The sequence below is a fragment of the Pezoporus wallicus genome, unplaced genomic scaffold, assembly GCF_028554395.1.
Source record: "Pezoporus wallicus isolate ANWC-B61680 ecotype Strahan unplaced genomic scaffold, APGP_CSIRO_Pwel_v1 contig_6899, whole genome shotgun sequence".
NCBI classification, from domain to species: Eukaryota; Metazoa; Chordata; class Aves; order Psittaciformes; family Psittacidae; genus Pezoporus; species Pezoporus wallicus.
In genome coordinates, this window is record NW_026638613.1 from 1340307 (window position 1) to 1820108 (window position 479802).

The window sequence follows — 479802 nt, forward strand, 5'->3', positions numbered from 1 at the left end:
TTTGACAAGAGCTCTGAATGAAAAATAACAAAACCTCTGCAGGGAGTTTCTCATTAACCTAATTTATTTGGGAGCACATTTTCTCAATAATAATTAAATTATCTAATGTTTGCTTACATTAAAAAGTGATCATCTGTAACAGTTCATTACTAGAAAAAGGGAGGAAAAAGGCCAATATTTTAAACTAACATCACAGGAAAAGAAAAAAAACCCAACAACTTACAAACATCAAAGGAATTCCATGATGTTTGTCAGCTTCCTATAAGGTCAACTGTTTCATCTCTAACGAAGTTGGCAACAGAAATTCCAGCATTTTCAGTGCAGTGGTGTCTTTAAAGCTGTAATATTCATTTGTTAGATCTTTATTCATCTGTTTTTCAGGGTGCTTCAATAACCAAAATATCCAATTATTAAAGTCTTGTGACACAGGAATCCATGTTTAATACAGACAAGGAAAAATATAATTCAATTTTCTTATGGACCACTGTATTCCGGTAGTTCATGCATGCCTTTCAAGTCTTTGGTGGATGGAGAATACCAGCTATAGCCAACTGAAATACCATCGAGCAAAATGTGGTTTTATCTGCTTTATTTCTCCTAGAAATGTCAGCACAGCACATTATATTGCCTGTAATTTTAATAGCTAAATGAGACAATGATTCCATTGTTATTTTTTTTCTCAAAATGGTAGAATACATTTTCTTAAAAAGGTCCGCAAACATATTTACAAAAGTGTGAAAGCAATAAATGCAGGCTTTTTATATTTTTACTGAACTTACAAAGACTGACTGGTTTCCTAATTTTATTGGAAATCTGGTCCAAGGATGATACAAGAAATTAAATATCACACTCAGTTTTGCTTTCCTATAGGCTACTGTGGAAAATAAATCAAACAGTAAGTATTTTTAAAAGAACAAACTGATATTCAATGAAGCATAATGAAGATATTCCAAACCCACTTCCTATATTTTAATTTTGTTTCAGCTTTAAAACACCTCTTGCTCTTTCTTAATGCTATAGTAAAATGGGGGACACCATCTTACTTTTGGAAAGCCAGCTGCTGTAATGTTATTATAAAGTAGCCACTAAAATATCATTCACAGTATCTGTATCACAGGAATGGCCTTTTTTTTTTTTCCCCCCAAACAGGCATGATTAAATTTGCATTACTGCCTCCATCTTTCACATATTAAATACTGCTGGCTGACAGAAATAAAGTGTAGTGTCATGCTTGGTTTACCTAAATCATTTATTTTGTAACTAATAAAAGTAAACAATTACCAGATACTGTATATAGAGAGATATATAGGTATATGGCCACAATAAACTATAGTAAAGAGTTATTTTGGTTTTGATAAAGTTAAGAAAAGCACATAAAATCATATTTCATGAATATCATGTTTTATGGCCATCAGTATTTTTGTGTGTTTTTTTGTTTTGTTTCATCAACATAGCAAAATACAATCTTCCTATTAAACAATAATTATCAGATGGCAGACAATTTTTTTTATTGGTTTACATTGGCAGGTCACAGTCTAAAAGCACAACCACATCAGGCAGAAATTGCACATAGACCATCCTGGATTTTGAAGACTACTTTTTATGCTTCTACCAAAAGACCTTAATTTAAAACTGGGGACTGTAATAAGCACTAATGAAATACATCGATTGTTTGTTTTGGTCTTTTTTTAATAGCTAAATAAAATGACTGAAATTGTAGTACTTTATTTTGCTTTCAGCTTCAATTTTAACATCTGTGCTTGGAGTTAGCAAACATGCTTTGAACCTCCTAGCAATTGTTTATGAAGCTTCAGTCAACCAAATAAAACCCAGGTGATTTTTTTGTCCATCATGGAATACTGCAGATTTATTTCAATTAGGCCTGTTCCTTGGATTATTTTTGGTGTTGGTATTTGTGTTTTTAACTTATTCCTGAGGACTAGGGGAGACGTGTGTAATACTATTACATCATACAGTCACAATGTCAGTACTTTTGTAAGAAATGATCATAGCTGGGACTGGCCCATAAATATGCAGTTGTATTAGTTGTAGAAAGCATGTTTATGTCTTCAAAAACCAGACTGGTCTTAAGATATTACTCTTTATTTGAGACAGTTACCATTACTTCATTAAAAAATGACAAAACAGCAATAAACATTTTAGCTCTTTAATGAGCAAAGATCAGGTCTCTTAGCATTGGAATAATATTCGTTATCCAGATTATCTTTATTTCACTCAGTGACCAGTAATATGGCCAAGAAGTACAAAGTAATTTTCCATCAAGTAGTATACAATTTTCGTGTGTAATAAGCTTTCATTCTTGAAAAAGAGTAACTGAAAAGAAATGTTTCTGTTACTGCAGTTAGTTTGTCAGAGAAAGTTCTTCGCATTATCTTACAAACTATCAAAATTGCTAGTAATTTGAAAAAATGTAAAAAAAAATCACATAACTTTAGTCTAATAGAAATATAGTACAGATAAGAGAGAAAGTATTTATCAGGGATGTGCTCTTAAGTCCATCTCAATTATTTCTTTTATATAAATGTACATCTGATTACATATACAAACATTTTGAAAGGACCATGATATATAATAACTGGAAAGCAACAGGGGAATGAAAAATTTCTTGTTATTTTAGAACATTCATTTCAAATCACACAAACATATGTAGTATTCAGATTTTAAAATTTCAAGTTGTTGGCTCTCTCCCCATTCTTACATATACTCTTTTTCTACACTGTTGCCATCTGGTCTAGAGAATTCATTTGAATGGCAAAGCTAATGTATAGCAATTAACGTATTGCAAGTAAACTTTTTAACATGCAACATGAGTTTAAACAATAAGCTGAAAGGTGTAATCAAAGTGGTAACACTGGGGCATTTCTGTATTGCAAAATATCATTGCAATTAAATTTTTGGACACACTTCAACAATTTGAACTAAATATATTGTAATTAAATCATAGCAAATCATAAATCCTTCATCAAAAGATATTCCATGAAAATTATAGTTATGTTAAAGTTAGGAATTATTTAGATGGAAAGGAAAAAGAACATAAATAACAGAGACTTTTTTTGTCTGGGATTCCTATCAGTGAGGGTTCACCCCTGTATATCTAAAATGCTGTATATACCTTGAAGAACTGTTGCAATTCCTTCTGTTTCTGAAGCCATCATGAAACATTTTACTGTAATTACTTTTGCCCCTTTAAAAAACTTCTTTAGGTTATTCCAATTGATGAAGAAAGCTTCTATTAAAAACTCCAAATGGGATGAGAAGAATTTTAATTACGGTTTAATCAGCAGCACAGCCACCAAGCATATAAATTATCATGCACATCGTGCTAAAAATATCCAGTTTCCTTTATTCCCACAACTTTTATACTGACAGCACTTATGTGATAATGTTGTACCTGCCAGGCTATAAAACTTCTTAGACTGGCAGATTTCAGCATGAGCCCCTTTCTAAGGCCTTAACAGCATTGGTGCTTTGTGTACTTATTCAAATATGTAAATATGGTCTACACAAGAAAACACGTCCAAATAAAAATTGGTGAAAATTATCTGACATTCCATTAGTGTGTCCCTTGTGCATATTTATAGATTTTTAAAATTTTCAGTCATATTTCTTTCCTGTTTGTGTTGCACATGCCTAATTCCATTATGTAACTTAAATCTTCAAAAAATTAATACTTGAATGTGAATGAAAATATCATTCAGGACAACTGCTTCAAGCAATTGCAAACAGTTGTTTGGTTTGGTTTTTTTTTTGTTATTTTGTTTTCTTTCTTTCTTAAGTTCATTTGTTATATGTACAATTCACTTTTGCAAAACCCCAAAAGTTCTTGATATGTATATTCACATATTATTCCTCCATATTTAAATAGTAAGAGTCTTGTAGGTTGAAAGCCAAGTAATCTTCAGTTATATCACCTACTGTAATCCATCAAAAAATAAAGTTTGTTTCGTCTTGTCTGGCTATACCCTGGTTGTTGAGTGTGAATGGGGATGGGGATGAGGATGGGGCAGAGTATTGTTCTGTCCTCCAGTAAATGTATTGAATGTGTGTAGGGGTTGAATCCCTGGTATAGTGTTGGGGATCATTGTGATGGTGTTAGGTGTCATTAGGGGAATATCATCAGGAGACCTTCTCATAGCTAGCGTGTAGTCTGGGGGACAGGCGGTCCTAAGAACCACCTCATGTGGATGGATGGACTCACATTCATGATCCAAGTCAGTGTGCTTCATTTGGAGGGACATTATCTCCTCTTCTTGTGCATGGGTAAGATCATTGGTAGTAGAACGTTGTGGGCTACATCGCCTATGAACATCATGTCTCCGCTTGTCTTTTTTGTAGTACAATGCTGCAAAGGCCAAAATGTTCAGGAACAGCAAAGATGCACCAACTGCAATAGTAACACTCAATTCTGTTGAATAGTCCCTTTGATCCACTGAAAATGGGCTTGGTTGTTGTTTGGGATCATCTTGTTTGGCTGTAGGAAAGGCTGAAGTAACAGAAACAGAATTTTTCCTTGTTGGTCTGAACGTATTATCAGTTGACGGCACTTTAGTTGTGGTAGAGGTATACTGTGAAATGTCATTAAGATTGTGCAGATGAGGTACCAGTTCCAACCAAAGGTTCACTTTGTTGGCCCTATAATGTTCTTTAACTCTTGGCTTTAGTCCAATGTGAAGATACAGTTGGTCTTTCTGAGAATATCTGGTCCATGCTACTTCTTCAAAACGATTTGGTTTTGTATGGATGAATTTTGTATCCTGTGGTACTGGTTGATTTGGGTCACTAAAAAAAAAAATAAAAAAATCTCCAATGTTACAAAATATTTCAAAAGGAATTATAAAATTAACATAATTAAGATTTCATACTTAATATTTAAGTCTGCCTTTGGACAGAGCAGAATGCGATTTCCTAAAATTAGAGGCCTTAATAATCTTGATTAGAAACACATTATGCAAATGAACCCTTCTTTTACATAGCCTTCAGAGACTTCCCTAGTTCTCCAAAAGGCTGGTATCTCTCACCCTGAATGTTTCTTGCTGCTGAGGATAGATTGCCAGTAATGTGGTAATGGGGACAAATGTCTGAGAGACCAGCATGCGAGTACATTAAGCTTTGCTTTCCTATTTTAGCAACACGAAGCTCAGCATTTCAGTTCATACGAGGTTCTGTGGCCATGAGGTGAAAGACCATGGCAGGGCATAGCTCAGCATAATACAAAGTGACTTAGAAGTCCAACAGTTGAAGGTAGGAAAGTGTTTTGAAATACCAGTGAAAGAAGAATTAATGAAAATGACAAAACTTTGCAATTCTAAAGTCACATATTTTATGGTCAGAATTGTAAATTTAAACCACAAAACATTATTAAAATAAGCTGTAATATATTTGATGCTATATTTATGTAATTTTCTGTCTCATGGAATGAAAATATTATCAGTGCAGGGGTAAAAGTTACTAATGTAACCATTTTTAATTATACACGTTAAATGCTTAGTTTTGGACTGTTCTGGGGGTACCTTAACTATTTTTCGTGTTCAAAGTATTTTTTTTTTTAACACAGAGAAAGTTCTCAAAGTTATTTTTCCCTCATTTTGCTAGAATGTGTAAGTGAGCTGAGTGACATTACAATAAACATAATTATCCCACCCAATTCTTAGTCTCTTATTCATTCTGCAAGTACAGAGGCATTCCCAAGGGAGGTAACCAAGTGAAAGCACTGCATCTTTATATCCTGAGTATACAAGACTATTCGTTATTTGGTACTCACCCAGTTTTTGCAAAGTTTGTCCAATATGTCATCACCACTGCACTTAGCATGACATCATTTTTGGAGAAATTACAAGGAAATAATTCAGTAGGACCAATCATGGGGATTCCTAGTACGTAAGGAACCTCATCTCCATGGGCTGCATCTGCCCATGCAGGTACCTGATCTGTCTGGCAATGATGGTAGAAGGCATAGAAATACGTAGGCGATCCAAAATTTGAGTGAAGATCTGCTGTAGCCACTGCTGGTGCAACCCACTGGTGATCAGTAAACAAAGCCAGCAGCGTTTTCCTTCTGGTCTCTGGATTGTGTCGATCTGCCCAGTCTGTGTACATAAATTTAATAGTTTCCCTCAATATATCTTTGCCTTCAGGGTATCCATATAAGTTATCGACAAAATTAGAAACAGCAAAGTCAAAATCACTAGCCGATATGCCATCTTCACTATCCACAATATTTTCAACAAATTTTAACCCTTCTCCTTGGTTAACTCCCAACATGATGTCATAATTGAGGAACTCTCCTTGTTCCATCAATATCTGAGGATCATCTGGTATCACATCGCCATCAATTACTGGTCCAAAGGCTATATGGTATCTTGCTGGTTGAATGTCCTGGTCGACAAGTTCTCTGTAAGGCTTCTTCTGTAGACATTCTACCAATTCTACAGTGTCTGACATGTTGCAACCAACTTTTGTAGCCAACATCCTGGCATATTTTGCAGGCTGAAAACTAACTGCCCAGCTGGAGAGAGCTGTTCCACTTTGAGCTATTGCTCTCTGAAAGAGACCTGTGGGGAGAAATATTTGAAAACTACTGAAGTGACCTTGAAACAGCTACATACTTGAAAGATTCAAAGGAGTTCTTTGAAACAATAGAGAACTTTACCAGAAGATATAGTTAATAGACCTTAAATACACAAGATGGTGAGATCTGACTGTCATTGTACCTACAGGTAATATATACAAAATAAATGCAGTATGTGTAGAAATTGAAGCAAATTATTCTACCTCAATGTAGTCCAGCTGAGGAACAGATATTCAAAAGAAACTCAAGAAGAAAAAGAAGTGGCATTACCTTACGTAGGATAACACTATTAGCTTGAAAGAAATTGCAAAAGTTAAAGCAATTTATAGGTTGGAGGAAAAGCCAACATGTTTCTGAAATGGACTTAATTTCTGGGTATTGTCCAACCAGCAGCAATATGTGTGCATACAACTGGGTGCCAAATAAAGCCAATTACTGTTTTTTTTTTTTATGATTTTGTTGGGATTAAACTTGGTTTGAGAGGTACAGTGCTTTTGAATTGTATATCATAGCAAAAGTTTATATTCTGGAGTAACAGATAAGAAGGTACAAGGCAGCTATTAAATTTATAAGCGTCTAAGTCAAGATGCTTTCTCATAAAGTTTTTTTTCGTAAAGGTTTACAGTCATCACACTTACATAAAAAGGGATATTATATATTTTATACTACTTAGCCTTGTAATTCAGAGATTTAAACATATGTTCAGATATTCATTTAGGGGAGAGAGAGAAAGATCTGGCACTGCCTATAAACTCGCAGCAAATCCCAGACTTCAGTGCAATTAATTTGAATTTATGCTGATTTAACTAGCATTCTGGACCAAGAATTCTACTCACATAAATAACAAAATATGTTTAAATTGACATTTCCCTCTCCCTGCTGTAAGCATTTTTGAGCATATCATGGATGAAGGCCTCACTCCCTTTAGTCAGTGAATCAATCTGAGTTTTTTGCTTTAAACATTAATGCAGTCAAAACTCCACCCTTGTCCTGGCACTTCTTATGCTCCCTTTGTGTTGGGGCTTTGCCTTTTCCTGCTCCCTTTGGGGAGAGTAATTCCAGTTCTTAAAGAGATATTTAATCTGAACCTTGCACAAAAGAATGCTCTCTAATGTCAGAAAATCAGACCATATTCAGGTAACTGTCATCTTTCTCATTTTTTTTTGCTTTTGTATAGAACCTCATGCAGTTCATTTCAGTAGCACATCTTTTGCACTAATTACTGTAAAATATTTTATACTGAACCTTATCTCCTGTATCTCACTGTGGGTAATACAAAATGGTCTATCGCATAGGTAAGTTATGCTGATTTAAGATACACGGGTCAAAATTTGGTTTTACTTATGCTGATAGGCACCTGGAGTAATTCCACTGACTTTGGTGTAGTTGCTTAGGGACTGGAAATGACATCTGGCCTCACTAAATCTTGCTAAGAATGTATCTTCAGTCCAATGCTTAATGAATAAATAGCTGGATGCTCTCACTAAAGGAACTGGCATTAAGGCGCTCACCTTACCTCAGACTTTTATTCCAGTAATGCAAAAGATGATAGCATTTACTTTGATACGTAACTTATTAGTATTGATAAAAAACTTCTGTAGTCTCTAAATGAAGTCAGAGACATGCCTTTGCAGCACCACACCTCAGAAGTTAGTTAGAATCAGTTGCTGGCAAAAAACATTGTACAAGCTTCTGAGGATTTTTAAAATCATTATAGACTGTATTAGGTCCAAATCCAAAAGTCTTAAAATCAGATAGGTGTACTGAAATATATTGAAATATGTAATCTCAAGCCTCTCCTTAAATTTATGAGAAGTCATATCCAAGATATTATTTCATTGCAAGCTATGGGTAAAAAAAAATAAGAAAGAACTTGAGCTATAAAGCAGGTAAAAATATATTTGCATGTTTATAAGGTCAGATACTGAGCTAGTATAAATCAGCTCAAAGTCAGTGGAATTATGCAGAGGATCCAGGCTTTGTAATAAACGTAACTAAATGACAAAACCAAATTTTCACAAAGATGTATTTCACGATACTTCATAAGTTTCTTTTTTGCATATTGTGTAAATCTATTTTTATTGCTTTATTAAATATCTCTGAACAAGGACGGAAAGTGTAAGCTACATATTAAGAAAATGCTGATATAAACACTATGACTTACAAAGTGCTACATAAACGTTAAACGCTGGAATAAGTAAAAATGGTCAAGTCCTCTGGCCCTAAAGTTATCATAGGAAATGAAACTCAACATCCCTCCATCTGCTTAAGACTTCTTATGGAAATATTCCTCCTCTTAAACCATTTGGTGAAAAATGAGCAATAGTATGAAAAATTATTTTATTTCTGTCACATAATTCTTGGCAGAAATTGGAACCACACAGGATGGAGAACTACATTTTTATCTGAAAATGTGTATGATTATTATAGCTTATGGGCTTCAGACTGACGGGAAGATTTAAATGTTCAATGGCCCATATTGCTTTTGACTTCTATTCAAAGCCTCACCAAAGTAAGTAATAATAATTTGCATATATTCATCCACATTTTCAGAGCACTTTCTGAAGATGGGTGCTTTTCTGCCCACTTGCAGATGGGCACTATGAACAGCACTATCTTGAAATAGGCTGAATGCTTCCTCTCAACTACCAAGAGATTCTTTCAAAAGGAAGTAAGGAAGCAAAGAGAGCATCTGAATTTACAGCTTATAAAGAAATTGGTTAAAACATAAAACAAAAGGGTTTTTTTTGAAAATGCTAAGATATTTGAAAAGGTTTGAAAACTTGAAATAACGTTTCTTTCTTGAAGTTGACCAATTTTGATTTCAGTATCTTTTTTTCAATGGCAGGTCTAACCATCCTGAAATGCAACATAACATACATGGGGTGTGGCACATTGTTCTGTTTAATACAAATTTCAGTAAAGCATGGTTTTGCTTTCTTATAGAAGAAAACCTCAGAACTTTACTTTCACAATTGGATTTTAAGTATACATTCTTAAGTCCTCTCCAGTCTTCTCCTGAATCTTTTGATCTGCTATGTTGAAAGATTACTGCATTTTCCCAAACCAATTCTGCTCCTGGCAGAATTTGGCCATGTGTTAGAACATGACAGGGGAAAATTTGCTGATAAGAGGCAACATAAGACTATCCAGATCTTGTAAATTCACATTAATGTCCTGTTACATCAAGAAGATCGAGATTAAGATCAAGTGAGAATCAGGGGAGAATAAATCAGGCCTCCTCACTCAACCTTAAGCTAAATACTCTATGACAAAAGTTATTTTTGTGAGTTCTGATGAAAAAAGATGGTGCAGTGTGACCCTCAGATTACAGTATAATCAGGTAACGCTTACATCTTGTTCTTACAGGCCAGTTTATAAATATGTCCTATTTAAGGGCAGGTAGTTATGGGAAACAGATTACATTAAAAATCAAATTGTGGAAATAGTCTAAAATTTAAACCAGAATCTATTTTCCACTAGATTTTTCTTGTAAAAGCTGTATTTTTCTATAATTTAAGATAGTATAAAGGCCTGATCTAAAGAGTCTATCACTTCTATTGACCGCAGTGGGGTCTGCATCATGACTTTGGGTAAATGAAGCTCTTTTAACGTCAGTAGAATTATTTTTTTACGACTGGCCAATTAGTCCCCCATGGAGATACAGAAATATCAATTAGTGGAGGATTGCATGCACAGGGCACAGTGTGATGTCCTGGTAAAACTAAACAATACAGATAAAAATGTGTGAAAACATTGAGACAAATGTAATATGATCAATAAGCAATAGCCATGCAAATGAGAGAAACTCTGTGGAACTGTGGTGCAAAAATCATAGGGAAAAAATTGGATGCCTCAAACAGCATGGTTTTAATTCCCTGCTGTCTGCCTCAACTAGAGAGAAAAGCTGTTAGTTATGGAATAGGGAAAAAAACATATAGAAAAAAATCCATTTGCAACTTGGATGCTTTGACAATTTTGGATCATGCATGCAAAACATTCAACCATTCTTTTATTAGATGACAGCAAGTGAAGTTCATGCAGTTTCAGACAAAAGATTTCTGAACTAGGTATTTGTTTCCTTCACGCAAAATAATAGTTTTAAGCATTTTAGCTGTTAGCCTGAGAAAAGAAGCTGTGTCATTTTAATTTTCTTTAAATTCTGCTCCTCATGACAAACTAAACATGCCTTTCATGACTGTCAGAATATAGATTACCTCATCTACAGTGATAATGACTGACTGCTTTTCCTAAAAGGACACCCTTACATAGGAAAGAAACGAGACCAAAATGATGCACCAAGAAAATGCTGTTCAGGAGTCCGCTATAAAAGAGTTTCCACAAAGCTCCATAGGAAAAAGAAGAATGTGACCCAAAATTTAAACATGCATAGAAGAGCTGAGGGAGAAGACAGTTTGTACAGCCTTTAAAAAGTTTGCTTAATATTGAGCTGAACTCAGTAGTTCATAGGAACATAGAGAATATACAGAACATCACATAATACTAATGGTGACGGCATGCAGACACCAAAATTGTCAAAATTTGCAACCTGCATAATACCTTTGGTTGAATTGCTCCAACGGTTACCTTCAGAATAATGGGATAATGTCAACAGATTGACGCATGAACCGCCTGCACCAGATCCAAAAACAGTTATTCTTAATGGGTCACCACCAAAGAACCCAATATTTTCACTAGTCCATCGCAAAGCTTGTATTAGATCAAGGAGGCCATAATTTCCTTTTGCTGCTTGGTCCCCAGTGCTCAAAAATCCTGTGAACATAAATGAAAAAGGAAAAGGTTAGCAAGTGCACTTCTGAGTAATCCTGTTGCAATCTTCTAAGTAAGATTTCAAATACATATGCCATTAAATATTATACAACTATATAATTTTCCACATTCATTGGACAATAATTTGCAATTTTTCACTCTTCCTGAAACAAATTATTTGGTATTCACACTTCTGGCCATCACATATATATGAATGTAAGAAAGATGAAGATACACCCCAGGCAAAATACTCCTCTAAGTCTTAACAGGTCACAATGTATTACTCCCAAAGAATTCATTCTGATTGTACCAAGTTTAAGAGTAAAGGTTTAGCAAATAGACATGGTGCGTCATTTTGCAAGTGATTTGGTCATCTCTGTATTGCACTTTCATACTTAGAAGCAGCCATGAGCTTTGTGCTTGCCTGAGAGGGAAAGCTTCTCTGTAAACTGTGTTAGGGTATGTCCCAGCAACACACTCTTTTCCTTTTTTCTTCCCCCAAAATGCAGCTTATGTCACGAGATAAGCTGGGTTGAATGTGAGCAGCTCTCAGCTCCCTGAGCTCTGTCTCATAGTCATTAACCTGAGTTAACTGAATCTACATTAAATGGATAAAGACAATTTAAGCTGTTTATATGACTCTCAACTTCAAAAGATAAGAGCTCAGGGGTAATCCAGAGAGTGGAAGAATCAGTCTGTTTTATTCATACTGAAAAAAAAAAATGGCGGAACTTGTCATGCGCAGGAACGACTATTTTATACTTCCAGCAGTACCCTTGTAGTATTGCTGTTACTTTTGTCATTAGAGCCTACTGACTCTAAAGGTGGACAATAAAACCTTTGAAGAAAATCTCTGTTGATAAAAGACATTGCTTTGCTTTCTTGCTTTTGGATCACACTTGTTGACATTTCCAATTTTCTCAGCTTAATAAACAAATGTTTAAACGACACCAGCATTATGAAATAGCCCAGCACCTCCATACGTGTATCAAACCGATTTAATGCTCACTAAATCGACAGTGCAACTGTTTTTCAGAACATACTTTGTAGAGAAATGCAACCATTACAATAATTATTTCCACATTAATTAGATACTAGTGGGTCTTCTAGTCTCATCAAAGTTCTACTGATTTAACTCTCTTGAGTGCAGCCAGCCTCCTCAAAAGAAGTTTACAGGAGTTTTTCAGACAAATGGCTCTCAGAGGAGTCCTACTGTTTTGTTATGATAATAAAAGCAGCTTCTGAGACATTTCTAAAGACAGACACGTGCATATTCATATATAAAGTGAGGATTTAACAAGAATACAGATTTGGTGCATCTGTGTGCCTATATTCATGCATATAATGAACATGTAATTTGCTATTTTATTAATATGTTGATTTGACTTCTAATGGCAAGCTTACATTTGGTATTCTGTTGTATGTATAGACATTTACACTAGCAGACCTTCACTGTAAACTGCAGTGAAAGCTAACTGGCCTTGCTGCCTTCATAGTTGAGCTGGGCTCTGTTTAGGGCAAGCAGCTTTGTTTGTGTAGGTCAATCCTGAGTTTTGTTACCATGGAGAGGGAACAGAAAAGTGGCATAAGGTGCCAGGCCAGCAATTCTCCCACTTCCAGACCTAATGGATCAAGTCTAATGGGCATAGTTCATTCACTGTAGCCATAAAAAACGTTACTCTGATACCGGACTTTAAAATAACTGCTATTCTACAACTAAAACAAGCCACATTTACTACTTAACTGCATAAAAAAAGCAAAGTAGCATCACTACCACAGAAGAAAATACCACTTTTATATTCATGGAAAACCCAGAAAGGAAATAAAAAATATAATTAATTGAGTCTCATTTTATTATTAGAGCTCATCACTGAATTGGGCTTAATATAATGTTATTTTACTCTGCTTCACTCTACTTCATTTTCTTCTGTGTAGCCAGAGTGACTGGTGTGCATGCCTGTGTGAAAGGATGGTCCCAGTTTAATTCTTCCCACACAGAAGCATTGGTTTCTGTGTTCACACTCCAGCAAAATGCTGTTTCCCATAAATAGTTTTAAGGACACAGAGAGATACGTCTTTTAATCACAAATTAATGAAAGATTCCTAATCATTCTCACTGTCTTCATCAGTATGCTTGAAGTTAAGGTATGGTACCAGTGACTGTAACAAAATTAAAGTGTAGGAATTAATATGAAATACGTAGGAATATGTATGAAATATGTAGGAATTTATATGATCCTGTGGCTGCCCATGCTGGGAAAGTCTTTCCCTATGTTTGCATAAGTATATGACTGTGAAAAATCAGTGACAAATCAGTTCATCATAATAAGCACATAAGTGACTGCACTTATTTAAGGGATTAGAAGAATGATTGACATTGGTGGTCCTGGAAACACAGGCAGAAATGAGATGAAAGCAGTACAGCAGTTACCAAAACTTTGCCCTAGACTTGCTTTGTTTTTTCCCCTTTCCCTGGCTTGCAGACTCCTTGAGCTTGTGCAGGATCTGCTCTCTGCAGAGCTACAGTGTTGATTCAGAAAGATCCTGTAGATTTCTCAAAGTGACTCTAAGGGGTTTATTAGGAAAACAGATGTTAGGGTATAGTTGAGACATAGTGATCGCTATTGGGAGAACTGGCTACCCTGGATTTCGAGAAGGCTGAGGTTCTGAATGACTTCTTTGCCTTGGTCCTCACAGGCAAAGGATCTGACCGCACCACCCAAGACTTGGAAGGCAGATACAGGAACTGTGAGAATGAAGACCTTTGGCCCACTGTAGGAGAGGATCTGGTCTGAGACCATCTTAAAAACCTGAACGTACACAAGTCCATGGGACCTGATGAAATCCATCTGTGGGTCCTGAAAGAGCCGGCGAATGAAGTTGCTGAGCCACTGTCCATCGTATTTGAGAAATCATGGCAGTCAGGTGAAGTTTTCCCACTACTGGAAAAAGGGAAATATAACCCCCATTTTCAAGAAGGAGAAAATGGACGACCCGGGGAATTACAGACCAGTCAGTCTCACCTCTGTGCCTGCCAAAATCTTGGAGCAGATTCTCCTGGAAGGCATGCTAAGGCACATGAAAATCAACAAGGTGCTTGGTGACAGCCAGCATGGCTTCACTAAGGGGAAATCCTGCCTGATAAATTTGGTCACTTTCTGTGATGGGGCTACAGAACTGATGGACAGGGGTAGAACAGTTGATGTCATCTACCTGGACTTGTGCAAAGCATTTGACACTGTCCTGCATGACATCCTTGTCTCTAAATTGGAGAGACATCAATTTGATGGATGGACCACTCGGTGGATAAAGAACTGGCTGGATGGCTGCACGCAAAGAGTTGTGGTCAATGTCTGGCTGGAGACCAATAATGAGTGGTGTCCCTCAGGGATCGGTGTTGGGGCTGGTGTTGGGACTGGTCTTGTTCAACATCTTTGTCAGTGACATGGACAGTGGGATTGAGTGTGCCCTCAGCAAGTTTGCCAATGACACCAAGCTGTGTGGTTCGGTTGATACGCTGGAGGGAAGGAATGCCATCCAGAGGGACCTTAACACTCTTGTGAGGTGGGCTGATGCCAACCTCATGAGGTTTAACCATGCCAAGTGCAAGGTCCTACACCTGGGTCAGAGCAATCCCAGGCACAGCTACAGGCTGGGCAAAGAAGAGATTCAGAGCAGCCCTGCGGAGAAGGACTTGGGGGTGCTGGTCAATGAGAAAATGAACATGAGCCGGCTTCAGTGTGCGCTCAAAGCCCAGAAAGCCAACTGTATCCTGGGCTGCATCAAAATATGCTTCCAGTATAGGTTGGGGAACGACCTGTTAGAGAGCAGTGTAGGGGAGCGGGACCTGGGGGTCCTAGTGGACGACAGGATGACCATGAGCCAACACTGTGCCCTTGTGGCTAAGAAGGCCAATGGCATCCTGGGGTGTATTAGAAGGGCGGTGGTTAGTAGGTCGAGAGAGGTCCTCCTTCCCCTCTACTTTGCCCTGGTGAGACCGCATCTGGAGTATTGTGTCCAGTTCTGGGCCCCTCAGTTCAAGAAGGACAGGGAGCTGCTGGAGAGAGTCCAGCGCAGGGCAACGAAGATGATTAAGGGAGTGGAGCATCTCCCTTATGAGGAAAGACTGAGGGAGCTGGGTCTCTATAGTTTGGAGAAGAGGAGACTGAGGGGTGACCTTATCAGTGTCTATAAATATATAAAGGGGGAGTGTCACGAGGACGGAGCCAGGCTCTACTCAGTGGCAAACAATTATAAGACAAGGGGTAATGGGTACAAACTGGAACACAAGAGGTTCCACTTAAACTTGAGAAGAAACTTCTTCTCAATGAGGGTGACGGAACACTGGAACAGGCTGCCCAGGGAGGTTGTGGAGTCTCCTTCCCTGGAGACATTCAAAACCCGCCTGGACGCATTCCTGTGTAACATTATCTAGGTGTTCCTGCTCCGGCAGGGGGATTGGACTAGATGATCTTCCGAGGTCCCTTCCAATCTCTAACATACTGTGATACTGTGATACTGTGATACTGTGTAAAAGGAGAGTGACCAGCAGGTTGAAGGAGGTGATCCTGCACCTCCGCTCTCGTGAGACCTCACCTGGAGCATTGTGTGCAGTTCTGGTGTCCTCAACATAAAAAGGACATGGAACTGTTGGAACAAGTCCAGAGAAGGGCCACGAGGATGATCAGGGGACTGGAGCACCTCCTGTATGAAGACAGGCTGAGGAAGTTGGAGCTGCTCAGCCTGGAGAAGAGAAGGCTGCGTGGAGACCTCGTAGCAGCCTTCCAGTATCTGAAGGGGGCCTATAGGGATGCTGGGGAGGGACTCTTCATTAGGGACTGTAGTGATAGGACAAGGGGTAATGGGTTAAAACTTAAACAGGGGAAGTTTAGATTGGATTTAAGGAAGAAATTCTTTCCTGTTAGGGTGGTGAGGCACTGGACTGGGTTTGCCCAGGGAGGTTGTGAATGCTCCATCCCTGGTGGTGTTCAAGGCCAGCTTGGATGAAGCCTTGGATGACATGGTTTAGTATGAAGTGTCCCTGCCCATGGCAGGGGTGTTGGAACTAGATGATCTTAAGGTCCTTCCCAGCCCTAACTATTCTATGATACTATGATTCTATGAAGGAAAAAAAAAATGCTAACACAAACTTTCTGAGAAATTTGTTTTCCTTACTCTGTATAATACACAGCTAAGTGGGAAGCAAGTAAGCCTTTGACTGGAAAATTAACATTAGAATTACAGGTAAAGCCTTAGGACAAACCCCTTCTCAGGAATGAGCTCACATCAAGTCCCAGCACTTGATGGGGAAATCTGAAATCCTTGGTAAACTATAAATATATTCCTACAAGAATCTTAAAGAATCGTTGTGAAAAGGATCTTAAAAACAGAGCAAAAGAGGAAATGTCTCCTGTTGCTAAAAGCAGACATCAGGAACCTTGCATTCAATTCAGGGAATGTGCCAGAAGGGGGAGCTTTCAGTTTATTAAAAAAAAAAAAAAAAAAAAAAAAGGGATGTATTAGGAATATTCTTCTCATTCATCTATATTAGACAAATTATGACTTGTGTCCAGAGCAACAGCTCTGATGCTAAAGAAATATCTCACGCCTCCTCAGCAAGAACCACATTGGCTGACTTCCATATCTACACAAGATAGATGATGATTGATGTTGACTTTCATGACATGAAACATTTCTATCTCATTTTTCAGAACCATAAGAAGCCTGTTAATATCACCACCTGTTCATGCCTTTTTTCTTCCATGCAGTAATATCAGCATGGCTTAGTAGCACTCATAATGTCATGAAATCAGAGACAGGACTGATAAAATAGTTGAGGTTTTTCTTTTCAGTTTGTGGGTTTGTTGTTTTGGTTTTTTTTTTGAGGAGTGCCTCAATACAGATAAACTCATCTAACCAAACACCTGCAGAGAAATACTTTAACACACAGCAGCATACCTCTCTGTAGGTCTGTGGGTACAAGTACTTATTCCTATTTATCACTTGGTTAAAAGAGAGATTGCAACAATATGTTTTGTCTTTATCACAAGAGGAGTTTTCAGTATGTAATTAATATAGATTCCATACACTACTATGCATTTCTGTCACTCTATCTAGATATTAAGCTAGCAATTTTGAGCCACAGAGGGGAACCTGCTGTTGCTGAAAAGGGCCAGTGCGGCTGAAAGCCTGTCTGTTTTTAAACTGTATCAGGTAGTTTATTAAAATAAATTATCTTTTTCTGCAGTTGCTGTCTTCTTATTATCCTTGGATTGCCATCTGACCAAGAACGCTGCTGTCATATGTCACCACCTTTTCCTCATGAGAAAAATTGAAGCAAATTATTTATTTTAGGTATTCAAAAAAAAAATTTGAAAAAAAAAGGCTTATTTTTGCATTATTCTCAAAATAGGTAAGATTGAGTTAATTTTGTTCCATAATTAAGTCCTTCTACTGTAAATATTCCAATCATCAGCTGAATAATTGCTATTTTATAATTCTGAATGGAGAGGTTATCTCTTACTTTTATCTCCTCCAAAGGAGCAGACTCTAATAGAATTATGGAAGTGAGGATGTGGTCTTTTGTGAGTTTAAGAAAGAGATTTATTAAGCTCATTTGGACCATTTCTCTGTTACATGTCTGTTAGTAAAATAGGCAGCGTTTGCCACAACCAAGCCCTCTATTTTGAGTTAAGGTAAATTTTAATGCTTTATAGGTTTATCTGCCTGAGTAACGATTTCTGCTTGCCATTCAGACAAATATTTTTTTTCTACTATGATTCCAGCATTTTCACAGTATCACAGTATGTTAGAGATTGGAAGGGACCTCGAAAGATCATCTAGTCCAATCCCCCTGCCGGAGCAGGAACACCTAGATAATGTTACACAGGAATGTGTCCAGGCGGGTTTTGAATGTCTCCAGGGAAGGAGACTCCACAACCTAAATATTGGGCAGCCTGTTCCAGTGTTCCGTCACCCTCACTGAGAAGAAGTTTCTTCTCAAGTTTAAGTGGAACCTCTTGTGTTCCAGTTTGTACCCATTACCCCTTGTCCTATCATTGTTTGCCACTGAGTAGAGCCTGGCTCCGTCCTCGTGACACTCCCCCTTTATATATTTATAGACACTGATAAGGTCACCCCTCAGTCTCCTCTTCTCCAAACTATAGAGACCCAGCTCCCTCAGTCTTTCCTCATAAGGGAGATGCTCCACTCCCTTAATCATCTTAGTTGCCCTGCGCTGGACTCTCTCCAGCAGCTCCCTGTCCTTCTTGAACTGAGGGGCCCAGAACTGGACACAGTACTCCAGATGCGGTCTCACCAGGTCAGAGTAGAGCGGAAGGAGGACCTCTCTCGACCTACTAACCACCGCCCTTCTAATACACCCCAGGATGCCATTGGCCTTCTTAGCCACAAGGGCACAGTGTTGGCTCATGGTCATCCTGTCGTCCACTAGGACCCCCAGGTCCCTCTCCCCTACACTGCTCTCTAACAGGTCATTCCCCAACCTATACTGGAACCTGGGGTTGTTCCTGCCCAGATGCAGGACTCTACACTTTCCCTTGTTATATTTCATCAAGTTACTCCCTGCCCAACTCTCCAGCCTGTCCAGGTCTCGCTGGATGGCAGCACAGCCTTCTGGCGTATCAGCCACTCCTCCCAGCTTAGTGTCATCAGCAAACTTGCTGATAGTACACTCAATTCCCTCATCTAAATCATTGATGAATATATTAAATAATACCGGTCCCAGTACTGACCCTTGAGGCACTCCACTAGTTACAGGCCTCCAACTAGACTCAGCCCCATAGACTACAACTCTCTGGCTTCTCTCCTTCAGCCAGTTCGCAGTCCACCTCACTACCTGATCATCCAGTCCACACTTCCTCATTTTAGCCGTGAGGATGCTGTGGGAGACCGTGTCAAATGCTTTGCTGAAAGAGTAAATATTTCAAAAAATTTTGAAAGAGTAAATAAAAGATAGCGAGTTGTGAAACTTTAAATATTTAAATATTTAAAAAAAAAACCCACCTTCATAGATTGAATTATTTTAAGCTCTGGCCTAATTTGAGCATTCAAATTCATGCAGAGGGGAAGGCCAAGACAGAACTTTTCCTAACGTAATGGACTGGTACAACTTGGTGAGGCAGTAAAAGACCAGGTGCAGGCTAGTGGGTATGAAAGTGCCATTTCACATCACAGAGAACCAAACCTTCCTTCTGATGCGTTCTGTCCATGTAAGTGTTTCATAACGCGGCAGCCATTGTGGCTGGATGAAAGTAAGGGGCAGAATGTCTTGTTCAAAAAAATAAAAATATCTGCCTGCGAGAAAATACAAAGCAACAAATGCTACTCTAAAAATAAACCACAAGAACTTATAAAAACTGGTCTGATGTGCCTAAAAGGGTTTTTTCAAAGAGCTGTGCTACTGAAAGAGTAACACTTCAGGCTTTAATACTACCCACCTGTTCAGGCATGTGTTATAATAATTTAGCTATGTTTCCAGTTACAATTCCGTATGTAGTCAAATGTGATTTTTTATTTTGTTAAAGGCAAATGTTAAATTGTACAAGTATAAATGCATCAATGCATAGTGAAAGAATGCAAGACATGTTTTGAGGGAAGAATTTATATTCCTTCTGGATTGCTAGTTCCTTGGTTAGGACTTTAGTTTGACATCCTTCATTAATACTGAATGGTAATTGCCACATACAGAAAATTTCAGTTGCCCTTTAAACTATACCCACTCAGTTAGAAATGTGAGCAAGATAAGCAAATTTTAAGCAATATGGTTAAAATTAAAGAGCACATTTATTTTCATCTCAGACATTTCTCTTGAATTTGCATTGGCTAATAATCTGAATGAATTATGTGGGCAACAGCGCTGTGAACATGTGATATTCATGAAGCAGAGGATAGTGCTCCTCACTTTGCTGACCAGCACATCCTAATATTAATAGCATATTTTAGTAACGGATAAGGGGTAAGGTGACTAAAAGGACTAGGAACTCCCATAAGGAAGATACAGGATAATATAAACTATTCAGTGCAAGAAAAGTATTCCTTTCTAGACATCTGTAATATATCTCTGCTCAAGAATCAGACAAATCAAGTCTTCTGAAAGAGCTGCTCAATAAGGATTTTTGTACCAAACTCTCTTGATATACAAAAAGAGTAACTGCAACATTAGCAAAGTATTCATCTGCTCCTGTAGCTTTCTGCCACACACATATTAATGATTTCAGAAGCGCAAAATTTTAGCATAGGTCCATGAGATTTGAAAAGTATCATGCTACATAATTATGCACTCTTTCTTGTCTGTTTAAGATTACAGATCCATAGAATCATGGATTTGTTTAGGTTGGAAAACATCCGTAAGATCATAGAGTCCAACCATTAACACAGTACTGCCAAGTCCAGCACTAAACCCTGTTCCTAAGTGCCATATCTGTGTGTCTTTTAAATGCCTCCAGGGATGGTGACTCCACCACCTCCCTGGGCAGCCTGGTCCAATGTTTGGTAACCCTTTCAGGAAAGGAATTTTTCCTAATATTCAATCTAAACCTCCCCTGGCACAACTTGAGGCCATTTCCTCTTGTCTTATTGCTTGTTACCAATCAAACCAACACCCACCTCTCTCAATCCTCCCTTCAGGTAGCTGTAAAGAGTGATAAGGTCTCCCCTGAGCCTCCTTTTCTCCAGCCTAAACAACCGTGGTTCCCTCAGCTGCTCCTCATAAGACTTGTGCTCCAGACCCTTCACCAGCTTCGTTGCCCTTCTTTGGACACACTCCAGCACCTCAATTTCTTTCTTGTAGTGACCAAAACTGACCACAGTATTCTACATACAGCCCCATCAGTGCTGAGTACAGGGGGATGATTATAGATGATCATGTATAGAAGGCAAATTAATGTGTCAGAATCTTTGCAGGTGTACTTTTAAACAATTAGAAAACAAATGTTCTGTTGCAAAATATTTGTTAACAGATGTACATTGTCAGGTTGGACAGTGCTCTGAGCAACCTGATCTAGTTGAACATGCCCCTGCTCTCTGCAGGTGGTTTGGACTAGCTAACCTTTAAATGTTCTTTCCAACTCAAACCATTCTACAAGTCTGTGATTCTATATGTTATACGAACATATTTGCAAACAATTCAGTTTTCACGTCATAAAGTTAAGTGACTGGTCACATTAATTGTTCAAAAATGTATACTTTCTGATGCTGTTCCATAAACTTTATAAAATAAAATTCTAAAATAAGGACAAGTATCTTCCATGCAGATAGCCTAAACTGAATTTTTCAGCTCACAGCTCTGTCTTGGGATGTGTTAGGCTTGTGTTTCTGCAGTGATCAAGTTGTGACTATCAAAAGACCTGAATGTGACACGTAACAGTGCCCTGGTGAGTGCCAGAAAGAGTTCTGATATAAGGCCAGTTTAATTGCAAATGTTCTCTAGAGCTGTGGTTTGTTTTTTTTTCTAAGACCCTTATAGAATGAAAATCCATCCATTCAGTATAGCTAGACTATATGGCTCACTTAATAAGAACACCTCAGAAACAGAAAAGTTTCTTGTGCATAGTTGTTCCCACTATTCACATAACCTCAGTCACTTGGAAAAACTTAGGAAACAGCTCAACTACTTAACTGTCTTAATTAGGCTGTGTTACTGTAAGAACAGTACCTCAAGGTTAAGTGTATGAACAACAAATCGTGCTGCAAGTAATGCGAAACAGCTACAGTAATTCATTAACTGATAAAACTCTAAAGTGGTGCATCTGTGAAGTAGAATTGCTTAAAAATACCAACAGTACCAACTCTACTGACCAATGCTATTGCCCTAGAAGTTACTTTTGGCGATTCCCATCCATTTAACCAAAGTAAACAATTTACAGAATTGAATCAGTAAATATAAGAACTTGTAACTATATCCTTTGGAATTCTAAAAGTATATATGGAAAAAAGCTCTGATGTGCTTCTTCAGCATTGCTATTTGACTGTTGGAATTTTTAACATTCCTCCCAGAATACCAAATCCCTCTAATTAACATTATTGAAATTGCTGGAACCTACAAAAAGGCTGGCCTTTCTTTGTGGCTTTTTGAAACAATGGGAGTTTTCACTTCTTTGCATTTTCTTGGTTTCTTCTCCTGTGAGAGGACAAACTGACACTGCAAGTTACAGAAGTCCCTTGCAGCTGTTTCAGTCTGGCATCTGTCACTTGAGAGTGCTGATGAGTTACAGAAAACTTACACAGGAGGACTGCAAACAAATGTAGTGTCTCACACTAGAGCACTTAATTCCATTGTCAAAGATGTACTAGTACAACTTCACTGGGTGCAATGCAGCCCAGAGCAAGCTAACCCTCAGTCTTTTTCCAAAACACAGTTTCTCTTTCACAGGCTATATCAAAGTTCTTTAAATGACAAAAAAAAAAAAAAAGTGCAGATGAAGCCAGTTTTTTTCCTATCCTGGAAAGACTACCCTCAACCATTACAGAAGGAAGATGCTTAGATTTGCTATGACATTCTCGGCAAGTATCCCATAGGCTGAAACAGGCTGAGATTATAATTTCTAGCATTTTCTGAGTCTGCGAGAAGAGGATGACTGACTGCCTTTAAAGTTTCAGTAAAGAAATGATAAAAGTTTGAGTGTGTTTTCAAAATCTTTAGCTGCCTGTCCTTTACATGGCCAATGGCTATCTTCCATTCTGCCTTGTCTGTTATGTCAGGAAAGTTATGAGAAGTATCTAAAATTCTGGGTATTTTCTATATGTGAGACACTGAATCACTCCCCGTGACTACCCCATGCTTGCACAAGGGGTCAGGGTTTGGGGCAGACCCACACAATGAAGCAAGTCAATGTTTGTAAAGCACCTTGCTGGCCATTTTCTTTGCCTGCAGCACAGCACGTCACGGTGTTGTTTCTCTCCAGCTCTCCTGACCCATATGTTAAGTGTGACTGGTTAGTGGGTCACAGCTCCTGCAGTGTGTGGCGGGTTGTCAGACGTGGGACAATGACAAGAATACAAAAAGTCAGCTGTTTGTTACAGTACTGTCAGCTGCAGAGACAAGATTCACAGAAGCAATTCTCTAAGCTCAGGCAGCAGAATTGGTATCAAGGTGGGAAGCGTAAACTGATCCTTTGCTCGGCAGGCAGTTATTGCAGCCAATGTTTTGGCTTCAATACCAGAAAAAAGGGGCTTTAGCTCCCTTCTGCTTGTCAGACCCCTACTCAAAGTACAACACAGCCAGTCCCAAATGGTTACTCTCTACTAGTCCAGGTTGCTCAAAGCTCCATCCAACCTGGCCTTGAACACTTCGAGGGGTGAGGCAGCCACAACTTCTCTGGCCAACCTGTTCTGGTGCCTCATCATTCTCACAGTAAAGAATCTTTTCCTTATATCTAATCTAAACCTATCCTCTTTCAGAATAAAGCCATTCTCCCTTGTCTTATTTCCACACATCCTTATAAAAAGTTTCTCTCCAGATTTCTTGTAGGCCCTTTAGATACCAGTAGGCTGCTATAAGGTCTCCCCAGACATACTTTGAAAGAATTGCATAAGGAATAAGGCTACTTCACTAGCAGTGACCTTTAATACTGATTTCTGGATATGCTGCAAAAGGAGGAGGCTAGTCTAGTCTCAGAAATACAGATGCAGAAACTAATTGTACAGGATTTTATGTAATATGTGCTGACACATATCAGAAAGTAGAAGTATGCCTTAAGAATTCATGAATGACATTTGGCACAGGTGGACACAAAAGACAGCTGGAGTATGTTTGATTTGATTGTCTCTTTTTCTTCTTTAAAAACACAGGGAAAAAAAAAGATGGAGTTTGCTACAGAAAAGAGCAGGTACCTTTGATTATTTTAGTTTTTGAAAAAATCAGCAATTCTGCCATCAACTGAGCATATGTGCCTTCCACAAGGTAAAAACCACAGTTACCAGTACACTGCTCAGTCATGTTCTAGGGCAATAGAACTTCGAGTTTGAAGTATTTTTAATTTGCATACAAACTTTCCACAGGAACAATGCTTTTATGAACCACCATCTCTGAGTAACAAAAAATATAAATAAAATCAATAGTCCCTAAAAGACAGCATAGGTAAAATCAAATCTTATTATAAAACTCAGAATAATAAAAATCAAACCCACACTGATCCTTCCAAATATACTCAGCCAAAATCCAAATGATACGGACTACATGAAAGAACAGAGAAGTCCATAACCAAAGCCATAACTTGACTTTCCTACTTGGCAGAAGAAAGTGATGCCCTGAGGGAGAGATTCTTGTCTTCACCAGGACTGAGTGCACAGCTGTTTCAGAACGACATACTTCAAGTAGTGCAATATGCGAAAATTAAGCAGCCCATAGCACATTGTGTCAAGTATCTGTCCTTCACTGTGGTCTTTCAGCATCCTCATTTTCAGTAGGAAGATCAGAAACAAAGCATCAAGATACACTAGTGTTTTATGTGATAAGCCATAATTTTTAACTTGGATGATACAATTAAAGACAGCAGCTACAAACCTGGAAAAAAATATAGTGGAGAGTTAACAAATATCAACGTTTTAATGTGCAAGACTTTAAAAGTCAAAATTGACCCATTAAAAAAGTCTGCTTTCCATTTTCTTTCAAGATTTGGGTAAAATGAGCTCATTATCTCAAGACAGCCCAGAAAATCTCTCTACCCAATATATTTGAGAAATTTTTGCTATATTATGAGCAGTGTAATAATGCAGCTACTTAGAACTACATACAGTCCAGATTCAGCTTTCAAAAGCCTCTTTTAGGTAATACATTTCAATTGATTGTTATGTGTCAGAGAACACTTTTTCTAACTTAGACCTGGAAATCATCTTTGCTGCATAATGGTTGTATGTTAGTATATATTTTCAGTAATACCATTCAGTTTTTCAGAATTTTGAATATGTATGTGGATGAGAGAAAGGATGGGTTTAATTTCACTAGAAAGGAAAATATGCATTGGAAAATATGCATTGGAAAATACCCCCCCCCCCCCCCCCCCCCCCCCCCCCCCCCATGATTATGAGTTCCATTGACAGGGCAGAACCCTAATTTTTGATACTTCTTCACAGTATTAAGATTTCCAATGAGGGTCCAATCAATGCTAATATATATTCTATGAGCTGATGAAAGGAATGTCTGAAATCTTTATGTAAAACTATATATGCAAATAACTAGTTAGAAGCCTATCAGCTATTTGAAAGTGCAATCTTTCAATCAGAACACAGAAATTATGGTGCTAATTTACTGTGAACTCAAATATTCTTATTTGAAAATAAAAAGAAAAGATTAACCATTGGACCAATTTCCCAAGAACTGTATTCAGTATGTCATCACTTGCATTTTTAAATCAGAACTGGATACTTTCTAAAAATATGTCACTGTTAGGATAAAATTTATTTCAGGAAAGTTTTATGAACAGTATAATACAGGTAGAGGTGATACCAGATAATCACAAAAATGCCTCTTTGCTTTTGAATGTGTGAGCTAAACAACATATGAGACTTCAATCATCAAGATTTGACTTCTGTAGCCTGATCAGTGCAGAGAGACCCTTTAAACGTACTTGAAATTTAAATAAACTTTGAGAAAGCCTGAGAAATAAAACTTTTCTATCCTGCTCCTTTCTCTTTTCCTCTGCCTTTCCTTGTCCCTTCCCTTATCTAAAACCTTAAATCTTATTTAATCAGTATCAACATTACTCTTTGAGTTCTGTTATTCATGTGAATTTATATATGTTCACTATGCTCTTTGAAATATACCTGGGGGCACACAATCAATTTATTGTTTGACAAGTCCTCCTGAGTACTTGGTAATATTTTTACCCCTGTGATAACAATCTGCCATGCTCTCTACAGACGCTACGTGGTTGACCAGCTCCTTGATCTATCTGTGATATCACATCCCCATCTGTTTTCTTGCTGCGATAAAATATGCAATGGTAGCAAAGCAATCAGAAAGATGACATTCTGCTCTGTCTCTTTAAAAAACTAGAGGCATATTTGTCTTACTGAAGACACTTTATTTGTGGCTATCTTAGCCTACATGGAAAAATGACTTCTGGTAAGACAAAGTAAGTAGAAAAAACAGCAACACAGTTTCAGTTTGAATTGTAAAGTGAGGCATGTTGGAGGACACCATAACACCACCACAACTGTAGCACATCAGGTTTTATATATATATATATATATATATATATATATATATATATCCGCTTGAAATTGCAGCTGCCGTTTTGTGTTTATGAAGACAGAAATGCTGATTCTATTCTTACTCCGAAAAAAGGACTTGTCCAACAGCAAGAAAGCTAAGAAATATAGCAGGTTTTCAACTTATACTTGTGGACCTCTAAAACTCTGTGGATTACTTCTCAGGGGCCAAAGATCACTAAGAAAAGCAAACCAATTAACAGCACACACAAACATACTTTATGACCATCTGAGCCACTAAGGAAAACTCAGAGAGGTCTGTAACAAAAATATGCTGCAAACAACTATCTTCATATATAGGCTTGTGCTAGCAAGATTCTTATACAGTTTTTAATGCTATTGACTGAACGCCAGAAACATTTGTAAGAGCATATATGCCAGACAGAGACATTAAATCTGAGTTCCTGGTAAATATCTAAGAGTTCTGGTAAAATGTGAACGAAGAATTAAACTGCATCACCATATGCCTCTTACTTTCATACATGGCATCCTGCCTCTCCTAGCACAATTCTTGCTTTCTGCTGTACCTGAAATTTCCTGTTCCATAGGAGATGCTTTATCTCTTCACAATGATTTTACTGCATTGCAACGCACATTTTTTTTCTCTTAAATGCAGAGAGCTGAAGAAAAGTCACAAACAGGATGAGGGTTGCTGTTACAAAGATGGCAACTGCCATTTACCAAAAAAAAAAAAAAGATGGCTATTAAGCTATTCCTCCCCAGCACAGTCCTGAGGGATTTGGCCACTGCTGACTGTACAGCTGTTAAACAAAACAGTAGGACATAAAAGATACGTATTAGTATCTAGATCACACACACAACTCCTGTGTATTTCTTCAGGGCAGTCTTAAAAAAAACCTGGTCATATGCATATCCCCTATCTTTTCTAGCAACAATTTAAATAAATACAAGATGTCAAAGAAATGTCCTTAGTCCAAGGAAAAGGGAGGGAAAAAAGCCTCAAATCCACCCTAACTTCAGGCTAGAATCGCTGTAGCTCCATCTATTGCAGTTTCACATTGGTGCACTTCAATTAAGGCATAATAAGAGTGCAAAGCAATTTGTTTTTATAGATTAGATGTCATCTGTAAAAAACTGCCAATTAACTCAAAGTAGGCTTTTGGACTACCAGAAGAACAAACCTAGTACTCTGAGTTTCACTTTTCAGTTAGCACCTTGATACCACATAAGCAAAGCTGAAATATCTTTATTAAAAGGTATTAGTAAGAAATAGTTTATACATGTGAGCACATGCAGACACATGCTATCAGCTTAACTAAATGAAGTTTCATTCACTAATTAAGTCCCAACACAAAAATGCTTGGACTGTTTCCAGTAATGATCTCAAAAGTTTATTCAGTTGCTGAAAGACAACTTTTTAACTTTATTTTGTTGCAATTAAAAAAAATCTTTCAAGGATTGACTGATGCAGTCTCAACTAAATGCAGAGCTCTAGTTTTCTTTAAGATGTTGGATCCTTTCACTCCACTCTGTAATATCAAATACATTAACACTACACCATATCCATCTACGGATGGACCATGCTCATTGCTCTTCTAAAGCTAACTAATTCTAGTGAAGTCAAGAAAACTTACCAGTTCGAACCAATCAAGGGTGTGATTCCAGGCCCTTAATCTTTTGAGATATATGAAAGCATGACATTCATCAGTGCACTCATAGACACTGCATCAAATACATGGCATTAACAAAGTGGCTAAACTAAGTGATAGTTAATGGGTAGCAGAAAATAATTAATTATGTGAGATGACTGGAAGATGAAATAAGATTCTGGAAATCTTTGAGAGAAAAATGTGTCTACATATGCCACCCAGCTTCCAATAATTGATACTGCTCTAATTTAAAAATTCCTGCAACAGATACAGTGAAAGAAAACCAGAGTCCAGCTGAGGTAAATATACTGTTAAAGATGCTAACTTTGCATTGACTGTCCCTATATTCAGTCCACAGCAGGAAGCCAGGTATTCGACATTTCCTAGCTGGGCAGTATCACGTAACAGCCTCATCTAGCATGGCTAGTTTCACCTTTTTGCCATAAGAATACAGAAACCTGGGAAGTAGCAAAGTGAGGAGAATAAAACCAACAAAACCTACATTATTTCATGTTTCTGTCCAGTATTTTAAAATCTAACACTTTTTCTGAAAGCTAGTTTAAAATTATAAAGTAACACTTTGATACAATACAAGTACACGGTCTTGAGTGTGAGGATTCTTTTACGGGGAGGATACTCTTCAGTTACTCACATTTGGATGAAATTAGGTGTCTTGAAACTTACAAAACCCACTTATAGCAAAACTGAGAGAAGGAACGTGAGTCAGAGGTCACAGGGAACAAATTCTCAGCCCTGAGCAAGGATTGAATTTATACAAAATGGTCACGTCTAACAAAACAGTGCTCAGAAGAGGACAGGAATGTCAAGCACTTCTATAAGGCAGCTAAGAAACATTATGAGAGAGAAGCTCGCTCAGAGGCATCAGTTCTCTATTTTGGCTGTTACAATTCTTATAGCTTACTACAAAGTGAACTAATATGTGCAGTATTCACACAGTAAGTAAAATGCTCTGATTTGTTTTTAACACTTAACCAAATAGTACAGGTTTTAAAGGCACTTAGCCTCAGATGAGTTGGAAAATCTAATCTGTGCTAATTTTCCCCAAAACAGATGGTGCATGAATTAAACTGTGTAGACCCTTTTAAGCTTCCATTTTCACTAGATCCCTTTTGGGATAACTAATGTTCATTTCTAAGAGCTCTATTCTCCTGCACTTATTTCTCTTAAATAACTGAAAACAGCCTCCTTAATTGTATACGAAGATACACTCAATGGAAGGTATATCTCCTTCAAGAGATTATGCTACATATGCAAAGCTTGTCACTTAAACCTAGTATTTTTTGCACGGCCAGTAGAATGGTATCTGTGTTATTTACAAAGCGGAAATGTTTAATCCAGTCCAGGGAATATCATTAACTATGAAAAACAAATAAAGCCAGGACTATGCCACTAAACTTCTTTCATGTACTTCACTTGAAGGCAGGAGATATCAACTCACAGGACTAAAGACCAACTTATCTGAAAATGAAGATCACAGACAGCAGGCATTAACAGGTGATTATTGCTGTTGTTTAGTATTGTATATTGAAGATCTTTTTCAAGCACATGCTTGCCTTTAAAATACCAGTGTGGATACTCTTTTAACATACTGCATAATGTAGGCTGGGTGCTAACTGATTACAAAGATTAAGTTTTACTAGATTTTGCTCAACAGACCCCAAATCTCAAGCAACACAGAATCAGAATAGTTAGGGTTGGAGAGGACCTTAAGATCATCTAGTTCCAACCCCCATGCCATGGGCAGGGGCACCTCACCCTAGACCATGTGTCCCAAGGCCTTGTCCAGCCTGGCCTTGCATACTGCCAGGGATGGAGAGTCACCACTTCTTTGGGCAACCCATTCCAGTGCCTCACCACCCTCACAGTAAAGAACAACTTCTTATATCTAACCTGAACTTCCCCTGTTTAAGTTTAAACCCATTACATCTTGTCCTATCACTACAGTCCCTGATGAAGAGTCCCTCTCCAGTATCTGGTAACATCCTGACAAAGTTATTGAATGTAAAGCACATCTACTGATTGCAGCAGATTGCATTCTCGGTATGCTTGAGATTTGTAAGAAAATGTATTTATACTGAACATTAAGTCTGCTGACTCGGAGGATTGTTTCAGTTAACAAAGCATCTCTGATACTGCAACACAGAATCACATCCCATTTTGGGCAATGTACTTCTAGCAAAATACCAACTGTTTTCAGCAGAGGATCGGTGTGATGCAATGAGTTGATGTGATGGCTTGATTAATCTTTATATGATTTCTCAGCTTCTAATGTAACATGCATAACTTTATATCTGTAGTTGATGGTGTAGAACATCACTTGACAGTTAAAGTACTTGTGTTTTTATTCTTTACTCATGAGACAGTTACTGAAGAAAGTTCATCTCGTTTGTTAACTTTTGAAAACGTATATATATGGCTTACATTGTTTCCCTGTGTTGCTATGGTGTCTGATTCATTCTAAATCATTTTTAAATACTGCTGTGCACTGCCCCAAATACTGTTTCACTCCATGTATACATCATAGTCAACAACGTGCTGAATCTCACACTAAAAGTAGCTGAACAAAAATAATGCTGTGCAAGGTTTGAAAAATAGTTACTTAATACAGTAAATCACTTCCTGATAGCTGTTGGGAACCAGCCATGGAGGACAGTATAGGTTGGGGAACGACCTGTTAGAGAGCAGTGTAGGGGAGAGGGACCTGGGGGTCCTAGTGGACGACAGGATGACCATGAGCCAACACTGTGCCCTTGTGGCTAAGAAGGCCAATGGCATCCTGGGGTGTATTAGAAGGGCGGTGGTTAGTAGGTCGAGAGAGGTCCTCCTTCCCCTCTACTCTGCCCTGGTGAGACCCCATCTGGAATATTGTGTCCAGTTCTGGGCCCCTCAGTTCAAGAAGGACAGGGAGCGGCTGGAGAGAGTCCAGCGCAGGACAACTAAGATGATTAAGGGAGTGGAGCATCTCCCTTATGAGGAAAGACTGAGGGAACTGGGTCTCTATGGTTTAGAGAAGAGGAGACTGAGAGGTGACCTTATTAGTGTATATAAATATATAAAGGGGGAGTGTCACGAGGATGGAGCCAGGCTCTACTCAGTGGCAAACAATGATAGGACAAGGGGTAATGGGTACAAACTGGAACACAAGAGGTTCCACTTAAACTTGAGAAGAAACTTCTCCTCAGTGAGGGCGATGGAACACTGGAACAGGCTGCCCAGGGAGGTTGTGGAGTCTCCTTCCCTGGAGACATTCAAAACCCGCCTGGACACATTCCTGTGTAACATTATCTAGGTGTTCCTGCTCCGGCAGGGGGATTGGACTAGATGATCTTTTGAGGTCCCTTCCAATCTCTAGCATACTGTGATACTGTGACAGTTCATGCTTCTTTGTAGCTTTGTCCTTCTTCCCACATCTATGTCAAAATACATATAAAGCATGGAGAAAAGGTGCTATGTACTAAAATAATGTTGAATAAAAGGATATTATAGCTGGACAGTCAAAAATATAGAAAAAAAGGAAAGCAACCTTGTTTGGACTGTTGTGCAGTACCACACTAACTATATGGCCATTATTTTCATTGGCACTTTGCATTCACAAGGTGACTAGGCGCATACTCTAGGTGACTTAAAAGCTATTTCTGATAAGCTCACAGGTATTGTTGATTGTACCTCACTTCACAGGGTAACGTCCATAAAGATCACAGTACTTAATGCCTCCTTTGGCTTGCTATTGCTTGGGGGTTTCAGGCTTCTTACGCTTTAAATATGTATAATTTTAATCCCTTACCTTGTTCCAGGTATAGGAGGAGTTGTGGAACTAGCAAGCTGTTCTCTGCTTTCAAAATATGGTGGTGAATTTAATTATTTTTTTTTTAAATATACATATATATCTATCTCAGAATCAATGAATTTCATTGTTGACAAATACAGATTGGACAGCTTTCTGCATATCACAGTATCCACACCAAGACCTGTTTCCCGCATAAATAGATCAACTACGGGCCACTGTACGAAACAGAGTGAATAAGGAGGCACAGCTGTTATCAAATATATGGTAAGAGATCAGATAATAAAGTAACTGAGTAGGAATGTAATAACTAACTCACCCAAGACCTGTATGGAAAAGCCATCCAAAACTGAAACCTTTATCCATCACTTTCTATGAATCTGCTTATGGGGATTTTGCAATACTTTCAAGAACAGATGCTTATTTTCTGAGGCAGTGAAGCCAGTGAACTTAATGAAGATATTTCTATTAATGTCATAGACTCTGCATTCCTCATTTAAAACAGGAATTGAACATTGGTACATTTCCTGCTGTTTATTGCTGTTGCAGCAAAATCTTGCATATATGTTTTAAAATCAACCCCCTGAAGCAACTCCAAAGTGATTAATTGATTGGAGAAGCTGCTTGTCATAAAATAATGAAAGCATCACAGCTCACCTATTACATCTATTTATTATTTCCAATAATACAAAGGCCAGAAATGGAAGTAGCAGTTATTTCATCACTATATTGGTTTCTTTCTTCTCTTTTCAAATTAGTAATCAGATTACCTTTTGCCTACACTCTCACTATGGAGGGGCAAACAGAATTAACTTTTCACCCTTAGCATCTTTTATATTCAAAGCATTTGGTTTCCCACAAGATAAAAGAAAATAAAAAAAATATTCAATCTTTGTTCTCACTGCAGGTACCTAGGAGGTTTTAAATATAATAAATGCATTCTGGCTAAGTTAATGTGCCATAAAATCAAGCAGACTGTATCACTCTGTGATACATATACCTGGTAAGCCATCACTAAAAATAAGAGTAATTTATGCTAATGGGTTATTCATCCATAGCAGATCCACCCTTTCTGTCAGAAAATGTATTTTAAGATACAAAAATCTTAACATAATTTCCTCCTCCTATATGTTTTCTCTGACTCTATTATTTACCCAGGATGCAGTGTCTGCTTTAAGTCCTGCTTTTAGTCAATTTTATAGCACAACTGAAACACTGGAAGTCAAGTGACTCAATGCGAGGTCACACAATGAATCTGTACCTCCTGCAAACCAGAGCTCAAATGCAGTCAACACCTGCTCCTTTGCCCTAGATCATCCTGCCTCCTCTTTTAAAAGCATTAGCCTCAGAAAGAAGTTGGTCCTGCAGATTCTGTTTACAGACATTAAGGGTGGGTGAAGCATTGCTCAGGCGGATCAGCTAGTTCTTGTGTTTGGGATGCAGGGAAAACTGCACTTGTAAAACCATCTTAAAGGGTTGCCAGCTTCCTCTTTGCTGTCACAATTGTACTTATCTTTCATGTGACAAAACAGTCCAGATGCCAAGGTCATAAAAAGTTTTATATGGTTCTGCCTGCCGTCTCTTCAAGGTGGGTTGGCAAGGCGAAGGGCTACAGACAGAAAAATGGGGTAATAAAGTTTAAGTACTGGGCAATAATACCCATCTGCAGTGCTGCAATGCTGATTAAGAAACTGAAAAAACTGCCTGTGGCTCTAATAGGATTATCTTGTATTGTGTACAGCCCTTGGGGGCCCTACACTGATAAAGCCTGCTTGTGCTGCCTTTTTATCCTGCATGCATGACTCCATATAATGGACTTTGTTGTAAAACACACAAATTCTTATGGTGCTGTGGAATTGTTGCAAACCCCTTTAGAAACCACTGTATAATACTTAGAAAACCACAATCTAATCAATTAGTATGATACAGTATCACACTAATGGCCATCTAAAAATCTCTTATTTACACTATAATAACAACAAAAGAATCAGAATGCAGATGTCTACTTGTGGTTACTTAATGTCTAAAATCCTCTTAGACCTTACACACTGCTAACCATAAATGTAAATAAATTTGAGGAAAAAATATAAAACTCATGCAAAAAAACGAATTTTGAAAAATAACATTTGGGAAAACAAAAAGCTATAGCATTTGGATAACACTTCTGCTGAACTGAATCTAATTTACTAAGCCATGTACTCTAAATAAAATTAGAAAAGCAAAAATGAAGACCCTTCCCGAGCCTGCAAAAAGCCTTCACAAGTGTTTCCTTCTCACAGATTTCATAAACTACAGACCAAAGCAATGGACTATTCCTGTTCACTGCTAGCTTCCAACTCACTAAGCTGGAAGGAAAGCTGAAACCATTTCATTAAATGGAAAGAATACTGCAACTATTTAGTTGGAAGAAAACCTCCAACCAAATGAAATACTAGAAGACTGGGAATGTATTTATACTTTTGTTAGAAACAGAAGGAAGCTGGAAGGATGAAGTAACAAACCTCTCACTATCCCTATAATTAGAATGTTGAGAGTCAGGAAGGGGAAATCAAGAAGCTGGGAATAGGGAGGTACATCTGTGATTCATCAACATAGAGCTGACAGTTGCATTTATTTGAGATTATTGAAAGCTGTTTATCAAATTCTGTTCCTTGCTTATGATTGTCTGCTTCTTTCATTCAGACACTTCCTACATGACCTGAAGGTTTCATGAGTTCAGGTGGACTGAGCACTTGATTTTGGAAAGAATGTTGGTGTTACAGGGCATTGAAAAGAGCATCACAAAAAAAAAAACAAACCAAAACCAAACAAACAAAAAAACCCCTTAACATCTCATTTAAAACTCTGAAAAATAACAGGGAAGAAGGAAGCACATCAGTTAAATTAACCAATGACACTAAAAAGGAAAGTGGCTTGTGAACACAGCAGCAACAAATAGAGGCAGAGAGTGAAGACAGTGAAGAAAGTGAAGAAAGATTAGCTTCAGAAGAAATGCAGACTGCTAGACCCAGGGAGAAATGGGAGAAGATAGGATAACAATGTTAGTGATTTCTCCACTTCTACCCCAGTTAAGTCCATCATAGGTTTGCATTGACATAGTACAGCCAAAAGTGATGCGTCTGCAAATGCAGCTCAGCACTTGTTTAGCAGTTGAAAGGTACTAAACAACCTGGGTGTCACAATGCGTCTTCCTTATCTGGAACACAAATGAAAAACAAATGGGAGTAAGCTCCTGATAGAGAAACAAAAATGATAAGGTGCTGAAGGAAAGTTTGGAAAAGATTAAAAGTGGGTAAACAACACAAGGTAAAAAGTTTTAGTTAAAAAATACCCTAAGGATGACAGATAAATTACAATATGAATTATTCAGGTTACCACAGAAGGTCATCACTAGACATTACAGTTGATTTTGGAAAGAATGTTGGTGTTACAGGGCATTGAAAAGAGCATCACAAAAAAAAAAAAACAAACAAACCAAAACCAAACAAACAAAAAAAACCCTTAACATCTCATTTAAAACTCTGAAAAATAACAGGGAAGAAGGAAGCACATCAGTTAAATTAACCAATGACACTAAAAAGGAAAGTGGCTTGTGAACACAGCAGCAACAAATAGAGGCAGAGAAATAAGAAAATAAGAAAAATAAGAAATAAGAATAAGAAATAAGAATAAGAAATAAGAAATAGAAACAAATAATATCTTTCAACCCTAACTATCCCATGATTCTATGATTCATGGTTATGGCAACTGCTAAAAATGAGAGAAATGGTGGCATACCTCTTTGATCTGAGTTTTTAAAACTAAACGATATAAAGCACCAGAAAGTTTTGCATTGGTGGAAATGGGGAGATGAAGATGAAAAAATAGAGCTTTCCCTGTCCAATTTCTCCAGTTCTGTGTTTCTGCAGCTTTGCTGATAGCGTGATTGATAAATGATTCTTACAGTATTTTACCATCACTGTGCTCCTGCTTTCCAGTAATGAGAAGACTTTCCTTAAAAGGGAAAGCATATGGGAGGCTTTCTCTGCTTTATAAATTTATCCTTGAAGCAGGCTTGCTGCCAATTATTGCAGAAGGCTAGAGAACCTGGAATGTAAGTGCACAATATGTTTTGGATCCTTTGCACAGCTCCCTAGAAAAAGGCGTTTTTTACAAAAATGTGTTGATGTGTTTTCAATAATGCCTTAAGAAGTAGGGGTCAGGCTTTTCTGAAGAATTTTGCCTTTTCTGTCATGATCTGCCATCTAGGAAACCTCCGCTTCATGCCTCCCTGAAAATCCAGAGACAACAAAATTAACCCAATCCATCACATAACTGGGCCATGTTACCAGATTTTACTCTGATCAGTAGCTCTTGTCAATTCCTACTGACATTTCTATATCTGATTTTCTTCATTCACTGAAAGTAAAATAACAGAGATCTTGGGCTCTCCAGGGGTCACATAACCATTAGAGAAGGGCTTAATCATCCAAGTTTTTCCAAAACAGGAGAGCTTCCTGGCTCCCAACATTATCAGAAAGCAAGCAAACATCCAAGCACAACAACAAGCTTCAGGCTGAAACAGTATCTGAACTGACTGATTTTTCTCTTTCCAATACAAACTTTGATGAATTATGTACCTTGGCAGTGTCTTTTCAAAGTGGCTACAGAAGCATATGAAGCGTTCATGCTGTTTACCAGTTAGAAACTGGCAAATAACTCCTGTTTCCAGGCATTTAGGATTAGAAGTACATTATCAAAAAATGCCTCTAATAAAACTTTTCTTTTTTTTTTTGTTGGATGGTGAGATCAAATCTATGACAGATTAAAACTGCAATCATGATAGTTATGCTTATAATGCTATGGAAAATAGCTTCATTTGTAATAAAATTGAATAGTTCTGCAGTCAAAGCGCTCTAGAAAACCAAAAACCAAAAAAAAAAGGGTAGTTTTTTCAGCACCTGCCATTCAACCCCCACTTGCCATGTTCATCAATCCTGTGCAGCCATGAATGCCTGCAAGCATACTTCACACACACATCAGCAATGCTATTAGAGCCTGAAAAGAGCATTTATGAAAGCTCAAGGGGATAAACTGTAAAACCCACATGCACTTTACTATTGTGGCTGTTAACCTGCAAAAACATCTGTTCGCATGAGTGGAGGAGCACATTTTAGAAGGAAATATGGTTGAAAATTTTGTTTCCAGCACATAGTGACTGAATACAAAACTGCTGAAGCAGGTGTGAGGGTCAGCATTAGTCACAGGAACAAACTGCCATTATTCTTTAATGCACTAAGTTTTCATCACTGAAGACCAGGTTTCAATATTTGAAATGTATCTGCCAGACTATAGCCAAATCGTAGCCAACTTAGTTTACAGGCCAAAGGGGTGAACACTCCTCAGTGCTTGGCAGTTTTTCTGGCAAGTGCTTGGAACAGGTGTACACTGAAAGTGATTTCAGTACCCACCAAAGTCAAACTAAATTGGATCAGGGTCCTATGAAGAGTGTTTGGACTGTAAGCTTTGACACTGTCTCAATACTCTGAAGTTTCTCATTCGCAATAATGAATAAGGCATTTAGAGATCTGAAGTGGAAAGCATTTTCAAACAACTTCGGAGGCTAAATAACCTGTGTAAATGAAGAATAAAATCTAGAGGCAAGAGCATGCCATTTAGGTGGTACGCAGGCAGGGAGATAGCTGAGCTCAAGACAGACCCTGGCTTCCTCTGCTCAAATGGCACCACTCGCCCTGTCAAGGGCTCCAATTTACTGCGTTATCTGCTAAACAGCTTCAAGATGATGCTGGTTCACAGGGCTGCAATTCTACTTTGTTTAAAAACCTAGGCAACCAACAATTCAGCATTAAGTCCTCAGACCTGATTCAGCGAGGAGTTTGAGCACCCAAGTACTTAGATATAAGTGCTCTGCCCAATCAGGGGCGAAATGTTGAAAGTGATTAAAAACCCCTTGTAGTCTGAAGAAGTCATTACAGTGTTCTTGCATAAATTTAGATTAAATACATCTCCAGAAAAACTGAAGAGCGTTGATGCCAATTTCTAAAGAAACGAATGGCAGTCAATTAGTGAATAATGTAAGTCTAAACACTGGTTGTTTTTTTTTTTTCCTTTTTTTTTTTTTTTTCTAAAAGCATAATGAAATAAACCTCAGATCTAACCCCAGGCTAATTGTATTTCAAAATGAGTTAGGTGGCAGAAGCAAAGCAAAATGCTTCATGGCTATGTTTTGAATCTCAAGCCTCTCCTCAGAGGAAAATAGAGTTGCTGCAGCTGATAACTAAGAGGGTCATGCACTGTGGCTATTGTTTCCTTCTCATTGCATTCTCAGCACAGGCTACTTTCTTTGCCACAAATAACTCAAAGGTTATGAAATGCACTCTTAAACAAGGCCATGATACAAGAAGCATGTTTGCATGTCTTATTTGTCATTGCAAATGAGAATCTTAAAAGTTCCTAAGAGGCAAGCCTGTATCACTAGATCAAGCATATTAATATGAATAATTTTCAACATGCTCTTCCTGCTGGCCTTTTCCCAGATAACACATTCAAATCTGTCCTTAATGAACCCCTATACACTAGGAAATGATATCCTATGGCAGGTAATCCAAAAGGATTTTGCAGAAGCCATTTGCAATAAATCTGTTTGAAGTTCAGTTAATCTGCATTTTAATAGTTCACTGGCCAGGAAATTCAAGATTTGGAAAGTTGGAGGTTGGTAAAACCCTAAACTCTATCAGATTAAAGTCTGTAAAACATGAAGAGCACAAAACTCTTACTTACTATAAATAAGCTTTCTATGGACTTCAGCTGAGGAGATGTTGAAGAACTTGAAGAGCTGTGCATCCACAAAGCTTCATTAGGGTGACATTATTCCCATGCTAGAAATATAGTTCACCATTTTGGACCTCTTGCCTTCATCTGCATGACTGTCAGTTCCCATTTACAAGCCCTCTGTATTAACGTATAGCAGCAATTAGTTGAACTTTGCTGGCTTTAGAAGAGAATCATTTGTCCTTCAAAGGTGGAGAGGCCCTTTCTGTGTCTGCCTGGCAGCAAGTCAACCTGACTGCTCCTGCTTGGACTTGTCCTAGGTGAACATGGGCCCTGTTTTGCAACAGACACAAAAACATGGGCCATATTACTGTGCTGACCAAATTCAATCTTTGCGTGATTAAGCAATAATCCCTTGGGTTAAAAGCAGCTACAGCTTTAACAGCAACTCTGAACTGGTCATGTAACCGACCACAACTTCAACAACATAATGCAAAAAAAAAACCCAAACCATCTGGCATATATACTAATCCCCTTACTGGGATGCCAGAAAAAGCACCCCAAAGAGGAGGCCAATACGTATTTCTCAGTTCGAGTCATGTTTTTATGAATAGTTAAACTAGGGTTAAATTCCTACCTAGTGTAACAAGTGCAAGATATCTGCCTATCTATACACAGACGGAATCTGGACTTTCCTCCTGTATATTGTTTCAGCCATTATATGACTGAGAAATGGGTAGCTATTCAATAACACTGCTTGAACCTGTTAGGATACGAAGCGTATCTCCAGCAACGGGTGGCAAACCTCTCTTGATTTGTCAGCTGCATCCTTTCCTCTTAGCTTGAGACAGATCACAGCTCCAAGTTTCATTTTTCACACATAAAAGAAGAAGATTACAATTCTCTCTTCTAAGAATTATTTTGATGTCTACTAGTACAAAATGATATACATATAATTTATTAGTAATATGTGTTTGTAAGAACCTTTGAGATTGTTATAAGACACTGAGGTCCTCTGAAAGGAAAAAAGACAAAATAACAAACTTTAAAACCCCACAGGTTCTAAAATGTCAGTAACAAGGGATAATATAGACATTGCCTTGAAGAGCCATTTCAGGTGATATTAAATAAAACCCCTTGTTATTAGCATAGGTGTCCTAGGGCCTTCCGTAAATCCACACCTGACAGCCAGTCATTAGCAGGCTGCCATTGACTCATTACCTTTGAAACAGTTCTTTATGAGGCTAGATTTTAATTTTTCAGTATTGTATTAAACCAAAGATAAATACTGCTTCAGTCTCATCAATGCATGATCTCTGCCTGCTCATCAGCTACACTTGTAACATTTCTTGTTTGCTCACCAAAGCAGCACAGCAAGCATGACAGCAGACAGATGACATTTTGAAAAAGACTATCACTCTATAGCATCTGTTCTGAACTGTTTTTTAAACTACCTTGTAAATGGCAGGTTATTTTTCACATATCAAATATTTTCATGTCAAATTTTCACAATATCAGAAACCTCCTACTACATCAACTGTTGCATAATTAAAACAATGGGCTAAATCACACTAATTTTTTTCCTGGCTTTAGAGATTGCCAAGGCAGGTCTTTTTCATTATGAGAGTAGAGGCTGAAAAACAGAGCTTAAAGTTGGAACTGTAGGATTCCTTTTCTTCAAGCACAGACAGTAATATTCACTTGTAATGAAAAAGAATGACAGCTCCATTTAAATTCATTCTGTTGGTGTTCCACATCGGAAATGAAGTTACCATTGTTAAAGACAAAATCAAAGGCTACCATCAAAATTTTTTTAACATCCAAAATTTTGGCTACCATCTACCAGCCAGTGAAATAGGCTTGATTCAGATTTGGGGTCCACTTCCACAGCTGCGAAAACTTAAATAAATAAATAAAAAATCCCGTCTGACGTTGCACTGTGAAAATATAATAAAGAGATCTGATAAAACCTAAATGGATAGCTCCATCACCAGGCACTTCCCAAAATGCGAACTACCCAATGCCCTCCCATCCTGACAACTTGAGATGTGCAAGTGGCAGAGATGGCATCACTCCATGGGTCCTGCTATGCCAGTGGTCCGTGGAAAGGGGCTGGTTTGTACCACAGCTTCCTTATGGGAACAAACGTTGGATATCAGATTCCGGATGCACATGTATTTGTTACTTTTTAAAACAAGCCCAGTGTTTATAAATGTTTATCACAGCTCCAGTTTGAATTGGTGAACGTAATTTGCAGTAGTCAGAATAAGTATTTCCAATACCATTATGGAAGTTTTATCTTTTGAGTCTTTATATAAAGTAACCACTGTGACATGTCATTCAATTAACTGTCACCTACATTATGCTCTGAAAGAATAATAATTTTTTCAGGTTTTTGTTTTGTTCTTAAAAAAATATTCTTAATACAAAGCCAATGTAGTGTTCCATTAAAGAAATGTAAATAGGACCTGTAGATAATTTTTTTCATCTGAGCTGGTTCAGACCTTTCTGCAATCTAAATAACCAGATTTAGCTTTGAAAGATGGAAATGAGGGTCCTGAATATAAAAGAGAAAGCATTGTAAGAAGGTTTTTTTCTAATTCTGATTCAACAGCAACTGTGCAGCTCTTGGTACTTTTGGAAAAGCCATAGATGGCTAATCTTAGAGTTGACGAATGGAGGTTACAATGCTTTTAGGAGGAAAATAACAAGAGAACAGAGTATTGAATCAAATGAACAGGCACATCCTCATGAATAAGCCTGACAAGAGAGACATCTGGATCAAGCATATAGGAAAACTTCTCAGTATGTAGGTACCTATCTATCCAGTTCATTTATTTTCATGTCCAAAACCCAATTAAAAGTAAATTGTGCACAAATTGCATGTCAGAAACAATGGATTCTTTTAGACTATAACCACTTTTTTTTCTATACACAATGATGGCAGCCAGAACAATCAAAGCAAGAGAACTCCACCAGTGCTGTTCTCTCACCCGAGATGAACACTATGTAGAAATACATGCATATTCACAAAATCTGCTGGTGACATTTTCTGTGAGTCAGAGAAAAAAAAGTGTCTTTGCCTAGGAAGGTATTTAAAGGCCATACACAATGTCCTTCAAACTCTACACATAAAAGAGATTCAAATTCAAGCAACCCTTAGAGCAGTGATGAGAGACAAGGTACTTTCAGGTATTTTGTATTTTCAAATCTCCATTGTAAGCATCCCTTTTAAGTAAATTGGTAAAAATTTGATAACTCTACAATTCATTTTATGCATACCAGTGGAAGATGTACCCACGCATGTGGGAAGAAGCTGCTAGTTTGAGAAACAGCAAAACAACATGCAAGAAACTGAAAATTACACGTCTAATACTGTGCAGAACGGCTAATATGAAATTTTGAAGCTGGTACATTATCAAAATTAAATGGAAGTATCATACTTTAAGTCATATACACATGCGCCTACTTCTTTTCTTGTCCTAAAAGGTAAGAGATTTCACAAGTAAATTTCATAGTATTTAAACATGTTAAAAGTTAAGGTTTATGTCATTCAGTAATTTAATTGCAGAACTGAGTTATGATACCACAGTTGGTGGTGTTACACCTTTTCACCCTGAGTCTGTCCCAAGTGTTGTTATGTTCCCATTTATTGAACCCCCTGGATATTGATGTCATGGTTGCAAATTGGCTTCCATCCCAACCTAATAACTTGGAGACTCTCTCTAAAACAAATGTAATATTAAAATTCAGACAAGTGACCTAAAAATGGCCCTTGAGGGCAGGCCTGCAATTTCCTGAATCACACTCTCCTTATTTCCTCATTTGTTAAGTTTTGCAACATCAATTTTTATACTGTTGCTGTTTTATTCTGTCCAAATGATTGCTGAATACTAATGAACTGTCTCTCTTTGACAAATGAGTTATTGTTTGATATATTACATTAGGGACCTAGAGACTAAACTACTTACAAATACTAGACATTTAGAAAATACATTTACATAACAGTATACTATTAGTGTAATGAGGTCCCATATCTGGAAATAAATAGGGGTTTCAATAAACACAAATTTTGTCAGTTTTTCTGTAGTAATATTTTGTAAAATAAATGTAGGGAAACCACAGAAAATTACTTTCTTTCCAAATAGTTTTTCATTTTGATGTTTTATCCTACTAGTCAGTCGTGCAAATGCAGTGGACGCTACAAGTACTGCAGTATCAGTATGGTTTATCATAATTAACCACTTCAGTTATCATACATCTTTGCTTTGTAATGTAAAGATATACTTTTAGGGCCTGAGACGCAGTGTATTCAAATTATTCACTAGTGGCATATTTCATTTGTACACTTTTAACCACCTTCCATATGAGAACAGAAGGAACACATACAAAAAAATCTTGAGTTGGAACTCCTGGAATATTTAACATTCACACCGATTAAAGAATTGTAACTGCAAAGCATTTTTTTAAATAGAAGAGTCTTTTTCCTACAGTTTATTCTGACTATATGTATAAAACCCCAGTGCAGTCCATACTGGCTTCACCATTTCATAGCAGCATTTTCCAGTTCTAGTTGCTGTGCAAGAGCAAACAGATCTGATCTATCAGAAGCCTTTGTTTCAGAGCTTCCTCTTCAATCTGAGTAGAAGACTGAGATCCTAAAAATGCACTAGGCTGTCTTTTCTTTGATTTTTAGGGCTTTTTGCACCTACATTGAGGCATAAATATTTTCCTTTTGTTCAGTATTTCTTGCTGTAGGTAGTTTGGCTTTCCTTTCAAAAGCTACTTCTGAACAATATCTATCTTTGTTTATATTTACTTTACTAATACTGGCTGGCATTTCTATTTGACCCTCTCAGCTAAATAAATTTATTTCTATTTTGTGATCTATGGAGAACAGCACACCTCCTGAAAGCATGAATGGAGATGTGCATGTGCAGCAGTACGTACTTTTCCCTAGTTTGATCATAGACTATAAAACAACAAAGGGGAAGGTTCTTTGATTTTTTAAATCTTTCAGGTCAGAAAGAGGGGGAAGGAGATGGATGGCACAGTGCCCTGTTCAACTCGTGTATTTGTAGTTATCAGGATTTGTTTTCATAAATTTTTCAGAATTTGTTTGTACTCAGTGGCTAGCCATACAATGTGAAAAATTGCTTCTCCAGAAATTAATCTCTACATTTTATTACTCTTTAATTACATCTCCTCTTAGTTCTTTTTGTATGTCACATATAGTCATTAGGCTGGGTGAACACTTCAATAATGTAAATATTTTTCTTCTTTTGACACTTAGCTCTAATAAAATGCTGAAGTTGAGGGGGTATTTTATTTTATTTTATTGTGGTTTCCAAACTATTCAGTCAAGCGATACTACAGATATTGAATTAACCAATTAGCAGGGTTACAGTGCTCACTGTAAATATTTGGTCTACAAATTTTCTAAAGAAGTAAAGATCTGGATGGCTTCTGAAATACACTAAATATTAGCACAGTCAGCAATGCTTCTAAAAACATGATATTGCTGTCCTTCAAGTTCTGGAAGTGAATGCATGTATTTAAATAGGAATAAATTTATAAAGAAAACTCCCAAAGAACAAACTGAAACCAACATCTAGTAGAGATGATCCTTCACTTAAAAGCAGAACTTGCTTTGGATAATGTATTTACTTTGAAGTGACTGCTGTCTTTTATGTCAGTTTTATTTAATTTGTTAGAATTAAGTACTATTCTTCCCCTCCTCTGACTTCACTAATATCAATTTGCATACAGATTATCTACCATTTATTATATGCAAGAAGATTGATCTGATTGAATGGGCAAATCCACAGATGCAGAAATAAAGAGGGAAAAAAATGCATCCGTAAATATACATTCAAAATACTTCACCTTAGCTAAACAAGAACTCTGTAAAACTATATTTTGATTCCTTCCCAATTCTCTTGTCAAATATTGTGCTGATCTCAAGCTCTAATTTATCAAGGCCTTCACTTATCAGCATTTCTTTTCCTTTTGCTAAAGGAAATACTAAATACTGTTCTCCTTTATTCAATGTTTCCATTAAAACTCATTAAGAAATACTAACATAGAAAACCCATTTGTGACAGTAATATGTACTTTATGCCCAAACCAGTATGAAACATTAATGTTACCTGGCAAATAAACTACGCTTCTGCACCGGCTTCTCAAAGAAAGAAATCCGCAGATTGTGATCTCTCTACAGAAGTTTCCTGTTCATACAGAATGGCCAAAATATTGGGAAAGCAATTTATGGCTCACGGTTCCATCATAGACTCCACTAGTGAACTCAGTACTAACAATAAGACACTATGCATTGTATTTTCAACACAGTCACAATATCAATTTGTACGATATACTTTATATTGATACTTAAGGCAAAGCGCAAACATTGCTACCAAGCATGCAGTATGTCTGGGTAGTTTATAACAAGAGTTATTACAATTACTGTGAGCATTCAATACTACCAGCAAGAAACATTATCTGTCTCATTTGTTTTTATTCTATTCTTATTTTGATCTCACAATATTTCTAATTAAGTGTCCTGCAACAACTGTATTTCATGAACAACTTTTATTAAAGACATTGATGCTTTCTCATTTCTTCTGTAAAGGTTATTATGTTAATGCAACTGTCACTTTTTGTGAGTAAATAAGACCAGGAATATTATAACTAAAATCAAACAGAAATTAGAGGTTGAATTAAGGCTGGATGAATAAGTAATTTATTGAGTTCAATTAAGAGGCTTGTGGATTGTTGTTTTTTTGTTTGGTTTTTCTTTCAGTTCCTTCTAAAGCCTTAACTAGAATAAACTACTAAAACTCAAATTCCTTTTTAAGAGCAGAGCACATCATGAAGCCAACACACATAATTCTGGACTTGCAGAGACAATGTAATTTACTGCTGCTCCCCAAACAATATTGAATACAAACAAAAACTTGCTGCATCCCACAGAGACTGGACCACTCAGGTCATTGCATGCTCAGTATAGAGAAGATACCTTCATTTCCATCTGTCTTTAAATCTAAAACATTTTCTTCCGTTTATCTCCACTTTTAATACAGAACAACCATTAAAAAAATTAAGCAGGGAGAAAAATGCATATCTATCCCTTGCTTCAGCTTCTATTTTGGAAGTGTTTGAAAATAATTTTTCCACATTTCTCAGGCAAAATATGTTAAAGATAACAGGATAATAATAGTAATTATGAAAGCCTCCTAGGATTATAAAAGTTGGAATGCCAAATCCAAATGAAATCTATGTCCATATTTATTGCCAGAAAAGAAAAATACCATTCCACTGGAAGGATCAAAGCCACCCAAACTGATGTTGTACATGACAAAAACCGTTATCTTTAAACTGCTGATCTTTGTCAAAATATTGAAAGAAACCAGCATGTTAAGTGATGGCAACTACATGTGAACTTCTACATTAAATGCATTTTCAAAGAGTCACTTAGCAATTTATTGTAGTAGTTTAAAAAGAATATTCCATGAACTCAATGTATTAGTGTTTTGGTAATCAATAATGGAAATAGGTTTCAAAGCAAGTGCTTTGAATGAACATTTAGCAGGAAGCTAGAAGCTATAAAATTAATAGCTGGGGACAGTTCACTGAGGAAATGCCAAATAAGGAATTCTTATGCTTATATTTCAAAAGTATTTCCACAAGCTACAGTAATTATGAAACATGCTCTCCTACAGCTTTTACACACGAGTAATAGGGTTAAATTCACATGTTGGTTTTCACTTCAGTGAGGGCATTAAGCCATATCTTCCTTTTCTAAATGGCTTCTTACTTTCATGATGCATGTAGGTGCCTAACACATTTTTATACCTTGTCTTCAGTCATATTTGCTTGAAAGTAGACAAGAGATTAACAAACACGGGAAACTAGACAGGAGACAGTACAGTTAAAACCAGAAGACAACAGAATCACAGCTTGTTTCTTTACCAATCCAAACTAAAAGTTTCCTTTGATAAAATTTTCAACACAAGCTTGAAAAGAAAAACAATACTGCAGTCATAAATATAAATTTTTTTTCTATGCTGCTTGTAAGACTTAGCTGAAGAAAAAATACAAAAGTAGCTCTAAATAAATAATAACCAACAAAATTATGTGAGCTAAATAGTCTATCCTTCAATAAATTGGGCTGGAACCTGAATTATTGTTTCTTAGATTACAAGAAATGCCATCACCATCAGCATTAATAATGATTTCAATGATATACAGAGAACTCATCATGAATATTTCCATCATATCACTACCATCTCAAAAATCTCATTTTAATAAAATGTATGATAGAAGGCTGCTTAAAGTACATTGTTTCTTGTCTGATGCTGTTATGATGATGTATTACATCAACTAAGCAATGAGGCTGCAGTGATATATTCTTACAGTATGTTGTAAGAGTGTCCCTTTACAATAGATGATTATTTGATACATCACAAGAGCTCATAGTCTGGGACACAAATCTCTTTTATAAGTTTTTAACTTTGTGGAAGTATGCATTTTGCTAAGAAATAATTTGAAGTCTGGAAAACGGGCTACTGTAAGTCAACATTTCATGTTACTGGGGTTCAGTGAGTGCACGAGAAAGCTCTCCATTCAAAAAGATATCCCATTTAAAATAGCCTGTATTTCAGAGAAGCAGACCAGAGAATCATTACGGTATGCGTTTGAGCCCAAATGTCTTTGAATAGTGGAAAGGAAAATGTTTAAGAAGCAGCTACCATGAGGGACTTGAAAATAAAACGAGTCAGTTCAAACAGGGAACTGACATTGTGACAGGTGGATTAATGGCAACGAGACATAACAGGGAGACAGAGGAGGATAATATCAAGATCTTTCTGCAGTCTTCATTACTTTGATTACTGAATAATACACCTAGAAATAACATAAACAGGAACAATCATTCCAAAGGGCAAACAAATGAAGTAACACAAATTCTGCAGAGATATTAAAAACATGGACAAGCATTTACATATTCAGGAAGACATGAGAAAAATAATGGGGATGGGATTCCATGCAATGGGAAAGCAGCACAAGCAGATGAACTCTTAAAAAAGTGAAAGATCCCATTCTTGCACAAAATGCTGTCAGTAATTAGGCACAAGGCACTGATCTGGCACAAAACACAATGTGCATGGAGTATTTTCTAACTCATTTTTCCTAAATGTGAAGAAAGCTCACATTTGAGTCTAAACAAGCAAATTCCAGGTTTCCGAAAGTCTGCCATTAGAGCCCCAGTATTCTACCTGAAACAAATGGGAGCACAAAAGTTCAGTAGGGAAACATCAAATACAATTCAAGGCTTACTGAGAAGTTCTGATTTCAGTTTTATCAACAAATCTGGGGGAAGAGACATACAGCCACTTTTTTTTCCTTATAAACATACTGAAAGGATCTCAAAGAGCCTTCACTGTTTCTCACTTCTGCACCATAAGCAGACTGTCGGGCTCATTTTAAAATTCTACATCTGCATTTACAAATGATGCAGGTCTTTATAAACACTGCCCCTCATTTTACATGGATTAATAGGTTGTCTCCTTCTGGTGTCTTTTTTTATTAAAAACAAATACATATACACAGAGCTTCCATATGGTTTGATAGCCTTCAACTTGCCTTCTTCTCTGTTTAGTTACTTGGCTTCTGTCATGAAGCTGAGTTTCATACTGAGGCACAAATCCACTGCCCTCCCATAGTGCTGCTTGGCAGTAGGCAGAGTGAAGCTGAAGCTCTGATTTCATGTTAGTGCTGGCTCTGGCTCAGCATCCCAACAAGCTTCCCAGGGGCTGGTACTGTGGGGAATTCCTGCTGAGGATTCAATTAGTGCTAGGGAAAAGTAGACCAGTGCCAGGTGGCAACATGGGCACACAGGCAGGTCTAGACCTTTAATTTGTGACTACTGCTCACCATTCCCATTTTAAAGGGCAAGTGCTCAGGGGAATGCTCAGCTAGAAGCAGGGTTCATGGTAGTATGGTCAGCAGCATACCTGGGAGATTTTTAGGAATTCAGCAACAAAATAATAACAGAAAGCTGAAAACTTATTTCAGAACGATACTGGACAATCTATTTCATTTACTTTTATAAGCTTATTTTTTCGAAAGATGTACTTGCCTTGAATCTGTTGACTTCTCTTTGTCCATCACTGAAATAGTTCTGTTAGATTTTTGAAATTAACTACCATTTAATTAGTAACTTTGAGGGGAGACTGCTAAACACATCTGGAAAACCAGGTTCCTCAAGCTGAGTATTCAAAAATGGAAACATAATGAACATTTCTGAAATGTCTGGTTGTCTACTTTCGCAACATGCTTCATTCTCGGTCTTGAAATATAAAAATGACATTTCTAAGTGGAAACCAAGATGAGTTAGTATTTCCCGCACTTTTCATTAAGAACTTATACCTAACTAGATGTTGCTTATGCATCTTCTATGTGGAGCCCACAGTTGCTGATGGGCTCGGACTTGGCCAGCATCAAGTCCATCTCAGAGCTGGCTGTCATTCACTCTATCAGACATGGGGGAAGCTTCTAGCAGCTTCTCACAGAAGCCACCCCTGTAAGCCCCCGCTATAAAAACCTTGCCACACAAATCCAATACAATAATGAACATGTTCACTGCAACTGGTATAATTAAGAAAACATTGGAAAATAAACTGCAGTAGAAAATGAGGTTGCAAGAGGATGTATGTGTATTTTTAACATTTAAGGGAACTGAAAATATAGTGGAATTAAAATACCTCAAGACAGTCTAATCTCTGCCAGTGATGTATGTACAGCACTTACAGCACAATATTCTGACACACATGAAAATAAGTGGGCTTTCTGGACAACTTTAAGATGTAAAGACATGCCCATGCATTTCCTCCACTTTCAGTGTAAGCTGGAGCAATCCTACCACCTGTCTCACAATAGCTTAGTTCTTAAATACTTATCTGTAAGGAAAATAAATTTACTCTACTTCTACAATAATTTCTTTTTTCAGAACCTCACTTCAGCCTTAACAAGAAATTGTTTAGTCTATATCTTTAAACTGAGTACCTAGTAGTGAGAGAGTGTACTGGTGAAGGAGCTAGGGCAGATGGATGCTGAAAATTTCACTCCCTAGCACCAGGCGCTGTCATTATGTCATTTGGGTCTGCTCAAAGGCAGAAAGTAGGTAAAGACGTTGTGGATCCTTGTAGCTGAAATTTCCCTACTGCTGTGACACCAAGGAGGGGAACATTTGGCTTAGTGCAGTGATGAATGAGAAAGTCATTATTATGAGATACATTATGTTTTTTTCCCCTATTGGCACTGTAAGAGAAAACCACTGCTGCTAACTTAATTTTCCACCAGTTTATCTGCATTTTACACTAAAACTGCACTGGACCACAGTATAGAATCATAGAATCATAGAATAGTTAGGGTTGAAAAGGACCTTAAGATCATCTAGTTCCAACCCCCCTGACATGGGCAGGGACACCTCACACTAAAGCATATCACCCAAGGCTCTCTCCAACCTGGCCTTGAACACCACCAGGGATGGAGCATTCACAGCTTTCCTGGGCAACCCATTCTAGTGCCTCACCACCCTTATAGTAAAGAACTTCTTCCTTATATCCAATCTAAACTTCCTCTGTTTAAATTTTAACCCATTACCCCTTGTCCTATCACTACAGTCCCTAATGAAGTGTCCATCCCCAGCAACCCTATAGGCCCCCTTCAGATACTGGAAGGCTGCTATGAGGTCTCCACGCAGCCTACCCTCCTCCAGGCTGAACAGCCCCAACTTCCTCAGCCTGTCTTCATACAGGAGGTGCTCCAGTCCCCTGATCATCCTCGTGGCCCTTCTCTGGACTTGTTCCAACAGTTCCATGTCCTTTTTATGTTGAGGACACCAGAACTGCACACAATACTCCAGGTGAGGTCTCACGAGAGCAGAGTAGAGGGGCAGGATCACCTCCTTCAACCTGCTGGTCACGCTCCTTTTGATGCAGCCCAGGATACGGTTGGTTTTCTGGGCTGCAAGTGCACACTGAAGCCGGCTCATGTTCATTTTCTCACAGACCAGCACTCCCAAGTCCTTCTCCGCAGGGCTGCTCTGAATCTCTTCTCTGCCCAACCTGTAGCTGTGCCTGGGATTGCTCTGACCCAGGTGTAGGACCTTGCACTTGGCATGGTTAAACTTCATGAGGTTGGCATCAGCCCACCTCACAAGCATGTCAAGGTCCCTCTGGATGGCATTCCTTCCCTCCAGCATATCAACCGAACCACACAGCTTGGTGTCATTGGCAAACTTGCTGAGGGCACACTCAATCCCACTGTCCATGTCACTGACAAAGATGTTGAACAAGACCGGTCCCAACACCGATCCCTGAGGAACACCACTCGTTACTGGTCTCCAGCCAGACATTGAGCCATTGACCACAACTCTTTGCGTGCAGCCATCCAGCCAGTTCTTTATCCACCGAGTGGTCCATCCATCAAATTGATGTCTCTCCAATTTAGAGACAAGGATGTCATGCAGGACAGTGTCAAAGGCTTTGCACAAGTCCAGGTAGATGTCATCAACTGCTCTACCCCAGTCCATCAGTTCTGTAGCCCCATCATAGAAGGCCACCAGATTGGTCAGGCAGGATTTCCCCTTATCGAAGCCATGCTGGCTGTCACCAAGCACCTTGTTGTTTTTCATGTGCCTTAGCATGCCTTCCAGGAGAATCTGCTCCAAGATTTTGCCAGGCACAGAGGTGAGACTGACTGGTCTGTAATCCCCCAGGTCATCCATTTTCCCCTTCTTGAAAATGGGGGTTATATTTCCCTTTTTCCAGTCGTTGGGAACTTCACCTGACTAACATGATTTTTCAAAAATGATGGACAGTGGTTTAGCAACTTCATTTGCCAGCTCCTTCAGGACCCGCAGATGGATTTCATCAGGTCCCATGGAATTCTGCATGTTCAAGTTCTTAAGATGGTCCCAAACCAGATCCTCTCCTACAATGGGCCCAAGGTCTTCATTCTCACAGTCCCTGCATCTGCCTTCCATGACTTGGGTGGTGTGGTCAGAGCCTTTGCCAGTGAAGACTGAGGCAAAGAAGTCATTCAGAACCTCAGCCATCTCTAAATCCAGGGTAGCCAGTTCTCCTGATACCTTGTGGAAAGGGCCCACATTGTCCTAGTCTGTTTTTTATTTGCTACGTACCTGTAGAATCCCTTCCTGGTATGTTTCACATCCCTAGCCAAGTTTAATTCTAACAGGGCCTTAGCTTTCCTAACCCGGTCCCTAGCTTCCCAGACAACATCCATGTACTCTTCCCAGGCTGCCTGTCCTCGCTTCCACCTTTTATAAGCCTCCTTTTTCCTTCAGATTTTCCTCAGCAGCTCCTTATCCATCCAAGGAGGTCTCCTGGCCCTCCCGCTGCTCTTCCTTCTAGTTGGGACACAACACTCCTGAGCTTGTAAAACAGAGTAAGAACAAAAAGCAATTTAAACTTTCTTCCATGGATCCCAATATATATATATATATATTTGCAGATGTTTATAACAGAATAGAATGGAGTAGAATAGATCTGTATGTCATTTATACCACCAAAACACTCATTATAACTTAGATCTGGAAAATAATAGTGAACCAATGTATATCACTGGATTATAAATGAAGCATTGTGATTGCACTGAAGCATCTGCATAATAGGTAAAGAGGTACCAGCCAATATACTTGCAAAAGTTGTAAAACTTTACAGGAATTAGACTTTCTTACCCAAGCTTTCCTAACCTGGGTAAGTCTCATTTTACTGTATGTTTATACTACACTTATGCTCATCTATAAATCTCCATTTAGGAAAATATTTTGGTCAGTCCCACAGTGGAAAAATTCAGGCAGGTTTCACAGTAGTGCAGATGGTTTACAGTAACTTCAGCTTGGATTCTTTCTTCCCTTCTGTTCTGCTTGTTCATGTTTATATATACTTTACAAGGAAAATTTACTGAAAAAGTCCTCTTAATCTTAGCAACAGTAACAGAATCTGACCTTATGCAAAACTCTGAAAAGATACTAAATGCCAACATTCATATACCAGGTGGGGTAGAATGAATTCCTTTAGGCAGCCCAAATCTGAGCCTAGCTTTCACCTACACTTACAAGCTTACAAATTCAGATAAAAAAATGGTGAGTAGTTTTCCTGAATTGCTTTGTTTTCTTTGTCCAGCCTGACCCAAAATTGAGATTTATATTTTAAAAATTGTCTTTATACTCCCTTGGAGGCCACCTGAGCTATTTTAAGTACCATGTAAACCACTCAGACATAACAGTGCTTCTTCCAACGTTGCCATATGAAAAAAATTGAAGCTTATTCCCCCCATATATTGCTCACAAATGCCTCATTGTCCCTTTGACAAATGGTCTGTGGCAAATTGCTGAAATCATCTCTTGCAGCACTGCATCTTAAAAGATTCATGCCATTGAATACTCTCCCTCAAAGGCTAAAGTCTAGCCTCAAAATTCCAAATATTGCAGCTTAATAAAATTTTAAAGACTGAGAGACCCTCTCTTGGGATCAGCTGTCAAACATCTATTGAAAAGAAGAGACATAAACAGCCTCCACCCCAGAGTCTGAATGTCTTAGTCTTTGGCAAAAGAAACAAAAAAAAGAACAAAAAAAGAAGACACAGCAAGGGGTGCTTTTCACTGAAAAAAACCCACCAGAATATGCTTTTTGATGTTAAAATACTAGGGTTTTGATCTTCTGTTGAAGACTATGACAGGGATACTTATTTTAAATGTTAGGATCCTTCTTGTAACAAAAAAGAACAACTACAGTTATTTTTTGTCTGGCATTTTTAAATATCCACTGCTTTTGTAGAACTTCCTTGGGAATTGCATATATGCTTCCACCACACACAGAGCCTTCCCCTGGTATCTGCTCTCAGCCTCATCAGCCCAGCTTCATCTGGGGCTTTCCTCCCTGCCCTTAAGAAGGAGCAAGTTCACTGTAGTTCATGATACTTCTCATTTTGTTTATTTCCTCCTAATCAAGCCCTTTCACAGATACTTTAAGAAGTTCCAGTGACACTCTTCATTATTGTATGCTTAGAAAGCTACTCCCCCTGTATCTCTTCTAGGAGGGAAAACCAATTCACGTTTGATGATCAGAGGAAAGTCAATACAAGGCAGTGTGCATGGACTACAGCTGGGTGAGTTTACAATCCAGAATCTCTGCACAAACACGTTGCACTGGTGGTTTAAAATCACATGCGAGGTTGGGAACTGAAGCAACACATGGGGACACACATCTTGTTCCACCATGTCAATGGAGGATAGGAGCGGTGGACTTGCCTTTCAGGAGCAATGTCAATAATTGTCACCATTAGAGCTCATCAGTCAGAGTGCAAATAGGCATCAATTAGTCCTAAACAATGAATGGCATTCCTCTCCAGCCCCCAAACCCACATCTTTAATTATGGATGACTTTTATACTCACATCTAACATATGCTAAATAAAGGTATCACTTTTATTGTGCCTGTCAAAGTTATTTTTGAATGTGAAACCCATGAAATCTACTGCAACCACTTTAGATCCTGGAAGAGAAGAATGGGAGCTATTTAATAAGAATTAATGGGAGATGTACTGAAACCTGGGCTCTGAGCATTCCCCATGCTCTCAGACATGCATTATGTGGGCATTGAGTGAGAGTTGTAAAACTTTCAAATTCCAACCTATTAATCAATGCTATAACACTTAGTGGTAAAACTCCCGAGTAATTAATGCTTAGCTGATGTTATAAAATGATGGGTTGTTTATGCTGTTTCAAGCATACCAGCAAGTCTCTATGTTCCCAGCTACAAAGTGGTGCTTAGGGAATAATCAATCATTTCTACCAAGTTAGCAAAGATTATTTATTTTGAGTACTAACTGCAGAATACAGTTCAAACTACTTCAATTTCAGACACTTTTTCTATGCAATACAAGACAAACAGAATACTTCTACGCACACCATTCTAAGATTAGAAGACTCAAAACTCTACTGACACACCTATGGTCTTATGTATTTTGTTCCTTTGTACATGCTCCTTGTGGCACTTTTGCAATACATTGCATTCCAGTCTTATGGTTCAGTGCCCACAGAAATTACGGCAAATACTCTTAGAACTTCCAGAATTGAATGGGTCAGAATCTCGTTCTTGCCCTTCATTTCACAAAACTACAAATGTGTAACCTATAGAAAATTTAAGTGCAAACTGAGTAGCCTCCTCTATCTGAACAAAATTAAGCCTGCAGAATTAAATGAACTGTTAACCTCACAATATTTGCACTGCACTTGTAATTTGGGCTTTGAATAATGCCATTGCTCAGTGACATTTCAGTTGCACTGGCAGAAGGAAAAATTCTTTTATTTTTATTTTTAGCATAAGTCTTTAAGTTCAGCATGCTCAAATAAAGTAATCGAGCGATGGTAAAAACAATGGCACAAAGAAGTGGGGCTTCGTGTTCATCAGAAATTCTCTTTAGTTGAAGCAAAAGTGTGCTACAGGACTCTCAGAATAAAAAACTGAGCTAGATATAGTACTGCTATTGATCAGTAAGACAGAAGGGCAACTAATATATGCTAAGTCTAAATCTGATCTCTATTGCCTCTCCAAGAAAGGAATTTCTATTGTATCAGCTGGTGCATGCATATATTACACATGGAGAGTTTTAATGTTTCCACAGCATTTCAGATGCTGCCAGTGTTCTTGCCATCTTCTTCAAATCTGCTTTCTTCCCTGTATTTGAAATCCCCAAGTTTAAATATCCTGATTTGACCATACCTGATTTCACTGAGTTTACTCAGGGCTAAAGCAGGTATTTTTTCCTTGGCACAATTATACTAATATTATGTAAATAATATATATATAAAAAATATACTCTCAAATGTACTCTCTCTATATTCTCTCTCTGTATACACAGATATTTATACACATAGATATGAAAGCTAAGAGGAACAGCCAATATACAATTCCCACTCTAACAGCACATGAAATTCTGAAGTTAGGCTGGACTACTGTCCAAAGTGGTCCATGCATGCAAGTAGTTTCTACTTATGGTGTCCTGATGAACAAAAGACAATGGAAGTAAAATCATCAGAAAATCAAATAATATATAAAATGATTTTTTAATGTAAAATTATGGTATGTGTTTATATTACTGGAGATTATGTAATAATTCAATGCGTGTATAAGCAATGAAGAAAAATTATAAATCTGTAAGTTTTAAGCATTAAAACTGCTTTCTACACTACAAACTATTTTCCATAATTAGCATACCTGCCTCTTACATGCTTCCAAAAAATAGAACCAAGAAAGAAGAAATGGCCCCTCACTATTCATGTCTGAGACCATCAGAATAAATAAATTCCCAAATCTGTGATTGCAGCTGGAATGTGGTTTTTAAGAAGTTCATAGCTACGTTATATTAGGCCAATCACCATATATGAGATTATTTTTGAAGAGAGGTCTCTGAAACAGAGGACTTCAGCAATGCTACTGCTTGAAATATAACTTCAGATACAGCTAAAACTGTAACTGGAAAACTCAGCCATGCGTTCAAGATGTATGGGAATAACTGAACAATCAGGACAACTCCTGTGGTAACTTCCAGTGAAAAATGCAATGCAGCTATACCACACGGATGTAGAGCATACACAGCTGTTATGCAACACCTGCCTGGAGGTGGGCATGCCTGCCTGACCCCAAGAACGAACCTGTGTGGGCAGCGGCTTCCATCCCACATACCCGCAGTACGAAAACATCATAGCAAGATGCTGGTGAGGGGCTGCTGGGAAAGCAGTGAAATGCTCTCTTCTCTCATTCATTGCACTGAGGAGTCTGACCTAAGCATGTCACAATGATATCATGACTATGTTAGAGCACTGCAGCAGTTTAGTGTTTCTTCAACTCTTGCCTGAATTACAGGTAACACAAACTTTTCTTGTTTTAAATTATAGTACTCAAAGCAATCTTCAAGTTCTCATATTCTAGCACATACAAAGAACTCCACAATAATGGTTTAAATGTGAAGCACACTGAGAGGCAGAGGTAAATAGAGATGAATTTAAAAGACGGAGTAATTTTCTAATAAATTGGTTGAAGAGTTTAGGGGACAGTTGTTAAAGTTCTGAAACTGGCAGGTCTATGAATGGTATTAGCTTTTAAAAGAGCATTTAAAGCCTAAACGATCACTGCCAAAATACTCTCCATAAGTAATGGAGAAATGCCTACCACTTATGGATAATTACTCATTTCCACCCATTTCTAAAAGCAGTGGCAGGAGGTGAGACATGAATTGTGCAGCATTTCATTACATAAGGACACACTGAGTCTTTTTTTGGAATGTAACCTGCCAAAATCTAAAAAATATATCTTATTAATAAATCATGTTTCTCAAAGGCACTTTGCATTTCATAGAATACAAGACAACAGCTAGAAAGGGTAAGAAGACTTTTAAAGCCAGAATGATGAATATGATGATTTCCTTCCTGCCAGATCTGCATTACACTGCAGCCCCATGTGCAGAGACTTGAACTTTAGAGCTGCATACTATGTAATCTAAAACATGAAAGGGATAGAGATGGCACTGCTGACACCTGCTGATGACCAAGGAGAGTTTCCTATTTCCTGGAGTGTCGAGAAACTTGCTGAACCATAGACTCATGTCGCAAACGAACACTACCATTCCTTAGTTGGTAATAATGGCTAGACAGAAGAGAAGGGGAAAACGCTTACTCTCTTACAATTTTCTTTTTTTTTTTTTTTGTTAGACTGCCTTCATGCTTTGAAGTTATGGGTGAATAGAACATTATTCCTCATGCTTCATAATGAATGGACAAGATAACTGTGGCTACTGGGACTTGTGACAACTTATCTTGTTCTCACACTCACTGTAAGCCATATGTAAACCTTTCTAGTTTGTGTAAAACTAGAATTCCAGAGGTGGAGCTCTGCCCTTCCAGACTACCAGACCAAAGCTCCAGAGGAGAAACCTCTACACTTTGCCATGTGGCCATAATAAGCTGGAGGGACCAAGAATCTGAGCAGAAGTATGATCTAATCATTGCAGCAAGAATACAACAAAGCAGGATGCTTATGATATAGTTACTGTGCTGCTGAAAGTTCCAGGGATAAACAGGAGCTCTAAGCAGTATCCTAAGGACTCAAAACAATACAAATCAATTAATTAATAATTGAAGCAACCACCAGGAAAACTGCCTGTTGCTTGAACAGCTAAATGTGCAACAAGCTTTATGGGTTGGACACAAATGTAGAAGTCTGGAAAACAGAAAAGCCATGGATGTGACCATGCTGACACAATCTATACTCAGCATGTCCAGGGGACAGGCAATTCTCAGAGTACCACAGCCAGTGATGTCTGACAGACTGAGTAACAGTGCTCCGGGAAAAGGGAGAGGAAGGAAAAAAGCTCCAGATCACCTTGGTGGGTAAGGTCTAAGCTGGAATATTGACTGCTGTTTCCTCTGTCCTCAGAGCTGAGCATCTATCACGAGCAAGTTGAAGCCATGGAAGCAGCTATGATGAGAGACCTGGTGATACGGGACTTGTCATGAGATACAGAGCCTGACAGTGCAGGCATCATGGAAAACAGATCTGATAGGACACTCTGATGAGGGTCTGCTTACGTAATGCCAGAATGACTGCATCTCTCTTAAATAAAAATCTATCCTGTTAACCCTGGACTCCCTGGTTGCCAGCAGGCATCCCCTGAGCCCAGCTAGGGGTCAGGGAATGCCAATGGGGGGCTTGAGCCAGAATTATTTGGAGGTTGTTTATTTAAGAGGGAAGCTTTAGGAACTGAGCCTGGTCCTTTTCAGTTGAAGGATTATTAATTTGAAGGATTATGATTTTTGAAGTACCCCATGGCAGCTGTTGTCTGAATTCTTAAAGAGTCCACTGTGAATCATGAGTCAGCTGGATATTTCAGTTAATTCTGCAGCTCTGATAGGGAGGGAAAGGAAGGATTGGGGATAATTCCAGTAATATAATGTCTACCACTGTGGAAAGTGTACAGGACAACACATCTCTTGGTATTGGACTCCTGATAAATAAAATGAGGGTGGTTATTTTTAATTTAGTATTGCAGAATGTAGGTCGCAGGCAACACAGAGTCTTTGATGCCTAGAGAATATTCACAATGCAATTTACCTTTAGGTTTTATTTGTGTACTGCAAGGCCCTCTTTTAGAAAACTGCACAAAAATAATCCTTAATTTTAACCCTATATTAAAGTAGAACACTAGTCTAGGCCACAAATACTTAAGGATATTAACTAATTAGTGTTGTAACTGTTTTTGGAAAAGGAATGCTGCAATTTAAAATGGCAACAAAACAGGAATGTTATTTTTATCTGTGAAACCTCTCAACAGCAGCTGCCTCAAAGGGACACTACCATGAAAATATGCGTATCAGTCTCCTATCTTCTTGATATTTTATGCCCTTACTCATCTTCATATCATACGTTGCTGCAAGCCAGTCCTGCCTATTCTGAATTGAACTGCCATGTCTTTCCAGGTCAAAGAGCAAAGCTGCTAGCTATGGATTTCATTTAATTAGTGCCCTCCTTTTAATATACATATATTTTAGTTTTTTATTTTCTTAGGTCTTTGCACTTTTTTTTAATTTTATTTTTTTTTTCTCCCTCACCACCTCAGTAAACTCCATGTAGTCAAGGAGACCAGACACAAATCAGTTCTCAGGATCAACAAATTCTAACTCATCATTCTGGAGCCTTGATGAAAACATTGTTTTCTTCTGTCCTGTATAACTGGTTAGGAATACAACCCTACCTTCACTTGTGAATTTCATGGAGAAAGAAAATAGTAATAGCACTCCCTATTAACTTCCTGTAAAATAATTTCATGTCAAGGGATTTTTTACACTTGCTTTTTTCCTTTCTTATTGCAGGATATTACTGGATCATTACATCGACAGGGAAGAAAACCAAACCAATTCACCCAAACCCTGAAGTATTTTTAAGAGATCTGGAAAAAAATGTCACACACAAAAAAACAATCTTGCAGTAATATTTAATTGCCCATATTCTATCTTTCTGCTGTCATTAGTTGGGTAGTACCAGTATAATTCAGAGTAGAATTTGGCCCATTATATTTAACTCATCTACACTTTTGTTGCAAAATTCTCACATGTCCTTGCTAATTAATCCTCAGATCTAAACACTGGATAACAGCACATTTCAGAAATTAGGAGGAGAAAAAGAATCAGTTGTCACCATCATATGAGTAATTCAATAGTACTGGAATATCCCGAGGGTGGGCATGAATAAACAATTCATGAAGAGCTGGTAAATTACATTTCAGCTTCTGTTTATTGCAAAACTAGATACTAGTCAAATACTTAGCTCTATCAAATAAAGATAGTCCATTGGGCTTAGAATAAAGAGCATTTCTTAAGAGTTTTTCTCCTATATTTATTTTGTGCAGGATAGGTTTAGGTTTTTAAGTAGTCCTGAACAGAAACAGATGAGATTATATCAGACAAGGTCAAAGAGGAAATCTGCTGATCGGCAGCAAACTGTGCTAGCCCTTAATTCTTTCATAGTGTACGCAAAAAAATAATGAACTAAAAACCATATCTTTCAGGTTTTAAACCAATTTTTAAGATAACATAAAAATAAATACAATTTATAATATCTTCAGTGTACATTGAGGAGCATTTGTAACTCTCATGGTTACTGAGCCAAGGACAGCAACACTAGCTATCTAATGGATGAACCAGTAGCAGGTGATTGTTTTAAGACCACAGTTTATGTTCGTCCTATAGCCCAAAAAAAAAAAAAAAATTAATTTAACCCTTTGAAGTCAATATTTATAGAAAATCAATGCAGAAGAGATTACTGAATACTATTCAGTGTGAAATTGCTGGCAAATAATCAGAGAATAACTGTGTGTAAAAGGGACTTCTACAGGCCACCTGGGAACTTTTCAAAACAGAACCAACTTTGAAGTGGTATCTAACTCTTAAATTGGATCAGATTGCTCAGGGGTTTATCTGGCCACGTTTTTCATACCTCTAAGGATGGAGATTATGAAACATCTCTGGGTAACTTGTTCCAATGTCTGACCATCCTCTTTATGAATACTTTTCCTGAGAGCTGTTCAGAATTTTCCTCGTTGCAGCTTAAGCCCTATTTTTTTGTGTTGCTTGCCAACATAAAAGCCTCTACCACTCTGTTTCAGGTCACATTGTGGATTTACGTAATGCTAGGACAGCACCACTTAGAAAACCTAGAGCTGTGGGAATATTCTCTATCTGTATAGTGGTTGTGAAAATCCCTTAAATCGGAAAAAATACCAGTTCTCCTGCTAGATTCACCTATTTGTTGTTGGGGAATACTCTCCAGTGAAATCATCCTCCTTTCAGTGGGGAGTAGAGAACATTATTAGGGGACAGAAAGTGCAGCAGGAAGGTCACATGAAAAATAAATCCCCGATAGAATGCAGCCTTTACCAGTGTAAACAGAAGAATTATTTTTATTATTATAGTGCTTATTCACATACATTAAAAGCAGTGTGATCAAGACCTACTTGCTACTTAACATATACCAAAGAAGCTCATTGTAAACCTGGGATTTTTATTTATAGAATCATAGACTCATAGGATAGTTTGGGTTGGAACGGACCTTCAAAGTCCATCTAGTCCACCCTCCCTGCAATGAGTAGGGATATCCTCAACTAGATCAGGTTGCTTAGAACCACATCCAGCCTGGCCTTGAATGTCTCCAGAGACAGCGCATCTGCCACCTCTCTGGGCAACCTGTTCTAGTATCTTACCACTCTCATTGTAAAATATTTCTTCCTCGTGTCCAGCCTGAATCTCCCCTCTCTTAGTTTACACACATGTATTTATAAGCCTCATTTGTTCTGTAAAATTGCAGTTTGGTAAAGTCATCAGGACAAGCCTGAAATCCATTGTTAATTGTCTTAAACATTATTTATGTTCAAAAATACCAGATCCAATGAATCTGCTACTGTATTCCTCAGCAGTAATGCTGGTGAATCAGTCTCTATACTCTTAAGTTGGTTGGCCAGTTAATTCCACAGTGTCTAATAAAATTAATGAGTTTTTTACAACTTAGGCTTTTTGGATACATTTTGGCACTGAGCGTGAGATTTGTTTGTGGAAGAGGCCCTAGGCCTAATGAAATCTCAGGACCATAAAAGATGCTGTTAGTCTTTAGGGAAGTATTATAAAGGAAAGCTAGCAAACACCTCACTAGCCCTCTCATGCCAGCAGAAATCTGCTTTGGAGCAGTTTAGGAGAAGAAAAGTTTGAAAGTAAATGGGACAAAAAAACTGCCCTTTAAAATGACGAATAAGCTTCTGGGATGCTTAATCTAACCACTGCAGTATTCACTCTTTTAGACCTGGGGAGAAAGGTGAGGTGGGCCTGTGGGACTGTTTGTCAAGAAAATTATCAAGACAAAACTCATATTAACTGTCTCAATATACTCTATGAGGTACCAATAAATAGCACTGAAGTGACAATCTCTGTAATGAGATTCACAATCATTCTCATCACAAAACCACACGATTTATGAGTGTGAATTGATACCCCAGCCAGAAATGTCCTGATAGTCAGATATTAACTGAAAGCTACAGGTTATTTTAACAATATTTTCCTGTTCAGATGTTACATTTGATTTGTTTCTACCTGCTACTGTAGTTTATACTGACAGCGTTAAAAATGGGTTACTGCACTGTGGCATTTTACAAAGGTTCATGTCACCTCTTGTTACTTCATTTCATGTTGCAACATGACAGAGCACAGTCTGATACAATGTAGTGTGGCCTCCTATATTAGAAAGGGTCGAATATTTTCCCAGAAGTAATATTTACATTGCAATTGATATTAACACAGCAGTATTAAATGTTATATCAAACTGTGGCAGCACATTATTTTCTGTTTCTGTTAATTTACGTGGCTCATACACACTAGGTTACATCAGTCAAAACTGTGCATCAGAAAACTATTTCTCTAGTACAGGGCAGGACTAAGAAGAAAGCATGGATAAAGGCCAAACTAAAATAAACAAGTTTTTCCTCCCAAAATATATTAAAAAAAGTTACATTGTAAATTCCTAAGCTTGTAGAAGTGTTTGCCATTTTATGGTCTTAATAAAGCACTCAGATGAGACTATACTGCATAGTCAAGTCAAAACTCTTGCCTATTTGTGTATAGAGTAAGAATGCATGGCCCACTAGACTCTGCAGTTATTTGTACACCTCATTTTAGCTCTACTCATCACCTTAGGTTATAAGGAGAAGGAAAGGTCAGCTTTTTCTCTTATGGCAACAAACTCATCACAGGTGCAACCTGTATCTTGGAAAAAACCCAAGTTGTTCTTTTCATTTTATTTCCTGTAGTTCATGATGTGAATATAGAATTAGCTCAAATATTTACCTGTAGACTCTAAACTTAAGATGAAATTACCAAAACACTCCTAGTTCCAGAGTTTTACTTGTTTTTCTCCTAAATAATATTTTTAAAGGGCTACAAGGGGAAGGTTCAAATTAAATTGACAGTTTTAACTTGTGTTTGAGAGCTCTGGAATTACAATGAACATTTTAGCATATGGGTCTTGCCAGTACTGCTGGCCTCTTCTCACCACAGAGAATCCTGCTGTTACTCCTTCTTTGAGTTCAGCCTATTTTGCAAGAATCTGGTGTTTCCCATTAAAGCCATAGAAAAAAAGGAAAGCACTTCAGAATACTAAAGGAGAAGAGTGTAAGTTCTAGTAAGAGTCATAATCAAGGTTGGTGTTTAAAAAAACCTGAGAATATACAAAATCACATTTATTTGATTGAATAATATACACTGGGAAATCAAGACTGAAGGGATGGGAGATCAAATACCTGGTATTGGTAAATTTCTCAGAAGTGTATCCTAACTAAATGGAACATTACTCTACAAATGATACTATTGAGAGCTTAGTACACATAAGTAATCATTGACTATTTCTCTACTCGGTACTGTGTAACAGCCTAGAAATGTGATCTTTCCGTGTACTGACTACCACTGACAGTTGGCAAAAGTCTAACTGTTGGTACAAAATTTAAATGAATGTAACTTAAAACAGGTGCAAAAGACTGCTATTTGGGCTTAAGCCAAACTCATTTAAGGTAATTTCAATCAATATGAATTGACTTGCGTTAAATTTAATTAAACCAGTCCTAAAAAAAAACCAACAAAACAACTGAAAGTGCCTTGATGAGAAGTTGTACAGAATTAACTTAAATTAGGTTTAAAAATTGCATATGGCAAAATTACCTTGTGCAACCGTCTTTCCTGGATGAGTGTCAGAAGCTAGAGAGGTAAGTCAATGTGACAGAGTTTGTGCTCCCAAATGCTGCCTAAATCAGAATGACAGAGTTTGAGCTATGCCTCTTGCTGCAGACCAGGAAGGGAACCTTGAGCCACTCTGGCCAGTCTCTTCTTCCAGGATTAGTCTCATTACAGAGCACAGTAAACAGCGGCAAGAACTTTTTTTGAAGTTACCTATAATTTTTTCTTTTCAATGAAAAACTGTAATTTCTCAAAATCTCGGTATTTTCAACTATATCTTTAAAAAATATTCCATGTATAAACATGGTTTGACAAAACAATGCTTTCTGGAAAACTTCAGAATTTTTTTTTTTTAATCTGTATTTTGAAATTACTTTTTGTTTTCTTTGTATTATTTCTCTATACTCCAGCAGTTGTGCACTATGTTTGTGCACAATTAATGATAGTAATATATAGCATAAGAGTTGAAATATGTTGCTTTTAAATCATCAAAGGCACATCTGCCACCCAGCATCAATTAAAACATGTAATTTTTTATGGACTGAAATATATCCTCTTTAGTTTCTGATGGAACATTCTGATGCCTTGATAATCAATAATAAATAACAGGTGCCCTTAAAATGACTTTAAAAGTAAATCCAAGTATTTCAATTATACTGTTTGATACCAGTTAAAACTTTAACAGGGGAAGTTTAGATTGAATATAAGGAGGAAATTCTTTCCTGTTAGGGTGGTGAGGCACTGGAATAGGTTGCGAGGTTGTGAATGCTCCATCCCTGGCAGTGCTCAAGACCAGGTTGGACGAGGCCTTGGGTGATACGGTTTAGTGTGAGGTGTCCCTGCCCATGGCAGGGGGGTTGGAACTTGATGATCTTAAGGTCCTTTCCAACCCTAACTATCCTATGATTCTATGTCAAATCAAGAGCAGCATGGCAGACCGCCTTCTTTAACAGCACAGCATGTCTTTTTGTATAAGTTCATAACAAAAGCCCAAAGAATTTCCATGAAACATCTGAGTTTCCTTGAAACGCCATTTTCCAGGAAAAAGCATTCTCCTGGAAAATTCTGACCAGCTCTTCTCTCTCATTTCTTTCCATTATATGTACTTAACAACTCTAAGTGTCCTTACAACTTGCAAGTGCACTATAAACCAGGTATCTGACTTGGTCTCTATCACATCTGTATCTTCCATTAAAATACATGGGAGAAAAAAATAATAATAAAAAAAATCTAATTTTGCCCTCAGGAAATAGATGCAATTTCTTTATTATGTGATACATTACACTTCTGATTACTTACCATACCCTCAGAATACCCAGCATAGCACAAACGTTAATGTGCTGTTATGTAGAAGACTGTTAAAGGTGGAAGGTTTTCAGCTTTTTTGCAATTACTGATTTCAGAGTCCCCTTGGGCTCGCTGTTGGGACCATCCAACTGCATGGCACCCACCTGCGGGTATGTGCATCCCAGCTCCAAAGAGCCAAGGAGACCACAGACGGATCCGCCTTGCTATTCCACTGACTTTGAAAACTGCCTTTGAGAGTTGAAATTATAAACAGAAGGAATTTAAGAATATCCTGTGGCAGAGAAAGGTTCAAGCGAGAACCTAGGGAGCTAAAATCACGCATAGAGATGCCCACAGCGAGACACCAGAGAAGTGCAGAGGCAGAGGCACAGGCATGCAGTCAAATGACATTGGGCAGGAAAAACTGATCTCCGCCTTCATTAGAAGAAGAGGTGATAGGGAAAGGTGGGAGAAAAAGGCAGCAGATGGGAGAAGGCGTGGAAGAGCAGAAATACAATTAACAGTTTTCCAAGTGGTTTAAAGGATTGTGAATTAAGAACTGCTAAAATTCACAGATAACAACAAATGAGCATTTTCCACCTGTAGTTGGCAAGTGCTGGAAGAGGAACCATGCGGCATTAACTCCATCTGCAGATAACAAAACTGAGACACACAATGGGAAACTAAAAAGGCGTCCTGCAGGCCAGCTTCAGAGACAGCAACAGTGTCTGAAGGGCAGCTACAGCTTCATCCCAAGCCCAGCTACAGGCCTTGTGTATATTTTTTCTATGCTGGTATCTGCTTCTATAATTAGAAAAATACACTGTGAACAGAAATACAAGCATGGCAGAGAATCAGCCTATATGAGAAGGGAGTCTATGAAGCAGTGTGCATCAGAGGTGTGCAAAGCTAGAGAATGCCATTTTAAGAAACTGTATTTTCAGAAATGGTTATACTTAATTTCTCTTCTAGACAAACTCGGTGACCTTATCCATTTAGATTAGCTGAAATTTATGAACATGAAGGGGGAAGATATTTTCCAAAGATCCCAAACTCACATTTTGCACCATTTACAGAGAACAGAAAGTTGTCAAACCTTGAAGATGGCTGTTAGCATTTCACAATATTTTAGCATTTAGCATGTAGTCAGGTCATTTTTAATTACCAAAAGAACCAGCCTTCAGACATGTTTCCTAAAAATGTGTTCTAGAAACACTACAGAACCTTGTCATTATAGGTGGTAAAAATGGTAGCTGATGTAATGACATTTAGGAATAAAACGTGGACAATGCTCAAATTCCAGCAGAAAAGTAGACTGACCTTTCCTAATGAAAACGACTAACCACATATAAAAAAAGGAGAGAGATCAGACACATTAAAGGGTGTAAAAGGGAGGAAAGGGGCAGCAGCATGTCCAGCACTCCTCTAACAGTGAGTCAAAGGACTGTTGTGGATTGCAGCTCTCTCCCTTTATTCCTACTTTCCTCAGTTACTCATTTTCTTGCTCTATTAAAGAAGCCTATTGGCAAAAGCTTTAAGGTCAGACCTTGATGTGCAGTAGAGTCAGTGTTCTACTCTGTGTGGAAGAAAAATTCTTTCATTTTCAGTTTTTATTTCTAGTTTTAATTTGACTTGATAGCTTATTGCACTTTGACTTGCAGCGAGTATTTCCTATGTGAAGAAGTCGCATCCAAAAGTTAAAAGAATGTAAAAATCAAAGTTTCTATATACTGAACTTCAGAGCCTGCCTGATCATGCAGGGACCATCTTGCCCTGGATATAAAGAACAGATGCCTACAGAAAATCCTCTCTGGAAGGCCCTGTTCTAGGAATGCTTTCTTCTAAAATTAATCAGCCAAAGGCATCAGTGACTACAGAGGGAAGAAAGAAAGAGGTATGGACTGAACTATCAAACCTGTTGTGTGGAATGGCTAAAGGGAAAAATTTGTATGTTCAACTAAAACCAGAATGCTGCAAAGGTATGACGAAAGGATTTTTCTAAGTACTTCATAGTTTCACACTATTGCTCAAAAAGAACTGTGGTAGATGGTTTCTAAATCCCACAATGAAAATATTCCCTTCTTCCTAGTATGACCTACTCCACACAGACTAATTTTAGCAAAAAAAAGTAAAAATGTCATTACTCTGTGCCGCAATCTCTAAAATAATGACATCTCAAGAGTAACATGCTGCAACTTAGTGCTTTATATAGCACAATGAAAGCCAAGAATTTACAGGCAACACCGATGCCTGTAAAAGTTATTAAGTATAATAAGCTCTCTTTCATCTCTTCACAGGTTGAAGGTAATACTTAAACTATACAAATTAAACTCATGTCAAATACTACAATGTATAGTGGTGGCATCTTTTACCTCCTGTGTATGTGCAGCATTTTATTTCTGAGGGCTTTTCATAAAACATAAGTAATGTCAGCACTTTCCTGAAGAAGACTTTCAATCTTTTATTCTCTGTTGGGCCAGGCATCTCTGCTTGCATTTACACTGAAAACAAAGGTCTTGCAACTACAGAAGTTTTGAAAAATTACTCGGGAGAGGAATCAGTGACATTTTCAGGAAAGAATACTTTATTATTCTTTGCAACTAGAGAAATTTCCAAATGCAAGTACTGTTTCATTTAATCGCATAGTATCATGAAACAACAGAGTTATTACCACATATGCCCCAATGCATTTAGATTCCTTTTTATGCAAAAATTCTGCAGGTCATTTCTGTTTGAATGGCCAGTTCTTCATGTGGAAAGAAAGCTCAGACAATGTCTTATTGAATAAAACAGGCTTGTTTCATGATTCATTACGCTTCTTTTAGTCCTTATGTGTAAGCCAGCTCCTCTCAGTTCAATACCAAGGCTGCATGCACAATGGAGGTTGTGCAGAGCCAAAAAAATAATGCTGCAAATTCTTTTGCATACAGTAAAATGCTCAATAAAAATAAGAATATTTTGCAAAAGGTACTAATAGTCTCCATTTTAGAACTGATTTTATAATTCTGCATAAGCTCATCTTTCTTTGTACTTAAACAAAATGACAGATGTTCATAAAACTGATATTAAGGATTCTTTCCTGCCCTTCTGTTCAGTGTTATCATTTATTACTCTTCTGGTAATAGAGTATACAATGTTATTATTATGAAACCAGGATCATCAAAATTGCTATGTGTCTGATGTGTGATCATTCCCTCTATACGCAAAGCAAAGTGTTTCCAAATGTGTTAGTCTAGTGAATTCTATGCTTACAGCTCAGTTCTTCAGAGCATTGTGTACTTTGATTACACATACCTTAACTCTATGAGTTTAATGTCAATAACATTCAGCCTCCTGTAAGACTGAGCCCTTGAAGAAAAAGAAATTCTAATTGTGATTCTTATAGTGAGCAGGTGAGTGTTCTTAAGCAAATCTACACTCTCAGGTTCCAAACTATAAAATCCATTCAGACTTTTAAGGTCTAAGAAACAGTCTTTTTTAATAGAAATGCTGGGCTGCTGCTGAAGTTTGCAGTAAAGTCAATGGGAATAATAGCTGTCTAAATATAAAGCTAGGCACTTAAATTAAGATGCCTGGAACTGGTGTTGCTTGTGAAATCTTTTGCCTATGAATGATTTACACCATTTCTCTTCCCCCTACATCTACCCCTCCTCCTTCCAAAAATAACAAAGTGAGGGGGCGGGGGGAGAATAAAAAATATGCTCAGAACAATTCATTTTACAAAGTGGGCCTCTATATGGATAGATCAGGTTATCGTGTGAAAGCAGCAAGCAGGATAGAAACATTCAGACATGTGGTAAAGAAGGCTGTTGACAGCTAAAACCCGCTATATATACACACTGCATATGCACTGTCCGTATCCATGTAACACCTCCTTTATGAAACTAGCAAGGAAATTTTCATGGTTGGTAAAAGAATAAAATAATCTGACATGAGCTTTACAGACGTTCAGTGATAGCAAAAGAAAAAGGACTGTCAGGGGACTCCTTCCAGCCTCCAAAACACCATTTGCTCTGCTAGGAAAACTCTTTCTGCTTCCATTCATTTTCTGCCTTCTGTTGCATTCAATCTAGCTAGTGCCTTTCCTGTTTCCCTCCTTGTCACAGGAAGACTATGCCTACATAGCCCACCTTCTTAATTCCCTTCCCAAGTATCCTCATTTTGGTCACATTGCACAAGCAAACCCAATGCTTCAGCACAAACAGCCCCTGACCTCCAGTGTCTTGCCACCACTATTTCAATTCCCCTTCTCATTGTAACCTCAGAGTATCTCTGCTCCCAACTCTCTGTCCTCCAGATATTTCATATTCCCCATTTCTACTGGCTCAAACTCAAAGAAAATCAGTAGCAATAAAATACTATGTAAGCTAATGCCTGATAATCCTTTAACTGTTTATGTGCAAAAGAGAATGCTATTTTAGTCCAAGTCCTAATCTTTCTATATATTTCAAGTTCTATTGCATATTTACAGTATTTTTAGCTCAGCTACATCCTCCTTTCTTATAGAAGAAAATGCTTCAGTGTCACTATGAGGATCACATTTATTGGCATATTTCTAGTTTTGGAAAAACTGTAATTTCATTGCCTTAGCCACAGGGCAGTTAAATGATAATGGATTTACCAATTACTACTACAAGAGGGATAAATCTGTTTACCTCCCAAATAAGAGAGAGATCCTGCCTCTAGATAGTTCTGCTTCTTGGCTGAAAGATTTTACCCCTTCACTAAAAACTAAAAGAGAATTTGTTGAAACAAAGGAGTCTGGGATATGTATCAGCAATGAGGAGTAGTGAGAAGGCTGGGGGTGGAGAGGAAAACATCCTAAGGAGGGTCAGAGAGAAACTCCATCAATGGCAAAAGTTGTTAGAAAAACCTAACCTTCCAAAATTTGTTCCTGCCATCTCCATGACAGTTTTAATCCCTTCATTTATGCCACTTTAGAAATCAACTAATTACACAACCACAGCCTAAGTGAGAAAGCATTAAATGAAGTAGATGATAGAAAAAAGCAGTATAATAAAAAAATTACACTGAATTTTTAGAAGATTACTATTGTAATATGAGTTAAAATTAACAAAATTACTTAGGAATAGCATGGCTTCTCACTGCATTCTCCCCAGTGCAACATAATACAAAACTAGAACAAAATGGAAAAAAATTACAAAACTAGATTTCTAAGTATCTACTGGACTTGTATGAAAGGCAAAATAAGGGGACTCGTGCAAGGATTATGAAAGAGACATTGTTAAAGAAAAGCTACCTCCCCATAGAGCAGCATTTAAAATCCATGTGCCAAAAAATGTGGGTGATACTGTTTTTTCACAAGCAGAATTCTTGAGACTTCATGTAAGCAAACCAGCTTTTCTTTCTAGATTCATATTTTGGTAAAAAATCCCTTCAATTTTCCATTTAATTCAGCCTGAGACCAAGATCTGCTCTGGGTTTCATCACAAATACAGCACAAATACAACACAATAAAGCAACAAATACTGTTGCTTATAAAAGCAACACCAAAAAGCATTCTACCATAACAGGTACCAGAAAACCTGATTTTAGCTACTAAACAAATAAACAAAAAATCATCTAGACAAATGCCGCAAATCTTGAAACTGCAGTTGCTTAAGAAGAGAAATTAAATACCATCACTAGACTACTTTTAAAATTTCAGGTAAAAAGAAAGCAGAAGTAGAAATATTGTTCTGTATCAGGATGCCCTGTATTAATTGTAAAAAATTTACTTGGGAATTACATGAATAAGATTCTGCAATTATCCTCTAACACATTCAAGGTTATGGTTGGACATGCTCTGTATTATTTTTTCAATTCAAAACTTGCCAAGTCAGAGTCCCTGTAAATGAGCAGAACACTTTGTTACAGAAGACATGAGCAACATGTGCAAAGAGGTGCACAAGTCATCTTTGCACTGATCAGAAAACCTCTTGACACCTACAGACAGGAAATATTTTTTCTTCTGTTATTATTGTTATATCTCAGCTGCAAAATGGAGATCCTGATTTGCTTATAGCTAAGTAAACAATTTAAACTCAGGCAAAATCTCTGTTTTAGACCTCATTTACCTTTTGCCACCGCTGAAGTCATGGAAGAGATGGTTCTTCATTCAAAAGGGATAAAATTAAGCAATTAAAAATGACTCCAACATTTCTTGCATTTTAACTTTCACATCATCCATCACCTGTCTCGTTCCTTTAATGACAAAGTACGTTCTTCCTTCATTGTTTATACATACTCTTGTTACTGCATTTAAGGTAGCAAATACAGCTTTTGTTTCATTCCATGTCAGAAAACACTGCGTAATCAAAACCCTATTATGGCAAGAAATTAGAGTTTTCTTATAAGGTTGTAAGCTTATAAAGGGTAGCTGTTGCAGTGGTGCTCTTACCTCTGTTTTATGAGCATTAATTATCACTGGTATGAGGGAAGAGCAGTAGAGTTCCCTTGCTTTGTGAGGTCTATCTCCTTATGACTTAAAAAAAGTCACTTCAAGCCTGAAGGGCAAATTTAGTACATAACAGTCATGAGGAAATATTACAAATTGTCCCCCAATTCACAGCATGTCTCCCTGGGAGGTTACAACAATGTAAAATTGAAAAAGTAGAAGTTAAAATAAAAACCTTGCCCTCTGGGACAAAAATCAGCTTAAGACCAAAATAACCTATTCGATTTTTGTTATTCCATATGGAAGAGCTTCCTTTCTTTCCACAATTTTATACTCCTCTAGTCCTTTTACTAGTCACAAGGTAGATTTCAGTGTCAATACACGTTTTACAAGCTGACTGATGTCAAACACTGTGCCAACTGTTACCCAAGGAGTTACAGTTTATTCCTTAGTAGTGAAGTGTGAATTTAAGGGCTGTGGTACTGTGTCAGCAGTGGTGCAGAAGTCTTCCAAGCTTTGCAAAGCACACACAGTAGGAAGAATACAAGGTAACATCCAGGAAAAAGATATTCTTGAGGAACAAGAAAATATGTGGAAATCTCTCAGGTATATCCTGGATAGGATAGAGGTTAGGCTGAAAGGCTCTAAATGTTTTTGTGACTAGATTCATACCTCTCCACATCAAACCTGATTATTTTGTGATACATTTAGGATATGGTCATCTTGCTGCATTTTGATGATTTCTTAGACTTCCATTTCTACATTTTATTTCAATACACAAGCTTCACCTCCCTGCGAGTATCAATCTCCACACGCTTTTGGGAATGGTTTGGCTCTTCCTGTTTCTGAGGGAGGAAGAAGGAGGTAGCAATTAATTTACCTTGCAAACACACAATTGTCTCTGGTCATCTATCATCCCTGTAATATCTTTACTGTATTATGGTCAATGTAAGTTAGCATACACATGGGTCTGTCAGTCATCCATCTCTGTAACACATCTCTATAGCAAGATGCCTGTGGGTAGAGATGTACGTAAAGTGGACTTTTTGTCTGAGGGCATTCAAATCAGTCATAAAGTCTAGCTTTGCACCCATGAGATATGGCTGATTCCTATGCATTATGCCCTGCCCTCCCCCCCCCCCCCCCAGGAGAGTGAGAGTAGAATTCAGCAGTGGTTACACTCGGCAGAAAGTTCATAGCCCACAGCATCTGCACATAAATAACAGGCCATCATGGTTGAAGGCAAACTGTGTCCATTTGGGAATTTGAGAGTAAATTGCATCCTGGGACAGGGCTCTGACAAGCACTTGTTGCACTTAGGACTTGAGGACAAAATCTCAGGACCTTGGGCACAAGAGAAGGTCACTTAGCCTGCAGCTTGAACTCTGAATCATCTTCATTCTCCACATTATGAACAGCTCTTGCTATACCAGGGCTACATGCTGGTATGTTGACCTTCATTCTTTTATTTTCCAAGCTATGTAGCACATTAGTAGAGGAAAGCTAATGCAATTGGCATCAAAGAACTTACATGCCATCTGATGGGCTGGCGAGCTGCCAAGCCTCTAATCCACCATGTGACTGGCAGCACTTCAGTCCCCAGGAGAAAGTGATTTTTAACACAGTTTTCTATTTCTCTGAAGTTATCAGCAGTTTCATTCAGATCATACAGATCAAATGCCTTCAAGGTAAGTGATTATTTAAGGAATTATTTTCAATGAGAGCCTTTGGTCCTAGCGTTAGTTCTGATATTAGTTGGAAGGAAAAAATACACTAAAGTTCTGATGTTGAACTTCTTTTGTAATAACTAGTGCCAGATGAGGCTTATGCTACACACAGGGAGGAAGAAAAAAAAACAAAACATCCCAAGTTTACAGCTAAATGTGGTACTCATGCGAGGGGTCAGCCAAGCAGATGGGCCAAATCAGTATTAAAAATAATCTTATATTTTTACATTGCAGTTTAATACACATTGCAGTGTGTATTACAGCTGCATCCATGATGTTTGCTTACCAGGTGCTCAGATGGGAATGAAAGAGAAAGATGCCCAGATTCAGGAAAGCACTGCAGCATGTACTAACTTTCCTCATAAAAAGCCCATGAAGTAATAAAATTAAATCACCTGAATGGCTTGTAATAGAACTATAACTTGGCTAAAGCTCTGAGGTAAATCTGCCTAGATCTTGTCCTTACAGTGAGTTCAAAGAAAAAACAGGCAGCCTCTTAAAATTAAAAAGGAAAAAAAATAATTAGAATAAGAACCAGAATAAGTAACTCTTTAGGATAAAGAAAATTTGAAGGGATTAGATGAGACAAAAAAATATATGAAAAGTGGGTTTAGGAAAGTATTCCCCCTTCCCTTCTGCCCTTCCAAACTGTTCATCTCCCCCAAGATTGGTGCAGCTTTCTGGATTGTGGCAAGCACTGCTTGGCCCTGAGCTCCTGACAAAATTTTCTTTCTGTTGCTCAGAGGCCTCAGGGGGTGGTGGTGTGTGGGGGGGTGTTTCTACCCAGTCCTGCTCAGTATCTCTGTGGCTTTCCTGTGCTGCAGGCTCTCTCCTTGTTTACAGCCTTCACCCACTGTCCTCCTAGGCACCATCTGGATGTCCCCTGCCTTCCCCATGCCTCACCCTGTCTGTAGAGGAGCATATTGCACAAACTGAACACATAACCTAGACAAGCTGCCATGAGACTAGATCCAGGAATCCTCATGTGCTTTGGCGGCCAAAATTTCTCAGTGAAGTGCACACAGTGCATCCATAAATCTCAATCCCGTACCTATAAGAAGCAATGCTCTTGTTTAAATCTATGCCCCTCAGAAGTCTCATCAATTTCAAGAGGATGATTTAGGCATGTGAAGTAAAGCACATGCATTTTGTGGGCTGTAGGTTTAGCTTTCATAGGAAGTGATAAAAGAGATTTACAGCATTGCTTTTTTCACCTGGGTTTTTACCCCATTTGTCCAGCTGGGTAGAAAAATTACCAAAGCTAGTCACCTTACTATGGTGAGTGTTTAAACAGGCTTTCACTGCACAGGAGTGTGAACAAGAAAAACCTACCTGAAATTCTCATATTTACAGAGAGTTTATGCTCCTTTCCTCTCTTTTTAATGCCCAACTTAGGGGTTTGGTTTCCCAACCAAGACAAGGATCCTCTTAGACCAAGCACTGAAGAAATGCCCAATGAATAACAAACCCTGCCAAAGTACCTTGAAACTTAAATATGAGATGCAAATAAATGCAGACATGCACACTTTGCTTCCTGTTACACAGAAACAATCTTGAAAATCCTGGAGTTGGTTTTGCTCAGTTTTAGTAGAGAATAAAAAATTAGTCAAGAATCTGGTTAAAATTCTTTAAGTAATGTTCATTTATCTACACTGCAGTTATCTCATCTTCTAATTTACTAGTTAAGCTCCTCAATATAAACTTTATAAAGTCTGAAATCCAGTGCAAGAGAACCAATTCTAGTGTGAGAGATTCATCCAACATATTTGTTTAGTGTTGGGGGTTTTTTTTGAGTGATTAAATACTTAGTGTAATGTTCCATCAAATTATTTTTAGAGTTTAACACAATTTTTAATTCTGGTCTGCACTTTGAAGCATACAAAAGATGTTATACAAATCAATATATGATCATACTGATTTTAATCATGCTTTAAATATTAGGAGTAAAGGGGGAAAGAGAAAAAAGGTGGATGCTAGCTACTTTTTCATTCCAGAAAATAGCATGGCTTCAAAAATTGATTGGAGATAAATAAAAGCTAGCCTCAGGCGCACATTTTATATTCCCAGAGATGGTTTTGAAACATAATAAATTATTGGAAACAGAGGCTTCGCATCCAGCAAATTAAGTCAAAAAGCCCTCCAAGGCCAATACCACTTATGCTCTGCACATTACTGCCAAAAATAAAGCCTTCATTAAGGATACATACTAAAGATAAGACAAGCAAGTGCAATATCAAAAGAAGCCAGGTCTTTGGGAAAGAAGTGAAATGATCTATTGCCATTTCTCTATCATACATGGTAAACTGCTTTTAGAGATTGTTTTCACAACCTATACAAGTCAATATTCTCCATTTAAAATGTATAGACTGCATAAGTACACTCAAAAGACGGGAGAATGTGCTACCTGAGCTCAAATCCAAGGTCAGTTAATCTCAACTGAATGCAGCTGGGAAAAATTCCAGTCCCTATGAATGAAATGCTACTAGATTGCATTGCAGAATGTAAAGAGAATGTTAAATTCTTTCTTCCTGAAACACAAATTGGATTCATTTTACACAAATATATTCTCTGAAGATTAACACAATTTTTAATTCTGGTCTGCACTTTGAAGCATAAAAAAGATGCTCCATTACGCTGCATCATGTCTAATATTCCATAAAGTATATTCTGAAAAGAACAATTTGTTATCTAATATGCTTAATGGAATGTGATTTATGGTCCTAAACACAAATTGGTCAGCATGCACAAGATGACTCTCTGCAAACAGTGAAAACATGTTTTAAAAAGATTTTTTGTTTTAACTGAAGCAAGAATTAGCTGAGTAAGCCCTCCTTGAGAAGTGCATAAAAATCAGATGTATCCAGATGGCAGTGAACTTGATATTAAATGAATTTAAAATTTAATGGGAAAATAACACTTTTTATATGTCTAATAATTTATAAAGAAAAGGACACGGGTTTAAATTTTCCTTTTTGTGATGAACTGTAATTGTTCCTTTGACACAGTCTAGTTTAAATTTATAGTTGCAATGAATGTATCATCAGAAAAATAGGCCTGAAGAGCTCAGTTAAGTATTTATAGAGCTACTAGAATTATCTATATGCTGCTTTAAAATTTTGGAGTATATATGCATTAAATTGCAATTTTATAATATCTCCAGCCTAGCGAGTAAGGTTTTACATTGTCACTCATAGCCTGACCTTTTTTATTTATTACTTCAATTATTTCAAATACTGGAAATGGAAATGTTTGGCATTATTTACAAGCAAAACTGACTTGCACTCACTGTCAGTTCTGGGACCTAAGTCTAAACCCAGGACTTTTAAAATGTGAATTGAACTTAATGAGCAAGGACTGGGGGCAAAACCAACCAACCAACCAAACAAAACAAAACAAAAAACAACAAAAAAACCCAAGCACAAAAAGAAACAGATTCCTGGGTATCAGGAAGAACAGATAGGAAAATTTATAACTATGGACATTGTCTGACATGAAGCAAGTGGAAAGAGTTTTGCCTGCTTAAATAGCTTTTAGTTCAGACTGGATCATATTTGCACATAGTGCTAGCTATCCTTAGTAATGGCTTATCTAGGACTTAAGGGAGATTCACTATAAAGTCTAAAGTAAAAAACAATTCCAAAGTGACTAGTACATGACATGAGAAACCTTTTCTTTCATATCTGTTCTGATTTTTAAAATTACAGAATGATCACTTACAGCTGCATTGTATTTACACCACAATTTAAAACTTTAACAGAATTTAAACCCCATGTGCTTTCCTTTTAAAATTTGTTCACATTTATCACTGCTGGAATATTAGATTGTGAAATCGTTTTCTAAGAAGTTAGTTCCAAGTGAAAACACAATCAAATGTATCTTACTGAAGACTGTCAAAGGAATTCTGGTTGATAAAACCCCAAAATATTTTAAAACTATTTTAAAAGCAAAAGTTAGAAGTTCTGCAATATTATCTTAATTCTTCTTATATTGAATGTGTAACTTAAATAAAATCTGAGTATGAGCTACTTTCAGTTACCAGTGCAATGAAGTCTGCTTTCCTGCATTCCTGTTAAGCACTAGTACAGTTACTCTGCCACAGTAGTACTGAATTCTGAACAGCATACATTGAAAACTAGAATGTTAAGAAATATCACTGAAACACCAGTATGCCAAAAGAGTGATTTATAAAGCCACATTTGTACTAGCCTACAATGATGTATGGATTTCAGTGGGTCAGATTTCAGCCAGATTGTGAAAAATCATTATTTCATTTGAAATAGATGTATTTTGCCAACATCAACAACATCTCAGGGAGTCTTCTTTCCCCTCTGAAGTTCTTAAGTGCCAAACTAAGAAAAGCAAAGAAACCAAAGCTGCAGTGAGTCCTCTTTCTAGAAATAAGAGGTAGCTGCTGCCGGGCTATCAGTGCTGCTGCCACTGAGGGTCCTGGGCTTCTGTACTAACTCTCCATTATTTTGAAAAATGTCCTGAGACTTGCTACCTCTAGGGCAAGTTAACCTGTTCAGTCCTTAGAATGTGTGCTCATTTATATCACACAAATACATTGTAATAATTTCAGTATAAAAATTTCAGGGAACGACTGTACTTGGGTAAGGTCATTTATCTCTTTTGTATTCCAGTACATTTAGACTGAATACGCAATTGTGTGTTGTATGTTATCTATGGGGAGTCATTATTGTTATTGTACTGCTGAATATTTTTATTAAAAGTTGTTAAGTTCTTTGCACCTCTAGAGACCATAGGCTCCCTCAAGAAGCTGAGTTGATGCTACTATATGCATTTCTTTAGAGAAGGCATCACTCAGACCTATAATGAGCCTTGATTTTGTAACAAAAAAATCTAAACCTTTAATATGCCAAATTCTAATTTTATGATTCAAATGACATGGCAACAATGCATTGACCAGTTCCTGTCAAGAAAGAACATGTGAATATAGTTTCCAGACTATATTAGAAACCTCTGCAGGAAGACCTGAACTTTAAATCTGTGCTACTATAGGACCTGACTTCATGAAATGCTGACCACTGCCAACAAGAGTCTTAGAGCATTTGACTCCCAAGGGGTCCAGCCTCCTAAGCAAGACATTTATGACACACCAGAAAATGTCAAACACACTGAGACACTTGCTCTGCATCCTCCTACAAGCCTATTAGTTCATCATCATGACAACTTGCGAACTTCTAAGGCTCTACAAACATTCCCAAATATTAAATCAAGGTCATTGTACTCCTATCTGGTTTACTGTAAACCACAGCAGAACCCAGGACAGCTGTACAAGGCCCTCATTTTAAACCACTCGGTCACTTGTCATTTATTTAATTCACTAACCAAAACAAACCAATGCAATAGTACAAGAAACATCCTCAATATATATTTGAAATACTAGATAGCTTTCTTTATATATGATATGCACCTATGTAATAAATTTTAAAGCATAATCACCACAATCTGTAATAAAATCGTTATAACAAGGAAAGAGATCAAACTACAAGGTATTTTCTTGTGAAGGAAAGGTAAAGGTCTTTCAAGGATACCATACCCCATCTTTGAACCTATATTGAGTCCAGACTGAAGGGAGTTATGGTCTTAAAGTTAGTATTTTTGTTTTAAGCCTGATATAGCCACTGCAGTAATGGAAGTAAATGAAAAAAAAAGTGATCAACACAAAAGAGATTTTGAGATGAAAGGAAGACCAACCAGTGGATTTTTAAGTGGAGGTGAAGTCAAATAAGATATAGCAAACAGCAGAAATTAATTTAATAACTAATGATGAAGCTGAAACCATAATGAAGGGAAGCCAATCAAATAAATATTCAGATATAAAAAATACATATATACATGTGAAAGAAACATGTCAAAGAAACATACATGTGAAAGAAACATGGCTCATGCATAGCTCTAACACAAGACAACTCCTACACCTCTTGAGATACACAAAATTATGTAAATTTATATTCTAATATATATGGTACTACAGAAATAATAACAGAAACATAGAATAAGGTAGAATAAATTGCTTTTCATTTTAACAGAGTAATAAATATAATAGCCAAAACAGAGGCACCAGTGACCTTATATGTAGAAAGTTTCCCTTGTTCTACACATGCAATAGAAAATTCTACTCAGAAATGCAACAAAGTGCAATAAATAGTGTAGACTTGCCTTTGAGTTTACTTAGGAATTTAGCGTAGATTATCACCTAGAGGAGCCCTGACAAAGCAATCACTCAATATAAACCCACTCTCCTTGACTGAAGTAGCTTTGCAAATTCTCTCATGTGTTACTGCAAAAATCTAAAGCAAATTCATGGTCCTAGATACGTGTATGTAGAACCTTTCCTTAATTTGTCATTTGGAGCACTCAGCAACTAATAACACAAATGGCAGGCCAAAAGTATTAAGAACCGAAATTATTTATTTTAAATTTCAAATTGCAATTAACTGAATATAATACCTACTGACTTCTGCCTATAAGAAAGAGAGCATGCGATAGATAGGTTTCAATTTCCTACAATGAATAGCATATGGAGCAAAGGCGAGCTGCAGAGAAAAGAAATTTATTCCCCCCCTAAACCTGCCTGATGAAAAATGATGCAAAGCAATGCACAGCAGTCTCACTGTGAACACTCACAGGATCATCCCGTAGAGGTCGGTTTAAATGCTGGGAGAAGAATGGCACAGCTTTGCTGCCACTGCTTATTGCACAAGTAAAATGTTTTCCCAGAAGAAATATTCAGCCAGAACTCTTCACTTCCTCAACCTTACTGTTTAGGAAAGAGAAATAATAATATACATTTGTACGTGTGTGAGCCATCTGAAGACCTGGAGAATTTCAGGTTTAATCCAAATCAGCAATTTCTGTAGCACTGACCTCCGATGCATGTGGGCTCATCCTTAACATTTCCGATGTCAGAAGCATTACATTTACTGTCAGGTTTGGATGAGATATGTGCATGCTGATTGAATTAGACAGATTGGTTACCTCCTGATGCCAATAAGGAGAGGAGAAGAATGAGAGCTACCTTGTGCCACTGAACTGGCTGGCATGTATCCAGATACGCTGTGCTATCAGTCCCGCTCTCTGTGTCACAGTGGACATCAGTAGTTAATAGTCAAAGAGCACAGGTCTGATGCAGAGTAATTCTATGCAAGAAATACTCATAGGAGCAGAAACTTTCATTTAGAAAGCTCAGTATGGGCCAATACATCTACAATTTTTGCGAAAACTGCAAAACAACTTGAACAATAATGTGCACAACCACAAGATGCAGTAAGATTTATGATCATACTAGCCTCAGCCTTATTTGATAGCTGCCATATGAGATTTTATTTCTGGAAAGAAGCAGCATTGATAAAGAGGTTTAATTGTCTGTCAGCATGCCTTATGCTACAGTTACTTCATTTACTTTAAGCCCAAATATCATTACTACTTCAATTCTCCAGGTTCCCCTCCATCTTGAGGTGGGTGCTTAATTAGAGCAACCCTGGTAATGCAAGCAAATACAGCAGACTCGCTTTTTTCTCCTCCTGTCATCCTGACAAATCTAATAGACTATTGATTTTTCATCCTCAAAGAGATCAGGCTCCACTTTTACCATTCAATCATGGTATTAGCTGTCCATTAACTCCAATTCCCTGGCCTGACAGGTCGTGGACACCTCCAATGCTGTTCAATCAGCCAGTCAACACCCAGACAACAACGCAATTACAAACCTCTTCTAGACCATAGCTCAGGTTTTAACCTTCTGCTTTCTCTTACTTTCTGAGAAGTTTCACTTCCTTTTTTTATTTTTTTTTCTTATTTCTCATTTGTCTGCTTAATGATACTATTGCTTACTTAATTATTTTGCTTGAGAGGAAATACATTTCTGATCGACAGGATGATTGTGTTATTCCCTGGCAAAATCATCACTTTTAAGTGAAGTTATTCCTCCTTGTATGCAGCACCTGTAATGGCTTAAAACTAAAGCAAGCACTATAAACATTTGGTATTTGTCAGAGAAAATAAATTTGTCAAATCCCAGAGTTCATTAATTTCAGATGTGCAATTTATTCTGCCATTTCAAAATCACAGGAAGGAATAACCACTCCACTATAGAGATCACTCAGTTTTTGGTGATAAGTAAGGAAAGGTGATCATTTTATGGTTTCCACTTGCTTATTAGCCAATCCATTTTATGAAACTACAAAGAATGGTCAAATATTTCTCTCCAATATTCTGGCTTTAAAATGTACATTTAGCTAAATTATCTACATTATTGACATACCTGTTCTTTACATATAAAGCCTCCAGCTTTTCTTTTTTTCTTTTTCTTTTTTTTCCCCTGCTGAAATATCACCAGTGCTTATCAGACCACTGTATTTCTGCAATTGCAAAATGAGCACTCTAAGTATTTCACTCTGAGTTTTAACAGGTTTTAACAACTGTGGCATGAATGACCTCAGTTTAAGTGCAGCCCTGCAATTCGGCACAAGAAAGAAAACACTTGTAGCTTGTGGGAATATCCTTCTATAGATAAAGTGTATATGGAAAACCAACTGCTCATGATACTCTGATCTATGGGAATACAGTTTAAATGCTGGTGTTTTGTTTTGTTTTTTTTTTCTGTTTTTTTTTTTTTTTTTTTTTTTTTTAGACCAATAGATTGACAAAAAATAATCAGCTTTGCTTGGTTTTATCTCTAATGACACTGGAAGACTCACATGATATTCCTGAAAGCTTTTTGTTTCTGAGATTTTACAAGAAATGGAGAATTTTGGTGTTAAGACCTTAAGTTCTGTCTCCCACACTACATTTGACTCAAATATTTTACAGCTGAAATTCTAACAGGTACCTAATTCTGTATAACTCCACCTGCATAATGCCATCTTTAATAACCTGATGATTTCATTGCATGGCATTCTCACTGCATGTACTAGAGGACGCAGTTAAACAACAGTGATCACTTAGGATAATTTCTATAATATCTGTGGAAAGGTTCTGGTTCTTTAGTGAGGGGATGCACAGGTGTTGCAATGTGATTTATCATTTAGCTTTAATGAACATATGACTGGTTTTGATTTCGGATACAGATTTCTTTTAAATGAATGTTCAGTTTTAAACAAGAGAGATACTTCCATTTATTGCTGGTAGTATCATTAATGAGAAATCTGAAGTTTTTACAGTGCATATTCAATCAGCTAGTTCTGTAGATAGATTTTCTGTTCCATCACAGAGATCAGGGATGTTAAAGTAGACTGAATTTAAGACACACCTCATACAGTTGGCAAAATTCAAAGACTATATGCAAAATAATGGCAATTAAACCTATTTATTTTCAAATTTTGACATATATTTCACACCTCACAGCTAAGCTGATGGTAAACTGAGGCTATTTAATTTTTACATCTTCCTCTACTCACATTCCCACAGATCTCAAAGGATCAGTTTTAAGTAGGTCTGCAGGAAACATAAACTCAAAACCAGTGTTTGCAAATATTGCTCATTTGATGCCCAATCCAGCACTCTATACTCATTCATGGACATTACTGAAGGGCAGAACTTATGCTAAATAAGATTTCCTTCTCCGTAATGCAACCAGATAGGAAACGCGCGCAATGGTGTCACCTTTGATGACACTGTGCCTCTTTACTCCTGAGGAGAGCTTAGCCTCTAAAACACTTCTATAATGTTCTTGGTGAATTATACCTAGTTTGACTGTATAATATATTGAAAATATAAAATATACACTAGGTTAATCTCTCCAGAATACTAACCAGACAAGGTTCATATTTTATTATTTCCTATATAGATTCTTCTTCATTCAAGAGACAGTTACAATTTAAGAGGACTTAAACTTCCTAGGGAGTAAGTGATGTTAAGCATTTTTTCACCAAGCTATCTCTAACCTCCTTCCACAGATGTAGGCTCAGCTTCTGACCTGAATCTCTCATTTAATTTTTGGGGTGCATTCTGCAGAGTTCTAATGTTAGCCAACCCAGCAGGTTCCACGATGGCTGATTAATCCCTTTAGAGCAGAAAATTTGCCCAATTCACTGATTTTGACTCTTTGTTGCATGAAGGACATAATCTGTCTGTTTAGAAGCCTCGAAGAAGTGATACCCCGATTCTGGTGAAGAGTTGCAGAATTATGGTTGAGTTAACAAAGGGGTCACAGAAACAAATTAAAATATTATTCATCAGACACAGAAGAAGGACAGAAGAAATTTTGCATGCAGAAATTAACTTCAAACATAAAGCAAACCGAAGATTAATCTGTTTGGTCTGTTGTACCATTCCAAAGCAAGCTTTCATTTTAGCAGCCAATAGGCTCTCTGCCAGCACCCAACCCTCTCACAAGCATGTGATAATCTTCCTTGTCCCTCTCTCTCGTCTTCAGCATTTTCCTACCTACTGATTTCCATTTTGATCTTTAGATACTTCTTACCATTCCTTCTTCGGCATCATCTGAATCATTCTTGCAGGACTAACCAGGGAACCTGGAGTGGTTGCTGCAGCTTGATACAATCAAAGTAATCATCGCTGTTTGTTAAACGCTGTGGGGGTCGATTGTAGTTCAGGCACTTCTAATTGAATGCCTCAAACAGGAACCAATTTAGGACTTTAAATTCTCCCTGTTGGCAATGGTGCATCAGTTCAAAGTTTAAAGCAAGAAAGTCCAAGGACTGCATAGCAGCAAAGGAGCTTTGAGCAAGGTGGGGAAAGCCTTGGCTTGCTTTCTGACTGAAGACTAAGATATTTAAATATATAAACAGAAAACAAAGGAAAAGATTACATTAGTTCTGGTATAATTAATGCCCTTTCATTCTCATTAACTTCTGACTGGATCACTGAATATAAAGAGCCTAGAGATTTAAATCTTTTCCCTAGGAGGACCTATATCAGGACCAGAGAAAGGCTGTGTTGGCCAACCAAAGAAAAATCAGCTTATCAGATCTTTGACTAATCCTTCTTAATAACTTTGCAACCTTTAGATCCACTAACACTACCTTTGCTCTGTCTTCAATCAGGACAGAGGATGGAACCACCCTACGCTGTTTTAGCTGAGCCAAATTAAACAGGACTATACGACTATACTATATTAGGACTGGAAAAAATGTATACTATAAAAATAAATAAATATATACTATAAAATACATATGATATATACTATATTACAACTGGAAAAGGGGTAATAAAACCCCCATTTTCAAGAAGGGGAAAAAGGATGACCCAGGGAACTACAGACCAGAAGAGGGCCACAAGAATGATCAGGGGACTGGAGCACCTCCTGTATGAAGATAGGCTGAGAAAGTTGGGGCTGTTCAGCCTGGAGAAGGCTGCGTGGAGACCTCATAGCAGCCTTCCAGTGTCTGAAGGGAGCCTATAGGGATGCTGGGGAGGGACTCTTCATTAGGGACTGTAGTGATAGGACAAGGGGTAACGAGATCAAACAGAAAGTTTAGGTTGGATATAAGGAGGAAGTAACATGGTTTAGTGGTGTCCCTGCCCTAGGCAGTGGGTTGGAACTTGATGATCTTAAGGTCCTTTCCAACACTAACTATTCTGTGATTCTATATAAACACAATTTAATTGAAACTGCTATGACAACCTACATGTATGGGATTAGATTTTGTAACAGAGATGTAATTTCAAGCAGTAATGATATTAGCTTGCAAACAAATCTACTCAATAGGCAACTCATTAAATAATTTTAAAAGTCACTGTTCTTCGATTTATGTAAAAATAGTCTTTATGTCCAATTATACAGGTTTTAATAGACATTTATGATCAGCCTTCAGCCTCATTCAATAACCTTCATGCAGATGCAGTAGGGCTTATTTAAGTAGGCACAAAGTCAACAGGAGTGCAGAGGTGCTTAAAGACTAACAAACTAAACTAAGGTTTAAAAAATAAAATAAAATCAAAACTGAGCCCAGAGGGGTCTTCACTGAAAGAAGCAAATGTGTAATTAAAGTTACATTCTCATTCACAGACTGAAAAAATTGAAAGGAGGGACTGCTCTAAATAATACATTCTATTTCTAAATACTTTGCACATAGTGTTTTTTAATCGTCTGACCTTACCACAGGGAAAATTGCTGTATCTCTTTTAATAAAAGTTACATATCTCATTTGTAGCTTCCCAATCTGTTTAATCTGAAAGCTTTTTCATCTATTCCCTGTGGGTGGAACTCCTTCTTTAGACCTTTAATTAGGTGGTGTTGCCTTGACCACTGTAGCTTAGATTTAGTTAAGTATTCTAACTCTAAAATGGCCACTTGTGTATTTGCACTTCAATATTGACCCCACAAGTTTGTCTCAGAATTTGCTACAGTGTTTAAAGCATTGAGGATTTTTTCCCAACTTGCTTCAGTTCTCTGTTGTTTTCTTTTTATTCCTGAGAAGGCCAGTATCATTCTTTGATGATCCTTAATTTTACTGTCTCAAAATTCATCACTGCCTCTTCTGAATGACACTGACCAATTGGTTAATAGAAAGTACAGGGAGTTCACTTCCATCTTCTGCAAAGGGCTTTTCCACAGATCTCAGTACACATTTCCAAATTAGCATTACTACAGATTACAAACAGAACTTGTTGATGTGATTTTTCTACTGAATATTTCATGTTCTTTTTTATACTATCAATGATAAGAATTTAATGAATTGCTTACAGGCATTATCTCAAAGACCAGTGAATATCATCCTTCTCTGAATGTGCTTGAGTTAAAATAACAAATATATGCAAGATATCTCCCAACCGAAGATATCTAATTTACTTCAGCATGGAAACTTGAGGTCATATTTTCATGTTGATCCCTAACTTAGGGCACTGTCACGTCTTTGTGCACTTCGGTTTGAATTTTCATTTCTATGTAAATAAGTCTCTGATTTATGGCACTATTAAAGATATTACTCAATGACTCCTATTTTTCAAAATTGCTTTCACAGCATGTAAAATTTGGTAAGCAACAAAGCCTGATCCTGCATGCTGGCAAAGTCCAGTAGAGTATTAAGGAATCAACCAGATTTTGGCTAAAAGGAAATATATATATATATATATAATACAAAAAAAAAATTCAAATCACAAAGAAATAGATCTATACATTTAAATGCTCATTATCTTTGATTAGCTGGTTCTCTCATATAATAGAAGCGGCCCAGGCTCGTCACTCACATTTTTTTCCAGGGGACTAAGGGATTTGTAGTAATAGTTGAAGCTGACATCTAAGTTTCACTGAAGTTCAGACATTGGTAACAAAGCTACAAGTACAAAAGAAAGGAATTAAATGAAAAAAAAAAGGAATAATGGTGTATCATTCTTCAACAAAAATCAAATTTAAATTTATTTTTCAACATAACCAATCTAAAGTTGGTTTTATAGAGTTTTCTTTAGTTAAAACAACCATGACATCACCTAATAGAGGATATGTGTACTGGAGAAATTACAGTTAATTTTTATCCATGTAAATCACCATTTTGCTTAACACCTTCTGTACATTTATAAATTACTTGAAAAACATGCTAACAATCAATGTCTCAATGTTCTTTTACAATATTTAAGACTTTATGGCACCCATTAGCTATCTACCGCAATTAAGCTTCTGGCTGCTAATTCATTAAATCTAAAGGAAAGGGAAAGGAGTATGGAACAGTAGGGAGGGCAGCACAAGAGCATTTGCTAAGGAATTTTCTTATATTGTCCTTCCATACTGGGAGGGATCCCAGGTCTCCTGGTCTGACATACTCAATTATAAATTAAAAGAATCTTTCATGCACATACATGGTGAGATTCACATGACCCCATTTTATCTGTCACATTATCTCTAAATGAAGAAATGTTGTAATTAGTTAGATGACTGCGCTTCAGATGAAATGAGCGAGCAACCACTAATTGCAGCTCAAGGCTGAATTTTCTCACTGCCACCCTGCCGTATGAGAGGGGAAAGATGGAAACTATGTCACCATCAAAAATGTCACCACTGCTTCAGCTCTGGTGATTTCTATGACCATGGAAAAGCCACAGAGTGGAGAGGTGTAAAAGAGAATCAGGAAAACAGCATCTCTGTCCAGCAGAAAATGGGAAATGCAGGAGTGAGAAAGTCTGTCAATCAGAAGCTCTGTAGGTGGGCATTGGTTTCTTTCATTGTTCCTACTACCCATAGCTTTTACAACATCACTTAACAGACTGATTCACAGCCCAGATACTGAAACTGTGTGATCTAATTATGCTTAGGGTTATGGTTTGAAATGAGCAATTTATATTGGAAATTGCAGGCTGAAAATACTTTGATTTCAGAATTCTTCTAAATACAAGCCTGTCAATTATTGCGTATATAGTGTTTCTTTTTATGAAAAAGCAATTCTTGTACTTAATTTTTGTTGTTGTTTATATTTCTCCAGGGCAACAACCAATTTAGTATGTTCCTCATGGGAAAACGCATGTTGGAAATAACACTGTAGACAAACTAGGTAGATAAGCTGGAATCACAGTCAAAAGTAATCAGATCAGTGCTGAATTCTAGGACAGAAAATAGTAAGTTTTGCCTTCTGTAATAGTTCTAAATTATGTTTCCCTCTATGACCTAAAGAAAGTATTGGAGATAACTTTATGTAGTGCACTCCTACTAGTGAAAAGATATTTTCTTTGCTGAATAGAGAAAGAATAAACTTTCAGGTTTTACATAAAAATCTGCCATTTGAAGTGGGAGGTCTCAGGAGGGCAAGATTTTTACAAACCAGATCTAGCACTAGAATAGAATTAGGTATGCATAAATGGTGTATCTTCACCTCCATGTGTTTCTTTAAACTATAGTCAGAAACTTGTCTATCTATTAAATAATGAAGCTTTCACCTTGAGCCACAGATAGCTAATCTACAGAAGAGTAAACCACGCTGTTTCCAGTCAGCCTAAATTTCCTGTGCTAGCCTATTATGCTAGCTACAACCCCTGAGCCACTCCAAATAAATCTTCCTCTATTTTGTACTTAGAGTCTCCAGACATCTAAGACAGTTATGCTTTCCCTCCCTTATATATTTACAGCCTGATTCCTCTTTCTTTACCACAGTATAAATCAAGGGTCACTCCAATGAAATCAGCACATTTTTGCTGATGCAAAAGAGGCATTAGAGATATATATCCATCCCATTGTTCTGATTATGTTAAAAGAAAAATCTGTTACAGCCAGACATCAGATGAGTATAAAACATCTCCTTTGGTATTAGATATTGACAGAAGTTCATTCAAAGTTTGCTGATTTTCTCACATTTTTATGTTCTTATAAGCTACCTTTATGATATATACCTCCTTCCCTATCCTTCTGAATGGACTGAAATGGGTTTGCTCACATAAATGTATTTGCCAAGACAGATACAGAGCAACCACACAAAGCCTGAATTAGCTCAATGTCTTATTTTATAATGAAGTACCATTTAACATGATCCATTTACACAGAGATCATTTTGCAGTAGAGGGGGTGCTCCTACTATATATAAATCTACAAATACTATGAAGATACGAATATGTATATTTATACAGATAAGAGAATTTCTTCCATTCTTTCAAGTCCAGAAAAATATGATGGAAAAAAAAAGATAAGTCTCAAATTGAAAAGGGGGCAACTGCCAGACATGATGGAAAATTTTTTGGCCTCTACTGGCAGGTCTTCATGGACACCAAGAACACCTGAGAAACAGGGAGGCCTTAAGCTGCATCTTACAACTAAGACTGCTATTACACTATTTCTAAAGCAGAAGAAAAAATACCCCACAAACAATTATATTATGCATAAAGTTAAAAACCTGTGTTTTATAAAACACTTATAACAGGGATGTCTTTGTATATGACACCACCCGGAGCACACCTCTAAATAAGCATTTGGGAAAAGCAATCTGAGTAAATGGTTTTAAAGACAGGTCATTTATTTATTACACAAGACAACTTCTCACATTATTGCCTCAAGTAAAATGAATGCTGATAATGCTCCTGTCTCTGAAACTGAACACATTTATATTAAAAATGTAGAAAGTACAGTATACACTGAGGTGCAATCTATTGACTATGTCAGTAATAGCAGCTTTTTCATTTTTCCCCTTGTAATAGAAGTCATTGCTTGCATTCAGAATGCATTGTCAAGCTTTATTAATCTCAGCACAGAGGCCATCCTGGGCCTTGAAAGCTATTGCTTTTTTTAAAGAGATGGTATTCTTTTTCTACGGCCTACTCGAGATCTATTCCAGATCTGTCATAAAACCCTCAAATTACAGGACAACTTAAACAATGCTTAGTGATCAGTGATATGTTTAAAGTCTCTTCTCTGAAAAGCTTGAGAATGAGTTATAATATATTGAACGTTAAAAAAGAGTTTCTTTGCAGGTTGGCAATCACATTGTAAGATGCTTTTTTGTCTCATTTTTCTCAGAGGAAAACTGATTATTATAAACTGAAGGTGATATTCTGAGCAGAGCTGAATGCATGATCTAGAGAAAGGGTTCAGAAACATCCCTCCTTTTGATGTCTTAATACCAGAGCTGAAACTTTGACCCTACTGAGGTCATCGGACTTTTTTATTATCTACAGCATTGCTTAATTAACTTTTTTTTTAACCTGTGACTGCCCACAAAAGTTTATGCTAATAATCTGATTTGGACTGCTCCATTCTGAAACCGAAATGCTAGATAAGCCTATATGTATTGAAGAAGGGGGGATCTGCTATAAAGTATATCTGTATAGTATTTGCACTTGTTTTTTCTCTAAAGGGGCAGAGAATGCAGTGGCATAAAGTATAATCAGTAACTTCTCAACAGTCATCATTTAGATTCAGACTTGTTATAAACATAAACCCTCTCCCTATTAACACTGTAATATTATTAAAGTGAATGTCTGTATTACTCTCCTGTTAACTGCTGAGGGACTGGAGATTACTAACATACAGCATGTGATGCTTGAATTCAAAACTATTAATAGAAACACAGAGTAGTAAAGATACTGCAGTATGAAAACACCTATTTAATTGTTTTTGTGGCAAATGTTGATATTCTGAATTACTTTTCTTTGGCATGACTATATGCTTCTACTTCACGCAGTATTTAGAGTATTTTGTACCCTTTAGTAAGACAGCAAAAAAAAAAGAATTATAGAGCCTTGCAGTTTTGTGCCTTTACATTCAGTTGGCATAGACAGGGTTATCAACTTTTTCTTACTACTTGATATAAAATAAAATCACTCCACAGAACTAGGTACTGGCTGCTGAAACTGAGTTCCTGTAAAAGTTTAATAGTTTGTATGTAGCAAGTTAATAGTACCTCTGAACAAGATTTCACTTGGCATCCTTCAGTTATTAAGTCATGTTGGGAAAAGGAAAAAGCAACTCCAATAGCAAAATACTGAGACTTAAATCTTGCAAGTGATGTCCACAAAATGAAATATAAACCAGATAGAACTAATGAAATAAAAGCCAGCTCCAATTCTGTGATTTACTTTTGAAATTTGATAAGACAACAAGTGCTTACACAATAACTTTTGTGATTTTTTTTTTTTAGGCTTGATATTAAACTTTTATTTGAAAAAGATAAGGTAGTTTCAAAAGTTTAATTGAAGAAAACTCATTCAAAGCAATATAATGAAAAGCTACTATTATGTCTAGTGTAAAACTGACTAATTGGAAGAACTGTATGTAGGTAAAATAAAATCAAGTCATTATACTAAACAATGATAACTTCCTACTAAATTGGCATATAATAAATTTATTTGCAATTACTTGAGGGTTAATATTGCTGACAATCAACATACTTTCAGGGAACGAGCTTTAACTTTCTCACACCATTGCTTGCATATAGGTGGCACTAAAGGTATGTAATGACTTATTATAATCTACTTATTATATTTCAGTTTTTAACCATTTTTATGGGATGCAGTATATATAGCTCAAATACCGCCATAGTTTACTAAATTTCTTAATTTTTGCACATTCTGCAAACACAAGAGATTATCATCCATGATTCAAATTCCAGAAAGAAATTCTCCTTTAAATTGGAATTCCCAATGAGTACATAGGAGTTTGGTGGTCTTTTTCCCTGAAAATAAAAGGTATCCTTTACTAAACACCTTTGTCCTATGAAAATTCAAGTGGATTTCTTTTAGATGAATTGCAAAATCATACCTCAAACATATGTGTTGAGTATCCTTTGTTTTTTTTCAAAATGGGCACATAGAAAAAGAAACCATCTTGCAGTTACAAAGTATACTTTGTCTGTTTAATAATACAGGGATATACTGATTAAGTCAGAGAGAACTTTCTATGCCAAGGAACTGTAGAATTTGATAAATTCTGGATAATTTTACAATTTAAGTAGTCAAGACACTCTACCATATACTGAGTTCCTTCTGGTCTTAAGTACATGATGACAATATCCAGTTTTACTGCATTACAAAAAGTTGCAAAATATGAAGTTTGTGAGAAAAACTTGTAGCATTTAATGCCATCAACAGCCTTTAATACTCTACACTGATGGGATGACATTGGTATTTGAATTTTGGCCACAATATTTTTTTTTAATTTAAAATTTCTCTTTTTGATTTCTTTTACTTTTTAATTTTCAGACATAGCATTAGTAAATATGGCACATATTGATTAAATCTACTTTGAAAGTATCAAAATATGTCTTTTATTGAAACAATAAACTCATTCGCAAATGAAATACAGGAAGTTAAATCTAGGAGAACTGATTTTTGTTAATCTGTAAAGTCAGTCCCTAAAAAAATCAGATCCTGAAGCAAAATATCATAGTTGCTCAGTCTATGGATAATATAGTCATGCTTTGCACCACAAAAAATAAGCCTGAAATCTCCAAAGTTATATAGCATAATTAAGTTCTTCCTGTAATAAAGCCATCTTTTCTATGACTTATTTTATTCTGCAGGGCAAATTTCAGACTAGTAGATGTGTCTTTTCCTTGAGGTTTTACAGCTCTGCTAACTTCAATCTTAACATGCCTCTCTGAGATTGGTCCATTATCAAGTGCTGTGTAATAGCTAGAATACACATATATACACACATGTACACAAGCATTTATCTATACATTTACATGTATCCTTCATTTTATTTTGCCAGACAAACTAAGAGTTTAGTGAACACCATAATTTTAATGAGAGCAATAGAATTAAGGAAAAATAAGAATATTGTAATCCTCACATATTCCCATTTAAAAGAATTCATGTGATACCAGAGTTTAATTATAAATGCTGTCCTTCCCCCCCCCCCCCGTCAGTTAAACAATCTTCCATTGAGCAACTGCATACAGTAATCAAGGCAGACTTACACATAAGATACCTGATGGAAATTTGTTATGAAAATGTTGTGGACATCCCATCCCTTGCAGTGTTCAAGACCACGCAGGATGGGAATTTGAGCAAGCTGGTCTAGTGGAAGCTGTCCCTGCCCATGACAGGGGGTGGAACTAGATGGTCTCTAAGGTCCCTTCCAACACAAACCATTCTATTATTGTATGATTAGGGTTGGCAAAAGGGCATAGACCTAGCCATGAACATGAAGGAGGGGTAAAAGATTATACAGGTCTTCAAGAGTTAATGAAGGAAAAGGGAAGACAGTTTCTCCTTTAGTAAATTCAGAAGAATTTGGATTTTACTATTAATCATGTCAAGACAGTCTAGTGCTGCTTTGTGCAGATACACTATTGTTTTGCCATTAAAGGCATGTAGACAAGCTGCAGACTCCCAGATTTTATATGCCAATACTAAATATCATCGAATGCCACTTAATGAGTACACTATGGAGATTCTGGGTTGAAAAATATTGAAGTTTTTGCGATAGAAACCAGAGATGAAACTGAGAAAACAACCTTCTCTAGGAATAGGTAGATAAGGCAATTGAACAGATAAGAAGTGAACATAATTTGCCACTTGAGCTTTGCACAGGTATAATCAGTTCAAACAGGCCTCTTCAAAAGCACTGAACACTAAATGTCTATGTTATTTCATGGGATAAAGGTAGCACCAACGATAAAATCACTGCCTTCTACTGGATGCTGTACAGCTGAAATTGTACCTATTCACCAGTAAAAGTAGTAAACCTAGAACCCTCTTTGAACCTTGCTGAGAATAAAAACAATGCAAAGAGAATGGGATGATGTTCCTAGGAGAAACTACCAGCATGAAGTGCTGTGGAGGACAAGTGTGCTACAAAAAAACTAAAGAAGCTACAAAAACTACACATAAGTGTGCTACAAAAAACTACAAAAAGCAAAAGAGAAGGGAACCTTCAACTCCAGTTCACTCTCCAAATTACTGATAAAAATTGTGGGGAGTGGAGGGTGGGCAAAGATGATTACCTGATATCAGGTCTTAACTGATGGATAAGGACATAGGAAAGAGTATCTTCAGTTTATCACAGGGACATCCTTACAAACACACACACAAATTACTTGATCCAAAAGGAACAAAGCAAGGACTAATGATGTAGTTAGCCAAAATTTTAAAATGTTTTTCTATAGTTTGAGAAGCAAACTAGTCCACTGTGTTTGTCATACAATCAGGTATTCTGATCATAACTGCTTTCCTCCTTAGGTAGAACAAGTGCTATAAAAGAAGTTTCTGACAGTCAAGAAGTAGTCCCTGCCAAGGGTTGAGCATCTTGTGTCTTGAGCCCTGTCAATGTGAGATACGGTGTATTTTAGTTTTGGTGGAAGCTGCCTGGTACCTAGCAGCTCTCAAAACCCAGTCTTTTGCTGGCAACATCTGTCACAGCGTTGCACTGCAGTGGTCATGGGGTAGTGGGACAAATAAAAGGAAAATAAGAAAGAAGAAATAGTTGCTTTACTACTTGATACTTCTGGGATTTAAAGTCCAGCCTTTAAAACTTGTTAAATGCCCTTGCAAACTGCATCTTCTTGCTATATAGCTAGTTTTGGTAAGAGCAATGAGTTTAATATTTGGGGTTTTGTTAAAAACAGGACTTTGGGATTACAGTTCTCCATCCTTTTCTTCCAACAAGGTAGACTACGCTAATGTAAAAAAAACACAACAAATGAGCTCTTTATTTTTGCAGGACAAAGAGCATTTGAACTCCCTCAGTGACTCTTTGACTGCCTTCAAAGCTTGTCTCTGACTAAATTAAAGCATCTGCTAGCTTGATTCATACTACACTGTAGGCTTTCCATTGCACTAGCAGCTAAATGCATTTAACAGATTAATTGTTGCCTTACAATAATACAGCTAAAGAAAAAAAAAAATCATAATTAAGATTTACAAATGGCTAAGTAAGGGCTCACTGCACCATCCTCTAAGATCAATTTTTATTGTGCCACTTTACGATCTTAGAATCTGCCCCCTAATTCAGTGAGCTAGTTCTGAAAGAAAAGTCTTAACCTAATCCTGTGCAACCAGGGTAGAACATTCTGAGGTCACTGATAACATGGAATAGCTTAAGTGGAATTAAAGTGATTTTGTGAAGTTCAAAAAGCACGACTCAGCAGATGAACCAGCAAAACTGGCCCCAAAGAAGGAGACCACTGATACTGATCTCAATTTAAGAGGCACTCCTGTGAAATCTCTCATTATTTGGGTACAAAAAAAAAAAAAAAAAAAAGGGCAAAACCCAAACAATCACAACAATAAAGAGGAGAGTAGAAAAGGGCACACAATTTACATGGCTATACTCCTGATGTATTGGTATTTCTTCATCATAACATTAAAGCAAGTGGTTAACACCTAAGCATTTACATATGGGGCACTGAGGGGTTAACATGCACCATTAAAAGAAAAATGTATGTTTATTTCCCCTTCTCCACTGCTATGACTGCAAGGCAGCCTCTGCACTCCTTCTGCGTGAGGAAGAATAATAGCTGTTGGAAGATATTGCTGCATGAACAGAAAGAAGTGGCCTTTTAGGAAACCTCTTTTAGATTTGAGAAGGGGGTAAACAGAGCTGGTTTACTAAATATTCTTCCTCCACATGAGCGTAAGGTGACAGTGAATAGATTGGCATTGTTGAACAAAAGTGAATGAATTTGCATTTTGGTCCTTTACACCTGAATTACACTTTGTCTAGTTATACTGACATCAACCTAGTTTTCACTGAGGTTGTAGTGCAGCTAATAAGATTGGAAAATGCTTTAAAGTCTCTCATTGATTTTCATTAAAGAAATCCAAATATGAAATCACAGGAAGCTACCTGATGACAAATTAAACAATAAGCTTGAAATGCTATAGTGTTTTCTTTCAAGGCAGAGCAGTTTACCTTGTATCCAGTATTTCAAAAATGAGAAAATATTTCAAGGAGATGAGCCTCACTGGAGATAATATTTCCACAGCAAGACCAAGTGCCAATAGTGATGAGAATATCCATGAAAGAATTCACCCCCAAATGCAAGACTGCTCTCAACAATTTGAACTTTCAAGAGGGTGAAGACAGAAAGCAGAGATTAAAAGTTCTTCTGGTCTCACTGGAAATAAAGCTATATTTCTAGAATTTGAAAAATAAAAATCACAAAAGCTTTAATTCATATAGTAGTCATGCACAAGGTTATTCACCATAGGCACTTGCTAAAATCATAAACACAGGATCAGAGTAGCAAAGATTCACTAGACGGTGGAATCAGGAATGGAAAACCTCTACATACACCTCATATAGAGAAAGTACAGTATGTGGTCAGACCCAGTTAAAGCTATATTTTATAATCTTATTTATTTACTATTTTTATCACTTAAATTATGAGTTTTAAAGTAATTGACTGTTTCATTCCTATAATTTAGAACTGTGCCGTTTGAAAGAGACATTAGGCCAGTAGTAAGCTAGGAGACAGAAAAAGTGTATTGCTCATAAATACAAGGAAAAAACATACATGCATAGTGTATGTAAGAAGCCTGAAATAAGTTTGCTTTGGTACAGCTATAGACAAATTATTCCTGGAGCTAACAGAAGGGATTAGTAATTATGTCAAAATATTAATGTCCCAGTTGACTTCTTCATTCTCCAGAAGGCAGACCTGCTTTTCCAAAACAGTTCTGAGAATTCATGTGCTACCATATAAAATATATGAACTGAAAAATAAGTGGTAGAACAAAATGGCTTGCTACTTCTCTCCCTACTGTATTGTATTGCATAGAGTGGAGTAGCTGGATAGACTGCATAGCTCAATCAGTGCATGTTTACATTAGCAGAAAACCTTCAGGGCAAGATCCTTCTACATTGACCATAAAAATGGGTACTGGGCTAGTTATTTAGTAATAAAATAGATACCTTCAGCTGCCGAAATCCATGGTTTGGGTAGCAAATAAGGTTCATTATTTATTTATAATTTTCTTTCATAAATTAGGACATTTATTTATTAAAGCATAAATCATAACTTCTTAAATAGAAATCCTACTAATTCTATGGGACTGGGATTTCATCTGAAGGGCAAGATTTGGATATTTAGCCTTTTTTCAGTCTCTATAATTTACCCTGCCCCACCTCCAGCTACTGATCCAAAAAGCTGGGAGTCTCCCCTAACTCCTGCATTGTATTTGTTTCTCCAAGTGTACAGTGTCTTGGGTATCTTGAACAGTGACAGGCACCCGTGTTTCTGCAACCAGAACTGGGTCTACATATTAGGGTGTGAACACACTGTAGAGAAGGTACAAACTGGATAATGATCTACGGTTGCTGACCACATGTATAATCTTAAGACTTTCCTCTGCCTACTACTTCTGCTTGGTTTAAGCAGTTTTCCTTTGCCTCTGCTGTGTTGGACTAAGAGGAAGCATTTCTACAGGCTGTCTACCAATAGAGCTTGATAAATCAGGGACAAGTTACTACACTGCTTTTAACCACGTATCCCTACAGCAGACCAAATGAATTCTCCCAAACCCCTCTGCCCTGTTCCGCCATCTGCCTCATTTGCTAATAGTACTTTAAAAATGCCACAAATTTCATGTCTTACTGCTCATAAAGCACAATAAAAGAAATAGGCTCTATCACCCAACAATCACAGCTGAATCCTGTTTATTCCTGCAAAGTATGTTTTAATTTGCTTTTTAAAGTGAATGTTGTGCTCCTAATGATGCCAGCCCAATAATTCTGAAGGTTTATTTTTCAGGTAAAGCACTAGAAGTCTAATAAAAATGTCTTTATTAAGGCCTTTGTTTTGTGATCTGGAAAAAAAAAGAAAAAAGAAAAAAGTGAGTGCTTCTGTTAGGAAAAGAGCAATACACTCACAGCCTTCAGCAGTCTGCAGTCCTCTGAACTACTAATAAGAAAATAAATAGGTGTGATTTTTTCCCCAGTTACCTCAATATATGTAAATCCATGAAGAACCATCAAATAGAGATTTCTTTGGTTTCTATAAACTCTGCACTCAAAACATTTCAAATTAGAAGGCTCTATCTCAGCTCAAATCAGCCCACATCACCTATCAAAATGTGTATTTTGATCAAAACACCAGTATTTGCTCTGATTGGTTATATCTCCTGCTGTCTAAATTGATTAATGGTCTATTTTCTGGGTAATTTACTGCTTAAAAGTTGCAACTAACAGTTTAGAGTTTTCTGAAGGCTGATTTGTGCAAGCCCTAGAAGGACTTCTAACTGTTAGAGGTCATTTCACCAGCATGTTCGTACATTTCTCATGATACTTTGTCACATAGCACTGAATAACCAGCTGTATGGATGTGAATGTGTGTATAATTTGTTTGTAACTTTTAAAAAAAAAAGTCTTATCTTCTTGAGCAATGTCAGTCACAGAAGAAGAGACTGCAATTTATATCTGAGTGCCTTAAGCACTGCAAATTACTTTCTCCTTCCCTCTCCTTTTCTCAGCAGATTCTGTGATGTATTGAAGCCTGGCCATAAACATGACTCCTTTGTGTGATTACTGCAGGCTTCAGAGTGCTGTGTATTAAGGGGTGCACCTGAACAATACAAACTCACTTAACAATGCATCATATGTGAGGATGGAAACTTATCCCTGTAGACTGCCTGTTTCCCTTGAAAATCCCACAAGCGATTGGGTGAAATATTTTCTCTGAAGCTGAGGCCACAATTGCTGAGGAGTTTTAGTGAGAACTAGAAAAGAATGTCCTAAATACAAACTCTTCAAGGATGCAATCCCTTTTAGTTCAAGTTCAGCCCATACTGAAGAGCTTTACTAGGTTTGGGAGCAAGGTTCACACCAGCCTACAGAATTCAGCTGAAGGTTTTTCATGCAATGAGGAGGAATATGCGGCGCCTCTTTGTCTTACAGAGCATACACAGATAAGACACCTTTTACAAATTAATGGAACACATTTCACTTGACTTTCAGCTTTAGCTTGTCACTGAAATCCTATGATATATGACTTTCATTTCAATAATTCTCCAAAGACTAATCATTTCCTATAGGTCCATGCAGCCTGTTACGCAGTCATATTCTGACTGACTTTGACTACAACATTTAGAAGTCTCAGATCAGATTAACAGGAGGTGCTGTGCAGCCACATTTTCCACAAAGAAACTGAAATCTTGGTTAAAATTGGGACAAAAAGGGAATAAAACAAAGGAGAACCAAGCAAGACAAACTAAAAAATATTCTAGAAAACTTTCCATATAACTTAGTGCTGCTCTCCCATTGTAGGGTTATTATCTTCAAGTCATGTAAGTAATTTTAAATAAGCTTTTAGAGGCAGAATATAGTGCTACTCATCTTCACCACATAAAAAAGCAGCAACCAGCGAAGAAAAGAAATGGGCAGGGAAAAGGAGGAAACATTCTCTTTTAGTTATGATGAATTTATCTTAAAACTTGTCATGGTTTAAAACCAGTCAGTAACTAAATACCACACAACTGCTCATTCACACTGTGGTTGGGATGGGAAGAGTAATTGAAAGAATGTAAAACCTATAGGTTGAGATAAGAACAGTTTAATACTTGAAATTAACTGAAACATAATGATAATAGAAATAATACCAACAATAACAATACTAACAATAATAATAAGGAACAACAAAAAAAGGTAAATGAAAAATCAGAAAACACAAGTGATGCACAATACAACTGTTCACCACCTGTTGACTGATACCCAGGCTGACCTGACCGGTGCTCCATCCCTTCTGAGTAACTCCTCCCAGTTTATATACTGGTCATGACGTGCTGTGGTATGGAATGCCCGTTTGGTTAGTTTGGGTCAGGTCTCCTGTCTCTTTTCCCTCCTAGCTTCTTGTGCCCCTCCTCACTAGCAGATCATGAGAGACTGAAAAGTCCTTGACCAGGGTAAGCACTATGCAGCAACAACTTACACATCAGTGTGTTACCTGCATTATTCTCAAACTAAAGTCAAAACAGCGCTGTGCCAGCTAGGAAGAAAAAAATAATTCTGTCCCAGCTGAAACCAGGACAAAACTAAACAGTCCTATAGGATGTTTGGAGTTGCTGGGGTGTCAGTTTGGACACATGACAGGATGATAAACAGGGTTTTGATTCAGCATCATAAAATTGGTTATTTAAGTCAGTTGTAAATGTAACCAATCAAAGGTGAGGCACAGTGGGAAAAGAAAAGGCAATCAGGACCTAGCTGTAAGGACCCCCAAGAGAAAGCAGGATGGCATTTAAGAAAGACTTCCTGAAAAGCAGTCAAAATGAACAAGAGGATTAAAGAAAGAAGAAAGAGTCAGCTGTTTTGACAACTGTCAACCCGTCCAGGGTAAGAACCAAGAACTAATCCTAAGGTTTGCCTAGGAAATTATCAAAATGCTTTCATTAACATACAGGAAAATACAGAACTGGCATTTAGTCCAGAAGAGAAGTCCTAGATAACATTTGGAAACACACTGTCATGAGCTGAAGATGAAAAGGTGAAGAAGGTTGGGAAGTTGCCAGAAGTAACATAGCACACATCCATACATGCTTGGAGTCCTACCGATTCCACTTGGTCTCTGTCTTTGCTTGGCCTTCACATACCTTCTTTAATCAGCAAGATTGTGAGAAGAAAGTACACAGCTCTGAGAAAAGCGATCTCTTACTTAATTGTCTTTGTTGTAAATTCAGCAAGAAAATAAGTATAAAATGATTCCCCATAATAGCTTTTTAAAAAAAGCTTGCAATTTCTCAGATATTAATGTGGGGTTTTGCAAATATTGCTGTTTACAGCCTTGATGCACTTGAAACTATGTGACAAATCACAGTTTGAGTCTAGGATCCTTGAAATGATATTTAAAAACCTTCCCCCAACTTTCATAATGCTGTTCTTAGAGCGTCAGCAGTACACATAAGGTGGTACGCAACTACCTGGTCTGTCAGCAACAAAGTAAGCATGTGTATAATATTCCAGCCTGATCTGATAAATTAGAAAACAAAGTAAACTAGACAGGTAATTAAAAGTAATAAACCAGTTTTAATTGGTTAAGCAACCATGTAGAAATTCAGTGCCAGCAGCAAAGGTATAAAATACAGCAACTGGGGGTTTTGGTGTCATAAGTATCTCTGACTCTGTTGAGCCATAGTAATTTCAGATACCACAGGGAAGCTAGTACTTCATTACTACCAAAGTAGAAGTCATTATCACTCCTCATTCTATACACTTAAATAAAATATGTAACATAGATAACTGACACACTGAACACAGCAGGAAGGTGATTAAATAGCAGGTACTCAAGAAATATTGCCAATGGGGCCCAAAAAAGCATTTTTATTTTTCTTCTGGCCAAGTTAATAAGTGGCCTGACTACCCCATCTCACAGCAATACAGCATTAAATTTCAACAGGAACGATGACAAGCCCTCATAAATAAAAACATCCATTTGCAATACCTTCCCACAACCAAGGGCTATGTAAGGCACTTTGGTAGCATATTTGCAGTTAAGGGCCTTTTCCTTCCACATCATGACAAAGCTCCAACGGAGTTGCATGCGGAAAGACAGTCAGCACTGTCCAGAAGTAGATGTTCTCAAACCTCACTCATCTCCCAAGGTTCATCACAAGAAATAGTAAAGTTAGAACTGTCAAATTAAATTAAATGTAACACCATTCCTTTCTGAATCTCTCAGCAACAATACAGTAGGAACAGCAGTATGGGCTGGGCATGGAAGGCGGGTATCCTGAGGCATGAGTGTGATGGGAAATACAATGAGTAACTTCAAAAGTTATTGGCTCATTAACAATGCCCTACAGGAAAGAATTTTCTGTCTAATAATAGAAGTAGCACAAGCACAGATTCTTAATATGATCTGAAGCCTGTTTAATTCAACTGCTTTGGGAGTAAGGCTCTTGATTTCTCCCTTTCTCTGTCACTTACATAATTTGGGCACTGAAGTGCTAACTCAATTATATGGTTCAACATGAAAATGGAGACTTTTTTCAAGCTTCATTAACATACTGTTGCAAAAATTGGCCTCAACAGAAGCTCAGACATTTTCCAGGACTCACAATCTCCAGCACAGTTTACTGCTGAAAATAATAAGGTGCATTTTTGACAAGCAAAAACAGAATTACAAAATATTATGTATGATTCAAAATGGAGAGCTTGGCATACATCACAATTCTACAATGTTATTTGTCAGAACAGTATTCCATTTGGATCACTATGTTACATTTAACACTAGACATAGCCCTGCAAGTTCATTGCCATCAGCTCTTTGCAAAACATGGGTTGAGAAAACATATTTTATCTAGTCAGGTCAGCAACAGCTCCTAGACTTAAACTAGTATAACAGTATGTAGCTGCTTCTTTGTTTCTGAATGTCATGTTCATAGGTTTTTTCCAATCCATCCTAAACAGCGTCTATATAGGATATAGTCACATACAAAAATATTTCTTTGCAACGGTGAGATGATTCTACACTAAATGTATACCAATAGTATAATAAATTCTTCATGTTTTCTTTCCTGAAGTAACCAATAAATCTATATGACCTAAATTAGAATCTATGACTGCACCAAAAAGATAACCATTATAGTACTAGATCACATTTGATCATGTACCCTACCCAAATTTGCCTATCCCAAAATATTGAACCAAATTTAAAAGTAACAATTACTGTGAGACCAATGTTTCTGCATCCTACAAAATTCCGATGGCATCTGCTTTCATGGTAAACAAAGGGCGCATTAATAAACTATATTTTCCAAACCAAGGTTATTGCAAATCTCAGTCCAATACAAAAAACAGGAAAATAAATGAGCTGCAATTTGATGCCCAGAATCTTCTGATTACTGAGCTTCAGCAAATTTTTCTGCTTACAAACAAGCATTTATGCTTCAGGTTTGATGTAGCCCCAATATGCTTGAGTTCAAGTCACACTTTTAATAAGAGAAGAAAGAGGAATCAAAAAGCAGTTCTTATTTTCAGTGATTGTAGTTCATTGTGAGAAACCAATTGAAAAAGATTGTATGTACTCTAAGCAACTCAAGGCACAGGTATTTATTACTTGTTGTTATTCTGAAGATGCTATTTTTGGCAACATATCTTATTTTCCATGGGTGTTTGCATTCTCCAGCAGTAAAACAATTGCACTGTCAACACTAGAGATAACTCGGTGAAAGAATGATGCTGTAACAGGAATCATGAAATAAAATCTTATGTATTTTAATAAATGACAATTATCAAAACATAACATACTAGGAAAAAGAGAATCGATAAATATAAGTGAAAGTCTTGTCACCTGATGCAATGTACAGCTTGAGAAGTGAATATGAATAGCAAATATTATAATCACTGCGTGATTTAAACTTTTCAACACAAGTAAGTTTTCTAGGTACAACGTAACAACAGACATCATGCCTTAACCAGTTACAATTCTGATTTAGAAATAATTAGGGCAGAGGGTATTACTTACTCAACAGAATTTTGCCTTATGTGAATGAAGAAATCAACAACTGATTAATAACTCCATTTTTACTTCTCTACAGCTTTCTACTCCTTTCATCCTTATGTATCCTAAACAGCAAAGTCAAAGCATACGGGGTAAAGATAACAGAGGCTGTACCTGAATATACTGGTTATACTGGCATAGTCTACACTTAACCCCTGGAAATCCAGCTGGGAGGTAAAATGCAGTATTAGAGGAGTTTCAAAAAAAGCATTTGTAGCTAATTAAGATTGTTATTACCTCATTTGGATTAAGTAAAGGTAAATAAATGAATACATTTTAGATCTGAGATGGTGAGTTTAAGACTCAGACTTAGCTTTTGAACCAAATGATTTGCTATGGCAATGACAGGGAAACAAAAAACTTGAAGTTATACAATGGCATCAGTACCCTTACTGCCCAGAATGGATCTGCATTTTGGTCTTTATCCAAAATTCACATGTTAAGCAGAAGCCTTTTTAGAAAACAAGATGTACAAACAGACATATCACATTTGGGACAAGTGGAATGATCCCTTCTGCTCTAATAAGCATCATAAAGACTTCATCCAGAGAACTGCCTTCTGCTTTTGGACAACACCTTCACAAGCAAGAATAAATAGGAGAGAGGATTATTCAGGGTACAGAATTGATGACAAAAACCAATAAAAAATAAAATATTTAAGATGAGGAAGAGGATATAAAAGAGACTTGACAACAGTCTGACAGTATGTAAATGACTCCCAGTTAATCCCTCCTTCATGGAAGGCATTATCAGGGACAAGAGTGAAGCAAGGGAGATTCTGGCTAATGATTAGGAGAAAATACCTAATGATAAGGTTAGTTAAATACAGTCATCTCTCTGGAAGTTTTCAAAGATGGATGATAATAATCGTCAGGAATGACAGAAGTATGGTTGATCCTGTTTCGGGCAGAGGAATGAATTAGACAACCCCCGGAAGCCAACCGCACTTGAAATACCTACAAACTGGGTCTCTTTGAATTAGCATCCAAAAGGATTTATGTCTCAAAAGCACTGCAAAAGACCTCAGGCAGTTGATTCCCTAATGTACTTAAGGAAGAGGGTCCATACTGGGATATAAGATCAATCATTTTTTGAGACAAATACTACGTAAATCTGGGGGTCGACATTTTCAATTGTGGAGATATAAATGAATGATGGAGCTTGGGACCAACTGAAAAAAAACCCTCCAAAATGAATAGGTTTGGATTAGCAGGATTTTTTCAAGTTCATAGCACTTGTGTGAGTGTGTGTGTTTGTGTGTGTGTTTAAGAGAAATCTTCAAGTTGGTGTTAAGAAGTTTCTGTAATTCCCACTGTAATTTCTTCAGCAATATTTTGTCTATTAAAATACTGTCTGCTGATTAAACACCTTATCATAATCAATGCACAAAATAATACGCCTCTAATATTTGATTAAAACTTTCTTTGAAAACCTCCCTGAGCACTTTTATCAGTCTGTAAAAGGATGGTATTTTCTAGAACAAAACAGTAAGTGTGAAAGCATGACAGAATAAAGGTACAAATTAGGTAACTGTTTAGCTGAGGATGTTGAAACAAAGCATGTTCAGAAACAGAATAATGTGACAGGTAATTTACAGTGATCTGATGGAAGCTGACTGGATGCCAAATAATCTATTGTAGTTACAGTATTTTTTTTCTTCCTCCAGATTCTTTGAGTATTTTTCAAGGCTGGCTCTAATTCACACTTTACATTTAGTTACAAGATCACTTGCCAGGAATGAAAAAAGATGATTACTGACATTTGGGGTTTTAGGACCATTTAGGAGTAATGATCTTGATCCTTCCTATACCACTGAAGGATAGAAAATGTTGAGCTTCCATGTGGATAACAGTGAAGTTGGTAGCAGCTTTTACATTTTTCCTGGTATTTCCCAAATAATACAAATTAATTAATAAATATAGGGATGAAATACAAAGACCTTGGAAGACTATCTGGAATACAGCAGGCTTTGATCACTGAATACAATGGAAACAATTTTGCTAACATCTATATGCTTTAGACCAGAATTAGAGATATTTGGGTTTTTTAGTTCCTGTATTTTTCCACATATTTAAGTAATTAACAAAAAATGTCTTAAATGAGTCATGCCAGGTTGGTACCTCTTCAATTAATTCACATTCTAGGAAATCAAGTTGCTAACATGAAGAACAATTTCTGTTTTTTTTCCATATGTATCAAAAAAGCAATAATTTTGCACAGCAACCAAGGAAAGTCCTGTATGCAAGACTATAAAAGTATTACAAATGCACAGACTTTTATCTAACTTCTTGTCTAAATGCAGACTGTGACAGATTATGCCAGAAGATAATTTAGCTTATCTAGAGAACTGGAAAGTAAAATTGTTCTATATATGTAGTTCTGATTTTTGTAAGGGCATGGCAGTTGGAGTTTAGATTTATTCTTCCATTTTATTTTATAATGCCCAGCAGCTTAAAATTCATTTCAGGTCAATTCTAACACAAGGAAATTATGTGTTCTGTTAATTGTGGCTCTATCTGATAAACACCTGTACTTCTGCAGTTACAGGGGCTGTTTTTTTCCAGAGAAGTAGAGGGAAATGAGGAAGTCTATGGGACTGAAGGATACCTTCCCATGGAGATATGGTAGTAGCAAGCCATTACCGCTTCCCATGCAATGAGCCATAAAGGGAGCCCTGATAGCTATTATCCTAGTATTCTACATATATACAACATAACCTGCCAACCAAAACCTGCAGACCTACAATTATGTGGTGTAGCAACTCCAATTATTTACATAAACATTTTCATTTGGTACAATTGCTCTCTTTCTGTCACCAATGCCTTGCTTTTACAGATGAGCCACATACAGTTCTGTTTTTCTTCTGTCTCTCTGCCTACAATGCATAACTAGTTCCAGTGTTTTTTTTGAAAGTATAATGACTTTCCTGTACTCTAGTAAAAATATAACCCCACAAATCAAGAGGAAGCAAGCTCAGACTAAGTGGCTGAGAAGATTTACATTCTATTGCTAACTCAGTTATTACTCTGTTGAAAACCCCATAGCATCAATATAATGAATCCCTCAACCTCTGCTGCTAGCACAATTTTTCTTCCCAACCTCATTGGCTCCCAACTTTCTGCTTGACCTTTTACAATCTGTGTGTGGCAGAGCTTCATTACAACCTTTTAATGATGCACAAATGACACACAACACCAAGGTCACAGCACATCCCCAGTGAGAACAACTCCAACACCTCTGGAACAGACAGCAAGTTTACATTTAAAGAGACAGACAGTCCAGCTGGGAAACAATACCTTAGGTTTTTAGTACAGGTCTCAACAAATATTAACACACAAAAAAGTAGTCTTGTTCTAAAATGAGTGTCTGCTCCTAAAATATGCTTTGAGAAACAAGCTGATTCCTCAAGCTGTCAATGACCAAATGAATAAAATGGCTGGTTTAGAAACTTTAAAAAATGACAGTACTTTTCTGTATACAATGATTACTGAAATCTTAACATATATAAGTACACATAAAATAAGGGGTTAGCAAGATTCATTTATCTAGCACACTGGAAATCTTTCTACTGTCACAGCAGTCAAATGAATATCAGATAATATATTCTACTCCAAATAATCAATTTTTTGTTAAAAAAGTTCAATCTCTGATCTTAATTTTCCAGCTGGAACATGGAGATAACAATTTTTAAGCCTATTTTAAAAGCTTTTCAGTTTTTTTGCATTGAGTGCTATGTAAACACAAAGCATCTCGCTATCCAAGCATGTGACGGCAGAGCACATTATTCAGTATTGGTTAATATTAAGTCACTGTTTATACTGCACCTCCATTATTGGTGATGCAGAGTATAATGTTCCAAATGATTATTTAATATTATTGTATATACTTTTTGTATTTGAAGTAATTAACACTCAAACCCATAGAATCACACCTAAAGTTACCTACTAGGCAATGGTGTTCTCTAATTTTCAAATTTTGATCTTCAGTTTATAATACCCAGAGTGTTTCCATTCACTGTGTACATGGATACAAAGGTAAACTAAACACACTTTATACATTCAATTCTTTTCTCTCTTACAACAGGGAAATTAGGAATGACAAACTGAAGTCAGTGCAGACATACAACTGTGCAGCTAATCTGTGAGGAGGATTAGGACCCAAACTAACCCGTATGTCATGATATGCTATTACAGAGACAGTGATCATAGAATCATAGGACATTTCCAATGATGGGGATCCACAGCTTCTCTGGACAAGCTGTTAAAGTGACTCATCACTCTCATCGTAAAAAAAAATACTCCAAATGTCCAAATTTATGGTTCCTCTTTCAGTTTAAAGACATTTCACCTTGTCCTGTGTCGTGGGTTCAGCAGTAGCAGTTATGTTTCTCCTTTGTGGTAGCTGGTGCAGTGCTGTGTTTTGACTTCCAGCCTGGGAACAGTGCTGGTGATACCGATGTTTTCGGTTGCTGTTAAGTGATGTTTACCCTGACCAAGGACTTTGTGAGGCGGGGAAGCCGTGAGGAAGCAGAGACGGGGCGCCTGACCCAGGCTAGCCAAGGAGGTATTCCATACCACAGCACGTCATGCCTGGAGTGGGGGATAACTGGGAGCTACCCGGAAGGACATGGGCTTCCGGGTGGGACTCGTTTCTTGGCTGGTGGTATCGTATTCTCTTCCCTTGTTATTTTCTCTTATCATTGTTGTAGTTGGTAGTAGCGGTGGTGATTTGTGTTGTACATTGGTTGCTGGACTGTTCTTGTCTCAACCCGTGGGAGTTGCACCCTTTCGATCCTCCTCTCCATTCCTTCGGAAGCGGGGAAGGGGAGAGCCCCGGTGGGAGGGGGGCCCTCGATTGTTGTCAGCCTGGCACCACTCACTGGGAGTGAGTGAACAAGTTGCCTGACTGGGTTTAAACCATGACATCCTGTCACTACATGCCTTAGTAAAAAGTTTCTCTCAATTTTCAAATGGCCTTTCAATATATAACGGGAGCAATAAGCCTGGAGCCTTCTCTTCTCCAGGCTGAGCAAAGCCAGCTTTCTCAATCTTTCCTCATAAGGAGAGGTGCTCCAGCACTCCAGCCATTTTCACAGCTCCTCCTCTGGCTCCATGCTAACAAGCCCACATCTGTCTTCCATTGGGTACCCCAAAGCCGGATGCAGTACTACAGATAGTATCTCACAAGAGCGAAGTACTGGGGCAAAATCCCCTCCTCAAACTGCTGATTAATTACTTGGATTAAATACCTCACATTCTACTCCCCGAACTGTCACTGAAATAGTCACTCTTGGCCAAATTGTTTAATCTCATTTTACTTCATTTACCCATTTGTAAAAGTTGCATAAAAATTATTTCTCATACATGGAAGAGTATAGGGATTACTGTAGTCTTAAAGATCTCTGAAATCTTTGGACACATAGCAATCTAAAATGCAATACCATGCATATGATTTTAGGTACTTTGTTATTATTAAAAGTAGGTATCAAGAGTCTAACACAATCCCTGATAGCAGTGAAGTTTTTGTACTATATCGCCCTCAATCTTAGACAAGTTTGGAAAACAAAACCAAACCAACAAAAACCACTCATCATGGATGCTTGAATCCTGCTTCCTATAAACAAACACTACTAGGGTCAAACTCTGCTTTCATGATTTTCAGAGAAGTAACTAAGAAATTGTTCCGTATTTACAGCATCACAAAGAAAAGCAGATGTTGGCTATGTTCCTTAAAACATGTACAAATTCAGAGATTAGGTGCAAGTTTTATTACCCACATAACACTCTCGTAAAACCACACACCTTAAATGCTTCCTCTCATGCATTTAAGAAATTCCCACAGTGGTTCAAACCAATACTCTGGTCTCCAAGTCAAGTCAGGGACAAAACCTCAAAGCAGTTTTGTCATACTGCCCCAAAATACTCGCCCAGCCTCTAGAAACTTGTAGCTCTCAAACATCTTAATCTAGACTGGTGCGTAAAAGTCATTAATAGATTATTCTTCCTGAATTTGTCTCCTCTCTCTTTTTTCTCTCTTTGGTCCTATATTCAGGAGACTTGGTTCATTTGGTATTTACACTGCGGAATTAATTTGAAGTACAAGGACTGAAATATGGATGTGACAGAGATTTTTAAAAAAGAAGTAAATCTCAATATAACGCCTGACATAGCTCTTAATAAAAATACAAGTTCAAGGCTTGATTTTGATCTTGTAGTTCTATAGATCAGATACAACATCACTGCAGTCACTGGAGTTATATCAGCACAATATAGTAAATGACACAGAGACAGCAAGACAGAACCAGTGAAGGACATAATTCCTTCCACAACAGGAAGAAACTCCAACCAACAACAAAAAGAAAACCCAACAAACCCCAACAACAACAAAACCCCAAAAACCTAAACCAGAACAACAAACCAGAAGAAAACCAACAGATTAAGAAAGTTCTCTGTTAATTACCACTCTTTTGCAAAATGTCCTTTAAGTTTGTTGCTAGAATGACTACTATAAGCTAGAGCTTCTAAAGGAAGGAATCTAGGATTTTATTTTAGGGACTACAGCTAGACTTTCCATATGCCACTGAGACAGTAGGAGGTTTATAAGCACTGTATAAAGTAGTCATAGTCAGATGCCTCTATCCATTTTTAAAACTTTTTAATCTTTTTTTCCATATTTAGAAAAACACATTTATCCTTCCATACTTTTAAAATATATACTTAGTACCCCCCTAGCTGTGCATCCCTATCCAACAAGACTATTAGACACATGTTTTATAGAATACTACCTAGTCTGCATCTGCAGGACTCTAAAACATTAAGTAAGAAATCAAAGCGCTCAAAACTTCTGAATTTTGTTCTAATGGAAGTACCAGGACTTACTTATTTTTTAATCAATTAGATTTAAATTGCCCTTAAATTGTAAATTCTTGGAGGTTTTTTTTTCATTATTAACAGGCCCTAAATTACAAAAAGATAAGACTCCACGGAAATCAAACCTCAGTCCCAATACTTTCATTAGCATCATCATGAAATTAGAGAAGAATAACAAAATGACTGTATGTAATTAAGCAGGAGGAGAACAGGAACAACTTGAACTGTCAATCAACAAATAATGAAACTTAATGTATGAAAACAGAAAACAAAGTGTGATTTAATGCAGTTTTTATATACAAAAATAAAACGAACGCCATCAAAACATTCCCTAAAGGACCTGACATTTCTGAAATATATTGGAAGCTCATTTCTTATTAATTTGATCAGATTCACATATAACAAGACAAATAAGATTCTTATTTCACTAAAGCTGAGATTTCAGTATGTATAAAGCATACTGCTATTCACAGTGGCAAGATTCTAATGAATTAACTTACTGAGAGAGGCTTGATAGAAAAAATTTATCTGTAAGTGATACATATGAATGCATACACCCACAGAGAACAGAACACTAAATTGTGTTTGTAGCTTGATTACCGAAAAATCAACTGCAAATATTTTTATTTATTTTTTAAGAGTGGAGGAGGAAGATGTGTAGTAGCTCTGAGGGAATAGAGCAATTTGAGGACAGGGTTCTGGGCAGCCTGGAGAATGGAGATTTATGTACGCATGTAGACAAGTAAGGCCCAAACCTTCATAGAAAAGAAAGCTGCAGTTCAATCTATGAAGTATATGAACAAATTGGAAATGTGAATCTGCTGCATATGATACCAAGCAGTAAGATATATTTTATTTTTTCTTCTTTTGCATTAATTAGCAATGAAAATTGTTAACATTAAAACCTGTATAAAATTACATTATGAAAAATTCAGTTAATTGGCCTTCTGGTTCAGTTGATTGACAACATTGCATGCATCATGTAGCATAACTTCTCTAAACCTTTGTGCTATTAAAGGCTCCCCGAGGGATCCTGTAAAAACACAATTCTTGGACATTTTCACAATCATCCAGACAAGAGCCTGAGTATCCCCAAACTTTGATGGTAGCAATATTTTTCAGCATAACACTGGAAAAGAGACCTGCAAAGCTACCTTCTGACCTAAATTATTCTATGATTCTGAGACTGGTGGCTTACTCCTATCAATTAATTTACACCAAAGGAGTAAAAATATTTTATAATTTGTTAAACTGAGCCTGACTTAATTACTGTTAAGCTATTTTTAAATTTTAAGGTTTTGGGGTTTGGTTTAGGGTTTTCTTGGAGGGAGAGGGGGATTTGTGGCTTTTGGAGCCATGTCTTTTGGAGAAGTGAAAAATAACATGTTTAGCTTTTGGAAATACATGGTTGGTACTGAATACCAGTTAACATGAAGAAAGAGCCTTTTCTGCAATACTCCTTCTTGCAGATTCACTATAAAATCTCACAGTAGTAAACCTTAACAAAAAAATTACTTCAGAAGATCTTGTATAAGCAACAACTGTTTAATGGAACAGCCGTGTTCTCAAACTCAATGATATTCTGCTTCTTTACTTTTGTCTAGACAGAGTAACTGCATTACCAGGAAGCATCCCTATTTCCATACCTTCTGCACTAAGATTATTATTCACTTGCGCATGTAGCTACTACTAGATTAAAATATTTTGAAAATGTATAACTAATATGCACATAGATGAAGCCAAAACAACTTATTGAGTTAGGAACCTCTTTAGTCTGAATTTCACTATTAGTATATATAGCAATTGGGGGAAAAAAAAACAAACACACAAAACAATTAGTACATCGATTTTTACATTACCTTAATTGCCAGGATTTGCTAACTGCTTTTCAAATACAGAAATAAGAAGCTCTTTTCTAACTAAAAGACAAAGATTTTTCCAGAGCAGGGAGTCACCCGCATTCAGGAAAATGCACAGTCAGTGGAAGAGAGTTTTGTAACGTGTATACATATGCGCTTCACATATTTGTTGCGACAGTCAATATAAGGTCATCCCAACTATGTATATGCATACATGCATATATATATATATACACACACATAATTGGTATGATTTATATCCATATCTATAACATCCTAATAAATCAGCAGAGACTTTTTAATTAGTACAGAGACTATTGTAAGCACTCGGCTGTATCTTGCACCATGTTGAAATGCTATGTTGTCACATGGCCCTTCAATTTTGTTATTCAAACTTGCCCCTTGCTTTTTCATATTAAAAACTCATTAATGAGGTTCCCTTCTTGCTGAAGACCTGTCAGAAAGAATGCTGTTACTCTCCTAATGAAGTCCACAGACAGAACCAACAATTTTCTAAAAATAAAACAAAAACAACACACCCCCACAGAAAAAAGAAGAAAAAAACATGAAACAAAAAATGACAACTCCCCCTTCAAAAAAAAAGGAAAAAAAAAAAAAACAACCACAAAAACCCAAAATGAAAATGTTTCTTTAAGCTTCAGAACTCACCCTATTGACTGAAAGGTGTGTCTTTGCTGCAAATTAATGCTCTAGGCAAATTACCCCATGCTAAAAAGTTGAAAGAAAAGCTTAAACGGCATTCGTAACTCCATGTTACTCAGCTGGTATTGTCAGCAGTTGTTCTGTGGCAAAACCAGTAACATCTTAATAACAGTATACAGCTGGCAGTAGGAGAAGAAATTGCCATCTTATGGCAGATCTGCTTGAGATCACTTAAAACAAAACAAAAAACTACCTAGCACAGGTACTGCTCTCCAAAAATTGAAAGAAACCATTTTGTAAAGGTGGTGGGAAATGAAAACTGTAAATCTGGGCTTCCTTAAAATGTCTGTTACTTTCACATTGTCCCTGTTCCAGCCCCATATGCACAGGGTTGAATTTTCTTAACAACCTTAAAAAACTTGTCAAGAACAGAAAATCCTCTCATCAATTAATTTTCAGGAGTTATGTAGATACTGTAAGTGACAAGCTCTTCTGTTTTCATATTTTATTCTTCTAATTTAGATTATGTTTTTACTTTTCCTTTCCTTAGCATCAATAATAGTAGTGCTATTTCAGCTACCTTGTCTACCTACAGTCTCACCTCCCAGTTTTCAAATCTCAAGTCTCCTACTCCATTTAATACCTTTATTTTTGTTAGTTGTTGCTACTCTACCTCTTAAGCCATGTTCTGTTTCCACCCCTTCCTTCTTACTTGAATAACCTGCAAAAAAAAAACCCCTCAATGTTATGTTCATCTATATTTACATCATAATTGTTTCAAACTTTTAACATATAACTTTTAACTTGAACAACAAAAGCACAGAAAAAATGAGTTTGTTAGCCAAAAAGAGCTCTTTAATTAAACTGGTTGGCATGCATTAAACAAAAATGGTCTTGATTACAGAAGACATCCAAGTTAAACTTGACTAGTTGCTTCACTTTCTTGAGTTAAATTTGTTTAACTGTAATTCTCAGCTTTACCTTTTAACCATCCTCTGTGTCATAGTTACTTGGGTGTCTTTTTTCACACACAGACATTGTGCAAGCAGGATCACACACAATTTAGGAGCAAAAAATAATTTTGGTTAATAGCTACATAAGCAGCTTGGGTTTACATGCTACAAAGCTAAGCACCAGCACGATAACCTCACCCAGTGCTGGAACCCACTGAGTTCCTGTTGGCCAGACAGTCATCAGTCAAGGGTGGCTGTCTCAGCTACTGCAGATTTTAGAGTAGGCTAACCCTCCATCTTGCAGAGTTGCAATCTTCTGACCCTGCTTTTTCTGGAGTTTTGTATTATTACATGCCAGTACTTTTCCTTCTCTATAGTCATCTCAAGAGTTCACTTTTCCATATTTATTGTCTTATATTGCAAAGCTTTTGCTTGTAGACAACCTCACAGCTCAACAACACTGTGGGTTATTTTTTTCAGTAAAACTAAGCCAGTCACACAGCTGTGCTTCACAAACTTGGCTTTGAGTGAGACAGTCAAACACCTGGAACATGCACCACAACCTGAGCTCAGCATTACTTAGAATTACAGCCTACTTGTGCCATAAAAACTACTCAACATTTTTCTTGTATTTATTATCAGAAAGCTAGACAGTTTATATTTTCTTGAAGTATTGAATTCCTATTTTCAAGAGTCCACTCCAAATAGGCTTTCTCCTCGTTTCATTTGTTTTCTTAAAATCAATTTGAAATTAGGCTTTCATATTGCAAGACCAAGCCAATCTCATAATATTGCCACTATATAACAAACTGTTGAAAGTTTCTATTGCAATTCCTTCCTTGTAGTAATTAGTTACTAGTGTTTTGCATTATAGCATTATTTAAATTCAATTGGTTGACAGACTTGCTGCATTATTAAAACTTTTGCTCTTGGGGCCTTTATTTCCATTTCTGGTTGTGCTGGTAGAATGTCAAGTGGCAATTTTCTGAAGTTCATTCTTTCTGGTAAGGACCAGTACATGCTCATTGATAGTAAATGCATTTGCTTCCAGAAAAGAAGAAAATGATTAGGGTTAAATTCCCTCTGGTCTTCATTACAGGAACAGATAGGAGGTTTCAAGTTGGTAACTTTCACTATTTAAACATATTTAACTTTAGCAACAGAAGGCAAACAGCTTGAAAAGCATGATGATTATTTGTGTCCCTGTTGATAAATTGTCTAGAATCAGGCTTTCAAAGGGGACTGGAAGAGTACTTTAGAGAACTGCTTTTATTCATCTCTAGTGAAGCAGTTGAAAATAAAAGACTGAGTCAATTGGTGGTAAGTTCCCCAGTGCAATGTTATTAGAGGACTTCCAGGCCCACTCCAAGCAACAGGAGGCAAATCCTGCCTTTGTACAAAGTAAAAACACTGTCTACTTAACATAGCAAGATCATAAGGCTTCTGCTAAGCAAAAGAACATCTTATGTGCTGGTTTTTATAATGTGTAATATATTACTTATTTACACATCCATTATACTAATTTTATACAAAGCACATATGCATGCTTGTACCAACACACATTTAAAAGAAATGCTAATGATACGTAGGGTCTAGTCACAGCAATTGCATGGCCCAACATGTGTCAGAGCTCATGTGGTGGTTTGGAATGTCAGCGAGACCTCTGTTGTGATAATGAGACATCTTATTATTTCAGGGATAGAAGGGACAAAGAAAACATGCACTTTAATTTAATACAGTAAATCATTTAAAGATTGTTTCTTCTAGAGTAGTTTCCTTTAAAATATCTGTATGGCTGTGAATCAAACTACAAATCCTATCTCATTTTATAAGATGGTAGACAGCAAGATTGAAGACTGATTTTCAGAAGAAATTTATCATGCAAAGATTCATTATTCTCTACTCCTTTCATTAGGAAAAAAAAAAAAAAAGGCTCAAATTGCACTTAATCCTCGTATCTTTGTCAGTTACTGCAGGTATAAGAAGAGTACTGGCTCCAACACAGAACTAGAGACAAATTCCTAAAAAATATGTATTTTAAGTGCCCCTGGAGTTGACTGTATGTGGATAGGTAAACAGACAAACAAACCATGAGATATTATTGATAGAATAAAAACAGAGATTGCTTTGATCCTTCAATCACAAGCTTCTAAGATGAAGATTTTCATTAAAATGAACAGGTAATTTTCAGCTTTTATGGTAAATATCTAAGATCACCTTTGAGGTATCTCTAGGTATTGTCACTCAACACCCCCAGCTACATGGTGCTGCAGAAGATAAGATGGTCATGCAGCTTCCTCCAGTTCAGTTCTGCCTGCTACTATTTCTAGATATTTCTGCTCTTAAAAAATTTGTCTGCATGCTTTTCAAACTGTGGAATCTGCTTGCAGGTTTTTTCCAAAGTTCATATATTACAGCATATTTTCATAATGTCAAATCTTCCTTTTACTTATCCCTGACTACTCATGCTACTCTCTTCTCTCCCCCAGGTATCCACCTGGATATTTGAACCTTTACTACGTCAGCAGACAAGGAACACTGAAAAACAGGAGATTCTGTAGAGATAATGTGTAGCCCAGTCTCTTCAGAGGCTCTACAGAAAATAAGCATAAGCTCCAAAATGAAGATCTATATTGTTAGGCTATTAGAGGAGAAAAACACATTTGAATACGCAGCATAGAACATCACTGGATTTTACATTCAACAAAGAGTAATTTAGACAATTACTGGTAGCACAAGATCTGTTCCCCATTCAGGTGTAGCAGACATTGCCAAACTGCATTACCAACCATCTTAAGCAGGCCAATAAGGTGAAACCAATAGATGCAGGCCAACAAAATGAAACTAATACAGATACAGGGACCACTCACCATCAGGGGGGTGATGCTTCTTGCAGCACCTGTCCAGACAGTGAGAATATCACTGCTGTCTATTTTGTCCATCTTTTATAGACAGAGAAACAATTCCAGTTTCCAAATCTGCCAATGTAACATTTTTCCTAGGCAGTAAACCAATTTTTAAAAGATAGAAATAGTCATAATATATGAAGAACCACCAATAAATGTGATGGATTCAAACACGAACATAAGACAAAATGCAGAATACACTTATTGAAATTCTAGTTTCAGAAAATATACTTTTTCTTGAATATGGGGGTGACCAGATCTGAAATTCTAGGGTTTTGCTAGCATCTAATCTGTTTCTTACCATGTGCATTTTACACTGAAAGAAACCCATGATGGTATTTCCTATCACTCTCTTGCTCTCAAACTAATCGTGTCCTCCTACATGCCACTTTCAGGGGCATCATTTTGAATTACATTGAATGGACGTAGGCAAGATGAGAAAATACAGAAAGGTAGATCAAGCAATTTTAATGACTAACAAAAATAAACAAGAAAGTACATTTAGAGGTTTGCAACTTGTGAACTTACCATTACTATGGTTTGTACATTGCTGTTACAGCAAGAAGAATAATCAGAGGACTTACCTACCCCTAGGGAAAGTAATAACTTAAATGATGTGTAGGCATTTAAAAAAAATGCTACAATGTGACACAATTGCGAATTAAGCTATAGCAATGATAAAGTTACTAGCTATGTCTCTCAAGTTTAGAAGCTCCAAGAGTCTCCTTAGTCTGGGAAAAGGCGTAACTTTTATGCACCACAGGAAGACAAAAGTTTGGGAGGGGGGGAACACAGCAAGTACCTAGAGAACTTCAGAGTTCGCGGACACAAGACTGCTCTCTCTGTAGGAGTTCTCTGCTCTAAAGGCAACTTCTAATTCAAAAGTCATAAAAGAAAACATTTCCTTATCTGAAACCTTCTATAGAATTTAAAAGAGAACTGGTTTTCTTAAACAAATCAAAGAAAACAGAACAAAACAAAAGAGACGCAGGAAGCATTTCTGCAAGAAAACCAAACAAAACAACAAAAAACCTTCAGCATTGACAGTGTTCCCTATCAAGCTATAGATCTGAAGTAGAAGGGTTCTTGCTGGGATATGTGACACAGAGGAATTAGAGCATATCTAGACTTCGCCTGCACAGTGTCATGGTAAAGTTAAAAGAGTTAGAAGCTATGATTTTATAATATTAATTGAGTAAAATAACCAAATTTTCAGTTGCTGAAAATGAGGATCTCTGTTTGAAGATCCTGTGCTGCTATTGTAATTTGCAGTTTATCTATCTGCTCCATAATACATATAAGACATTTTCTTAAATATTGCCAGTGACCTATTTTTTAAATAAAACACACTGTGGGTGGAAAGAGGAAGAAAGGAATAAATACTAACGGGGGAAAATGAAAAACTAAAGCACAAGAATAAACAGTCATTAATAAACACCAGCTGGCAGTGAAAAGCAGGCATCTGAATGAAGCTCTAACATGGCTTTTCTGTAAGTGATGGAGGCAAGAAACTTAACTAGTTTCAAAACAGCTTGACACCTATATTAACGGTGTTGTGTGATTTGCTTGGCTGCACCACTGCAGACCAAACTTCATAACTCAGGGACTCACTTTCAATTCTATGATGAGGTATTTATCCTAAATCAAGTACTTCACAAGAAAATTAACCTTTCCATTTCATTTAAGCTTAGGCATGTTGGCATGTTTCTTCTTTCTTCTTGGTTTGAGCATTGTTAGAAATTTATACACACGCTGTTACCCTCTGAAAAAGAGGATAATTTGTCCTAGGCTTCAGTTCTGGGGAAAAAAAGAAAAAGAAACTCAACAAAACCTCCTCTACTCTTGCAGTGTTATCTTGCTGAAACCTTGCTGCAGAATTTAAAAGCATAGCAGCTGTCATTTACCAGATTCTCCAGTACTTTTCTAAAGCCACATAAGATGAATACAGAAATCTCAAAGGACAGTATATAAACGGCAGCATAAATAAGAAAATGTGAAACAGAATTCATTAAAATACATCAGTAGCTCTATTACTGGCTTAGAATGGATTGATTCAGGAGAAAATCCTGTGCAGAACTCACAGAACTGATGCTGGCAGGCAGCAAAGGCTCAACATGTGCAAAAATGATAACTGGTGAGACTGCAGAAGGCCTCGGCAATTTAAATGCATAGGCTGCAGACAACAGAGATCAGTTCTCCACAATGATTTTTAGTGTTTCATTACTTAAAAAGAAAAAAAAAAAAAAGCTATCTGTACCCTTGCTGCCTGTCCCAAAAGTTGAGTGAACCAACTTATCATGTCAGTTGTGTCCTTGAGAGAAAGGAAAAAAAAAAACCAACATTCCTGTGATTGTGACATGGTCTGCCAAAGTTGCTGGCAGCAAAAGAGACCCTCAGGTCAGGAATGCATAAAAAGAAATGCTGAAGATCTATTTAGCTTTGCATACAATGAAAATTCCAACCTTCACATTCTCAGGGACACTGAAGCAAAAATAAATTATGAGTTATTCAACCAAAAATTATTCAGTGAACCAATAACAAAATCAGGTTTAATACCCTGAAACCCTGAATCATTCTCCCATCCCATCCCTTTGCCTGCACTTCAATAATGAACTCTGGTATTTTTCCCTGACAGGTAAATACCAGCAAGAGTGCGAAATTAGATAACAGAGGTTCTTTCAAAAGACTTTTGAAAGTCTGTTTTATCCTAGACATCTAAACATGTTACGATACCATAGAAAAATTACTTGGGCGAGGGAGGGCCAGTTCTGGGTTGTGTAAATTTTATCCCACCTATACAGATTTGCTGATTTTAAAGGCTTGCCAATAAGCAAACAGATAAATCATATCCCACAGCTGATCCAAAAGGCCACATGATCAAAAGTCCTTGGGGAAGAGCAAAAGAACAAGAGATGCTTTACAAATAAAACTATATTAGTGTAGAAGTATCAACAGAATTTTCAGATGAAGATGCAGCTTAAATTGTACACCATCCTACAAAAGATGCTTTTTGAATAAAGCAAAAATTGATTCAAATATCATCCAAACTTATCTAAGGTAGTTTATCCAGGTATCCACCAATCAAGCCCAACCACCACTACCAAAAACAGAGTTGCAAGGACAGACATACTGCCATAGCCAGTTCAACACAATGCGCAATAGGAAATCCTAGAGACTCTGCTAAGATAAATTCCTATAATCCTCAAATAGAGTTGGCAAACTTATTGTTTTCTAGCTACAAGGTTTCTTTTAGCACTAGCAATGCAACTGAGCTACCTCCAACAGTTTTTCATTTGGCATGGCACTTCCTCAGTGTTTGTGCGCTTCCTTGCATACAGCTAATTCCTCACCAGACAAGAACAAACGCTTCATAATTTGCCACTGGCAGCAATGTTCCTGAAACTTTTTAACTGAAGAACATTAAAGTGTTCTGACAAAATCCAGACCATCTTCTGGATTTCTGTTTCCAACAAACTAAAAATCAATCTATATTTTGAATGATAATTCATTACTGTTGCTTTCCTTAGCAATGCTTGTTTCACTTGCCTGATTCTTTGCTTTTTATTCTTTATATTTTTTGCTCAGATTCTTCCACTAATTATCTTAAGATATTTCATCCACCATGGACTCATTTAGAGATGTGTCACAAGATCAGTTCTCCCATGTAAGAGTAGGTATTACTGTACATTAGACACACAAATGTACATGGTCTACTGAATAGTTTCAAATCCTGCATACACAAAAAGTAATAACCAGCTGCAGCCATTAGTACTGTTTGGATTTTTGGTATATTTTTTCTGTAAAACATGCACAGAATATGATACAGGGATGAAATAAAGGGAACAGAGCTATGATTCAGCTAATTACAGTTAGAAAAAAATACAAATTCATAACTGCAGTTTTTCACATCCTTAACTTTGAATTATGGGAGAGGTAGTAAAACACCAGCATGACTTCGGCATATACCAGCACACCATGTTGTCAGTCCCTTCTCGGAAATTCTTCTGGAGATAATACTTCTGGGAATGACACTAATTAGTCACCAATCAACATTACCAGCTCTGTAACACTGTTCCCAGAAAAAGCATCTTTCTGTAGTCATATTTCCAGGAACAATACATGGTATGTTTTGAGAGGCAGGCAAAAAAGGTAATATTAAATATACATGAGGCCAAAGAAATCCTCTTAAAAGGCAGAGACTTTCATGAGGCCTGCTCTTCCAAAAGAACATTGAGAGTATTTTTCATCCAGACAAAACATTATTATTGATTAAACTGATACAACTTCTATTGAACTGGCTCCTTTTCAGCATGAAGTGCATATGTTTTTTTGTGCTGTGTAGCATACAAAAACCAAAAAACCCTGTGACTGATCTGGCTGCTTTGGCATAATAGAACCTTTTGCAGCTGATCTGAAAAATACAATCTGTGTTGCATCCTTTACTAACATGAACAGATACTTTTCTTGGATTTGTTAACTGCATTACAGGATTTGGACCCAAACAGCATAGTTTCAAAGGTAAACAGGAAAGAAACAGGTATTTAAAGGGCAGCTAAACAGGTTACAGACTTTGATTTTATAGGGACTTTGGTCCATAACTTTGTTAGACTCATTTAGGGATGAGTCACAAGACCAGTTCCCCCGTGGAAGAGTAGATATTATTGTAATTTTGCGTTAGCTTTTCAATAATAAAGCTGTTGTATACATTCTCAGTCATTTTATCATTTCCACAGAACTCAAAATCCCTGCACAAATTTAGGTATTACTTCCAAGTCACCACATGTAAATGCATTTTCTTAACTAGACTTCTGCAGCTGGTTTTATTCTGCCTTATGTACTCCGGAGTGATCTGATAGGAGAACACTGTTTAAATAGCAATTAATTTAAATTTGACCACTAAAGATTAAAGTGAAAATCACTGTATTGTGGCACATTCATGGTCACTTAAAATCACGTCAAGCCTTCAAATTAGCACTTACATTGGAATATAGCACAGATGCCAATATAAAATTAATCTTTATAGAGATTTCCTCACACAGGTACTGCAATAAATATCTTTTTTAAAACAGATATAATTGCAACTTTGTGAAGAATCATAATCCATGAAATAGATACCTATATTGAAACAATTAATCAAAACTGCAGTATTAACTACTTAATCAGACAGACTGGGTGGGGGGAAAGGCATTATTTTACAGGCAGTTTGTAAAGGTAAAAACAAATTCATACAATTGTACAATTTGTCATTTTTTAGAAGATAAAAGTTTGCTCTACTTTTTTTTCAGCAGGTACTGGAAGTACTTTCAACAAAGTTGAACTAAATTTTGTTGTAATCTTGCAACTAAAAAAAAAAAAAATTATTATAAATATACACGAATTTTGCTTCAACCAGGATTTGTTACAGAGGGAATCAATAATAAAGGCAATTGTTAACTATAAAATTACTAACTGACTCAAATTATGCACTCTGGCTTTGTAATTTGGTGAAATGCTTCTGTCTTGTTTTTAGATTAAAGAATTGAAACTGTTTCACCCACCCAGCACGTGCCAGAAAATATAAGATGAAGTGCTAGTTTCATTTCACTTGGAAATCTTTTACAATGAGGGTGGTGAGGAACTGGCATAAGTTGCCCAAAGAAGCTGTGGCTGCCCCATCCCTGGCAGTATTCAAGGCCAGGTTGGATGGGTCTTTGAGAAACCTGGTCTAGTGGAAGGGGTCCCTGCTCATGGCAGGGAGGGTGGAACTAGATGAGCTTTAAGGTCCCTTCCAACAAAAAAAACATTCTGTGATCCTGTGAAAAAGCATACCTGTACTTGTGTACAGGTTTCTAAGGGAACCTACAAGTGCAGGTTGTACCAAGGATAACTTAAGTAACTCTGTGACAGAAGAGTAATGAAGCAATCACTTGGAAGGAAAGCTGCAGAATGGATGTGCTTATTTTCATGAAGGCAGTAAGAATTTACTCACTTGAATCTCGGCTTTAGTTTAAGGCTTATTGGAAGGCAAACATATATTGGGCTATCATAGAATCACAGAATATTTAGGGTTGGAAAGGACCTTTAGATCATGAAGTTCCAACCCCCTGCCATGGGCAGGGACACCTCACACTAAACCATGTCACCCAAGGCTTTGTCCAACCTGGCCTTGAAGACTGCCTTTGAAGGCCCCCTTCAGATACTGGAAGGCTGCTATGAGGTCTCCAAGCAGCCTTCTCTTCTCTTCTGCAGGCTGAACAGCCCCAACCTTCTCAGCCTGTCTTCATACAGGAGGTGCTCCAGTCCCCTGATCATCCTCGTGGCCCTTCTCTGGACTTGTTCCAACGGTTCCATGTCTTTTTTATGTTGAGGACACCAGAACTGCACACAATACTCCAGGTGAGTTCTCACGAGAGCAGAGTAGAGGGGCAGGGTCACCTCCTTCAACCTGCTGGTCACGCTCCTTTTGAGGCAGCCCAGGATATGGTTGGCTTTCTGGGCTGCAAGCGCACACTCCCTGCTCATTTAAGTTTCTCATCGACCAACACCCCCAAGTCCTTCTCCGCAGGGCTGCTCTGAATCTCTTCTCTGCACAACCTGTAGCTGTGCCTGGGACTGCTCCGACCCAGCTGTAGAACCCTGTACTTGTCATCGGTAAACTCCATAAGGCTGGCATCAGCCCACCTCGCAAGACTGTCAAGGCCCTCTGGATGGCATTCCTTCCCTCCAGCGTATCAACTGAACCACACAGTTTGGTGTCACCAGCAAACTTGCTGAGGGCGCACTCAATCCCACTGTCCATGTCACCGACAAAGATGCTGAACAAGACCGATCCCAACACCGATCCCTGAGGGACACCACTTGTTACTGGTCTGCAGCTGGACACTGAGTTGTTGACCACAAATTTTGGGTGCAGCCATCCAGCCAGTTCTTTATCCACTGAGTGCTCCATCCATCAAATTGATGTCTCTCCAATTTAGAGACAAGGATGTTGTGTGGGACAGTGTTGAACGCTTTGCGAAGTCCTGGTTGATGTCATCAACTGCTCTACCTCTGTCCATCAGTTCCATAGCCCCATCATAGAAGGCTATCAATGTCTCCAGCTCATGTTCACAAGGTATCCTTTCCCCATCAGCACTTTTCTTACTGACCGCAGTCCAAGAAAACTAACAGCAACAAAAAGAAACTGGAAGTAATCAAAGCTATCAGGATTTTATTCCTCAGCCCAATAAAAGAATGGGGAATATTATTAGACTGAATTTCTGTTGGCTTTAGTAGCAGTGACTATGAAGGTGACAAAATATTTTGGCATTACTTAGACAGTAAAATATTGCAAAAAAATATTTTATCTAGAAGACCTATCAAATGTTCAAGTTAACAGAATACATGCTCAATGACCCCGCCCCCCCCACCCCTGCCGCATTTGGAATTTTTGCTGTCTTTTCTCATTGTGCTTGTTTAAGAGAAAGGGGGCACCAACATGGTTTAAAGATAACTGGCTTTACAGACTTTAAAAAGTAGATTTCTTTCTTTGATAACAACTGACAAATAGCAATGATAGCTCACGTTCCAAAATATCCTTCCTGCCTCTTCATGGGGACCTTTATAGAGGAACATATACCTACGCTATCTCCCTTTGCTCATTTGCTGAGGGTAAACTTTGACAACACTTAGCAAAAAAGACTTCACAAGCAAACACTGCCCCCCAGACAATAAACCTTGTCAAAGACATCATGGCACTGGCAGAGCAAGAAGCTTCATAATATTTTTACCTTCACAAATGTTCTCAAGTGACTACCAATTAAATTAGCATAAACACTGTTTTAAGTCAAACTGTTAGGTATTTTGCAATAGAGGATGTGAAATACTGCAAATGATGAACAGATTGAAGATAGCGAGTCTCTGTTCTTCAGGTTATTTTATTTTTCTGTTTAGGGATGATCTTTCTGTTTTCCTGGTTTTGTTCTTTCCATGCTCTGCAAGGAAATATAAAGTGAGGAAAAACATGTATGCCATTTTTCTGATCCTTTAAAAGGGCTTTTTTATTGAAATTATCCTTTAAAATGTAATATATGTATAAAGCATTATTAGAATTTCCTAATAGTACTGATATGTAAAAGGAAATCTATTCATATCAAATTCTATTATCTATGTAAGATGGCTCAAGAACATATATATTCAGATGTGGTATAAACAGCATTAGAAAGTAGTAAAATACCAGATAAATACGGAGAAACAGGCTGCAGATCTGGTTATAGATATGAAGCCTCTCTCAAGATTTTTAAACTTATTTTAAGCAATGTTAGATTATGTGTCTCCATTCCTATTTCCAGAGCTGAAAGAGAATGATCACAGTATTTTCTTCAGTGCTGCTCTCTAGGAGAATGCTATTTCACATTTACAGCTTGAGTTCCACTAAAATGTTAATGACAAACTGTTATTAGATGACAGATGTATCCCCCTACTTGACAAGTGGAAGGATGATAAACTTAAGGACTGTTAGATCTGGATCTGCATAAGAATCCGGTGTAAAGCAAGGAACAGCAATTCAGGAAAAGCCCAGGAGAGGTTTTTGCCTCGAATGTCCCAGTATGCAATCAGCAAAATCAGAACAGGTAGTACATGCAGTAATTGGATGATCCTACCCACCATTTGAGCAAAGCTATACAGCATCCACCTGTACTTGTTTTTTGTGTTTCTGCTGGTGAATGAAAATTCTTAGGTACAGTACAATTGCAATCTCCAGAACATAAGCATTGCCTCCATAACTTATAACTAAGATTTTGCTTGATTTCTACTAGAAATTTGAGCATATTTTTATGTTAGCAAGACCATTTCAAAAATTGCATTTCTTCCAATATACTTCCATGTTTTTGTTCAAGGGAATTATAATACAGTAATTCATGTTAGGATTCTCAAATGACAATGACAACAAAGTAAGATTAATAACTGCTGTAAATAACTTGCCAAAGAAAGTAATTCAGCTAATGTTACAGAGAATACTTCTGCCAACCCACTGAAGAAAGAAGCACAGTTCAGAGATTGTGTCATTTTACTCTGTGTAAATATATTTAGCAAATATCCTGGGCCAGATACAGAGATGACAAATGGAGATGTAACTTATAGACTAGTAAATGGGAGAAAGGCAGAGTAAACTGGCATAAGTTGAAAAAAATTTAGAACCTTAGTTTCTGAAAATGGCTGTGACATGAATTTAAGACCAGCAATGACCCTCTGACATGGTGTAGAGAAAATTTTAAACTGGTACTAGAACTCTTATTTGTGTATCTCTCTAGTTGGAAAATGACATATTTCCATGATTTCTGCATCAATGTTTACAGATTCATGAAAGTATTTACCAAATACTTGCATGCCTCAACAACCACACGATATACAAGATCAAAATATAAGCATGCAAACTAGTCAGCAGAATACAAATATAAAGGGTATGTGCAAAGGAGGGAACTAAATGGCTAAAATTCAACTAATAGCATTATAAACTTTACACAATTTTTCCACTATAGTCTCAGCTTTTAAGGAAACAGGAATGTCACTTTGACAATATAACTATGCACATTTAAACCAAAATTTAGTAATAAAAAATTAAAAATCTATTCAGTGAATAATAATGGGAAAATACTACATTTATTTAATGCCTCACACAATGAAGCCAATTGGGCTATTCACAAATAAACTATACTTAACAGCTTCCTGTTAATATGTTCTAGTTACATAATGAAAACCCAGCAATCTGAAAGCTCAAGTATCCTTATTCTTCTACTGCCATCAAACTGTGCAGTAATTGAATCTCCCAGGAAAGTACATTTGACCCTGAAGCTTTAAATTTTGATTTTCCCACCAGATCATAAAAATAGATGCAAAGTTCTCTGTAATTTTCTTTTTTCTTAAAACATGGAATGCTGTAGTATTTTTGCATTTTAATAGTTTAGCACCAATATAATTTTCAAGAGAATCAAATATAAAACTGGTTCATTTCAAAAAAAAACTGGATCTGGTGATTTTGGCACAAACAGAATTTTCTGAAAACAAGAGACAGTAAATTCATAGATTTTCATTCAGAAAACTAGGAAACTCGATGCAGCAAAGCTCACACAGGTTCTTTTTTTTGGCTGTTTCACCAACCATAACCCACTTAACTAATAGGTGTTTCTGAAATCTGCCAGAGTAGAATTTATAATTATATTGTATTACTGTTAAAATACCAGTTAAGAAGAACATATAGGTGGGTTTACTGATACCCACCTACAGTATTTCAGGAAATGGCAAGCCAAAGAAACAACGATACTTCTGACAATTGTCAAAGCTTTCTTCTTTATATTGACCATAGTAGAATATGCACCATGTTGCACAATGAACTCTGGGTTTGACGGTATTAACTGGTATTTTAGATGCTACACAGAAACAATTAATTTTGCTGTCCAAAAGACTGTCATGCAAATCTAACAAAAAAAGCTTCCTCTAAGCCACAATGATTAGAAAAAAGAAAGCCCCCTGCCAACTCCTGTTCCATCTCCTGTCTCTGTCCTTGCAGAAAGAAAACAAATGCTCCCATGTCCTACAGCCAAAAGCTGCCTAATGTCACACCTCAGCCTGTGATAGCTCAAATGAAGAAAACTCCAACTCCACTGAACACATCACGCATCTTATAATTAGTATTGCTCTCCTTCCACTCAAGGAGAAAAGAAAGCTAGCTCAATATAGATGTGGCTGACTGCGAGGAAAGCATTAATTATCAAGGCAGAGACACTGAACTTCAGTAGATCCTAAATGATGTGTTTGATTCTTAAGTACCAAACCGACTTTCTAGTTCTTGAGTTCATGCTTGAGTATATCATAATTACATTTTCATACAATGTAAGATTCAATCAAGCAACAGCCTCTTACTACAGTGTTCTTCAACAGATTAGCTAATTTCCTTCATTTCAAAGCCATACTAGTATATGTGGCTAACAGTGATATGCACACAAAAAAGAAATGAATTTATTTTGGTATAACTCCATGCAGAATTTGATACAATTGTCAGTAGCGATGGTTTCTAATCTGAATTTCTGTTAGAAGAATGACTCTCCATAAAAGCTCAATAAATCCCTTGGTTTTATTTCAGTAAAGTTATATTTATCTACTTAAATATATGAAACATTCACATTCACTCTAAGTTTGCTTATGATGCTGTCTACATACTAACTTATGTCAAACGCCACTATTATGCATTATATATGAAATATAAGAATAACATCATACTTAGAACCCAATAGATTTGAGCTGGATTTACTAATATAAATGAAACATGCTTGAACTAGATTTTTACATTATTGATTCAAGTAATGGTCAAAACTACGTCACATGGCAAAATCAACAAGTTTGTAACTTTCTGCACTACTTACTGACCCAAAGATACACAGATCTCAGAAAAATACTACAGAAGTCAAAGAAAATATTTAAAAGCAAAATAAGTATATACATGATGGGCTGGTTTCTCTAAGCCATAGTGCTGACAACCCCAGTATTTTGGACTTCATTCCAGTGATCTTATAAACAGTACATGTATGTAAAGGCATATATGGCAACTGCATCTTCAAGGTATAGCTGTCACACAATTCAAGTTTTCCAGCAGAAACAAATTAAATGTCACCCTTCCACTGTATACAGGTCATACATTCTAACAATGTTGAGATTTTCCTGGTGACACCAAAAGCTATCAAAAATGGCTGCAGGATGTCGCCTAATTATTTACATATTTTAACAAGAGCCAAGGAAATAAGAAAAGGACTATTTATCCATTGGGTCTGGCAATCCTCTTGTTCTATTAAAATTTATAATTATTCATTATAATTGCCTTAATTTTTTTTTTTTTTTTAACAGATGTGTAAAAAGAAGACATCTCTCACTGGTAACGAAGATAAATACTTCAAGCCCAAGCTGCTTATAACAATATGCTGTAACTACATATGAATATTTTCTCTTTCCAAATGATTGCTGTAAAGATACAGTAGCACAGGACAAATTAGAAAGGTATTATTTCCTATTTATAGAACACCAGCATAATGACTATACTAAGAATGCATTTATTTCCATCTATGTGTATATGAGGAAGAGACTAGCAACTTGTAAGGCAAAATAAAACAAAATAATACTAATAAAAAAAGAGAGCAAGAACAGCAAAGGCAGAAGTTATGAAGATGGAGAGTATGAAGAGGACTTATGAAGAGGAAAAATATGAGAAATAACATACATAGCTTGGCTAATTAATTGCTAACTAGACTCATTTTTACCTCATACAAGTATTTCAAGGATGTAAACGAGTGAATTGCAAGAGGACTTTACTAACATTAATGGGTTGAAGTAAAGCAAAAAAAAAGTTTAACTGTAACACCTTATATGTTTCATTTGTATGCAACCTCAGAACCTTTAAATTCTATATATCTTGCTGGTGACTTTCCATAAAGAATATCAAATACCCTAATTAAGCATGCTTTGTTTTCTTTCAAAACACTACCTTGCAGTACTACAAGCAGAATGTTAAGATCTAGGTTTGTTATGTATTTTAATTAAAAAGTTTGAAAGTTAGGGTGGGAATTAACAATTTAATGTTTTCAATAGGAAAATGAAGATAGAAGAGGAGACAGTATAAATTATTGGGAGAAAAAAAAGAAAAAGTAGCATGAAGGATCTAGACTTTTAGCTTTCTGATCTAGTCTTAAATTCATAACATCCTTCAGTAAAATGAAACGGAAAAGCTTTTTAAGCAACTGACAGCCTTTCTAGAAATTACTGAAAATCTTGTCTATATGGCTACACGCAGCCATATACAAAATATATGTGTATATATATATATATATGCAGAAATGGTTAACCTAGCAAATAAAAACAAATAATGTATCAACAAAATCATAAGCTAATGCTTAAATAGTTTGGTTAACAGTTAAATGAGTACAGTTCATTAGTTTTACAACACACTACTAAGAACTGAACAGACGTCACCAAGCATTTTTCCTCTAAGAATGGTATGGCTAAAATCCTGTTCTTTAAGTTGGAACAAATGATAACAGACCAACACTTAAGTCATACAACACAAACAAACTGGGGAGCTTACAGGTAGGCTGCTCTGCACAGCAAAACTATTACATTATAAAAGTAACTGAAAAAATTCACAAAAGTGCCATCAGGAGCTGTCAAGCATAAAGTCAATAATAATAGAACTTTCTGGTTCAGATACGAATTTGTATCAGCTTGTAACAATAACATTACCTAGGTGTTCCTGCTCCGGCAGGGGGATTGGACTAGATGATCTTTCGAGGTCCCTTCCAATCTCTAGCATACTGTGATACTGTGATACTGTGAAAACTTAATCAATAAGCATAGGGAGTTAGGTAAGGATTTGCCTTTTGTTATTCACAAATATAGAAAAACCAACCTAACTTGAGAGCTCACAGTGCCCAAAGACTTCTGAAAAAGCTTAAATGATACTCCAAGTTATACATTATTACTTTTTCCCTTAACTCCCCCTCTTTTAGAGGCTCTCATGTAGCATAACTGTACTAGCTAAAGCTTTTTCTTCCAAGTCTATTGAAAAGCTTTATAGGATTTCTTAAATGTCAGCGAAGCCTAGCCTATATCCTCAGCATGAAAAGTGGAACTGTTCTACCAAATTATTGCAATAAAAACAAACAAAAACATAAAAAAAATCCCCCCCCCCCAAACAGATCTGATTTCTTTCAGGACAGAGTTCATAGTTTTGCCAGTTAAGTGAGCATTAAACAGAAAAAGCTTAAGGAACAGCTTTCTTCCTTTTAAAAGTTAATTAGAGTAGCACTAAATATAATTAGTACTAAGACAGAGAAGCCCTCACTGATCTGAGTAACTGCTTCTGTTTATTGACCACCCCACAAAATCTAGTTATATCTAAATTAAATGCATTAGTATAATGGTCCTGTTCCCCCTCAAGGGTGATACAGGACTGAAGAAATCTTAAAGGTGCTGGTGATCATGTCTAGCTTGCTTGGGAAATTCAAATGCATTCTCTCAGCTGTATAGTTTTATGCAAGAACAACAATTCATTTATGGCAAAGGCTGTAAACATTTTTCAGTTGCTATTTGAAAGAAAAGGTAATGTCTAGCAGGTCACTGGATTCACATGCTCTGGGAACTTACAAAAAGACAGATAAAAGTTTCTAAACACTAAGTATTCAGTAAGCCTAATCTTTGCTCTTAAGACAGAGGAGAACAGAAGAATCACCGAACTCTAGACTGCTTTACTTTACATATTTTCAAGTAATCAGGATTAGAAAACTACATATAAGCACTTGAAAGATGTTACAGATGAAGGTTATTTCAAATCATAAGTCAATCGTATCTTGTAGGTGAGAAGTAGTAATTGCATATTTTGACTTCAGAAATGCTTTTCATACAAACTTTACATTTTCATAATTGAGACAAAGAAATACAGTATAAGTACCATAGAAGGAAGCCACAGAACATAAATCTACAATATGTCATACATTTTTACACTTTCAGCAAGAACAAGCACCTCCACAAATGCAAGGTACTGAACAACTGGTTGTACACCCATTCTGTCAAAGAAGCAAAATCTCAGAATTACGATGGATTAAAACCTGACCATCTCTCAACTGTACCAGTTAAGACAGATACCATAATGGGTTATATAAATAATACTTTGTATGGAAAACAACATACGTTTTCCATTCTATTAATTAGTTGTAAGGCCTACACATCCCAACTTTGAGTATGCCATAAAAGGTGCAAAATCTTTAAGGCACAAGTCCAGAAAGCACCATCTAAACCAATAAATTCCAGGAAGTTATTTATAATCATAATGGTATCAGACCAAGAGGATCCAGAACAGCAACATTTCAATATTTAAAAGGTGGATAAAAAGATGAAGGAAATAAAATATTCCCCGTACCTCACACACGTAATGTATATAAAAGTGGGCTTAAACTGCAGAGGTAGAAATTTTGGTATGCAAAATTGTGGAATCATAGAATCATTTAGATTTGTGTGCTCTAGTGGAAATCATCTGGTTCAACTTCCTCAGAACAGGGCTGAGTTATACCTGTAAAGTTACACATTAAGAAAGAAAATCTGTTTCATGGTACAGCTGTAAGAACAGACTGCTTCCAACTATTGGTATCTCTGCTGTTTGAAACCAAAAACAGATCGCATGGGAAGAATCTAAGAATTTTTGATCTGTTTCAGAAAAGGAACAAACCCCTTGAGGTCCTATTGTACAGTTTGTGATGTTTGTTCCTTAGCCCCTCGTGTCCAGCACACGCATGAAAAAACTTCTGCCACGATATTCAGATTCTGCAAAGTAGCTTTTTGCAACATTTATTGAGAATGTAGGGAGATTCATACATCACTGACACCAGCCATGAAAACCAAACTGTATTATTTATCAAACATCAATTTATAAAATATCATTTAGTTGTTTCTCTGCAAAACCCAAACTAATAAGTGTTACTGTATGAAATGTATGTATTGTATTCCTGGTTTAAATCATAATGACATTATTTAGAGAAGGTGACTATTGCTGCAACTATGATTACAAGTGAGGATTAATCAAGTAGCCAGTGGAGTAAACAACTGCATTATCACTAACTACTGTTATCACAGGATATTGAAGCCATAAAAAAAAAAAATAAAAAAAAATAAATTTCTATGGAAGCAGAACTTTTCTTTATGTTTTCTGGGAAAGTAGAATGAGTGAAAACCAAAAAATGTCAAACACCTCAAGGAATATGTTTTCCAGATACATTTCAATGCAAGCTCTGAGAACATAAGAATGACATTTAAAACAGGAAAATAAGGTGAAAGCATGAAAACTGAAGGACTTGAGTTTTGAAAAGTAATGAAACTATATGCTTTGTGCAAGGCAATGCCCAGCTCTAGAGTGCATAAGTGTCAAGTAAGATCTATTATTACTTTAATTTTGCCAATCCCATACTAGACTCCCATGGTGAAGGTAAGGTTAGGATAACATGCATCTTCTTCTGAAAGATTCAGGAGTACAGATCCAGTCCCAGCTGCATTACAGTAATGGCATTAAAGCCTTTATTATTCACTTCAGTAACAGTAAGAGATCACTTCACACAGGGTAGAGCTACAGTACCTTCCTCAACATTCAAGACTATATAGGTGTGCAAATTATTGCTAAACATAAACAAGACCTCAATTCTACAACTTCTTATGGTGATGCTTGCAAAACCACAGAATATTATGTATTGGCACAAGGATGCATGAAACAAGTCTTTCAATTTTGTTTTACAATCACAGGACCTTCAAAAGAAAACAAAAAAATACAGTTTTTCTAAATAAATTTGGAGAATAACAGAAATTTTTCTGCTATTAAAATGGCAGCCATGTAGTCATCTTTATTTCCTCTTTTCTCCCTAGTTTTTCTCTAACACCAGTCAATAAGAAAGGTGGCTGATACACTCCTGTGTATTTTCCACTATACTTGTGAATGGGTTTTGGACCTCTGCTCTATGCCGGAGGAATTGGAATATTGGAGAGAAAAAGATAAACAGTTCCCAAAACATTAAATCTTCAGAACTACCTGCGCAAGACTTAATTCTTAAAATTTATATGGTAGGTATTTCCTGCTTCTATTTTGCCCCACATATTTTTTTTTCCTGCTCTTGCAAAATGCAGAGGTTTTTACAGCCATAAGGTTAATTTTTACTTCCATTATTAATACACCAGTAGTTTGACAGTCATTGTAGGAATATTCATTAATACCACATATATTAGGGAAACAGATTAATATAATGCAATAAAGGGCATGAAATTAATCTTTCATAGAATATAAATGAAAAGCATACACAAACTTTGATCTTCTGCCATGAAGCATTCTGCAGAAATTGATTTGATTTCATTTGTTATCATAAACCATGTGTTTACATGTCACGCTTATTTCAGACGGGAAACTTCCAATAAATCATTTAAAACATATCTGTAACTATTCATGGTAATCCTATAGATACAAGATTACTTTTATCAACTCTAATTGTTCATTGATAACACATCTGATTCATTTGCCCCAAGGCAACATTACAAATTCTAAGTTGGTTTTTGTTTTTTTTTTTTTTTTTTCAGTTGTAATTACCATATGTTTTCATTAATCTGATTCTGTTAGCTCAATCTTTGCTTAGTGATCTTATTGTCAATCAATTATTCTTCCAGCTCATGCATCAAACCAATTAGAATAGATTTGGGAAACTAGAAATGTAAATTTTTCGTTATAAGGAATTGTTCCAGCAATCTGAGTCACAAAGGCTGCTTTTTAGAAATAAGTGACAACACAATACCTGTGTTCTCAAGGGACTTTAATATATTAATCTATACAAGACCCAGTATTTCTCTGTCCATTGTCTAAAAAAAACCCCACCCTGCAAGTGCATAATTGACTGTTAAAAATATTGGTAAAAAATAGTATTTTCTTTTACATTTTGAACATGTCCAAAACGGTAAAGGAGAAGCTGCTCTAGAGGAGCAACACACTTGATGGTGTTTCTTAGCAACAACTTTTGGGGAGAAGTTTGTAAGGAACTGCAAACAGGATTCAGGCAGTTCTTTGTAGTTCAGTAATTCAGTTCCTTGCCCCTGATTAAAATGACCCTGAAACCCTTGTTCATGCATAGCATATTTAATCCAAAGAGTCTATGCACCAAAGATAAATTTATAGTTAATAAACACATACTAAATTACTACTGTAATTTCAGTTGTGTGAAACAATCTCAGCAAAAATATGAACAAGTTTTGCACTCTGTATTTGAAGCAATTTTCAACATGGACTGTCATAAAAAAAAAAGGCGGGGGGGAGTAAGCCTGTAATGGACACAAGAGTGGAAACTAATTGTCATAGGATAGTAAACGGACCATTTATTTTTAACTTCATACCTATACAAAATTTTTCTTAAAATATGTTCTAGCAGCGTTATATAAAAAAAAAAGATTATTAATCTCAATGCTGACAACATGAAGCCATAAGTTTTTACATGACCTTTGTTTACACTATTTAGTTGAGAAAAAAATAAAGCAATTTTAGTTATTGGCTTTTATTACAATAAATCACCTTCTGCGCCAACAGTATACAAAACACGAAGTACACCATCCAGCGATAAAGTAGATCCTCTATGTTACCAACTTAACCAATTTCATTACAGTTAACCTACACCATGAGCATGGCTGTAATCAAAGCAGGTCCATTAAAAAAAAAAACAACCCAAACAAACACTCTGCTGAGTGTATCTATTATAACTGCACAGATGACAAACTCACAGTACTTCCAAAGCACTGTTGATATAAAGCAGAATAATATGGACCACCAAAAAGGTTGGAAGGAACCTTAGAGATCATCTAGTTCCAACCCCCCTATCATAGGCAGGGACATCTTCTACTAGACCAGGCTTCTCAAAGCTTCATCTAGCCTGGCCTTGAACACTTCCAGGAATGTGATATCCATAGCTTCTTGGGGCAATCTGTTCCAGTATATTACCACTCGAGCAATACTAATGAATATTAAAAATAAAAATGAATATTCAAATACCTTCACTATTTTGTTCATTTCACTATATTTAACTCAAGAAATATATACATTAATTGTATATTAATTCCTCATCTTGATAGTATTAATTAGAAATTATATGGCATGATCTCTTTGTTCTTCAGTGGAAGGATATTAATGAGGTGTTTAAGGGAAGACATGTGACTTGGATTGCAAACATTCCTAGGAAATAATCTTAGTTCATAGTATCTTTCTGGATCATGACCCAAGCCATTAGGCACTCCTACTTCTCCAGTAACTGAGAAAGATGCACTTGTCAAATCTATACGGCCTCAGGGCATTTCAGAAGCCTCTGGGCTAGCTAAAGGGCTTCTCTAGTCTAGTAAATCCCTTGAATAACATCAGCAAAACAAGTGACTGATCTGATATACATCCAAATCTTATTTGGGAGAGGCTTGTGTTACAGCTGTTCATTTGGTCAGGTTGCAAATAAACCTCAGAGCATCTCACCATGTCCTACAGTCATCCAACTGTCTATGTATTTTGGTGGCTGCTAAAGATTTAACTATTTCCTATCCAAGTGAATATAAACAGAATGGAAATTGAGTTCCTTCTCACCAACTTAAGATACTGCTTGTTGCTTTTATTAATGCACATTAGTATACTTTCATACTTGGATCATCTCTAAGTGGAACATACCATAATTTACTTGAAAGCACACAAGTTCCATTTCCAAAGGCCAAGTATTCAGTGGGTTACAAGTCTCCAAACACATCAGAGACAGCTTTCCATTTGTGTGACAGGGTGAGAGCCTTCCACCTGGCTCCTCATCCCTGTCAGGACTTCTGCCTTAGCCATGGCTTTCACTTTGTCCAGTCCCATAGGTAGGGGAACCAAATGCTAAGAAGATCATAAAGCAATGGTCACTGGCCTTTTATAATCAATTTAATTTCAAAAATCATAGCATCATAGAATTCTTAGGGTTGGAAAGGACCTTAAAATCATCTAGCTCTAAGCCTCGTGCCATGGGCAGAGACACCTCACCATAGATAATGTCAGTCAAGGCCCTGTCCAATGTGGCCTTGAACACTGCCAGGGATGGAACGCTCACCACTTCTTTGGGCAACCTGTCCAGTGCCTCACCACCCTCACAGTAAAGAACTTCTTCCTTATTTCTAACTTGAACTTCCCCCGTATAAGTTTGAATCTGTTATCCCTTGTCCCGTCGCTACAGTCCCTGATGAAGAGTCCCTCTCCAGCATCCTTGTAGGCCCCCTTCAAATACTGGAAGGCTGCTATGGGGCCTCCACGCAGCCTTCTCTTCTCCAGCCTGAACAGCCCCAACTTTCTCAGCCTGTATTCGTATAGGAGGTGCTCCAGCCCCCTTATCCTCATGGCCCTCCTCTGGACTTGGTCCGGCGGCTCCATGTCCTTCTTATGTTGAGGACACCAGAACTGCATTATCTAAATTATCTAAATTGGGTGGGTAAAATTTAGAAAATTTCATTTCACAATGAAATGTGGAATTTTTTGAGTTTTTCTAATTTCCTGTGGAAAGCAAACTGCAACTTTTGATTAGGTCATAAGTTACTTCATGTTTTGGGGAAAACAGCATCTTTCCTAAGCTGTATGAGTTTATCCAAATATAATACTGAAAAAAGTGATTGATGATGCAGCCCTAAGGGGATTCAGGCTCCTCTCCAATGTTGCTGGTCTTCATTATTCTTTAATAATCTTGAATTTGTCAAGTCAATTCTCACACTTGTTTCTCATGTTTGATACAGGGATACACCACTCTCGCCAAACTTATTTATATGATCAAGAATTAAATTGCAACATAGTAAATATTAAAAATTCAGCCTTTTAATACTATTATTTAAAAATCAAAATGCATCTCAAATGGTCTGAAATATAATTTCCATGCTAAAGAGTGAGCATTTATTACTTATTTATATTTCTACATTAGCAAACATCCTTCTCTACATTTCTGACTTCAACAGACGCCGTAAGTACATTTATAATTACAGCTTCCATTCATGCAAATGACAGTTATGCCTCAGTATTTATCAATGGAAATGCTAGAGAATTCTAAGTGGAGCATGACATGTTCAAGATCATTAAAAAACCTCTCTATCAACAGATGACATACAGTAATGCATTGAACAGAGTTAAATCTTTGTCTTTGGAGATTTTGTGCATTAGCTTAAAAAGTTATCGATAATGCCAGAATTAGTGATGGATTTGTCTGTGGTTTGCTGTTGCCTGTTTATCTGAGATGTATTACTGGAAATAATCTCCATGTGAAATAGACATCCCAATACAGAAACAAGCTTAATTGGAAACTCAAGCAAGCAAGTCATTTACCAAATCAAAGAGGATCATACTTATCTTTTTTTTCTGAGAAAAAAAAAAAAACAGAAAAGAAAAAGAAAAAAAAAACAAACAATCCCACCAAGTTGCCTTTTCCAGAGATATAAATGTTTCTGTGTCAGACTACACAGGTTATGTCTGTTAACCTAACAGGCATTCATCCTCAAACATTAGCACAGAAAAGACATATATTGACAGTCACCACCCTAAAATCATTGGTTTAAGACAGGGTGAAGCATGTAAAAACTCTGAAATAAAAAAAAAACAGAAAACATCACATAGGGCTGTTGCATAGGTTTAGATAGCTTAAGCCTTCTTGCATTTGGCTGCTTCTGAAAGGAGCAATCCAATAAATTCTTTAAACTATACCTATAAAAAAATTCATACTAAATGTTCAAGTCTAAAGCTAGAGTACAACCCTTGGTGGGACAGCTCGCCAAATGCTGAAATTCTATTTAAGTGTCCTCTCTGAACTCACCAGTTCTTATGTAACTTTATCTACAAAACATGGATGAAAGTGTAAATGGCTCAGCAAGCAGCAACATACTACCAAAGTCCTCAGAGATTTATTTGCTAAACCCCCAGTGAGTAGTCTTATGGCTTACATATGTTTTTTTACAATAGCTGCGCTACAGTTACTAAACAACAATGAACTTTTAAAATATAACAGTGACTTCATAAAGTCCTTAGCTTTTAATCTCTTCTGCCATAGTTCTTCTGACAGCTTGATTGCTCCCTCAGTCACCCTTTGGAGGTTTCTCTGTGCACCTCCTCAGGGTTGTATCTCCAATGCTTGCATGTTTACCTTTGGATAATCTTATGCACAAACAAAATTTTGTTTGAACAAGATTTCAAATACCACTTGAAAGCTCTTCTTCCTGTAAATTTACAAGGGTGTGTGGGTTAAGGCTAACATAACTGTACCAACTTTAGAAGAACTCTTTCAAGTAGCAATTCAGTGATGATGATGTAGCAGAAGTTGGCGAAATATTTAATCTTAAATTTTAAAGTGTTTCATAATTTTGCATGAAACTTTAGTTGTTCCATCATTATTGCCATCATGAATAATTCAGAGGTACATCTAAATATGCTACAGTCACATCTACAAAGATATCATAGAATCATAGAATAGTTAGGGTTGGGAAGGACCTTTAGATCACCTAGTTCCAACCCCCCTGACATGGGCAGGGACACCTTACACTAAAGCATCTCACCCAAGGCTCTGTCCAACCTGGCCTTGAACACCGCCAGGGATGGAGCATTCACAATGCACATGGGCAACTAATTCCAGTGCCTCACCACCCTAACAGGAAATAACTTCTTCCTTATATCCAATCTAAACTCTCCCTGTTTAAGTTTTAACCCATTACCCCTTGTCCTATCACTACAGTTCCTAATGAAGAGTCCCTCTGCAGCATCCTTGTAGGCCCCCTTAGGATACTGGAAGGCTGCTATGAGGTCTCCACGCAGCCTTCTCTTCTCCAGCCCGAACAGACCCAACTTTCTCAGCCTGTCTTCATACAGGAGGTGCTCCAGCCCCTTTACTGTCCTAGTGGCTCTCCTCTGGACTCCAACAGCTCCACGTCCTTCTTATGTTGAGGACACCAGAATTGCACTCAATACTCCAAGTGGGTTCTCACAAGAGCAGAGTAGAGGGGCAGGATCACCTCCTTCGACCTGCTGGTCACGCTCCTTTTGATGCAGCCCAGGATACGGTTGGCTTTCTGGGCTGTGAGCACACACTGAAGCCGGCTCATGTTCATTTTCTCATCAACCAGCACCCCCAAGTCCTTCTCCGCAGGGCTGCTCTGAATCTCTTCTCTGCCCAACCTGTAGCTCTGCCTGGGATTGCTCCGACCCGGGTGTAGGACCTTGCACTTGGCATGGTTAAACTTCATGAGGTTGGCATTGGCCCACCTCACAGGTGCGTCCAGGTCCCTCTGGATGGCATTCCTTCCCTCCAGCATATCAACCGAACCACACAGCTTGGTGTCATCAACAAACTTGCTGAGGGCACACTCAATCCCACTGTCCATGTCAATGACAAAGATGTTGACCAAGACCAGCCCCAACACCGATCTCTGAGGGACACCACTCGTTACTGGTCTCCAGCTGGACATTGAGCTATTGACCACAACTCTTTGCGTGCAGCCATCCAGCCAGTTCTTTATCCACCGAGTGGTCCATCCATCAAATTGATGTCTCTCCAATTTAGAGACAAGGATGTCGTGTGGGACAGTGTCAACACTTTGCACAAGTCCAGGTAGATGACATCAACTGCTCTACCCCTGTCCATCAGTTCTGTAGCCCCATCATAGAAGGCCACCAAATTGGTCAGGCAGGATTTCCCCTTAGTGAAGCCATGCTGGCTGTCACCAAGCACCTTGTTGTTTTCCATGTGCCTTAGCATGCCTTCCAGGAGAATCTGCTCTAAGATTTTGCCAGGCACAGAGGTGAGACTGACTGGTCTGTAATTCCCTGGGTCATCTGTTTTCCCCTTCTTGAAAATGGGGGTTAATACAATGGACAAATATGATATTCAAGTATGTCATGGCACAGTTGCTGTCTTACGACCTTTTGCTCTTTATAATAGTGGATTCTTGATACATGTTTAGGTCTCCTGGTGTTATGCTTAGCGAAAACTTTGAGCATAAACCAAAATAACTAGAATCGGTTCTGTATTTGTCCCATTTCTACATTGAAATTATTTTTGAGCATCATAACTCATTACTGTCATTTCATAGTTTATAAATGCTGCACACTGTCACAGTGTGGCTCCAAAATTTTAAGATATACATAGAATGATAAATATTTCCCTTTCTTTAACAACAGTCTCAGCCATTTCAGTGATTATATGGTTTCCTAGGTGGGGTGGAAGAGAAAGCTTCTGTGGTTTTGTTGTTTCCCCCCCCCCCCCCCTCGATACTGTATAAGAGATGGCTGGGAAATGAAAAAAAAATAAAAAATCCTTTAACAAACATACACACACATAGCATTAAATGAAGGAAGAACAGCTTCTCTGTGGAGAAAACAAAGCTAACCTGGGGCTTTCACATGATACTGGGGAAAAAGCAGAAAATATCAATATCTCAAAACCAAAGATATGCATGGTATTTTTAATCATACAGAGAATAGCTCAACTGAGCAGATCACCTGTGATGAAATAGCAAAAAAACCCCAACACTTTAAATAATTGGTTTGGCATCTCTTATTCTGAAAGCCCCAATTTCAAAGTTAAAAGAAAAAAGATTTATAAAAATTCTATGTTCAGAACTGTGAAATTCTTGTACTATATGAATTACTATCTTTTACTTGTAAAGTAGTACAGCAAATATATATGATAAACTAAGCCTTGAAAGTTATATAGTAGACTTACTCTGCATATCTTTCAATAAAGAGGTATTTAGAATAACATGTCATTCAATGTTTATCATCATTATATAAAACCACATTCACAGGCTAGCAATAGCTTTTTTATGATGCTCTGCTTTTAGAGTTGTTTTCAATTGTTCCTCCCATTAAAATTTGAGTTAAAAATACTAATTTACGCAATCTGAGCCATGGAATGACTTCAGCTAAACTAATTTGCATAACTTCCTCAGATGTCACCCATATTAATTTTGCAGATAGTGGCAGTGCTTAATGGCAGAACTAGAACTGATGAAGCCCTAAGCTGTTTCAGAGCTACACTTCATAAACCTGTGAATTCAGCAAATCTTGCCATTGCCACCTACAGCAAGCTCTGTGTATAATGTTAAGTAACTGCTGTAGAATTCATTAAAGCCATCAAGGGATTTGTGCACTCAGTCACAGGAAGGATTAGAAATAACATAACTGATGTCCTGGCAGCACCCTTCCTCAGCTGCAGGCTTCTACAGGTTTGCAGAAGTAGAGGGGTTATCTCCTTGAGGTGGTGATGTACACAGGTTGAAAACATGCATGGCAGCATGCCCAGCCAGTGCAACTGTCCAGAGAACACAGCTTTGTGTCATTGGTCACAGCACATACCATGGAAATCCCCAAGTATAGGCAGAGTCAAAGGTCCAGAGCCCCATGACCCGTGGAAAATCTTGTGTAACATCAACTGAAAATGCTGCCTAGGTTTACACTCCTTATGACATGACTCGGTCATACCCAGCCAACACAGGATATGGGGAGGTAGGTTGTCAAAACATCAGTGGTTCCTTTCAGAAAATTAGTTACTACCAATCCCATCCAGTCTTGGCATCAGCAAATACAGGGCCATTCAGGCCTACTACAGACAAGTGGGTTTGCGTAAAAACTAGTCATGAAGAACTGTTACATTTCTGTTTTTAAGATAGAGGCATCTTCCTCAGTGGTGCTAGAAAACAATTTGAGTTGCCATATGAAGAGTTGTATGCCCATGAAATATAAAATATGAGTTAAAAATTTAATACCCCTTATTAATATAAATATTCTGATGTAAATCCTAAAAGACTGCTATCATATTGCTAATCCATGTGGCTTTGAGGACACTAGATTAGAAACAAATGCCTGATACTACTTCTTAAGACCAGAATTCTTCCTCTGACAAGCCGCTCATATACTTATTTTCAGCTGTCCACGGACACATATTTATTAATGGGATCTACTGGCTACAAACCTTATGCAATATTTACACCTCTTAAAAATTAGAGTCACATAGCTTCTCTGTTACGACACTTCACATGCAACTTCTTCAAATATTAACTTTGTAATGCTATCAAGAAAACATAGCCTGGCTTCTTTAATGTTCATAAGGTCATTCAAAGTGAGAATATCTTTTACAAGCAAGTCAAATACACATAAGCGATCACCGAGAAACATGGTGTATTGTTATTTCAATCCTTCCACATATGAAAGGACACAAATTCCTGCTAAATACATTAACCCACTCTTGTATATACACAGTCCAAAAAGCATTACAGAAATCAACGATTTATCCAGGAGCCCCCAAGCCCTAATCCTGCTTCTATACCTCTCTAGACATTAGAGCTGCAAAGCATGAATATAATTAACATGCAAAAAATCCCCTTTCCAATGGATGCAGGTGCCTGTGGCTTTCAGGACAAGCAGCATAAACAGCAGCCTTCCTCTTAATGATTTTTAGTTGCAAGTTTAATAAAGATTGCAACACACTGGAGCAAACTGCTGTTAGCAGAGCTATGATTCTTTCAATCAAATTCCTTGTTGATAGTTTTGGGAATTGATTGGGATACAGGAAGTTATTTTAGCAACATTTATATTTATATTTTTAATTATAAAAGTTTTACTCAAGTAAAAAAAAAAAAATTGTAACATCCTTGCATTACGTTGGGTGGCTCCAGCTATGGTACGAGATCAGGTTTTTGTAATATTTCCATTCCAGCAGCAGCCAGAAACACTAATAACTGGATTTCCAAGATGATACATGTTAAACAGGCTCACCATGCATCTATTCATCAACACACATTTTGCTCTTAACATGGAGCAGCAAATCCCTACAGAATTTCAGGGCATTAAAACATATTAAAAAAAATGTAAAAAATGTATCCCTTATTTCACAAGCCATTTTTCATAACAATAGATTACAATAAATTTAAATAACTAAACTTTACTCTTTTTTCAAAGCCATCTCATCTGTTTACAAAATTCAGTTAATTTCTAAAAGGACATGTAGCAGCCACTACATCAATGTTTTAAAGTGCACACTTTGCATTTCCTGTCTCAACCCGAGTCCAAGAGGCACAAAGAAAAAAGAAAAAATTTATTGGTCTGTAAATTTTAGAATATGTGTGTAGATTTCTAGCATCATGGAAATCAAACTTTAGACACGAAATTATTTCACTGAAGTTAACTTTTTTCTGTAATGATTCTTAAAAATTGCAGCTAGTTATAAATGTGTATTTGTCACTGGTTTGCATTCAAAACATGAGTATTCAAACATGTCTCAGTATCATCATTTAGATGTTATTGCAGAAAGGAAGGTTAAAAATAGTGCACAGTAAACTAAATTAAGCACAGGAAGACTTGATTTATAAAATCTGTGTTCAGATGTGATGAGAAAGAACTTCAGGACATTGTGACTTGGATGCTTACTTGAACTGTGTCAAACTAAAGAATAGTAAGTTCTCTAAAACTGTCTTCAGTTTGCCTCTATTTAATTTGTGCAAGACAAATGGCCATCTAAACCAGCATCTCTGGAAGGTTGTGTTGGGATCTCAGTATTACACTTCCAAGATATAGCCAGTTCAGGCTCGATAATTTGAGCATCTGTTGGTCCTACTCTTTTATCTGATTTCCAGTCACCTCTCAGAAGTCAACCTCTATCCTCTGTATGAAGTGGAAATATTACAAATAAGATGACAGTGAGTGACTTGTTCAGCATTTCTTTTGTAGATTCTGAAACACAAACGATTCGGTTCTTCACTACTACTCTGACAATGAATAAGCTTACCCAAGAACTAACTGGCATATTGAGAACAATATAAGAATGAGGACTAGAAACAAAATTTCCCCAAACCAACTCGTGATTAATTGCTTCTATTGCTGTTAATTGCCCACTTTGTTTGCAGGTTTGGTTTTTCTTTTTAAGCTGTATCTGCAGTCCTATACATGAAAATCCTCTAAGTGCAAATGTGCTCAAAATGGGGAACAAAGAAATGAAACAGTTTTCATGACCATTAAAGATGCACACATTAATATGGGAAACATTTCCGTTAAATGCTGCTAAATAACTGCATTTTTTTCCTTAGTTTTCTACAATGTATCACATCTTTCATATCTTATTTAACTGGCCCTCATAGATGGGGCTTTCTATTGACTTGTCTTCTAATGTGGTTGCTGTGACATGAACTCTGACACTACCATTCTCATCATCATCACTACAACCTTTCATGCTTTCCACCATATCCCTGCCTTTCACTTAACCAGCCTTGGTGGCAAAAGGTAACCATGATCGCAAATTTCAGAGAGGCTACAAGCTAAACCATGAGAATGTTTACAGTCTTTATGGCCTTTTCCAGTTTTCAGTTATGTAAGCAGAAGAGATCTCCTGCAGCCAGAAGCAGATCCTGCAGTACTTGCACCAACATCACACTTAACCTTGGGCTGTGCATTTAAATGTCCTTCCAGTTCAGCTGCATAACTACTATTAGAAAATAACAGTGAGAAACAGCTAGTTACATAGAGAGCCCACTTAACCTAAGGGACAGAAGGTAAAACATTCAAGTATGTTCAAAATACTCCATTGTAAATAACTAGAAAAGAACATTTACTTTCATATCTTTAATTACATTAAAAAATAAAATAAGGATACCTGCTATGTGCAACAAGAAAGTCCAAAATTAATGCTGTGGGACTAATGCCTCTAATCAACTCTCTGAACTAAGAATCAAGGCACATTTCTAATCACTGGCAACAATGGACCAATAGACTTAAAGATGCATTAACACAAATCATTAATGCCTCTGTTACACAGATGACTCACATCTTCAACACACTATCAAGCATAGTTTCAAATGGAACCACAATTCCCACTGCATTGGAACTCTAAGTAGTGACGGGAAAACAAAATAAAGTAAGCCCCAAGCTATTGTACCCCATTCTGTTTAAGCTGTATCTATAAAGCTGTAACAAAACATTTGGACAGTGTTCAGTATCATCTGGAATGAAATGAAGCTGTGCTTTTTGTTAAAGTCAGTATAGTCCATTATTTTCCACAGGTCAGCACATTCAACACTCTGGAAAAAGCTTGAGCAGAATATAATTTCTTTCCAGGTTTTTTGGACAAAATTGATAAGTATCCATCTCACAATACTCCCACCTCCATTTACTTTCCCACGCAGGATTCTGGATCAGCCTTTGAAGTCAGAAAGGGAGAAAATGCTTTTTGTGGAGAAAAGAACAGAAGGCAGGCAGGATGGAGATTGCAGAGCAAGTTCCTCTGCTGGCAAAAATGCTCTTTCTTCCATATGGGGAGAGAAGGGAGATGATTACATTCCTGTGGGAAGAACTACATAGCCAAATATTTGCCAGGTGCTTCAAGTCTCCGGCTCTGTGCAATTGTCCTGCCCTCTTCTACTCCCTGTTGTTTAGTACAGAAGATCCATTTTCAAGACAAATTGACTATTTAGCGATTGGAAGAAAATGTTCCCACTCTGGCCAATACTGGCAGACATTTCTATGAGTGTAACTTAAGAACACTTAGGTTAGCAGATGTAAGACTCAGAAATCAAAGTAAATAATCTGAGGGAAACTAATTTATCACATCTTCTGGTTAACGTTCAGGAGTTCTAAAAGGCATAAAGGGAACTCAAAGCAGCACTGGAGAGCATGGTTTTCATAACTGGTTATTAATCTTGTATCAAGTTCTCTACTTTCCCTTGAAAGGCTGAACTGCATATAGCACTAGGCCAAAGAAAAAGATACTCATTAAAGGTTTACTGTATTAGGAGTATAAAGAATCGCTCCATGACTCCTACACTAGCATCACTTGAAAATCACCAAGTACATTAACAAAGCTGCAGTGCGAAACTTCAAAATCATCCCTGCGATCACATGCCACTCAAGATCATATAAAATCATAATAAACATCAGACTGACCATTTCAGAGTGCCCATCACTATTCTGAAGCATGTCCTTTAAGGCAGAGACAGCAAAAACAAACCATTTTCACCAGAGCATTTCTAGACACTCAAGGAAACCTGCAAAATAATCAAATCCAATCTTTTCCTGCGAAAAAAAGAAACCTTCCCCACTGAGTTCAGATGAGTGAGCTTGTGTAACGAGGTATAAAGCTTCCATACTGCCCTTGAGAATGGAACAAATGTTTCATAATGGTATGTGTGAAAACTTCAACCTCTTTATTCTGTATGCCTGAGAGAAATAAAATGTTTGTACTATCATATCATCCTAGCAGTTTTTAAACATATAAAGGCAAATAAAACCCCTAAAAATGCAGGGCAGCACAGTTTCAAAATACAAGAACAAATGCAGAACCCATTCCTACACCGACACTGGAAATCAAAGGCCTGAGATGAGGAAGGAGTGACTCGGCTTTCAACACTGAGCGCATGGACTCAACTTGCACTTTCTACCAATTTGCCTAGTTTCACCTTATTAGCTGTATTTCTTGTAATTTAATTAAAAAAAAATTAAAAAGCAGTATGGTTATTACCAATGGAACATATTTGAAAGACTATATAATGAGTAAATACTTTTAGCAGCTATAAAATTTGAAATATAAGGTAAGTAAAAATACTTTAGCCCTGACACTAACATGTTTCTTAGACTTACCAAAGGTCTCTCAGCTATAGAATACAAAAAGTTTTGTATTGGTCTGCAATATTTCAGAAATTCTTTTTACAGCACAGAAATTCTTGAAATAGAGAAATGAAAACTAGCAGTGAAAACTGAGTTTGTAGTTAAGCTGAGGTTCTGGGGAGAACACAGCTACCAGCATAAGAAAATACTCTTCTGTTGCAGAACTGGTTGCGCTCCAGTTTACAACATTACACAGTATGCTAGAGATTGGAAGGGACCTCAAAAGATCATCTAGTCCAATCCCCCTGCCGGAGCAGGAACACCTAGATAATGTTACACAGGAATGTGTCCAGGTGAGTTTTGAATGTCTCCAGGGAAGGAGACTCCACAACCTCCCTGGGCAGCCTGTTCCAGTGTTCCGTCACCCTCACTGAGAAGAAGTTTCTTCTCAAGTTTAAGTGGAACCTCTTGTGTTCCAGTTTGTCCCCATTACCCCTTGTCCTATCATTGTTTGCCACTGAGTAGAGCCTGGCTCCATCCTCGTGACACTCCCCCTTTATATATTTATATACACCAATAAGGTCACCTCTCAGTCTCCTCTTCTCTAAACCATAGAGACCCAGCTCCCTCAGTCTTTCCTCATAAGGGAGATGCTCCACTCCCTTAATCATCTTAGTTGCCCTGCGCTGGACTCTCTCCAGCAGCTCCCTGTCCTTCTTGAACTGAGGGGCCCAGAACTGGACACAGTATTCCAGATGGGGTCTCACCAGGGCAAAGTAGAGGGGAAGGAGGACCTCTCTCGACCTACTAACCACCCCCCTTCTAATACACCCCAGGATGCCATTGGCCTTCTTGGCCACAAGGGCACAGTGTTGGCTCATTGTCATCCTGTTGTCCACTAGGACCCCCAGGTCCCTCTCCCCTACACTGCTCTCTAACAGGTCGTTCCCCAACCTATACTGGAACCTGGGGTTGTTCCTGCCCAGATGCAGGACTCTACACTTTCCCTTGTTATATTTCATCAAGTTATTCCCTGCCCAACTCTCCAGCCTGTCCAGGTCTCGCTGGATGGCCGCACAGCCTTCTGGTGTGTCAGCCACTCCTCCCAGCTTAGTGTCATCAGCAAACTTGCTGATAGTACACTCAATTCCCTCATCTAAATCATTGATGAATATATTAAATAATACCGGTCCCAGTACTGACCCTTGAGGCACTCCACTAGTTACAGGCCTCCAGCTAGACTCCGCCCCATAGACTACAACTCTCTGGCTTCTCTCCTTCAGCCAGTTCGCAGTCCACCTCACTACCTGATCATGCAGACCACACTTCCTCAATTTAGCTGTGAGGATGCTGTGGGAGACTGTGTCAAATGCTTTGATGAAGTCAAGGTAGACCACATCCATCGCTCTGCCATCATCCATCCACCGTGTTATTTCCTCATAAAAGGCTAAGAGATTGGTCAAGCATGATTTCCCCTTGGTGAAGCCATGCTGACTGCCCCTCATAACCTTCTTATCCTTGATATGCCTTAAGATGGCACCAAGGATAAGGTGTTCCATCACTTTCCCAGGGATGGAGGTGAGGCTGACCGGTCTATAGTTACCCGGGTCCTCCTTCTTGCCCTTTTTGAAGACTGGAGTGACATTTGCTTTCCTCCAGTCCTCAGGCACCTCTCCCGTTTCCCAAGACTTGGTAAAGATGATGGAGAGTGGTCTAGCAATGACTTCCGCCAGTTCCCTCAGCACCTGCGGGTGCATCCCATCTGGACCCATGGATTTATGGATGTCCAGATTACTCAACTGGTCTCTAACCCATTCCTCATCGACTAAGGCAAACTGCTCCGTTGACCTGACTTCATCTGAGGTCTCAGGGGTACAGGGCTCCTCAGGACTGCCTGCAGCAGAGTAGACAGAGCAAAGAAGGCATTCAGTAACTCTGCCATCTCTGTATCTTCTGTCACCAGGGCACCCATCCCGTTCATCAGTGGGCCTACATTGCTTCTGGTGTTAGTTTTATCTGCCACGTATTTGAAAAAGCTCTTTTTGCTGTCCTTGACCCTTCTCGCCAGGTTTAATTCTAAGGACAGAAAGAAACCTAGAATGGACAAAATCCTAGAATCCTGGAATGGACAAATCAGATAAAAAATGCCTACAAGGAAGATAAAAGATCAAACCTCAAATGCAGAGAAGTTGCTTACCTGAGGCAGTTATTATTACAGCAAGAAGGTAAAGACCTGGAATAACCAAAGTCCACACAGTCGCTGAGTACAGTATTAGAGTCACAGAACTGTTTAGAAAAAGCTCAGGACTATAGAGCAACTTATGAGATATATCCTCAACGTAATCATCAGCATGAAAAAGTTACCTATTTCTCCTTTCAAGTACTTGAGGGGAATTTTGTTCTTTCTCCCTCTCCTTGTGCATAAAAAAAAAAAAAAAAAAAAAAAAGGCCTAAACTTGTTCTCCTTCCTTGGCAAATTATCCCAGTAACTCTGGTGGGAAACCTGCCAGCTGGGATAAACAATATGAGGCATAGATGACTCCTACTAAAATCCTGAAAATATAGAAAAAGAATTGAACTGTCTTTATTGAAATATTCATAACGTATCAAAGACCAGAAGTTCAGTATCATTGTGATCATCTCAGCAATACCAGGCAAGAATCTCTACACTCATATGTAGTGTGATTGCCATATGGTTGGATTTGAACTAGACTTAGATCTACTAAAGATTTTACAGGTTTTGATTTCTTGTACCAGATGGGTTAATTTTTCAAGTGCTAAAGAAAATATATTATTTTCACATTCAAATCAGATGTATATTCCCAGACCAGACCACTGCAATATCGTATCAGTAGAGGCTCCACTCAGCAGCAAACCTTTGATTTCATAGGTTGTGCCAGTCTTTACTTCATCTGCAACAGTAATCCCATTTTCATGTGTTTAATTTGTTGTAAAGGTGCGAAATTTATGTTAGTTATCTTCCCTAACTAGAACTGTTAGATTTCAAACTGCAATTTATGGGGAGGCTGGGGGAGGACACCCAATGATCTAACCTGTAAGTCACAGACATTTTGAGATGCTTGATACTAATTAAACATATCAGCTCCAATACCAGACTTCTGTAAGACAAAGGGCTCCATCAAGTTGATAAGACTTTGCTAAGCAGGGTTTAAAATTAATTCATAATTTCTTTTATGTTTGTCATGTTTTGTGAAAATGAACTGCCATTCAATTTTTCATAAGCTCTGCACAAGCAGAAGAGGCTTAATTTCATGCAGCATGCTGACAGGCCTGGGTAGTTTTATGAACAAATTACGATTACACAGACTGATCAAGCTTCAGATAATTGAAGCAGCACATCAAACTATCCAGCATGCAAATATTAATGAATGTCTCCAAAGACTCTTTGAATCTGCATAATCTAAGTAGTTTTACCTTCTTCCTGCATCTGGAATATTTTCAGCATAAATAATTAAAAGGAATTATCTAAAGGATCTTCCAATGAAGATCATTCTGTCCTAGATTTCCTACTGTTTGGAGATGAAACAGAGTGCGCCTGCAAGTGTAGTGTGACATTCAGAGCACATGCCTGGGAAAGGCTATTTCTGCATCCCATTTCTGACTGCAAAAAATGAACATGAACCGGAGTCAAAACTTTACTCATCTATTTTTAAGAGTGCTGAAGTCACTGTTCTCTAATAAATCAACAGAGCTTTGAGAACACAGCATCGCTGAAAATACCAGAGCCAGCGTATCAGAAGCTTTAATGTCAGAAACAGCATGATAAGCTAGAAAAAATGTAGGCCAATGGCATTAACTCTGCCTAAACACCTAACATCTTACATATGTTTATTTTAAGGTATCCTGGAGTTCTAGAGTTAACAGGTATGTGTCAGTGCACAATATTAGTATTATTAAGAATAATCCAAAGGCTAATCTGAAGATTCACTTAACTTTTGGGCTTAGTCACTGGTGAATATCAAGCTTGTGAATTAGCTAATCACAATGAAGACCAGTTAAAAAACATGTCTTTACTATTAAACGTCTAAAGCCACAATTTGTTTCAAGCTGGCAAAGAAAATGGTGAGGCTCAATGCTTTAGGCTTTGGGTGGAGAGGAAAAAAATCTAAATAAAAAAGGCATTAATATTGTCAAGGCAACAATAGATGTATTATACTATTATTAGGTGGAAAATTGAAGGTGCAGAAATCCTTCACTTGCTTTGTAATAGCTTGTTTAATAAAGGGGGACCAGAATAATCGTTTTTCAACTTTAATATTGTTATAGAGAAAGAGAAAAATGGTGTCTGCGATCTAATGCTGAAAACCATTTTCCTGTTGGCTGTGAACAGCCATGTCTATTTTGACAAATCTGTTGCTGCAGTAAACAAAAGAAAAACCTTTCACTATCATCTCATTAAGAGAGTCATGAATGGTTTTCATTGATTAGCTCCTACTGCAGCATTAATTCTCAATATGCTGCATGCTACTTGTGGACACTGTTGTGTGCAAACAGCTACCAGTGATTAGTGATCAATGAATAATTTCAGTCAGAGATATAAATGTAATTGGAAGAGACATATTAGGGCTACTTTATTCATTCTCCTGATACTCAAGAGAAGTGTAGAGAGTTATCCCACCTTGCTAATTAGTATTTTCTTATGAACATAAACATTACATTTGAATTAGATTTTACACCCAAGATGTATCCCCTCAAATAAAATTCTGTATCATCAAAACCAAGTCCTGCAATGCTGGGGTTTTGGTTTGTTTTTTTTGTTGCTTTTTTTTTTTTTTCCCCAGACTTTCAAAATATCTCTAGCTATTAGCGTTATTTTCCTACCCTACAGATGCTCAGAGATATTTTACAGAGAATGGCTGTAAGAAGTACACATTTAATAGCTGCAATAGCTACAGGTTTTCACACTGATGAACTGCAACACCAGAAATGAAAGGGAGCTGCAAATGAAGGATATTCTGCTCAAGTTATTTTTTTCAGAGCACTGGAGCCCTCCAACATGACAGCAGCAGACTACTAGTCCTGGGTATGAACTGACTTCAGGGAAACCCCATTTTTGATTCAGGGTTTGATAGCTTTAGCAGGTGCTTTGCAGAAGACTGACATGAAGTATCCTTTCTAAAATTAGTGGGATGTGGCATGTAGCTTTGCCCCTCCTCCCCTGCAATTCCTGTTTCCAAACAGAAGTGCAGCAATATTAAGGAAAACAAAATGTTTGCACTTTTTTTGAGAAGCCACAGAGCTCTAAGTTCAGCCTTCTTTAGGAAAAGGAGTGTCCAGCCCCTTGTAATGGCTATCCCAATTTCAGAATTCTGTCCTTATTCTCTCATAGAGATAAAAGCATATTACTGTCAATAGGATATCACTCTCTAACTTACGTCTATTATTGCTGATATTTATCTAATTCTTTCTGTCATTCTCTCCTGGTTTTAAGGTGACTCACTCTTTCTTTGTCCAATTTTTCTTTCACTTGATTGCAAATTGCAATGCTATTGATGCCTACACAGCCACACATAAAACGTTCTCAAACTAAGTAACATTTACATTCCGTGCTGGTAAACATACCCACAATGTCACTGGCAGTCTAACTGCCCTTAAATTAGCTGTAGCTGTAAATAAGTCTGTCCTTTGATATTTCTGACTGCTTTTGACTGCTCAGTCTGTGTGATGAATCCATAGGTGTACTGTATTCTTAGTCCTCTTACTTCAGGCTCAAAGATGACATAAATCATTGGAAAAAAACCTCTCTGTGAGGTGAAAGACCTGACAAGTATTCTTTTAGAAAATCAGGTCCTCAAATTGTGTGACATACAGCTCTTGGGCTATGAAAGTTGATGTAAACTCACTAAAGCCTTTCACAAGTTCCAATTTAAATCAATTTAGACTCCAACAAGTTTGGAATGTGGATTTAATAGATGTGACTAGTCCAACACGGATCTCTAAGAGGCAGTGAGTGAGGTTCAAAAACCTACTTAGCTAGAGATATAACACCTCCTACAGCACACAGGAGAGTGCAGAAACAGTGAGGGGGCACTGATATTGCAAAGAAAATAATTGTACGCAACAATTCTGATAAACAGGGCTGTACAAGTGATGCAGGAAAACAAGAAGAGGCTAAGGGAATGGTTAGCCTATCCACATGTGGCTTTCAACTTGAAGATTAGGAGATGGGCACCCTGCAAGCATGGGGAGAGTAACTCTCCTTATTTTATGCGTTACAGAAGACATTTTTACCACACCTCTTCACACAGACCAGCAAGAGTCTGCGTCTTCAAAAGTGTTTTCCCGTCCTTTTGCGATGTCCTTAACACACAGAGGATGGGCTCTTATTACCTAAACCAATTGCCAGAATAGTCTAGAATAGCACATTTAAATTTGTTTCAGCTGGTCATTTATGAAGAACACTAATGCAATTTTTCTAGTATGTGTTCCAATCAGTCAAAGCCTGTAGTATTCTGGTACTTCCTTCCACCATTTTTACTGGGGAATTACTCCCAGTTTTAACAGTGCTTTTCCAGGTGAGGAAAGTAAAAACTTTTGGTAACATTCATTTCAGTATTTCTTGCCAACATCACACCTCTATTAAGGAACAACCTTCATTAACTTAAAAGATCAGTCTACACAAACTAACATTTTCATTTGTGAATGCTAAACCCTCTCACCTTGAAAAGAGAAGCCTAATCCAGACACTTTGAAGTTATCATTGTGAATCATTATTTTCTGTTAATGTATACTGCAGGTAACAGTCTTCTCTTTCACTTAAAACTGCTTACAGAAGTAATTTTTTATTAACTACAGCATGTGAAGTCTTACAAGTTCATTATTAAAAGCACCTAATTGTCATTTGAACTAGTAAGTACATATTTCTCTTTCCAACTAGGAGTCAAATTTTTAGAGTACTGAAATATCCTATGTACAGCAGTTCTGTATAATGTCTTAAATATTTATGCAAAGCCTCAGACTAAGTTCTCAAGCACTCAACTTCCTTGCCTGATCTAAACCAAAGATTATTTAATTATTACCTTGTGAACAAGAACTTCAGTTAAAGAAAAAGAAAAAAATTAAAGTAAAAATGAGTTCAATAAAAGTGTAGCTGGTTCAAATACACATTTCATTATTGTATCACCTACAGAACATGACGGTAATAACAATGCTGAAACAAGAATACCAATTTGAGTGATAGCTGCACTGAAGAGAGGTGTCCTTCTCAAAGCTGTAACTTTGTTACAGGAATGGCACTACAGGACTCGGCACATCCCTTAAGGCCTGCAGGAATAATAAATGCAACACACTAATTCCTGATGGCTAAAGGATGTTATTACACTTTTAAAGGTCATTTGACCGACCTTGTGATACCTCTTCAGCTGAGAGTGGCAATTTAGAAACTTTAGCTAGAATGTAACAAACAGCTAGTAAGCTACAGTGACAGCTCTGCAGGTGAACAAATCAGTGATCAAAAGTGAGCTTCAACAATCAGTAATGCTCGTTTAGAGAGACAGGAATGATATGATGCATGCTACTGCTAATTACTATATTCTAATAATTTCAATACCTGTAATTCTAGGTCTTTCTCAGTACATGTATTCTCATGTGTCTCTCCTTCCCCCCCCCCTTTTTTTTGTTTTGGTGGTTTTGTTTTTCGAGGGAGTCATATACAGATACAGATTTTGGCATATCATGCATAACATTTAAAGGTACAAGAGCTTGTTTTGCAAAGGTCTGCAGGGTGCATATTTCTCAATGTTAAGTTTTTACAGAATACCAAGAGATTGAAACAGAAGAATAAAGTTGGTGAAAGTTTACAGAAATTAATTTCTAATACGTAGATACTGTTCTGGAACTGGAACTCATCAACACATAAAGTGGCTGCACAAGAGTTCAGAGCCAGCTGCCATCAGATCAAGAAAGATATTCTGATAATCCCTACCAAGAGCTATTCCTTCACTACCTTGTGTCTTCCTCCTATTCCTTCCACGCTTTTTGTGAGAGCTACTATAAACATGAGGCCTCTGTCAGGGCAGTGGCAACAACAAAAATAGGAGAAGCTGCCATTAGGGATTTGTTGTCTCTGTCCCCAGTTTGCAGACTTCACACTATCCCCTCGCTAAGGCTCAGGCAGCAAAACTGAACTTGATTCATTTCTGTGTGTCTTTTGAGTTCGTTGGAGACACTCCCCCAAATTACATGGCATTTGAAAGAAGACTCACCCCCCATAATAGGAACTTCGTGATTGCACTTTCATCACCAATACCATGGTATTATTACCTGATATTGCCAAAATCAAGTTGCTAGGCTTTGGATTGTTTTTTGGTTTTGGTTGGTTTTGGGTTTTTTTGTGTTTTTTTTGTTACCTCCCTTTTTAAAAAGCAAACAAACAAAAAAAACCCTTTTGTATTCACAGAGTAAATTCAGTTAAAGATCTTTTACTGAAATATTGTCCACAATGAAACCTTTCTAAAAAGCCTTTATTTTAAATAAAAAATAAAATCACTTTGCCTTACAGCCTTTATTTAGATGTACTTACAGTTTTTACCCAAGCCAGCTTCTTAAATAATTAAGGAGCTACATCATATGCAAATATGTATTATTTACTTATGGTTTGTGTCAAAAAAAAGGCAGCAACAGTTTAATATATACTAAATCCTGTATGCTATTAATTTAACTATATGGAAGACAAGTATTCTCTTTACTATTTCCAGATATAGCTTGATCCAACATACACATTGTTTAGTCTGTTTTCAGATAAACAAGCCATGAAGGCATCAGAAAGGATTTAATGCAACACACTACAGCCATTCTAACTCTCAGGATGTTAAGGTAAACATTGATTCCACCTCTTCTTTCAACAACCAGCTTGTCATTTCAGTCAAACAGGGTCAAATTACTCAGTTTAACCAAAGAGACACCACACATTTTTCAAAAAATACTTTTATCGATATTCAGCTCCCTTATGCTATCCTTTCACAAGTGGGGTAAGAACATCCATAAGGTTGATTTGGCAGCAGAAGACCATCTCTATTCAAACTTAACCAGGCTTTTCCAACCCTCCATGCCTTGGTTTACTTGAGGAGCTGCTCTGACACCTATTCTGACTGCTTCTCAAGAAAAATTGGCTCCAATTTAGGAGAGGCAGCTGTGGAAAAGTTTATTGTCATAGTCTTTAAATGCTGGCCTTTTCATCTTTCTTTCAGGTTACTGCACTCACAGTGGAAGAGAGGATTTCTCAGCTTGGAGACCTTCTGGAGTTCAAAATGCAGCAGGAAAAGCACAAGAGGCACCAACAGCCCAAGGCACTGTGATTCCCAAGATAAGCAGGAAGCAGAACTGCTCTGTCAGCTGACAGAGAGAATGTTCACCTGGAAATAGGTTCTCCAATCCATTGGAGCCACTGAAAACTGCTGGATTTGGGAAAGCAAAAAGGGAAGGAAAGATCTCGTTCAAATAAAAGATTAATAAAGCAAACTTTTTTCCTGTGCCCTATGCCCTTGAATGACCTGTCTCATCCTGCAGATCAGTGTTCTTCCTATTTCAAAAGCTACAATGTTCTAATAAAACTAAACTCTAGAGATTAGAAGCCCAGTAGTATCTGCCAGCATTATGTTAAGGAAACAGCATTGGCAGTTACCTTTCAAAAGGTATGGCTAACTCAAGATCCTGACAAAACTGTCAGAAATGCCATCTGGTTAAATATACGGCATACCCCAAGATAAATTTTGGCCACCAAGTTCCTAATCTGGATACCTCAGTAAAGAGCCTCAAACTAGGTGGGATGACCACAGACTGTCACTGACTTTGAGGGAACCATGCAGGAGAAATTCAACTTATATGAGCATTTCACTCCCTGACTGGTCAGTCACAGGATTACTCATGGAATGAAGCATCCTCAGTATGCACCACCCTTGTGCTGGAAAGCAATGATGTGAAGAGACCCAATTACTGTCATATAAAGAAAAGAGTCATAATCACTTCCATCTGCAGTGAAGCCTATTCTGAACTGCTTTTTCTGGGGGCTTTAACAAAAACCAAAAAAGTAAAAGTAATAGCAACTTTGCTATTTTCTGAAGTTTCTGAATGATCAGCTGGACAATACTCAACATATTTTTCTTGACGCAAAAATCCTGATATAATAATGCCATGGAAGGATGTAACTGAACATGTGTCCAGGGAGGCAGAAATTCTGTTGGTTTTCCTCATCAAAAGCTAATTCAGCTTCCCTAGCTGTGAGACAAGGCATTTCAGTGCCATTAACCTTACAGTACTTTTATTCTACCTTTTAAGATCAAAAAGCAAGTCAAAAACTTTATCTTACTTACTGTACCTTTTTCCTACCCCGTTTTTGAACATGTCTGAAAGAGCTTCTCAACTACTTTTATTCCATTACCTTAAGTACTTACATTTCATTTTCAGTAATGCACTGTTTAATGAATATTTATGAGTAGATCCTGCAGTGTTCATTGAAACTGCAGACTTCCCTTCACAGCAGGCTACAGATTTACATTTTGTTTTTTAGTCATAAAATGTTAGCCACACAAATTGATGTCACTTGGAAAATAAGATGGCAGTTCTGCCTGCAACTCTTAGCACCTTAATCTAAGTAACTTTATGTATCATATTATTCCTTGGCTCTGAAGAAATAATTTATATTTTTCATATGTAGTATTTAATTAAAAAATACATGATTATAAAACTTCCAGCAGCCACAATTTACACATGGAAGCCTCAAGTCGGCAAACCACTGTGAGTAGTCTCCCTGAAGTCACAGGGATCACTGGCATGAATAAAATTACTCACTTGCATAAGTGATCACAAGATCTTCATACACAACCTCACAAACAACAGCGTTAACCCTGCAGTTTCTTCTTCTGTAGGCACTGATTAGAGGCTGTTGATCCCAACAACAGTTACGCAGAGGAGCGGCACTTCAAGGCTGTCTTGTCAATTTTTTGACAGGTCCAGAAATGTCAAACCTTTCTCCCACGTGGCAACGACCACTTAAAGAAGCTACTCCATTTCAACAAACACCGAAAACTAAAAACATTTGCATTCCCCTCTACTAACTTCAACTTGGTACCTGTAAAAGCAGGGATAAGCAGATCTAGTTTTATTTAGAAGTATACACATAACTGCCCATGCTTACAGAATATAGAGTTCATTTACTCTAAAATACATAAGTGATCCAAACACTTCACACAAAGCTCTGTAACTAACCAGTGAGTAAGTAACAAGCTCTTTTCTTTAACTAAGAATGTCCAAGATGAACTTAAACAAGATCAATCCATGTAAAGCAGCTGAGGAAATGGGTGCTTTAAAAAAAAAAAAAAGAAAAAAAAAAGAATCAGACTTCATTGTATTCCCCAATTTCCTTAATTTTACTGTTAAACTGAGTTTACTGGTCTTTTTCTTTGTGAGAAAAAGTAGTGAGAGATATGAACAACAAAGAAAAACTTCTATGGTGCCAAACAGAGCTTCAGACATACGTACTCTAGTCTTAGGAATGTTTGCTTCCTCTGAGCAAAATCATTCCTATAGACTATGAACAGGTTGCAGCTACCTGCAATAAAGGATTTCTAGAGAAGATGCTAAAAACATGCTTTTACTTATTTATTTAAACAAGCTTAGCCATCTCAAGCCATATATACATAACAACTTTTCTGAAAAGTGAGACACACTCTTGGGATTTCAGTATGAAGAAGCAGCACTTCCATTGTACAACCTGCTGAGCAGAAAGTTCACAGAAATGAGTAAAGAAATTTTGCATGGGTTAAAAAGCAACTGGGTATTATAATTAGTCAGTTCTAGAAATATTTCTAATGCAAATGACACAATATAATCTGACTTTCAAATGGCAATCAACATTCAATTTGCAAGCTTACAATTCAGAATAGCTTAACTCTTGCTACTTCAGTATTTTCTTTCACATGGGAAGGCTTTTTATTTGCTTAAAGCTAAGATGAAAGATAAATCTGTTATTCAAGTTCATCAATTGGAGCCTGCAGATCACATCATTCGCCTGTGTATTAGAATAGGGCTTCACAATACCTGTGCACCATAGTTATTTATGGGAGAATTATACATTTTAAGACTGTAATTGTACAGTTAAATGTACAATTTAATTACCTCAACCATTCTTGAAATTTCTATCAAGATGTATTCTTTCTTCCCAATGCAAGATTCATTTTCTATATACACGAGCCCTGCTTTGTCCCTTCCATGATGACTTAAACACCAGACTCAGAGAAGCGAGTTGCAGCATGCCGCTTGAGCTAGTGAGTAATTGGCTGTTTGCCTATTCTTAGCATATAGCTAAATCCAAACTAAAACAAACACGCAAGAGAATCAGTAGATGAAAGTCAAGAGCTATCAAAGCACTACCCAATATGTGACCTCTGATAAGCTCAACACTTCAGCAATGGACAAAGGAATTGCAGGTCACTGACATGGCTAAAACTAGGACTGCATCTTGACATTAAGCTCTACATTAAAAAAAATTAACAAAAAACCAAACCAAACAAGAATCCCAAACCAAAACAAAGAAAAAAAACAAAACAAACCCCCCACCCACCATATTGTTCCTTAACTCATCTTTATGGCTTCATGCCTGAACAAATACTGGTTTTGCATTACAAGTAATTTCCTGTTATTGGATTACCTCTCCTGAAATTATGTCTTGGTACTGTGAACAAATGCAATACCAATGCCCTTACTATATATCACTATACCCGTAAAGCCAAGTGTTGGTATTTAAAGTTTGAGCTCTCCAAGATACATTCTAGTTTCCAACTTACCAAGGCTGGATTTTCTTCAGAATAAAACATGTTTTCTGTAGATAAAAATAATAGCTAGGCAGCTAATGTCCCTTCCTCACATACGCTCTGATTTATAAAGGTGCTACGAGACATCTAGCTCCTGAACTCAAAGGTACTTCTCTAATACTTAAAATCAGGTACAGGTATAGTATCTTACTGATCAAGACTACATGACACTGCAGAAAGAATAAGAATGTAAAATTACTTACAGGCATAACTGTAAGTATCCAGGTATAACTGAATCTTATGACAGACTTCCTCTATATAATCAGAAAAATGGAAATAATAAAAGTGTCGATCAAAACACACCAGAGGTTTACATTAATATACAATTTTACAGCATTGATCTTCTGCCATCAACAGATGGAGAGATTAAAATGGATTTGTTACACCTCAGGTTTGAAAGAAGCACAGTATGAGATACTAAAGGATTTTCCGGGGAACAATGTAACAAAAGAGTCTCAATGGGAATTCTGCAGATAAACACACAGGGAAAAACTGAACATAAAGCATGGTACATGTACTGTTTATCCTTGTTGAAATTCAAACTGCCTACATAGAACAAACCCAGATTTTCAAACAAAATCAACCTCACCTGGAGATACACAGCTGTCATCTACACTTGCACTTTAACAGCCTGCCTGGGAGAGCCTGGCAAAACACTTGAACAATTACTACATTCACATTACAGTTTGTCCTTCTGCCAAATTTGCACTTTTTTTATGAGCCTTCTGCAAGAATAACTGATTTCTTGCCAAAATGCTGACTTCCATTCAAAAGTTCATGAAAATCAGGCACCCTGAGATTAAAAGCTCTCAAAAACCTAGGGAATTTATTTGCCTCAGATAAGAGCAAACAGTACAATCCTGAGATTATCACTCTATCTCACTAATAAAACTTCAGTGGAACCTCAGTTTCTTTGCATAATATTAGAATGAGATAGAAAGTCAATGAAAAATACATCCAGCAATAACTTTTATATATACTGCATAAAACCAGTATTTTGCTTGCTATGAAGTTTCACTTAAATCCATCTTTACAAATGTCTGTTTTGAGGTAACAGAAATATAAACCAGAACTGCCTACAGAGCAGAACAGCCTGGAAATGACCATGCTGTTGTACTTCCTAAGAAGCTTAAAGCTTCAGGTGAGTTGCTCCAGGTTACCTTTTACGTATCCTTCTCTTAGAAAAGTCAATATAACTTTTAGTGGGTTTTGTATATTCCATATAGAGAAGCAAAAACAGGGTGTATGAAAGAGTGTGATCATACAGAACTGTCCTACAACACAAACCAAAGTTCAGGTCAGAGACTTGGATGAGAGCAAACAGGATTTTGCTCTAATCCAAACATGCAGCTGTTGATTGCTATTGTAACTGGTAAATACAAGGGTTTTACATAGTACTATAGGTACTATTTAAAAATAGTACATGTTCAAAATCATGATAGATACATGTAAATAGGTACATGTCAAAATCATGATAGACTGGGAACATAATTTTCAAATGGCAATATATCTTTGTTTGCCAGGAATAACAATTACCTTTTTTAACTCTCTTGCAGATCAGTGATGTAAGGACCAGGTTTAGCCTCCTTATTCACATTCGGCTATGTGTTAACTCAAAGCAACCCCCATGGCAGTAAACAGATGCAAGTAATAAGGGTATCAGAATCCATCTGACCAAGATAAATTCAAGTTATTATGTCGGTTAACAGGATTGTTTTAGTCCTATAAATAAATAACTCCCCAAAACATGAAGAAAAAAAGTAGTCAAACATAACAATGGCATTCTTGTTCCTTAATCAGGACCACTTTAACATGTTAAAAATAACCACAGACAGGACAAAAAGGGGAAAAGCCAATTTTAAGCACTTAATGTCAGCCAGCCTGTATTAAGCATCTTGTTGCAATAATTTAAAAAAAAGATAATAATTTTTTGGAGCAGCACTCTCTAGACATTTGATTTTATGGATTACAGTACTAAGTCCTGTTACTAAAGAGCTATCTTCCACCTTGCTAGTTTCCCCTCACACTACAAATGTGCAATGTGTATTGCACAGAGGTGTATCTCCTCTTGTGACAACTCCCCGTGAAATACCATGAAGTCTTCTTGTGCATTTCACTGTACCTTTTACACCAAAACATGCCCAAAAAGCTTGAATACAGCTCTAACAACTCTGTTGGGGTTCCTGGTTCCTTGTTAAAACTGGAACAGAATCATGTTTCTCCCTCAGGCACTGCCTTAAAAAACTTCAGGCCATACGTTCTTGAATTATTTATCAGAAGTTATTATGCAAACAAGAATTAAATAATTCTCTTTGAGCTGCTTGTGGTAAGCACAGCAGCTAGAGGCATATTGCCTCCGTGATAGCTACATTTTATCCAGCCTTCCTGGCAAACAAATTGCATTTTACTAAGAGATGCAAGACCTGATTTTCCTCTTTACTCACACTGGTGTAAATGAGAGAAACCTCCACAGAATTTGATGGAATTACATCAGCATGATACTGGGTAAGTGAATCAAGGCCACAGTTTGTTTCCAAATGTGTTTGATTACCAAGTATTGGACAAAAATAGTACAGGCTTACACTTTATTCTGCCCTTTTGCTCAATTCATACAGCCTTCCTTTAAAAATTAGCTAAACTGTTAATGAATAAACAATTAGTACAGAATAATTTCAACTTTTTAAAAAACAGTGTTATCAACCATATGCAGTAGATTAAGTTTTCAGTATTTTCCAAAATAGGCATCACTTTCTAAATACATTTAAAAAAAAATTAATTATAATCCATATGTACTTCAGCAACTGCTGCTTCTGTATGATCTCAGTTCAAGGAAGTTACCAGCCCACTCAAAATGTGGATTTGCACAGATACACAGCAAACATAATTTAAAAAGAACAAAAATTATGAGCTCTATCTGAGCGTTATGTGGCAGAAAATATCTGGACAAAGAGATAAAACAACTATTGCTGCTGTTTAGGACACATACTACTTTATTTTTGCTGTTTTTTTTTTCTACATGCAAGCTAAAGATTATGTTAAATGCCCATTCCCTTTTGTAAATTCCAAAAGGGGAAAGACTTCTTTGTTCATTTGTCAAAATTAATTTATTTACACATGCACACAAGTATACACAAACGTGCACTAAATGTTTCCAGTTTCTTAGCACAGCAAGGCAAAAGTTTTATCTGCTATTATTAAAAGGAAAGAATACTGAAAAAATAACCACATATTTCCACGAAAAAGTTACGTGCCCACATCACTAGTCACTGCAGGCTGTACCTTTCTAAATATTTAGGCAGATTGCATCATCCAATACACAACATACTTTGATTTGGAATCAGATCCAAGACAGACTTTGCTGAACTTTTATCACAGAACACAAGAAACTAGACAAGAAAAAACACTGACTACTTTACTCTGGAGGCAGTTAAACCAGTTCTTCTGTGCAACACTGTTCAATCTCAACAACTAAGCCACAAGACCCAGTAATTGTTGCCAGTTTCAAAGCACAATGACAACAGTAAACTCAGACTGAAACTCAGTCTGGTCTTTCCCAGGTAAAGACCTGAAGTATTAAACCAGGTTCCCCCTCCTTACCTTCTGCTGGACTCACACAAAATATTTCCTATCTGTGCACAGCCCTTAAGCCTCTCACATGCCAGTCACAATAGGTCAGAAGAATGAGCTACGTTAGGTAGCAACTGAGAGATGAGAACAAGCAGGGGTACATTCAGAAACATATATGGCATAGCCCCCAAATCAAATCCCTCAAACTGTGAAGGTTGATTAACCATTATTCTGAACCTCCAAGGCACCCTCTCTGGCCACCAATAGCCCCTTAAAAGACACTTCTCAACAGATCTACTTTCAGGTGTTGCACAGGTGGAGTCCTCCTGGCACTTCTGAATCAAGCAGCTGTGTCTCCAAGGCAATTGGAAGTTCAGACTCACCTTGGCTTAAGATATTTCAGTGGCTAATTCTGTAACTCTCCTTGGTGAATGTAGCCCCAAGCAAATGCAGTGACTGATAGCTAAACTAATGGAACTTCTTAATTAATGTCAATGGGTACAGAATGAAGTCCTTAAAGAATTTCATTAAAATTGAGGGGTTTGGTGGTGCAATATAAAGATGAATAATATGCTTTGTGCATTAATGCAGAATTACAAAGAAACCCCAAAACAGTAACTCCAACATGATTTGGAAGTATTACAAAACCCCAGAGTGGAAACAATGAAAAACCATAAACACTTTTCACTGCATCTTAGTTTATATATATGAAGGAAAATAATTTCTTAAAAAAAAAAAGAGAAAAGAACAATTTTAGGCCTACAGGGTTTCACCTCTTGGGTAGAAACAGAGGAGAAATAGTCAAAGGCGTTTTATGGTTCAGACAAAAAAAAAAAAAGCTGCATGCTGATTTGGGTTTAATGTCTGTCGATAGTAGCAAAGCAAATTGAATTCAGCCAAGACACAAACCAGAGCACACGAACAGCTGCACTGCCAGGTATAAGATGTGCCACCACCGCTTGCATCTCCAGCTGCTGAACTTGTTTGTGGATGCCTGCCTACCCTGCTGCCTCTGCTTTCTGCTGGAACTTAAAAAGAAACATTACAGCAACATTTCTTTTTGATTTTGTCCTTGAAAATTAATACTCTTTGCGAGACTGGTCTGGTCTTGCCAGATACTAAGCGCTCTCTTTTTCTGTGCAATAAGTGCCTCTCAGAACCAAGACAGGAATCAAAATAAATCACAAAATCAGATGCTATTCAAGTAGATCATTTTCTTTTCCCATATTTAAGTTGTTGACAGACAGATGCAAAAGCCTGTGTCTCCTCACACCTCATTAATTTTTATATTTGGCAGTTTAAATTTAAAAAGTCCCCAGAAGATTAACACTGTTGTTACACTTCCTGACTTTGAAAGGAAGAGAAGTTCTGTGTGTTTGGGAGTTTTTCAGTCCTGGGTGATAATGATTTAAAAAAAAAAAAAAAAAAAAAAAGGTGTGGTGTAAGAACTAAATATTTACAGTTTGTGGCTCTGATCAGTGTAGCTGACACACTCACTTGCCAAGGCGAGGAACACATGACAGCAGCATGAATGAATAAAAGATCTGGAGACAGAAGAAGAACTGATTCCAAGCCAGAGAAGCCTTTCCTGGGTTTTACTGCCTCCCACAATCTGTTGTTCCTTAGTAGTGGGGGAAATAAATGCTTCCAGCTGTGCAATTAAGGGTGGCCAAAGCATTACGAGGGCTCTTTTCCACGTACACAGGTGTTTGTGTGGTCTGAGGTGATGCAAGCCCTTGTTAAGGGGACACACTGCAGGGGAGGTTAATGGGGATTTGGTTAGGTCTAGTCACTTCTATGTTGGCTGATAATTGAGATAGACTGCTAGATTTAAAGCTAGGTGGAGGGTAGGAAAGAGTACTGGCAGCTGTAATGGCCCAAATAATTAGTCCTTGTAGACTAATACCTTTCATGCCATGTTAAGATAACATTCATAAGTCACAGAATTTGCCCTTAATTTGGTTTTCTGTTGCTGTGAGTGAAGCATTTTTAATTTTCCTTTGTATCTGAAGCTTTTTTTAGGTAAATAACTGCATTAATCTGGAGATGGCATAAAATAACCTTGCTATTGCAGTTGCAAGCTTTCTAAAAGGCTATCGTTTCCAGTATAAAAGAAATTAACCCAATTATTCCACTCATATTGTTAATTGAATGGTACCTAATACTCATTTTATCTGATCCTGCAGTGCACCAAGCGATTTATACACCCACTAACTTGTTAGACCTTTGGAGCATTCCATATAGTCTACGTTTAAGACCTGAAGCGCATCTGGGAATTGTGCACCTCCTTTCATGGAGGCAGCGATAAAATTTGTCACACCAGCTATCCTCTTGCAGGCACACAATTCTCTGATAAAAACCAAGTTCTTCTTATCAGCTAAGTTATGCAAACTCTGAGGAAGATAGAAGGTTCTCTAAACCCACTGGTTTAATCCTCTCTAAAGTATATGATTTATCACTTCTACGTCCAAATCCAGCATACACTGGTGGGAGCAGTTTGCAAAGATAGGGAAGCTTCCCTATGCATGCCTTGCCCCTTAAATAGAAACAGTTACGTGGTCAGTCAGACTGGTGAGCTGAAGGCACGCAAATGCAGTAGAGCAAAACAATTCTATGTTGACTGAAAAGAATTGTATTTTTCCCCCATGTGGAGTTAAACTTACCACTACTGCTGTTGCATCTGGGAGCAAACACATTCTTTCTTCACACCAGACCATTTTAAAAAGATATCTTAATTAATACTTAAGAGATTTGTTTAGGAATCCTAAGGCTTATAGTATTTCCTCATGTGAGTCTCAGCCCCTCTTAGGAAGTACACATTTTAGACAAAAATTGTCATATCAGGTGACCTGTAGACCGCTAAGATTCTTAGTACCTACCATGAGATAGCAAAGAGGAAATTCTAAAAGTTAGAATTTAAATAGCTACACAGCTTTTAGGACACATATTCCAAATATCTACTGTGGTTATCACAAATAGAAAAGGTACAGGTTGTTGTTTTTTTTTTTAAAGTAGACTTGAAACTGTAAGTGATTCCACATTTTGTTCAATACGCAGTATATGGTAACCAGAATTAAAAACTGCTGGTTTACATGAGTCTACAGGGACTCATGACTTCTGTAGTCAGCCCATGTTTCTGTTATAAAACCTTACAAAATACTCAGGTCTGGATGGTGTTTGATGTTGTTGAATAATTCTACCTTTATTCAACCCTTGTCTTTAAAACTGCATTTACATAAAATCCATGCTCACTTTTCCATGAATTGGTTGCAACACTGTTTTAATACAAATCAAATTATTTGCCAGAACAGTTGTATTCACATTCTTTAGAAAACTTCCACAGATGTTAAAGAAGTTGTTTGAATCCTGGTTCCTCAAGATTTAGGAAAGCATATGACTGCATCTGATTTGAGCCACCCTGTTAATAACCTTTTCGTATCAGCTTTCCACTCCATCCCAGCTGATCTCAGTCTCTTTTTCCTGTCCCTGCAAAATCATCTCTCCTTGAAATCTCCCCTTTCCCATCCTGTTTACCATTCCTCATTTATCTTCTCTCTTGGTAGCAAAAATTTTTAAAGTATCAAACCCCATCAGTTTGATTGGAACAAACATGATATTAAATATTTTTCATCTTTCATGTTTTTTCTTCAGACAAAACAGCCTTTTTGACAAGACACTGCTTAGTACTGTGTCCATACAACAGAGGCCCCATAAGCTAATAAGCATACAAAGTCTTTATAGCAATTAATGTTTTTAATGAAGATTTTTCTAAGGTGATGTCACTTTTAATAACCTGAAGTAATCACAACTTTATGATAAAGTTGTCCAATACCACCTGGTTTTAATTTAATGGACTGCCTAGCACATAACTTTGCAGAAAAGTAAACCCAAAATATTATCCATGCTACATGTTGGCCATGCATGCGCTTGAAAAGACAGCACTGATGAACATTTCAAATGAAATTTAGTGGACAGGAGTTACTCATCTCTGAGCAAGTGTCATAAAATATGTCTTAGCTAATATGAGTAAAGCAGGCTAGTCAGAGGAAGAAAAGAGAAAGCTCAGACTAAAAAACATTGCTGGAATCTTGAGCATACTGGACACTGCTGTCCATTGTTATGTACATACACTGTGGGGACAAGAAATGTGCATCCTACTAAGCTATTGAATGGGTATCCATAGAGGAAACATCTGTGGGAGATACAACTATACATTACTTGTAAGTTGTATAGAAGCTGAAAGCTGGTATTCTGGCTGAGCTGCACCTGTCAATACTGACTTAAAGTTTTCAGAAGTGACCTAGCCTTTCAGAGCAGATGCAGAACATCTTCTTGGCTGCGAAGGCCAGCGACACAACTCAGAGCTTCTGCAGACAACAGATATAAAAAACATTTGGAATCCTGGAGAGAAAGACTTTTTTTTTTCACACCAATTACTTTTTGTGCTAGAACTCAGTTGCTTTCAACTCCATTCAGTGGATTATGCTGTTTAACTTCATATAATTGACAAACTGTCCTATAAATCTTTTAGCCAACATCTTAGTGCTTCATAGTCATCAATCTCACCCAACTCGGATGTGCCTATTCCACAAATGCAAGCCAGTACAGTACAACTTCTTTGAAGCACCTCTACCAGATGTCATGCTGATCTCTACATAAATTGGTAGCTTCCTATCAAGGATGAAAACTGAGTAACAAAACAATGTGCAGCCCTGGAAAAATCAGCTTTGCTTGTGCCAAATAAGAGTTGAGATGAACAGGACAAAGATTTTTGTGGGGCTGCAGTCATCCCTTTGCAAAAGCAGCTCCCCTTGGACTCTCCACAGCAGCAAGCTCACTTCCCAAGCACTCCCCACGCAGAACAAAGAAGACAATGGTAATGTGAGACTTCTCACCTTCAGACAGGCAAAAATAGTTCTACTTCTCTGCTGAAACGGTGAGTTAATTCACCCAGAGATTACAGCTCGACTAATACTCTGCTTTACAGTAAGCATATAAACCCCTTAGCTCACTTTTGTGTGCAACGGGATATTCCAAGGAGACTACAGTTATGGACTACTACGGACATATAATGGCATTATTGAGAATTATGCAACCAGTTCTCAAAGATTACTGGCTCTTTCAGCAATCTATTTAGTGAGAATAGGACCCCACACCTTTCTCTGTGTGACAGATTCTAGCCCTTGGCACCCTGGTAATGGAGATGGATATGCAAATCCACTAGTAGTTCTTATACTGCAACTGCCTTGAGGCTCTCAAGCTTCCAATTCATATACTTGGAATAAGAGCTCTTGATGAAAACATAGCATGTAGCTGGCTGAAACGTGAGGGATCACTCTATTTCAGAGGACTGTGCAGTCCTTTGTAATTTACATCAGCTTCAGACATTGTACCACAGAACTTTTATGATTTGATTGCCTGGAATGACTCAATCCAATACATGCAAGAATGACACACCACTCTGCTTATATTGATTACAGGTTTGAGTGGTGTGCGCATCACAAAACAAATCTATTACCACACTTGTAGAATGAAATCCCTGAAGCTTACATAGATCACTAAACACAACTTCCCTGCCATAAAATATTTACAGCATATCCTGCCTTTCTCTTCCATACTAGTGCTGAGATACACCTTTTACATTTACTAGTGTATTACAGTGTGATAACCATTTACTCTATTAAGCAATGTCTGATTCCTTTCCTAAGCAAAGTAAACATAAATCATGTAAACACCAGTGAGAGCAATGGAGATATATGGAGTAAAATCCTCAAGGCAACAGAGGAATATTTCTAGATAGCCCAAAGATATGCAAGTAGAAAACAAGGCTAAAGTTAAAAACTTACTGTAAAAAACAATTTTCTAATTGACAGCTAGCATGATTGTCCCAGAAAAAGTCTGTCTATATGTTATTTTGCTTCCCTCATTTTTTCTTACTCCAAAGTCAGCGCAAGAGTTTCATATCTATACGCTGCCATTGCAAACTGATACAGGTGTCAGCTAGCTGTGGTGTCCAGTCACCCCTTTTCCAGGATGCAGGATGCTCTTTGATCTAACACTGCAACTTGATTCTATGACGAACTATGCAGAATACATTTCTTTCCAATGTCCTCATAACTATAGTTTGTATACATACATTTTTAAACATTTAGCTTTGACCTGTGGTGCTTCACTGGAAGCATATGCAGATTATATTAACAATTTTCAAAGGGATGTTACAGTGCTTTGTTAATATTGAATTCAGTGATGTCTTTAGTTCTTTAGATGAACTGTGGTGAAAAAAAGAAGTAGTGTTCTACCATGTCACCAGCATTTGAGCTACTGAAATGAGTGTTATACTGTGAAAATAAAAACGTTGTCCCACACCAAGATGTTCTTTCAGTACCACCATGCCATTAGCATAAATTTATTTCTGCCTTTCCTATTTGTGTTGCTGGTTTGCCCTGGAACTCCTCGTCTTTCTCTAATGAAGGAAGTAGCTAACAAATCTCTCCCCAGATTGCCTACTGAAGTAGAAATGTATGTCATCGCATATATTATACTACATATACTGAGCATGAGGTCAGAGGGTGAAAAATGGCTTCTGAGACAGACTGAGACATCTTGCCATATTGCACTCAGCCACAGATCTCTTTGCTGATGTACTAGCCTGTAAATTATCCACTCTTATGATTGCCATGTTTTCTATCTCTCCAGTACCACCCATTAGCAAGCCACTATTTTATAGAGATCTTCAATGCTTTTCCTTGATCTATTGTTGCTATGCATCTGTTATTCAGCTGCACAAAGTAATTAAGGGACTCTCTCATGGAAAGAAGAGCAGAGCTATCTCTTAGGAATGTGTGTGCGCATATTAAGAATCACTGCCAAAAAGTACTTTAGTAAAAAAAAGTTATTCCTGCTACCACATTATGTCAATTCTGCAGTAAACGCAGATTGTAAGAGGGGGACTACTGTGCGCAGTAGATTTCTCTATGTAGAAGAATAAGTGGGACTTACTAGTTTTGACGATATAGCAAGAATTTTAATTTCACTATAAAATTGTGCTTGATTTGTCAAAAAGAGGTTTTACTTTCATGGCTTGTTTGGCACTGCCCTGTGCCATGCAATAAACCTCACTATATCTGAAAAGCTCTGTGATGCAGTCCAGGGCAATGAGGTATAAATAAAAATAGTAACTGTTTGTTTGTTTCAATTATGATTTTTTTTTTTTAAATTAGGCATGGCTATTAGATAAATCTGCTCACAACCAGTGCTGGTGCATGCATGCGTTATGTTGTGTGTGCATATGGTGTGCGTGCAACTCCATGGGGCCTCTCTGTAGAGTCTCTCCAATTACTAAAATCATCATCTATAAACTAACAATTCTCCAATTTAATTATCTATTATAAAGTAACTATACTTCTGGTTACCTTTTTCTACACTCCTGCTTTGCTTTACAGTTCTTAAAAGATTCTCTGAAGCACAGACATGCTTCTGCGAAGTTGTTATAAAACAAGCCAAATTTGCTGCTTTCATTGTGGCACTTAATTGGGATGTTGGATGTCAGGACCCATTAGAGCTCTTCTGCTGGCGCACTTGGTGATGCCATGTTATGCTATATGGAAGACTTGAGTTTGGAAGCAATTTTGGGGATGTTTGATCTTTGTGCCAGTGAAAGCTGAAATAGAAATAAAGGCAAGTCCCAGCTCTAGGGACTTGAAAGCACAGGCTGAATTACTCGTCCATGTCCCCTAGTGGCTGACAATATGCATGCTTTCTGTATCAGAAAGTAACAGAAAACTGGAAGAAGCTTGCAGAAGTTAGTGAAGATTTAAACGTAACACTTTCTAATGGCACAATGCAAGAACAATGGAAGTAGTTTTACAATTGGTATAGATATTATGAGGGTGTTAAAAAAATACATATGATTTATGTATTTTTTATCATTAATGCTACTAAAAATATTCAGTATACTCTCATAAACAAGTAACATAACCCTTCTTGCTGTCTGAAAAGGGTTTTAAACTTACGGGGTTTTGCAACTGGAAAATCACAATACTTTTTACCACTAATTAAAATGAATTCTGTTTCCAGACAACATATTGGGGTATAAGGATCATGACTGGAAGCTCATTCTATCTTTCAAATTAAGTCTCATTAATTGGAAAGTATTAGGGTACTCATAACTTATGTTGTTATTTAAATTTCCCATAGAAAGCATCTTCAGTTTTTCCCCAAGTTACTTCTTAATTAATGAACTGCTTCAAAAATAAACTAGTTTTGTTAGGTGTAATAGTCTGAACATCAGTACTGGGTTATGTCTGCCTCCCTGAGAATAATATCCGTAGTCTGGATTGCACTTTTACTACACCTCTTTGATAAATCCCTCCATCCCTGTCTCTGGTTCCAGCAACAGATTTTTACACCTGAAGCTACATTAGATTCATAAAGCATTATTGTGACCTTCTAGTTGATAGATTTCAGGCAAGAGCTTGCTAGGACTCAAGGCAGACCATGTAGTAATAATTTTACCTTCAACCTGTTGCAGTATTTGTTAATCCCCTTCTGCAGTGAGCAACAACAGCTACTGGTATGTTGACTTTTTTTTTTTTCTCTTTCTGCATGAAGGCTTACCAATTTTAAAAGTGATAGGTATTAAAACAGTGAACAGTAAGACAGCTTTTGATATATCTGGCATGTAACGAGGTGCAGAACCTTATTGCAAAATACACTTTCATATCAGTAAGGAGGCCAGGGGCTCATGAAACATTCATTTGGGGCTGCAGTAAAGGGCTCTACTATATTGAACCTACACAGAAAGTTGTTTTCAAAATTGAAACCAGCTCTGATTTTTGCAGACTATTCATATTTCTGTAAAACAGCTAGAAACAGCACCTAGGGCAAACACTAACTCTGTTCAAGGAAAATCTTTGAGATTCATCTCTGGTAAAAGCAATTCAAACTATATCCATAGTGTCACAAGTGTGTAGATTAGTAGGCACACAGTAAGAATGTATAGCAGAACAGGTACGCAGGAACAACAATGTTGAGGCTTTTTAGGCATCCCAGCAAAGCATAAAGCCAGGCTGGAACTGAAACTTCAGTGCTGGGAAGATCATTGTGTTTACAATCTAGAAACATAGAATGGTTGGGCTGGAAGGGACCTTAAGGATCATTGAGTTTCAACCCCCTGTTGCCATGGGCAGGGACACCTTCCACTACACCAGGTTACTCCAAGTCCTGCCCAACCTGGCCTTGAACACTGCCAGGGATGGGGCAGCCACAGCTTCTCTGAGCAACCTGTGCCAGTGACTCACAACCCTTGTGATGAAGAATGTCTTCCTATTATCTAATCTAAATCTATCCCTTTTCAGTTTAAAGCTACATGAGTAATTCATCTAGATATATAAAATAATATATATGTAAGATATATATATATGAGTAATTCATAGCATGAACCATTTAAGGTGACATATTACAAGGTGCATAGTTTGCAGTGGAGAATGTCCCTATAATTTATTTTTTTTCTGCTCCACCTTTTTAATTATGCTATTTTTTTGAACGCTAAAATCAAACAGTTCAGATTGATGTTATTTTTATTTGGCAATTATGTAAACCACCTCATAGGAAACAGGCGACACCATTTTAGAGTCTCTCAAACTTCTCAGATGCAGCATCAATGCACACATCATCAAAAGTCCATCAGGAAACAACAGTAGAAACCGATGTTGTGGGAGGTATTAAAAAACATAAAAACCTGAAAAACTAAAGGATGGCTCAAGGCTTTAGCCCCGAGCACCGGTAAACGAATGGAAAACAAAATAACATTTATTCTGCAAGGAAGGTACCTTGGCTGAGGGCATCTTGGATAAACTAAAGAGAAGGCTTTCCTCTCTAGGCTCCACTACATGAAGCTAAAATACAGAGCAGCAAGCAGAAAAGGCAGTCTTCTTAATCAAAGGAATTTGTTTATTTATTTAATGGACAATCTTTTGAAGTAATTAAGGGCTTCTGCAGTTGTCAAGTTGAACGGTACATCCTAGAATTTTTCTGATGACATTAGCTCCTTCAGTCAGGGGAAAAAGAAAGTGTATTTGTGCAAATTAACTGTCAGCTTCCTAGGTGAATCACTGGAGGGGGAGCAGGGGAAACAACTCTGTCTTCTTTTCTGGGACAGCCATTAAGTAAGCTGCTGCCATTTCTTTTAATAGTTTTGCTCTCTGAATCTTGTATTTGTAGCCAAGAGCTCAAAAAGCAAAGTACAAAGGGAGAGAGAATGGAGGGAAAAAAAAAAAACCAAAAAAGAAAAGCAGAGTTTACTAAAATAGTGGGAAGAAAGAATGAAAGAAGAGGAAAAGGGAAATAAAGAAATAAAGACCATGCTTCACAAAGTTATCATTCATCACTTTCCTCTAATACTCTCAAACTATTATCTTGTGCATTCATTATTAGATCTCCACGCCTGCAGAATTGTTTCAGTATAATTTTTCAGCATAATTTTCAAAGTTACAAATGTGCTGCTTAAGTTGGTGGAAACAAAAGCAGACAAGTTTTCCAGTTTGTGAAAGCTTGGTAATAGCATGCTGTATGGTATTTGGCGGTTAGAAGACTTGTTTTCCTGGTATTATCTCTATTGTAACACCCCCCTCCCAAACTAAGAAACCCACACCATAACAACAATAACAACAAAAAAACCCCAAACAAATAAACACACACACACCCCCAAAACCAACCAACCAACCAACCAAAACCCAAACAGAAAAGCCCCACAAACCCCAAAACACCATTAAACCCACAAGCTCTGGCATTGCAGGAAGAAGAGTGGCAGGACTGCAGCTCATACACATGCCACTGTCATCTGCTCCAATTAAACCAATATCAGTTATTTTAGTTAATTTGTTCTTAAAGGCCCTCCAAACTGAATTATGTTAAAGAAAGTGAGTTTCCTCTGTTTGATGCTCTCCACGTCAAATCAGAAGTTTTCTAAAAACGTACTAAGTTATTAAGAATTTGGAATATTCAGCTTTCCATAGCGAACTTCCTACTTAATTAAGCAATCAAGAAAAATAAATCCCTTTGCTTATGTGGGCTTCAGAAAGCAAAATTTTAAAGCATCTGATTTTCAGCTCTTGAAACATTAAACATGCATATGCAGAGAACCAACACTAATCCTTGCCATGATCATACACCTGCACTTGGGATTTGAACAGAAGTTATAATAAGAACCATGTCGCCCTTGAAATGAACACTTTTGTTCATTGGAAAATCTCTAATATTGAGGGTAAACCACATGGGCTTCAATGCTTTCCCAAATACACAAAAAAAAAAGGATTGTACAGGAGGCAATAAAGAAAAAAAATAAGAAACAACTTGAACAGCTCTCAACCGTACATTATCTAGATCTATGTAGATATCTGTGCCCTACAGCTGCATGAGTGCTTTTTCCTGGAATATGGAAGAGAAAATAGACCACGTAAAAATAAAAGCCAACATTCTGCTCCAAGATGTATGCATAAAACTATCAAAAAAATTTAACAAACTGCAAATGAGCAAAAGTGAAAGTATACTTAAAAGCACAGGATAAAGATATGTGCTTTTTGGATTCAAAAAAATTAAGTCAGGCTCCTATTCATATATTTCTGGGTTAAGAAAAATGTAGATTAGAAGTCTCTAAAAGCCTGTCATTGCATTATACTTACCTTCACACATATACATACATAATAATAGGCATCAGCTAAAAGTAGAGCCATTGGGTCTGGGTTCACCACTTTGCATTTTATTCTCTACAGTGCTATCTGGATGTTTTACTGGGAAAAAACAAACGGCTTCATCTGTGAATGGGTCACTGACCTTAGAATTGAAAGACTTATCAGGGCATGTTTGCATGACAAAATACAGCACAACACAGAAACATACTAGTGCTAAATGTGACATTTTCAAAATGGAAAAGGATTTAACTAAATTAGCACAGTTCTCTGATCAGCCTCCTATGCCCTGCTGTTCAGTAAAGCTACTTAACCCAGAGAAAGCTGTACTAACAGAGATATACTTGTCCTGGTTTCTCCGCTAGCCCAGCATGACTCTTCACTGAATTTAACTCAAAGGGAATTTACATGATGCACTCCAAAAAGGACCCTTAAATCTCCCAACACCTCCTAATTTCAACTTAAGTAAGACGCTTCCTAGTAAAATTAAAAAAAAAAAAAAAAAAAACGCAAAGAAACAAACTACCCCCCCCCCAAAAAAAAAAAACCCAAAACCAAACATAACCAAGAACAAAGAACCAGGAAAGTAAATGTATTTTACTTATTACTATGAGTTCTGAGAAAGACCTGGGTCCAATAAACCTTTTATGTCCTTACCACGGAAGAGGTGGAAGTATGCAGAGCACATGAACAGTACCAGCACATCCTAAAAACATCTGGACTCCCAGACAGCAGTGACACAGTGACCTGCAAGGACGGGTACCCAGTGGAAAGCTAATGGAGTCACCAGAAACCTCTCTTAAAAAAAAAAAAAAAAAATCCAAGAGGGAAAGGAACATTAATTTAAGCCTAAGTGAGACGTTGATGACAAAATATACTTAGGACGCTAAAAAGATGTAAAGAAGTCATCCCTGACAGGTGCCTGAGAAACATAGAAGCACCATTAGGATTGCCTGTTTATGAACACAAATAGAACCTGGCTGATACCACTGAAACATAGTTAGAAGAATATCATTGGAAAAGTAATGTTAAAATATCTGTTTAGAGAGGATGGAGGGGCAATGGGGAGGGATAGCATTCTATGTCAAGTAATTCTGTAATTGTAATGTAAATGTAAAATGCAATAACTAACAAAGCCTGGTCTCTTAGTGGTCTTCCTCTTGCAAATGACTGATGTCATCTAAGACAACATCAGCTGTAGCTGAAACTTTTTCACACCTCACCATTTATAAAAGCCTTCCCATGAGGATTCTTTGTCATCTAATAAAGCTTTCCCATAGACTAGGCACTCCTAGCCTCATGTTTCTACCTTGGAAGCTGTTTTCCTAGCTAATATGATCCCAAATTATAGAAAATCAATTGTGTTTGAGACTGCAACTTATATGACAAATCTATTTGGAAGGAGTCCAGACTCAGAAGCCCACATAACACTGTGTGATCATGCTGTCTATCTCCATGGGAGAGTTGTTCTATTTGCGAAATGGACCCTAAATGGGGGAAGCAAATGATCTGGGATGCTCATGGATACATACTGTAGTTGAACAGAAGATGAGGTCCCTGTTGACATCTGATAAGCAGCATCAAAAACCCCAGGGAACATGATGAAGGAATACATCTACATCTGTGATATGTATAGAAGCAATCTTATAATCATGGGAGATTTAAATCTGAGAGGCCAAATTCTGAAAATGACCCACTACTGGAAACAAAATGCAATTTAGGAAATTATAGGAGAAGTTCTTCTACCTCAAAAGTACTTATTAGGCTGTCGTTGAATGTTACTGTTCTGAGAAAATCACATCTGATAAAAAAGGTTACCACCTTCTGCCTTCATCTCTTTCTCAACCTGAGGTACATTCAGACATTTGTAAAACAGATTACTGCTCCTGAGTTAGGGCAAGTCATCTGTTCCTGTGACTTAGACACCTGAACTGGGTATGTGAAACAATCTAGGTTGCAAACAGAGGGGAAAACTTTAAAAAAATTAAGCCAGATCATTTTCACAGATGCCTAGAACTATGGTCTTCAAAAATAAGAAAGCAAAAGAATTCATGGTAACTTCACTGCCAGTAAATATAACCTAATAAACTTTTTTATAAGCAAACAAAATTCAGAGTTTATTCTGGTTTTCAGTTCTAGTTTGGTTTGTTTTTTTCTTTAAATAGCTAATTCCATAAAGATGAAAATAATTATGAACCAAATCACTTGTGTAAAAGAGCTAAGGAGGGGAAAAAAATTTAAAATTGAGAATAGCTTAGTAGATGCTCAATGTAAATGGGAAATCATGAATTATAATTGGGAACTGCTTAAAAGCATTTTCCTAGATGCTCAAAACCAGAAACCAATAATGGCAAAATACAACTCTCTACAAACAGACAACAAAGCAAAACAACATGTTTCAAAGCAAACCCGAATGCAGCTATTTAGGCAATGCAAAAAATATTATTACAGCAAATGAGGGGGGAAAAGGATAAATAGTAATAAATATAAACCTATAGGTAGGGTCTCAAGGAACGAGCAATAGAAACCAAGTAATATTAAATCAAGGGCTTACAGATTTGATTAGAATGGCAGAAAATTTGGAGTAAGAGATGAAAGGAATCCTAAATTGGTGTAAAGATTTAGAACAGTTACCATAATAATGAAGAAAATGCAGAATACCCCAGCAAGTATTTGTTTCTGAATTATGAACCAACTAGGCATTGCCATATAGTGGTATGATATAAAAAACCCTTTCTAGCATAAACTGGTAGAAAGTTAGTTGGACAGCTTTCATGCAGGAGGTCTAAAACCATTTCCCAAAAACCTAACTAGGCCATGTATGTTAAATATATTATCAAAATATCAAATCCAAAAAACATTTTGGATACTGAGGAAATGCAAGACAACTAATAAAAAGATGAAATTGTGTTAATGCTAATTTAGAAAGGGCAAGGAAATTACGTAAATTTAATTTCTCTTGACAACTTTTAGACAAATCGGGCTTGGTTTCTAAAGTACTTACATATTATACAGATAGAATATCACATGAGATTTTTATTAATGAAGTGGAATGATTCAAAACACAGCATTAAATACATTAATTTAGTTGCAAGCTGGTTGCCTTCTCGAAACTGTAATTAGAAAGGGAACCATCAAGCATTATTAACACTCGAATTGCGCTCCATTATGAAAAGCCATTGACATCAGGTATAAAGACTCTGACATGCCAATAGCCAGGTTGAGCACCTAATGCTGCTGTGACAGCATCATTTGCATACAGTCCTTATTCATGAAGTGGAAGGTCTTAAAAACCCAGTCAGACCTTCAGGTTCGCTTTGTTTTTCTATGCAAGCTATAACATGCTGACAGAAGAGTAGATTATTTTTATGAAACCACTATGTACTTTATTAGCAGTTTGAAAAGCTCTTTGTTATATTTCAATTTAATCAAGAAAGTACAAAAAATATCTCTGTGAAAAAGAAGGGTGAACTGCAACCAGATACCAGAGTTTATTTTAATGGTATGCTGTATAGTACCATAATGTAATAAGGGCTACAAAGGAAGCCCATGTGTCATAAAACAGTTCCACTGACTTGGGCAGAGTATTACAACTGCTGATTTTTCTATTTTTGCCATGCTTAGACTGTTATACTGGGGGGGGAGGGGGGGGTGGTAAATGATGAAATATTAAAAGAGTAAGCAGCTTGAAGGTTTTTGTTTGCTAAAATGTAACAAACGCTTCAGTAAAAGACCAAAGTCCCTGTGGCAAGCTGCAGGGCTTTCAAGGGGACAAGGGCATGTTTTGGTACATGCTCTGCAGCCACAACAGCTCACCCCAAGCATTTGGGAGAGCTGCACTGAGGGCCATTGCTGCCAGGCCTCAGGAAATTTAAAGGCTCTAAACACATTTTAGAGAAGGGCAAAACCAGGATATAATATTCTTTCTGTCTTTAGGAACAGAACTGAGCTGGAATAAAAAAGGAAGCTCTCAGAGCAACACTCCTGACTTATGCTGTAACATGATGTAAAGATAAATAGTGGTGGCTCCTCCCAAAAGAAGGGCTCTTAATTTAATGAGAACAGAACTAGGAATGGTCCACAGATATTTTATTTTTTTTTTTTAGGTTCAATCATATTGCCAAATCAGCCATACTGACAACTGCCTTACTTTTAAACTGGCATCCAGAACTATCTTTAGAAAAAACATAAGAGGTTAGAACTTCTAAAAAGTTTCAAAACTCTGTCTTTAGAAGGCCATCATAGAAGAAAATTTTTGTGACAAGAGCAATTTACATTAAACAGAAATGGACCATACTGCTCCAGTCTTCCATACTTATCCTGTGGCCTCAGACAGTCTCTGTCAACCTGTGGGTATGCAGACCGCAGAAGTGAACCTGCTTTGCAAAACATGAATGTCTCAGATACGAGAACCAGGGATTTGAAAATTGTGATACTGTTACCCTTTCAAGTGTTACTAGATGTTGTCCACTAAATATTCCAGGCTGCAAACTGAGAGAAATAATCAAAAATAAACATTCAATTAATCTGGATATGATATTACTCCAAATAAAATTCATTTACTACAAGTTATCTAATTGTTTCTAGGTGGGAACTTTAGGAAGGAACCTGTTCTTATTCAACAGAAAAAGCACATAAAGCATTTGAGGCTATATTCTCAATTTGCTCCTGGAATCCATTACTGCAAGACACTGCTTTGACGGGGAAGATACTAATTGACACTAAGAGGCACAAATTTGCGTATAAACACTGGAAGTTTCAAGTAGTGATTTACAGAGTTTCATAAAAATAAAAACCATCACAAGTTAAAGGGATAACAGCAATGGGAAACATTACTGTGGGGATCTGCTACAGATCGCCTGATCAAGAGGAATCTGTGGGTGAAGCACTCTACAGAGAGATAGGAACAGCCTCACGCTCACAGGCCCTTGTTCTCATGGGTGACTTCAACCACCCTGACATCTGTTGGAAGGACGGTACAGCCCAGCACAAGCAATCCAGGAGGTTCCTCGATTGTGTGGAAGACAACTTCCTTCTGCAAGTAACAGAGGAGCTGACAAGGAGAGGTGCTGTGCTTGACCTCGTGCTCACCAACAGGGAAGGGCTCATTGGAAATGTGATGCTCCAGGGCAGCCTGGGATGCAGCGATCATGAGATGGCTGAATTCGAGATCCTCAGGACAGTGAGAAGAGCGTGCAGCAAGCTCACTGCCCTGGACTTCAAAAGAGCAGACTTTGGCCTCTTCAGGAACCTGCTTAGTAAGGTTCCATGGGATATAGCTCTAGAGGGCAGGGGGGCCCAAGACTGTTGCTTGATATTCAAGAATCACCTACTACAAGCTCAGGAGTGTTGCATCCCAACTAGAAGGAAGTGCAGCAGGAGGGCCAGGAGACCTCCTTGGATGGATAAGGAGCTCCTGAGGAAAATCTGAAGGAAAAAGGAGGCTTATAAAAGGTGGAAGCAAGGACAGGTGGCCTGGGAAGAGTACAGGGATGTTGTCCAGGAAGCTAGGGACCAGGTTAGGAAAGCTAAGGCCCAGTTAGAATTAAACTTGGCTAGGGATGTTAAGGATAACAGGAAGGGATTCTGTAGGTACACTGAGAATAAAAGATAGACTAGGGACAATGTGGGCCCTCTCCAGAAGCTATCAGGAGAACTGGCTACACAGGATTTGGAGAAGGCTGAGGTTCTGAATGACTTCTTTGCCTCGGTCTTCACTGGCAAAGGCTCTGACCAAACCACCCAAGTCTTGGAAGGCAGACACAGGGACTGTGAGAATGAAGACCTTGGGCCCACTGTAGGAGAGGATCAGGTTCGAGACCACCTTAAGAACCTGAATGTACACAAGTCCATGGGACCTGATGAGATCCATCTGTGGGTCCTGAAGGAGCTGGCGAATCAAGTTGCTAAACCACTGTCCATCATATTTGAAAAATCATGGCAGTCAGGTGATGTTCCCGATGACTGAAAAAAGGGAAATATAACCCCCATTTTCAAGAAGGGGAAAATGGATGACCCAGGGAATTACAGACCAGTCAGTCTCACCTATGTGCCTGGCAAAATCTTGGAGCAGATTCTCCTGGAAGGCATGCTAAGGCACATGCAAATCAACAAGGTGCTTGGGGACAGCCAGCATGGCTTCACTAAGGGGAAATCCTGCCTGAGCAGTTTGGTGGCCTTCTATGATGGGGCTACAGAACTGATGGGCAGAGGTAGAACAGTTGATGTCATCTACCTGGACTCGTGCAAAGCGTTCGACACTGTCCCACATGACATCCTTGTCTCTAAATTGGAGAGACATCAATTTGATGGATGGACCACTCAGTGGATAAAGAACTGGCTGGATGGCTGCACGCAAAGAGTTGTGGTCAATGGCTCAATGTCTGGCTGGAGACCAGTAATGAGTGGTGTCCTTCAGGGCTTAGTGTTGGGACCAATCCTGTTCAACATTGTCGCTGACATGGACAGTGGGATAGAGTGTGCCCTCAGCAAGTTTGCCGATGACACCAAGCTGTGCGGTTCAGTTGATACGCTGGAGGGAAGGAATGCCATCCAGAGGGACCTTGACATGCTTGTGAGGTGGGATGATGCCAACCTCATGAAGTTTAACCATGCCAAGTGCAAGGTCCTACACCTGGGTCAGAGCAATCCCAGGCACAGCTACAGGTCGGGCAAAGAAGAGATTCAGAGCAGCCCTGAGGAGAAGGACTTGGGGGTGCTGGTTGATGAGAAAATGAACATGAGCCGGCTTCAGTGTGCGCTTGCAGCCCAGAAAGCCAACCGTATCCTGGGCTACATCAAAAGGAGCATGACCAGCAGGTTGAAGGAGGTGATCCTGCACCTCTGCTCTGCTCTCGTGAGAACCAACTTGGAGCGCTGTGTGCAGTTCTGGTGTCCTCAACATAAAAAGGACATGGAGCTGATGGAACAAGTCCAGAGAAGGGCCACAAGGATGATCAGGGGACTGGAGCACCTCCTGTATGAACACAGGCTGAGGAAGTTGGGGCTGTTCAGCCTGGAGAAGAGAAGGCTGCGTGGAGACCTCATAGCAGCCTTCCAGTATCCGAAGGGGGCCTACAAGGGTGCTGGGGATGGACCCTTCATTAGGGACTGTAGTGACAGGACAAGGGTTAACAGGTTAAAATTTAAGCAGGGGAAGTTTAGACTGGATATAAGGAAGAAATTCTTTCCTGTTAGGGTGGTGAGGCACTGGAATGGGCTGCCCAGGAAAGCTGTGAATGCTCCATACCTGGTGGTGTTCAAGGCCAGGTTGGACAAAGCCTTGGGTAACACAGTTTACTGTGAGGTGTCCCTGCCCATGTCAGGGGGGTTGGAACTACATGATCTTAAGGTCCTTTCCAACCGTAAGTATTCTACGGTTCTATGATTCCGTGATTCTATGAAAAGAGATTATAAAACTGAATTTAAAAGCTTAATCTGGACCTCTGTCTATTAAGTGACCCCAAGGAGAGTGGGCCTTCCACTGTAAATAAATTTGGGATTTACACAGTGTTAATAAAAGGAGTAAGATAGTGTTAGGATACTGGCAAAGTGAGACAAATCTCCTTGTTTGAGTAAGGTGAGCAAACTGGATATTATCCTTGTCCAGTGCTGCAAGACATGGGTAATTCATTAATTTAGTAAAAAGGTTAACTATTTAAAGAAAATACCACATATCCAAGCAAAGGGGGTTGTCCTGGGTTCAGCAGTAGCAGTCATTTTTCCCCTTCTTGGTAGCTGGTGCAGTGCAGTGTTTTGACTTTTGGCCTGGGAGCAGAACTGATAGCGATGTTTTGGTTTGGCTGAGGACTTTGTGATCCTCATGCTCTGCCAGGGAGGAGGGGAAGCCAGGAGGAAGCAGAGACAGGACACCTGACCCAAACTGACCAAAGAGGTATTCCATACCACAGCACGTCATGCCCAGGATGTAACTGGGAGTTAGCCGGAAGGGCTGGGAGACTGCAGGGGTGGAGGAGGTATGGGTCGGTGCTTGGTTGGGCTGGGGGGGGACGCGAATTTTCGGTTGGCTGGTGGTGAGGTGATGTATTCTCTTCCCTTGTTATTTCCTTTATCATTATTATCATTGGTGGTAGCAGTAGTGATTTGTGTTATACCTTAGTTACTAAACTGTTCTTATCTCAACCCGTGGGAGTTGCATTCTTTTCGATTCTCCTCTCTGTCCCTCTGGGAGCAGGGGGAGGGCAAGAAAGGGGGGGAAGTGAGCGAACGAATTACCTGACTGGGTTTAAACCACGACAGTACAAACCTATCAGTAAATATTAGAACAATAAATTACTTAATAAAAGATCTTTATAAAGAAGAACAAATCCCACTACTCATTTCTTTATTTACTCCTTTTGGCTCTTCTTTCACAAATCTTTGTTTATACTTTTAAAGACATACATATAGAGATAAGATAATGAATGGAAGAAATAATTAATTTGAAATAGAACTTTATGTTGGGAATATTAATAGAAAGAAATAATAGCATAGAAGGTTAAAAAATTGAAAATTAAAAGCAAAAACACTAAGCACAAATTCTCAATCTTAATTAAAATGCATATATTAGTTCAGAAAAACATGAAAAATCCCTCTGTTTTATTAAAAAATAAATCTGATAGAAAATGTGAAGTACGATTTTTTACTGTGATGTATCATTAGAGAAGATGGAGACAATTATGTAGGACAGAATGGAGCAGTGACATTTGTAAAAAGATAGCATTTGTTGTTTCAAATAGATACATGATCCACAGTTGTATTTGGGGGACCCAACAGGTTCCTAGTGATTTTTAACTTTGAAATGGATGGTGCCAAAAACACTAACAAGAATAAACATCTACAGTTCAAGTCTCATCAATGTAGAGCCTTTCTCTAGTGAATGTTCTTTACCCTGACAATGTCAGCTTGTTTAAATCACATCCCATCCCACCTGTGCCCTATGTTCAAACCTTGCTAGAGCAATCAGTGGCTTGATGCAGAAACAAAGTTGAATATTCCCTCGTACACAGTGACAACACCAAGCAGAAAAGGGGGAGTAAAATAATTAAAACATTAACTAGATTGAAAATTAAATGGCATGGATCATTAGGTAGCTCTTCATTGGCTTATTGACTGTTGATAGGTTACTCCAGTTATTTGCTGTTTCTATTGCAGTAACATTAAGGGCCTCGTTGTGTTAGGTACTGTGTATACGACTGCTTTTAATGACTACATCTAAAAGGACAACAAATGGGAAGTGACAGAGTCATGAAGAGGTTAATGCAGTTCACCAAGGTTACAAGACAAGATAATAGGAGGGATGAAAAAAAAATAAAACATGTAAAGACTACAAACCATACCTCTTATCCTTTTATCATACTTAAAGTAACCCCTTGGTTTAAATAAAGTAGCTGCACAAGAAACCAGAGGTAGCAGTCTTAATACCATGCGTCTCAAAGCACCTGATGACTTTCTGGTGCTAGTGGAAAGATAAGCCTGTTGAAAGACAGCAGATCTAGCACAGAGGTCAGGAGATGCAACTTTGATTGCATCCTCTGCCAAATTTTTGTGTAACCAGGGATAAGCTCCGAAAACTTTTATAGACATGGCAGACTGTCCTTCCTCTCAGGGTGTTATCATGATACTTGTTATTGTGACAGCAATAAGGCCCATGAAAGTTATTTAGACCCAAAGTGCTCTTTGATTCTGAGAATGTTCTATGTAAAAGCAGACATCAATTGCAGTAGACTAAAATTCAGAATTTAAACTGTCTTCCCCATTTTGGATTTTTTTGTTTCTTCTGTCTTAAATCCTAACTGTAGTAAGAGCTGATTTCTGACAGTGATTTGGTTACAATGGTTACATGCCTTCATAATGCTAGCAGAATTACATCAGACAAAATTCTGAAAATGTAATGCTACTTATCAAAATGAGGCTTGGGTATGTTTACACATGCTCAGCACGTTTTCTTAGATGAGGCCAATACATCAGTCTACATCCACATCTTATTATTATTTCCCCTTGGCTATTAATGAGTCTAGTTGCTCTAGATTTTGACAAGGTATGTTGCTATTAAAAAAAGTAACTTTTATGGTAAGCTTCATCAGGTGCATCAATATGTTGCATTAAATGATATCTAGTTGAAATTCACCATTATGTGCATTAAAAGCTGAAAAGCCTGTTGTTAAAAATATATAATGTGAAAAAATGAGATCAGAGCACATATCAAATCATGTCTTTCTTTACATCCCCTTATTCTGCAATATGCCCATAATTACTAGAGACAAATTCTCTGAGACAGCAGATGTAGCCATAGGGAGAAGGGTGGGTTTTTTTGTTTTGCAGAGGAGAGTTTTTGTATTTCCATACTTCCCACTTTCAGAATGATTTTTCTGAGCTGCATAATGTTGAATTAGGTATTATTTTACCAAACTATTTGCCATTTCCAGGACTTTGTGTCTAAAGAATAGGCAAATATTTAATATTAAAAAAAAACCCTTCCTGAGATGCTACTTTTACTAGCTGGTGCTCAAAGATGGTTCATCTAAAAGCAGAGGCAAATTAAGCCAGAGAAGGAGAATTTAAGAAAATGACTGCCCTTTTGAATAGGAAAACATTTTCGTTTGCTTTCCATGACCTTTAAGGATAACTCAACTCACAGTTTCACATCATAAAAAATAGTATCTGGGCAGCATTGTTTTCTGCACTGAAGCACGAGATGACATTCCTTCACAGGATTTTCACTTCTCTAATTTATTGTTTTCACTACAGCACGTCCCCTGGAGACTACATAAGCTAGAGTCCAAGTCAAACATAAAGAGAGAATCTTCCTTCTTTTCCATTTATTTTCTAAATGCTTTCTTTTTGAGGAAATGGAATATTTCTTTCTGTAACTTAAAGCATCCTCTAAACTGCTGAAAGTAAGACACACGCGGGCATATATCATTTTAAAGCTCGTGATAGTCATGAAGTAATCTGAGGAAAAGCTGACCATTCATCTTGCGAGAGGGAGTGGTTTATAGTAAAACACTGTGATGAAATGAATTTACCTCCCAATGGGCATCTGCTCTTCCAGCAGGTACAGATAAGGTGTTTTGCCTTTGTACCATGTTATGTATGTAAGCAGAAGATGCCGCGTTTTTTTTTCATATAAACCACTTACCTACTGCTTTTATTGCTGCATTTCAAGTGCTTCTTAGAAACCACATAGCTGTTTCTCAGTTTTGTGTTTTAGCCAGGACAACTATGGTTTTAATTTTAACTTATCTTTTTAGGTCAGCAAAGTTACCAGCCTACAGAATCCATGGGCTACTCATGTTGTTTAGATCAGCAAAGTTATCAGCCAGCAGAATCCATGTGCTACTCATGTTGTTAATGCCCTCTAGGTTTTTCTGTATATTTGAGGATACTTCGCTCAGTCCTTGTCTGCGTGCTGCACTGGGCTTTCTATTTCCTTAACTATGTTCTAATATATGCCTCAGAAAACAAAAATAGAGAAAGTAAGACGGAACCAATGTATTGCACTAAAGGAATATTCACTGAACAGAAGAGTATGGTTACCTTATACATTCAAGATTTATGATTCACTAGTACAACAGGACAAAGTTAACTGTGGCAACAAGAGTAACTTTTTGCATAACAGCACTTCCTACTTGTGCTGGCTTCAGCTGAAATTACAGCAAGGCAACATCTCCAAGAATCTCCCCTTCTTTTTTTCAAGTTGATATACTCTTGTGTGATGTGAACATCATAAACTTTGGTACTGCCAGAATCATTTCCTGAAGCTTAGAAGAAACAAGCTGCCCTGTATTTCCCTGTAGTATTATTCTATTCTTATCTATTCCTATGATATATACCTATCATGATAGCAGATATGGAGAGTCAAAACAGTTACAGAGTCCATTTTGTAACTGCTGCAAAATGCAATGAGACTTGAAAAAAGTATTGCTCTAAGAACAATGTTAAATAAAGAGCAAAATCCTGGGATGTTAAATGCTTAGGTTTTGGGTATTTTATTCATGTTACAATTTGGGTAACAATATTTTATGACAATAAGGGATTACCCTTAAGGAAAGAAATTTGTCATCCATTATGTAAATAGATTAAAGACAATGGAAGATCACATTCTAATTTACAAAGTGACAGTAAATGATAATCTGCTAAGCAAGTTACCAATATGTACAACTACTAGCTGTCACAGCAATGAACTGAAACAAATTTAGTAACCAATGTCTGTGTCTCATTTCCACAACTGAGAGACAAAAGTGATTTTTTTTCCAGCCAGATTCACAGCTAAAAGCAGGGGTATACTGGAATTCTTGACCAACACTTAAAAATTGAATTTGGCAGTCTATCTACCTTCTAACAGAACAAAAATCAAGATTACCTTCATCTTATGTTCTCATTTCTTTTGTTTCCAGTAAGATATATATCAGTAATTTAGTATAAACATAGTAGTGTTGAAGTTGATACTAGTTATTATGATACTTACGGTCCATCATTTTCTCCATCTGTTCTTCCTTTTGGCTCTGGTCCATCAGAGCTGCTGTTTTATTCAGGCTGAGAGATACAGTATCAACAGAAAATGGCAGCGCTAAGGTGATTGTTTTAGAACACCAAAACTGCCCCACTTATGTTGGTTTCAACACATAAAAATTCCAGAGGAAAAAAGCCCCACAGCTGACAACAGCAACAAAGAAAATTGGGATGGGGCAAGGCTTCCATAGTTCCCTGTCAACACCAGGTGCAGGGCCTCATGGGAAAGAATAGAGAAGAAATCGAAACATTTTTTGGCTAGACAATTTAGTGCATTAAAATGGTAGAAAAATAAAAATAAAAATAAAAAATCAAGTAAAACTCCTCTAACCCAGACACAGCAGCCAACTGGCTCCACAGTACTGCTCCTTTTATTTCCAAATTCAAATCCATTGCACAGCTAGTCACTGTGTTTGTGCTAGCATCTTCTAATGTTTGATATGTAGAGTACCTTATTACTAAATGCAACTAACTGGGGATTTATTTTGATATCATGCACTTCTTCGGGTAATGTATTACCAACAGGTCTCCAGTGTGGAGAGAGCATGTGGAATTTACAGGAATAACTTGATTAAAATAAAATCTGCAGTAAATTTTGGCTTGTAGAAAGCACAGAAAAAAGTTCAAAGGACACTGAGGAAACTTGTTTTCTCTAGAAATCAAGTTTTAAAGCCAATAAAGTATTCATGCAATATTTGTACCTTCCTAGCTGCAAACTTTCTTAATTTAATTGTGGAGTATTGCTTTTAATAGTAATCTGAATAAAATCTGCAAAACCTCTTCATTATCCCTGTCCAGTTTCTGACTAGGTATATGAATGCGTAATCCACTGTCTGTGATACTCACCTAGTTGTGTAAACTTCTTTGCTATTTCATATTGCCTAAGTGTCCATACTGAAAATACACCATCACAACCAGAACTGATTTGGGTTTTGATGTTCTGTCATCTTAATTACATTTTACCTTTAAACACAAAATTAGTTTGCTTCCCTCTGAGAGGATGCTTTAGGGAAGCTTTTACTGTGATTTCTTGATCAGTCTTGACCAGCCTTTCAATAAAAAGCCATTCTCCAGACTTAGTAACTCAAGACCTTTCATAAGCAGTGGATTTAAATCCACAAAGAGTGAAGTTAACATAATCTAACAATTAATATCTCCTACAGAGCATGCTTATCTGTTTGAGAGCACTAGCCAAAGTTTTGTCAGAGGGCTTTTCTTAATCTTACCTAAACTATTTATAACATACTGTTAGAGTAGGAATAAACCAAGGGGGGGGGGGCAGGGCGGAATTTTCTTCAGAGTTATTGTTCTAGTGAAACTGCCAGCAGTACGTGAATGACCTATTCCAGATAATTTATTCCATATGCTGAAAAAGAGTCCATATAAAAATTAATTTGGGCTCACTACTTAAAGGTTTAAAATTGACATTCAAAACTAAATGAAAACCAATAATGTGTTGGTTGAGGATTACCAAAGGACTCAGGAAGGAAGATGCCCTTGGAAATTAAAGTTGTGTGTTTGCAGTAGGTTAACCCGTGATAAAAATCATGGTCTAATTAAATAAATGGAAAAATAAAAGTGGAATACACTGAATACCTGTCTAAATGGCAATATTTGAACAAAACAAATCAAATCTCTTTATGACAGCACCTCAGTTTTTGTAACAACTGTAATAGTTAAATCCAAAGTTATTGCTATTTGGTGTAATAGAGATCCAAGAGAAGAAATAAATCTTTTGTTACTATTCAGATTTGTAGATATATTTGGAAAAAAGAAATTGCAGTATGTGCTGCTTTATACATCTTTCAGATACAAAGGTAAAAACTGTTTTGTTTTGTTTAAATTAAAAGAAAAATGGTGTATACTTTTCCAATTCAGTTGACAACATAAATTTTAAAATACTATTAATAATTATTAATACCTTTGGGATTTTTGAGTGAATGATTATTCACTTACCGGATATAGCTCTCTGAAGATCTCAAAATACTTTATAAATATTAATGAATGATGACAGCTTTATAAGGAATATCGTAAGTAGCAATTTTCTGTTCTACAGAAGAAACAACTATGTCACAATCTTTTTTAAACAAGAAATGGAGAGGAAAGGAAAAGAAACCAACCCTGATTCCCTTCTCCTGCATTACAGAAATTCTTCTTGCTTTCATGTTTGATATTAAGTAGTGCATTGCCTCCATACTGAGCAGCTTGTACTTGTATCATTCTTAGAAATCATTCTGAGGGAAGTTAAGAAAAGAACTTCAGATAAATACCAAAATGTTTTAACATGAAATACTATATCTTGTGTAGAAGAACACTGCATTCAAGACTTTTCATTGGAGATGATGTTTTATTACCTTTGGTGGTCATTACTTCAATAATGAGAAGATGGTATAAAATGGAAGATGGCCTTGGCTACTCATAGGATCATTAAACTTCAATACATTCCTGTAATACATATTTTTATATTAAAGGCATAGAACATAATGAAATTACATTGTTTACAACTCACCTTCACACAAATATATATTTAATCTTTAATGCGTTCAAAAAAGCTAGTTACCTCACATTCTTTAAGAGTGCAAACCAGGTATTTTCAATAAAATATGTGCAGAAATGCTACTATACAATATTCGGAGAAATGGCAACTCATTAGTAAATGCAAATCTCAATACACCAGGAAAATTCCCTTCCTAATTGCTGATGACAAACCATGATTGTCTTGAGAAACTGGGGTTTTACTTTAGAAGTTTGGGAGGGAGTAGCACTAATTTATAGGGGGAAAAGAGGCATGCATTATGTTAATATGCATTAAGGAAGTGAATCATACATTTCCAATTTTTAGCACAATTTCTGTGATCTATCTACATATATGAAAGTATGGAAGTCCATTTTTCCTTTAGACCTTTCATATTACACATAATAATATATAGAATTCTACATTTCATGTAAAATTTGAGACACTAAGTAAAACTTTGATCAGAAAAAGGATAAAGAGCTGTGCAACATCCTGAAAAAGCGCAGTCTGCAATAAGAAAATTTTTCTATTTCCTTCAGGTAAAACAGAGATATATCTTTCAAAATAATGAAAATTGGAAGTGGGAGCATTTATCAGGAGACAGGGATGAATGTACAATCAGATGGTCTTACAGGTCAAGAGAGTGAGGCATATATGATCAGCTCATAAAGCTTGACAGGTCTGTATACGACAGATCTGAATTTGTCAGAGGAAAAAGGGGAGATAAAGTATAAGCAGTTGGGGTATGAAGGATTTGTACCGGCTTACTTTTGGTAGAGCAAAGTTCCAAGTTAGGTGGTTGCAAATACTTATACTCACTTTTTCAAGGCCAGAAGGGACTATTAAAATAAGTGCCTCTTCCTCTTGGAATACTGCAAACCCGAAAATTAAACACAGCTATAATGATTTTTTTTTATTTTTTTTTTTAATGTAAGAAACAACAATGGACTAAAGCAATAAATTTCCACTTAATTGCAACAGAAAGTAGGACTCCCATTTGTTCATTCAATACCTATCTATGGATTGCCTAGTCTCCATAGGCAAGAACACTCTGACTAAAAGCCAGAAGAATACAATGAAGGACCAGACTAGGAAGCTACAATAAGTGGAATTAGCTGGAACACCTAATGCACTGCTCTGATTTTTTTAGGTCTTTGGTAGATACCTATATAATACAAACCTGCAAAAAGCAGGCTGTGATGGAGTTGTAATGAGAGGGTTGCCATGCTTCCTAAGCAACTGGCCTGGGGACTACAGCAGCGTGGAGATGTCCAAGGACAGCGCTGAGATGGTGCTGCAGGGAAGCACTGGACAGAGGGGCAGGCTGGCTTGGTCTCAGCCACACTGCCTCTGGGCAGTAGACTCTGAAATAAACCATCCAGACAACTGCATCAAGATTTCATCTAAGAAAAATGAACTTTCTCACTCAGAAAGCAAGTCTGTGAGTAAACTAAAATGCACATAATGTGGCTACTTCCATGTGAAATTGGAGATACACTTCTTAACCATTTAGATTCATGCAAAGGCTACTGGAATACAACAGGTTTCCCAAATACAACACTCTTTGTAGCTCAGCATTTTTCTTGAAGAAAGACTGCACTGTAGGAAAGAGGAACCCTTGTCTCATCAAACTTGTGATTCAAGGAGATTCCCATCTTTTTTGAACTCTCAGTAATGCCAAGACGTCCAAGCTCTGCCCTCATATAAGCTGTGAGACTTCTTCAGGTGACTCTGGTGACCAGCATTCCCAATACTACTATCATACAACTGGGCAGATGCCATTGCCAGAAAACTTTATTCTTCTCAGCTCAGTCATCAGTGGGAGGTAACTTACTGTCATGCACAATTACATTTCAGCGGTAATAACACTTCAGTCAAAGAGTCGCTGTTGGAGCCCCTTAACAATATACTTCAAGAGAGAGGGTAAGCAGCAAGGACAGAGTCAAAAACTGAAAAAGAAAGCTGGAGTCTGACTAGGGCATGTGCAGACTTCGTATTCCCAAAGGCGATCAGTTAGCAGTACACTGGCAAATTGCCCAAAGTGTTATAAATGACATACAAGAGGAAATACATTCCTAGTTTTTTTCCTAATTACAGCTAAGGACCCACATTAAAATTCTCTGAAACAAGTCACTAAAAACTAGTATCAAAAAGGAACAAATGAAGAAGGAAAGTGAAAAAAAAAAAAAAAGGAAAACAAAGTACATTAGTAATTTTCCCTGAAGGAAAACAAACAAAAATAACAGCCAAAATCCAAAAACAAAGATCAAGAGGAAAAAATAGCCATTCAGCGTATTCTGTGCCATTGTAAAAGCAAGAAAGTAATTTTTTCAAGCATTTTTATGAGTCAGAAGAAAAGTTATCCCTTTCCTGCATAGATGAGCACTGTTATGGGCCACAAGAAAAGCCAGAAGCAAAACTGACACAAAACCCAAACCAATGCTGCTTCCCTCCAAATCTTCCCAGTGTCTACAACTTGCAAGCACAAATTATGGGTTTTGCTTCACAGCAGTGTCAGCATAAAACTGGTTGTGTAAAATCTGTCTTTAATGGAATTCCTAATTTTTTTTTTTTTTTTGCCTCAAAAGGGAAATGATCATGATAGTAATAGAAGAGAGAGACAAAAAAGTATCTGCAGAAGTTGTTAGGACCAAGGATAATGCATCAATATGATCTTTCCAGCTGGTGTACAGTCCCTATGTACCCAATACCAAGACAGACCTATGTAATAATTACAGAAATGGCCAAATGTGTTCCACCTTTGCTTTCATAAAAATCACCTGCACAGATCTATTTTTAAGTCTTCACTCATCCTTGTTTGCATTTGATTTATCACCTGGACCACAGAGCATTCTTCTTTGCATCTGACTTCAGTCAGGATTTAATTCTATATTTTCATTTTCTTTCTTTAACCCCTCCCCCCCCCCAAAAAAAAAAAAACACAAAAAAAAACACAAACACAAACCCCAAACAAGCAAAAAAACAAAAAGACACCCCCCCCAAAAAAAAAACACCAAAACAACACAAACCAACCAAACAAACAAACAAAAAACAAAAACAAAACAAAACAAAAAAACAACACACACACACAACTAAATTTTGCCCAGAACTGGAAGTTTTACATTGAGGTAAGCCAGTAGCACCAGTAGAAAGCATTTTATAGCTGATACAGCAAGATTCTTTCACAGTTGCCCATAGGCACTTTGCTCACAGAATCATGAACGTTTTCAGCTGGAAAACACCTTAAAGATCATTTAGTTTGAAGCCCCCTACTGCTGGCAGGGATGTCTCACACTAGACCAGGTTGCTCAAAGCCCCATCCAGCCTGGTGTCATTAGATGCGGTATCACTAGGACACTTTTATGGGACATTCTAGCAATAACTGGAAGGCTGGTTTCCTTCTCAAGCTCCTAGGGTAAAGAGCCAGACCTGATGTTGCAAAATGGGAAAGTACCAGAAAATTAGCTGCCTAAACTAAAATCCCAGAGTAAGTGTTTAACCCATAAGATAGTACATAAAGACAAAAGCTGGAAAGAAAATTGTTAAGTATTTGAACTTTATTTAACTTGGATTCTCACAAGTTCACTAACTCTGGTGGCTCCTTCCCATAAAATATATCTACAGTATTCCATTTCCTTCCTCCTGGTCCCTTTGGTAACTTTAATAGTTCTCATTAGCAGTTGCCCTTGAGTCATCCAGATTTCCTGGTTCATACATTTTAAAGACAGAAGGAACCACTATGAGCATGTAGACATACTCTGAGTAAGGATACTCTTTATGAGCAAAGAAAACTCTCTATGTTAATCTCTGCAGAGACTAATGATTTGTATTTACAAGACTTGTGATTTAACAACAACAGTTAAAAAGTGTAAAACTTCACATTTCAGATTGATATATCCTAATTTTGACTTACAGGTGAAGAGAAGTCTGAGCTGGGTATAACTAACTTATCAGTTCCAGGCAAAAATCCAAGTATTCAGATTGTTGGGAGTTTTTTTCTATTTACACTTGGTCGTTGGCAATGATACATAAATACCTGGTATTTCTGAGACTCTGGTCACTACCTACTGTAGGACAGATTTTATTTGCTCAAGTTTATTTTTTGTATGTTTCGAGTAATCATTTATAAGCACAAAGTAAAACTTTATTTCCTGTATTAATCCACCTCATCCATTTTTACTAATAGCTTAAGACCTTTTCCACTTTCATGCATTCCTACTCCACATACATTTCTGAAATAGGACACTATTAAAAGAAATCCTATCTTGGTCAGAATCGATACTCTATGAAAAACTGTTCTAAAGCAGATGGTTATTTGTGAAGTGAGGAAGAAAAATAGGGAGGAAAAAAAAACAACATAGATGTCATACCAAACATTTGGATCCTCTAATTATAGATTATTTCACTTCAAGTACCATACTTATATTATGGATGGACATTTAATTCTTTAAAAAATCATAAGTTTAAACATTAAATACAATTTTAAAAGGCATCCCTCTCTGTCTGAAAAACTTAAAATATTTTTCTTAAAGGTTCCCCATTTCCTGAAAATTACATTTTATCTTGTCATAGGCTGAGAGATTTGCAAAAACAGCATGTGAGATATCTGAACTAATAGAGCACTGATCAGCCTGTCACATGGCAATTTAGTGCCAGTGTTTCCAGGTGTGTTTTCAGATGGTTAGATCATTAGGTGGGATTGCCATCTTTGCTTCTCATTGACCCAGGGATAAACATTTGGGAAGTCCATTTTCTTCTATCTCACCTGGGAAAGAACTCTCATATATATTTTATGAGGAAATTGTGAAAATTAAATGTGTTTCATTAAGTGATGTGATACCTCGAGTATATGTCAAGTGTTGCTGCGTAACAACTGTAGCATCTATATGTGCTTGAATATGGGCAAACGTAATACATAAACACATCTACGCAAGTAGACACATCTCTTCTGCACTCAGCGCAGCTCAGTCTCACTGTCTTTCTTACAAGACTTCCTGTCACTGATCTAATTAAGGATAATAACAATGTATATACAGGGATTATAGAAAGTAATTCTTAGTATCTAGAGGTTTCTAATATCTTCTTTTACATGCCATCTAAACAAAAAAAAAAAGTAATTAAATCAGTCACAATTTTTTTCCATTACAGAAACAGTACAGAAACAATACAATAGTATTCCTTGAAAAAGTCCACCTACGTAGGTTTAATGGAAGATATTTGCCAAAATCAGTGCAGCATGTTGCTATGCACTGCATATTTAGTTGAACACTGCTATTTAGAAGACTGTGACATTTGGGCTCACTTTTCTTGATGATTAATAAAGCAACGTAAAGCAACATTTTAATTTTTTTTTCTATTCCCTCACATTTTCCTTGTCTGCTGTTGATACCTTTAAACACTCAGGCCCTGATGTGGCAAACATATCCACATGAATGCAATTAACTGAGGTGAAACAAACTGGACCACTTACTGAGAAAAATATTAATTTACTCAAAAACTTGATGAATACTTCAGCTGTTGGATTGAGCTAAAGAAAACTGCATCAATTTTAGGCAACAGCACTACTTCAGTAATATCTTCAGTGCCCAAAATCTGCTTGAGGATATGCTTAATGACATATCTCATTTTTATCTACAGTTTTGCTGAGTCTGTTTATCATAGCATTGAAACACAGGCATTGCATTTTAGTTTCACAGTCTCATACATAAAGGAAATTACACAGCAGATCAGTTTGTAAACCAATACAAGCAATTGCGTTTTTCTCTTCAGAAGCCATGGCTTTCATTATTTTCCTACCTGACCTGAGAGAAAGCACAGCTTCTCTGAAAATACTAAAAAATCCTAACTATACTTTTATAAAATAATTGCCTTAGACAGTAGCATAAGGGATAGATATGGATTAATTTCAAACTCTGCTGCAAGACTGGTGGAATTAAAATATTTCAGTAGGAAGAAGACTGATAATGAGTAAGTCAGAAACCAATGCAAGGAGTAAAACAAAAGGAAAGATGAGAATAGAATGGATCAAAATACAGCTGAATTTTTATACAGGTGTAAAAGATGATTTTATAAGAAAATTGTATTATTATTACTATTTTTGCAAAGAGCATCATTCACTACCAGGAGAAATATGATATCTGTAACAGTTTAATTTCCGAGATAAAGCTAGGTCTTTTTTTGTGATGCATCAGCAAGATCAAGACAAAAAAAAAAAATAAAAAAAAATTACAAGAAGTCAGAATATCCCCAAAGGCCTGAAATACAAGAATCACAAGCTTAACAAACTTTTGTGTAAGATGAATTGAGTAAATTAATTTGGGACATCTGTAACTGCAAACATTTTATATGGGAATGGCATGCAGCCAGTCTGGTTGCAGTTACTCCCAAGACCTGCTTGTGCTGCAGACATAGGGTAAACCAGTAATGTATTAGGTCAAATTCTACCTTAAATACCCCAAATGTTCTCATAAAATTCCATTCCATCTCCATCAGAAGCCAAATCAGTGTGCTGCCCTTTGGCCAGGGATAGGTTTCCATTGTGGTTTTGCCCTTATAAAAACAACTTGCCCTCCAGGTTTGACTGGAAACTTAAATACCTGTTTTCTCTCAAAACACTCTGAGAAATCTCACTTTATAATGAGCGTAATGTCAAAAATTGTCATTTGCAAGTTGGCTGCTTCTATAAAAGACTTTTTGGAACAAGCAGTGGTTGCACTACAGCTCAGTAGTTCACTGCTATCTACAGTAGCACTTTGTGGCTCCGCTTTGAGGAGGCATGAGTCCCATAGGGAAAGATTCTTCTTTCCAGTATATTTGACATGCTCAGCTGATAGTGCTCATTATGGTCATTATGAGTTATTACTGTTCATTACACTGTTAGGCAGATGACACCTAGATTTACTGAACTAATGGTGATGGGGTGGAAGAACATTTCTTTTTAGATACATGAATGATCAAAAAGAAGAACTAAAAATCTTTGAGATAAGAGGAAGAAAAAGAGGTATTAAAAGAAACACACTTTCAAATTCAGAACAGTGATATCAAATGCTGTATGTCATTCAGCATTATGTGTACATTCACTCTGTTACATTCATCTTCCTGTTTTTATTTCTCTAAGTTCTACAAACAACAATGAATCAAAGCCAATTAGAAGACTAATTCCAATATTACTGTTCAGTTTTCTTGGTGCCATCCCTCATGCAATGGCACATTTCACTTTACTGACTTACTTTACTGATACAATTTCAGACAGCCTTAGGCATTACAAATTAATTATTCTCTAAACCAAAAATAGAAATATTGACATAGGCAATTTCTGAAAATGATATAAAGAGCTATAAAGCAACAGAACTGACTGGAAAATCTAGTCAATTACTTACTTGCTTTTTCTGTTACTTGTTAACATACGTCATATACAAATTTAGTCTGAAAACATTTACCAGAAAGAAGCAGAAAACAGTGCTCGCCCCATAAAAATTTACAAAGTGGTCAACAGGTTGAATTGGTCAAATAACAGTTATCAGCAGTCATTTTTCTCAATTATCATTATGGACTTTTTAAAGACTTAGATGAGTTAGAGGGAGGGAATTTACACAATTAGCTATGATATTTTATTTAGTTTCACTGAAAATTAAGCTTTATTTCACTTGAAACTGATTTTTTTATTTTTATGTAAAGAGCAAGAAAGAGCAAGCGATTAAACATAACTTCTTGAAAAATAAGTGGATTATAAAGCCAAATTTTCACTTTTGCTTCCATTCTTACTCTAAATGCAAGGATACAGCACACTCTGACTTTCAGATCTACACAAGCCCTTTATTAACTTCCCTGTGTGTCACACAATTCAACACAGTGCTCAAGCTCCTCGACAAGAAAGCCTAGAATAGTCTCTGAGGGTTGGTTGTACTGCAACAGCTTTAAGTATTATACGCTCACTGGTGTAAAGTGCCTAGTATTAGCTGGTGGATCAAGGGAAAGGAAGTGCCATTTCTACCTGCTATTCAGTGTAGAACAAGAAAGAAGCAAGTAATAATCTTTTCCCTCACGGTTTCCATTCAGCTATTTACAGGCAGGCAGCGAGGCCAATGTTCACTGGCTGAGAAACAAAACAAATGCGATCAAGATGTAAGTGTGTCATACTAAATCGCCTGTTGCATCCCAGAAACCAAATATTTGGACGGTATAGCTATAGCATTGCAAGTCGCAGAGTCTTAATCCCTATCTCACTGTAATGAATCAAAGAGAAATTTATTAATTCATCAGGCAAGTATAATTAACAAATTGATAAATAATGCAGCATTTATGTAATCTAGGGTAGTTTTAACAATCTGGCTACTTCCAGTAGTGTCTGTTTTGCTAAAGTTTTTATTTTTCCAGATAAAACAAGGCAAAATGGCATATCACAACACTGATACAAAATGCCAGCTCAAACTTATGAAGTATTTTCCTGCTTGCCAAATTTTCAGTGGTGGCAATCTCTGAAGAAAAAAAAAAAAAGTGGAATAAATATGCATATCCTTCAACCTCTAACAGATTGAAACGGAGGGTTTTTTTCAGTAACAACAGCTTGTATCAACTTTAGGTTGGTATCTTCATGACAGGAGCCATGTAACAAATAAATATAAATAAATATACATTCTGACTTAATTTCCTAATTATTGTTGAAGGAATACTCTGAACAGCTTTTTGTTACTCACTGAGAATTGTCAGATGGCTAATCCTGCACCAATAAATATAATCTAGTGCTTTTCTTATGATTAAGAATTATACTGCCAGATGTCATGAATGCAGTGGACAATTACATCACATTCTAAATATGGGGCTTGATCCAATATAATTAAAATTAATGAGGTTTTTATTGTCTGCAATTTGTTAGAACCAAGGTCATAATTAAAAGAGATGGTCACACTTTTAAAAGCCATGTACGCATTTGTGATATATCTTATACTATGTGATAATCTTGCAACTATCTTGTACATAAAAACATCAGCATGGCTATGGGTTTAACTGGAAAAATAAAATGTTTTCAATAATCACTTTCTGTTTCTTTAAAATCAAATCATTTTTTACTATTGTGATCCAGTAAAATACCACAAGGATTTATTAAGATAATCAAGAAAAGGAAATTAGTTTTCCAATAAATGTCTTTAGAATTAATAATATTTATTTTTCAATTGATATGTAAAAAAAGTATGTCACGTGGAAAACACACTTTTTCTGTACTGAGATTTAAAGGGGCAAAATATGTATTTTTTTCACTTTCTAGAAAAGCAAGCTTTTACTATTTTCTTTACTTTATTCTCCAAGACTCAGACATTATGAATATCTATTATATGTTGACTTTATACACATAAGCAGTCTAACTGCTATCAGTAGAACTACTTAGATTTATAGTTAATTAGGAATAACAGAAATAACAAGTGGTTATAAAATCACAAAAACTATTTTAGCAACAAAGACCAGGATTACCAAAGGAAAGGAAATATGAAACTCATGTTTTTTGAAAGGGTCTAGATTTTCTACTGTAGTCTTCCTGTTTACTATACTTTTTAGATGGTCTTCCTGCTATCTCAAACTGTCTTCTTACTTCAGACTGCTGTGAAAACAATGGTACTATCACTAACATTGCTTTGGAGTTGTACCACTGTAAATGAGAGAAATATTGGCATAAAGAAATCTTTAAAAGCTTTTACTTGGGTGTTCTTAGAGAATGATGTCGACATTACCCACATCATCTGGAATGTGATGATGCATTGTACCTTGAAGAGCGTTGGACAAGTGCTGTCCTCAGCAAGGAGCAACGTGCAAATGGCACAGCATCAGATCTTACAGCACACTAAACTAATTGTGTTTGGAAGTACAAGTGAAACTAAGAAACTTAAACAGAAGTAGACATATTTTCAAAGGGATGAATGAATAGGAGAAAATGGAAATTATAATGCAGGAGAACAGTGGGGTAAAGCAGGAAATGCAATTTTCTCTACCTGAGAAAGCAGCACTGAATTTTTTGAAGTTATCACCTAACCTACAACTTCATTCATTGTTTTAAGTAATTTCATATTTTATTAATATGCTCAAGATCATCAACATTTTTCAGTATTTGACATAAATCTGTTTCTATAGTACTGCACTTTTATGATCGTAGTACTTTAAAGAAAATATTTCAGAAACACGTTTCTGAATTGCTTTAAATTACATTAATTGCTAGAACACCTACATTGTTCCTTCCCATCCTTTGCTGTGCCACAAGAATGTTTGCTAATATGGCAAAAAAGACAGAATTCTGAATTTTATATGGCGGTGAACAACTGATTGGCCTGCTGAGCGTTAGTGGTGACCCAGCTAGAGCTGTTCTATAGTATGAAGATCAAAGTGCAGCTTACCCATCAAAATCACATTCCAGCCTTTGTTTATTACTCTCTTAACCTTGCTTGTGTGCTTTACACAGCACTGAAAAATACAAATACACAAAAATGTTTGAAAAGCCCTGTTGTGGTGAGGGATCTTTAGTTCTTGATTTATCGTAGTATTAACAAGTTCTTTGCTTTTCTTGAAATTCTTCCATCATTAAAACTATGGTATTCCTTTTGAAAAATGAGTGAATTAATACAGAAAATAAATATTCTGCTTTCAGAAAACAAAAGAATTTGTTTGATTCACCTTCTAGATATTAATGTTAAAGAGTTGGTATTAATAAAAACACTTGACAAAACAATGAGGTTTATCACTAACATTGTTTTCTCTTTTTCATATTCTTTAACATTGTTTTAGAAGGATTTTTTTTTTAGGGAAATGCAGCAAATACATCAGATATATATAAACACTCTCAAGGGAAAACAAAATCATTTCTCAGTTGTATTCTTATGGTGAAGCCCCCAACAACTTCTTTAAAGCAGTCTTCTAGATTCTGCAAGTTGTTAAGCACAGGACATTTAACCTGCTTTTTGCAATTGCTTCATTGCAAAACATTCAACTATATGCATTTACTGAGAAGCGGATTTTAAAAGGACCTTTAATCTGCTTTATACATATCAATTGCAGGAAGTTATGAGCTGTAATTGGCAATTACTTTTTCTTTTTGCTGCTTTTAGCGTATGATCAGCTTCCAAAAAGTAAAGTTTTAGAATTTCACTTATGTATCCTAAGTGATGCATTCACCCATGGCATAGGCAGTTTATAGTTAAGAAACTGGTCTTTATCAACGTGATTTTTCAGTATGACTCAAGAGATGTGAAAAAAACGTGATCAGCAATTGCCAAATTGTGTGGAAAAGGAACGGTGAGATGAGTGAAAGCACAGAGGAAACATCCTGACATGATGAATACAAAGGAAAAAAAATGGATGCCATATAGGTCAGTGGTTGGTAGGCTGAACCTAAATAATTGGCATCAAACTAAAACAAGCAAGTATTTCATGGGTATAGGAACAGCTTACACTAGATCCCTTCCTAAGAAGAAAAACAGGCAAAGAAGGGAGAGGAAAAAGTAGTCTTCCATTCCATTGTAACTTGCAGGCAGCCCTTTAGGACTTCAAAATTAGGAGCTACTTTCCAACTGAAAAAGCTGTAACATAAGACTTCATTTGGTCTAGCCTGTGACCATGTGATTCTTCACCCACCAATATTTAATTTCTGTGTAATGCTGTAAGTGCAGGTTTTATTAAAGAGCTTGAAAGCCCTAGCTTGAATGTGAAAAAGGTTCTGCATCTCTGCTTTGGATGTAAGCCACTGAAAAATTTTCAGGAGAGAGATCATTATCTCTCACTGCTAGACTGTCAAAGCAGAGCTAGTTAACTCCATTGGGATGGGAGCATAAGTAATCCTTTCCGTGCCTGTGAGCCACAGTCTGAAACCTTAGCAAGTGAGAGCAGATGATAAATCTACTCATCAAAAAAGGCTGGTAGTGTGGATACTGCTTTGCAGGAAAAAATACTTTTTGCCTAAGACAACTATAACAGGCTAATTAATTTTCATTAGAGTCCAGTCTATGCAGAAACAAAATTTACAGTGATAATCAGAAGTTAAAAGATCAGGCAGACAATTCATCTGTCCCCTCATATTAGTTGGTATTCCACTGCTATGCCTTAAGATCATACAACCATAGCCTTGAGGTAGCAGGAACCTATCAAGATTGTTTAGTCTATCACCTCCCCTGCTCACACTAGGGTCTACTACAGTGGGTTATTCAGGACCATGTCCAGGTGGGGTTTGAAGATCTCCATGCATTGGAGACTCCTCAACCACTCTGGGCAACCCGTTTCTGTGCCTGACCACCCTCAGAGTAAACAAGGATTTTTGTCACTGGAATTTCCTGTATAATTGGTGCCCATTGACACTTGTCCTTTTGCCAAATACCGTGGTTGTGGTTTAACCCCAGTTGGTAACTAAGTACCACACAGACCCTCACTCACCCTCCCCCACACTTCCTTTCTGCCCAGGCAGGACAGGGAGGAGAATCTAAAGATTGTAAACCCCACAGGTTGAGATAAGAACAGTTTAATAACTAAAATCAAGTACAATATACTACTACTACTAATAATAATAAGGAAAATAACAAAGGGAGAGATAAAATATCAAGAGGGGAACAGAAAAAAAAAACAAAACAAACACAAGTGATGCACAACACAATCGCTCACTACTCGCTGATAGAGAGCTTGACCTGAGCAGCGACTTGCCCTTCCAGATAACTCCCCCTAGTTTATACATCGAGCATGATGTGCTGTGGTATGACATATCCCTTTGGCTACTTTGGGTGAGGTGTCTTGTCTCTGTTCCCTCCCTGCTTTTGCGCCCCACCTCACTGGCAGAGCATGAGAGACTGGAAAGTTCTTGATGAGGGTAAGTGCTACTGAGCAACAACCAAAACAACATTACTTTGTTGAAGTGTTGTGAGCAAATCATATAAAAGCAGAAAAAGATTCATATACTACTAGTGCAATATTGAAAATGTGTCTGGAGTCATTCTGGAACACTGTGAAGACTTCAACAGTGGTAAGCCAGAAACATGCTTACACAAACGAGAATAACAGACTAAAACAGATGCATAGACCCAGGGTTTTCTGATGTCCTAGGCAGTAGAAAGAGAATCTCCACCTCTTTCAGGGGCACTGCACCAAGTGGTTCTTCTACAGATGCGTAATGTTGTCATTGCTAATTCTTTGGTAAAAACACATATTTCCTATTTGTTTCGCCCTAGTAAAAATAGATAAAAATAAAGTTCTAGCAAGGCTGATTATTCCCAATGACAGCTGTGTGCAATGGTTTTGCAAGGGGGACTTCTATGGTAGCCTGAACTGGAAGTGGTTACAAGAGAGTACTGTCCTTAAGATTATCCAGACTGTTTCTGACCCTCCACTGCATCTTCAATACACTATAGCCAAGCCATGCTATTTTTTCATATTTCATATGTTTTAAAAACAAAAGGTTAAAACAGAATATTTATTCTAGATGAGACTTTTTCAAAATAAGCAGTTCAAATACACATACTAAATATACTGCTGTTTGTAAACTTGTTTGCATGCAGTACTTTCAAAAGGAACTTACAAAGTAAAACATCTGCTGCCATGAATGAATTTGAACTAGAGATCAAAACACTACCTGTGAAATATTTATAAAAAGAAAAAAGCAAAAACCTGTATAGAAATTCCAAAGGATGAAAAATAACATTATGCTTATGGAGGAAAAAGAAAAGGCAATGTATGCCTCATTTTAAAGATATTTAAGAATGCAACCTTAAATTTCAAATTGTGATCATCACTTCCATAATGGTTAGCTTAGAGACAAATGTGAGGATGGAATTCAGGCACTACCACAGGTGTTTAAATTTGTGGTTCTTGGAAAATGTGGGTAGCATCTTGTTATATATCGGTAACATTTTTAAAGCACATCTTCAGCTGGAGGGAGTCCACATTAGATAAAATCTAACTGAGCAAGGTAGATGCCAAGTGAATTCTTTTCTATTAGAAGAAACATATAGGAAAGATGTGAGTACATTTCCATTTTAAGTCACCTTTTTAATGTACATTCAAGAACTTAAAGATAAACAAAAGCGAAGCAATGTGTGTCCAAACTATTTATTACAGCAGCAGAAGAAACTCGACAATGAAATGGTTTGTAAGCTCTGAACACTCAGGATGTGCAAGCCCATGAAATGTTAAAAGAGAAAAATTCAAATTATCAGAAAGAAATGGTGAAAATAAAGTTAATACACCTTTTATTGTGAACATTTCCCTTTCAGTCTACCATAAATTAGCCTTCCTAGTTAATGACTATATAAAAGCAAAAGGAAAATATTTAGATAATTTTTGTCAAGAGCCATGTAATAATAAAGCAAGTAATTATAATAGCATTAGGATGCTCAGGAGTGTATTTTATAGGGTCATTAATATGGTTCATGGGTAGCTGAAAGCACATGGCCTTTGGCCTCATGCCTCACAGCACACATGGGGCATGCATTAATGGCTCTGTAAAGCACACCATATTGTGTCTCACTGCTTTAATAAAGCCTTACAGATGAAATGCTAAGCCATTTTCAGTTGAGCTAGAGTATTTAGCTGAAGTTGAAAGGAAAATTTCAGTCATAGAAACAAATAATGTAATGTGTAATAAAGTATACTGATAATTAGAGATGAAAGCAAACTTTTTTTAAAAAGAAATTAATTTACCTGTATGTTTTCTGTTGAAATCAGTGAGATGATACAAATAAGTGGTTACCAAATTCATGTGATATTAGAACCTCAGTAAAGAAAATGTTAGGGATATGTTTACCTTTTCTTTTTTTATATTATTTGGAGCTATATGGCACTAGGCTTTTTCTCTCTTTGTATTTTTTACTTCTAGACTGAATGCTTAATTCTCAATTAATAAAAGAGAAAGTGAAGAATTTTTTCAGCATACCTATGGCAATGTAAGATACCTTAACTGAAATCCAGGTGGAAACTGTTGAGAAGATGAACGAATTATAATAAGTGTGAGAGAATTCATAAAATCAAACATTCAAGAGCTGGCAGAAAAATGGAGCAAAAATTTTTGTATTGCTGGGATTCTTAAATGTTTAGTGATTCTCCCAGAGAAAGACTGCTCACCTCTGTTTGATTCTACTTCATTAAAATCTTGATACAGAGAGTGAAAAATTGCTGCAGAAAAATGAAAAAACCCAGTAAGATTTTTTCCAGTTTGCTTCTTATTTTGAGCAACAATAGTGCTTACAACATATACAATACAAGAAATACTTCTGCAAATACATTGGTACCTATTATTTACATTTGTTTTAAGGCAATTTTCATACTTTGCTTAAGTGATGTTAGCCAATATACATACTTTCCTCTGGCCTTTCACAAGCCTTCATTTAGCATTTTGTCAAGTAATAATGTATTCAAATTCAGTGTTCACCAAATTAATATTTATTTACCAGTACATCAAGGGATGTAAGAAATCAGTGTATCAATGTAGCCTTCTATATATATTCTCTTCTCTATATATATTCTCTTCTATATATATTCTATATATATATTCTCCATTAGAAAATAAAGCAAATTTTTTGTATTTTACTGTACTATTTTATATGTTGGCTAAGGCAGGAATTTACACATGGATCACATATTCAATAGAAGAAAAAAAATTTAGGACCCTCTTTTGCCAGTACTGCAAGTCTTCTAGATCTATTGTTCACATTACTCTTTTGAACTATTAAAATTCCTGTTACAACCCTAAAATACAGATCTTGTTCAACTGATTCAAAAATATCTTGAGGTATTATATCAAAGTATCAGAACAGTATTCCAGCTAGTACCTATATATGTAAACTTATTTGCACACGAAAAAAAACCAAAACATAAAATGAGCAATTTTATGCATCGGAAATGTGTGAAAAATGAGAGCAACATTTGCAATGGAAATCCCTGACAAGTTATCTATTTTTTTGAAAACCCCACAGCATAGAGAATTTAAGCTTCAGAAAACTTGGGGCTATTTTCATATATGTAATTAAATGCAGTGAATTGGGAATCCAGATGTATGTTAGCTACTTGTCCAGCTACTTGTACCAGAAGTATCAAAAGAATCTTGATTTGCCTTTTTTCTAGGCATGAACCACAGCAGCTAACTCTGGAGGGAAGGGTACCTGGCCCACCAAAATTGGGCACAGATCTAACCTATCTGCTGAGCTGTAGTATGTTTCTTAGTGTCTTCCTGCCTTGCTTGAAAATCAGAATATTGGAAACTCAGAAGATTATTTCAGCATTGGAAAGCTCTGCAGGGAGATACAGATTGCATAAAAATCCTCATCTCTTGGCTTGTAGTTAGACAGATCCTTTCCTGGAAGTCTGGCATTCTGGCAAAGGCAGAGCAGCCTAAATTCTGTTTGCTTCTAAGTATAAAGCTGAATTCGGCTTTTCTGACAAGTCATCCACCACAAGACAACCAAAGCCTTAGGACAATGCATAATGTATAACACAGGCTATTTTGTATACCTGAAACATTTCTAACAATATGGATTACAGATTTTAGACAGGGATCAGTGATGGTGTAAAAGTAATTTGGTCCGATGTTACTTAAAGGAATGCAAAGTTAGCTACATCTAGCTAGATCGTAAAAATTACAAATAATTTAGGATAATAGAGCCAAAGACTCTGACAGTTTTTCCTGAGGCAGCAAGATGTCTGTACTTTGTCTTCAATGAGCACCTTCTCTCCTGTTTTTGCAAGTATTATCAAATTGAAGCTTATTCCGCTCTCAAAGACACATCTGCTATTTGGAAAAAATGGAATAATATTGTATGATAAAATATTGATCAAGGGAGTTTATCTTAACAAAAAGTAATTTCTCTTGACAGAAATGACACAAACTGCTCTTATGGCAAAATAAATAGTTTTGAAGTTTCTTATTTGTTATTTTTCTGTTTGCCAAAAAAAGAAATGACAAACATTAGAATAAACCTGTTATTTAAAATGTACCTGTACCAAGACAGAAACCTATTCAATGGCAAACAAAATGATGTTTTGCGCCCTAAAAACCAAGAGAAGCGGGTGTGTATCCACCTATTCAAGCAGGTGTATAATGTCAATTTGCTGTGCAAGAAAAAGCACAAACAGAAAATAAGTGGTTCATTTTAAAATGCTCTATATATTCAGGGTTCCCATTTCATAAAGATCTTGCCTGCTGTGCACTGCAGTTGACCCTTTAAACATATCTAGTCAATAACCTATTGTTTACTGCAAGTCCATTTTGTCATTTTGATGGTACAGATTCAAGTGTGGCAATCTTCCTTTCTCTGCTTCACTGCATACATGACTGCCTTTGGCTGGTACTAGCTCACAAAAACCCCACTAAAATGTCATTAATTACAGCAGGTTTGAGATCTGAATGCTAATTCTATTAATGGAGCTTTGAAATTAGGACACTGTAAATCTAGATGATCTGTGCTTAGGCATCCTGCACATTGGGCTGACCTGTGGTTACCTACTATATTAAATAAGAATTGTTGAATATATTTTTGGAATTCTAAGTATGTGTAAATCAGACCTTGTGAAGTATACCACCAGAGGGAATAGATAACTACAGCATGCTTTCTGTCTTAACTTCTATTTATCTATCATCAAATTCATTTGGAGTGCTTCATTGCAAGAAACTGATGACCAAGGCTATGGTGGGATCAGACAAGACCTTCCAGACACTTTCTCTACTATGTAATCTCAAATTGATGAAATTTCATTTATAATCAGCTTTATATTCAATATATGTGAGACTTGTTATGAAGATGCTGAGGGTCCCTAAAAGTATTTATGAATTAATAATCTCTAGAAGTCCTTCCAATTCAAAAAACTTCAATGAATGATTTTTGACTTCACATTTTGATGTTCTTTGCTACTAATTTCCCATCCTTAGTTTCAATGTAATGTGCTTTTACTTAGGGAATAATATATAATCTTCTGTTCATCTATCATTTTTACTCACATGCATTAAGTAATGGGTAATAGAAGAAAAGCTCATCAGAGACCCTTTGGTGGTACAGCAAAGCTGGAATAAAATGCCATCTCCTGACAGTACCTTTAAGGTTTCATAAAAAGATAACGAATGTGCTTGTCACTGACGCTAATGATCAAATATTTTCCTAATTTTACTGGACATTAAATTCTGAACTATGAAAGAAAACGCCACAGTCTGAGCAATGTAGGAAAAAGAATCTTGCTACATTTTTCACCTCCTTCAATACCTAACTTAAACCTTCTTGTTCCAGTATTACTTTTACTGAGTAGTCACTATGCCATGAGTGGGTGATGATTACTTTTACTCAAGTGAAGAGGTGTATTTTCAGCAGGAAATATAAAATTGCAGAATAGGAACATGACGGGTTATATATGCAAAAATACCTAAGTGACACAGGACACCAATTCACCACAATATCTTTATGAAATTGACTAAAAGGTTTTTTTTCAATCTGAAGTGAAGAAATTTTTGAAAGAGCTATGTCTAAATTTTATATATGATTTTGAAACATATCTGAAAGATATCCTCTGTTTAATACTTTCAGTAGTATTACCGTGATGTCAAAATAAAAAGACAAGCAAGGCAGAAAATAAAAAATATAAAAAAAAAAACAAAACCAAAAACCACCAAACCAACAAAACAAACAACACACACATAAAGCCAACAACAAAAATAAAACCCAGAATAAAACACCCCAAACTGTGTAATGGGAACAACACAATGTAAATAATTACCAAAATAAGGGTTGATCAGTTTAACAAATTAGATTAACACTGAAAAAACCCCAGACCTGATTTGAAAGCCCTGAAAAAAGCAAACCAAAAACAAAAACAAAAATAAAACAACAAAGGTATGCTCTTTTATTTAGAAAATATCAAAACAATACCTTCTAGTCAATCACAATGGAATTAGACTCCTAAAATAGGCAAGTACTTATAAATTCTTCTGAATTAGTTTTCATTCTAATATATTCTCATCTCTGTGTTCAATCCTGAAAATGGTCAACTAGATAATTTTCCATCCCACAAAACAGTTAACTAGGCTACAGTCTGGAATTACTACAGTAAAAGGAATAAGCCCACATGCATAAATTCACTCATAAAGAAAAGTTGTGCATTACTTTTTGCTTGCTGGGAATGTGCAACGTCTTTTTCAGAGAAAGATGGTCAACGGCAGAAATTACCCAGCACATACTGCAGGGCTGTACCTTATATTCCATGTACCTCTTTAGCCAGTACGATATTGCGGGTTAGCATGTGTCTGCAGTGAAGCAGCATGTATGTTCAAACCTAATGTATTTTCCTAACAGATTCTGGCACACTGCAACAAAAAATGTTAAGGCATAGTAAGATTAACCCCGCATACCCTGAGCCTCAGTTCTGAGCAGTGACAGCTACAAAGGGAGCCTCGAGCCCTTGCCAGGCCTTGCTCAGGACCTGCAGCTCCGCTGAGGGGAGCAGGGACTCACAGGGGCGGCACCAGGAGGGAAGGCACCGCCCCGAGCCGGTAAAACCCGACCCAGGGAGCTGGGAATAGGGTGGGCAAACAGGGTGTGGTACCTCAGGCAGGGTGTGGCATGTAATAGAGGAGCCGACAAGGAGAGGTGCCATGCTTGACCTCGTGCTCATCAACAGGGAAGGGTTCGTCGGAAATGTGACCCTCCTGGGCAGCCTTGGGTGCAGCGATCATGAGATGGCTGAATTCGAGATCCTCAGGACAGTGAGAAGAGCGTGCAGCAAGCTCACTGCCCTGGACTTCAAAAGAGCAGACTTTGGCCTCTTCAGGAACCTGCTTAGTAAGGTTCCATGGGATACAGCCCTAGAGGGCAGGGGGGCCCAAGACTGCTGGTTGATATTCTACTGCATAGTGCAGCAGGAGGGCCAGGAGACCTCCTTGGATGGATAAAGAGCTCCTGAGGAAAATTCAGATGAAAAAAGAGGCTTATAAAGAGTGGAAGCAAGGACAGGTGGCCTGGGAAGAATACAGGGATGTTGTCCAGGAAGCTAGGGACCAGGTTAGGAAAGCTAAGGCCCAGTTAGAATTAAACTTGGCTAGGGATGTTAAGGATAACAGGAAGGGATTCTACAGGTACACTGAGAATAAAAGACAGACTAGGGACAATGTGGGCCCTCTCCAGAAGCTATCAGGAGAACTGGCTACACAGGATTTAGAGATGGCTGAGGTTCTGAATGACTTCTTTGCCTCAGTCTTCACTGGCAAAGGCTCTGACCAAACCACCCAAGTCTTGGAAGGCAGATGCAGGGACCGTGAGAATGAAGATCTTGGGCCCACTGTAGGAGAGGATCAGGTTCGAGACCACCTTAAGAACCTGAATGTACACAAGTCCATGGGACCTGATGAAATCCATCTGCAGGTCCTGAAGGAGCTGGCAAATGAAGTTGCTGAGCCACTGTTCATCATATTTGAAAAATCATGGCAGTCAGGTTTGCCGATGACACCGTGTGGTTCAGTTGATATGCTGGAGGGAAGGAATGCCATCCAGAGGGACCTCAGTATGCTTGTGAGGTGGGCTGATGCCAAGTGCAAGGTCCTTCACCTGGGTTGGAGTAATCCCAGGCACAGCTACAGGTTGGGCAGAGAAGAGATTCAGAGCAGCCCTGCGGAGAAGGACTTGGGGGTGCTGGTCAATGAGAAACTTAAATGAGCCGGGAGTGTGCGCTTGCAGCCCAGAAAGCCAACCGTATCCTGGGCTGCCTCAAAAGGAGCGTGACCAGCAGGTCGAAGGAGGTGATCCTGCCCCTCTACTCTGCTCTTGTGAGACTTCACCTGGAGTATTGTGTGCAGTTCTTGTCCCTCAACATAAAAAGGACATGAAGCTGATGGAGCAAGTCCAGAGAAGGGCCATGAGGATGATCAGGGGACTGGAGCACCTCCTGTATGAAGACAGGCTGAGGAAGTTGGGGCTGTTCAGCCTGGAGAAGAGAAGGCTGTGTGGAGATCTCATAGCAGCCTTCCAGTATCTGAAGGGGGCCAAGGATGAGAAGAGGGACTCTTCATTAGGAACTGTAGTGATAGGACAAATGGTAATGGATAAAACTTAAACAGAGAAAGTTTAGATTCGATATAAGGAAGAAATTCTTTAAGTGTGGAGGCACTGGATGCGTTGCCCAGGGAAGTTGTGAATGCTCCATCCCTGGCGGTGTTCAAGGCCAGGTTGGATGGAGTCTTAGGTGACATGGTTTAGCATGCAGTGGGAGGGGGTGGGTGGTGGGTGTTGGAGCTAGATGATCTTCAGGTCTTTTCCAACCCTAAGAATTCTGTGATTTTTGTTGTGTTTTGTTTCCTTTCGCTATTCTGAGTTCAGACAATTTGCTGCAGTGACTTTACTTCAAGCATTAAAATTACAAACTGGCAAAAAATCAGGGTGGCAGAATACCTGTGCAGATGTTTTCTACTCAGTAATTCCTGTCAATATCCTCCAACTAAAGGGTGACAATATAAATAAAAGGCTAAATGACAGCAATGGTTCCCATACCCTCCTCAAAAAGGAAAGTGCACATATTTAAAGAAAGCATAACCAAGACAATCTCACTTCTGGGTTTGCTTCTATTTTGGCATAAATTACGGTTTTACAATTACAGAATGTCTGCCTTCCCAATGCAGACATTATTCAGAACGTTAAATGGAAAATCCAAAATAGACATAATTTTTCCTTTTTTCTTTATAACTTCGTTTTAACCCAGACACTTGGAATGACAATTTACTGTTTTTGTAGGGAAAAAAAAAAAAAGAGAAATGTAAAGGAGTGCTTCATATAGAGATTCCTATGAATCATTTTTCCATCCCCCTGTTCAGTTTGTGAGCTGCATTAAAAATGTTTCTTTCAGTTCTATTAAAGTCCTGTGGTTAAATGATAATCAAGAGGAAGAAGTATAAATTTATAAAATGAAGAAATGGGTAGCCAGTTAGTATAAACCAGCTCTCTCCTTTCTCGCCACTCCTGAGTGCTGACCCAAAGCATTCTCCTTTTCTAAATAAACCTTTCATATGAGAGAACACAGAAAACAGCACTGACAGTATTAAATCTATCATTATCTTTTCTGGATGTTAAATAGACTCCTTTTATAATCCTTTAACATTTCTTGTATGAAATAAAAAGCTCCTGCTTTTTACCAGATGGATATATGTTAAAAAAAATCTGAAGTCTCAAATCACTTGAGTTCAAAATCTAAACTTGTCTTCATATCTGTCCTTTCCTAAAAACAAGCCATAAAAATGTATTTGCACTTACTCCTATGCAGTTCTTCAAGGGTATTAGTTTACTTGCATAATATTCCTCACCAGATGAGATTGCTTGCGTAAGACTTGCATTTAAAAGGAATATAAATAAGATATACAGTCTGTTTCCAGTGGCTTCTCATTCAGTAGTCCCCAATTTTCAAGGGCAAACAGTTCTCTCTTCCATCTATCTATATGTAAGAAAAGTTTCTAACATATTTTCATTATCAGACTTTTTCCAAAGACTGAATTGGGGCATGGGTCTCACTGGGTTTTTGTTTGTTTTTTGAACACGCTTGCTTGTATTTCTTTAATTTTTATCATTGTTTTGTCTTTTCCAAAGCGATTTCACTTTTAAGTGACGTCCACGATTTTATTTTGAAGCAAATCTTGCAACTCTGTAAAATGCAGATCCTTGAGCAGGATCTGTCTATAAGACACAGGATGTTTCAACTCAGAATAAACAAAAAATAATCTGAATTGCACCAAAAGCTGTCTACTGTGGACTTAATAGTACTGTAACGAATCTAGTATCACAGCATATCCTCCCTTTCCATCTCTAGTGGTCTGGAAGAAAATGCTGCTCTAAACATTCATTTGGCTGGCTTCCTTCTTAAGAAACGTCACAGTGCAAATCTTGGTGAAACAACAGCAGAACACGTAGGACTCACAGAGATCATCTTTGTTAAGATGTATATCCACAAAGACTGGTACAAGACTGGTACAAGAAACTCAGATCAATAAAGGTCATATGAAAGTGAGAAGATAGATCTTATTTGCTCCCTGTGTCTTCTCATGTGAAAAGAAATCCCTGTATTACTTCTCCCTGTAGAGCCAGGGATTTTAGACAGCAGTTAAGTGAGATCTAGATCTGTCCCACAGGCAATGGACAGTGAAGCTTGAACCTCTCACCTTATGGGATATGATCAGATAAGGGAAGCTGAGAATTTGTCAACTATGTATTTGTAAACCATACCTTATTTCATGTGATTGCAAAGGACAACATTCTGCTGTACAATAACAAACAAGAGTTTCAGAATAGCAAAAGTTGGTATCTACTCTGATTATGCAAAAGTTCTACTCTGAGACCATGAAACAAAGAAAGGCAGAAAAAATGAAAACTATGCAGTGAATGCTCCATCCCTGGTGGTGTTCAAGGCCAGGTTGGATGGAGTCTTGGGTGACATGGCATGATTTAGTGGGGTTGGAACTAGATGATCTTAAGGTCCTTTCCAACCCTAACTATTCTGTGATTCAATGATTCTGTGATTACCAGTGTGTTTCTGCGCTACCTATTCCGTACATCATTTCTTATTTAATACATGGCAGATAAGCATTGTACCAGATATAAAATACATAAACAACTTCTACATATAGTTAACAGGTGCAGTTATTTTTCTAAGAAAACCCTGCAAGCCTGCTACGGGGTTATTTTAGTTAGCTTGAAACTAATTTCAAGTATTCATACCAATCACTGAATTCTACAATGAATTTTAGAGGTTTTACTGTAATAGGTCTCACTTGAAAGAAAATTATCTCTCTGCCCCTTGAGGCTCTGTAAAGTCCACAGAGTCCAAAGAACCACAAAAACACAAACACAAATGAAATCCTCCTAATCTCAGTAAGATGTTAGCAGTAGGTTGTCTCAAGAACCAGTACTAAATTACAAGTGCAAAAGCCATTATCATCAACAAAGGTGAATTATTTTTCATCTTTCAAGCAACTAGCCCTTTCAAACACTGAAAATACAAATGATTTAGGAATTAGAATAAATAATTTACAAAAATAAACAGTGCTTTCAGATAACAGATACTTTATTACTGGATGGAATACCCTACTGGCATATAATAGAGACAAATGTTTGAAATATCAGACATGAGAGCACAGTGTAAAACTAAAATGTTGATTAGAGGCACAGATTACAGATTATTAACTGCTGTAATAATACGTGCCTAGGACTTGAAGTCACTATACAAATTGGAACAGAGGAGGAGAGAGAAACACACACAAAATATCAGAATTTCCTTGCTTAAGGTAGTACATCACAGATGAAACCTCCAACTTGATACGAAGGAGATAAATCCAGCAAGAAACAGTTATGATGTGTCTGGAAATGATTCAGTCCCTTGTAAAACACAAGCACAGCAGATTAAGTTTCAAAATCTAAAATAAAAATCCACTTCCTTCCCCCCAAACTAAAGTGCATTCAGTCAAATTTTTAACAAAAATCTAGCAGTTGGAAGAATATTACTCAGATAAGCAGACCAGAACTGATGGTTTGGCAATTGTGCTAACTGAATTCAAACCACAAAGAGACAGAACAATGATGAAAATATTGATCACATGAAAGAAAACTAGAGTAAACAAGAGCAGCAGACACATCTAATGCCCATGAATAGAAAACAAAGTTAACTGGTCTTCAGAACCAACTCTGCTGTGAATAACACCTGGCCTATCACACCACTTCAGAAGTTACAGGGAATACCCCTATACCTATGTAAGTTTTCTGAAGTTACTCTACTGACCTCCATAATTTTCCAAAATTGAACTCCTGCTTTCAGAAGTCTTGTAACATTTCAGTAGACTATACAGAAGAAACAACAATCGTATTGTCTCAAGAGCTGGTGAACATGTAACACAAATGTGACCCCATTGAACAAACAGCAAAATATAAATTTTTGCAAATACAAGCTACAAGAGGGATACCACACAAGTTTACCAAGAGCATAAGCATGCCCCATTCACTGTATTTGAAACAACCAAAAGTAACTCTATTCGCTCCCTAATTTGGCCTAGAAAAGAAATACTGGAGGTATTTGAATTATACTCAAAACACTTTTCAAAAACACAATGAAGCACCAACAAAATAGGTGCAAAGCACAGCTCTTATTAAATAATTTATTAAGACCCTTAGCTTTTCAAAATATGAAAAAATCATGATAATCAAAACTTCCAACAGAAAACAATTTTATCTATCACTTTACATTTCTTAGAAAAACAACCTCAATTACCTGTCTACAAAAACAAACAAACAAAAACAACCCAAAGAACCCCACCAGGGTTTTACAGGAAAAAAACAAACCCAGGGAACTCTTCTGTCTGAACAGCTCAGCCATGGGAACACCTGTTTCATTCCCTTAAAAGCATGTCAGCGGATTCTTCCAGATGATACTTGCAGTGTCTTCGTATCATCCCCAGAACACAAGCCTTTTGTTTTACAAAGAATTTTTTTTTTTTAATACATTCTCACATATAACATGAATCAGACAGCAGGGATTAATTGAAAGCTGAAAGTTTCTTACCAAGTACCCCAAGGCGATAGTTGACTGTGATGACTATCACATTCCCATAACTTGCTAGAACACTGCCATCATATAAGTTTCCAGTGCCTTCCATGTAGGACCCTCCATGAATATACACCATCACAGGCTTAGGTCCCCCACTGTCCCGAATGTCTGGAAAAAATATTAGGACACATTTTATCTCAGGAAAGTACTAAAGAAGATACATGCAATATTTAAATTTTTTAGTGAGGTTATTTTTCTTGAAGTGTTTCTCAAGCAACATCTTTTACATAAGGAAATGGGCAGGTGGGCGTGTTTGGTTTTTTTTTGTGGCTTGCTTGTAACTGAAGTTCATATTTTTAAAACACTTGTTGGCCTCAGAAAAGCAGAAAGGAATTGAAAACGGTAATGTTTTCTCATACGCAATAGGACTGTGGTCTGATTCTGTTCCTGCTGAATTTGACGTAAAACATCTACTAACATTAGTGTGTGCTCATTTAGTCAAAGTCTTAACACTTCTGAAAGCTTAGTCCATCTTTCTGTTTACTTAGCTAAAGGCAATTCACCATATTAAGATAAACAATATTTCTGCTCATAACATTCTTCCAGTATAGAAGCAATCAAGTAATTCATAAAAGCGGTGTATAAACAGCTGTCTTTTGATAGATGTGAAGTCTAAGTTCTCAAAAGGTACCTGGAAGCTGTTTAATATTAGATCTCAAATGGATATTGTTTTTAACCTGGGTAGCCTGAAGTTTATAGAGTGCATTGGTCCTTCTTATTTTACTAAATTGTGGAAAGGACTGCATATTTGGAAAAATAGCTGCCTACATTCAAACAAATTGCAAAGTTCTCAGAAGTGGCTCTGAATAGAGGTAACAATTTTAAATCTCAGAAGCTCTGCCATTCTCTTAGACAAAATTAGATATTGACATACTGGTTTGAGTTTATTTTTAATTAGGACATTGACTTGGATATCCCGTCCCCCACATAGTCCTATTTGCAAACTGATGCATCTACTCAGAAAAATATGTGGAATACCTGAACACCACTGCTCCTTGTGAGGAAACCTGTTTTTAAGTACCAATTCAAAGTAACAGTTAGTGGTGGGATAATATATATATTTTTAAAAGATTTTTTTAAAAGTCTTTTAAAGAAAGTCTTTTAAAGAAATCAGCTAAGGTGTAAATTTAAACTTTTACATCTGGATTAAACTGTATTTTGATCTCATGTATAGATGCCTGAGTCTTTGCCACTGGCCAAGTCATAATATTCCTTAATAGTCCCTAAAAATCAAGAAAGACAATAACAAGAGAGCATATGAAAACTTCCCAATGAGGAAATGTACAAGAATATTCTGATTTCAAAATGTTTTTTTGTCATTATAACAGTATTCAAGTGACTTCCCTGACTACTCACTTCACCACCTGAAGAAACCTCAGGTGTACTGTTTACTCCTTTGATTTTGAGGAATCTTAGTTAAGAAGCTTTCAAGTAAGCTCTCTCTGAAGTTGTCTGAATTATTTCTGAAGCACTGTAAAGACTGGTAGGTGAGGAGAGTTGCATGAAAAACCCTGCTTTTTGAATTTGCTGAAAAAGATCAGTACAGATGTGTCTGTTTATAGAAAGCCAGTTGCTATTGTTAAATGCAACAATATAACATATGGTTACGGTATGTAACATATAACACATACATGTTATATATACTACGTTATATTCCTGATTCTAATTTGAAGAAATGCCAGAACAGTCAAGATTAGAAATTGGATCTTCCATACTGGAAGTACTAGAACAATTATTTATTCAAGACCAGAAGGACAATGGAAGCTTGTGCATGAAATTGCTTGTATTGCTTTCCTCACTCAAGCATATAGTAAGGGCTTTCCAACATGCAATTTTCAGAGTGTAAAGCTATGGAGATAATTTACCTTCACTGTACACAGAACAGAATTATGAGCTCCTGAGGTTTAAAATCTACACCAAGGAAGAAGTCTTTTCAAATTCATATACTGTTTTCAGTACACGGTTTGTTCATAGTCTATGATGCTCTTCTTTTTGGATACAAACATGGATGCAATAATAAATTATTAATCTGAAATCACTGTGTGACTGTTCCCAGCAGAAATTGTACACAGTTAATTGTATGCTTGGTGGTAGCACAGGGGGAGACTGTCTCGGAATTCCTCTTTAATTAAAATTACATAGAATTATAGAGCACCAACTGCGAACAGTAATGAAACATTGGTAGTACTGGCCTGTTTCTCTGGAAAATAATATTGGAATATTTAGAAAAGAATGGGCATCCTTCCTCTGAGAAAGGAAGCAAATATTCATGAGTGAGACCTATGGCATCATTCTCTGAGTAAATTCTGTCTGTATTATTGTTTTGGTATTTCCTACTACTAATATTCTTGTACAGGGTGCAGAAAGATAAGACTGATTTTCATCTCTGCCTGTGTGCCGCATCAGAGATCATTGCTGCAACCTATAGCTAGGCATATTTGAAAGGTGTGAACATTTAGCTGGGAGAAAACTGCTTAACTGCAGATGTAGTTAACTAGTGGATATTATTAAACAATAAGATCAAAGGAAGAAAGAAAAAAAAAATCAGACCACAATCAAGAATTTATTTCTACCTGAGAGTAAATGTTCTCCCATCAAAACTATCATCCTTTAAAATGGAGGAAGTATTAAGATAGTATTCTTGGAGAATATTAGGAGGAAAAATTTAGTGAGGAGAAATTCTGTGTTTGTACAAAAGTGCAAGAAAGATGCACTTAAAGTGTTTATTGGAGTTAAGTGTCCAACTCATCAAAGAAAATAATTGAGTTTTGGGACTTGGATACTTTTCAAGTGCTGACTGTAAATGATTCCATACATCTTTCTTTTTTTTTTTTCCCTGCAGGCTGGTATGAGTCCTTTGCATGCATGTGCTGGAATGGTCTCAGTAAACTGTAGCTACACATTCTCGTGCAGATTAATAGTTATTCCTGGATGCAGATTAATAGTTACTTGTGGAAGTAGCTCATTCTGAACCTGAAGAATTGAGGTGCAAATGTGGTATTTCTGCCAATGTAGATTTATATACTGATTTAATTTAGTTGTGTACTGTACTTTTTGTTGGATTTTATGAAGTGTTGCTTTAATTAAAAAGCAAATATTTTCAAAGACACATGCAGTAATAGTCCTGTTCAAAATCCTTCTCAAATACAACTCTTCCGTTTTCATTCACACACAACATCGGTTATGAGTGCTGTGATTTGTTCAGTTTTAAATTGTTAGCTCATAAAACATCTAAACACGTCTTACTGTATAGCATAGAATGGTCTTATTTATGACATGTACATGAACTTTCTCATTACAGTTTCAATCATCTCCTCTGTTCTGCACCTTTCTAATGTTTGTTGCATCTACTTTTTATGTCTAGTTTTAATTATGTTACAGGCAATTTAGGAATAGGGATGTCTTATTCTATGTTTGTAACATCACACAACAGGGAACTGGGTCTGACTGTGAATACCAGTCACAATTATCCTCAATAACAAAACATCATTACAGCTTCAGTCATTTGAAGTTGATGTGAATTGGTCACATGACCTAGCAAGTATAATTTGCAGGGAACAACCAAAACAGGAAAGGAAGAAAGCCTACCTGGAAACAACTAGTTAGTTAAGCACCTGTGTCACAAGCATCGTTTTGCTAATTGTTATAAAGAATCATAACACCTTGACATAGAGCATTAAGTAAACCTTGGGGTTTGAATATGAAACAGCACAAGAACGTGGAAAACTTTTAGACTGGTTAATGTAAAACCTATGTACTCGTTATGCAGAATATGGCTATGTGTGTAGCTTTTCCATAAGCTTGTGTCCTAAAATATTTAAGTACACCATGGTACCAATCAGTGCAACTCTTAATGATTTAAAAGCCTTTTAACAGTATTTGACCTTTCAGGTCAAATCTGTCAGATGCCTCATAGACACCCTGCTATTTTAATAAGCTAGTGCACCTAACAGTGCTAATATGCAGACATCCATTAATGCCATGTTTTTAACATGTGATATAAAACTAAATGTCCTGACACTATTAAAGTAACTATTGAACTTCTGATAGGAGTGTCAGCAAGGTTCTAGACACATTTAATTTTAAAATATAGTCTGCAGCCACCTCATTTCAGAAAACAGAATTATCTCATCTGTTTTTGTATCTGTCAAACCAATGGATGATTTTGTGCATTCTCAAACACTTAACTATCTCTACCTAAAAAATTATTTGGGATCCTGATGGAGGACGCTATGAATGTATATTATAACATAAAAAAAGGCCTATGCTTTTACAGAAAAGAATCTGGATCATACTCTCATTAGAGTAGGACCTCAACAGCCAGGTAGGTGTCATTTTAAATTATTAAAGATGATGGCTAGAAATGCAAAAGCTGACAGACTTTTCACCATACATGCAATGCTTGGCAGTGCTAAAATATAATGGAGCCCCAAAGCAGTGCTTAAATTAAAGGTCTTTCAGAATTTTTATTATGCACATTTCCAAGTATTAATAACATCACCACAAAAACTCAACATAATCTGACCTGAGGTTCTCAGTGTAAAGTGAAAATATAATTAGCAAAATTTAATATTCAAGTTATATTGGAATCTGTGTTTGGGAGTTGGCATCACAGAACTAAGATGAATGGGTGACAGAAATCACATATATGTCTATGTGTATCAGTCAGCAAGTTCACCTAAAGTGGTAAGATCTGTGGTATTCCAGCCTGGCTGGAACTCATTAAAGGCTGTAATTAAGGCTCGAGCATGTGGTTGCTTTGTGAAGTAGACAAATGTGTTCTGCTGTTTACTGATCTCTCAAGTCCGAAAACGAACTAATGCCAGATGGAGATTTTTTTTTTTCTCTCTTTCCTAATACCATGACAGTTGAAAGCAGACGAAATGCCAAACTTAGCAACCTAGTCTGTTTTAATACTAATGGAGCAATAGGGGTTTTTGGAGAAAATCCTCAATTCTGAAATGTGCTCTTTTGCGCCAATGATGCTACAGTCTATTAAGCATAAGAAGGGATTTGCAGATGCATTCTGCATCATTAGCAATTTAAAATTTGAGTGGATTTTTGTTTGTTTTGATTTAAAACATGCTCCAGACCAAAACCTTCCTTCCGTCAAAGTCCAATAGCCCATACAAGACAGAGCATCAGACTAAATGATTAGAATCATCACAGTTACAGCCTGTGAACAAACAGCAACATCTGTTCCTAATCCGTCTCCTTTTTCACAGAGATTGGAATGGGGAAGGAAAGGGTAGAAACATTTAGCAATTACAGTACAGACCCCACTTCTGAGGCATGTATTCTCAGTTCCCTGCTTTACTATGGACACAGTGTCTGCGTTCCTCAAACTCAGCATCTGTATTCCTCATTTCTAAAAATTGAATACAGCATTCCTCTATCGCAGACAGATACTGTGAAACTGAATACATTAAAAACAGAGATGCCTAAAGAACATTTGGGACTAAATAAGGATTTAATATTGACAGATTTATGTGCTAGGTAAGTTCTATATGACAGAAGGGTGGCTGAGAAGAATTCATCTGTGAGCAATCCTTCACAATATTTCATACATCACTAATTACCTAGAAGTCCAGTTCTGATCCCTGAGAACACAGGCTGATTAATGATTTCTGTTGCTGTATTTTAAGTCACACTAAGTACTTTAGCATATGGGAACTAAGAGTGCGTAAAGAGTCACTGGTTTTTTGTGGTTTTTTTTTTTGCTATAATTTGCTATAGCAAATTAAAACAAATTAAATTATTACCTTACAAAAATTAAGACTGAGATATTAGGATTAAAATAGTCTACTTTTTTCAACTAAGACTTGTTTCTAGACTGGGGAAGGTATCGTTTATTTAACTGCTCAGCAACTTAAAGTTAAAATTTGCATCTACACTACATACTGCTTACCTGCGTATCAGCAAATAGGCATATCCACCACTGTTATGAAGAGGGAAAGCCCCAGTGCTCACTGGTTGCAGATGCTTTTGGTACTCTTTTTTTTTTTTTTGTGCTTGCTTAATATTTAGTTCTATACTTATTGAAAAACAGGTAAGCAATTTCAAGTGTAGATGTGAAAGGGTTAAATTGAAATCAGCATTCATTTAGACTGGGGGAAAATACATTTATATAATTTCTGATTTATCACAAATTTCCCACTCACAAAATTTTAAAACACCTTCATTTTTTAAGCAGCAAATTTGCAGATCATTAGCTGGTAATGTGCACCACTGCCTTTGGGTCTTTTGAAAACAAAAATGAAAAATGATCTAATTAAGCCTGGTCTACTGGTTGCAGTACATACCAGAGATCCAAGTTTGATTACTGATACCAGTGCTTGTGCTGGCAAGGTTTGGACTACAATAGTGTGGTAGTGACATGTAGCAGCAGATGGGAGTAGGATTATTGAATGCTGTTTTAAAATTAAATCTTCTCATCAAACTCTGATGTTTGAGTGATGCAATACAGAATACTTTCCAGACATTTGCTCCAAGAAGCTGGTATTAAAGATCTTTCTTTAGGAAAGGTACAATACAAGAAATGGACATGGGAGCTTCAAATTTCTTAATACATAGAACGTCCTGAGCATTTTAAGAATCAATGGACACTGTTTATGTAGCATGGATTCTATGGTTGTCTGACACATTTGTTTTTCACCGTGTATCACCCAGTCTCCCTAATATTCCAACTTTATAATTCATTTGGTTTGGCATTTGTGTTTTTTTTTTTGTCCCAGTTATTCATTTGTAGATTTTTACATTGAATAAATACTACCATAGTGCAAAATGTATTTGAAGGATTTGATTGACATTTTAGCATAAATCTAGACAGCTAAGATGGCTTTTTGCTTTGCCTTTCTCTTTCCTGCTACTTATACCCAACTCCATGACTTAAATTTGTGAACTCTTCAGTTCTGCATATGCAACAAGCGCTAGAGTTTCAATGCAGAAAAGCAGGTTCACAAAATGGAGGTCACCTCATACTGCTCCTCCACCGAGGGACAGAGAAATGCAGGGCCTCAGTTGTTTTTCTACCAACTGAGCAGACATCCTAGCAGCATTCAGTGTCTATTGATCATAAAAATTTAAATTTGCCCCACCTCTCTATGACTCTCAAAGTGGTAAAATTCTAATAATTACTGCCTGCATTCTTCTGCTGGCATGGAAAGAACAAACCTGTCACTTGTATTCCAGAGAAAATTAATCCCAGTACTATCAATTACAGAGATTTATTAGTGTTGTAAATATTTCTTCCCCTCTAGTTTGACTGCTGTGTTCTTAGAGCTCTTTCTCTCCAACTGTCAATGTGGGAGACAGGTTTTCCCTGACATGGACACTTGTTCTCCAAAGACTGAGATCCCTACTCTCATCTGATTCTACTTACTAAACTGATTGCTGATAGCAAGCACTCACTGCTGAATTTTAGCAAAATTAGTAGTCTCTCTCAAGTGAGGGTCTAAACAGAGGACTCAACAAATATAAAGCCATTAGCATCTGTCTTGGCAATTATACAGCAGTTTAGAAGAGCCATTAAGGTCCACTGGATGAATAACCCAGGTTTCAAATGGTTTCTTATAACATATTGTTAAAACAAGGCAGAGTAACTTCCCCAGTGCCTAATTCACTGTCACAAGTCTTGGAGAATATGCAAGAATGTTCCTTGCAATATTTTGCCTTGAACTAATGTATATCTAGTTCCTTCATATATTCTAATATTTCTATATTCTAATTCCTTTATTGCTATTGTTATTTTCCCTTCAGTGTCTGTCCTATTAAACTGTCTTTATCTCAACTCGAGTTTCACTTCCCCTCTGCCCCTGCCCAATTCTCTCCCCATCTCACTGGGAGTGGGGAGGAATAGTGAGCGAGGGGCTCTGTGATGTTTAGCTGCCTGTTGAGTTAAACCACAACACATGAGAGCTTTCAAAGGAGATTTTCAGTCTCTGTTCAGTTATTGGGTAAGAAGTTAAATGCTCATATTTGCCTTCCTTCATCTTTTGTGATAAGATTGCATGTTTCTGTTTGAGTAAAACATTTAATGTTCCGTGATGAAAAATTTCTGAATTGAAAGCCTTGTAGTACAAGTTAGGCTTAATCTTAATATCTGGCAAAAAAAAAACCAAACAAACCAGATATTAACAGAGAACCAACCAACAACTCTACCAGTCTCATATGATAATTTGTTTTACTTGTTGACCATAAAATAGACAAAGTGTGTGTTTAAGATTCAGAACTTTGAAGCACATCTACTTGAAAGGATGATACTGCTCAGAAGAAAGAGCCTCTTGTTACCATCTTCATAGCCCTGAAAAAATATCAAATCTGCATAAATTATTTGATTAATAGACATAATTCATAACCAGAATAATATGCTTGACATTTCAAACTTCCAATTTTACTTGGTAATACAGTTTTCTAAGGGTCAGCACAAGCAGACAGGCATCTTTATATGCTTGTAAAAACAGAAGGCATCAAATTCCTTTAGATGACCTTCAGTTTACCTCTGCTGAATTTTCTGGCACTGCACAGAACCTCATCAATTGCAAATATTGTCTGCCATTCTAGGGCTACTGCTCTTTTACAGGGAGGTGGGGTAATTTTGCATTTGTTTGTTCATGGCAATGTAAGTGAAAAGGTTTTGTATTTGGGGAAATTCAGTTGCTTAAGAGACACTTTCTAAGAATTTTCTGTATTTTCCTTTAATAAACACAACATTTTCTATGTTTATCAAACTCATGTCAGTGAAAAAAGAAACATCTTCGTACTTGGTGAAATACATAGGGTTAGAAAACATGCAAAAAGGTGTACAGAGAAACTTTAAAAGAGTGTTAGTTTAAATACTATGGACAAAATTCAGTCAAAAGGTGGGATGCAACATATTAAGAGTCCATTTCAAGAAAACAAAAAACCTCCTCTTTAAATATTGTTACTGTTTTGTATCAAAATGTAGAACTTAACGACATTCTTTCTTTAAAAAATAAAAAATATATATATGTATAACAACAAGCAAGAAGACAAAACACATCAAAAATGGGAATAAAAAAAAAAAACTCTTCAAAAGAAGACAAGAAGTCAAAAAAAGAGGGGAGAAAAAAGATTTTCAGGGATCCTTGTCATGCAAATCATTTTGGCGGCAAAAAAATACCTTCATCTTCAGCACCGTCATTATCACCTAAATCATCTGTCTGTTTCTTTGTAAGGGGACCTAGGATTGAGAACGGAGAAAATGGAGGAAAAAAGACAATTCAAGAATATACAAGACTGAGGAAAAAAACAGTGAATATTAAATTCCCATGGATGTTTCAAGAAAAACATTTGCAGGGATGGAAATATTAGTTTCCAACAACCAAATTTTCATTATGTTTTTCAAACATTACAGCAAAACCTTCCCTAGGGGGTATGGCTATTAGAAACATCTAGCACAAGAACCAAAGAGTGCCCAGTGCTTTATTGTTTTTAAATGAAGAATCAAAGCTTGTTTACTAAAAGCATACCCACCATAAACTATATTTATCCACTTAATTTAATTGTTTTTTGTTCTTGTTATTAGGAATAGTGGAGACAAGAACTGCCAAATTACCTCTTGCGTTTGATGCAATAAGGTGGCTAATAAATGTCTTCACAGTTGGTTAAAACAGTATTTTCTGTGAAATGCTAATTCACATTTGTAAGTTGAACCATTTAAGCTTATAATTTACAAAGATAAGCAGGGTTTATCTTTTTTTTTGTTTGTTTTTTCCACACTCATTTCATTCTCTTTTAAATAGAATTTTAGATTCCCTTGTAACCTTTGACTACCTGCTGAGATATTTGTAAAAAATATGAAAATCCATAGGTGAAGTAGAAACAAGAATGAAATCCTAGACCAATTGAAGACCATGATTTTTGCCATCGATTTCAATAGGGCCAGGTTTAATGCACAGTATACAAAAGTTGCATTGAATATAGAACTGAAGTTTTAGCTTGGGCAAAATACATAATATCATAATTCTTTATTTCCATAAATGGATGCCAAGACAGAAGTCTTTCATGCCCAGCACCTGTATTATTAGCAAGTGGTAACGGATTCATCATATATTTCCAATGGGAAAAATACCCATTCCTTTCCTGAGTAATAAAAAAAATACACCAGAAGGAAAGTCAAAGGCCATTCTAAAGATATTTCCATGTCATATATTTTACACACTTATGCACAAACAAAAGACAACTGGAACTCAGCATTATCTTTCCTTTTTTTTTTTTTTTCCCAGAGCTTTCTCATTTACATGACATTCTGTAATTTGCATGCAAAAAAGCAATCAGTGCGAACACAGGACTAAGTAACAAAAAAAAGAAAAAGCCAGCCAAATACAGAGTAGAAAACAAGAACTTTCTCATGCATAAAACATCAATAGACAAAAACAACAACAAAAGAGAGATGGACAGTATGTGTCGATATTTGCAGTAGATATAGGCAAGAGACATGCATTAACTCTAAGCACCATGGACTATTAAAACATTTGTATTTCAAAAGCTCTCTAGCTCTGTTATTTTACAGGGTATTAGTCATTCAGCACTAAACATGTCACATAGGAAAACACCATGTATTTAAATGATATGTTTAATAAAAAAATAAATTCATAAAATGGTTGTACCAGGTGCATGGATTTGAGAAACAGAAACAACCCATGAAGTACCATGAGATGTTAACTGTTAAAGTAGGAACTGGGCCATTATTATTGAAAACCAAAGCTGAATACCTCAGGTACTGCATCAGCCAGGAGTACGGTTCTAAACTCACTCTAAATACAGAGCACTAGCATTATACATCATAAATTAAACACGAGCATTTGTATAGTCACATCTGTAACAATCACTCTGTTTAGTACAGAGCCTTGATGATACAATAGCTTTTCCTAATACAAGCCCTGAATATAATCTTTACAATATATGGTATCTAAGTAACTTAACCCTATCCAAATGCACACATTTGAATGTCTTGCTGCCCATCATTCTCATTCCACAGCAACTTTACTTCTAAAAGAATAAAACTAGAAAAATAATGGGTATATGCAAAGCATAACAACAATTTCATAGTGTTTTTTTCTGCACAGTGAACAGGAAGAATGAACTTAAGAATTTTAAAAGCTTTGCACTTAATAATGGGGAGCCAAACCCAACCAAAGATATATACACATTTTTAATGTCATCTTGTTATTTTTTAAGCTTTTAAAAGTTACCAGAAAGGAACAATGTAGCATCTGGAAAGGCAAGCAGCACACATTTCTCCAAATAACTTGCACAGAGGGGCAATTTCTTTTCTGGATGAAACCAAGACAATGAATGCTACATCTTTTTAATAGCTGGCCTTCATCAGGTATTTTGTGTAGATCATGGTTCCAGATCTCAACAGCACTTACATAGTGCATCAAACATCTCAGTACAAATGACTGATACCATACCACCTCTGATGTTACAATATGGTGAAGTATACCTGAAGCTAGCTATTAAAACCAACCTGGGTAATTTAATTAATTTAAAAAAATTAAAATAAAAAAATGTATTTACGCAATTAGGACTTTCTTTGAAAACCATAAAATAAAAAAAAAACAAACAAAAATCAGACCATATTCCTTCTAGAATCATAGAATTATTTAGGTTGGAAAAGACCTTTAAGTTCATCACGTCCAAACGTTCACTTAGCACTGCCAAGCCCACCACTAAACCACGTCCCTAAGTGCCACATCTACAGGACTTTTAAACTGCTCCGGGGATGGTGACTCAACCACGTTCCCGGGTGGCCTGTTCTAATGCTTCACGATCCCTTTTGCAAAGAGGTTGACCTATTTTTAAACTGTCAGACTAAAAATATGCTTTCCAACACAGCCATATATCTGTATTCACAATTGAGGGGCTCTGCTTGCCACATCCCCTAAGCAGGGGAACTCATCCCTGGTGGAGACATGACAGGCCCCATCATGCAATACTAACAGTATTCTGTTACGAAAGAGATAAGACAAGATTTCTGCCACAAGTTTGCTCCACTCTGCAAACACATCTCAACAACAGCTAGCTTAGGGAAACATAGACCAAAATGCTTCAGATTTTCTGCTTTCTGGAGTTACAATGCTATCTGAAGTCTAGAAATGAAAGCAGAGTTTGGTCTTCATGCACCAGGCAAAAAACTACTTACCTATTATCTGTACTTCACCTACACATACAGGGATGCTGTAGAATTTGTATTCGTAAATTGCTCTGCAATCTTCGAGAGAAACATCAGCTCAAGACACATTGTGCACACAGCTGTCTAAAGTGGCATAAAGCAAGATCAAGTGAATCACAGAATAATAGAATACCAGGTTGGAAGGGACCTCAAGGATGGTCTGGTCCAACCTTTCTACACAAAGCATGACCTAGACTAGATGTCCCAGCACCCTATTCATTCAAATCTTAAGAGGTGTCCAGTGTTGGAATAATCTGCCTAGGGAGGTGGTGGATTCCCTAATGGCTGATTGTTCTCATTGTGAAAAATTTTCATTTTGTTTCCAGTTGGAATCTCCCCAAGAGAAGCAAAGTGGTTTTAAATTCTAAATCTTCAAAGGGGAAGCAGAGCTCTGAGCTTGACTGTTCACGTTCTGTGTTGCCTATGTTACATGTATGGCTTCTGAAGAAAATTTTAAATCATGAAAGTAGTATTAAAAGCAGCTTGGGCTTAAGAATTCCACCTATTTCAGCAGTAATTCTCATTCTAAAATCAGTAAGAAATGGCTTTTGCTTCTGATTCTCTAGGTAACAGCATCACTATGTCTGTATGATCATGAAGACTGACATCTTGATTCCTTACACAGGAAGACATTACTATCAGGTTAACAAAATCAAATCTTCTAGAAAGAGCCTGCAAAATATAACAGCAATAGCCTTTTAAAGTAAAAATTAATCAGGACTGAAATCATAGAATCATAGACTATTTTAGGTTGGAAAAGACCTTTAAGATCATTGAGTCCAACCATTAACCCAGCATTGCCAAGTCCACCACTAAACCATGTTCCCAAGTGCCACACACAATCGTAGCATCATAGAATGATAGAATAGGTTGGGTTGGAAGGGACCTTAAAGGTGGTCCTGGACTCAGTTTCCTCTTCACAAAATACAAATCACAGGTCAGTTCCAGCAGCAGCCTTCTTTCCATGATCTCCTCTCACTGGGTTTAGGTATCTAGACAGTGACCATTTCTGATACGGCAGGACAAACTTTCCCAAGAAGCTGCAAAGTTCAGCAGGGAAGAGGCTCTGGGTTTCTGAGGCCTTAAAGACCACTTGTCCCACTTCCTTCTCTTCCACACAGCTTTTACAAACCAGCATCTTCCAAGCTCCCACCTGTACATCCTATTTTGGCATTATCCAAAACACAACATGACAGTGTCTGGAGCTGTTCCAAGGAAAAGCCTTTGTCATGAAACATCCTGCCCTCATCATCAATCTGCTTGGGTGCCACTAAGTCAGGGATTGTTGAGTGCATGTCCCTGAAGAGTCTGTAAGCAGCCACAGCACCAACAGGGAAGATGAGTTAGTGAACTGCAGCAGGATACTCTGCCTGGGGTGGAAGCATTCCTGAAGACCACAGACATTATCCCTGCAAAGGCAGTGAAGGAAAATCCTAGCAGCTGCTTGCAGTGCACTGGCTGGAGTGATGCACACACAAGAATGCAATTGCCAAAGCCACAGCGCAGTTATACTTTAAGTGTTGTGGGCTGGTTTATTTAAAGTTTCCTGGGACAAAAACAAAAGCAGCACTGCTTCACCACCCTACCTCCTGTGTGACAAAGGGCACAAGAAGCAGCTGTGACCTCTCCTCACCTCACAGGCTGCAGTCATGCTGCTGTATTCCAGATGCTTCACTCTGCTCCAGGAAAAAAGCACTTCTGATACAAGATAACCAGAAACCTCTTCTCCGGAGTCAGACTCAATACATGCAACATCTATTGAGTCAGTCCTGAGCAGCCAGAAGCACAAGGCTTCTAGAGCTCCTGAAAGTTGAGAGTCAACTACAGTCTCGCAGCAATCAGTTTAAACTGTCCCAAGCGACATTGTCATCAGACTCTTACCTGAACCGGTGCCTCTGTCTACAGGGAGAGAGTTGGAAGTCCTTTCCACCTCTCTTCACTATAGGAAACAATACAGTGGCTGATTCCCCCTGAACTGACACACTATCTTCATCTTGAAATCTTGTTCCACACACTTTCAGATGCACTTCTGTGACTCTCCAGACATGCAGCACTGCCAAGGACATACTGCCAACAGCCTGATGGCACAGCCTGGCCCTCGTGCAAGCTGCATTCTGCCTGCAAGGTCAGCTGCTCGAACTAATGCTGCAGCATCAGCTGTGACCATTGTAGCTTCTGTCAGCACTCACAGGCAAGGTGCAATGCTTGGTGTTTACTGCCCAGGTGCTAGTCAGGTCTGAGAAGTCTGGAAATAAATTGCTTAGTAGGTATATAATTTTCAGCTATTTTTGCAGGTTTGAATTAATATTCTAGAGAATCTTTACGATTTCGTAAATTAAATGTATCTCTCAACTAGATTTATTTCTTTATCCCTGACTCCTATGATTCTTTATGGTTCTTCCATCATTTTAACATTCTTTGCAGGTAACTAATTTTAAAAATACTGATACTAAGACATGATGGACTACGAGCCAATGAAACAAAAAAGTGTATACTTTTTACAGAATGTTTATTGCCAGAAGTCTTTTGTCCACAATTACTTTTTACTGTTGTTCTACTGCAGCTTGTGAAGGCCCACTTATTCCTCTTCTTTGAGCATTTCCCTTACCAAAATGGGCATCCATCACAAAAAGACTATTCTACTATGTTTAAGACATAAACCTTATTTTGCTGGCCTAATTTTTCACTAAAATTTATACAATAAATACTAAATATCAACAAAGTAAACAGGTACCATAAATAATGGAGAGAAAAGAGCATACTACAGACTCTAAAATGCTGATGCAAATATCATTTACTTACCAGAAGCTTTCTAAGGTTTAGTCTCATTTAGCCTCATGTTGCTGCATGCCCATAACTCTCATTAATGTTAATGGGAAAGTAGACCCCTAAGTCAGTTTAAAAAGGGGAAGAAGCGATTACTGCATTTTATGTTTCCTAAAGGCAACAAATACTCTTGCTACCAAAGCTAACTGAACGCTATGTGCAGGAGGAACTCTTAATAAACTCTCCACTCCTTTAATTTAGAAACAGTTCTTACATTATTTAAAGTATTATTCAAATATTTATTCTATTTGTATTGCAATCAGTGCTAAGGACATAACATGATGCATTTTAAAATCTTGCTATTTGACTACTATGTGCTTGTAGATGGCTTTCCTTTGCTCAAAATAAGAGAAATACATCCTGTCCAGCTAGCTAGAAAGTAATTATGCACTCAAATAATTAAATCCAGTCATATTAATTCTGATTTTTATCATTCCCTTTGATGAAAGACTAAGGTACTTTAGCTTCCAAATACATTAAAGCTGATTATAAAATCTCCCTTTATGGTCTCGGTTCAGCAGAAATTATCTGTGGCCTTTTGGACCACATGCATGTGGGAGGCAAGGAATCTGTGGATGTCATTAGCTTTTTGGCCTGGGAAAGCTATTAATCATAAAAAATAGAAAAAAGGCATGCTGCAAGTTGACACCATTTTGCAAAACAACAGTACAAATCCTCTAAACTTAATAAATCTGTGCTCATGTATACAGCTATTGTTCAGGCCAAAATGTTCTCCTTCAGTAATGAGAAAAATGGGAAAGAAAAAAAAAGCACCTTTTATATCAGGTTAAGTAGACTCCATGTATATAGCAATTTAGAAATCACCATAGTAATAAGCATTATTTTACTTAAGATGTCTGTTCAATAAAAAAAGAGAGAGATGAGATTAAGGCCAACAGCTGAAATAATACAGACCTTGGAAAAATTCACTAATGATTTGCAACACCATAGAATCTGGTAGTGCAAATATCAAATACAATTATATGTTCATCTTTAAACTTCAGTAAGTGCCCCTGTCCATCCTTTTCTGTTTCTTCTTTTTAGGCTTGCTTTTTTAATTGAGCAGGGAAGGTCTGTGAAGTGAAATCACCTCACTTTTTTTGACCTTACCCTCACATCCAAATATAAAATAACCAACCCTCTGTTATTCCAACTATCACTTTTATGCAACAGACTAACTAAAAAATATCTGTGCTGAATTACAGTCTAGCAGATGTTAGCTGAAGCACAAGAACATGTTATAACTATCTCCTGCTTATAATTTAAAATAATGAGTTATAAGTAACAACCTTCAGACCTCAACATTTTCAGTGAAGAAAATAAAAAATCAAATTCTTGTATATTGAAATTAAAACATTGATATTTTTTCTTACAAATGTAATGAAAAATTAGAAAGATACAGCATAATAGTATTCTGACGAATAATTTTCTAAAAACCACCTTATTTCATTGGAAAATTAGACAGTTCTCAGCAAAAATAAAAGAATTAAGATTATTTACAGAAAAGAGGTTTGGATGGTACAAATAGCATCTGGGTCTTAAGAATCAACTAACTGAAAAAATATCTATTATAATACTTCGTTGTAACAGGAAAAAATTTACTTTTTATTTTCCCTTATTATCGTCTTGCTTTCATGCTTTCACCACAATCTCACTCCTTTCTTGTTATTTCTCCCCCTTATATTCCTTTTCCTTCCATGTTGTACTTATTTGTAGTATTAGTACTTACCATCAGGGCAGAGCCCTGGTAGACTTTGCCTTTCAATGATAACATTTGCACTTGTGTTTTAACAACAAACGATGGCACAAACCTCAGTTGTTTCACATCTTACTACCTGATTTGTGATGACAATCAAGTACTGTAATTAGAGCTGCAAGTAACACAAATCTGCATCGGCAACTGAATGACAGGTGCAAATTGAACCCATAAAAGGGTTGCCAACCTTCTTTGAAAATTTACATGTACAAATGCTTTGTCACTAAAGAAGCTATTCTGACACTTCAAGACTAACTCCTGCTGTGTCTTTTATAACAGTGTATTGCTAAAGTGACACACAGAAAGAATGTCTTATCCCAAACCTTTTTATTCACAGAATTAATCACGCTGGCTGGATCTTGATTTCCCTTATATCTGAAGGAATTTCATTACTGAACATTAGATTCGTGTGAATTTAAATGAGATGAGAATCTAGGAATGCAGATAATTTCACTCCTCTGCTTCACATTTTAGGTGAAGCCTGAAATTCTATGTATTCTCAGAGGTGAAAGCACTTTAGGTTCACATGTCCTCTAGACAGCATCCCAACTGAAGCTTCATTTCAGCCTCTCTTTAAATCCCTCTCTGTTTGAAACAGATCACTCTATATACCCAACTCCTGCTTTTGGTTATGTGATATGCCTGTCAGCCCTGGTGATACATACATCATGCACACCTCATCTTTCTGGATGTCTGCCAGCACTGGCACCCTGACAATGGCCTGCCAGACAGAATTTTGGATGGGTAAAGCTCTGCTCCACTCAACCCCTGCACACTAGTGTGCACAGTAGTACTGCTCAGGAGAATGAGATTTCCCAGGGCAGGTTCAAAGACACCACTGGTACTTCTTTTTTTTCCTAACTTTCCATAAAATACACAGCTAATATCCTAGGTGAGCTGCCTGCTAATCCTTATATAGGGTTACAAATGAAACATAACTCATGTTTGGAGTATGCTTAGTACAAGGAGAAAGCAATTCAGTAGAAGAACCAACAACCTAACATTGTAGCTTTTGAACCACCCTGACTCCTATTCTAGCCAATGGGAAAAAAAAAGAAATACATTGGAGAGGGGAGAAAAAAGTGAAAGTAATTATTTTTTTTTCCTTCCAGTGAAACCAAAGGAAAGCACAGACACTTATGTTAAAGCAGTGGCTAAGCCACCCACTGGAAATACACATGAGGAAAAGGATGCTTCATGTGGACCAGGGCTCTGCTGGCCACAGTTGATACAGCAGAAAAAAGCTCATGCATTCAACCAGAACACTGCAGTTGGAGAACAAAGCTCCAGGAGTGAGGGACAGGCAGGTAACAGATATGAAAAACAAAATTCAAAAGCTGTTATACCACCATCATAAACATTTACCACTCCAGTGCCACCTCACTTGCTTATATCACAAGTTCACACAGCTTTTAAAATTTTACTTGCATTTATAATTCATGCTGGTTTAGATACTCATATTCCAAGGTGACAAACTCCTGTAATGAACTGAATGCAATATTACACAGTTGTGCCTCAACCTGAGCTTCAAGATCACGAATCAGCTCTCCCTCTGTACAGGTAATGACTACAGTCCAGATTCTAATGAAGACTTATGCCCATGCTTAACTTTAAGCCCCTGAGTAAGTTCTCTTAAGTCAACAGGCTAAATCTCCTTGTAATGTAAAGATCCAAATAATACATAGATCTACTAACATTAACAGAACTGCTCCTATTTGCATGTGGGCCAGGAGGTCAACTCAGGAGTAAAAGTTAAGCAGGAACAAGACTCCCAAATATCTAACTTTACCCAGATATTCTCTGGATAAATCTAATTAAAAAAAAAAAAAAAACCACCTTTTGAACATACTGCCAAAACTTTGCTTTTTCGTCTTTGTGCATTCAAATAAAATCCTGCATTTATTTTCTACAGCTGTCATAAACTGCTTCCTAATTGTAAGGAATATTGGAATTAATTTTAGACTGTGAGCTTAAAAAAAAGTTGTATTTAGCTTATTCAATAGAACTGAAGACTCACAATTTTAAGATCCAGATTTTCAGTTCCAAAAAGTTTACAGTTGCCATTAATGTATCAACATTAGTCTTTCGCTTTCTTTTAAAGATCTCTATAGCATTGCTCTAGTAACAGTGCAAGTTATATACAGGAAGTGCATCCTTCATATAACAGACACAGCTAAGAAAACCACCATTGATTTAGGTAAAACTGATAATGTTTGTTCTTTTTGCTGCCTTTGTGGCTTGTTTTTTTTTTGGTCTTATTTTGTTTCACACAGCTAGGGTGGGTCATCTACAGCAATAAGATATGTTACCAGAAAGCACTCTCTGCTACTTCTTGACTTAAATACCAAAATATGATTAAAAAACATACTAAGAAAAGCCACAAGAGAACAAACAGACAAACCCAAACATCTTATTTTACTTACTTAAGTATTCCATTCTGTTCTCAGCCCAAAACAACTGGAAAAACAACCTTTGTAATCTTGCGACCAAGTATCCCTCTCTGGAAAGAAACTATCCCAGAACAGCAGTCTCAGCAGGTGAAAGAGCTTTGGGATTCTTGCACAAGTAATTACTTTTACTAGGGACAAACACTGTCAATCTGCCTTCAGCTAGAAAAGCCTTCTCCCCAGCTGATTCCATTAACTGCAGAGGCTGGTGTCACAGCAGCTATATAGTTTTGTTTATGGCACAGCTGAGCATAGAGTCCAGCTCTCTTGAGACCCAGTTTCATAGCCTAAATAGCAGAGCAAAATGGTCTTCATGTAACCATGTAATTGAACATTGCAGAGAAAATCAAGTTAATTGTGCATAATATTTTCATATAGAGTTCGGAATGAAGTAAGTTCTCCCACCCCTCTCACCAATGTACTTCACGTCATCCTGCTAAGCCACGTACTTTGAGCTCTGTATAATTCACTGTACTGCTACAACCTGTGTAATATTTTACCATCTAGAAATCCACAACCTTGCATACCATAGAAATCATAAATAATGTGTAAGTCTAATTTTCGCAATTTTCTGAATGAGCTACTATCAGTAAAACTGATTTCTCCAGCTACTTCACAGAGCTAAATTTCTTTACAAAAGCGATCAAGGGAAAGGGAATGTTTTGCGTTCTACAGCTGACTGCAATCCAACCTTCTCCTCACACTCAGTGGACAGAGGGCAGGGAGTCTATAGGAAAAGCAACTCGTTGATCCACTATTCAATTCCCTGAAATTAACTCCAAATCCCTGCATTTCTTGCCATGTTTTCAGTAGCGCAAAGAAAATCTGATGCTATAGTGAGCAACCAAGCTAGACATCATCCATGCTGAGTCATTCTCAGCAGGCTAAATTAGACAGAACTGCACACTCTATCATTGATTGTATAGGCTTCTCTTCAGCACTGGCCAGAACTTCCCAGTCATCTGATGCTGGTACCTAAAGTCACAGAGTTTTCTTGTTCTTGCTATCATACACGTTTGTCCCTAGTGACCTCACAGGCAGAGATAGTACTGATATTTTATATCTGTATGCATGTACAGATATATTTAAATGTTTTAAAACGCTTGCACAACAAAGTTTCTTCTTGGAAAATAAAGGTGGACAATTTTCTTTTATTTATATATAGCTATATAAATATATGTGTACACACATATACAGACAGGTTCTCCTATATGCTTTTTTAACACAAAGAGGTATCTCCCACAGATTTGAAGCTCCAAGCATTACTGAACTATAAATAGAAATACATCAAAAAATAATACCGATACCAATAGCTTGTTGTTCAGAACTAGTCTTTCCATTAACCTGGATCTTAGAAAGAATAAAGATAGTTCAAGTCAAATGTTTCTCAGCTATTCAAAGCTTTCAAAGCATCCTTAAAGACCATTTAATTGGGACCGTGGTCACCAGCTTTTAGAAACATAATGATATCTGCTGTCATTACCACACCCTTTGGCAGACTCAAAGTGCATATCTCTGACAAACAGTGATGAGAGAACTGAGGGGGCAGCATTTATATAGAAGGCTGTCAGAAAAAAGTGCCTGGCCTCACTTATTTTCCTGTATTTACATACTGTATTTTTAGAAAAGCATAATTTTAGGCAGGAAAACTCAAAACATCTCAACAGTCACAAAGCAAGAACGGCACTGCCAGCACTTGAAGATCAGTGGGATCAAATACTCGTCATAGAAAAAATCATTTTCATTTTGACATGTTTTCAATATTAGCGTGGTACTTGTTTTGAAACTACAGTTGACTTGCTCGGCAAGTTGTAGTAAGGATCCCAAATGGATAGCTAAAATCCTTATACTGAATGGAGCATGAAAGTAAATCAGCACATCACTTCTAATCTAGCAGAATTTACAGACAGGCAGTACTACTTGGGACTACGTATTTATACAGCTAGTGTTGACTCCCAAATGGACAGAAGGCTCAAAACCCTTCTAGTAGAAACTTTACCTTCATGCTCACTATTAAATAATTGAATAGCTTAACACAGGAGCTAGTGAACAGGAAATGATCATCAAAATAAAATAGATTTACAGAATGTCAAGTCTAGGACTACAATATATTATTTACAAAAAGCATAGCAAATTTAAGAGCAAAATGTCAGAGTAGCCCTTGATTCCATTTTCACAACAGCCATTTAGGTGAGAGTTGACAGGTTTGGGACAATATGGCATTTCTAATTCTTTACCTGCTGACAATAACACCGTTTTCTGAAGGAAAGCAACAAAATGCACAGAAGATAAAGGCATAATGTTTCTTAGCACTGCACAGAAGGTATTCTCCCTTCTATTTTTATTTATTTTCCTTCTCAAAAATCTCCTTGCTTAGGATCACAGTTTGGGCACAGTTACCAGGGGTTTTATACTGAGCTATGTTTCTCTTTTTTAAAGCTTCTCCTAGTGGGGTAAAAGGTACTTTATTTTCCGTAACAAATATAGAGAATTTACATAAACAGTATAAACTGTTAAATTATAATGATGGTCTAGGTTTCATGCACAGATCCCTTTAGATAAGAAAATCAGTAGCCAAATTAAATATGGCATTTTGCAACTACCACACAAACACACATTAATTTATAATTTAACTATTTGGTGATAATTATTATGGTTTAAGATTAGTCCCTGATATGACTAGAATATCTTCTGTTTAGAAAGTAAACCAATTGATGTGGAATTTTTATGAGAATATCTGAGCAAATAGTCCTTATGACCCTTTCCTAAGTTAATCAAATTTAGTGAAAAAAATATCCCAGCAACCCAAGATCCATCCTGCTGAGCAGAATGAGTGCCTACAGCAAGTATAGCAAACTACTGGCACCAGAACAATATTTTAGACTATTAAACTACCAAACAAACTGGGGAAAGTGAAAGGTATTCCTGTAACAGACAGCTAAAAGCATGTTACTATGGGGCAGCAAAGATTATTTTTGCCTTTGGACCCAACAGTAAAGATAATCTCAGTTCTTGTTTTCACTTCAGCATTTGTAATGAGTAGGTTCCATAATAAGAAGCAAAATTTTAAATTTATAATTTTCCTTTAAGATTTTAGTTTGTCAGCATTAAAGATTCAATAAAATTATGGTAGTGTTAGATTTATTCCATCTCTTCAGCAACAGGATTATTAACTAAACTGTAAATGCAGGGTATTTAATGTAGACAAGTAGGAACAATCCAATTAACTTCAATAGACCGAAAACGTTTAACTCGTGCCTTCAGATATATATATGCTAAGCATATATTAACTTTGTGATTTAGATGTCAGAGAATGTTTTGGAAATGCATTTGGGCATACATGATTTCTACATTCTTTGTTAATGTGAGAGTTAAAAATAATTCTCTTCATCCTGGAATTTTCTATGTACAATTTGGGTATAACTGATGGAGAAAGATGAGATGCAGACATAAGTTTAAAAGCCAAAGAAAACAAGCCTATTAATAATAGCAGCTCCCCCAAATAAACAAACTATGTTTACTTTTCTTGGTGAAATCTGGTTTCCTGGACATCATACTGATCAGGATCAAAAATCAATGATATTCAGCCAGTTGTTTTATCTTAGAAGTTTTTGATACAGTAGTTCTATTCTGTTATCTCTGTAGAGCAATTTTATACTTTTTAAAGACATTATTATAGACATAATCAGAGTTCTATATAGACAAAACACAAATTAACTGCTTAATTTAACAGAAGAAACTTAGTATTTTATTTTGTCAAAACCTTAAAAAGCAGAGGTGATTCATGTAGAAATAACTTTGCAATTACTATCATTTGTAAATTTAAACTATTTTTACATAAGGTTATGATTCACTGTGTGTTTGGATAAGGCTCTGTATGTTTACAGGCTGAGGTAGGCTGTGTCCACAGTTTTGGAACTGCTCTCATAGAAGTTACAGGACCCTTTCTTGGCCATTTTCCTTCCCACAAGCATAACCACTGATTTCACCTCAACCCGTTACATGTCATTAGTACAGGAATAACTTCTGAGTTTTGCAGATTTACAACCAGCTGTGCATGTTAGCAGACTGTAGCTGCTTCCCAGTAACAGCTGTATGATTGACATCAATGCCAATCACACCTCAGCTGGCTTTCCTCTAGCCTAACATACACAGAAGCTTAAGTTTCAGCAATGGTTGTAATTCTGTTGAAGAGCTGGGACTAACACTGTAATAAGTAATTTACTTACAACTTACTTGTAACTTACTAAGAGCCTAACCTGTTGCAATTAAATTTATCATTCTTTGCAGCATCAGTATATCCTTTGCTTTTTTTAAGGTGATGTTTTCTGAACCCATGTCTTTCACCAGTACCACTGGTGAACAAAGTAATTTACGCTATAGTGTGAGTAAATCAGAAAGAGCTGGAATTTCATTAGTGATTTCAGTTCTACAGCAGGACAGACAAATTCCAGGGAAAGAGGAATAACTTTAGGAGTTAAAAGCTTTGAACTATAAAGACTAAATGTAGTTTTAAGCTAGGTGCCTAAATAAGCAAGGACCATGTTGGTAATGGACTTTTTAATCAACAAAGACCATGAAGATTATACAGCCCATGTTGGAACTTGATGATCTTAAGGTCCTTTCCAACCCTAACAATGATTCTATGATCATATCCTAATGTAAACCCCTACACCTCTAGGCACCATGAACACTGATGCACTCCTACACCATCTCTCCTCAAATTAAAATGGGTCTTCAGATGGCTGGCTAATACAGATGGATACAGGGTGACTCCTGGACAATGGTGTCCGAATCTGGAGCTGAATACCATGCCCAGTTTCCAGAAATTAGAATCAGACAGACATAGATGTTAAGGATTACAGATCTCTTACATGGAAGATTTTTTTATTTCATTTCTTGACACAATCAGTTTTACAGTTTAATAAAACTTGTCAGTTTGTTGTTAATTTTTGTGTGGCGTTAATTTCATGCAGATAGGAAGAAATGAATTTACAAACTCTTATTAAACTGAACATACCATGTAACATTACACCTATATAATAGTCTGAACATCTATTGTCTTGAACAATTAGTGCACATCATTGAAAGCACAGATGGATGATTCAAATAAGTATGTGTCATATGCAAAATTCACTGAACCTTTAAAGTCTTCCAAATAGTTGCATCTGTCGTATCAATTATGTCAAAGGATAAACTGCAGAGCCTATTTTGGGTTTCAAGCTTGAATTAAAGGCCCCCAAGATGCTCTCCTCCCATCATCCTTCAGAGCAAAAATTACATTACTTGGACCTTGTGGTGGTGCACGACTGCCCCCTTTCCCCTCACCCCCATTTCCTGGACCCTTCTGCTCCCCCAAGAATTCCTGTTAGGCCTCAGCCTTTGCACAGATGGAAGGAGTTGGAGGGTTGTGCATTCGTGGACCATACCATTAACTCTAATTGCCTAACAAAGGCAGGAAAGGGCATATATTATCAGGAAGGCTGGATATTCTCTGATCATATCAGGAGTTCTTTTGAGATGACAAATCATTCCCTGACACTCTGAAACAACCAACACAGAACTGAGGCCAGGATGAAATTTCACCACTGACCGAAGCCAATCATTTTACCGCCTTATACACAGTGATCCCAAGATGGAGTCTCTTTGAGGTCTTCTGGATGCAGTGGACTGCGACCCAGTTATCTCCCTTCGGTTTCTATACACATTATTTCACTTCAATTCTGTAGAAATCTCTTTAACCCAAGCCTGAGTAAATCATTGCTAATTCTGACAAAATCTCTTTTTGTATATAATAGAGTGGACATTGCCATCAAATTCTGTTGAATCACACATTTTGTGCATTTCTATTAAAATTACTTTTGTTAATATCTCTGACAATGATTCCTTTAGTGACCCATACCTCTGTTTTGCGACAGACCTATGAAGGGAGAAGAAAATATTTAGAAACCTGTACTATTTCAGTAGCAAGAGGTTCTATTTACATTCATCTTGTCAGAACGACTTGCTCAGCCAAAAACAACCTGTAATTTTATACCTACCTGTTAAAATTTCACACTTGAAAAATGTTCCAATCTCCTTTTGGTAAAAATTTGCCCCCACGCTTCATTTTAACTTTGAATTTTAATTTTCTTAAAAAGAAAATTATATATTTAATGGACCACAGCTGTCTGGAAAGTACATATTTGATAGGCAGATGGAACTAATTTAGAAAATTAGTATGATTTACTTGATGAGTCACAATGAATGTCTGTAAATACATATACAAATTCTGTACCAGAGACTAGTCTTGCAAGCTATATTACATAGAACTCACACTTAAACGTGTTAACATCTCCCCTGAAGAAGAATGGAGGCCAAAGCTAACAGCTCCCATCTTCCTTAACTGCTTTCATGCCTTTGGTTGAAGTCCAGAAATAAGATACTCTCAAAGAGCGCACATATTGGATGCAACAATATTTTTGGATCAGAGACATTCCATGGTATGACAACTGACAGCCCTTGCTGTAGATGAATTAGCAGTTCCATTAAAGCCAGGCACCTAGGCACTGGCCTGGCTATGAACGATGGGAATGGTTCTGGCATCCTGCAGCACACTCCTGGCTGCTCTCTCCCCTTCAGGCCCTATAAACATGCATTTGCTTGGTTATGTGTCAGGAGAAAACATGGATATTGAGTACTGGGGAGGAGGCACGGTGGGCAGAATAAGCACAAACAAATTGCATGGACATGACTGTATCCAGGCCTTAGTGAACATCACAGATTACTTAAATCAGTACTTGGTAGGACATTCCTGACTTTATGTTGAAGAAAATTGTATGGCACATTTCTGGCAGTATCAAGAACGTTTGAATTTCCTAGATTTCAGCCTGAGGAAGGAAAAGAAGGGCATTTTAAACCAAGTCATCCTCCACCTAACAAAGATTCCTGAGTAATTACTGCAGTGCATTGCCAGAAACATACTCCAAACTCAAATCTGCAAACATATCCACTGATAACATTAATTTAAGATAATCAGGTGAGCTAATTTGGTGACTAATAGTGAATAGCAAAAAGAAATCAAGATTGTAATCAGAGTAAATCTCAGCTCTTAGTAATACAGTAGGCAGAACACTGAACACTAAGCCATAATGATCATCTGCTTGCTTCCAATTTCCTAATAGAAAATACTGGTGTTGAAAATTAAGAGAAAATATATTTATTACCATCATAAACCAACATGCTGTTTTAAATATGTTTGGTTTTTTTTTAATAAATAAAAACTTTTCAAAACAGTACAAGTCAAGCTCAAAAAAGGCATTTCTTTGAGCATTTTCTCATAGAAAATAAGCTAATGAAATTAAAATCACCTCATATACCTAAGGATGGGTACATGTTGTATGTATGCAAAATCAAGGCTACAGTAATAATGGGGCAAAACATTTAAAATTTAAGCATTCAAACAACTTTAAATACATATGTAACTCCTCTGAGTGCCTTTGGATTCATCCTACTTATATGAATAGGATTTTCAGAATACATTTCAGAGAATAAATTCAGAGACATCTCAAAACATACTTTAGAAAGAGGATATAAGAGAAAAGAGTTCTTCTGTACATAGTTGACAGCTGACTGTTTTCAATTATTTCAACAATGATGGTACTTTTCAATTAGGTTAATAATTACTATACATTGTGGTGCTTAAAGCTCTGGGTAGAACAGTTGGTTTTGTTTGTTGTTTGGGGCTTTGGGGTGAGTTTTTTTGCTTTTATGTTGTTGTTGTTGTTTTCTTTGGACGCGGGTTGCTTGTGTAGTTTTTTTTTAGAGTTGTAAAACTGTACCTTAACTGTGCTTTTTTTTTTTTTTTTCTTTAATATTTTGCAGGACCAGGGATTAAGTAACTGGATAGCAGAAGAATGCAAAGCAACCATACAAAAAAAAACAAACCAGCTAATTTAGCTTTAGGACATATTAATAAATTTAGATTAATATTTCAAATTTTATAAAATCATTTCTCCTTCCTTCTTTCAGTGGTATGATAGTAGAATAAGCTCTTTCAGTATGTAAACTCATGTGAATAAAATTACCATATTTAACACATTAAAAATTTCTACACCCACTAATACTTAAATTAGTCAAAGGTTAATTATCATCTGTGAAAGGGAAACTGAAGTTACTTCAGCAACATTCGAAACCTGTTCTCTTTTAAAAGAAGAAGTATTAACATGACTATTAGAAATGTGCAGCAGATTAATTTCTTACTTGATAGTAATGACTGACATAGTTAAGAAGAATTGTGTATTTTTTGGCTAGTGTTCAATCTGAGATGGCTAATTGTTGTATTAAACCCCCTATATTATAACACAGTAGCTACATTATAGGGAAGGGTTTATTTACAACTCTAAATACATTTTAGCAAACCGTGACTCCCTGATTATGTGAAATGCCCCCAAATTAATATAAACACCCTATTTTCTAAAAGTAAAAAGCCAGAAAGCCAGGACAAGGCCCATATTAAAAAAACAAGTTACAGTTATGCCCTACTTTACAAGCCTAGGTGAAATTCATGTGGTTTGCAAGCCTCTGGTAGCCTTTTCTAAAAGAATGAATTTCTGTTTTGCTGTGTTTTCCTATCCAATCTTAGGTCAACATTTTGCTATTAAAAGTAAGTAGTTCACACAGTACTCAGATGTCTGAGATCTTTATAGAGATATCACAAGCACATGCACGTATATAAAAACATTTTTCAGAAACAGTTGCAGCATTTTATTTTGGGGGGAGTTAAAGGACATGATCAACTTTCAGTGTAGCTTTCCCTTGGTTTTGGAGGATGAAAGGGACTAATGGAGGGTCACAAGAGGAGGATGGAATCAAAAATGGAAATAAAAGGAGAGTACTATTGAATGTGGCTTCTCTTTTCCCTAGACAGTGATTAGAGGTGTCTGTAAGAGAAAAAAGGATTGAATAATTCTTGCTGCATATTTCCAAGAGTTTTCCATCATAAGGATGAGTACAGTCAAAATGGGATTTTTTTATTCTCTTTGTTAATATTAACACTAAGGCTGTCATGTCCTTTATACAGAGTTTGATTTAGTATAAAACTCTTAGCTCCTTTAGGTCACAAGTTACTGGAGTGGCTGGGTAAGACTCTACATGTTCCTTGTTTTATCAGAAGACCTGGAATAAAGCCGAGAAATATATTCCATACAATTTTATGATTTTTTTTTTTTGACAGAATATATGTTAAAAAGAAGATTGCCAGTACTCCTTGAGATTTCTGCACTGACACACTGAACTGGATTTACAATAATACAAACTATTATAGACAAAGCTATGGCAACTGCTTATCAGGTACTTAGCATAGTGCCATAGTTTAACACGCAGCAACAAAGCCCCATGCAGCCACGCACTCCTCCCAGAATCAAAAGTGTAAAAGTGAGAAAACTTGTGGGTTGAGAGAAAGACAGTTTAATAGGTACAGCAAAAGCTGCACACAAGCAAAGCAAATCAAGGAATTCCTTCACGGTCAGGCAGGTTTTCAGCGAGTCCCAGGAAAGCAGGGCTCCATCACACCTAATGGTTACTTGGGAAGACAAACACCATCACTCCAAATCTCACCCCTTTTCTCCACCTTTTCCAGCTTTATGTCCTGCAGATGACACCATATGGTACGGAATATCCCTTGGGTCAGTTGGGGTCAGATGTCCCAGCTGGGTCCCCTCCCAAATCTTTGTGTAGCCCCAGCCTGCTTGCTGGTAAGGGGGTGTGAGGAGCAGGAAAGACCTTGACTCTGTGTAAGCACTGCTCAGGAGTAATTAAAATATCCCTGAATAATCAACCCTGTTTCCAGCACAAATCCAAAACATAGCCACATGCTTCTACTGTGAAGAAAATTAACTCTACCACAGCCAAAATCCAGTACCTATAGCAAAACAATTCATCATCAAGAATATGCTGCTGCATTATCATTTTCTAAAATGTCATGAGGATGAGCAACATAGCCATGAGTGTAGAATTAGCTTTGGAATCTTTTCTATTATTTAAAAATAAGTATGATTCATGGTCCTATGGACATCATTCGCATAAAACGTCCTACTGGACTAGAAAACCTCCCACAGCTAGTACAGAACTTTGTACAAATAAGTGCAGTGGGTGATAGACTTCTGTTCTGCCGCACAGGCAAAAGAAAACTCCACATTTGCAAGGGCATAACCCATTACTCCATGAATATTTGTTAAGACTTCCTAAACATACTGCACACGGTATTGAAATAAACAAGATTTTTAAAAAGCCTATATTTAATTCCATTTATAATATAAAGCCTTTTCCTAAAAATATTAAGCTATGCATTTTGTGAATAGTTCTAAATTTTGAAATATATATACAGTGAAAATCACGCTGTAACTGGTCTCTTATCATTAAGCCTATACATCATGTCAAAGGTGAAGAAAAAAAAATTCTATATACATTTCAAAAAATAGTATACTATCACATTTTCTAAAAGGGCAGGAAATGTAACCTTACCTGTCAGGCCTCTGGACCTGCTAAGCCTATCATGAAACAGTACTGTGCGTAATGTGTACATTTCTGACTAACAGAATATAGGAAGCACAGAAGAGTCAAAATACACAACAGATGGCAACTGAAATGAGTCAGGTTCTGTGAATGTAAGACACACATCTATGCTAAAATTAATTTCTAGACTTCAGAAAACAGGAAACTAAGGTATGTAACAGAAACAAGAAAATAAAAAGACATGAACTGTTTGAGATTAAATCTAATATACAGGCATCATGTGATATTAGTGGAAAAATTGGAGGACCTACTGCAGAAGCAATATACCTAAGGATTGAACATAGGCGTAACTTAAGGTGACTTAAGCACAATTCTTCCCCAGCACGGTCAGAAACAGAAGATTTACAGCTTTTAAAGGCTGAGCAGAGGGAAAATAAAGGCTCAACTACTTTGTAAATTACACTTTAATTGCAATTTACAGGGTTACCTAGACTCAGGGTCTTCTGAGACAGAACCAACTGGACAAATTTTCAGATGCACAGAAGGGATCTAAGCATCACTCTATTTCCACTGCCTTTTTACCATCACTTCTTTCTGCCTTCAACATTTCCCACATTTATTACTGTTCTTACAGCACTTCTGTGTATCCGAGTACTTGCTACGAATGAATGGATTTATGATCACAACTCACCTATGAAGTACAAATGTTTTTGTATTTCCATTTGGGAGAATGGAAAACAGGTAACTGATGAAATGGCTTGCTTCAGGTCACATAAGTCTGGTAGAAGTGGTTAAAAAACTTCTCATATCATTGCACATTCCTTTTCACCAAGTCTGTATACACTTTGAGCACTGAAAAGCGAGATGCATTTTATCCACCATTTGTGTGTTTGCCAAAACCAAAACCCTTTATGAAGCTTAATAGGATGCTGTTTCTAAACAACTTTGCAAGAAAGTGGGGATATGCTAGTCATTAGTGATGAGTTTCTAATAGTTTCGGTTTTGGGAGAAGTGTTCGACATCCTTTTCTCTACCTTACTGTATCAGTATTTTAAGGCAACTATTACACACTGTATATTTTTCTTATTCCTGTTTCTGCTAAGCCTTTGACTAAGGAACAGAATTAATTTTTTTTTCTTCAGTCATTTACACTGAGATTTGATATTTTCTGCCTTTTTGGAATCTGTTTGGTTTTGTTTTGTTGTTGGTTGGTTTTTTTTTTTGGTGACCCTGGGAAGAGTAGAATCATAAAATAGTTAGGGTTGGAAAGGACCTTAAGATCATCAAGTTCCAACCCCCCTGCCATGGGCAGGGACACCTCACACTAAACCATCTCACCCAAGGCTTCGTCCATCTTGGCCTTGAACGAGCTGCCAGGGATGGAGCATTCACAGCCTCCCTGGGCAACCCATTCCAGTGCCTTACCACCCTAACAGGAAAGAATTTCCTCCTTATATCCAATCTAAACTTCCCCTGTTTAAGTTTTAACCCGTTACCCCTTGTCCTATCACTACAGTCCTTAATGAAGAGTCCCTCCCCAGCATCCCTATAGGCCCCCTAATAGCTTCATGAGTAGTTTCATGATTAACAAAGGAATACAAGTCAGACTTCAGCAAGTTTTCTTATGAGGTTTTTACGACACCTCATAATTTAACCTATTATACAAATTCACAAAGCAAAATTAAGTTTTTTACATGCACTGGAGGTGGACACGCCTTACCTTTTTTTCTGCTGTTAATTGCTTTCTTAACCTGTGTGGATTCATTTCTATGATTCTTTTTATGATAGTGGAAATACTGAAAAGACTGTTTCTTTTTTTACTTCCCAAATGGGAAATTGTTAAAACATTAAGGTAAACATCCAAATCCTACTTATACTGCTTCATCTCCCTTCAAAGTTCATAATAATACTTCCCTACTTGATTTTAGTCACAACTAGTCAGCTGAGAGTAATCTCATTCTGCATGAATAAAATCAGTTATTGCACAATATCCCACAGACAACATCTGTTGCTGTACATTGGGCAAGCATCAGAGCTGTACCATCAACGTCACTGTTCAGCCCTGTGCTATAGGCTTAAAACAGGTGTAACAAGCGCACAGCCAATGCTGACTTATGCACAAGAATAAATTTATTGTGTTTTTTGTTCTATTTTACTTTTGTCCCTTATATATTTAACTGTGTCTATCTGGACTGCGTTAAGGCCTTTGTCATGGTCTCCCACAACATCCTTCTCTCTAAATTGAAGAGACAGGAGTTTGTTGAGTGGGTTATTCAGTGGATGAAGAATTAGCTGGGTGGTCACATCCAGAGGGAAGTGGTCAATAGCTCAACGTTCAGATGGAGACCAGCATCAAGAGGTATCCCTCAGGGACTCAGTACAATTTAGCAATTTTATCAGTGACACAGACAGTGGGGTCAAGTGCATGCTCAGAAAGTTTGAAGATGACACCAAGCTGAGTGGTGTGGTTACACACTGGAAGAAAGGGATGCCATTCAGAGGGACCTTGATGGGCTTGAGAGGTGGGCCTGTATGAACCTCATGAAGTTCAACAAGGCCAAGTGCATGCTCCTGCACAGGATCAAAGAAACCTCTGGAATTAACTGGGGAACAAAGGGATTGAGAGTAGTCCTGCTGAAAAGGGATTGGAAGTACTGGTGGATGAACAGCTTGACACAAGCCAGCAATGTATGTTCACAGCCCAGAAAGCCAACTGTATCCTGGGCCACACAAAAAGCAGCATGGCCAGCAGGCTGAGGGAGAGAATTCTCCCCCTCTACTCTGCCCTCATGAGACCCCACCTGGAGTATTGTATTGCATCCAGCTCTCAGGCCCCCAACACAAGAAGGATGCGGACCTGCTGGAGCAAGACCTGAGGAGGGCCACAATGATGCTCAGAGGGCTGAAGGACCTTGCCCATGGAGAGAGGCTGAAAGAATTGTGCTTGCTCAGCTTGGAGAAGAGGGTTCTGGGGAGACCTTATAACAGCCTTCCAGTACCTAAAAGGGCCTTATAAGAAAGATGGGAATAGACATTTTAGCTCGGCCTGTAGCAATAGGACAAGGAGTAATGGTTTTAAACTAAAAGAGAGTAGAGTAAGACGAGATAGAGGGAAGACATTTTTTACGATGAGTGTGATGAGACACTAGAACAGGCTGTCCAAAGAGGTGGCAGATGGCTCATCTGTGTAAACATTTAAGGTCAGGTTGGAGGGGCGCTCAGAGCAACCTGGTCTAGTGCAAGGTGTCCTTGTCAATGGTAGAGGGTCTGGAAGTAGATGATTTTTAAAGGTCCATTCCAACTCAAGTCTTCTATGATTCTATGACATAGTACAGCAATATGCTGCACAGAACTGCAGACTCTCTGGCTGAATGTCTTTGTCATCTGATGTGCCTTCTGCTGTAGACAATGTCATGCATGTGTGTTAGTCTTGTACATGTGGTCTCACAGGTCATTTCTAACTTTCATTTTGAGGAGCCTGTGGAGGACCTGTTCTGCTAAAAATCATAATTTAATCTTAACATATCAGCTATACTGACAACAATTAAACTCTGTAGAAAGCAGAACCAGCTGAGCAAAGCTTGGCGTGTACCTGTATCTAGATACGTACACAGTGCAGTCGACACTGTACAGGAAACACTTCCCTCCCTTTCAGGCTTGCCCTTAGTCTCCCACACTTTGGTCCTGACTTGCTTTCTTTTGGTAAGGCCTGAAATAAGAGAGCTTTTATTTTTCTCCTGCTATCTGACTGAAAAGTGTTTTACAAGGCTTGCTGAGAAAAAAGTAATGTTTTTGAGTCCCTACATGCCACCACGGGCAGAGGGAGGAAGGCAGGGAGAGGGGAGCAAAATTAATGCATTCCCTTTATTTCCCATACCCTGCAAAGGCAAGGGAAGCCAAGCCCTTATTACACAGTCTTACCATGAGCCCAGGTACTCATTTCAAATACTGCAGCTGACTGCCTGCTAAGGGTTAAAACCCATTTGAAATGTGCAGAAATGTCTTCTTCGAGATCCTGTTATGCAAATCACTTTGCACTCTTCCTACTCCTCCTTCCTCCTTCTCTTTGAACTTTAATATTTAAAAATTTCTGCTGGTGTCTTTAAAAACATCTTACAATACTTTTAATGCTCCAAGTGACCCCCCCCCCCCAAAAAAAAAAAAAAAGGATTATCTTCTTTCCAGGTTACCTGCAGCTGTCTACCCCACCCTTCCATTGTGGTTCTCCTTGCATATTTATCTCAATATTGCTCTAACTCCTGCTGTCAGAATGCTCTTCTATTTGTGGTCAATTACATTTTAATTTTATGCCAACAGTGTGTTCTTTTACCTTTATTTTGAGGTCTTTGTACCACACTAATCCAAATCTTACCAAATTTAGATTCTGGTTCTATATTTTGTTGTTTCCTATCCTCCTGTCCCCTTTGGGAAACCTCTGAGGCTAACCTTTGTGTGCTACTCCACCTTTTGAAGTCCCATCCAAAACAGCATTACTATTTCAAGACAAACAGCTACTATTTCAAGAACATATGCGAGAATTTTTTGCACTGTTCCCTGAAAGGGTAAGTACAGACAGATAAGAAAAGGAATCAAGATATTGGGAATTAAATGCAGGTCTTTATCATTGCAGTTCAGATCACTTTATCTTCACAACTGATGATTAACTTCCAATTCATCATTACAGTTGGTAAATCATCTTCAAACAAAAGATCTCTGTGGGAAACCCAATGTTCTATGGTCTTTTTATTTTTTTTTCTCTAATCTTATCCTTTAAGTTAATTTTTTCTTTCCAAGGTTTTCAGAAAATTACATCTACGCCTTTCATATTTTGACTGATTTTATGTATTATTGGAAAGCATAAATATTTTAAGGAATAAATGTTTACTCTTTGAACTCCATCAAATTTGCTCCTCTTTTTCCTGTAAGTCCTGGTGATTTCACTGCATATTTAGAATGGATTTTTATATCTTTGTCAGAAAGGGAGTGCTGAAGCCTTCATAGAATCCAAAATGTTAATGGGTTACTACTACTAGTCACCTAATAAAGAAAATAGTGTAACTGTCCCCTCATTTGTTCCACTTTCAGTCAATTGAGTTTGTGAGTAAATTCCAATGAAGCTATTTATAAACCAGTAAAAAACAAATCTGGCTCTATACTTCTCTAGCCCATCATGATTAAGAAATTTTTCTTCACTGCTGCATTAAAGGAGGATCTTGCCTGGATGTTCTCTGTAACCAATTTCCCATTCACATAGCAAAACTCATAACTGGGGCATGGGGTAAAACTACACCATTCTTGTTGATCCTTTGACGTAGAGTCTAACACTACAGTGCTGTTTACTGTAAAATAGTAATCCACATGCTTTGCACCAAGTCATGGTAAACCTTTCAGGTTAAAAATAATCCTCTCACAGCTATTCAACATTTCTCCATGGCCCCCAAAAGACAAATTCTCCTGTGCTTCTGATAAAGAGTAGACCACCTCAGCTTAGTGGGTTACTGAGATTGTAACATCTGACATCCTAGGAACTCACATAAAGGCCAATCACCAAAACTTCTTGTTCAAGAGACTCTTCTTACAAGGTAGACCAGAATTACATGGAAAACAAATGCTTGCAATTTTTTTGCTGTAACAGTTTCTAAATACCAGCTGGCTTGCTAGATTAGAGACACAATAAGCTTCCTTTTCAATCACTAAACCATTAGTATTAGCAATTTGATGCCATACAACACTTTGCAACTGCAAAAGAGATTTCCAAAGCAGATATTTGAGAATGCAAGAGAATCAATGCAAATTCATACAGTGAAAAAGTACCTATTTCATAAACCGGCTGTCCAGAATGGAAATATTTTCATTTGTAATTATGGTGGTTAGAGATTCATCTGCATAACACAAATTTTACTAGAGAAGTTTGGTTTCTTGCTAGTATTAAATTTTTATTCAATTGGTTCTTTTTTCCCTGAACCTTACCATGAATTCTTTATCATGTGTTGTTTATAAAATATTCAAGAAATATACAGCTTTAGCTGCAAAGACATATTTCCCTCTATCATACTTTATTAACATAAAGACCAGAACCACTATGAACCTCACAATAAATTAACCACAATTAACAGAGTGGGTTGGGGGGTGAATCTAAAATAATAGTTAACAAAAAGCTCTAATAGCACCAAAAAAATAAAATGAGATGATGAGAAGCATAAACCTAACAGCTTACATAGCAAAATACTTCTACACCCTAGGGCTCCCTAAGGCAACATGCACCCACCAACCAAAGCTCAAGGTAAGTTTCATTACAAAATTATTATCTTTGCATATTTGTATTGTATATTTGCAATTAAATATACAAAGGGTGTGCCTGGTGCTCAGCTAAAAAAAAAAAACAAAACAAAAAACAACAACAAAAGAAAAAACACAAACAAAACACAAACAAAAATACCCAAACCAGTGGTAGCTTGATGTCTGTGAACACTTGATATGTGAATGAAAAATTTAAATTAAATCAATTAAAAATACAGCTATTTAACTCCTTAGTCATATCAACACCTACAATGTGCCATCCCTTTTTCTTTTTCTACACCAGTTCTCCATAGAATATTCAGTCAAACTGAAGGCCTTGCTGTTACACTTCAAAACCCTCTAAGGAATTGATTTAAAATACTTGTGGGAGCTCCACTCTTCACAACACTAACATCCCAAGAGAACCATGTTCCCCAGAAACTTTGAAGATCTCACCCTCAAAGATGACACTTAGGATTACAGGAGACAGGACTATTTCCACAGAGGACTTCAGCTTGGGTTCACAACAGAGGAGTTTACAGTGATCATAAATATAATATTGTTATATTGAATATAACAAGGTAAAATTCACTTCTGTAGTTTAGTATTCTTAATAGTGGAAGAGAAAAAGTAAAGATAAAAAAGGGACAATACTAGAAGAAAGGGAGCACAGAGGAATGAAATTAAAAAGCTATACAATCCCAAATATTATGTAGAATGTAAAACATCAGCATTGCATATTATGTTATTTCTTGGAAAACGCAGTTTTGGCAGTGAAGACACATGAAAAGATAGACAGAATCAGATTGAAAAACGTGGTTTTATGAGTGTGATTTATGCCTGTGTCAAACAGAAATATTTAGACCTGACAGGAAAACACCTGCTGACTTTTATTAACACAATCTGAGAAAGGCGCATCCCATTTACACTATATGGGTCAGAGTTTGGCCCATATTTTTTCTTTGGTACTTGGACTAGAAAGGATCTAAAAAGTGCTTGTCAGCTTAAAGGTTTCCTTCTTTACAAATTAGATGGCCACACAAGCAAAGGATTATCAAGTGGTGATATAACGCACACAAAAAATACACAATGTGAGGGGTTGAAATAAACCCATGAAACCAGGCCAGAGTTAAGCCTATCAGTCTATCTTTACCTTATCTCCCTGTGTCTGGCTATTGCAGTAATCTTGTACAAAATCATTCAAGGATATTTTGTCCCATGTGTGCTGTAACACTGACCTCAAGAAGGCATAGTGCTGGATTTATACATAAACGAGAGCTTTAGTTTCCATTTTTATTGATTTTTATGGACTTAAGTTAAAACCATTTAGTTATTTGAAGGCTTCTTTCTTCTTAATGTTATTTATTTAAATATGTCTCAAGGATATAGCCTTCTACATGCTGCAGGAACATGGATCATTGACATGCAATATTACAGTAATTGGTAGTATCGATTCTTGTTGCTTGTTATAATGATAATGTGCGCTAAGACTATTACAATGGATGTAACAGCAAAAAGGCACAAGTATTCCCCTCCTCGCTGAAACAGTAGTCAACTTCAGAATTTTATTCAAAGTGACAAAGACCTTTCTTGTGGACCTTATATTCATAGAATCACAGAATCATAGAATGGTTAGGGTTGGAAATAACTAGTTCCAACCCCCATGCCACAGACAGGGACGTTTCACACTAGACCATGTTGCCCAAGGCTCTGTCCAACCTGGCCTTGAACACTGCCAGGGATGGAGCAGTCACAACTTCTTGGGGCAACCCATTCCACTGCCTCACCACCCTCACAGTAAAGAACTGCTTCATATCTAACCTGAACATCCCAGTTTAATTTAAACCCATTACCTCTTGTCCTATCGCTACAGTCCCTGATGAAAAGTCCCTCTCTGGTGTCCTTGTAGGTCCCCTTCAGATATCAGAATGCTGCTGAGGTCTCCATGCAACCTTCTTTTATCCAGGCTGAACAGCCCCAACTTTCTCAGCCTATCTTCATACGGGAAGTGCTCTGAGCCCCTTGACCATCCTTGCAGCCCTCCTCTGGACTACCTCCAATAGCTCCATGTCCTTCTTATGTTGAGGACACCAGAGCTGCACACAATACTCCAAATGGGGTCTCACGAGAGCAGAGTAGAGGGGCAGGATCACCTCCTTCGTCCTGCTGGTCATGCTCCTTTTGATGCAGCCCAGGAAACGGTTGGCTTTCTGGGCTGCGAGCACACACTGAAGCCGGCTCATGCTCATTTTCCCATCGACCAACACCCCCAAGTCCTTTTCCACAGGGCTGCTCTGAATTTTTTCTCTGCCCAACCTGTAGCTGTGTCTGGGATTGCACCGACCCACGTGTAGGGTTAGGGTTAGGCTTGGTTGCATTCAGCTTGGTTGAACTTCATAAGGTTGGCATTGGCCCACCTCTCAAGCATGTCAAGGTCTCTCTGGATGGCATCCCTTCCATCCAGCGTATCAAGCAAACCACACACCCTGGTGTCATCAGCAAACTTGCTGAGGGCGCACTCAATCCCACTGCCCATGTCGCCGACAAAGATATTGAACAAGACCAGTTCCGACACCGACCCCTGAGGGACACCACTCGTTACACCACTCCATCTTCAGTTGGGCATTGAGCCATTGACGACAACTCTGAATGCAGCCATCCAGCAAATTCTTTATCCACTGGGTGGTCCATCCATCAAATCATTCATATGAGTAGCACTACTAAAACCCACAAGAGGAGCAGACACATGAGTGAGCTATTTAGAGGACTGCAACCATGACTCTTTACAGTAAGTCAAAAACTATCTTCACTCTTTTACATTTAACACAAAAAGATACTGATCCATGATAATTCGTTTTTCAAAGCCTTGCTCCCTATTTCAAATTAGAACACACCAAGGCTTCTACCCAAAAGAAGTTGTCTATTTTGTCCTGGAGTGTTTGCAAAACCATACAAAAATGTGCTCAAGGTAAACCTGCAAAGTCTAGTATTCCATGCACTAGAACTGTAATGAACAATTCCATGGTTATATCATTTTCGGAACATCTCTATCCCAAAAGCAGGTGGAAACTTGACAAAGCTATTTACCTTCTTCCACTTCCTCCCTACAGTACCACTGCCATTCTGCAAGTTAGATTCACCAGAGTATGCCAAAAGCTTTATAGCATTTCCATCAGCCTTGTTCCGTTGGATCCACAATATTACATGACATGACCACAGCTGTGTAGTACCTCTCCTTGGCAAAATACCCACCAGGATATTTTACACCCTTGACCATAAGTACAGCCCGAATAATGGTACCTGATGGTACAAGCTCCTTTACTCTGAACAGGCAAAATGATAAATCGCATCAATTATCCTTTTATTCATATAGGATAAATATATACATGCTTATTACTGCTCCTGCTTACTATCCTATTTCTATAAACCCATGTGGAAATTAATATCATGAACATACTCAGATTAGTTTTAGCTGTCTTAATTGTAAGAAAAATGATCCAAACTTGTTCAAAAGTAGTAAGTGTACATCCAGGCCTGTGTCATATGTACATGCACAAGATACTTTTTCATTGCATCTGTCAATCTGCATGACAGCTACTTGTTTTACTTTCATCACCTGACTGACAGAACATCTGACCTGAGGCTGTGCCTCAACCAAAGTTTTCAGTGACATGTATGATGTGGTCCTGCCAGAAATTAATCTCTTCCTGTAAAATTATCAGGTAATATGATCATGACATACCATCTGGATTCACCAGGCTATTTTGTCTTTTTTAAGAGGTATTCATTTAACTTCTGAAAGGTCAGATTTGAACCATCTGTGATTTAAACTGGCTGGGGTATTTGTGATGCAGGTAAAACTTCAGCTCAGACAGTTCAGTAGACTGAAGACCTGAAGATAATTAGGAAAGAAAATAATTGGAACCACACTGAAATACCTGACATTGATTTATTTGGTTCTGTATAATGATAATAAATTTTGAGCTAATTTACCACTATTTTATATTAAAATATTATGATTTTTTTTCCAGCTTTACCCTCCAGCTTTGATCAAGGAACATTAATTTCACATTATATTTGGCTGCACTTTGGAACTTTTTTGCTCTGGACTATTGAATGCAGCATTAGAAACACAGCAGAGATGAGCCAGGATCCAGAAACTGTTGCAATATGGTTAGTCACTATTACCAAGGTCCATGTGAGCCCTGAAACCATAACTGATGTCTACATATGAAAGAAAATATTTGGAATTTCAACAGTATTTCAGATACCTATCGGTATTTTGGATACTCACCCTAACCAAACAGTGTTATCACTCTACTGATCAGATATTAGAAAGGTAAGGTTTAAAGATAGATAACATCTTTCAGTAGGCCTGGTAAACTAATTAGAAAAAGAAGGTTGGTGCTATAATATATATATATATATATATATATATATATATAAAGGTAGAATTGATTAATATCACTGAATTAAACCAAAAAGTTCTTTCCAACTTCAACTTACATGGAGTTAGCTGTTACTTTACCCTGAGGAAAGGACACGTGCATAAAATTGTATCTTCTTTTCACTACATTAGCAAAGGGAAAAAATCATGGACTAGCACTGCCAAAGTAACCTGATATTTTAGTAACTATGTATCACTTCATGAGCTTACAAGGAAAAGAAGGAAGAAGTAAAGAAATAAAGCAAAAAGCTAAAACTAGAAGCTTTCATTTCCTCAAATATTCTACCAGTCATCAGTTTCTTTTTTCTTTACTTAAGACTGTAACAGAAGTTACAGTAAATTGACAGCAGTCACAAATCCTAAATACAGAGTCAAGCTTTGAGAAGCTATGCAGTAAATGAGCCCTCATTTCATTTTACCACATCACTAAGACTTCTCAATGGCCTTTTCTTTGCATATATTATATGCTCTCTGCTTCTTTTCTTTTTCTTAAATACGGCTATACTGTCACTGCCATAGGAAAAAGAAACCTTGAAAACTATTTATTAACTGCAAAGAGCAAAAAGCTGATTCCACATAATAAGGTTATAATTGTAATAATTGAATGCTAGTGAAACAATTGCCTTATATCTTATGTTTGTGCTGAAAAGAGTTCAATGAACTAAAGTGCTGTATATACTTAATCTAAAACCATTTGAAAATAATCAGCAAGTGAACTTATGCTTCCAGTATTTTCCATAGAAATCTAACCCCGATGGCAAATGAACTGCATATAAAGTTGTACTTGAATCTAAGGCAAAGTGTACCCCTCACCATTTGAATTAATGCGAGAACAAAACATGAATGTGGTTTTGACAATAAATGTCTCATGTCATAACAAAACTATATGGTCTGTTCCTGCTTTTAATTCTTTAGGTTTTTTTCCCCACCAGAGAATGCCAGAAGCAGCTAGACCAAATTGCCTTGATTTTCCATAAACATATACACAATATAGGATACACATTACGAAAGGCAGTTACTATTTTAGGAAGTAATCCTATATTCTCTAGCCAAATTCTGAGTAGCATCTTACATGTTGTGATTAATAATAATTATTATGGCTTTTGCACTGTCAATACGAAGTTTATCCACATTCTTATTAACTGTCCTAACAATGCCCTAGGCTCACTTTTAAAAACCAAAGCAGCATGAAAGCACATTGGATTTAGCTATTTATCTCTACTTAAATTTACTCTATACAAACATTTGTTTGAAAAACTGGCATAGAATACAGTGACTTGAGGGTGTTTGCTTCCCCTTTACAGACACTACAAATGTCTTTTTTCCTCAAAAGGTCAAATTTTCAGTAGTTAGAATTGGTGAAAACAAGTGTTTTTCAAACCATTATTTGAAAAACCCTTCCACCAATGCATATCTGTGCATGCACAACAAGGCTGTGGTGTAATTGTAATTTTGTACTCAAAACCACAATATATAACAATTACAAAATACATAGAAATAGGGTGTTCTGCTGTTACCTATGCTTTCATACATGTCAGTCCAACAGATCAGTCTAAAATATTCTTTTTGCATTTGTATTATGCATGAAGTATATTTGCATTTTACTTCAGTAATACTAATCTAGCTCCCTGAACTCCAACCAGCATCTTCCACTGCACATCAGCAGGAGTCCACAACTAGATTTTACTGCTAAGGTAGAAAATTAAATGGCAATTGTGTCTTAATAATTTAATGTGTCATTTACAAATGCTATAAGATGTCCTCAATGAAAAGTCCTTGTATTACTTAAGAGTACCTCTGCCCTGTACAGCCTGCAAAGCAAAATTAAAGTATCTGACTGAATATATTAATAGTACATTTCATTTTTGAAAGCAGTGAAAATCATCTCAGACTAATAGGGAAACTTACAAATGACCTAAACATTGTAAGATTCACAAACCCCTACTCAAAGTGTACAAGAGCCCTGAAACATTATGTTTCCATATACAGATGGGAGATCAAAAGTATGTATTAAAAACAAAGTAAACATCCCCTCTAAAGCAAAGCATATACTGCATAACCAAATTCTGCTTTTTTAGATGAGAAATGGGGAATACTAGCCAGATGTGACAGACATCATTCATATTGCTAAATGCTCTTTAAGAAGGAAATACTTCTAGGAAGAGGATGGTAAAAGAATCATAGAATAGGTAGGGTTGGAAAGGATCTTAAGATCATCTAGTTCCAACCCCCCTGACATGGGCAGGGACGTTTCACACTAGACCATGTTGCCCAAGGCTCTGTCCAACCTGGCCTTGAACAATGCCAGGGATGGAGCATTCACAACTTCTTTGGATAACCTGTTTTAGTGCCTCACACCCTCACAGTATAGATATTCTTCCTTACATCTAAGCTGAACTTCCCCTGTTTTAGTTTAAACCCATTAAACTCTTGTCCTATCACTACAGTCCCTGATGAAGAGTCCTTCTCCGGCATCCTTATACAACTGCATAAAATATGGGTTTTCAGTAAGTGTTTAGCAGATAAAAGTGAGAAGTGATAGAAAAGGTATACCCTTTTTAACCATTATCATTACTGAGGCTACAACAAAGCTTCAGATAGGTCAAGCCCAGCAACCTCAGAGAGCATCTGAATTGCACAGCAGTATCATGCCAAGTCTTCCAAACAGCCTGAATCACCACAGAGGCTAAGGGACTTTTTAAACATATGGTTAGGTATTCTTGAACAGACACAACTCAGTTAAGGTTGATGAGTCCTCCAGATTACGACAAACAGCAAGAGGGAACAAACTCATCCATTACACAGTGGTGAGGAGCTGACAGTTGGGGAGTTCATTAAACTAATGAATAAAGCTGTGACATCTTCCCAACCATTCCATGAATTCTAACCTGTCAGTGGTTTCAAATCAGACAAAAAAAAGCAAGATTCAAAATTGAGCTTCCACTACCTGGTGTTAGCTCACTCAATTACTTAAGCAATACAGTATGTCCAATCTAAATTAACAAACAGAATTATCTCCAAATACTGTTTTCTCGGATGCCACATACGCACAACTGCAAACTAACAGTCTGCAATCATCTTGTTGCAAGCTTATTTTAACGAGTTCTTCAGTCCATCAAGCAACTAGATGTAAAAAAGAAGTAGAAAAGCCTCTGAAATATCTGGTAAATATTTAAACATGCTTAACTTTCTCTAGAGCAAGTACAGCGTAATTAACCCTGACAGTTCTGGAAAGCACAGCATTAGAAAAATTTCTTCACCACAAGTGTCAAGCACTGGAACAGGCTGCCCGGGGCAGTGGTATAGTCACCATCCCTGAAAGTATTTAAAAGACACGTAGATGTGGTGCTTAGGGATGTGGTTTAGTGGTGAACTTGGCAGTGCTGTGTTAACAGTTGGACTTAATGATCTTAAAAATCTCTTCCAACCTAAACTATGATTCCCATACCCACAAGTGTTCTATTTTCCTCTAAAAAAAAGACCATAAGACTTAGCCTTATTTTGTTGCAAAAGTATCATTTACAAAGGCTTCTAATAATATTAGTTCTACAAATAACTTGTCTCATCCTAATAAACTATCCAAAACTAGTGCAAGGGGAAGAAAGATTTCCAAAAATCAGAAGAGGTGGTTGTTACTAATGTGAGGCTCTATGTCAAGCAAAACAGACCAGTGAAGGTTCTTAGAAAATCTAAAATTTACATAGGGTAACTTTTATTAGATATTAACTTCACAGTAACAAACACCTTCTATCCACATATATCTAATCTTAGAGTTGTGCATAATATATAGGAGAACATGTTTATATCACCATCCTGAACATACAATGACTTGTCCCTGTGCCCTGAATACTCCTACCTTTCCCAATAACTCCAAACACTTGGCCTGGCAAAAGACTTCCCTTATTCCAGTACCAGTTCCAACAGTAACTCTTGTATCAGTAGGGTGCTGATGGAAAGGCACTTTGTAGGGAGCTTTAGCCACAGCCAAGGTGGAGGCAAGGGAAACACAGTAGTTTTACAGAGCCTTTGAGCTGGAACAAGTCATCTAGAGAAACTATGTTTTTTTTCAGTGAGGACAAGAAACTCAAAAGCAACCTCTTGGCACATCCCAAGAGATGACTACCAGAAACTAGAATGGCATTCATACATCTTACAAAGGGATGGCATCACCCATCTTCATTGCCATTTTGCAACAAGTTTTTGAGCAAGTAGGGTGTTCTGCAGTTGACTACAACTTAAAGCTTAGTGTGATAGTAGTGGTGTTGATTTCAACATGCCTTAGTAAGTAAAACTGTTGGGGTGAATGTTTATTCTGTGAGAAAGCAGTAGTAGAGGCAATTTTTCCCAAAAGTTCAGTGCTCACAAGAAGTACCATTGAAGCTACAGAAAAAAAAAAAAAAAAACTAAGTCTGTGAGATGCTAGAAAGGAGATAGTAAAAGCTCTTAAAAAGGGAGAGGTACTTGGATATGTGCCAGTAACCTCCCCTTTTTGAAAAATACCTGCAATTTAGAATCTTGCGATCCCAAGGACTAGTTCTTTCAAAAAACCAAAACAAAACAAAAATAAATCTGAGCTGGACATAAAATCAGAACTGGGAAATACACTTTTATAGTGTTTGTGTGTATGTGTACATATATATAAAATTTTATTTATTTATTTATTTATAAAAAAAAAAAAAAAAAAGGAAAACATGAACAAGTGTAAGGGAAAACTCCACAACTGTTTCCTTACACTGGAACTCTGGCTCACAGTTGTTAGCCAGGTTTTTTACATTACAGTATGCAATAATCGAAGGTCACGAGTGTATATCCCCCATTGCTTTTAGTTCACAGCTAAACCAAAATGAAGGTAGGTGACGAACACTTCTTGATTGTTTCTGTCAATCATTTTTCCAGCTGAAATGAGAAAAACTACACAGGGTTAACTGAGAAAGCAGAGCTGGAGCTCCTTTGACATAAATGGGAATTGAACTCATGAGACTTTGCTGCTAAGGAAGGTTTGGAACGTATTTTCATCTTTCTCAGGATTTTTTAAAATTCTCTAGGCATCTTGCAAAGCCCACATTTATTCACTGGCATTTAGGGAGTGAACCAAATCCATTGAAGTCAATAGGAGTCTTTTCATTGACTTCAGGGACCTTTAGATCAGTTTTTTAGAGAGACTGACAGAACAGAGTTGGAAGGAAGATCTGATAAAGCTTCCCAATTTGGTCCAGACTATGGCCATTGTATTTTTACTCATTTAAGGATCTGTAACACAGACTTTTTCTTCAGCCATATGTGAATAAAAACAACACTGACAGACTTCTTTTACTGTAGTAGATGTTATGAGCACTAGATAGTGACCTGAGGAAATAAACTGTATCAATTTCAGACAATTCGTGGAAGAAGGGAAACATGACCCCACATACATTTTTTCCTATTGTTGAACATACATTGGATTAGTTATTGAAGAAAGTGAAAGAATATAGTGAAATGTTAAATATATGTATTTTTAACTGAAGTTCACATATAAAAAACTATCCCAAATTTAACATTATAATGACTAATTTAAGTGTGACAGCATGACAAAATAATATGGTTTAAATGAAAAGGTTTTAAATGAGAAAAATTAAAACATTTATCTTCAACTGCTACACAAGAGATTTTCTATTCTGTTCATTCAACCTACTCTTGTTAGCTGATATGGTTTAAATATTAATATCAACATAAAACATAAATGAGAAAAATAAGTTTTGGACCCCCAAAAGCAATTGTCCACATTCTAGTAGAAAAATGGAGCTTATTATTCGCTTACATGTCACTTTTGAAAGCTGCACATAAGATAAACACAAAATACACAAAGAACAAAATTATTAAATTTAGCCTCACCAATTATCATTGGTCACTGGCTGTTTCAAGGATACAATTAGGTTTACAGCTCTGGAACCAGTCCTGCACTGTGTCTGTGCACAGCTTCATGACAAGGCCAAGTGTGAAGTTTGGTAAGGACTTCTCTAATTCTAGCCTAAGTATTTTAACATGTGTCTCAGCCTTAATATCTTTCTTGCATTTTAAGGAAATTTTTGAAGCTAAATATTCTACATCAAAGAGCATTTATCCTACACATGGGTCTTATTACACATTTATTACACATTTTAAAGTAAACTCCAAGTCTCAGGCCATTCAGCTGGTCTCAGCAGCAGAAGCTGAAAAACTGAATCTACACAGGAAAAGCAGCTATTTACTTTCCCCTAAATCAGAAGCTGTTCAGAGCCTACTGTAGTGGTTTTTGGTTTTAAATTTTTGGAAACTACCCTGTCCTGGCACAGAAATGGGCGATCCTGTAATTTTACAGACTTTTTCAATGCCTATCTTCTTAGAACCTCCAGCCATTGGTTACAGATTCACATATTAACTATGTATTGACATCTTTAAGGACTAAAACATATGGCCATTCAGTGACTGCCATTAAACCAGTCACAAGTCACTTAAGTACTTCAGTGATACAAAGCCTCCACACAGGCTAAGAGAGAGAACATCCCCTTGAACCAGAAAAGATGACTAGAGAATTCATCAACTTTTAGAAAGGCACATTAACTCTTAAAGACTATTATAAGCAAATGAGATTAAAAGCTTTGCCAATAGCATGTGGCTTTATGTTGGACTCTTGAGAGATTCTATACAGACCACTTCCTAATTCCTCTTTAATTTTTATTTTCAAGTTACTTTTTAAAAATTAAATTCCTTTTAATGTGTTACAGACTTCCTTTGCTATTGCCCTTATCTTCATACCATCTCCTCAGTACTTTTCTGCCTCCGCTCATACTTTCTAGTCCCACTCCATTTTTCCTTTCACATAATGTTTTACTGCTTTACCCTTGCATTGCTTTCAGTTCCTTTCCTATGTGCCTTTCCATGTACTTCCTCCTTTAGCTCCTTTCTTTTCTCCTTTAGTCTTCCCATTTTCCAGAATAATTAATTCCCTCCACCCTTTTCCCCCAGTCAATTTATTTGATGTGTTTTAAGGTATGCAGCAGTGTGCTCTTGGGTGACAGAGTACTACAATGTAAAAGTAAAAAACAAACTCCAAATTGTGTCAACAAGGATTGCTATTACTAGGCTGATCAAGTCTGACTTCAGACTTGTTCGGATTACCTGAAGGTTTTGTCATGTTCTTTGCTTTTGTTTTTACTTTTTGTTTGTTTTGGTTTTTTGTTTGGTTTTCTGGTTTTGTTTTTGCTTTTGCCTATAGTAGACACACACGTGGTTTAGCAGCCACTGCTTTTGTTTAAGTGTAGCCTGAAATAAAAGAGATATCCCCCGAAGTCTCCTATATCACATAATTTTCCGCATACTTTACCTAGAACCTGTGAGCCTAAAATCCAAATCAGTCTCACTCTGAATTGCACAAAGCTCTTCCCAGCTCCTCAAAGATCAAGCAGGTCTGTGATTTGTCTTATTTTGCCCCACACATCCATTAGGTGTTTCAGAGACAACTACTTTATTTTGCAGTCTCAAAGGGCTTCTGTACTGCAGAACAGAACACCTCCTCATGGCAAACCTCTTTTTGCAGTTTTCAAAGTCTGCAATATTAGAATGGGATAAACCAAGTGATTCTCAGCAACGATGCTGAAAGATTTTTAACACCTTAGGTCTTGAGGAGTACCAGGAAACAGATTTCTAAACATTAGAAATCCAAACTAATTAAAAAAACAATCATCATTGACATTGTTGGACACAAAGCATTATAGTGACATTTAACAATGCGACAGTGAGTAAGTAGTTGCAAAATTCTAGGGTTGTGCACATATTTTAACAGTGGTAAGCAGTTGCTTCAGTGACCTATAAAAATCCTTTCTTAGTTCTTTTTGTGCAAAGCATTTTCATTTATATTTTTACAGCTCTGCCCACTCCCCAGCCTGACATTTAATTATGAATTCTCAAGAAACCTTCTATGTAAAAAGTTCCTTTTGTACAAGAGCCTTGACAATAGGACAGAAGGTCCCCATGATTTTGCCTGTCTTTTAGCAAATCATGAGCTCATATAAGCAAACCTCATTATCTGTCAGCATAAACTGCTCTATTACATTGCTACTGCCAAAAACCCTGCTGCGCAGGCAGCACATAGGCATTTCAAGCTTACCGGCAGTATATCATTGAGTCCACCTGAATAGACTACTTCTGTATCTTTGGAATCCTAGAAAGTAACTTTGCTACTGATGTTCCTGTTTGTAGAGATTTTAAAATCTTAAAAATGAGATAGACAAAGATTACTAAGAGTCTCTAATTGTGCCAATCTCATATATACATACATATGACCGTCATTTATAAAAGTAATGAAGGGAAATAACGGTTGAAAAATTAACTCTTGCAATTGTAAAATTCATATTTTTCTTTAATAGCAATATTCATGATCCAGAAACTTTATAAAAATACAGACATCTGCCAAGAAAAAGCTCACAGTTATTTGAAAGATTCTGCTCATTAAATGATCTTCGCATTCTCGTTGTTGTTTCGCTTTTGGGATATTTGCTGTTTTCTTGGATATTCTGTCTTCTCTGCAAAGCCAGAGACTGCTGCACAACAAGTTAAATGAAAGAATTTCAGAATCCTAACTAGCTGTCAACTTTAGTGTATCTTGCACATAGATTGTTTTGTTTATAACCACCTGTGTATATACGTGAATTTTGGAAAACTGGTGGCTTCCTTACGGAAATTCTGCTATACACAAATTACAAAAAGCATATGGAAATAGTGTAGCAAATTAAATGCAGATTACTTTAAAAATTATCAATAAAGCAGGTTGTGGCACTTCAGTTTCATGTGCTCAAATTTTACCGAGCACTCCAATTTACGTGTTGTCATCATTAGAGTTAATATTTACATGCTCCAATCACACTAAACTAGCAGGTCCTTAATTTCAGTGATTTTTCAGCAGTTGCTCTAATTTCTGCCTCTTCACTTGTAGCTGGCAGTTGTTCTCCTTTTGCTACTGAGACATCACACCCAGCTGGGTAGGTATACCTACACTTCTTCCATATCAGTGATACATAGTAAATGTTCTTACTTGCATTAACTTGTTCAGTTTTACTTAGAGAAGTAAAGATAAAAGAAGTTAGTAATATGAGCAAGCATCAGTAGCAAAACTAGGCAGCCCAAGATGTGCAAGTGAAAGCAATACATGAAGTGGATGTTTCATAAAAAATGAGATTGATTAGTATCTATTGAGATTGCTATCATATAAAAGATAGATGACACGATGTTACCCATCTCTAGATATTAAATGCATATCTATTTACTGCTATTTGTGCCTCGTCTATGCTAAACCCTCCAGCTACTGAAAACAGCATACTTTTATCTGAGCAACATCCTAGATGATAGCAGTAGTAATAGCATTAATATCTTATATGCATTCCTATACACAGCTCTCATCTAAAAGTAGCACACTTTACCCTCGTTAAAACAGCTTGTTGCATTCCATTTCTGTGACTGGGCTCACAAGGTCAGACCCTTGCATACACTGCAAACCCCCATCAGAAATGCTCAGTGTTAAAAAGCTCTTGACACACTTCATGTTAGGCAGCACATTCCAAAAGCAATAAGAACTGATGGTGATTACAACAAATTTTATAAGATAGTAAAATAGACAACAGAAAATGTAAAGACAGCAATATATGGGGCAGATGAGAGTGCAAGGCTCTTATTCTGCCACCACATCCATAAGGCAATTGATCTCCAAGACAGAAACTCTAGTGTCACCCAGCTTGTCTCAGGATTCTGTTGACAGCCAGTCCACAAACAAAAGCTTTGGCGCCTGCTTTAGGACAAACCCACCCAGTCATTTTCCCAGCACAGGAGCTGTGCCTTTTGACAGGCAATGCTGAAGCGGGAACAGAGAAACCTGAACATAAGCACAGTCGTGCGATATCAACTTGTGACTATTGGGGACCACCACCACAACCTATGATTGAAAGGTCCTGGATAATTTTCTAAGAGAAGAGACTTTCTTCAAAGCCTCACGTACCAGCTCAGTTCTGCCTCTACAGCCAGCCTGCACCAGAACTTGAATAACCCTACTGCCATCGTCTGCAGAGATTGCAAGAGACAGGATCTGTTTTTACATAAGCAAGTAAGCATGATACCCTTCAGAGCCAGTTTTTTGACTTACTAAACGATACATTTGAGAACACACTGAGAATACTATTATCGGGAGCTCTCTTTCCTCTCATTCACAGAAGTAGCATCATCCCCTTTTAAATGGGAAATAATAATTATTTCCATGTCTTTATTAAACAGCTAAATCCAACACTTGTGGCACTTCAGAGACAAGTTGACAAAGGCTGACCAAGTGCAACAGATTTTGACACAATAGTATTTTCAATTACTGTGAAATGGCACTACAGGCACCATACATTATTCTGGCTGACCCCCAGCACAGCAAAGATGGTGATCCCCCACCACTGGGTGCTGCAAGGGCAGAAACAGAAATCATTTCCAGCATAGCAGTCAAACAGTGACAAGGAACTTATACACAGCAAAGATCCCAATAGGTGGAAGATGAGGGAAAGAGAAGGTCAAACACAGGCAAGGGCCTGTTGGGAGCTCAGCACATTCCTGTAGCCATAATGCTCAGGTAAACCATTTCCTTCCAAGGGCTCCCAGGCGTACAGGTAGTTTGACTTTTACCTAAAGTAATAAGGTTTTAACATTCAGCATTCAAAAAGTTTTACCACCGCTAGTGGTGAAAATGTTCTTTCCTGTCACCAAACAGATTGCAGTTTAGCAACTGAAGGGAAAACACATTTGTTTGAACAGTTAATTCATTCTCCTGTGGGCTGGAAGCCATCTCGTAAGTAGCTCTTCGTTCTGGAAACAAAACCACCACCAGCAGCAGCAGAGGGTGTGGGAGGGGGGAGAGCACCTACAGGATCTCTTGATCCTGGAACAATATTAACTGGGATACTTTGCCACTGCATGCTAACACTTCAGTAAAATAATGCTGACATCTCTCCATTCTTAATAATCCCCCAAAATAAGTTCTCAGATGTTATCCCAGAGTTCACAGATATGCTGAAGATGACACAGACCAATGCGCCAGCACGATCCACCTAACTTGAAGCAGTCATTTCCCATTTCCATATTACATGAGGCAAGAAATCAAACAAGCCTCCTTTTCACACTCAGCTCAGACTACAGTTGGGCACAACTATGACTGGGACACCTGGGGTAGGACTCGCAGCAGGGCATAAAGCAGCACAGGCTTTATTATGTTGGTTTTTGGTTGTTTTTTTTTTTTACAGGTGCCTCTTCTCATTATTCTGTGAAATTTTTCCATCTATAAATCTGTATTAAAACCCCACTCTGCAGCACCTAGGTGCAGCCGCCAAGTACAAGTGCCAGCAGTGCCTGCGGCTGACAGGGCCGGCGTCGCCCTGGCAACCGAGCAGGCCTCGCAGCATCACAGCCTTCGCCCCGGACTTGAGGGGAGCGGTGAGGCTCCGCGCCGGGCCGGCCCCCCCGACAACCGGCTTCTCTTTCCAGAGGTTTGTAACATGGCTAGAAAAATTCGTCCCTGGCAAAAGCAGGGCACAGAAGGGTCAGGCTCTGTGGATTTCTCCCTCCCTTGCCGTTGTTTACAAGCCAGGATTAAAATAAAACTTCTTGCTAAGGAATGTGAAAAACTGAGCATAAATTGGCTCACCCTGAAAATTATTAGGCCATGAAAACTTAAATTTGACAAACTGCTAATTTGCACTATTTAACTGCTTTTTATAATCCAAGTAGCAGTGTAAATAAGATAGATAATAAAATCTGATGAGAGATTAATGTCTGACTGAAGCAGTAATTCCTTTTCAAAGAAATATAATCAACAGATTTATGATGCAGAGTGGAGGAGCTATCACAATTTAATGGATAATGGAGTACAGGCCAAATCTTGCTCCCAGTTTTACTAAACACATTCTAGTTCTAGATACAGAGTAGAAGTTTTGAATAGTTTTAGTGCATTCATTTTTTCTGGTAGTATTTCTCGCCTGTGGAAAAGGTATGCAAAGCTATGTGGTTACTAAAACACTTCACTGAAAGATCAAGAAAAATCAAGAACATAAATTTAAGTAGGAAAAAACTGAAAGAAATATTTGCATCACTTCACAGTAGTCATCCATAAAGCAGTGAAAAATTGCTGTGGTAAAGAGAAGCAGGAGCACTTCAATGAGGAGAGGGGCTGGAGACACCTGAGCCTCAGATGCAGCCCACATACACCACAGGCAAAGCACAGCCACCATTTCAGGGCCCACTGAGGGAAAAGGGCTCCAGCCTCCCCAGGTCACAGTGCAGCACCAGGACTACCTGTGAGGAGTCAGTTCAGGTTCAGGGAAATTTTACATCACCTTAGAGTAACTGGAAATCTTTAATCTGCATACAATCCACCTCCCAGCAGGAGGACACGTAATCCCCCAGATCACTGACAAGATGTACAAATTGGGAGAGTATTAGTACTTACAGAAAATGCAAGGCCATTGAGAGGTTAAATGAGGAACTGATAATCAAAAGCAGAACTCATACTGTGGGTGTCACTGTGCAATGAAACAAATTATCAATGGATGTGAAAAACAAAGTGATCAGTTGTCTTTAGACTAATGCCAGAAGTCCATACAAAAATAAGATAAATATTTAAAAGCTTCCATTTGAGGAGAAATTAGACAAAAATCAGAATTATCAAATGTGGTGGGAGGATTCATGACTGGAGTGTTTGAAGCCTCCAAATACATCCAGTCAGGAAGAACAGCACGCCTTGCTAGGGCTGAGGAGACAAAGTGTTACTGCTTCCAATTATTCACACATCAGACATCCATACCCTGGAATGGATTAAAGTCCTATCTGACAGCAGTAATCATTAGCATTTATTACAGTGTACCATATTACATCAAAGAGCAAGATTTAACATGTATGATAGAGAGAAGAAAAATGCATTATCCAATGTGACATCAGTCTGGAGGACATATGCTAGTTATCTTATGCTGCCGTTACTAAAGTATTTCTAAAGAAGGTGTAAATGATCACAGCCTGGTTACACTGGGTGTGTACAGACACAGCTCATGCCCAAGACACATCCATAAATGCAAATGATAAGAGGACTTGTTAATTGTTCCAGAAAAAAAACCAAAACATCAAGAAAGAGGCATAAAAATTATTATTAAGTACTTCTGTTTATATCTGTAAAACCAGAAGGTATGTGGATTTGCTACACAGTTAATTTAACAAGTTTTATTCCTACATTAATTAAAGAAAACCAGTCATCTACTAATGGCGGATTTTAAAAATGAGCAAGACCTTTCAATGCGTTTTTCTACAGGAATTAGCTGATATCTAGTACATCTTGTAGATGCAAGAAACAAATTTCTGGAATTCCTACTGTAGAAATTTTAGAACACTATTAAAAGACACTCTTCGGGTAAAAATTGTGAAGTGCAAATCCAATGAATTCTGTGCCTGCAACTCATTAGTATGATATTGATGCTGAGCAAAACAGCAAGCAGCTGCCAAGCGAGCAAAGAAATAAGGAACTGGAAGAAAAAAAATTCTTGTCATTCACCTTGGTTTTATAAACATGTTTTTAAGCCTTCTCTAAAAAAATTTGCCATCAGCTTTAGTTGACAAAAAATTCTCTCTGCGAGACATTTAACTTTGAGGCACAAAATGTTCTAATAAAAAAAATAGCACTACATAGAAGTGGCACATTTAAATGTCCTAAATGCGCACATTACTATGCTAGGCTGACAACTCTTAAAGTTATTGTTAGATATTCATTGCTCACTAGAGGTACTGCTACTAGGGGTCTTTGAACATCTGTTCTTGGCCCTATGCAATCTCATAGTACTTCTACCAGTAATTTAGGGAAAGCATATGGTCATATAGCTTAATATACAACGTTTTGCAGAGTTATGAATACAAAAAGCCTTTACACAGGGGAATCCTGATTGGAGTCTTCTATGCTGGAAAGCTCTGAAAAGGCCATATAAAGGGGTAATCAACTCAACATTTTCTGTGAAAGCTAACATAGATCCTGGTTCCATAAACAAATATCAAGAAGGCACAGCTAAAAGGTATGTTTGTATGAAATTGTAATGACTATATTCCTCAAGTAGTCTCCAGTTCTTGAACAGGTACTTAAAAAGAGTTTTTTAAAAATATGGAGAGGGTTCAAAAAAAAAAAAAATTGACTATATAATGCTCATATTCTAGTTAGGTTCCTTCCCCTTCTCCAAATGAAAAAGTTCTTTCTAGAAACTGCCAAAATGTCTTTTCCAAAGGAAAAAAAAAATAATTCTTAACTCTGAGACAATTCTAAAGAGCAAATATTTTGCCTTTGAAATACACCTCATTGCACCAGATGGTGTGTATATATATATATTCTTAAATGTTCCTGTGGATGAATACTCCCACATATTCCTTACAATAGCACCTTCATCACTGTTCAAATCATCCAGACGTACTCAAAGGCACACAATTGCAAACTTGGTCATGCAAAAGAGTAGCAAAGTGGAGTAATCAGGAACAAAGCATGCCATTCAACTGGGTAAAACTCTTGTGCTTAACATCCCTAGTAGCACAGGCACTATTTAGTAATTTTACTAAGACCTAGCAACCATACAAAAATCTATCTTACCAAATATATATCTGTTCAGTATCTCTGTCAGCAACATGGACAGTGGGATTGAGTGCACCCTCAGCAAGTTTGCTGATGACACTAAGCTGTCTGGTGCAGTCCTCACACTGGAGGAGAAGAATGCCATCCAGAAGGACCTGGACAGGCTTGAGAGGTGGGTCACTGCAAACCTCGTGAAGTTCAACAAGGCCAAGTGCAGGGACCTGAACCAGGGTCAGGGCAATCCCAAATACAAAATACAGGGAGCAGCCCTGAGGAGAGTGACTTGAGGGTGTTGATGAGAAGCTCAACATGAGCCAACTGTAGCCTGGGCTGCAACACCAGCAGCATTATCAGCAGGTCAATGGAGGGGATTCTCCCCCTCTAATCTGCTGTCACGAGACCCCACCTGCAGTAGTGCATTCAGCTCTGGGGCTCAAACACAAACATGTGGAACTGTTGGTGTGAGTCCGGAGGAGGGCCACAGAGACACTCAAAGGGCTGGAGCACCTCTCCTATGAAGACAGGCTGAATGAGTAGGGTTTGTTCAGCCTGGTGAAGAGAAGGCTCCTGACAGATCTTACAGTCTGCTTCCATTGCCTAAAGGAAGCCAACAAGAAACCTGGGGAGGGACTTTCCACATGGGCATGTAATGACAGGACAAGGGGGAATGACTTGAAGCTGAAAGAGGGGATATTTAGATTCGATTAGGAATAAATTCTTCACTGTGAGGGTGGTGAGGCACTAGAACAGGTTGCCCAGGGAAGCTGTGGCTGCCTGATCCCTGGCATTGTTCAAGGCTCGGTTGGTCGGGGCTTTGAGCAACCTGATTTAATGGAAGGTGGCCTTGCCTGTGGCAGGGGGTTGGAACTATATGATCTTTAAGGTCTCTTCTAACCCAAACCATTCTATGATTCTATGAAATATAGGGAAGTTTTAAAGTTGTACATACTTATCCAACAGACTGGAAAGACTCCTAGCTACTTCATGCTTTATTAATATGTTCAATGCACCAATTTTCTTAAGGAAAGCTCTGGGCCACCCACAGCTTCACTGCCACATCTCTACTGTAGATTGTGCTTCAGTTACCACTTGTGCAGGTGTAATACTGATGACCTTACTGTATGGTTTTCAACACAATAGAATTATAAGCCTTATGGTCAGATTTTCAGCTGATGTCAATGAAGCTCTATTATTCTGCATGGAACTATACTGATTTCTCAGCAGAAAAATCTTGACCCATCTCTTCCACTCAGCAACAATGCCAAGTTTAATCTTTTTCTTCTAGTCTGTCTCTACGTCGTCCCCTGAAGTTTCTGCAATAGAATGTTTTGCTGGTATGGTAAATCCTCCATTGTATCAACCCTACTTGAATTTTTTTCTTACCCATTTGTAAGCCTTAGTGTAAAAGCTATCTTAGAATGAACATGTCTTTGCTGTAAATTATGCTTAAAAATTAAAACTAAACCTCAGACAGCAACTCCACAGAGACCTAAAATACTGACCTGAACTACAGTCAATACTACCTTCTTTCATAATTAGCCATGTTCTCAGCACAAAGGAATCAGTCAATTGCATACAAAGGTGTTGTCACATCATACCTGACAAACTTTGCAGTACGAATCCAGAAGAAATTTCTTCTAGGCCTCAAATGCCAGACTGCTACTCCTTAGTGATACAATTCAGGCCCCACAGGAACTAGGCAAACAGGTTCACTGCTCTCAGTACCGATGACCGGTGCTTTACGATTTAAGCAGATTATTCATCTCACAGCATAATACCTCCAAGACACTGCCTCTTAAATGCAGATAAATGCATCAAATCCACACAGAGAACCGAGTGTATGAGCTCTAGCACACAGAACTCTCTACAATTCTGACACATCCACTAGAATTGGATAAAAAATGACAATAAAGGAGAAAAAGTCCAATATTTTTTGTTCCTCAAATACTCTGTTGCAATGGTAGAGAAAAAAGTCAGGTAGCTGGTTATAGCTTTTCAGATTCTCAGGAAGAATTTTCTGCTGCCTGGAGTACTGCCATGAGATTAATTTAGTAGGAATCAGCTGAAAAATAGGAATTAATAACAGAAACTGTCATATTTAAATTTTTACCAGTCATACCTTATTTCTATAAATTCATTGCTACAAACATATACTAAATAATAAAGGACCATCATCAGGAAAAAAAAAAAGTCATGACTATGCATTTTTCTTTTCAGTAACTTCTCAAAGATCCAGATACAATCTCTACTTTCATCTCTTCTTGTCTAGTTTCTGCTGCAACAGTAATGCATTTTCAAAACTCTCAAGGTTTTCTACTTAACTAGGAAAGGACGTAGAAAAGCACTGCATCACAGAATGCAAAACAACAAAAAGAGCATTAAATTTCTTATTCCTTTAAGAAGGCTGCTGAGTAATAATGCTGGTTAAATTATGCAAGGAACACTATTCTCCCACAGACACACATTTAATATCTGCTAAGATTTGGTGTATTACATACTCGTAAGGAAAATGTGAACATTCTTTGATAAGATTTCTTCGTAAAAATGCTCCTGGAGATAGTAACAGTTCCATAGAGAAGAATTTAGTGGCAGATAATTTTTTCATATATATAGATAGCATCAGTATTAAAATGGAAATCAAGTACATAAAAACAAACAAAAAAAACCCAAAACAAACAAAAAAACAAACCAAACACCACCACCCCCAAACAAACACAAAAAAAAACAAAACCAAACAAAAACACCAAAAAAAACCCACTTGGAATGTATAGTTCCTTTTAAAGTCCAAACTCCCAGCCTAAAAGGAGTAGTCCTCCCTTGTGCAGCACTTTTCAGAAAAGGTGCTGCCTGCCTTCATTCTGCATCAAATCAATTTTTTGCTTTTTCATCCATGGCACTTCTACCATGATGCAAAGCATTTTTGCTGAAGCCTTTCATATAGAATCATAGAATAGTTAGGGCTGGAAAGGACCTCAAGATCATCTAGTTCCAACCCCCCTGCCATGGGCAGGGACACCTCACACTAAACCATCTCACCCAAGGCTTCGTCCAACCTGGCTCTGAACACCACCAGGGATGGAGCATTCACAACTTCCTTGGGCAAGCTATTCCAGTGCCTCACCACCATAAAAGAATTTCTTCCTTATATCCAGTCTAAACTTGCCCTGTTTAAATTTGAACTCATTACCCCTTGTCCTATCACTACAGCCCCTAATGAAGAGTCCATCCCCAGCAACCCTATAGCCCCCCTTCAGGTACTGGAAGGCTGCTATGAGGTCTCCACACAGCCTTCTCTTCTCCAGGCTGAACAGCCCCAACTTCCTCAGCCTGTCTTCATACAGGAGGTGCTCCAGTCCCCTGATCATCCTCGTGGCCCTCCTCTGGAGTTGTCCCAACAGTTCCATGTCCTTTTTATGTTGAGGACACCAGAACTGCACACAAAACTCCAAGTGAGGTCTCACCTCCTTCGACCTGCTGGTCACTCTCCTTTTGATGCAGCCCAGGATACGGTTGGCTTTCTGGGCTGTGAGCGCACACTGAAGCCGGCTCATGTTCATTTTCTTATTGACCAACACCCCCAAGTCCTTCTCCACAGGGCTGCTCTGAATCTCTTCTCTGCCCAACCTGTAGCTGTGCCTGGGATTGCCCCAACCCATGTGTTGGACCCTGCACTCAGCTTGGCTGAACTTCATAAGGTTGGCATTGGCCCACCTCTCAAGCATGTCAAGGTCCCTCTGGATGGCATCCCTTCCATCCAGCATATCAAGCAAACCACATAGCTTGGTGTCATTAGCAAACTTGCTGAGGGCGCACTCAATCCCACTGTCCATGTCACTGACAAAGATGTTTAACAAGACCGGTCCCAACACCGATCCCTGAGGGACACCACTCGTTACTGGTCTCCAGCTGGACATTGAGACATTGACCACAACTCTTTGCGTGCAGCCATCCAGCCAGTTCTTTATCCACCAAGTGGTCCACCTATCAAATTGATGTCTCTCCAATTTAGAGACAAGGATGTCGTGTGGGACAGCGTCAAATGCTTTGCACAAGTCCAGGTAGATGACATCAACTGCTCTACCCCTGTCCATCAGTTCTGTAGCCCCATCATAGAAGGCCATCAAATTGGTCAGGCAGGATTTCCTCTTAGTGAAGCCATGCTGGCTGTCACCAAGCACCTTGTTGTCTTTCATGTGCCTTAGCATGCCTTCCAGGAGAATCTGCTCCAAGATTTTGCCAGGCACAGAGGTGAGACTGACTGGTCTGTAATCCCCCGGGTCACCCATTTTCCCCTTCTTGAAAATGGGGGTTATATTCCCCTTTTTCTAGTTGTCGGGAACTTCACCTGACTGCCATGATTTTTCAAATATGATGGACAGTGGCTCAGCAACTTCATTCGCCGGCTCCTTCAGTACCCATAGATGGATTTCATCAGGTCCCATGGACTTGTGCACATTCAAGTTCTTAAGATGGTCTCGAACCAGATCCTCTGCTACAGTGGGCCCAAGGTCTTCATTCTCACAGTCCCTACATCTGCCTTCCAAGACGGGTGGTGTGGTCAGAGCCTTTGCCAGTGAAGACCAAGGCAAAGAAGTCATTCAGAACCTCAGCCTTCTCCAAATCCGTGGTAACCAGTTCTCCTGATAGCTTCCGGAGAGGGCCCACGTTATCCCTAGTCTATCTTTTTTTCTCAATGTAACTACAGAATCCCTTCCTGTTATCTTTATAATTTTATATATAATATTATATATAATTTTATATATATTAGATAGATGTTCAGTGCACAGCACTCTCTTCCCATCCAAACAGAAATGCTGAGCTATGGCAGCTTGAAGCAGAATTTCTATTTAGTTGTTTATTTTTCCTCAGTGACAGAATGTATTTTGGTTTGGAGTGTCGTCTTCTGTCTCCCCAAGATGTGCAACACATACATCTTGCATCTTAATAGAGGAATATTCACTGAACAGTCTAAAGAACAAAGCTGTGTAAATCTGAACTAAAAGACTGTGAAGCTTTACTGATGGTCCAGATAAGTATCTTTTCTCTGCATGTGAGTTGAGGCCTTTTTGGCTCTTCAAAGGACCCCACACAAACTTTACCAATATTTCATAGAGACCCAAGTGACTTTTAATGATACTTAGTTTGGATACTCTCATCAGTCTTAAGAGACAGAATTCTTAAATACTCTACCCATTCCCAGAGGCATACAATGTAAAACAGTGTATTGGTCAATGAAAACTCTGATCTTAGAAAATTTAATGGCAAGATAAAAACAAGCCATGGGTATTCTGCTATGAACGGCAACACAGAACAGGAAAGCTTACACAGCTTTTGGAGAAGAAGAGCACAGTAAAATTAAAGAAGAAGAAAGAGGAAGCGAGGGTTTCTAGAGACCATGCTGGGGTTGAATCACACCGATAATTTATTAGAAAAGAATGGGGTGGGAAGGGGAACAGCAAAGGAAATCACAGAAAAAAAATGCAGAAAAAAATGGCAAACTTCCACTGACTTTAACAGGCGACCATTCAACCCAAGCAAGCTGAACAAACCCTTTAGACTGAACTTACATCCCTGCTGGAGCAGTTACTAAAAAAAAAAAAAAAAAAACAAACCAAAAGAAAAACAAAAGAATAAAAAATAAATAATAATAAAAAATATACTTTTCATGAGAAGAAAACTCAATTTTGCTCCTATTTATTAAACACTAACAACATGATTTACAACACACTTGAATAAATAACAACAGCTAGACAACCACACAGAGCAGGACTCAGTTAATCACTATTAGTAGTAAATACTGAGAAAAATATTAAGTATAACACTATTAGTAGAGTAGGGCTGATGCAAACAGAAAATATAGCAAGCTGTGAAGTGTTAGTTGGGTAATACTGATGCAAGTAAAGACACCGTACAAATTGAAAAGATGGACAAGGAGAATTACTTTGTAAGAAAAGATGCTAGCACACTGAAATGAGTATCTGATACAGTATTCCTTGAAATCAGTAGATGTTTTCAGCATGGTATAAATCCAGAACTAGATAGTAAGAGCAGCAATGAACATACAAAAAAAAAAAAAAAAAAAAGTGCGATATTAAGAGAAGAATCTGTTTTCATTTATAATGCAAGTTTTCTTTTTACAAGATAAAGATCCCAAGGAAGAATAAGGCAAGCTAACTATTTCTGATCTGCACCAAACTCTGAAATTATTGACAAGTAATTGTTCCTCATTGAAACCAAAATATTCACTACTAAATGCTAAAAATTAAATCACCATGTATGACAGGGTTTCATTATCCTGAAATTATGCTCACACATGTGCACAATAAAAATGGAAGTTGTACGTAGAAAGAATCGGAAAAGGGTTAGGACAAGACTATTTTGATTGCATTTTAACATAAAAGATTAAAGGGCTTGAAAAATTTTACTTCCTTTCATGTAAAATAGTTAGCCCTTTTGCTTTCTTTCCAATATCTCAAAATGAGGAAGGCATACATCTGATACAGGTAGAAAATATGTTGTTGCATTTAAAAGAAATTAAAACATTCACCCAATTTTAATTAGCCCAATTATTTCTGTAAAAAATCTGGCTCATCCATGTGTGCAATGAGGGTTTTATATTAATGTACATCTGTCAAACAGTACAAGTCTAAACTGTGGAATATATCTGCATTTTTTTTAGGACTGCTGTAAAAAAAAAATAAAAAGGGAATTACTGAGGCATTCAAACATTGTGCATCGTGCTTTGTAATGTAATCTGTTTTTCTTAACACCTACACAGCTTATGTTCCTAGCTAGTACAGTTTAAAGAATAAATATGAACCCAGGATATCAACTTCCAAAGAAATACTTGGAAGAAGCTATTAGCAGATTTGGATTTTGCTATTTCAGAACATGATAGTCAAGCTCAAGTTTTTACTTCTTGAGATACTTAAACCAGCTGAAAGACTTTTGTTGTTGTTTCTACAGTTCATATCTAAATGTCCAATACAGCTACTGTACCTGCAGACTTTCATAAAGGAGTTAAGAGCTATTAAAACATACAGAATAGATGACATTTTGTTCTGGAAACAAAAATGCCTGTTGCACTGACTATATCCATGATGATCCTAAAAATATGCAAACCAAAAAGAATCAGAGAGAGTGGTGGCATGCAAGCTGATGAACCTTTATATTCCAGGGAACTGCCATGTGGGAATGTGCTTAATTTGGAAAGAACAGCAAGCTTTTCAAACCATTTTGTGTTTCACTGTCTTAAAACTGCACAGAATCACAAAACATTTCTGAGATGCAAAGGGAGATCATGGTCAGCAAAGCAACAAAATCACATCTGTGATTTCACATTCTCAAATGGAACAACATAGATGAGGATGTGCAGCATGACTAATTCATTGCCTTAGTATCACCCACAAGAAACATGAAGCAGTAATTTGAATGCTGTTGAACAGAACTTAACCTTGGGGAACTACGTATCAGGGGAAGAATGGGCTGGGAGAGGAAGGAGAGAGGGGGGAGGGAAAGGGAAAAGGGGAAAGAAAGAAAGGGGAAAGGGGGAACAAATAGCCAGGTGGTGAACTTCAGTCAAGAATTTCCTAAATAAGGAGAGTATTGTCTGCTTTGCCATTCTGAGAGAACTGGAAGGCTGAGTTCCTGAATTCAATTCTCACAACTTTAGGCTCTCATATAAGTGGGATGCATTTCTCCCAAGTAAGTGGAGTGTAGTGAGTATTTATGGTCCTCTTCATTTAACTTTGGTTTGCAACAACTCTGAGCAGTATGCTTATGAATTAAGCACCAGTCTTTCCCCAAATGGGAAAAGTGAATTTTAAATGAACTGACTTATTACAGATAGTTTATGCAGACAAGTCACACATTCAGATAATAGCACTGCCAGAAAAAGAATTTTATGGGTCTTCTGGGATGTGGGGAGTAGGGATGAGTTTGTACAGGAACAGCAGCTGACTAAAACTGAACCCAAGGGGGACAGACACCATCCTGACTAGTGAAACACTAGCCTTCAGTCATCATTACTTTCAGTTCCAATACAGTATGGACCTGAAAGACAAGTCAATTTATTCTGCATTTCCAAGTGCTCCAGTATTCCTCCCTGATGCTCAGTTAGGCACAGTTTCTGAGTTTACAGGAACATTTTCTACTATCTCCCACTGAGGACAGTTCTCCTCATTCTGAAGGGCAGCAACTTGCTCATAGCTAGGTGTGCTTTTGTCACCTTCCAATTGTTTAACATCACAGAGTATCTAAATCATCACTGGGAAGTCTGAGACCAAGAAGTCCATTCCAGAATATACCTACCTGTACAGGGGACAGACTTTCTCAAGGCTGACATGAACATTCACAGTACCTGAGCAATACTTCATATCTCACTACAGGATTTCTTCTGACATTCCTCTGAATGTACATTCAAAAACTCACACAAACCATACCAAAAGAAAAATAAGGAACAATGAAATTATCTTAATCCTTTAAAATCTCACCAAGTTTCTCTACAAAGAGAATCATGCCTCATGCAAGCTGGTCACACTCCTTTTCAGGAAAACACTTAAACTGTGTAGTGAGGAAGACAGTATACAAGTGCCCAAAATGAAGAGTATGGAATTGAGTAATACAATCTTCAACACCACTGGTTATCTCGTCTAGATCACATTATGTCTGCTAACATTGCAGAGTTTATAATCTTTGTAAAAGAATATTCCTAATAATTACATAGAAAATACCTGTTTTAAAAGGGGCTATATGTCTTCATATGGAACCACTGCATTACCTACATATCTATATTTAAATAAATAAACACAAGGAAAAAAGGATTTTACTAAAAAAAAAAACCCTGTACAATTTTCACTTGCACATTTAGAAAATTATTGTTTCCTTTTGGAAAGAATCAAAGAGAAGGAAGTCTGATCTGTGCAATAAATCTTGTTTCCTATCTTCTGCTATTTTATAGTAGATGCTATTCCTTTAAACTGTTTGCACCTTGCAGGCAATCCAAGGCTAATAAAACTGCTTTTATGCAACATGTCCAGTCTTTGTCTAATCAATTAAAAAAGTATTCTTTCTGCAAGCTCTCTCTCAATTCTTCAGTAAATACAAGTTATATACATTTTTTAGAATCATAATAGTGCTTTGACTGTAGGAAGATTTTTTATCTAAATTGAAATCAAGGAATAAAGTGTAATAGAGATGGACAAAGGCACTGCAAGCTCTAAAATCATGCTCAAGAAATATTTATGTAAAAAGTACTTGAATAAAGAGTCCTCTTGATTAATATAAATATCTACCAACATATTATAGCTAAGATGTGCATTTGACTAAAGCTATGTTTTAGAATACATAAACTATTAGCAGCTATGTTATTGGATTGGCTTGTAAGGCTAGAGTGTTAAATTGTTAAAGTTTGCAGCTTTTCTTTTCTGGGGCTGTCCTACAGGTGAAGAAGGTGTTCAGGAAGAAAACCAACAACAAAGCAACCAACTCTACACCAATAGCACAAGGTTATTCAGAGAAAGAACATAACTACCAGGTAGAATCAGACTATATGCCCAAGAAAGCAAAAACAAACAAGCAACATTTAATTACTCTTAAAATTTATACATCAAAACCAGAGCTGTATGTTGGGGACCTTGTCATGTCTGTGGCAGCACACAGAGCTTAAAGTACACTGTTGTAGTTAAACACTTTTATTTCTTCCTCACTGTATGATGCTTCTCAATAACTCCAGTTCAGTGCATTTCACACACTGCAGAAGAAAGGAATGGAGGAGAAAAGATACATCACACAAAAGAAAAGTCAGATGGCAGCTGTGCCAACTTAGGGCAAGAAAAGAAAGTGATACAAAAATTTGAAGCAGGGAAATTCACGGATAAGGAAGAAATGGGGAGAGTAAAACTAGAATATGAACTAAATACAAAGAAGCAATGGAGAGAATAAATCCGTCTCTGTGGATAGGTGCAAGAAACAAAGAAGAATTTTTGAACAGAGGCAAAAGGTGGAAAACAGACAAAGAGCAGCTATAGGAATAAAGGAGCAGGCAGGACTGGGTAGAAGCAACAACTGAAATATAGGAGGATTTTGCAACGTTTCTTTGATACCAGTTCATGAACATGCAAAGCAGGAAATGATGAAACAAAACACTTCTCACACAGCTACATTTCTCTAGACCAGTGCTGCTTCCCTTGTATAGGCCAGTGCAAAAAGACAGCTTTTCTAGCATTGGAAAGCTATCTCAGGGAACTACAACTGGTCTTCCACTGCTGAAGGACAACAGCATTCAGAGAGGACAACCACTCACAGCAGAGCTCTAACTAGTTGCTCCAAACTTGCTGCTATTTGCCTTTTCTAACATAGTACAGAGGTGACGAATCTTCTACGCCTGCTATCTCACTGCTCAGGTGTCATTCTGGACGCTGTATACTACCTACTGCTGGCTCACAAGTTTGTTCTCCTCAATTGATTGCATTCCCCAGTAGGACTACTTCACACAAGTGATAATCCTGTTTCTTGCAAAGACTGTATATTTTGTCTGCGAGATTATTCATTTCTTATCAGTTCCATGTAGAGAGCACTTTTATCAGTCACCTTGCACTGGGATAAAAAATATCATCTTGGCAGCTGAGCTAGTGAAAGAGTTAGAAGCACCACCTTAAAGGGTCAGCTTACTCTGAAGTTTCATCAGCTACCACAAAAAATATAGACCCAGCTAACTAATTCTGCAAGCTTGTGGCTCCATAAACACATGAAGCAAAAGATACAATTCCTTTGAAAAGGAAAGCAGGAAAGAAAATATTGGTGAATATAAAATTGGAAAAAGACTGGAAAAAGACTTTTATTAATTTTTTTATTGCTAGTGATACTTTTCACTGTTCTAGAAACTTTTTATAGGTCCATATAAGGATATAAGTAACACTTCAGAGTAAATTACACCAAGTTCAGCTAGTCAATGAAAGTACTTGGTAGCTTTGGCATCACAAAATAAAACTACATTGCTTAAGTATACTTTTGCTAGGGTAGGTTTTGTTTAATCTACAGTCCACAATAATGCAGTGAAGGGATGAGACTCATCAGAAGTAATTTAATAAGAAGTAATGTTACCCAGTGGGAAAAAATAAAATACAAGAAAGAAATTCAGGCTTTGCAATTGAAGCTGCAGTTCCATTGATTAACATCTGCTAAAATAAACCGCTGGACTGTAGACTTCCTCATTTATTGTCTTCCCCATGTTTTGGTTGCTAGGATATCCTTCTAAAGATACGTGGCAATTACTCATCTGAGAGTTGCAGGCAGGCAAAAGACAGAACAAGCAAAAAATCTTAATTAAAAATGATGATTAACAACCCAGAATGAATTATTTTTGTGCCTTTACTGAAAAGCTCTCAGAAAACCTTTGTAACCATTGACAGCAAAAGTATTATTCTGCCCCATTACCATAACAATTTCCCTGTCCCCCGATTAGACAAGGATGAGTATTTTCAGCAGATACAGTGTCTGGGAAGGCTTACAGGAACAGAGATGGAGTCACATTTTGCACAGATGGGCTCAGAAGCAATGAAAAGCTCAGGGCTGTTATTTTAGAGTACTAGAGCACAGGCATCCCTACAAATTTATGAAAACGTGTATGAATTCCCCTTTCTGCTCTCCATTCAGCACCATCCCTACTGTCATTAAACATTACTCCAGCTACCTCTGAGCAGTACTCATTGAACTACCAACACAAGCACCAACCTGCCCAGAAGCAGCATGCTCTCATCCAGCCTGCAACCAGGCTACAAACAGAGGCTTGCAACAGACAGACAAACCAACCCCCCTAATGCAAATCCACCTGTTTGTTCATTAACCCCTGGTCAGCTACACTTGCATCAACAGGCATCAGCTGGGCAAAATAGCTGTCAGCTGAGGGCACAGGCTGAAGATTATGATGCTCAGGTGGAAGTCAGGACCATTTAGGTTCTAGGAAGTTTATTCCTAGTGATGACAGGACAGGACAGGACAGAACAGCTTCAAATTCCTTGTCAGCTTTGCAGTGTGTTTAGGTGGGAAAAAAAGTAATTTTTACTTGTGAACAGAGCACTGGAAATCACTGAAAAATGAAACCTTACAGAGCTATTACTTCAACACCACTTTTCCAATCAAACACTTTTTACACTAAAGCCAGTGAGTGACTTTAGAGAGAGCCTTAAGTAACCGAGGAAGCTTCCCACCCATATGCAACATGTTCTCCCAAACATGAGACGCCTTTCTTAAACAATCTTCTAAAAGACCCTTACAAGTATTTGTGTCCTTGGGTTCAAAGGAAGTTCTATAGTCTCCTGTGAGCCATATTGCCATTAAAAATTTTGCTGTGTTCAGCCATCTCAATATTCCAGGGGATTTTTATCCTATTACTTCAGGGAAAATTGCCCATGAAAGCTCATTATTTAACACTATAAATTATCAAACAATATTTCCCTTACATTTTAACAGTCTGCATTTAGCTGTTGTGATGGAAAAGCCACCAGACTGCTGTGGAAACAATCCTTATCTGAAAGAGTTATCAACATCATTTTGGAAATTAAAAACTCTAAAATACAGATGCTGAGTCACAGCACAGATGCCCCGAGGTTTTCAGTTAGCAGCTGTAACATTTGGAGAAGAGCAACGCCTTCACTACCCAAAACCATGCAACATCAGCCATTTGCTGGGTGCTCTTTTCCTGTATCTGAACAAAAAAGTGTTTTCACGAACACAGTTGAAAATGACTTTTATTCGACCGCAAGCCATATCAATGTACTCACAAAACAAAAACTATAAGTTTTCAGACATGAGATCTAGACATACAGAAACACCTGCATTTCCATTCAGCCACTGAACATATATATATGTATGCGCATGTACATGCATACATGTGCATATGTGCTTGCACACCAAGGTGCCACAAGAAGTGAAAAAGGCTCACTGTTCTCTTCCACAGGATGCAATATTATTGATTTGGTTGAGAGTATCTGAGAATAGAAGTGAGGTAAGGTCTGCAAGGATATTTTTATTAAAACAGGTAATGTGGTTGTGAGAAAAAAAAATGAGACATATATAAGCTTCTCTTTAGTTCTGGAATAGGAGCAGTAACCTTCAAGCAAAACATGATTAAGACAAATTGTTCACATTCAACCATGTTGTTTAAAGAATTCAGAAAAAGACATGTTCAGTATTCACAGAAAGGACTAAAACAAAATGATCAGGAATTTTTTCCAGCAGGACAGGGGGAAGAGGCAGGAAATCGTTGTCTCTGGAATACAAGGCATTAATGGAAATCGAAATTATAATGTGCAATAAAACCACTGTTGAGTCCCTGGTTTTAGTGTCCGATAGATGTGAATTATTCTCCTAACATAGTCTCTTGAAGGTATTTTGTAGACCTTCCCTAAGGAACTGTAAGAGGCTGGAAATGGAGTCTCTCTCTGTGTTTGGAAAAATATGATTTTCATATTTTTTTCACCAATTGTCTGTGTTTTCATTTTAATGTGCAGGGATTCTTCTCACCCACAGTTTCCCTGAGGACATTTGGTGCACTGGATGAAATATGCTGCAGTCTGAAATAGAGAGAGAAGCTATGAATTTTGATAGTTGTGCTGTGAGAACTATTTCTTACAGTCCTGGTGGAAATGCAATTGCAAATTTTATACTTGTTACTCTGTACGAGCTGGCTTCTCTTGGTCCTCTGCAAATTCGCTTGTAACAATGAGTGTAGCAAGCCTGTAATGCATTTGAAAGCTAAGAAGAGAAATTCTGGGAAAATATCATTCCAGGTACGGTGCTTCTTGCATAGACTGTCCTGTAAGAGTTTTCTTGGGTAAATATCCTTTTTGTCATGAAGCTGAGAACATGAATTTCGTCACAGTAAATGTGGCAGAGTCTGGCAGCGAGGCTACATAACAATGCACCTACATTCTCAAAACAGCACCCACCCCAACCACAGTCAGAGGCTTTGTTTTTGGTTCAATAGTACATTGTAATTTTCTCCCCACCTACTCCATGTTAATTTTTCCACAGGAAACTTGTATTTTGTATCACATTTTTTGATGTCCTGATCACTTTTAGTCCCTCCTGTGAATACTGACCACCTGTTTTCCTGAATTCTCTAAATGTGAGTCAATAACCTGTGGGACCCTTGAGAAGATCAAATACATTAATCTACGGACTTTTTGTAACTATTCGAACTGCAACATTTCCATGTTCGCAGAGTCATAGGTGGTTAATTTGGGACCCTTGATAACTGAAGATTCACATGAAAATAATCCAAAATAGCACTGACTGCTGGATTCTTGGTGCGTTCAGACAGATCTTAACCACAGTAATGATACTTTTCAAACCAAGACCTCAGTCCTACTGTCATCCATGGGTCACATGGATGTTAATATTTATGCATCGAACAACTCAGTGTGAGACTTCAAAAGAGAGTATGATGCACATCTCGGCAGGATTAGCCTCCCCTTTAGAGAGAACAATGAATTTGAGTGATTTCAAGACAAAGGATGGAGACAGACAATGGCAGAAAATATTGTCCACCATCACCCCCATCGATAGAGGAAGCAGGAGGAAAGGAAGCTCAAAGGCCGGTAGGGACTTCAAAGACTCATACAGGAAGCTTCTCCACTGTGAATTATTTCATAGGCAGGAGAAGGGCTTGAATAAACACAAGACTTGAACTTCTACTGAAAACTTAAACAAGTAATTTATGCCTTATTGAGTGTAGCTTGGGAATAGCAACGAAAAAGTAACTTAAAGGCACATTTAACCACAATATTCTTGTTCTGTCTATAAACCCCTTTTTAGAGTGAAATAAAAAAAAACATACCAATTTACAAGACTGAAATTTGAATTTACTTTTGAACACGGTGATGATAGTGGAAATTTCACCACTGATTTTAATGGAGCTGGCTTTCCATACTGTTCATTACAAAATAAAAGACCCAACCCTACTTTATTCAGTGTTACACTGATGTGAGAAATGATGTAAGAAAACAGTGACACTGAATAACAGTGAAATGATATATATTGCTTCAGTTATATCTACACATTATAATGTGTTTTATAACAATTTGTTAGTGCAGCATCTGTTACAAATTTACAAAAACAATTTGAATATGCCTTTCAATGAGCTAAACAACCGAGCTCTACCTATTAATCATGGAATATATATCAATGAATAATTTATAAATGGTACCTTTATTCAAAGTGCTGCCAGTTAACTGAACAGTCACTGTATTCATAATTGTATCAGTCACCTCTAAACTTTCAAGCTTTATCAAGATTTTAAATACTGAGGCAGGGAAATTGAATGAAAAGTAAGTTTTTAGCATAACAGCTTCACACTGACTTTCATATTCTCGGGCATCACTGACAGTTTCCTCAGAAGAAGCAATTCTGAACCCTTTAATGTAAAAAATACATATATTTCCATTTCACACCCAACAGCTTTTTAGAGTCAATCATAACGGCATACTGTAAATGCAGTAAAATAAAAATAGGGATTGGGCACCTCTACAAAAGAAGTGAGGCTAACTTAATAATTCTGTTCCAAATAAAAGACTGTATCTTGTAGTTTTGTATTTCTACAGATAATTTTTTTCTGCAACACAGGTAGAAAGCTGTACTTTTTTTCCAGGGCCATGCCCCCTCCTACTCTTCTGACTGCATAACAAACAGGCACTCTTCTGTCTTCCATTCCCACTCACCACAGTGAGATGTTTACTTCAAAACCAGTGTAGATACATTTGTACAGAAATTAAAAAATCCAGAAAACCTCTTTTCTACTTTTATTTCAATTACAAAGGTGAATAATTGCAATCAGCCACATTAATTCAAGACTAAAACTGCAACTGTAAATCACAAAGGGTCACATTTAATGGTGACATAAACAGAAGTCAAAATTATCTGCATCCATTTTTAATGTAAATTGGTGCTATTTCCATGTCCAGAAAGAAGGAAGAACAGTAGCAAACAAAAAAAGGCAATCAACTGTGCGGCCTTAAAGGTTTATGTCGGCTTCCTTTCCCTTACACAGAAAAGCCCTCTGGCCTCTCAGCATGGAAACTGAGCTACCACTGACTTCTGGATGTGTAAGATGCAACAGTGATATTTACCTAATTGAAAAACATGCTTGATAGTGCATCAGTAAATTTTGAAAAGATTGGACTATAACAAGGTGTTATTCACGCAGTCCTTGAATTTAGCCCTCAATATTTTAATTTTTTTTATTGGAAACATCAGTTTGGCAACATTGCAAATTTAATATTTATCATCCAAATTTCATAACCAGTTAATTTCACTTAATGTGGAACTCCTGTTTCTACAAAATATTCACCAAACGTGCAGTTCAGTAACATTAATTTTGAAAGTGTTACAATTTCTTCAGCTTCTTCGGCTTACATTAATGTACCGTCACACATTTTTACTCCCGTACAATATGCAAGGTTATAATTTTGTGTAGACATGAAGCCATGATGTATATGTTTATTTGTGAGTATGTGTTTAGGAATACACACACAACTAAAAATACATATTCATATCCAAAATAAACATTTATATCATGCACAAACTTGGTGAACATCAGTGGTTTGGCCTGGGATAAGGGGAATGCAATTCTATCATGTATTATTGTTCCCACAGTATGGAACACTTGTTTTGAGAGACAAACAAAAAGAGACAAAACCAAAAGTACCCAAAGCAACAACAAATTCTTGAGAATGTGAAGAGAGCCAAAACAGAAGATGCATCTACTTCATCTAGTAATACTTCAATAAAACATTTTAAAAGAAAGATATACATGAAAAAATCAACAAACATGTAGATTGGTAATTGAAAATCTCTGTAGTTACCCTAGTTACCAAGGGATTCTCCATCTATTTGTACTCAAAGACAGAATCACAGAATCGTAAGGGTTGTAAGGGACTTCTGAAGATCATCGACACCAAACCTCCTGCCAAGGCATGGCCACTTACAGTAGGTTACACGGGAACACGTCTAGGCAGGTTTAGAATGTCTACAGAGAGGGAGACACCAAACCCCTCTGGGCAGCCTGTTACACATGCTCTGCCACATAAAAAAGTTCTTCTTCATATTGACTTGAAACTTCTTGTGTTTTAGTTTATAGCCATTGCTCCTCGTCCTGTCACTGGGCACCACTGAAGAGTCTGGCACCCACCTCTGAGATATTTATATTCATTAGTGAAATCCCCTCTCTAAACTCAGCAATCTCTCCTCATAAGAGAGATGCTCCAGACCCCTGATCATTCTTATGGCCCTCTGCTGGACCCCCTCCAGTAGTTCCTCCTCTTTCTTGTACTGAGGAGCCCAGAACTGGACATTTCTTTGGAAAACAAGGCAAAATTGTAAAAAAATATTAGGAATCACTTTAAGATAATATTTTTAAGTATTTGATAAAAGGAGCATCTCTAATTTTATGTCCTATAATCTTATAACAACACCCCAACTTCTTCAGTTAAATTCCCTGTAGTGCCTACAAACCACAGTAGTAGCATTTTCATGGAGACTTTAACTGCATGTGTAGCATACATGACATACAACAATTTTAAGTAGCTGTTGGGGTTTTGTCTAAAAAAGAATGATAACTTATAGGTAAGCTTACCACTGAATGCTCCCACCAGTGGAGCACACTACTGTATTATAGGGGATATGCTCTTTGTTGACTAAAAATCCTTTCCCAATGGCTGCTCTGTAACTTGGGATTTTAAATTAATTTCAATAATTTTCAATATAGACACAGTCAGTGGAGGAAACCATCTGAGAAAATGTTTTTAAAATCTTTCTTCTGATTCATTTGTACTTTAAATAGCTTAAATTAACAGATGCTGGGACTCTAAGCATTTTTCCCTTAGATCTTTAGTCATGCAACAGAGGCAAGCCAAATAAGTGAACTAAACTGAACTGCTACCAAACTAAAGTTAGTAACAGGCCGGAGGCTAAAATCATGTCTACTGTCCCTATCAGCACACATCTGACGTATGTGCTAAACTGATGGCATATGAAAACAAAAAAAAATCACATTTTCATTCTTAAAATCCATTTACCAAACAAACTAGGTATTCAGTTCACATTAGTAAAATCCTTACTAGCAGCAGTAAGGCTACATGTAGTTCACACAGAAGACAGTAGGAGATCTTGATGGAGATACCCTCAGGCAATAGGCTGAGATTCCAGGGTTGATGCAGGATGCAATGGGTAGAGAATAGCGCTATTTTAAAGAAAGACCTGACACATACCAGCAGAAGATACAATAAAAAATACCCTTGGTGGGAGGAATCTGTAAAGACACAAACAGCAATGGAAATTCAAGATATCTTTGTAATTTTTTTTTCATTTCTAAAGGGTCTGAGTACATTACCAAAGGCTTAAGTACCTGCTACACTTCTAATATGACTAAACTGCTAATATCACCAGCAAAATCCTTTTTGCAGGTACCCTGCTTCTTATGTTGTCTATTCCTCTCTTCATTTTAATTCCTCCTTTTTTTTCTCCCTCTCTTGTCCATTCAGCTCTATCACACAGAGAGCAACAATATGGAAAGCTGTAAGTCACTCCCATCAATTTCTGTCCTCTCAATCTCTTTGTATTACTTTGGACATCTTTACTACCTCAAACTGCAGAAGTGGATAAAATTAATAAAAAGTAGGGAATTGACAAAAAAGATGAATACCGCGCCCCCCCCCCACACTTTTTTTATTTATGAAAATACTTCAGTAACTATTTTCACTGGGATACATAAAAAGTGCCTCTTTGCAATTTCCAGTCATTGAAGGCTTAGGACAGTGTGATCCAGATGATGCTTAATATGATGCTGAGTAAAACAAAAACAAAACACCCCCCCCCCCCCCCCCCAAAAAAAAACAACACAACAAACAAAAAAACCAACAACAACAAAAAAAAAAACAGAAACCCAAATAAACAAAAAACAACCAACCAATGAAAATGTGCAGAGAAAAAAAAAAAAGAAAAAAAAGCCATTTCTAGTTCTGACAGGTGGCACATTTTTTTCCCATTCTAGGGTTATTTTTTCTAAGAAATACACAGGTTTTATTTGATTTTATTTAAAGGCGAAAAAAAGTAAATTAGCTTTTGCTTTTGTGATTGATGTATTTTGTACAGCTTCCCAGACCTCTCCTGGGCTGTTTCTTTGCTCTTAGTCAGTAAGGACAATGACATCCTGAAGTTATCATTTCTCATTCATTTCACTGAATGTCATTCTTAGGTATAAGGGAAATTAAGTGATTAAACAGGAAGACTACTGAGCTGTCACTGGAAAATTAATATTTTCAAATTAACTTCAGACAAAGGATGCATATAATCTAAATTATATTGATGAAAACAAGCAGTTTCTCCATAATAAATATGTAAATCAGGCCATTGATCTATCAGTTATTATTACAGTCTAATGTCTCAGAAAAACTTGCTGTGATTCCAAGCAACACCCATGCAATGATGAATACATATGGCATGAGATCAAGATGGTAATGCATAACTGAGTACTTAGAATGCTTAAAAAAAAACCTTTTTATCAAGTAATTTTTAATATAAACAGCTTCTAAATGCCGGAGCTTTATCTGTCACTGTTAATTAAACCTGTACTTTGTCAACATACAATAATCCATTTATTATAGTAAAAGCCACTACATTTCAAACCACTCACAAATTGCAAACCATAATTCTTAGGATTATTTTATTTACAAGTGCAGGCAGCAAAGCCACCTTAAAATTCAACAATGGTGAGATAATTTTGGAGTGTAACTGTAGCTCTATCTCACAGTCCATTGGCTTTAGTATTGGCAGCAGACAAGCTGTAATTTTTCATTTCCTAATTAGATTTAGCCATTAATTTAACTGTTCTATCATATTGGTGGGATAGAGCAAACCTATCTGCTTGGTCCTTTTCTTTTCTTCATTGTTTTTACTAAATACTGTATGATAAATGCAATAAATGAGAGAAAAAAACATGAGGATCTGAATATAGAAAAAGACCTAGGCACTTCCATGCTGGTCATGTAACTACTTAACTTTTAAGCACATAACAACCTCCAAACTGCAACCCATGGTGTTTTAAAGAGCTATTTCCTGGTAGCTCATGTGGGGAAATTAGGTGTTCTGGTATGGTTTCACAATACCTAGCACTCAAATAGCTAATGGGGAATGCTGAAGTGCCATAAATCCCACTTCCTTGTAAGGCTCAGGTGCCTTGCTCTGGGCTGCCAGCATCACAGGAATTCAGGGTACCAGCATCCTCTGTGATTTTGGGAGCCAGCAGATGGGCTCTGGGCACCAAGCTGAAACCATGCAAGAAGTTGATATTCCATGCTGTCTGTACTCCTGTGTTAGTTGCTGCCATTCACAAAGCAAAGCCCCATTGTTGGGCTGGGTGAACGTTTGAAGATGAGTTCAGTAATAAGTCAAACAGGTAAGTTTTAAACACCTTTGATGCTGGTTTGATGCAGCTAATGTGGCTGATTCTGCAAGTAAGAGTGTCTGTTGTGGAGGCAGTAATCACTTAGAAGGAAAAGGTAACAACACAAAAAGGCAGCATAGTGGTTACCTCTTAAATTGCTACAGCCAGTCCCAAAATAATCCTCTATGACTGCATTTATGCACCTAGACCATTCTTTTTCAAAAAGTGAGGGTCATTTCTATTAAAAAAAAAGCATAATGGAAAGAAGCAATACAAGTCCTTTTCTTTCATACACTATTGAGAAAACGAGGTAAATGTTCCACATCATTCTCAGCATGAAAGGGTTCAAACTATAATCATTTACCCATTTCTGTAATGCTCCGACCACCTGCTCTCAGCCAGAAGCACTCTCTACACTCCACAACTACGTGGAAAACATCTCTATGATGTTAAAATTAACTGGAGCCAAAGATATGCAGAATAATCTGTAATCTGGGGGTTAAAGCACCTATTTATAGCAAGCTAGAAAGAGGCGGTTGCTTGCTGATCCCTCTTCTGGGGACTGCTTGTAATTTTTACAGGGAGGATTCTGCCCAATGGCAGTTTAAACCATACTTGGATTAATAACTGGACTGAGAGTTCTGCTGACCCAGGCTACTGCCTCAGTGACTGAACTACAGATATACTGTGTCTGTTCAGTCCAGGAACCAGGAGGGTTTTTTTGCAGAATGACACAGATAGACCTAGAATAGACAACGCCCTCCATGCTGAATACCTAGGGCATTTTCCTAAGGAAAATGAAAGGTAGGAATTTCATCTCTCTAAGGCCACAAAGAGCCAAGAGTTTCAGTCTTGCAAGCCTGGATGAATGGTCTATCTACTGAAATACTGTACAAATTTCAGAAGTCCTGATTCCCCAGTTACTTTCTGTGCAGGTATCACATCAACCATGCCCTACCTCAATAGGACTGCTAAGGAGATGTAGACAAAACATCACCTTTCTTGAGGATTCCAAAAGGCCTTGGGTTTGAGATGAATCTGTGTTATGGAGAAAGCAGGACTTCAGGAACATAGGGAAACACTGGAAAAATAAATATGAATCTGTGCTGGGCAAGGGATTTTAAAGACCATTCCTGTGCAGCTAAAGTCCTGCATTTCACAGTCTCCACTTCAGATTATTGAACCCAGTATTTTTTAACAAACAGCTCTAGCTGTGATGTTTTAATATTCCCCATCTTTACAGGAAAGCGGTAACAATTAAAGTCTTTGTAAATAGATGTCAATATCGGAGTTACAGTGCAGTCATTAAAACACGGAGAACTTTTCCTCAAGTCTAGCGACTGAACAACCCCTTTTGGAGCTGTTTCTTAAATAATTCCCACAGCTATTTGTAGCATTCTGTCTTTAGGATGAAAATAAATCTAAATTAAAATTTACCCAAGAATCGGTATGCAGATTTTTGGGTCTATGACAGGACCTACTAATACTGGGCCACCAAGTAAAAATTTTTTATGAATTTGCCATGGTAGAAGAAAGAAAGAAAATACTAAGTATTTTCCCATGGTTTTTAGAACTATCCTAACAAGAGGGCACTGACAGGGGAGGGTGTGCACACCTGTGGCACTAATAGAAACCCTTGGAAATGCACAGGGAACATGTTTGGAAACATAAAATGCATACCTGAACAAAAGTTACATAATCTTGCATCCTGTACAGAGAAATGCATCTCACCGTGACTTCTTGGTCATATAGTTATTTTTTCCTACTGCGCATACAGGACAAGAATCTCATTCTAAAATCATTCTGAAGCTCTACGAAACAGGTTTGTCAAATGTCCCTTACAGAGTCCCTTGGTTGCACACAGAACCACAGTTTATATTAATTCTGAGATTTTCTAAACTGAAAAACGCAAGAGGGGTTTGGTTTCTCCACAGATGTCATCACAGAGTGAATGACCCTTGCTGCAGATATGCAGCTCTTTCTTCTATGTGAGCAAGTGCCAGAAGGCTAATTAATCCTTAAGCATAACCATAACTCAACCAAAAAAACCAAGGTCAAACACTGAGCTTGTAAATCACTGGAAATCCTATATGATTATGTAGTACACTGTCATTGCCTTGAGGCTTTACATTTTCTGATTGCAAAAGCACAGGTGAGGTGTCCTACAAATCATTAAATCATGTGCCAACAGAATAAGTCATATTATTAAATCTGCATATTGCAAACCCAAAGGTTTTCAGTTTGTCAATTATAGACATTTTTCCATCACAAGTTGGAGCTATTACATCTACTATTGTCACAAGAATGGAAAAAAGAATATAAAGGAAAAGGGAGGAAATATAACAATACATTGTTAATACTTTTTTAAAATGAAACATCATCACTACCACTAACTGCTCTCTGAATCTGAATTCGGAAAACTGTAAGATTATCAACAAGACTTGATACAGGTAGAACAATAAAACCTAATTATTTCTCACAAAGACGGCCATTCAATTTAAAATAGAGGAAAGCTAAGAGCTATAAAGCCTATGCCATTAACAATTAGTCTTCTGCACACATGATTAGGCTTACAGAGATATAGAAGCCTCTGAATTTAATGAGGAATCCTGTATTTCTGGCTGGGCTTAATATTCTCTACTAATTATGTTGAAAGGCCTTGTGGTACTTAAAGTATTTAGATTACAAAATATGACACTGCCTCCATAGATTCAATATTAGCACTTCCCATTTAATATCAGGTGCTAAACTACACTGTGAATAAATACTGGCATTTAGAGTTATTACTTTTGTTTAATTTTTTAAAAAAGTAATTCTGAAGAGCTTGAGGACAGTATTTTATGAGCTGTTTGTTATTTAGAAACCTTTAAATATGAGCTGTATATATCCACTATCCTGAATTAAACTTCAGCAGAACAAGTCACCAAACTCAGGGCAAGAGAACAAGTAGGATTACTCTTGGTATACAAGAAGATCAGAAAACAGGAAAAAAAAAATCTTTTAGAAAATTACATTCTAATGGCAACAAAAATGTTAAATAGTGCCTTTATACAGAGTACTTGGAACTGGCCACAGAAAAGTTATTTACTGAACCTGCTATGGATACGTATCTTCTTTTCTACCATTTTTCTTCCATTTAGTCTTTGAAAGTCATGCAACACAAGTCCTTTCTCTTAAAACAAAACAAAAAACCCTCCATAACTGAACTACTAAGCTAATGAGAACTACAGGAGAGGAAAAAGTTTAGTCTGTGAAAAAAAGGTATTTTTAATATCTAATTTACAACAATGAAAATGCTTAAGGCATGTGCACTGTGCCTGAAGGGTTTTCAATAAAATCAGTCATATATATTCTACAGTTTATTATGCAGTTGCTAATACAGATTTGTTTCCGGGCATTAAAATTATAACCCTGTAGAGTGTTCTGTGTCTGGTATTTCAAGTCTCTTGAGAAGTGTGCTAACACCTACTTAGAACAATGATGCTTGATGTATGCATATACTACACACACACATATACACCGATGTCTACATAGCCCCATAAACTCTGTCTTTCCTGTTAAAGCTGTTCAGAAATCTGTCATTTGTGGATGGCTGGATCTGGTTTCTAATTTGCAAAAGCCGATAATTTTGCTCACAACTAACAGATCGTTTCACAGAATGTCGCGTGGGAGAGAAAACATGCACAGCACTGTTAAAATGGCACATACAGGGGCAGAATTATTTTTACCAACTTCACAAAATTTGATGCTCTCCAACTGCAAGTAAAACCAGAAACATGATCAATTTAATCAAAATGAATCACTGTGTTTTGGGAATATATGCTTCTCTGTACTCCCCTTACAAAATTGTTGTAGAGACAAAGAAACAGATTTTGCTAATTCCAACTAGAAAAAAACAAAGAAACTTCAATGACTAGATAAATTACAGTGGCTCCTTGATATCACACGTTAAGATTCAAAGTTAGTCATGTGTGAACGATGAATTTGATTGACCCATCAGTGATAGTACAACCCAAGTATAAAAAGCTGTGCTGCTCCATGAAGCATCTGGTACTGACCACAACAAGAGATGGTAGGTTCTCTTCTATGAGTCTTTTGGGCCCACTCCTGAAGCACCATGGATGCATCCATGGATGCATCACTGAAAATCTGTCTATAAATATAATTGGAATTAATACTTGGAATTAAGTACTACCAGCATAATGTGCATATGCTGATATGCCCAATATGCATAAACAATAGTATCTCTGTATTTTCCGAGAACATCATCTATTCAGCTGCTTTGGAGCTCATTCAAGGTTGCAATCTACTTTTTATTTCCACTGAGACAAGTACTGAAGTTTCTACTTTTTCCCAGAAATGCAATTAAAACCTAAATATTACTGCAGCATATTCAGCCAATAGAGTATTTCACTCTGTAGGTTTTACTGAATTTCAAATGACAGGAACATAGTGAGTAGTACTGTAACCTATATCAAAGAACTGAATTAGTAGGCAATAGGAAGTAGCCTGAACTGATGCAGAGAGAGCCTCAAAAACAGGACTCTTGTCACCAAACTCAACAGTGCAGCAAGACCGGCAGGTCAAATGCTGGTGCAAACCCAGGATTACTAGGGACAATTTCCTGCCAATACACTCAAGAACAATAACAATATTCCAATCTGACTTTCAAGGAAGGAATTCTACAACCTTGCTAATGGTCATTGCTGATTTCCATCAATGCAAGGCAGAAATCTCCGATATATTAATTAAACTCGAGTTTTTAATTACTAAACTAGATCTGCTGTTGCCTAAATGCTTTACTGCAATTTTCTTCTGAACAGGTGTCAGCATAAAGCTCAAATGACATTCTCTGGGCATTACTTCAAACATTTATATTATGATAGGGATTAATTTCAGCATACTGTGGATCAAAATGCATTAAATAAAGTGTAAAATAGCTTCATCCCCTGCTTTTCACTGCCTTTCCCAATAGTATTGATCTATTGCTAGTAGGTGTAAGTTTGCCTGGCTTAAGAAAAACGGCAATACTTCCATGTCTGTCATCCAAACGGTATCAGGGAAAACACACTCTTCACAGAAATGCCCTCTTCTGATGCAGAACCCTTTGACTTGCAGACCTTAGTGCAGACTGCTGCCAGACTGCCATATTATCTGCTCTATGTTTTCTTAAATATTTACATGACAAGATGAGACAGACAAACAGATCCTAATTCTGATGATATGAATCATTATTCTTTGCCAGCAGCACATCTACTCAGCTCACATTCTTAAAGGCACATTAAACAAAATTTATGCTTTGTTACTGTACAGGCAAATGGCAATCCTGGTTTATTGACAATAATTCACTACCTTCGTCTACTTACAATCAGAAGTACCTCACAAAAGAACCCAGCATACAATGATTTAAAATTGGCAGAAGTAAAAGAAGAATCAAGTAAAAAATTTTTATTGTTGAAGTTGGAGGACACGAATGACAAATAATCCTCAATTCATTTCCTAGATTTCTTCCCCTTTCCTGTTGGTGGATTTAAATACTTTCCCATAGCAACTGTGTCTTTCATTGTTCATTTTATTATACAAGAAATTCTTTATCACTATATAAAGTAAAATTAGCTTTAACAAAATTTTTCCATTGATCATCTAGCATGCATTTGGGAATTTGGTTTGCAACACAAGCATGTGATTGCTTGATTAGAACTGTGAATTAAAACCTGGGCACATATATCACCCATTTCTATTCTGTGTAAATATTATCCAGTAAAACACAAACTGAAAATATGAATACATACATTTTCCAAGATGAGTCAAAATCATAATGAGTCATTATCAGCTACAAGAAACTCACTGACTCAGCTCACTCACATACATTTGCGCACACCCTTCAGAGCACGGAACCTGAAGGGAGACAGCCCCAGAAAACTCATGATCGCTGATTTACACCAAGTGCATCAAAACACTTTAAATAAAATCAATCAGAAAATGTCTTTACTCTCAACCTTCTCAGCACCTTCCAAAGCTTCTGTTGTCCAAATTGTTTTCAGTCAGTTCAGCACATCTCTAGTGTATAATTTGTTTTATTCAGTGGAATTTCCTGTCATGTCTTGTCACATCAGTCCTAGAATGGCTCACTGCCTTTAAGAGATACAGAACAGTCTATAGTAAGGGGAAAATGTCAAAGAACACCACAGTCACAGCTCACCCAATGTGAAAGAAAGCATTTGTATGGAAAAGCTACCTCTGAACTCCACAAAAATGCAAACGTCAAGAGATGGAGAAATTAGTGTTTACCTAGATGAAAAATGAAATGTACAGCAAGAGTTCCTTACATCAAAATAGAAAGCAAAAGGCATTTATGCATATCTCATTTGGGAGAAACGGAGAAATGTGCAGTGTAATTTCTCAGACTCATATTTAATGCAGGTATCATGCAGAGATTTTATTTTGCTTTTGGCTCACTGTGAGCGCAAAAGGTAAATTCCTAGTCAATTTGCACTACTGTCATCTGCATTCCACCCTAACCTGCTTCTTCTGGGGTATCGTACATTTCAAGCTTATACCATGTTCAATTTGTTGAACAATTTAACAACCAACTAGTGAAATATTTTCTATTTCCTCAAAAATTATACAATAATTTTCTAGAAGAGAAAAAAATCAGTCCTCAGTCTGCAACAGCAACACAGCCTAATAACTTGAGTTTATCTAGGTTAGAAACAGCAGCTTTATACCACAGGATTGATTGGGTGAAGGTCTGTGGACAGAAAATCAAATTGGATTATGATGTTTCCTTCTGATCTTTTACAGTACGAATCTGTGATTCAGTCCTCAGCTTTGGTTCACACACAATGTTCAGCTGAAAACCATTTCTATTTTTATTATCTCGGCTGGTCTATGTCTTCCCTTCTTGTTGGCAAAGCTCCTTTAGCAGCACTGTAATTTCACCAAGGAAATATGAAGCAGTTTTTCAGAAGTTACCTTAGTATTGAAGAAATACCTGTGATGAGCCTATGAAATGCTTCTAATTCATGCTCAGTTCAGTAAGAGAGCATTAAGTCTGTAATTTAGTGATACAAAATCTGATTAAATGTATGACTTCAGACACAGGCATCTAGTTTCTGATAAACCTTACAATAAACTTTAGCTATTATTTAGGGGTCAGAAAAAAAGCATTAGCCCTATGGTACTCTGCATTCACACAGCATGGTGGAAGAGGATACAATACAGAAAAAGAAATAAAATTACAAGCCTGGGAGTTCACACAGCAGAGAGACAGGGAGAAATCAAACATTCAGATAAAGGACGAGTGGGCACAGTCTGCATGTGTGCACTGCAGGGTCCCCCTCCACTCTGGGAAGACCTGGGTGCAATCATACACAAAGAAAGTAGAAGTAAGTTTCCAGCAACCCAGGTGAGGCTAAGGTCAAGAGAACGAATAAAGTAGTGAATAAAGAGGAGTTTATGTCACTGTGAGAGCCATTAAGCGCGTAGAAGAAGAAAGTGAGGCACAGTCAGAGGCCAGAGAGGTTGTAAAGCAAAAAACAGATGTGATCTGGCAAGTCTGACTGCAGAAAAGAAGCGAGAGATTTGAGCACAATCCGTGACTGAAAACAGTGTGATAAACACTCTAGAAAGCGCTGACCTCAGTGGTACGTCAGATTCTTCCATTAGCTGAAATACAGCACTGGCATTAAAGAAGTCCCAATTTTCCCAATTAGAAGTCCAAGGCTGTAAAAATTGCTTGCTAAGAAAATGTAGGGAAATTTCATGGTAAAGGATAACAAGTTCAGTCTCATAAAATCTTAAGAGTTATTTTTGAAAGCATTCACAAATATTCTGCCAAACCAGAAGATACAACACCCTGGGATGCTCATGCAGGATTCAGTTTCAAAACAGTCATGCAGCTGGGTTAGGTTTTTTCAGGATCTATCTTACGAGGCACCAGTTAACCTCCTGTGGGCATACACATTGCCGATACACCATATCACTCACAACATGACAAGATCATTTGGCACTTTTCATAAGAGATCAAGAGGATGGAAAAATACACAACAAAATAAAGCTCCCTGCCTCCACTCCAGGCATCTGAACACGGCTGTTCTTGGACACTGTCCCAAAGAAGGGCATATGCCAAGGGAGCTCGGAGCTCTGTGAGTGAGATACAGCACGGCAGACTTATCCCAGATTTACATTTTTTTAATTCCTGCTCTAAAGAAAGGTCATGTAGAAATCCCACCGGGCACCATAAGAAGTGAGGGAGTGGGACAGAAGTCAGCACCTGTTCGCATTAAAGAACAGGAGTATTTTCTTGGTGGCATCCCCAGGTTAAAACACATCTACTTAGAGGTTGCTTTTGAACTCAGACAGCAGCACAGACAAGTGCAAGCTTCCCCTGCTGGGACAGCTTGCTCATTCCATTTTGCTAGGATAATTAGTTATCGACTACTCTAATTGTAAAAAAAAAAAAAAAAAAATCATATTCTCAGTTTCATTTTCATAACGTGTCAGTAACGCATGCCTGTCAGGTTCACTAGACCTGGAAATATGCTATGCTTACACATTAGAAAATACTGAGTGTGTCAACACAGTTTACTAATTTAGTCATTTCTGTCCTCTGTATCTCTACAGAGGTCTTTTAGCTGCCTGCTCTAATTAGTAACTGTCAAGTGTGTCTCATTTTGTCTATATCTAGTGTCACATTCACAGCAACTTATTTTAACTGATTTTCAAACAAAAAGATTACCAGAGATCCCACACATTGTCTTTTATTGTGTGCATACGGTAAGCTACCGAACTACCCTGCTCAAATAGAAAGATGACCCTTCAGACGCTCTAATAATGCTGGCTGGCACGTTTGTTAAACCTGCTGATACTGAACTGTGTGGTATACTAGTCAAGTGGCAACAAAATTTGATATGAGACATGAATTCTTCATCATTATGTATCATTTTATAGATTCTTCACATTTCACCCAAAACTTACCTTCAGAAAATTAAAAAAAAAAAAAAGATAAAAATCTTTCTATACAATAGTGGGGTGTTCGACCTAGTGATAAAAGGCTTTCTTGGTAACATTGTTTATATATTGCTTTATTATTCATTTTTTCATAGATACCTTATTAAAATTGGAAAACAGGCAAAAAGACTATAAAGCTTTGTAACGATAGCATCTCATTTTTCTGTGCTTATTTCTTTAAAACACTGAAATGATTAGAGAATACTGTTTGTCAAAAATGACTACAAGGAGTCATTTTTATATTTAAAATTTCACTTCCTCTCTTTACGTGAGGAATGGAATGCTCGAAATATTTAGTGCAAAATAAGATGACCTATCATTCAGTGTTATGACTTTCTGTGATATACTCTTCATTGCACATCATATGACAGGAGAGCTTCAGGAAATTGCATTAAGAAATGAAGAATTGCAATATAATACAGGTGTCTGAAGAGTATGTTCCTTACACATAGGTCTTTAAAGTCTAGCATCTACAGAGAACTAATGGTCTGTGAGTACATTAGTGCCATGAGCATCTTTCACATCATGTTACCCCAGGGACACCTTAGACCTACTAACTTCAGCACATGAAAGATGTATTATATGTGTTCTGACCATTGACTGTCAGGTTTATACCTGTCAAAACTGCGTTAGACACCAAGAAATTACAGACAGTGTTTTGATCCCGATGATGCTCATGCAGAAATTTCCTTTACTTAATTTTCTTGTCTTTGAGAAACATGACTCATGCCAAGAGCATCCACTGCCATCACTGAGAGAAGGAAAAGTACTTTTTGTCTTTTATACGTTACTGATTATTCAATATTTTTTTCTGAATTGGGATAAAAACACGTTGCTATCAGTGTACTGACTACCACATATGAAGCACTTTATCACATTTTTTTTTTGTGGACTGTGCTCTATTTTCCAATGTGTAGTAGCTGGTGAAGAATTACTGAGATTTTCCATTAAATTTTCTGGTAAAAATAATTTCATAGTACATATATTGTATCTTCTGCTTCAGAACTATCCACTTCTCAGCTAGTGGGAAAGTAAATGGCAATGCATGACTGGGAGAACAAAATAAGAGGCTATGAGGAGTGAAGAAAGGGAGAGAAAGGAAACAGCACATTGTCAGCAGAGGAAGCATAATGTCAGGTTTCATTTATTTGGAGCAAGCAACAGGAAGCAATGCACATGCATGCAGTGGAAAAGTTAAACACATTTAAATGTAATTTTATGAGGTCGAGTACTAAACTGCGGCTTGAAGTGTTCTGTAATGAAATGTATGCCTTTTATCTTCTTTGCATCATGTTGAGAAAAGGCAAAAAACAAACGAACCAAAGCCCCATCTACAGCTATACGAATATTATAAAATGTCTTAGAGAGACAGTAGCTGTAAGCACAGCACACGCAACCTGCCTGAGAAACCTGGGCTTGAAAGTAACCCCAGGTTTCAGTCTCACCCTTCATGTCACAAGCAGGAGGATCACAGCGGTGATGCTCCAGCTGGTGGGTGATGGCAGATGCTGTGTGGCACATCGCTTACACGCAGCCCTTTGGGAATGAGCACTGAGACCTTGGTGCTCTGCCTTACTCTCCATCTCTGCAGTACAGTGACAGTTTATGAGGAGTGATGGAGGTGAGACTCAAGAGAGAAAAAAAACAGCCACTTACAACATAAAAAGAAGAAGGATGCGATTTCTGAAAGGAACAGGGAAAGCAAAATGGAAAAATCTCTGACTTGAAGTAACTGAAAATCCCTCCTTTTTTAGGGTCAGGTGGAATAAGCTTAAACCATACCTGAAAATCCCCTTGCAGAAATGCACCTGCTTCTTCTGGGTAAAGTAAACACAAGAGTGTTGCCTGATAAAAATATCTGGTTTCTGCTTTGGGTTACCAGAGCTTTAGGTTTATTGAATAAGTTCATACAGAAATACTGCTACCTTGATGTGTCCCAGCTTACCACAGATATTCAGGGACTGTATCTTGGGATTGTTTATTATTTTTTCACTCTAGCTGCCAGTAAAGTCATTAACTACCAACAATTTCATCTGCAGACGTGCATAAACGTAGAGCACATACCAATGAAAACAGGACAGAAGAGACCTTCTGCTTATTTCACAAGCCATCAGAAACTCCCAGGTTTAGTAAACAGAATGAATTTGTGAACTCAGATCTGAAATCTATAGCTTGCTTTCTATCCCAAAAGTAATTTTTCTGATTATGAAACTACACAGCCTGCTATAAATATTGGTAAGAAACTGAGACTCAAATGTTCTTGACAATGGTACCAAGCACTGAAGTTCATTACTGGTTTTAGGAAATCACTTGTTTAGTAGGAGAATTGTGGAAAGGTAAGTAAGTGTCAATTAATATTCATCAAGACATCAATCTTCTTCCATTTCTCTTTATAAAGCTGGAACACCAACCACAAAGTCTGTATGTTACCTTGCCAAAAGCAAAAAAACCTTCTCTTTTCTTCTATTTCCCAGCATATCAAATGCTACTCACTATACAAGACACTTTCTCTGAACTCTGTCATCTTTAAAAATGAAAAATTCATATGACTTTGTAAAACTTTATCTGGTTATAGCTAGGTTCATATTGTTTATCAGATTTGGTAGGAAAAAATACAACCCTAACTAAAATAATGGAGCCAACATAACAATTATGTTTAGACAAAATGCCTAAATGTTTCCTGAATGGAGCATTACAGTCTCGTTTTTCAATAGTTATGGATAATTGTCCTGGGTTCAGCAGTAGCAGTCATTTTTCTCCTTCTTAGTAGCTGGTGCAGTGCTGTGGTTTTGACTTCCAGCCTGGGAACAGTGCTGGTGATACCAACGTTTTCGGTTGTTGCTAAGTGATGTTTACCCTGACCAGGGACTTTGTGAGTCTCATGCTCTGCCAGGGAGGAGGGGAAGCCGGGAGGAAGCAGAGACAGGACACCTGACCCAAACTGACCAAAGAGGTATTCCATACCACAGCATGTCATGCCCAGTATATAAACTGGGAGCAGTTACCTCGAAGGGCTAGATCACTGCCGGGGTCGGGCTGGGTATCAGTGAGTGGTTGTGTTCTCTTCCCTTGTTATTTCTCTTATCATTATTATCAGTGGTGGTAGCAGTAGTGGTTTGTGTTATACCTTAGTTGCTGGACTGCTCTTATCTCAACCTGTGGGAGTTAACATTCTTTCGATTCTCCTCCCCATCCCTCCAGGAGAAGGGGGAGGAAGGGGGTCGGGGGAGTGAGCAAGCAGCTGCGTGGTTCTGGGTTGCAGACTGGGCTTAAACCACAACAGTAATTTTGTATCTGTGATGTGTTTAACAAATACCATCCCTCAAATGTCCCAGGGCAGAAGGTTGTCCAAGTGAATATCAAAGCAAATTCATGTAAGACTTGCTTAATTTTACCAAAATAAGCAGAATTAACCTGGCACAGTGGAGAACATATGCTTAAACTCAAATAATTTCAGGTTTCAGCTACTGGAACTACAACTTGCAGCCTTTTATGAAAAGGGAATAAGAAAAACAAAACAATAAAAAAACATAGGTGAGTTTTCTTCTTTGCCTGCTTTTAGACTCTTTCAGCTATTATGACCACTCTCACTAAGTAGTTTAAAAGCACTGGCTGTGGAACTAAAATAATTCTGCAGCTTTGCTTACCTAGTATTCTCTTAGAAAGCATTAAGCAGAGGCAGTCAAAATCTTCACCAAGAAACTTGCTGTGAAAAAAAATTTCCCTTATTTTTTTGAGAGCCTCATCCAAAGGTGAAGAAAAGGAAAGCAGGTGAGAATGAAAGTGGTAAGTTAAGGTTCCCTTATTCCAGCCATGCTTCCCTACCAGTGCCATTGGGTGCAATGGTCCCAGATACTATTATGAGAGAGTACAGGAGCTACAACAGGAACATAAGAAAAAGGAACTGTACCTAAGAGCAAGGAACAGCTAACCAATCAATTTCTCCACCTCACAGCTCCACACTCTGCTAGATCATGTGCTTTTGGGATGCCACTTCAGCTATTACAGTGCCACTGAATTAAAAAAAAAAAAAAGGAAAGAAAGGAACAGGTGCCGATCTTCCTTCTTTTCTGTGAGGAAACATAACACAGCAGAGTCTCATATTAAATCCTTTATCTTCATGCTAAGGTCTTCTGACATTTTAAATATCAGCCATAATTATTAACATCTCTCCTTAAAGCCAGAAGCTACAATCCGCCAGTCTGCCACACATAGTGACACCTTTAAACACTCACACACTTCAGCAGTTACTAATTTTCCAATCCAGTACCTGGATATGACATTTTGACAAGTTTGCAAAGGATTTGCTAAACTACTTATTACTTCAACGTATAAAAAGTGTGCTTTTATGTAATACCTTTCAAAAGTAACTTCTGAATATATTTTATATGTGATTTTCTGAAGTAGCTTTCCCATTGCTCTGCTTTCATGTGCCAAAAGAGCCAAATGGTACTTGCAGCATTTAGGCACCTTAGAACATCTAATAACTTCAGCATTATTTTGAGTAAAAGTAAACTATTTTCTATCCAAGTTCTATTAAGCAATACAGTCATTAGGCAAATGGGTGGACCAAGAATGACATCTGCACTGATTTAAAGTAGATACCACTGGAGCTGTCCAGTGCTTTGTGCAAAACTGAAATATGTCCCGAAGCTCCTCTGTATTTGATAGATGTCTCTATCACAAACACCATCATACAAAAAAAAAAAAAAAAAAAAAAAAAAAGCAATGCTGTGGGTGTTTTAATAAAGAGGTAAAGACATGATAATGGAAAAAATCCTTGGAGGTAAATACAGTCAGGGACAGGGTGAGGAAGCTGCTACTAGGTTTTTATGTGCAGACTCATAGGGAAAGCAAGAAGCTTAGTCCAATACTATTGGCAACTACTAAATTAGGTATAGAAAACAGATTCTAATCTGATTAACTCAGAGCTCATACAAAATGGCTACATTATTCTTTCTCCCTGAAATTCTCCTAGGTCAAGTGATAGTTTTCCCATTATCAGAATAACAATAGGTTATTCTATGGATCTGATACATTCCTCTGGAAAATCCAAGAAGGTTTTTAGCATCATGAAGGTGACCTGGTTCATGTGTTAGCTCTGGTACAAACTACAGGCTGATCTAATAAGACAACAATAAAAACTAGAATCACTCACAGTGGGGTAGCATTCAGCACGTATGGTTAGCTAAAATATTGGCAGTATAATTATTATGCCACTCTAGGATAGACTCAACACTGCACAAACACCACATTTCCCCAGCAGATTTTACCAAGTATTTGAACTTCCAAAGAGCTGAGAGAGAGATTAAAAAGGTCTTCTAAAAGTCATAAAGTGGATCAAAATCACTGGGAAATGGGAATGGTAGATTTAAGCTCAACTCTTAAGGCAGCTGACTATCCTGATTTGAACCACAGGTCTAGCCTGCATGTATTAGTGTTCACCTGGCAAAAAATACAGTGTTCCACAGGCAAAATGTTGTCTCAGATTCATTCAAAGGCATTTTAAATCACTCCAAAGTGATCCCAGAAGAATTCAGCCCTAGGAAGGGAGCACCATTCTAGTCCAGCTCCATGTGGCTCTCCCATTCACCTACGAGTCACAGGTTATGTTTTTTGGAATACAACAGTACTACTCATAAACTGCCAGGAATCAAAGATGACACATATTACAAGCTTTCTTCCCTGGAATAGGAAAAACAACCCCCACACGACGGACTTTATAGTATGGAGGTCTTGGAAAACTGGTTGTATTGAATTGATGCTGATCACAGAGGGCATTTTTACCTGATTCCTGGCCTTCTGCTCTGAACATTATGAAAAGATGCTGACTCATATATACCAGTATATGATTTTTATATATTATCTATTATCAGTGATGTCTTTTGAATTATAGATATTTTTAATTTGAGAAATGGATGAAGCTGGAGCGTGGGGGTAGAAGCTTGGAGCCAGGTCCCATCTTCTGTCAACACTCGGAATATGTGCAAGAACAAGATCTCAACTGGCACTGGATGTTTTATTGTGGGTTTGTTTTCTTCTCAAATGTATACCAAAACACATTCAGCTATTGCAATTAATCTGAAAAAAATAATTCAGGATCCTAAATGAATGTAACAGTTTATTCCCCTCTCCTCCTGTCTATCAAATAGAAGAGTTCTGTTATGCCAGTAAAATATACCAATATGTTAAATTACATAAATATGATAATCACAGAATCATACAATAGTTAGGGTTGGAAAGGACCTTAAGATCATCTAGTTCCAACCCTCCTGCCATGGGCAGGGACACCTCACACTAAACCATCTCACCCAAGGCTCTGTCCAACCTGGCCTTGAATACTGCCAGGGATGGAGCATTCACAACCTCCTTGGGCAACCCATTCCAGTGCCTCACCACCCTAACATAAAGAATTTCTTCCTTATATCCAATCTAAGTTTGAACTGTTTAAGTTTGAACTCATTATCCCTTGTCCTGTCACTACAGCCCCAATGAAGAGTTTGTCCCCAGCCCCCCTATAGCCTATATAACCCTATAGCCCCCCTTCAGGTACTGGAAGGCTGCTATGAGGTCTCCACTCAGCCTTCTCTTCTCCAGGCTGAACAGACCCAACTTCCTCAGCCTATCTTCATACAGGAGGTGCTCCAGTCACCTAATCATCCTCATGGCCCTCCTCTGGACTTGTTCCAACAGTTCCATGTCCTTTTTATGTTGAGGACACCAGAACTGCACACAATCCTCCAGGTGAGGTCTCATAAGAGCAGAGTAGAGGAGCAGGATCGCCTCCTTCGACCTGCTGGTCATGCTCTTTTTGATGCAGCCCAGGATACAGCTGGCTTTCTGGGCTGCAAGTGCACATTGCCAGCTCATGTTCATCTTCTCATCAACCAACACCCCCAAGTCCTTCTCCACAGGACTTGGACTATATAATCATGATATAAAGAGCAAGACATACAAAAATTGCATTATGTCGTGGAAATAATGCATTCATAAATTATACAGTAACAATTCTGGTCTATAGTTCACTTTTTACAGGGGCTTTTAATTAATAATCAAAAATTTTTGAACATCACATTTTTAAACCTACATTTTTCCTTTTTAGATTTTAGCTTGTTTCAATATACAGCAGAGGGATGGCAGGCTTAGCCCATAAGGCAACTATAAAGCAGCTACACAATCAAGAGGGAAATGTATTAAATCTTGAAAATACAAAAGCATCATTATAGAATTATTTTTATTGCATAACTGATCTATTAATCACATCCCCACAGCTGGACAGGATATTCAAAGTAGACAGAGACAATCCAAGTATCACTGAAGTGTCCCATTCCAATCCTGATGCAAGTTGTTTTCAAAAGAAATAATCCATGTAGTGCCAAGGAAATTACTGGGTCTGTGCTCACACTCTTTGACCATGTATCTTGGCATTTTTAATAGAAGTTTATCGATTGTTGAACAGCTATGAGACCCGACATGTACAGGATTTTTATAATACTTAGTACAATTATTTTTAAAAGTATCCAAGAGTCTTCCAGAAGTCTTCAAAGATTGCAAGAAACAAATAAAACAGAGATATTTTGGGTCTAAATGAGCTCACGATAGCAAGCAGTGGAGGTTGCTGCTTTACTCGTTCTAAACCAGCTGCAACACCCTTTTTTCACTGGAGGCTGACTACATCACTCCCAGCAGTGCTCCAGGGTGCCATCTGGTGTTTTGTTTTTACACTGCAAGTCTTGTTAGGGGAATATTCTCTCCAGATACATTTTACCATCGTATTTCGTTGTATTCGGCTAAATGGGGGGCGAGGGGGGAAGTCAGAGTAACAGTTGTAAACTGTTGCTTTAGTCTAGACAAAATGAAACCTGGAGTCTTTCCAATAAGGAATTCTTGGACATTGCAAATACATGTAACACTACATGCAGTACCTTCTGTAATATATATACATACATATAAAGAAATACAGATGACCTTATTTATTTGGGGACAGGTTTTAACTGTCCTACCTGAATCCTTTTAAACATAACTTCATAAAACAAATAAAGAGTCTTATATCCTTAAATGTAATACCAGTCTGCAACATTCTCCTGCTATCCTTCAAAGAAGGCTTTTGTTGTGTCTTTTGTTCATTTAAGGCTTTGCTGTCTAGCGTGAAAACTAAGCTACACATAGGGTTTGGCAGGCATATTATAATGCTCCAGCGCCCAGACAGAAGAACAAAAGTGATTTCCCTTTCCCCCATATAAATAGATAAATGCTCCTCTATTTCTGCACTTTCCTTTAAAAGTGAAATTATTCTAAAAATAAAGGTCAGATGCGTTAGGTAGAATTACATTTAGACAGACAGCTTTAGGCCTGATAACCCTGTCTCCTTTCACACTCAAGTCAATGGGAATTTTGCACATTTAAAGAAGACAAAATTGGGCCTTTTATTGTGGCTGTACTGTGAACTTCTTTCTCACCCTGCTGAATAAGTTACTCAATGGAATCGTTCCATTGACTGTAATGAAGCTATTCCCATAGAGGGCTGGTGCCATACAGAGTCAACCTGAAATGTCTCTGAAGGATCCTGATTGCCGCACAGGAGGGGACTGAGATACGAAGAAAAATTTCTCCCCTTTTCATACTACTTTTCGCGATGTCACTGCTTTGAGGGCAGAATGAATGAAAGGTTCAGTGCTGAGCCCCACAGCTCAAGAAACACAGGGATCCTGCAACAGATCAGCTGCCAACACAGGAATACTTCGCACCTTGTTACACACTGCAGAATATCCACGGCATTTGCAGAGATTGGCCGAGGACACCAGACCTCAGGGAGGTCTCTGTCCCTATGGAAAGCAGCTTGGGGCAGGCAGAACAGCCCAAATCTCCAGGATGTGACAGCAGGCATCTCAAGCGTCATTCTGTTTCCCTCAGCAACACTCATGCAGTTTTTACCTGGCAATAGGCCATTAAATGGACAAGGATTTACACGCCAGAGTAACATATAACCGTTTGTGTATACGTGTACATTTTTCTCAGCTACTAGCATCTTGAACTTTTTTTCATTTGTGAATGCATATGTGATTTATCACAGTCTGGCCTCAGGATCAGGGAAAATTTGTATCTTAAGTAAAAGGGGGGAAAAAAGAAATTACACTGTTCTGTGACAGATGATAACGAAAGCATGGACAGGGAAATGATTGCTGGGTACACTATGTTTAAAACCCAAGGGCAGAAAGAAGTGCAAGACCTCGCTCAGCTACTGACACACCCAATTATTTCTAATTATCAGAAACTGCTCACATGTGATTAGCACAGACCTAACAAATGATCATATGCTTATACCATTAATTTTGTTTTTTTCTCCCAAAGTCTCTGCATAGGAATTATATATTCACATTGCTTTACAGGTAAATATTTCTTCATGAAAAAAGCTGTGGACTGTGAATCACTAGGACATAGTCTCTCTTAAGAGAAATTAATTAAAATGAAAGGGAAGTTTAATAATGTATATTATCAATACTGAGAAACTGATTATCCGTAAAATAAAGCAAGCAATGCAGCAATGGACGTGTTACATTAAACTTTCTTTCCAAATCTAGCTGGAATATGGTCTTACCTATGACTGTACCTTACCTTTGAAACACATGCAATTTTCAAGGGAAAAAAATGTATGAAAATTGAAGGCAAGTATAACTCATAAATAATATATTCCCATTGCACCAGTGCGTAAGAGTGACTGTTGCTGCTCACAGACCATTCCTAGAGCTTATAGAGGGCAATGTAAAATACATCCTACATGACTGATCACCGGAGTAGCAAAAGCAGGGATAATAGCTAAATTACAGTATTTCACCACACTAAGTCACTCACAGCAACAGCACTTAGAATTCTTCCATATTGTAAACCAAATGAGATTATATGTAGGTCCATACCATCCCAAAGTCCCACTTATATACCTAAATACTCACAGAGTCCCCTCTGTAGCAGAAGCTGAGCATGCAAGGAAAAGTCCATTTCATCAAGTATGTTACAATAGTTCCTGGCTGGGGAAAGACAAATCTCCCATTTCCTGGTATTTCTTTGGTTTCTTTTTCCAAGTTTCTGAATTAAATGCTCCCCTCTCTCATGAAGTTTGTGCAATCTATCCAAATAACAACCACGCTGTTTCCAGAGTACATCCTACTAGGTCAGGTCCCAACATAATCTCTAACACTCCAGTAATTCCATTTGCAGAGCTTTTGGGGTTTAAATGCAATGCTACTCCTGCAGAGAGTTACTCCAACTATTTCCTACAGTGCAGGAACTGTAAGGTCATGAAGCAACTGAGCCTACCCTTGTTTCATAAGCAGCTTCCTCCAACAGCTGTAATATCTGGGACGAGTGTTCAGAGAGTGTCGTTTGGCCTCACTGAGTGATTCATTGTATACTGGAAAACTGCTCTGCATTCTTCTGGATGCCTTTGCCGCGTAAACAGGACAAAGCTCTATTTAGCTGGAAGCCCAGTATAGTGGCTCATTATTCACCTGCCATGGCAGTCTCAATATTGTGAGGGCTTCTAGACAATGCTTAAAATATCTACCCACATTTTATAGGAACACCCTCCATTTTCTGCCTTTGTATCCCCAAGGAAAAGATGCTATGTAGGGATAGAGTGTAGGGAAATGGGAGTCCATTTTTTTTTTTTTTTAATAATAAAAGAAAAATATATTGCCATAGGCTCTATGAACTGCCATGGGAAGATTTTGCTGCTTGATTTGGGGATAAATAAGTTTTAAATGTCATGCCGAAGTAAACATACTCACTCCAAAAGTGCTGCATTTAACAGCTGGGTTTTTCCTAAAGTATATTTTTTTTTCTCAGAGCAGTAATAATTCAATAAAACTAAGGGGTGGTTTTAACACTTTTCCTCTCAAATATGTGTCCTGTAATACACTGCTGCACAAGGATATCCTCAGTGCTCTTGTGAAGGCTTTTAGCGGAGAAAGATTTCTACCTCAGCAGGGGAGTAAACAGTATCAGCAAGCTCTATAGCAATACCCTAAATGGCACCTGCATTTAATTTCTACGGAGTCCTTACAGCACTTTTTGTCTTTGTTTTGGTTGCCACCTCCTCTTTCATCAAACTCATCACTGTCGCACTTACAGAAGGCACATATTACACTGTAGCATATATTCTAGTTACATTCACTTACTGCATCTCTGTGTTGGAAAAATCATAAAAAGGTATTTGGGAAACAAATGCTTCAAAGAAACATGCCGCATCCCTGCGGAGATTGCCACCTACTTCCTATTAAGCCAAAGCATGCCATATGTTTTAAGGGCTTTTAACCTCCTTTCTCTCTTGTACAGTTCTGTACTTGAGATCGCACTGCTGGTTCTGCTTCTGTAGGATGTGTGTTTTGCTGGGGGGAAGGGAAGAAAGGGAGTGAGAGGAGGAAGGGATGGAGCTTTTACAGCCAAAGGAGGATGCTTGTCTAACTATTGAGCAACTGTTTCTTCAGCCAATGTGAGGAAGAAGTATTCACCACAATAAATCTCCCCACACAAGGACCCAGGCAGTCACACTGAGAAGGTATCCTACCTATAATAGAGGGGTTCAGAGACTCAAGAAAATGTAATAATCCATTTAGAAATCCACTGGGGGATCCCCTTCTGTGTCATCCCAAAATGGTGGATGAAACCCAAGGGCGATCATGGGTCCAGGAAAAGTGCTGGGTATACCCTTGCAGTAACACACTAATACTCTCACGTATTTGTAAATCACAAATCTCACTGTACATCATGTCATTCTTTAAGCCTTCTGAAGGCAAAGCTGCATGAAAATTTCAGCTAATATAAGCTTCCTATGATATTATTATTTCTATAATTATTAAAAAAAAAAGCAGCTTTTTATAATTCTAAGATTTGAAATTGCTCAGAATGCCTTGAAAAGGTAAAGCAAAACATTTGAGGAAAAGGAGGCAAATTAATGTAGCTGAGGTATTTTTTTCTGTAATCTCAAATAGGAGGCAAGGTGAGGACAGCAAGTAATTTCCAACTTTCTATTCTTATAATAGAGGAAAAAAATCAATTTTTCACTGTTTCTTGCTTTAATTAATAAGAACAGGTACATAACTCTTTTGTCATCCTGACTTAATATCACAATAAAACCCCACAAGCATTAAAACAATATATGTATTATATTATTTGGCTTGGTTCACACAAACACCAATATATGCATTAGCTCTGATGCTAATGAGAACTTGCACTGCTGTCCTGTCTGATGCTTTAAAGCTTTAAACGAGACTAACACTTGTGAAAGATTAAGTAGGTAATACTTATTATTGACTTTCTTAATCTAATGTTAATATAATCTACCTACCTCTCCTCCAGTACACCACCCCAACATTTAAGTGAACACACAGTACAATTCAGGCAACAATTAACATATGAAAACAACACATTTCATTTTGAAAGAAAAAGAATTTTATCTTTGGATCATACATGATGCAAATAAGTGTACTTAAAAAATGATTTTTCAGCTGTGAGAAACATGATGGAATCCTACAGAATTTTACTATAGAAATCTACATAATTTAATAGTTCACTGCCACTTTAAAGGCTTCTTAAAAAAATCCTTCTGCCTCCACTGCAGCAGGTATCTTTTCTGTGCTAATCACATAAACTCTCAAGCAAATCCTTTTGATTTTAAAAAGATGAAGGTTTCACCCTTTTTTTGACGTAGTTTACAGGAGTTTTTCTGAAAGCCACCATAAAGAGACATTTTCTCATTTCGTATGAACACGCATTTTCCTGTTCTTTCTCAGACACGTGTCCTGCTAGATTCTCCATGTGGTTATCAGATTTATAGAACCTATGAGGACTCTTTGTCTGTTAATCTCAAGAAACTGTATTGAAAGAACATTAAGATTGCCAAGTCAAAGCATGGGAGGTTAGGAAATACCAGAATTAAGTTAAACTAATCTAATTTGGCTTCTTATGCAAATGCTTTATGAAACAGCCTACAGTTTTATAATTACATGCTAACATCTACCCCATGCCAGCTTTGGAGCAAGGGGCAACACAGGTCCTCCACCAAACAGCTGCAAGAACTTCCTTCACAAGACAAAACAGTGCATTTCTACTTTCTCTGGGAAAACAGCTATGAGGTCTTCACTGAGCTTTTCCAACAAAATTCAGCCTGAAGCTGACACCAGCAGAGACTATTTTAATTGCTCAAGCTTAAATTAAGAAAAACTACAAAAAAAGCAAGCAAATGGGTTATGCAACTCTATCTGTAGGAATGCATAGCATCAGTACCTGTAATAAATCTGGGGAGAAGCTGTATGCCATGAGAGGAAAGCAAACAGAAGCCACGGACACTATAGTGTACAAACTGGTATGCATGGTCCGGCCAGAGCAGGACAGGATTTTAGGGAATCTGCCTCCAGTTAAAACTACTTCACAAAGTACCCTAGGATTAAAAGTGTTGCTTTTTAAAGAAAACTAAACCAACCAACCAACCAGACCAGCTCCACAGTGTCAGCACAGTACGCTCATGGCTGTTGTGTATCATGAATTATTACATTTTTGGGTGAAGTGTGAATATTTATGGCTGTTGTTCAAAGAAGGATGCTGACTTCCGCTCTAGTCTTTAACTTTACATTACAATTTGCTGCTTCCCACACTTCAGCTTCTGTCAGATTTTTTACTTAAATGTCAACTTTGGTTGTTTTTTTTTCCCAGTGTTTCTGCCATAATATTCACTGGGATTTATGACTGAAATCTTCATTCTAAGAAGAAATATGAAGAGGTAGAGTCAGTTTAAAGATTACCTGCACAAGGGAAGAAAAGAAACAAATAGGTATGCCCTTTTCTTCCCCCTGCTATACATGAAAAAAAGTTTGCTTTGGTTTTTGATTCAGTTTCAAAATACACAAGCTCCTGTTGTTGTTTTTCACATTAGAAATGTGAGACAGGAAAAGCCTAGAGCAGCCAGGAAAATGAGAAATTTTATCAACTCAGAGGCAGACAAAGAGTTGAATTTAACTTCTGAAAGAGAGAATACTAAGAACAAAAAATACTTTAAACAACTGAAGTCCTATTCTCTTAAAGATAGGACCCCAACATAGATAACAGAGGTATTTTTTTCCTGACCCCCAAAAAGACCCTTAAAAGCTCTGGCATTAACTAAATCAAATACTCCCCTCTGCTCAAGATAAGCGAAAATAAATTTAAGAAGATTAAATTTCCAACCCTTCCAATGGTTTTTACACACATAAAGAAAATCATTATCAATTTTTTCACTTTTCTTCAAATTGTATGTATAATTACTTTTTAATATCTATATTAGGCACTGCAGCCAACATACCTCAAATTACCATAATAAAAACAGTAAGAGACACATGCATACTAACATACACACCTAAATAAATCAATACAGAATGCATCTGTGTTGATACACAAGACCTGCTTGCCCCATCAGTGGTAAAACACCACTACAGCTGGTGGGGAAATTCTGCCTTCTCCTTCCGTGCAATTGCTACGCAGCAGCGGGTGTTTTTTGCTTTCCCTGAAAAATTCAGTGTGCCATAAACTGTGGTCCAGAGCAGTACAGAATGAGGACAAGAAGCCTGATACAACATGGCAGAAGCACTCCTGAAGGCTGAACTGTAATCCTCGGTGTTGCGCTGCTATGAAATTTTTATAGTAATACAAGATTAAATCGGGTTTATCTCTATTTTTTGTAAGAACTTTGCACATCTTTAGTCCTAGAACTATCCATGATGTATAAAGCAGCAATGACTCCTCAAATCTAATTAGTATGTTTTTCTGACTTTTCTACTTTACGGATTTCTGTCAGTATGAAAAAGGAAAATGAAGAAATTGGTTCGCTTTGATTTCAGTTGGGTCCAAGTTAATTTTTGTCTCAGACAGCCCTGTGCTATTGCATGACAGAGTATCTGAGACACAGAAATCTAAAGAACTGCAGTTTAATAAATATTAATATCATTAAAAATCCATAAAATACACTCTTGCTTTTATTTTTATATTGCTTTGATCTACAAACCCTAAAAAATCATCTTAATTTTATCTAGCAATGATTCTTTAATAAGCAGCATGTATTTGCAGTATCACCATTTTAGCAGTGATCTCAGCTACTACAAGAGTAACTCCCAATCCCAAAGTAATCAATAGGTTACTACATGTCTGTCTTATAATTATTAATCTGAATACCATTTTGTTAAAAATGTACAACACACTTTCTTACTGCTTTTTAAATAAAACAGGAGAGAAAATCTACATCTGCCTCCTGAAACTGTTGGGTACCAGAGTTTTTAGCTGCTATGCTTCACTTGGAGCAGAATTTTAAAACTATAGGCACCACCATATGCCCAAAGACACAGATATAACTAAGAACGTAGAGTCATATCAGCCATATGTTCAATGTAAAAATTGCAAGTTATTTTAATTGTGGAAACCAAGAAAACTTACTCCCAAAGCTGAAAATGCCTGAAAAGTATTCTTTTATTTACCTTTTTTTGGTTTTGCGTTTGTGTTTGGGGTTTTTTAAGAAAATGAGTTTTTTAATCAGTAAGTGTGAGCATTATTTTCCTAATCACAAGAAAGGAGGGCAAAATCGCATCAGAATCTGGATTACATCAGACTGGCAGCAAGATAAGGTCAATTAGGAATCAGATTTTTGCTAATTCAGGTCTCTGTTTTATTACTGTGAGGAATCACTCTGATTCACTAAAGAGAGCAAAACAATAAAGCAGTTCAACCCTGCCTACCCCAGGCCATAAAATTAATATGGATATTGAAAAGCCAGGCTCATAGAAACACTGGCATTAATGCAGTTGTCACTGTATTACATACAATCTAAACCTCCTTTAAAAAATTTCTGGGCCATTAAGATAACAGAGATCTTAAAATAAGGGCAATAATTTTGTCGCATCTGCTGGTGGAACAGATGACACAGTGACTCCAAGAAAGACATAAAAGTCATTTTAATTATCTCTTCTTTGAAGGAGTCATTGGCTCAAGCCAGACAGCGTGGATCCAAATCTGAAGTTTTGCAAAGCTCAAGGTGAACCCCAGATGTGTTGTTAAGTCCCTGTCTACTTACATAAAGTCAGCTATCAGGGACATCAGCTCTTTCTACAAAACCACTAAGCACTTAACATCTGCTTGAACAGTCAGCATCTTGGGCGTGCTGCTGGATCTGTGAAGTCTCGCCCTGAAAGCAGCTAACAAATCATAACTGCTTGTTCTGTGGAACAGCATTTCATCGGCACCAGGTGCAAACTCAGATCAAAAGGAGGTGTGGGTAGTGTTCACAGTTAGCAAAACACTGCATTTTTCCCACTCTTCCGAACTGAAATCATGATAGGTTCAATACAGTTTGTTCTGTGGCTTCAGTGTGTATAATGCTACAATTCAAACATGAATCTATTTCATACAATTGTTTCCTAATTTTTTCAGCACTGCGTGAATGCCTTTCTAAATACATGCAAATATAAAGCTGTCCAGGTGACACACTAAAAATACAATCAAAGCTGCTGCTTTCATAAAAGCAATTACCAATCAGTCATGTTGCAATAGATGACAGCCTCAAGAGGCCTGCTGCACAGGCAGGGAAGTAACTGCAACTTACGTTCCAGTCAAATATTCTGTTCTTTAATGCTATTTTGTTATAACAGGCAAGTACAAGGTTGCTGAGTATGTATTAATTTATCTGTATAGCTTTTGGCTGATCTTTTTGTCCGCAGGCTTAAATGCATATACTCCATGACTGCACCTTAGAACATTCCCTCTTCAAGTTAGTGAAAAGAAAGTTACAGTAAATAAGCAAATAAATCCGACTGACAGTAAAGGCAGCCAACAGCAATGTCTTGTTAGCTCAGGATGAAAGTACATGACCATATCAATATTTGTCTTGCTCAGAATTCATAGTGACTACAATGATGGCTACTGATGCCCCAAAGGGGCCTGCAAGAAATGTGAAGGGGAACTTTTTAGAAGAACATGTAGGGACAGTACAATGGGGAATGGCTTTAAAGTGAAAGAGGGAAGATTTAGATTAGATATAAGGAAGAAGTTCTTTGCTATGAGTGTAGTGAGGCACTGGCACAGGTTGCCCAGAGAAGCTGTGGCTGCCCCATCCCTGGCAATTCAAAGCCAGATTGGATGGGGCTTTGAGCAACCTGATCTAGTGGAAGGTGTCCCTGCCCATAGCAGGGTGATTGGAACTAGATGAGCTTCAAGGTTGCTTCCAACCCAAACCATTCTATGATTCATTCTATGATTCTATAATACCACACAGTGTGTCATACCACAACAAAGTTGCTGGCAAATAAGGTCAGCACCTGTGGATTTCTGTAATTAAGTCTAGTCTATTCATTTCTGGTCATCATGTGTTGTTTAGATACACTTTTATTCTTTGTGCTCATCCTTTCATGCACCTGAAAATAAAATCATATTATGAAAAAAAAGGAGAAAATTGTCATAATTCTACACAAGGATAGGGACTGAGTTCCAAACACAGCCTCAGTGGGCATCTAATGCAGCACTTTGACATCACACTGCTGCCTCTGGAAGGGACAGAAATACAGCAGGTACTCCCACTGGCCCAAAGAAAGCCCTGTGCTAGAGGCTGAATGTGTCATTAATTCTTCTGACAGGGCCACTTCCCATAGTTTCATATGACTTTTGGAAACAATCACTAACTGGCTCACACATGAACTAGCCATGGTGGAGAGACAGACCTGCTCAATCTTCCACCTGAAACATGCGCTTGCCTCTGCCACCCATTGAGTTAAATGATTATATTCAGGAGCTGAAAGAGCACCACTAAGATGCCAAGTAGTAAACACACAAATCAGGTCAATCCTTTTGCTTTCCTTGTAATCCCTCTGCGTTATTTGTTACTGGCTTTTATTGCTGCCTCTTTCTCCTCTTTGAGCACTCTGTGCATGCATCCAAACATTCCTGCTCCCCTTCTCCTTCACACCATGTATTACGGCAATCCTTTCTTATCAAAACTCCTGTATTCTGCACTACTTTACTACATCCACTGGCTTTATATCTTCCCCTCTGTTGCCTTTTCTTCACTGTAAATTCTCTAGAGCAGGGAACTTGTTTTCTCCAAGTTTGTACTAAAGCCTGTAAATTTACAGCACTCTAGGAATGTTTGATAACAGCATGTAAATAATTAATAAAAGCTGCAGCAACCTTTTCTTTTTCCCTATTTGGAGGCTGTAAGGCAGCAAGACCAGTGGGAGGCAGAAAATATTTCATGGGCTAAGATAAAATGTGATTCTCACCCCTATGGGGGGTAACTGACTGACAAACACTTGCACTTAGGAAAGATCAGGATTAAGTTGTGCAGGAATTAAAGACAAGAAGCATTGCTTCAGCTATATGAACCATAAAAGCAGCCCAGAAGCATCATAAACAGCCCGGGCCAAAAAAATAAATATACAATAAAAAGAATTGAATGTTTTAATTTCAGCTCCACAATGATATACAGTCTCTTTACCCTCTCTTGTGTGTGACTTTGCAGAAGTCCTCTCTTTTGTCCTAGTTGCTCCATCTTCAATGGAAAGCAAATAATTAAAGCATATAGTGGCAAATGTATAGCTCATGATCCTGCAGCCTTAAAGAGGCAGCAAATGTTTCTAAAATAAAATAAAAATGAAAAAAAAAGGGGGAGGTGGAAACATGAAATAAAGACAAATCAGACACAATAAGACTATGAGAGCAGGAAACAAAAAAAAGTATAGAAAATGGTAAAAGAGATTTTTTTATTGTAGGAGAGGCTATGATACAAGATCTATCAAGACAGCAAGAATGGAGAAAAAAGGAACAAAGAAAGGGAAAAGATACTTATGCATATCAGGCACAATTTTCAAAATCTACCAAACATTCAAATCCCCTCTATCTGCCTCCAACCTTATGTCTGTTCATGTTGTAGAGATGGAAATTCATGCCTGGTCTTGTAAAACTTGATTTGAATTTTATGATTGACATTTTATGTGGCTACCAATTTACCCACTGAGTGCAAATGGTTACAGGTGCTTTCCATTGGAGCACAACTGAAAGGACTTTATGGATTTTTCTGCAAAATAATCAATAATGTAATCCTGACGCTTATGTCAGTTTTGACACTAAATTTCCTAGTTTATGAAGGCAATCAAGTACTTTGGCACCAAAGAATAGTAACTACACGCAAAGAAATTTGAACCTGAAAAGTGCAGGGACAAAACCAGAAGCCACTATGTCTAGCACTGAATGCTTAATCAGGCGAAACATCATAAAAACACAGCAAAAAAAGGGGAGTAAATTACTTGATTTTAGTGCAGTCAAGTCTTCAAAATTAGTTCTCTTTTAGAACAGAGACATAATGACTAGCTTTTGAATAGATATTGGCACAGCAGGGCACACAAAAGCCCTGATTAGCTACTGTATGATGGAATATTCCGTTAATATTTGTTCTATTTTGGTGTTGATTTTTTGACCTTTCCTCTTTGACTTTAATTGGTCAAAATCCAAACTTTTCTGTGTTAAATACCAGATAACTCTTTCTAAATTACCAGAATGCCAGGTCACATGCTGCAATAAAGATAGGGGGAAAGGCACTTGGCAGTTTTTTCTGTCACTTTTTCAAACTCAGCTACTTTTGAAATAGTAAGCAATATTCATAACAGTTGCAGCACCACCTGCGATGCCAACAGTTCTCAAACTAGTTTTAGGGAAAGAAAAAAAAAAAACAAACCAAACAGGAACTATGTTATGTCAAGCCTGATCCAGATGTTCTGCACTTTCACTGAAAAAAAGAGCAGGTATACTACAACTGCAAAACTTCTATGTCAGTATTCTGTAAGAAAAGAATGTGATACAGTCTTGCTCTAGATTTTAATATTTGGCAAAACCTGCAGAAGCTTCTTTGTTAACTCCTAAGCTGGTGATAACCTGGTGATTTTTTCACCTCTTTGCATTTACAATCAATATGGGAAAATACTTCACAGCCTTTCAGAGCTCTAGCTGCTGTTGGAATACTGTATAAGAGCCATCTCACTGACTGATTTACGTCCACAACTCCTCTTCCAAGAGCTTCCTCCCCAAATTACACATGCTAATGATTTTCTATGCAAAATTTAACAACCTAATAGGCTGAACAAGTCAAATGAAAATACACTAATTGTTGCCTTTGACGTATGCTATTCTGCCAATTCTCTCATGAAAAGAGTATATTAGCATTAGCTGGAGTACTTACTAATACATATAGATAAAGGAAGAAAAGCCCATAGACTGATAGATACATATGTTAAGAAAACAACACTGCAGGCTGTAGAAAACACAGCTTCAAGAATTAGGATTTACACAAATGGCTATTATACACCAGAAACCCATTTACACCAGAGCCCCGAAAACTACCACGGAATAAATCAAAAACCTTTATCTGAATTACCTAGTGTTGGTTCGTAACACTGGGTTTATGCGGCAAAAGCAGTCAAAATAAGATTCAACAGTCAAAATAATAAATACAGAATGAGGTTAAGAGAGATAATAAAAGGCTGGAAAGAGAGCAGAAGGCTTCCTGCCCAACCCCAGAGATCTGAGATGAGCTCCCCCGAGAAAAAGCCAAATTGCTTTCTGAAGTAAGATTTCCACATGTATGTATTTTCTCACCTAGAGCAGAAGCAATAACATGGTTTAGCCTATGACCAACATCACAGAGAGCACTTTACGGTAGAAATTGGTTTATTCTGCTCTCCAGCCCAGTTCTGAGCATGAGGCTTGGTGGCACGGCAGTCTTAACACATGTAAATGAAACAGAGGCAAACAAACAATAAGGAAGTAAAATATTTTCTAAAGAAATACAGTGACACAAGATTACTTCCTATTGCTTTGTCTTTAAGAGTTTGCTTATAATGATTTGATAATCTAACCTAATTGATCTCCCCAAGTACTTCTATGGCTCTAATCAGTGTAGTATCTGATTAGTGGAACAGATCCATACTTTATCTCCAGATTTAATAACTAAATCTATACTTGAAATAGAGTCACACAAGTTCACCAGAGGCAGAGGGCCAGATGCTGCTTAGCCAGGGGAGGAGGGAGAGAATGGAAAAAGGCCACAGAGGTCCAGAATGACTAGAAAGACAGAGCTGGCTTTGTGTCAAATCATCCCTCTGCAACCAGGCTACATTTAGACAGAACCAAAGGGTAACAGAAGTAAAGCAGAAATGTGACATAACTAATGGGGGCAGAACCAAAAATGAGCTACTCTCCATGGCCTGCTTTCCTTCAAACTGTCTTCTTCACAAGCATAAAGTAAATGTAATTATCATCGTTTTTTTGTTCGCTTCCAGACTAACACTTCATCAGCCTGAAAATTATGACATTTCCTGAATATGTTTCAATGGCTTCTTAACCTTTCTAGTTCCTGAGCGCTGGTACAATGTCATGCTGCACTTAAGAGATTTCAGCAGTGAAGTGGTTAACACAAAATCGCTAATATAACAACAGCATTCATGGAGCCAGATAATCACTCACACAGAACTTCAATCCAAAGTCACTTAAAGATCAAAAGAAACCACTCTATTTCTTTAAGGAAGTGACAGCATTTAGAATAACATTCATAATTCAAACAACAGGCAAAAATCTGATTTACTGCTGAATATATCTATTTTTAATGGAGCAGCATTAAGGGCTAGCTTTTGCTCTGCCTTAGCTCAAAACTATTTTGTGGCATGTCCTCTAACACACGCTCAGGCGCTGGACAGAGAGGGGTAACAGCCAGGCCACTTGCACAATGCAAATATCAAGCATGGAAGGGATACAGAGCAATTCTTGTAATTTGTTTCTTCCTCTCATTTGACTGCGGCTTCCTTGTTGCACTGATACTCAGCCAAACTAGCTTGCAGTTTGAGTTATGTTGAAACTCTGGGCAGAAAAACAGCAACTGATATATATTAGCAAACTCTGGAGAGAAAAACAGTTTCTGCCACTAAGAACTGCAGTGTGGAACTGTGAACTGCCTTCTTCTTGGTCTTACTTGGTCTAAAGGGAAGTAGCCCTTTAATCCTACTTCTGTGCTTGGTTTGCACACAGCCTGGCAGTCTACACCTGCTTCAACGTGTGTCAGGAGCCTTCTTTGCTGTCAAATCCCTTTCCTTGCTTCCTTCAGCTCATCTTCTGTCTCCCAGTTCACCTCTGCAAGCAAATGTCCCTCTCGTGCCTAACTGCATTCCAGCAGCCATCTTTCAAAGATGTCAAGAAAAGAAAGAAAATCAGCCTGTCAAAAACACATGACTGTTTCACAGTTCAAGGGGCAATGGTCTCTGTCACATGTGAATGACAGAATATAATGCACACAGAAGGGGAAATGAGGGATTTCTGCTAACAGGCCCAGATTCAGGATTGTGAGGATTTTTACCTGTGACCTCCTCAGCAGTCACCCTTGTCTCTATAACTCCAGCACCCATCCCATGATCTGGTATCATAATGTGCTTTTGGCCAGGTAATACCTCCAATACTTGAACGGCAACACTGCAAGAATCGCCAGTTAATCAAGGGTTTCATTGCACTTTAAAGAAAAGATAATTGATGCATCTTTTGTTTCTTTCTTTAGGTGAGACTTCATTTACAGAGACTTCATATAAAAGGAACTGCAGGTGCTTCAGCATTTAAGTACAGCAATTACTTTTTGTTTCAAAAGTTATTGTTTCCAGCAAAAGTAATCCATTTATCATTAACAAACAGCTCAGTGACTGAAAAGTGTAGAAAAAAACCCTTACTTCCCTTTGATGTTCCACATAGCACAGCTGTTAATTGATTCCTATGGAGACCTACTTCATCTGAGCTTAGCATTAAAGAGAAACAGGGAACAGACTAAGATTTTGAAATCTGGGTTTACAACCTGATGATTTCTTGTGAAATTTTCCAAAAAAATCCTGCCTCTATGGCAGATATATAGAGCAATATTTCATGGATCCAAAGTGCTATATATATAGATCATGGGACACTGTCATTAACAAAAGCAGTCTTGGAGTAAGTAGATCTGAAAAATCTGCCCTTTGGCTCACGAGTGGCTTAGAGCTGGCCTTCAGCAGCTAAATTCAGACATTAAAAAAAGTACAAATTCCTTTTGTCACTTTAAAATAAATATGAAAACATCTGAATCAATATCAATTTTGCAATCAAGTAAGATAAATTGTAATTGCTTTGCTTTGACCTTTCAAATCTGTTTAGGACTGTATAAATATACACCTATACACAGATAAACACGTTTCACATTCCCTTACCTCCAGGTCCACCTTGTTAAAACTATTGCTTTGGGAATGAGGATTCACAGAGACCATAAACTCTCACTGGTTCAGCTAGATCCAGCTGGTGAATGGTATGTTCTGTTTGCTGTTCACAATGTTAATATTAAAGACTGAAAAGCAGAGTAGGGTTGGCAGACATGAAAAAACTCCCTGCCAGGGCACTGGAAGGAAGCTTGACAACAACGGTGGTGCTCAGCTTCTCGTTAAAGTGCAGCAAGTCCTTAGAAAAGCACCATAACCACATGACAAAATCGGTTCTTGTGTTGCCTACCTCAGCAAAGAACCTAGACACAAGATGGTACAAACAGGGAGCTCCTCTCCAGGCCACAGATGGATGGTCTTTCTTCAGCTTGCGGCATGGTAAGACATTATTGCTACCTCTAGGATCTCCTGCCTCTTGGAGCTTTGTATATATTCTTTTGTGGGACATTAAAATTCTGCATTAGAGTAGACCCTGCAAACCTTTCTTAATCACACTTGAGCAAAAATGAGCTGACATGTATTAAGTGAATTGAAAAGGTTTGCCAACCTGCCTGAATGCATCTGAAGTAACTGGGAAAAATGTGCATGAGTCATTCCCCTAACAAAATTGTGAGCAAAGACTGGAGGAGGAGCCCCAGCTGGCAGGTGGGAGGTAAGCAGCCGGGTGCAAGAGAGATGGGAGGCCCCTCCAGTTGGTTTGCAGATAGCTCCAGTCTGCCCAGAGCCGCAGCCCGACAGCCGGTTGCCGTCTTTAGAAGCAAAACCGAAGTGGATGCCATGGTAAAGGTGGCTGCATAGTTGCCAGTCATGCCATAGCTGCGCTGTTATGCACCCTTCACTTAAGAACACACTATATGAAATGTAAAAGAACAGACTGATAAAATAAACCTAAAAATTATATATGCCTTACTGCCCCTTTCAATGACTTTTAAAATTAATTGAAGGAAGAGAGATCATCTGTATATTGCAGAAGGCTGACACTAAAGACAAAAAGAAATCTGTGATCCCGAGGTTTTGGTAGATTCTGTCATATGCTACTCCTGCTCATCACTCCCCACCCACCTGGAAGGAGAGAAAGGGAGACACTCCATAGGGTTCCTCTGTATCCCCACATCCTGTGCTTGGAGCATCCCATGCATCTGTGCTCCAAGAGGAATTTTTCTCTTTCCCCAACACCTGGAGCTGCATGACTTGGACATTCATATATATATAAGCAGATCATCAAAACTCAGCATGCAATGAAAACCTCACTGTATTTAGTGGAGCCTTTTCATCAGCTTGAACCAACTGTTGGATAGGTTTTTCCCTGTGTATAGAAGAAGGAGGCCTAAGTACACTCTGCACTTGCACATAGAGCCTATTTGCTCTGGGCTGAGTCTTCTTGAAAGCTTCAGCAAGCTGTGCAATCTTCTTCGTACACAATGCACCTTTCCATTAAAAATCTGCAGACAGTTTTTAGACGTAAGAATATAGAGAACTGAAAATAAAGACAGAAAGGCAAGAGAGGCAAATCCTTTCCCAAGAGCTATGTGAAGTCTTTTCTCAAAATAACTTTGGAGGGATTTTACTGCCAGTTTATAATGTGGATGAATCACTTCTGATATTTCTGATAAAACAATATTCAAAACTTCAAAATCACTTCCAATTCATTTATGCCACCATTTAATTACGGCTTCTGCAACATGTTACAAGGACGTCATTATCCCCTATAATTGCATAATAATTACAATTTTTAATGAAATAATTGCAAGTACACTAGATGTGTAGATGTAATTATGGTAATTACATAAATACCTGATTTTCAGCTAATAATTAAAGAAGGCCTTTACAAAACCAGTAAATTTAACAAATGGAAGCTTTCCAGAAACAAATACAAATAATAAATTGTTGTCTCCTATAGTTTTCGCCTTACGACATTATATCTCCCTATATATACGATGCGATTTTCCACACATTATAATATTTATAAAATGTGGATTAAAAAATATATTTAAATAAATATTAAATCATACCAAAACACCTCCATACTTCACGCCTACGGGGCCTGATCCAAAAACACCAACACTAATTGTAGTTCAAACCTAATAATCCTGCAGTAGCTCAGCAACTCATAAGACACTGAACTGCAGATTACCACTGAGTGAAGAAAGATGTGAACAAGTTCCCACAACACATACAAACTGTACTCTGAGTCCTTTTCAACAAAAGGGACAGATCTTGGACTACCATAAAATGTGTCTTTTTGGTCTACCGGCTATACTTCTGCTAACACGAAGACCTCACAGAAGATTTATTCTCCCTCTGGCTCCCTGCGTGGACAGCCATTTACAAAGCAATGATATTTCAATAAAGAAACTTCTTCCAGAGCTTTATCAGCTGAAGAACCAGAAATTACTCAGCCAGGTGATTTTCCTGCTCTTCAAACACATTCTTAAGACTAAACTTATTATGTGTTTACTGTACTATTAGTATGAACAGGAAAGGCAAAAGCCATCCTCAATAAAAAGCACACAGAAAACTCTGCCAGTGCAGGTTCTGATTGCTTCTGTGATAGCATAAAGGGATATTAAAAGAATTCCCACAGCAGAGGAATTAGCAGTGTGATTTACTGTTGCTGCTGAAATACTTCAAAACACTTTTGCAAAACTCTGGAAGGGAAAATCAGCTGCAGCACCTGCACTATGCCACTTCCACATCTTACAACTTCTGGACTCACAACAGCCCTGATGTGGTTCTGATTCTGGCCAGAGACCACTCTGGTCCCAGCAATGTTTTAGAATTTAGGTGCAAACATGGCTTAAGGTCAGCTTTGTCCCATTTCCCTTAGCTTTGTATTGCTCAGTACTGCTTCTTTTTAGGATAAATCTTCATTATCACAAGTATGAGAAAGTAAAATACTAGATATTAATATTAAACCAGAAGGAAATGGTTTGATATCCCAAAAACAAATCTCATTTATGTTAAGCTCATTAAAGCAATTGGTTTCTGAATGCAGAGTATAATTAATACTACTACACAAATCAAAGTAGAGGAGACATGTAAATTTGACAACATAAAGGAAATAATAATGAAGAGAACTAAAGAATTATAAGTGAAAAGAATCTGAAAAAAAAGAAACCAAAATTATACTGGAGCAATACTGAAGTTATAAGGAGATTACCAGCATTATACTTGCGATGATCCTTAAGAACGGTTTGACATATGTAAGCATCATGGTGCAAGCTTAAAAATTATTTAAAGAATACTAAAAATATTTGTATCCCTGCGTACTATAAGGAAACAAAGAAATTAAAAGCATGAACACAGAGAAGAGCAAATGAATCATATTACAAAACAGGGGAAAAATGACAAAAAAAGCAAGAAGGAAAGAATAGTTACCCAAAAGTAGTATCAGTTGCTCAAGTGTTCCTCCTGAAAATGCACAACTATATTATGTAGCTATTTTTAAAAATATTTGTCCATGATGACTTTAATGATAAATTAGAGACTATCAGATTGAAAAGACCATCTCACTGTTGTTTACAGAATACAACTGATCCAACCTGAGAAAGACCAGGGGAAGAATCACAAACCAGTTTTATCTGACTTACTATTATCAGGGTAACAGTACTATTTTAGAGCCTGCATGTGGGAGGATGTAGAAAATGAAAAGCAAGCAGTAAAATAACGGACAAGGAACGGAATTAGATCAGAATTTAAGACCCGTCAGAGCTATAAGCACTGTCAAGGTATATAAGCAAAGCAATGACAGCACAAAGACTGTGTGGTCAGCAAGAGCCCACAGCCCAACCAACCAGACATTTACAGAGGACTTTGACCAGTGTTGATGGCATTTAAGATGACTGGAGTCTTAAAATGCAGTCTGCAAAGTCTTCTATTGTCAAGCATTGCTTCACCCAGAAAGAGGACTGTAGAAAGTGCATCAGTGTTTAAGCATTTTATTTCAAATATGACATAAACCTACTGCACATCTTTGAAAAAAGCTGCTAACTGACACTAACAGCTTTAGATTGTGAAAGGATGAAAAGGGCTGTACAAGACAATGTTTGCTTCATTATCTTCTTCCATGTATTACGAGCATAATAGGAAATGCTGCAGTGGTACCTAAGGAATGAAAAACAGGAATACAGTGCTTCAAAAAGGAATAGAAAAATAGAACAATCCTGGTCTCTCAGTGCATAGCACTGGAGTTCAGTGCTATGACCACACGACATCCTTGTCTCTAAATTGGAGACCACATGACATCCTTGTCTGTAAATTGAAGAGACATCAATTTGATGGATGGGCCACTCGGTGGATAAAGAACTGGCTGGATGGCCGCACACAAAGAGTTGTCGTCAACGGCTCAATGTCCAGCTGGAGACCAGTAATGAGTGGTGTCCCTCAGGGATCGGTGTTGGGACCGGTCTTGTTCAACATCTTTGTCGCTGACATGGACAGTGCGATTGAGTGTGCCCTCAGCAAGTTTGCCGATGACACCAAGCTGTGTGGTTCGGTTGATATGCTGGAGGGAAGGAATGCCATCCAGAGGGACCTTGACATGCTTGTGAGGTGGGCTAATGCCCGTATCCTGGGCTGCATCAAAAGGAGCGTGACCAGCAGGTCAAAGGAGGTGATCCTGCCCCTCTACTCTGCTCTCGTGAGACCTCACTTGGGGTATTGTGTGCAGTTTTGGTGTCCTCAACATAAAAAGGACATGGAACTGTTGGAACAAGTCCAGAAAAGGGCCACAAGGATGATCAGGGGACTGGAGCACCTCCTGTATGAAGATAGGCTGAGGAAGTTGGGGCTGTTCAGCCTGGAGAAGAGAAGGCTGCATGGAGACCTCATAGCAGCCTTCCAGTATCTGAAGGGGGCCTATAGGGATGCTGGAGAGGGACTCTTCATTAGGGACTGTAGTGATAGGACAAGGGGTAACAGGTTAAAACTTATACAGGGGAAGTTTAGATTGGATATAAGGAGGAAATTCTTTCCTGTTAGGGTGGTGAGGCACAGGAATGGGTTGCTTAGGGAGGATGTGAATGCTCCATCCCTGGCGGTGCTCAAGACCAGGTTGGACAAGGCCTTGGATGATATGGTTTAGCGGGAGGTGTCCCTGCCCATGGCAGCGGGGTTGGAACTAGATGATCTTAAGGGCCTTTCTGACCCTAACGATTCTATGATTCTACGATTCTATGATTTGTTCCTGCTGATACTTCTGGGATGAATTTTGACCTCACAAGACCAGGACAAGGATGAGGGCTTTTCAGCCAGGAGCCAGCACGGGTGAATGGAGACAAAATTTCTAAACATGCGCAGCCAACCGCTGATACAAATATCCTACAGAAAAATAATTCATTATGAATTTTTCAGAGTGGCCTACTGAAGACACACACCCTATGTAATGGCAGATATACACACCAAAATACGCACTAAGGTAACTCTTTGGGCTTTTACACTCACTCTGAAGTCACCATGAGCCCTGGTAAATGCTCCGTAAGTGCACATTCTTAACCTACTGGCAATGCAATGGATTTTGACATAGCTCACTCTATGGTGATGGAGGCTCACACCTTCGATTTCATACTTTTCATTTATATGGCCACAGGGAAAGAATATTTCAATCATTTTTTACAATATAATATCTAGAAGTCAATTACTTCAATATAATTTTCTACATTACATAGAGAAAAAAGAATCTAATAATCAAATAATATATTTTGCCAGTGGAAATACACATTTTAACAGGTCTCAGCTTGTCCTTTTCTGGTTGATTTCAGAGCTGAAACAGGTAATACAGAAAGAAGTTCATTTCATGAAGTCCATAGGAACTGCTCATGTTGCATTAATTCCTCTTTTCCAAAACCTGGTAAGCGAACGGTCCAGGGGAAGTTAAATGAAGTACTGGAACACCCAACAGAAACACAGGGTAACAGTCTAAATTTCTGCTTAGATTTGTAAAAAATATTTCAGATTGCTGAGCTTAAAAGCCTTAAAGTTATCAGTGCCATTTACAAATCACAATTGATGTAACATATTTTCTATTGAAAACAATGAATGATCAAAGCAGGGTAAGATTACAGCGCTGCGATTTGTGTTTCACTTCCAAGAATGTATATGTATGAATGTATATGTATGCGTGTGTATATGTTCCTATGTGTTCATAGTAACCACAGCCCTAAGCCAGAAAGTATGGTGTTGGGAGCTTTGCTTTGAAAATCAAGTAGCCTATTAGGGGGCATAAATATTAATAGAGCTGTCTAATCCTACATTCTCAGATGAGGTAGTTCAGATCATGATTCTTTGCATTTAAAATTTATTCACTGCACCGACCAGAATAGGAAACAGAATCCACATGTGAAGAAGTCACTGATATTGGGAAGTCGCTTAGCCACTGTTAATTCCTAAACATAAAAGTAAGGATTAAGTAATTTCTTTCTTTATTCTACCCCCAATTCTCCTACAAAAGTATCAAATATTGTATGTGCCTAGTTGCATGACACTGAGTATGTATCATATTCTCTACAAAAGCTGCACCTCCATGTTTTCACATTCAGGTATCTTCAGCCAATATGAAGGCTTTAGTACAAGTTCATGAGAAAGAGCATACTCTCATCCCAAGTGCAGAACACACAATACCTGGGGTTTCTTTAAGTGGTCATATTAGTAATCATTTTCAAATTATCTTTATATAGGCATCATTAAAGTACGAAATTCATGCTGCAAACTACTGCAATGCAAATAAATTAATATATAGTATTAAGAAAGCACAGGCATGCAGCTAGAGCAAGACATACAGTCCTCCTAAGAGGTAAGTTACCCTATCATTCTGGATCACCAGTAAAATATTTTTGCTTTGACTATAAAGTAAAAGGGAGTTCTGAAATACCGAACAGAGTGCAAAACTATTTAAGTATGCCCCAGAAATGATGCAAAAGTTTGACAGGAAATAACACATAATCAACAATGTAATGAGTATCAAACAGTAAAATGGTGTTTTCTGCAATATCACCTAGGTTCTATTAAAATTTAGACTTATGGGTTCTAACTTCTAAAAAAGCAACACAAAATTAATTAGGTGTCTTTGCACAGGTTTTCTAAAATCAGCCCTAGCAAATACAGAGGTTTCTGCTTATATACGTATCCATAATGGAATTAGTAACATCTGACCTTGACGTACCTGAAGCAAGACATGAGAACAGATGATCTTTATCAGTAAATTGAAGTATACTGAAATACAGACACATGTATTTATCAAAAAGCATACTGTATTGTCACATTCCTTTTGACCTGGCTCCAGCTGGTCCTTTTGTAGTCTCTGCAGTGCGCATATCCAAAACCTACCAACAGGTCGTAATGGCTATAATGCTCACTACAATCTCTAGCATAACTCATGGATAGAATTCTTTTCATTTCTGCATCTATCTGTCATCATCAGAATACTCCATTCTTCAAAATTTTTACTCTTCTCATGTCCCTCAGTTGACAACTAAGTACAGATACTGATTTATTTATCTAATCCCATCTCTTTCATGCAATGAGAAAGAATCAAACAATATATAAAATAGCACACAGTTGTTGGTTCAATCACTTTGAACTTACATATCTTTGATTAATTAAAAAGATGGTGTAAAGGTCTGCCTCTTATTTTCATATTTTCTCTTTCCAGTAATTTTCATCCCTAAATGCAATGAAATGACTGTAAACTAAAAATCCCACGAGAGAAAACAATATTGGGCCTTTCTTCTTTTTCACACAAACTCAATGCTATTTCTAAGCTGCTGCTGCTAAGATGCTTTGATGCTATTGCAACTTTGTTCTACAACATGATTCCTTTTACTACAGGGCATGGGGGAAATCCAAGCCAAGGCTAATCTTAGGTTATAAACAGGTGAGTAGAGCATGAGTTACTTGGAGAACAGAGATTATTACAACTATGCCAACTGCCCAGGCTGAAGGTATTCAGGAGTTCTCTGCACTTGTCAGCAGGGAAAGGTGGGGTTTTTATTGTGCTGTGTGTGCAGTGAATTTAACTGGAAAGGTACCTACTGAATTTCAAATACTCTCTTGATTCTCCTTCAGGCACACAGGACAATAAACACGACTTCCTCATTTCCTGGGCTCTCCCTCCCTTTATTTTTGCTGGTTTTCCGAATTTGTTTTTTCAATATTCTCTCCTAGTAAAAGATGTTTTCTTAGGACAGTGATGGAGATCTGCATCTTTATTTATGACTTTGTGAATCAGCGTCTGGGTGATAGGAAGTGAAAGTTGCTCAGCTAATTACACACGCCTGATGAACTGCATAATAACTGCTGCAGCACTGCACATTAATTGAATGCACATAAATGACAGCAGTTATTCTAACTTGAATGATGTGTGAAGAAGTGACGTTGCTCACAGTACCCGGATTATCTTTGTTTCCAATTTTGGGAATCCAGCATAAACAACTGTATTTTTTACAGCACAGAACAAAATTTCCCTAATAGAAAACAGTAAAAGTCACCTCAAAGCCCAGCACTTTAAAAACAAATTGTCTTAAGTCACTGAAAGTGGATTTATACATCTAAAAAAGCATACACTGAGCAACTACAATTGGCAATAATTAACAGCTAGCTGCAATTACCAGTCAGTAAGAGATGTAAGAGCACAAACCTTGGAAAATAAGGCCACCTTCATTTAGATGACAAGATACTGCCTTAAAAAACTAACACAGAGTTTACAGAGTAGAACGGGGCCTAACTCTAAACAATTTCCTGCTATGACACTTTGCTAAAATGTATCTGTTCTGGAATAACAGGGACATATAGCTACTGGTAGAGAAAATACGTATTACAGCTAATAGGCAACCATGTATGTCCACACTACGCTTTGTTTACCCTCAGAAGTATTCTAGATTCAAATGTAGGCTAGCTATTAAATAACATATTATTTTAAAAAATCATGAAAAGAAATAATCTGCTATAGAACAAACACGTAATATAGTACAAAATCAGTGCTTTAAACTAGTATCAAGTGCCTATTTTAAATCAGTACCAAAATATACTTTCGATATTGTGTCTCAACTGCTTCGGGAATTTGCAAATCTTCACAGAGAATCTGCAAATTCTCCCATGTTACCTAACACGAAAAGGGTAGAAGCCAAGTTTCAAAGCTTCCAAAAGCAGCCTCTTTTCCAAAGTGCCATTTCACAATATTTTAACATTTCCCTACACCCCTATTAAGAGATTTTCGGCTTTACAAAGAGAGTGGTAATCACTTAATGCAGAAAATCAACGCTCACTTTCAGAAACGTGTAAATGGAAAAAAAAAGTAGTATTTCACATCTACATTTCAGGAAAGTTAACAATGTTCCAAGAAAAAACGGTGTATCATGGAGTAAGTTGATGCAGACTTTCAGTTCTGCTTTGCTATAATATATCACAGCCACCGTGCTATACCACTGGAATATACCACTGTGGAGCCATGCCAGCAACTTCAATGGCAATAGTATTAGGCCCCAGTCATTACGAGCTACCTCCTATGCACGCATATACGACATACTGTATTTATGTATGAGTGACAAACACTCCTCCAAACCATGAGGCCAAGACAGAGAAGCTGCCAATAAGGTCAGCATGAGATAGTGAGAGAGATGATCAGGTGCAACTGAGTTCAGGCTTTACGAATGTTATCTTCTCATCTGCTTTACATGGTCCTCTCCTTAAATACCTTTCTGGCTTCATTAGGACAAGACAGTCCCTAACAGTTCACTTCACAGCATAAGCAAATCAGCCTCTTTCAGCTGTATTATTCATTCTTCCTTTGCAAGGTCTTGATCTTTCCCCCGTATTTTTTGTGTTCACTTTATACATACCTCCTTTTCTACAAATTTTCTTGCCGGGTTTTCTGGCACATTCCTTGGATATTCTTTTGACTGAAAAATGAATAGAAGACTAGAAAATAACATGGAGCTCCATCACAGACAGTAGGAGCATGCAACACCACTATCTAACTTAAATATGACCTGTTTTATTAGGTGCGGAAGACTCTCAACTGGTTGTGCCTGCACATGCAATGGATAAGATGTTGATGCATCTTCCCAGAAGTCAGTGGGTGGCAATGAGAATTAGGCATCAACTTTGACCTAAAAATACACGTGCTGTGGGAGAAAAACAATGAGTGTAGACAGAAAGAAAACCAAAACCAAACCAAAAACCAGGGACAGATACACACACAGAAAAGCAACATGCATACATGTAATATGCTGGCATGCAAACAAAGAAAGCCATGCATGCTACTAGTACACATGAATTAATATTGTTAGAACGTAGAACAGGAAAATAAAAAGATCTCCCTGTTTCGCCTGCTGTTAACTCACCATCCTCGGTTGGGACATAGATATTTAAATAGAGGCAGTCTTCATTCTGATCTTGTACATAGGTGGAAACTACATCCAAATTATTAGTAAACCACACGGGAAGCATGACTTCAGGCAACCTGCCTTCTATAATGTTCTGGGGGCACACTGGAGCATACTGAGTGGTATTTCTGATATTTGCCCAGGGAGACGGAGGCTCAGGAGGTTGAAAGCGGCGCTCCCCTGTTGGAGGGGCAGCATACGGAACCCCAAGAAACTGAATAACTGGCCCCAAAATTTCATTATTAAGTTCCTTCTTAATCCCTCTTATCTTGCCAAAGTTGGTGGTCACCACTGGGTTGGTATCATCCAATTTTTGGGAGGACACAGCTGCAGTGTGAAGCAAAAATCCAAGTATACAAGAAGCAAAAGTGGCATTCAATCCCATGTGTAACAGGCGGACTATCATTGCTCTCCATACACAGTTCAGCCACATGGATCTTGGAAAGGCCATGGTCCCTCATTAGTTGTGTAACTACAGTGAAGCAATTTGATTTGTATCCACTGGTGTAAAAACAGGGCAACCGAAGGAAACAGATCAAGTTTCCTAAATAGGAGCCTGTCAGAAAAATCTCAAAAGGCTTTTCATGCAGTAAGTATCTTCCATTGATTTCACACTTACTGAAGCTGCATCTTCACTCAGCACTATTTATCAGACTACATCCTATTGACAATTCTGTTTTCCATAGCAGCGATATGAAGAAAGCAGCCATTTACTGCAGAATCCCCTCTTATAAATCAAATCCAGTTAGCCGCAGGTCTATATCCTGGAGAAAATGAAAATAAATCATTAGTATGAAAGAGCTAATATGAGCAGAGTGATAACTAGATGCTTCACAAGTTATTTACATAGATTACATACATTAATAGTTGCTAGAGTCATGTAAGTAAAATTGCAGTAGTTTATGAGTCCATGAAATGGCGGGTGAAACACTCACTACTGGTTTATCTATAATGTCACCTGCTGAATTTATAGAGATTTTTCAGAAGAAACAGAACTCACAGAAAATACATTTTTAAAATTCACCTTTTTAAAAATTAAGTAATTTGCTCCCAGGCTACATTACATAAGTGTTTATGTTAATGTTTTATTTAACTTAATCAGTTCAGAATCAATTTTCACCTTGTTTGCACAAGTTGATTTTCAAAATGAAAGTAATTATTTTTTAAATCAGAAGATAATGAAATTAAGTTAGACAGGCATACTAAAGACTCAAATGCATTTTATTTCATTAAAAGCAGATTATAATACATATAAACTTTTTGTTGTTCATTTTAAAATACGACTTCTTATTAAAACATTGAGGCAACTGGAATATATTTGTACGGATAACACTAATTACTGTGCTTTTTCATGATAACCTGAATTACCATACTTTATATGGTTTTCTAATTTCACAAGTTTCTGATAGCTGATGAAAAACACCTACAAGAGTGAAATGTTCACATTAACGAAGGACCAAAATGTGCTACCACTAAAGGGAAGGGCAAACTCTGCATTTGCACATAACTGGACCTCAGTGGTCTTTTTTCAAAACTGATCTGGAAAAGGATATAACAGACAGTTTAGGGGTGGAGCTGAACATCAGAATTTTTTCTTCAGACCAATCCTGCATTCCTTATAAACTACTGACTTAAGTGAAAAATGAAAACACATGATGAATGCACCAAATCCCTACCATCCTCAATTTATAACAGAAACAATAAACGTTCCCACAGGACAGGCGAAATCTTATCTTTCATACGCTTGCATGCTGACTGAACAATATCCTAGAAAAACAATCAGTTAGGATCACAGACTGCATAATCTCAAATTCCAGATCTTATTTTCAACTACTTCAGCTCAGAGGTTGTCACACAAAGATGTGTTCCAGCACTTCTGAAAATTGCTCAGGGCATATCGTTTTAACTTCCATATTCATGTTAAACTCATTTCCACCACGACTTACAATATACACAACATACCAGTGTAATCTTACACTCCCTATTAAGCAGTGTGTAATGCACAAGAAATGCGTTTTGCTTTGTATAGGGAACATTCTAAACCACTGACTTTTGAAACAGCATTGGCAGCTTTAATGAGGATTGTTTTTTTATCATGTCTATACACACTGTAGAGAGAATTCAAAAGAACGGCTTGTGTAATAGTCAGACTACCCTGCAGTTTGGGTTATTAAAAAGGAGATTGTAAAAGCTATATAGGACAGCAGGAGATTTGGTTCATGTCTAGTGTTCCTTTAGCTCTGAACAATCTATCTCAGGAGGCAATAAGGAGATAGATGAAGCTTTTCTATAATTTTCTCTCTCCCTTTCTTTCTCTACTAATTCTAACAACTTCACTGTGAAACTGCATTAACAAACAGACTTGTATCCTCTATTCTCCAGTTTCAAATTTTCAGTGTTTGCTGGAAACACACCAATTTAGCTGCAGAAAATAATTCCCCAGACTTGATGTACATGTTAGCCTTCAGTTTAATAAACTTACACAGAATGGCATGAAGACAGTTGCCTCTTGGAAGACTGCTGCTTTGTCGCATTTCAAATTTTGAAGGTAGCTGGATATTACTTGAGAAATACATAGGCAAGTGCCAGAATAGAAAGCAGCAAGTATGACTTTGCTCTTCTGGGTTGATGTACAGTAGGTTATGGAAAGATGGAAGCTTTTTACCTAGTGGCATTCAAAAACCTCCACAGATTTAAACCTTTTCCACTAGGTCTTCAAATCCTAGCTTTTCGTTTTTTTCCTGTCTCAAGTGGAAAAATGTAATCTCTCTTCTTTCTCAAATTTAAACTTGTAAATAGCAGGAACTTAACCTCAGTAACCCTCCAGCTAATTTACATGGTCTACGGAGGCCTGAGGACAAACCAAATTCAACATAGCTGTGCCAAACAGCACCCTTCATTTCAAGCTGATGAGTTAGATCAACATGGAAAATTACCAAATTGCTACTAATAAGTCATTTAGCACTTTAAGAGTCTAAGACCTGTTTTCAGATCTAAGACAACTTTTTTATACACTTGATAGCTAAATGGCAAATTCAACGGAAACCCTAGGCCTGGGCTATAGTTTTAAGCTTGTCCGTCAGCTGTTTTGCCATTGCAGCTGAACAGTTCTGCTGTGACCTGAAGTTCTGGTTTGCCTCCAATAAACGAGGTTTTACTGTAAGACAGAGACAGGAGCCTAAAAAGGTAAGAATATAATGCAATACTGTGTTTGGCTATTTTTGATTAACTATTGGGTAGTAGCTGGTGTCAGTGAACAAACTTATAAGCTATACAGGGCAGTAAATTCAAAAGCACTTGCAGAATTGGAATCAACAGATTTGCACTGTATTTGTAACTTAAATTTGGGATTTTTTTTTTTTGTTTTCCTTCACAAGCCTTTCTTTCTAAATGGCTAAGTAACTGTTTATTTTTGAGACTGAGAGGTCAAGCATTCAAGCCTGTCACTGGATGCCCTGAAGCTACAACATTAAAAACATAAATTCACAGAAAGAAAGAGGCTGAGATTACTCAAATCTTTTAAGACTTTTATACCAAATTTTTTTTTCGAGCATTAGACGGAAAGCCAAGAAGGAAATGAGCCTGGGGGGATGTCTTAATTGTTGAGGGTCAATGTCGGACAAAATTTTTTTAGTCCTCCACCAAGTTATCTACATAGGACTATCCCTTGGTATCTGGACTTGACTGAACAGGAATCAGTAGAAAGAGAAGTAATAAATGAGAACAGGAATGATGAGGGAGATGAGCAGCAGAATAAGGAGTACTGACAATCAATTTGGGGTAAGCTTCTTGTGGATCTCAGGAGGAGGAGAAAAATCTTCAGATTTTACTGTCATCTAGATGTGAAGATCACAACTGGTCCCTGTGCTAACACAAATGAATTTTAGTGTAAAAAGTATTTGATAAAGTCTTTCATGGTCATTGGAACAGTCTACACAATATAAAGGTTTTTTTTTCTATCATCTATTATTTTATTATCTTCCTTTCTGAATTTAAATTACTTTATAGCTCAGATTTTGAAATACTTTAGAGAGGCATTTAGTATGCTGAGGAGCAAGCAATCCAAGGTAAGTTCAGTGTATCTTTGCATTTCCAATGACACAGGGTATCCCACAACAGTTTACATCTGCTGCAAACTGCAACAGCTAAACTTCTCTTTGTTACTCATGCAAAGAGCATCAAATCTTAAGGGATGCCTTGAACTGCACCACCTGTCAATAGTTCCAATGGACTAATAAAAACCTTTGGTGGCACCCAAGGCTTACAGCCATATGCCAGCTTCAGCACGTGTAAAGGCATTCTTATGGTATCTCCATACCACCGGCTGTTTTCTTTTTAGCTGAAGATGTACCCAGTAATTTGATATTCATGCTTAAAAATTCCTTTCCACCTCAGTTTTGCTAGTAAATCCCAATTGCACAAATATTCATAGAAAGCAACTGTAAGAGTTTTGAACTGCACACAATGCTGCTTCATTTCAAAACACAAATGCTATTTGCAGAACCAATGACATTTGCACCCATTTTTACTTACAACAGTCTCTACTTAGAACTAAGAGCCCAAAGTTGTTTCATGTCTCTGAAGAGAAATCCATGCTCTGAAATATGCTACAATGACAAACAGGAATGTGGCCAGTGGAATAGAAGCCATTAAAGGAAAGACTCTGACCCAGGGTGAACACTACATTGGTGTGACACACCAATTGTAGACATAGTCAGATAAATCCTTCAGATGCATCACAGAATTTCCCATCTCTTCATTCACATTTCAAGTTGGCATTCCCAAGTTAGCAAAAGGAAGCATTGTGTCAAACACAGCATATTTTTTCCCTATGTAGTAGTAAAGACTTTTAAAGAGTATTTCCATAAATACTTGGTGAAGGGAAGGGATTTACATGTACTTAGTTAAAAAAAAAATTAACTACATACATTAAAAAAATAACAGGTGTGTGAAATTATAATAGAGGAGGCTGCAGTCCTGAATACATACACCTAAGAAGGGTATGGTTCTGCGGGGGTTTGGTTAGCTCCTACATGCCAGCACCTCCTCCTGAAAGCAACTCCAAGTCTGGAAGCTCCAGAAAGCAGCTTGAAAACAAATTAAACCCTACTGAGATGCACAACGTTTGCTGAGATCGCCAGCAAAGGTGTGAATATGGCATTATTCTGGTGGGTCACAATCCCACCCCACACTGGTGTAAGATTACAAGTGTTATGCTACACAGGGCTGCACATAACCCAGGGGATAAGGATTTCCAGGTGCTACAAAACGTGTAGATGAATCACTCCGAGATCAGAGAGACTGATTCCTCAGTACCATTCTTTCACCTCTATTGAATACGATGTTTTGTACATAAAACCTTACAACCAAATTAGTAAAAATATTTACTACAGTATTCAACACAGTGTAGCACACATTAGTGAAAAGCTGAATTAAACTAAGTAGATGTTGTAAAACTCATTTAAAATGTCATATATTTTTCAGCTTCACTATATTTTTGTTCTTTCCCATTAGTGGAAATATTCACTAATGCTAACTCATTATTAATTAGTATTTTCATGATCAAAAGATCCTTTAAATAATTTCTGCAACTTAGTCTGTCAAAATAGACTTCTGATCATAATTTTCTATTATTTTTAAATAGACAAACCTATGAGAAAAGGGTCACTTAAGTTTTATTATCTTCCATTTACTCACATCAATAAATCATTTTCTTAAAATAATTCTATTTCTTAGCTGAAGTAATTGTTTATATTACCAGAAGTTGGCTGCAATTTTTTAATGTGGACTACAGCTTTCTGACATTTTGCACAGTAAGTAGGTAACGAAATGGTGATTTTACCCATAACAGAAAGAATGGGTAACTCTGTCGCTTATGTGTAAAGTTTTAGACAGCTAAGTAATACAGATTTAAATTAAAAATGACAGATGCACTGGCTTGGAATATAATGGGCACTGAAGTGAACCTTTATTCCTTTTAGCAGCTTACAGTTAACTCTTAAACGGACCGCGCATTATACTCACTTTTGAGTCCTCCTAACTATACAGCTAAATGATCAAATGGCTATTCTGTTGATGGCAGTAGTGTGCTTGAGGACATGAAGATTTTTTGACCTACTATAGAAATTCAACTGAACTCACGTTAATCAGAAGTCATACCAGATAAAAAATATCCCAGATGTTTCTCATCTGAGATCTTCAGTATAGAAATCTGTATGTTGTATATCATAAGGCCAAGTGGATTTAACTTGCTTTGATTAACACTTTGTAAACCATGCTTCTCATCTGATCACTCTAAAAGAGTGTACTAGAACCTATCCTAGAGGCCCCTAAAACTAAGTGGTTTTTTATTGTGTCTACAGAATTAGTAATAAAGTTTATTACCTGATACGTTTGTGGCTGACCCTTGGTTCACCGGGGTTAAGCACATGAGAAAAGTAAACTGGATTTTGTTTGCTACCTTTAATACAATTATAATATCAACAATAATACTATCTGTAGTGCTAGTCCATCACCTAAGGCAAGCTTTCATATCAGATTCATAAGAAAGATACCACTTTTCTATTTTCCTATTTCTGAGGCATTTAAGATAAAAAATTGGAAGATTAAAAAAGCTATAAAAACAGTTATTACAATTCCTTGAGAGAGAACTCTGAAAGCGAAGATGTTTGAAGGAACTCAGACTTGTCTATGCATCATTTTTCTATCTGCATACCATAGAATAACAGTTCCAAATAATACAAAATCCTTGTTGTAGAGTCAGATCAATAACTAGCTCTTCAATAAGATGAATTAAAAAAACAAACAAAACAAAACAACCCGCTCAACAAACTTCCTTGTGGCACAAAAAAGAGCAAATGCTTTACCTGAACAGATTCTGGTCAAAATTCCAGGCTAATTGAGATCAAATTCCAACGCATCATAAAATCCACAGAGGTATAAATATAATCCATCAATCACAAACCCAAATCTCTTAACTCAGCTTCCGAAGTGCTCTTCAGTAGTGTTACCATGCTTTCCGGAATTGTAGAGTGCACACTACATTTCAAGCACAGTATTGGCATTATAGGAATCTATCAACTTGAGAGTCCCCCTTCCTGTGATGTAGTATTCTGTGTATCTGTGACTTTGCTTGCGTTTGTTCCAAAATGAATTTCATGCTTAACTTGTTTTTCTTAATTAAACTTCCTTTAGCAGTTTCCAATATGTGCATTATTAAAAGTCATTAGTCCCATTCATGCCTGCCTGTCATTTTTGGCTTCATATTCATGTATCAAAAAGCTCTGTTGCTTTATATAAGAAGCAAATTAAATAATAAATATGAGAACTTGAACATTTTATGAGTGTCAGTATGAGAAAGTGGCTGCAAGGTCCATAAGGTTTCACACAAAAAAAAGCATTACAGCTAAAGCTAACATGCTGACACATCTCTGATCTATAAAGTCTGCAGTAATGGTAGCAGTAAAGTGTTTTGCCATAGACGCGGAATTTTTCTCTCACATGAAACAGAAATAGGATATAGCACAGACTATATTTACTGTTGTGAAAAAAAATTCAAATAAAATTTCCCTAAAGTTTAGAATATAACACCATTAAATGTCTACAAAGATTTACTCTTTCCATCTGACTTCATGCGTAGCTCCTGTTATTCAGCTCCTTGTCCTGTTTTCATTTTCTACCACTATCTGCGAGTAAGACACTCATTTAAGCTACAGCAACTAGTCTCAGATCTCCCTGTGGTCATGTCCTGGTCATGCTGACCATGCCTCCAGTGAGAGAAATGTGTCCTAACCAGCAGCAGGGTTCTCATTTCAACTATTTCAGGGCACAAGCCTCCACAGAAATAAGACATCTTTGTGAAACCAGTTGAAGAAACAAAAGCTCCATCCCACAATGCCTATATTACACAGGCTTAAAGATGTCAAAATATTCAGTATCTCTATGTAGTAAGGTTTCTCCTAAATAATCTGTCATTTTCTCCTCATGAGTATTTCTAACTCCATGTGCCTACATAACACTTTACTGCTTTCAAGTACTTTTTTTGGAAACTGGGGGATGGGGTTTGGAAGGCAGAAGTTAAAGAGTAATTTTAAGTTCAGGCATTGAACTTAAAAGCTTCAGACAAGATAGAATTAAATAAAAACAAAAAGTACAACATAAATGTATTCCCTTCATTAAATTCCCAGAAACAGTTCAACGAGTGGACTAATAGCATCTCTATGCAGGATTTGATTGAGGAGATTCAGAAAACGTATTTTTTAAATTGCCATTTAAGTTCTCTGCTTGGTTAAAGGAATACAAGTCGCTTGAAACACAATATTTGTAAAGCACCCTTGATCAATTTTATGATTTTACAGCCACATTGCTAATTTCCAAGCACTACATTCCCCCTTAATATGGCACAAAAGACCTAGCCAAGCATCAGTGGAAAGTAACACACTACCCAAAGGCGGCTCTACAACGGATTATGCAGAAAATATGAGAACAGAAAAATTCAGCAAATGGGGAAAAGAGAACTCCAATTGCTTTTCTTTCAATGGCCTCATCTTTTATTTGCCCACAGCAGTGGAAAAATCATTTTACCCTGACGTATGCAGCCCAGACCTTTACATGGCTTGATTACCACCATAAGGGTATCTACAGTAGACACCGTGGCCCATGGATTCAGGCAGATGGTGGCCCTTTATACCACCTTTTTAGTGAAAAGTGGCATGGTAGAGTGGGTGCACAGAAAAACTTGAACATATGTCGTGGTTTAAACCTACCTGCTGAACCCAGGACATTATAGTACTAAGTATCCAACTAGTCACTTTTTATCCCTGGATAATACACAGAACATCATTAATGAGCAATTAAGAGTTATGAAAACAAAGTCTGCTGGAAAACATGTAGGGTCTTCAGAGGCAGATGGAAACGTGAAGCTGAGTCCCCAGGAAGTCAACATGATTTCCCCTTGTAATTGTGATCATTCAGTAGTCATTCAGGGGAACGTAATGTCATCATTTATCATTAAAACTACAGCAAGTGCTTTCAACATGTGATACATGATGAAGTTTCCTATCAGCTTCTTTTCTTTTTTTTTTTTTGTATCCTCTAAGTTCCTCCCTCCCTCCTACACAAACTCTTCTGCAACGCCCAGGTAGCAGGCAGGCATCCCCTTCTGAATACACACATTCCCTCATAATGCAGAGCTCAGAAGCAGGGCTACAGTAATGGAAATATGCTTTTTATAACAGCTTTTATTCATTGGTCAGGATCTATTTTTTATCATTAGTTGTTACACTTAACCATACGCAGATATCTGGGACTAATCAGAAATTATATTGTTTACTGGATCAGACTGACTACTGCCCATCCTTTATTAAAAGAAACCCACAAGGGTTTCTACTGATTCTCTGGCAAAATGTTGCCTTTTCATTACTTGCTTTCAAAGAATGTCTCTTTTTTTTTGCCCTTCTTTTTCACTATTTAATTTTTAACTAGTTTCTTTTTCATGTGATTAAAAAAACATAATAAATATGACATCAAACAAATAATTCAAAGCTAGCCAAGGATCTGTAATACAGCTTCACATCTCTATTAGAAAGGAATGTATATTTGCTTTTAATAAAGAAAGGCAAACCAATCCATTATGAACTGAGACCCTATTTAAGCCTCTGCTTTCTTCTTTTTTCCCCAGACACCATTTGAACAATTAGAGTGGTTTATGCTTCTGTGTATGCCAGTGGATATTAAATATGCAAACTGATAAAAAAATAAAACTACCACCATTACCATGTTCACAGCCTCCATTCACTTGCAAATCAATTTATCTGCCTACAGCTCTGTCCCAGTCTTTAAATAACCCTCCGAAGCAGACTGCTCCACCTCCAGCCAAATAATGCAGAGCAAACCCACTTTGTTAAGTATCGACAGCTATGGTGTTATCTTCTTACCCTGCCACAGAAAAGGGGTAAGATAACCAAAGTGGTATCAGGACGACAGCTCTTCTCCTTGCTTCTACAACTTACTGCTTTAAGCAGCTTGAACACTCTCTGATGGCTTTCATTAATCACAAAACAGAGGTGTGCAGCCAAATCCTGCTTCCCAGCACACTTAGTATGATTATCCTCAGTCTCATTTTTCTTCCTGTGGTCTGCATATGATTCACATGAAATATACAGAATAAACAGGGTCTCTTAATATGTATATAAGGACCCCCTAACCATTCACTGCAAAACTGCCTTTGGAACATTGCTGCAGTCTGTAGCTTTAGTCAAAGAAAACCAGTGTCATCTATCAAAAGTAACTAAAAAGCACTCGTCTTTATCCCTGCATCCTGCACCAGAAATAAAATGGGAGGAAAAGAGAAAAAGAAAGAAGATATAAAAACCTGCCCAACCAGTATTTCCAAACATGGCTATTTAGCTTTTGGCTCTGAATCTGCAAATCTAATTTCAAAGATGCGAAAGTGGGCTGCGTGTTACAGCTGTTGAGCTCGCACAAGTCTCAGTGCAGTCAATGGGAATCAGTATCTTTGAAAATCAGGGCGCTGAATAATGGGCTTTATTTTTAAATGTCCATTTGTATCATGCATGGGTCTTTCACTTGTCAGGTGCCTGTAATAAACTATATGCGATTTCGTAAGTACCCCTTGCTTCAATTAAGCCAGCCCAGTAAAAAAAGCAGGAAAAAAGGTCCCAGAGCACAGTGTTGCTCTTTCACCAGTAACAGTAGTCTGTCAATGCATTAAAAATGCTGTTACTGTAAAAACCAAGCAACCTGAAAAAACAACCTGGGTCTTAAGGGAGCACGAGGAAGTTATTTTAAGCATCGTCACAAAAACATGGTTTCAGATACAAATTATCTCTGTGAATTTATCAGCATGGTCTGGTCCCACTAAGGCTCCGAATAAATGCAAATACTGCCACAGTGGATGGCAGCACCGGAGAAAATATTTCCTAAACAATTTCTTACACTTATGCAGGGAAAAAAAAAAAAAAAAATCTACTTCATTTCAAATTCACAGAACATCCAAACATGCTAAAAAACATTCACTCTGATATTTATAGCCTCTATGGGATATATTGCAATTTTATACTAGTGGATTTTTAATACCATAGTTGTTAGAGCTAGAACAAACTGGCCTTCCAGAAATCAAAACCAGTGTCAAACTAAAATGATGTTCCTTTAAAAAGGTCAGCAAATTTACAGAAGAAAACAGCTCGTCCAGATTGTGTCACCTACACCAGCCAAAACACACCACTTTAATCAAGCTCTGTTTTGTTTTATTTAAACAATTATTTTAATGTAATTGCTCGGAAACCATATGCATCCTTAAAATGATTCGAGATTATATCCTTTCTCCTGATTCCAAGGTAACTTTCTGGCTTTAATTATAAGTCAATTAATATTAAGTAATTTGGCTGATTAATTTTAATTAAACCTGTTGAAAATTGATTTTCCTTCAGCGAGTAGAGCTGAGGCTCTAGTGCGATCGTCAGGAATTGGAACGGGGAAAGGAAGGAAGCGGGGGGGGGGGAGAAAGCCCGGTAGTTAGCACCCAAGGAGAACATCTCTGGAGAAGAAACATATATTAATAAATAAATCGATCCCCGTCAGGCCCGGCAGCCGGGGAGGGGACCGGCGCTGCGCGGGGGCTCGGCAGCGGGACCCGGGCCGAGGCGACGCTTCCCGGGGCGGGGGGAGGGCCGCAGGAAAAGTTCGCTCTCTCGGGCGGCGGCGGGGGCAGGAGCTGGCGGGCGGGCCGCGCCTGCGGCAGGTGCGGGCTGGGCCGGTGCGGGCGGGGTGCGGGCGGGTGCGTGTGTGTAAATCTCCCTGCAAACACCCCCCCGCCCCGCCACGGCTCCTGCCTCCGCACAGCTCCCCCGGGGCACCGCTCGCCACCGCAGCCCTGCACCCCAGCCCCGCTGCAGCAGCTAAATGCCGTCTCCCTGCACACGCACACACGGCTCGTAAACCGACAAAGCCCCCGGCTCGGCCCCGCAGCCGCCCTGCCTGGAGCCGGGGGTGCCGAGCCTGGCGCGGCCGCCCCTCCAGCCCAGCCCGACCCGGGCTCGCCCCTCAAGCCGAGAGCATCAAAGTATTTACCAGTTCGCGGCCGCTTTTCTGCAGTCACAGCTGAAACTGTAATTCAGTGGATTTGCCTCCTCCGGCTCTCGCCCAGCTGCTGTGGGCTGGAGATTTCTCAATGGTGCCTCGGACACTTCCGAATTATATCGATTTTTAGGTAATTTTCTCCCCTTTCCTCGGATCGGGGCGAGGGGAGGGGTGGGCTGGAAATCCCCATCCGGAATTCAGCCTTATCCGTGCCGAGCCACCTCCATTTAAATCCGACCATCAGGCAAGCAATAGAAATGATCAAACGCTACTTCTCTCCGTCTGCAAGCAGATAATCCCACTAATCCAATAGATCTCCCCCGAGCCAAAATTGCCCTCCAGACGAGTCCCTTTCGCTTGATGTCCGGCGGGTGATCGCAACGGTGCCCCGAGGGGTGCGTGTGTGTATGTACGGAGGGTGTGTGTGTGTGTGTGCGTGCGTGTCTGTGTTAATCTTTTTTGGCTCCTGGATGCGCGGCTCGCTAAAACCGCCGAGAACCCTGCTTTTCCCCCTATTACACGTTTCCACTCCAAATTGCTGCTGGATGAAAAATGGTACAAAGATACCCCCAGCGGCGGCGCGGCGAATGGCGCGGGTAGCCCCGACCCCTCTCCGCACCGCCCCAGCCCCTCTCGCGGCCCCGCTCCGCACCGCCTCGGCGCTGCTCTCAGCCCCGCTCTCGAACCGCACTGCCCCTACCTCCGGGAGACCCTCGTGGAGCCATACACGGAGGCGCCACGGCAGGAAAGCGGGGTGCCTCTCCTGTGGCTACATGCAGCCGCATGAAGCACATGCACCCTTGTGTAGATAGGAGGGATAAAGTGGTGTCAGCGTGGGATAAAAACCGCTGTGTACACCTGCGTGCGTGCAGGCTGTTGCTTCTTGCTAAATTATACCTGTGTGCAAGACTCAGATATTTCTCATGGGTATAATTCTGCAGTAAACCATGATCTTACTTACTTAGACCATCACTATCTGCACGTAAGATCTGTGCACATAAGATCTGACTTTTTTTCCCTGGCTGTTTCTTGAAATCTTTTAATTATTTTTCATTGCCTATTGTCTTTTGAGAAAAAAAAAAAAAAAAAATATTCTCTGATCCAGGCCTTCATGCTTTCTAGGGTCACAGTGGAGAATTAAAGGTGGCAACTCAGGGTATGTGGGGAGGAAGGAAGGCCAGATCAGAAGGGAAAGAAAAATAGTCCAAAATCTGAAAAGTCTGTTCATTTTTTAAACAGCCACAAACACACACTGAAAGATTATAAGCATCCCGAGTTAAGCCTCTTGTAGAGAGCTCATTAACATCTCCTGTTACTTTAGAGAGACTTCCCTTCACATTGTGTTAAAAAAAAAAAAAAAAATCTGTATTTTGTTGCATTAACATCCAATATTTTAAAATATTGACACTAATCAAGCACAGCACACCCATTCATGTCTCCAAGCATACAGCCCCAGGCAAGGTCTGAAGGTGCTCAATAATTTGATAAGCTTTTACACCCCTCACCTGAGAGCAGGTCCCAGTGGAGCCAAGGCCAGCCCCAGCCTTGCTGGGCTATTTCCGTCTCTACATCCCACTGAGGATCTATATCTAAATGTCCATGGCAGGAATGACAGGACACAGTAGCAGTTTATCCTGTGACATTTCTGTGTACTGGAATAATTGCGTCCTGTGCACATTTTTCATTTGGTAAGTATCAATAATTATTGTAGTCCATGATTAATTTCCAAAGGCCAGCATCCTTCAGTACTCTGAAATTTAACTCTTTCACTGTCACTGAAAGCATGTGGTTCTCAGATGTGGGAGGAAAAGGCAGAACATACTCTTTGCTGACAGAGTAATGCTATGCATGTTGTTATATTACTCTCAAGGGAACACTATGGGGGGAAAAAAAGGTTTCAAAACTAGAAAAAAAAATGTGCATATCAATATCAATCACTTGCCACCAGTCACAGATCAACCAACAGCCTAAAAACTATCACCAAAGAGGGCAATACCAGGTGAGCTATTCCACCATTCTTTATCCACATAAAACCTTGGAGTAATTTTATCTCTGGGTTGTTTTCTCACTGAAAAGAAAGAAATACTGGTGACATAAAATAACTGCACCCTTACTGTCACTTGATGACACATTGGAATCAAGGTGTGGAAAGTTTTCTTCTCACTCCAAGAAGGAATTCCTCAAGCCATTAGGTGAACACCTCATGTATCATTTAAGCATATAATTCCCTACTGATTATGTGAAAAAATCTACCCATTTATCTCTTTACCATATTGGGGGGGGAGGGTGGGGGGAGGGGAGCTGAAGCTGATAATTTCCATCCAATTTGCTACAATCTCACCTTTGGCCATGAAGCTTCCACCCGGTTCTAACCCATCTTTGGTTGTCTAGAAATGGCACATAGTTGTTTGAGCACATTGTTTTGCTTTAAACCCCTCTTACAGCAGTGATATGTGGTAACAGGTCATACCTAGCATCACACTTGCTGTGGCCTGCCCCCAGTGTTGGGGTCCCTTTCCAGAACTTCCCCACTATCTTTCATTCTACTCCCCACCTCCATGCTTCCACATTTCTAATTACTTCTTCCTTCCAGGGACCTTGGTAGCACAATAGCTCTCCTCTTATCTAAAATATTGATGGGGAAAGAAGAGTCCTGGCTTTTGGGGAGAAACAAGATTTGTCTTCAGCCCTGAAAGTTGTGGAGGTCTAGAAAGTGATACAGGTTTTTGGGAGAACAAAGTACAAGACTAGTCTCTCTATACTGGGAAGTGATAGTAATAGCTGTGCCTGAACAATAAATTTGATAATAACACCACCTAAGGCCTTATACTACTGTATTACTAGTGTAGTTTCTAATGATGATTCAGTCTACATCAAGTATGTCCCTGCTTTAAAGACTTAAGTGGCCTATACACACATTTATGTATACGTACATATACGTATAAAGAGTGTTTGGACTCATTTGAAAGAAGGGGAGAAAAGCTCATTGTTGATTAGAACTTTGCTAAATATGTTTTAATATGCTGCATGTCAAGAAATTACACCTTTATTAAAATCTAAGGAATGCAAAACTGCGTTAAAGGATAGCATTAGTTAATATTTCATCCAGCTGAGTCTTGAACAGGGATATGTTATCTGTGTTTATTAAAATAATGGACAGAAATAGAAATTTCCATATACTGTAAATCCACAGAAATCTCAAAGTCCAGCATTCTGCAACATTCTAAAATTTATCTCTACTCCATTTTCTCTGTTTTAAGAACATGAAGCCCTTCAGACAACCCTCACCTAAGCACCTGACTTCTTTAAAGAGCAAAACATACAATCAAATGCTAAAAGAAAGCTACCAACTAGCAATCAAGCTAAAACACCTATCTGACGTATCTAAAGTATGCACCTGAAACATTAACAGTAAGAAAGCTTTTTCACGTGACACAAGATTCATGAGTTATTGAAAGATATAACTTAGGATAGCAATATGTTTTACTTTCAAGTATAGATTTTATCAGACTGTAGTTCTCAAGAAAAAACATTAACCTTTCTAATAGGTAGAAAAGGTGGAATTGTTTACACATCTAAGATTCTAAATATCCATTAATTTCTTGTCTCAAGATAGCTCATTAAATTGCTTCTTGCAAGTAACTTCATTAAATATTTTCTTTGATTTCATGAAACTTAAGATTACTCACCTCTGTCCATTTATATTCTTTAGATTGCCCCAACTGCCAAAGCTTTAATGAAATTATAACACCTGTCTGTAAGCTGCTTTAGTTAGCTGTAACTGCTGAGTTATTGCCAATCATTTGGTTTAACCTTGCCAAGAAGAGAGTCCCTTAAAGAGGCCATCCCTCTTCACAGCGTAGCCATTAAAGCTCTACACAAAGACACAGGGGCCTTACAGTTCCTCAGTCACCTAAAACACCCATCATTACTTGCTTATCACTTTCTTTCTTCAGTATTGTTCTTTTATAGCAACACAACCACATTTTGAAAAAATATGATACTTTGCTTGTATGGCAAAGAACTCACCCAGGAATGGTCAGACTTTCCTATATCGAGTCAAGAAAATCAGATGCACATAGTCTAAAGGTTCCATCTTTAACTGTACTCTCATCCACAGAAGTCCTCAAGCCTTTATCCACACCCCATGTGTCCCTACTGCCACCTCCTCTACGACGCCTGGCATCGGGACAGGACCAGTCCTTTTCTTCCTCCTGGCCTGTGATGAGAATCATACCTTTTGTCATATGCTAGGATTTGTATTCTGACATCATACAGGCTGTCCCTCAGTGACACTCGCTTTTTATCATTAGCACATTGTACTGGAATATTTAATTGGGTATGTTGCATCTCTGCACTGTAGATTTATTTTGCATTTTCATTTAATTAACAGCCATGACCAATGGTCTGATAGATGGCAAATCATTCTGTGAAGTGGAATCCTACTGGATTAAAAGCTCTGCTGGAAGGTTTCAAACACCCATTCAACCTGAACTTCTCAAAGGTGTTTTCTTTGAAGTACCGTGTTTCCAAAACACAGCACTCAAGGAAATGGGAAGAAGCAGCAAACAGGATCCAAGGATCACTCAAAACCTGATCCTACAGATTAGCCCCTCTTTAAATGTTGCCCCATGTTTGCTACATGCTCAAGTATGCACAGTCTGCCCGTGGTCACTGTGAGATTCAGAATTGCAGGTTCTTTTGGGTGCTGTTAAAGAATTGATATTGATAAAGCCATTGCTAGTGTTCTTACTGGAATTTAATCAGTAGATTATAACTAATCACAACACTGAGCTTGCCAGTGAACTCTGAATTAATAATAATTTAATTAATAATAATAATAAAATCAATTTTTTTATGTGGCTGTGAATACTTTTAGGTCAGAAAAGTTTTATAGCTTTGTTCATTCCCAAAATTTCAGTTGTTCTTTGAAGTTACAGTCTAACAGTACCTTGGTTTGCAGTGACTAAATACAGGAAAGTATGGGGCTAGACTTTTATTTATTTATTCTAATTATGAAAAGCATTTCTGCAAAGAGTTTGCTGTTTACATTATGTGAAAACCAGTCTATTTCAAGGGGTTTTAATTAAATTAGTTTAAACCTATAGTTGAAAGAGTACATACTGTATGTTGCTTCTGACTCACTAAATTTTAAACCACGCTGGAACATTCCCTGTGGAAGCTGGTGCTCTAGTTTTACATGCAGTTTACATTCTTTTAGACCTAGTAAACAAATGAGAGAGAACTATGGGCCAACTTTATCTCTGATATAATAAAATGGAAGTTAGAGGAACCTCGTTTGAGAATTTTGTTTCCTAATACCTAACTTCATCAGAAAAAATAACATGTAGCCTGGATTATTAGCATTTGCAAATAAAAACAGTAAATTGTTTTCCACATGCATTTACTGAGGAATGTCTTTACTTTTTCACCAGTCAGTTTTCATAAGCAAGGAAAGTTTCAACTCCTGTGAATTAGGACTTGCTGAAACCTTGACACTCTTTCAATGCCGATAAAGTGGTTTAGATACTTATTTTAATCAGTCAGTAATAAGATGATTGTGAAATCCATCATGATTTTACTACCAGCTCCTCTTGGCCTTTGTTTGCCTCCAGTTACAACTGCACTGATAACTTGATGACCAATATAATTAGCCTGGCTGTTGTTATGGCCACTTTCCAAAAGAGCCAAAGATGTTGCTTAAAATGTCTTTCCAGGTGCACCAAATAACATGATCTGTAAATTAAAACTCATACAGTCCCATTTAATTCCTGGCAATGGAAAACACTTAAAAAGCAGTAGATCACTTTCCAACCTGGATTTTGTGAGCTGCGTTTGGAAGAGGTGTAGCCTTGGGTTTGGGTACTGAGCTGGGAGTCCAGGGCATATCCTGTTCTGGCTTTGCCAGTGACTGCATGGCATACTATTTTATCCTTCCTGGTTTTAACTCTATCTAATCCATTTTTATTTTTCTATCACAAGGCTAGAGACCATCTTCCCATACAAAGGAGAAGGATGAGGAAGGAGGTTAGGGATTCCCAAGCAGGGGAGGAGAGGAAGGTCAAGAGGCAGTGCTGGATCAGCCAGCAGAGCCGGGCTTTGCAGAGCAGCCAGCTCTGGCACTGCCCAGGCGCTGCCTTCTCTGCCAGCCCCAGCTGTTTGGCACCAGCAGGCACAGTTGTTTGCAGGTGCAGCTATGGGGCATTGATAAACCTCTGAAAGAGGAGAGAGTCGTGTAGGACAAACTGCTTCTGTAGAGGAGTCAATACAATGTGTTTATGAAATTCTGCTATAATAAGCATTAGAAAATAATGAACCAACAGAAAAACACTTTATAAAAGAAATGACCCTGTATTCTGCAGGCGTAAATCAGCCTAACAGTGATGGGAAATCTAGGAGATAGTATCAATATAAAAATACCATTATACAAACAGTAATATATTTGCCTGCTTCTCTTAGTAGGGTTTAAAGCTTGTGATGTCTGCTAATCTGATTCACTGCACAATGACAAATGACACAGAACTGACATGTACAGGCAAGAACATACAGGAAAAGCAGAGAGTACAGAAATGGCCAAGAATTTCCAAAGCACAAGACATGTAAAGAGGTCCTAAACTGAGGGAACCTGAGGCAACTGCAGGGGGAGGAGGGAGGAGGGACATTAATCCTTTCAAAAATACAGTAACTTTTAAAAAGTAAACTGAAAGCAGATCAAACCACTTGTGATTTCTGAAAATCTCACCATAGCATAACTAAGCCATTATTTATAGCCCATTAACATTAGTCCTGTAAACTGTTATTATTCTAGTCATTTAATAGCAGAGTAGCAACAGCTAAATTTTTCATTCTCCCTGTGCGATGGGTGCATGTTAGATCACGTGCCTTTGTGTCTCTGCTTGCACATAGACACATGATAGTACAAGACCTGAAGTAGCTAGCTGTCAAGTCCCACTGAAAAAGTGGAGACACAAACAGCACCTCTCTTTTATGCAAAATATTTGCTGATATCTCTGTTTGCTATGATAGGAAAAATACAACATAAGAAAGCCTTAGCTGACACCCTTGTAGGCAGACAGGGGAGAAAAAGAACAAAAATGAAAGTTAATTTCTTTCTGGCAATAAACTGCAGCATTCTCAAAGCACATTATTTAATTGATGTCGTAACCCAGGAGAATATATTATCCTCTATATACTATGGTCATGTTACAGAACACACTCTACATGGACTTTGAAATCTCAGTTGCTCTTTATACAAGATCTGCTAGAACCATCTGAAAGCTAAATCTATACAAATACTTTGTAATACCTATCTGGGGCTAAACTGAATCCCACACCCAGAAAGACATGACCATGAATTTTAATTTTCACATTTCTAGAAGGTCTTGGTTGCAGAATACTGTTTTTTTCCACACGTGGCATTTGCAGAACTTAATGAACAATCTCTCTAGCATTCAGAATAAGCACAATGAAGCTTAATCTCTTTCTGTGTGGCAAACTTTTTCATTCCCTTGCCATAGAAAGTGAGCACAGTGGTTCTCAACAAATCATTTCTGTAGCAAGAGGAAAGAATTCATTGTTTTCTATTTCTCAGACCTTTCACTTTCTTTCATATTCCAGACAAATAGGACACCCAAATTTCCTATTACTTTTAATAATGATGCTATAAAATGTTTGCTGGCAAATACTATTATTCGAGGCTGAGAATATTATTCTTATAGCTGAGAAAAAAATCAAACCCATCTGTGGTCTGTCCATCAGCCAGTAGAGGGTGCAGCCAGTGTGGCTGCATTTTCCACACGCCTGAGCTGCCAACCGCTGCTTCTCTCGCCTCTTTCCAGGATGGGCAAATATAATAAGGCATCTAATATGATGTTATGAGTGCAGTTCAATACTAAACTGTACTAATTGCATGGCATCTGTTTTTCTCTGCTTCTCATTTTATTTATTTACAACTGATTTCAGTGTTTTTAGTGATGCAGGGCTTGTGTTGTACACATGCAATTCAGAGACTGCAAGAAAAGCTTGCAAGCTCACATATCTTGTCATTGCAAACATAACAGACATGTCTGTAACAGTTTTTCATAATCACTGTGTTTAAAAAGGTACATTTCCTAGGAAAAGTTTATTTCTATTATATTTTCAGGCCTTTATTCAGGCTTCAGTCAAACAAACTTCCATTGAAATAAACCGCAAATATTACCCTAATGCTGGAAATACTGGCTTTTCAAGATGATGTAAATTAGAGAGGAGCTAAGAGGCATTTGCTTGCAAAGGGGGTGTTGCAGTGGCCCCGTTATATTATCACAATGTGGTATTTGCCTTCTTCCACAACCACCTGTGGGTTAAACAGTCCTGGGTGATGGGCACTGCTGCTGAGCAGTCAGCTCTACAGCACTTAACAGCCTTTTGTTTTGTAAATATTTTGCAGTGAGGCTGGCACAGATGTGAAAAAGGCTATATCCGTAGAAGCATATAAATACATCTGCTACTGTCCAACATTTCACATCTGTAATTCTACTTGCAGCACCTGGTCTATGCAACTGCCTTGGGGTCTCTCAAGGCCAAAAGGAAACACTGGGCTATAGATGGGATTTAGGCTCTGTGAACCTAAGCCCAGTGTTTCTATAAACCTAAGACTCTGTTAGACTGAGTTCAGCACTTACAGAATAAATGAAAGCACAAAGTTGTGCTTGACAACCCTGAATTGTAGGTGTAAGCAATTATCAAAGAATAAGCACAATGTAATAATTACAAGATACACAGCATGAATGGTTTTGTGATGGGTGCAAATGAACATGTTTACATAAGATGGAGCTAAAATTTGAATCTAAAATGAAGGATATACTTTTCTTTTTGAGGAAGTATTTATTGCTCTAAAGATCAAAATAATAGTGCTTGTCTCATCAGCACATGCTAAATAAATTACAACCTCTTTCAGCATTATCTTTGGTTTGGTTGTAGGTTTTGAAGACCAGACAAGATAAAGCACCCAGCATTAGCAAACCTATCTGACAAGATGACATCTCAGAGTGGTTTGGTAAAATATGATGGTAAATCTTACAGGTCGATAATCTGCCTAGTATGAGTAAAATCAGTGTAGCCCATTCCTTTCCTACAGAGCTATCCGCAGTGGAAACAACTAGCAACAACTCAAATGAAATGTCTCAAATCTCAGTACAGTCCCTGCAGCCACCTAGTTCATCAAAGTATGAAACAAGCTGAGGAGAGCTCATGTTCAATGATGCTCTGAGGGAAAATGACTGGCTGGCATCAGCACTGGAAGTAGGATGTGTCTGACTGATGATGCAGGATTAGTTTTTGAAAATAGTGGGTAAATTGTATAATTTGAACCAATCATGGAATATAACGTGCAACACAACATTCTTCTACCCTGCAGTCACCCTTCTGGGAAATCTGGAGTGTTGGTGAGTACATTTATCAAGAAAATAATGACCCCAAACAGACTCCTTGAAGCCTAAGGTGTTTTTTTAATAAGAGGACTCTAGGGAACTAATTAGGAGGAAATAGCTCCTCAATGTCCTGAATGAACTCCCACTGAGAAAATAAACAATTTAATGACTCATGCAACTACAGACATCCAAAGATAGTCATCTTTATGACATGAGTTTTTGCAAATATGGAACATTGAACGGCATGAAGAGGCAACATTTGATAACAAAAAAAAAAAAAGACTTTCAATTCAAGTGCAGTTTCAGGGATCCACACTTGTGATTGATTATTCCATTTTTTATCTTTGAATTAGAAAAACTGATTAAGATATACCAGTTTACAGTACTGTATAGTATTCAACAGTAAGGTAAAAAAGATGAGGTTACTGTCTACCTATTTTTACAGCCTTTAACCAATTTCCTTGCTATGTTATGTTTCATTCATTCTTTGGATAACAGGAGGTACAGTAGTTTTGGGTGTGGACGTTTGCTGGCTTTAAGACAACCAATGTCCATGAACCAGCTTTGAAAACACTCCGTTTTGCAAATGTTGAATCTTTTGGAGCTTCTCCATAGAACTGAAGGCCAAATATTTTGATCAACAAAGGAATAAAGTCCTGACAACAGAAGAGACAGAGCAGGTATTCAAAAGGTACAGACACTCAGGAGTAACAGAGTATCAGAGGGAGGTATGACAAGTAAGGGCAGCATGTTAATATTTAGACTATTGACAGAAATGCCCTGTCAGTGAGATATGTGGAATTATCCTAAGGGAAGTAACTAAAGGTTTTTGCTGACAACCACCACTTTTCAGTATTTCAAGTTGGCAGCTCTGTATCTATACCAGACATTCTTATCAGCCCTTTTATGATAAACACAAGTAAAAAAAAGTATATAATCAATAGCAATTATAGATCTATATGAAATAGCTCTGTGATGTGAGAAGCTGAAATGCTTGATCAGGATGGAAGAAGTGTGCAGGATTCAAGCCCCCTAGAAACATCCTGATTATGTATTTATGACTCATCCTAAGGCCTTATATGAACAGCTCAGAAACACCCTGAATTATTTGGAACCAGCCTTAAGAAAGTACTGCTGAAGAAAACTTAGCTACTGTGGCAGGATACAAAGCTAAATCACTTATTGATTTCAGTGTTGAATATCTACAGTTAGAGTCCTATTTTATTAGGATTCTGAGGATATTTCTTATGGCCCGCAGAGAGGGGAAAAAAAGAAAAGTTCTGAGATAGTAATAAAGGTGGAACATGGTGGTGCCATATTAAGGAATATGTACATTAACTCATGTACAGTATACTTTCTTAATGGTTCAGTTCCTTCATGCTTGTAACATGCTCTCTTTAAAAAGGCTAGCCAAGACAAATTGTCTTCCAAGTAAAAAAGGCAATTCCTTAACATAATTTGATAATTAGCATTTCCTAGAGAAATATATTAAATTCCAGTTGCTCAATTCCCCTCCATTCCATCTACATAGTCCTCTTTTTTTCCTACTGCTGATGTCCCAACACATTTTCTTTATGTCTAAACTAGTCAGTCTGCCAGAAGTGGTAGGCAGGACCTATTCTATACTTCACATTTTACACTTTCTGTAGCTTGTAAAAGAAGCATCCAAAGAGTTTCATGCTGGACATCTCTATCCTTGACACTTTATCAATTGCTGTCCTCACTTTTATATAACTATGATTAAAATGTGACATGAACATCATTTTCATGGAATCTTCTCAGAGCCCCATGGTCTACACAGTTAAGACTCACAATTTAAAGTCCATATTCCTACTTCTGCATCCGGTACTTCATGCCTTTATTTTGAAAAACTCTGTGTAACTCAAATGCACACAAATATGGATTTGCTCATTAGCAATGCTCCTTCTGTAACTACTGTTAGAGCACCTTAGGGAATGAAATACTAAATTCTAAGCATTTGGGAGGGACACATTCTTAGTTGTGTTGTCTGAATTTTCTGAAAACAGTCAGTTGATACATGGTGGCCAACCTGTTAAATAAATACTGTAAATGCAAGAATGGAGGGATGGCTCCTATGACTGGAGTGTTGGAATGGAAGGTTACAGGCTTTTTAGAAAAGACAGGCCCGGCAGGCGGGGAGGGGGAGTTGCCCTTTATGTTAGGGATAGGCTGGAGAGTATGGAACTCTGTCTGGGGACAGGTGAGCAGTCCACAGAGAGTTTGTGTGTCAGGGTTAAAGGGAAAACAGCAATGGGAGACATTACTGTGGGGATCTATTACAGACCGCCTGATCAAGGAGATGCGGATGAAGTGCTCTACAGACAGATAGGAAAAGCCTCACACTCACAGGCCCTTGTTCTCATGGGTGACTTCAACCACCCTGACATCTGTTGGAAGGACGGTATGGCCTGGCACAAGCAATCCAGGAGGTTCCTCGATTGTGTGGAAGACAACTTCCTTCTGCAAGTAATAAAGGAGGCCACAAGGAGAGGTGCCATGCTTGACCTCGTGCTCACCAACAGGGAAGGGCTCGTTGGAAGTGTGATGCTCCAGGGCAGCCTGGGATGCAGCGATCACGAGATGGTCGAATTCGAGATCCTCAGGAGAGTGAGAAGAGCGTGCAGCAAGCTCACTGCTCTGGACTTCAAAAGAGCAGACTTTGGCCTCTTCAGGAACCTGCTTAGTAAGATTCCATGGGATACAGCCCTAGAGGGCAGAGGGGCCCAAGACTGTTGGTCGATACTCAAGGATCACTTGCTCCAAGCTCAGGAGTGTTGCATCCCAACTAGAAGAAAGTGCAGCAGGAGGGCCAGGAGACCTCCTTGGATGGATAAGGAGCTCCTGAGGAAAATTCAATTGAAAAAAGAGGCTTATAAAGAGTGGAAGCAAGGACAGGCAGCCTGGGAAGAGTACAGGGATGTTGTACGGGAAGCTAGGGACCAGGTTAGGAAAGCTAAGGCCCAGTTAGAATTAAACTTGGCTAGGGGTATTAAGGATAACAGGAAGGGATTCTACAGGTACATAGCAAATAAAAAACAGACTAGGGAGAATGTAGGCCCCCTCAGGAATCTCTCAGGAGAACTGGCTACCCAGGATTTGGAGAAGGCTGAGGTTCTGAATGACTTCTTTGCCTCCGTCTTCACTGGCAAAGGCTCTGACCACACCACCTAAGTCTTGGAAGGCAGACACAGGGACTGTGAGAATGAAGACCTTGTGCCCACTGTAGGAGAGGATCAGGTTCGAGACCACCTTAAGAACTGTTCAGCCTGGAGAAGAGAAGGCTGGTCTTGAACACTGCCAGGGATGGAGCATTCACAGCCTCCCTGGGCAACCTATTCCAGTGCCTCACCACCCTAACAGGAAAGAATTTCCCCCTTATATCCAATCTAAACTTCCCTGTTTAAGTTTTAAACTGTTACCCCTTGTCCTGTCACTACAGTCCCTAATGAAGAGTCCCTCCCCAGCATCCCTATAGGCTCCCTTCAGACACTGGAAGGCTGCTATGAGGTCTCCACGCAGCCTTCTCTTCTCCAGGCTCAACAGCCCCAGCTTTCTCAGCCTGTCTTCATACGGGAGGTGCTCCAGTCCCCTGATCATCCTCGTGGCCCTTCTCTGGACTTGTTCCAACAGTTCCATGTGCTTTTTATGTTGAGGACACCAGAACTGCACACAATACTCCAGGTGAGGTTTGAAAAAAATAAAATCCCTAAGACTTTAATGCATTAAAGGAACAAACTTACTAAGTGGAACACTGGACACAGAAAATGAGCAAAAATCTTATACATATATTCTAGGTTATGTTTCCTGCCTTAACAGATGATGTCATGATTTGGAAAGGATTTTATCTGGTAGAGGTCTGCACAGGTTATTGCTGCAGTTAAACTAACTTGGGCACAGTGTTCAGCGTACAATGCCTTGGTAGGTTAAGATAGTGATGTGAAATGGGGAAAACAATGCTAACATTATTTGTCTCCATATCCTGTGTGTTTGTAGTGTCTAAAAAATTGTGGGTGAAAACTGAGTAGAGATTTACAAAATGTTGTTCATCACATCAATGCTGGCATAAATTGTCTCTGATTTATAAAAGAAACTTGCTAGAAAGACTATTTAGAGAGCTCATTCTGACTAGATATCATCCAAAAGAAGATTAATATGTTATAAGGTTTAGATCATTGTATGTTGGTGAAACATGATTGCATACAACTTTCAATTTCATCCCCCTTTTTGGGCAGTTCTCAGAAAATGGCATCTAAAATAGCCATCATTTATCTTTGATTTAAGCACAATTTGATGCCTACTTGATATACATGCACAATAATTCAAGGCAGCACAAAATGCGCATTTGACAGGTTTCCAAAAGACACCAGTGCATATTAATATATTTGCATTTACAGGCATAAATTCACGCCTGTCTCTTGTGTTAGATTACTTGAAAAAGTTTTTGCAATAATATCTTCTATAAAGAGTATTCATTTATTCAGTATTTTGGTTACATATTCTTCATGTGTTATTTCCTGCAATGCTTTTGGATCATGTTATTCGGAGATTCTGTTACTATTTACCCATACAACACCACTGCTACTTGAAATACCAAGAAAATTGTGATTTGCAGTGGTTTTGCACAGAACAGATTGTAATTATTATAACAGTCTGCAGAAACTCTCTATAAAATATGACTGACATAATTATGCGCTAGAGAGCAATGGTTAAATAATAATATACTTACATAATGTCATTATTATATTGATTTATACAGATGTGATATTACCCAGACTATATGTGAAAGAAAAAAATGACAGCTGTTAATAAGAGGAAAACCTAGTTATATAACTTATGCAATTAAGAAAAAAAATTAAACCAATGTTAAACAACATGTATACATTATTCTCAGTCTCACATGTGTTTTGAAACATCCCCAAAGCAAGCATTTTTAAAATAAAAGAGCAAAAGACTTCCTACATCGAACCTCTTGCTTATTCACAGCAGGTTTGATTTGACTTGGCCAGAAAGAAAGACTTCTCTAAACAAAGCCTTCTGAATACAACATCTTTTCCCCCAAACCCACCAGCTCATTATTAGTTCTTTAGGAAATTGTGGACCATTAGCAGTGAATGAATTTACTGAAGTTACTGATTCAAATTCACCAGCCTACACTGGAAATTTTTGAGGCCACATAGCTTAAGCAGCTGCAAAACAGGCAGCAACACACTCCAATACTATTAGTTGTTATACACAGACACTATATTTGTAATAAAATCCTTTAGGGCATAAACCCCACATGAAAATCAGCTTAAAGATATTCTGACCAATCATTACTGTAATCGTTTCTCAAACTGTTTTTTGACTTAAATAAAACTGAGGCCAGAGGACAGCTGGAGGCTTATTGTTCCTGCTGAAAGAAACACATCTACTGAGACAAGCTCAGCATTTGTGTGTAAATATATATATATATTTAGAGATTATATTTGCATTGATTCATAAGCCATACTTCTCTCTCTCAGCTCTGTAGGGATAGAATAGCTAGACATATGCCCTAATGTCTTTACTGATTCCTTAACCTATCTACAACACAGCTCTTTAAAGATGATACTTTGCTGAAAAGGACAGAAAACAAAAATATTAACAGAGCTATAATGGAAGATATAAATCCTTACCCTCATTAAGATTTAATATTTGATTGCTCTAATGATATGATTGTTCAAGGCACGCAAAATGGGATGAAGACAGAGGGAGGTAAACTCAGAGGAAGAACTTAAAGTAGTTTTTTTTCTGCATTCCTTATTTTGTGGAAAATGTAAATAATTTAGAACTTGTGTACCAAATTTGCACCTCATTTCCTACTATATGTTATTATGTGGACAAGATACAGTTTTATACACTCTATAAATTTCTTAAATAGACTAAATCCCTCAGATTATGCAACATACCAAAAATAAGACACAAGCTTCATCTGATTTCATAAAAGCCTGTGGCCTTAAAATAGTAAAATCTAATACAGGTTGAAACAGGCAGATGAAGTGAAACCTATCGGCTAAATGATGTGTTCAAATGTACGAAAAGCAGCAAAGCATTTACAATCTTTGGACACTATATGTTAATACATAGGTATTTGGGATATCCAAAATTTGAATTAATATGGTAGCCCACCAGAAAACAGACAAATCCAAGTCAGTGAGAAGGACAATGCATGCCTGCCAGAATGATGCTAGGACTGATCTAACTGCTAAAACACAGAATGAATCAAGAAGGGGAAAACTTCTGATGTGAACAGGAAGACAAACGCAAAACGATTATTATGCATTGTGACAGGAATCAGACAAATACTGCGAAGTACCTGAATTTCATACCAACTTCAGAAGCTGAGCTTAGTTACCCTTTGTGCCTTTGTGTAATATTTCCCAAGGATTGAGGTCACATGCATTTGCCAAGTGAAGATTCTCCACTGAGTGCAACAAGTGTGTTCGTTGGGCAAAGTCCACCTGTCCATGACAGACTAGGAAGTCAAATCAAGGTAAAATAAATGTCCCCTTTCCTGTACTCCTAAGTCCACCTAAGAAAGCAGCATGGATGATGATACAGCCATGAAATGGCACATAAATGCTTCCCCTCGGCATCCACAGGACTTAGTTAAACAAGTGCGAAAACCGACTGATACTTTCCTTTGAAAGCTGTGATGTGCCATTGACAGCTGAGATGATCTACAGGAGCCATCAGAAACTTCAGGCTGTGCTGCTCAATGGTTCATTTTTGTTCAAGAAAACAAAGTAAAATGGGTCGCACATTAGGCAATCCTGCTGTCTTAAATCATGAAATAACTGTGTTGAAATTCATCAGGACCTTGTCTTGTGCTTCTCTAAATATCTCAGAACTATTCTTCTAAAATATACCAAAACAAAACAATATATTTTCCAAATTAAAAAGTGCCCAATATCAGTAACAAGCTTTCCTTTCCACTAACAGCCAAAATATTACCACTCCCAGTCTGATAATGTCTGCAAATTAAAACATCCAACAACACTTAAGGACTGTATATCAAGTGGAAACTTGACAGGGATTCCCATCAAGTCCTCTTAGCTGGGTAAAGAGAAGACCTTCAAAAGAAATTTGATTGGTGATGTATTTCTCAGGTCGAGAGGGGCTTCATAGTGTGCCCTAAAGTATTACTTCAGTACATCATTTATATGCTTCTCCTGTAGCATCAGTCATCACTAATAGCCTAAGACCTTTCCCATCTTTCACACAGCATTCATCAGAACTGGCTCCTCTCAAAATTTTTGTTCATTTTTGACCAAGGTACCAATTGCCATCTAAATTCATTATCATCAAAATATGACAGCTATTGAGCTGGCTGTTGAAAAGCAAGATTAGATTTCTGAAAGCAGAATTCTGTTCCTCAACTTCAGTTTCAGTCGGGAGCTGTGCAGAGGTTCCCACCTGCTCAGTCTGTGTTTCTGCTGTAGCAAGCAGCTGCTCTGAAACTCTTAACAGTATAAATGACATGCAGCAACCTTTCCCTTCCAATCCATGATACAAGAAACCTTCTTTTTAATGCACTCCACATGCAAACCCATAATTGCTTTACTCCAGAGAAGTATACATGACTGCACTGCTAGTAACAGAGGTCTTTTCAGGAGAAGGAAAGGGGCTTACATAGGTCTCCGCTTCTTCCTTCCAGAGCATGGAGACCAGCAGAGTATGCCTTTCCAGGAGTGCTTTTGGACCTTCCATGGAATGTCTCCCTAAAAGTTGCCACAATAAATTCCTTTCCACCTCTTTTAAACCTTTGCCTCGCATAGACTACAGTTTTATCACAGAAAGTCTGAAAGGAGAACTTTCACAGTTCTCATTTCAGTATTGCTGATACTTCCCAAAGGAGGACATAGCTATTCTTCAGCAGCAGTAGCCAAGCAAAATGTACTTTGTATTGCCAGTATCTGTCCTATGCTTTAATCCAAAGAGTAATGCCACTATTCTGGTATAATTGACATAATACAGAATAGCTGGTTGTTATAAATCACTATGTCCTAATGAAGGATAAAAAGAAAAGGAACATTTACATCGCACACATAATTCACAGCACATTTATATCGGCATTTTTCAAGAGCTGAAAAGGTATATGGAGGGTGAGAAAGAAGAAGTGAAATAAAGAACTGTGTGACTTACTCACAGGACGTCTGTTCTGAGTGCAGACAAATTTCTGAAAACTTTTTAAAGGTCATAGTTACTCTACACTGAAAACTTCAGGCTTTTTCCCTCTTCCTTGCTGATCTTAATGTGTCCTTCTCCTTTGTGATTTCATGTCATGTGTAAGCTAGTTGCTAACTTTCTTAAGCTTATTACTATTCAAGAATTCTGTATACTTACGATGCAATATATTATTGTAGTAATTAATAATTGTTTAGTTCAATTGTTTTCAATTGCTGGGACTGCTGACATTAAATATGCTGCAGAATATAGCAGAATAATAAGACTAATAATAGAAATAATAACAAGAGATGTAACTGTCCATGCAGTTCAAGGAAACTGCGTCTATTTTAGGAGAACTTGCTGGGGTTTAGAGAGATTTAATCAGTGTGATAGGAAACCTCCTACCAGCATGTGAACTTTGATGTCTGAAGAACTTTATTTCCGTGTAATTGTTTTATTTCATTTCCCCTGGGCCATTTTTAAGGCTTTTTTTGTCCCTAGTCTTCCAGATCAAATTCAATAGTTGAGATCCTTCAATGAAACACCTGAAAGGCCATTTAACTCATCAATTTCACCACGATTTTTCTAGAAGTCCCATGGAAGGGAGACAGGTAACTGACAATCTGGGTGTGAGCATTAAAGAATGTAGAAAAATAAGTACACTGTGTTTCCCAGAAAAGGAACAGTATCGCTGAGCCCTTGCAACACATAATGCTTCTCCAAAATTTGCACCATGCTGTCTCTTATTTGAAAGGAAATTTAGCAGGAAGCATGGTGACCTAGCTGTTAAGCCACCCATGGCAGTCTCAGAGAGGTTTCCGCTTCTCTGGGAAAGGTGAAAGAAATAGACACATGCCCACAAACTCTTACATGCAATGAATCTAGCTGCTTGGCATTGGAACTATATGATCTTTAAAGTCCCTTCCAGCCCAAACCATTCTATGATTCTATGCTTTCAAAAGATAAGGAACCTCCACTCCATATTGGTAATGACCACTACAGAAAAATGTCATACAGCAGCTAATGCTCTTTTCTAGGCTTCAAACATTTTTGGGCTGTTTTTTTTTTGTCTGCCAGGATAACGGAATTGCTCATATTTACTGCTGGTGAGAGATGAGCAGGTTAATGACAAGACTGTAAATAAAACTCCACTTAAAGTCAGAGGACCTGTAACAGCAAGTATTGGTATCTTCTGAATACCTAAATGAGTCTGCCAAAACAGTTACGTATGTAGCAAGAGCTGAAAGTAAATCCAAGTCTATGGGCCTAAAGAGTAAGGGTAATTACTATTTTATCTCCATTTAAGTGATACATGAGGACAGAAGGAACACCACTGTGTTCCTAGCTGCACAAACAGATATTTAACAGTGGTAGCATTTTATGCAAACTACCTATTAAGCTACTAAGAAAGTGCCAAAAAATGTAGCAAAGTAATTAAATAATGGACAAGGCCTGAATTTTATTATAAGCTTTCCAAACCACAAAACCAATGCCAGAAGATAGAATAAATCCAATATAGTTTGAAATTCTTTGGCACTGTGGGTTCTTCAAGTCCTGTACTGTGATTTAGTCTTTATTACTCATCCACAAAACATCTAGCAATTTTTATTAGAAGTCCCATCCACTACAGTATTAAACTTAAATTCAATATACACTGCAAGGTTGTGATCCCACTGGTGATGAAAATCTGTGTCTGGTACAGCTTGCTTCATTCAAGGCTTAGATCTTTTGACCTACTAAAAAAATGAGATTCACAAAAGGCACACTCGAATGTCAGAAAGAACATACTTGGCATCAGAGTAGAAAGCTTACCTAGTATCTCCAAAAAGTTTAATTGCATGCCAGATTCTATTTATGAAGCCCTTCTGATGTTACCATTCTGGAAGAAAACCCCTCTGGTTATCAGACGTCAAAGTTGAAATTAGCCCTTCAGACCAAATAATGACAACAAATAAATATTTAAGCCAAGCTGTATGTGCATTATACCTGCCGCTGGCTACAGGAAGTCACTGATCTTTGGAATCACTTCAATTTTATTCAGTATTTGTTGTTAAGTTGTACCTTAGACTTTGCACTGGCAAATGTAATAACTTGAATAATGCTATTTTGCAAAAGGTAAATAGCACATTCTGGGATGAGTATATACTAAGAATGAGGTCAGAGTGACACAGCCCAACATGTGACATTACTAAATTATAGAGAACCTTATACTCTTAATACTTGGAAACAGTTAGTTACTTACATTGAAAAAAACACATGACTCTTTAAACATTTCCTCATGTTTATCTTTATTATAGATGTGCTTTGCTCCATTATTTTGTTTCCTCCCATCTTATTATTTTCCTTTTTAGCATCTGAAATTGGGTGATTGCTTCATCTTAGAAGCAGTTTGGTTCTTTAAATTGTTTACTTTTTAATTCTGGAGCAAGCAGCTAGGATTTGTCAAACAAACAATGTAAGTCATGTATTCTTGATGTATTAGGTTAATTAATACTAATTGTACCACTCCTATTATCTCACCAGTCTTGTCTCTTGCCATATATTGTCCAGATAAGGACTTCCGTGAGGTAAAAAATCTAGACCAGTTACATCACCTATCAGAAGGTAGGAAATTGCACAAAAACTGTCTAGTTATTGCCTAGCAACAGCATAGTATTGCTTTAGTATTCTGATTTGCCAAGGCAGTTCGTTCTTATAGAATCATAGAATTGTTTAGGTTGGAAAAGACCCTTAACATCAAGTACAGCCAATCACCTAGCACTGCCAAGTTCAGCACTAAACCATGTCCCTAAGTGTCACATATACATGTCCTTGCATTGCCACCAGGGATGGTGATTCCACCACTTCCCTGGGCAGCCTGGTCCAATGCTTGACCACCCCTTTGGGGAAGAAATTTTTCCTAATATTCAATCTAAACCTCCCTTGGTGCAACTTGAGGCCATTTCCTCTTGTCCTATTGCTTGATACCTGGGAGAAGAGCCCAACCCCCACCTTTCTACAGCCCCACTTCAGGTAGTTATAGGCAGGGATAAGGTCTCCCCTTAGCCTTCTTTTTGCTAGGCTAAACAACCCCAGTTCCCTCAGCTGCTCCTACTAAGACTTGTGCTCTGGACCCCTTAACCAGCTTTGTTGTCCTTCTCTGAAGACACTCCAGCACTATAATGTCTTGTTTGCAGTGAGATGCCCATAACTGAACATGGTATTCGAGGTGCACCCTCACCATTGCCAAGTACAGGGGGACAATCACTTCACTGGTCCTGCAGGCATAATTCTGATACAAGCCAAAAGTCTGCATGATACAGTGCCATTGGCCATGCTGGCTCATGTTCAGCTGTCAGTTGACCAAGACCCCCTGGTCCTTTTCCACCAGGCAGCGTTCCAGCCAATCGTGGGGAAGCAGGGGGATGAAGATTCTCCTTAGCCCTCTTTCTGTTGCTAACTTAGATAGTTAGTTAGAAACATTTTTTATTCTCTTTTATGGCGATAGCCAGATTTTGTTCTAGTTTGGTTTTGGCTCTTCTAATTTTCTCCCTGCCTAGCCACGCAACATCCTTGTTGTCCTCCTGAGTTGCCTGCGCCTTCTTTCAAAGGTCATGAATTCATTCTTAACTGAGTTCCAGCCAAAGTTCTGTTCATCCAGGCCAGTCTTCTTCCCCGCAGGCTCGTCTTTCAGCACACAGGGATGGCCTGCTCCTGCACCTTTAAGATTTCCTTATTGAAGAATGCCCAGCTCTCCTGGACTTCTTTGCCCTTCAGGAATACCTGCCAAGGGACTGTCAACCAGGCTCCTGAACAAACTCCTGAAAGTCTGCCCTCCAGAAGTCCAAGGTAGCAGTTCTGCTGACACCCCTCCTTACTTCTCCAAGAATTGAAAACTGTAATTTTGTGATTGCTGTGCCCAATACCGTCTCTAGCCATCATATTAGCTACAAGTCCTTCTCTGTTCACAAAAAAAAAGGTCCAGGGGGGTGCTTAACCTAGTTGGCTCACTCACTAGTTGTGTCCGGAAGTTATCTTCCTCACAGTCTAAGAGCCTGGTAGGCTATTTCTTCTCTGTTGTATTGACATTTGGTAAGTTGAAGTGCCCCACGAGAACAAAAACTAGCAATTGTGACACTTCTCCCAGCTGCTTTTAGAATTTTTTATCTGGCTCTTCATCCTGCTTGGGTGATTTGTAACAGACTCCCACTACGGTATCTCTCTCACTGGCCTTGCCCTGATTTCTACCCATAAACACTGAACCCTATCACCATCATTAAGCTCCAGACAATCAAAATACTCCCTAACATACAGAGCTACACCATCATTTCTCCTTCCTTGTGTATCCCTTCTGAAGAGTTTACAGCCATCTATTTCAGCACTCCAGCATATTCCTGTGATGGCAACTATATCATAGATTCCTGCTGCAAAATGGTTTCCAGCTCCTTCTGTTTGTTGCCCACCATGCTCGGAGCCAGGTATTCATCTGTTGGCTTTTTCTGTGTGTCCTCTCATCATTTCCTGCAACTGGAAGGATAGAGAACACTACTTGTACTCCTGATCCAACAAACAGTCAATTAGCCAAGAAGATGAAGGAAATGCAATGTACTCTGGATTCCCTACAGCCAGAACAGAAATCCTGAAGGTCACCTCTATTTGTCTACCTGGCTGGAGTCTTGCTGAACTTAGGATGGAATGCATGAGGATAAATAATACAAATTCTCTAAGATACTTGTTTTCATTTCCTGTCTGATCAGGAAGATGACTTTTTTACCTTTTTACACCCAGAACTCTCCCAGTGGAAGTATTGGAGTGGGCTAATAAAACGTGACCCTTCCTCCTATAATCTTCAAAACTCATGAGTTAGAAGTCAGTTTTACCTTCATGTTTTAGTGACTTCTCTACTGATTTTCCCCTCCTCAGTATGAAGAATTACTTTCAAGTCAGTCTCCTGTAGCAAAGTACATGCTTATGAATGGTTATTAAGAAAAAGGGTACCTAATCTGGTCCAATGAACTAATCTAGAATAGACAAAATAGACAAAAACAGAATGAGGCTTTGAGCAAGAACACTGAGATTTGTAAACCACACTGGGAATGTAAGGACACTCCATAGCAAAAACACAGCCACCATCAGTTATGTTGCTCTCACTGTCAAAACGATAGTACAGGCCATTCTAGAAACTAAAATAGTGAGTGCATAATAAAGGGTAGAAGACACATTTTATAAATGGAGACTAAAGAAAAGCATTTTCAAACACTTAGGGACTATATGTGACACTCCCATTGTTAGGGATGGGAGCTGAGCCAAAACGGTTATACTCAAAGGGAAGAGACAGTTTGGAACTGTTAAATGGAAATATTTTGTACCAAACGTGTAATTAAATTGTGGAACACTCTTTCATTGTAAAATACAGAGTCTAATAGCTTAGGAGGATGTAAAAAATACCTAGATACTGTAGACATAGGGACACACACAATGTATCATACCCAATTACTCTAAAATAGTGTATTAGTTCATGTTGGTAGCACAGAAAAATACGTCTTCCTATTCCATATATGGTGTTATCACCACTGGTGTATATATTAAAATCGCTACCTAGAAGTACATGTCCAAAACTGGCAAACTAAAAAAGAAATTATGAGAAAGACCGTTTTTTAACACTTCAAGGAATGGCGTAATACTGATCTTGATATGCAAAACTGTGCCTTATGTTCCCTTTCAAATAATGTGCTTTCCAAAGACAGACAAGGACACTGAGTACAGCACATAGCGAGTTAATTCACTGTTCATTGATGGAACCTTTGATCTACTGAAGGTAAAGTGATTAAATCATTGGCTACCTAAGCCATTAATGAGCAAATGGTATAAAGCTGAGATGGTATAACAGGAAGGAGCAGGCAGACAGGTGATGAGTACTGAATATCCTTTGTAGTCCAAAGAAATAGGTGAGTGGTATATAAATAAAAATCCTGGGTTCAGCAGTAGCAGTCATGTTTCTCCTTCTTGGTAGCTGGTGCAGTGCAGTGTTTTGACTTTGAGCCTGGGAACAGAGCTGATAACAACGATGTTTTGGTTTGGCCAAGGACTTTGTGAGCCTCATGCTCTGCCAGGGAGGAGGGGAAGCCAGGAGGAAGCAGAGACAGGACACCTGACCCAAACTGACCAAAGAGGTATTCCATACCACAGCACATCATGCCCAGGATGTAACTGGGAGTTAGCCGGAAGGGCTGGGAGACTGCGGGGTTGGAGGAGGTATCGGTCAGAGCTTGGTCGGGCTGGGGGGGTGAGTTATCGGTCGGCTGGTGCTGAGGTGTTGTATTCTCTTCCCTTGTTATTTCCTTTATCATTGTTATTATTGGTGGTAGAAGTAGTGATTTGTGTTATAACTTAGTTACTAAACTGTTCTTATCTCAACCCCTTGGAGTTGCATTCTTTTTGACTCTCCTTTCCATCCCTCCGGGAGCAGGGGGAGGCCAAGAAGTGGGGGGAAGTGAGTGAACGAATTGCCTGACTGGGTTTAAACCACGACACCAGGCAATAACTTACAATAATTATTTGGCAGCACAGAATGTTTTGAATAGAGCAGAAAAATCCAAAGTACAGGAAGACAGGGAAAGTTTAATTCTCAATTTCTCTTTAAAGAAAGAACACAAAGCTTGCCCTTCTCTTATATCAACAGTAGCATAGTGACACCTCATTATTTTGAAGTAGCTACTACAAACAGCTCTACCAAACAATGAGCAACTGAAGTACCCGCTTCCCCTTTTGCTTTTGCCTCTGCAAAAAACTTCAAGTTTAGTATATTTTCCTTAGAGTTATCCTTTATTTTGCTTTGTCTTATACCAAACCACTTGTTTTCATGGGTAAACCCCACAAAATAACGTATCTGAAGAAAGCAATTGCATTAGCAAATATCAGACTGCAGTAACTTTCACTAAGAAAAACAATAGGTCTTTCTCAAGCATTAGAGCTCTTAACATCCCTCTGAAAAGACATCAAAGTTGTTAATTTAATGGTAACTTCAAATTCTGAGAGGTCTTGTTTTCACATGTTCATTATATTTCACAAAGTTGGTAAAAATGAATCTTTCTTGGATTCAGCACATGACATTTTACAAGAGTAAACAATAAAATTACAGTAATCTTTTAAGAAATTTCAGGTGCACATCACTGAACGCATCAAGTGACATGTCTTGAAAGTGCAGCAGACCATAAAAAAACCCTGATCATTGGTGACATCAGCATTAATTTTGTATTTCTCTCTGGAAGGTAAAATAGTGGCTGTAAAAACTTCATAAGATCTTCCAGAATCTCAACAGCAAAAGAGGAGATTTTAAATATGTGAAAGAAATTCCAGTGGTGTCAGAGTCGTGCCTTTTACTTCCTAAAATTTATTTTAAATTAGCTACTCTACAACTAAAGTTGGTCTAATTCTGAGAGTTAGGAGGAAATTCACCACCATTTCATATGTTTTTCAGTCAATATCTATGGCGAAGCATTACTAAATGAGGATAGGGCTGCTTTCACATAAGATTGAGAAATATTCACACTCACTTTGCACTAACAACTTACATTAGATGGAAAACGGTGTCTAATCAGATCCCAATATCTGCATGAGAATTGTCCTACTATGAGTGAATTCTGATTTCAATAAAAAATAAATCTACTTACTGTTACACCATGCTTTTTATTTATAGTTACCAGGATTTAAAATCATTCAGTATTGCTTTAGGTGACTATCGCAACTTCAGCTGTAGTTTGTGTGCAACAAATATTATTTCATGATTTAAGACAGCAGGAGAGCCTAATTGTGCAAACCACTTTATTTTGTTTTCTTGAATAAAAATGAACTGTTGAGAAGAGATAGTGTTTTCTTAAAGGCACTTGTGAATTTAGAAAGCAAAACATGTATGCATATCAAATATTCATTAGACTGTGTTAAGAAAAAAAGTGTAAAAAAATAATGGACTTTACAAACAGCAGATTTTGCAGAAGCGAGTTTAAGAAAAATGATGTAAATTAAATAGAGTCCAGAAAATCAAGTGTAGTAAAGGAAAGATATTACTAGCTATGCTTGTTCCAATAAAACATCTACAGGATGTGTCACAAATGAGAAGAGGAGCTGGTGTGCAGAAGCAAAGGAAAAGGAAAATAGTATCAAGAATAAAATGACAGCATTAAAAGGTAGAAAGAATCTAGAATACAGGAGGATTATGTAAATTATAACAAGAGCCTGAGGCAATCAAAAATACTTGAGAAAGCCAAATTGAAAAATGAGCATCAAATAGTGCAAAGCATCTCAACTAATACCAAAAGATATTTTAAGCATAATTATACACCAAGCAACTGACAGGAGAAAAAGGTGATGGAGTGTAAAGGAACAGGAAGGCTATACAGCAATTATTCCTGTACCTATCTTTGAAACTGAAGAGGGCAGACATTTGCCTAAGACTAACACACAGAATTGACGGTGAGGAATTAAAAGAAAAGGTGATAATACCCAAACTGTCAATTAACTGGATTGTTGTTCTTAAACCGGTAAGAGACCAGAGCCGAACAATGCTCATCTAAAAGTACTACACGAAGTAAGCATAGAAATTGAAGAAGGTGTAATGAAAATTTATATTTAGTACCATTATTTCAAGAGACTGGCATGGGGCCAAGCAGACACACAGCAAGAAATTACCAGTCAGTTCATTTCCCATTAGTTGTCGAGCAAGTCTTAGACAACCATTAAAAGGATCACACTGGGGCTGGGGAGGAGGGGAACATGAAAATTCAGAGCATAATCAAGGACAGCTAATATTGTTTCAGGTCATGCCTCAGTAACTCAGATTTCATTGAGCCTATTACTGCCTAGCCTGGCAAAGGGGTGCAGTAAATGTCAAAGATGTTAGTTATTTAGATTGTCAGAAAACATTTGACAAAGCTCCACTTATAGGAGGAACTTATCAGTGTTATAAACTAACAGACAATAAGCTCTAATGCATCAGCAAATTCTAAAATTTGGTTATTAAACATGCAGTGCCACTACAGAGTTCAAGGTGTTACAAACCAACATAACAGCAGGCAAAGAAAAATCAACACTAGACCAGGAGCATCTAAAAGAAAGGTTACAGATCAGATATGCTTCAGAAGGGTGAAGAGCTCTTCTGCCAAGTTACTTTCCAGGGCAATTTAGATACAGGGTAATTAGAGCTGCATCATATTGACAAGTGGATCCAATTAGTTACAACCAGGATGCAGTGGTGAGAAAAGGACACTGGGGATAACAGTGGCCCTGGAGGGATGGACTTCAGGTTGAATTTTCCACTGTTTCTGCATTACCAGCAGGAACCCAGACCTATCTTTCTTGCTAGATGGAGACTCATCCAGAGACCCTTCCAACACTAACATGCTCCCACATGGTGGGAAGGTGTGGGCAGGTGCCCTTCTTGACAGTGGGATAACAGGTTTTGTCTTTTCTGCAGGGCAAATCACACTTAGACTGTACTAAATAAGGACTGTTTGCGCCTTTGTGCACTGCTAAAACCTGTTGACTACCTATCCTTTTATGCTGTATTGTTGCAGTAATCCAAGAAAAGGACCTCATCCAGTTATCAAGCAGAAAACCAATTTTCCTCTTCACAAAAGGCTTTTATGCATGACTATCTGCATGATCACAATGATTAAGTATATTTAAAACCCTTTCTTGAGGAGGACTCCAAGGTGCCTTGTGCGGAAGCTGCTCCTGGGGCTGTGTGCAGAGAAAAGCAAGCTGTGGTAGCCTTTTAGCTGTGCCCTTGCTTGTCTTATCAGAGGCAGCTTAAAAGGCAGCATGTTTTATTCCTTATTCCCACACACAGTCTCTATGGATGCAAGTGTGAAGTTGTAGGGCGAGGGACCACAAGTGCCAGTGCATGAGTCACACTGCTATGCAGAAAGGGATGTCAATAGAACTTGGGGGGGGGGGGGGGGGGGGGGGGGGGGGGGGAGGGGGCAGGAGAAAGGGGGAAGAGAGAGGAAAAGGGGGAAAGAAGGGGGGAAAAATGTCACGTACTCCCTCCCTGCACCCTCTGCCACCTTCACACAGTGAGCAGCAGGCTGGTGTTCGACAGGCCTCTTGGCACTCTTGTCCTCCTTGCCCTCTAGCTCAAATGCTGTACAATGTGATTGTTCAGCCAAGCTGCCAGACATTTTACAGGGAGCCTGTGTAGCATTATGGGGAGAAGAGGGAGGGAGATGTACTGTGTATGAGCCAGCTGGTGAGAAAAGGAAGAGGGGAAGGAGGGAAACATACTGTGTTGGAGACAGCTGGGAAAGCCCGTGCCTTCGGAGAATGGGGATCAAAGAAGATGGGCACTAAGGAAGGGAACTGGCAAAGAGAAATCCCTCCAGAAAAGACAGAGAATGGGCAAAAGAAAAAGAGCCTTCAACATCTATACATCTGCTTAAAATTATGAATCTGCTTAAAATGTGTGTTGGATCCGTAATTAACACTACAGGAGTTGCAGCATTCCTTCCACTTCATGCAGGAAGGTGAGAGATTATTTCAGGTAATCATTCAGTCTGTGGTCTCCTCCACTCAGCAATTTCTGATGCTCGTCTTGGGCAAGTACTCTACTGCTGAGTAAAATGGTATAGGGCTTTCATGTTGTTGTAGTTTAAGTCCAGTCAGTAACTCAGTCAGCCATGCAGCTCGCTCTCTTACTCCCGCCCACCCCCTTTCTCCCCCTGTTCCAGGAGGGATGGGGAGGAAAATCGAAAGAATTTAACTCCCATGGGTTGAGATAAGAACAGTCCAGTAACTAAGGTATAACACAAACCACTACTGCTACCACCAATAACAATAATGGTAAGGGAAATAACAAGGGAAGAGAATACAACTGCTCACCACCCGCAGACCGATAGCCAGCACGACTCGAGCAGCGATCTAGCCCTTCTGGGTAACTGCCCCCAGTTCTACATCCTGGGCATGATGTGCTGTGGTATGGAATACCTCTTTGGTCAGAGTAAACATGACTTAGCAACAACTAAGAACATCGGTGTTATCAGCACTGTTCCCAGGCCAAAAGTCAAAACCACAGCACTGCACCAGCTACTAAGAAGGAGAAAAATGACTGCTACTGCTGAACCCAGGACACATGTGTACAGATTACAACTGGTATTTAGGAGTTATATTTCTATATACATGTTGATGTTCCCTGTATGTGCTCCTGCTTATGGATGTCACTAGATGTGACCGCCGATCACACTGGAATACTGGAAAAATTACTTTGCTTAGAAGGACAGAATTAAAGACTAAGGACAGCTATCACTGAGACAGTCTCTAGGATTGTTGTATTTTTATTAAGAAACTGTCTCTGTGGGAAGAATTGCAAAATATAAACCAAAGTATCAAAGAACAACAACTTAAATTTGAAGGAAGCTTCAAATACTTTCCTCTTGATAAAGCTGGGAAGAAAGTAGACACGACAGTGTTTAATGAAACTAGGATGGTCAGATCTTTTGTTAGGGTTAGTAAATGTAATTCCATTGTTTTCTACCAAGTAAAGCAGTTTACAGAAGCCAAGTCCCTTGCTTCGTATCTTTAAGGTGTAACCCGATTTGATGAAAGGTTTTCCTAGACTCAACTCCTACAAAACAGTGATATGCAATGAATCAGGCCTGCATTCTGTGTTAAGGTCTTCTGATTCTTAATTATTATTTTGTTTTTCCTACAAAGGGCAAGTGAATAACTTGAAACCTATGACAGGTTTGTTGCAGAAAGAAATGGCAGTATTTGCATCATAAAACTTTTTTTTTTTTCCCTTTGCAATGTGATAAAGTATTGTAGAAGAGTATTTAAGTAATTTCTTTAGCTGAATTAAACGGAAAGAGTATGTTGGTTTATAAATGGGCAGATTTTTTCCTCTTCATTTTATTTAGAACAAAACCAAGTGAAAAGGAGAATTAATAAAACAGTGCTAACCCCCTCCCACAACACTTTACAAACTTCAAGATTTGCTTTTCCAAGATGTACTCTTTTATAGCCAAAGTGCTGTGTAATGGATTGCAGTAATAAAATTATTTCACTGGAATGATCTGGTTTACATAAGGATTCTTAAGCTTTTCTTTGCCTTTTCAAAGAATATATGAAAGCAAATTAGGAATTAGCTGCTAGGTTTATAGAAGTTGAGTGTGTTAAGAAAAATGCAGATGTGTAATCCTGCAAATGTATGATAATTCAACATAAATAATTCCTGAATTAATTAAATGATTTACAGGTTTGTGTTATCTTCTTTCTGCTGGCTTTTCTTTTTGAAAGCATGACAGAATGATCATCCTACATATATCTGGCACATGTAGCTATATGGATGGTTATAGTGCACACAGCTATTCATAGGCAAATTTTCAAACATTTTGGACCTTCTCAAGTTCCAAGATCCAACACATTTTTTCTTATATAACCCTCACAGCTCTGTAGTCTGGCCACCATCCTTATATCCAAGTGTTGGATAAATCTGAAAAATCTATTAATTTGCACAGGTCTTAAATTGGCATGAGATATCTTAAGAAATGAGGGGCATGTCTCTTCTCACTTTGAGCAGAATGTATGGATTCTGAAGGATGGATTCTGAAGGACTGTTAGTCCCTGCCAAATTGTGTGTGTGTCAGAGGGGAAGGCAGGAGAGAAGATGGATATTTTTAAATGTTCATAAGATCTGGATGTATTCTTTGACTGTAGAACAAAAGCAGTGCCTCATTCAGCAAGATGACAAAAGGTTATTTGGCACCTGGCATAAAATACACTTCTTGCAAGAACCTGGCATGAAAACCAAAGTGATAATGAGTAAAATGCCAACTTCTATGCAATAAAATCAGTGATGCTGAATGTTTAACTATTATAAACAGAATTCTAAACCTTCTAAGAACATTACTCCGCTTCTGTGAACACCCAAAAATTAGGCAAACCTAAACTGAGAGCTTCTCCGATATTAAGAAAACAAACAAACCTAATGTCTCAAGATCTCTACCATTACCAGTAATGTCGTAGGACTTCAAGTAAACTGTAGGAAACATACTGCTACTTGTTAATGAATCACATGGGATAAAATTACATCAGTCCAGTTAATGGATCCTGTTCTTTGCCAAATCTATGGCTTTAAATTTAATTATATTTGAGCTTCATCAATCATACACAAAAAGAATATGGTGACAAAGACTTGAACTCCAAGCTCAGCCCTTAATCAACAGGCATTTTCCTCATACTCATCTAATACACTTGCCTATAGAAACCGTTTGGTAGAGAAAAGAGAACTGTGGTCCTTGAAGCTTTATGATTAATAGCTGCGTTAGAATAATTCAGTTCTTGCCCTATGAGAGCTCCCATCCACAAATGCAGATATAAACCACAATGTTTAGGCTCAGATCCAAGAGTTCTCTGATTTTACAATTGCTTTATTCTATTGCTGCTAAACCATGTCTCCTTGGGACAGTCACTTTTGCTTATGTTTCCCCTATCCACAGAAGTGACTGGTATGGTTCTGCATCTTTCATGGGACTGCAATAACTAACCTTTAGAACATGTTTGGCAGATTAAGGACTCCTGAGATGAATAAGAAAAGTTCCATTCCCATCAGCAGTCTGGATTAGCACTTCATAAAAAATATCTCATAATTGTGAAACATTCTTATTTCTATGTAAAATTCACTGGGAGCAATACTGTTTTTTTCCCCTACCCTCTCCCTTTATGTAACCTGCATTGCAGGAAAGGAAATGCATTTTATATATATATATATATATATATATAAAGTTTAATATTAGCTGATTGTTATAACCTAAATAGACAAAATACAACCCAGCAGTTTATCAAGTCTAGTATCATACCATGGGGAGGACAGGTTATCCTTTGATGAAGACTGACTCTTTCCTAAAATCTCACCTCTGACTCAGCAGTTGTCTTAACAGCCATGGCCCTCAAACCTTTCTGAGCAGGCAAATACCCAAGATGGAAAATGCTCTTGGTGCAACCCTGTGCCCTCCTCCCCATTCAGTGCCCACTGAGGTTCCTTTTGGCGATTCTATCATCAAATGCATGCAAAGGAGAGAAACAATATGCAATAAATATATATATATCCAAAGAAATCTGCAGAGTGCCTACATGCAGGTAAACCAGGACCACAATCCAGCTAAATACTCAGCCAGCATTTCTACTGACCACAAGTACTTGCTCAAGTAATTATGGGATTCACTGCAGGGATACCCCAATATGCAGCCACTTTCAGTAAAATGTTTATCTTCTAAGCAGTAGGTCTTTTGATATTACTCCACTTCTTGTGTGAAATTATAAACATATTATCTTGATGTTTCATAATTACATGCTAAACTGAGAAGTGTCCACTTCTCTGCACTTAAACAGTTGGGAAAAAATTAGTGAGAAGAGTGTTTTTATTTTCAGAAGATATTTGGATTAAACCAGAATAGAACAACATAAAAAAATTGCTTTTTCATAAAGGCAACTGAGATCATTATGCATTTCAGAAAAAACCTGTCATCAACAGAGAGCTAAAAAAGTTTAAACAAGCAGCACCTGTGGTTATCACTTCTGTAAAACTTCATACCAAGGCAACTGTATTGTACCTACAACACTAATTAGTACCTAACATGAATACCATGAATTCAAAACTACTAATTAATCCTATTTTTCTTGAAAAATAAGGGATATTATTTACTTTACAGTAAGAGAAACTAAAAAAAGCTGTGCCAAGACTGTCTTATAACAGACAGATCTAAGAAGGTCAAAGCAGTCTATTCTCAAACCATCTCTTCTAATACCCAACCTGCTAGAAAATGGATGACCATGGATTGGCTGTCTCCAAATGTCATACTGGCCTAGATAACAAGAGATCAACATTGTTCATATGGTCTTTGCTACCTGAGCCCATCTTGCAGGAATATCCATTCCATCTGCCAAATCAAAGGGTTTGACCAGAGCCCAATCCTCAGTGTGTTCTTGTTTCCAACTAATCTGACCAAAGGGCAAAACTTGGGAAGAGTACAGACATATCCAGGGATAAATTACCAGGTACCCAAAATCACAGGCTAAAAAATCCCAAGGATCACAGTTAGAAACAAGACTGGTAGAACCCAATGTGACCACAGTGCATAATACTGTGCTTAATGCAACAGTGATGATGCTCAGTAAGCAAGGGTTGACCCAACCCCAGATGATAACTTTCTTTTATGCAGCCTTATTATGTTTAGAGAAGAGACAGCACACTGAAATTTATTCATAAAAATATTGTTTTAGTCACTAACTCATGACTGTCTCTGGAATACCGATACATTGAAGAGAGGGGTAAGAAAACCAATGAGCATAATGTAAGCTCCAGAAGATCAAAAGAAACCAAGAGTGCAATTAATTTCATCCATTTTTAGAAGTAATTGTCTTTGCACCTGATCCAAAATTTAATGAGCATTACTTCTCTAGCATGTAAAAAGGCTTTGTTCTTTTGACTTAATTGATTTGTAAACGCAGTAGGAGAAGTGTATCTGAAGTTCAGTAACCTTAATAGTTGAAAGAAATGGAGCATTCAATGGGTGTAATACACAAGACTACTGCAAACCCTGAAATGTAGCTATAAAATCCATTTCCTGTTCAACGAAACTCATATGCTGTACATGTGGTCGGCAATTTCAGTCATGTTTATTATATAATCAAACTTTTTTTATAATTATTATTTAAAATCTTTTTTCTTGTGATACAGCTCTTCATTCTCCAGGACTTGATATCTAGAGGTTTCCAGTGACGGAAAAACAATGAGGATTGAATAGCTGGCAAAAAAATTTTCACAGAAAGGGAGATTAGCATTGTTTGGATGACAGAAAACCAAGACTAAGCAGAATTTTATATATTGCATCACAGAAGACTAGTTTGAATGTTGTCAAAGGATTATGGGTTCAATGTATCAGAAACATGGATCCAAGGCATTAAAGAAAGGAAAGGCTGTGGCTGCTGTCTCAGATGAAGAGGAAAATTATTGTCAGTTAATATCTTAAACCTGGAAGAAGCCAGCTTTACATTTCATTTTTGCCCCTTAAGGAAAGATTTAGCTCTGTATTGTTCAGTATGTAAATTCTAGTTACAGTCTAATGAGATTTCTATAAAATATCCTATTAACACTAAAGTCTCTGTTCTAAGATTGTGCTTACATATGTTGCTTATCTTTTTCTCATCAGGGCTCTTTTATGCTCCTGGATGAGTTTCTCAGCTGGAGCGTTGTAAAATACACAAATTATGGGATTGCTTACCTGTACTTTTAGGAGATTAATTCACACTTTCTACCACCACCCACCTAGACTCTGAAGCCATCTGAGAACACCTTAGTAAGCCAATGCACAAATCCACTTAAGATGAATCAGTGACCCACATATAAAATGCATACATGGTATCGTGTATAATATTGGTATAAATATCACCTCCTTGCCTCTCCACTAAATTCTGAAACATCAAAGCCAGATGATCTCTCGGAACAGTTTACAGGGAGGCCAGGGAACAGTATAACCATCTCATCTCTGCAGAGGTTTCAGCCAGGAAAGGTGGTATGATATAAGAATTCAAAATAAGCCTCATGTCCCTGGAGAGAAGTTGGAATTACAACATGCAATGCTTCATTACCATGTGTATCACTATAATAAGAAGGTAGTTATATTACTGAACTTGTATTATATAGAATTATATATGCATCGTGTAGATATGGTTTTAGGGCTACTGCATGTGAATTGGAAGATTGGAGTGGATTCATGCAGAGTTTAGGTATGTATTTTCTTTTCCAATTCACTTTTACCAGTCTTTGTACCTTAAACAGAAGTAAAAAATTAATTTTGAATCATGGCTACTTAATTTAGACTGCGAGCATTTCTGGTTTTTAAATTATCACATTTAAATTGTTATGTGATAGCATGATTAGCAATGGTAAAATATAAATGTCTGATAACCTATTAAAATCCTTTAAATGTTCATTAAAAAATATACTGAACCAATAGTGCCTCACAAATCTTAATGATCTGAATATCTTCTCATTTGGATTAATTCCTTGAATGTTGCAAAAATGGCTATGAGCTGAAAAGCCAGCAGGTTTCCTCTTTCAGTCTATGACAAGAAACTAGTAGGAAAAATATGTGATCTATTAATTCAAAAATGTGGAAGAAATGGATCCAGAATATCAAGTAGTTAGGTGGAGCTCCCGCTGTATTTGTTACATGTTCAGCCTTTATGGAATTCAGTTCCTACTGACTTACTCTAATTCAGCTGTTCTGACAACTGCACTATAAATGCATGTCCATTTTTAAATAACAAAATATCTTGGAAAGTCTGTCAAATGATGACAAAAAAAACTAATACTATCAAATTTAATCAAAATTACATTTTCCAAAGTAATAGTTTTGTCATCCAAAACAAATTTTGAAAAAACTTTTTTTTTTTTTTTTGCTATATTTAATATATCTCAGCACTCTTAGGATAATTTCATGCAAGTAATTCAAAATATATTTTGTACTCTATCATCAAGACTGAATTTTTATTAACACCTGGCATGCCAGAATTGAAGAAATTAATCTACTGAATTAAGATACATCATTTAGTATTTTAAGCACCTTAAAATTAATGTAAATTGTGTTGACTGTAAAAAATAATACTTTGAGTAATTGTATGTTATGTTACATACAGATAAGTATGAATATATGTGTTCCTGCTTAAGCAAAACTAAATTCCATACTTAATAAATGGTATGGCTTTTCAAAATAACTCTTTTTGTTGTTGTTTTAATTAAAGGCATATTTCTTTAAGAAAATAAATTAATATTACAACTAATATACTGATTTTTTTTTTCCCTATTATTTTCAACTGAAACCCAGGGTCTTAAATCACTTCTGTTTAAATAGGTCTTTTCAATTTGTCAACCACTGGAAAACTTACCTATAGTTTCATCATTTGGATATTGCAGAGACCATAATTTTTTGTCAAGAAGGTAAATCCGAAAACTTTCAGTAGGGCCTTTTTGAGAAAATGGGTATTTGGAATATGATTAAAGTACATAAAATACTGAACAACCCTGCCATTTTCATGAGATGTACTTCTTGCTCCCAAAAGAGGTATTCCTGGCATTTTCCGAGTTGTGTGACCTGTGTCAAAATGACAGTTCATTACAGAATTCACAGTGTAGGTGTGGCGTGAGATTTCATTTTGCTGCTCCTAAATAGTGATGTCCTTTGGATTTCTCTTCTTCCTGTGACACTGGCCAAACAGACTCCTCTGATATCAGTCTCTTCCAAAATAGAAACAGCAAAACAAATCTGTTGAAGAAGCTTATGCCAAAGCCGTTGTCTGCTTGGAGCCCTGGCTAAGGCTGGGTGTGAAGCCACCCTGTGTCATAAATCAGTTCACAATTTGGCTATATTTAGGGGAATGATCGTACAAGGCCTGGTACAAGCCAACATCAGCTGCACACTTATACTTGGAAGGGGAAAAAACATCTCTAAAACCAAGCCTGAAATTATTTTATCTGTGCATCTGTAATCTCATTTTATGACCAGTGCATTTAATAAACAGATTTTTATTCAGTCCTCTTCATTCATCAGAGAAGAACTGAATATCGGTACGTTAGTTTGGCATGTATACCTCCTGGCTGGTTAAAGAAAAACATTTCTGGCATGCTAGCCTGAAACCCAGAGCATTTTTACTACTCTGCAGATGTTCTGGACATATAATTATGGGGCTAAGAAAAAAAAAAAGAAAATTAGTACATTTCCCACATGAAGGTGGCCCTTAGTTTCTCTAAAACAGTATGGGAGACAAACTGGCAAGAACTGGGTAGAAGCTAGAGAAAAAAATCATGGTTCTAGAACACAACACTTTTGCAAAGTGCTTAGTACTCATTTGCACTAAAAGCAAAGTAAATTAATACATTTTCTATACATTTTCCAGATGCAATAAATATATTCATTTTCTAGTTATGTTTCATTTTTTGGTGGAGTTCTGTGCCTCACTTTTACTGTGCTCTATGTGGTCAAAATAGATTAAAAATTGCTGCCTTCTGTATTTTAAAGATCTAAGAAAACTGTATATATATAAAAAAAATCCATCTAACAGTGAAGTCTAATAGGCTGTAAAATAATCTTCCAAGGAAATGGCAGACTTAAAATTAGACAGGAGAAAGCATAAGTAGCATAAAACAGAGGGATGGCACTGAAAGAGATATACAAGATAAATTACATCATCTTTTTATCTCTATATTCTAATGAAATATCAGTGAGAATATAAAATTCAGTAATTCTGCACACAAATGTCATGTCATATGCAAGATAATGCTTTGATCCTGTTACGCCTAAAATTTAATTGCAGCTTTTCATAAAAATTCAGGGAGGGAGAGCCCTCAGTATACATACAGATTAGATCCAGTCTTCACTCAAAAAAAGCTGCAAATAAATAGGCCACTCAGGTCTCAGCCATATTAAAACATAAGCATGTTTTCACTTGGAAACTCCAAAGAGTAATTCTGTGGTTTTAAATGCAAAAAAAAAGATGTTCCTGGTTACCACTATGAAGAAATAAAATAAAAAATTAAATTAATACTTGGGGAACAGTAGGTTTTATTTCAGTTTCTCTGTAAGGCAATTTTCAGTTCATACATATCGAATTAATATGCTCCATTTCCAGTATGTGGATATGTTGTTCTAGTGTAGTTGAAATTTTCTTCCAGTTGTACTTTCACTAAAGAAAATAAAGGTCCAGGACATAGGGGGGCATACTGTCACCAATAAAAATGGACATCATTTCATTAACATCATTGCAGTAATAACCGAATACAGAAGCTGAGCATAAGCCCCATAAACTCACATTAAAAACTCAGCAGAAAGAAAAGGAATAGTCACCACATTTGGATGTGTTATCTACTTTAATGCATTACCTACTTCAGCTCAGGTACTGTCTGCTACTTAGTTTGCAATGTTTCTGGTATGAAGGAACTCAGCTGATGTGTAAGCACTGCTGTAACAAACCCAAGATTTACAATAAGAGTAGCTGGTTTTGCTTTTTAATGCTTGTGATTATGATTTTCTTTCAGTGGAGAGAAATTAGCAGGATGCTACACAGCATCAGCATAAGGCTGGGTACTCACTCATAGATCATCTATGTACATCTCAGGGCCACAGCAGTGTTGTTTAAGCATCCTTAGTTCAGAAATTTAAAATATTTCTGTGAAATCTGCTTATTTGGGAATGCCAGGAAGACAGAAGAATGTAAGGAAGACACTTTTCAAGTGTCTCAAGTAAGGCAACTTAAGTTTTCCATTTTTTGTGACATGCATGGTTCACAAACATAACAAATGCTAAGGCACCATACGGGGCATATCTGGCCTTACAAGTAATAAAAAAAATAGGTAGGTTGCATATCAACTTTCTATTCAGTGGCCTCTTTCAGTTTTGCTATTGCTTTGTGCTCTTCTGAGACTAATCCATCTACCTTTTTGGCAAGTTGTGTCAATCTTTAAATGGCTTTCTTTACTTTTCCACACCCACAGTCCCCATCTACAATAAATGAGAAATTTTCCCAGAGGTACATCAAACTCTAGCGATATAAAGGCTCACAGTATAATGGTATAATTATGTGAATAGCAAATCTGACTTTCACCATCTCTTTCTTATTACCTTCCTATAAACAGACAGCAGATTTATGCCACAGAATAAACAACACAGTTTTCAGAAGATTAAAAATAACTTTAGTTAACATTTAATAATATTTTGGTATAAAACTAGCCTAATAAAAGCTTACTCTGAAAAACGTATCGTGCAAGCATTTCTATGGGATGTATTTTTTTGAAGTAGAGAAAATACCAATCTCCTTTCTTTCAGATGATAACAGAAGATAACAGTGGAAGTGGAATCATAGAATCATTTAGGTTGGAAAAGACCTTCAAGATCATCGAGTCCAACTACAAACCTAATGCTGCCAAGTCCACCACTAAACCATGTGCCTAAAATGAACATTTCAGTATTCAGCTCTTATCTGCAAAAGGAATTTCAATTAAAACAAACAATATTTTTGAATTACATCAGATGGTCATCTAAGCAATTCCATAAAAAGGCTACTGGCCAAAATCTACATATAGTTGATTATTTCAGCCAGGAAACAGAGTCTGTCAGAAATCTCATGGCAGAGTCATTCAGATATTTCAAGAAGAATGCAACAGGTAATAAAATTATCTATTGGACTTTTTAAGGCCATTTATCTACCTTAAATATTATAGAAATAGCTCTCTGAAGGACCAATGGCATTATAAAAATCATGTAAAATCAGCTAAAATGTGATAAATTTACAAATTCATAAATCACAAGTTAATACAGCTACCGATTCAAATAAGACATGTACAGCTAAGGCCATTTCTTAACAACTGTCTACAACTTCTGTTTAAAGAGAGAAACCAAGACCTGTTGATGCTCCTTTCTGGAAGGGAACAACAATCTGAAATTCAATTTAAAACTCAACTGAGAACAGACCTGCAATGCGTATGTTCCAATGCATGCAAGTTCAATGACTAGTTTCAAGCTTCACTTCAGTTTCTATTTACAGCACAGAAAACCTGGAATAATCTGCAGGCGTAGCAGGTAACTGTTAGGAACCCATCAGCAGGATTGAGTCCTGTTTTAAAATAAATTAAAAGCTGCTTCTTTAAAGTTGAATGCCACAAAATGTTATTTTCATGGTATGCACAAGCATCAGATTGTTCCAATTAAACTTGTAAAAAAAAAAAAAAGAAAATAAAAAGCTGTTTAAAAATTGTTTCAGGTATTCTAGCTATTATTCATGAAAATTCAGTGCTTCCCAGTGCTGTGGCTTATCAAGTATAAACCAGGATCCTACATTTTAAATGAAATGATGTGTAAAACTTGCTATCTATGTGAACATGAGATATTAAACAATTTCAGAGAAGAATGTGTGAATCAATTAGATTCAGCAAAATAGGTTCTCAGTATCTGAATATTGCAGATACACTGAGACAACGTGTCAGAGAACAGTGCTGACTCGAACATTTTTCTGAACAAAGCACTAAACATACACCAACCCTCCTATAAGATATACAATTTCATTTATACCTAAATACCACAAACCCAAAATATTTAAATTAATTAGCTATGTTGCTTACAAACATATCATTTAAGAAAAAAATATTTATTCCAAACCCATATCTTTGTAAATAAGTTTAAGATAAAACTCTGTTCTCATACATTCTCCCAAAGGAAAGCTTGGCTATCATAAATTATTATATTGTTATAAAGGTCTCAAATAAAACCAAATTATAATATCTCATGCTGCTCATCCTTTGGCTTCTATCCCAGTACAGGGTCATGGTTCTGTACTGAAAACACAGTGGGATAATAAAACTGCCTGGAGATAGTAAAACGCTTATTGTACAGCAACTATGTATGACTTCTCCCTAAAAAAAATTAATAAAGAAAAAATATCTCTTGAACTTACTGATGGAAGATTTGAGGGATTACATCCTCATCTACAGTGAATATCAGAAAGCTATGGTATTACCACAATTCATACTAAGCTAGAATTACAAAACTGCTCTGCTTCTTGTGGGGAAAGCGCATCACAGTCACGTCATGGCTGTGCATGAGTAAGTCATATATATTTGTTCAGATGAAAGAAGATTTTAACTAATGGTTTTAAATGAGTATATAGAATCATAGAATACTTAGGGTTGGAAAGGATCTTAAGATCATCTAGTTCCAACCCCCCTGCGATGGGCAGAGACACCTCACACTAAACCAAGTCACCCAAGGCTTTGTCCAGCCTGGCCTTGAACACTGCCAGGGATGGAGCATTCACAGCTTCTCTGAGCAACTCATTCCAGTGCCTCACCACCCTTACAGTAAAGAACTTCTTCCTTATATCCAATCTAAACTTCCCCCGTTTAAGTTTTAACCTGTTACCCCTTGTCCTATCACTACAGTCCCTAATGAATATATGATGGAGGTACAGAAGTATTGGGAGTTTCTCCCAGATGTTTATATTTTCTAGACTCTTTTAATACTCTTCACAGTACTGGAACACTACATCTAGGAGATGAAAAATATTCAAATACAGAATATGAACATTGTACTGTAGTACTGCTGATAAAGCAGTATTAAGAATTGTTAAAACTTGCTAAAGAAGTATTGCGATTTGGTAAAACTTGACTTATTCCACCATACCATCAAAAAAATATAGGCCAAAAATCACACTCTACAAGAAGCATGTCTATTGCCTTTGCTCTGCTGGCTACAGGTGGTGAAGAGCTGTAAACACGTAAACATGGAGAAACAACCTCCTGCTGCCAGAATACTGTATCACTCTTCCTGTGGCTTTCAAGGCTACTAGACCACTAATATCGAGATGGTACTTGATGGAAACACCTGCTGACATGGCTTGGCCAGTACCTCAGAGGTTTGAGGATTCAGCGCGAGATAACGATACAGGCATGGTTCTCAAAGAGAAGCAAAGGGCTACTCTGTACTCCATAATTAGGGCAGCCAGCCTAGTGCGTGCTGCTTGTTTTCCCCAGTTTGAGGGTATTGTGTTTTCCCAAATGAGCTCCATGCTCTACTGAGCACTTGTAAATGAAGGAGATATATACATGTATTATCTGTGTTGACACAAATCTGTTATGAATGAGCATAAGATACATTCACTCATAATCTGTTTATGGTGTTAGAGAAGAGAAAAAGTATAGAAGCAACAACCTACCCGTCCTCAGGGAAATCTCCTAGACAATAAACTGACTACTAATACTTTTTTTAATTTGGTGGGGGGCTGTGAGCAGATATGTAACCTTAAGTCTTGCTTGTGTTAAAGTTTCACTGACGTGGTAATAGCATTATATTGGTAAGAACAATAAAATGTTCTAAATGCAATTAACTAAAGAGCATGTTAGTACCATGATGCTAGACACAGATACAAAGCCAGCCTTCCTGAGATTTTGATTTCACGGTCACAGGTTGCTACAGTTCATTCACCTGATTTTCTTCTATCTGCCCTTGAGCTACCTGACATTTGGCTGGGTGCCCCTGTCAGTGAATCAGCTCAGGGTCCCAACACAAAGTCAGGGATTGCTCCAGTCAGGGATAGCTCCTGAATGTCCTAAGAATGAAACTCATGCTTCTTCTCAGACCATCCACACCACTTTCACCATGTCAGTATTGGCTAGTTAAATAGAAACTGTTTAGATCCAGGACACCCAATCCTGCCAGTAGGCAGAGACTGTACCAGAAGAGGTAAACAGCACTAACAAGGAGAGGAGGAAAAAAAAGAGGAACAGAAACAAAGCTTGCACAGGTTCTGAACAAAGGAGGGAAGATCTCCCCCTACTTTAGCAAGGGAAAGAAGGCTGCGCTCCCTCACACGCTCCCTTTAACTAAACCATGAAGCATGCTTATTATATTAAGCACATACTCTCAAAATTAATCAGCTGTATGCACAAGTCACCCTATTGCCATTGACACCCATCAGTCTGGGACACTGGCCTTAGATTTGATTTGGAAAAAGTTATAGGGGAGGGAAAGGTTTAAAATCCTTTGAATTGATGCAATCTGCAAGATGAATTTTCAAATAGTATATATCAATACTGCTTTCACACGGAGGAAGGCTTTTGTGTGTAAAAAGAACTTGCTTCATATGGCATTTTAGGGGTTGTTATCTTCTGACATTTAACATTTGCTTCTTAATGGCAGCTGTAATAATCAAACAAAACTGACAGTTCAAGTAACTTGTCCAAATAATATCAGAGCAGCCCCTCTGCTTTCTATATTCATAAGAGGAACTCTGCTGGAGGCAGTCATTTGTCATGATGAAAAGAATTAACTGTGACCCTTTAACATTTCATCATTAAAATTATCGGGAAAAATAACAGCTTATCTGATGATCCTGAATGCTACAGTTCCAAACTCGAGAAAAATGGTAGTCCTTGTGACTGGAAAAAAAATGTTCCCAAGCCCTGAAGGGATTTAGTAAGTGTTAGTGGATATGATGATAGCGGGTTAGAAAGACAACTCAAAGCAGTAGAAGAGGAAAGCCTGGATTTCAGCAACTCACCAAAAATCAGAATAAGCACCTCATGACCTCACTATAGCCATTTCAGAGGAGTTGGAAAAATTTTTCTGTCATAATACATATGACATTTTGCAGTAAAAACAGAATCTCTTAAGGCTTCAAAGCACTTCAAAATCCTCAATTAAGGCTCAAGAAAAATGCTGGAATGATGAGAAAAAATTTAAAAAAGTAAAAGTTAACTGTCTTTTGCTACCGAAGAACCACAGATGAGAAAATGGATATGCAAGCATGGAAAAGTCAGGAACAATGGGAACAAACATAGAAATAAACCAGATTTCTGCATTACCATAAACCAAGTGGAAAAATGTCATGACAGATTTGAACAAGGCCACCACTGTATGTTGGTAGGAATCCCCAGATAGCATGGCCATGTGTTTGGTAGTGACTTAAAAGAAGAAAATGCTAGGTAATGCTATTACCATTTCTTTGGGTTATTTCACATAAATATTGATTTGTCTCATTTTGTTTGTAATGTAGAAAAAAAAAGGAGAATGAATGACCTTAACTTGTCAGAGACCCAGATGTCATGTTGCTAAAATGTAATAATTTAATGGTAACCCAGGAAAGTTATTTCGTTTTTTAAAATTAAACTATAAGCATTTTGTTATAGTACTTTTTAAACAGCTGTTTAAAAAAATGCAGAAAAAAATAGAGTCAGTAATAAAATATAAACTGAAGAATGAAAAAGAAATTCATTATTTACTCATTTCTGTTACACATTCCCTGTTTGTCTCTAGAAGTGTTGCTTCTGTGGCCAGTCTCCTTAATGTAAGCACCAATATTTTATCCTACATATAAGTAGTGAATTATAATCATGGCTATATGACTGCAAAGACATCATAGGATTTTCTATGTTGGAAAAAGAGATGTATTTTTTTAATTTATTAGCAGTTTTTACGTGAATGAGGGGAAAAAATAGGAGTGAACAACTGTTATCTTGTTAAGCTTGGCACATGAAAAAGGACAAAAGTTTGTCTTCTATAAAATGTAAGATCATAAGTTACTACAACTGAGAACTAGCATACAATTTTGCTTAATTCCTTAGTTATTCACTTAAATTGTCAGGTCAATTCCAGTACTATTGTAATAAGGAACAGACAAAAAAAATAATATGCTAAAACATTAAACCATTTTTAACTGACGCTCAGAGGTAACAAATGGAAGTGAGCTGTTGATTTTTATCTGAAGAGGATTCTTCACTGGCTGATCTTTCTGATTAAGTCCTTTAGGCAAGAAATAGCTTCTTTTATAATGTGACATCCAGAAGACCATCCTTCACCCATAGAATAATAATCACAATTTAACATTTCTTTAGTAACCTTTCTTACAATAGGAATATAAAGAAAATAATTGATATCAATAGAAAGCATTCCACCAAAGAACCTAAATAAATAGCTATCATAAGTCATCAATTTTTTTGCATATGTAGAATACCTTAGAAAGCTGTGAAAATTATCTCAAGATCTGGTAACAAAGAGACTTGTAATTAAATTGCTGCCATTATACCTTCAGTGAAAATTCATACATTGTCTTGGAATAAAGGAAAAATGTTTTTCTTAGCAACCTGATGAACTTTGGCTAACACACCAATGGAGGTTACTCCCTTCTTTCTCTGAAACAGCTTACAGGGCTTGAAATTTCTCCTTGTCTCCTGCCAGAAACATACAGTATACTTAGAAATGATTAATGTTTCAGCAGCATGCTGAAATCCTAATCAAGACTTTTAGCCCCAGAGCACTGGACTTCTACAGATGGGGGATATATCACAGGAGCTGAGGGAGCAGCCATTTGGGGCTGACAAACCAGATTTGCAGGAACAAGTACTGCTAGTTTGCTGGGCAGGTCTTTATAATTTTTTTCCTTATATCACACTAGGTAAGTGACAAAGAACCTACCAGAGAACATATGTTCTCTTTTCAATGACAGACAAAAGAGACAGATTGAGGAGAACTGGCAAGGAATGAGGAAAAAAAAAAATGAGTTGCATACTTCAGTTTACTGGTGGCAAATTTTCCAGCTGAAACGCAATTGAGCACTCTATGGTCATATGCCCGAACTCCCATGCATGTCTCCCTAATTTTTTTTACATACTCAGCCATGTAAAATTGTTCAGTTTTATAGTCTTCAGAGTAGGTTAAGTGTAAATCATAGAACGACTATTTCTATAAATGCTAATCTTCCTTTATTTGTCAAGTTCAAGACAGTATAGACCTATAGATTGTTTACATTCATTTTTTTCAAAAGCTGTTTTAAGGAGTTAACCTAGTGTCATGCTTACACCTAGCTACAATTATGAATTTGATCACATTTAGGTGATCTTTAATATTGTAAAATTCATACCGGCACTGTAAGCATAGACAAGTCACTGTGTAGCTGCAAGTGCTTTATGCTTTATTAGCCACATTTATCTTACTGAAATTCTACACTGTTGACCAATAGGTTACACAGCTCCATCTGGCATGGATGTGCCACTCAAGCTACCTGGGTCCTACTCATTAGTGTATTGTGCACCATTTACAACTTTGCACACATAAAAAGTCCAGGACCCACCCCAAGGGTCTACATGCTCCAGCTTTGCAACACCCAACAGGCTTTTGGCTTTGCATGGCAAAAACTAACTCACTTTTTAACTGGAGGGCAGGTAAGCCAAGTAAGAAGGGAAGTTTCCACTTAAAAATGTGGCAGCAACTAATTTCAAAAGACAAAAATAAAGCTTATTAAAAGCAAATTTCATTCAGCTAAACTCAACCATGCTTCTGGCACACCTTCTTGCCAGGAAAGTAAAGACTCTAATAACAAGATATCCAAACATTTGGCATATTATATTCAGTGACACAGTATTCCCTATATTTACTGAGTCAACATGTGCTCCTTTCTCTTTTAAGTCCACAGATGACAAGACACACAGCCTGCTGGACCTTGATATTCCTGTTAATTTTGTGCTAAAAACATATATTCAAAAGCCAAACTTTTTAAGGTTTCTGATTTTTAGTGCATTTCCCATTAATTATCTTTATTTTTTGCATTTCAGTTAGTATCATCTGTATACCTTTTTAAAAGTTTAGGATGAGTATCAATTCCCATTAAACCTCCAAACTGATAATTTTGACTAGAATCTGGTATCGTAGGCTAACAGCTGCCTTCATTTACAGCCAAAAAAAAGTCTATCCACTTGAACTGCTCTGAAAAGTTGAATAGGATTGCAGAGATAAAAAGAATAATAATTTGATTCTCTTTTGGGAAATGATTTTTCATGCTTCCTGTTATTCAATGTCCCATTAGATGAAGCCCTGAAGTGGAGTACCCAGTACAATTGGGGCCTGTGTTTACAAAGAGTTGCTGTTTGCTTTTTCTGTGGTAAAGATAGAAAAAATCCAGGAAAGGCAGGGTTGTCTTTGTGGGGTTTTCTACTTTAATAATACAATTACATACCTAACAGGCTTTCTTTATCTCTCCCTAACTCCACCCTCTCCTCCCCACCAAAAAGCCCCAAAACAAAGCAGCAGAGATACAGGAGCGAATAATTTTTTTCCTAGAACTAATCAGCAGTAACACAACTGCCTGGACAAGGTCTGCATAGGTGAAGAATAAGGATAACCTTTTTATAAATACTACAATATGTTAAACTCCTTTTATCTTCACTGCTTCACATCTCCTCAGTAATGCCAAAGTCCAGGGGACTAATATATGTCACCCTTCGTCAAACCACAGATACTTACAGAACTTTATTAATCAATGTGTGAGGAATCTTTGAACAATGACAGGATCAGGATCACAGTAAAAGTTCTCACTAAATCAGTAAGCACTTCTAGTAAGTAACAGCTCATCAATACCTGAGAACACATATAGCCACTGCCACTGCAGAATTCCTCCTGGCCAAATGCAAGACCATCATCATCACCCTTAAAGCTTCATTTGCATGTATATATACACAACAGCCTTAAATGCAAAGTAAGGAAGAGACTTACGCATGATATCAAAGAGTGAGCTGACATGTCTTTTCAGCTTTGAAACACTCAAAAAGTTATTAGGGATAGTCAGTGTGGTGTGCATCACATCACGAAGGGGTTCAGTGGTGGCTACATTGGTGTTAAGGTATGAGAATCACACAAATTACAAAATAATGCTGTCTTAGGTACTTCAGGATGAATTAGTTGCAGTACCTTCATTTGACCTGTTTTGCAAATTATTTTCAGCCTCAAAGGCCTCAAATTCCTTTGGCCTTGCATTGTCCATACTTCTTCCCCATGAGGTAACCAAAGACTCGTAAGATTTGAGGGCTAAAATAAGCAATACCAAGACTGAGAGCAGTAATATATCCTAGTGAGAGTGACACATCTCTCTTCAAGGAATTGTGGAACAAATAACAAAGTGATTGTGAAAACCAAAATGCTACAGACATTCATTTCTGACAGCAACAGACCAGAAATTCTTACCCTTCTGAGAAGCTACTACCTAGAGTGCATTGACCTCATCATTCCCAACAGTGGCATGATGCAAATCTCCCAATAGATTTGCCGCACACCCTCCCAAATTTCTACGTATAGTTCCCTGAAGAGTACTGTTCTGTGACTGCAAGATTATATTTCTTCAGTTTAAATTTATGCTGTATGGTCTTACTTTCATAGTGCTATACTGCATAACTTATGAGTTGCAGATTTGGGTAAGATGGGAATTTATTTAAGAGAAAGGAAATTGCATGAGAATATCAGCTGATATATAACTTGGTTTTAGTCATTGTGTGAAGATTAAGTGTGTGTATCTGCGTGTGTGCTTCCTATAAAAATGTTTTCAAGGTTTTGTATACCATAATTTTCACGCTATGAGCACTAATTATCTTTTAATATGGAAAACTGGAATGATTAATTTAGTTTAACACATTGCAAGGGATCTTGTTTTTGCAAGACAGCTTGCTTTCTGTTTATTCTCATCTAGATATTTAATGAAGTGACTGCCATATCACACAAGTAGATGGGTTGAATGAATCAAACAACATTTTGGCTAATGAGAAGAATTTACAGAAAACTTATCTAAAAGGTTTGAATTTCTTAAACAAACAGGGCTATAACAGCAAGAATTTACAAAGGTCTCTATTCCTCAGAAAGTCAGAAATCCTTATGAAATTGTAATGATCAAAAGTGTCACACAAAGAACTCTCAGTAATTATCAAAAACCTCAATATTGTCTGTAAGCTGTTACACTGTAAAGCATAAAACCTGCATCTTTTTATTTTCTCACTTTTCCAAACACATACAACTAAAGAAAGACTGGCACTGCTGCCAGATTTTTTAAAACAGTGCACTGAAATGATTCACATGAAACAGGGTGAGCTTTTTCAATTTACCAATTTGGAGTATTTAAATTTTTTTTTTGTCTCATTTCAGCCTCAGTGTGTTGATCAACTGAGTTCCCGTAAAGACATTACCTGTATTATGTAAATGTCAGTGTTTTGTCCCAGTGTCCTTCACAAGAGTGGTGACAGCTCAAGTGCTTATCTATGGGCTCCGGTCACTGGGAGCCACAGACTCACCTGCCTAGCTGGGACCTTTGCAGGATGCAAGAGAAAACTTGCTGTTGAACTAAAACCTGCTATGTTCCTAGCTAAGCAAACAAACAAATCTGTGAACATCAGAAATTCTCTGAGTTTTGTTGTTAGATTTTCTGAGCATCAGAAAGAAGGAAGGAAGCCCTTCTGAACCAAGGGAATACAGTAATATCTCTATACTCCAAGGCTAACTGGAAACCAGTTTTAACTGATTCAGGCTTTTGCCAAGAATGAAAAAAACTTAATTATACAGCTCAGTAGTACTCAAAACTCAATGAATTATCTCAGGTTAAATTAAAAAAAAAACAAAAAAAAACCAAAAAAACAAGAACAACAACAAAACAAAACAAACAAACAAAAAGAAATAAAAAAAAAACCAAACATTTTTAAAAGATTCCCTGGCAAAAGTCTGATGCCTGGGCACAGAAAGAGAAGGACTGATCCCATAGCATGCTCTCTCCAACCTGAAATCTGGCATGTGCTGTCCCCCTTGCCTCTCCTCCAAGAAGTGCTGTGATCCCCAGTCCCATTGGGAAGGCAGCAGTTTCCATATGCTTACCAGAGCAAAGCTGGTGGCTGCTCCAGCTGCCACCAGCTGCGGTGGGTGCAGGTGCCTCTGCTGACCATACCAGCTCCTGTGCTGGCTACAAATCATTGTCAAATGTGGTTTCAAGATTCCAGCTCTATGAGTTTTCAGTGTTTCTCAAAAATTCTTCCAGAATTCCAATTGCAAACAAGGTAGAATGTGTGCTGATGGAATTTTCAATGGCCATCATGCTTATATCAGCAAGAAACCCTTTTAACCTTCTCAGGTCACAAGCTGATACATACAATCTCTATGAGGCTAATCAGCAAGTGGGAAGCAGAAAAAGAACCGAGAAAGACATTTTCCCACTTTCCTCTTTTAAGTAGGAACACTTCCATGCACCTATAACTTTCAACAGAAGCAACATTACAACATTAAAAATAACTAGCTGATTAATGATACCAGAAGTACAATCAACTCAAAACAACTCTGTACATTAGGTAAGTACACACCATAAACAGTAACAGACTAGAAAAACCAGACGAGTGGAAGTGATTGCCTGTAATTGTAGGTTGACACCAAAATTACTGGCTTCAAGACTGGATTTTGTGATAATGTAAATCACTCCCTGTTATTCTTTTCTTAGCAGCTTGTCTTATGAGCTGCCTGAAAGAAGATCACTAGATTCCTCTGTAAAGAAAATGGAAGTAAATTCAAAGTATTTCCTAGTTCCATTAATATTTCTATTGTAACTGTTAATGAGGTTCAGGGTTTGACGCTTGGTTTTCAACATCCCTTTTACAATTTCAGCTCTCAATACAAATTATAGACTCATAGAATCATTTAGGTTGGAAAAGACCAGTGAGATCATCACGTCCACAATTAATGCAGTACTGCCAAGTCCACCACTAAACCATGTCACTAAGAGTCATGTCTACATGTCTTTTACGTCACGGTGATTCAACTACTTCCCTGGGCAGCCTGGTCCAATGCCTGATAACCCTTTTGGTGAAGAATTTCTTCCTACTGGCCTAATGTCCAATGTAAATGGTGCAACCTGGGACCATTTCTTCTTGTCCTATCACTTTTTATTTGGAGAAGAGAATGATGTCCACCTCGCTACAACCTCCTGTCAGGTAGCTGTAGAGAGTGATAATATTTTCCCTGAGCTTCCTTTTCTCCAGCCACTCCTTATAGGACTTGTTCTCTAGATCCTTCACCACTTCACTGGCCTTCTTTGGACACTTAGTGTATCTCCATGGTAGCTGCAGACATTCACTGTCAATAAAGGCATGCTCTGGTCACCTTTCCAGTGGTCTCCACTGATTACTAGCTTTATTATTGCTCCTTCATTGCAGGACAAATATTTATTAAAATCTCTGTGATTACAGTTACCTGCTGCAGTTATGTATTATGACTAAGGATTTGGTGTAATTGCAAGGTGCTTTTTTTTGTTTTCCAGCTTTCATGACAAGCAGCAGAACTGTATATGCTTTTGAAACAAGACGTAAAACTGCCTCAGAGCCACTTCTATCAAGGGAGTCCCTCATAACCAACCAAAAACCAAATCACACGCTTGTGATTAGAAAGCCACCTCTCTAAGATCTGTCTCTCCTATGAAATGCAAAGAGAGAGGGAAGAAAAGACAGCAGAGATACAAGCACAAAGACTGGTTTTACATTTGCATTTTGGCTGAGAGCAGCAGAGCAATTTTGAAGCAAATTGATCTTCCTCACTTACTGCAGGCTGGTATGGTTCACATAGCTTGATTTGGTGAGAGTGAATTCGGCTCTGTGCAGAGGAAACAAAACCATTTACTCTTCTGCAGGTGCAGAGTAAGTGCTCTCCACCCCTAATGAGTGCTTGGCATTTAGACAGCCTCTAACAACATGCCTGGTGAAGATGTTTGGCCTAGGGCACCAAACTGAATATTTTAAACAGAATTATACCATATTCAGCATAAGAAAAAGCAAAATCATTCCCAAGATGGACAATTCATATGCATGGTTCAGTATTGCCGGCAATCTGTACAACTTGGGTCCTATGGACCAAAAAATGTATTTGTTACTGCTCTCCAGTAATTAGTTACAACACACCGCAACACAATTGAGTGCCAGAATACAGCATCTTTGCAATGGAGGGTACTGCAGAGGCAAAGAGCCTTTGGAGATAGCCCAAAATAGTAATTACTTAATACCCAATTGATCAGAACATGAATGAAATAAACAGCATGGTTTCTGGCAGCATGATAGGCATTATGAAAAGCACCTTAGTTATTAAACAATCAAGTAATACTTATCTAAGGAGCTCACAGCACCAGATAAGAGACTGAATAAATAAACAGGAAAAGACATGGGATACAGGCAAAAGCTATTATCTTGTCAGATCTCTGTGAGATTTTTCTGGAGATAAGTTAGAAAATCCTCTGTATTACCCTGTCGAAAGAGTAAATACTGTGGCTCTACACTGCGCTACTTGACACCGCACATCAGAAAACAAAATGTCAGGAAATGCACATATGAAAGTTGTTCTAATCATAAATCAGATAAAACCCCAACACAGCAATATAATACTGTGGTTTAAAAATACGAAATATAACTTGATTAAAAGCCTCCTTATTTATGAAGCTTAGATTAAAATTTGCACTTAAATATCCTATTATCAGGGAAAATTTGGGACAGAATTAAAAACATTCACCTGAGATTCAAGATCTTTTACTGTGGCTAATAAAATTTCTACTTGATTTTTATTCTTAGGAGACAATATTCATAAGTAACTGGATCTGTGCTTCAATCAAGTCGAGGTAATCCGATGAAAAGTTGAGGCCGTAAAAAAACATCTGACCAAATCTATCTGGTCAAAGTTGTTATATAGGTTTGATCTTGAGAAAGGCTAAGCACCTCATAAAAAGCTGATATCCCCACCCAGCTTCCGTATATACAAACCAACAACAAAAAACAGTTTTGGAGATCTCTACACTACTGCACTAATTCATGATACTTTAAGAAAGGAAATACTACTGCCATGTAAACTTGCACATGTCTTCACATGCTGTGGTTGCAGATGCATCTTACTCTGATGCACTGAGGTCCCGAGTGGTCATCAGACTGGATAACACCCATGTATTTAACCATGTATGGGCATGTTGAAGTCCGAAAGAGAGTGCTAGGGTAAAAACTCTCATTATATGCATGGAAGTGGTCACAGATACCCTTCAGAGCAGAGAAGAGAAGAAAATCTCCTATTTGCCAAAAAAGGTTTTCTGTAGCTACAGTATTTGCAGCAAACTGTCCCAGAGTAGCACCATTATTACCTCTAGTATTGGGGCACAAGCATAGAAGCTAACAAAAAGACATTAATATGAAATCCCATCAATAAAGCAGGTAGGACAAAGCACAATAAATAGAAAAAGGATAAGTCATTAAAAAAAAAAGGATAAGTCATTAAAAAAAAAAAAGGATAAGTCATTAAAAAAAGGCTAGAAACCTTTCCTTTCCATCTTCTCTGAGGAAAAAAATACGAAGAAATACCAAAATATGACAACGTTGATTTAACTCCAACAGACTAGCTTAAGAGTTAAGCAGCATTAAAATTAAAAATATAATGTTATTACGGTAAATTAGGAGACTGTGGCCCTTTAAAATAGATGCAGAGAAAATACATCTGACATCAATATCATAGAATTATGTATCAAAGATATGTTTAATAGCAAAAGCACAAAAATGCTCGAAAGAAGCTAGGTCATGTAGAGCTGTAACCTAACATGGAAACCAAAAAGGACTGGCATAATACCACTTGCTTTTGTCATCTTTCCAACTGATTATTTTCACACCTCTCTGTCCCAAATACTCATCATGTTCACTTTGCCTTATACTGTTCTTTGTCTGATATATACCATCTGAATGATTCAAGCATCAACCAACCTAAAAAACACATTTGCAATTTCAGCATAATTCAACACATGCCAAACTGCAATCAATCACTTCTTCAGATCTTCATGATTCTTAAAAATCATGTATATAAGTTTATATATTCACACGGTGTTTTACCAATATGGAATAATATAACCTGCTGTCATGAAATGCCTAAATGCAAAAGCAGACAAGAACCAGGATGAGAGAAAACCCAGAATGACAGTTGGAACATGCTGAATGAGGAGTGATTGCTGGCACGTTCAACTAAGAAGAAAAGATTTCTGGCATTACTACATTTTGAGAAAAAAACATGCAAATAGTAAGAGAGAGAACACAGACCTATATATAACAAGCAGGGTACAGTAATGATAAAAGTCATGCATATTTGAACTAGAGAAAAAATAATAGTAAGGTGAGATACCTGGAAAAATAACAATAAGGTGAGATACCTGGAAAGTTCTGCTCCACAGGGATGGAGCCTGGGGTTAGCTTCAGTTTTCATTTGAGCAATAAAACATACATTTGAAAACCATTTCTTATCAGTGAGTAGGGTAGGGCAGCAGGAAAACACCGAGTATAGCTGACACAGTTGAACTGTAAATATGGGGCTAGTGCAGACTGAATCAAAGTTTAAGCTGAAGATGGAGGAGCTACTATTTCAGTCAGAATTTCATCTTCATATTGAATTCAAATGAAAGTTCCATTTTAAACTTAACTGAAGCTGCCACAGAATTTCCCATCTGCCTCACAGATAGGCTACAGACTCTAGGAGGCTCGCTATGTCAATTTAGAATGTTTGCTGTGAAAGGCACAGCTTTTTTTTCTAGAACAGAAGGTAACCGGTAGACAAGAGAGAGTAAAAATCATTTGAGATTCTACATCAGCTGGGACCTTGAGTGATAGTGTTTCATGGGGTTGAGTAGGACAAACTTCCATAACAGTGCTTTGGACAAGCTAGAAGGAGGGAATACACATGGCAGAGGGACACAAAGGAAAAATTACAGTGAACAAGCTAACACATAACCAGCGTAGTCAGCAGGGCCTGTGGTGAATTTATTTTCAAATAAATTTTCAAATTTATTTTCTCCTGGCAGATATTTAAATGCATAGCCCCTGTAAAATACATTCTGAATTATTAATATCAGATTGAAGAATGAAAACATTCAGAATAATATATTCAATGTGTTTCCTATCCATTTTACACTAATGGCACAATTGATATAAGTCAATATGAAAATCAATGCTGAATATTTGGCACAGTACAGTGGTACATGGCAGAATCCACTGAGAGCTATTGCATTCAAAAAATTAAGAACCTGCAAGGAAATAAATACAAATTATATTTAAGTAAATTACAGAAAGGTTTAAAATTTCGATAATGAAAAATGGTGCCATTTGTTAAAAATAAAGCAGCCCTTAACAGGACAGGAAATTGCTTTAAAGTTAAACATTATCAGTGGCGAAAACTGTAAATGCACATTTTCAATCCTGTAGTAATTTTCTAGGGTCCTCAGAAAAGTTCCACATCCTTAAAACACGTTATCAGCTTTGAGTTCTTTGAACATCCAGGAAAAAAAGAGGTGTAAGCATGGGAAGAGAAAAGAAATGTGGCATGAAAAAGATATCCACAGTTATAGACAGGAAAGTTTCTCTCATCTCCGTTAGTACCCCAGCACCATTTGTAGGTAAGAGAAGGCTAGAAAGGAACTTGTTACAGAAGCATTAATGTCTTCATTGTGCTGAGCTGGTCTACCCCTTGCCCAAAGAGCATCTGTTTTATAGATGAACAAAGAGGACTTCAAGGACAAGGACCAAAAGAAATTTGTGTTAAAATGCAATTATATGGTGAAAAATGAGTCTATAAGTGGTGTCAGTGAGTTCAATGTTCATTGTGATGAGTGACTTCTGATGAGATTTACTTGACTTACAAGGTTTTCTCATTTCTACCACTAAAATTCTGCCTGAGATCTGAACATCAATTTGAGCTGTTTATGGTCCATGCATCATCATCTATAATAAAAAGTCTACATTTGGGACTTAATTAATACAGCCAGGTCAGAAATCAGCTCATTCCTTCTCAACGATGTGTTGGCTCTGCAATGCTAACTAGTGTAAAGAGTAGCACAAACTTATTTTTCTGCAGGAGTCAGCAGAAAGACTCAAAATACACCGGGATAGATCTACTGTCAATTCTTGCAGTCACTTTTCTGACCACATATGTTTTTTTAAAACAACAAGTATTTTTTCCACTTGCCACCCCATTTACAGTCCTTAATCAAGGTAAGCTATGACAAGAGAAAGCACTTGAGCTCTATGGAAAATTATTTATAGTTACACTGCATTTTGCAGTATCCTGCTTTTTCTAAGGCTTGTTAGTCTGGATGTGCAAGTAATTCTTGTAAGTAAAGGTTGATTTCATTTTTCACATTCATAAGTTGATCTCTTCCATTTTGCTTACACAATAAGGTACACATTATTCAAATACCTATATGCTGCAGAGAGACAGTGATTAACCTTTTCTCTCTTGCTTACTTGATCCTTTCCTTTCTGCCAGCTGTTTGATCCTGGGCAGAAATACCTAGTGAAGGCCTTTCTGACTTCTATAGGTAGACTGCTGATTAAAGGATGAAGTAGACATATATTACATATAGAACTTCCAAGTTCAATCTGAGCTTATGGATAATAACAGCACTTTGTTCTCACTGCTACTGGAAGAGAGTGATACAGGCAGAACTACCTCATGCCAAATTGCCACAGACTGACATTCTTAATTTTCAGAGGTAGAAAAACTGCCACCTCATTAAGAAGAACACTGTGTTATTAGTTTATTGGCATGGTACCAGCACTGGAAAATGCAGCATGCATGTCCTTGTAACTAAAGGCAAGAACCTGGAGAAACTTATAGAAAATTATTTCTTTGGACAGGAAGTGGAGAACAGTCGCTTTAGAGACCTGAAAGAACAGCTAACAGTAAAGTACTTTCTACTTGTGAATATATCTTCCCATTCCATAACATCATTCTAATCGATGCATTTTCATGCAGTTCAGTTCTTTTAAAGACTCGTGAATTTAAGACAACTGACATTCTAGCATTGAAAACTTCACCGTCCAACAAAGGAGAGATGGTATCACAAGAAGGTCAAAGTGCACCCCTATAATAATGCAGATTCTTTCCCAAATTCCCCACCTTCTACATTCTAGCGACACATGGGAATTAGATCAATAAAAAGAAAAAGCAGCTTTCATTCTGAGAACGGTCTTTCTGAAAATCAGCATTTCCAGCATTTCAATACTTATTTGCCACAGCAGGGAACTAATCCTTTAAAAAAACCAACCCAATCAGCCACTGAACTGAAAGAATAATGACTTCTTTGAAGCTTTCTTTCACTGCACTGGGAAAGTTCAGATGCTCTTGCTGTGACAGTTCAGATGTCCCAACCTGCACTAATTACAAGACAAGTCCTTCCCATTCATTTTCATTGTTAATTGCAAGAATCCTAGGAAGGTAGGTTCATAATGAGCCACTGTTGATTTTTGTACAGGTATTAGTCTCTAGCCAAGACCTAATTCTTCATCTGAAAACTTTGTTTTCAGGCTTCTGAAAATGCTCTTTCATTCCTAACATGCTTTAATTGACATGTAAACTATCATACATCTTGTTTTTCTTTCACATGAAAGATTACTTGCAAATGGAATTAATCTAAAATGAATGGCTATGCTCCATCATTGTATACTCCCCTTTGCAGAAAAAAACAACTAATCTAAGAGATGCATTGTTTCTGTTGGGATTTACAGCCTTGCATTGTCTAATTATTCATGATGCGTTATCCATCATACTGCAAACTTCTTCACAGGACTAGCAAAAACAATGTGTTCCAGTTAAGGAAAACTGTTAAAGCAGAGCTATCAAAAGCGTATGCCACCTGCAGTCCTTTATTAATTTGAGGCAATTTCACCTGCTGGTTTCATTTTTTTTTTTTTTTTTTTTTTTTTTAAGAGCAGTGGAAATTCTCAAAATCAGTGAGGTGAACTGGTGAATTAAGTGTTGAATTTATCTTCATAGTAACAAATTATTTTAATATTTTTCAGTTTGAAAAATCCTGATCTAATTGGTCATTAACAGTTATAACAGTTACAGAACTACACTGTCAATCAATAAAAAGTATTAACTAAATATTTTAAATTGAGCATAAATAGATTCAGAAATAGCAGCTGGGATTACATGGATCAAAACACTGCTTCCTGATTATAAAACACTTTATCTCTAAGTCACAGATTAAATACAGAAAAGGTGAATAATGAATGATAGTGTTACCATTTATAACTGCTTAGGGATGTGGGGAAATGAACTTGCTTAAGTCTGACCTTTTTCCACTTTAGTGATATCTGTGTTTCAACCGTAGCTTAGAAATGGATGGCTTCTTTGTTTGCAGTCATGACGTTTTTGAAATAATTGTTTGCTGGTGAACTGATATTAAATACCACTGTCTCTCTCAATTATAAAGAACAATGGGATGAAATCTGTCTGGTATCTGCCCCTGAGACGTAATCCTTGCAATGCCTTCTAGCACTAGTGCAAATAATTTTAAAAAATTGTGTTGTAAAATATAAATTTTAAAACTTAACGAAAATAAAAATTACAAAATTATTTAACACCTATTTGGGGTTACAGCTGTCTGTAATGGTTTGCAATCCAGATTAAAAGTTCTTCCCTGGCAACTGGAGAAGTAAACAGGAGGGGACTCTGTTGCCCAGTATGTAGTTAGCTGCTGCAGGCCAGCCCAGCCAGCCTTCAGCTCCTGCTTCAGAGGTGGACTATTATCACAGCAACTAGCACTACAAGAATGTCTCTGACATTCTGGGCACCTCAAATGGTCCTGGACATCACTGTGTGAGTAATTGGATCACCTCCTTGTCATTCACTTTTCTGTTTCTGCTCTTGCCATTGTTTTTCTACAGTCTGCTAATGACTTGATGACTAACAGAACCGGTTTTCTTGTGGGTTTTCAGGTCTTGGATGGAAAAATATTATAATCAGAAAGCTCCTATAGTACAAAAGCTTCCAGTGAGAGAATACAATAGATTTATTAACCTTGATCTGTCTTCCTGTGGTGGACATATGCAGTAGGTCTCCAACGAACACTATATCAGATGCACTATACCACAGCTGTTTTTATTGGGTGGATAGTAAAGAGAAATACTTCAATGCCCTAAGATACACATGGTGCCTGTACCACCAGCCCTTGTTTTAAATTTTCCACCAAGTCCCACCTGAAATTTTAAGCGCTTCTACCACCCACACTCAGAGGTATAAACTCTGTAACCATGCATGGAGGTTTACTGAGCCAAGCACACAGGATGGTGGTTTTTTGTTTTGGTAATTTACATCCCCATTCAACGCTACTGACAAGGCAGAGTAGAAAGTGATGACAGCAGCACCAACAGCAGGTCCTTCAGCAATTTCGTGTTAGAAAAAGAACCTTCTACAGCCATTTTCTTAATTTTCCTGTCTAATCTAGAGATTATGATGCACCAACATATTTCTATACCTGTTGCAACAGTATGAGACCACACACAAAAAGAATCAAAAAGAGCAGAAAATCACTTCAACTTTCCTTTAATCTGTTAGCTAAAATCTGTCATCTTCTGCCCAAGGTACTATCATTCATACAGAATATGCTGTGCTAAAGCTTCAATCATATATGAGAAGTCTGGAAGTAGCCATAATGAAACCCATGTCAGATAGTCTCAGCTCACTCTAGATTCCAGCATCTTGACATCTTCAAACACAACGGACAGCTCTTTATTGCAGTTTTGGAAGTGTGTCCATGTTTCAGGCTGAACCCAATTCACGTCTCAGTATCTGTGGTGATTTATTTTCCTCTCTAGCATTTACAAAATATATGTGAATACAGCCCACTGTGCAGTTTATTTGCCATTTCAGGGAGTTCTGAGACAGTCCATTGAAATTCTTTAGAGCTTGCCTCACTTGCTTGGCATCCTAAGCATAAAGGAAGAGACACTATCAATAATCTACTGCACAAAAGCTGGCTACAAATATCTTCTTCACTATAGATTAAAATCACATCTCTGTAGTAACAAATTCCATATCTGTACAGATTACTAGCACAAATTTATCAATCTAGAAAAGTCACTTTGAAGCAGACGAACAGTTTGTGGGTCAACTACATTCATGGGTCTACCAGCCAATTATGAGTATGGCTGGTATGGCTGGTAGAATTATTCCAAAAGGGTGAGCGAGCTTCACATGATGGGATAGATAGATTTGTGTATTTTGCTCTTTAGAAGACAGTTTCTTGGGCCGAACAACGCTGTGAATGGCTGTTACCACTTACTCTAGGATTAAAAACTCCAATGTAAACAGCATTCAAGTTAATGGACTGTTTTGGGAAGTGTGGTACACCAAATAAACTTTTTACATGTTTGTTCCATTCAGGAATGTGAAGATAGGTAGAGGCCTAATTCCCTTCAGAAATCCACAAAGAATGTATGTAGCGTGTGTATGTATGTGGGATGTGAAGCTTTTATACTTATGTATCACCATTTTTATTCTGATTTCTAGTTGGTTTGGTGGTTGTTTTATGTTTAATTAAATATTGTTACACATAAGTGCCTAACCAGATCCTATCTAGTTCCTCTAATAAAGCCAGTCACAAATAATGAAGGAGCTGGATATTTCTGTGCTTAAAGTGTAAAATATTTCAGTGCATCAAAATAAATGTAAGGTCAAATAAAAGGAGTACATTAAAACTCACTGCAGAGCCCAGCTACTACTAAAATTTTCCAACTGTAATCTAAGGCTTTGATTCTGCATACATGCATACATTCAACTTTGAGCCAGGAGTGAGATTTCTTGTAAAAATTAACTTATACAAGTGCACTCAGAGAATCAGATTCACGTGCACACTGTTTACTCAAAAAATAAAAGAGCCAGAAAAATGCGCAAGACCCAAGAGAAACGAAGCACAGATTCCTCCTGGAAGAACTACTGCAGCTACTTACATTAGATTCAGATTGGCTTTAGCTGTTAAACATCTAGACCCTTACATACCACATATCTAACCTGCACTACAACTTGACTAGTTATGTATTAAAAGCTTTGTGCTTCTATTGAATCACGTGCCTATGCTGAAGCAGTCCCTAAATATTTATAAGTAATGAATCCTACAGACATTAGAAATAGCCTCTTACAAACCTAAAAGGAGTCTTCCATAAAATAGTAAAAACCTTTGTTTACTGAAAATACAAGGATTGAGGATACTTGACGGCTTGCAGAATCACGCCCTATTGCAATTTCATTTGAAGACTCGCCACTTTTCATAACTGACAAAAAGAGCTTTATTCCATATTTGATCAATAGAAGACTTTTAATAAATGTTTCAGAGACTTAAATTATTAGTAATATGGACATAGAAATCTTACAGAAATCATTATCTCCTTGGAAGCACCCTAAAAAAAAAAAAAAAAATCGAGGAGGAAAGAATATTTATGTTCTATCTAGCAGATTTCAGTCTTGCATACTTTATGGAGGAGCGCTGTGTTAATGCAAGGCTTTCCTGCAAAAGTTAACACATTAAATGTGTATTTTTCCAGACTTCACTAAAGTCTGGACCAAAGCTGACTTGCATTGAACTGAGTGTGGATTGAGGAGTTAACGCCATATTTAATGCATCCCTGTAGGTAGATATGTTTTTTGGGACACTAGATATTATCCTCTCTGGCATCAGAGAGTCGTTGGTCTCACTCCCTGCATCTTAGTTTCCATACCTGAGAAAGGTGATTGTAAGAATATCTGTACTCTGCTGTAGAGCACTTTCAGATTTTAAAGGTGAAAGGTAGATATTAACGTGAGCTTCAATCCTCACATCATGAGATTAAAGATACACAATCATGTCTGATGGTCTGAAAACTACCAGTGTATTGCTAAAATAAGTATGGCAGCTGAGTGTTGCTTTTACTTTTATTTGTACAGTGAAGTCAATAAAGCTACATAGATAGAGAATATAGTAGGGTTTGGATTCAAAATTTACAAGGGTGTGGGTTTTGTTGGTTTGTTCTTTTCCTTAAAAGCAGTTCTAGTGGAAACAAAAAAAACTAAGAAAAATTACAAATTGTTTCCCTCATCATGGAAGTATCATATATAGATTTCTCTTTTTATACTCTGGAGATTTCTACAGCTGCATGAACTATGAAAACACTATATCCAAGGTACCAAAATATAGGCAAGTGCACCATAATTTCTACCACCCAATCAAAGCAAATTTAACCTTGGAGGCAAAAAAAAAATAAAATCAGTAGATCAGCAATCTCAATTTATTCACCTTTGCATCACAATAAATACTTAATTCTTTGATTTCTCCAAAGTATACAAAAAATGCCTCTATTATCTACGGTTTAGCCTGTCAAAACCAGCTTGGCAAACCATCAGGAGCTGGAACCTCAGTGTTATTTCATTCTGTCACTGACTGTGGCAGAATCCCTAGGCAGTTTTGTTGGGTTTATTTCATGTATACAATATACAACAGTATCTCTAAGGCAACAGAGAGCTCCTGAGCAGAGACCAAAAGGCTTTCAGGCAAAATATTCTGAAAACAGGCAGCTCAAGAAAACACTTTATTCTGAGGTTTATTGGAAAGAAACTACCATTTCAACCATTAACTGCTGTAGACTCAAGGAGAAGGAGAGTTTTGTAATTTACACTCTACTTTTAAAGTATTTGACTTCTGAAAAGGTACATAATGAATTCAGTTCAACACAAGACAGGATCCTGGGCACAACTATTTAGGGGTGACCAGTGGGAATCATAAGTGTTTATCACTTCCACACATTTCTTTTGTGACTGCTGCACCTCAAGAGGGTAAAAATCAAGACTCAGTTTTGAAACTAAAGGCCCTATTGAAATGATCGGTTGAATAAAGACCAAGTTTGGATAAGAACCAGTGCAAGCATGCTTACAGATAAACACATTCCCTTGCTGGGTCAGTTTCCCTTTCAAGAGTTGTTTATATGTGATCTATTAACAACTTCTCATATTGAAATGCTGAGCAAAATCTTGCCTGTGCAGCTGGGTCTGGCTCTGCAAGGCTGATCTTTTTTTTCAGCCTTGTATATTCTCTATAATCCCACAGACCAATGATTTGCTACTACATTGATGGGCCATCGAATTGTAAAATCTTAATTAAGGACTGACAACTTTGAAAACACTAAATTCCTTTTAAAGAGAAACATATAAATTGTGAGGAAATGAAAAACCTGTTTCTAGATCAAAATATTAAACCTAAAAATGTCTTATTAATAGTCATAGTAAACTGTGCCAGTGTACTTTGAAGTGGAAATTCAGAGAATTTTATGAAATTCTGCAAATCTTGAGTTACACTTGGAATTCATTTCCACTAGGTTATCAGAACTGAGCAGCTACTCCATGAACAGTAATAGGTATAGATAAAGAAAAGCAATAAAATGATTACCACTGTGTGGAAATTATGAAAATGTTTTATTAAAAGTATTCATCTGGGAAAAAAAAAACCTGCTGCATATGTTTCAGCAGTGCTATAGGTTTGCACACAAGCCTGCATGTGAGAACTTCACAGAGATAATGAACTTGCTTGTGTTTTTGTTGTTCTTTTCTTCAGAGCATTTCCTTTCTTATTCCTGCATGAGCCAACATCTTGGCTTGTACACAAAAAGAAAAAAAAAAAAAAGAAAACACCCCCCCACCTCCCTGAGTGTTGCACAAATTCAACAGAAGATTTAACAATATTCCTGTGCTTGCTTGAGCTCAAACCACCAGCCAGTGACAGGTATAGATTTACTGCAGGTTGAGCTGAGCTGAGGCACTAAGGAGGTTCCAGATTTACCATTAGTCCGGGCCCCTACACCCTTGCAAGAATAGCTGAAAATACCAACTCAATATTGTACGTGTCTGATGCCCAGCCTAAAAGATTCTTCTGTAAATGAACATCCATAGAGGCGGGGAGAAATCTCATGACCTTATGCTGCTAAGGTGAGCGCTAATATGTTGACTGACATTTTACGATACAGGGCTGCATCCACCACGCCAAGGCTTTCAAAGAAGATACCTTGCATCAGGCTCTCAGAAGGCAAACAACTTGTATCACTTGTAGCCTCTCTCCTGATCTCTAGGTTACACAATAGCAACACATCAAATTTTAGTCACCCTTAATACTGAAAACCAGGCAAAAACTACACCCCCTTCAGTTGAAATTCATTTGCATTAGAAAAAAACATGCATAGTGCTCATAAGAAATTCTTTGAAGAGAAAATCCAGCTACAGTGAAGTACTGGTAGCAGCTACGGTTGCCACCTATCAAACTGTTAAAGCATAAAGCAACCCAATACAACTTTGTCATCTAATGTACCGGTGGAGCTGAAGGGCAAACTGCCTTCCAAGAACATAATGCTGGGTCTGGAAAGAAACTGTATCTAATTTAATAGCAAAACCCAAATAGAGTTCAACAGAAATTACTCCAAAATCAATGGAATTGAATCTTAACCAGTTTGGGTTTTTTTCAAGCATTCTATAGAACTCTGGTTAGGATATCTCACTGCCTGTTATTTTATATTTGGTTTTGCTGAATGGTATGGGACTCTCCTTACTCTTTTCTTTAACAAGACGCTACTCTTGAGATGGTCTTTATTCACTAGAGTACACAAGGCTGCACACATGGTCAACTTCCACTGAGGTGACTGGAAGAAGAAAAAGTTCATGCTTCCCTAATCCATACTCATATGCCGGAATCCACGACAAACTGGGCCTAAGAAAACTAAACTGTGTGTAAGAAAACTAAACACATTCGCTAAAATGAGCAGAGGTCCAATTACAGAATTACTCCTTTTGAGCAGGTGGTTTCTGGTGAATCCATTGCCAGAAACAGACTCCATATCGGGTAAATCCAGCTTCTACAGGCAAGGAGTTAATCAAGCTATTATAACTTATTACTTGTCTAATTTGGGGCCTGCAAAGCATTGTGAACATTTCCTAGTTATTTATAAGTAAAACATCAATTATCTATTTCCAGATACCAGACAGATAGATAAATTGATTATTTTGTAATTTAACATGTGAATTAATGTGTCTGCATCTGTGTGTGCGCACAGTATTCAGCAATTTATCACAAAGTCTGTTTCTTACATCATTTGGCATCCTTTTCACTTCTGAAAAACTGGAAAAAATGGCAAGAAATCCTTAAACACATGTGTCGTCCACCACATAAAATCCAGTAAATCATATTAACAGCTTTAAATCAGAAATCCCAAAATAAGATCCGGACACGAATTTTCAGTGGCCCTACTTACACATCATAGTATGGACAAAAGAGCTGTCAATAGGGATCAGGAAACTCTGGCCTTTTTAAATGCTTTCACTGAGGGTGGCTAAGACTCAAAGTTTCAGAGAAAGTGAACCTCCTTTCCCAGTATAATGCACCAAACCAATTATGCCAAACCCAGCAGGTGATTAGCTTATGCCCTGAAGCATGAGATTTGATTATTCTTATCTTGGTTTGCATACTGGAGCTACAAATATTATTAAAAGCCATAAAATCATCCAGCCTTAAGAAAAGAAAAAAAAAAAATCAAGCCTGAATGTTTGATTTGATGACCTCTGTATGTGGCAAATTCCAGAATGTTTCTTTTGTTTAATCTGAACACTTTAGCTATCACCTGTTCTTATTCATTCATATCACAGGATGTGATTACAAAGCCTAACCATTTCGTGCACTCTCTGTCCTGTCAACAGTATGTGTGAACTTCATGATTGTATTGTTGGTAAGAAGGTTCAGTAGAGATAGAGATGAATAACTGCGCATGTAATTTTCCTTTAGATCTTTTCAAAGGAAAGCAATGAAAATGTTTCTTCCCAGAAACACTACAAACAGGAATGGAGAATATTTCATTAGTAGGTCATTATTTAATAGAGAGCATAACATTGCCAGAGCTACTGAAAAGTGATGCAAACCCCACTGACATCAATGGAAAATTTTCCACAGATTTCTATAGACTTTGAGCTAAGCTTCAGTCATGCTAAATCTGCCTAGTTTTGGTTGTAGCTCTAAAGAAGGATTCCCAGTCCTGTTTAAATTAGGGTGAACTGCCAAGGAGCAAATCATAACCTCTTTAGAGATTTTCCCCCAGACAACCCACAAACCAGACTTTGTCACGGTATAGGGTATTTCCACCAATACGTATCAATTTACAATTACACAGACTGGATTTCAAGTACTATTCTGCTGCCCAGTTATTCCACCTTGATTTTTAAATAATCCTCCAGGTTTTAATATATTACCCTCCACAAAGAAGTTAGTGCAGACACATTTTGTCTTAGTAATAAATTATTTCCTTCAAGATGCAAACAACAGCTACTATTTTCTGAACGCTTGGCTGAGAGAAGGTTGTTGGATAAATAGCCTCACTTAGGAAACATATTTGCAAAAGCCTTTGAGAAAGTGCAATGTATATGACAGTTTGAAATGGTGCTTTAAGAACACTGTACTTAACCTGACACAAAACTGAAGACTTTCTATAGGAGCTTCCAATCCAGATGTCCTTCAGGCAACCAACTAAATCATAATGAAGTTTTTATTTGCATTTGAGTCTTTGAGGCAAAAAGAAAGTAAAAACTGAATCAAAATCAATCACATTAGAAACACACTAAGGAGTGTCTCTCAACTGTTTCAGGTTGCTTGGTCCACTTCTGACAACCTTTTAGGATCAAAACAGAGCAAAGTGAACAAATGTTTGAAAGACCTAATGGCAAAATCTGCAGTTTTCAAGTTATGATTCACTTTTTTTTTTTTTACTAGACTGTCAAAGACTACACCTTTATTTTGTTTCAAAGTGGGAAAAGTTTAGATCTTGAGATTTGACAAACGACTGAAAAGATAATGAAATCTGCAGTCACACCATTACTGATCTTAAGGCCACTACATTATGCAGGAGCAAGGAAAGTTGCGCTGACACGCAAAACCAATATTCTAGGAGACCTCGGAAAGAAAGGAAAGCTGGGTGATTTAACCAGTGCCTAAGTTCAGTTTGTTTCTCTAGCCAAGTTGTTCTATGTGCATTCACTTAAGGACTTCATTACTTGTGTTCAAGATTTAGATGCCACTGAGACCAAAATACATTTATTCACCTGCATTCCCTGACCCTCTACTAGAACGTTTCAGCCTGGAAGTACAGAGGGATATCTGGGACTGAGCTGGAGCATTGCAGGGTAAAACCATTATACCACCCTATTCCTGATTCGCAAATCAAGCTAACTGATTATCAGTTACACATATTTGCAAACCATTTGACAAGGGAGAAATTTCAGGATCTAATAAAGGGAAAATACATTATTGAAAAAACTTTTGCTCTGTATCTTCTGAAAGAAGAAACTAACTTAGTTTGCCATTTAAATCTAGTAGCATAACATGTAAAATCCTGAAACACAGAATAATTCTGTTAGTAGATTTAGTCCAAATGTGAAACTGGGAGGCTTGTCCATTCAGTCAGGCCCTAGAAGCAAATAAGAGAGATCAGAAAAGCTGAGTTTATCAAAAAAAAGAAAGCCAGACCACTGAGTACTGAAATTTCTCAGCTGCTCCACTTGCAACAAAGTCTCAGATAAACTCAGTTTCTAATTTTGACTCTGAAGTAACTAATAGCCTATGTATACTTGTGTGTGCGCTCATATATACATTCTAGAAATGTGTGTATTCATTTGTATGCATACACACACTCTCCACATACACCTCAGTGGGTAGGTACCTGTGTAGGAAATCTCTTAAGCAGACAGATCGAGTACAGTTAAATTGCTACAGCATAACAACTTTGAAGATCCACATGAATTGATTTCAGTACTATTATACTGCCTTATCTGCAAATCCCCTGTCAAAGGCATTGATTTGGGTGTGTGCTCGCACACATGTGCATGTCTGCCTGTAAATAAGTTAATTTTATTACAGTGGTAGTAGAACACAAATTTAGTTTTAAAAGTACTACTTTAGTGTACAGAGATCACTTTTTATGATGGTAAGGCTAAGAGAAGAGAGAATATCGTATGAACAAGTTGTTAGACTAGGACTTCTGAGGCTCAGGTTCAATTCCTCACTCTGCCAGACGCTAATTCTGTGACCCTGGACAACTTGCAGAAGCAGTTAAGCAAACGCGTAAGTCATCTTTTGTTCGAAGGGTAATATTTTCTTTCTCTCCTCTTTTGTCTGTATGCACATAGATACCAAATGTGTTAACACCAGTCCCTGGAAGGTGGTTTGGGGGTGGAGGTGGTTGTTGCTCTTCGGATTTTTTACAATGCGTACGTACTGCATCCTGCACAGCTCAGCCATGATTTTACTTTGAAACTGTGAACTTCACTGGCATGCAAATACTTAAATAATTATACTTTACATATGAAGTCCAGAAATGCTGCACTGCACATATTTTACTTTTCAGTAATCTAAAAGAATACACATCAATTCTACATATACATCAATACGAGATTACTAAGAGAAAAAAGAAAAGCGGGGGGGAGGCAAGTAGTAATTGAGGAAAGGAATAATTATGATTAGTCTTATCTGTATTCCTACCAAGTATCACAGTACCAACTAAAAATACAAATGTAAGGGTCCAATATGTAAATAGAAAATGTATTTGCATCATTATAGAAATAGAGGATCCAAAGTCACAGTTGTAATTGAAGATGATATTTTATTCTTATAATGCCTTCTTTTTAAGCTGCAAAATATTTTAATGACATCAGTCTAGAAAAACAGCTAGATCAGAATTTGAATGTGATCATAAGAGTCACAGAATCACAGAATAGTCTGGGTTGGAGGAGACTTTTAAAGGTCATCTGGTTCAGCCCCCCCCCCCCCCCCCCCCCGCAATAACAAGGAACATCTTCAACTAGATGAGGTTTTTCAGAGCCCTGTCCAATTTGACCTTGAACATTTCCAGGTTGGAAAGATGCCCAGATGGATGGGGCATCTACCACCTCTCTAGGCAACCCGTGCCAGTGTTTCCCCACTTCTATTGTTAAAAAATTCTTCCTTCTAGTATAAACCTACCCTCTTCTAATATAAAATCATTACCCCTTGTCCCATTGAAACAGCACTACTAAAAAGTCTGACCCCATCTTTCTTGTAACTCCCCCTAAAGCACCGAAAGGCCCCTAGATGGTCTCCCCATAGCCTTCTCTTCACCAGTTAAAAATAACCTTTTAGAATTTTATTTAGCAGGTCAACTTTTCAGCCAGATCATTTACCCAATTCACTAGATTCACTACAGAAAAACGTTAGATTTGACCACCAGATCAACACAACAAATATAACTTCAACTTTCAAATATTATTTTTCATGCATGGACAGTGTTCGACAGGTCGCCATATTTTTATTTCTGCCACTTTGGTCCCCTTTTGCTGGTTCTCTCCTTCAGCCTTCAAGCTGTTACACGGCCAAGCGGCTCCCTCTGGTGCTGACACCAGTGAGACTCTCCAGGTTTTACAGATCTTGCTCTCTGTATTTTAGTTTAGGACCCAATTGTGGAAATTCAGGATTATGCGACACTGGGTTTAGTAGTCTGTAAAATAATTTCTTTTCATACCTATGATTTAGTTAAGCAGTTAAATTGTCTGAAGAGGCAGCTCTGAAAGCACCACACTACTCAATATGGTATCATCACATGGTATCTTACTTACAGATAACCAAAGGTAAGAGGATTATTTGCTAGCATTTACACATTCCCCACTGCTTCAATTAAGAATAGGCTTGCATTTCTGAAATATCAAATATTTTCTGAATTAAAGTGGAATTGCAAAACGGCAGTTGAAGTGTATTATCAGCCAAATGTCAGGTAGAATGTGCTTCACTAACACCAAGCACAACTTTTGGGGAAAGATTCTGAATCTTAGCGTTTACATATTTTTTAGTTCTACTACAGTTTTCACTCCTTGTTTTCTGTCACCAAACCACTGTAGTACCATAATTACTATTTCTCTGAATTTCTGACAGGTTACTCAACTCCATATAAAATACAGAGAAGAGGTGCAACAGTTGGCATGACATACATTTTCATCACAGTTCTATGGAGTTAAAGGTGTGTCACAATTTTCGTTACAGTTTCCCAATTATTCAAAACTATTTTTTAAATGTGCAAAAATGTTGCATATAGATTTGTACCTAGGAAGTTGTAATTCTCAGACAAATATGTTTATATGCAAGGAGAAAATGGAATTTTGAATACTTGGTTAAAAAGTGTTAGAAATCAAAACTGTACTCTAACTTCTCATTACAAAACTGATTTCTTTCACAAATGCCACTGAGTTTATAATAAGCATTCCACTTTTTTTTAAGAAACAATTATTTTATGAATGGCCAGCTCCATATACATAGTGATGCATTGTTATTTTGGAAGAAACATACTTGAAAAGAATTTAATGCTGCCGTTTCACAAAAGCAGAAAAGCATCCATCAGGGTCCAAAAAGAGTTCCCTGTCTCATACTCTCATCATTTTCAAAAGCCATTACAAAGAGAAGGCTCAAAAGAACAAGATCATTCATTACACTGCTGGTCTCCAAACCAAGAATGGATGGCAGATGAAGAAAGACCTATGGCTTCCCCATTAATAGGAGGTTTAATATTTTCTTGCTTCATCTGCCAGAGCCTTTATGCAATTCTCATAACTTTTGAACTATGCAGTGTTATACATAATGATCTGAAGAGGCAGCACTGTATTTTTTCCAACTGCAGTGAGCTTTCCAAGCATTCATTAATCCTCACAGCATCTCAAGGTAGTAGTTCAAATTATGGATGGGAAAACAAAATAGATTGAGTACCAGAATATATTTTAATCTAAGTGCCAAGCAAAGGCATAAGACTGAAAGTGCCCCGAGTGTTTTTTTCCCACGGACATACGGCAGCTCAGACCTTAGATATGGGTGTGCTGGAAAAATCTAGCACAGCATAACTGCTGCCTTGCGGGCCCAGTAGCTGGGTGAGGAGTGAATATGGGAAAAGCAAAGGGAAAACTATCACATTGGTTCTCCTCTCTCTTAGTACCCTTGTCAATGGCAATGAGACACACACACTTCTTGTGAAGTGAGGGTGGGGAGAATGTAAGGGCAGGGAAAGGGAGAGGGAGAAAAAAAAGTTACTCATTATGACAATGGGGACCAGAATGAAGGCAAGGCAAAATGATGCTAAACAGTCAGAAAGGAAAACTGTGGCACCCTTTTAAGGTCTTCTCCATCATTAAAATTTCAAATGCTACAAGATTTATGTTTAGGTAGTGATCTTGCTCCTCATTACTCCAGCAAACTCACTGAAACACAGAAAATTCAGAGTCAACTTTGACCTGAGCAACAACCTGCAAAAATATCAGAGATGAAATAGTACAAAATGGTGGATGTGAATAAAGAGCAATGCAATTACTGTGTTTTGCATTTTCTAAAACCACTCTGTTCTTAGGTGTTACTTGCAGAAAATATTCCAAAACAAGAGAACATTTCTTCTTTAACGGCCACTTAATGTTTGCAGTTTAATTTTGTTCAGCCTTTGCTTAGACCTTCACTTGCGAAATGGCATATGTCTCTACATAGACTAAAACATGGCAAATACAGGCTAAAAGTCAATCTACATTTTATATTTGGGTTTATTTAAAATAAGCAAATTAAATAGCAGAGAAAACGTAGTGCTAACTATTCACCTTTCATTAACTCATTAAAGGCATGAAAGTTGACTAAGTCACTACCCAATTAAAATAAATGCTATTTCTTCATATTCACTAACCGCATATACATTTTTGTACATACTAATTCCAGTAACATTTCTTCAATTTCTATGTATTTACACCGAAGTTTGAATCAGACCACAGATAACCATTTCATGTATTTGCACCATCATATAGCTTAGCACGTGTGTATATATCAATATATGCGTGCACATTTTTTAACTGAGTCTACCAAAGACAAGAAAAATTCTCAAATGGATTGATAATCTTCCTTTCAAAAGCACCTCCAAATGCTTATTTCACTGAGCACACTGAATTTATTTGTCTGACCATTCTACTTTCACACTGTATTTCAGTTCTTCCATGATTTACAGTACTTTCATATGTTGTGAACACACAAACTCAGTGCAACTGTGGTAAATCATGAGATAAGAACTCAAAGCAGAGTGAAGTTTAAATTCCTTGGAATATTTATTTGTACAGTGTCTTGCAGAAGCAGGTGATAATTTTGGCTGAACTTTCTGGTTGCCTGAAGAATACAAACAATAATGAGTAAAATCTAAGCACTCAGCTCATATATAATTTAGTCACATCTAATTTTCATTTTAATGCAATATAAATTGATACTTGGCTATGTCTTTCAGTAAAACTTCATCTGATTTTAATTTTAACTGTCCAACAAATATGCTTAATCTGAGCCAGTCTCCAGTTTTTCTGAGTTTAGGAGTTGGGGGGGGTGGGGGGGTGGGGGTGGTAATAAGGTCAAATATACCCAAGCTGGAGACGACACTGTTGAAAATAACAGACAGGCCAATTCTGAGTAATTGTTGAACAAAAGAAAAGGCAGGAGTCAAAAATAAATACCCGTAAGTATATTCCTACTTCCTTAAAATGAACATTCACCATATTGAGTGTTGGCACATAACAATATAAACATTAAAAACCCTTCTATTTCAAATTTCTATTTCAAAAGTCAGTCACCACACCTCCTCACCGCCACCCCCCATGCTATTTTTTGGCAACTGGGATAGAAAGTCCCATCCGCTTCAGAGGAACAATACACCCTCCCCCTCTTCCTTCCTCTGAATAATAAAGTTCCCCTCAATAGGAAATGGATCAAATCCTAAATAAACAAATAAGAGCATCTGGTATTTATTTATTCCAGTCCTTGGAAATTTTATGCTAATTGCAGTTCTCTTACTAAGGCTCTGGAAAACATCTTATAGTTGGGTTTACATTATTTTACTGAAATGCACAAATCAAAATGCTTTCCTTTCCCTGTGTTTCTCCTGTCTATATAGTACAGGAAGTTAGTCCTCTCAGTATATGAAGTTAGCAAGCTGATTAGCAATATAGCTGATCAAGTCTTTCTACTTTCTTCTTGTGTAATATAAAGTCACACTAGAAGTCCTGTGTACTCAGCTTACCAACAATAATAAAGACAACTAAAAAGTAAAATCACAGTTTTCCACTGCTTTAGCCGTGTTGGAAACTAATGTAACTCCACGGAGCTGGACAAATTCAAGTGGACTTTGGACTGCATTTTCACAGTGGCATTTCAGGATTGAACATGGCTACTTGTGTTTGCAACACAGCTTTACAGATAATGAAGCATTTATTATGCTCAAATAGTAGCAATTTTTCATCACTAAATTCAATATATCAATTTTTGATACATTATCTTTCTAGATTCTTTCTTCCTAATTTTGGGCCCCTCATCTTTTCCATGCTCCTGTTCCTACTGTGCAGGTGGCTTGTCCAGCCTGTCCCTCCACAGGCAAAATTATATAAAAACCTCCCTCAAAACACAGTCCCTCTCCTGAATCACAGTGCTTTTTTCAATGCTGGGAAATGGTGGGATTTGTTCCAAAGTATTCACGTTGATAAAACTACTACAAAATTTCATTTTAGAAATATAGCTTGAGGTAGATGCATACTTGAAGAAAACAGCACACAATTCAGACACAGATATTGCCATGTCCTTGAAAGTTGCAGAAATCAACCTAACATCTGGTATCACAACAATATGATCATTTCCATAACTAGAACTGGTCTCTTGTGAAACCTTAATCCTATTTATGACAAAACCATAATCTTAACCATTTGGATACACAGCAGATTTCTGGCAACTACTCCTCTCCGCTGCATGGACCTCCACAGACAAGCATTCAGACCTAAAGCTTGGACCACCAACACGTGGAAACCAAGGAGAAATCTCTCTAGCTATCAGAAGTAGTAAGCTCTTACCCTGTGCACTGAACAGCTGCAAAATGAGACATCTATCTAGTTTATCAACTCGTCACATGAGAAAATACATGACCTATACAAGAGTGCAGTTTTAGTCTGGTCTTCTAAAGCAGCAAGACCTACATAACCATGCTTTGTGTGCACTTCTACGTTTTTTAATCGGTTGGTGATTTCAGTCCAAACTGTCTGAGAAACATGCAAATGGACATGTGACACAAACTAATCAAAGGGGTATTCCATACCACAGCATGTCACACCCAGTATATAAACTGGAGGGAGTTACCTGGAAGGGCAGATTGCTGCTCAGGTTGGGCTGGGTATTGGTCGGTGGGTGGTGAGTAATTGTACAATACAATTGCATCACTTGGTTGCTTTTTTTTATTTATCTTGTATTTTATTTCTCTCTCTCCTTTTCATTACAATTATTATCACTATACTATTATTATATTTTACTTTATTTCAATTATTAACCTGTTCTTATGTGGCTTACCTCAACCCACAACTCTGGGGGTTTTTTTTATTTTTTCTGATTCTCCTCACCATCCACTGGGGCTGGGGAAGCAAGTGGCTGCATGGCACTTGGTTGCCAGCTGGACTTAAACCACAACACACAGCAGGATACCAGACCTGAAGGGGCCTCACAGTGAGCAAGTGCCCAAGAGTGTACGGCTGCTTCATGTGGTGGAGGAACTCATCACTCCCAGAATCTTCCAAACCAGTAAATGTGCAATACATTTGACATCCTGTATCATTTATGAAACTTGTATGAACTGCTGTCAAAAACAGGTAAAAGATTGTTATCCACACTTCTGTTTCTTCCAGTTAGGCTTATTTCTGCCAGGTATCAAACATTTTGGTTTTTTAAGTATTCACTTTTCTTCCTCAGAAACATTTGCAACTCTTGCAGAAGTTTTGTACCCATCTAGTGGCTACAGCCTGGAACTGAGCATCAAAAGCCACTGGTCTGCTATTGACACTTGCTGCTGAATCGCTGAACAAACTGAGATTACTCACCTGTTTCAAGTACTTTTCCCATCAGTAAAAGTTACGATATTGATAGCTGCCCACTACTGAAAAGCAATGTGAGAGTTCAAGTTGGAATGGGATCAAACAGTAATATAGACTCTCACCCTGTGCATTAAAATCTAAGTCTTATAATACTGCTTATCATTTGGGGAAAAAAAAAAAAAAAGAAAGAAAAGAAACCACAAAAAGGTAATTTAACAAGAACTAAATAGTAAACGTATTGTACCTCTACCAGAAATTAGGGTTGGAGATTTAATTTGCCACACACCTTTGATCAACAATATTTTCTATCCAGGCACGAATCACTATGTTGACCCATGAATTCAAGCATTTGCTTGCAACTCACTGCTGGTTAACGAATTATAATTACTAAAGCATACAGAGGCAACCATCTTCAAATAGGAAAATAAACAAATAAACAAACAGAGGATTTACTCAAGCTATGACCCGTCAATTCAAGAACTAGATTATGCTCAAATGCACACACAATATAAAAGATAATGAATAGTAAAAAGGGACTTAAACAACCCTTCTAGTGAGTCCCCAAGAAGTATTCTGAAAGTTCTTGATGTTCAGAGGAAAGACATTATAAAAGCTCAGACCCAAGTCTGTCTTCATTGAGTAACTGTTCTTTGGCCACAAAGGAATGACAGTGGCTGTACTGATGGCACGACAGGAAACATTCTTTGACCCTTTCCAGTTTACAGAGATAAACAGTGAACTTTCTAACACTGACAAATTAACTTTACAAACTAATACTGGCATCAAAGTTACCATCTAAATTGTCTGATTGCAGTGTAAAAACTCTAAATGAAAACATCTTTAAATATTAAATTTTTGCTTGAATAAGGACAGTAGGATTTAAATCAACATCTCTAAGTTGAGTTCAACAAACTCTATTCAGCGGGACTCAAAGAATGCACTAAAATCTACATGCATTTTATGAAATCACTTCTTAGATTTGGGTTCCATTAACCTTACTCAAATGCCTACTCAGCAGCCATGAGGAGTTCAATCTTACCAGATTTCTCATGTAGGCATTTAAAAAAAAAATATGGTAACTATTTTTGAAGGACTCAGCTTATCTATATAATGGTATTATGTTCAGCAACTATTGGCCCAATCAACGGTATGGTGAACTAAACCTGCAGCTGGTTAATGATTTTGCACAGTTAATGATTTACCGGCAGCATTAAATGGAGCTCCAGCTGAACATATAGTGAGCTACACAGATGATACACAAACATACAGGTGTGTTACATCACCAGTTGCAGATCATGCTAAAGACTGTCAAGGGAAGCAGAAAGAAAACTCAAGGAAATGTAAGCCCTGTGGCTTAACCATTCTCCCAAAACAGTCAAACTTGATTCCTTTCCTCACAGCATGTTTCCCTCCATAAGAACAGCATTATTCTATTCCAGCCTTTTCAGTACATCCTGGCTGTAAATAATGGATCAAAAAATACCTTCATGAATACAAAAGAAGGTGGAAATAAAGCAACAGAGAAGGATAACGTGAAAGAGAAGCTTTTCTCTCAGCACTGCAGGAACACTTCTATATTCTGCTGAAGGACTGAACTCCCCAGCTCCTGCTTATTTTTAAAAGGATTTAAAAAGCTAATGATAGAATCATCTCGATCACAACACCCCCCCCCCCCCCAAAAAAAAAAAAACAAACAAAAAACCCCAAAACAACCAAAACACCAAACAACCAACCAAAAAAGCCAAAGCATCAGAAGGCCTAAGTGATGATTACCTCCCGCTTTCAACCCAAGTCACCAGAGTAGCCCATTTCATGAGTTTTTACTCTTTTCAGCACCGGGGGATGTGTCACCACACCAAACAGGTACGTTCACATGCTATGCTCACTCTCACTTCACAATCACCTGATCCACTCCTGTATTTCAAGAGAACAGCGGTTCTCTACTGCTAAGGCACACCATAGGAGTTCAGTAAACATGGGACCTATATCAAGAAAGCCACTTTTTAGTAATGCTACCTTTATTACCACCACTGTGCTCACAACTGGTAGTGCAATTAATTATCGGGACGAGGAGATATGCAGCAAAAGACTAAAAATTGCTTTTACTGGAACAGAATTAATTTATATGATTTATGGAGTTCTTCACTGTTAGCGTCACAAGAGCTTTTTCAAAACAAGAGAAATCATTAAATCCCATAAAACATGGACTTTCACACAGCTGGTAATTGATATCCTCACTTCTGTCATTTATATCCTGAAATGGAGCTGATAAAACAAAAAATTAGGAAAGCAGCAGAACGGAGGTGGGGGGGGTAGGTGTGTGTGGGGGGTGTAAGATGGGGAAAGGAGGGGAAGAAGGGAAGGGGAAGGATTAATTTGCTTTTAGAAAGAGAACCTGATTGTTACCCCACCCCCAACCAATGCTCTGTTTTCCACTGGGGGAATTTTAAATACTTCTCCCTCCTTTTTTCAAAGCAAATAATAATTTTGAAAAGCTTCTGTATTGCAGTTTCAGGGGCTTTTCAGGAATCCTGCTGGGTGGAGCAAGGAGTGCAAGATAAGAAATAATTTTGAACACAGGACTGGTATATTTTAACAGTTACCAAATAACAGCCAAAACATGTGCACAGCAAAGAAACTCCCAAATACAGAGCAGGCAGGGAGAAGGAATGTGTATTTTCGTGATGAAAAGCAAGGAGGTGTATTAGAAAAGGCATAGAAGGATGGGAGAACTGCACAGAAAATGCAAATAAATCAGACCAGATTCTATGGGAAAAAAAAAAAAAGAGAGAGAAGCTGCTGATAACCCTGAGCAAATACCTCTTGCCTCAAAGATGGAAATAGCTCCCTTACCTTATTACTAATCCTTGCTTGCACCTGCTCTGCAATCATAAATACTTCGAGGTGCTTAATATGAAGCTAAATTGATGGCTGAATTTAAGAATTTCTTCATATACCTCCTTTAGAGATTCAAAAAGAGATTTTTAGGATCGTCCTCCTCAGTATCCATTAGCTTCCCAAAGAATTCCAATTTTCTTGGAGAAAAAAGAAAAAAAAAAAAGGAGCCAAACCAAAAAAAAAAAAAAAACAGTATGTCTATGTATAAACGGGCGCTGCAATAGATCCAAAAAACAGGGAGGAGCGCGAGAATCTGAGAGGTGTCACTACAAACTTGGCAAGCGAAACGTATCCTCGGCAGGAAGGAGAGAGAAGGGGGAGGAGAGAAAGAGAGAAAAAAGAGAAAGAAAAAAAAAAAAAAAAAGGCAAAGCTACAAGATAGAGAATTCCCAGGGAGGTTTGGCGGGGGGCGGGGGGGAACCGAAGGAGAGCGCAGAGGAAAGACGTACGAGCAACGCACAAATGGGGTGGCGGGATCTCTGCCAGGCAGCCACCGCCGGCCGACAGACCGACCGCACAGCCGGTACCTGGGCGCGCGCACACACACACAGAGCCGGTGCCGCGCACCCCCGTGCTCTCGGCCGTGGCCGCGGGGATCCCCGGCGCGGGTGGCTGCGAGGATGCGGGTGTACCCATGCCCGCCCGCACGTCAGAGGTGACGCTCAGCCGAGCCGCGGGCGCTGGAGCCGCCGCAACCGCAGCCCGCTGCCCAGGAAAGTTTCCCTAGCCTTCCCCCAGCCGCAGGGCGCTGAGGTTTGGGGTCCCTCCTTCCCCTAACCCCAACCCCAGGTCGAATCTGGATGAGGTTCAACTCCACTCTGCGGGTAGGCTCTCTGCGTCCCCTGTCTCCCTCCCATGCCCAAGGCAGCCCAGCCAAAAGCAGGCTGGGTGAGGAGAGGGCGAGAGGCAGCTCTCCCAGTGAGTGAAAGGGCAGAGAAAGGTCATGGCTACAAACACACTCCCCCGGCACCTTCTCCCAGTGGGGCTGGTGGCCCCAGCTCACCCAGATCTCTTCACGCCGCCCACAGCACATCAGGTCAGGGAATGGGTCGCGAGTGCAGGCCTCACTTTTCACTTCCACTCTCTCTTCCCCTCCCCAGTCTGGTACATGTTTCATCTGAGGCTTGCAAAGACCTTTAATTATTCCATTAATGTACACCCATAAATCTTCCAGAGCAGCATTTCATTAGGCAAACATCAATATGTAGTACACAGAGATGTAAACAGAGGCACCGAGGGGTATTTGGGTAGAAAATTATACACTGAAGACATTGCAAAAACTAAAACAGAGTTGTTGAGTCTTGTTTTCCAGGGCTTTTCTAGGGAATTATCCTTTTTTTATTATTATTATTTTAAAAAATAAAATAAAAAAGTCCATGTCAGTAGATTACCAATGTAACCAAGCTTTAGTAACCAGCTGCAAACCCCAGTTAACAGCACTAGAAGAAGTTTCTCCTGTGAGCTCTTACCAGCTTTCAGTTGGACTAATGAGGAAAATCAAAAAGGTCAGAAGCATCTGAACTACTAATGTTTCATAGTCATACCATTTACATGTTTAAACAAAAATCAGATTTTTTAACTCCTAGACAAATTTGGAATCATAAAATGGCACCCTGGGTGGAAGAGACAAAATACGGGTCCATCCAACTAGGGCAGAAAAAGACCAAGAAAAACAGACTTCCTGGCTTTACACTTGGGTGATGATACGTGTACTGTACAGGCAGCAGGATTTATAACTTGCTAGATCTGTCATAAGGTGCTTGGAAAAGGCAATCAAGGATGCTCAAGCAGATGGATGAGGAAGAACTTCAAAGGGAAGTATGAGATTCAAAGCAGGTCTTAAAGATGGGTAGAGAGAAGTCAGAATCAAGGAGAAGAGGAGACAAAGGGTGCAGTGAGGTCTTCCAAGACAAAGTGGAAGGGTGAGAACAGAGAGATTAGGCATAAAATCTTTAGGGCTCCCTCAGTCGGAAAATATGTCCTTGTGAAGGACTATTTTACATGCTATTTTCCAGTGAGGAAACAAAAATCACATCCCAGCAACTGGGTATCTTCCAGTTGAATTTTGAGGACTGAAGGTGAAGAAACTCTTTTAACTCTTTTCCTCTTCCAAAAGAATAATAAATAAATAAATGATTAAATAAATAAATAAAAGGCAGGGATTAGTTAATGGCTGAGCCCAGGAAAGATTCCTCACGATTCTTCTATCAGACAGACTGGTTTACAGTACAAGCAAAATACCACTCCTGAGAAACTGGTACAAGTGGAAGAACAGTTTTACTCTTTGATGGCAGTGTTGGATGCAGAGCAATCTGGAAATCCTGTAGAGATTCCAAAGACTGCACCTGTCTGTGAAACATGATGCATTTTTAAAGTCAAGTCAGTGTGACTAACAGGGTTCCATCCCAGAACACTTCTCCCAAAGCTGAGATTTGCACAAAAATATTTGATTTGTTTCTATTTTCAAATCAACCAAAACCTTGATTTATCCTCTGGAGCAACGTATGTGACTTTGGAATATGCAATCTCATCTTTAGTAACTGTTCCAATAGCTACAAAAGCAAGGGCAGATGCTCCCATTTGCTATGTGGCACTGGGTGGAGCAGAACAAGCCAGCGCCCCAAAAGTGGGCTGGCAGATTCTATGTCTCTACAACACCTAGTAGTGTCCCTAGGGAAGGCAGCCCCCTCCACACATACACAACTTGCATGATGGTGTACCAAACTAGCATATGTGCACACTTACTTAGACATCACTCAGTTCAAGCAATGGGCATCTTGAGGCGAGAGAGCCTATGGAGAGAAAGGACAGAGCTGGGAAGCAGCTGTTCTATACAGCATGGTGCCTTCTGCAGTATGTGATTTTCAGCTGGAAATCTGTACAATTGTTTCTGCTTAGGAAAATGGGAGATCAGCCCTTCACTTTCAGTCCCACTGGAGACACCACTACTGGCAGCAAGAGAGGTTCTGTGCTAGAGCAGGCACGAAGGGAATAGGAAGATGAATGCAGGGGAGAGCTCTGCGTGTCTGGAAGGTAAATCACGTACATTTTTTAAGTGATCATTAATTTGGTACTCCCATCCCAAGAAGCAGATTTAACCTTCTAGCCAGTAAGTTACCTGCATAATCTTCACCACTGCAACATCTGAATACCATAAGAGCTTTAAACTGTGTATCCAGATGATCAAGTTCACAAAGCCTAGGTGTAAGGCTGATGGCTTCAGGCTCACTCAGGTTTTCCTGTGTGTGGAAACTTGAATGTAACAGGGTTGCACATATCAGTTCAGAATGAAGGTGATTTGTCAGGATTAGCCTCAGGGGTATTTCTAATACCTTCCCTTTACTTGTGGTGATTAAACAGGATTGAAGATATCTTCCTATCCCTTCGAACTCCTACATCATTTCCTGGGGATTTATATAGAAAGGAAAATGCTGTAAGGCAGCTAGTAGCTAATACATCTCACAAGGACAACATAAAGTCACTTTATTAATACAAGTTTAGCCTTCCCCATCTTGTAATTGTAGCTGTGTTGCCATGTGGGTCTTGCCACATTAACACTCAACCAGAACCACCCCACTGAAATTTATGGAGAATAATGGAAACTAATTCTATGGTTTACTGTCCAAAAGTCAAGGGAGAAGACTTCCACACTTAATGTAATCATCTCTGCTTCAGTGAGACAGAGGAAATGAAGGTGCCCTAAACATGACAAACAGAAAATGATATGTACAAAAATAGAGGAAGGAGCTGCATAATAAAGCTGTCTTTTATAACTGTCCAAGGGAGACTGAAAAGGCTGAAAATGAATTGCAGCAAGGATGACTTTGAAGAGAAATTTTCAACTTGCTTAGCTCCCAAATTCACACCCTCATGCACAATTTTCAGACAAAAAGCAAAAGGATGCCCAGGTGTTCTGAGACAGATGACAAGACCTTTATGCTTTTCCTTTGGGGTTTGTTATGCATTCACTCTATGATTGTAGCTTAAAGTTTCATAACTGGAGGAGTTACATTAATAAAATAAATATAATTATACATATGAAATATCAGTGATATTTCATTGGCAAATATATAAAAGGGAGTACCACTTTAGACCTCAAACTTTATAAAAATAGCTTGATTTTCAAAGGTGCTGGGCAGCTGAAGATTTCCTGAAATGGAAAGTGAGGGACATCTTGTCTCTAAAACAGTGCCCAATAGTTTCTTGAAGTGCTTACACCTAACCTTCAATTTCCATTTTCCCTTTCTTTCTTTTGACTATAAACATTTATTTCATCTACTTTGAACAATCTATGCTAATCTCTAAGAGAAATCTTGTAATGATTCTGGTAGAAGAAGGTCTGGTTTCAGAGATAGTCTGTGTTTTTTATATTGAAGAGAATCAAAGATCAGTCTGGAGCAATAGAATGGTTGAAATATTAAGGTGTTAAAATTTCAAGAAAAATTATATGCTACTAGTGAGGAAAATTAAAAAGCTTATTTCAATTATTTTAATCCATTCTGAGATTATTTTTAATGTCAAAGCAGATTTTATCAAGACTTAAATGAACATCTTGAGTAAGCTTACGGGGAGCCTCAGGTAGTCAGTGAACATTGTTATAAAGATGCTCTACAAATATAATGGAATACATACGACACGCTATGAGCAGATATTCCTGCATTTAGTGGTTACTGTTTTAACAATGTGGGAATATTTTATTCTTTCTTTAGGTGTGAAGGGGTCCTTACTGAATACTAGGAAAAGAATAAATGAAGGCATTAAAATAAAGAAAACACAAGTGTTCTATCGCTACAATCCTGGGGCACCCTGAGGTGATTTGTCTTTTTCACCTTACTTCAGTGCAGCTGCCCTTATTTCCATGTTAGCACTAAGATTCAAAGATGATACATTCACATATATGTGTCTCTCCTTTAGACTAGTGCAACCTATATTAAACAACAATGTCCTTAGGCAACGTGTGTCACAAAATTAAATTTCCTTATAAAATAGTAGACACAGTTAGGAAAAACAACAACAAACAAACAAAGTCTTCTCGGGAGCCTGATTTGTTTCTTACATAATCAGAAATCACAAATTTCAGGTATTGAAAATTGGTATCCAGAAACAAACTTCTAAGATTAGTATATTGCCAGCAATGCAAATAGACACTTCATGGGATTTTGAAAAAATTCTAGCTTTGACCCAGTTTCCATCACAATCACAGCCAGCACCTCTTATACTAGACACAGCTTTATAAGTAGTCGCAGACAGCACTAATCATCTTTAATCAAAACATCAGAATAAGACCCCAGATTTTTTAGTATTATATTTTAAGATGTTTAGATTTAGTGATATGGTTGAATAGATTCTCAGCACATAGATCTCTACGAGCACTGCTTGACCCCATGAGTTTTCAAGCATCATGGCATGTGATCCTGCAAGGTGTTGGTGATTTACCCATCTAATTCTCACAAGGGACCTGGTTTGTTAATAAACAAACTTAAAACTCAAATCAAAGCCAGATTTGATCTCACACAAAATAAATCTTCTTTTGCATCCTGTTTTGAAATCACATATCTTAAAACTAAAGCCAGTAGCTAAACTTTTTTCCCTTCTTCACTAATGATTAACAAGTTGAGCTGCTCATCAGTGAGTATCACATGGAATAAAGATGTTCCAAAACTATACGAGAGCTCAAGGATAAAAGACTTTGTCTCCTGTCTGAATTTCTTGTCACACAGCCAAACTATATCTAGCATTAAATACATACTTAAATCATGCAGCTGTAAGTCTCAATCAATGTTCCTATCACCCAATATGAGTTTGACGTGACTTCCAGGTGGGTAGTGCAAGGACTCTAAGTTACATCTATCCCTAATACTTAAAATATCTTAATACTCTCCTGAAATAAAGCAGTACTATTACTTAAAGTCTCTAAAAATCCAGTTGCCATCATAAGGGAGGAAGGCACAGTAATTATGCAATCACTTTTAAAGACCACCACTGTTAAAGGCATAGGTATTGCACATCTAGTACTCAAAGACAAGGCATGAAATAGCTACCCAGGTTTAAAATATTATGCTACATTCTTTAGCCTTTTCCCACTTTCTCAGAAAACTTCTTTGTCAGAAGTTTTATTTCTATATCTGGAACTTCTAGGTCTACTGGATGTAAAACAAGTTGTGATTATCCTTACAGTGTATCTGACATTGCTATTAATGCTTTAAACTCACTACCAGCAAATTTTTGCAATTTCATCTTTTTAGCAGAACATATAAAATCTTTGAAAATTCCACATATTGATCTCCAAACACACGTGTGGTGATTACTTAACCAAAAGGATGTTTTTTCAGTTCCTCTACAAGTTGGCTCAGTAACAGTACAATATTAATAATGCTTCAGCTTATACTTTTTCAACCTGTTCTCCATCTCTCCCATCTGTTGATAGACTAAAATTGTGTTTATGGAATCACTCATTTTCTAACCCTTTTTCTTTTTTAATTCATCCAAGACAAGTCATAGCCTTTTTTTTTTTTCATAAAGAGACTACAAAACCCCAAAACTAGAGGCTCAGCTTGGTTTTCAGAGGTGCTGATGCAACTGTGAAGTAGCTCCATTGGTTTGAAAAGTGTTATTTTGGTTTGGTTTTGTAAAAAATGAGAATTTTATTCTCATTACTATTCCAATTTAATAAATGCCTTTAGTTCAGTTCACTCTCTCACCAAACTACAATTTGAGGCAACCCTACAGTCTGTTACAGCATTAGTAGGTAAGAGTACATAAAAACCCTGCAATATTTGATGGGGAAAACACAGTCAATAGTGATCTGCATTGGATGCTCAAATGGGAGAGCAAGAAAGAAATAATTATGGTGCTGCATCTTGTGACTATTTCTGGATAACCTACCAGCTTCAGTGCCGTATCACCTTCCCATCTGCCAAGACTGCAAGGCCCCAGACTCATGGCTGTTTACAGAAGTCACTGTAGGAGTGCTATTTTACACATCAATTTCTTTGTGCAGTCAGAAATGGGGAACTGTAGAAGTTCGTCCTGCTCAAAACCCTGAATTCTCTCTCCAAATGCTGCATGAAGCAGGTGGGAGATCGGCATAAAGAAATTAAGTCTTCACAAACAGCTCTCAGAGCTGTAACTTAAGCCACTGTTTTCACTGCCATTCAATAGACTTGACAGAGTAAATACTAGTTGAAAAATTGTTCAAGGATCTCAAGATTTGGCCCCAGATCAATGTGTATATAAATGAGTTCATTTGCAACTATGTTTTTATGCCAGATTTAATGTCAACACCCTAACGGTGCGTTGGATTTCATTTATAGGATTTATTAATTTTTATACAATGAACAATTTCACAAAGCAATTTAGATTATTACAACTGTGAAATGTTTGCAGTGAGGACCAGATCTTGCCAGCCTCACTTGCCTGTAGTGCCACTTATATCTAAAGTAATTGAAAACAATTGTACATTAGCAGAGCCAAAACAAACAAGCTTGAAAACACTTAGCCTACATGAGAAAAGGAAACATAAAAGATACTTCAGTCAACTCTGAGCCTCATGTTGTCTCCATATAGATAGGTAGAACTGAATTGACTGGAGTAGACTGACTTACAGAGAGAAGCGTGGCATGCTGACGTGAAGACTGCACCTTTGCATAAGAATTGCCAATGTGTCATTTTGGCTACAGCAGATTGTCCCTATAACAAACCCCATAATGAGGTCAAAGCTAAATATCCTAAAACCTCACCTTGTCACTTCAACAAATTTGAAAATTAAAGCCAGGAAACATTTTCATTATGTATGAGAGTGAACCAGAGAGTGGATTATTTAGCTAAAAGATTATCAGCTGAGTAATATGTCTTTTTATATTTTTGGTGGTAGAATGTTGCTTTCTCCTTCTGATTTTGGGATCATACTACAAAGGTTCCCATTTATAATTAATGACATTGTTTAGATATTTTGTGCTTAGGGGGCTAGAACTTTCCCAGTACCAGTGCCCCAAAACAATTACCAGCATCATGTTCGGTTTACTTGCAACTCCCCTTCACCCACCAATAATTATATTTCTTTTGTGTGTTTCAGAAAACAGAGATTGTTTACCATAAAATGTGATACAAAAGGAATAGCAAAGCATTTTATAAGGGGAGGGGAGGGGGGAGGATAAGAAAGCATGCTGCAATTGTGAACAGAAGCTTAAACAAGAATGGGGAAGACTTGTGCTTTCAGCCAGGGGAAGCTTCATTACAAATGAAGTTTTGTTTCCTTTGCTTGCTGCAGCACAATGACAGCTTTGACAGACATATGGGTTGTTTACAATCATAAAGCTTTTTAGTTTAAAGTGCTTCAGGAATATATCTAGCTGCAGTATATGACGTAGGCATTTTTTATTTATCTGTATTCTGCTAAATGTAGTTTGTGATTGGAACACCTTTCAGTCCACACATAGGAAAATCTGTTTGGGTCTACTTCTGCATTGCTGAGCTGTACATGCGGCAGGTCCTACTAAGGCCATACATTTTATACTGCACATTACCATGTCTTTCAACACCAGCTGTATTATTGTCATTTATTTCTGTGGGAACTGTAAGATACTTGAGGCTGTCCTGTCTCTGAACAAACAACAGCCACAAGGTCTTTATGTCATTTAAACACTCTTCCAAAAAGAAAGAATAAATAAGGTCATGCCAAGCTGTTTGTTTTCGGGTTTTGTGTCTTACTGCAAGTGTTCCAGTCTCAGGTCTGTTATAGTGCTGCAAAGTTTTGCTTGAAAATGTCATACTCTGTCATCATGGGCCGGGTGCTCAATGTAGCTGTTACCCATGTTACATCTTTTGCTTAGTTTAAAAACGTGTTGGTTTGGATGTTTGGATTTTTTTAATGTCAGAACTGTACACTTTGAGACAGATCCTGATTCCAGACTAAAGCAATTTGCTTGAGTGGAATTCTACTAGATGATACCAGCATGGCTGACATTAGATTGTGGCTGATTATGGGATCTACAAACCAAATGGTGCACTTTCTGGCTCATTAGGCGCTGCCAGTAAAGATGTTGCAGAATGCAGAAACAGTCACATGTTGCAGATAAGAGATGGGAAAATACTAGATCTGTAAATCACTAAGTACCATTAGCTAAACCAGAATAGAACTTGTGTTTTCTTTGCCCAAGCCTTACTGGTTCTAGGATATGAAAGGCACACAAAAATGAAGCATTCCTCAAACCCAACCAAACATCCAGAGAAAAACTCCAGGAAGACAGGAGGCTGTATTTTCCACAGGCTTGGTCACTGTTTCCTTCTATTCTGAGATGCATAATCTAACAGACTAAGAATAAAGCGTTTCCTTCAGTGTTGGCGGACAGTACTGCCCCATCTTATGTCCATCCTCCATATCTACTTCCTATCATCTACTCTGTAACTGCACCCTTGAAGCTACCATGTGTTTACAGCTGTAATGACACTTGCTACAGTAGCAGACCATCCTAATTAATGATTCCTTACTACTATGTTGAGTGGTAGGTCTTGTAAGATATCCTGGCACTGCTAACATCTTCCCCATTAATAGCTTTGATTTAGAAGTCCCTATGCGTCATTTAAACAGTGAGTCAGAAGTTTATTCTCAAGCTACTGTGGTGTTTCAGGTATTTTGCTGTTCCCTGGAAAAAAACCTTTGAGTGCTGGTGTTACCTCATATAGGGCGAAGCTGCCTTATGTGGACCTCTGCATCAAAGACTTGATTATCAGTGAATTAACATTACCTTTGGAAGGTGGCCAGGGGCGGGTGGAGAGGAGAGGGGCTGGGGAAGGTATGAAAGGCTCATCTATAAGAACAGTGGACCCAGTAGAGACAGGAGAGATTAAAAAGGAACTGTGAGAATGAAACAAAAGTTACATTTTCTGACTTTTCTTTGAAAATTTAAAAATAATCTTCTGCATGAACAAGAGTCTCCTGGGTACCAGCTTCAGAAGTAACTTAAAGAAAATTCTCATGTCATTTGTGGTTGATGTAATGTAAGTCCTTTTTTTACAGTATTTCAGTGAGATTCAGGATAGAAAACTGGACTCCCACTCACAGGCAGACTTCTTTTTTTATCACTTTGCACACTTGTCAAAGAATATGTCTTTTCCTTTTAGAATAATGAGAGCCTATCCACAGGATTTCTGAGAGCACAGCCTCTGTTTCTCCATCCGTGAAACAAGGGCAGTGTTTCAAAAGACTTATTAATAAGCAGTTATAAACACTAAGTTTAAATAAACATATAAAAATCCTGAATATTAATAAGAATTATGTGGGGTCAACACCTCACTAGTTTTGTTTTCCTAGCATATTTTTTTCCCATTACTGAAATTGTGTAGGTTGGCCTTGTAATTATGGGTTTGTAATTAAGCCTGCATTTAAAGGCAGAAGACCAGATGATCTTGACAATCCTCTGCAGTGCCTCTGAAATAATTTGCTGCCAGGACTGGGCTGCAGAATTTTGGTTTTCATTTTGTTTTTAAACAATTTACAATAAAATACCTGATGAGTACTTTTGCCAGGGCATGGTGCACATTTTTCTTCACATCTCTCAGTCTTAAGAAACTTGTATATGCATCTGAGCTTTGATAACTAACTGAGAAAGATAGCCTGCTGTTCTTAGCCAAAAATTGCAGAATGTCAGAAATGGAACAGGAAGATCATGTGGCTGCTTCTGTCACTCCCAACAAAATCTTTAACATTTTGTTTTAGTTAATGGCTTCACTTTTCATAAGATGATTCAAACCCCTATAGGGGACCTACATTAGGCTGCTGACATTTTTCTGCTAGTATAATTATTATGTCCTTCCACAGTCTGCTTTTCATCTGTGCAGAATTTCTCTCCACACAGAAGAGTTTATTTAAAGGCCTCAAGGTGGAAAACTAGAAAAGTCAGAATGGTTCTTCAGCATAAGGTAAGGTGGAGGGCAACTTATTTGGTATAACTATGCATGGGCTGGGATGCCTGGCAGCTGATGGCATCAAATAGCAGATGGACACAATGAAATGGAGAAGAAAGAAAAAACTAAAAAAAAAAAAAAACACTAAAAAAGATATATTGGGGGTGAGGTAAGAGGCAGGTTTGCCTTTCCTCTACATTCAATCAGGCAAAATATGACACAGGTTTCAGCCATTTAAACCAAAACACAAATGCGGGTATTTGTAACACAGTATGTACTGCAGTCTATACCTCTGTATCACTCCAATAATCTCAAAATTGTAACAGTTTGATTTGATTTGATTACTCCATGTGAAAGCCTACCCTACTGCTTTGTATTCAAAATAAATAAGTTTTGGGTTGGTTTTTTTTTTTTAAAGAAAGAAACAGATCTCAGTGGGGATGACTGCTAAATGCTTAGAGGTTAAGCTTCGGGGTTTTTAAGGACAATCATATCTAGACTCAAATGCACTTTTAAGCCAAGATTAAAGCTAGTCCCTTGAACATGTGTCTTTTTGTTGCTAAGCAGGTGCAGATCTGAAATCAGAATAGAGCACTTGGGATATAAAGAAAGTAAATCCACCTCCTCAGATTTAAAGACAATATTGCCTTGGTAACAGGTAACAAATGTGAAGTACATGGTTAATTAAGGCTTCCAGTTATAACAGCAACAAAACAGAAATGAAAATGAGAAGCACTGTAGCAAAATATAGACAAGACTTCAATATTCAGGTAGCTTAAAACAGATCAGTATACACCTTTAAACAACTGACAAGACAGCTGTAGGTCAGATGGAAACAATGAGCAGAAGTCTGGAAAACTTAGTGGACTGGAGTGCGCTCAGCTGGGTGAGAAAGGGTTCAGAGAGCTCATGCCCTGTCACTGGTGAGTGTGAGGAAGAGTAGTGGGATGAGAAGATGAAGTTATCTGAAACTGTTTTGAAGAAAGAATGTAAATCACATCCACATCTTTTAAACTGTTCATCTGCTGTCATTATGTAGAAGGGTTATACAAAGTTGAAGCAGACACAGATACCAGTGCTGTCCACATTTCATTTATTCTTCCTCCCCAAGAGACTTTCCTCTTGGGAAAAAGTAGAAGACGTGAGCACAAGGCTAAGCGTTATGGTGGAGCTGGAAGAACTGAAGCAGGGTCGCTTTAGTACAATAAGCAACCACTTTGACAGCAAGAAATGGAATATGAAAACAAACACAAAAGTAATAGTAGATGAAATGGACCCAGTTTACATAATGGAGCATACAACTCACTAAAATTAAATGTGAAGAAGAGGCCAATGAGTTTTTCCATATACGTTGGAATCTTCTGAACAAAATTGCAATAAGGGACTCTGAAAATCTAAAAGTATATATATAAAAAAAAGGGGGGGGAATCTCTCTCCTGGTCACATTGCTTGGATATTAGAATCCCATCATAGTCATAGCAGATATTTCTAACTCACAATTACCCTAATTAACAAATAAGCAACTGATTAAATGGGAAGCTTTGAAATAGAAAATATGAAAATATTTCCTTTTACGACACACAATGCCTATCCCAAACTACAAGATATGATTTTTTTTATTACAGAAGCATCAAACTCTATTTATGTGACATAATTTTCAACAAATATGAATGCATTACTGTGTAGAAGGCTAACACTGGGCATGTGTACCAAACCGCTCAAATGTCTGTTTGTGTAGCAGGAAGCTAAATCTCATGCCACAACAGTGCCAGCTGACAGACTTACACCAGTATTGACAAGCCAAAGAAAATTATGCGCTTCCATTCTGTGTTTAGGCAAGTTTGCATTCAGATATTGCACTGACGCTTGTGAACAATGCCATTTAATTCTAGACTTAAAGGATTTTCATCTGTGTAAAGGGTATAGAGCATGAGCAGCAGCACAGTCACTTTACATATACCCAAAATTAAGTGTTTTGAACCAGTCTGAGGAAAAACAAGTAAAAAAAGTCAAAGCAGAGAATGCTCACAGCATCTGAAGTCAGGCTGCTTCTGTGCTAGAATACTGAATTAGGTGCCTAAATTCTTGCAGATTTTGACTCTGTGTTTTTGTTACTCTCTGAAAGGGAAGATGATAACTTGCCAGATTCATAGAAATCTAAAGAGGATGGATTAGTATTTGCAAAGGTCTCAGATAGCACTCAGTAGTAGGCATTACTCATAATTCTGGGGCTAAGCTAAATTTGACCCAGTAACCTACAGTTGAAAGACAGGATCAATCTATCTAGTTATAGATCTTTTAAGACAGCCAACTGGTTTTGAATGTTTTCAGAGTCACAGTGATAAAATATCAGCCGCATTCTCTTACTCTGAACTATTCATATAACTCTACAGCAGAGCTTTTCAGTAGATACGGAAATCTAGTTATTGATCACTTGTAATGCTTAACTCAATTCTGAGGGGAAATGGCCTACATTTCACGGATACATTTCATTAAAAAACTATTTATTCATTTTGTATTTTGTAAATGCTTTAGCAAAGAGATATCAATGGAAGCTCTCAGGGTAGTACAATGAATTGGAAGTTGTTACCAATCTCCAACAAAATATGAGTAAAATGACATTAGTACAGTATGCTTTCCTAATTTAACGGATAGAATCATGGAAAAATTGGGAAAGAATGAACCCAGAAAGGTTATCATGTACATTTCCTTGTCTTAAGGAAGGCTCAAAACCAGTTATTTTGCATCTGGCAGACGTTTGCCTAACTCAATCCTTACAGATCTCTAATGACCCTTTATAGCCACCTAGGAAAAAATCTATTCCAATGATGCTTTGTCTGCATCATAAGGAAGTTTGCAGCATTTTTGTTTTGGTTTTTTTAATGTCTAGTCTCAATCTTTTTTGTTACAGTTTATGCTCATTGCAATCTGTCCTACCACCTGGAATACAGAAAATAGTTTACACCCTTCCTTTCCTACAAGATCCTCAAAGTTTTCAGAAACAATGTATTCCCCCCGTCAGCTTTCCTTTCCTCCATCCTCTAAACTACTTTTGGCTTGTGCCATTCGGTTGTATCTTGTTCATGAGGCTCTGATCATTCCTACTGCTGGTCTGCATCTTGCTTTAAGTGCAATGCCCAAAACTGAACCAGCACAAGTTACTTGTATTTGTAAGAGATAACTGTAAGCTGTGCATGTCAAAGCCTTGACTTCTCTGCTTCTTTTGTGCAACTGTGTGATCTTGGTCACTCACTGGTTGGCTTTTAACCCAATATAACTCCTACCTCTGTCTTTGAAGACAAATTGTCCCCCATTTTGAAGTAAACATTTGATAACAACTCAGAATGCATTACTACGGCTTGTCTTATACTCCAGCAGCCACAGCTCCAGCATTTGCCTACCCAGCTTGTGAGAATGCCATGAAAACAGGCTGGCCTCCACAAAGCTCTGACAGTATCTGACACCTACAGCTTCTTGCCTGTCCACAAAACATGCTGCTCTATTGTAAAAGGAAATTAGACTCATTCAGTGTGATGTGTGCTTAGTAACCCCACACTAATAGGGTTTTTTTCCTTGCTATGTTCCAGTTGCTTATGAGTATTTTATTTTTCCTTTTTTTTTTTTTGAGCTGCATAATTTTTGAAGACACTCTTTTTGGTTTTTTCATCTGTTTTCTGGTGCTTCATCCACCTTGTGCTAGCTTGCTGGACTTGAGGACTAACAGCTCAGACAGCACCATAGACTATTTGTTTGCTGTCCTTGATCAAAATTCAGCAGCCCTACCTGATCCAGAAGGTTCTAATCTCTATTAAATTCTTTCTGCCTTTTTCCCGTCTTCCTTTTCCAGAGATTGCATCTGCCAAAAGGAGTTCACAACGTAATGCTCTTTACCCCCTCTCCCTGACTTTCCTAAGCATGATTTATCCCTTTTCTAACAATATTCCAGCGTATCCTGTCAAGGCTCTATAACAGGAAGTCAAGATCTTGGTAAGTATTAAAAATTCTGCAGATAGATCTTGTGCAGGCAGCTAAATCAGATATTCAGGCACTAACACAGGACTTGCTAGATGAGACATGGAATGGAAAGGGAGAAGCTGAGAAGAAAGGTTTGGAAATTGTGGAGTTTTTACTAAACACTGTGAAAAGGAAATTAACATCTCCTGCATGTAGAATATTGGAATGACACAAGCAGTGTTTCATAGCATAGGCCAGAGAAAGATTATCATCAAATATATGCTTGGACAGTGTTTGTTGTACAGTATGCCTAGAAAGATGTGCAGGGCCCTGTGGCCATGTGCCAGCATAGAAATGCATCTTTAGCTAGAGGCAAAAGAAAACCTGCATGAAGTTACGTATACAACTGGGAACCACAGAGCTAGAACCTTAGCGGGTGCATTTTGACATCAGTTATGCCATACAAACAGTTACTCAAACTCCTGCTTTTGCTTCAGTTTTCTGGGTGTTGCCCTCTTTCAAACTTGTGTACTGAAGAATTACGAAATAATTTATGATGAATCACTTTCTATTTAATAGTTCCAGTGCAGCAAGTTTGTTAATGATTAGTAAATTTGCTTTAAAGTTCTAGCCCACGTCCACAAAAGCAACAATAACTATTTTATATATACATATATTTTTATAAGCTTAGCTAGAGGCCAATAATGAATTAGGGCTCTGACCTGTGCTTCACAGATGCACACAGGATTAAGGTCCTTTTTCACCCCCATGGCTTCTACGTTTTATAGCTTTTCCTCTTTTAACAACATAGCTGTGAAGTGCCTTGGGACTCTGTAGAAAAACACCATCAACATTCATGATATTAAAAGCATTACAGGTTACTGTAAAATTTATTTATGCTGCTATTATTTCTCTTTAAAAGTTTCATGTTTTCTCTCTTTAAAAGAATCATGTTTCCAGGTTCAGAGTGGCTGGGACATCAAAGGTAACAAGTTGTGATAATCAAGCAGAAGGCTGTGGCAGCCATGGCTGAGGATGCCAACCTCATCTTCTTTTTCCCTTGAAGCAAGAGAATAGCAAGTGGCAGCCCCCTCTCCATTGGAAAGAGGTGCCCATGGATCTGTGCAGGGACATGTTATCTTTGTCCCTTGTGTAAGCTGTATTGCAAAATATTACAGCACAAAGTCATGTAACAATCTACTACCATGCACATGCTCTGGTTTTACTGCAATTGGACGTCTACAAAACTCAAGGAATTTTATGCTGAATATATTACTGTCATCAAGACAGTTTATAAGGAAAAAGGATCCCCCTTCACAAGAGTCACCAGCACAATAGGAACCAGTGTTAGCTTCACCAACAAATGACTGCACAGGAGATACAAAAATCTATGCTTCTTTGTTTGGCTTTACAGAGAAGGAAATCTAGACTCTATGACTGAACATGGATGGTCTCACAGCAGCTGTAAGGAAGGAAGATTTTGTGAAGAAAATAAGCTTACAATATTGGGGGTCATTTCTAAACAAGTGTGTAAGGAGGTGAACTGCCTACCAGTTCATAATACACTAGCACATGCATATCAAAGAGGAAGTTAATTCCATAAATACATTTTAAAGTCACTAGATCTGAACACTTAATTTACTTGTATGCTCAGCCACAATTTATTTATAATCTTTATAAGGCCTTGGGAAAAGCAGGTCAACATAAATTATTCTTCAATCTATAGCCACTTCAAAAAGTAGACAAGCGTATTCTTAGCTTTACATTGTTTTTACATTACTTACCTCAGCAATCTGATGACCATGTATTTGTGGGCTACCAAGTGTTTTTCTGATTTTTTTTGTTTTTAAGGAGAAACAAGAATTCACAGGAACATGACAGAGAAAAGTTTCTAATTGAAGTACAAGCAGGGAGGGGATAGCGCTGTTGAAGTCAGCTTCAACTTGTTTCATATCTGGAATCAAAGAAATAAAAAATAGCCTACAGTCCATAGTTGTTTCTGTTACATTAGAAAAGCTGTATTTTTCCATTTGGAAAGGTAATTGTTGATACGGTTGTTTGCAAGACAAAGTCTGTTCTCTGTCAAAAGACCCAGTGTTCCTTCCACTGAAGTCAATGGCAAAACTGAAAAAAAGCTGTTATTGTATCTATACAGTCTCTTTATCGACAGGACCAGAGATGAAAGAAACAGGAAAGAAACACCTTCTTTCCAGTATTTGGAATGTCAATATAAAATACTAATCTTTATTCAATCGTTTTCAGTTGCTGAATTTCTAAGTTTCAGTCTTTATTCTCTATGTGAAATAATCTCACCTTAAAACCTGCATCAGCAACAACCTCTAATAAGACACTACTCCACAGTGGTTTTGTTCCAGAAGGAAAGCATACATTACAAATACTCATCATTAACTGAATTGTATGCATTGTGTTCTGTAATCTGAGCATGCAAGTATTTTTACATCTTTCAAAGCAAAGAAGAGAGCTGAAACCATGTTAGAAAGGCTGTTTTCACTCTGCTGAATTGCAGCAACATGTTTTCCTGGCCAGCAGAAGCCAAGGGAGCTAACGTCTTTTGGGGGACACCAGAGGAGCACATGGAATTACCTCTGTACTGATCCACCCTTGGTCTTTCTTTGTTTTGACAGTTTGCCTGCCTTTTTAATAATCTGCAATTGGAGAGAAAGGTCTACAAATTGCTAAGTCCTACATACATTTCTCTGCAGCATATTCAGTTTATAGCTGTGCAACAAGTTTCATATGCCAAAAATCTCACATAATGTTTTCAAATATTTCATTTAGGCTAATAGAAGTGTTTAGTTTTTCCTACACACCTTGCCTGGAAAGAAATCTTGGAAGATGAGAGTCAGACCTTTGACTTGACAGAGTCCTTCAGAAGACAATTTATATTCAGAGAGTTCATTCATATTTAATAATATCATTCCAATGTTAATATAAAAGCAGAACAGGATTTCCCCTTTTCTTTTAAGTTTGATCACGTATCTCATTTTCAGGGGACAGGAGTTTGTACAGAAATTCAGAATCTCCTTTCCCTGACATGTTCGGTGAAGAAATCATTCCCAGAGTTCATTCCACAAACCCCTTAAATCCAGGATCTTTCACAAACTAAGAAAGATGTTTCTTTGTATACAAAGGAATTGCTAATCCTAAAAGAAGGAAGATACAGTCTGGATGGTTGTCCTGAAATCATAAGTTATATTTCAGTGCCTTCACATGAAAATTCCAGGTATCTCTCCAAGCATTAGTCTTCTTGTAGGCATTCAGACTAGAAAGTCCCACTGAAACAAAACTTCTTTCACCTCCTGCTCTTGCATGCAAAAAGTTCAATATATGAAAAGGAGCACTGTGAGCTTCTCACAAAGGCATCGACAATGAGGACAAAATATAGTTCTGAAGTAGGAATACCATCTCCATAACCACTGCAATGTGCAGTAGGATTATAATATTTATAACCAATTCCTATTTCTCAGTTTTTTCCTCCCTGCTGTCATATTTTCAGTCTGCTTTGAGAACACATGTTCCTTACTGGCCAGACTTTTTAACAAGAAGGAAGATGGCAGAGAAAAGCAGTACTACTTAAATCATAGGAAGCTGCAGAAAAGGAAGTTACACAGAATCCTCCCTCAGCTAGTGGAGAAGACATGTTCCTTCTACTGAAAAAATTACTTCACAAAATTCATGCTATCTAGTACATGGGACATTAATCTAAAAAGTAAAAAAGTCTCTTTTTACCTGAACAAGCATCTGTAGCTCTGCAAATATTTTTGAGTTACAACATGCCCACTAATTCTTCACTGCATGACTTCTGGTCATCTTTGGTTCCATCTTTCCTGCTGGTCCATTCATAGCAAGAGTGAATGCCTCCATGCCAAAGCATGAGATTTTTCACTTTTCACCTTCTGGGGAGCCTTTCATGAGGATTCTTCAGAGTAATAGAATCCATTTTCAGAACAGATTTTTAACAACCTTTAGATCCTTTTTGGTGCTTGATCTTATCTGCAATCATAACCAAAATGCTCCACCATCAATTACAAACCAAACAATTCAGTAAGAAATTAAACTCCCTTTACTGTTAACTAATTACTGCAATATTAAATACTGTCCTTTCAGCATGCTAGAGACAGAATATAAGTACAGAACATGCCATAAAGATAAATCACACAGCTGACTCTGTAACTTAGGTAAAAATACAGAGGGCATTAGCGTTCAGTTGGTAAACTCCCTGGAATGAATTTTTAAGGCGTTTAAGCTTATGACATCAAAGGCAAACTATCACAACTGCAAGTAAAGTAAATAGTGGAAACTGACAAAGCTTGTCGACAATTCATATTAATTCTAGATGTTACAAAACCAGATCCATTATGGAATCTCAGAGAACAAACAGATATAGATGTCTGAAAGACGAATCTTTCAGACATAGCAGATGCCTAAACTGACAGGCCATTGTGTAAAAATACAAAGCAAGAAGTCTGATACATATTGCATACAGAAATCCATTACAGTTGCATATATATTTCAGTGACAGACAAAATGAATGGAGAAAAGCACAAACCTACAAATCATGTCAGGTATTACTGAATTAGTCTAAGAATTCAAATGGAAAAAAATAAGTAAAAAAAGGAAGCCTCTTGTTTTGTCCACTCACTATCACCACAGCTCATAAGGGACAACAAAAAGATCAACAGATATCTCCATTTTTATTCTAGACTTTAATGCACCAGGTACTACTGATTTTTCTCAACAAATTAAAGACACAGATTTATACACCCTGTGTCCCTACTGGTCAAATATGAACCTTTTTCCTTCATCATACATCTACTCGTATGAATCCTTTCTGTCCAAACTCAAGACAAAAGATAAATTAAAAGGGATCACCTGTCTGGTCTTTGGAATTAATAAAAAAAAGCCAACCGACCAAAAAAACCACAAAAACAACACAAAAACATCCAAATAAAATTAATTACTTTTTTTTTTAATTTTTCTTTTTAGAAAGAAACCCAACCCAAAAACAACCAACCAACCAACCAAAAACCCCACACAAAATGTCTGGTCCTGGATGTTTTTTCAGGGAAAGTTTTTGCTGTTTTCAGTGTGACATGTGGCTTTTCTGCAGGTGCGTGTATCACTAGGCTGCAGCAGCTTGATCTCTTTATGGCTTGGTTGCAACTCTATGTTCCAGTCTTGACAAGGGAGGACTGCCTATTTTGCCAGCAGGAACAGTCCCAAGAAATACAATAGAATTCCAATCCCAAGAAACATTGTTCTTCACAGGCACACTTTTCCCTTCACTTTTGACTTCTGTGGTTGGGAACAGTAATATGCTGCCTTGTATTAGAAGAATTAATTTCCTACTTGGCACAGAATCAGGTTTTCTGTCCAAAAGGAGTGGAGACAGCGCTAAGATTCCTCTCATGCCCTTAACTGAGAGTATAGCCAGCAGCTTATCTTGCTTTCTTACTTTGTGTCTGGACCTAAGAAAGTCAAAGGGAGTAAAAACACAAGTTCAAAGGAACCTGCAAGGGCATTTATTGTTATTTTCAAGTTGTCTCTATTGCAATCAAGGCCTCGAAAGAACAAGAAGAGAAAGGCAGAAATGAAATCTAGTACCAGCCGATTTGCAGGATACACTGTTATCAGGATACCTGTTCTACAGATGTGCTCAAACAGAAAGGAAGGGAAAAAAAGCAACACACAATTTAAAAGTCTGTGCCTTTGGACTTTTTGAGCAGAGCTCCTAATGCTTAAAATTAATCCTACATACATTAATAACAAGTGAGAATCATGACTTAGTGTCCATTCCTTGTCTCAGAAATCATGGACAAATCCACGTAGCCTAAATTTCAGCTATGTCTCTACCTTTACTGTGACCCATTTACTGGGTTCCCACAACAGCATACAGCTAGATGACAGTAAATACTAATCTAAGCATCCAAAATGTAATTAGATTTAAAAAAAGTTTCTGCTGAAGTTGGGAACGTCACCTGAATCTCCAGTCTTATGTTTCTGAACTATATTTCAGTTTCACTTCACAGCCTGCCTGAGTCATACCGAATGCAGAATTTCTTCAAATGTAGACTAAGGCTACATCTAAGTTGCTGTGCAGAAGTCTGACTCAATGTGATTTAACCTAAAAATGTTACTGGTTAGTGGTTCAGTAAGCAGTAAGACCAAAAACAGTCTCCCCCAAATCTCATCTGTTGGCACAATAACAACCTACACTTCTGCCACACATCAAGCAACATCACACCACAGCCCCTCCTTCACAAACTCCATGAGGGGCTTTTCCCCCTCACTACCTCAAAAACAGTCACCCACAGGCGATTGGATTTGTCATATCTGCATTTCCAAGCCTTGCCTGGTGACGACTTCTACACTGCTACTGCTAGAAAGATACCACAAGAGTCTGAGCTACTCAGCAGTCTCCCTGATGGACCTTACAGTGGGTATTCTGCATTTTGTATGTACAACTTTACTAAAAGAGGGAGAGATTAAAAGAACTCCAAACATCCTCTTCTCCCCTCCATGCCATTTTCTCATCATAGCACCAATGCTCTTCTCCTCTACAGGATTTAGGGAATTCACTCAAGTGATGCTTCCTGGTTTCAGATGGGATACAGTTAATTTTCTTCCTAGTAGCTGGCACAGTGCTGCATTTTGGCTTTAGTCTGTGAATAACCTTGATAACACACCAGTGTTTTAGTTGTTGGTAAGCAGCAGGACTTTTTGGTCTCTAATGCTCTGCCAGTGAGGAGGTGCACAAGAGGCCAGAAGGAAGCAGAGACAGGACACCTTACCCAAACTAGCCACAAGGGTATCCCATACCACAGTACAGCATGCCCAGTAGATACACGGGGGGGGAGTTACCCAGAAGGGCAGACCACTGCTTGGGTTGGGCTGGGGATAGGCTGACGGGTAGTGAGCAATTGTATTGTGCATCATTTGGGTTTATTGGTTTTTTGTCTTTCCCCTTTTTCTTTTATATTGTCTCCCCTTGATTTTTTCCTCATCATTGTTATTATTACTAGTAGTAGTATTACATTGTACTTTAGTTATTAAACTGTTCTTATCTCAACATTTTTTCAAAACTCCTCCCCATCCTGACTGGGGAGGGGTGAGGGAAGGGTGAGTAAGCAGCTGCGTGGTACTGAGTTACTGGCTCGGTTTAAGCCAGTTTGATCCTCCATTCAAATGGTTATCAATTGGCCATTATTTACCAACAACAAATGTAAGTAAATCAGTAGCACTACTAAACCAAAACAAAACTTAGACCATAGTGGCTAGGTTCTTTTATCAATTAGGAATTAAAGCTTTTAAAGACTTGTTCACGTGAAATTCACACAGACGTTTTTCTTGTGATGCGTGCTGCTACAGTAAGGATTTTCTACAAAAAGGACATTTACTGGATGTTCGGAAAAGGGTAGTTGGGCTTAAAGTTCCCGCTGCAGCACAGGTCAAGCATCAGAATAAAACAATTTGTCTTGTGCTCTGAGTTATATAGTCTTGATCAAATAAAGACAATTCCATTAATATTTCTTGTGACAAAACTTTGAGATATTTGGTGATTTAATATAGTGGTGAGAGCAAGAAATTATAAAGTCACCCTAATGTACTTCATCCTTGCTCAAATCCTTCTTCCTCCTAGCTTTTTTGCTTTCTACAGTACAATTCCACTGATAGTGTTCCTGTTTATCTCTGTGTGTACATATTTTTAGAGGCATACAGGGGAAAAAAGATGAGATGCTGAGCTTGTAAGAGACAAGGCTCTGATTTCAGGCTTGCTTTCAAACTTAACAAAGGTTTGGCCTCACTATATGTGTTTTAACCAGAGAACTGTATCCTCCTATTAACATGCACAACAGCTTTTAATTAACATATAATGGCCAATATAGTTCCCAGTTACAAGACTGCTTAGTATTATGTTGCATACGTGACAATTCATTGCTAATGCAACCCATCTGGCTTCTGGAAAGCAATTGTGACTGAAAATAATTGTCTACTACTTTTATTTGGACTGTTTTCAAATGAGTTTTTGTATGAAAGGATGGCCAGTCATGTCAAAAGTGACTTTGACAGGGCAATAAATACTGCACCTATAAAACAGACTTTGATCCAGGAGCGGAAAAAAGGTCTCCAACAATTTCTTAGTGCAGTGACAGTGAAATAATGAGAATGAAATCCAGACTGAGTCTCATTCAGTATGTTGTTTAACTCCAAGTACTTAAACAGTTGCTTGTGAACCAATTTATTCGTTATCTGCTATGGACAGAGTTAGAAACAGCAAGATAGGTCTCTAAATAATAAGCTGAGTCGGCTTGCTTTCTCTCTTTCTCATATAGGAGGATAACATTTGTTTTTTACTACTCTGATGGAAAAGTTCCAAGGCACAGTGATAAATTGAGAATATAGGTGATAGGGCCTTGGTATTACATGAGCAGCCAGTTTAAAATTTTTTTGGAGATACACCAGCAACACATCCCATCAGAACCTGCTGCTGCCATTTCTACATTTGCATAAGCCAGGCTGTCTCACAAACTGCTGCTCCTGTTCCTACATCTTTCCCAAGCCAAACTCTGTCAATCTGTTGCAGTTTTGAAGGCCAAACCTCTTCAATCTGTTGGTGCTGTTTCCAAGTGTGGCTCCAGCAGTTGCCCAAGCCAAGCTCTGGAGCAGTCTTTTGCTGTTTATTCTTAGCTTGCTCAGCTCTAATCCTGGCTAGCTTTAGGCAACTCTCAGGAACCCTAAATTATGAGCCTACTCACCATAGACCCCTCCCTATTCAAGCAGGAAGAAAAAGCCAACCCTAAAAGTTTGTTTAAATCCTAGGCAAGCTGAATCAGTGAGGTACCTAAAGGAGATGGCATGAATCTGATCCTAAGCCCTCCATCAGACTCCATGGCAATTACCTCTTTTCTGTTGAATCACATAATCCAAATGGAGATACAATTCTAATATGAAGCATTTATGCAAATAATGCTTGAACAGTATCTTCACTTTTAGTATGAAGATAGGCTGAGAAAGTTGGGGCTGTTCAGCCTGGAGAAGAGAAGGCTGCTTGGAGACCTCATAGCAGCCTTCCAGTATCTGAAGGGAGCCTATAAGGATGCTGGGGAGGGACTCTTCATTAGGGACTGTAGTGATAGGACAAGGGGTAATGGGTTAAAACTTAAACAGGGGAAGTTTAGATTGGATATAAGGAGGAAATTCTTTCCTGTTAGGGTGGTGAGGCACTGGAATGGGTTGCCCAGGGAGGTTGTGAGTGCTCCATCCCTGGCAGTGTTGAAGACCAGGCTGGACAAAGCCTTGGGTGATATGGTTTAGTGCGAGGTGTCCCTGCCCATGGCAGGGGGGTTGAAACTTGATGATCTTAAGGTCCTTTCCAACCCTAACTCTTCTATAATTCTATGATTATTGTTTAATATTTCATTTGTGTCTCTACTCTGGTAGGATGAGAGCTCTGTGGCCCAGTGTGCCATGCAATCCCTACCACATCATAAGGGACAAGTCACACCCCTAATGCTTTCCACAGTCACATCTATCCCCTAGCAAGGCTTTTGTAATCTTCATTAAGCTCATCCATTGGTTCTTACTAGCCTTTAGAGAAACAGCAAGCAAAGACAGTGCCTAAAGGAAGACCTCCAGCAGCCCTTTTTTCTTCATAGACAAGAGAGACATGGGAGAAAGAAGAAATGCATATTGTACCTGAGCTGGCATGATTTTGCAGTGACTACAGTGTTTCCCTTGCCACTTCTAGATTTAAATTCCTGCTGGCTTAGTGCCCCTGACAACAACTCTAGCTGCCTTAAACTACAACAGGTGAAGACCTTCCCTACAGTAAGTTTATGTCTTGTTAATATAAGCCATACTAGAAAGAGGCAGGAAATGTCCCTCAGCCAGGATTATCTTTTACAATTCCAAAAGTGTCAGACAAACAAACAGCAGTGATTAAACTGACTGCACCTGCCCACTTCTGCTGTACCTCCTCATCTCTAAGAGACAGGCACACAGGTCAGCCATGCAGCCAGAGAGCTACAACCTCCAAAGATAAAGACATTTTCCCCAGTATCTTTACTTGCTGGATTCTATGTATAAAATCATTTTATTCTCTATCTTGATAAGCACATGTCACACTCAAAGAAAGAGTTATAGCAGGTCATATATGTCCCCCACCAGCGTGTTCCCATTTCTGTCTGCATATGCTTGACAAGTGTGTTTATTATAGCTTCCTGCTTCTTACCCTCAGAGATATGCTTTAGTGTTGCTGTTTATTTCACAAGGCTACACAATCAATGTAAACACTTTGAAACTTATAATTAAAAAGGAATATGATCTGTTGAAATATTGGCTACACAGCTTGAAAGTAATACAAGTAAATTGGCTATAGAATCAAACTACAAATACTCCATTTGAAGTGCAGCTGAGGTTAACAGCAGGTATAGCTTTAATGGAGGGTCACTCTCTGTGCTTGTCTTGAAGTATGTCCCTTATTGCCAAGCTCTGTTTCAAGTGTCAAAAAGATATGTAGAAAGTTGGCAAAGAAAGGTCTGGGCCTTTGACTAATTTTTTTTTTTTTTATTTTTCTCTTTTTCCCCCCTCCTAAAAAAAAGCAGTGCAGCATTATAAATACTGATACAGATGTGAGAAAACAATAGGTTTTTCTTGTTATAAGTGTTTACATATTTTTGTGATCAAACCACCAGACCTAGCATTTTTGATCTTCACAAAGCTTTAGAAACAATACTCAGTAATGATCAATCATTATTGTACAACCCATGAATAATAAAAATAGCAAAGAGCTTTTACTTTGTTTTCATGGGTTGTTTTTTTTTCCTAAAAAGTTGTTCTTTGCAATGTTGTGATCATCTAGCAGGCTGTAGTAATTGCCTGGTACTGTATCTTTATCTGTCTCACGACCAAGATACATTTGGGAACCAAGTGTGCAATTTTTTGCCTATAAATTTGTCATCTATTGAGAAATATGACTAGAAATCTGTTTCCCTTACTCTGGTTTATTCTGTTGTAGCTGTTTTCAAGGTGCAGACCTAAGTCTTTAAACAATAAATAACTATATAAACACAAAAACTTTCTACTGGAATAAAAGGCTTCCCTGATTCTTCAGATTCCCATCCACTGTTCAAATAATATATTTCATTTTCTGTATGAAGAAGTATATCCTGACACAATATTTAATAAATATTCATTTTACTCAGGTTCATGGAGAACATGTTTAATTCCCTGTAGACTAAGTACGCTGTGTAAGAGAGAAACCAGAGCTCATCCTAAGGCATAAAGCATATTAACCTGTACTCACATTCTAAAGTTACCACTCAGAAAAGCAGAAATACTCCTGAAGACTGGGAAGTACTTTGATGCAAATGCAAAATACATACATAAAAACGTAGTGCTTGTATAACTGCAAATTAATTTATGTTGAAAGGATCACAATGCTAAATACCTTTATTGGAGACAAATGATGTTTCTTCTATTCTCTGAGGGTGTTTTATACATCTCTTGTCAAGTTGTTGCTGAGATACCATGTTATCCAAGTGCTTATATTGCGATTTATAAAAGAAAAGAAAGAATTCTGCATGTATTATCATTGATTGTCTACCCACTCCTTTGCTACTTGTACCTGTTGTTTACAGCAGTGTTCCAGCACAATCAGGTATGGAAGGCTGCTGAATTTCAGTGGCTGTATTTACCCTTAGAGTTCATAACTCAAATAACAAATGCTTAATTTAATGCTGCATAAGGGATGAGTACATGCAGTTTTACTTATTCAAATAGTGGGGTTTTAGAAGAAAAACCCAAGTGACACCCATGCAAAAATCTTGAAACACTTGGAAAGTTAAGTAATACTACAGCAATAGAATAGGGCCCACCCAGCCTCATTAAAGGAAAACCTTTTGACCAAAAAATGTTCCACAAGACAACAGTTATAAGTTATAAGCTGCTGTCAGCTGAGATACCAAAATCAGAAACTTGAAGAAAACAATCAAAAACAACAACAAAACAGCAAAACTTCCCAAGCCCCTCACTTTTTTTCTTTTTAAATCCACACCAGCATCACAGCTAGAAAATTCCCCTGAAAGCAATCAAATATGATACATTTTTAGTCAATCTCAGAAGCTGCAGTTACAACACTTTGATATGCTAGACAGGAAGTTTTCTGTATTTAGCATATAGACCTGTGTCTACTATATTTCCTTCCAATTGCACAGTAAAGTAGGTGAAATTTAACTTACATACAAAATGAACATTCGATGTGTCTACAAAAGAGGACAAAGACATTTCTTCACAAGTATCAACAATATATTAGCACACAATCAGTGGCTAAAAATAAACAGCAAGGCAGTTCATTTTTTGAAATCAAAGGAGACAGGTGCTACACCTAGCTATAGCAAAAGCTGGAATAAAATCAAATAACTCTGGAAAAATGATTTACCTGTGTATCTCAGAACTGCTTCTACCTCAAGTCTAATATAACAGCATTTCTGAACTTCAAACATACTCTTCAATCATAAATACAGATCATTAACACCAAATAATGAATGCCATGAGTTCTGTAATATCAGATGTATAAATTACTTCCTCAGTGAAAATTACTTATTCATATCATCAGAAGAGACTGCAAAGTGTATCAGGATGCTGACAAATTTTTTTTAATTAAGTGACCATCCCAATATCAAGATATTATTTTCTCAGTTCCAGAACTCCAGAAATACCTCCAAGCATCAGAGGAACCATTCCTCCTTGCTCTGCAGTCTGCCATTGAGTGTGTGGCAACTTCTACACAGACAGGGAAGGGAGGGATCCTGAACAGCATTATATGTCTTTGGGAAGGCAGAAGCCCATGCTACAGATGTCAGAAAGAAGAATTTTGCTTTCTAATTTATTAGTTTGTCATGGTTTACACCAATTGTCAACTAAATACCACACAGCCACCCGCTTACTCCCCCCAAGTTGAGGTAGAGGAGAGAATCAGAAGTCTAAAAGTGAGAAAACCTGTGAGCTTAGACAAAGACAATTTAATAGGTAAAGCAAAAGCCACATACAAGCAAAGCAAACCAAGGAATTCATTCACCACTTGCCATGGGCAGGCAGGTGTTCAGCCATCCCCAGGAAAGCAGGGCTCCATCACATGTAGCAGTTACTTAGGAAGATAAATGCCACCACTACAAGCATCCCTCTGCTTCCTCCTTCTTTCGAAGCTTTACATGCTGAGCATGACACCATATGATATGGAATATCCCTGGAGTCAGCTGTCCCAGCTGTGTCCCCTCCCAACTCCTTGTGCACCCCCAGCCTGCTCACTGGTGGTGAGAGGAGCAGCAAATACCTTGACTCTATGTAAGCAATGCACAGCAGTATCTAAAACATTCCTGATTTATCAGCACTGCTTCCAGCACGTATTGCAAATATATCCCCATACCAACTACTATATGAAGAAAACTTACTCTACTTCAGCCAAACTCAGCACAATTGGTCATATAAGCCAAATATATAAGGACAAACAGAGACTTTTTACCCTACTGTTCAAACACTTTATGAAGACTGTATCATATTGTCCTCTAGAAAAGGATAACAGCATCCCAGTATAATACTTGGAAACAGCAATGTTAACTAATTCAAAGCTCCTCCCTCCCTCACACATACAAATCAGAAAAAATACCTTCAAAAATAAATGGCAGTAAAAGTACCTGAAGAATATAATCTGCTATTAATAAGTGCCCTAGGCAGTCTGGAACAACAAGAGCTGAACTGCTGAGTAACCATAATCAATAATACATCAGCAAAGATGTGGCTGATCTTTAAAATCCATAATGCTTGTTTGAATGGGGTTCTGGGGTCATGAAAAGCAACATGACCCAAATTGTATTTACTTCTTTATGCAGTAATCTAAAGATAACTTCAAATATTTGCTGACTTCCTTTTTATAATTTTTGGCCATTAAACGGAACATTATAAAAATCAAGTAAGATAATTGTATTCATTGTTGCTATTATATGCACATTAGATTCTTACAGCTCTTTGTAGGTTTTCCTCACCTTTTACCACCAGAGAATCATGCAGTAGTTTGGGTTAGAAGTGACCTCCAAAGCTCATCTAGTCCAACCCCTCTGCAATGAGCATCTGCATCTTCAACTAAATCCGACTGCTCAGAGTCACATTCAACCTGATCTTGAATCTTTCCAGGGACAGGGCATCCACCATATCTCTGGGCAGTCTTTTCCAGTGTTTCACCACCCTCACTGTAAAAAATTTCTCTTCCTTTTATGTAGTCTGAATCTTCCCTCTTTTAGTTTAAAACCATTATGTCTTGCCCTATTGCTACAAGGCCTGCTGAAAATCCTGGCCCCATCTTCCTTACAAGGCCCTTTTCAGTGCAGGAAGGCTGCTAAAAGGTCTCCCCAGAACCTTCCCTTCTCTAGACTGAACTGCCTCAACTCTCTCAGTCTTTCTTCATGAGAGAAGTACTCCAGCCCTCTGATAATTTTTGTGGCCTTACTTGGGACCTGTTCCAACAGGTCCATGTCTCTCCTGTGCTGATGACTCTCTGAGTTGGACACGGTTGGTCTCACCAGAGTAGAGGGGGAGAAATGCCTCCCTCAACCTGCTGGTCACACTCCTTTTGATGCAGCCCAGGATACAGTTGGCTTTCTGGACTGCAAGTGCACATTGCTGGCTCATGTCCAGCTTTTCATCCGCCAGTACTCCGAAGTCCTTTTTGGCAGGGCTGCTCTCAATCCCTTCATCCCCCAGCCTGCACTGATACCAGGGGTTGCCCTGACCAAGGTGCAGGACCTTGCACTTTGCCTTGTTGAACCTTATGAGGTTCACATCTCAAGCTTGTCTGGATAACTCTGGGTGGCATCCTGTTCCTCAGGCATGACAACCACATTACTCAGTTTGGTGTCATCTGCAAACTTGCTGAGTGAGCACTCAATCAAGCTGTGTCTCTGATTAAGATATTAAACAGTACTGGTCACAGTATGGACTCCTGAGGGACACCTCTTGTCACTGATCTCCATCCAGAAATCAAGCTGTTCACCACTACCCTCTTGATACAACCATACAGCCAATTCCTCATCTACTGAGCAGTCCGTCCATCAAGTCCCTGTATCTTCAATTTAGAGAGAAGTATTTTGGGGTGGGGACCATGTCAAAAGCCTTACTGAAGTCTAGATAAATGACATCTGTAGCTCTTCCCCTGCCCCTTGATGTAGTCACTCCATCACAGAAGGCTACTAGGTTGATCAGGCAAGACTGCCCCTGGTGAAGCCATCCTGGCTGTCTGAAATCATACTCCCTGTCCTCCACCTTCCCTAGAAGATATGCTGAGAATATATCCATCAAAAATAGTTCAGTTTTGCTGAAACTTCTAGGCAACATAAAATGACATAGCTTGAATGTTCACAAACTCACATCACTAAAATAAGGCATGTCATACTAGTCTAAAGGCCTAGTAGCAGCTATTGCTCATCCTCTTGCTCTAGGGGTATTGCAGTGTAGTCCTTCAAAGAGACAGAAAAGTCCATAAGCCTAAAATGACTATGTCTAAATAAAAGAGGAGTTCTGACAGCGTTAAACTCCTGTTAATACACCTGTAAGTCAATCATCTCTCAAATTCCAAGTATTCTCTGCTATCATTCACTTCCACAGGAGGCATTAGGATTTAGTAGAATCCAGCTCATAGTTCTAACAGCAAGTGGCATATCAAGAGAATATTATAGTCCATCACTGGGATTTTCAAATGCTGAGCATTTTTTTATGTAGCACCCCAGGTGTTTGCTGCTTAAAACATACTCTGCATGAGCATCTGCAGATGGCATGTCAACAGGGAGCCATCTAGGTTAGAATGCACTAGCATTCACTTTGGGAGCCCCGCTGGGACCCTAAATAAAACAACCCTCCCCCCTACCCAAACAACAACAAAAATGCACACACAACCCCCTCCTCCCCCCCAGCAAACACAACAACAGGATATAAATAAATAAATAAATAAAGTTAAAAAACATGTTGAATTAGCCAGTATGAAATCTTCTCATGTCCAGCAAATACAGTACCTGGTCCTGTAGTCCTTATTCAAGTAAATTGCCCCAATAAAAATAAACAAGGCAGGCAATTCAAGCAGACTACTACAAAGGTAGCATTCTCCATGCGTAACTCAACCATGAATAACTCAGTATAAATTAAGCTCAAGTAAGACCATTACTAACTATTTTCATATATAGTAGATTGATTTTCTTTCGCTATGAAAGGAGACTCTGGTTGCAGTGCTTCTAAAATGAAGACACAGCACACATTGATTTGATTGAAGCATGCTGCAGATGATATACCTACGTTTTGCCTCATACCACACGGGAGGGTGAGGAGCAGAATCTTCCCCATTGGAATTTTACACAGTTATGTACTGCATACCAAAAATCAGTTAAACGTGACAGAACTAAAAAGGAACATAAGAAACAAGGAAAAGTTATACAGGTATTTCCTGGTCCTGTAAGCTAATTGCAACATTTAGAGGCTCTAACTCCAGACAGGGGTTGTTCAGACTACAGACAACACTAGTATGACCAAAAGTATCAAATAGTCAATAACTGCAATTCATATGCAGGCTGCATAGGCAGGAGGCACATTATGAATAAATGGCACATAAATTGAGACCTATATGTGAGCAGAACACCAATTATGTTTGACAGACATACGTAAAGCACTGCCTACAGAAAGGCTTATATTCAGAGATTTATAAGAACAAATACAGAACTACAGTGTATAGATTATGTTGTCTTTCTGAGATAAAGAAATGCAACTACATTATGGAGAAGGAAAGCTGTTTTTTGTCAGCTGTAGACAAGACTCTATATAACTTCAAAGTAAGCATCAATGGTAGATTTTGATTCTCCTTTGTCACTTAAAAACACTTAGAGAGAAAAGCAGCTTAAACAATATGGAAGATTAAAATAAATTAGTTGTTAATTTTCCATACCTTAACATAGTCATTTAATAGCATGGAAACATCTCAAATCTAAAACTATTACACTCTACTGTGACACTCTAGACAGTAAAAGCTATTCTACCCACTACCATCATCACTTAACTTAATAACAATCTAAAATTAAGATAAACTGACTCTCTAAATACTTGAAAAAGATTATTAGAATGAACCATGATGGAAGAAACCAATTGCTTAAAAACTGTTTTTAAATAATTTGCATTATTACTGTTCACTTTCAAGAGTTACTTTATGAAAAACAATCCAGATATTTCCATCATAAAGTAATTGTTTATATCTGCAGCTGTCCCATAATCACATATTCCTTTTTAAAAAAAAAGTATTGCTTGCCAATGCTTATAAAAATTGGAACTGTTCTTGCATGTTAAAATGCAAAGCATTTAAAAAGCAGATAGAGATAAACCTGATATAATTTGTCAATGAATAGCAATTGTAAATTAAATTTACTCTAACCATTAGTCAGTTGTTTTATATAAGGTGTAGTCCCAGTGGTGTTTTTGTTGTCACTTTTGTTGGTCCAATATATTACCTAGTATTTCCTGTTAAAGTCAAACAATTCTTTTTAAAAAATTATAAACAGTGTCTACCACAGAGAATCACTAGTTTATGAGAACTGCTTTGCCTAGTCTCAACACTATAATTGGAATATACCCTAAAAAAAACAGCCTTAGCTTATGTTTACATGTAAAACCTTGTTGCATGGTAAGTAAATGAAAAGTCTTTTCAGACAGAGGCTATTTGACTCTCTGTGGGCAACCCATAATACAGAGATTAGAAGCAAACTTTAGCACTTGCATGTTAAGTTTTACTGATTGTCCTGGGTTCAGCAGCAGCAGCCATTTTTCTCCTTAGTAGCTGGTGCAGTGCTGTGGTTTTGACTTTCAGCCTGGGAACAGCGCTGATAACACCGATGTTTTTTGTTGCTGCTCAGTAATGTTCACTCTGACCAAGGACTTTCTGAGTCTCATGCTCTGCCAGGGATGAGGGGAAGCCAGGAAGAAGCAGAGACAGGACACCTGACCCAAACTAGCCAAAGAGGTATTCCATACCACAGCACGTCATGCCCAGTATATAAACTGGGGACAGTTACCCAGAAGGGCTAGATCCCTGCTCAGTTGGGCTGGGTATCGGTCAGCGGGTGGTGAGTGGTTGTATTCTCTTCCCTTGTTATTTCCCTTATCATTATTATTGGTGGTAGCAGTAGTGATTTGTGTTATACCTTAGTTACTGGACTGTTCTTATCTCAACCCCTGGGAGTTACATTCTTTCAATTCTCCTCCTCATCCCTCTGGGAGCTGGGGGAGGAAGAACAGGGGGAGTGAGCAAGTGGCTGCGTGGCTCTGAGTTACTGGCTGGGCTTAAACCATAACACCGATACTGAGCAAAGAATTAAAGTGTGTTGAAATAGGAGTCTCCTCTGAAGAAGGACTGTAGAAATACAGATGTTGAAAACTGTGTTCATTGCCACTTTATATAGTGATTACATCAGACATGTAGTATACCATTTACAGCATGGTTCTTTGGGTGCCAACCCTGCAAATGACTTCTAGTTTGCCCTGCTTGTGCATCGTTACACGTTTTCAGAAGTTTTAACCTCTTCCTTATGCATCTGCAGCACCAAGGGTTTCAAAAACAGAGTTATTTCTCAGTTAGGCCACAACCAGAAAGGCATAAAAACACCAGAGTCCTCCAGTCTACTGAGATGCACAAAGTTAAGATTTACGAATACGTACAGTACTGAGCTGAAGCCCAAGACAAAAACAGGGAAAACCCCCATAATTTTTCATGGCTGCCTTGAAGTGGTTTTTGAGAGGAAAAATTGTACTGCCTCAGCAGCTTGTTTCTTATTTTGCTAATGCTATTGAAAACCCAAGTTTGCCAAGCTAGGAAAAATCACATTTGACTCAGTCCTAGCAACAAATAGCAAACAGAAGTAAAGGAACAAGCTGCAAGATTTCTATAAGCTTCAATAGACTTCAGATAACAAATTTGCTTTGCTTTTTTAATTAAACTTAATAATGACAGCCCTCCTTCATTGAGCAAACTCATGGAGTGTAGATATGACCTACAGAGTAATCACTGGAATGCTGTTATTTAATGATCTGAGATTCCATTGTTCAGTTAAAAAAGTGGACCATCTACCTTCATGCACATTCAGAAATTCAACATATTTTTGCTGCATATGATTTGAGCTAAATATGCATAAGAATATTTCAGTCAACTTTGCCAGTTCAAATTCTTTGAACTGATTAATAGTTCTAAAGGTAAAAGAACAGGCAGCATGCCATTTCTTAATCTCCTTTTCCTATCCTTCCTCCTATTTCCTTATGGAAAAAAAAGAAGTAGTAAATCCCAGCCCAGAAGAACAAATTTTAACATCTCTTTATATACTTTACACATTGTTGCCAGTTTATTTTGGTTTTGTTTTTTTCAAATGAATCATAGAATCATAGAATAGTTAGGGTTGGAAAGGATCTTAAGATCATCAAGTTTCAACCCCCCTGCCATGGGCAGGGACACCACACACTAAACTATGTCACCCAAGACTCCATCCAGCCTAGCCTTGAACACCGCCGGGGATGGCGCATTCACAGCTTCCTTGGGCAACCCATTCCAGTGCCTCACCAGCCTCACAGTAAAGAACTTCTTCCTTATATCTAACCCTAAACTTCCCCTGTTTAAGTTTGAACCTGTTATCCCTTGTCCTATTGCTGCAGTCCCTAACAAAGAGTCTATCTCCAGCATCCTTGTAGGGCTCCTTCAGGTACTGGAAGGCTGCTACGAATGAATGAAAATATATTTACTACAAAGCACTAGGAAATTTACATTTCATTTTTATTATATTACAGAAATAACCATTATGGTGTGAAATAGACATAAATTAGAAAGTACATACTGAGCAACACACGCTACCTAATAAAAGTCAGTCAGTACTTGTCCTCCATTCGGCTGCTGAAACAGCAAATGTTCTGTCCTGTCTGTACTCTGGGCAAGAATCTTACAGAAAAAGAACTCCTTAACAAAACTAAATATTATGATTTCACTTACTTGATGTGAATTTAATAGACATATTTATATGTTAATTCAGTGACAATTTTTCTATGTTAAATTTCTATACACTTACTCTAATATTTCTCTATTTCTGTATAAACCATTTTTAACAACAAATTATAGATCAGAATTTTGTATTTCTAATTTAGCTGTTTGCTCAAGGTGCCATTTACTCCATTTTCAACAGTGTAATTCATGAATGTATACAAGGACGAGAAAATCAGCATTAAAATCCTCAATCTAGTAGAAAGTGAATTTGGTAATTAAAACCAAAGAAAAACGTATTTGGTTTGGGCAATACTGTCTTCATAGTCATTGGCTGAATACATCAATTTATGTCCACAGCAGCCCTGTCAGTTTAAAAGCATGTCTATCTCAGTAGTGTGAACCAGGGGGGCTGAGACAAGGTAATAGTTCTCTGCCTCTCTGTTGCTGTAAGGAGAAGGTTTTGTTCCCCACCTTCCTTCTAGACTCACTCTGCTCAGCCCAGACCTTGACCAGCACTAGCTGTGACATCACATCATCTTCTTGATTCCATTCACAAGCCCAGCACAAAATTAACCATCTTTCTGTAAGTTGGGGTAGTTTTTTGTTTGTTTGGTTGGTTGGGTTTTGGTTTTTTTTTCTTGGCTTAGTAAGTTGAACTGACTCAAGGATAGGTAAAGATAAAAGCTACAGCTGACACCAGCTGTGCAGATAAGCCCAGAGAGCAAGAGGAGAGGAATGAAGATGAAGGAGAAAATGGAATATTCCTTTTAGCTGCAATAAGATCGGCTTGAGCTCATGAAACAACTTTGAAATGTCACTGGTGGAAAACCAAGATAACATTAAGAAAAATTCCAGCTGAAACAGACTAAAAGCCAATGTCAAACACTGTGAGCTTGGAGAAACAGTCCTCTCTGTGATCTTTTGAGGGCAAGAAGTGCTTCAGCTAGCACTAAGAGAAAAGGCAACTGTATTTACCTACAGTAAGAGGTATAGGCAGCCACTGAGCAAAGATGTGAGCTGTGTTGTTTACTGCAAATAAATAGATACAGAGATGGCAGTAGCTACAGACAAGTGACATATTTAGGATGGGCAGGAGGATTTTGAAGTATCATTTTGAATTTTGAAACTGCATCCAATTGCGTATCACACTCATGATTAGGTTTTCTGAGGCTGGGTTTTGTTTTTTATTTTAAACCTTAGATACATTTTTAAGTTTGTAAAACAATACTGTGAACAAATATTTTCATAATGCATACTATCTTTTGCTTTGAAAGCAGGCTACAGATGATGATGAAAAGCACTAAGACACTTTTTTGATAGGGTGTGTCAACAAAATAGGTATTTACGAGCAACAGGAAGGCTTCTAAATGATGAATACAAGCGCATTTGCAAATCCTTCTGAGAAGGACCAAACAGTGTAAAGAAACATCTTAAATTTTATTTTGCCTTTAATTTAGTATTTCAAATCCAACTTAAGCTGATAGTAGAGGCAAATAACTACTACTATCTGCTGGCTCCTGAGCAGCCTATGCAAAATGAACTGCTAGTTTTAGACCTGTTTATATTAGATAAATTCTCACTTTGTAAAACTCACCTCTCTAACCAAACAGCTTTATCAGCAACCTGCGTCCTCAGCATACAGAAACAAAAACTTATTAATCATAAATTAGCTAGTTCTTTCCTGTCAGTGCAGGAACAGGGTTGCTGCTGATGAACTGTATTGCATTATGCCTAACCTATTCCTGAAGTACTCATGTTTTGTCTAGGGGCTTCTACACAGCGAGGAACAGTCTTTTCCAGTATTTCCCAGGTGGCCCAGATCTAAGTGTAGTAGAGGATTTCACAATTAGTCTATAATCTCATGAGATGCAGCCTAAATTTCTCTTCTTCTTAACTCAATCACATTTTTTTAACTTAAACTCTCTACATAATTCTTGCCTTTTCCATTATCTGAATTACAGTAAAGTTTGTAATGCCTTCTCCTCCCCCTGTACATCATAAAACAAAATGTTTCAGGTTTCCAGGTTTTTTGTTTGTGTGTTTTTTGCTGGTTTTGGTTTGTTGGGGTTTTGGTTTTGTTTTGTTTTTTTGTTGTTTTCTCTTTTGTTTTGGTTTATATTTTTGTTGGTTTTGTGTTGTTGGTTGCCTGGGGGGGGGGGGGGGTGCAGGGTAGGGGTGATGATTTTCTCATCCCAACTTCACATCTCACTGGTAGCTTTGAGATTCATTTCCTATTTATATTTCTTATCTCCCAGACTCCACCAGATCACATGACAGACTGACCCTCGAGGTGGATGTTGGGGTACAGACTCCCTCTAGGAGCCATAATCCCCATTGCAGGACTGCCGTATGGCTTTCACTAAGGGATACCAGACATGAAGCCCAGAACTGAGGCAAGCTGCAATGCTTGCAGAGTGTGCCACTATGAGAGTCATTGGTGCAACACCGGGAGGAAGAGAGGAAAGAAACAAATTTTTCATTACTACAACTACAAAGTTAGACAAGTCCACTGGGTTTTCCCAGCTTAAGATAAAAGCTAGGTCCCTGGCACAGCTTCCTGTTCCCTCTTTTTCCTAAAATACTGCTTCATCAATAACTCTGGTTTAAAATGCTGAATCTGCTGTATGAATAGAACTGTGCCAAAACCACTGAAGCCTCCAAAACCAATTCAGGCACCTTACCCATTCTTCTCTCTCAGGCACTCCACAAAAATTATCTCTGACCCTGATCTTAAAGATAATCTGCAAAGGTTTTGCTGAAAATTAAAAGCTTGTTTGAGGTCCCTTAGGAAGATTAAAGTACACAGCTTCTATAAATGGAATTACTGCAGTATTAAAATAAGATGTGAGGGACAGACCGCCAATTACTTTACACCTTCCCCTGGGACACAAAGCTGTGGAAAAAGCAAGAGGCAACTCAGAGAGCCCTCAGCTGCCTTTATCTTAGGGGCAGCCAGGAACCTGCTCAGTCTCCACATGATGACCCCATGCCGGGTGTACTGGCTGAAATCCCGTCGATGGGGATCAAAGGGGAGTCATTCCCATCCTGTCTGTCATGGCCCTACAAAGCCCAGCATGGACTGCAGGCCCTGGCAACATCCCTCTCTTCTTTCCACACCTTCCTGCTTTTCTGTTTCGGAGGCTGGGAGTCAAGTCAGCACCTAGCCACTGCATCAGAGCCATGCAGGCGTGAAGGAGTCTTGGTAGGACAGGCCTTTAGCTTTCCCCACCAGACAGTTCTCATGGGCAGGAGGTGCCTCTAAAATACCCTATACCTAATTCACCCCCTCCAGAGATCCCTATAAATATTTCCTGAAGACCTGAATTTTCCCTACTTGCCTTGAAGAGACGTTGGAACACAGTCAGATCCCATCCTACCTACATCTGGAGTCTCTTCCTCATTTTCCTCAGTTTTGGTTCTTTTTCCTCCCCTTTTCACTTTTTAAATTCAACCTGACTCAACAATTTACAACATTCTTCACTGCTCTGCACCTTGTGGAGCCCCATCTGTGTGTGCAAAATGCTTCCAAATCCAAATGTTAGTGCTCTGTATTGCAGTTTAACTGCTGGAGTTTTGAGGGTTTATGGTTTGGGGAAAGGAAAACTATCTCTGTCTCCCACAGAGGGGAAAACAAACCTGTTCTTTCCGTTTAGGCTTCTTAAGTATGGGATTTAATGGAAGGAAAAAACAGTTATAAAAGGGTAATATATATATATATATAGTATAGTGGTAAAGGAATGGAGAAACACTGCTGGAAAAGAAGGAATTACAACAGCAACATAAGTCCAGCTGTTCAGTTCCCTTGCTGTGTTAATGGCAGTGAAAAAGAACAATTCAGACCCTATCTTCTGCATGTCTTGCAAAAAATGGGAATCCAGCAACCCTGTTACCACAGGCTGCCACGGCTGCGCATTTCAGCATCTGTGATACACGCCCTGTGCCATTTATCCAGTGCTTGAGCCCAAGTGCCTCATAGGTTATCTATCATGGGCCATTCACTGATGTGGCACCAGCATGAAATCTGCTTTATAGTGTCTGCAAATGCGAAGTCAGCTGTAACATGACTGTAGCAGTCACCTTGTAGCACCAGGTTTTACTTTTTTTACTTTTTTTCTCCAGCTGTGAAACAGCTCTAATTGAAAATGAGTTAAGTTCCCTTTGAATTTAAGGGAACACACGTGTTTTAAGTAGGGGCCAAAAAGTTGGGAGAGGAATGTAGAAAATTTAAGCAAACATCATTTAGAAATGCTGATGTGGGCTTGAAGCTGACTGCAGTTTTGCTCGGCAGAAATTACAACAGCCTTAGTCTAAAGCTGTCCTTCAACTACTAGCACCATTAAAGGAGCAACCCGAGCAAGCCCCAGCCACCATCTCCTACAGCCACTCTTCCTAGTGGTGCTGCTGCAAGAAGTGAGCAATCACTCCCTCAGGCACAGAGGCTCATGTCTAAGGAAATGTCTCAAAGTGCTGTGCACCCCATCAGCACAGCCTGAAGCAGTACCTGCATGCGGCAGAAACCATTTTACTCTGGATAAGATATTGGAGAAGGAAATTAAGGGAGACAGTTAAACTGTCAACTTGAGGTTTGAAGTGGGGGGGGGGTGTCTACTTTGGAATGAAAATCTGACTAGAGTTGCACAGTCAACTGTTGACTTTTCTTTCAAAATTTCCCTACAAACTGTGGAAGGGGGCCAGACACCAGCTTCAGCAATTCATGCTTGATCTGTTATGGGAACTGTGTGTGCTTGTCATAATGAATATTTTCCTTGAGTCAGAAGAAGATGGGGAAATCCAAGAATTGCAGAGAATGAAGGAAAATGGATTTACAGGGCAAGCTGTAATTGTTGTGCTACAGAAATTAAAGGGGTTTATGCTACTGTTTCATTACAAATCTAAAGGCTCTTTTCTTAAGGCCAATGGAGACTTTCAAATTGAACTCTACCTGAACTACAGTAATTGTTTGTATGATGGTTAAAATGATGCAATGCAGCATATTCTGAAATGTGCATGTAATTTATATTAATTGTACAGCATACTAACCTTTTAGAGCCTGCAGTGAGGCTGTAGCTCTGTGGCAATACATCATATAGTGAGGCAGGAGAAACAAGTTCAGGGTTAGCCTATCAGTGACTTGAGCTTTCCAGCACATATGGGTACCAATAAAGACAACAAATTTCCTTGGTCCTCACTGATAAGCTGCAAGATCTGTCACTACTCATGATCTTGAGTGAGTCATAGCAGCAGAAGGCTCTGACAAGAGCCTTTTGGTCCATTTTCACAGATATAATTAGTCATATCTAACTGAATGTTGGGGTTTAAACCCTAGCCAGACAGCTTGCTCACTCACTCCCAGTGAGTGGTGCTGGGCTGAGAGCAACCGAGCCCCCCCCCCCCCCCCCCCCCCCAGGGCTCTCCCCTTCCCCGCTCCCGTGAGGGATGGGGAGGAGGACCGAACGAGTGCAGCTCTCACGGGCTGAGACAAGAACAGTCCAGCAACCAATGTACAACACAAATCACCACCGCTACCACCAACGACAACAATAAGAGAAAATAACAAGGGAAGAGAATACAATACCACTCGCCAAGAAAAGAGTCCCACCCGGAAGCCCATGCCCTTCCAGGTAACTCCCAGTTACATCCTGGGCATGACGTGCTGTGGTATGGAATACCTCTTTGGTCAGTTTGGGTCAGGTGTCCTGTCTCTGCTTCCTCCCGGCTTCCCCTCCTCCCTGGCAGAGCATGAGCCTCACAAAGTCCTTGGTCAGGGTAAAAATCACTTGGCAACAACCGAAAACATCGGTATCACCAGCACTGTTCCCAGGCTGGAAGTCAAAACTCAGCACTGCACCAGCTACCACGAAGGAGAAAAATGACTGCTACTGCTGAACCCAGGATACTGAATAAAAATGAAAATAATTGACAAAATGGGTTTCTCAGAACTCATTTCAAAAACCACTAGGGCTCTTATTGTATAAGCAGGCTCCATTGAAGTCAATAATTTCACTAACTTACATAAGCTGACAACTGCCCATTGAATTTAATGGGAAATTATATCCTTTCTATAGATTTTCTCTACTGCCCATAATTACAGTTCTCACATTCTACAGGATGATTCAATGATCAGCCTTCTGCTTCAGACCTTTTCTTATGAAGGGTTTCAGCCCACCATTTTGGAAAGTAAGTAAATGAGAGAGATTCAGATCAGCTTTTAGACTAAGTACAACCCAAAACTTACTACTTATTGCTATATAACATCCAAAACATTACATTCACAGAAAAAATTTCTTGCACTTAATACGTGAGCAAACATGGACTCCAGAAGAATGGCACTGGCCATCAGGGAGATCCGACTGGGTACAGGAGCCTCCTTGTGCAGCTCAAATAGCCACAATCTACAGTTCAATCTACATTATTTTTCAAAACCAGCCAAATTTGCACTTTAAAAATTACAAATTTGTATTTAAAAGTTAAGAAAAAACTATATCAGAAATCTTTTACAGATTTCCAAACACATTCAGAGGTCAAAAAAAGCTTGGAGTTTTATTGGGAGTATAGTTTTAACTGGGGCCGAATACACAGGAAAAGTAATTTCTTCATAGATGGGGAAAAATAAATTTTAGAACAGAACCTTAGATTATATCCGTCAAATTACACTGATCTACTGATCAAAGATAAGACTTTATTAACTTGAGACAAAATGGTGGAATTCATTTTTAAAAGATACTGCAAAACCTATGCAGAGAGCAGCCCCTCCAGCTCTGTGAGAAGTAAAAGCTGTCTCTTCCAGGGTAGTTGCAGAGCCATTCGTCATTAATTTAGAAAACTCTTCTCAAGCTACTGGGACATGCTTTGCAAAGAACTTTAGTGCCTTTAGAACACTCTTAAAGATATTAACCTCTATATTTGATGTTACAGTGCTCCATAGGTAAGCCTGGGACAGAAGCACCTCATTCCATGGTGCGCATCCCCAATGTGCTGTGACAAAAATGATCACCCCAAGACAGCAGTAGTGTTCAGACATCTTCCCTTTGTGTTACACTCTCATAGCACCAGCAATATTAATCCACCTTTCCTTCAAGTAAAGCAGGATCCTGCTTTTTGAAGTAGTTAGGCATGTATTAAAACAACAAACAAACAAGCAAAAAAGCCACACACACACACACAAAAAGACCAACCCACAAAACAAAACAATGTTAAAAGAGTACATATAACAAAAAATAAACAAACCCTTCAGCAAGCTAAGGATGAGTGTGTAGGCTGATTGAGATCAATGGTAAAACCCAGGGTACTGAAGTAGTAATTAAAAATAAACAAACAGGAGATAAAAATAGAATTTAGACAAAATATTTTCTCAAAGTTTATGCAGTAGACAAGCACCCTATCAAAAACAGCAGGAGAAGAAATTTCTTTCTATTTTAAGTAAAATGAGATTCATTCCCTGTAAAAGGCAAGATGCAAACTCCAATTAAGCCAATTATCAAAGACAGACTAAATTCCAATTTTTGAGGTTTGTAAATACTTCTGAATATTGAAATTCAGAATTCAGAAACAGCCTGGTATTAGCCCTGCACATACACCAGTTACATCCTCCTCTGTCACCTAAAAGACCAGGAAGAGTATGATGCTAAATACTTTATTCTAGCTCATGTACCTTAGCTATTTAACACAAAATCAAAATGTAAGTTCAAGTGCCTTCTACCTAAATGACGGGCCCTTGAAAATGAGAGAGTATATTAGGGCACATCATTAAAAAAGCACAAATAAGCTGTAAATTTTGCTTTAATTCTCTCATTTTCTGTACTTTGAGGAGCACAATGATCATGCACTCCCCAGGAGTAACTTGTACTTGTTACCCCTCTTTTACATGTGACTCCAACTTTTTTGTAACTACCCTTTATGTACTGGAACATGGTGAGGAGGTCTCTCCAGAGCCACCTTTTCTCTAGGCTGAACACACACAGTTGCAGGGAGGGACAGATAAATTCAGCATCTTTGGTAACACTATTAGGTTATTTTGCTCTATCTACATTAATACTCATATCGTTCCAGCTAAGCTATAGCTATTACTGTTCCATATCTTAAGGGGGTTCCTTGGGAAATATTCCTGTTAAACAGCTGTGTTAAAGTACTGCATCCCAGCCAGTTTAGATGCACCATAAGTCAATTTTACATACAGATAGAACTTTTTCTTTCTGGACGCTCTTTAAGTTTTATATAAAATCCACCACAGATCTGAGGTGGAGTGTGAACAGCAGCAGAGGGCTATGGGCCACAAAAGGAAAAGACATTTAGGGCAGCAATAGCAGAGCCAACTGTAATTCACAATTGAGCACCTTAATAGCCAGAGTTTTCATGTTCTGGTCTGAAAAATCTGTTCAATATACACAGCTTCTCTTCAATAAGATCAGGGCTCTGAAATAAGCCAAACCTACCTACTGCTTAGCTGGCACTGAATTTGCTGAAGTATTATTCAGACGCATACCTATTAACAAACTTGAAAAGCGCAAGCCTTACTGAGGTCAATAAGAATAGGGATATTCGACAGAATATAGGGAGTTTTTTCATTCACTCAGTCTTGTCTGTATCAATGAGAGAAGGAGCTCTTGGGCACTGCTTTCACAGTAAAATTTGTGTGTGGTTTTTCATTACTATCACTAATATCCTCCAATTTCTCTAAAATCATTTTGACCAAAAATAGAGTTGTGATTGTAAAATGTGGGTAATGAGAAATGTTTTATCCTAAATATGAAAACATACCAGTGATAAAGCACAAATTGTTTCAGAATTGATGGAGAGCAGCTTTGAGTAAGTATTGTTGAAAAGCCCAGTCACCCATGTTGCAGAGAGCCAGCTGGCAAGCTCAAGGGGTGATGGCTCTCAGGAGGGTTTAGTGCTCTGCTCCAGCTTACAACTGTCCTGTCAGCAGTGAAGATCTCTTGGATTTTATCTATGACCTGGGACCACAAGGTGTCCTGGGTTCAGCAATAGCAGTCATTTTTTTCTCCTTGGTAGCTGGTGCAGTGCTGTGTTTTTGACTTTTGGCCTGGGAACAGCGCTGATAACACTGATGGTTTTAGTTACTGCTCAAATGTTTTAGTCTAGCCAAGGACTTTGTGAGCCTCATGCTCTGCCAGGGAGGAGGGGAAGCCGAGAGGAAGCAGAGACAGGACACCTGACCCAAACTAGCCAAAGAGGTATTCCATACCACAGCACGTCATGCCCAGGATGTAACTGGGAGTTAGCCGAAAGGGCACTCTCTCCTTGGTCAGGCTCGTTTCAGCGGGTGGTATCGTTTTCTCTTCCCTTGTTATTTCCCTTACCATTATTATCATTGGTGGTAGCAGTAGTGATTTGTGTTATACCTTAGTTACTGGACTGCTCTTCTCTCAGCCCATGGGAGTTACATTCTTTCGATTCTCCTCCCCATCCCTCGAGGAGCAGGGGCGGGGAAGGTAAGAAGATGTGGGGAGTGGGAGAGCGACTGCCTGATTTACGGCTGAGCTTAAACCACGATAAAAGGCCAGATTCCAAGGAGAGCCAAAAGGCTGCTTAGAGAAGTTAGAAGTGTTCAAGTCAGCAGGAATTGATTTAATTTAGCTCATTTTTAATCGTCAGGGACTACCTGACACTACATTCCCAGCCTCTAATGAGTGGGTTTTGGGAATTTAGAGAAGAATGGCCATATCCCAGAGGAAGGGCATGCAGTTACTGAAACAGTTCACAGTTAGAGGCTAGACTTGTGAGACTGAATGTACTTTTTTTAAGCAGGCACCATGTTTCAGCTGTTGCAGTTCTGTGGTGGTTTTTTTTTGTTTTGGTTTGGTTTTGAAGTGTTGGTAAAGAATAATTATGTTACTAACAATCTGGAATAATGGAATTACCCAAGCATGTGCTGGAATGTGAAACAAAAGTACAAGTAATCTCAGGATCCAAAAGTTAAACTAATCCATGGAAGCACGAGAAACTAATGCTGGTTACGTGACAGCTTACTACAGGACTGTTGCGTCTCCTTACTGCGTATATTGTCTTCTTCAAGACCCAAGACAGTAAGTCTGATCAGATATAGCCGTTTAAGTGTCCTGTCAATGATAATGGTCCACAAAAACAATCCAGCAATACAGTAAGTTATAGGTCAATTCACTTGAACAAATGAATTGAGTTTTCACTAGTCTGAGGAGAGCCAAAACCTCAAATCTGTGAGTTGGTGGGATACATTGGTATTTCTTATACAATTTTGTCATTTTGCTGTTGGAAATTTTAGTTCTTGAGAAGATTCAAATGAAGTATAAAAAAAGAAATTACTGCACCAGTCCACATTGTGCAACTGCTAGTGTCAGATACCTTGCCTGAACTAACATCCTCTAGCCCGAAAGCACCACTTTAAATCTCAGCGTAGTATTTTCTGTAGTCTTCATAACACACTTGTATCCTTGTCAAAGTATGTAGCTATGTATGAACTTGGCAACATAAAAAATTGGAGTAACATAGGCCTATATTAAATTATGCATAATACAAGAGCAAGTGGCAGATGGCATTGTAGAGTATGCTGAGATAGTGGTATTTATACAATAAGCATTAAAATAAATGTGTCTAGATGAACGAGGTTATTTGCAGGTATGACGCACCTAATGCTGAAATAAATGTTTATTTTCAGGTTGTATGCATCATGCACAGGTTATTTTAGACACTGTATCTGTCAGATTGAAGATTGATGTGACGCAGAAATGCAGACACCAGTAAAGGGAGCTCACAGGAGCATGTAGAGGAGAGATGAGTATTAAGGAGACAAAGGCTTCATAAAACAACAGCATGGAACAAAAAAAAAACCCTATCTTGACATCAGGGAAAAGAGGAGGGACAAAGGGAGGTGGCAAAATGCTTGAAAAATGAAATCAGGAGATTAAGAGACATGTCTTCGGGGAAAAAAAAAGAATGCAAGAAATAAAAGCAGCTGCTATAGAACGTGACAAACTCCTGGGAGAGGGAAAAATCCTATGACTTATGTTTCCCTCCAGCCCTTCACTCTACTCTCTTAGTAATGTACATGACAAAGGAAAATGGCAAGACCTGAACATGGAAAATACCGTAGCAAATCAGACCAGTGTCCAGCTTCTCCAGCACTCTACAAGTCCTCCCTATTTGGACTTGCACTAATATCTTGCTATTGAAGTGAGCAGTTGAGGTGCAGGTCCCTTCCACTGCCTGAATAAAAATGATGCGTAACAACCAGTGCAAATAGGGTATAACATTGCCTTAAACTACCTTGTCAACAGGTTTTTGACCTTAAGTATTGTTGCCCTAAATAGATACTTGTGTCCCTCTGGTTATAAAAGAGGGTAAAGATGCACTCACAAAAACCTCCCACGTTTTTGTGATAAGCAGCCGAGCTGTAGGAGGAGACAGGTCACATTACATTCTGTAGGGTTTTACTTGGAAGAAATTAGAATAATCACATGGGAATAAAAGGAAGCATTTGAGAAGGGTGGCTGGTTTGGAAAACTTGCTGGGCATAACAGTGAGACTTGGATCATAAAGAATATTAATGATGGAAGAAGAACACAAATACCACAGCTTCTGAATGGAAAGGCAAAGTCCCTCTCTGCAGTGTTTCAGACACACTAACAACCCTGCATGTTTTAACTGTTGTCCAGCCTTTCTCACTTAGTGATAATGCCGCTGCTTAATTTATCAGGCATGTAGCGCAGACCTTTCAGGTAAAGAGGTGAAATGTCTATGACAAATTAAGGATTTTTGTTTTCTTTTAAACACATCAGAAATAAAATGAACTTGAAGTCTCAGTCCACTGGTGCTTTTAGAAGCTCCTCAAATAGTCTATTCCAATTCCACAGCAATTGTATAAAACAAAATGAATAGCACAAATCCAGCAAATATATCTCCTGCCAAGATGAGCTCTCCTGTTTTAAAATCTTTTATAGCATCTAATGTATTTATTTGCATCAAGAGGGCATTACGCCAGTTAACATCTGTGTTCTCTAGAGTTGGTAATTCTGCCTCCCATAACTAGTCATCAATTCTGCATGAAAATACACAACTGTCTTTCCACTATAGATTCTATGTGCTGCTTAATTTTTCCATGCACATTTAGAGAAATGTTTACTGAAATACTTCTCTATAAAAATACATAGAAAGGAAAGGGAGATTTAAATGTCTTTGGATGCCCTGCCCCTACCTCGGGTTGTCATTTATAGACCTTTGGATTCAGGTCAGACATTCCATTATAAAAAAAATTAAAGACAAAATCTTCTGCTAATATAAATTGACATAGCTTCTTTGAAACACAGAGAATATTTCCCAGATGTCTATCAGCTAAAGATTTAGTCCTGAAAGCCTGAGGCAGTTCACAGAATGCAAATGAAGGATACATATATCTAATGTGGATTAAATTACCTCAAATAACAATAAAATCAAAGCAGGTGTATCCTCCTCAAAAACAGGCATAACAAATTTTATAAGTAGTACATAATTTTCCCAATATAAAGTAACTTGAAAAACTAGATGCCAGAATTGTAAACACATTTAACCTCTCTTCAAATTTAGGTGCCTGAATACCTGTCAGTATTTAGCATTAAACAGCCAGGAAAGAAGCCCATTATTTCCATATGAGAAATTATAAACAAGAATCAAAGTCATAAGAGACAAAGAGAGGAGTTGAGATTTGGGCCAAGGTCACAAGCAACTTCATGGATCAAAGGCAAAAAATGTGCCAAGCAAAATTATGTAATTCATTACGATGTAATGAAAGAGCCAGTTTTGTTTTCAGCATCATCAAAAACTTTTCTTCCTCTGCTGAGACTCCTGCCAGCCTGACCAACCCCAGAAAGTAATTGCACAGCACTGCTAATTGACAGCATCCTCAAAGTCTGCAAGCTAAAACTCTACCTAAAGCACCTAAATCTCTAACTCTCAGTCCTAATATTTAGTTATTGCAATGACTGACTTGTCAATGTCTATGTCCGCTGGACCTGTTTTTATGAGAAGAGCTTGCACTTCTAACTATACCTTCTATGAAGGATTACATTGTAATTAGAAGTCGACACAAGAACTCTATTTGCATGTAAGCAGCCATTAAATTGAACCTGCTAGCATGGTCTGATGATTAACCTTCTAGTTATTGAGCTAACGATTGCCTAAATGTGAGGTAATTCATAATGGCCACTTACAAAAAATTTGTTGAGTATTAGCAGAAGGATGACTGACCACTTTTTACCACTGCATTCAGCATTTGCAGGGTACATTTTATTATCTGAATTTTTCCCCAAGACCCTTTATGACTTGCATGATTGGGATCTATGCCTTGGTTTCTGCATAGCTTCAATTGTACAAGAAAAAATAATATAACAATTCAGCAATGAGAACAAGGAATTTCAGTAGAAGTGCCATGTGCTCTGAATATCCACAGGAGAAGAAACACCTTTGATGAGGTCAAGAACATGCCCAGCTTTTCATCAAGAAAACACATAATGTTTTTTACTTTCTTGGGAGGTTTGTGAGCCAAATTATAGTTTCATTGGTATTGTCAAACACAGTACTCAGGTTTCCAGTTTATTAGTTAGAGGAAGTCATTTTATTTATTTGCTGTGGTTACTGGTTCTTCTTTTTTCCTTCAGATTTCTCTTTGGCTCAGTGTTTTCACTTGAAACTGCTCATATTTTGGACAAGAAAACAGATTTATTTTCTATGATATGCTTTCAATCGGTGATATCAGAGAACAAGTAGAAGAATGTGATATAGGTTTCAGGTTACATGCAGCAGCCAATATTCTAGGATTAATGTCTCAATTAAATGGAAGTATAACTTCAATATTCTTTTCAAAAATGTGTATCAAATCACACTGTCTTTCTCCTTTCTGGCAAATGTTTTAGTTATTTTACAGACCAGTGAAGTTCTGAGAGTCAGGTTGTTTTCTGTCTCAATCACAACAGAGTAGACTTAATTTTCAAGCTTGTATACATACTGTTTTCTTGCAGGAAGATTTATAGCAGTCCAACTTCAGTCAATACCTTAGTTAAAAAAACAACAGAGCTTTCAAACTGGCTATGACTGTAAACTACTCTTTACTTCACTGTTCAGATTATTAACTCGATTCATTCTTTTGTCTTGAAATCACCACCTTATAGACAGTCTTTATAGATAGTTCTATAGAGGGCTAAAGGGGAACCGTTCAGCCAATGCACCTTTTGCCTTCCCAGCCTCAATATAAATACTGAAAAATGTTTCAATTTGTCTCATATATTTAAAACAGGAAAACAGCTGCACTCTTACACAAAATGGCTATTGTTGATTTTTTTGGGGGGTTCTCACTGTATAACCCAAGAATCAAAAGCTAATGAGCTAACCCCAAGTAACTGAGAAATCCTTGGGGGGGGGGGGGGGGGGGTTGGTTCCTCACTCTTTCTAAACACTCAACTATGGCATTCAGAGACTTTTACATTTAAAAAAAAAAAAAGTATTCCATATTCTGTCTTGATTTTAAGATATTCTCCCACACACCTGAGTCATGGTCAAGCTGTTTAGCCTAAATATAGTGTGATTAATATAAGTAGCAAGTTAAATTGTTCTTCTCAACCAGGATATTTTAACTCCATCTATATGTTTTCCAGTTACCCGAAGACCTGAACGTAAAGAGAAGTGAACTAGTGAGAGCCATTGGAATAGTTTGGCAAGGACTGATGCCGAACTTATAACAGACTTACTTCTTCATAATGCAGACAGCAAGAACAGGCACTGCCATCCGCCCTAGAACTGGAATTCAAAGCCCCTCAATACATTTGATGTTCCTTCTCAGAACTTTAAATTCTCCAGGTTGCCCCTAAACACAAAATAACACAAAACTTCTATTGTTCATTTTATAGCTAAATATTTCAGCATTGTAGCTTGTTGTTTGAATAGTAATTAAGTATTTCTTATCTGCTTTTGAGTGTTACTTTTCTTATTCAAACACTTCTTGTTATTGAGCATATTGAGGTATATTCCTGGCTTCCACACTACAAACAATTAATTTGGCAGATGCTGCACCTGTCACTGTTTTGTGTGTCTCCATAAAAGAACAGAAAATTGCATTGGTGCAAATGTCTCTGTTGATCTGCTTCTATCATCAATACCTTCTTTACAGTTTACGCTGGCATCCATCAATTTTCACTGCATTCACACCAGATGATATAGAAACACCATGCATTCCAAACTCTGGCCACAGTCTCAGTAACAAACTTAACTATTTGTTTCTCAAGCTTCACACTCCAACATCTGGAAAAAAATAGCAACAACAACAAAATCCTTGAGCTATATTATTCTGTTAGAAAACCAAGTTAAGTTTTTTGTACATCTGTATGCATGACGATCATATATTCAACCAAAAGGAATACAGGGTGATAGAGGTTCTTGTACTTTAGTGGGAAGGTCATTAGACAGGCAGCAAGGGGCTAAGAGAGTTATCCAAAGCAGAGATATTGAAAGATGCTTATGCCATAATCAGTTGTTTCATAAAAAGATCAGACCATGAACAGCAGCAGCACCAGCCTAGCTGCACTTAGCTGTTGTTTGGGTTTTTTTTGTCCCAGAGAAGACACTTGATATCAAGTTTAATCATCCAATACTGTCAAACCCCAGATTCCTTATAAAAGGTCCTCTCACTGAAGGCATAGGGAAACTATTATTTTTTTTTTAATGTAAGACTTTGTACTTCACATTTCAAGGGCTTTTTGCTTTTCATTCTTTTTCATACCTTTGGTATAAGCTAAAAATATTTTTAATAGTGATTGCCATGGCAATAAGTAAGCTAAACTCTCAGTGTTTGAAGTTCCAACTAATGCTTGACAGTTCAATGTTGTAATTGACTCAATTTATATCAAGTTTAACACAACAATTTCCACACAACACTTCGGTTCTTCATGGCTCCACACAGGGCAGCACAGGGGAAATTTGGATCCAGCTAGGAGAGGAGCAAGGACACTTGAAGTCCAAGTAATTTCTTGAAAGCAACAGTGCTGTGGGAACACACCCATAATAGATCCTGCTTTCAGCTAGGGGACTGAGGAGTGGGCATGGAAGGGTAGCTCTGAATTCCTTCCATAGGCACCTCTACCCAGTGTTCCTGCTTTGCCTTTTTCTTAAGCATAAAGCCTGTTTCACCAGCATTTTTGCAGAGGCAATAAATCCAGTCCTAAATAAAGAGACACGTGACCTTGGAAATAAACTTGAATGCACTGAAAGTGCCTCAATGCCTTTGGTGAGATATCAAGAAAATGAATTTCCATTGATATCATAAGAAAATGGTTACTGATAAGACATTAGGGGCAATTTTATCTCTCTACTTTGTTTTAGTAAAGAAATACAGTATTTCTATTCAAGTCACTCTGAAATTTGGTATCTGTTTGATTACAGGGGACATAAAAGGTAGGTGATCAGAAAACTTGCAGTGGTTGTTCCTGTTTGACTTGCACTATAAAGGGCAAGGAGCCTGATTTTAGAGACCCTAAAATATAAGAAGGGCTCAAAATCCAATCTAGAGCTTTTGTTTATTTTGGTTTTGTTTGCTTCAATAAATATACATTTTATCTTCTCTGCAGGGCACAAGTTTATCTTCCAAACAATGTCCATTTTGAAGATATACTCATCAGCATTGCAGTATAATTTTTTTTGAGATGTACTGGATTTCTGACTCCTATGGAGTAGGAGTAATGGAATAATATAAAGATTACAGCTTAAAGCATAAATACAGCAGAGTGTATTTGCCCTTGCATTTTGTAACAGACAAGGCTTTGGTATAAAGCCACACTATTAGAAAAATGCATAGCCTTACTCAAATCTGTAAGAAAAAAATCATATCATGCAGGTGCATATTCATGAGGCACACCAGGTGCAGGTAAATATGCTTGATTCTGAAACTACACATAGCTAGTCATCTGTAATTTATATATTCTCACCAACTTGTATTTTTGCATCTCTATTTAACTTTCCTCAAATCAAAAGCCTAGCTCATCAAACTGCACATTACCACTAGGAACCATTACCACAGCTTGACCCTTCATTAAGTTATCAATATTCATCCTAGCACTCTGCTCCAGAATCCACAATTAAATTATTGCTTTAATTGTCTGCTGTCACTAACAGATAGGGAAGTGCATGTGCGTAGTCCACAGCAGCAACTAAAGGTACTTCCTTAGTGCACAATTACAGTACAGATTGAAATGTTCTTTCTTTAGGCATAAGAAACAGTCATAAGTCACTGCTTCAACACAGCCATATCCAAATGATGGGATTTGGAGTTTTCCTTTTTCCAAGTTGTGATTCACGCTCATACCTGCCACTGGCCTAATTTTAAAGTTATGGTGCTTTCTGCTTTCCAATCCATATCAGTATTCTGAGACTGCTGATACACACAGTAAGTATTTCCCTGAAAGTGGAGGGAGCTTTCAAAGTAGTTGTCCATGTTTTGAGTGTCTGGGAATCCTTTTTATATTTTGATGGGCATCCATGAAGGAGGAAAGGAATTGGCAACGACACACTAGAATTATGTTGGAAGGCCAAATTCTCCAAGTTTCCTAGTAAATAATGCTATTGTTTTACCCAGGCTAAGCCTCATTCTCCACTACACGTAGAACAAGAACAACCCAAAATAATGGGGAGCAGTGGCACACACCTGCACGCAGGTAACGTGACAGTGCCTCCAACGGCACAATATTCCTTTTATACTGTTTTGATTGTTTCATACTATATCAGAGAATTAAACTGTGCTGAAGTGGCTTATAGTTCTACCTAAGTTAAGAACTGACATTTTAATGGCACATTTGAGGAATTTATATAGACAAGTCATATGACCCTGACGTGATAGCTTAAATGTAGTCCTGAGTAATTCAGCCCAGACCCCAAGGGTTCAGGCAGAATCATAACTTTCTTTAGTCTTTTGAGCCATTAAAATTCAGCTAGACTGTGAAGTTGACAGCTGTTTACTGTAAGGTTACCTCCTGCCTGCCAAATAATAGGGCTGCAATTGGCATCCTTCCACCCTCTTAGTTGAGAAAAGACTGTTATAGCCAGAACAGAACTAAAACCTTTCCTCAAGCTGGAAAGGTGTGTATCTTTAAATAGGCTTAAGACTGAACTGGCCCATTACCTTACTTTGGTTATTTTCAAGGTAAACGTTACCACAACATTTGAGTGGAATATAAGTGCCAAACTAGAATTCAGCCTAGTAATACTAGAAGATCCACAAGAAGATTAAGAGTAATAGCACACATACTTCCAAAGCCTCCCAGCTCCCATTTTTCTCAGGATGCCCACGTTGCTGTGGGAAGAAAACTAGGCTTCCTGCCTTGATCCCTTAGCTAATAAATGAAAAGAAACACTTTTCCTTTGTCACATGGAAAAAAAGCCATAATTTTTTATGACCAGCCGCCAAGAAGATGCATATTAATGATGGAAAAAGAAAAAAAGTCATGTCACAAAAGGGGGCAGAAATGTCAGCAATATCCTCTTATTGGAGGCCAAAGCCCTTTGTCTCATAATTTTGTACTTCTGTGTTTTACTGTTCCTAAGCCCACTCTCAAGCCTGTTGAAAACATCCTGCATTACACCAGTATTAGCTAAAAATAGGGTAGGGGATACAATTACTCCTCTTCCTTTTTAGCTTCCTAAGTCTCCTGTGTGCTCTTTCTGCAAGTCCGTAAGTTTTCGCTCCCTGCCACAAAGCTTGTGCATCTCATCAAAGAGGACAAACCCTCCTCATTTTCCCTCATAGTCAGAAACACACACTCAAAGGTACAATTTTGAACCACTCAGAACACATGCATACAACTGAAATGTTTCATTTTTAAGCCACTCCATCTCTAGATTACATGAAAGGGTCTAGTCTTATGACTGCTCCCTCTTTGCATATTTTAAAACAAAATAAAGAGCTATTTCTTCACTTCTCTCAAAAACAGAGTAGGTACCTACCTGCAACAGCAGAGCTGATCAAGAAGCACTGCCATTCAACCAGTCCAGCTGCCTTAGGTGCCCAATCTTGAGAAAAGGTAAAGGCTTCCCACACCTCAACTTTTAACGGTTTCTGTTAATTAGCTCTAAATAGCTTCTCATGCACCTGGCTTTCCTAGGTCTTAGGCTCTGTGTTAGAGACCCCAAGTCCCAAACTCAGTGTGGGAGTTGGCTGTAGTGAGCAGCAACTGCTCTGTGGGTGTTTCAGGAACTGACTGGGAGGCAGCAGAATGCTTACTGCTACTTGTAGTTTTGAAGTCATTTGATACTTCTGAAAATCTTATTTAAGAGCTCTGAATAACACGAAATGTCAGAAAAAAAATGGAATGCAATTAAGATGCTTCTTGTGAACAACAAAAAAAAGCCCTTTTCTGAGTGGGTCATTAGGAAAGTGTTTCCACCTTACAGTGAGCTGCAGAGCAGATATCTGTACAGTCAAGTCATGGACTTGACCATGTACCATGCCCAGGCCTAGTGCCAGGGCTAGTGCAGCTCTAACATTGAAGGCTCCGGAGAAGACTGCTCTGGACAGCAGCCCCATGTGCTGCATGCTATTGCATCCCTCTCTATATTACTCAGTGAATTTTGATAGTCTGGGCTGGTACTCCCATTCTCTTCAGCATCCATCAACAGTCAGCTGTTGTGTTCTCAATAAAAGCAATCCACACCATTCATGGACATTAGGATCAGCTGTAACTCCCATTTATTTTACTTGCCTTGCTCATTCATTATTATTTAGCTTGCCTTCCCTTGGCTTTTGTGTTGTTAGTTCCTCTGTTTTCCATGACTAAGATGGATGTTGAATTCTTTGCAAATGGGACTGTTCAACAGATGGCTGTTCAGTTCATGCTCCATTGGATTGATTGTTTGGTCTTTTTATAATTAGATTTTTCTGGTGCTTTGTATTATTTTAATGAATCCTTATTAATGGATGGGGCTAAACAAATAAGCTTTCCTCAAGTGTAACAACATTAAACAGTTAAGAGCATGCCATCTTTACATAACAGTAGCTAAAACCATTTTGGCCTGAAAAACATCTTCACACTCTCCTTGTGCAAGTGCAGGAAACTGTTTTGGATGCCATTATTTTTAAACACTTAATTAATTTTCTTCAAGCCAAGACTATTTTCTTCCTCTAATGAGAATTATAAAACCTGTCAGGTCTGAGTCTTCTATTTTTAGTCATTTTTTGGAATTATGCAAGTCCAGAATTTAAAATAGAACATATGGAGGCTCCTCAACACAGTTCAAAAATGGCAAAACTAATTCCATAGAAAGATTTCTCAGAAAAAGCTGACTTGGAAGCCAAGTGGATCATGGAAAATTTTAGCAAAAAGTGTATTTTGAGAAAGTATGAGTTGCTTAAAATACTGTGCTGCATCTTAAACTGAACTTTAGCATTTGCTATCAGGAATGCTGTAATAACATTATAATTATCTATAATATCAGAAATTTTCTGTTCATCCTACTTAAAGGTAATACACTGTGAGTCACTAAAAATTATGAAACTGAATTGCCATTTCAATTTCAGGATATCATTACCTCAACTTGCACGACCCAGATATACCTAGCTAGGAAGCGATTTTCAATACGTATATGTATTTATATATGTGTATATATTGACATAGACCTTAAGAAAAACAGGCTCAACGAAATTTAACATCTCCTGTCTTTTGGATAGTATGTTACTGGACACTGAGACAAAGTTACTCTGTGATGCTTCTCTTCCCATCTGTTATTTCTGTGATTCTTGGCAGTTTTTCCAACTGACAACTCCGCGGTGAAGGTCTGGATCCAGCGATCTGAGTGGGTGATATCTATCAATCTTGTGCCACACATATGCAACATTGCTAGGCAACAGGTAGCAGCATGACACCCACATTCTGTAATTTCCTTTTGGTGACTGAGACTTTTACTATATTAATTATACTGAACTTTATTCCATGTATTTCAGGCATTAACTTCTATGGAAAATATTTTTAAAAACTCTTTGAGCTAAGATTACTTTCTGTTGCATATTAAATGAACAGATATTGGCAACTGATAAAATCATCATTCTAACAATTGCCACATATGAATGGTGCACAAAGCCTTCTAAAATTGCAGATAAGTGGGATATCAGATTATTTTGTGTTGAAGATAACTATGCTACAAGGAAAAATTTTTGCAAGGACTTCAAAACATAAAAGACATAAAAATGTAAAGTGAGGAGATAACTAGGTAGGAAGTTCCTTTTTTCTCTGCTTGCTTTCTCTACTTTTTTTTTTTTTTTTTTGGTCTGGTTTCTCTTTTTCAGTGGTTAGGATGCTACAGAGGGACTAAGTTACAGATTTACTTTCATGTCCCATCACAGACTTTTTGTGTGACCACAGGCAGATGAGCTATGTCACACTACAGAGAAAGCACAAGTGAGCTGTACTCACTTTACTTCTCTTGAATTAGCCTAGCTTAAGAAAAATAGCCAGCCCTTCAGCATTATTACACCCTTGCAGGTAATGTATTTTTCTATGGATCTGGGATTTCTCAAAGATGTGTTCCATAGTTATTTAAGCTGCAATAAACTGGGTCATTCTACACATTTAATTTTGAAATAATTTTCTGTCCTTTCTGAATACACAAAGGAAATCCCTGAAATGTACTCAAATGGAGCTAGTCTATTTGTTGTAAAGTGCTTGTGTTAGCCGCTTATGAGTAATAATAAGTTCAGCTTTAGTTCACACCCTCTGAGAAACCAGCCAAATCAAATTAACAGCAGCATGCTCATATTCAAAATTTTTCTAGCAGTCAGAACATTATTCAGGGCAGCCCTTGAATCACAACCTGAACTCTCTTTGCAGCAAGACAAGGCTCTTTGAAGGTATCTTAAAATTATTACGAGTGATCAAGAGCAATCAAATTACCATTACTTGCAGAATTACCACTGGTTCCCATGTCTTAGCTAAACATGAGTAATTCAGTATGCCAGCATCACTTATGAGAACTTGGACATAGCTCTAATCAGATTGGGCTTTGGGTTCTCACCTGTATCACTTTATCTCCCACAGTGTCTGTGAGCTGCTCGTAACCTGTGTGTGCACGTACATAGTTGCTTGATACATGCAAATGCCATATCAAGGCTGATAGCTCCCTAACTAACAACTTAATTTTTGCAATTTTAAGATGACTGGAAAGAAGGAAAAACTCCAAATCTTTATGTAATTTGTGGTCAATGAGACAAGTACACGTATATGCTGTATTTATAAGGCAGCTATTGTTACAAATGAAATTTCTTATAAATGTGCCCATGGGATACTTGGGATACTGAGCCTCAGCATCAGTACATTGTACAGGCATGCTGCTCATGCCTGTACAATACATAGCATGTCTATCTGAGAGATATTTGCTCTGTTACTTACCAAGTTTTATGTTCAGGTTATATCTATGACTGGAATATACATTCTGTACAGAAATTTTTAACTGTATACAAAGGGAATGACTTCAAGAATTTGAAATGCATGAAGAATTTTTCTCCTGCATCCATTCCTTCCTGACATTGGCTCAACACTGCAAAGGGAA

The 479802-nt window shown here is 37.7% G+C and overlaps 1 protein-coding gene across 9 annotated transcripts; it reads right to left on the reverse strand.

The window, feature by feature from the left end:
- Positions 1–572: 572 nt before the first annotated feature.
- On the reverse strand, positions 573–476250 carry NLGN1 (neuroligin 1). 9 transcript variants are annotated; one of them, XM_057411582.1, is made up of 8 exons: positions 476209–476250; positions 333590–334395; positions 333086–333145; positions 224584–224643; positions 215397–215549; positions 11150–11362; positions 5783–6572; positions 573–4800 (listed from the first exon to the last, which is right to left on the reverse strand). In XM_057411582.1, exons 2-8 carry the CDS (start codon positions 334080–334082, stop codon positions 3978–3980), a joined length of 2592 nt encoding a protein of 863 aa, XP_057267565.1. In that variant the 5' UTR covers positions 334083–334395; positions 476209–476250; the 3' UTR covers positions 573–3977. The 9 variants fall into 9 exon arrangements, with proteins under 9 accessions (XP_057267565.1, XP_057267564.1, XP_057267566.1 ...); XM_057411581.1 differs by lacking the exon at positions 476209–476250 and adding an exon at positions 422283–422617; XM_057411583.1 differs by lacking the exon at positions 476209–476250 and adding an exon at positions 345722–346302 and having other exon boundaries at positions 11177–11362.
- Positions 476251–479802: the final 3552 nt, after the last annotated feature.

What these genes read in the sequence shown, in the direction of transcription:
- NLGN1 (XM_057411582.1), bottom strand. Translation starts at nt 334,082, where the DNA reads ATGGCCTTTCCAAGATCCATGTGGCTGAACTGTGTATGGAGAGCAATG. An exon ending in CTATCGCCTTGGGGTACTTG is followed by an intron (nt 11,363 to 215,396) that starts GTAAGAAACTTT and finishes TTATGTTCACAG; the next exon opens with GATTTTTGAGCACTGGGGAC. An exon ending in TTGGAGCAATTCAACCAAAG is followed by an intron (nt 6,573 to 11,149) that starts GTATTATGCAGG and finishes TTCTCCCCACAG; the next exon opens with GTCTCTTTCAGAGAGCAATA.